General features: G+C 43.2%; 7 protein-coding genes and 3 long non-coding RNA genes across 22 annotated transcripts in view; 2 read left to right on the plus strand and 8 right to left on the minus strand.

Annotated features, from left to right (window-relative positions):
- Nucleotides 1–6,083: 6,083 nt before the first annotated feature.
- Nucleotides 6,084–10,485, minus strand: twist2. The gene is made up of 2 exons (XM_071340309.1): nucleotides 9,735–10,485; nucleotides 6,084–6,774 (listed from the first exon to the last, which is right to left on the minus strand). Exon 1 carries the CDS (start codon nucleotides 10,249–10,251, stop codon nucleotides 9,766–9,768), a length of 486 nt encoding a protein of 161 aa, XP_071196410.1. The 5' UTR covers nucleotides 10,252–10,485; the 3' UTR covers nucleotides 6,084–6,774; nucleotides 9,735–9,765.
- Nucleotides 10,486–25,942: 15,457 nt separating this feature from the next.
- On the minus strand, nucleotides 25,943–29,214 carry LOC139538353 (transcription factor 21-like). Its single transcript, XM_071340310.1, has 2 exons — nucleotides 28,100–29,214; nucleotides 25,943–26,020 (listed from the first exon to the last, which is right to left on the minus strand). Exons 1-2 carry the CDS (start codon nucleotides 28,677–28,679, stop codon nucleotides 25,983–25,985), a joined length of 618 nt encoding a protein of 205 aa, XP_071196411.1. The 5' UTR covers nucleotides 28,680–29,214; the 3' UTR covers nucleotides 25,943–25,982.
- A 55,488-nt stretch (nucleotides 29,215–84,702) lies between these two features.
- On the minus strand, nucleotides 84,703–95,574 carry asb1 (ankyrin repeat and SOCS box containing 1). Of its 2 annotated transcripts, none has more exons than XM_071340311.1 (5): nucleotides 95,232–95,574; nucleotides 94,676–94,817; nucleotides 94,000–94,302; nucleotides 93,199–93,593; nucleotides 84,703–85,987 (listed from the first exon to the last, which is right to left on the minus strand). In XM_071340311.1, exons 1-5 carry the CDS (start codon nucleotides 95,341–95,343, stop codon nucleotides 85,857–85,859), a joined length of 1,083 nt encoding a protein of 360 aa, XP_071196412.1. In that variant the 5' UTR covers nucleotides 95,344–95,574; the 3' UTR covers nucleotides 84,703–85,856. The 2 variants fall into 2 exon arrangements, 1 of the variants encoding a protein (XP_071196412.1); XR_011667716.1 differs by lacking the exon at nucleotides 84,703–85,987 and adding an exon at nucleotides 87,378–88,123 and having other exon boundaries at nucleotides 88,272–93,593.
- Nucleotides 95,575–110,006: 14,432 nt separating this feature from the next.
- On the minus strand, nucleotides 110,007–147,577 carry traf3ip1 (TNF receptor-associated factor 3 interacting protein 1). Of its 2 annotated transcripts, none has more exons than XM_071340313.1 (16): nucleotides 147,296–147,577; nucleotides 145,234–145,302; nucleotides 140,724–140,885; nucleotides 139,769–139,897; nucleotides 139,079–139,504; nucleotides 138,903–138,977; nucleotides 129,775–129,798; nucleotides 129,514–129,592; nucleotides 129,345–129,362; nucleotides 129,045–129,129; nucleotides 126,715–126,807; nucleotides 126,309–126,447; nucleotides 124,650–124,686; nucleotides 124,427–124,503; nucleotides 111,003–111,226; nucleotides 110,007–110,838 (listed from the first exon to the last, which is right to left on the minus strand). In XM_071340313.1, exons 1-16 carry the CDS (start codon nucleotides 147,416–147,418, stop codon nucleotides 110,673–110,675), a joined length of 1,926 nt encoding a protein of 641 aa, XP_071196414.1. In that variant the 5' UTR covers nucleotides 147,419–147,577; the 3' UTR covers nucleotides 110,007–110,672. The 2 variants fall into 2 exon arrangements, with proteins under 2 accessions (XP_071196414.1, XP_071196413.1); XM_071340312.1 differs by having other exon boundaries at nucleotides 129,345–129,365.
- A 3,073-nt stretch (nucleotides 147,578–150,650) lies between these two features.
- agr1 (anterior gradient 1) lies at nucleotides 150,651–157,709 on the plus strand. The gene is made up of 8 exons (XM_071340314.1): nucleotides 150,651–150,734; nucleotides 152,250–152,360; nucleotides 152,601–152,664; nucleotides 155,517–155,569; nucleotides 155,832–155,908; nucleotides 156,125–156,188; nucleotides 156,765–156,848; nucleotides 157,514–157,709. The coding sequence occupies exons 2-8, from the start codon at nucleotides 152,264–152,266 to the stop codon at nucleotides 157,561–157,563; spliced, it is 489 nt and encodes a 162-aa protein (XP_071196415.1). The 5' UTR covers nucleotides 150,651–150,734; nucleotides 152,250–152,263; the 3' UTR covers nucleotides 157,564–157,709.
- Nucleotides 157,710–181,467: 23,758 nt separating this feature from the next.
- On the plus strand, nucleotides 181,468–183,148 carry LOC139538174 (uncharacterized). Its single transcript, XR_011667680.1, has 2 exons — nucleotides 181,468–181,556; nucleotides 182,524–183,148. It is a non-coding gene; the product is annotated as an uncharacterized lncRNA (long non-coding RNA).
- A 4,259-nt stretch (nucleotides 183,149–187,407) lies between these two features.
- adarb1b (adenosine deaminase RNA specific B1b) lies at nucleotides 187,408–369,343 on the minus strand. Of its 9 annotated transcripts, none has more exons than XM_071340320.1 (13): nucleotides 369,111–369,343; nucleotides 303,101–303,181; nucleotides 278,965–279,010; nucleotides 244,001–244,063; nucleotides 214,276–214,350; nucleotides 208,972–209,897; nucleotides 205,065–205,179; nucleotides 204,433–204,601; nucleotides 203,996–204,147; nucleotides 202,377–202,545; nucleotides 194,972–195,153; nucleotides 193,079–193,257; nucleotides 187,408–192,814 (listed from the first exon to the last, which is right to left on the minus strand). In XM_071340320.1, exons 5-13 carry the CDS (start codon nucleotides 214,301–214,303, stop codon nucleotides 192,638–192,640), a joined length of 2,097 nt encoding a protein of 698 aa, XP_071196421.1. In that variant the 5' UTR covers nucleotides 214,304–214,350; nucleotides 244,001–244,063; nucleotides 278,965–279,010; nucleotides 303,101–303,181; nucleotides 369,111–369,343; the 3' UTR covers nucleotides 187,408–192,637. The 9 variants fall into 9 exon arrangements, with proteins under 9 accessions (XP_071196421.1, XP_071196424.1, XP_071196419.1 ...); XM_071340323.1 differs by having other exon boundaries at nucleotides 202,377–202,539; nucleotides 278,965–279,019; XM_071340318.1 differs by having other exon boundaries at nucleotides 278,965–279,019.
- Nucleotides 369,344–418,077: 48,734 nt separating this feature from the next.
- On the minus strand, nucleotides 418,078–459,687 carry LOC139538360 (uncharacterized). Of its 3 annotated transcripts, XR_011667719.1 has the most exons (5): nucleotides 459,557–459,687; nucleotides 456,941–457,026; nucleotides 455,132–455,241; nucleotides 445,160–445,277; nucleotides 418,078–423,931 (listed from the first exon to the last, which is right to left on the minus strand). It is a non-coding gene; the product is annotated as an uncharacterized lncRNA (long non-coding RNA). The 3 variants fall into 3 exon arrangements; XR_011667720.1 differs by lacking the exon at nucleotides 445,160–445,277; XR_011667718.1 differs by lacking the exon at nucleotides 445,160–445,277 and having other exon boundaries at nucleotides 455,114–455,241.
- A 48,706-nt stretch (nucleotides 459,688–508,393) lies between these two features.
- LOC139538361 (uncharacterized) lies at nucleotides 508,394–510,130 on the minus strand. The gene is made up of 2 exons (XR_011667721.1): nucleotides 509,627–510,130; nucleotides 508,394–509,230 (listed from the first exon to the last, which is right to left on the minus strand). It is a non-coding gene; the product is annotated as an uncharacterized lncRNA (long non-coding RNA).
- A 65,479-nt stretch (nucleotides 510,131–575,609) lies between these two features.
- Nucleotides 575,610–576,716, minus strand: part of LOC139538362 (uncharacterized) — a 3,698-nt gene continuing 2,591 nt past the window's right edge. Inside the window, exon 2 of the mRNA XM_071340324.1 lies at nucleotides 575,610–576,716. This exon is cut by the window's right edge and continues 588 nt beyond it. Coding sequence (XP_071196425.1) covers nucleotides 576,344–576,716 — 373 coding nt within the window. The 3' untranslated portion in view covers nucleotides 575,610–576,343.

The raw sequence follows: 576,716 nt of genomic DNA on the forward strand, positions 1-576,716 counted from the left end.
TTGCCCCAGTGATGTACTGGAGCGCACACACTACCCTTTGTAGTTCCTTGCGGTCGGAGGCCGAGCAGATGCCATACCAGGCAGTGACGCAACCAGTCAGGATGCTCTCAATGGTGCAGCCGTAGAACCTTTCGAGGATCTGAGGACCCATGCCAAATATTTTCAGTCTCCTGAGGGGGAATAGGTTTTGTCGTGCCCTCTTCACAACTGTCTTGGTATGCTTGGACCATGTTAGTTATGTGGACACCAAGGAACTTGAAATTCTCAACCTGCTCCACTACAGCCCCGTAGATGAGAAATAGGGGCGTGCTCGGTCCTCCTTTTCCTGTAGTCCACAATCATCTTCTCTTGATCACGTTGAGGGAGAGATTGCCAGGACAACAACTGGAGGGCAAAGGGGATAGGATATGTTCCCTAGCGTATTATGATTTTTTTCAACATTTTCTAATTGTGTGAGTGTATGTGTGTGTGTACTGGTACGTGTGTGTGTGCATGTCTAGTTAGCACTTGAAACTATGCCGTCCTCTAAGCAAGAGTGTGTGTGGGACCAGAGGGCCCAGGTGTCTGAAAAGAAACCACACTATTAAACCCACTTAAAAGACTGACAAACAGAAACCAAACTCCCAGGCTGAGGCCTTGAGCTGGAAGGCCACTTCAGTTCAGTCCGGTGGGTTATTTCCCCAATGGCTTCCTGGCCCGCATTGGCATTCCTCCACCACTGCCTTTTTACAGCCATCTTTACAACCACTTTAGTGTTCTTAACCCATTTTCTTGTCCAGTTTAATTCCTCCACTCGGAGAGCCGGGCGGAAATCTCCCTGTGGTGGAATGGAGTGAGAGGGGAGGGGCGGGGATGTGGAGTGGTGAAGAGGGGGAGGTTTGGCACTCCAAAGGATGAAGGGGGAAGGTGGCTTAGGGGAGACACAGGGACAGAATAGAATGGGACACACGCTTGCACACACACAAACCACACACACCTCCTGTTGTGCTTGGACGGTGGGAAAAGAAATACTCTGTAGCGACACCTCTATTGCAGGGATTATCAACTAGATTCAGTCGCGGGTCGTTTTTTTCTGGAGCGGATGGTCAGGGTGCAATTACAAATAGTTTGTAGACTGCAAATTGACCGCAAGAAGCACAAACAGATATGTTTGACTAAAATATAATCATTTTAAGCCTTGCTTATTTGAATACGATCTTATGTGTCTCTCTCTATTATGTGTGAGAATACTTGGAAACAGATTTCTTAAGTTAAAATCACTTTCCTGATTTCCTGGTGTTTTTACAGTCTTTAATGTAAAAAAGAAAAAAGCTCAGAAAGCTTGCGGGGCCAAATTCGTCCCACGGGCCGCCAGTTGGGGAACCCTGCTCTACTGGGTGAGAGCAAGAAGAGAAAGAGGGAGGGATGGGAGGAGGATGGAAGATGGAGGATGGTTAGGGATCCAGTGTTTGGAGCTCCCTCCCTGGTCATCTCATCCATCCATCTCTCTGGACTCCTCCACTCTTCTGTGCTCAAAGCCCAGTTTCCAGTACCTCATCACTTATCCCTTGCTCTGACAAATGACAGGAGATTTGCTGAAGACTCTGTTTTCCGATAGAGTGCTAACCTCAGTTTGTAGGGGTGTTTATGTACAATGTAAGCAAGCCCCACCTGGCTAACACACTGCGCCACACACACGCCACACACACACACACAGATTTTATACACTATCGTGCCGACCCAAACACAGCTTAGATTACTTCTCACATTGTCCTTTTCTCCACAGTTCCAGCAACTATGGTGGGTGCGTAACCAGGCCAACTCAGCTTGGTTTGGCTCAGTTTGGAAAAAGCCCTATAAGCATGTGGATTCACACTCTGAAAAATATGACTTTTTGGCCTGTCTTACAATGAGTGAGGCGACACTGACCTCACACACACACGACTGTCAAAGTACTAACACATCACCTTAACGACATAACGGCTGTCACAACATACCACCATGGTAGAGACAATCACCTGCCATGTTACACAACGCTCTCATAACAGATGGCACAAAAAACACATGACCGTATTAAGTCAGCTGACAATGGTATTACTCATGTTATGTCATGTAATAGCATTCTCGTGACAGCTTTATCACATGGTAAAGCGCGAATGTCAAAGTTAGAGAAGTAGCTCCTTCCATCCTTCTGTTGTGATGACATGCTTAGGGCCATCTGCAGTGCCGAGTGCAGAATACTACTCTCTACACATGGGTGCAGCGTATACCTCCCCCCCCCCCCCCCACAGGCCCTGGTCAGATGATGAGGGCCCTCTTTGTAGGGGATCAAAGTATTACCGATCCTGATTAAGGACGGGAAGGGAGGAGAAGAGAGGAGGACGAGGAGGAGAAACTCTGTCTATTCCCTTTTGGCCACGGGGGCGTCACGTTCCATGTTTTGAGCTGCGTCCCTGGATTTGTGTGATTATTGTTCACACTAATCAGGATCTACTTAAATGGGAATCATAAACAGTACAAGCTAGGCTGAGTTTGTGCCCATATGTCAAAATGATGCCTGGCAGGGTTAGTGGACTGTATAGGCCCAGCCTAGTACTGTAGTAACCGGTGCACCAAACGCTGTGCACCTCTACTCTCACATACTCATGAAATTCATTTACAAAAATACTACCACTAACTACTATAATTCTAATAATAATCTTCATCGTCATCATCATAGCAGCACTTTAAACCCCACTTGTTTTGTTTGTAAAAGCTGAAGCCAATTCTACATATTTAGGCCTTTGGTAGAGTCAAATGGTTTCTCTATTTCCTCCAATAATGACAGTGTATGCCCATTTATATTCTGACTCACACACTCAGCCCTCTTGACTCATTCCATAGCAAGCAAGCATGCGAGGTCGGGTCGACACCATGGCAGTTGCAGCTGACTTTGAGCTTTACCACACCAAAAAAACGCTTCAGTCATGCCGCACCAACCCCCCCAATGGTAAAGTAACCTTAGCATTTCAGCGACCCTGCTGAACATGAAATCCTATTTGAGGCGCACACAGCATAAACCTTTGCTTTATCCCTTTTACTGCAAATTAAAATTTTGTAGCTTTTTCCGTCTGATTTTACAGGAAACATCTGGGGCTCTCGCGCTGCTGGAGCAGTAGGCCCCGGGCGATTTCCCATGTTGCTTGGCTGTGAGCGCGCGGGATAATGAGCCGTTATCAAACGCGCAGCCGATGGCCGAACTAGGTCGAAATATACCTGGCATAGGCCTACTCAGATCTCCACCTGGACCTCGTCCAAGACTACCCACGACTACAATGCATGGTCAACCAACAAGACTGTAGCCTAATACCGTTTTCAAATGAGCTCATTGGCCTAAACATGACTTTCTTGAATTTGATTTGTTCAACTTTTTAGTGCAAGAAAATAGCCCTAATATAATAAATGATCTAACATTTGATGTTGAAAATACATTTTGTCGAGTTTTCAAATTCATAGCTTATAGTTGCCTATACTATGCTAAGAATCGTTTCACACTTGCAAGATATGAAATGCATAGACCTCTAGGCTACTTGGATATAGGCTATCCATTCATTAACTCTTACACTATTAAATATTAAATGCATAGACCTCTAGGCTACTTGGTTATAGGCTATCCATTCATTAACTCTTACACTATTAAATATTAAATGCATAGACCTCTAGGCTACTTGGATATAGGCTATCCATTCATACATTATTCTACACTGTTGAATATGAAATGCATAGACCTCTAGGCTACTTGGATATAGGCTATCCATTCATACATTATTCTACACTGTTGAATATGAAATGCATAGACCTCTAGGCTACTTGGATATAGGCTATCCATTCATAAACTCTACTACACTATTAAATATTAAATGCATAGACCTCTAGGCTACTTGGATATAGGCTATCCATTCATAAATTATTCTACACTGTTGCATGAACTTCCATACCTGACTTGTTCCAGGGTTTAATCAATAAGTCACTTAATACCACATAACATGTAGCATTTAATTGCCACTTTATATCTGATTGCAACCAGAACCACATATATTCAAATTCTTCATACAGATTGCAAAACGATGCAGCCCTCCAGGCTTAAATTATACATAATTGTAAGATAGACAAAACATTATTTCAAAGAAGGCTAAACATCTGTGCTATCGTTAAATTACATATCGATATTATATTGATAATTATTAACAGGGTGGTTCAAGCCCTGCATGCTGATTGGCTGACAGCAGTGGTATATCAGACCTTATAACATGTGTATGACAAAACATTCATTTTTACTGCTCTAATTACATTGATAACCCGTTTATAATAGCATTAAGGCACCTCGGTGGTTTGTGGTATATGGCCAATATATCACGCTATGGGCCGCATTGTGATATGCACAAGAACATCCCTTAGCCATGGTATATTGGTCATATACCACACCACCTCGGCCCTTAGTGCTTAAATATGCATTATTATAAAATAAATGTAAAAAAGCTTGTTTCTTCTTGTTGCTTTAATTGAATAGGGTCTCGTTTTCCAGTTGAGGTGTAAGATGATCATACCAGATGCATCTTTACTTTTGAAGTGTTTCCCAAACAAGCAAGTAGAGAGAACATTTGGTAAATGCATTAAAGTATCATTAAACCATGTGTTGATACTGTACTGATAGGATCAAAAGAAAGCAGCTCTGCTCTCGGATCAGCTTTCTCCATTCAAATCTTACCTTAAACATTATAATTATTCCACAATACTGACGACGGATCAGCTCCTAGAGAAAACACTTCGGCTACATCGTAAGAAAGTTCTAACGATGATCTTAACGCTACGAAGTCTCTTGGAGACGAGGCCCTGAACAGGTGCGTGCAATGAATATGGGCCTAGGGCTACTGGATTGGATGCAGGTGCGAGTATGGGAAATAGATAGGCCTATGTGACTTCACGTAACAGCTTCCTATTTGAGTAGGCTAAAGGCTGGCCTACTGCAGCATCCGAGAGCATCACAACTGGAGGATATTACTGTACATCGCAGGTGCCTCCGCTTCAAAACGCTGCCAGATTTCCTCCACAAGGATTTGAACACTCATCTTAAAGCTTACTCAGGTTTTTGGTGTATGTCTGCCAGTAGCTTGCAGTCGGGCTTCTATGTTGATGCATCGTTATCAAATAGGAATTCGTCTTACATGCCTTAACATCATGGTTAACCACCATAGGTGAGTTTGCTTTTTTACAAGTCATTTTCATGATATTTCCTGAAGACGCCATGCAGTGAATTTCAACGTTTTTGTAGGCCTGGTACCTTTTTCAAAATGACAATAACCCTATATATTGACAATGGGCATGCAAGACAATAAAAGTCAACAGCAACGTTATAGCAAGGGTTTGTCAAAGTGGAATTAATGCCAAAACGCTGAACTTGCACCGAGTGAGCCGCACTGTGCGAACTGTGTTAACAATAAGCTCCTTTCACTGTTTAGAGATGTATATCTTAACCAAGTCTGGGAAAATTGAATGTAAACAATTGTATGCTTTGAGAGTGTGTGGGTTAGATTGAAAGGGAAAATTAAGAGGTCTACTAGGGGCCCGGTATTTAAAAGCTGCGCGATTGTTATTGTCGTTATCTGCGGTTGTTCGGGCTCCCTTGCTCGTTAAAGAATTCCCCTCAAGGCATCGCTATTTAAATGATTATGTTGTTATTAAGGCGGACAATACTTTTATATGCCTTTGGTTTGAAACTGGCTCGAATTACCCCCGCTGTTAATAAAGCCCGGCAGTTTTTATTTGACGGTTTTTAGCGGGTGATTTTTTCCACAACAAGAGGAGAAAGAAAAGCTCAACAAACTCTCACACTAAGCACTGAAAGGAGTGTTTGTTTTAGTCTGTGAAATTATCCGGAGAAAATATGGCAGAGACCCTTCTACAAACAAACACTGTTAGCAAGTAACAATAGTCATTAGCGAGTAACAGTCACACATATCACACAGTAGTGTCGTGGATTTTTTACAGTCACAAATAAATAATGCAATTATTTTCTTAATTAAATCTTAAACAAGATGCAAAACGATCAGAAGAAAAAAAGGGTATGGTTTTTACTCAGTTTATTTGAGTTTAAACGTTTTATTTATGTAGCCTACTGGAATTATTTACATTGATATATAATATAGGGGATATAGCCTATGTGATAATGGCACAATTGCTACAGTATTCTATGGAAACATAAATCAAAGGGCTCAACTTCATCATTCAAAAATATGTGTTTTAATAAATAGGCAAAAAAAACGGAGTTGAACATCCATGGAGCGTACTTCAATAACGTATTCTAAATTGCATTGGTCCCTTACAAGCTGAAGATACTTACAGGTATGTACAATAAGAAACATTTATATACTTCTATGTATTGTTTTTAAAAACAGAACGAAATATAATTTCCCCAAAAAGATAAAATATGGCTTTTCCTACTATCATCACCGACATTAAAACAACGTGATAATGCAGTAGACACTAGAAGCGTCATACAACACTGTCTGACAACACTGTCTGACAACACTGTCTGACAACACTGTCTGACAACACTGTCTGACAACACTGTCTGAGTATGCAACATGATTTTCGGGGTTATTTTTACTCCTTCTCACACTGTTCCATGTGTTAGGTAATTGCACTCAACACACCCCAGGAGAGTTGTGTGTCACATTACGTCTCTTGACAATGTTTCTGAGGTTCGTGGGTTCTTCAATAGATTGGGTGTCTTCGTACTTTGTAGAAGTAAACAGTCTATAACGGTAAAAAAAATAAAACACATCAAAATGTTAGCACCAATTACCAATATTACAGATTTATTGCATATATATTATCAAGCAAAAGCTTTACAATATAGTATAACTAATACATCACATGCATAGCTTTATTGCACTTCATTCCTGAAAGAGATTGTTAAGGCTAGCCATGACCCCGTGCATTGTCTATTGGCATTAAGGGTGGCACAAGTGTCTATTTGAAACGTTCACTGGCATAGGAAGTCATTAATGAAACAATTATTTCGCCCTGAGTGAAACCATATGTCAACAACGGAAAGGGATTTCATTTTAAATGTGGTGCATAAACCACAGTGGCCTATGTAATTGCATCACTGGAAAAAAACAGAGCAGGCCAAATAGACTGTAAGGGACGTGAGCACCTGTCCGTTTTAGGATGTTTTCATTTCTATGGAAGAGTGAACACACAGCATCATAAATCTATGATAAATATTTATGCAGTTATATTATTTCGAATGTAGTCTATGCAAACGCATTTGACTTCATTCACAGTTGGCTATTACAAAGACTACATTTCCTTTCAGTAATTTATGAGGCAAAGTGTAGATGCCGCAATTAGCCTACATTTCTATTAGACTTTAGATGGCCGTTTTGTTTCTTGAATTCGTTTAATATATATTAGTAGGCTACAATTTGCTATACATAGTGTGTATGTGTGGGTTAAACACATTTGTATTAGTTTTGTTCAATAACCAATGTAAGGATGAAAAAGGGCTAAGCTGTTTACATCAGCCTATAGGCTAATGCACGCATAAGTAGCCAAGTCTCTAGGCCTAATTTTGATTTTAGCCTCATAAATTGTTGATAACATTTTAATTATGTCGTTTAATGAGAACAAATGAATGTAAAGACCACATCCCAAGAAAAATAACATGTCATTCTGGGTTCTCTCTTATTTTCCTTTGACATTCCACACAGGCTAATGAAACCCCAAACAGCATTGGCAGCAGAATTTGATATTGAAAAGACGTCCGGTTAAGTTCGAGAAAGACCACCTTCAAATGTACAGTGTTTACACAAATCACCATAGTGTAGTTTATTTTTCCTCTTTACAGAAGAGCTGGTTTAAAGCCTACGACAACAAAGTCTTTCTTGTGATCGATTGATTGCGAGTGGGCGGTCTGTAAACTACATGGTTCCAGTCCATGGAGCTAAACAAACCAAAAGCAGGCATTATTTCACTGGAAATGTGTTCTTCGCTGTCACGATTTTGAATCAATGTTCAACTCATATACGACTTTAATATGTGTTCCAATACATCAGTAGCCTACTAGAATTGGTCCAATCTATTCAGAGCAGACATGTCATTTAAAAGCATAGGTAAATGTGTGGCCTATACTCCTTTAGAAAGAACTAGGCCTAGGCATATTAACAATGTTTCTAATAATTATTTGTAGCAACAAACCATTCCTATTTGATTTTTGAACATGTAGCCTCTGACGAAGGCCGTGTGGCCGATACGTAAACGTATTAAATATCCGTGACACTATCAAGAGCAGTGTGCGGTTTCCTCTTTCCTTCATCATGAACATGTAGCCTATGCCATATCAAGGCTCTTCAGTCTCCATTTTACAAAATGTGCATTAGATTTACACTACTCTAATTAGGTCAAGGGCACTGGACAAGAAAACAAATGCATTCAGATTATTGTGTGGCATGCATAGTGATGCATAAATAAGTCTCAATGACTTCACAGCGCAAAGCAGCACAACGGTTTGGGTAACGGTATGCAATGATAAGGGAAGTGGAAACTCTCAAAATACCGTATCCATTTTTTACCTGCAACCAGCCAGTATAGATAGACTTTAGGCCTAATGGCTCGCATATTTAATCAAACGCTGGTTTAAACTCTCGGGCCCAAGCCAAGCGTTGCCATTCCTGCGGCCTCCATACAAGAAAGTTCTCCATTGTGAATAAATTACCCATGGTAGGCTGTTCAAGGCTGCTGCTCTCTCTCCCATAGGCCCTCCGTCTTAAAATGTCGTTAAGAACGGACAAGGATTAAGTGCAAGACTCACATCTCACCGCAGAGTTTAATGTGTTTTCGAGCTGTCATGCCACTCACGGCTAGGAAAACCCCCATACGTTTCTACCCTTATTCACTCCCCCAGTGTCAGTGAAGCGTATTTTATAGTTGTCTTTGGTTGCTACCTCGGTGCTTGGCAAGTAAACAATGTTCCAAAACCATTATTTACATTAATAACACCAAGTTTCCACGTCCATAAATCGTAAAGCAGCCATATTCTTATTGTAAATGAAGTACTCCATGACCCTCACTAACTTATTTTAAAGCCCGTTTTCTTCTCATTTAGCAAAGTGTTGTTGTCAAGCAAATGCTGATGGAGCACTTGTCTAACTGTGTATTAACCTGGCTCATGCTCAGGTTATCCACATGCGTTTCTGCGCGCCAGACTCCAGGTGCGCGCGGACTGGTGAAATGTATGCCATGGCATGGATGTGTACGAATGTTATTTGTAGGCCATTGAGCTACCAGATTAATTTGATCATACAAATTCACTGAGACAATTGGGTAGGTTACAATTATTCCGTACATAATTCACTGTACCATTGTTATTACCTATAGAATTAGAGGGGACATTGTTTCGCTTTTAAATCAATAGCCTACCTGACGCTGACTTTAAGCTAAAGCCACAACCTAATATTTTTTCCCCAGGATCATTAACCAGTGCCAAAGCTATTGCTACTGTATGTGAGGTTCGCCATTATTATCACTTGTTAAATTTGCCCTAAAATGTCCACGAATTTCAAATAGGATATAGGCTAGCCAATAGGAATAGGCCTACTCTATGTTCACAACTTTTATGCATAATAATAATCATCATCATCATCATCATCATTTAGGACTTATTTTTGGTTTTGTTTCGTCTCATGGGAGGTAAAGCTGCATTTGCCACCTACCGCTTTGGCAATGAGTGAAGGGCTTTGGGTGCTAGTGCGTTGCAGACATTGACCAAGCGCCCTCCATCCTCCACACCGAGAAAGCATAACTGAGTCTCTCGTGCGCAACGTAGCTGCAGCTCGACATCTTGTTGTCCATCTCGTCGCTTTGCAGCACCTGATAGAGGAAGTCTATGTATCTGGAGGCCAGTTTTAGTGTCTGGATCTTGCTCAGTTTATCCGAGGGTAGAGTGGGGATGATTTTGCGTAAAGACGAGAAGGCTTCGTTGAGCGACTGTGTCCTTTGCCTCTCCCTGACGTTGGCTAGGCACCGCTGGTTCTGCAACTCCTCGTAGGACTGATTGCTGCTTGGACTCGTTTTTTTGCCCCGTTTCACGGAACCCGGACTGCAGTCCTCGCTCGACTTTTTACTGTGTCTCCTCTTCCTTCCAAATATTTTCTGTTGTCGGTCCAACTCCTCCTCGCTGGTCACTAGGCTATCCACAGGGGAGATGGGAGAACTTGAGCCCTCTTCCATTTCTCGTTTAAAGAAATGCAAGGATATCGAAGAAAAAACGGTCTCCACTTTTGAAGCCTGAGTTAGAAAATATATCCGAATATGCAGCCAGGCACCGACAGAAAGTCGTTTTAAAAAATGTCTTACTCTACGACTTTTCTTCTCTCTACGTCTTGGGAGTCTGATACACTACTTTCGAACGTACGCTTGGCACCGTCCTTCTCTCGCAGGAAGTTTTTCCTTACTTTTTTGGGGAAACTTCATCCAAGATTCAGATGCTAAATAGTTGTCTGAGTGGAGGGGGAGGCAGTATTGGGCTCTGATTGGCCAGCTAATAAACAGGAGGGAACAGTCTTAGGTTACACTCCATCATTCTAGCAGCCCAGGACTTCAGTCAGAACATATTTGATTGTCATGTCAAAACAATCAAATATGACAAAAGTAACAATAGGGCTATTATTATTATCTGCAATAATTCATGTTCTAGCCTTCCTATTCCAAATATAGTACGTTTATTTGATAAATGCATAATTCAAATTATGAAGTGTGTTGTTTCTTAATTGGATATTAATGAACAATGCCCATTAAATTCCTTAATACTGACTATCTTAATATAGTGACATCAAGATAAACGATAAATATAGGCATAATAACCTAAATATATATAGGCTTATATGTAATCCAAATAATATATAGTTGCTATCTCTCTGATGCATCTCAATAGGCCTTCTATTCAAAATCAAATGAATGTTTATTTGTCACATGCGCGGGAATACAACAGGTGTAGTAGACCTTACAGTGAAATTCTTACAAGCCCTTAATCAACAATGCAGTTCAAGAGATATAGTTAAGAAAACATTTACTAAATAAACTAAAGTAAAAAATAAAATGTTAAGCAATGAAATAACAATAGCAAGGCTATATACAGGGGGTACCGGTACCGAGTCAATGTGGGGGGGTACAGGTAAGTAGAGGTTATTTGTACATGTAGGCAGGGGTAAAGTGACTATGCATAGAGAATAAACAGCGAGTAGCAGCAGTGTAAAAACAAGTCTTGTGGCTTGGGGTAGAGGCTGTTAAGGAGCATTTTGGACCTAGACTAGGCGCTCCGGTACCGCTTGCCGTGCGGTAGCAGAGAGAACAGTCTATGAATCTATACGTTCAACATTTAGTTTGTGAGCATGGGTTGAATTTGAATACATAGAAAATACTTACCCTATACAGACAGTTTGGAAATAGATACACTTGTTCACTAATTAATCATATGTATGCTTCCCCAGTTTTCATAATGTGGAAGTCACCGATAAGTTATCGTGTTTCTGTGGATGCCTCCAGTGGACGTTTTGCATTGGCGTTTTGGCAAAGTTCCACCTCTTCATGTGTGATGTCATGTTTTCTACACATAACCGTGCGCAAGTGGCTCGTAATAACGGCCGAATTGTCTGCTGCCAAAATGCTTTTAACATTGGAGTAAAATCCCACTGTATATGTGTTTTACCTATACATTTATCTGTAGTATTAAGGTATAATTAATTGAAATCCTTCCTCATAATTATGAAATACTTGAATTGCACAATGAGTTTAATTGCTTGGTAAAATGTGTGAAGGATGAAGCCTAATAACAAGTGAGTATATTCAAACAGATGCAAGATATTTTTATTTTGTGCAATGTTATTCTTATGAACGGTCAATTATATGAACTCAAATACTGTAGCCTACTTCAATACCTCTCTGAGCAACACAATCTCACAGTTAATTCGTGTAAATATGTACAAATTATTGAATCAGATTTCGTGCATTTTTCTCCGGTTTTGTCTGGCTTGATTCTTGTGAAAATACCAAAAAATGTTGTTCAACTTAATTGGTAGGAAAAAAATAAAATAATTGTGCGAATTCATTCATAGGAAAATATATTTTTGGGGGGCAAACTTCGGAACAATCTTTTGACAGTTATTGAAGCAATGCTTTTTGGGTAATGATGTTCTACACTCCATTTTTTTGTGTCCCACATTTATTTATAAATATATAAAAAACGTGTTAACAACCCAATTTTGTTAATCAACCAGGTTGTCACCGAAATACTTATAATATAATAGTAGCCTTATGTTTTTTTTTTATTATTAATGCCAATGTTGTTTTCTATGCTTGTTTTTGCTTAATACTTTAGGATCCTGGTGCTATGTCTGATTTGGTGAGGGTTGCCAGATTGGAGTAAAAAGCTGTATTTGGCAGTTTTTTTTGTGTCGTATCGATGAAGGTATTTATTGGGGAATGGGGATACATTTTCATGATGGGAAATTAATTAATCAATAAATGTGGGGAAACAGAAGACCTGCAAAGAAAATCTGTTTGGTTTAAATTTCCCTGGTGCAACTGCATGGTATTTGAACTATAACGAGTCTGGACTATGATCAATTAAGCCATATCAATGCAGTTAAACAGGATAATGTAAAGTAACGAATTATGTTGGCACTTCCAAGGCCATTTCATGATGATTATTACAGTTGTGTCAATCATGTTATATACTTAGACTATTGTAACAAGGACTATGCCTGCATTGTAGGCCTACTGCCTCTGCCTAGGCTTTCATGGCAATGGCTGTTAGAGCTCACTTTGCCACGTATGAGCCCCGGTTAGAGTCCCTGTTGCAAGCGTTCACTTTTTTCCGCTATATTGGTGGCAGCGTTGCGATCACGTCCAGCTCACGTCTAGTTAAGTGATCTAGTGGTGGGAAGCATTCTGTTTTTAAACATTGTGTTGGATGCAATTACATTGATATAGCTAGTGAACAATGGACAAGCAACAATGGGCATGATGGATAGAAGTGATCACTACAGGTGTAGTCAAGCCTTACATCAATGTTACCTGAAGCTGAATGGAAAGGGCTATGCCCTGACCAGTTATTCAGAAGAAAATCCTCTGTGACTGTCTACTTTACATAAGTTAACTTACCAGTGTGGACCCAAAACAAACACATTCTACACATTTACAAACTGCCTGTTTAAAGTGTTATTACAACCATGGTGTTCTGTTGTTACTGAAGCTTGTGTCAAATAACCTGACAATGACCCGCGTCATATGGGTAGACACGTAATGTAAGTGTGTTGTGCAGCAAAACACAGCTATCCTTTTTTTTAGGATGCAAACCAGTAATATGAATCACTGTTGATCCATCCTGTTCTGATCTAATGAGATGAATGGGGGATTTTCTGCTGCCTAGAATCGAGGCCTTTCCCAGTCATGAAGGACGAAGCTAGGCCACTCTTGGTTCTCATTTCGAAAACTGAACTCAAATTAGTGGTTATATGACAAACTCTCCTTTACCACTTCGCCCAACATGTTGTACCCCAGAGGTTGTAAATAAACCCTTTTTAATGTGATATAACTTGTATATTATTATAGGGCTGTGAAACCCATAGCCAAATGGCTTCAGACTGAACATTTCTCACTGGAAATTGCTGCTGACATTGAACATAGCTTATTGCTTTCTTCAGTGGAAACACAGAATATGTATAAAAATGCCAAATATACCAAAAGATAAATCAGAGATTTACGACTATTTAACCATGTTAATCATTACTGAAACATGCAAACTTTTAAAGATAATGAATACATGACTTCTAACTACAAATATTTTGTTTAAAATAATTCATTATAGGGGAGGATTTGGCTGGCCGGGATGTCCTTGTCTCATCGCGCTCTAGCGACTCCTGTGGCGGGCCAGGAACATGCACGCTGACATGGTTGCCAGTTGTATGTTGTTTCTTCCGACACATTGGTGCGGCTGGCTTCCTGGTTAAGCGAGCAGTGTGTCAAGAAGCAGTAAGGCTTGGCAGGGTCGTGCTTTGGAGGACGCATGGCTCTCGACCTTCGCCTCTCCCGAGTCCGTACGGGAGTTGCAGCGATGGGACAAGACTGTAACTACCAATTGAGGAGAAAAAAGGGGTAAATAAAATAAAAAATCAATCAAATAAAAAATCAAATTCATACAAACGTCAAGAGTTGGCTATAACATGAGTACAAACAAAGTGAGTGTGTGTATATGTTTGTAAGTGTTTCTGTGTGTGTGTGTGTATTATGGTGTGTATTATAATTTCCCATCATAAAAATGTATAACCATTCCCCAATCAAATATCTTCATCGATACCAAAAAATAAGAGACAGCCTTGTATTAAATGCATTATGAAGAAAATGTTGTAATGTAGGCTCCACTAAATATGAAATGCGTTATGAAGAAAATCGTGTTGGCCTACACTTACCTACACCAAAAAGGGCCTTTCTGACTACAAGTGCACCAGTATCCTAAAGTATTAGGTGAAAACAAGCATAGAAAACAGTATTGGCATTAACAAAAAAATAAGGCTACTATTATTTAGATGATAATCTGGTTGATAAAAAACTTGAGTTGTTAGCACGTTTTTTTTTTATATATAAATAAATGTGGGACAAAAAAAAGGCATTGGAGAACACCATTGCCCATCATGCATTGCTGTAATAACTTCCAATTTTTTGTTGAAGTCAGTTAAGAACAAAATCTTATTTACAATGATGGTCTACACCGGCCAAACCCGGACAACCCTGGGCCAATTGTGCGCCACCCTATGGGACTCCCAATCACCGCCGGTTGTGATGCAGCCTGGATCGAACCAGGGTGTCTGTAGTGACGCCTCTAGCATTGAGATGCAGTGCAAAAGATTGTTCCGAAGTTGGCCCCCCAAAAAAAATATTTTCCTATGAATGAAGTCGCACAAAAGTGTGTGTATGTTCACACAAATTAAGCCGCACAAAAACGCACAAAATCTGCTGAAATACATTTTGTAAATATTTGCCCGAATTGAGTGTGAGATTGTGTTGCTCTGACATTAACTTTATAAACAACACTTGAAAATGCAGCCAAGCCTACTGACAAAATAGCTATATAGGTTTACATGTTTATATGTCTTACAAATACGGAGGCCTAATGCATTTACTGTATTATTTGTTACATTAGCCTACTGGAAATAAGCAGATATCAGATGTACTTTTGCAGAGACCCATTTTTTAAGTTGCGCAATTATTTGAACACATGTAAGTGGGCCTGGTGTGAGGACATGCTGGCAGCACCTCAAAGGTCCCTGCCTGTACGGCCATCTCTGTGCCGGGTCTGGTCTATCTCTTTGACTAGGATGGTAATAATGCATGTCACACTGCTTTTACCCACGTCCAGCGCTCCCAAAACCGACTCTGGGAATTCTCCGAAAAGGTCAAGTTTGGTCACTAGTAATTGAAGCTGATGATATCTTGGGTTTGAAGAAATACTGTATGTAATATTTAACATTCTAGAAATATGCATTAACCATCAATAGACATGGCAGCACTCAAAAGACACACATACACACACACACAGATTTCCTCTGATTATGCCCCCTGACCTTTTGCTCCATGTCTGCAGGGTTGCAGGAGGCCAGTTTACCTAGGTTAGAGGGGGGCGGAGCGGGGGAGAGGGTCTAAGCTAGATAGGCTGATCTTAAACAGTGAATGGGGGTTATACAATGTGGTCTTGGGCCAAGAATAAGCAGTTTCATCGAATTCAAGTTAACTCTATTTAAATGTTTTATATTTTTATCTAATATCTTAAGCTGCTCGTCTATTACAGTTTTATAGTTTGTCATGTATTTGTATGTTTTATGTGGACCCCAGGAAGAGTAGCTGTTGCTTGTGCAGTAGCTAATGGTACAACAGCTACTCAACCTATATGGGCGTTTTGTCTTTATCATGACCCAAGTCAATGTTTATAGTGCATCATAATTCTACTGTATTTCATGTTGTAAAACACTTGTTAGATTGATGCCTTATCCTGGTGAGAGTGAGGGGTGATTCTCTCCTATGAGCATCTGCGTGTGTGTGTGTCTGCAATGCATGTATGTGCATGTGTGTGTATGAGATGACCCGCATCAGATCAAAGATGAGCTCAGGGCCGTATTTCACCCTGGCAGAATGACGCATTCATATCTCCCTGACACCTCCAAACCAGCTCCACATGGGCCCGGCCTCCCCTTAATAAGCCTAGATCTTTTCTACAGAGGCCTGTCACATCAATCGAGACACATCCTCCGCGTGCAGCACGCTGACTTCAGATCAGGGTAATAAATAGAAAACGAGTGGCCGGGGGGAGGCGTGGAAAAAAATAAATAATAAAAAGATGACCCGGCATGTGCGGCATCAGTCAAGGCTTTTATGAAGCGTCTGCCTAGAAAGCCAAATCGATGGGTTTGGCCCCCGCCAAGGGCTTCAGATCTGACAAAGGTTAGGGAAGTGTTATGAAAGGTTATGAACGAGATGATTTGTTGGGGCATTATGTGATGAGTGGAATTTTACTGTCCATGTGCATGCCAGGATTGGTTACCTCGGGGTTTGGGCCGCAACCCTTACAAGGCTTACCCCAAATGATCTTGGCAAGTGGATCTAAAGCAGTCAGATGAGAGCACAGTGTGTGTGTGTGTGTGTGCACGCGCGCATGAGTGTGGCTGTCCATCCATCCATCCATGTGTGTGTGTCCATCCGCGTGTGTGCACGCTCGCGCGTGTGTCTATGTGTCATGGTGTGTGAGTGAGAGAGTGAGGGGGAGCATGTGTTTCATACCAAGATGAACAAAAGATGTTCAGCAGAGAAAGAGCTCCAGCTGGTTTTCATCGGTAGCACTGCTTGTGTCAATTACTTACAGTGCAATCACTTTTAATGTTGCTACTGGTTTTGCTGCTTCCATGAACAGATTACCGTTCACATCACATACCGATACCTGTTGCTCTGCAATTGCAATTGATATTGCTTGTATTTTCCAAACCTGCATTTCCTAGTACCGTCATTACTCTGAAACACACAAATGTCCTGCTTTAGCGTGTAGGCCTTTCCTGCAGTCAAATGACCTAGTGGCCTCATGGGTGGAATGCTATTCATGGTTTGCCTAATTTCCTAATTAATTAACATTATTTAAAGGGAAAAGCCGAAAATCTGGTGTTTCTATGTCAAACTGTTTTGTTTTATTACAGTCTTCTGTGATCAATATAACGTGTGCTATTGGGATGCAAACTCAAAATGGAATACATTTACACTCTATATCTGACATGGTACAGGTGTCTTCTTTTTTTAAGCCCATAACCATGTGTGTGAGGTGTATACTTTTGTTTCAAAGTAGATTTGTTTCAAATGACCAATAAAACACTGTGTGACCCTGATTTAGCCCACTGCAGTAAAAGGTTAAACATCACATTCAATGTGGCACACTGAATTGCTAACCCTGTATCACCTCTTTAACTTAATACGAGGAGTAGTCTTGTATGGCACGTAAAGATACACTCCTGGCTGTGACGTTAGCATTTCTGTCCCCTGTCATTTTGACAAGCAGCTGAGGACAAACTTTGCTCTGTTAGCCACCCTTGGACACACTGAGTGACACATGAAGGGAACCAGGAGAGTAAACAATTCCCCACACACACTATAGTCTGTAAACATCACCTGTTCAGGGACCACTACTACCAGGGAAAGACTGGGACCAGAAATCGGGCCATGCAATTCTAACACACAGGCCCATTTTTTCCTCTAGGATTACACATCAGCCCATTACTTTCCTCAATTTAGACAGGCCCGCTTGACTAAAGATGGACCAGCCCATCTGGCATTTGCTAGAACTACCCAATAGCTGGTCCATCTCTGACTACCACCAACACCACCACTACTGCCGACCATTACCCAATCAAGGAGTAAGTGGCTTTTCAACAAAATGTAGAGATTTCCCCATATTGCAGCACTCTTTTCCAGTAAGGAGGACTTCTTCAGCATTACCAATGAAAATGTCCTCATAGGTATTGGTTATACAAGTTCGGACAACACCGGAGAACATAGACTCTTAGAGTTACAAATGTAATCTCTGATTACTGTAAGATAAAACGTTGAGAAAGAAAGACCCCACTCATAGACAAAATGTCCAGATCATGTCCACATTTTTGAACAGGTGTAGATGATTAAAAGATGCATTGCGAACTGATTTTGATCACGTCTTATAAGTGTAAAACAGACAAGATGAGGACTCATGACCCATGTTGGCGCCAGGTTTAAACAGAGTTTCTGTTTCATATACACTTGGAGCTGGTTTCCCAGATGTAGATTAAGCCTAGTCCTGGACTAAAACCAGGTCGAGGTTTTCTGGGAAGCCGGCCCGAGGTTTTCCTTACCTATGACATCATATGGGTGGCATGCAGGTAAAAAAAATAAAAAATATATTATTAGGCAAGTCAGTTAAGAACAAATTCTTATTTACAACGACACCCTTGTGGGTTAAGTGCCTTGTTCAGGGGCAGAACGACAGATTTTGACCTTGTCAGCTCGGGGATTCGATCTACCAACCTTTCAGTTACTGGCCCAACGCTCTAACCACTAGGCTACCTGCCGCCCCTTATCACACAATACAGTTTGATAATCAGACCCTATATTTATGGTAAGCCCCTTTGGTGAATGAAGCAAGAGGCAATATCAGTGAGTATATGTTGGTGGGGCCATAAAACCATAGGCACTAAATCACAAAGATTCATTCTTCACTGTAGTATACCTCTCAGTGGCTCTCGATTCATACACTATATATACAAAATTAGTGTATTTGGCTATTTCAGCCTCACCCATTGCTTACAGATGTATAAAACCGAGTACACTGCCATGCAATCTCCATAGACAAACACTGGCTGTAGAATGGCCTTAGTGAAGAGCTCAGTGACTTCCAATGTGGCACTGTCATAGGATGCCACCTTTCCAACAAGTCAGTTCACCAAATTTCTGTCCGCTAGAGCTGCCCCGGTCAAGTGCTGTTATTGTGAAGTGGAAACGTATAGGAGCAGTATGTAACAATGTGTGTAACAGCTTGAAGCATTTAGGATTGTTTAATATGATGCAGGTTTCTCATAGATGTTCAATCTCCAGTGTGGACAGGGGCACGGGGTGCCAGACGCCCTCAGAGGCCTCCAGTACATTCAGGGGTATAGAGAACAAAATAGGTGGGAATTTTCCCATTCTATGTGCAATAAGCCTATCCTCACTGTTGAGTTACACTCAGGTCAGGATATGCTGACTGTGCCCAATGTTGAAGTCTAGCATATTGGGCCCAAAAAAGGGACTTGTCAAAAAGTCAATAGATCAACAACAACAAAAATCTGCCTAGTTACTTCTAATATGTCTATCTGTTTTATCAGTAGTTTGCAAGAAATTTGTAACTTAGAGACTGTAGCTAAATGAGAATATATTGGAGAAACTTTTGGGATACTTCCATCAAAATGCTTCACTTGGCCATGGTAACAATGTTTGAGGCATACATGTTATAAAAAACTAAAACTTTGTACCTATTGTCTGTGCATATTGCTTTGGGAATTGAGAAAATCGAACTGGTATTTCTCTCCACTGAAAGTGAGGCCCTAGTGCAAAGTCATGAACTTTCTCCCCTGGCTTCCCCCCACAGTGAGACTCAACTCACACCCAACTCAAACACGTTTCATTGACTTGACAGTTAAAGAAAACGGTGTTGCCAGAGCAATTATGTTGGCGAAAACGCAATTATATTCATTATGCATGTACAACCTCCAAGATCTGAACCCAACTTCAAACACCGTCTGGAATAGAGGGTTTCTTGCTGATGGGACAGAGAGTCAAAGACTAATTAAGTAAGAGAGTGAGAAAGGGAATGGAGAGGGAACGGTCAGTAGGGTTCTGACAGGGGGAAGTTCACTCCTCTGCCTCCTGCACTAACACAGCTAGCATAATTAGCATTGCATTTGTGACCCTGGTGCCAAGGTTAGCAGGGTAAGCATAGCTGCTGGGCCCAGGTTAACTGTGCCCTGTTTAGGTACACAGTGCCTAGGTGATCTGGAAGGCTAAGGCTGGGCTGGGCACTGGGCCAAAGGGGAGATGACCAAACTAAAGACTATAGGCAAACATGGGACCTGTTTGCTTTGCTGATTGGCTAAGACGAAGGGGTGAAGATGGGGTCGTCGTCAGCGGATGTCAACACTGAGGTAACACTTACAGTAAACTGTCAGTCCCAGCTCCTTACATATCACCTAGCCTACACCCCAGGCCCATATCCTTAGGCCTTGTATAAGGAGTTGAGTGGACTTCTGCATTGTCTACAGCACAATAAACTTCACTCTTGTGGAGCTCAATCCAGACACCAATATGATCACTTCATAATAAAATCACACACTGTGTAAAAGTATGGCTGTATGGACATGCTAACATGCAATTTCTCTATCCAGGCTAGACTAGCATTACAAGCAACTACTGCTACAATTGCTTACAGCCCTCTAAGTGCTTAACAACTAGAAAAGCCTTAAAGCGTCTCTGTTTATCTAGACTCTCTGCTTAGAGTGTTTGCGCTGTGCACCAGGAGAGCTGTGATTCCAATCCAAAGAGGAAATTATTGAAGGTCCCAATGCTCGTCTGAGAATACTTCAAATGGGGCCCCCCGCCGTTCGGCCCCATCAGCAAAGGGCCCCGAGACGTATTGTAAAGACGACAGCAGGCTTTCCCCACACACCACTCTGAGTTATTAGCTCCCAGGCTAAAGCAGCACAGCGGCCCTGTGAAGAGGAATGGTAATGAGAAAAGCAGATGAGGTATTTAACTAGCGTTTCACAGCTATTAAAGAGGCGTAGACCGACTGGCCACCGGTCGGTCTGGTGTGGAGTCAGCATTTCTCTTCGGCTTCTGCTTCATCCAATGGCTCTTCCGTTCTCGCCTTTCCAAATTACTTCAGGTATTTGTGATGCTGTTATTTCTTAATTAAATGGTTTGAATCAAATGTATTAACTTAATTGTAACTTAGGACATCCTCGTGAAATGTTTTGTTATTTGTAATATTGTGAGTTCTGAAATGGTCTTTATAAAAAAATGTAAAAGCTTTTATGCATTTAATTTCCTTGGCACACACACTTGGTTTCCTATGAAAGCCACAGTCTGTAAGACTGCCTATCACTGCTGGCCCAGGAGTGACTTTTGGGCCTGCAGTCCAGATAAAAAAAATGCCTATTGAACATAGCCTTTGTAGAAAGCAACTCATTTCATGGGGAGTTGTAAAAGACGAATTGTCTGAGGACTGTGCTTGAGTAGGAGGATGGAGAGAATAGACGTTGAACATCAGAGTGATCGAAGATTCATTTGGATGGGAAGTAAGCCCAGATGCAGTGTGATGTTACATTTACTTCATTTAGCAGACGCTCTTATCCAGAGCGACTTCCAGGAGCAATTAGGGTTAAGTGCCCTGATCAAGGGCATATTGACAGATACTTCACCTAGTCGGCTCAGGGATTCAAACCTGCCACCTTTCAGTTACTGGCCCATCACTTTTAACCGCTCGGCTACATGCCCCCATTACCATAGAGACTTCTTCTTTCACTTAGACCTCAGTGTGCGACATCGCACGGAATCCCTTCCATGAGCGGGTTTCATGTAAGTATAGCCATGCCGGACATATTTTTCTTCTTACACCAATAAACAGTTCCGAAAGCAGCCCTTTCCTGTCAGCTGATGTTTTGCCCTTCCGAGAGAAGTATAACAAGTTAGAGCCATATGATGGAACCCAGTTACAGAACAATGTTGCTGTGAGCGAATTGGGGCGTCACAGTCTACTAAAAGCCACAATGGTTATTTCAATTAGTAATACCTATTCTTTCTTGAAGAATGGGCTGTAAATGCTTTATGAGCTTAGTACAACTCTTACCCTATCATAACCCCTATCTCATACTGATATTCAAATTGTGTTTCTATCATGTACTTTTTGTGTGTGCTGTTGTTGCATTATTATTTCAGGTTCAAACATAAAACATATCAGAAGCCCTGGCCTAACCAATAGGCCTTTTCTTAAAATAAACATAGGCATTTTCTATCGTCCTGCATATACACATATAAGCAGTCTGAGCATGTCCTATTATGTCAGGGAAACTGCTTCGAGATTGTTAAAGGGGTTTACCCCAATCCAGATCGAACCCTCCATACTGTAGCCGACTGATGAATTGACAACTTAATTTTCATTCTCCCGGAGATGTGTAGCATTTTTTACAGGCGTTTCGCTCTACTTCCTTTGGATCCCCGTGTCGCTCAACAGAATGCGAGGCGCTAATTATATTTACACAGGTTGGAGGCCCGGGGTTTCACGAGGTCGCCCGATAAACACACCTGTCAGCCCACAGCGAACTAGCAACCCAGTGCTCGAGACTTTATGGAGTTTGTCCATTTTGGTAGGACTAAACCGGATGTTAAATCAACAAACAAACATTGGACGAAAAAATAAACTGGAACAAGTCTTGATGCAATCCACAGACTGGTGCCCCATACACATCGTGACGTATTTCATTATGCCAAACGTCATGTTCACGACATTTTACCACGCTACTGAATTGACACGTGTGTTTGTAACACAAGACGGAGGAGATCCTGTCGCTCGTCTAGAGATCGCATTTATTTTGGGAGATTGCTAAATATGACCTTTTCATTCAAGACATGGTAAATAGATTGTTTCAGGTGATAATAAAACATGTTTTGTTTAATTACTTTTTCCTCAACTTGTTTCTCTAACTTTATAGCAAGTCAAGCTAGGTTGCGCTGCAGAGCAGCTGGCTAGCTAAAAGCTAGGTTGAAAATATCACTAGCTAGCGACTTCTACATAATAATTAGCATAAAAAAACAAATTCCATTACCATCACAACAATAAACTAAAACAGGAGGCACTACTATTCAAATAGTACTCACTTCTAGGAATGGATAATTGTTTACAAGTTGCTAGCTATCACATAAAGTATGTGGAATCCGTCTCTCAATGGAGCCTTCAAACGCAAGGGGGGCGTTGTGATTCCACTCTGTTGTGGACATCCGTTACGCGAGTTACGCGTTACGTTACTGAGTGCTTATGGGTATGGTGAACAAGGCTTGACTGGACATGCTTGCAGTGGACCTCGGAATTTTCCATCTCTTTGCTCACTTGTCTCATACGAAAGGCATTCTAGGCTAGGCGTGCTGTTGGGGCCAGGGTCAGGGTCATAGCCAGTAATTTAGGGTTCTATTCGATCCGTATCGCGGAAATTCAGCGTTACAGCGTGATTGAAAATTAAAAGCAATGTTCCCGCCTTCGCAGAGATTGTATTCAAGGTAAACGCTGCAGATGTAGGCTTAATAAGAAATTACCTTTACATTTGTAGCTCGCTATCTGTAACGCTTTAGGGATACAGATTGACCAGAGCCCTTAGAGGTTTATGATTACTTTATTTTTAAGTTCAGTACAGAAAACACTGGTAGATAGAATTTGAATGTCCATCATTTCTCTTTGTCCAATAATTACAATTTATTCCACTCTTATAAATTATTAGCTGATTTCCCCTTATATTTAATGACCGAGATCATGAGTAAGTAGACATATTTTCTAGCCTAGCCTACTTCATCAAAGTAAAAGGCTGGAGTAGGCCTTCTGCACCATTGTGTAATGTGTATATCAAAAAAACGATATTTATGCTATGCAATACTGTGTATTAAAGTAGGCCAACCATGTATGTAAAAATGTATGTAAATTGTATATGTGACAAAATAACTGTAAAAACAAAAATGTAAAATAAAGTTATGTTCCCCAAAGAGGATGGGCAAATAAAACATAATTTTTCTTAATGACCGCAGACTAAAAATCCAAGGAAAAGGCTTGATTGTGTGTGTGATTGACATTTTCTGAATTTCTACATATTTTTCCTACCGTAATGGACAAAGCGTCACTGTCCTGTAGTTGAAAGATTGTTCCATGTTCGGGTGCTCCCCAGTCCCCAACACTCAATGACTATCCAATAGTTTCCAATAGAGGGAGGTAGTGGTCAACGAGCATTAAAGTCATTAATTATAGTCTACCTCCAAGATCAGTAGATAATCAAGCACATTACTTGTTTAATCAAGTACATTACATGAATTGTGACATTAGATGAATGGCTGTTGTTGTTGTGATGAATGGTGCTCAATATAAGTTGAGTAAACAACCATAGAAACGAACAAAGTCATTTATTTCACAGTCCATAGTGTAAAGCACTTATTTACATCCCCAGTCAAGTAAAACAGGTGTACAGTAGGCTAGAGAGCAAAGGGGGAGTAAAGACAACACCTGCCCTGTCTATGTAACATGGGGTGTGGCGTGGAGGGGGGGCCATGGAGGGGATTGGTGTAAGGTGGTGGTTAAAGAAAGGGTGTAACCCTGAAGGAGGTGATGGGAATGGATCCACAGGTGACACACAAACACACACACACACACACCTGTGGGAGGGATGACACTCCCATACTCCCATTTAGGGTCCTCTGAGAAACCTCATCGCCATCCCCCGTAAGTCTCCCCCACCCAAATGGACTTCCCATATTGCTGTGTGTTCCTGCGTAACTGTTTCCTATGAGGGTCATTAGCAGCACTAAAAGTACACGTGCAGGAGAACAGAGGGAGTGTGTGCACTGGGTATACTCCTTCTGGCTCTGTTTACTACGTCTCTGACTAAACCATACGTAGTATCATGGATTACATGATGACATTGAGAGTCATTTACAGTGACAGTGTCAGTGAGGCCTTAAGCTGGTCCCAGTGAATAGAGCCAGCTAAGTGGGAACAGAATGTGGAGTCACCTGAGTACGTCTTTTAACCATAAGGGAAATAGCTAAAGCAAATGCTGCTGTGTGTGTGCAGGGGGAAAGCTAAAGGTCTCTACAGTGGGCCTGGACACCACAGCTGCAGATTCAATGTCACCAACAGGGCTTCGGGAACCATTACAAATACACACAGGTCGGTTGGATTCATTCCATCTTCGTTTCAAACTCCTAACCAACATAGAGGAATACAGTCAGCATGGGGGGAATAATCTAGAAAACATACTGCCTAATTTCATTGTGTTAGGAATTCCCTGATTTGCCATCAAGCACAAATCCATTCCCCAGTCCAACCCGGTTTTACAGTTTCACCTCAATACTCACAAGCACTAGAAAAACAATATACAGGTATCTTCATAATAAGTAGTATGACTATCAAAATGGTCCATTTGATGACATAATACATTATTGATTAAAGATAAACAACTAGCAACGATAAATAAAAAAAAGTTGAATAAATCATTCATAAAAAAGGAATGTTAATACATCAAAATAACACCAAATAACCAAAATTATCAATACAAAATAATAAATAAATTAACAAATTGACGAATAAATACATAAATTAATTTAAATAAGTACAATGATTAATTCATTGGGATAAATTAACTTACTGAAATGTGGGTGTCACACAGTCTAATTTACATCATCAAGTCCCTTGTAACAGTGTCTAATGAACAACAGCAAAAGGTTTCAAATGAACACTTCAGTATCATACTCCATACATTCTGGGGGGGTTTTATTACCAAGGTTAATTCAGTCCCATGCCAGCCTGCTTCTCTCCCCTGTGACAAGCACCATCCCCATGGGCTTGAGTCTGGCCCCGGTCCCCCATTCACTGTAAAACAACGGGCAACTCCAGAGAAACACTGGCCCTCAATTACCAATCCACAACACATTCAAATATTAAAAGCTGTGAGGGGCGCGGATGGCTGCAGAGAGAGGTGCACGACCTGGTGAGAAGTCTGCAGATGTCACTCAGCCCCTGATGTGATGCTGCCATTGACACGGACAGAGAAGGGGGCGTAAAAACCCCCCCCCCCCCCCCCCTAGTACTTGGGTCGCTCCATCCTGAGTTAATCCCACTTTATCCAGGAGAGCCGGGCTGTCAGATCTAGAGTGAGACGGGACAAAAGCAGGGCAACATGGGGCTTTAGATACATCTTTAGATACATTTTAATGATTATTTAATAAGTCGCAGGTCCGGGCTGAGCAAAGGGGTACAGTCACTCCTCAATGCCCCCTCCATATGGCTGGAGTGGAGCCCCACAGAATTGGTTAACTAAGGTACACAGCCAACCATTGAGTGCAGCGAGAATACTTGTGCTCTGGCAAAGGGGAGCCTTTGAGCACCCACACCAAAGAGAGAGACAGCTGGGAATAAAACACACAACAAACATAAACAAAGCAAGCTGTTTAAGTGACACAAACTCAATTAAGAGCCAATGAGCTTTGGAGTTTGCTGTCGGCTATTAGCATATGCTGCCCTTCTCCATGTGCTAATTTAATTATAAACACTTGGTAGGATACCTCATCCTTCCTTGGGTCTATCCTGTCTGCTGTTTGCAATTTTCGTGAATGGGGTTTGGTAATGTCCCACACCCAACATTAAGTCATAAAACATATGGGCCATGCATATACAGTATTGGTTTACAAACTAGAATTCCAATGGAAAAATATAGATTTACCGTAATGCCATAAAAGTTTGTATTGTCACGTGCACTAGTATAGTGAAATGCCTTTCTTGCTCTTTCCCAACAACGCAACAATACTATAAAAAATAAATTATTAACAAGTAAAGTAGAATAAAAACACACGAGAAATAGAAATAAGACGAACACGAGAAAAGACAGCCAAAGGTGAGTTGAATTTCCAATGTGTTCTTACTCTGCGTTCAACCATCTAAAAGCACAACCAAATTCCAATGGAGAAAAAAAAAGACGGATTTTTGGTTTAGTTGTCACCCAAATGTCTATCACTGCGCTTACAACCATTTAAAAGCACAGCAAAGTTCAACTGGGAACACTATGTCCGATATGTTGTGCAGAACCATATTACCTGGATTGCGCAGATTATTACAGCAATTGTGAAGATCTCCACAGACCTGCGACGAGCCAACAACCTACGCATTCTATCTTGAACATGCATGATTACATAAGAAGACATGTATAGTTACAGTAACCTCAAAATGTGCTATCCACGCAGAAGAAAAATCTCCTTCAAATGTTGATATTTGGTTGCATTGACAACCAAAACACAATTAAATATCACTAAATAGCATAACATTTTAAATCAACCAGTGCTTTGAATCCTGGATTAAATGTAATCAATAGCTGTTGATGACTTTGCAAATGCTATACCGGCCTAAATAGGATAATTGATGACATTTGACATAAAGTATGATAACATACCATTTGCTCTGTATAACCTACCCTTTGGAATGACTTCCATTGTAACAGTGACTATATTTCGTTTTTAAGTGGATATCTCTCAAATAGCACATTGGTAATAATAGTCAGTGACAAATATCATAGCTGGGCTTGGTTAAAACTCTGGATGGGAGACCAAAGGGTAGCTGCAGATAGATCAATTCTCCAGTAGGAGGTGCTGCCCAGACCATTTTTGCCTGATCGTGGATATAATGTTGAAGATCTAACATTGTTTTAAAAGTACAAATTCAACATATTTTACGTGAGGTTCGGCTATGTTGAAATTTGGTTACCAAAATGACATAATCCTGGGGTTGAAATGTCACCCTTTAAAACAATAGTTTATGTTGATGACTTTTTTTCAAATCCAATGTATTTTCCACATTTTCCAAGTCACAATAAATTGACAAATTACATTGAAACAAAATGGATTCAACCAGTTTGTGCCCAGTGGGAGTCTACTGTGATAGACTATTTGGTCAAGTCATAGCCATTACACATTCTCAGTTATCCTGTTGACTATTTCTACATGCAAGTGCATATAATTACGACCATGTGGGATATTGGGCCAGATATAGCCTATTGCAGGAGCTTTTGCACCAGTTTTTATGTAGCTTTTCAATCTTTGAATGGAACAGATTCAAAAGCTTATCTTTCAAGCAAAGAATCGCATTGTTTATACGTGTAATCTCATTGCATAATCTAACATGATTCTGATAACATATACTTTTTCAGTAATTAGGCTATTTGTATTTTCTGCTCACCGCTTGTGTTCCATATTGCATTGGTTTGATTCTTGTAACCATTCTTCATGCATTCATCCAAATATGACTTGGGGTCGCAGCCGGATATCAATATTTCTCTCAGGAGGGCAATGTAGGCAATGGCGAGTCTCAGGGTATCAATCTTGGACAGGCGCTTTTCGTAAGGAAAGGTGGGCACGTGGCATCGCAGCTCTTCGAACGCCGAATTGATACTCAGCATCCTCTTCCTCTCCCGGATATTAGCGGCGTGTCGCTGGATCTTGAACGGGTGATGGGGCACAAACCGCAGCGGCCTGCGCTTGCTCATCTCATGGGTCTCGTCCGCGGAGGAGCTGTCCACTTCAGCACCGGCGCCAAGGCTGGGAGACTGCGAGTCCAGGTCTGTGAAGGTCAGCTGCGCGTCCGGGAACATGGACTGGCCACCGAACGAGGACCATGGCGAAAGCTGGCCGGTGACCGTGGTGCAGTCAAAGAGTAGACTGTCCAACTGGGCCTGGAACTGGAAGTTAAGGTCCATCTGGCCACAGAAATCAAAGTCTGTAGTGCCATCTTGATCCAAGTCAAATAATACATCTTCCATTTTAAAGTCTTATTGTTCAATTCAATAAGCTGTTTTTACCCGGCAGGAGAAAACGTGTAGCTTGCTGCACGAAATCAGTGCCTAGTTTAAAAGTCCCTAGTTCAAAATAAAGTGCTTGTGAGGACCGTTTGATTGTGCGCTACACGTCACTTGTAATCTCTGGACTGTGTGACACGCGCAGCACACATCCCGAGCATTAAATAGTTCCTGGGCTTCCATGTCTGGCCGCGGGGTGCTCGCAGCAGGGGGCGCGCGTATATTCTAAAGGCTTGAAAAGGACCTAATTAGGACACATGCCCCCCCCTAATAGATCACTCATTGCCTTTTAAAAAGCGGAGCTAGATACAAAGGAATCAGTTGATCTTCAAATTACCGACGGAAGAAAAACACGTGTCCAATTATAAACTTTACTCAAGTTGTTCCCTATACAGCGAGCAAAGAGTAGCCTTATATTTACAAAGAAAACGACGTAGACTATTTGCCATTCGTTCCTTGAGAGGCCTCATGCCCAGTTTTGCCCCGCGTCTAGCACTTGGTCAACCGGGTGGCATCTGAATAGAATAGCTTTATAATTAGATCTCAGTTCGTGCCACACAATACTGTCAGAAACATATGATAGCACTCTCAATTATCCAGCGACACAGCCCCCAATTTAAGACTTCGTTGATAGGCCTACAAAACGAGCAACGTAAGACAAGTAAATGACGTTGAGGGTGTTGGTACAACAATACAGATCGAATTTTAAATGCAAGGGGCTTCCATTGCAATAGTCTATGTTGTAGCAAACCTGAGTATGGTCTGATGCAAGTCAGGCACGTATCATTTTCCTGCATCAACTTGTCTATTGCATTTTGTCTTAACACTTGCTATTAGAAAACAACAAAAGCAAGCTGAAACAAAACTATTTTTATTCATGATTATTATTTTTGGTCTGTTCACCACACAAAGCAAGTAAATTCGCAAAGTCTATTACTTTCATTAGGCCTGTGACAGATAGAAGGACATAGCCTCTAATTACGGCGAAAGTTAATGAAATGTTGAGTCTGCTATATGTTTTTTATGTATTCACTAAATATGTTTACATTTTCTAACATAAGTGTTTGATTTAACCAGTCTTTACGATTTGCGTTGAAAAGGGAGTGTTTGTCATTGCAAACGCAGAAAGCAAGGCCTGCTTTCTCTTTAGTGGTTAGAGTACCAACCCACTGGGCACACCACGTCATTTCAACGTGGGCATTTGGGTAATAATTGATTGAGACATTGAAACCTTTATTCATCCACTCAAAAAGACAGACAGAAGTTTATTGAATTCCCAATGTGTTGTCACCATGCTTTCAACCATCTAAAGGCACAACCAAATTTCCAATGGAAAAACAATGTCAGATTGTTGGTTTAATTGCCATCTAAATGTGTTATCAGTGCGCTTTCAACCATTTAAAAGCACAACACAGTTCAAATGGGAATACAACGCCAGATATTTTGTACAAAAACGTATGCTTCATCTAATAGCAGAACCAAATTACCTGGTTTGCAGTTGATATTACATTAAACATAGTGCATAACATGAGTAATCACATCAAATAAATAATCATCTTCAGAAATATCTTTGTCAAATCAACAAAAATATCTCGGGCTGATGGTGAGAGTTGGAGACTTTTTGGGATGAAGTGGGTGACAACACATGGTTGAAGGAAGGACATGTCAAAATGCAGAATTTTGGCACTTCAGCAAGCCTTTATTCATATAAAAAAATAGTATTTATTGAATTCTCCATGTGGTCTATATTAAAGGGCACTCAATTTAATATAACAGTCTTTAAAATATATATATATATATTGGTGCACAATTCCTACCTAAAATACTGATTCAAAGGGATGCACATTTCAAAATGTCGCCACGGATGTGTTACTCATTTTAAGTTAAAGTCAATACCGTTACATTAGTTTCTAAGATAGCCTTTAACTTTAAGCCATTTACTATATTATAAAAGTGTTTGGTTGATAATGCAACCAAATGTCAACATTTAAAAGAGATGTATCTAATGCTTCAATAGCTACATCTGAGCCACTGGGTTAATCCTAATCTTTAACTTCTATTTTTGGTTTAGTTGGAGATGTGAATCAAACATATAATTTGTTAAGTTGTCAACAAGTTAATAGGCTATTTACTGTACAGCAAAAGCGATGTTGAATTATGTTTGGTTGTCATCACAACCAAACATCAACATTTAAAGGAGATTTTGTGCCACTGAGTTAGTCTGGCTTTGATTCCAGGTTGTCAAATAATGTATAATTGATATGTTGGATTCACGTCTCCAAATCAAATCAAACTGTAAATGCACTTTTTTTTAAAGTTGGATTTGATGTTGGCCTATTCTTTAACATAGATTTTTGGTTGAGATAGAGATGTGAATCCAACATATTAATCATTAACTTGAAGATTACATTTGAAATCAACCAAAGCTTGAAACACTAGGCCTATATGTATTGTCTATTTTAGTTGAACCTTGGGTTGAATTTAATCAATAGCTGTTGATGACTTTGCAAATGCTATATAGGCCTCAATAATATAAGCTTCATTCTATAGCTAGAGGACTCCTGATATCTCCAGGAGTGATTTTTTTTGTCTTTATCTGTTCTAGCACTGTCTTTTTGCTAGCTTAGGCCTTCTATTTTAAGTGCTGCACGATTTCCCGGTGGCTTACCTGGTGTGTGAACTGCTGACTGCTCATAATTTGCAGATAGTCGTTGACACATCAACCAGGATCAAGGGGCAGGGCAATGAGGGACTTGTTTTGGTAATCAGTGTGTATTGGAGGGGGAGTGGTTTCACCTCTCCTAGGCAATCAGCAATTATTGTTATTTATTCAGTCTCCTCTGGTTTCTCAGCGGCAGCTGTAAGCGGCGGCCGTGTCAGTGGTGGGAACAAAGACGATTTTGCCGAGATGTCCTGCTGAGTTATTCAAGGAAACAAAGGAGGTATTCACACCACCCTCTCACTTGAGTATCTTACCTAGTTATTTACAGATTCTAATTTTGATATATTTTTTTAGCTTCGTCAACTATGTGTGTTTTCTATACCTGTTCACACCTCTACCTGTAGGCTTTACAGACGCGCTCCACCCCTTGGCTGCAACCCTTCTAATTTAGTGTACCCTGCGCGCACAACCCATGTGGAATTCCGGGTCTCTGGCAACGTTTGGAACTGCCGATCTGCGTTGAAGAACGCTGAGTTCATCTCAGCCTATGCTGCCCTTCAGTCATTTTACTTTTTGTCCCTGACGGAGACATGGATCACCCCAGAGAACACTGCTACTACAGCTGCTCTTTCTTCATCTATGTTTTCTCTCATAGTCCAATAGTATGTGGTCGTTGCGGTGGTAGCATAGGTCTACTAATTTCTCCTAAGTGGAGATTTTCTCACCTGTCCATCTCATTTGAATTCCATGCTGTCACTTGTACACTCAAGCTTAACATTATTGTTATATTGCCCACCAGGTGCCCTTGGAGAGTTCTTCAATGAGCTTGACACCTTGATAAGCTAATTTCCTGACGATGGCTCACCGCTCTTCGTACTTGGAAACTTCAACCTTCTGACGTCTGCCTTTAATTTCTTTCTAACTTTCTCTTTCCCCTCCTTGCCTTTTGACCTCACCCTTTCCCAATCCCCTCCAACTCACAAGGCAGGCAATATGCTTGACCTCATCTTTACTAGAGCCTGCTCACTGCAACCCCCCTCCAGGTCTCTGATCACTACTTTTTCATTTTCTGTCTCCCTTTCCTCCAACCCTAACCACTCAGCCCCTACCCAGATGGTCATGCACTGTCACAATCTTCGCTCTCTCTCTCTCCCACTACTCTCCCTCTTCTATCCTATCATCTCTCCCTTCTATTAAATCCTTCTATCTTCTGTCTCCTGATTTCTGCCTCGTCGACCCTAACTCTCTTCCCTTTAGGCATGCTATGACTCGCACTGTCCCTTTTCGTCCCGGCCGGCTCGGCCCTCCCCTCCTGCTCCGTGGCTGAGTGACTCATTTCGAGCTTACAGAACAGGGCTGCGGGCAGCGTAGCAAAAAATGGAGAACTAAACTTCCGTAGGACATATCATCCTTCCACTCCCTCCTATCTACCTTCTCTTCCAACTGTATCCACTGCTTAAGCCACTTTATACCACTTTAAATATCAAGCTTCAAGCTCTAACCCTAGGAAACTCTTTTCCACCTTCTCCTCCCTCCTTAATCCTCCTCCCCCTCTGCGGATGACTTGGTCAATCACTTGACGACATCCGCTACTCATTCACTCAGCCTATTGAGTCCACTGGTCTAACTCACACAGAACTACCCTATGCCTTGACCTCTTTCTCCCCTCTCTCGCCAGATGACATCCTGCGACTAGTGAGGTCTGTCCACCCGACAACTTTCCCGCTCGACCCCATCCCCTCCTCCCTTCTTCAGATCATCTCTGGAGACCTTCTCCCATTCCTCACTTCACTCATCAACTCATCCCTGACCACTGGCTGCGTCCCCTCTGACTTGAAAATGGCCTGAGTTGCACCCCTCAAGAAACCAACACTCAACTCATCTGACATCAAAAACTATAGACCTGTATCCCTTTCTTTTCTTTCCAAAACACTTGAGCATGCTTTCTCTGATCAACTTTGTTGTCTCTCTCAGAAAATTATTCTTGACCCGCACCAGTCAGGCTTCAAGACGGGTCACGCAAACAAGACTGCTCTTCTCTATGTCACGGAGGCTCTACACACTGCCAAAGCTGACTCTCTCCTCTATTCTCATCTTACTAGATCTATCCGCTGCCTTTGACACCGTGAACCATCAGATCCTCCTGTCCACTCTCTCAAGGCTGGGCGCCTCAGGCTATGCACACCACACAACAACCTGTCGTTCTCTGCAAACATCAAGTCACTGACCCGCTCCTGCAGGTTCATGCTCTACAACATCCTTAGAGTACGACCCTACCTCACACAGGAAGCAGCGCAGGTCCTAATCCAGGCACTTGTTCTCTGTTTGGACTACTGCAACTCGCTGTTGGCTGGGCTCACCACTTGTGCCATCAAACCCCTGCAACTTATCCAGAACGCAGCAGCCTCCCTGTTTACAGTTTACAAGCGGCACTCGTCTAACCTTCCCAAGTTCTCTCATGTCACGCTGCTCCTCTGCTCACTCTACTGGCTTCCAGTTGAAGCTCGCATCCACTACAAGAGCATGGTGCTTACCTGCGGAACTGCCCCTACCTTCAGGCTATGCTCAAACACTACACCCCAACCCAAAACGCTCTGTTCTGCCACCTCAGGTCTCTTGACCCTCCCACCCCTACGCGAGGGCAACTCCCGCTCAGCTCAGTCCAAGCTCTTCTCTGTCCTAGCACCCCAATGGTGGAACTAGCTTCCCCTGAAGCTAGGACAGCAGAGTCCTTGCCCATCTAATGAAAACATCTGAAACCCTACCCTTTCAAACAGTATCTTAAATAATCCTCCTGTAAGTCGCTATCAAAGTTAGGCAGCACTGGGCTTGGTTAAAACACTGGATAGAAGACCAAATGAATAGATGTAGATATATCAACCCCCCCCCAGTGGGAGGTGCTATCCAGCCTACTGTTTTTCTCTGATAGTGGATATAACGTTGAATATCTGACATTGTTTCAAAGCTACAAATGCAACGTATTTTATAGTTTGTCTGTTAAATTGATTACCATGATAACATATTCCTGTGGTTGAAATGTCACTCAAAACAACAGTTTACTTTTTTCAAATGTATTTCCCACGTAGACTCCGTCACAATACGTTAGCAAATTACGTTGAAACAACATTGATTCAACCAGTTTGTGCAGTGGGAAGGCTCTATTCCGTTACGTGTCATGCTGTTATATGCCACACTCCATCAAGAAGGCATATAATTGTTCAAAGTTAGGAGCACTCATTTGTTCCAAGCGACTTAGGAAACAAACGCTTACCAGCTGTTTACACTTTACAAGCGGCACTCGTCTAGCCACAGCAGCCCAAAATCTGTCCACCAAAATAGAGCCCACGAAGTGAGGAATTTGTATGGATGTCAATGAGAGTGTTGAATTTGGTCAACAGCAAAACAAATATTGCTAATTTGCTACGTGAGGATAATTTGATTGAATAGAAGTTTCATAATGGTTAGGTTGTTACGATTGCACTGATGTAAGCAGGCATTTCGGCAACTTTGAAAAAAATGACTTTATATTGGAGTTTTGCCTGTTGTCATAGAAGACTCATGGGTACAATCAATTTTAGCATGGACATTGCCATTGAGGGCTTCCACCATTTTTAAAGTACCCATCTAGATGGGGATTCCTACAAATTGGGAGCAATCAGCCAATGAAGAAAATGGACTACTTTGAAATGGAGAGCCTCAATGTCTCAATGCCCATGCTGTCACAGATGGTATAATGGCACAGATAAATGATGTCTTCTATCTATCTCTATGGCCTGTTGTTCAAAGACTTATCTGCCCTCTAATTGGCTAGAATGATCTCGCCTCCTACCGCCTGCCTTCCATCTTTGAGGACATGTACACTACTGTTCAAAAGTTTGGGGTCACTTAAAAATGTCCTTGTTTTTGAAAGAAAAGCACATGTTTTGTCCATTAAAATAACATTCAAATTGATCAGAAATACAATGTAGACATTGTTAATGTTGTAAATGACTATTGTAGCTGGAAATGGCATTTTTTATGGAATATCTACAGTTGAAGTCGGAAGTTTACATACACTTAGGTTGGAGTCATTAAAACTCGTTTTTCAACCACTCCACAAATTTCTTGCCAAAACTATAGTTTGTTAACAAGTCAGTTAGGACATCTACTTTGTGCATGACACAAGTCATTTTTCCAACAATTGTTTACAGACAGATTATTTCACTTACAGGTCACTGTATCACAATTCCAGTGGGTCAGAAGTTTACATATACTAAGTTGTCTGTGCCTTTAAACATCTTGGAAAATTCCAGAAAATTATGTCATGGCTTTAGGATCTTCTGATAGGCTAATTGACATCATTTGAGTCAATTGGAGGTGTACCTGTGGATGTACCTTTTTGCTTGACATCATGGGAAAAGCAAAAGAAAAATTGAAGAGCAAATTGGGAGCAATTTCCAAACGCCTGAAGGTACCACGTTCATCTGTACAAACAATGGTACGCAAGCATGAACACTATGGGACCACGCAGCCGTCATGCTGCTCAAGAAGGAGATGCGTTCTGTCTCCTAGAGATGAACGTACTGTTTTTGAGAAACAGATGCCTCACAAGTCCTCAACTGGCAGCTTCATGAAATAGCACCCGCAAAACACCAGTCTCAACGTCATCAGTGGAGAGACGACTCCGGGATGCTGGCCTTCTAGGCAGAGTACCTCTGTCCAGTGTCAGTGTTCTTTTGCCCATCTTAATCTTCTATTTTTATTGGCCAGTCTCAGATATGGCTTTTCCTTTGCAACTCTGCCTAGAACAGCGTCCCGGAGTCGCCTCTTCACTGATGATGTTGAGACTGGTGTTTTGCGGGTACTATTTAACGAAGCTGCCAGTTGAGAACTTGTGAGGCATCTGTTTCTCAAAATAGACACACTAATGTACTTGTCCTCTTGCTCAGTTGTGCACCGGGGCCTACCACTCTTTCTATTCTGGTTAGAGCCAGTTTTCGCTGTTCTGTGAAGGGAGTAGTACACAGAGTTGTATGAGATCTTCAGTTCACAACATGCCATTGGAACACAGGAGTGATGGTTGCTGATAATGGGCCTCTGTATGCATATGTAGATATTCCATAAAAAATCTGCCGTTTCCAGCTACAATAGTTATTTACAACATTAACAATGTCTGCACTGTATTTCTGATCAATTTGATGTTATTTTAATGGACAAAACATGTGCTGTTCTTTCAAAAACAAGGACATTTCTAAGTGACCCCGAACTTTTGAACAGTAGTGTACATGTATTTCCATTGTTAGAGCGGTCACTTGACTATCTTTTCGATAAAGTAGACAATCTTTGGCCACTCTAGCCTCACCCTCATGTGGTTGCTAACAAGCTAGCAGGCAAGCTAGGTAGTGCTAGGCAGGTGCACAACTTTAGTTTTAGAAGTGGGGGGGACATAATTTTTATTTATTTAATTACATTTTTTAATCCAGGATAAACACTCCAAACAGACTACCCGACTGCTCGGAGGCGTCCGCATGGTCCTAAAGCACACCGTTGCCTCGTTTTCTATCACACTCAAATGATAAAACTGGGGGGGACAAAAGTGTCATTTCAAAATGTCCCCCCCGTCCCCAGTGAAAGTTGCGCCCCTGGTGATGGGTATCAACAGCTATTGTCAACCAATCTAGTAGAGGTTGGAAGCTATGGTGAGCTTCGATTTGTCACTCCCGTTGCAATATTTAAATAAAGGATTTTCTTCAATTTAAATAAAGTTCAGCTTTCTCCAACTTTAGTCCTGCCCTGTTCAGCTCCCTCGGGTTCAGGTCCCCTGCCCACTCCACTTCTCTCGCTTTCCTTCCATTAAAAATGTGTGGCTTCTGATGTTTCACCGTGCGACGCTGCTTCCTAGTATAAACGCACAGTTAGTGCTAACATAAGACAGGTGAACTCGTGGTGGGAGGTGATGGACAATTGTATCATCTTCTATAATAGGCCTACAGTATGCTCCATAGGCCCAGCCGACGGACTAAAAGAGAATGGTTCCATGCCATCTTAATAAATGAGGGAAATAGCCTACATCCAACATTGCCCATACATTACACTGAGGCATATTCTGAATTCATTTCTGGAATGTTCTGATTAAATATTAAACGTTGACCTGCAAGCCTGCCCATTTTCAGCACAGACAAGCAACAGTCTTATTTCTGATGCAGAAGTCACACAAAGCAGTGTCCTTTGCTTTGTTCACAGGGCTACCTTTTCTTCTATCAAAGGCTCATTGTCCCCTACTCTGCTGCCTCAAATAGAGGGTTCCAAAATTTAACAAGGCGTTGAAATAATTTATGCTTAAGTCATCACAGATGTTATTGCAATTGACAACTATTCCAGGCTCAACTTGGTCTGAGTATTTCATATTATTCTGTACGTAAATCCAGGACCCTCCATTTATACCGAACAAAAATATAAATGCAACATGCAACAATATGAGAGAAATAAGCTTTTTGTACATATGGAACATTTCTGGGATCTTTTATTTCAGCTCATGAAACATGGGACCAACACTTTACATGTTCAGTTTATTATGATATGTTACGTTTTATATGGTATGTATGAATTTGTTGATATCCACCACCCATTTCATATATGTTCCGAATTTCAATTTGTGTTATGTTACGAATTTGAAAAACGTACAATATGTTCCGAATTTGCTAAACTTATCATACGTAACGAGTTCGCAAAATATACAATATGTTACCAAATAGCAAATTTTATGATATGTTACAAATTATAGCTAGCTGGCTAACGTTAGCTCGGCTAAGGGTTAGGGGTTAAGGTGAAGTTTAGGAATTAGGTTAAAGGGTTAGGGTTAAGTGACATACTAAGTAGTTGCAACGTAGCTAAAAAGTAGTAACTCGCAACCTTTGGGTATTATAGTTTAGGAGTTAGGTTAAGTAGTTGAAAGGTTGCTAATTAGCTAAAATTATGAAGTTGTCCATGATGAGACTCGGACTCGCAACCTTCCACCTTACTTTCGTTTTTGCCTTAAGTAACTATCTCCCTTATTTAACCATACCAAAGTTAACATATCATTCTAATTTCAGGGCCGGATTTACGTTTACTATGTTACGTCTAGTCTATGCGACCAAGCTGCCAGGTTGGGTCCAAGACCAAAGGTAATAAAAATATCACCGTGGATGCACACATATTAGACAAATAACCTTCATATCGATGGAAAGATAGGCTGCTATTCTCCCCTGACGAAAACGTTTTACTAATTTCCTTTTTTACCCGTTTGTCTATATTTGCTTCAACGTCTGGAAAAGCTGAAAAGCAATTTTTTTTTTCAAGGATCGAATTACTATAATTAGCCTACATGTAATTAATGAACCGACAACTCCAATGTTTCCAAAGCCTGACCACTTCTTATCCACGGCAGTGTTATGGTTCAAACCTACGTTGAGTTTGAAACTGAAAGAACGACTTGATTAATGAATGCTTTTCTATCGGGATAAGCATCTTGTTTTTACACGGTTAAAAGCCCATAAAACAGTTTGAGTCAGAAACGCTGGCGTAAATAACGACGGTGAGGAAATGTGCGGTAATTAATGTGTTCAAAGATATGACTGAAGTTTTGGCATCAAGTCGACATTCCTTTCCTCTCGTTTTGCCTCTGATTTAAAGGCTATATTGTCCGGCATATGCCTACATAGGACCTACTGTAGGCTATAGGCCTAACATCCATAGGCATTTAACCATCTTTTAATTCTCAAACTGTAGCATCAAAATATTGTTTCAGATCCTTACGAAACAATGTTGACCATTTTATTTATCATATTTGAATATATTTGTAGTAGTGGAAGAGAACAAAAGTTCTGTTGAATTCTGTCCTCATTAAGACATTTTTAAATGTTTTATTAGCCTACACGTACAGTACATGGTAGGACCTAGGCTTCCATTCCACCGCTAGACATGGAGGATTAAAAGCCAAGCCGTCTATTCTCTTGGCACAAAAGTATAGGATTTCGATTGTAAGCATCTTTATTCAAATTAATCAAGTTGTTATGGTGAAAACGGAGAACGACTAATAATTTCCGCGTTGCTCTTGACCTGAAGCACAGCCTAGAGCGCAAGGGCTTGTCAGAACCTTCTGCCAGGCAGAGTGGCAAATCATGCGCAGCTGACTAGCCAGGTTTGGATTGGAGTGAAAGAAGCGGCTGTCAAATGCAGGACTTGCTCTGTGTAGCTAACAATATGTATACAAATGAAGCCCTGGTCAGCTTTCAGTCGTTTTTCTTTTACCTTGCCCCTGTAAATGGCAAACAGATCCACTGTCACGTGTTGGTTGGCAAATGATGATGCCTCTAAGGTTTGTCTAGACCAGGGTTTCCCAAACTCTGTCCTCGGGACCCTAAGGGGTGCACGTTTTGGTTTTTGCCCTAGCACTATACAACTGATTCAAATAATCAACTAATCATCAAGCTTTGATCATTTAAATCAGCTGTGTAGTGTTAAGGCTTAAAACAAAACGTGCACACCTTGGGGTCCAGAGGACGGAGTTTGGGAAACGCTGGTCTAGATGACACTAAAGACCGGAGGCCAGACATATCAGGGACCTTAACTGAAGAACGTCACCATTCAACACAGTCTCACATTCAATTCGCGCATATATGTACAAAATGTATTTCAGCAGATTTCGTGCGTTTTTGTGCATTTTTGGGGTGTTTTGGGGTGGTTCAATTCGTTTGAAAATACACGAATTTCTGTGCTACTTAATTAATGCGAAAAGACACAAATTTAACCAGTAGGTGACACACAAGCCGTTTCAACAACCATGTAGACGCGATAATTTGTATTTCATTTTTGTTCTTCTTAATGGCTAATTCAACGTCATGAATATACAGAAATGTTGTCTTTGTTTAACCATGTTTTAAAATGTGTCGTTGTATGCCTATATGTACTGTTTTAGACTTGCTGAACAGAATTTTTGAGAAAAGACGCACATTTACCTGCACTTAATTCGTGGGAAATATTGTTTTATTAATGCCAATGCTGTTTTCTGTGCTTGATTTCACTTAATACTTTGGATACTGGTGCACTTGTAATCAGAACGCCTTTTTGTCATATAGGCAACCATACACGATTTTTTTCATAACCCATTTCATATTTCGTGGAGCCTAAATTACACCATTTTCTTCATAATGCATGTATTACATGTTAATGTCAAATAATGAATTATGTTGGCTTACACTTATGGCCTTTCCAAGGCCTTTCCATACCTTAAGGGAACATTTTAGCACTCGCCATATGGTTAGTGAGAAACGCCACATTGCAAATGTAAGATCCCTTACTAGACGTCCTGCAACGTTTCTAAAATTCGCGGACGGCGTCGGGCCGTGCGTGGGGGAGAGATCTTTCAGGAAGTCATCAAACTAAATCTCTCGGACGTTCGGTTTCCGTTTTATAAAAATAACACATTTTGGTCATTTTTCCGCAGTCTAGGAAATTCCCACCAGAGGGAAAATAAATAATATTGCAAATGCACAAGCACATTGCAAATGCATGTGGCCTTTTCTCCTAAACGGAAAATATTTCGAAGACGTAATGGACAGTTGGCCCCGAACAAGATGGCGTCGAGGCCTCAAAGCTTTTTGAGTTATGGACATTTTTCTGGGATTAAAGGTCAAAAACGTAAAGTAGGGTGCTAATTTGACCGCTTCACGTCAAAGTACATAAGCATACGGTGTCAGGAAAAAAAGAACCAGCCATTTATCTATCGTAATTTAAGAGAAATCGTACATTGACAAATTGGTCATGTTCACAAAAAGGAGTTAAAAAAATAAAAAAGTTACAGATCCAGTTGCAGTGTGTTCAGACGAACATTTTTTAAGTGGGTCTCGAAGCTCTCCCACTGCATCGCAGTGCTAGCTGCGCCACCAGAGTCTCTGGGTTCGCGCCCAGGCTCTGCCGCAGCCGGCCGCGACCGGGAGGTCCGTTGGCCTAGCGTCGTCCGGGTTAGGGAGGGTTTGGCCGGTAGGGATATCCTTGTCTCATCGCGCTCCAGCGACTCCTGTGGCGGGCCGGGGGCAGTGCGCGCTAGCCAAGGGGGCCATGTGCACGGTGTTTCCTCCGACACATTGGTGCGGCTGGCTTCCGGGTTGGAGGCGCGCTGTGTTAAGAAGCAGTGCGGCTTGGTTGGGTTGTGCTTCAGGAGGACGCGTGGCTTTTGACCTTCGTCTCTCCTGAGCCCATACGGGAGTTGTAGCGATGAGACAAGATAGTAATTACTAGCGATTGGATACCACGAAGAAAAGGGGATAAAAGGATGGAGTGAAAAAGTACGGTGCTTAAAGACACACAAAGCCTGCAATGGCATTGCCATTATCTCCAGGCCGTGCCGAGTTCAACGAGATGCCCCGCTTGACCGTAGCTAGCTCGGTCTGAGTGCAGCGACAGGGACAAGAAGAAGGACCCAAATGACCCTTTGACCTCAATTTCATATTTTTTTGCTTTTGGGAGACAGAGAGAGAACCGTTAAGGTTAGAAGCACAATTTGACCTCAGGAACGTTCCTAAGGTCCTCCCGATCTGTGCAAGCCTAACATTGACCGTGTGGCATTAACCCTTAATAGTTAAAAGAAGGTGTTTACATCAAACAGTTTACAATGACATGTCTCCCCATAGGAATACATTGCCTGCTCCCCTAAATTCAACCTGAAGCCTATGTGGGTTAATAATGCCTTATGAACCTGTCTTCGATGACAATCCATCAGGCCACTATGAGGTCTACCTGTGTCGATTCTAAGCTTCCTGGAGCAACCGGAAGTGGTTAAATCACCCTAAAAGTGTTTGCCATACCCAACCTGCAGTTTGAGAGAAATAGTGCATTCAACCCTATGTAAATCAGTGAGTTCTTAACGTATAGACTTAAAACTCAGGATTCTGTAAAAGCCCACTCCAATGAGGATATGTGTTTACTTTCAGCTTCCTGTGCCAACCGGAAGTGCCATAATTGGTGTCAAAAGGGCTGTTTCGAAGGGTTAAAAAAGTCAAATCTTTCCAAAACTTAATATATGTGAATAGGCAACCCTCATGAACTGTAAATCAGTCATTCATCCCATCAGATTTCAAGGAAAAATTTACACACCCACACAGAAAGGATGGAGTGACACACTGAGGGGCTTAGAGGCAGACAGTGCCTGCAATAGTTACTTTTGTTTGAACTTTTAAGAACCGTCAGACCTAGAGTTCTGAAACTTTACAAACCTGTTCTAGAGCTCAGGTCGATTAAGCACGGTGAGTTATGTGGCTCTAGAAGGTTCTCGGACCGATAAAAAGCCTCCGTGCATTTGCATTGACTTCAATTCATTTTGAGCATTACAAAATGGTGACATTTAGAAAAGTCCCAGAGTTGCAAGACTAGGTGCATTGAAACCGGCTCGGCCCATAGAGACGGACCCCGACATTTCTGTCCGATAGCTCATTCAAGGACCCCGTAGCAAGGCATGGAAAAAAGTGGAATTTCAGCACCAATTAAGGTTTTGCTCGGGCACCGAATGACCTATCGAGCCGAAACTTGGGATTCGAGGTCGCCTCACATAGGGCTAAACATAATGTGAAAACTGGACCCGCAGCTAGAACATAACTACGTATTATTTGTTTTATTATGGTTTAAATGGAAGGGGCTGTGAATTTTGGGCCTGCTCTGAAATGTGATAGTTGGCTTCTAAACGAGTTGGAAAAAGTGAGTTTGGAGTCAGATGGTATCAGTTTGGTGTCTGAAAATATCTAATTGGCTGATGGACACTGACTTGCTAGTTGACTTTTGTGCATTTGCAATATGTTTCAACAGTGAAAAACCACCAAAATAGCATTCTGAAATCACCACTAAAAATGACATCACCGTAGCCGTGCCGAGTTCAACGAGATGCCCCGCTTGACCGTAGCTTGCTCGGTCTGAGCGCAGCGACAGTGACAAGAAGATGACCCTTGACCTACATTTCAAGTCTTTTGCTTTTGGGAGACAGAGAGAGAACTGTTAAGGTTTAGAAGCACAATTTGACCTCAGGAACGTTCCTAAGGTCTCTGTGCAAGCCGAACATTGACCGTGTGGCATTAACCCTTAACAGTTAAAAGAAGGTGTTTACATCAAACAGTTTACAATGACATCTCACCCCATAGGAACACATTGCCTGCACCCCTAAATTCAACCTGAAGCCTATGTGGGTTATGAATGTCTTATGAACCTGTCTTCAATGACAATCCATCAAGCCACTATAAGGTCTACCTGTGTTGATTCTAAGCTTCTTGGAGCAACCGGAAGTGATAAAATCACCCTAAAAGTGTTTTGCCATACCCAACCAGCAGTTTGTGATATATAGTGCATTCAACCCTGTGTAAATCAGTCAGTTCTTAACGTATAGACTTAAAAGTCAGGATTCTGTAAAAGCATACCCCGATCAGGATATGTATTTACTTATAGCTTCCTGTGCCAACCGGAAGTGCCTTAAAATGGGGTCATAGGTGCTGTTTCGAAGGTTTAAAAAAAGTCAGATCTTTCCAAAACTTTAAATGTGTGAATCGGTCAACCCTCATGAACTGTAAATCAGTAATTTCGCTAAACAGATGTCAAAGAAAAGCTCTCTCACACACACACACACACACACACACACACACACACACACACACACACACACACACACACACACACACACACACACACACACACACACACACACACACACACACACACACACACACACACACACACACACACACACACACACACACAGCAAGGATGGAGTGAAGAAGTATGGTGCTTAAAGACACACAGAGCCTTAAATGCTTTTAGGGGGGATCCAGACTTCCATACCCGCTCTGGGAGCGCTATACTACCGCCCCAAATCAATGGGTGCTGGCCTGAGTGATTTATGGAGGTTTTCAAAAAATATTCTAAGTCCAAACTTTTCATGCACCTGGTATTTTTTTGGGGTTACCAGGCGTCATTTTCAAAACGGTTGAAATTGCTTTTAGGGGGCATCCAGAGTGTCACATGACCGGATGAGGTAACTATTCTTGTTCTTCTTGTAACTTTCCGGTAGGCTAGAAGCTTTCCGGTGTTTTGCTGCTCGACACAGGTCGACGCAGGTATTGCACTTGATTTATCGTTATCGTAACCGTAGGTGCAGCCAAGTGGAAATACGAAAGCTTTCTAGCTATTTCGCACTGACGGTAATTTGAACACAAGAAGATTTCTAGTGAAAAGGTGCTTACACTCAGAGCCATGTATTTACACTCAGCCACCCTAGCCTTATTACGGGTTAACGTTTTGGTAATTTTGGTTGGCCAACAAAATGTAAGACTACAATGACTGCATACGTTTCCCCAAATGTTATACGAAAAAAAAATGTTTTGTTATTGATGGACAATGGCAAGGCTGCCATTGTATTTTCAGTTACATTCTGTTCAATAAAAATGGTTTACACGTTTATTTTTTAAGAAATACATGGAACTACAACCGAATAAAACACCATTAACCATCATGCATTGCTTATATTCATTCTATCCTGAAAAGTCTGTTCAGAAAAATCGAAAACAGTACATATAGGCATAAAACCACAATGTTTTAATAGGGATTAAATAAAGACAATATATATATAACATCTTATGGTTAAATAGTTAAAAAAAGACAAAATATCTATATATTCATAACGTAAAATAAATAAATACAGGCGATCGCGTCTATGGTTGTTGCAACGGCTTGTGTGTCGCCTACTGGTTAAATTCGTGTCTTTTCGCACTAATTAAGTAGCACAGAAATTCATGTATTTTCGCACGAATTAAGTAGCACAGAAATCCGTGTATTTTCAAACGAATTGAACCACCCCAAAAATGCACAAAAACGCACGAAATCTGCTGAAATACATTTTGTACATATATGCGCGAATTGAATGTGAGGCTGGGCTGCACCATTACATAAGCATCTCATTTGTGTTTGCCATGTAGGCCGGCCACATCCGAATTCCCCAGACACTGCGCCTTTTATGCAGGCTGGAAAGTAGAAAAGGTATTTGGAACCTGTGCACAAACACATCTGGTCGAAATGAGTCGCTGGTTTTGAGGTTGTCTCAACTTGGGAGTTATTTTGAAGAAAACAAGGAACTTAATGAAAATGGCCAATTAAAAACATAGCCTATCAAAATCAATTCCCACCACACCAGCCCTTTCATGTTTATTTGAGTTATACAGCACAGTTTAAGTAATGACAAGCTCATTGGGATGTGCGTAATTATGTGATTTCGTATCGTTTATTGAAATTGTCAATTTACCAACCAGAGTAAAGTTGGAGCATCCCAGACTACTGACAACACAGACACACGCAAGCACACAGACACACGCAAGCATACACACACACACGCAAGCACACGCACACACTCCTCCATCCACCCACCCCAAAATGTGTAAATGTGACGTTTTTTTAGTGGCATTACCTCTAATGGGCATAAACTAGTGTTGAATTCCCTCTCATTGAAGCAAATGTTGTTTGTTTGAATGGCTGAGTGAGAAAGCGGATAAAATCTCTCTCCAAATAACTCTGGGAACTAGTCTACTCCACGCCAGGGGCATGGCATGGCAGCCAAGTGCAATCTGTTGAGTCTTGTTTGCAAGCAGCTCTTTTCATCTAGGCTAGCAATGGTCATCAAAATTGTTAAAGGTTTTAACAACAATTATAATAAATGCAACAGTTGGACAGTGGATGAAGGTACTCCAAACTTTTAGAATTTTTGAATCCATCAGATAATGATTGAGTTATAGCACATACAATTCTTTACTGGCATGGATAAATAATTAATGGAGTTCAGAGATTTTGTTTGGAATTCAGGTATTCAATGTACTGTAAAATGTCACTTTTTTCTTAGAATGCAGTCATATATACATTTTCTAATGGTATCTAGTATTGACTTTTTTGTTAAAATAAATAGTATATAAACCTAATTTGCATAAATACACTGAGTGTATTTCCATTTATGTGAAAATGCCCAAGAAGCCGGTGTTTGTCTCGCGCCAATACATCCTCAAGTCCTGCAAACACTGGCTTCGAGGGCAAAAATACAATTTACCCCCTTTTTCTATCTTGTCTCATTGCTGCAACTCCCCAACTGGTTCGGGAGGCAAAGGTCGAGTCATGCGTCCTCCGAAACATGACACACCAAACCGCGCATCTTAACACCCACCGGTTTAACCCGGAAGCCAGCTGCACCAATGTGTCGGAGGAAACACTGTTCACCTGACGATCGAGGTCAGCCTGCAGGTGCCCAGCCCTCCACAAGGAGTCGCTAGAGCGTGATGAGCCAAGTAAAGCCCCCCCGGCCAAATCCTCACCTAACCCGGACGATGCTGGGCCAATTGTGCGCCGCCCTATGGGACTCCCAATCATGGCCGGGATCCCGGGATCGAACCCCGGTCTGTAGTGATGCCTCTAGCACTGTGATGCAGTGCCTTAGACCGCTGTGCCACTCGAGAAGCCCCGGCATTATTACTTTTATACAATGGGTTACCAACATATTCAAATAATGATTGACATTTTAATTATAAACGTTATTTTGATGAATTTATTCATACTATTTCATCCTTCCACACGATAGTCCCGACACAAATCTAAGGTTACTAACCAAGCCGGCTGGTCGTTCGTTCTATCGGTTCGGTTGCTAGAGACGCGACCCAGTCGTTCAGTGTTTTTGTTCTGTATCTATGGAAGCGACCCAGTCGTTCGTTCTAAATGTTCCATTGGCATACTGGCTGGCAACGTTCTTATCCCTTGCTTGCTAGCTGGCCAACTACCGCTAATTTACAGTCACGTCAAAGTGCAGCCAGATTAACAGCAAAGTAGCCGCATTTGCATTTGTTTCAGCTGTTTTCCAGTGACATTTATTTGCATACATCCATAACAATGAGCTAAAAACCATGCCTCCAAGACTTTTAAATAAAGTCTAGGCTGGTCACCAAACTCCATGACCTAGGGATCAGCCCCTCTCTCTGTAACTGGACTTTGGACTTCCTAACCAACAGACCCCAGTCTGTCAGGTTTAGACAACTTCACCTTCTCAACCCTGAACCTGAACACTGGTGTGCCACAGGGCTGCCTGCTGAGCCCCCTCCTGTACTCCCTCTTCACCTACGACTGCGTTCCTGTACACGGTTCCAACACCATCGTCAAGTTCGCAGACGACACCACGGTGGTAGGCCTGATCAGTGACAATGACGAGTCAGCCTACAGGGAGGAGGTCAAGCACCTGGCTGCATGGTGCGCTGACAACAACCTGGCCCTCAATGCAAAGAAAACCAAGGAGGTCATTGTGGATAACAGGAAGTCTAAAACCTGCAGCCACGCCCAAGTTCTCATTGATGGCACTGAGGTGGAGCGTGTGCCCAGCTTCCAATTCCTGGGTGTCTTCATCTCAGATGACCTCTCCTGGACCCTCAACCCTGGTCAAAAAGGTGCTGCAGCGCCTGTACTTTTTGAGGAGGCTGAAGAAGGCCCGCCTGTCTCCCAAGATCTTGGTGAATTTTTACCGCTGCACGGTCGAGAGCATTCTGACTAACTGTGCCACAGTGTGGTTTTTAGGATGCTCTGTGGCCGACCGGAAGGCCCTGCAACGGGTTGTGAAAACCTCCCGGCACATCACTGATACCCAGCTCCCTGCCATCGTAGACCTTCGGTGTCTGCATAGGGCGTGCAGCGTCATCAGGGACCCTTCACATCCATGCCACAAACAGTTTGCCCTCCTACTATCAGGCAGGCGGTACAGGTCTCTATGTTCCCGCACTAGCAGGCTCAAGAACAGTTTCTTTCCAGCTACTGTAACCCTGCTGAGCTCTGTGACACGGCACTAGCAATATCCACCCGCCCACCGCTTAGTACTGCCTCTCAGGGACCTTGTTGCACAACTCACTTTGCACTCTTCACATTACTACTGGACTCTGACATTGCTTTGCAACGTCTGATTAAGGACATTATTCAGTTGTACATGTACATGTACATGTCTACCTCGGTAACCCCATTGCTGCTATCCCTACATTTCAGTTGCATGCCTCCTTGCACTTTCAATTTGCTTTCATTGCACATTTAGACTTGCCATTTGTACTTTCCATTTGCCTTCATTGCACATTTATTTTTTGCACTCTTATTTGCACTTCTGGTCAGATTCTAACTGCATTTCGTTGTATTGTACTTGTTCAATGACAAAGTTGAATCTAATGAGGTGCGATTTTGCCTAGCATAGAAAATGTGCTCTCTCGTCAGGACACTGTTGTTCAGAGGATCTAGCCAACAACACAGCTAACACAATTACTTCAAACTGAAGCTGGAAAGACTGCAAACTAGCTGCACTTCATTTCGTTTGACCTTTTTTCAATTGACATTTCTTTGTATATATCCATAAAAATGATGCCAGCTGATTCTTGATTTCGACTGGCTGAGAAACGCTACCTGCCTGTCTCTCGTCCCGACACGTTCATTACTATGGGACAGCAGGAGATCGATTTTGAATATTGAAACAATGTTGCAAATGTCAGAGAGACAGACAGCAGGTTTATACAAACCTCCGCTGTTGAAAACTAAATGTTATTCTAAAAGAAATGTGAGATAATGCTAAATTAGAGGCTTTTTATAGTGGAGATCAAGTTTATAAAGTGCCTGGCTGGGCTGATGAGACGGTGGATTGCGCAGTCAGATGGAACAGAGTAAATAGGCATTTTAACGTCATAGATTTAGCCGGTGGCAACTTTTGGAATAGACACCGGCTGGAATGCGGTTTTAACCAATCAGCATGCAGGAGAAGACCCACATCTTGTATAAATATGAAAACATTAACATAAAGGGGTGGAACAGGGTTGCAACCACCAAAAATGTGCTCGTGCTCTAGACTGCCTCATTAATTACTGTTACATAACTCAACAAGTGTGTCAATAGCAGGATACTCTCGGATTAAAAGTCAACAAACTTGGCTATAGATTACACATACTTATTTATACATTACAATGTTGGTGAGATCAGACATAATATACCTATACTGTAATCCTAGAGTTCATTTTCAGAAGTTGCTTTCATTTCAACGCATCTAATTTGTAAACATTTCAACTATATTAAATTATAACTTTTTTTTCAATTCCACAAAAAAACCCAGCAGTGTTGCTGTTCTTGACACACTTAAACCATTGCGCCTGGCACCTACTACCATACCCTGTTTAAAAGGCACTTCAATATTTTGTCTTGCCCATTCACCCTCTGAATGGCACACATACACAATCCATTGTCTCAAGGCTTAAACACCCTTTTAAACTGTCTCCTCCCCTACAGCTACACTGATTGAAGTGGATTTAATGTCATCAATAAGGGATTGTAGTTTCACCTGGATTCACTTGGTCAGTCTACAGTATGTGATGGATAAAGCAGGTGTTCTTAATGTTTTGTACACAGTGTAGATGGCTGACACAGACTGATCCTCAGGTGGGCGGGGCATGTGTGTTGCTAGAGATAGGAGCCTTAGACTGCCATGACTGAGGTGATAGCCCTGTCTCGTTTTGTTTAACCACAGATCTAGGATCTGATTACCCCACCACCAATCCTAACCTTAGCCATCAGGTGTGTGGGAGATATCTGACTCTGTATCACTGGCTGGCAACTTAAGAACAACTTCATATGACTCCCACCACAGCTCTCACTCGAGATGGTTTGGATTGGGACTCGAATGTGATTGGAGGACCCCGTCACGGCTAAGAGCACTTCCTGAATGCAACAAAGAGTCAACAGGATGTGATTTCCAGGCCTCGCTGCACCTATTTAAGGACGTAGAAGGTCTGCATGTGTGTCTCCCAGTGAACCATGGTGGTGGGGGGTTATGTCACATTCTGATCCACAGCAGATACTGTGTCCATTTGGAAGAATGTATATGAGCAGATTGCACTAGAATGTATATGACTTTACATTTTAAGAATGTGGAACTTTGTTGCCAGAAATGTGCCAAATTCATTGAGAGAATAACAGTCATACACTCAAGTAACACTGGGAGTTTGTTAAGGTTGGTGTGTGTGTGTGTGCACACTTGTATGTGTGTGGATTTACACAAGGCCCTCTGAACACAGGCACAGGCTGTGACACATGCAGCCACATACTCTCATTAGAACTTTGGGACAGTTCTCCCTGGCTTCTGGCCCGCTCTGGAAAAGGCATCATCCCCATAAAGTTGGCCCTGCACAAACACCCCTTCAGGGGGCTGGACTGACCGAGGGCTTTAAAGCGTACAGCCACAACCTTCTTCCTGGATGACTGGTCATCCAGCTCTAGCCGTCTCACTTTTGCTGTGTGTAACTAACCAGGTTTCCATTCAACCTTTTTATGCGAGTTGGTTTGTCAAAAAAAAATCTGTTTCCATTTTTTTTATCTGAAGTGTACTTTACACATTTTTGTGTAAAGTACACTTCAAGTGTACTTTAAGTGTACTTTACACATACATTTTTTTTTGACAAACCAAATATGCCAGACAAGGTGGGGTAACAGTTCACAGAGGTCGGCGTTCTCTGCCCCTTGAAGATGAGTGAAAGCCAATATAAATATAAAAAAATCCAAATAACTTCACAGATCTTCGTTGTAAAGGGTTTAAACACTGTTTCCCATGCTGTTTCCCAACAATTAATGAACATGCACCTGTGGAACGGTCGCTAAGACACTAACAGCTTACAGACGGAAGGCAATTAAGGTCACAGTTATGAAAACTTAGGACACTAAAGAGGCCTTTCTACTGACTCTGAAAAAAAGGGAAAAAATGTGTGAACGTGCCTTAGGCATGCTGCAAGGAGGCATGAGGACTGCAGATGTGGCCAGGGCAATAAATTGCAATGTCCGTACTGTGAGACGCCTAAGACATCGCTACAGGGAGACAGCTGATCGTCCTCGAGGTGGCAGACCACATGTAGCAACACCTGCACAGGATCGTTACATCCGAACATCACACCTATTTACACGTTAAGTTTGCTGAAAATAAACGCAGTTGACAGTGAGAGGACGTTTCTTTTTTTGCTGAGTTTAGTTAGAGACCGACAAGTTGTGAGTGACAGAGTGGATGAGAGGGTCAGCCTTTTCTCCCTGGACCCAGGGAGTGTACTCTATAGCCATCCCTCTGTTAATCAGGCCAGATGTGAATACTATAGCAGCCATACCCCAGTCCCCTCTCTCCACTTCACCTCAATGGAATAAAGACCTTATGATGTCCCGGGGCTCGGGTCCTTCACACACAGGTGCACCCAGCCCTCAGGAGATAGCCTTAACAGCCTAGGGGACTTCTGAGGTCACCAAAGAGAGAGGCTGGTGGACACATTATCGAACTAATGACCGTCTGGCTGGGTTTGTTGCCGGGCGGAGTTGAGAAAGGAAGTGTTGCTTTGCATTGTCACTCCCCTCCTCTTAAAGGGTCTGAGTGGAGGAAATGTTATGGCAGAGAATGAAGGGAGCTTGTGATACAGAGGAGGTGGATTCTCATTGTGCACTTAGAGACAATAGTGACAGTAAATGGGCACATCTACAACTTAGTTTCACCTCACCTGTTATCTGGTCATCTTATTATTGATTAAATTGAGATTTTGTGTCACTGGCGTACACACAATACCCCATAAAATGGAATTATGTTTTTAGAAATGTTTACAAATTCATCAAAAATGAAAAGCTGAAATGTCTTGAGTCAATAAGTATTCAACCCCTTTTTTATGGCACACCTAAATAAGTAAACAAGTCACATAATAAGCTGCATGGACTCTGTGTGCAATAAGTGTTTAACATGATTTTTGAATGGCTACCTCCTCTCTGTACCCCACACATACAATTATCTGTAAGGTCCCTCAATCGAACAGTGAATTTCAAACGGATTCAACCACAAAGACCAGGGAGGTTTTCGAATGCCTCTCAAAGGTCACCAATTGTAAGATGGGTACAAATTAAAAAACATAGACATTGAATATCCCTTTGAGCATTGTGAAGTTATTAATTACACTTTGGATGGTGTCTCAATACACCCAGTCACTACAAAGATACAGGGTTCCTTCCTAACTCAGTTGCCCGAGAGGAAGGAAACCGCTCAGGGATTTCACCATGAGGCCGATGGTGACTTTAAAACAGTTACAGAGTTAATAGCTGTGATAGAAGACAACTGAAGATGGATCAACAACATTGTAGTTACTCCACAATACTAACCTAAATGACTGTGAAAAGAAGGAAACCTGTACAGAATAAAAAATAATCCAAAACATGCATCCTGTTTGCAATTAGGCACTAAAGTAAAACTGCCAAAAATGTGACAAAGAAATTAACTTCATGTCCTGAATACAAAGCGTTGTGTTTTGGGCAAGTCCAACACTGAGTACCACTCTTCATATTTTCAAGCATGGTGGTGGCTGCATCATGTTATGGGTGTGCTTGTCTTTGGCAAGGACTAGGGAGTTTTTTGGGGGATAAAAATACATGGAATAAAGCTAAGCACAGGCAAAATCCTACAGGAAAACCTGGTTCAGTCTGCTTTCCAACAGACACTAGCAATGATCAATAACCAGCTTGACAGAGCTTGAAGAATTTAAAAAAGTATGTACAAATATTGTACAATCCAGGTGTGGAAAGCTCTTAGAGACTTACTCAGAAAGACTCACAGCTGTAATCACTGCCAAAGATGATTCTAACACGTATTGACTCATGGGAGAGAATACTTATGTAAATTAGATATTTCTGCATTTAATTTTCAATACATTTGCAAACATTTATAAAAACATGTTTTCACTTTGAGTCAGGATAAAGAGGGGCCTAACCATGTGCACTCACACGCACCTGTGTGCATGCATGTGTGTGCGCTTGCATTTGTGTTTCTGCTGTGCACTCATGCACGCACCCAGTCTTTTGCAACTAACCTTGTGGGGATACACAATTCAGTCCCCTAATCCTAAACCATATCCTAACCGTAACCCTAACCCGAAACCTAACCCTAGCTCCTAACCCCGACCCTAAAAGTGACCCTTGCTCCTAACCCTAAACCTAATGCTAACCCTAACCTTAACCCCCTAGAAATAGCATTTGACCATTTGTCTCCAGTCTGTCAAATTTCTGGTTCCCACAAGTATAGTTAAACACATCCACACACACACGCACATCATCATCACCATAGCCATAATCACCATCACCACTGGTTATCATCATCCTTTCCTGATCCTTCCCTATACTCCTAATGCTTCTCTGGAAGTTACCATGGCCAGATCAACCTACACGAGGAAGGGGTTGGCACCATTAAACCTTGTTTGGCGGACTCGGCACTGAAAAACATGTTTTCTCTGTGGTACATTGAATCTCAAATTTATTGAGGTGTCACAGATCTTGGCTATTTCTTTTGACAGAGCCTTGAATTCTCTTTTACTGTTAAACTTGTTATTTTCCCATTCTAAATGGATATTACGAGGTCATGTATTGGATAAAACATATTTTTCTGTCCTTACAACCTATAGGGTTTCATTCACGACAAATAACGGTGCAACGTATATCATAAAAAATATATATCCTGGAAAACCCTATACCGGAGGTAGGAAAAGGAGAGGGATGTGAGCCGAGTCGCGCACTTACCAACTGGCATATGAAGAAGAAAAAAATAAACATCCATCCCGGGAAAGAATTCCCGGTTGTGCCAAGAATATATAAACTAAAAAGAGAGAGCGGGCGCGTAAAAGAAGGAAGGTTGAGCTATTAAAAGTATAGGGAGCATTTTCAAAGAGGGCCCATCTGAAAGAATGAAAGCTCTACCTGTGGTTTTCCTCCACGTTGTTGGCAAGTTCACCCCTAACCTTCTGACCAAAGATGAACCCCTGAGCTCTACCCTGAAGTGCACTGACTGGAGAACAGCTTTCCAGCTGAAGATACAGTTGAAGTCGGAAGTTTACATACACTTAGATTGGAGTCATTAAATCTCGTTTTCCAACCACTCCACAAATTTCTTGTTAACAAAATATAGTTTTGGCAAGTCGGTTAGGACATATATTTTGTGCATAACAAGTAATTTTCCCAACAATTATTTACAGACAGATTATTTCAGTTATAATTCACTGTATCACAATTCCAGTGGGTCAGAAGTTTACATACATTAAGTTGACTGTGCCTTTAAACAGCTTAGAAAATTCCAGAAAATAGTGTCATGGCTTTAGAAGCTTCTGATAGGCTAATTGACATCATTTGAGTCAATTGGAGGTGTAGCTGGGGATGTATTTCAAGGACTACCTTCAAACTCAGTGCCTATTTGCTATACATCATGGGAAAATCAAAATAAATCAGCCAAGACCTCCACAAGTCTGGTTCATCCAAATTACAAATGCCTGAAGGTACCATGTTCATCTGTACAAACAATAGTACGCAAGTATAAACACTATGGGACCACGCAGCCGTCATACCGCTCAGGAAGGAGAAGCGTTCTGTCTCCTAGAGATGAACGTACTTTTGTGCGAAAAGTGCAAAACAATCCCAGAACAACAACAAAGGACCTTGTGAAGATGCTGGAGGAAACAGTTACAAGAGTATCTATATCCACAGTAAAACGAGTCCTATATCGACATAACCTGAAAGGCCGCTCAGCAAGGAAGAAGCCACTGCTCCAAAACCGCCATAAAAAAAACAGACTACGGTTTGCAACTGCACATGCGGACAAAGATCGTGCTTTTTGGTGAAATGTCCTCTGGTCTGATGAAAAATGGCTTAAGGACAACAAAGTCAAGGTATTGGAGTGGCCATCACAAAAGCACTGACCTCATCCTATAGAAAATTTGTGGGCAGAACTGAAAAAGCATGTGCGAGCAAGGAGGCCTACAAACCTGACTCATTTACACCATCTCTGTCAGGAGGAATGGGCCAAAATTCACCCAACCTATTGTGGGAAGCTTGTGGAAGGCTACCCGAAAAGTGTGACCCAAGTTAAACATTTTAAAGGCAATGCTACCAAATACTAATTGAGTGTATGTAAACTTCTGACCCTCAGGGAATGTGATGAAAGAAATAAAAGCTGAAATAAATAATTCTCTCTACTATTATTCTGACATTTCACATTCTTAAAATAAAGTGGTGATCCTAACTGACCTTAGACAGGAAATCTTTACTAGGAATAAGTGTCAGAAATGGTGAAAAACTGAGTTTAAATGTATTTGGCTGAGGTGTATGTAAACTTCCGACTTCAACTGTAGATGTTTGGAGAAATCTGTAATGTAACTCTGGTGCTGAAGCCAGCACAGTAGGTGATCACGAAGAGACTCTCTGAACGAACTACAAAACGGTCTGTGGGAAATCAAACTCTTATGGATTGATATTTTGAATTTTGAATTTCATTTAATAGCAAATATACAAGGGGTCCGTTTTAAATGCATACTAAGCATTTCGTATTTAACCCTTGTTTCCAATTGTAAGATCTGACATTATCATCTATGTACGCCCTTTCCATACGCCACAGATATTCACAGGAATCAACAAAGCTTTGCGGACGGAGGCTTTCGCCTACGCATCTCTTCGAAACCTCAAGCCTCAATGTGAGGCATTCAAAAGCATTTTTTTTTTATGAACAGCATAATAAATTAATTCAACCTCAGAACAGAGAGAAGTCACACACTGGCTGCTCGCTCGCACACCAAAGCATACATCTGACAGCAATTAGGTGGCTGGTTTCGGTGAAAGGGACGATATTGACAGGTGACAGTGCCAGGGCTAGGGGGACGTGGCCCCCCAGAAAGCCTGTGTTGCCCGTTGTGTCCACAGTCGTTGCCAACTTATGCCCCGAGACAAGAGCACATAATAGTAACCCTAGCATTGAGAGCACAGCTATGTGCGAAGGAAAACCAAAACAATGACAGCAAACTCTCTCGCTCACGTGTAGACGTGTGAAGTCAAATTCCTCACTGCTTCGCCAGGGTGCTGTTTCCTGTGAGACACCATCAAAAAGATCTGAATGTTTATCCCATAATTGCACCAGGCACAGAAACAACAATGTTCTTGGGAAAGTGCCCTTGCATATATTTAGCTCTGAGCACTTGCATAGGTTCACGATTGTGAAGGCACAACACCACTGCCCTGAATGGTTTGAATACTTTAAAATCATATATTCTCTAAAAAGGTAGAAGTTTGTGATGCTATATTCCTAAACAAAGTCCATGTATACATGAATCAAGTTATGCCAATAGCCAGGGGAGGATGCATTTGAAAAGTATTGCAACAGGGCCTGAGAGCCCTCTCTCTCTCTCTCGCTCTCTCTGGTTATTACAACACAACGTCAACACTGTGAAAAGCCTCCCACAGTAAAGTCTGTGTTGGCAGAGCAGAACAAAGCGAGGTCTCTCACAGAGGCCATGCAACCATAATTGCCAAACACAAGAACCCTTGGAGGCCTGCAGGGAAAGGTCACAGTCGCTACGGTGTTGCTCCAATTTTACGCCGTAAGAGAGAAGACAAAATAGTAAACAGAGCGCCCTCAACCCTTGATACGGCGTGTTTTGATGCAGCGATGGCTCAACCAATGTCTGTACCATGTGGTTTGGAGATGAGACATTCCATCGAAGCATTAGCAGAGTGTTTTGTTCACAGACAAATTGGAAAAAATGACAATGAAACAAGATCTTTTTTGAAGTTTAAATTAACAACAGTTGGTTTAGTGTAGCAGGGAAGAGAAGAAAAAGACATCCCACTCTTTGTACTGAGCAGCAGTGCTCTTCCCATTGCAGGCCCGTCGAATGTGGACCTTTTATTGTTTGGATCAAATGGCCTGAGCTGTAGGTGTTGCTGTTTCCTGAATGCTTCAACTGTTGCCAACACCTAAATCCATATCCTTGAGTAATCTTGGAAGATGTCATATGGATGAACGAGAGAGGAAAAAAGCAAAAACAAAGGATTATAAGAAACAGATCGCTAAACATAAACACTAATCAGAGAACAGGGGAAACAGGAAATACAATTCCCAGGAGCTGGAAAATGCATTCATGAGAGAAAAATTTGATCAATGAATCATTTTGTTTTTACCAGAAAGAGAGAGAGAGAGGGGGGGTAGAGAGTAAGTGTACGAGTGAGAAAGGGGGAGAGAGAGAGTCAGAGAGAGGGAGGGAATGAGAAGGAAAAGGAGAAGGAGAATAAAAGAGAAAGCAGGGGTCCAACAGACACAGTCAGACACTCGAAGGCCTCTTCCTTGGCATGTGAGATACCAGTTTGAGCACATTCCCCGCTGGAGTGTCTGTCTTAGCTCCGGAAAAGGCTCCACAATTCTCCCCTTTTATCCTCATCCCATCCCTCTCCCCAGGCGCAGTGGGGGTACGAGTCAGGCTGGGGAGGCCTGTTTGCCAGAAAACACTCCCAAAGACTCAGGATCTTTGGGGGTTTTTGTGGCTTGTGGGTGATTTTTAGCATGGTAAGGCGGCCCGGGAAGAGCTCAATGAAGTGGAATAGAGCTCAGTGAAGAGCCCAACAAAATACACAAGCGAGAATGTCTCAGTGTTAGCTGCTGAAGTCAACGGAACATTCTGGATGTTCGCCTCATATTTTAACAACATGATTCATATGGCTATTCAAAATATATAATATGAGTCACCTATTGCTGGATTAAACCACAAAATTCAATAGTTTTAGGGAACTAAACTTTCAAAATGTAAACAAATGAACTAATTTGACAATGGCTCTCCGACCCATTGTCGGAGAGCCAAACAGAGGTTCCACGGTGGTCTTCTAAATACAGTTCTCTCTCAGTTCTCCCGCTGAGTCAGCCGCATCATCAGGCATGTGGCGCCACCTAGCTTACAGGATGACTCATCACTTCCTCAACATGAGTCACATAGCATGACTGTACCAGAGGGAATGTGTGTGGCTAACCTAGCCTCCAAATTAGCAGTGACATTAACATGGAGTTCTCTCTAATTCAACTGTGACAAAGCAGAACAAAAACAAACCCCTTCTTCAAACAATGTGTAAATCACCAAAGAAACCACAACAACAAAACCTTCTATTCAAGGCCAGTTAGGATTATTTTAAGTTCCATTCTTCAGGCAAGGATTGCCCAGGCTTGTAACAGAGCACTCCGAAAACACACATTTTAACAGCACATGTCGAAACCCCCATTTAAAAAAAAATTGCATCCCCTGACTTGAAATGAAGCAAAACTAACATCAGGGGAATGACAAGATCTCCTGTAACGACGACCCTGTGAAGATGGATTGGACATTCTTACTGTTTCAGAGAAGTCAGACTAGTCCATTTAAGATAATATACAGCCTGGCCCCGCTCTGTGGGATGAACAGAGGTATATGAGGGGGCGGTGGAGGGGGCGTTAACCTAGGCTGAGGCTGCTGACCTCCTCTCCCCATTGGGCTGACCTCTCCACTGCCTCCCCCTAGGCTGGAGGAAGCCGGGGCCCTGTCCCCTGGGAGCCTGAGACAAGACTTGGCCAACCCCCACAGCAGGATAGAGCGGATCAGTGCCGCTTGGCAAGGGCCAGCTCTTTCGGGGGCAATGAAAAATAATTTCCTCCTGAAAAAGTGCCACGAGGGAGCTGGAGCTTGGCCCAGAGCTGGGGAGCGTGAGCCACGCATCAGGAATGCTGGGACGGTATGACTGGGAAGGAATGTTGATCGGAAGGTAAATGTCAAAGACAGACGGTCATTCTCCTTGGAACCTCATGCCACAGACCTGTTTACCCAACCTTGATTACGCCATGAGAAGGAATTTCTCCTCCTCTCCCTGCTTGTCCCCCTTTTACTCATGAACATTTGAGAAAAACGGCAGTCAGGCATCAAACACATTCATTCATATAGGGGGACATTTTATTTAATGGATTATATAAATGGTGGAACAAGCTTCCCCCTAATGTCAGGACATCCGAGTCCCTGCCCAATTACCCGAAAACGTCTGAAATCCTACCTAATTAAAGAATATCTTAAAAATATCATTTTTTTTATCATGCAAACACATTTTTTTATTGTGGCACTTGCATCAGTGAGATTCAAACCTACGATCTTCTGTTCTCTATCCATGGAATTAGTCCACTGTGCCTCCAGGACGGAGCTAGCATGCCATGTATTTTTTTTACGCATACCAAGCTGTTCATTTTAGTCTATATAAACAGCCGAATTTCAAAATAAAAAAGATACTCATTAAGATCAGGTGTTGCCAATTAGTGGGAACGGCCAACACACCTGAACACACTTAACAGGATAGAAAATAGAGTTTTGTTGATGCTCAGAACGGAATGTATATGTTTTTCAATAACATTCTTAGAACGTTCTTTGAACGTTAATGTTTTCTTGTTTTTTTATGAAAAGTTTTCTTGATGTTCTGAGATCATGACTTTTATAGAACCATGAGGAAACCTGTAGGAAACGTTAGGCTGAAGTATTGAAATTCCCACAGGAGAACTATGTTTCTTAACGTTCTCGGAACAACTTGAGAACATTACTTTAAATAGAACCATGCAAAAACCTGGTGAAAACATTATGCTGAAGCATTGAAATTCCCACAGAAGAACATTGTTTCTTAAACCAGTTGGAGAATGTTACATGAACATTACCAAAAATGTAATTAAATGTAACCATGTTTGACATTTTAGGAAACGTTCTGTTAAAGTAATGAAATACCACAAATCATTTTTTTTTTCAAGTTCCTTAAATGTGCTGAGAATGTTCCAAAGCCAAGCAACTATCCTGCACCATTTCCAGAATGTTGTGGGAAGGTTGTATGCAAATTAACCATAGTACAACCACGCTCTCAACAAACTTTAAGAAACGTATGGTTCTCAGGACGTTATGTGCTAGCTGGGTACCTACTTTGCCAGGAGTATACAGTGCCTTCAGAAAGCATTCACACCCCTTGAACTTTTCCACATTTTGTTGTGTTACAGCCTGAATTTAAAAATGATTAAATATAGATTGTGTATCACTGGCCTACACAATACTCCATGAAGTGGAATTACGTTTTTAGAAATGTTTACAAAATAATCCAAAATGAAAAGCTGAAATGTCTTGAGTATCCAAACCTTTTGTAATGGCAAGCCTGAATAAGTTCAGGAGTAAAAACACATACAGATAATTGTAAGGTCCCTCAGTTGAGCAGGGAATTTCAAGCACAGATTCAACCACAAAGACCAGGGAGGTTTTCCAATGCCTTGTAAAGAAGGGCACTTATTGGTGGATGGGTAAAAAAAAAGAAGACACTGAATATCCCTTTGAGCATGGTGCAGTTATTAAACTTTGGATAGTGTATCAATAGACGCAGTCACTACAAAGATACAGGCGTCATTCCTAACTCAGTTGCCGGAGAGGAAGGAAACTGCTCAGGGATTTCACCATGAGGCCAATGGTGACTTTAAAATAGTTACAGAGTTTAATGGCTGTGATAGGAGAAAACTGAGGATGGATAAACAACATTGTAGTTACTCCACAATACTAACCTAATTGACAGAGTGAAAAGGAAGCCTGTACAGAATACAAATATTCCAAAACATGCATCCTGTTTGCAACAAGACACTAAAGTAATACTGCAAAAAATGTGGCAAAGCAATTAACTTTTTGTCCTGAATACACAGTGTTATGTTTTGGGCAAATCCAATACAACACATCACTGAGTGCCACACTCCATTTTTTCAAGCATGGTAGTGGCTGCGTCATGTTATGTCTATGCTTGAAGAGTTTTTCTGGATAAAAAAAAAATGGAACTAAGCATAGGCAAGCTCCTAAAAAAAACTTGGTTCAGTCTGCTTTCCACCAGACACTGGTAGATGAACTCACCTTTAAGCAGTACAATAACCTAAAACACAAGGCCAAAACTACACTGGAGTTGCTTACGAAGAAGACAGTGAATGTTCTTTAGTGGCCAAGTTACAGTTTTGACTGAAATCTGCTTGAAAACCTATGGCAAGACATTTACATTTACATTTAAGTCATTTAGCAGACGCTCTTATCCAGAGCGACTTACAAATTGGTGCATTCACCTTATGATATCCAGTGGAACAACCACTTTACAATAGTGCATCTAACTCTTTTAAGGGGGGGGGGTTAGAAGGATTACTTTATCCTATCCTAGGTATTCCTTAAAGAGGTGGGGTTTCAGGTGTCTCCGGAAGGTGGTGATTGACTCCGCTGACCTGGCGTCGTGAGGGAGTTTGTTCCACCATTGGGGTGCCAGAGCAGCGAACAGTTTTGACTGGGCTGAGCGGGAACTGTACTTCCTCAGAGGTAGGGAGGCGAGCAGGCCAGAGGTGGATGAACGCAGTGCCCTTGTTTGGGTGTAGGGCCTGATCAGAGCCTGAAGGTACGGAGGTGCCGTTCCCCTCACAGCTCCGTAGGCAAGCACCATGGTCTTGTAGCGGATGCGAGCTTCAACTGGAAGCCAGTGGAGAGAGCGGAGGAGCGGGGTGACGTGAGAGAACTTGGGAAAGTTGAACACCAGACGGGCTGCGGCGTTCTGGATGAGTTGTAGGGGTTTAATGGCACAGGCAGGGAGCCCAGCCAACAGCGAGTTGCAGTAATCCAGACGGGAGATGACAAGTGCCTGGATTAGGACCTGCGCCGCTTCCTGCGTGAGGCAGGGTCGTACTCTGCGAATGTTGTAGAGCATGAACCTACAGGAACGGGTCACCGCCTTGATGTTAGTTGAGAACGACAGGGTGTTGTCCAGGATCACGCCAAGGTTCTTAGCACTCTGGGAGGAGGACACAATGGAGTTGTCAACCGTGATGGCGAGATCATGGAACGGGCAGTCCTTCCCCGGGAGGAAGAGCAGCTCCGTCTTGCCGAGGTTCAGCTTGAGGTGGTGATCCGTCATCCACACTGATATGTCTGCCAGACATGCAGAGATGCGATTCACCACCTGGTTATCAGAGGGGGGAAAGGAGAAGATTAATTGTGTGTCGTCTGCATAGCAATGATAGGAGAGACCATGTGAGGATATGACAGAGCCAAGTGACTTGGTGTATAGCGAGAATAGGAGAGGGCCTAGAACAGAGCCCTGGGGGACACCAGTGGTGAGAGCACGTGGTGCGGAGACAGATTCTCGCCACGCCACCTGGTAGGAGCGACCTGTCAGGTAGGACGCAATCCAAGCGTGGGCCGCGCCGGAGATGCCCAGCTCGGAGAGGGTGGAGAGGAGGATCTGATGGTTCACAGTATCAAAGGCAGCCGATAGGTCTAGAAGGATGAGAGCAGAGGAGAGAGAGTTAGCTTTAGCAGTGCGGAGCGCCTCCGTGACACAGAGAAGAGCAGTCTCAGTTGAATGACTAGTCTTGAAACCTGACTGATTTGGATCAAGAAGGTCATTCTGAGAGAGATAGCAGGAGAGCTGGCCAAGGACGGCACGTTCAAGAGTTTTGGAGAGAAAAGAAAGAAGGGATACTGGTCTGTAGTTGTTGACATCGGAGGGATCGAGTGTAGGTTTTTTCAGAAGGGGTGCAACTCTCGCTCTCTTGAAGACGGAAGGGACGTAGCCAGCGGTCAAGGATGAGTTGATGAGCGAGGTGAGGTAAGGGAGAAGGTCTCCGGAAATGGTCTGGAGAAGAGAGGAGGGGATAGGGTCAAGCGGGCAGGTTGTTGGGCGGCCGGCCGTCACAAGACGCGAGATTTCATCTGGAGAGAGAGGGGAGAAAGAGGTCAAAGCACAGGGTAGGGCAGTGTGAGCAGAACCAGCGGTGTCGTTTGACTTAGCAAACGAGGATCGGATGTCGTCGACCTTCTTTTCAAAATGGTTGACGAAGTCATCAGCAGAGAGGGAGGAGGGGGGAGGAGGGGGAGGAGGATTCAGGAGGGAGGAGAAGGTGGCAAAGAGCTTCCTAGGGTTAGAGGCAGATGCTTGGAATTTAGAGTGGTAGAAATTGGCTTTAGCAGCAGAGACAGAAGAGGAGAATGTAGAGAGGAGGGAGTGAAAGGATGCCAGGTCCGCAGGGAGGCGAGTTTTCCTCCATTTCCGCTCGGCTGCCCGGAGCCCTGTTCTGTGAGCTCGCAAGACCTGAAAATGATTGTCTAACAATGATCAACAACCAATTTGACAGAGCTTAAAGAATTTTGAAAATAATAAATGTGTAAATGTTGTACAATCCAGGTGTGCAAAGCTCTTAGAGACATTTACATTTAAGTCATTTAGCAGACGCTCTTATCCAGAGCGACATACAAATTGGTGCATTCACCTTATGATATCCAGTGGAACAACCACTTTACAATAGTGCATCTAACTCTTTTAAGGGGGGGGGGGGTTAGAAGGATTATTTTATCCTATCCTAGGTACTTACCCAGAAACACTTACCCAGAAACACTCACAGCTGTAATCACTGCCAAAGGTGATTCTAACATGTATTGACATAGAGGGTTGAATACTTATCTAATCAAGATATATTAGTGTTTAATTTTTCATTCATATTTTACAAATGTTAGACATTTTCTTCCACTTTGACATTACAGGGTATTTTGTGTAGAACAAAAAAAAGTACAATTAAATCCATTTTAATCCCACTTTGTAACTCAACAAAATGTGGATAAAGTCAAGGGATGTGAATACTTTCTGAAGGCACTGTATCTGGTCCGGGGGGCTTACCACTATGCCAAACCCCTAGCACTCTGCCATAACTACAACCCCTCCCTTCCCACAGCCTGTTCTGTCCCTCATCCATGCACTGCCAACCCATCTCCATCTGCCTGAATAGAGGACTGTTTTTGTAACCGGCTGGCCTCTGTATGGAAATCAGTGTGTCTGCGGTAATACCTCCAGCTCTGAGCATAAGTGTCTGTTGCAGATCAGATCTTCGCCGTGCTTTGCAGCCCGTAGTATTTCGCCTCCAGATAAATCAGTTGGATCTTTTAATACGGGAAAAAACATAATTATGGAAAGAAAATAAATCTCTTCCCAGCTAGCAATGAGGACAGCCCAGAAGCGGCCCTCTTCCAGGGGGGGCAGATTGAATCGGCCCGGAATCGGGTGTCGGACTCTGCCCGGAATCAAAATGAATGACTGCCCAGAATCGGCCAAAGTACATCAAGCCGTTTCCGTCTACCGGAATTCAGCCGATTGTGCCGGCATCCTACCAGAATCCACCCAGAAGCAGCCTGATGCAAATGTAAATAAATGTATATAAAAATCACCCAATTGAGTAATTTTAAATATTACTCTTATACATTTTACACATACAAATTATGCCCATCCACAAATGTTTTGTATAATTTTATAATATATATTTTCCGTCATATCTGTACACCTGGTGACCGTGTCAGTGCGCATGAGCCTTGCCCGCCACAGGAGTCGCTACAGCGCGATGGAGAAGGACATCCCGGCCGGCCAAACCCTCCCCTAACCCGGATGACCCTGGGCCAATTGTGCATCGCCTCATGGGTCTCCCGGTCGCGGCCGGCACGGGTATCGAACCAGCATCTGTAGCAACGCAGTTTGCACTGTGATGCAGTGTCAGACCGCTGCGACACTCGAGAGGCCCCATCCACAAAGTGTTTAATGCTGATCAATTGCCTTGCACAAAGTATCAAAATACTAAAATACCACAAACAGGACTCTTAAAGAACTTCATTTAAATGTTCATTAAATTTTTTGATCAATTTTAATTAATTATATAAAGCAGCCCGTGTAATCATCTGCCAGAGAGTAGCCACAATCGGCCCGAGCCCCAAGTCATACATTTGGCTCAGATAACTCACACCGGAATCGGCCCGATCTCAATCCCCGCATCCTAGCCATAAGTAATACTGCCGAAGGCGGCCCAGACTTGGGCCACGTGACGTCGCCCGAGTTTGACTCTCAGCCAGAATCGGCCCAGATCCACTGTGCTAGCTGGGTTGTTTTCACAGGATGCTCTGTCCATCTTTCTTTCTGGATATTCATCCCTTTATTTTTTTATTCCACTAAAGGAGAATTGATCAGGGTTTTTACTTTACGTCCAGTGGTGCTTATCATGGAGTATGACTGTGCCCATACCAAGAGACATTCCAACGGACCATGTGATGACGATTCCTCCTCGGAGATCATATGATGACCTGGATCTGGAGGACGTCTAGTAACCCCAGTGGCTGCTAGGAAAGTTGTCTTCAGTGTTTGATGCAGTTTTTATTGGGTGTTTGATGTAGCTAGCATGTATGCCCTAATATGTACACTGTCCAGCAGAGTCCCCCCAACCCCCCAAACGCCCATGTTACCTGAACTTCGGAAAGGGACACAATCAGACACAGAGGTCACAGCCCCTGTAGAAGCCAGTGCGCTGTGAAGAAGCCTGTATAATGCCAATACAACTTTCCCAGGCACCACGTAAAAGGGCCCAGACTTCAAAGGGCCACTTGAAAGGTAAAGATATCTCTACCTCTAAGTCAAACCAACCCACAACCAGGCTACACAAGCTACACAGGGGAACCAAGTCAATGTGGTTCCTATTATTTGATAAGCATCCCATATTTTCAAAGGTATTTTAATGACCTGGAGCTATGCCTTTCATGGCGCTAACTCTTGAATGACACTCTGGGAGCTCTCCGCGCAGCATGGTTCGAACACTGAGCAGTGGGAGGGGTACATCTTTATTACGCAATGACACCCTACGCTAGCCACCGCGCTGCGTGTTCATTAGAGCTTTCTTTCTCTCTTTTCCATCTCCAAGTTTATTTTTCACCGTCACAACATGATTTTGGTGTTTTCTTCCCCATTATGAGAAAACAAACGTGTACTCCTTGCCATCACGGGAAGTGAATGTGTATTGTTTTAAGGCTGCGGGGGAATGCCAGCTGTCATGGAGGATTTCCTTGGTCGAGTCTAACTCAGGCCCGTCTTGCTGCTGGTTCACTGTGAGGGGCTTTGACAGCTAGATCAAACCCCCTGTGGACTCAACCTGGTCTCAGAGCATTTCGTATTGTTCTATACGTAAATCCGAGATGCTCCATTTAGTATGATATGTTACGTTTCGTATGGTATGTATTCATTTGTGGATGTCCATCACCCATTTCCTATGATATCTTCTTAGTGCCAGGCTCGACAACATTCCGCTGAAAAGGCAGCGCTGGAAATTGAAAAATATTTTTTTGAAATATGTACATTTCACACATTAACAAGTGCAATACACCAAATGAAAGATAAACTTCTTGTTAATCTACCCATCGTGTCCGATTTCAAAAAGGCTTTACAGCGAAAGCACAACATATGATTATGTTAGGTCAGAGCCAAGTCACAAAAACACACACAGCCATTTTTCCAGCCAAAGATAGGAGTCACAAAAAGCAGAAATATAGATAAAATGAATCACTAACCTTTGATGATCTTCATCAGAATGCACTCCCAGGAATCCCAGTTCCACAATAAATGTTTGATTTGTTTGATAAAGTTCATCATTTATGTCCAAATTCCTCCTTGTTGTTAGTACGTTCAGCCCAGTAATCCATCTTCATGAGGCGCGAAGATGGATTACTAGGCTGAACGCAAAGGATTTCTCCGGTTGTAACATTATTGAAGATTTATGTTAAAAACATCCTAAAGATTGATTCTATACATCGTTTGAAATGTTTCTACGGTCTGTAACGGAACTTTTGGACATTTCGTCAGACCGTAGAAACATTTCAAACGATGTATAGAATCAATCTTTAGGATGTTTTTACATAAATCGTCAATAATGTTACAACCGGAGAAATCCTTTGTCTGTAGAAAAGCCATGGAATGAGAGCTACCACTCAGGTGAACGAGCGTCAGAGTTTGTGGCACTCTGCCAGACCACTCACTCAAAAAGCACTTATGAGCCCGTCCTTTACAGTAGAAGCCTCAAACAAGTTTCTAAAGACGGTTGACATCTAGTGGAAGCCTTAGGAAGTGCACAATGACCACATAGACACTGTGTATTTGATAGGCCAAGCTTTCAAAAACTACAAACCTCAGACATCCCACTTCCTGGTTGGATTTTTCTCAGGTTTTCGCCTGCCATATGAGTTCTGTTATACTCACAGACATCATTCAAACAGTTTTAGAAACTTCAGAGTGTTTTCTATCCAATACTACTAATAATATGCATATATTAGCATCTGGGCCTGAGTAGGAGGCAGTTTACTCTGGGCACGCTTTTCATCCAAAAGTGAAAATGCTGCCCCCTATCCCAAACAGGATATGTTATCAATTACAAATTGTATTATATGTTACAAATTTGAAAAACATACTAACCTGACGAATTTGCAAAACATATGATATGTTACAAATTATAGCTAGGTGGCTAACGTTAGCTAGGCTAGGGGTTAGAGTTAGGGGTTAGGGGTTAGGGTTACGTTTAGGAGTAAGGTTAAGGTTAGGGGAAGGGTTGCCAAAAATGGTTAAGGTTAGGGGGAGGGTTAGCTAAAATGATTAAGGTTAGGGGAAGGGTTAGCTAATATGTTAAGTAGCTGCAAAGTAGCTAAAAAGTAGTAAGTCATTTAAAAGTTGCTAATTAGCTACAATAGTCTGTGATAACATTCAAACTAGTAACCTTTGGGTTGCTAGACGTTCACGTTATATGCCCACCCATCCACTCTACTTTTGTTTTTACCTTAAGTAACCCTCTGTTTTATGTAACCATACCAAACGTGACAACGTAACGTTACAAAATTACATCTCGTCTATGAGACCAGGCTGGTGGACTAGCTCCAGGCTGTAGAATGGGGACACCAGAGAGTTACACCACCTCCACCCCAGGGCTCGTTTACTGGAACTACAACAGCAGTATGTCCTAGGGGTGATCAAACCAGGCTTACATTGCTCAAGTCCTACTCTAACACACCTTATTCTACTGATCAGCTGCTCACCAGGCCTCATCAGCGAAGGCCTGGAGCAAATGCCTGCACACCCAGTAGCTGTTCAGGAGGAGGGTTTGCCACCCCCCTGGCTTAATGATACCAAATGGTTGGTACCCAGATTCAAATGTTGCTTGTGCTACCCTGTTGTTTTGACCCAATGTTGGCAAAGAAATGTTCCGTTTCTTTAAGTACATAAACATCCATCACATTGTATTAAAGTGTCTCTTTGATAAATATACTGTGAATGCCATTTTGTGGCACTTCACTTGACTTGGTCCAGTAAAAAATCCAGCTGTATAAATGGGATATGCACAATAAAATCCTGCAAAGTCAATGGCCTCGGATATTTGCCTTCCACTGAGCGTAGAAAACCTCACAACCAGATTGGTGAGTTTGTACAAGGCTTTCCTCTCGCTGTCCCGAGTCTCGACCCTGGTCAGAAACATCATCATACAGTCTCATTGTTCTACCCACTTCAAGACAGACCGCAAAAACCCAGTCACACCATGGATTTTAAAAAAACAACACAATTTAGACATTGACACTATAAAAATGGTTTTAGATCGAACTCCTCATTAAGGCCAAGAGGAGACAGTTTGTTGAGCCTGTGGATCCAGAAAGATTCCCTTTGAAGAAGTTTCCTCTCAATGTCCCCTCTCCTGCGTGTCATCTTGACCATTTCTATTCCAACATATCTCAGACAGCTAATAGGATGTCCAGCTTGTACAAAATGAGCAGCAACCAGATTATTTGTCTCACCTGTCCATATATTGATGCGGTGCTCACTGATCCGTGTCTTAAGTCTTCTATGGGTTTTCCCTATGTAAGACAGACCACAAGGACATTTCAACATGTAAATAACATTGGTGGACATGCAGGTAATCAGGCCCTTGATCTTAAATCTTTGTCCTGTGCGGGGGTGGGTAAATGAGTTGCATTTGTACGTAAACCTTGGAAGCATACACCACTCTTACTGTAAACGTGCCAATCCCTTTGGACATGCGGCCCCTTTACACAGTCAAACAATAGCCTGGAACTTGAGAGGGAAAGTGCTAGAGTTTCACGGATGAATCTGGAATATGTATTTCCCACCAGACCTGTGTGTGTTTCCTCATTTGGAATGGACTAGGCTTGAAATGTTCACATTTGTTTTTGCGGTGGAAAATGTGTCATCCTGTGGTTTTTCCAGTTTTTTTGGTGTGAAAATTTTGAATTCTTTGATCCGTTGAGAAATAAATCTTACAAGCTGAGTAACGCCATGTAGTCTCACCCGCGTGGGCTGTTTGATTCTGCGTCATGTCTGTCCATAATATATTTTCTTATTTTTATACAGAAAATGTGTTGTGGATTCTGGGACGTTACATATTGTAAATTGAGTGTAAAAACATCAGCACCAGTTGAACTGCGAGGATGGATGCATCATACCGAAAATATGTGGTTTCATGCAAAGACACCAGAATATATCTGGTGTCCTGGGGATATCAGTTTGGGAGGAGCACAGGCCTGGGCCTTGCATGGCTTGGAAGGGCTTTAGCTAGCAAACCTCTGTGTACCACTTTGTGTATCCGTGTGTGTGTATGTGTGAAGTGTATAGGCCTGCCTGTGTGTGTGTTGCTCTGAAAGGGTAGAGGGACATTGCAGCTGTGACTAGCTATAACGTCCCCAGCCCTCAGCCCTGCAGGCCCTGCTAACTAAATGTGTGTCCAAGCACAGGGCTCTATACGGCACAACACACACTACTTCCTGGTGGCCTGCGCTTCATAATTCCCATCCACTTCTGCCAACATCTGTGGCTGCCTTTGACACTCGCATGCACGCACACACAGAAACATGTGCCTTCACACAAACACACTTGCATACACACACTGGGTCAAACATCATGCTTTATAAATAGCGTTATGAAAAATACTTAACACATCCTTTTGTCTCCGACGTGAAAAGGACGTCTTTAGAAGACAGGAAGAAGAAGGGAGGGTGGAGGAGGAGGGAGAGCAGTGATCTCCTGTCCACTCCATCAATCAGAGAGCAGCATGAGCTGAGATATGTAGTCGGCTTCTTTCATTCTTCCTTCCTTTCCTCTTTTTTTCTTTCTTTCTCTCTTTCTCTTTTTATTTGCAAAATCCGACGTGCCCAGAAGGAATGGATTTCCAGGGTCCCCTTTGATCCTGTCTTTATGATTATTTTGTTTGCTTAAACCACATCCTTCTCTCCGCCGCACTCGTCCCAAGATGCTTTGAATTAGGCGGGTGTGGGTGGGAGGGTGGAGCGGGGGGGGGGGGGGGGGGGAGGATGGCATTCACACTGAGCTCCAGGAGACAAGGAGATGCTGGATGGCGGTCCTCCTCGGTGCGACCCATGTAGAACGAAGCCTTGAGGCACGTACAGGACATACCAGGGGCGTTTGCAATATGTGATTCTTTTTTTATACAAAATGTATTCATTTATAACGTCTATGAGCATTGAGAAAGTGGTGTGAATCGCACCTTTTCCTTCCAAGTTGAAATTAATCGCACTTTCGCATGTCAAGTTCAATGCTAGCCTCACGTCTCACGTTGAGGACTGTTCGGCTGTAGTACCATCGCGTGCCACTTGGTTTCCTTATTCTCCGGCAGCTCAGTCTGCTGATGATCCCCTGAGTTTTACAGAGTAAGAACAGCAGCTTCAGTCATTTCTCTCTTTCCTTTCTGTAATGGTTCTAGAAAAGACATTTCAACAAAGAGGCTTAAAACAATAAGGACAACTCTCCGGCTAGGAGTCAGCGTAAGTCACTGTGGTGGATGATACTCTATTCTCCTGTGATCTATTTCTGGGTGTGCAGCTAATTTCTGCTCCACTGCCTCTACATTCTATTCTGCCTTTCTTCGTTTTCCTACTGTATGGTAGGAGGAAGCGTCATGTCATACAGTACGATATGTGCATGAGAGAGAGTGGGTGTACAGTCTGTTAATTTCCGAACATGCGTGTGATTGTCTGTATGCATTTGACAGAGTGTGCGCATCTGCGTGTGCTTGTACATGCACACTTGTCAGTGTCACCTTGAACAAGAATGCACTGTGTGTGGGTGTCTTTGTATGTATATACAGTAGAGATCCCATATACAAGCTACTCTCACAGGAAATGACCTACAAGTGGATAGAGGAGGAATAAATAAACTCAGATGATAGATAAATAAATAACGGCCATTTTGGAGATTCAGGGTCCGTTTCAGCAGCTGCCAACGATACTACGGCATTGGATCCACATCCTCACGGCAGACAGGAATTGTGACAGTTACTATACAATCCCCAGAAAATAGAACCATTATTTTTTTCATGCGTTTCCCTGAATCTACCGACATCTTTCAAATTAAGGGCTGCCTGAATTATAGGAGCTCCTCAGACAGAGAGGGAAAGTATACACTGGGAATCAGTGGACAGGCAGGCCAAGGCCAGGTACCGTGAAGCACACAGATCGCGTGCTATGCTTTCCGTCTTTTGTGAACCCGTGCTTTACGACACTGTCAAAACATCCCAGGCGCTACACTGTCTCCAGTGTCTGGAATAAAGGATCATGATTTAACTCAACCTTTAATGTGTACTCCTTCTCTTCAGGTAAAGCCATGAAATTTAAGAGCAGAAGTCCATACATAGGAAGGAGAGATGCGAGATCTGTAAAGTTGCAAAAAGCGCTGGATATCTTCTGTGGGATGACAACGGCTGCAGACGGGGAAGGTGGAGGGTGTTGGTGTGTGTGTTGTCATATGGTGTACTTTGGAATGAGCAGTCTGGTTCGACTTGTAGCCACACCAGTCTCGTTGCCATTACAGTATGTGACATAAATTGCCACAATCTGCCATATATCCATATCCATGCTTGCATCCATATTTAGTAATGGTCTGCTCAGCATATGCGGACACTTATGAACTGATGTGGACCCGTTTTGAAACTACGTGGACATGTGAGAAGATTTTGACACATTAGCGTTTACAGTATAATGCTAATATTGACATGTGGTCAACATACTGGTATGTAGGTTAAAAGCCAATACTTGAGGTTAAATCTAGTGGTTAAAGGGTCTTGTAATTAGGTCAAGCTGTGAAGGGATCTGTCTGAGTGTGGGCAGGTGGCTGCGGCAATGAGGGGGAGAGGGGAGGAGGTGGTAGCCAGGAGGGAGTGCACTCAATGGGAGGGAATGGGTGATTATAGCCCCTCTCTGGAGCTGGGTGGTGGTGGATGGGATGCACTCTGGGTCCCAGAGCAGAGGGAAGATGGTAGGAAGTGTGTATGGGCCCACATGCAGGACACATTTGACACAAACACACACACCCTGGGCACATGTAACAGTATTGCTTCCTTCTCTCTCCTCGCCTCAACCTGGACTTTAACCTCTGAACACATCGACAACAGTCTCCGGCAAAGCATCGTTACCTATCGGTACACAAAAGTTGCGGTCCAACTACTTCAAGGTCGCAGAGAGAGCGATGTCACTTATTGAAACGCCACTAGCGCACACCGCTAACTAGCTAGCCATTTCACACCGTTTACACACGCACACGCTCACACACAGTCACACACATACTCAGCCTGGTCTCTTGTTCACTGAACCGGATCTGGACCAAAATAAAACACCCAGTGTTTATGATAGTAAACGTGATTGGGTGGTGGGGGGTGTAGGAGTTTGGGTGGGTGTAAATGGTGCTATGCCCTGGACCCCCTGACAGCAATGATCCTGGCCACAGGGAGGGGTTAGGAATATGGCGGCCAACCAGAGCCCCCGAACCACCTCCACTTCACTCCACTGGTCTCATCCCTTTCTGTTTATGACTTGTCAAAACCACAATCTTCATTTTTACATCAAATCCATTGTTATTATCATGAATTAGTGGTACTTCGCAAGAATACCAATGACTAAGTTTAGGCACAAAAAGGTCCTAATAAGGAATGTTTATTCAGTTGCCTTCCACAAAATTTCTTGAACCATTGCTAATATTGACCTTCACGTAAAATCATGCTCGACTGAAAACAATTCTATAAAAAAGTGAGATGCTCGGTGGCTTGACTGAAATGATCAGGTTGATTTAGAGTTTGAGTGAAAAATCAGATGTGTGTGTGCTGACCAGCTGGCCCGGAGCGCTAGGGCGGCCATGAAGATGGCGTCCCACTCCCCGAGACCACGACTGTCCTATCAGGAATGACACACTAGCTATAAAGCTCTGTCCTTCTCTCGCTCTCTATTTGCTCCGTCCTTCTCTGTCTCCCTAAGCTCCGTCTCTCTCCCTATGCTCCGTCTCTCTGCGTCTCTGCTCTCTTGTCGCTCTCTGCCTGTCAGGGAGGTTCAGGCTAGGGGCCATAGAGTTCACACACACTGTGCTGCTGGCGTGTGGGCGAGAAAATGAGAAGTGAGGCGAGTGCCGTAAATTGAGCATCCTGCCTTCTCTGACGGCTAAATTACAGAGGCTGCACGTGCTAATGGTCCCCTGTCCTCTTAACAAATCAGTAGATGAAACAGCGAGAGGAGGATTCACAGGCCAGGCCTAAAAAAATAACGCTGCTAATGGCTGTTGGTGTGCCCCAGTGCCCTAAGTCTTCAGCTGGGTAGGACACCACCATCATCATACCAGGTGGCGAGATGGAGGGACTTGTGGCCTGGTTGTTACCACTAAAACTGTTGTTAGTTACTTATGATACAGCAGGACACTCTCTTCTTTACAAAAAAATAAGCTGCATGTACATACCATTCTAATGTAACATTGTAGTGTAGGCGAAATGGTAACAGAGACATTAATCTATCGATACATGGTTACCTTGGTTACGGTTCAAAAGGCCGCTTGCACTAACAATGTATTCGCGCCACAAAAATATTGTCATCAGCAGTATGATCGTGACACCAAATGGTTGAGTACCTCTGGAATAGTTGAGGGAGTCCTCCTGTGCTCAACTTTCTACTCTTACAGTTGGAAATTATCCACAAAACACACACAAGCTGCTTCAATCAAGATTAGCGAAACCTGGTTTGCAAGCAGGGAGGAATCCCACATGAAAACCATAAGAGAATCAGACCTGTCTAGTCATACCGAGAACATTGAGAACAGGCCACTTCATACCATTTACTAATACACCACACTATTAACCGATTAATGGTGGGCAATGACAGGCATTTACACTGTACCCGTGTGCAAAGCTCCTCTGTCTCTCTCACAATCAACTCATCTCATCTGTCTCATCTCTGGCTCGGTCTCAGAGAAGTCACACTGCTCGATAGAGCATAAATCAAGCGTTCTTCCCCTGGACTTCAGAAAGCGTTCGGGAACCACAAGAGCTACGTACTCCAGTATGGAATTCACTGAGGACTGGATTCCGGCTTCACTGTCACGCAACGCTCCACACACATCCAGATTCCAGATCATTCCACTCCTCTTCGTGCTGAATATGAGTTGCGGAATACTGTGGCGGAAGTGAATTTCAGTGAACAAATAATCCCTCCAAGTGAGAAATGGAACAACTGAATCATGATTTTGCTTTGGATGAATGTTAATTGGAATGAATCTTATCGCTAGTTATTAGTCAATGACTTGAGTGTTTTCAGTTTCACAGGTTCTCAGTTGAGGTTCCCTGGTCATTTATGAATCAGGATAAGCAACACATACCTGTAGCAGGCAGCACACACCGTTGGCAAGCGACACACGCCTGACAGCTGTGACAGAGTGGGGAGGTATCAAGAGGGCAGAGGTATCAAGAGGGCAGAGGCACTCAGAAAGCCATGCGTGAGTGTGTTGCTGTCAAGCGACCTAGTGTTACATGTCTACTGTTGCCGGCGTTTTCACACACAGACTGTTTTCAGCATCATCTTTTCTCAAGGGCATAATGTACTCGCAGTATAGATTCAGCTTGGAAGCAACTGTTTTTGATTGAGATGATGGGAGCAGGAGAGGGCAGTTTACCTGACAACTCCATTATTTAATGGACATCCCCCTTGACGCAGAGGGAAAGTGGAGAAGCCTTGGAGCAGGGGGGAGCTGCAGCCAAAACTGTGCCCTTTGCCAGAAGGAGCCCTCTGAATGTCTCGTTCCCCCTCTTTCTTTCTTTCTTTCATTCTCTCGGTCTTTCTGCTTATTGGAGATCTGGGAAGCTCCTTATCCAAGGGAGGAAATGGTTGATTTGATGTGGCGCACAACCGGGGGGCTTGGAGCTGGGCCCCTTCTCTGTCAGACCCGGGGGTCAGTCAGTCTCTCTCTCACACACACACACACTTTCATAAAAATGTCAGAGTACCGAAATGTAATTTCAGATGTACATGTATATCTATAAGCGACTATTTACCAGTTGTGAACTCATTCTCTGAGTGTCGGTTTTTGCTTGTGATGACTGTAGACACGGCAGGAGTTGCAGAAGTCGGAAGGATTTCAAAATGGCATTTTGTCCAGCATCTCGCCAACACCCTGTCAGCAGCGTCTCTAGTTGAATACTTGAGCCGACTCTGAGCTGGGGTAGTTCGATTCACATCTCAGACCCTCGGCCTGTGCTGTGAGAGGGCGGAGTTAGCAGTTTGAGAGAGTGAATACGCTGCTAAAAAGGCAAACCTGGGAGGAAAATGCAGGTGACGCAGGTGAACATAACGAACAAACCACTGTTCATGATTCCACCCATTCACAAAGAGGCAGGCGGGATTAGAACTCAGTCAGATCAGGAATATAAGCGTTCTGGGCTTTGACCAACGCTGGGAGCAATATTTAGATGTTGACCCGTAATTGATTTTCTTTATTGTTTACAAAATATATATAGTATATATACACAATGAGTACAAAACATTAAGAACACCTTCCTCATATTGAGTCGCAGCCCACCGCCCCTTTTGCCCTCAGAACAGCCTCAATTTGTCGGGGCATGGACACTACAAGGTGTCAAGCGTTCCACAGGGATGCTGGGCCATGTTGACTCCAATGCTTCCCACAGTTGTGTCAAGTTGCCTGGATGTCCTTTGGGTGGTGGACAATTCTTGAAACTGATGAGCGTGAAAAACCCTCAGTGTTGCAGTTCTTGACACAAACCGGTGCGTTTGACACTCGGTCTTTCCACGTTGATTCAACGTCGTCACATTGATTAGGAGGATACAGACAGCTCAAGAGGTATGCTTAGATATGCAGAAAATAAATAGATATTTTTGGACAGAGAAATAATCACAATGATAATGGCTCTAGACTGCAGGATAAAGCAAATTCAGCTGTTTTGAAAAATGCTAAAATCTCCAACCAACCCCCAGCAATCCTCACATACTTCGTGCCCCCTCTGATTTTTGGGATGCATGACGCCCCTGATGGGAAGATTGGTGCCATGGGCTCGAGTTACAGAGGATGTGTGTGTGTGTGTGTGTGTGTGTGTAGTAGGGGGTTTTCAGTGGTACAATATTGGTGCCATTGGGCTGGAGTGCCCAGGATGATCCATGATGCGGTGACCTCATCCTGTGCGGAGCCCTGTGAACCACTCTGCCTGGACCGTCCGATTCACACACCCTTTGGATAGGCCTCCTCTCCCGGGATACGGGCCCTTCTTTCCATGCCTGCAGGTTCCAGTGTGGGATTCTCGGCCGGGAGCCTCCAGGAAAACCCATTTCACAACATTCCCACAGTGGTAGCCACGGGATTATTCTTCCTCTTTTGCTTCCTTCTTTTTTTCTGAGGTCTTGTTGTCGGATGGTGTTTTTTTTTTTTTAGCAGATTGATGATTCCCAGTTCATTTGGTGAGGAGGGGCAGTCTGTGTCCCCTCAGACACCACGACTCGAGCTTTGTTGTTGTGGAAAAATCTCCCATGAGCCCCCCTGCTCTATGGAAGCAATAAGGTAGTTTGGCATAATAGAAACCTCACTTTTAACGAACAACAACATTAAAAAGGTGTAAGCTTTCGTAAACCCTTTACAATGTCTACATCGCTGCTTCACGCATGATTTGTAAGCAAATTCATAGTATAAAAAGGGTTAAAACAGGTCTATACATATGGCACTTTGCCAGATGTGGCGTAACCCTTTTCCCACCCTTAACATGGCTTCTATGAGGACTTTATAAAAGGTTCATGAATACTTCATTTAGCCTTTAAAGTTGTTGTTTGTTTCTTGTTTATTGCATTTAAAATGTGGAAAATTGCTGTCTTCAGTGAGTTGAGTAACAGATGAAATTAGGAGATAAAGGTGAAGTACTATAAGCTGAGTAGGTATACTGAGTGTACAAAACATTAAGAACACCTGCTCTTTCCATGACATAGACTGACCAGGTGAATCCAGGTGAAAGCTATGATCCCTTATTGATCTCACTTATTAAATCCACTTCAATCAGTGTAGATGAATGGGAGGAGACAGGTTAAAGAAGGATTTTTAAGCCTTGAGACAATTGTGACATGGATTGTGTACATGTGCCATTCAGAGGGAGAATGGGCAAGACATAAGATTTACGTGCCTTTGAACGGGGTATGGTGGTAGGTGCCAGGCGCACCGGTTTGTGTCAAGAACTGCAACGCTGCTGGGTTTTTCACGCTCAACAGTTTCCCGTGTGTATCAACAATGGTCCACCACCCAAAAGACATCCAGCCAACTTAACGAAACTGTGGGAAGCATTGGCGTCAACATTGGCCAGCATCTCTGTGGAACGCTTTCGACACATTGTAGAGTCCATGCCCCAACAAATTGAGGCTGTTCTGAGTGCAAAATGGGGGGTATACTGTTTGGTATTCTCAGTGTATTGTTACCCTTTAATATATGTGGAAAAACTGTGACAATAATTACAGAAGCTATGACTTCCTTCCTGCGTAAAGCTACATTTCTCAACGACCGGAAAAAGCCAAATGAAATACCATTAAGCCATTTTGGTTTCCTTTAATTACAACAAACACACATTTACTGGTAAATAAGCCTTGTTCAATATTTCCGGGCCACATAACTTGCTTAATGATTTTAATATAGCTCTAGAGACTTTCCTCTCTTTTCACACCAGACAATTAAGACTGGAATTGTTGTGTGAAACCTGTGTGTGTCGTGTGTGTGTGTGGCAAGTAGATAGACGAAAAGCACTCGCGGACGTACTAATGTACTGTATTTCACATGTAGGGCTTACATTACGAAACTTCAATAAAATATTATCAACATCATTTTTTATTCCCTCACCACACCCTGTCCTTCCTGTTTAATTGACCTGACACGGCTACAAATAGAAAACGTTGTTTCTCTTGGACCGTAAATCATTTCTATTTGATTTCGTGACAGTCTTCTGTTCGTGTGAGTGAATCAAGTTGGCCTCCTGGCTTTTTATGTATACAGCTTCACTTTTCTTGGATCTAAATGTCAAGTATTGGAAACATGCACGTGTCTGTTGTTCGTGTGATGTGAAATAAACACAGCAGAAAGCAGTGTGTTCGTTTGAGGAAAGCAAGAGTGCTGGAAAGACTTAGGTATGAGATCATACAAACAAAGGTGCATGGCAATTACAGACAGGGTAAAATGCCAGTGTAACTGCAAGTAAAAAGGAGTCTCGATAAAGAGGTAGACAAAAAGAGATTGTGTGGAACTAACAACTTGCAGCTGTTTTAACTCACAATAAAAACCAGAAAGTTACTCTTTCTCACACACAAAAGTGTGCATGTGCACACACACGCACACATGGAAGCGAGCTTAATTCCAGTTTCCTACTTAACAACAGTAAGTGGTGCGGTCATTCCATGACGAAAAGCCATCTTGAAAAGTGGGCCACAAAACCGTTAACATCTCTTGCATGTCAAATAACAACAGAACACCGTGGCGTTATTTGCAGATAGACCCGATTTCAATTGCAGTTTGTGGCAGAAATAAATTCTAGAATAAACAATATAACACAATAAAATAGGCAACATAATAGAAGACTCACAAGTTGTTTGATAGGATAAGAAAACGGGACGGAGGTCAGGGGGCCATTAATCATACCGTATTCAGACCTGGGAAACCAAATGCGTGAACTCGCTGGCCAATCAGAGATAATTTATCAAGTAAGTACAATGTAGAAAAGAAAACGGCAATAATTCGGCCCTTGTTACATGAGCTGATGAATCCAGATATGTCTGAGGGTATCCACAAGCTTGTGTGTGTGTGTGTGTTTGTGCTGAAACCTTGGGAGGGAAACTACCTAGGGGGTAAGGGTTCAAAACCACTCGAAGCACCTCCTTGCAATGGAAACTCACCACAGAAGGATATTGGTTCGACAACTGTCCATTCCTCACAAATGTTCCTCTAACATAGTGCACGGCAGCTTATCTACGTGTGTCTGTGCCCTGTTATTGAGAGACTTGGGTTAATGACATCTGAGGAGGAGAAGGAGCACTCACACAGATACTGCGGTTTCCAGCTGCTCCCCTCCCCTTGAGGAGAGGGAGTGTAAGAGAGAGAAAGACAGACTGCCACGCCATCTAGAGCTCAAATGCATCTCTCTCTTAAACCTCGTTCAAACAAACAAAAGAGTAATACCCTCATGTTTTCAGACATTGTGTGACCTCCATTCACACAGGATGGCATTGAAGAAAAATGGTACACAGGGCAGGACAATGGACACAAATGAACTGTCTAGCCAACCCTAGCACTGTTTTATTCCTCAGTACAATCTATAGCGTGTTTTTCCGTCAGACAAATGGCATAAATAAAAGAAAATACAAATGTTGTTTAACTGCAGTGTGAGCCAGGAGGGTAGAGGTCCAGGGAGACTGCCTGCTCCTCAGCCTCTCACGTGGGGCTTGTGGCAGGCAGCTTAGTGGCTCCCCTCCAGTTCCACTGATGAATGGGGGAAATGAGAGGCATTGCTACATTAGTGCTGTCCCTCTGTGCCGGCTTCAGAGTCTACCGTGGCTCAGTTCCATTTGAGTCATATGAGTCTTGTGGCTAACACGTTTTGTTGGACCGGATAGGTGTAAACAATATGAAAAAGACTGGGGTTCCACCTTGCCCTCCCAATAGCCTAAGTTGAACTGCCGCTGTACTGCTTCCCAAGTCTGTGATTGCTGCAGCGGTACAGCGCACGCTGTGAGAAAGGATTAGACTTCAGAGAAATGGGCTATGAACAGAAATGGAACTAATCCCAACTTTGGGGACTGACTGTGGAATATACCTCCAATACAGGAGTAAAGAGAGGTTCTGAGTGTCGCCGTCTGAGTGTTTGAGAGCCCTTCTCTTCCCTCCTTGGCCAGACCAGCTGGACCAAGAATCCCTGGTCTCTACAGTGCTGCTGTTCTCCAGTACCACTGGCTAGCCCGACAGTTCCCAGGCCCTGCTTATTCCCCCCACTGTGTTGTTTACAACCCCAACAAGATGTGGGTTTCACTGTCACAGCATCCAGGAACATACTGTACGCCAGAGCTCCAGTCACATCCAGGGATTGTTGGTGAACTGGACATAAAGCATCATGGGAATCTTCGCAGACGTCTTCCCCAAAGCTCAAAGGAGCCTTCCATTATATCCAAGGCCTATTTTTAGCGATGGATGTCATCTTGATATTTGCCCAGAGTTCTGTAGCTAAAGCTGTGGGCAGCTGCCCCAGTCTGTTTCTTCAGTTCAATGCCAATCAACATTATGGTATATTTATAACACATGACTCAGCACTTAGCTTGTGCTTCCTGTTGTAATGCCTTCTACTCAGACTGGAAGGGTCGATGCTGAAATGCTTTTGGACAAAGATGGTTCTAGCTCAGTGGATTAGTCAACAGTTAGATTTGTGAATTTGAATTGTCACATGCTTTGTAAACAGCTGTAGACTACCAGTTAAATGCTTACTTACGGGCCCTTCCCAACAATGCAGAATACAATAAAAAAAATAGTAACCTGAGGAATAAATACACAATGAGCAATGATAGCTTGGCTATATACATGGGGTACCAGTACCGAGTCGATGTGTAGGGATACTAGGAAATTGAGGTAGATATGTACATATAGGTAAAGGTAAAGTGAATAGGCAACAGGCTAGATACTAGACAGTGGCAGCAGCATATGTGAGGAGTGTGTAAGTGTGTGTGTGGCGAATGTGTGCACGTGTTATGTGTGAGTGAGTGTGTGTGTTTGTTTATATAGGTTGGAGTGTCAGTGTAAGTATGTGTGAGTTTGTGGGTAGAGTCCAGATGTGTGTGCATAGAGTCAAAAAGAGTTACTGCAAAAAGGGTCAATGCAGATAGTCCGGGTAGCTATTTGGTTAACTATTTAGCAGTCTTATGGCTTGGGGGTAGAAGCTGTTCAGGAGGCTTTTGGTCCCGGACTTAGCGCCCGGGTATCGTTTGCTGTGGTTTAGCAGAGAGAACAGTCTATGACTTGGGTGACACCGCCTGTTATAGAGATCCTGGATGGCAGGGAGTTCCACCCCAGTGATGTACTGGGCTATACGCACTAACCTCTGTAGCGCTTTGCGGTCGGATGCCGAGCAGTTGCCATACCAAGCGGTGGTGCAGCCAGACAAGATGCTCTCAATGGTGCATCGGTAAAACATTTTGAGGATCTGAGGGCCCATGCCAAATCTTTTCAGCCTCCGGAGGGGTAAGAGGCATTGTCGTGCCCTCTTCACGACTGTGTTGGTGTGTTTGGACCATGGTAGGTCCTTAGCGATGTGGACACCGAGGAAATTTAAGCTCTCGACCCGCTCCACTAAAGCTCTATCAATGTGTTCGGCCCTCCAGTTCCTGTAGTCCACAATAAGCTCCTTTGTCTTGCTCACATTGAGGGAGAGGTTGTTGTTCTGGCACCACACTGACAGGTCTCTGGCCTCCTTCCCATCATCGTTGGTGATCAGGCACACCCCCGCGTGTCATCGGCAAACTTGATGATGGTGTTGGAGTCGTGCCTGGCCACGCAGTCGTGGGTGAACAGAGAGTACAGGAGGGGACTAAGCATGCAACCCTGAGGGGCCCCGTGTTGAGGGTCAGTGTTGCTGCCTAGCCTCACCACCTGGGGGGCTGCCCGGCAGGAAGTCCAGGAACCAGTTGCAGAGGGAGGTGTTTAGTCCCAGGGGCCTTAGCTTAGTGATGAGCTTGGAGGGCACTATGGTGTTGAAAGCTGAGCTGTAGTCAATGCAGTCAACAGCATTCTCACGTAGGTATGTCTTCCTTTTGTCCAGGTGGGAGAGGGCAGTGTGGAGTGCAAGAGATTGCATCATCTGTGTATCTGGTTGGGCGTTATGCAAATTAGGGTTGGTCCAGGGTTTCTGGGATGATGGTGTTGATGTGAGCCATGACCAGCCTTTCAAAGCATTACATGGCTACAGGTGTGAGTTCTATGGGGCGGTAGTCATTTAGACAGGTTACCATGGCATTCTTGGGCACAGGGACTATGGTAGTCTGCATGTAGTTGGGCACAGGGACTATGGTAGTCTGCATGTAGGTATTACAGACAGGGAGGGTCAGGGAGAGGTTGAAAATGTTAGTGAAGAGTCTTGCCAGCTGGCCAGCACATGCTCGGAGTACGCGTACCGGTAATCTGCCTTGTGAATGTCCACCTGTTTGAAGGTCTTACTCACATCGGCTACGGAGAGCGTGATCATACAGCCACCCGGAACAGCTGGTGCTCTCAGGCATGGTTCAGTGTTGCTAGACTCGAAGCAAACATAGAAGGCATTTAGTTCGTCTGGTAGGCTTGCGTCACTGGTCAGCTCTTGGCTGGGTTTACCTTTGTAATTCGCAAGCCCTGCCACATCCGACAAGCATCAAAGCAGGTGTAGTAGGATTTGATCTCTGCCCTGTATTGATGCTTTGCCTGTTTAATGGTTCATTGGAGAGCATAGCGGGATTTCTTATAAGAGTCCGAATTAGTGTCCTGCTCCTTGAAGGCGGCAGCTCTAGCCTTTAGCTCAGTGCGGATGTTGCCTGTAATCCATGGTTTCTGATTGGGATATGTATGTACTGTCACTGTGGGGACGATGGCATTGTGGTAAACTCCTCAATGCCATCGGATGAATGCCGGAACATATTCCAGTCTACAGTATGCTAGCAAAACAGTCATGTAGCTTAGCATCCGCTTCATCGGACCACTTCCGTATTAAGCGCGTCACTGGTACTTCCTGTTTGAGGTTTTGCTTGTAAGCAGGAATCAGGAGGATAGCATTATGGTCAGATTTGCCAAATGGAGGGCGAGGGAGAACTTTATAAAGGTGGTGTAGAGTTTCCCCCCCTGTAGTTGCACAGGTGACATGCTGGTAGAAATTAGGTAAACCGGATTTCAGTTTTCCTCCATTAAAATCACCAGCCACTAGGAGCACCGTCTCTGGGTGAGCATTTTCTTGTTTGCTTATGGCCCTATACACCTTGTTGAGTGTAGTCTTAGTGCCAGCATCGGTTTGTGGTGGTAAATAGACAGCTACGAAAAATAGATGAAAACTCTCTTGGTAAATAGTATGGTCTACAGCTTATCATGACATATTCTAACTCAGGTTGAGCAGAACCTCAAGACTTCCTTAATAAAGATTGCGCACCAGTCTTCGTTGACAAAGAGACACACCCCACCCCCAAGGATCTTACCGGGTGCTGTTGTTCTGTTCCGTCAATGCATGGAAAACCCAGCTAACTGTATATCATCCATGTCTTTGTTTAGCCATGACTTCGAAAAGCATAGTATAATGGATTTCTTAATGTCCCGTTGATAGGACAGTCTCCAACGGAGCTCGTCCAGTTTATTCTCCAGCGATTGCACATTCGCCAATAGAACAGAGGGTAGGGGCGGTTTATTCACTTGTCGCCGTAGTCTCATCAATATGCCCGCACGATGACCTCTAAATAACATAATAAAAAAATCCCCATCAAAACCCGTCAGTTTAAGCTAGAGAAGGCCACCTATGGCATCTGCTGTGGAAGGCGGCAGAGCTACAGCGGTATTTGTCAGACTATGAGACATCCCGAAAATCGTTCTTCTCTCGAAAACGTCTGTAGCCTCCAAACTATTATGACCACTCTATGGAAAGGGGACACTCATGAACAAGATGGTTTTCCCCCGCTTTGTCACGGGACTCATCATAAGGTAACCGGTACCGTTAAAAAAATAAAAAATATGGAAGTATTGAGGTAGTTTTGTACCTTCCCAAAAAGGGGGTTAAATGTGTAAATATTAGAAAAATATCCTGAGCTTCCTTATATCACCTAGATATAGGACAGGCACTTCAAAACCTTGTTCCCTATGATTTCTTTTTTCTTGATTTTTTTTATTTGTTATAATTGTTATTCAATCCGCAAAATTCTATATTTTATCAAATGATGTTCTAATATATATATTTTTTTATACCTAAAGGGGTCCTAAAATTAAAAATCAAATAGCTAAATAAGCCATAGTATGACCATCTTAAACCCCCCCCCCCCCCTAACGGTTTAGATTTACAGGGGTTAAAAGATGCATTGTGAACTGAAGAGTGTGGAGAACGCATTAAAATGCACATTTGAACAAGATCAGGACACAAAACCGATGTTAGTGCCAGGTATAAACAGGACTAATGAGAGGCAAAGATGTGCTTTCCAAAGAAAATGAAATTGGAAGCGGGTGTGAGAAAGATAAATGATTGCGCTCTCTTGTTCTGCAAAAAGACAGAAGACGGGAAGAAGGGGGAAACAGATATTGCTTTAGTTGCAGATCACTTTGTAGGTGGTACATAAAGCCCTATTATAGAGAAAATAAATATGTTTTTGGAATTATTGCAATTATGTGGAAGGTATGCAAATAAGTCAAGAAGCAACTCATACAGACTCATACAGAGAATGGAGGCTTCGTCACAGCAAACAAGCAATAAACAACGTTTCTGATGCACTGTACACTGAGTGTACAAAACATTAGGAACACCGTCCTAATATTGAGTTGTACCCCCTTTTGCCCTCAGAGTAGCCTCAATTCGTGAGGGCATGGACTCTACATGGTGTCGAAAGCATTCCACAGGGATGCTGGACCATGTTGACTCCAATGTTTCCCACAGTTGTGTCAAGTTGGCTGGGTGTCCTTTGGGTGGTGGACCATTCTTGATACACATGGGAAACTGTTGAGCGAGCGAGTAATACCCAGCAGTGTTGCAGTTCTTGACACACTCAGACCGGTGCGCCTGGCATCAACTACATTACCATACCCCCCAAAGACACTTCAATCTTTTGTCTTGCCCATTCACAATCCATGTCTCAAGGCGTAAAAATATTTTAAAAACCCATCTCCTCCCCTTCATCTACACTGATTGAAGTGGATTTAAAAAATGACATCAATATAGGGTCATAGCTTTCACCTGGATTCACCTGGTCAGTCTATGTCATGGAAAGAGATGGTGTTCCTAATGTTTTGTACACTCAGTGTATTTGTATAGAAATACATTATTGATCTATTATTCAGCTATATGGATTCATTTACTTTTTTGGAGGCATTTTTGACAACAATGTGGCCTCATTACCAGGCAAAACCCCCTTTCCCCATTTCTTTTGCAACTTTGAAGCTTCCTGCAGATTTTGCTGCTGCTGAACCAACCCACTGAAGCGAGAACGAATGAGAGCAATGAGCTGAGCAGTCCAGCCTTCGAGCAGAGAATGGGGGGGGGGGGGGGTGCAAGCTGAGAAATAAACAAAAAGATTACTAGTTTTATTTGTTTAAATTATGCCCAGCTCATGAGGCCCCTTGATTATGATGTGAAGCCTGAGGCAATTGCCTCTTCTGCCTAATGGTAAGTCCGTCACTGTTCATAATAGCATAACGATCATCAAAGGCAAGGCCTGCCAGAGTCAGTTCTGGTGAAGCAGGAAGTTCTGAATGGGGTCCGGGAGCGGTAGAGAAGGGATGTGTTTTAGCCGATGCTTCCCCATCACTTTCCTAATACTGATCCGACATTGGTAGGTCAGCCTACGAGGACATCCTGGGGGAAAAAAGGAATTTGTTATCAACAGGATAAAGACACATTTTAACAGTCTGACATCACATTTTCCATTAAACTTGAATGATACACATCAACAATAATCTGATGGCAATTATGAGAAAATATCATATAAATCTACAAAACTCTTCCAAAGGTGCATGGGAGTAGCCTACATGAATGTCATACATGTTGAAATGCAAAGACAACAGCATACTGTACTTCCATCCAATTGACAACAGATTTGTGAATATTCTAAAATCTGCATATAGAAAATAAGTGCATTTTCTCACCAGTGGTGTTTACACCAAACGGTCAAAAAAAAAAATCAGTGTGTGATGTGCGGATAAAAATCAGTGCGTGATGACGTAGTGCACCCAAAAACATGTACCGAATAAAAATCTGAAGTTCAATGTGTTTCCATCGCATTTTCCACTCTACTCATAGTTTTGTCACAAAAACTGTTGCTTTAAATAGCAAATGTGCCTACTCTGGTCTTGGCATGTGCGCTCTAGCCAACAGCAGATACTGTACAGTGTGGGTATAGGCTAGTCTACATGATGAGATTTTTATGGATATTATTTTTATTTGTCAAACGGAAATCGATATTTACTGAAAAGTTTACTTCGATGTGATGGTTATTATATCAATATTTGTGCATAAAGGTGTTCCCACCTCAATTTCTTGCATAATTAATTTTAAAAACACAAAAAGATCCCAACATGTTGAACGAACAAGTTATCTGTCAGCATTTATACAATTGTTCAGAAAATTCCTGTTTCCATCACAGCTGGTGTGTTTAAAATTAAAATAAAATACAGTATGGCTTTACTCTCATAAAAACTGTGGATGGAAACGTGGTTTAAGTTCCAGTTAATTTTATGGCTAGTGCACACTATGCCAAACTTTGCTGACCTGTCAGCAGTTCCGTATGTTTTTCCCCCCAACATACACCAGTTTCCGGTAGGTCCATGGATCCGAGATAAACTGCTAGAGGAAGTTAGTCTAATTTCATAGAAGTAAGAAAGTCATGAGATTTCAAGGAAGTAATCTGATAGATGTGATGTGTTATCAATCAAAGTCCTTTTTACATCAGCAGATGTCACAAAGTGCTTATAAAGAAACCCAGCTTAAAACCAGCCTAAAACCCCAAACAGCAAGCAATAAATAAGTCACAAATAAGTCTCAAGCCTTAGCACTCAAGTCCCAAGTCAAGACAGGCAAGTCAAGTCTCAAGTCAAGACTGACAAGTCCCAAGTCAAGTCTCAAGTCCTAACCTTTGAGTTTTGAGTCCTAAACAAGTCATAATGTGCTCTTCACAAAATGTAATACCATTTCATATTTTTAACAAGAGTAATAGTTAGTATATTACATTTACACAAATCACAAATGCTTTAAAAAATCTATATATAATTTATTACTTTCCAAATAAACTTTATATTTCCATGGAAATACATGGGTAGCCATCAGAAAGACACATCAATACGACAACAAAAACTAAATATTGTAGTGCTCTCTGTCTCTATCCAGATATATTTTAGACACCTAAAACAATCCTGCCATAAAGTTACAATCATTTATTAAAAGGTACATCAAAACAACTGCTACTGAACTTCAAGTAGGCCTACAATTTGAACACTGGCCTGATTGTATATTTTTCTCAGACTGATCCCAAAGATGGGAGATAAAACCTGAACATGGAGACTGTGTGTGTGTGTGTAATGCATAAACAGTTAAATGTTTTCTCTTATCTCAGGGCCCTATGATGCATTGCATTTGCAAAAGACCAAATTCGATAAAAGTCTGTCAGTCATTTGTGCACGATGAGGCCGCAGTATGATGCCACCATGGCTGAAGACACGCTCGACCGGAGCACTGGAGGCACTGCCAAGACCCTGATGGTCACTCGGGACAGTGAAGGAAGAGCCTTCATGTTCATTGCCCAGAACAAGAGGCCATTCTGTCCTTCGCATATGTCAAGGTAGTGACTTAGCTGTAGTGGTCCCAACAGCTTTCTTCTGCCTCTACAGTGTGCTGCAAAAAGCCCTTTTTCTTGTCTAAGACTATGGTCCTCTCGCTCTTACTCATCAACAAGAGGCACAGCTTGCTCAGTCCCTGCAGCATCTTGCAGAATCAGCTCTGGCAAAACATGTAAAAGCATAGCAGAAACAAAATGGCCGGTATTAGAGTATTGGTGATGCAGTGGGTTAAACTGAACAAGTGTTATTGTTGCAGTCAATTGGATTAAAATGAGAAAAAGTTACATTAAAAACTCAATAATATTTACCTTTCACTCTTTGTGCCACCTCCTCTTTGACCTCCTCCTTGACCAGCACATGGTGCTCCGCCCACATCAGAGAAAAAGGCAGCTGCTTTGAGGTAGACTGGATCTGAAAAGGGGGCAGTGATTCCATCTTGTCCTGGCCATTTTCACATTGATGAAGATTCCAAGAAATCTTTTGTTCAGGGATGCCTGGAGACTTCTGACCAGGCCGCTCAGAAATTGGACTTGAGGCTTCCGCTACTCCAGGTGGTGATTCAGGGACAGGACAGAGGGAACAACAGAAATGATTGTATCTTCTCCCCTGTGTCAAATCTGTTGCTTCTCCAAAAGGCTTCAGGATGTCTCCCGTACTGTGAACAACTCCTTGTGCCCAGTCTTTTCTAGAATATGATAGAGCTTTAGATGGTCACATTGGATAACTGCCTTCACTTGTCTCAGTGTTGAGTTCCATCTTGTGTTGACAGCAGCAGGGATGCCTCTTCCCCAAATTCAGCCTCAAACACGTCTTTGAATGTTGTGCTTGTATGCAGCAGTGAACTGATTTTTGATAACTTTGAAATAGTCATCATCACATTTGTATCTTTCAAGCCATATCCCACCACCAGCTGGAGTGTGGGCAAAGCGCTGTAGGCTTGTACACAATCGCCCAACCTTAACGCACGCACACACACTCTCCGTGTGTGGTTACAGTAGGCTAATGTATGTCAATGGTTTTAGGTACAGCAGTAACATCAGGCAGGATTTAGGCTACCAACTGCCTAGCGAGTTGTAGCTCAATCTTGGGTGCAATGATCACTTTCCCGCACTGACTGACTGTGTGGAGGCTCATTGATTTAACGTTACGTTAGCCTACATGCTACACAAGCAAAGTTATATATAGCTGTCGGCTATATTAGTTACAATTTACCATTCTTTGTGCAGCTTCAAATGTCAAACAAAGTTGTAAGTTGTTGCACCTCCGTCTGTCATTTTCTTCACGCATGTTTGGCAAGTTGCAATCGATTTTTTGTTGACTACAGCGTAGTCTTTATATCCCAAAATAATATTTTGGGGTATGATCTTTCCATGGGCTGTTTGAATTCACCCGCCGACGTTCCTCTGCACTGCCATGCGCAACTTTTTCTCCACTGGCACAATTTGATTGGCTGCTGTCTGATTCAAACTGTAATCCATTAAATGAAGAGTTGATGCGCTGCACCCGTTTTTTAATAGCGTCATTTTTAATAATTGGGCTTATCAAGTCAGTTTGAGTCAAAAGACAAGTCCAAGTTAAGTCACGAGTCATTGGTGTTAAAGTCAAAGTTGAGTTGCAAGCCTTTTTTGATTTTGTCGAGTGTGGATAACGCATGAAAATGTACATTTGAGAAGCAGTGCACACTCCCGTGCTACTGTATTACCTTTGACCAATAGAGATTAAACAAGATTACTTTATGTAGTTATCACAAGCTTGTAACATAATAATCAATGTTCGTGGGTAGCTAGTTAGCTACCAATTATGTGTTAGTTAGTCTGCGGTCTACGCACATTACAATGGATATTCTAGACAGTTAAACATGCCAAAATGAACACAGTAGGTATTTATTAACGTATCAAGATAAAATATTATAGTCAGGCAACATACTGTATGAGACTGAGTGGGAAACTTTTCACACAGACGTCAGAGCATATTTTCTCTCGCTTTGGAACTCTGCCTAAGCAAGGTAGTTGATGGGTTTGACGTGTTGCCAGGCGTCACTGATTTACACTGGGTCTCCAACCCTTTTTAGATACTTTATATTATTGACTTCCCCAGGCTTACCTTATTAGGGAAGCCTGGTTCTCCACGAGGCTAGTTATGTAAAATCAATCAATAAGTAACGTAAATTAAGAGTTTAATTCCAAACCCTATTTATCCATTTTCAGAAATGTTTGTAAATTAGCTGTTCTTTTTTTGAAGAACTTCTGAAAGAGATGTGTTTTTTCACCATCTAATCGTGGCATGGGGTTGTTCAATGACAGACATGTAACAGTGCCTTCGGAAAGTATTCAAACCCCTTGACCTTTTTCACATTTTGTTATGTTACAACCTTATTCTAAAATGGATGAAATAGTTGTTTCCCCCTCAATCTACACACATTACCCCATAATGACAAAGCAAAAACAGGTTTGTATAAATTTGTGCAAAAAACTGAAATATAACATACATAAGTATTCAGACCCTTTACTCAGTACTTTGTTGAAGAACCTTTGGAAGTGATTACAGCATAGAGTTTTCTTGGGTATGATGCTACAAGCTTGGCACACCTGTATTTGGGGAGTTTCTCCCATTCTTCTCTGCATATCCTCTCAAGCTCTGTCAGGTTGGATGGGGAGCATCGCTGCACAGCTATTTTCAGGTCTCTCCAGAGATGTTCAATCAGTTTCAAGTCCGGGCTCTGGCTGGGCCACTCAAGGACATTCAGAGATTTGTCCCGAAGCCACTCCAGCATTGTCTTGGCTGTGTGCTTAGGGTCGTTGTCCTGTTGGAAGGTTAACCTTCTCCCCAGTCTGAGGTCCTGAGGGCTCTGGAGCAGGTTTCTATCAAGGATCTCTCTGTACTTTGCTCCGTTCATCTTTACCTCAATCCTGACTAGTCTCGTAGTCCATTCCGCTGAAAAACATCCCGCCGGCATGATGCTGCCACCACCACGCTTTACCGTAGGGATGGTGCCAGGTTTCCTTCAGACGTGGCGCTTGGCATTCAGGCCAAAGAGTTCAATCTTGGTTTCATCAGACCAGATAATCTTGTATCTCATGGTCTGATAGTCAATGTGCCTTTTGGCAAACTCCAAGGGGGCTGTCATGTGCTTTTTCCTGAGGAGTGGCTTCCGTCTGGGCAATCTATCATAAAGGCCTGATTGTGGAGATGGGAGATGCAGCACTCCATCAGAGGAACTCTAGAGCTTCGTCAGAGTGACCATCGGGTTCTTGGTCACCTGCCTGACCAAGCCCCTTCTCCCCAGATTGCTCAGTTAGGCCGGGCGGCCAGCTCTAAGAATAGTTTTGGTGGTTCCAAACTTCTTCCATTTAAGAATGATGGCGGCGACTGTGTTCTTGGGGACCTTCAACGCTGGTACCCTTCCGCAGATCTGTACCTCGACACAATCCTGTCTCGGAGCTCTACGGACAATTCCTTCGACCTCATGGCTTGGTTTTTGCTCTGACATGCACTGTCAACAGTGGGACCTTATATAGACAGGTGTGTGCCTTTCCAAATCATGTCCAATCAATTGAATTTACCACAGGTGGACTTTAATCAAGTTGTCGAAACATCTCAAGGATGATCACTGGAAACAGGATGCACCTGAGCTCAATTTCGAGTCTCATAGCAAAAGGTCTGAATACTTACGTAAATAAGGTATCTATTTTTCATTTTTAATACTATGTCATTATGGGGTATTGTGTGTAGATTGCTGAGGATAATTAAAAAAAAAATTTTTTTTAGAATAAGGCTGTAATGTAACAAAATGTGGAAAAAGTCAAGGGGTCTGAATACTTTCCGAATGCAATGTATTTGATTGAAATCAACCACTTGATGGTTTCATTTCAGAGAGACAAATAATCATGTTTTGTTGCAAAATGCCATATATCCGCCTCACTCTCGGAGGAATAAGTTGTACTGATGGGTTTTACACAGTAAAATGTGATAACTTCATTGTTTTTTATAAAGAACTGTACAAATTATACATTTGTGACATCAATATATACATTTGTGACATCAATATAAAACAATAAATCAATAGAGTGATATGAGATTTGTATGTAAAATATTTACATTTGACATTTTAGTCATTTAGCGGATGCTCGTATGCAAAGCGACTTACAGTTAAGTGCATTTACAGTATCTTAAGATGAGACAACCATATATATCCACAGTCAAATATACAGAATAGAAATATTTCATTCCAGCTAAACGACGGATATATAGTGTTTTGCAACAAAACCCATTTTAATAAACATCTAAAAATCTAGGAATAAAACATCTGAGAACACACACAAAGTTACACAGAAGAAATCATTAGATGAAAAAACACAAATGTGAAAAATTGGTGGATATAGCGTTTTGGAACTAAACTCTTCAAATACATTTTGTTTAATGTCTATGACCGCAAAGGTATCGGCAAGTGTTCATTTCACATTTGTGATGTGTGCAATGTATGTTGCTCTTACAGTATTTTTTTATTTCACCAGGTAAGCTAGTTGAGAACAAGTTCTCATTTACAACTGCGACCTGGCCAAGATAAAGCAAAGCAGTGCGACACAAACAACAACACAGAGTTACACATGGAATAAACAAGCGTACAATCAATAACACAATAGAAAAAAAGAAAGTCTATATACAGTGTGTGCAAATGGCGTGAGGAGGTAAGGCAATAAATAGGCCATAGTAGCAAAGTAATTACAGTTTAGCAAATTAACACTGGAGTGATAGATGAGCAGATGATGATGTGCAAGTAAGGTCTAAAAAAATAGCGGGTCCGTGTCACATTGGGTCAGGCGGGTTACCGGAAGGTATATTTAATAAAAAAATGGAAAAGAGATTGAAAATAAATTGAAATATGTACAAAAAAATACAAAAAATACAAAAGTACACGAGAGGACGACAAACCACGTATGCACTGCTACGCCATCTTGGAAGTATATGTATGTACATTTACCATTTCAGGTAAACACTTATGCCATGTTGCGACGGTAAGCTTTCAATAAACTCATAGGCAATAGTCAAATAGATACAAACAAATAAAGATGCTCTTCATACATCTTCATACATCGCAACCCACTACTACCCTTATTATTACTGTGACTTTTCATATCATAGCGCCGCATGGCTCTAGATAAGAGTGTCTGCCAAGTGACTAAAATGTAAATATAATGGTGCTGTGTGAAGGTTGGGGGATGGAACTCTACTCACTCCTGGCCTCCAAGTAGAGCTGCAGGGCTTCGGGGTCAACCCTCTCTCGGCCCCCGGCGGTCGCTCCCTCTCGGCGGGGCTGCTCCCAGGGTACCAGGCTGGGCTCGGCACCGTGGTCTAGCAGCAGTCTGACGAACGCCGCCTCACAGCCGTGTCTCAGCACCGCATCCAGTAGGCAGGAGGCCAAACCCTTTGCTAGCGCTTCGCGGCTCACTGGTCCGTTGTAGTTGTAGTCCGGCTGGGCGCCGGCCGCTAGGAGCAGGCTGAAGCAGTGGAGGTGGCGGTAGGCGGCGCTGATGTAGAGCGGGCACACCACCAGTGTGGTGAGGGTGCGGGCCGCACCAAACGGGGGCCTGGCGCCCAGCTGCTGGTCCACATCCACGTCGGCATGGAACCTGGAGAGATGGGTCGTGTTGATTAGGCACCATAGGGGGACAAAAATATTGACAAACAGGGAGGGCCTGCCTGTCCAATAAGAAAAGCTAATTTTCGCGGTTTCCATTGCGTGCACTAATGAACACGACCATGGTGATGGGACATGTTATGAACAGACAACAACACTGATCAATCAGACAATAACACAAAAGTAATGGAGAATAATTGTGTAATAAGACAATAGGCTTTTTTCAGAATGTATTGGTTTCCTTCCTTCGCCAAGAAAAATGAGCCCCGATTCCATTATTGGTCCTAGGCAATTCAATCAACAAATACTAGCAGATGACCCCTCCTATAGCCATTATAGCCTCCTTCATTCCATCCAATTCAATAAAATAAATTGGCATGGAAAGTTAAAGCACTCACCTGATGAGCTCTTGGAGTATGTCCACCCTGCCTACCCGTGCAGCGTGATAGACGGGAGTGCTGCGGTGGTGGCGGCTGCCGTTGGGGTCAGCTCCAGCTTCCAGGAGGATGGTCACACAGTCCAGGTGTCCGTTGACCACCGCCACGTAGAGGGCCGTCTGACCCTTCACATCCACTAGGTCCACCTTGGCCCCTTGGCCTATCAGGTAGGCCACACAGGCCCCTTGACCGGCTGTGGCAGCGATGCGCAGAGGGGTGCAGGGCAGCCAACCACAGCACCATACAGACTTCTCGTTGATCCGCCTGACAGCCAATAGAAGATGTTCGCTCAGAACTCATACCAGTTGTAGTAGATTATTTTAACTGTCAAGACGCTGTTAAATAAAGGGGCGGTATTGTCGATGGTGCCGTATCCTAAAAAGTGTTTCCAATATACACACATTTACAAACTAAAGAGAGATACAGAAAGGTGGAAGGGATTTTCTTGCAATAGGCCTACATCTTGAATATGACTGTGTTGGATATGAAAGGGGTAAGATAGTGGTTTTCTGACTTTGCTAAATACAGTATGTGCATAGGATATTCACATTGTGGGAAGTAAGAAGGGTACAGAACAGGTTGGAGATGGGGGTAGATAGTGTGCAGTAAGGCCCAGTGGCCTCCCTCCTTCACTCACTCTCTGAAGCTGTCCTCTTGCAGCATGTTCCTCAGAGTATCCAGGTCTCCTACGTAAGCAGCGTTGTGGAGTAGCGCGTCCTCACTCTGTTCTTCAGGCTTTTTATTGAACTGCTCCTGCAGCCATTCCTTCAGGTTACGGCCTGGACGAGAAAGAGCAACGCTAAAGCTCCAAATACCCAGATCAGATGATGCTGTGCTAACTGATTTACCTACCATTTCCACTACCACTGGGTTGCATAGCGACTATAAATAAATTACACACCATCCATGCATGCACATATTGACCTGATGTGTCATTGATGTACACATTTCCTAGATTAAATAGTGAATTACGAATAAATTAAGTGATTAAAGGGGCTCAAATCGATATAGTTCACTAACATGCTATAGTTTGCGTAATTACGCAGGCGTATGCAACGCAAATTGTAACCATAAATAGCCCAGCCAGCTTACTGAGAATACATCTAGTTTCTCACAATAATGCTAATGCAGCTGTATTCTCTTGCACAGCTAGGTGGTAGAACAGTGTAAACATTCAACGTGTTGTGTTTTACCTGCAGCTGTCGGGTTGGGTAGGTCAGAAACGGTGACAAGGGGACAGATGATATTCGGCGCAATGGGTGGGTCGACAACATCACCCAACTCGAAGCCTCCGCCGTCCGCCATTTCTCCCTAATAATAACTTCTCACGCTTCTTTGCAGGGAGTCTACTACGAAAAAGCACCAGAACTAGGAAAGTGATTACCTAGCTAGTATTACCAAAACAACTTTGTCATACCGTCCGTTGTGCCATTGTTGTTGTTATGGAATATATTTTTTATGACATCTCACTGATCACTCCTCTTTTTTGCTTTCCCTATCCGAGAGACGAGTGCGACTTCCTGTTCTTGGAGACAGTTAAAGGTGAAACCAGCAGCCCCTGTTGCAGTAAAAGGCTGAGGGATGGGGTTGGTTGGATTAACCACTCTCAAATTCATAGACAGTGCTAATGGATGCAAGGAATGACCAGCCATTATATAAAATTATAGTTTAAATCATGTTTTGAGGCTATAGTGATTATTTACATTTACTTTGTTTACAAACATTGGACTAAACCAAGTTTATATGCTGATGGATTAAGAGCTTAGCTCATGAGAAATGTAAGTTATATGTAAGTTATATTCTTCAAGTATCAAATGGGTACATATAATTAATTTATCAATCCAAAAATGGATGTAGCAACTGCTGATTGCCCCTTTACATTGGACCAAACGCATTATAGCTATGGGGAATACTGTAGAACCCCACAGTATCACGTTCCAGGAACAAACGTTTATTACTAGAACAGGGGGCAGGCAAAACGACAGGTCAAGGGCAGGCAGAGGTCAGTAATCCAGATCAGTCCATAAGGTACAGAATGGCAGACAGGCTCAGGGTCGGGGCAGGTAGAATGGTCAAAACCTGGAAAACTAGAAAACAGGAACTAGAACAAGACAGCAGCAAGGGGGAAACGCTGGTAGGCTTGACGAACAAAACTAACTGGCAACAGACAAACAGAGAACACAGGGGGAGAGGGGTAGGCAGGGGGAGAGGGGTGGGCCTGGAAACAGGAGACAAAGGGCTGTGAGACATGGGTTTGATACTAGACACATGAAAAGTGGGATGTATACGGAGGGTACGGGACAACAGAAGATGAACAGCAGAGGGGCTAGGTATCTTGGAGATTGGGAAAGGGACAATAAACCGTAGGGAAAGCTTGCAGGATTCCACCCGGAGGGGCAGATCTCGGGTGGACACCCATACCCTCTGCCCGGGACCATACCGGTGGCGGTCCGCTTGTAGTCGATACCTGGAGGTGGTCTTGAGAAGAGCCGATCAATCGGGCTCTATTCCAGGTACGACAACAGTGGCAGACAAACATCTGGGCCAAGGGTACGCCCACCTCTTGCTCTTGCTCCGGGAAGAGTGGGGGCTGATAACCCAGGGAACACTCAAAGGGTGAGAGACCCGTGGCAGAGTAAGGATGGGTGTTACGGGCATATTCCACCCACAGTAGTTGCTTGCTCCAGGTGGTGGGGTTGGCGGAGACCAGGCAGCGAAGAGTCGTCTCCAGGTCTTGGTTGGCTCGCTCCGACTGGCCGTTGGACTTGGGGTGGAACCCAGAGGACAGGCTGGCTGACGACACAATGAGTGTGCAGAACGCCTTCCAGAACCGGGACGAGAACTGAGGATCCCGGACGGAGACCATGTCCACTGGGAGTCCATGGATCCGGAAGACGTGCTGCACCGTGTGCTGGGCCGTCTCTTTGGCAGAGAGTAGCTTGGGGAGAGGAATGAAGTGGGCGGCTTTGGAAAACCGGTCCACTACTGTCAGGATAGCGGTGCTGCCATCAGACAGGGGGAGACCCGTGACAAAGTCCAGGGATATGTGGGACCAGGGACAGTGAGGAACAGGCAGAGGTTGCAGGAGACCAGCCAGAGCTTGCCGGGAGTCTTGTTGTACGCACAGATCGTGCATGCCGCGATGAACGCGGAGATGTCAGGAACCATGGTAGGCCACCAAAAGCGGTGTTGCACAAAGGTCAGGGTCCCAGGTGGCAGGCAAGCTTGGAGGAGTGGGCCCATTCCAGGACCGAGGAGCAGACATCGTCAGGAACAAACATCCGGTTATCTGGGCCCCACTGGGGTTCGGCTGGGAATGCTTCTCCTCACGAACCTGCTTCCCTATTCCCCAGCTGAGTGACATCGCCAGGCACGAGGTGGGATGGATGGTCTCGGGTTCCAGGGGTGTAGCCGTGGGGCTATAGCGGCGTGACAGCGCATCCGGCTTGACATTCTTGGATCCCAGTCGGTATGAGAAGGAGAAGTTGAACCGGGTGAAAAGCAGGGCACACCTAGCTAACCTGGAATTGATGCTTTGCATTGCAGAGATATTCCATGTTCTTGTAGTCTGTCCACACAATGAACGGCTGTTCCGCCCCTCCAGCCAGTGCCTTCATTCCTCCAATGCCATTTTCACCGCGAGAAGCTCATGATTCCCCACATCGTAGGATGAACCCAAGATGGGAGCTGTGGTGAAATGGTGTTTGAGATCCCGGAACATACAATCAGCAGCTGGGGACCACGTGAACGGAACCTTGGGAGAGGTGAGTGCAGACAGGGGGAAAGCCAGGGAACTGTAACCCCGGATAAAGCGGCGCTAAAAGTTGGCGAATACCAAGAAACGTCGAAGTTGCACTTTGGATGTAAGGCTGGGGCCAATCCACCACCATTCTCACCTTCCCGGGATCCATCTGTACACTCCCTGCAGCTATGATGTAACCCAGGAAGGGGATGGTGGAGCGATGGAATTCGCACTTCTCTGCTTTCACAAAAAGCTGGTTCTCCAGAAGGCGTTGGAGAACCTGTCGGACGTAGAGCACATGTTCTTGGGATGTCTTCGAGGTAGATGAAGACTAACCGGTTCAACATGTTGCAGAGAACATCATTCACCAGAGCCTGGAACACAGCAGGGGTTGTTGGTAAGGCCAAATGGCATGACCAGATACTCATTGTGACAGCTGGCTGTGTTGAAGGCAGTCTTCCACTCGTCCCCTTCCTGTATCCGCACCAGATGGTAGGCGTTCCGTAAGTCCAGCTTGGAGAACACGGTGGCCCTCTGGAGCGGCTCGAAGGCCGAGGAGATGAGTGGTAGGGGTAGCGGTTCTTCACCGTGATGTTGGTGAGGCTCCGGTAGTCGATGCACAGGCGCAGAGTTTTGTCCTTCTCCACAAAGAAGAACCCTGCGCCAGCGGGGGAGGCAGAAAGACAGATGAACCCTGCAGCTAGGGAGTCCTCAATGTAGGTCTACGGACCTGATAGAGTACAGTTGTCCCCGGGGCGGAGTGGTGCCTGGGAGAAGGTCGATCCCGCAGTCATAGGGTCGGTGCGGCGGAAGCGAAGTGGCCGAGCCTTACTGAACATCTCCCGGAGGTCCTGGTACTCCGCGGGAATGGCGGACAGGTCCGGGGCAACTTCCGAGCCCCCAGGAAGACGTCCCGGAGCAGGCTGCGCTGACTTCAGGCAAAAACCGTGGCAGAACGGGATCCAGCCCATGGTGGCACCAGCAGACCAGTCAATAAGGGGATTGTGTCGCTGGAGCCAAGAGAATCCCAATACCACGGGAACCTGAGGAGACTTAATAAGCAGGAATTGGATCGTCTCGCTGTGGTTCCCGGACACACGGAGGTTGATGGGGGTGGTATTGTGGATGACCCGGCCTATAGAGCGCCCGTCCAGCGCTAACGTCCATCGGAATGGAGAGGGGCTGAGTGGGGATGCCCAGCTCGGACGCCAGGGTAGCGTCCATAAAGCTCTCATCGGCCCCAGAGTCGATGACTACCCAGAGAGATTTCGACTGGTTCCCCCACAGCAAGATGGCATGAAAAGGGGTGTGAGTAAGGGGAAAGGGAAGTTCTCCGTATGGCCCACTAGAGTACTCGCTCCTACCGGTGAGCCTGGTCTTTTAGTGGACAGGTGGCCACAAAATGACCAGTAGTCCCGCAATACAGGCAACTCTTTGTGTGAAGCCTGTATAGCCGTTCGGCTGGGGACAGCCTACAGTGGCAAGAAAAAGTATGTGAACCCTTTGGAATTACCTGGATTTCTGCATAAATTGGTGTAAAAAAATGTAATCTGATCTTCATCTAAGTCACAACAATAGACAAACACAGTCTGCTTAAACTAATAACACAAACAATTATATGTTTTAGTGTCTTTTTGAAAACACTGTGTAAACATTCACAGTGCAGGGTGGAAAAAGTATGTGAACCCTTGGATTTAATAACTGGTTGACCCTCCTTTGGCAGCAATAACCTCAACCAAATGTTTTCTGTAGTTGCGGATCAGACCTGCACAACGTTAGGAGGAATTTTGGACCATTCCTCTTTACAAAACTGTTTCAGTTCAGCAGTATTCTTGGGATGTCTGATGTGAACCGCTCTCTTAAGTTCATGCCACAGCTTCTCAAATCGGGTTGAGGTCAGGACTCTGACTGGGCCACTCCAGAAGGCGTATTTTCTTCTGTTGAAGCCATTCTGTTGTTGATTTACTTCTGTGTTTTAGGTTGTTGTCCTGTTGCATCACTCAACTTCTGAGCTTCAATTGGTGAACAGATAGCCTAACATTCTCCTGTAAAATGTCTTGATAAACTTGGGAATTAATTTTTCCGTCAATGATAACAAACTGTCCAGGCAGCCCCAAACCATGATGCTCGCTCCACCACACTTTACAGTTGGGATGAGATTTTGATGGTGTGCTGTGCCCTTTTTTCTCCACACAGTATTGTGTGTTCCTTCCAAACAACTCAACTTTAGTTTAATCTGTCCACAGAATATTTTGCCAGTAGCGCTGTAGAACATCCAGGTGCTCTTTTGCAAACTTCAGATTTGTAGCAATGTTTTTTTTGACAGCAGTGACTTCTTCCGTGGTGTCCTCCCATAAACACCATTCTTGTTTAGTGTTTTACGTATTGTAGACTCGTCAACAGAGTTGTTAGCAAGTTCCAGAGATTTCTGTAAGTCTTTAGCTGGCACTCAAGGATTCTTCTTAACCTCATTGAGCATTCTGCGTTGTGCTCTTGCAGTCATCTTTGCATGACAGCCACTCCTAGGGAGAGTAGCAACAGTGCTGAACTTTCTCCATTTTTATTTGTCTTACCGTGGACTGATGAACATCAAGGCTTTTAGAGATACTTTTGTAACCATTTCCAGCTTTATGCAAGTAAACAATTCTTAATCTTAGGTTTTCTGAGATCACTTTTGTTCGAGGCATTATTCACATCAGACAATGCTTCTTGTGAATACCAAACTCAAATTGTGAGTGTTTTTTTAATAGGGCAGGGCAGCTCTAACCATCTCCAATCTCATCTCATTGATAGAACTCCAGGTTACATGTCTCCAATTAGCTTTTGGAGAAGTCATTAGCCAAGGAGTTCACTAACTTTTTTCAACCTACACTGTGAATGTTTAAATTATGTATTCAAGACATTAAAGTAGCTCCTCGTGTCTTCCAATGGTGCCTCCTTGGAGAGAGACAGCATTGTGGAGCTGGTCTGAGTCTGCTGGGTCAGTCATGGCCAGTTCGTACTATCACGTTTCAGCAGAAGACCCAGATGCAGACAGTGTCGAAGTAACAAAAGTGTATTACTAGAACCAGGGGCAGGCAAAACTACAGGTCAAGGGCAGGCAGAGGTCAGTAATCCAGATCAGAGTCCATAAGGTACATAACGGCAGGCTCAGGGTCGGGGCAGGTAGAATGGTCAAAACCGGGAAAACAGGAACTAGAACAAGACAGGAGCAAGGCAAAACCGCTGGTAGGCTTGATGAAGCAAACGAACTGGCAACAGACAAACGGAGAACACAGGTATAAATACACTGGGGTTAATGGGGAATATGGGTGACACCTGGAGGCGGGTGGAGACAAGCACAAAGACAGGTGAAAAAGATCAGGGTGTGACATACAGTGGAGTTGTCATAATACCAATAAAACCTAGCGGTCAAACAGGGAAATGGTTCCAATAGCTTTTCCACCATTCATTTTTCCCATAGGGGATTTTAGAAACTTTTAAAATAAGGGCTGGGTTTCATGTAGGCTTACCCTGGCGTGACATTTGGATAACCATGCAAATCTCTCTCGGACAAGTTGACTTATCAATATATTCGGTTCCATTTTCTCTCGAAAATGCAAATTAGCAACAAAGTAGACAATGCAAAACTTCAATACCTGCAAGCTCCTGCAAGTGCTCTCTAGCTGACACCTTTGCTAACAGGTATTGTCAATTGAACATTTGCACAAGACAGTTCACAGAATTGTCCATTTAAAGAAAATGTAGCCAATTGATTCATTACTACATTTAGTTAATCCAGAGATTATTACCTTTGCCTTGATTCGGCAGTCTTGTTCAGATCATCATCATGGCATTTGTAGTTCTTTATGATAGCCACATTAGCAGCTAATTAGCATTTCATTTTGGGGAGATTTACCACAGTTATCAAAACATCACGTCAGGGAAAGCCTACATGAAACACAGCCCTTATTAAGTGTTTCTAAAATCCCCTATGGGGAAAAATGAATGGTGGAAAAACTATTGGAACCATTTCCGTTTGACCGTGAGGTTGGGTATTACGGGTATTATGACTTATACTGTGGTACTCTATTCTGATACAGGTTGCATCCCAATAATAAACTCCTTTCTCCCGAATTGTGCCCTTGTTCACGTCTCTTCACTGATTTAAAGGAAATGACTGATATAAGAAATATAGTTGAAACTCCCTCTAGCCCATGCCTACACCAATCCAATGCCTTTCGGAAATTTGTGGGAGTGAAGTTTGGAGATATTATGGTGCCACTGTGTCACCAATGTAGTCATCACCCTAATATGAATTTAACAAGTTATGTTACTTGTCTGCTTGCTGAGATAAGGCTCAAATTCACGGGACAGAAGGTTGCATTCCCAAATCATTGCTTTTTTTTTGTTAACAGACATTTAATTGAATAGGTCGTAGCTTCCACAGTATACCAATTTCTGATTCAAATATAGCCTTGAGTATAATACTGATCAATATCATTATCATGAATAATGTACAGTACCAGTCAAAAGTTTGGACACACCTACTCATTCTAGGGTTTTTCTTTATTTTTACTATTTTCTACATTGTAGAATAATAGTGAAGACATCAAATATGGAAAAAACACATATGGAATCATGTAGTAACCAAAAAAGTGTTCAATCAAAATACATTTTATATTTCAGATTCTTCAAAAGTATCCACCCTTTGCCTTGACAGCTTTGCACACTCTTGGTATTCTCTCAACCAGCTTCATGAGGTAGTCACCTGGAATGCATTTCAATTGACAGGTGTGCCCTGTTAAGTTATTTTGTGGAATTTCTTTCCTTCTTAATGCATTTGAGACAATCAATTGTGTTGTGACAAGGTAGGACTGGTATAAAGAAGATAGCCCTATTTGGTAATATTACGGCAAGCACAGCTCAAATAAGCAAAGAGAAACGACAGTCCATGATTACTTTTAGACATGAAGGTCAGTCAATCTGGGAAATTTCAAGAACTTTGAAAGTTTCAAGTACAGTCGCAAAAACCATCATACGCTATGATGAAACTAGCTCTCATGAGGACCGCCACAGTAAAGGAAGACCAAGAGTTACCTCTGCTGCAGAGGATTAGTTCATTAGAGTTAACTGCACCTCCAATTGCAGCCCAAATAAATGCTTCAGAGTTCAAGTAACAGACATGTCAACATCAACTGTTCAGAGGAGACTGTGTTAATCAGGCATTCATAGTCAAATTGCTGCAAAGAAACCACAAAAAAAAGCACACCAATAAGAAGAAGAGACTTGCTCGTGCCAAGAAACATGAGCAATGGACATTAGACCGGTGTAAATCTGTCCTTTGGTCTGATGAGTCCAAATGAGAGATTTTGGTTCCAACCGCCGTGTCTTTGTGAGATGTAGAGTAGGTGAACGGATGCTCTCCGCATGTGTGGTTCCCACCGTGAAGCATAGAGGAGATGGTGTGATGGTGCTTTGCTGGTGACAATGTCAGTGATTTATTTAGCCAGCATGGCTACCACAGCATTCTGCAGCGATACACCATTATGCAGTGCTTATTGGGACTATCACTTGACACAACACACCTCCAGGCTGTGTAAGGACTATTAGACCAAAGAGAGTGATGGAGTGCTGCATCAGATGACCTGGCCTCCACAATCATTGACCTCAACCCAATTGAGATGGTTTGAGATGAGTTGGACCACAGAGTGAAGGGAAAGCAGCCAACAAGTGCTCAGCATATGTGGGAACTCCTTCAAGACTGTTAGAAAAGCATTCCAGGTGAAGCTGGTTGAGAGAATGCACACTCTTGGCAAAGCTGTCATCAAGGCAAAGGGTGGCTAATTCAAAGAATCTAAAATAGCATATATTTTGATTTGTTTAACACTTTTTTGGTTACCACATGATTCCTTGTGTGTTTTAATGTCTTCACTATTATTCTACAATGTAGAAAAGTAGGTGTGTCCAAACTTTTGACTGGTACTGTAGTGACCACACACATACACTAGACAAATGAAAAGGTGTCTTCATTTTCTTTGATGTAAGTTGACTTACGGCTCAGTGGACCAGTGACATGGTTATTAATAACCTTTTTGAACAGTATTTGAAAGCGGTAGGACTCAGCACCTATGGCCTGAGAATAAAGCTTCTTTCATGGGTTACAAGGACGCAGACAGACTAGGGTCTAGGACCAACAGTCAGTCTGTGAGTTGAGAGTGTGAGTGAGTCGGGTGGCTTAATGCGAGGCAGAATTTCAACTCACTGTTTAATTCAGGTAGGTGACTTGACTGTGCCGCTGTTGAAGGTTTCACGTCGGGGGAGGTGGTGTGCAGGCATGGCTTATTGCTGCCTGACGACAGCTGAACCCTGGACGGCGGCCTCTAAAAATAAACAGGGGAGGCCAGGCGGCTCAATGTGTCACTCTGAACAGACTGGACCGTAGGGATCCTGAACCTCCCAGCTCTGTAAACACCGAGGCTGCTCAACAGTGGAAAAGGGAATCTGTCAAACATGTTGCTTCATTTTAAAAGTCTATGCTTTATATCATGGCTATGTTTGTGTCTAGCTACTCTTTCATGCCATTTAACATAATGGATTTGAGTAAAGTGGTAAATTGTTGGGTATAACTGAAGGGTGGTGGGTATATTAGGGGCCCACTCACTGAATTAAGTCGCTCATTAGCAAAGAAAACCGTTCTGAAGCTCAGTGTCCAAACACTTGAGTTGGATGAGCCTTGTCCTTTCTAAAGGTGAAGAGACAGCCATTATATAAACCCTACACGTGGCACAAGTCACTTCAGTCTTCCAGGAGAGTTTACCCTCTTTCTTGAGTCCTACAAGAGGAGGGCAAACGCAGAGGGACAATGGGAGTAGTGGCTGCATGTGCACTACTACAGCCTGCACTAATCCAACTATTCCACTTCAGACCAAGGCCAGAGTCTTTACTTTAAGCAGGTGTCCACTTGCCTTTATAAAGGGGCTTCTAAAATCTTAACTTCTATCCCAAATGACCAAAACCGCACTTAAAGTTTGAGGTTCTTAATTCTTTTGTGTGCATCACAGCTGTTTTGTGGCTTGCCAAAAAACAGTCCAGCGGCTGATGTTATAATACAGAGCTTTTTAAAGAAAATGTAAATGTTTTGAGTTATGTCACGTTGGGCCAGCCTTCAAAGGAGAGGGTCTCCTTGCAAGTGTGACTCGGTCGTGCCAGACACCAGGAGGACTTTGGGTGAACCAGTCAGAAACACAAACTCTGGTCGTTTGTCATCTGCTCAGTATGCAACGTGAGATATCCAGAGCAGTTATTAAGATGCCATTGTAATGTTTACCTCACGTTAGCAAAGAGTCTGCAGTATTCCCTAAACCAAACTCAATCCCAGACCCTCCTTGCTTATTGTTGTGTAATAAGTTACTACTTTTAAAAAACTAAATCAAAAGGACAAAGTTATTTTATTTAAATGTAACCATTTATTTCACATCACTACAAAATTATACAAATTTGTGAACTATGATAGACATAATATACAGTTAAAAGAGCAACTGTGGGAATGGTACAAATAGTTTAACGTAAACAGTCCTTACTTAAAAATATATGGAAATAACTAATTTAAAGAAATAAGAGTTCAGAAATGGGCCCTTGCTTTACAGGACATTCAGTAAAAACGATTTATTGTACAGTATATTATTTTAGTAACACTTTAGATTGCACACTGCTCTTGATAGTATCACTGATCTTTAATAAGCTTACGTATCGGCCTCACCGTGAAAAAAAAAAAAAATGAGCACCCTTATGTAAACCTAGCCCCACCCACATCCGTTCCACGGGGGAAAGGGGATGGAGGCGAAGGAAAAACAAATAGGTGCTACCAAATATAACAATATGCATTTCATAAATATTCAAATAAAGTGTGTAAATAACATGTCTGTAAAACCACAACGAGGACATCGACCTACCGAGCAAGTTTTAATAAATCATTGGGTACATCTTAAGAAAAACGTAATCTGAGTAATCTGAAATAGGGACATAATTCATATTAAAATTCACAACATAATATACGCATTTCATCATTAAGATCTTAAGGAAATAATGTCTGGAGTGTGAAAATCCAAAAACAATATATTTTACTCAGATTATTATTAATATCACCTCCCCTGTCTGATATCTTAACTTTCTCTACGCCACAAAATCAAAAAAAGGTATAAAAAAAAAGATCGCTCAGATGTGAGAGTGCCTTTTGAATTTTGAGTAACACTTTAGATTAAATTGCTCAAGCACTATGTTAGAATACCCTGATGCTGTTACTTAAGTCATTACAGCGTTACTACACAGGTTTAAGAGCAATTTATTTAAAAGTGTTACTTCTTTTGCATTCCAATGTTAGGCATGGGCGGTATCAGAGTATTTGGAAATAGCCATGGGATGGTTTTTCAATACCAATTAAACTATTTATTTTACGTTTTTCAAAGCATTTTTATATATACATTTTTAAATACACACACACACATATATATATATACACAGATGAAGTCAGAAGTTTACATACACTTAGGTTGGAGTCATTAAAATGCGTTTTTCAACCACTCCACAAATGTATTGTTAACAAACTATAGTTTTGGCAAGTCGGTTAGGACATCTGCTTTGTGCATGATAAAAGTAATTTTTTCAACATTTGTTTACAGACAGATTATTTCACTGTATCACCATTCCAGTGGGTCAGAAGTTTACATACACTAAATTGACTGTGCCTTTAAACAGCTTGGAAAATTCCAGATATTATGTCATGGCTTTAGAAGCTTCTGATAGGCTAATTGACAGAATTTTTGTCAATTGGAGGTGTACCTGTGGATGTATTTCATGACCTACCTTCAAACTCAGTGCCTCTTCGCCTGACATCATGGGAAAATCAAAAGAAATCGGACAAGATATCAGAAAATAAACTGGAGACCTCCACAAGTCTGGTTCAACCTTGGAAGCAATTTCCAAACACCTGAAGGTACCACGTTCATCTGTACAAACAATAGTACGCAAGGATAAACACCATGGGACCACGGAGCCTTGATACCGCTCAGGAAGGAGAGAACAACGTACTTTGGTGCGAAAAGTGCAAATCAATCCCAGAACAACAGCAAAGGACCTTGTGAAGATGCTGGAGGAAACAGGTACAAAAGTATCTATATCCACAGTAAACCGAGTCCTATATTGACATAACCTAAAAGGCCGCTCGAGCAAGGAAAAGCCACTGCTCCAAAACAGCCATAAAAAAGCCAGACTACGGTTTGCAACTGCACATGGGGACAGAAATCATACTTTTTGGAGAAATGTCCTCTGGTCTGATGAAACAAAAATAGAACTGTTTGGCCATAATGGCCATCGTTATGTTTGGAGGAAAAAGGGGGAGGCTTGCAAGCCGAAGAACACCATCCCAACCGTGAAGCACGGGGGTGGCATCATGTTGTGGTCGGTGCTTTGCTGCAGGAGGGACTGGTGCACTTCACAAAATAGATGGCATCATGAGGCAGGAAAATTATGTGGAGATATTGAAGCAACATCTCAAGACATCAGTCAGGAAGTTAAAGCTTGGTCGCAAATGGGTCTCCCAAATGTACAATGACCCCAAGCATACTTCCAAAGTTGTGGAAAAATGGCTTAAGGACAACAAAGTCAAGGTATTGGAGTGGCCATCACAAAGCCCTGACCTCAAACATATAGAACATTTGTGGGCAGAACTGAAAAAGCATGTGCGAGCATGGAGGCCTACAAACCTGACTCAGTTACACCAGCTCTGCCAGGAGGAATGGGCCAGAATTCCCCCAACTTATTGTGGGACGCTTGTGGAAGGCTAGCCAAAACGTTTGACCCACGTTAAACAATTTAAAGGCATTGCTACCAAATACTAATTGAGTGTATGTAAACTTCTGACCAACTGGGAATGTGATGAAAGAAATAAAAGCTGAAATAAAATCATTCTCTCTACTATTATTCTGACATTTCACATTCATAAAGTGGTGATCCTAACTGACCTAAGACAGGGAATGTTTACTAGGATTAAATGTCATGAATTGTGAAAAACTGAGTTTAAATGCATTTGGCTGAGGTGTATGTAAACTTCCGACTTCAACCGTACATATGTATAACTTCATGAGCTGGATTGTTTGTCTTTGCAATTAGTTTATTTCTATTTGCATTCCTTAGCATATTTAGCTAGCAGCCTCCATGGAAATGAGCTATTACTTGCACAAATTTTGTTAGCATTCTGGTAGACGCCCAATGTGCTTTTTCTGTGTATTTTGGCACCCCCTTGTGTATTAAACCGGTAATACCATAAATCCCGGGATGAGAGAAGGACGGCATGAGGATATGAAAATCTGGATACCGCCCGACCCTACTAGCTAATAATCCTGCTATAATAAATTATGGATTAAAATCTGTACACAGTATTACTTGTTTCCACTTGTATAAGAAGTTAAATATCTAACTACGTAAATGTTAGAAGTGTACAGTTTGGATCTCTATCCAATTTAAGTAACCATTGGAACCTTTGGAAGTGAAACAAGTGTTGCGAAAAACAGTGTTATTTTCAGCATGGACAAATAAACATGTTACTATAAATTGTGAGGTTGTTAGGGAATTAAACTGGGGTCCACTTTTTTCTACATTTATTAACCATGTGGTTTATATTGTAGGGCAATTTCACCACCTTAGTATTGCTTCATCTTATAAATCATTTAGATTAAAAAAAAATATTTATAAAAATATGTAAATTAAACTCCATAAAAGATGTCATATGGGATAGATTGGTTATAAGTTTTTCTGAAAACCAATTCAGATGAAAGAACGATCAAGTTTTGAACTCCCAAATCACAAACAGCACAATAAGTTTTCACATGCAATTTGGGAACATTATCTACAGAATTTTAAATCGGCATCCTAAAAACATGACTGACAACTAATTATGTCAGCCTAAATGTTTTGCTGTGCAACCTGGAATTTGTATTTAGGAGCACCAGTACACCTAGAAAAATGAAGGATTCTAGCTTTAATATCTCAAATATTTTTCATTGTGCTGCTAAATTTCTTTGTGTGTGCCTACATTTTTCAACTTAGGTGCACACGTGCTCCTTGTAAAAATAAAATAAAGTCAGCATAGAGCCCTGCTGTCTTGCCGACGGCTAGTGGTTGCCAGGAGGAACATGTCTTCTCCTACTCGCGACTGCCTAGCCGTTAAACACACCTCGGATCTATTGCTTTTTAGAGGCTTTGAAGAACAGCAGAATTGTTAATTGACAGACATATTTAAATATTACACGTGTGTATCAAGTGTTGGATGTGGATTTTTTTTATATACAGTACCAGTCAAAAGTTTGGACACCTACTCATTCAAGGGTTTTTCTTTATTTTTACTATTTTCTCTAGCACAGGTGTCCAAACTTTCTCTAGCCTCTCCATAACCAGTCAGTTAGTGTGTGTGTGTACGTTCCACAAAGGCACCATGAAAAGAGAGGGGGTGATAAAAGCGGGGCGTTTTTTCTCATCATGACATGACAACCAACGTTCCCTAAATTTTTTGGGGGCACTGAGCAAATTTTTGGTTTTGTGAGCGGAAACTTGAGCATTGTGAGAATTCTGTGCAACTTTCGGCACACATTTACAGTGAACACTGAGGCTGTACCCTTACAGTTTTAGACAGTAGCCAATGGCTATTGTGGAATTTGAAAATAATGTAGGCCTACCAACAAAACCAATGGAGCAAATCCCATAACATTTTCACATGGAAATAGCTTTTGATTTCAATGATATAGCCTACAGTAGACTATATATGGTGTTCTATGCAGGCCTAAAATGGCATGATACTTTAAAAAAAACACAAAAAAAAAACAAAGGGCTTGATATTAATTAATCATTTTTTACTTGGTCTGTAACACCATGGGCCAAATAGGTGATTGTAAAGTGCATTGTATTGCGTTGTATGATGCAAGAAACACTTTATAAAATACAACTAATTATTATTACCATACAGTATATTGGCTTATTTGCATATTCAAGCCCGTCTCAAAATTCAATACCGCCCCTTTAATCTTTAGCTTTTTACCTGACTGGCTTTTCAAAGACAGCTTGAAATGTATCCTACATATTTTGTGCTCTTGTAGGAAGCAGTAACAACTCATGGCTGACCTATACTTATCTATAACTGGTCTAATAACTTGATTACTAGCAAAGAATATCAACAAATGTCCACACGCTCTGCGCTGATCTGAACTGCGCATTTATTTTTTATTACCTTTATTTAACTAGGCAAGTCAGTTAAGAACAAATTCTTATTTTCAATGACGGCCTAGTGCCTTGTTCAGGGGTAGGGGCAGAACGACAGATTTGTACCTTGTCAGCTCGGGGATTCGAACTTGCAACCTTTCAGTTACAAGTCCAACGCTCTAACCACTAGGCTACGCTGCCCGCATTGACTCATGGGTGAAAGACCGCTAGTGGGCTACCCTTGCCAATAGAATTCTACTCCGTTGCGCTCTGGCTCTGCCTACAGCAAAATCTCAGACTCAATCTTGCAAAGTTAGATTTGTTTTGGTTTGTTGCATTGAAAAGGGGCTGAATTGATGTTGATTCGATCACAGAAAAAACTTTGATCTATATTGTGCAAACTAATGGGGTGAACTCAGTGAAGTTCAATCTCTTGCAGTCTCTGCGCAGCATGGCATTTCTTCTGCACTGCAGTCCTGGAGGAAGTGCGCGCCCACGCACACGCGCAAGTTTAGAGGGAACATTGATGACAAGGAATGAAAGTGCAGCTGAGGCCTCCTCTATCATTTCGGATGTTGCCAGACTAAGTAAGAACCCAGGCTCACCCAAACATTTATTTTTTTAAGGGAGCGAACCCCTTTATTTGGACCTTGGCTCCCCCTCATGTTCGCGAGGAGAAGTTGATGCTGGTCACCATCTTCTGGATCTTATCCTCGTTCTTCAGGACGTTGGACTTGACAGCGCAGATCTTGTCCTGCTGCTCCTTGATCAGCTGCTCCAGCTCGGCTAGCTCGGCCTTCAGAGGCTCCACGGCGTTGTCCGTCACTCTAGAAATGACACACACCACAAAATGTAATGTCAGTCCTGTGTGTGTGTGTGTGTGTGTGAGAATGGGTTGTGGGTTTTCTACATCTGTTGCTGCAGCAGGGCCTGTGTGTTCTCCCTCCAGGCTTTAGTGTGTAAAGTGTGTGTGTGCGTGTTGCCCTCTAACCTCTGTTCCTGCAGCAGGGCCTGCGCATGCTCCTTGTTCTCCCTCCTCCAGGTGTGCAGCTCGTTCTGCATGGCGTCCATGTCCTCCTGGATGTAGTCCATGATCTTGCCCAGGGGCAGGGCGCTGCGGCACACCGTCTGGATGGACGAGCGCAGCCGTTCGATCTCCCTGGACACCAGCTCCCTCTCCTTCTTCCTGGCCGCCTCCGACACCAGGCTTTGCGTCTGGAGAGAGGGATGAAGGGAAGGATGGATAGATAGATAGGAGAGATGGAGGGATGGATTGAGTGATGGAGGAGAGAAGCCAAGAGATTTTTACTACAACAGAGTACGGTTACATGCACACAATGTGATTATTGTGGATAATTTAATATAATAGTTTGATTCAGAAGTTTACATGCTTTGCAAGAATAACGATTTCCCCAATAATCCGGTTTACATGGACACATCTGAAATAAGGCTACCTCATGGCACTCTGATAAATGCAGAAAATCGTCCCATGTTTCATAAACTGAAATATCACATTTGTTTACATCCCTGTTAGTGAGCATTTCTCCTTTACCAAGATAATCCATCCACCTGACAGGTGTGGCACATCAAGAAGCTGATTAAACAGCATGATCATTACTCAGGTGCACCTTGTGCTGAGGACAATAAAAGGCCACTAAAAATGTGCAGTTTTGTCACACAATACAATGCCACAGATGTCTCAAGTTTTAAGGGAGCGTGCAATTGGCATGCTGACTGCGGGAATGTCCACCAGCGCTGTTGCCAGAGAATTTAATAAGTCCCCTCCAACGTCGTTTTAGAGAATTTGGCAGTACATCCAACCGGCTTTGCAACTGCAGACCACGTGTATGGCGTCGGCGAGCGGTTTACTGATGTGAACGATGAATGCATATCTGTACTCCCAGTCATATGAAATCCATAGATTAGGTCCTAATGAATGTATTTCAATTGACTGATTTCCTCAGATGAACTGTAACTCTGTCAAATCTTTGAAATTGTTGCATGTTGCATTTATATTTATGTTCAGTAGATTTCTAAGACGCAATCATTCAGTTGTTCCGAACTCACTTCACTCACGCTAAAGAGAGAGGCTTGCACTACTGGTGCTGGCACACGCGCAGATCACATACACCGCTGGAACGCCGATTAAGGTGTTTACATGTCCCAAAAATGTGAACGATTGCTCAGAAAAACAGGTGTTTTAATTTGACCGTACGCAAATTAAGATAAGCAGAGTAAGGTGTTTACATGACAATTGCATAAATCTGCCTACTACCACGAATCAGTTTAATATCAAATTATTCCTGTAGTCATAGAAAATTAGGATAATCTGGATTTTGGCTAGGGATAGGTCAGTTTCAATTATATGTGAATGGAGTAGTCTTCGATAAGCAGGAATTCTTGAATAATTCTGGAAAATTCACATCCGTGAGAGAGAGGAAGGATGGCTGGAGGGATGGAGAGAACCAAAGATTGATGATGATCTTGGACTTTGAAGTACGTAGGGTGGCCGTGGAATGAGAGAAAACCCTGCTACTGCTTGATGTTTCCCAGTGTTTCTGAGGCCAAGTTAAGCATGCCTTTATTGTCCCAGGAAGGGCAATTCATAGTGATAACATTATGGGCTGCGAAGCAACTCTTCATACGTTCTGGATGTCCATAATGAATTCTCTACCTCTTTGCCACTGCCGCACACCTGCAAACGTGCACGCACAAACACACACACTCCTCTCTACCAGAGAGGCTACTTCAACCGAATCACATAAACCTTAAGGTATTCTACACTGGCCAGCAAAAAGTATCAAATGCACGGAGCCAGACGCAGGGCTGCATTTAGTGGTTTAGGATTTCAAGGCAAAAAAATGCTAGGCAGGAATTATACAAACCTAGGCTGTGTATATAAGGATCAAACGCGTGGCTGAATTGTGCTGGCTAATGTGGGGGGACTAGCTGAAGGCCTCCTCTGTGTAGTATGTGGTTGGGGGGTCCTGCTCTGCTATGCCCCAGCCACCCCACAGCCCTCAGCTTCAAGTTGGGAGGGGAGGAGAGTGTAGGGGCTCCCCTTGGCACAGTGAAGGCCAGGGATGTTTACTCAGCTGGGTCTGCAGGTCGGTGTGTGTGTGGGACTGCAGACGCGCAACACACACTAGACGGCACCCACCCGCACTCCTGTGGACTTAAACCCTTGTTTATTTTAGTAACAGGCTGTGGCAGTGAAGTTATTTTACTACAGTATTCAGTAACAACTACTGCACTTATCGCCCTTTCAAGTTTAACTCTTGGGCCAATTTGTGTCATTCTTGCCTCCAGATGGAAACACCTGCTTTTACGGGGCCGTAGAAATCCTACTCCCGCTACATGACAGTGTAAACTCCCCAACAACTTCCCCTTCAAAACAGACCAACTGTCATGTAGACTGGGTGTTAGGCCGGGTAGGTTAGCAAAACGTATGTTGAGCGCTATTACGCGCTAACTCAATAATTACAGCTTAAAAACACACTAAACTACATAGAACTTAACTATACAAAAAAACACTTCAAACTTCAACTCTGCTGCCTATGCTCTAGGAAACCAGCAAAAATGTCTGACAGGCCGCCTAGTCTCCCCCCTCCCTCTGTGGTTTGCAAAGTGTGCAAGGATTGAAATGTCTAATGGTCGTCCGCAATGTGGGTGGCTTTTCCCTTGGCCCCGTGAACACGGCGGCTACACAAACACGCCACGGCTCATTCGGCCCGCCGGCTGTGGTGGAGCACCGCGGAAGCCCAGCCGGGCTACGCTCTGTTTACTGTCCTCTTGCACGGCCTGACCCCCTCGGAAATTCAGGAAAACAGAACAAAAAGAAAACTAGTCCCTGGTCTGCGTGGTGCACTCTGTCCAGGCGAGCATAAATCAGCCCTTTATAGGGGCCTCTAGTTGGGCTCAGCGCGCTCCTTTTTCTATTTTTCACCCCGACCCAAGAACAATATTTATTTAAGGGGGGGGGGGGGGCTGGTTCTCCCATTAGCTCATCCAGCCCTGTTGGCCGTGGAGATCCGAGCCGGCAATCCTTCCTGGGAACAGGTGGCTCCCAGCAGAGACCTTGGAGCGCTGTGGATCATTTCCCTTTCTATCGGTCTCTCCTGTTTTTTTCCTAGGAGCCCCTAGTCAATCCATTCAGGTAAGGGGTTGTCAGGGATATGTCATGCATTGCTATCTTGCTTTTCCTTGCACAAGAAAGTGTAAGGAAAAGTAACTACTCCGTCCCCTCTGGCTTCATGTTGTAAACAATGTGTTGCTGAGTATATCAATCCAAACCTGAAACTTTGTAAGTACCAGAATGTTTTACTGTTACGTCTCGTGGAAACTGGGTTTGATGGGCCTCTAGTCTCATGCCGGGGTTTCAGATCAAAACTTCTCACAGACCTGCTGGCCTGGCTGCAGTGCAGGCTGCTAAGCTACAATGTGGAATTCATCCGAACCCTCTCATGCCTAATTTGCTTAATGAGAAAATGCATGCAAAGCACATGATTTATGAAGTGGTAATAAAGAGCTGGTGAGAGGGGGTGGGAGAATAACAGTCTTCAAAGTAAGGCGTTTGACAAGAAGAATGGGTTGCATGCGTGAATCCTGTTAGAGACCTACCAACCTCTTGGGCGTCATTAATTAAAGAAACATTAATTTAGCCACCGCTGGACCGTTTCAGGGCGGCGTATCAGCTTTCATAATGATGTAATAAGCCACTTCATCAACCTCAATTATCAGGCGACAAATGTATAAGCCGCACACAACAACGGTGTAACAACGAGTGGCATGACATACTTCGGGTATATGACAAATTAACATTTCCCGTGACAGTGGTCAGGTAAACGTATGTTTCCTCAGATTGTCTGAGTACTACCATGGTCTCAGTAGTCACAAAAGGATTTCCTTGTCTTGTCTTATTTCCTTCATCCCCACTTTTATATATAAAAGAACAGCCAAAATTTGACACCTACTCATTCCAGGGTTTTTCTTTATTTTTACTATTTTCTACATTGTAGAATAATAGCGAATACATCAGAACTATGATATAACACATGGAATCATGTAGTAACCAAAAAAGTGTTAAGCAAATCTAAATCTATTTTATATTTGAGATTCTTCAAATTAGCCACCCTTTGCCTTGATGACAGCTTTCCACACTTTTGGCATGCACTCAAACAGCTTTATGAGGTAGTCACCTGGAATGCATTTCCATTAATAGGTGTGCCTTGTTTAAAAGTTACTTTGTGGAATTTCTTTCCTTGATGTGTTTGAGCCAATCAGTTGTGTTGAGAGAAGGTAGGGGCAGAAGATACAGAAGATAGCCCTATTTGGTAAAATAACAAGTCCATATTATGGAAAGAACAGCTCAAATAAGCAAAGAGAAACGGTCCATCATTTACTTTAAGACATGAAGGTCAGTCAATCTGGAAAATTTCAAGATCTTTAAAAGTTTCTTCAAGTGCAGTCACAAAAACCATCAAGCGCTATGATGAAACTGGCTCTCGTGAGTACCGCCACAGGAAAAGAAGACCCAGAGTTACCTCTGCTGCAGAGGATAAGTTCATTAGAGTTACCAGCCTCAGAAATTCCAGGCCAAATAAATGCTTCAGAGTTCAAGTACCAGACACATCTCAACATCAACTGTTCAGAGAAGACTGCATGAATCAAGCCTTCATGGTCAAATTGCTACAAAGAAACCACTACTAAAATGACACCAATAATAAGAAGAGACTTGCTTTGGCCAAGAAACATGACCAATGGACATCAAACCGGTGGAAACCTATCCTTTGGTCTGATGAGTCCAAATTTGAGATTTTTGGTTCCACCCGCCGTGTCTTTGTGACACGCAGAGTGAACCGATGATCTCCGCATGTGTAGTTCCCACTGTGAAGCATGGCGGAGGTGGTGTGATGGTGCTTTGCTGGTGACACTGTCTGCGATTCATTTAGAATTCAAGGCTAACTTAACCAGCATGGCTACCACAGCATTCTGCAGCAATACGCCATCTCATCTGGTTTGCACTTAGTGGGACTATCATTTGTTTTCAACTGGACAATGACCCAAACACATCTCCAGGCTGTGTAAGGGCTATTTGACCAAGATGGAGAGTGATGGAGTGCTGCATCAGATGACCTAGCCTCCACAATCACCCAACCTCAGCCCAATTGAGATGATTTGGGATGAGTTGGGAACTCCTTCAAGACGTTGGAAAAGCTTTCCAGGTGAATCTGGTTGAGAGAATGCCAAGAGTGTGCAAAGCTGTCATCAAGGCAAAGGGTGGCTACTTTGAAGAATTAAAAATATATTTTGATTTATAAAAAAAAAAAATGGTTACTATATGATTCCATATATGTTATTTCATAGTTTTGATGTTTTCACTATTATACTACAATGTAGAAAACTGTAAAAATAAAGAAAAACCCTTGAATGAGTAGGTGTGTCCAAACTTTTGACTGGTACTGTATATTTAAAAAATGATGTTATACGATAGGCTACATGTCGATACCAACTTTCCTTGAGAAAATTGCGCTCAGGTACCAAAAAAAAAGCACAACACCACTGTTTGAGACCCAACCACCTCCAATGGTCCTGAAATGTGTCCCCGGAGAGGGTGTCAGAGGTGGGCCAAAAAGCTAGGTATTATACCATGACGATAAGTCCAGTGTTGTTCAGGGGTTTCCTCTTTTTCGGGTAAAAAAGACATCGTCCAAATGTCCAGCAAGATCATAAAAATAGCTAGGAGTCAGTGAGGTGATGAGTGAGGTTAAGGGCAAGGGGGGGTTACAGGATGCTAGGGTCAGTGTGTAGCCCCCTAAGGGGCCACAACTGAGCTCCCTGCCCTGGACCCAGGAGTACAAAGGGGAACCTCACCTCCCCCGAGAAAAGACTGCGGACAGAGAAAAAAAGGCTTGATTAAATTATGGAGGCTACGTCACAAAGGTTGAAGCTGATAAGTTTAGGTTATGTGGTTGGAATCGTTTGACGTGATCAACGCGACTTGAGAGAAATAACACCTGCAATGACATGGTCGGCATTGGAGTCCAATCTCCGAGGGTATTTCTCAGAAACCTTCTCCCATTCCACAGGAATGTCAAAATGCTGCACTGACAAGGGCAATATGGCTAATGGAATTCAGCCGGGTCGTTTCCGTACGTTTCCACAAAAAAAAAGGTGAATGTTTACAAAGACACAGGCCTGGTGGGGAGAGGACTATTTATTTTCCTGCCGATTCTGTAGAGTATTCTGGCATTTCTCCTCCGTGACTCTCACTCAACAGCCATCCATTTGTGTGCCACGTTTATTTATACATTGCAAACCTTCATCAAGGCTAATTTGATGGGGTAAGAAAAGGGAGAGGGTACAAAAACAATCTTATGAAAACGCAGCTGCTACGAGGGCCCGAGTCTGTCTAAATAAAAAAAGACGGCCTCCGAGAAGTATCCTACAATAATATACAAGTGTTCTGCAAGGTCATGGGGAAGGTCGTCCCCATAAATATACAGCAAATTCTTCTATGGTGCACTTTGTGTGGCGGGATATGGCAAAATACAAGCGCCGTATCTGCTCCAAAAGCCCTTTTATTTACAGCAGTCCAGCCATGTTCTGAAAAAGCATTGGCAATAACAATGGCAAAACTGATTCACGAAGGGCGGAAAAAACCATATATAGAGAAGTTATGAAGTTATTAAGTTCCTATTTCCCTAAAAGTTAGGGTAATCCTAAACCAAAGAGTAATAACGTCATACCTGATCAGGGTGTTTGCTAAACGTCAGCGTTTAAGAACGAATCACAGCCCACTGTAATTTCAGACCTGTCACACCGGGGGACGGGGGAAGCTCAATATTTACATTTTTTAACCCTCCATGGTCTGCCGTGATTAGAAGAGAGCAACGTCTCTATTACACTGACCCTCAACCCTATCATGTCAGGAAGGAAACCATTATAGTCCTTTATACAGCTGACAAGGCCAGTAATGTTGATGGTGGGGGGGGGTTAGGTGGCGCAAAGTTTGGCCCGTATGAGTAGACATACCGTTCATTCGGACCGCAGTGCGCCACAGCAACACGCAACCCTCCATTAGATGCCCTATAACAAGGGATCTGGAATCCCAAAAACCGACGAGGCTGCAATTAGGATAACCCTGTGGGCTGTGCTCAGGTTGCACCGGACAACCCCGGGGGGAGGGGTGGGAAGAGTTGCTGGGGCGCACGGCAGTCCGAATAGAATGTATGTCTACTCGTACGAGCCACGCTATGCGCTACCTAACCCCCCACCTCAAAAAAGGTCAATTCAGTCTGATTATTTTGAAATAAAAACTACAAGGGGGCCGCAGTGCAATCTGAAGTATTGGGGTGGGTGTAGGGTGGGGGAGCCGTCCATCCGAAGACCAGCTGGGAATGGGGGGCTCCATCTGCTCTGTCTGCTGTTGAGTCTCTATGAGCTAAACCTGTGACGGAGCCAGAACGCCAGACAGAGCCTGGCGCACGCTATGGAGATGAGAGCGCTCGTTCTTCCCGTTTCCCGCTCATCAGCAGCTGGCCTGGGACAGATGACCTCGCTGGAGAAGAGGGATGGATGAGGGCTGGGGTTGGGAAAAGGGGGGTAGACAGGGCCTTTCTGCATGAGTGACGGGCGAAAACACAGCATCCATCAGAGTCGGGTGGTCAGCTGGGCAGAGAGCGGAGGAAGCAGCTCGCTTGGGCAGAAAGGACCACCCAAAACAGGCCAAGTCGTACAACCCACATCGCTGGAGCATGGACAAGAGGCCTTCACACCGATTCACTATCCAAATATTGACTGTGAGAGCTCTCTTTGGCCAATAAACACGCTCGGGGGAACAGATGAGGGGCAACAATAAGGGCGTTACGTCAGACTGGAAGTCATGTTCGAAGTAATGAAAAGCCTATCAATTATGAAATGTGGAGACAACAGTTTATGGTTGAAGCACAGGGAGAGGTAGGGCAGGAGGCCAAGGTAGTGGGATGCAGCGTGCCCCCAAAAGGAGGATTTATTTCTAAGGAAGACTCTTAAATTACCCCACAATGGGCATGCAATGTAGTTAAAGGAGTGGTTTACTATTTCTGAAGGAAATCTAAAAATTACGTAAATGGCATGTTATAGAAGGGTGCAGACACTTTGTGATTTCACTTGTTTTGGAGAAACTTACCCCAGCCGCAAAAGACTTCCTCGCTGTGCACTGTGGGGGCGACCAAAAGACATGAACAAAAGCTCCAAAAAACCCCAAATATGTCCGTTTAGAAACGGACACCCTCTCAGTCCAGCGATGTAGGTCTTTAGATGTTGTACACATGAAATTGTGTCATTCCGAACTTTATCCGCAAAGTGATATTCAATTTTATGCAACTCGAGCAACTTTCCCCTGTTGTGCTGCTTCTCTGTGTAGCCTGTGCAGCACAGCTGGTAGAAGAAACCGCTAGAGTCGAACAAAAATGGAACATAACGTTGCGGATAAAGTTTGGAATGACACAATTTCATGTCTACAACATCTAAAGACCCACATCGCTGGACTGAGAGGGTGTCTGTTTCTAAAAAGGGCATATGGTGGGATCGGAAATGATTAACACCCTTGAAAAAGCAAAAATTACTGTATTAAATAATTCAAATACTGAGCTACACTGAATGTACAAAACAATAGGAACACCTGCTCTATCCATGACATACACTGACCAGGTGAATACATGTGAAAGCTATGATCCCTTATTTATGTCACTGGTTACATCCACTTCAAAATCAATGGTCACCAACCTTTTCTGACTCAAGATCATTTTCTGAGTCAAATTGCAAGTCGAGATCTACCACTCAGATTTTTTTTTTAACATTACTTAAAAAACGTAAGCCTATGCAACATTAACCAATTAAAAACAGTTCTGTAGCAATGAGGTATGTGCAGTAGACAGGCCCAATACAAGGCCCAATACATTATGACTGGCTATTCCCTGCCAATGTTGTTCTCAGACCATTTTGAAATAATATATATATATATTTTTAAATGTGTTACTGTTTTTGATCACACTGGTAATATATAATTTGTTGATTACTTGTGAGGCACAGTTGAGTGAGCATATTTAGCTTTTTACATGTTTTACTGGACTGATGGTCTGCATCTGATGGTCAGTCTGAGGGGAGGGAGGGAGCAGTGGCGAGGCTGCCTCTCACCCGACTCACCGTCCCGCCGCTCTCCCTCCGAGAGAAGAGGACACAGTCTTCCAGCTGATGGCAAAACTCGCACTGCAACATTTCTGCCTCATGCACCAATTCATGCTGTTACTCCTATGACCAGATAAAGTATTGATATTAAAAAAGACCCAAGTCCCTAATAATAACAGCGTAAGCTTATCGGAACACTTTGCTATAGTCATTCACTGCAGCTGCAATGTTGGTTGTAGCTTGAGTGGAAGTAAGGAGAACGTGCATTCTATGGCTTATAAAAGTGTTGACAGTGCTGAATAGCAACGTAAACATGAACTTACTCATAAAAACAGAATCTCTTTGCTGTAAATGTTGAGTCTCTCTCTAGTCATGGTTTTAAAAGTTTTGAAATCTCACATTATCAACTTTGCTGTGCGTTCAAGGCTTTTTTTTTTTTTTTTACAGTCTATGGCTCGAGGAAACTGTGATCTGAGCTATCTGATTGGCTAGCGCTAGGTCAGTAGGTGTACTTGACTTGCTCCCCGGGCCTGCCGGGTAGGCAGAGTTCTACCTTCAGACTCATGAAATAAATAAAAAAATGGGAACACTTTTCCTTCCCAGCGCTAGGGCTTGTTGTTTTTACAGAAATGTTTGGTGATCAACCAGGATTCCCTTGGAGATCGACGAGTTGGTGAACACTGGTGTAGATGAAGGAAAGGAGACATGGCTTAAAAATCCATCTTTAACCCAAGACAATTGAGACATGGATTGTGTATGTGTACCATTCAGATGGTGAATGGGCAAGACAAAATATGGAAGTGCCTTTGAACCGGGTATGGTAGTAGGTGCCAGACGCAGTGGTTTGAGTGTGTCAAGAACTGTAACACTGCTAGGTTTTTCACGCTCAACAGTTTCCCGTGTGTATTAAGAATGGTTCACCACCCTAAGGACATCCAGCCAAATTGACAAAACTGTGGGAAGCATTGAAGTGAACATGGGCCAGCACCCCTGGAATGCTTTCGACAGCTTGTAGTCTATGCCCCGACGAATTGAGGTTGTTGTGAGGGCAAACGTGTGTGCAACTCAATATTAGGAAGGTGTGCCTAATGTTTAGTACACTCAATGTATATTGTATGCTCCATTAAAAAAATATATATTTTATACTAATACAATTGCTCAGAGAACGACATTTAACAAGTAATATATTTATTTTTCAAATTATTGGACACCCCTGTTTACAATGCCTTTCACCTTCCGAGTATAACGACAGACTTTTTCTAAAATGTTTTATGGGATTGGAGAACACATTGGGAGGGATCTTAGACCAATCCGCCTTTCAGAATCCTTCCAGATACTTGAAATCCTTCATCTGCCCTCGTCAATTCAAACCACAGGATTTCAATGGTTTTCAGGTCCGGAGAGAGAGATTGGCATTGCAGAATGTTGATTTTGTGGCCAATTAAGCATTTCTTTGTGAATTTTTAGGTCTGCTTGGGGTTGTCTTGCTGGAAGATCCACTAGCGGCCAAGTTTCAGCCTCCTGGCAGAGGCAACAAGGTTTTTGGCAAAAATATCCTGGTACTGGGTAAAGTTCATGATGCCGTTGACCTTAACAAGGGCCCTAGGACCAGTGGAAGCAAAATAGCTCCATAACATAAAGATCCACCACCATATTTTACAGTAGGTATGGGGTTCTTTTCTGCTCATGCATTCTCATTTTAACACCAAACCTACCATAGGTGTGCGTGACCAAAGAGCTCGATTTTCTCTGAGCAATTGTATTAGTATAAAATAAGATAATTTCTAAAATAGATTTAGCATTCAATATAGCGCAGTATATTTTAAATACTTTTTGTTCATCTTTATCAAGGGTGTCAATTTCAGACCCCACTTTATTTGGGTGTTTTTGGAGCTTTTGTTGGTTGCCTCCACAGTGCACAACGAGCAATGACGAAGTCTATCGCAGCTGGGGTAAGTTTCTCAAAAACAAAAGTAGTATCTGCACCCTTCTATAACATGCCATTTACATAAAAAATAGAGATTGACTTCAGAAATAGTAAACCACTCCTTTAACATAAGTTCAAATCATTAAGGCTGGTCTGAATGCTTATCCTCGGCCTACAAAATAATTCACATTGCATCCTTTATCACAGCTGGAATTTATGTCTGTGATGTGTACAAATCTTCTCATCAACAGCACAGCGTCATGTAACTCCTCCTCCTTTACTGTCAATTAGCCACGTGCAGAATGTCAGTCACCTATTGCCCTATCGCCAATGAGCACAGCTGAATAATGCAACTTCACCACGCTTGCTAAATAACCTATGGGCCAGTGGAGTCTCCGCAGAGGAGGAAGGGGAAGACCATCAGTGAATTTAATTTAAAAAAGTGAAACACTAGAAAAATTATGCTTTTTAGATAAAACTATACAAAATATATTCACGTCACCAAATAACGCATTGTTTCGCAATGAAGGTCTACAGTAGCCTCACAGCACTCTGTAAAATCAAATGTTATTTGTCACATGCGCCGAATACAACAGGGATACAGTGAAATGCGTACATTGACTTCAATACAAAACCTAGGAGGCTCCTGGTTCTCACCCAGCTCCATAGACATACACAGCAATTATGACAACTTTCGGAGGATGTCCTCCAACCTATCAGAGCTCGAGCAGCATGAACTGACATGTTGTCCACCCAATCAAATGATCAGAGAATGAATCTATTACCGAAATGATTCTAGTAGCCATGTTGACTATGACATTAGCTAATATGGTGACAACGATGCAGGCTATTTATAGCAGTTAACGGTTATGATATGAAGGTTTGGCTTGGAAAGTTTTTTTTTTGTCTGGTCACAGACAGCTGATTTGTTGTACACTGAAGTCCACAAGCGAAGTGAAAAAGGTGAGAGGAGGAAAGCGCGTGGATGCGAGAAGGAATTATGTGATTATGCTGTATATATGTGGCTGCTATGAAAGTGAGCTGTGTTTGCGTGTGATCAGGGGTGTATTCATTCTGAGCCGATTCTGTTGAAAAATGTTTCTTAAAAACGGAAGCAAACAAAACCAAAAAGGGATAAACATATCTGAATTTGTCCAATAGAAATTCTCATTTGCAACTGTTGGACTAATGATTACACCCTAGATCAGCTAGATGCAGGCAAGAGTGTGCAAGGCGGTATTGAATGGCACGGTCATCATTGATTATTCAAATTTTTCTCGCGACCTGTGTACCTATGTTGTAAACTTTCATTCATAGGCTAGGTTGTAGCAACCTTATGATGGGTATAGGGAAAATTTTAGTATCATGTAGTCATCCGCCCTCATCTTAAACGGCACCGACCGCCACTAATATGGGAAATCACCTTGCTCTCTTTTCACTAAATGGGCATACATCTTGTGATGTATTTAAATGATGGCTTACCCCTCGTTTCTCTCACTTGCGTCTTACAGCAAAGTATCATAGCCGACCCTCCACCTCCCCCAGCTGAAGGCTGTCATCAGAACCTCTTTCTCCCAGCTGGTGAGTTGATGCCAGCTGCCCAGCATAGGGCTACCTGCCATCCCGGCATCTGGCTATGGGGGCCGTCTATTGGAGACAAGGCCATCTCTCAAACTATTTACTAAACTTTCAAATTTGCATTTTAGTCTCAGTTGTTCATTCAGTTAAGCCTGTACTCACTTCAAGTAAACATTTTTACTGCACTGGGCCTTTAAAATCGATGCAGCTCATTCAAATCCATTTTCCATTATAAATTATACAATTCGGTCAGTATGGGAATAAGAAATATATCTATATACTTTCTCTCAAACTGGTTGTTGTGACATGGCACTAGATAAGCCTAATTCATATAGCTTTTCGCAACACTTTCTCAGCCAATAACACTTACAAAACACAAAATGTGAAACGAGCGCATTAAATTAGTACACAAAGGGTTGAGACATCTCGCTGATGCAATCAACCCACTTTATGTTGTTGTTTCTCTAGCTCCACTGAAGTGATCAAGATTTTCAATAGGTTTTTTGCAATTACACTTCACTCCATTTGCGATATGCTTTCTTTAGCTAATAGACTGTACGCTTTCGGTTTTGCAACCCCACATCCCTAAGGTACTGCATTTCCAGAAATAACAGTTTGTACGCTGATTGAGAGATACGGAAACATCTAGAACTGAGTCACAGGGAGAGGAATGAGAGTTGTCAGTCGTTATGGCATCATTGCATTGCCCTCTAGTGGAGATCAAGATCACTACATCTTACCTGGTCTTTGGACTTTGGAGATGATGATGATGTTTCAAAGTCTTTCTTGGTTTCAAGGATTTTTTTCACCAGCCCACCTGTGGATAAACAAGGTGCAGGAGTTTTAAAAGTGTTGGTAATTTACAGTGCCATTGATATAAACCAAATTGTAGAAATACGTACTAGAATTCTTAGCACCTACAAAATCAAATGAAGAGATTGTTTGACTTGTAAGATTGCTTACCATGCTTCTCATCGCCTTGAAGTCCCACTGAAGGGTCCTGTTGGAAGAACAAAAAAGTGGCGTAACGATAAAAAATATTTCGAATGAACAATGCTGATGCCCTCTTCTCTTGGTTGCAACTTATAATAGTTATCCACTTTAGGGCCTGAAATATGTTTCTATATGTTCAACTTCCAACATTGAACCATGAGAGCTTGGGCCTGGATGTGCAAAAAGTAATAGAGGTATGGCATTCTCATATCTATTTTTCATAACGTAAAAGAAGAGAGATATGCATAGTTGAAGACGAAAGTTTACATACACTTAAGTTGGAGTCATTAAAACTCGTTTTTCAACCACTCCACAAATTTCTTGTCGGTTAGGACATCTACTTTGTGCATGTCATTTTTCCAACAATTGTTTACAGACAGATTATTTCACTTATAATTCCAGTGGGTCAGAAGTTTACATACACTAAGTTGTCTGTGCCGTTAAACAGCTTGGAAAATTCCAGAAAATTATGTCATGGCTTTAGAAGCTTCTGATAGGCTAATTGACATAATTTGAGTCAATTGGAGGTGTACCTGTGGATGTATTTCAAGGACTACCTTCAAACTCAGTGCCTCTTTGCTATACAGCATGGGAAAACCAAAAGAAATCAGCCAAGACCTCAGAAAAAAAAATGTAGACCTCCACGAGTCTGGTTCATCCTTGGGAGCAATTTCCAAACACCTGAAGGTACCACCTTCATCTGTACAAACAATAGTACGCAAGTATAAACACCATGGGACCACGCAGCCATCATACCGCTCAGGAAGGAAACATGTTCTGTCTCCTCGAGATGAACATACTTTGGTGCGAAAAGTGCAAATCAATCCCAGAACAACAAAGGACCTTGTGAAGATGCTGGACGAAACAGGTACAAAAGTATCTATAGCCACATTAAAACGAGTCCTATATCAACATAACCTGAAAGGCCACTCAGCAAGGAAGAAGCCACTGCTCCAAAACAGCCATAAAAAAGCCAGACTACGGTTTGCAACTGCACATAGGGACAAAGATCGTACTTTTTGGAGTAATGTCCTCTGGTCTGATGAAACAAAAATAGAACTGTTTGGCCATAATGACCATCGTTATGTTTGGAGGAAAAAGGGGGAAGCTTGCAAGCCGAAGAACACCATCCCAACCGTGAAGCACGGGGGTGGCAGCATCATGTTGTGGGGGTGCTTTGCTGCAGGAGGGACTGGTGCACTTCACAAAATAGATGGCATCATGAGTCTGGAAAATTATGTGGATATATTGAAGCAACATCAAGACAGTCAGGAAGTTAAAGCTTGGTCGCAAATGGGTCTTCCAAATGGCCGAAACGTTTGACCCAATCGAAACGTTTGACCTAAGTTAAGGAATTTAAAGGCAATGATACCAAATAATAATTGAGTGTATGTAAACTTCTGACCCACTGGGAATGTGATGAAAGAAATAAAAGCTGAAATAAATAATTCTCTCTCTCTCCTACTTTTCTGACATTTCACATTCTTAAAATAAAGTGGTGATCCTAACTGACCTAAGACAGGGATTTTTTACTAGGATTAAATGTCAGGAATTATGAAAAACTGAGTTTAAATGTATTTGGCTAAGGTGTTTGTAAACTTCCGACTTCAACTGTATGTGCTCCCTCACCATCTCCATGTCGGGCATGTCGGGGGGAGGAGGGGCAGCCTCCTCCACCACAAACTGCTCATCTTCATCCTCCTCCTCATCCTCAGAGAGCTTCTTCCCCTCCATGATGACAGCCGCCGGGGGCTTGGCACTGGTCAGCCTGCAACACACACACAGGGCTTAGAGGGGGCAATGGAGCAAAGCACATATAATTTTCTCGGGCCCGGGTTCAGTCGCTAAACATTGTGAAACTTTGCAGATAGAAATGTCATGAAATAGAGCTGACGTGACTCCTAAATCTACATGTTTTCGCTAAATCATACATTTTGAAAAGTTCCAAAATGTTGTGAGCTGAATGCAGTGCTGCTATGCTGACAACTATCATTCATAGTGACACAGGAAGTAAAAAAGTATGAGGGGAGGTCACCTTTCGGCTGGGATCACGTCAGCATAGCTCTCCTGCCTCTTGAACCGAGGAGGGGCGGGCCGTGCGCTGTTGGGCCGAGGTATCCTTCGGTTGCTGGTTGGGAAGATGAGAAGTCAAGCCACACTAATGAATGATCAGCCACAGTCAGAGTAATGGGGAATATTTAAGATTAATAAAGTTAACATTTAGTTAAGAGTAAATAACACAATGCTTAGCATATTAATGTGTTTTCCCTTTCTGTAACACACATTTAAAGTGTTCTATTTGTGTCACGGGTTGATGGTCACTTGACTCTAGACTGTTATTTATTAAACTCATTCTGTCGATAGTGATTGGCGTCAGACTGAAGGTACACTTAACAGACGGCACACTGATATTATATTGACGACCTTATGACCATTGTTTGATTCCGTAGCAGCTGGCAAAGTCACAGTCTTTTGTTGTGACTTTGTACAAGCCTCTCTGGGTGGTATTTACAGAACATTTGGTACTGTGTGATTAGAGGGCCCGTTAGACATTTTCTATGCTGGAGGGTGTTTTCCATGTTGCAACTTGTATTAAACCAACTTGATTTATGATAGACCATATATCCTCAACTGCTCTCCTTTTTGTTCACCTGGAAATTCCTTTAACAGTCAGTAAACCCTACTCTCTCACCAATATCCGCTACTATATATAGCAGGGTTTCTCAAAGCGGATCATGGGGACACACTGTGTATACTGTACTGTACTCTAATTGAGCATCAATTCAACACCAGGTATTAGCCATCAGATTTGTTGCTTCAGGAGAACCATTTAACCAAGAGACTCTGGGAATCACACATCTTCAAAGAATCACAGATATTCTAAGCCAGATAGATAGGATCAAGACAGTGTGGAAAGTTACTGCATTTAGTTAGAACAACTATTCACATACTAGCCAGTTCATTCAGTCTAATTGGAGTAGCTGGTTGTAGTGAGAACATGAAAATAGAGTGGTCCCCAGAACGAGAGTTGAGAAACCCTACTCTATTGGGACCTCAATTGCAACACTAACCATTCAGTCAGCCACTCACTCTACCATGGGATAGCATGTGTTTGATGTTACGCTGAGAAGAATATAATTGAGAGTGGGGACTAGCAGAGCAATTTGTTGTGGTGTAAAAGAGAGAGAAAGTGGCTAATCAAATGTAATGAGGGGGTTGAGAATACACAGGGCCTGCGTCCCAAATGACACCCTATTCACTAGGTTTAGTGCACTACTTTTGACCTGGGCACTCTGTAGGGAATAGGGTGCCATTTGGGACACAACCAGTGTTAAGTGCGCCCGTTGAGTGTGGCGGTTGATCAAAAAGGAGAAAGTGGAGGGTTCGCGTCAGTGAATGGAGTTTTGTTTTTGTAGCATGTTTCAAAACTCTTTCTATCCCACCGAGAAGAAATTGGCCAAAACTTCAGTTTTAAGCAGTGAGGTTATGGGAGACCATTTCAATTGTTGCTGACTGTGCAAATTGAGCGGTGCCCTCAACAGGGCATACAATTAACACTTGACAAATGTGGGTAGATTTTAACTATTGGCGGGTACGAATGTCTATTTCACCAGACACTTAGGTGGGTGGTCAATTTGCAGGACTCTACATTGCGAGCATTACATGTCAAAAGCCAAGTAAGGGCACATGTGCAAGTTGTGATTTATAGCAGAGAAATGCTGCAGTAGCTGTTTTTAAAGTATTTCTGCCGTTTTGTTTCATAACTGCAACACCGCATGGCTGGGGAGCTGTGCGCAGGGAGTCCAGATAGATATATTTTTGGAGGCGCTGCACACAGGCTTAACAGTTGGTCTAATTTACTCGAAAGTCTACAAAAGTAAGACTGTCCTCATATTTCTTGACTATTTAAAATGTTTAGTTCATAAGCTCGGTTGTTTTTCCATGTTTGTTTGAGTCCGCTGCTTCAAATGATAAAGAGATGCATCTACTACTAGTCAATTCCAAAATCTCACACACAGACAACTTGAGTGGCCCCCTTACCACGGTAACCTACCGCCCTTAAAGGAGCAGCTGAACATTTTCTCATCTGATATTTTGGTTAAAATGAAATTACTTCCTTACTAATACATTTCTTGTTTTAGAAACATTACAAAGCATGGTTGGTCATCTGTTTTTTAAAATATTTTTTTAAATGTAAATATGGACCCCAAAATATTTTTGCTGGTAAAAAAATTCTGAGTGGCTAATAGATTTAAAAAAAAATCTACCTGAAACAGTGGCTGGTTGACCAAAAATAAAAATGTTAGGCCATGGCCCTCAAACCCTGCTAACTGGCTTAAATCAACTGTCAAACACCACACAGACCTGTGAGCCATGTGGGCTGGCACTGCGTCTGTGGCATCGCCGTTCTCCAGGGGGACCGGCCTCTCTGCCAACGGAGTGTCTCCATCTACAACAACACAACATGATGCTGACATGAGAACACACCACCTCACATCTTTCATTGTAACTTACAATCGATGGACTTGATAGCAAGAACTGCTGATGGATAGGGCTTACAGAACAGAGACACATAAAAATGTCCACCCTGGATGACTAAATGAAAAAGACACACCAGCGCCATCTACTGAGAGAAGGTATAGGTGCAGTGAGAGAAATACTCACCTCCTTCACCGTCAGACTCTTCTGGAAAAGAGGCGACAAAAAAAGTATTCAACATTTTTTTTTTTTTCTCTACTCATATTATTGTGTAAACAGAAGTATTACTTTAGTGAAAGGCTAGAAGGCTGGGATATTTGAGAGGAGCAGAGGGGTCGGAGAGAGGGGTTTTTACCTTGTGGGACTCCTGCTTTGGGCATGCGCCTCTGCCCCTTAGCAGATGAAGGCCGGGGTATTCTGGCTGGACTGTCAGACTGAGGAGAGGAGGAGAGAAGGGAAGAGAGATGGAGGAGGAGAGGGAGGAGAGTAGAAGAGAGGATGACTGAATAAGTGTGTCCCATTCATGTTTATAAGTGCACACACACTTGTAAACACACGGGGTCATTCTTAGAAAAAGAAGGACAGAGGCAGCCCCGTTTTGAAAATAAGAGGTTACCTGCTTGTCTGTGACTTCTGCGGCCTATAAAAAAAGAAAGAAAACAGAGTAAACATTTGATTAGCAATTGAATCCAGGCGTGTCCGAAACTGCCACCAAACGGCGCTACAATGGAAGTAAAGCGGTAGGAAACCAAGCTCCTATGGTAAATGGCATAGCACTATTTCCAAAGCATGGCATGACCAGCTACGCTAGGCAACCGTAGTAAACTCCCACAGAAAACACTCATACCCAGTTTACCCCTCCCAGTTCTATGCTTTATAGCTCTAGGGAGCTAGACTAGGGAGCATTAGGCTAGACGGCCACGGACGAGATACCTCTTCAGCTGTATCAATAGGCTCCAGTGGAAGCTTACAGTGGTAAGGAGCACAGAAATCAACCATTATCACACTGATAGCACCATAGAAATAGCCTACATGAGTATAATATAATATTCTCTAATATGTAAAAAAGGCCAAATGTGTCTTTCTATGGATGGCAATTTCGTCCTGGTCGATGGCCATGCGGTACGAGCACGAGTAGCTAAGTCAAATCTGACACACAACTAAAGCACATTCAACATCAGTTCATGAATGTAGTGATAGTCTGTAGCCGTCTGAGAAAAATGTGGAGACTTCTTTTTCCATCTCTGGTGGTTTAATCTCTTTTACTGAATGAAGAGTGCTGTAGATTACAGCAGTTTTTGAAAAATATGGACCAAAAACCTATATATGCAATTTAGCAGACACTTTTATCCAAAGCGACTTGTAGTCATGCGTGCATACATTTTACGTATGGTTGGTCCCAGGAATCGAACCCACTACCTTGACGTTACAAGCGCCATGTTCTACTAACCGAGCTACAATGGACCACAATCCTAATCTGATGTATTCTATCCTAGCAACAAGCAAATCTGAAGAGCCCTTGAAATGAAGCAAGCGAGCGAATTAGCATCCATTAACACAAATGCAGACAGAGCAATTACAGCAAAGATTGATACAAATAAATGTATCAAATGTTATTTGTCACGCTTCGTAAACGCTTCATAAACAACAGTGAAATGCCTACTGTTGAGTGAAATGCCTACAACGCAGAGAATAACAATAGAAAAATAATAACAAGGAATAAACATATATAACTTTGCTATATACACAGGGTACTAGTGCAGAGTCGATGTGCAGGGGTACAAGGTAATTGAGGTAGATATGTACATATAGGTAGGGTTAGTGACTAGACAACAGGATAATAAACAGTAGCAGCAGCATAAGTTATGAGTCAAAAGAGGTAGTGAAAAAAGGGTCAACGCAGATAGTCTGGGTAGTTATTTGGTTAAATATGTAGCAGTCTTATGGCTTGGGGCATCTGTTCGATCCAGACTTGGTGCATCGGTATTGCTTGCCGTGCAGTGTTTAGGGACTTCCTGACACCGCCTGGTATAGTGGTTTTGGATGGCAGGGAGTTTGGCCCCAATGATGTACTGCGCCGTACACACTACCCTCTGTAGTGCAGTTGCCGTGATGAAGCCAGTCCAGTTGCTCTCAATGGTGCAGCTGTCGAACTTTAAGGATCTGAGGGCCAATGCCAAATCTTTTCAGCCTCCTGAGGGGGAAGAGGCGTTGTCGTGCCTTTCTTCACGACTGTGTTGGTGCGTGTGGCCCATGTTTATTCCTTAGTAATGTTGACACCGAGGACATGCTCTCTACCCGCTCTACTACAGCCCCGTCGATATGGATGGGTGCATGCTCAGTATGCATGTTAGGGATGAGACAAATGGACAATTTTCCCTAACATTTAAAACTGCCATTCTTTAAAATCGGTTTTCCGTTAAAACAATAAGAAATATTCCTAACATTCCATGTGAATGCACAATATGGTCCTATTGCGTATGAATGCTAGGGGGCAATGAAGTACTATCTTACGCAGTCATAATTACAGTAGGCAATCGGTATACTGACATACTGAGAGCAATGAAACAAATGACCCGGTCTTAAATGCAACCAATAGCATAGTCCAATGAAAAGAGTGGAGACACAGATTGCACAATGAGGAAATTACAGAAATTGTATTTTGCAATTATATTTTAAAATATTGTGAAAGGCCTTTTAGCTGTGGCGTGCTGTTCATTGACAGCCAAATTGACAGCCACAACTAATCAGCTGTTTGAAATTTGTCGCGCGTGCTGCCTGACTGTAGGCCTACGCGCTCGTGATGTGATACAACACAATCCACAGCAATTTTTTAAATAAGAAATTGATCCTCTCTGGGTAAATGATGCTCTCTGGTGTAGTAATTTCAATTAATTAATAAATTTCTGTACAGATATGAGTAATTTAATCATATAACATGGTACATGTATTTCAATTTATCTGAAGAACCTCCTGCACCCTTCCTGCGGCTATGTTTTCTTCCATGCGCTGTGCTCTCCCAAAGGTACAATAAATCCACACTTATTATTAATTATAAATTCAATGAATTGTGGTCATTAACCCCATACGAGGTTATTGCGGATGTGAATCATTTCACTAAGTCAATGAACAAGTGTTTCTATCTAATCATTAATTTCTCCTGTTTAGCCAATAGTGGTTTTAGCTATACTGTTATAAAATTCAAAAAAGGCACTCGCACATCTGAGCTATCTTTTTTGCAGGTGCATGGTAACAGTGAAATAAAATGAGAAAAAAGGAGAAACCCTCACACCGCTCTTGATAGTATCACTGCTCCTTAATAAGCTTTACGTATTGGCAGATAAGCTTTACGTATCGTCAGAGCTTTTGTGAGTTTTTAAATTAGACACATTTTTTTTTAAATCCCAAAAGTTCTGACGAAGGCAGTGAAGCCGAGGTATCTTCAAAAGCGAATTTAAGTAGGACCATCCGGTTGCTCTGCTCAAACCATCGTATTACGCTACTCTCATCACCCTATTGGGGAACATTCGATACGGCTGGCTATTCGATCCAGGGCGAATGGAGGTAAAATCAGAACTGTTCAGGACTACACGACAAGTCACCGGATAACAGACAACTACGAAGAAGGACAAATGGAAACGAGTTGTTTGAACCATTTCGGACAATCGGGGCCTTACAAGCGTATCGCAAAAAGGCCCAACCCCGTTTCCAAGGCTGGCCCGTTTACCGAGAGATCCCAGGCGAACCCAGGCATTTCACGTCAATACATTCATGATTTCTTGCTTAAAGTGGGCGGCGGCTCGTGTGCAAAATATATGGTTATTGTAGGTGAGAGTAGTTTCTGAATGTGGCAATGTTAAGTGTCTCTGTCGCTCTCTCCATCTCTTCTTTAACAAGTATCCGTGTTGTCATTCCGCTAGGGACCTGTTTTCAGCGTATTACGTCTCCAGTCAATAACCGGTGCAGTGTGTGTGTTGGTCCTGTGTTCCCATTTAATTAGTTGGTAAATAAATAATTAAACCAACTTGTGTAGTACTGAATCACAAGTAAGGCTCGGTTTTCGCAGATGCATGGAGGTTACGACTGTTCAGAATGGTGATATGATACGAGGTTATGGTTAATAAGTTGAATGTTTATAGATGTGGTAGGTAAAGACCTTCTAGAGTTTAATTTTGGAGATGGTAACTCTTTAAAGAACCGCTCTCATGGTGCCCCAGATCCTAATGAGTTAATTGTTACATGATTAATTTAAAAATCGGGTAACAATTAAATATATCGTTTTTTAATCTAATTAACTGTCTTCAGATTAACGTGACACATGCTGAAACAGGAAAGGGACTTCCCCAAACTGTTGCCACAAAGTTGGAATCACAGAATCGTCTAGAAGGTCAATGTATGCTGTAGCGTTAAGATTTCCCTTCACTGGAACTAAGGGGCCTAACCCGAACCATGAAAAAACAGCCCCAGACCATTATTCCTACTCCAAACTTTACAGTTGGCAGTATTCATTGGTGCATTCGCCAAACCCAGATTCGTCCTGAGAACATGTTTCCACTGCTCCAGAGTCCAATGGCGGCAAGCTTTATACCACTCCAGCTGTCGCTTGGCATTGCGCATGGTGATCTTAGGCTTGTGTGCGGCTGCTCGTTCTTGTGCTGATGTTGCTTCCAGAGTCAGTTTGGAACTCGGTAATAAGTGTTGGAACCGAGACTAGTCAAAGTCCAGACCTAAACATGATTGAGATGTTATGGCAGGGACAAAAATTAGCAGGTCATGCTTGAAAACCCATAAATGTTGCTGAGTTAAAGCAGTTGTGTATGGAAGAGTGGGCCAAAATTCCTCCGCAGTGACGTTAGAGACTGATCAACAGTTAAAAGGTGGCACAGCAAGTTATTTATTGACTGTAATAATAAAATACTTTCTCATACAGGGGCATTGGGTTTTGCACAACTTTGTTTATTAGATACTTATTTAATGTAAGATATTTTTGTGTTATTTGTTCACTCAGGTTCCCTTTATCTAATATTAGGTTTTGGTTGAAGATCTGATAACCTTCAGTGTAACAAAAAATAAAAGCAAAAACTAATTCAATCAGAACAGGGGCAAATACTTTGTCATGACCCTGTATCTCCTACTACGCTATAGCATTTTAGCATAAGTATTTGATGATAATGATGGGGACCTGTTCGCCGTAGTTTGTTTATAACGGCACTGTGATTTACATTAAAAACACTTTTTTGGTTTGGGATTTCTTAAATAACATTAACAATCCCAATTTTGTTTAAACATTTTTACGTTCACACCCCTAATGCATGCATGTACAGTGCCTTCGGAAAGTATTCAGACCCCTTGACTTTTTCCACATTATGTTACAGCCTTATTCTAAAATGGATTAAATAAAACAAATTCCTCAGCAATCTATACACAATACCCCATAATGACAAAGCGACATTTTAGCAAATGTATTAAAAATAACAAATAGAAATACCTTATTTACATAACTATTCAAACACTTTGCTATGGGACTGGAAATTGACCTCCGGTGCATCCTGTTTCAATCGATTATCATTGAGATGTTTCTACAACTTGATTGGAGTCCACCTGTTGTAAATTCAAATGATTGGACGTGATTTGGGAAGGCACACACCTGTCTATATAAAGTTCCACAGTTGACAGTGCATGTCAGAGCATAAACTATGAGGTTGAAGGAATTCCAAGACAGGATTGTGTCGAGGCACAGATCTGGGGAAGCGTAACAAAACATGTCCGCAGCATTGAAGGTCCCCAAGAACACAGTGGCCTCGGCCAAACTGAGCAATCGGGGGAGAAGGATTTGGTCAGGGAGGTGACCAAGAACCCGATGGTCACTCCGACAGAGCTCCAGAGTTACTCTGTGGAGATGGGAGAACCTTCCAGAAGGACAACAATCTCTGCAGCACTCCACCAATCAGGCCTTTATGGTAGAGTGGCCAGACAGAAGCCACTCCTCAGGAAAAGGCACATGACAGCCTGCTTGGAATTTGCCAAAATGCACCTAAAGACTCTCAGGTCTGATGAAACCAAGATTGAATTATTTGGCCTGAATGCCAAGCGTCACGTCTGGAGGAAACCTGGCACCATCCCTACGGTGAAACAGGATGGTGGCAGCATCATGTTGTGGGGATGTTTTTCAGCAGCAAGACTGGGAGACTAGTCAAGATCGAGGGAAAGATGAACGGAGCAAAATACAGTGAGCTCCTTGATGAAAACCTGCTCCAGAGCGCTCAGGACCTCAGACTGGGGCAAAGGTTCACCTTTCAACAGGACAACGACCCTAAGCACACAGCCAAGACAACGCAGGAGTGGTTTCGGGACAAGTCTCAATGTCCTTGAGTGGCCCAGCCAGAGCCCGGACATGAATCCGATCTAACAGCTCTGGAGAGACCGGAAAATAGCTCTACAGCAACACTCCATCCAACCTGACAGAGCTTGAGAGGATCTGCAGAGAAGAATGGGACAAACTCCTCAAATACAGGTGTCTCAAGCTTGTAGCATCATACCCAAGAAGTTGATGCTGTAATCGCTGGCAAAGGTGCTTCAACAAAGTACTGAGTAAAGGGATACTTATGTAAATGTGATATTTCAGTTTATTAGGAAACATTTCTAAAAACACGTTTTTCTTTGTTATTATGGGGTATTGTGTGTAGATTGATTGGGGGGGACGCCGACAATTTAATCAATTTTAGAATAAGGCTGTACCGTAACAAAATGTTGAAAAAGTCAAGGGGTCTGAATACTTTCCGAAGGCACTGTACCTCCTGCTAATCATCTTCAACATTGGTGTTGAACGTCAGAGTACACATGCTAGATCAGAACCCGTATTCTTTGTATTTTCAGTTAACAAAACTCAGAGCAGGCTTAACTTGCCCGACTGCCATAAAATGCCACAAATTGTTTATCTTTCACTGAAACAATGGAGAGGAACCAAAAATATCAGTTTTAGGCTACTAGAATTCTTTGCAGTTCGGTTGTTTTCACTTTTTTATTTGATCACCTACCCAAATGGGGCAATCTCAGAGCAGGCTCAACTTGCACAACTGCTCACTTCACTTGCCCTAGACAATAAGGCAAGCCTTAGCCCTTTACACTCTTACCCGTATATGGGTTGAAAACGGCAGATTTTGGCACTGATAAACACCTAAATTGGAACGCAGTGGCAGTACAGTAACATGCCATACATAATGTCAGAGTTCTGTCTCTTCGCTTCACAGTGCTCTATGGGTTTTGATTGACAGTCGTTGTGAACTTGAGCACCTCACGCGACAACAAGTGACCCCCATCGCTCCTGCTAATTGGGCAACCTTTACAAATGCTTTGTTGTCTGAGTGAGGGAAATGCTGTAAGTTAGGAGGACTATGGATTTTGAAAGATGAGACATTGAGGATTATAATAAATACTGCTTTGACTTCACATTTCCATATCATCAAACTCATGTCATATACAGTGTCAACGTTTGTGATCACGATGTTCGATATACAGTTACAAGATGACATGGCGTCATACCCTGGGTTGTTCTGAACACAAAGAGCCCACGTTTGTCTATTGTGAAGAAAATGTTCAGTGCCACACGCACTTGAATGCACTTATGACTAGGGCTGTTGACCATATTACTGCCATGAGTCATGACTGCAGTAAAAAATGTGTTAGTAGTACCCAACTCGCTAACGATCATCAGGTCACTAATGGCCTGGTATTCAGGACTCCATTGTCCCTCTATCCACTCTGACGTCAACGCAAACGCATTCGAAAATCACAAACACTTATCATCAAAACAGTATGTGCTTTATAAACACACTGTGATTGATCAATTTGACGAAAGAAGTTGAACAATAGGTTGAAACTGAGTTTAAAACATGGTCCTTGTGGATGTTGTTTCAAAGCCTAACTCAACGAAATGGACAGCTGCTTTCTAAGGTGATAATTCAAAACACCCATATGCATATTATAGCTTATGCAAATGCATAGGCCTATATTTGAGCCCGAAAAAAATCCTGAATTAAAATAATGATTGTGCCGTTATACAATATATAGCCAAACGTATATTACACATGGCAGATTTTAATTTTTTTATTTTTTTATTTTTATAAATACTGATTTAAGATATCTTTGGTACATAGTTGGTCTAGCCTAAATAAAACTCATTCAGATTTATCCTACAATTATAGTGAATTTGTTTTAGATTTTGAATAGCCTAGTAATAGGACCCCCCCCCCCACACAATTACGACTGGCACATTACCTTTAGCTACAGAAAATCTCACCACATCTCCTCTACTCTCGCCTTCATTCCTTTCTTCAGCACGCAGAGAGAGAGGCTGTCAACAGCGTTTATTTTTTAAATTTAAACTAGGCAAGTCATTTAAAAACAAATTGTTATTTACAATGACGGCCTACCGCGGCCAAACCCTAACCCGGACGACGCTGGGCCAATTGTGCGCCACCCTATGGGACTCCAAATCACATCCGGTTGTGATACAGCCTGGAATCGAACCAGGGTATGTAGTGACGACGCTAGCACTGAGATGCAGTGCCTTAGACCGCTGCACCACTCGGGAGCTTAATGAAATATGTTTAGTTGTGAATACATGTTATGATCGTTGTTCCCGAACGGATTTCACTTGGCTTCCCAAATTAAGCACTGGGTAGCTGCAGGAACAGGGTTGGAGAGCCCATGGCACACAGAGTTTGGGTGTAATATCACCTGTGGCGCAGCGAAATTACCAGAGTAGCCTACCCAACATGAGCGAAAAACGTACCGGCAAAAAAGTGGTCTCTATTCACCATTCCAGTGCATATGGTCTACATGTCTTTTTTTGTCTTAACCGTTTGATAACGGGCCACATTAAATTAAAACAAATTTTACATATTAGTAAAAACAAGATTAAATTGAGAAGTCTGATGGATGAAAATATGATCACTTGAGAGAACAGCGTGTGCAGCCTGAGGCAAGGAACAGAGCTCAAGCTTTTTTGTTGTTGAGACTTTTAAATCATCAATAGCCTATAGGACGCATCATGCAGCCCATATATATATATATATATATATATATATATATATATATATATATATATATATATTGATTTCTAAGGCATTCTAATGTGTCTATCATTCAATGAAGTTGCCAAATAACTAAATCTAGCATATAGAACCTGTTTCAAATGATCACTTTATATGCGTGCACTCTTGCTCCAGAATGGGAAAATGATCCATTTCACTCAGTTCAATTATATTGTTCTTACTATAAAATCGTATAATATAAAATAATGGCACAGGACTTAAGAATATCTTGTCTGCTAAATGAACAAGCCTACAGCCTATGGAATGGTGCATAACCAGACTACAGTAGGCCAACTCATTCTGTTCCTCTGAAATGCATTTTCATATCATACTGTTTCTTGAGACCTGCCTAAAATAAATAATTAATTTATTGGGATGGTGTATATTCAATTGATTTACTAGAATTTTTAAATGTAGATGTTCCAAAGGTGCTCATCAGAGGCTTGTACGCAGCTTGTATGAGTGATGCTAACCATATTCATATTAACTAACATTCAATTACCATGAGACCGGCAGTCTTTTGCATGACAATAACCGGCTGACAAAATGTAATGAACGCCGCAACCCTACTCATGACTCCTTTCTACGCGCACCAAAATGATGACTGACAATAGTAGATACTGCTCATAGGAGAGAGGGTAGAGCTTACCACTGGTTCAGGTTTGGTTGTTTTACTGGGCTCCTCTGGATGTGGTCGGTGTTTTGACTCCTCTGACACTCTGGCCTAAAAACACACACACGGATCTCATAGAAACACGTACTGCTACTGTTACATTAAGGATTTAAAAAATGGGACAAAGCCATGGGATGACTGACATGCTCTACCTTTTTGTCGCCTTTCTCTGGCACTTTGGTCTTCTCCTCCCCCTGTTTGTGTCTGGTCTCTCTCGCCTTCTCCCTTTCTCCCTTGTCTCGCCGTTTATCCCTGTCTCCATCTTCCTCCCTATATCGGTCTCTCGCTCTGTGTGTCTCCTTGTCTTTGCTCTTCTCTCCGTCTCTGTCCTTCTCCCTCTCCTTGTCTCGTTCCCTGTCTTTCTCTCTTCTCTTGTCTTTGTCCCTCTCTCGGTCCCGGCTCTTGTCCTTGTCGCGGTCTTTGGTCCGGTCTCGTTCGCGGGCCTTCTCCGACCTCTCTCCCTCACGGTGGGGCTCCTTCTCCTTGTTGCCCCGCCTGTCCTCCTGCTCTTTGGGCTGGTCCGGGTCCTTCTGCTCCCGGCCTCCACCGACGCTGTGCTCTCGTATCTCCTTCCTCTCCTGGGGAGACACACGCATTTGCATTATGTCACCATCCCCGTCAGCCTCAACACATTGTGGTAAAATAAACAGTCACAGCAGTACGGCCCCTGTATGACTAGTCTAGAGGCAGTTAGAGGTTAAAGTTGAAAAGAGAAACCGGTTTATGAATGACAAAAACTAGTGGTGACAGATATCCATGTCTGGCATTCTCATCCATAGAATTATAATGGTCTGAGGGGATAAGTCTTGTTCACTCGATGAGTTCTAGGTGTCTGGTCTCACCTCTCGGTCTCTGTGGCGCTCTCGTCCCTCCCGGTTCTCCTTGTCCTGGGAACGGGAGGTGCTGGCCTTCCCTTTGGGGTCCAGCTTGTCCCCCGCCAGCACCCGCTTCACTGCCTCCTCACTGGACAGCTGGGGACGACATGACACAGGGGACAGACATGACACAGGGGACAGTCATGATCGTTAACTCACATTCTACCATACTGTGTACATTTTCATGAAGTTTATTGGGATTTTCATTTTTCTTTCTAGGTGATGTATTGTAAGGGGAGTGCAGATTACTAGCACACATCAATCTTTGTCCAGAATAACCTGCACACCTGTCTGGCAATAATGAATTGAATACATTTTTTAAAGACATATGTAGCATACATATCTAGTTGCCTCAGCCATTCAAGTACAACAATACATAAATTATTGAGGATTAAAAACACAGTCTACAGACTTATTTCCATTGTGGTCCTTGTTACAATCAATGCTGTGTATGCTAGCTACTCGATTAATCTACATGTGTATGAACAGTCTGCTACAATGAAACCTCAGGGAGGCATGGCAGAATTCCTCTGAGCTCGAAGCCCTTTATTTACACTGGCTATCTCCAGGGTCCAATTAAAATGTACTAGACTGATCCTCTTCAGACCCAGGAGCTCCTGTAGTGTGCGTAAACATGCATGACCTTTGTCTGGATTACTCTGTTTTAATGTTGATGTGTGACATTTCTTTTCCAGTGTGCATGTACGCCAGAAACGACCATTCAAAGTATTTGCAGCAAGAATTAGCCCATCTTGTGTTCTTTACAATGTCTGGGAGAAGTGCCCTCTCCTGTCTATGTAAAATGTATTTGGGGCAATGTTACAGTATGCTGCTTAGGCCGTTTTGTGGACCGTGTTCGTCTGTTCGTGTGTGTGTGTGTGTGTTCGTGTACATGAACATGGATCATTCCAAGCAGACAGACCTTGTTGAGGCAGCACTTGGCTATAGCCTGCAGCAGCTCATTGGTCTTCTCGGGCTCGTGGCCGGCTACGATGCGTGCCGGCTTGGCCGACAGGGGCTCGCCGCTCACCAGCATTACCACGTCCATGGCCTTCTGCAGGAACGCCATCTTAGCATCCTTATCCTGCAGGAGAAAGAGAGGAAAAAAGGGATTGATAGAAGGACTGAGAACAACTACTTTAAGACCATCATCCAACAGGAATGGGTTTTTTCCCCCTCTGAGGTTAGCATAACAAAACCGCTGAGTAGGCCTGGCACAATTACCGTATAAACGACTGCTATGGGTGAAGACAGTCATGAAAATAAAATAAAACCTCAGAACCGTTTAAGAAAACTTTTTTTAATAGAACGGGCTCGGAACCGCTAACCTTAGCAATTTGACTGGTAAACTAATGGGTTCACTCGGCTGCCTGGTATTGTGACACAATCATTTCCGTGCTAATGTAGAATGTTCAATCAAATGATGGTAGCCCTTTATACTCCTACCCGTATACGGGTTGAAAATGCAGTGGCTGTACAGTTACATGCTATACATGACTTCAGAGCTCAGCGTCACAGCTCTGTATGGGTTTTGACTGGCAGACGTTCTGAAAATGAAGAAGCTTCCCGAATCCCTCCCGCTACCTGGGCAACTCTAGCACATTTTCTGTTTTCTGTGTGAGGGGAAATGCTGTAAATTACGAGGACTCAATATATTTTGAACGATGAGACGTTGAGGGTTGTAATAAATACCGCTTTGATGTCATACAAGCAAGCCAAACACCTGCGACTCCAAATGGGCACTTCACAGCTCCATATCATAAAACTGATGTAATACTTTATACAGTGTCAAAGTTTATGATCACTATGCTTGATGTAGAGTTAGTTACAAGATAACCTGGCGTCATACCCTGGGTTGTCCTGAACAGAATGAGCCCGTTTGTTGTACTGTGAAAGAAAAATTTGCAGCGGACCACACATCTAAATGCACTCATGACTCCATTCTATACACAAACCAAAACTACAAATCGGCTTCTCTGAATTGCCTTGTGAAAGCCTAGCACTAAGGCCATACTTTATAATTTAGCTAGTTATGTGGGAATAGAACAAGCTTTCAAATGATGCGTTTTTTTGGGATTGCATCAACAAGAGTAATTGGGTAAAGTTGGGTATACAGGGCTGTGTTCCAAACAACAACAAAAAACGAAAAGTGTGCTTGATCTAGTTCCTCAAAAAGGTAGGAGAGCATTTAAAAATAAATAAAAATACGTCTAAAAATTAAGAAATAAAAAAATAATTCATCTTATAGTTGAAGACTCTTCTTTGAATCATAAAAGTGCATTGAAATGACTTAGGAACTGTGCATACTTTGGAGAGGAATGTGGAAACACCACTTACACCTATCACTCAGACCCGTGTCAATCTTTTGTCTTATGTTGCACCTACCCCACATTTTCCAAGAACATTCTTATTATGTCAGTGAAATACAGATTTCGTTTTCAACAAATGCGGCAAAAAGTACTAAATGTAAATTGCACATAAAATCAACAGAGTAATGTTTGGATTTAGTCTTGTGAACTGTCCTCAGCTTTAGTGTAATAATTTCCCCATAATCTCCAAAATGCTCCCTTTTAATTGCTACCATGGTTAAGCATATGCGTTCCATATTTCTTCTGTAAGAAATATTTCATTTTAGCCCTAGCCATGTAGGGCAATTCCCACGAGTGTAAGGGGTTAACTGATGTAGCTCATGCAATGGAATGTATTTTTTGTCATGTCAGTTTCGTTGCGAAAAAGAAAAAAAACAGAACATGGGTATGCTTCCTGCTTTGCTGCTTTGGGTACACTCGCCAGTCCTCCCATTATTCCATCCTTGACTTGAATATGGGGACGCCCGTTCTATTCATTCTATTCCCATGGCAGCAAAGTTTTTGCCATTCAAATTGTTATTACGATTATAGTTAGGAAAAAAAAGTTGGAGCTGCTCTCGGATCGGCTTTCTCAATTCAAATCTTCCCTCAACATTAGAATTATTTCATAACACTGATGATGGATCAGCTCCTAGAGAGAAAGCATTCTAATGCTTACCCAATAAAAATGCAATAAAAGCACAGATTTGGCACATCATTGCGCACGTCAGGCTACACATCATGAAATATATTGAGACAAATTCCAGACAATAGCCTACAAATGAGCAAATAGAACTCAATTGATTGAACATGAAATGTATTTCAATACTGTTTATATTTTAATGTAGCCATCCTGGTTTTCAGTTGAAGCATATAAAAAAATATATATATGTCGCTTGTTTGCATCAACTGCAAAGACATTGGCAACTTTGTATTTCTAGGCAACTTTGTGCTGAAGTTATCGGCGGTCAGAGAGAGATGGATAAACCGTGTGTTCATTTGTTTAGCGGAGATCTTGTGTGTATAAAGTGCTTCTAACGACACACGTTGGTGTTCTACGGGAGATCTGAGGCAGGCGTTAGATTACGAGCGTCCTGGTCCTGGCCAATTACCGGGATTAAAAATTCCATGACCGCAACAGCCCTACTGCTGAGACTTGGTTCTTTACATAATTTTTCTCAAGTGCGCCCTCCATTGATATCATTGTACACAAGACGACTGGAGAGTTCATGCAGACGTGTGTGTGTGAGAAACCGAACAATACGAAGTACCCCTTTTCACCATGTGCTCGAGGGAAATCTCAACCTTTTCTAGTTACACACCGACGCACAATGGAACTAAGGGTGTTACACTGTACAGACAGCCCATTCCAAAACGGTGTCCTCATCTGTGATCTGTTCCCAGAAAGACACAGTTGAGACGCCAACCGAAGCTCCATGCCAACAGTGTAACATTACACTGGCCACTAAAGTAACCTGGGCTTAGTGATAACTGATATCAAGCAGGGTGCTCTGTTATCACCGTCCAGCCCCCGAGCTCTCCAGAACCTGGATGTCAGAACACAGCTGACATTTAAAGGCCTAAGAGAAAGAGCAGTGGACGAGCCAGAGCCAAGAGTGTCTCTTTCATAGAATTAGGAATAAGAATACTAGAACGGACATGAACATTCTTAAGATAAATAAAGATCAGCCATTTTGGTCAGGGAGTTGGTCAACCATGGTTTGCCAGTGCTGTGATAAGAGAGTGTAAAATTATGAATTTGAAGAATTTATCTGCCCAGGACGTTTGTTAGCTAGCTAACCAGAAAGTTTTATTTCCGTAAATGTTTCTAAATAACTGCCAAAACGCCAACATTTCATTCGAACAATGCAGTCAATCCACAGCCATACACTGGCTGAAATCAGTTGACGATAGGACTTAGACAAGTTGTAAATGCAACTATTTAAAAAAATATATATAATAGCACTCACAGCTTTCCAAAATAATTTAGCTGCTGTTCGCTTAGCTGACACGTACTACAACAATATTCCATTTCTCCATTGTGCTCACCAGAGATGTGGTACATTGTAAACAAGTCTAATGGTAGGTCGCTAACTTGTGTTTAGTTTTTTTTGTCAGCGCAACCGTTTTTTTTTAAAGACTGGTTTATGGAATGAGTTTGGCTGTGGATCTGTTTCATGTGAGGCTTGGATGACGAATTTATCTTTTACAATAAAAGGTGAAATTGAGAAATGAAGTTGTGAAGACCTTTATTTCCCATCAGTACAAAACATTGTTTAGATGTTTTTCAGACAACAATGCTGTTTAGACGGGTTTGTTGCATCATACGTCATGTTGCTACTGTTCAAATCACGTATTTGGTATGCTGCAGGACCACTCAACCACACACATATGTGATCGTACATGTTAAAGGGTTTTAATTGTCTTTGCCAGCTCAACCCATTACAGGTGGTCTCTCAAACTGATGTCAGGTGAGTTTGGGGGACGAGGCCACCCTATTGGTTTACAGTCTCCTGCTCTCTTGTGTGAGAAAATGGGTTGTCTCGCAAACACTCCCCCCGATACTAATCCGAGGTCAGCCAGTGGTCTGATAACACACAGCAGTACGGTGTTACGCCACCACTCTGATAAGGCCCGAGTCACAGCCCACTGGCCACTCTAGGTGATATAGCTACACGAGCGTAACCCATGACAGCCCCGTGTCATCATGTCGTGTCATGGCTGGATGTTTTTCACACCCAGGCAGGTTGCTGGAAGTGACACACACACAGAGAAGGGTGGGCAGAAGCACACTTAAACCCAGTGAGATGATATCTATTCACTCAGTGTTAAAAAGCCCCCAGCTGATTCATTACCAGCTCACAGAGCAATCACTGTATGGGATCGGCCTAAGCGCTAGGCTATGTATCATTTATTTCATAATAACTGTGCAATAGACAATAATAACGCACTAGATCTGTCACACCGGAGTATAACAATTAGGCCAAAGCAACATATTCATAGGCAGGTGGCCTATTGCAACAATCTGTTCTGGAGTTTCACAAATGGCCTCCATCAAGTGATCAAATGGAGGAAATGTCTTACCTTCACATTGTCTGACTTCATCTCTGTCTCTACATAGAGTCCCTTCATGAAGCCAGTGGTCCGGATCACCTGTAGGAGAGAGGATAGAATGCATTGCAGGGATTGACTTAAGGGTTGGTCTATTGTCAGGGACAAGTGAACTGAGCAGTCAGGCAAGTTGCGCCTGCTCTCAAGTTGCCCCAGGTTATTTAAAAAAAAACTCATATCCAGAAACCCTCTTTCTGGTTGGTTCATCCCCATCGTTTAAGTGAAAGATGGCCAATTTATGGCAGCCGGACAAGTGGAGCCTGCTCAGTGGTTGCCCCATATGATTTTAAAGACAATTCCAGTAGCCTAACACAGGGGCTATTTTTTTCTTTACTGCTACACTCAGAAGTGTCAGTTTTGGTCAACACAGCAGAGCGCTAGCCACTAGGCCTATGTCCTAGTTCAACAAGCAGGAGGCAACTTTAATACAATTAGCTTAACTTAGATTCAGTGGGGGAAACACTTGGATAAATCAGTACAATGGAGTCACGCTTGCTAACACACTTAATCAAATATGTATGAGCATATACTGAAAGGTGAAACAAACTGAACTGAAGGAGGAGTTAGAAAGAGACAACAGACTACCTATTGAATGGGGTTAAAGAGTGTACTCAACTCACCTGCTTGTGGGTACAGCACGTGGCCAAAAGCAACTAACCCTGAATTACCTAAGACCTCACACTGGCTCAGAGAGTGTGTTGTGTCCAGGTGATGTAGTTTTGTAAAGGCTGCTCTGCCTGGATATTCTTTGCTGAGCCTGGTATAGCCTGTGGCACAGACCCAGCCACTAGCAAACCCTCTACCAGGGAAGCCTTTTCGGTCATTCCAGGGTTCTCCCCAAAGAATGTAAAAGAAATATATATTGAATTTCTTTATTTTATTTATTTACAAACACTGAATTACTCTTGCCTGGCCCTCAAACCCGAGACTACGGCTTAGGACACGAACAAGTACAACAAGTCCTGCTACAACTTCTGCAGAGCCATCAAACAAGCAGAAGGACAATGTGACAGACTCAGAGCTAGAAATATATATATATATACACATATACACAGTTGAAGTCGGAAGTTTACATACACCGCCAAATACATTTAAACTCAGATTTTCCCAATTTCTGACATTTAATCCTAGTTAAAATTCCCTGTCTTAGGTCAGTTAAAATCCCCACTTTATTTTAAGAATGTGAAAGGTGGCATCCTATGACAGTGTACGTTGAAAGTCACTGAGCTCATCGGTAAGGCCCTTCTACTGCCAATGTTTGTCTATGGCGATTGCATGGCTGTGTGCTCGATTTTATACATCGGTCTGCCATGGGTGTGGCTGAAATAGCCGAATCCACAAATGTTTTGTATATATAGTGCATTTCATTTTAACATACGCATATTATTGTATAACCCCTGAAAATGTCATGTTGTCATTCCTGTCTTGATATGAGTTTGTTTGTTAATCTGAGTCCATCTGTGTCATTTTGGTGCCATTTTGGAAAAAGGCTTTGCCATTGACTTATCTCCTGTGAACGTTTGACCCAGAATTCAGACACACAAATTGTAATGTCTCATCAATGGTAAGGCCTACTGACATGAAGCAAAGTGCACTATGCTTCTGACTGTATGGTGTATCATTTGGTATGTTAATCTCTAAAAGTTGTGTTTATTTGTCCCCCCTAGCACCATACCTTAAGGAAAGGAAGTTCTATTCCAAACATTCCAAATCGACTGTCACCTAGAATAGAAGTTTAGGCCTCATTTCATAACACCCTCACAACACTTGTCCTGTGACAAAACGACATAGCAGTTAGATGGCTAAAGTGAGAAAGTGCAGTGGCAGATATCATTTGTATAATGAAGGAAATATTTTCAACTCCTTCATGAGTAAATAGCCAGCTAACATTAGCTAAACCCGCTTGCTAGTTTTTGCAGGGGCTAATGTTAGCTAGATATAAAAATCCCCCAAAACCCATATAAACTATGTAGCTAGCTACCTCTGTAACTGGTAACGTAACTAGCTAACGTTAGCCAGTAAAATAACCGCTCACCTCACTGAATATGTCGTGCAGGTATCGAAACGGCGGTTTGGTGAGCAGTTTTTCAGTAAGCGGCGGTTTCTTTATCACTTTCCCCAAAGTGTCTTGGGTCTTTTTGGCCACTGACGCGTTCATAGCAGCTGTTGGAATGATAATTTCCCCAAAGCTATTGATAAAAATAGGAAAAAGACTGTTTTTCTACCAGCTCTCCTGTCGCTATGTCAATAGCGTCCAATCCCACAATGCATTATTCATCTGAAATGCGCCTGCGCCAAGTGTTCGCGGTTGTCAAGCACCGTTGGCTGAGTATAGCAACAACTAACAATGCAGTAAAATAACTTGACCAAAACAATGCAAATGTCATGGAAACGCGTGGGGAAATATGCTGTGGGCGAAAGATCCTGAATCTCCCCATTGCCCCAGAGCAAAATTAGACTACGTTTAGGCTATTTGTATATGTGTATTTCACAATGTTGAGGTACAAATCAGATATAATGCTTGTATGGATGTCAACCCCAATAACCTGTATGTTCATGTAATCTTCACCAATCAACTGCATTACAGTTAAAAACGACTTCAATTGACTAAGTACAGCACACAAAATCACACAGTAACTTTTTCACTAAACCTAATCAGTGTTTCATCTAGAAATACCTTTCGTATGAAGTAATTGCCTTTCAAAACGCAATGCTCACAATACTTTTCATATGATTCTCTTCTCATTTGTTTAAATACATTTGACCATCACTTAATTCAACTGTGCTTTATTGGTTAATCACTTAACCATTTGGTAAACCTATAGATTTTAAACTGGCTTGTCTACTATGGATTTTGTGTGTTTGTAAAGTATAAACATCTAAATCACTTGTATGATACATGATAACCATACATAATGACTACTCAAATGGGTGTGTGAACACTTGCAATTTCAACATGGAGCAGGATAGACAGCAAGGGAGAGTAAGAAATCAAAGAGCTCGTGGACAAGGGGCCCGTCAGAGAGGTGGGCAATGGGCCCCGTCAAAGAGTTCAAAGAGGTGGGCATGGGCACCGTCAAAGAGGTGGACATCAGAGAGAGGGAGGCAGGGAACTGTTGTGTCTAATGAAGTTTGGGCCATCGTCATTGACCATGTGGTAAGCAGAGACCTTAGCAGAGACCAGATTAGTTCACCCCAATCTGAACATCATGACAACATTTCTCCAAGAAAACCAGTAAGTCTGCAGGATATGCACTATGCTTTACCATTACATTTACAGTAAATTACATTTTGTAATGCATATAAATTCTTTCTTTTTTTACAGTATTCTTACAGTATGATCTATTGACAGTATACTCTCAGAATTGACAGAAGACCCCATGGTGGTGGCCTTGGCCATGTGCTGACCAACCAGCAGGAGTGTAAAGTGGTGGAAATGGTGAGGGCCAGGAATGACATACGGCTGTTCGAAATAAAACAGGCCATTGAGGAGAACGATGACACCTTGCCAATGTGGCATCCATCAGCCTAACAACAATCACCTGCTTTGAAGAGGCACCAGGTATCTATAAACATATTTACCTGGTACCTTTTGAGAGAAACAACGACCGGGTGAAACAACTGCGGGCTGAGTATGTTCAGGTACAGCACTATATACTGTATTACTGTTACTATTTGATGCACATGATATTTCACAATATCATATTGGAACTATACTGCAAAAATAACTAACCAAAATATATTTTTAGAGGGTGACGGTGCTTGATGCTGCTGTGAACCATCACAAGTATATCTTTGTTGATGAAGCGGGCTTCAACCTGGCCAAAACTCGGCAACTGTGGGCGGAACCTCATCGGCCAACAGCGACCGTCCAAGTGCATGGACAATGTGGGGGAAACATCTCCATGTGCTTAGCTATCTCTGAAGATGGTGTGGTAGGACACAGGCCATTACTTGGATCCTACAGCGCTGTACACCTCATTGGGTTTCTCAATGAAATTGAGCAGGCCTGTCAAGGTGAAGGGGTCACCTATGTCATTGTGTGGGACAATGTCAGGTTCCACCATGCAGAGGTGGTTCAGGCATGGTTTTGAGCCCATCCCCGATTCGTGACCCTATACCTGACCCCATACTCCCCTTTCCTCAACCATATTGAGGATTTTTTTACAGCATGGCGGTGGAAGGTGTACGATAACCATCCCCATGAGCGTGACACCCTCCTTCGGGCCATGGATGAGGACCGTGACATCATCAATGTAGACCAATGTCAAGCTTTGATTCGCCATGCCAAAGGTTTTTTACCGATTTTTTTTGCCAAATGATCAAAACAGGCTTGATGCAAATGAATGCGTGCTAAACGTTATGTTTTATTTTCATTCATTTCATTTGTTTCATTTAATTTCTTACATTTGATTACAAACAGTTCACCTATGTTTTTTTTTGCATGAATGGGTTTTGGGCGATGTCTTCACTGATCACATCTTTGATTACACATTGGATAGATATTATGGAATTTATAGATTTTCTGTCAATTTTGTTGGGTTACGTAAGTCTATTGCCTAATGTGAAAACTGTGTAATCTACTGTAATTTACAGTACTGTAGCATTGTACTTTCAGAACTTTTAAGGGCAATTTGAAACACGTATCTTGCATTGTTTGCTATTGGATTAAATTAACTGGTAGTTAAAACGACTAAATTGAAAAGATCCCATTATGTTGTTTTGGTGATTAAACTAATGTTCTCATTACATTTCACAATAAACATATATATTTGAATCAATGGTTGTGTGGTGAGAGATGTTAACAATCCAAATGTGACCAGTTTGGAGTTTTCCACTAAGAGTTGTGAAAATGTACCACGTACGAGTTTCTGTAAGACAGATTTTCAGGATTCTGTTTGAGACACTCAAGGTGTGGGTTGATGGTCACTAGACTTGAAGCTGAATGTTATGGATTATTCTCATATCTGTGGATAATGATTGACGCCAGACAGAAGGTTCATGGACCGAGGACACACTGATTATTCACTGTTGTATTTTAGTAATGACATTCTGTGGACACGTGTGATTCTGTAGCAGCTGACAAAGTCACAGACTTTTGTTTTGACTTCCTTACGACCCTATTGGTCTGGTGTTTACAGAACTTTTGGTGCTGTCTGATTAGGATAAAGGGCCTGTCTCCAAGAAGCCAGTTAGACATTTTATCTTCTTCTGTGCTGGGTTGTGTATCCCTGTTGCAAATTGTAATAAATTGGATAGATTTTTGATTGACTTTAGCAACAACTTATCTCCTTTTGTGAAATTCCTATTACAGTGTATTTGTGAGCTACATTTCATTTGCTTTGTTTCGTGTAATGCCAATCCCATACCTGTTTGGTAAGTTCTGTTGTCTATAAAAAGACCGGAAAATCAAAACCAAGTTACTGTCAGCTTGGACATAGGCTCCAGACACTCCTCGTACGCCTGTGCAATAGGTAAGATATTTATATTATTGAAAAACATTCCTCAGTTGAAACCTGTACTATTGTTATGTTCACTTGATGCAGCATTTGAATAATCTGGGTAGCGTATACGCCTATCGGTGTCAACATTCAGTAATGTTAAAACCTTCATTTTCCCCTGGCCATTTGGCCAAACAAGAAGCAGATTGACAACGAAATAAACGGTTTAAAGTTGTGAATAAATTAACATTATCTACGCTAACTCTAAAATACAGTATACCAGTACAGGATTTTGTTTTAGCATTTAAAAACACTCTAGTCTAATATACCTGTGTCATTATCAGGAAAAGGAATACTTTAAGGAAATGGGAAACTTAAACAAACAAGTTTGGTCTGTTTCAGTAGGCATATACAGTAGTACTATTCATTAGGCAATTGTGTAGAAATAGCTAAATAAAAGCCACGTTTTTTTCGACAGGGTCCCTTTTTAATGGTACTTCACTTTTATATGGTCAAGAGTGATAGACAATATACACAGGTGTTAGATTGTTATGTGCCCATTCACTGTGCCATTTAGGCTTTAAGTATTCTAGCACATACATCATTGTAATTAAACCGGTCAATCCTGTTCTGACACACAGTCTGCAAAGTCTTCATTCATTGCTCCACTGTCAGATCCAAAATCAGGATCCTTGGCATGCAGAAATGATTTTGAGGTCTAGGCATCAAGGGTGTGTGAGCGAATTCCGAGACAGATAGTCTAACATAGTTGAGTATGGTCTTCAACACCCTATCATAAGGAAGGTTTACTTTCATTGTGACTGACTGGTAAAATAAATGTAAACTGGCCAGTGCACCTGAGATTTGGTGCAAGGTTCCGAGATTATTGAGAAGTTGGCTTTTGCATAGGGCATTGTAGTTGAGAAGCTCCTCCGCTCTCTCCACTGGCTTCCAGTTGAAGCTCGCATCCGCTACAAGACCATGGTGCTTGCCTACGGAGCTGTGAGGGGAACGGCACCTCCGTACCTTCAGGCTCTGATCAGGCCCTACACCCAAACAAGGGCACTGCGTTCATCCACCTCTGGCCTGCTCGCCTCCCTACCTCTGAGGAAGTACAGTTCCCGCTCAGCCCAGTCAAAACTGTTCGCTGCTCTGGCACCCCAATGGTGGAACAAACTCCCTCACGACGCCAGGTCAGCGGAGTCAATCACCACCTTCCGGAGACACCTGAAACCCCACCTCTTTAAGGAATACCTGGGATAGGATAAAGTAATCCTTCTAACCCCCCCCCCCCTTAAAAGAGTTAGATGCACTATTGTAAAGTGGTTGTTCCACTGGATATCATAAGGTGAATGCACCAATTTGTAAGTCGCTCTGGATAAGAGCGTCTGCTAAATGACTTAAATGTAATGTAAATGAGAATCTGACCACCACTTTTGGTAACGATTTTGATGAGATTTTCTTTTGCATAGGGTCCCATGTAAAAAAAATAAAAGTTTAACAGTTAGACTTGACTGCCTCCTCCTCCCTCGCTCTCCCCACTCTCAGAACTGGTGAACGCCATGTATCGGTGGTCTCTCTTTGCCTTGCTCTTTGTCACCTGCATGGAAGTGTCCATACAGAAGAAAACAAAGAAAGGCCCTCAAACTCTCTCAAGAGGTAAGACTTAACATATCTAACCTCCATTGGACTTTACTACTAAAAACAGCTCCTCATCCCCATTACATTAACACCAAATTAAATCAATCTGGTCCAATCTGGTCATTTGTAGGTCAGTTGGGTTCCATCCCCTTACCAACCATAAAATGTATGCACGCATGACAGTAAGTCGCATTTAGATAAAAGCATCTGCTAAATGGCGTATATATTTTATTATATATATTTTTTATTTTGCCTCAGGATGGGGGGATGACATTACTTGGGTCCAGACCTATGAGGAAGCCCTGATGACAATGACAGAAAGGTAAGACAAGATATTAGACAAAATACACAACAAGACATATCACATTGCAATTGTGTTTTTTGGTTAGTGGCGTACATTTGAAAATTAGAACAATCTTTCAAATGTCTGAGTGAAACATTTTATTATAGCTACACTATATATACACAACACTTCAAATGAGTGGATTCAGCTATTTCAGCCACACCCGTTGCTGACAGGTGTAAAGAATGAATCAATCAAATGTATTTATAAAGCCCTTTTCACATCAGCCGATGTCACAAAGTGCTATACAGAAACCCAGCCTAAAACCCCAAACAGCAAGCAATGCAGAATTAGGAGCACGGTGGCTAGGAAAAACTCCCTAGAAAGGCAGGAACCTAGGAAGAAACCTAGAGAGGAACCATGCTCTGAGGGGTTGCCAGTCCTCTACTGGCTGTGCCGGGTAGAGATTATAACAGTACATGGCCAAGATGTTCAAACGTTCATAGATGACCAGCAGGGTCAAATAATAATAATCACAGTGGTTGTAGAGGTCAGCACAAATGTCAGTTGGCTTTTCATAGCCGATCATTCAGAGTTAGAGACAGCAGGTGCGGTAGAGAGAGAGAGTCGAAAGCAGCAGTTCCGGGACAAGGTAGCACGTCCGGTGAACAGGTCAGGGTTCCATAGCCGCAGGCAGAACAATTGAAACTGGAGCAGCAGCATGACCAGGGGGACTGGGGACAGCAAGGAGTCATCAGGCCAGGTAGTCCTGAGGCATTAGCCTAGGTCTCAGGTCCTCCGAGAGAAGAGAAAGAAAGAGAGAGAATTAGAGGGAGCATACTTAAATTCACACAGGACAAGACAGGATAAATACTCCAGATATAACAGACTGACCCTAGCCCCCGGACACATAAACTATTGCAGCATAATTACTGGCAACTGAGACAGGAGGGGTCGGGAGACACCAATGATACCCCCGGACAGGGACAACCAGGCAGGATATAACCCCACCCACTTTGCCAAAGCACAGCCCCCACACTACTAGAAGGATATCTTCAACCACCAACTTAATATCCTGAGACAAGGCCGAGTATAGCCCACGAAGATCTCCCCACAGCACGAACCCGAGGGGGGCGCCAACCCGAACAGGAAGATCACGTCAGTGACTTAACCCACTCAAGTGACGCACCCCTCTTAGGGACGGCATGGAAGAGCACCACTAAGCCAGTGACTCAGTCCCCGTAATAGGGTTAGAGGCAGAGAACCCCAGTGGAGAGAGGGGAACCGGCCAAGCAGCGACAGCAAGGGTGCCTTTCCGTTCACCTTCACACTCCTGGGCCAGACTACACTCAACCACAGGACCTACAGTGCCTTGCAAAAGTATTCATCCCCCTTGGCGTTTTTCCAATTTTGTTGCATTACAACCTGTCATTTAAATGGATTTTTATTTGTATTTCATGTAACGGACATACACACAATAGTCCAAATTGGTGAAGTGAAATGAAAGTTTAAAAAAATAATAAAAAAATAAAAACGGAAAAGTGGTACGTGCATATGTATTCACCCTCTTTGCTATGAAGCGACTAAATAAGATCTGGTGCAACCAATTACCTTCAGAAGTCACATAATTAGTTAAATAAAGTCCACCTGTGTGCAATCTGTGTCACATGATCTGTCACATGATCTCAGTATATATACACCTGTTCTGAAAGACCCCAAAGTCTGCAACATCACTAAGCAAGGGGCACCACCAAGTAAGCGGCACCATGAAGACCAAGGAGTTCTCCAAACAGGTCAGGGACAAAGCTGTGGAGAAGTACAGATCAGGGTTGGGTTATAAAAAAATATCAGAAACTTTGAACATCCCACAGAGCACCATTAAATACATTATTAAAAAATTGAAAGAATATGGCACCACAACAAACCTGCCAAGAGAGGACCGCCCACCAAAACTCACGGACCAGGCAAGGAGGGCATTAATCAGACAGGCAACAAAGAGACAACCCTGAAGGAGCTGAAAAGCTCCACAGCAGAGATTAGAGTATCTGTCCATAGGACAACTTTAAGCCGTACACTCCACCTAGCTGGGCTTTACGGGAAGAGTGGCCAGAAAATAGCCATGGGGAAGGCCCTGTCCTGTTTCAACATGACAATGGCCCGGTGCACAAAGTGAGGTCCATACAGAAATGGTTTGTCGAGATCTGTGTGGAAGAACTTGACTGGCCTGCATAGAGCCCTGACCTCAACCCCATTGAACACCTTTGAGATAAATTGGAACGCCGACTGCAAGCCAGGCCTAATCACCCAACATCAGTGCCCGACCTCACATGCTCTTGTGGCTGAATGGAAGCAAGTCCCCACAGCAAAGTTCCATCATCTAGTGTAAAGCCTTCCTAGAAGAGTGGAGGCTGTTATAGCAGCAAAGGGGGGACCAACCCCATATTAATGCTCATAATTTTGGAATGAGATGTTCGACAAGCAGGTGTCCACATACTTCTGGTCATATAGTGTATCTGCTTATGTCACAGTCCTATCCTCACAATGATTATGTCACTATGCCCCATTAATTCAATGTCCACAAAGAAACGAATCAAATTGAAACTGAAATCCTCATATTTACTCAGTGCCTGATTCCCAAATAGCACCCTGTTCCCTACATAGTGCACTACTTTTGACCAGAGTCCTATCAAATGTAGTACACTGAATAGGCACTAGAATACCATTTGGTACTGGCACAATCTATGTGCACTCATATATCCTTAATGACACTCAGGCCTTGGGTTTGATATATTCCCAGAGACATTATTTGCTTCTCTGTAAGTACATCCACCCACTACCTATTCTGCAGTGGAATATGTTCATCTTTTGACTGTGTCCTCGTGTTCCAACAGTAAGAAGCCTCTGATGGTCATTCATCACATGGAGGATTGTCCTCATAGTCAAGGTGATACTGCTGTACTTTTATACTCACACATTCTTCATCTAACCACAGTGCCCCCCAACCAAGGTCTTTGTTGCCTTACAATTCAAGTCATTCTGGTCTTTTTGTATCAAGATTTTAATTATATTCGAGACATGATCATTTGTAAGGGCTTGAATGACAAAGGAATTGCAATACATATACAAATTCCACTTTATGAGGATAAAGTGTCGAAGTTGAAGGTGGGGTTCTCACTAACTGCCATTCTGTCACGGCTCTTTGACAGCTCTGAAGAAGGCGTTTGCTGCTGATAAAGTCGTACAGGAACTTGCCCAAGAGGATTTTGTCATGCTCAATTTGATTGTAATTATCTTTTTAATGCTTTTTCAACATGTACTCATTGGAAGCAATGCAATTATATGGTTATAACCATATTCCAATCACAGATAAAACATTGAATCATGCATTTAATTATTTCCTTACCTGTAGATACATGTTAGATATTAAATGTTAAGGTGATATGATAGATGTTGATTATTATAAATGTATATTTTTATGTAATTTGGATATATTTTTCAGCATGAGACTACAGACACCAATCTGGCACCAGATGGCCACTACGTTCCAAGAATTATCTTTGTTGGTGGGTCTCTCTTCTTCTACCATGTCATCTGAGGACATCTCTCAATTAGGAAATGAAACCCCATTCATGCTGAATCCCCAGTACATCCCTCTGTCTAATGCTTGCCGTGAGATACTTGATGTAACTGTATTCAGTGCCTCATATAACTTTACTTTTAATTAGTAGCCATTAACCAAATAACAATCAGACAACATGCATTTTTGATTCAGGGATCAATGTAATGTATGAGTCGCCGTAGTGTTAGAAATGGAGTAGTATGAATAAAGCATTACAATCTAGTTATTCATGCACCCATAATGATGTGTTCTGGTTGAAAGAAACATGTGGCTGCAGACATTCTCTAACACCCAACCCAGTCTGGAATGTAGAACTTCTTCTTTTAAGTAGTGCTCCTCCAAAATTGATAACTGTCTCTGTAACCCCCATCCCCTTACCCCCCCCCTTCTCACTCACACACACACACACACACACACACACACACACACACACACACACACACACACACACACACACACACACACACACACACACACACACACACACACACACACACACACACACACCTTTTTTCTACAGATCCATCCATGACTGTGCGTGCTGAGCTTGTTGGGAAGCACGGGAGCCACATGTTCGCCTACAAGCCGAGCGACATCCCGTACTGTGAGTGTACCTCTTCTTCTCTTCATCCCTAATGAGGTCCTATGAGATTCAGTTATCCTCCTGTTACGTGCTTAACACACACACACCCACACCCCCCCCAACTTTTTTCCCCCTTAACACAAACTGAACTTACTTATTAATTAGGTTCTACTCTTTCTTCCTTCACCTTATCCCCTAACTATTTGGGACAGAGAGTTGGGAGATGCAACCACAAAATAATGAGAATGCTTCATAGTTCTTAGCTGGAGAAAGGTGGGCGGGTGAGGGGGTGGGTGAATACTATGTATATGAAAGTTTTACTGGAAGAGTGTGTCTAGGTTTTCTGACAAAATTGCTGAAGAAGTAGGAAAGAGTGTGATAAGGGCAAATCCAGGCGTCAGGTGCTCAAATTAAAATCTAAAAAGTGAAAGCATGATTATTATTATTAGTCAAGAAATTAAGCAAATTATTACTGTAATTGCTGGAAGTTTAAAATAATGAATTGTTTGGTCTATCTAGACTACTAACAGAATTTGTAAAGCAAGGTGGGGGTCGGGGCCATTTCAATTCAGTCAATTCTTGAATTGCATTCCCATTCTCTTCATGACTTGAAATGGAATTGACCCCTTCCCTGGTGAATAGATTTTTGCTCAAGCTTCTTGTCTATTGTGCCCCTTTCTCCACAGTGGCCGAGAACATGAAGAAAGCCAAAATTCTACTGCACACTGAACTGTAACCTCACAGCCTTTTCAACACTGTACCCATAATCTACTGGGCTCCTCCCTGTTCCAGAGGGGTTCACTGAGTCTTGGACAGTCTTATGTTTACACAGAATGTATACAATAGATAAATCAATAAAGATGAATGACAGTGTGCACTGAATTTGTTGATCTTCATTGACCCCAGATGCTAAAACAGGAAAAAAAATGTATTTAACTCAGTTATATGGGCATTCTCTGTGAGGGCTGTTGACATGACTTTGCTATACATTTTTGCAGACTAAGAGGATACAATAATATTTAAAAAAAATATCAGACTTCTATCTGCTCAGTGCTTAATACATTTATAATGAAGGCATGTATACAAAAAAAAAACACTGTAGACCCTATTCTGTGTATCTAAGACGCCCTGCACATAGCCCTGCAAACATGGGGTTTGTTAGGTAACATCAAAGATACTCTAAGTCAGGGTTTCTCAAAGTGGGGTCCATCTGTGGCCAGATCTTAAAATATATGGGAGAAACTCCCCAAATATAGGTGTGCTAAGCTTGTAGCATAATACCCCAAAAGACTAGAGGATGTAGTCACTGCCAAAGGTGCTTCAACAATGTACTGAGTGAAGGGTCTGAATACCTATGTAAATTTACTATTTCAGTTGTTTTTTTAAATATACATTTGCAAACATTTCTAAAAACTTGTTTTTGCTTTGTCATTATGGGGTATGTTGTGTGTGGATTGGATGAGGAAAATGTTTTTTTTAAATCAATTTTAGAATAAGGCTGTAACGCAACAAAATGTGAAAAAAGTCAAGGGGTCTGAAACAAACTCTTCTGAAACTCGTCAGTCTATACTTGTTCTGAGAAATGAAGGCTATTCCATGTGAGAAATTGCCAAGAAACTGAAGATCTCATACAACTCTGTGTACTACTCCCTTCACAGAACAGCGCAAACTGGCTCTAACCAGAATAGAAAGAGGAGTGGGAGGCCCCGGTGCACAACTGAGCGAGAGGACAAGTACATTAGAGTGTCTAGTTTGAGAAACAGACGCCTCACAAGTCCTCAACTGGCAGCTTCATTAAATAGTACCCGCAAAACGCCAGTCTCAACGTCAACAGTGAAGAGGCGACTCCGGGATGCTGGCCTTCTAGGAAGAGTTGCAAAGGAAAAGCCATGTCTCAGACTGGCCAATAAAATAAAAAGATTAAGATGGGCAAAAGAACACATACACTGGACAGAGGACCTCTGCATAGAAGGCCAGTATCCCGGAGTCGCCGCTTCACTGTTGACATTGAGACTGGTGTTTTGCGGGTACTATTTAATGAAGCTGCCAGTTGAGGACTTGAGAGTTTCTGACCAATTTTTTAATGGACAAAAAATCAAAAACAAGGACATTTGTAAGTGACCACAAACTTTTGAACGGTAGTGTATACAGTTCCAATCAAAAGTTTGGACACACCTACTCATTCCCAGATTTTACTTTATTTTGTACTATTTTCTACATTGTAGAATAATAGAGAAGACATCAAAACTATGAAATAACACAAATGGCATCATGTAGTCACCAAAAAAGTGTTAAACAAATCCAAATATATTTTCTATTTGAGATTCTTCAAAGTAGCAACCCTTTGCCTTGATGACAGCTTTGCACACTTCAAAGTTTTGGTGTCTTTACTATTATTCTACAATGTAGGAAAAATTATAATAATAAAGAAATATCCTTGAATGAATAGGTGTGTCAAAACGTTTGACTGGTACTGTATATATATATATATACACTGCTCAAAAAAATAAAGGGAACACTTAAACAACACAATGTAACTCCAAGTCAATCACACTTCTGTGAAATCAAACTGTCCACTTAGGAAGCAACACTGATTGACAATAAATTTCACATGCTGTTGTGCAAATGGAATAGACAAAAGGTGGACATTATAGGCAATTAGCAAGACACCCCCAATAAAGGAATGGTTCTGCAGGTGGTGACCACAGACCACTTCTCAGTTCCTATGCTTCCTGGCTGATGTTTTGATCACTTTTGAATGCTGGCGGTGCTTTCACTCTAGTGGTAGCATGAGACGGAGTCTACAACCCACACAAGTGGCTCAGGTAGTGCAGTTCATCCAGGATGGCACATCAATGCGAGCTGTGGCAAAAAGGTTTGCTGTGTCTGTCAGCATAGTGTCCAGAGCATGGAGGCGCTACCAGGAGACAGGCCAGTACATCAGGAGACGTGGAGGAGGCCGTAGGAGGGCAACAACCCAGCAGCAGGACCGCTACCTCCGCCTTTGTGCAAGGAGGTGCACTGCCAGAGCCCTGCAAAATGACCTCCAGCAGGCCACAAATGTGCATGTGTCTGCTCAAACGGTCAGAAACAGACTCCATGAGGGTGGTATGAGGGCCCGACGTCCACAGGTGGGGGTTGTGCTTACAGCCCAACACCGTGCAGGACGTTTGGCATTTGCCAGAGAACACCAAGATTGGCAAATTCGCCACTGGCGCCCTGTGCTCTTCACAGATGAAAGCAGGTTCACACTGAGCACATGAGCACATGTGACAGACGTGACAGAGTCTGGAGACGCCGTGGAGAACGTTCTGCTGCCTGCAACATCCGCCAGCATGACCGGTTTGGCGGTGGGTCAGTCATGGTGTGGGGTGGCATTTCTTTGTGGGGCCGCACAGCCCTCCATGTGCTCGCCAGAGGTAGCCTGACTGCCATTAGGTACCGAGATGAGATCCTCAGACCCCTTGTGAGACCATATGCTGACACATGCACATTTGTGGCCTGCTGGAGGTCATTTTGCAGGGCTCTGGCAGTATATATATATATTCTTATAACTTGTTAAACAAAATCTCTTTCCTCTGAGTAATTGTATAAGTATAAGATAATATCATTGGAAAAAAATGTTTGCGTACAATATACACTACATGACCAAAAGTATGTGGACACCGGCTCGTTTAACATCTCATTCCAAAATCATGGCTTTAATATGGAGTTGGTCCCCCCTTGCTGCTATCACTGCCTCCACTCTTCCCAGAAGAGTGGAGGCTCTTCTACTCTTCTACTAGATATTGGAACATTGCTGTTGGGACTTGCTTCCATTCAGCCACAAGAACATTAGTGAGGTCGGGCACCGATTTTGGGCGATTGGCCTGGCTCGTAGTCGGCGTTCCAATTCATCCCAAAGGTGTTCGATGGGGTTGAGGTCAGGGCTCTGCACAAGCCAGTCAAGTTCTTCCACACCGATCTAGACAAACCATTTCTGTATGGACCTCGCTTTGTGCATGGGGGCATTCAATCCAAGATGGCGTAGCAGTCGGACGTGTCTTTGTCCTGTCCTGTCCCGTGTAAATAGTCTTCGTATTTTTCGTATACATTTCGTATATATTTTAATTTCACTTTCCATCTAGGAACTGAATATACATTCCTACATTCCGCCTCACCCAATGTGGTACGGACCTGCTATTTTTTTTATACTTTAGAACCGTAACCCCAATCAGAAGCTAGCCAGATAACTAGCTACTAGCTAGTAGTCAGTTAGCCACTGCTGCGGTCTTCACCCTCAACTCGGACACAGCCAGCTTCAATACCGGGCCAATACCTGCCAGTCTGCAAGCGCGATATCAACCCAGAGCATATAGGACTGCTTTTTCTCTACCACATCACCGGATTCCTGACGCAAGCTCTGGACAATTACACCGTATCATCACAGCTAGCTAGCTGCAACCGAGTGGCTACTACTGGCTAACACCTCTGTCCCGAAGCAAGCACCAGTTAGCCTTGAGCTAGCCTCGAGCTAGGCCCATCTGCCGGCTAGCTGAAGAGGTCTACCAGCAAATTCTTGGGCTACAATACCAGCTACAAGCTAATTTAGCCAGTTTTTTGCCGCTGCTAGTAGCTTTTACCTTCTGCACAGACACCAGCCCTGTTATTAGCCTGGATATTACTCACCAATTTACCAGCATCGGACTGTCTCTCGACAACAACGCCGGATTCCTGCCGTAATCCCTGAGCCACTACTTCTGATCCTCACAGCTAGCTTGCGGCTAGCGCAGCTAGCGCCACTGCCACGAAGCTAGCACCAGTTAGCAAACACAATTCTACAATTCACAACCTCTCTTTCGCCATCGCCATCTGGCTTGGATTCTCTGTCGACACGACCACGTCTGAGCAGACCCCCTCCGTCTGAGCAGACCACCCCCTGGGCTACTAACTTTAAACGCCGCGTGCTAGCTTAGTGGAGGCCTCCCTGCTCCATCTACGGCTGCCCCCTGGACACTATGATCACTTGGCTACATAGCTGATGCATGCTTGACTGTCCATTAATTCACGGTACTCCATTCTGTTTATTTGTGTTTTATCTGTCGGCTCTGTGCTTTAACTCAGGATCTGTGTGTAGTTAATCCGACCCTCTCTGCCTAGTCGTCGCCATTTTTACCTGTTGTTGCTGTGTTAGACTAGCACCCTGTTATTGCTGCTGTTATCTTACCTGTTGTTTTAGCTAGCTCTCCCAATCAAGACCTGCAATCACTTTATGCCTTATTGTATGTCTCTCTCAAATATCAATATGCCTTGCATACTGTTGTTCAGGCTAGTTATCATTATCATTGTTTTGGTTTGCAATGGACCCTGTAGTTCCACTCTCCGTACCTCTGATACCTCCTTGGTCCCACCCCCCACACATGCGGTGACCTCACCCATTGAGACCAGCATGTCCAGAGATACAACCTCTCTTATCATCACCCAGTGCCTGGGCTTGCCTCCGCTGTACCCACGCCCCACCATACCCCTGTCTGCACATTATGCCCAGAATCTATTCTACCACGCCCATAAATCTGCTCCTTTTATTCTTTGTCCCCAACGCTCTAGGCGACCAGTTTTGATAGCCTTTAGCCGCACCCTCATCCTACTACTCCTCTGTTCCTCGGGTGATGTGGAGGTAAACCCAGGCCCTGCATGTCCCCAGTCACCCTCATTTGTTGACTTCTGTGATCGAAAAAGCCTTGGCCTCATGCATGTCAACATCAGAAGCCTCCTCCCTAAGTTTGCCTTACTCACCGCTTTAGCACACTCTGCCAACCCTGATGTCCTTGCCGTGTCCGAATCCTGGCTTAGGAAGGCCACCAAAAATTCTGGGATTTCCATACCCAACTATAACACTTTCCGTCAAGATAGAACTGCCAAAGGGGGAGGAGTTGCAATCTACTGCAGAGATAGCCTGCAAAGTTCTGTCATACTTTCCAGGTCTATGCCCAAACAGTTCGAACTTCTAATTTTAAAAATTAATCTCTCCAGAAATAAGTCTCTCACTGTTGCCGCCTGCTACCGACCCCCCTCAGCTCCCAGCTGTGCCCTGGACACCATCTGTGAATTGATCGCTCCCCATCTAGCTTCAGAGTTTGTTCTGTTAGGTGACCTAAACTGGGATATGCTTAACACCCCGGCAGTCCTACAATCCAAGCTTGATGCCCTCAATCTCACACAAATCATCAAGGAACCCACCAGGTACAACCCTAAATCCGTAAACATGGGCACCCTAATAGACATTATCCTGACCAACCTGCCCTCCAAATACACCTCTGCTGTCTTCAATCAAGATCTCAGCGATCACTGCCTCATTGCCTGTATCCGCCACGGGTCCGCGGTCAAACGACCACCCCTCATCACTGTCAAACGCTCCCTAAAACACTTCTGCGAGCAGGCCTTTCTAATCGACCTGGCCCGGGTACCCTGGAAGGATATTGACCTCATCCCGTCAGTTGAGGATGCCTGGTCATTCTTTAAATGTTACTTCCTCACCATATTAGACAAGCATGCTCCGTTCAAAAAATGCAGAACCAAGAACAGATATAGCCCTTGGTTCACTCCAGACCTGACTGCCCTCGACCAGCACAAAAACATCCTGTGGCGAACTGCAATAGCATCGAAGAGCCCCCGCGATATGCAACTGTTCAGGGAAGTCAGGAACCAATACACGCAGTCAGTCAGGAAAGCAAAGGCCAGCTTTTTCAAGCAGAAATTTGCATCCTGTAGCTCTAACTCCAAAAAGTTCTGGGATACTGTAAAGTCCATGGAGAACAAGAGCACCTCCTCCCAGCTGCCCACTGCACTGAGGCTAGGTAACACGGTCACCACCGATAAATCCGTGATAATCGAAGACTTCAACAAGCATTTCTCAATGGCTGGCCATGCCTTCCTCCTGGCGACTCCAACCTTGGCCAACAGCCCCGCCCCCCTCGCTGCTACTCGCCCAAGCCTCCCCAGCTTCTCCTTTACCCAAATCCAGATAGCAGATGTTCTGAAAGAGCTGGAAAACCTGGACCCATACAAATCAGCTGGGCTTGACAATCTGGACCCCCTATTTCTGAAACTGTCCGCCGCCATTGTCGCACCCCCTATCACCAGCCTGTTCAACCTCTCCTTCGTATCATCTGAGATCCCCAAGGATTGGAAAGCTGCCGCGGTCATCCCCCTCTTCAAAGGGGGAGACACCCTGGACCCAAACTGTTACAGACCTATATCCATCCTGCCCTGCCTATCTAAGGTCTTCGAAAGCCAAGTCAACAAACAGATCACTGACCATCTCGAATCCCATCGTACCTTCTCCGCTGTGCAATCCGGTTTCCGAGCCGGTCATGGGTGCACCTCAGCCACGCTCAAGGTACTAAACGATATCATAACCGCCATCGATAAAAGACATTACTGTGCAGCCGTCTTCATCGACCTGGCCAAGGCTTTCGACTCTGTCAATCACCATATTCTTATCGGCAGACTCAGTAGCCTCGGTTTTTCTAATGACTGCCTTGCCTGGTTCACCAACTACTTTGCAGACAGAGTTCAGTGTGTCAAATCGGAGGGCATGTTGTCCGGTCCTCTGGCAGTCTCTATGGGGGTACCACAGGGTTCAATTCTCGGGCCGACTCTTTTCTCTGTATACATCAATGATGTTGCTCTTGCTGCGGGCGATTCCCTGATCCACCTCTACGCAGACGACACCATTCTATATACTTCCGGCCCTTCCTTGGACACTGTGCTATCTAACCTCCAAACGAGCTTCAATGCCATACAACACTCCTTCCGTGGCCTCCAACTGCTCTTAAACGCTAGTAAAACCAAATGCATGCTTTTCAACCGTTCGCTGCCTGCACCCGCACGCCCGACTAGCATCACCACCCTGGACGGTTCCGACCTAGAATATGTGGACATCTATAAGTACCTAGGTGTCTGGCTAGACTGCAAACTCTCCTTCCAGACTCATATCAAACATCTCCAATCCAAAATCAAAGCAAGAATCGGCTTTCTATTCCGCAACAAAGCCTCCTTCACTCACGCCGCCAAACTTACCCTAGTAAAACTGACTATCCTACCGATCCTCGACTTCGGCGATGTCATCTACAAAATAGCTTCCAATACTCTACTCAGCAAACTGGATGCAGTTTATCACAGTGCCATTAGTTTTGTTACTAAAGCACCTTATACGACCCACCACTGCGACCTGTATGCCCTAGTCGGCTGGCCCTCGCTACATGTTCGTCGTCAGACCCACTGGCTCCAGGTCATCTACAAGGCTATGCTAGGTAAAGTGCCGCCTTATCTCAGTTCACTGGTCACGATGGCTACACCCACCCGCAACACGCGCTCCAGCAGGTGTATCTCACTGATCATCCCTAAAGCCAAAACCTCATTTGGACGCCTTTCCTTCCAGTTCTCTGCTGCCTGCGACTGGAACGAATTGCAAAAATCTCTGAAGTTGGAGACTTTTATCTCCCTCAACAACTTTAAAAATCTGCTATCCGAGCAGCTAACCGATCGCTGCAGCTGTACATAGTCCATCTGTAAACTACCCACCCAATTTACCTACCTCACCCCCCATACTGCTTTTATTTATTTACTTTTCTGCTCTTTTGCACACCAGTATCTCTTCTTGCACATGATCATCTGATGATTTATCACTCCAGTGTTAATCTGCTAAATTGTAATTATTCGATTTATTGCCTACCTCATGCCTTTTGCACACATTGTATATAGATTCTCTTTTTTTTCTACCATGTTATTGACTTGTTTATTGTTTACTCCATGTGTAACTCTGTGTTGTCTGTTCACACTGCTATGCTTTATCTTGGCCAGGTCGCAGTTGCAAATGAGAACTTGTTCTCAACTAGCCTACCTGGTTAAATAAAGGTGAAATAAAAAAAATAAAAAATAAAAATTGTCAGGCTGAAACAGGAAAGGGCCTTCCCCAAACTGTTGCCACAAAGTTGGAAGCACAGAATCGTCCACTATGTCACTGTCTGCTTTAGCGTTAAGATTTCCCTTCACTGAAACTAAAGGGCCTAGCCGACGCTTTGTATTGTGCATGCTGATCTTAGGCTTGTGTGCGGCTGCTCGGCCATGGAAACCCATTTCATGAAGCTTCCGACAAACAGTTATTGTGCTGACGTTGCTTCCAGAGGCAGTTTGGACAGACAATTTTTTAAGAGCTTCAGCACTCGGTGTTCCCGTTCTCTGAGCTTTGAGGTCTACCACTTCGCGGCTGAGCCGTTGTTGCCCCTAGACGTTTCCACTTTAAAATAACAGCACAGTTGACCGGGGCAGCTCTAGCAGGGCAGAAATTTGACAAACTGACTTGTTGGAAAGGTGGCATCCTATGACGCTGCCACGCTGAAAGTCTCTGAGCTCTTCAATACGGGATATTTTAATGCCAATGTTTGTCTACGGGGATTGCATGGCTGTGTGCTCGATTGTATACACCTGTTAGCAACAGGTGTGGCTGAAATAGCCAAAGACACTAATTTGAAGGGGTGTCCATATACTTTTGGTCATGTAGTGTAGCTCAGTATTTGTATTATTTATTTTATAGTCTTTTTTTCTCATCTTTATCAAGGGATCCAATAATTTTGGACCCCACTGTATATAAATATAAATACATGCAGTATAAAAACGATATTTATTGTATTAATGAATGAATCATCCTTGTTATTCTCTTTTGTTTTCCTTTCGTTTTCTTCAGGTTTACCCCTTATTGGCTGATCTTGGCAACTTGAAAACAATGTGCAGGCCATTATTGAGATGACATGGCGAAAAATTACAGAGTACTTCTCTCACGACATTTGAAATAATTGAGGTGTTGTAGGTGTACAGTCTAAAGCCAGGACTGTTCATGAATTTTCCTTTCGGAACAATACAGTTTCAATTGAATTAACCTAATTGAATAAGCCCACAGTGGGAATAACTAATTGACTCTCCTGTATTTGATTGGTCACCCAGGAGATGAGTGACCTGCTGCCTTAGTTAGCTGTTCCTGTGTTGACCCCTGGCCCTAAGAACAATGCTGCAGCCATCAAAGAAGCATACAGGGTCAGAGAAATACTCTATGGAAGATGAGTGGCATATGTACAATCACTGCAACACACAGAAACATACACACCAGATGCAAAATCGACATAACCTGAAAGGCCGCTCAGCAAGGAAGAAGCCACTGCTCCAAAACCGCCATAAAAAAGCCAAACTCCGGTTTGCACTTTTTTGAGAAATGTCCTCTGGTCTGATGAAACAAAAATAGAACTGTTTGGCCATAATGACCATCGTTATGTTTGGAGGGAAAATGTGGAGGCTTGCAAGCCGAAGAACACCATCCCAACCGTGAAGCACGGGGGTGGCAGCATCATATTGTGGGGGTGCTTTGCTGCAGGAGGGACTGGTGCACTTCACAAAATAGATGGCATCATGAGGCAGGAAAATTATGTGGATATATTGAAGCAACATCTCAAGACATCAGTCAGGAAGTTAAAGCTTGGTCACAAATGGGTCTTCCAAATGGGCATTGATCCCAAGCATGCTTCCAAAATTGTGGCAAAATGGCTTAAGGACAACAAAGTCAAGGTATTGGAGTGGCCATCACAAAACCCTGACCTCAATCCTATAGAAAATTTGTGGGCAGAACTGAAAAAGTGTGTGCGAGCAAGGAGGCCTACAAACCTGACTCGGTTACACCTGCTCTGTCAGGAGGATTGGGCCAAAATTTACCCAACCTATTGTGGGAAGCTTGTGGAAGGCTACCCGAAACGTTTGACCCAAGTTAAACAATTTAAAGAAAATGCTACAAAATACTAATTGAGTGTATGCAAACTTCTGACCCACTGGGAATGTGATGAAAGAACTAAAAGCTGAAATAAATCATTCTCTCTACTATTATTCTGACATTTCACATTCTTAAACTAAAGTGGTGATCCTAACTGACCTAAGAGAGAGAATTTTTACTAGGATTAAATGTCAGGAACTGTGAAAAACTGAGTTTAAATGTATTTAGCTAAGGTGTATGTAAACTTCTGACTTCAACTGTATCTGATGCTGTCTGGAACAAAACAGTATGGCTTGTCATACTATTTCTGGCCAGACAGCATCAGAGACATTGGTTACATATCAAGTGGTGAACGCTTGCTCGGATGCTTTCTCAGGCGATATATCCTGTACAAAAAGATAAACGCAACATGCAACAATTTCAAAGATTTTGCTGAGTTACATTTCATATAAGGAAACCAGTCACTTGAAATAAATAAATTCGGCCCTAATCTATGGATTTCACATGACTGGGGCGCAGCCATGGGTGGGCCCTGGGAAGGCATAGGCCCACCCATTTGAGTATCCAGGCCCATCCACTGGGGAGCCAGACCCAGCCAATCAGAATTCGTTTTTTCCCAACAAAAGGGCTTCATTACAGACTGAAATACAGAAATACTTCTCAGAAATAGTCCTAGAGAAACATACATTAAATCTGTGGCAACAGCTGTGGTGGACATTCCTGCAGTCATCATGCCAGTTGCACGCTCCCTCAAAACTTAAGACATCTTTGGCATTGTGTTGTGTGACAAAACTGCACATTTTAGTGTGGCCTTTTACTGGCCCCAAACTGTTGCATCCGGAAGATGGGGAGGGGTGAGTGGCGAAGATGTGGTGCATCTCTCTCCAGAATGCATGCATAATGTGTGTAAGAAAGTGCCCATTTGGCAATATCTAATTCCTGATTGTTTTAACTCACCACGTATCCCACTCATGTTTTCTTCGCCTCACACAAGTCAAAGAAATATGTTTTTTTAAACATCCATTGCGAATGATATTTCCTCGGTATTTAAAAAATCTTTCCAACACTCCCGGTGTGGATAATCACCAAGCCTCGGTGTGAAAAATAAAAATATCATGATCTGATGATCCCATATATCCAGTGGAAACGTCATAAAAAAACAGCGTTCTGTCCCGAGCTCAATGGCGCAGGAATCTTTGAGGGCCCAGAATAGGCTAGCTGATACAATGTTGCAAGTTCATTATCGACTCCGGCCGGACCCTTCTGAGTTGTACGCTCTCATTTCTTTAGCGGCCAATTGGTCACAGTGCATCAATGTGTCTGTATGGCAGAGGCTTGTGCTCTCGCCATAGTTTAAATGTAACTTTGAGATTTTTCGAATTTTACTTCAGCTGTTTATGATAAACCACGTGACAACGATTTTGAGAAACGAAAACATTATTATTGAAGTGAAATTGTTCCACAATAAGTAAATCATAATTATAACTGGCATGCAGATCGATAGAAATGGTAGGATAAATTGTAAGCTTCCCCAAACTTGAAACTCACAAGCTGCCTATGGCCTTTACTATTCCACCCATTAAAAAAAAAAATGCGTGCAAGCGCGGGGACACAAAGGATGTCCTTTGAAAAAAACGGGCCCGCCTACGGAAATCAAAGGCCCGTCCAACTGATTTGTTCTGGCGCAGGGTCTGTGAGCCACACACGTGTGTCGGGGTCAATGTATCATACGTGTCTGCTTGTAGCGGTGGCCTGCAGTGACGTCAGGGGTAGTCAAAAGGTACAGTAACACTCTAGATTCCAGTAACAACTCGAAGTGGACACACTACTAATACACGCCAATGAGCTACGCTTGCATGACGAGCTATCTGCTTGAGACCTGAGATTCATGTTAGCTCCCAGAACTAACACTCCCAGAACATGGCCATGAGTTGGGGCGCACCAAGGGTTCGGTCAAACCATGATGTGTCAAATCAAACTCATTCACAGTAAACAAAGTGACAGTTAAACATTAGTGATGGTACATTTGTAATATAAATAAGGCTAGCTCAAATCAGCCCTAAAGCACTCGCTCCTGGAAAGTCCTTCGAGCTGGACCTTCCAGAAGGGAGTTCTAAAGGTCAGATTTTAACCCCCCCTTTTTAAGGGTAATATAGCAGCCTATAAGGGTGATATAGCAGTTTTGAAGAATACAATTGAAGAATACAAGTGTCCCATATGTTGCTGGACCGCATCCTGTACCCCAGGTCACCTTCAAAGGGACCTTGGGGCAGCATGGGACAACTTCAACTGTGACCTTTTAAACGGGGTGCTTTGTGGGGGTGTAAGTCCCTCTTGACTCCTGACCCTTGAAACCATCATTGTTGATCGTTCTAGACGCAAAAGCATTTTCTTAATGGAGAATTGAGTGTGTGATATAACTACAGTACATACGTAACTGCAGTATCTATTTTGTTTGTGTTTTGGTTGCCAGGTCACAGGCGAAGTGACTGCAACCCCTGTGTGTCAGAGGACCTGTAACCGTGGAAACTGCCTGTGCAACCGGTGCGAGTGTGAGAAGATGTACTCAGGACCTTTGTGTCAGCGATGTGCCACGTGCGTCGGGTTAATCACTATAATCAACATGAAGACAATTGCAGTGCATCCCTATTATAAGAATCACATTTGTATCTAAGGATTATATTTTTTGTACTAATTGATTTAAAATACATTGTAAGTCTAGGAATATACCTGTCCAAAGTGTTTGATCACTGTAACATCAGTGATTCTCAAAATTTTTTTAGTGGCTGTAGACTACATTTCAATCTATAACGCTGATGTTCAGTGGGATAGAAGGATTCATGTCATTCAAAACGTATTCAGATGTAATGGTCTGTTTCATCCACTAGATGGCAATATATGACACAATAAAGACGCTCTCAAGTGATACAGTACTCTCTCCACTGCTACATCCTTCACTATTATCGATGAATTACATGTGTATTCACATCAATACCTATGGTGATGAATTGAAAGACATCATATTGAATACTGATGCACTTTGAAAGTCTTCTTTTCCCATTTAAATAGTATCTTACTCAGTGGTGTAAAGTACTTAAGTAAAACTACTTTAAAGTACTACTTAAGTCGTTTTTTGGGGGTATCTGTACTGTACTATTTATATATATTTTTTTACAAATTGTACTTTTACTTCACCACATTCCTAAAGACAATAATGTACTTTTTACTCCATACATTTTCCCTGGCACCCAAAAGTACTTGTGATACGTTTTATGCTTTGCAGGAAAGGAAAACGGTCAAATTCACACACTTATCAAGAGAACATCCCTGGTCATCCCTACTGATCCCTGGAAATCCCTACTGATCCGTGGTCATCCCTACTGCCTTTGATCTGGCAGAGTCACTAAACACACATGCTTCGTTTATAAATGATGTCTGATTGTTGGAGTGAGCCCTTGGATATCCGAGAAGAGAAAAAAATGGTGCCGTCTGGTTTGCTAAATCTAAAGAATTTGACATTTTGACTTATGATACATAAATATATTTTTGACATTTTAAAACCAAATACTTTTAGACTTTTACTCTAGTATTTTGCTGGATGACTCACTTTTACTTTAGTCTTTTTCTATTAAGGTATCTTTACTTTGACTCAAGAATTTCTCCACCACTGATCTTACTTTTGGAAACCATTAAAGATGTAGAAAACCTTCAAATCTACACTTCTCTATCCATGTGCCTTTGATGCCAAGCACTATCTATTCTGCCATTTGGGGAAATTCTGTATGCTTCTGTATTAGTGTGATGTTGTTCCCCTAGATTATGCACCAAGTTGCACACAGGGACCAATTCAAATAGGCCAGGTCAGGGGGGATGTTAATACTTTGATAATAATAATAATTCAGTGTATTTTTTTATTTAATTACAGCTGCGTAGCTAATGTTATTTTTTTGGCGTACAAACACATTTTCATATCTATATTGTACATACACGTGATTGTAAAAGTTTTGTATATTTTGGTTTGGCCCATCGCGGGTTATCTGTATTTCCGTACCCCCTTATTGTTCTCTTTTGCCTGACCTTCGGCTAGCAAGGTGCTGAGAGCCGTGACTTCGCCAAGGGCTAAAATATTGTGTGTTGTCTCTTCGTGTGCAGGGCAAATAAAAAGAATCCAACCAGCAGACCTCCAGTTGTGGCAGTGTCCTAATTAAAAGTACACAACGCAGAACGAACCACGCTACACTTCTACCAAACCACAGTACCTTACAACACAGTACAGATCATTTTAACATATAAGACTCAGACTTGCCACAAAAATTCTAATGTACAAATCTACAAATATAACTGCAAGTAAATGAGCTATCTTGAAGAGCAATCTGGCCTTAATGACCATGTACTCTTATAATCTCCACCCGGCACAGCCAGAAGAGGACTGGCCACCCCTCAGAGCCTGGTTCCTCTCTAGGTTTCTTCCTAGGTTCCTGCCTTTCTAGGGAGTTTATCTTAGCCACCGTGACCCTACATCTGCATTGCTTGCCGTTTGGGATTTTAGGCTGGGTTTCTGTATAAGCACTTTGTGACATCTGCTGATGTAAAAAGGGCTTTATAAATACATTTGATTGATTGACTGACTGATTGAGCCATATTTGATTGACATAACCACATAATGTAGAAAGCCACTAAAGGTAACCATCATGATTTGTGGTTGTTCAATTGTTAGAGGGAACATTATCATCAACATGTGTTCATAAAAATGTGCGCAAATTAATTAATTAATTAATCTTTTAATGAGGGAATGTGCTTCCAGATCACATTTATTTGGTGTTTCATTTAGCCGTGGAGAGGAAATTACATTTTTGCTGAGGGAAAATGGCTCCCTTGAATGGGATTTCATACTGTGGGGATGTTTTTCCAAAATGTACCATCTTCACATGATCAATGACCTGATCAATGACACTGATTGAATTATTCAGTCTCCATCTCTCTATCTTTCCTTCTAAACCCTTCGCTTTCCCTTCTTTTTCTCTCTCTTTCTTTCTCTTTGTTCTCTCCTTTTAGGTGGGCAGAGCTGCACTCGATGTGTCTAGTGTTGTTCTCAAGACTATTTATATAACCTTGTTTTTATCTTATCAGTTGTAAAGGTTCAATCTCTGGTGCAACTAGCAGATCGGTTTTCCTCAAAATGTATTGTATTCCTGAGATCCAGATAGACTTATTACCTGGCATCAGTGCTTGAATTGGACTGAAATAAGTGCCGGTACTCAATTTGGGTGTCGATACTGTTTAAACTGAGGTGCAGGAGCTCGACAATTATTTTGAGCTAATATTCTATAAAAGGAAAAGGAGCTCAAGCAGTAGAAAATGTAAGGTGCCGGTACTCAGCTCCGGCCCAAGTCAAGCACTGCCTAGCATCCTGTTGTACCCGTATGTCTTTGGATGATCCTATGAGAAACATTTGTATTTATTTCACTGGGCAAATCAGTTAAGAACAAATTCTTATTTACGATGACAGCCTAACCCTAACCCGGACAACACTGGGCCAGTTGTGTGCCGCCCTATGGGACTCCCAATCTCAGCCAGTTGTGATACAGCCTGTAATGCCACTCGGGAGCATACATACTCCCTACATGACTTTAATTTTAAAATAATACTGGACAATACTTCTCTCTTGCATCTTTAAGGCCAGGTTTTTTCTTTACCTACTCAATGCCGGATGTCCCTACTATCTATTTGAAATTCTTTGTGGCATTTCAATATTTCAATTTAGCCTTGGGTCTAAAGCACAAAATGACTCAGGAAGGTTTTGTGGTGAGACGCGGCAATGTCTCATATGTGAGGACAGAACACACCCTTCAACCCCTCAAGGCAATATTTTGTCTTAACAAATCTCTTTTTGCAGAGGCAACCACTTTGAAGGACAATTTAGGAGGGTGAGGGAACAACGGAGAGTCAGAAAGTTATATTGTCTCACGAGAGTGACTTTATGTAAAGTGCTAGCTGTTAATCACATAATGTCAGAGATGATCTCAAAAAAAGGAGAGAGACAGTGAGGTGAGCACTAATTCCCGCAGCTATGGAGGTGAGGACATGTACCAGGTGATGCACAGGAGAGGGTGACCACATCCGATTAGCTCCGGTTTGCAGGCAGGGGTGGGCAACTCCTGTCCAGTGTCCAGAGACCTTTTCAATTGAAGACCAAGACTAGTTGATTGTTAATTTAAACCAGGTGTGTTCGTGCTGGCCTGGAATAAAAGCCTTCATACACTGCAGCACTATACTGTAGGAACAGGGTTGCCTATCCCGCCTGCGCTTAGTTCTAAGCCAATAACCATGCATAATACTAGAAGGTCCAATGAACAGAGCAATAACCTCCAACAAGCAATTCCTTTACATCATGATACCAACACACAGCACATTCACAATATAAAACAGGAAATTGGCAAATCTCTATCAATGACCGACCACATAATTTGGCTCATTTTTACCACAATTACAAAATAATGACATTCTCTTTGTTGAACTTGCTGAGCTGTGTCTTGCCCCCACAAAAGCTGATAGGGCCTCAGATCTTCAGTTTGACTTTGACAGTGGGCCATCAGCGACAAGGACACAGGACCATTATCCCTGGTTTCCGCATCACTCGGACAATTTAGCTATTCAAATAGAGATTCACTGGTAATATACCATTAATCTTTTTTCATAGAGACATATACACTCACATGCACACAAATCCCCATTACGCACGCACGCTCTCACACACACACACACACACACACACACACACACACACACACACACACACACACACACACACACACACACACACACACACACACACACACACACACACACACACACACACACACACACACACACACACACCTGTGCCAGCTTGATGTCTCGGAGTGGCCGCGAGGAATAAAGAGACAGCCTTTCTCCCGAATCAAGAAGGTCAAAATGCAAATATCAGCTCTTTCGAGCCTCTCCCTCCATCCCCCTCACCCCACCCCACCCTCCTCACGGATAGAAAAGACAGGGTTGACGTTTTTAATTATTGTGTCAGGATCAAAGAATCCTCGTCAGGTCTGAGCTGTGCTGAGCCTGAGCTCTCAGATAAATGATATCAGGGTTATTTCTTCAGATGACTCCCCATACCCTCTCCATCCTTCTCCACCTTTCTGCCACTTTCCATTCCCTCCAAGTCAACATGAAGAGTTTAATTCCAAAATGCTTTATATCCATTATCAGAAATGGTGGTAATTAACATTTATTTAGAAATTATGAAAGGGATTGTTGTGTTTTTTCACTATCGAATCATGGCATGGGGTTGTTCAATGATAGACATATTTATTTCGAATCTATCACTTGATGGATTCATTTCAGAGACAAATAATAATGTTTTTTTTGCAAAATGCGATATATCCTCCTTACGCTCAGAGAAATAAGTAGTAGTGTTTTACACAGTCAAATTAAATAAATAACTACATTTTGAATAAAGAACTCTACAAATGATGCATTTGTGACATCTGTATACAGTTGAAGTCGGAAGTTTACATACACTTGGTTGGAGTCATTAAAACTAGTTTTTCAACCACTCCACAAATTTCTTGTTAACAAACTATAGTTTTGGCAAGTCAGTTAGGACATCTACTTTGTGCATGGCACAAGTCATTTTTACAACAATTGTTTACAGACAGATTATTTCAATCATAATTCACAGTATCACAATTCCAGTGGGTCAGAAGTTTACATACACTAAGTTGACTGTGCCTTTAAACAGCTTGGAAAATTCCAGAAAATTATGTCATGGCTTTAGAAGCTTCTGATAGGCTAATTGACATCATTTGAGTAAATTGGAGGTGTACCTGTGGATGTATTTCAAGGACTACATTAAAACTCCGTGCCTCTTTGCTTGACATCATGGGAAAATCAAAAGAAATCAGCCAAGACATCATTAAAAAAAATTGTAGACATGCACAAGTCTGGTTCATCCTTGGGAGCAATTTCCAAATGCCTGAAGGTACCACGTTCATCTGTACAAACAATAGTATGCAAGTATAAACACCATGGGACCACGCAGCCGTCATACCGCTCAGGAAGGAGACACCTTCTGTCTCCTCGAGATGAACATACTTTGGTGCGAAAAGTGCTAATCAATCCCAGAACAACAGCAAAGGACCTTGTGAAGATGCTGGAGGAAACAGGTACAAAAGTATCTATATCCACAGTAAAACGAGTCCTATATTGACATAACCTGAAAGGCCGCTCAGCAAGGAAGAAGCCACTGCTCCAAAACCACCATAAAAAGCCAGACTACGGTTTGCAACTGCACATGGGGACAAAGATTGTACTTTTTGGAGAAATGTCCTCTGGTCTGATGAAACAAAAATAGAACTGTTTGGCCATAATGACCATCTTTATGTTTGGAGGAAAAAGGGGGAGGCTTGCAAGCCGAAGAACACCATCCCAACCGTGAAGCACGGGGGTGGCAACATCATGATGTGGGGGTGCTTTGCTGCAGGAGGTACTGGTGCACTTCACAAAATATATGGCATCATGAGGAAGGAAAATTATCTGGATATATTGAAGAAACATCTCAAGACATCAGTCAGGAAGTTAAAGCTTGGTCGCAAATGTGTCTTCCAAATAGACAATGACCCCAAGCATGCTTACAAAGTTGTGGCAAAATGGCTAAAGGACAACAAAGTCAAGATATTGGAGTGGCCATCACAAAGCCCTGACCTCAATCCTTTAGAACATTTTTGGGCAGAACTGAAAAGCATGTGCGAGCAAGGAGGCCTACAAACCTGACTCAGTTACACAAGCTCTGCCAGGAGGAATGGGCCAAAATTCACCCAACTTATTGTGGGAAGCTTGTGGAAGGCTACCCGAAAAGTTTGACCCAAGTTAAACATTTTAAAGGCAATGCTACCAAATACTAGTTGAGTGTATGTAAACTTCTGACCCACTGGGAATGTGATGAAAGAAAATAAAGCTGAAATAAATCATTCTCTCTCCTATTATTTCACATTCTTAAAATAAAATGGTGATCCTAACTGACCTAAGACAGGGAATTTTAACTAAGATTAAATGTCAGGAATTGTGAAAAACTGAGTTTAAATGTATTTGGCTAAGGTGCATGTAAACTTCCGACTTCAACTGTATATATATATAAATACAGTAATATAAGATCTGTGTGTAAATTATTTATATTTTACATTTTTGCCATTTAGTAGATGCTCTTATCCAGAGTGACATACAATAAGTGTGTTCATCTGTCTACACTCTTACAAAAAACGGTTCTTCGGCTGTCACAAAAGGGTTCTACCTGGAACCAGAAAGGGTTTTCCTATGGGGACAGCCAAAGAACCCTTTAAGGTTCTAGATACCACCTCATTTTCTAAGAGTCTAGGTGAGACAACCACATGTCACAGTCAAAGATACAGGATACAAACATTTCATTCCAGCTAAACAATGGATATATAGCGTTTTGTAAAAAAATAAAATAAATCATAAACATCTAAAATCGATTCATAAAAAAATCTGAGAACAGTAATATTTTACACAGACATGAAGTTACCCATAAGCAATCATTTCTGATAAGAAAAAAAGTGAAAAACTCACCCAAACACACGCACACACACACACGCACACACGCACACACACGCACACAAGGTCGCTGGGAATCCTAACTAATGAATAACAGAAAGAGGGGTGGAGCTGGGAAGCAGAGGAGAGAGCAGGCCTGCGATGCGACTCGCCACATACATCAAGTCTGCTGAGCAGAAAATGGAAATGTGGGCCGTGAGTGAGTGTAGGTTGGTTCCATTGTCCCCTGGACGAAATCCAATGATTTATCATTTCTCTCAGGGGCATCGGTGCCCTCTCACACAATACACTGTTGTATCATTTATTGAAATGAAAGATTACACTGAATATGATGAGGACATTCCACAAGAGATCCCTGATATTACATTATCGAGGCAAACATATTTAATTAGCTCAATTAGCTTTTGAGTCTCTGGACAAAACATTCTCAGACACAGGGCAAACAACCACAAAATCACAGGGCAAACTACCCCCCCTGGCCAGGTATAAATATTCAGTCCTGTCCCCATGTCCCAACTTTATGTAGCAAGGCTAAGTCACTGTGGTCAGGGTCAATGTGGACATGATGGAGGAGGGGGACGCATGAGTCCAGGAAGAACCAACACACCTCCCACACCATATACTCCCCTCCGTATGTATTTGGAAGTGAATGGTGAATAATGCATTTTACAACCTATGTTGTGATAATTGCGTTGTTTGCTCTATAACCCATTTGTTCATACACCACCGTGATATACAATAAGGCTGTGACAACAAAAAGACATCTGTCACACAGTGGCGGAATACATTCAACTACACATAGGTTTGTTAAATTACAAAACCGGAAAGCAAAATCTGTCCGGTGAAGTCTACAAAGCAAATATTGCATGTAAAAACAGTTAAATTACCTGCAGCAAGGTCAAGCGAGCTAATGTATTTGACTGTTTACTAAACAACTACTAATTTAGAACCACAAGTCAGCCCAAAGACAACAGGAGCCCTGCCTCTGCTCTTCCAGCACCATTTCAACTTAAACATTTAAACATCATCAAATCAACAAGGATGTACAGTTGAAGTCGGAAGTTTACATACATTTTTGCCAAATACATTTAAACTCAGTTTTTCACAATTCCCGACATTTAATCCAAGTAAATATTCCCTGTTTTAGGTCAGTTAGGATCACCACTTTATTTTAAGAATGTGAAATGTCAGAATAATAGTAGAGAGAATGATTTATTTCAGCTTTTAGTTCTTTCATCACATTCCCAGTGGGTCAGAAGTTTACATACACTTAATTAGTATTTGGTAGCATTGCCTTTAAATTGTTTAACTCGGGTCAAACGTTTTGGGTAGCATTCCACAAGCTTCCCACAGTAAGGTGGGTGAATTTTGGCCCATTCCTCCTGACAGAACATGTGTAACTGAGTCAGGTTTGTAGGCCTCCTTGCTCGCACACACTTTTCAGTTCTTCCCACACATTTTCTATAGAATTGAGGTCAGGGCTTTGTGATGGCCACTCCAATACCTTGACTTTGTTGTCCTTAAGCCATTTTGCCACAACTTTGGAAGCATGCTTGGAGTCATTGTCCATTTGGAAGACCCATTTGCAACCAAGCTTTAATTTCCTGACTGATGTGTTGAGATGTTGCTTCAATATATCCACATAATTCTCCATCCTCATGATGCCATCTATTTTGTGAAGTGCACCAGTCCCTCCTGCAGCAAAGCACCCCCACATCATGATGCGTTTGATGCGAGGTCTTGGCTGATTTCTTTTGATTTTCCCATTGTGTCAAGCAAATAGGCACTGAGTCTGAAGGTAGGCCTTGAAATACATCCACAGGTACACCTCCAATTGACTCAAATTATGTCAATTAGCCTATCAAAAGCTTCTAAAGCCATGACATCATTTTCTGCAATTTTCCAAGCTGTTTAAAGGCACAGTCAACTTAGTGTATGTAAACTTCTGACCCATTGGAATTGTGATACCAGTGAATTATAATTGAAATAATCTGTCTGTAAACAATTGTTGGAAAAATGACTTGTGTCATGCACAAAGTAGATATCCTAACCGACTTGCCAAAACTGTAGTTTGTTAACAAGAAATTTGTGGAGTGGTTGAAAAACTAGTTTTAATGACTCCAACCTAAGTGTATGTAAACATCCGACTTCAACTGTATATGCTTAGTTTAATACACTGAAAACAAACTTAAAGATACCAAACACAATTTAGTCCAATCAATGTTGCTAAATATCATGTGGCTGTCCATGGTACTGATTTATTTGCGTGCACGTGTGTGTGTGTGTGCAGGTACATTTTGGGGGGGACTCACTCTACTTGGAAACTAGTTGAAAGCCAATGCCATCCTCTTCTCTTTCATGTTGGTCAAATGGTCTATGGCTCTGTCATACCTTTCGTTTTTGTCATCATAGGCTACCTAGCTAAAATGCTCGCGAGCCTAACTTCCTCACATGGGCAAGTGTGCTTCTGCCATACCACTGTACGCATACTACTCTGTATCCCACTGCTGGCTTGCTTCTGTCCCTGGATGGGAGACCAGCTGCTGCTAGAAGTGGTGTTGGAGGACCAGTAGGAGGCACCATATCCCAATGCCCCAGGGTAGTGACTGGGGACATTGCCCTGTATAGGGTGCTGTCTTTTGGATGGGCCGTTAAACAGGTGTCTTGACTCTCTGTAGTCACTAAAGATCCCATGGCACTTATCGTAAGAGTAGGGGTGTTAACCCTGGTGTCCTGGCTAAATTCCCAATCTGGCCCTCAAACCATCACGGTCATTTAATCATCCCAAGCTTACAATTGGCTCATTCATCACCGTAACTGTTCCCGAGGTCGTTGCTGTAAATGAGAATGTGTTCTCAGTCAACTTACCTGGTTAAATAAAAAATAAATAAAAGTGAATAAAACAAAAGGACAAACCATTTTGATTCCCCCACCGGCCGGTATATCTTCTTCTTCTCACTGATGTCAATGGTCATGCTGGTCTCATAGACTAGACATAACATAGTACACTCAATTTAGTATGATATGTATAACTCAAAGGTTCAGCAACCCAACGGTTGCGTGTAACTATACTGAACAAAAATACACAACATGTAAAGTGTTGGTCCCATGTTTCAAGATCCTAGAAATGTTCCATACGCACAAAAAGCTTATTTCTCTCAAATGTTGTGCACAAATGTGTTAACATCGCTGTTATTGAGCATTTCTCATTTGCCAAGATAAACCATCCACCTGACAGGTGTGGCATATCAAGAAGCTGATTTAACAGAATGAACATTACACAGGTGCACCTTGTGCTGGGGACAATAAAAGGCCACTAAAATGTGCAGTTTTGTCACAGAACACAATGCCACAGATTTCTCAAGTTTTGAGGGAGCATGGAATTGGAATGTTGACTGCAGAAATGTCCACCAGAGCTGTTGCCAGACAATTCTAACATTGTTTCAGAGAATTTGGCAGTACGTCCAAGTGGGCTCACAACCACAGACCATCCCAGGATCTCCACATCCAGCTTCTTCACCTGTGGGATCATCTGAGATCAGCCATCTGGACAGCTGATGAAACTGAGGAGTATTTCTGTTTGTAATTGTTACGTTCCCCAGTTTCTGTGTTGTTGTGGGTTTGTGTATATGTGTGTGTATTTCAGGAAATTGCTTCCTGGATTCCTAAGCAGCTGATTGGTCGGCCCATCACTAATTGAAGCTCTGACCCCTCCCTCTCGTCAGGGGATACAGCTGTCTGCAATTACCGACTCCTGCAGCTTGGAACCCAGTGTTCCTTTGTTAGGAGAGAGAGCTTCTTTGTATGTCCTGTATTGGTTGTTGGTCTGTAAAGTTGTTGAAAGTATTTTGTAGCCGCTCCTGCAGAGGTATGTGTTTGCCATAGTACCTAGCGTTTTTGGTTTATTCAAATTGTTCACTAAGTTTGGGAAATTATTCTGTTTCATTTGTTTCCAGTGGGGGAAGGCACCTTGGGAGTGTTTAGGCAAGAGGCCTGCGGGCATACATATACCTGTAGTATTTACTATGTCCATGCACACTAGGTAGGACCTGGGCATACCACCCCCTGTGTTTTGGTTAGTGCACCAGGTGGTGCTAAGAATAGGTAACCAGTGGGTAGGTAGGAGAGGGGAAACTTTAACTTTCTTTGATTTGGTTCCGTCCAGCCCCTTTTCCCCACTTTACCGTGTGATGGAAATGTATTCCCTGTAAATGGTAATATTTTCTGTCTCTGTCATCCTTACCCGCACCTACCTTTTTTCACTCCATGGGGAGTTGAGTTGTAGCAGGGTGTTGAGGATCCGCTTCGGGAAAGTCGTAGTGCTGGTAAGTTGACGTCGCTCTGATATCCAATAGTTCTTTCCGGCTGTATGTAATAAAGCTAAAGGTTTTCTGGGCTAACAATGTAAAAAAAACTAAATACTGCAAAGGTTCCTAAGGACTAGAAGTGAGGCAGCTCTCGCTGTCGGTGCCATCTCTGCACATTGTACATTTGGTGCTGGCACTGACCCTATACGGTATATAGCGTCCTCCCTAATTTGTTTAATTTATTATACATTGAGTGTACAAAACATTAAGAACAACTGCTCTTTTCATGACATAGACTGACCAACTTGACACGACTCAACTGTGGGAAGCATTGGAGTCAACATGGGCCAGCATCCCTGTGGAACGCAGGGTCCATGCCCTGATGACTTGAGGCTGTTCTGAGGGCAGAAGGGGGGGGGAGGGGGGGTGCAACTCAATATTAGACAGTTTATTAGGTACGACTATCTAGTACCGGGTTGGATACCCCTACCTCCAGAACAACCTGAATTATTCAGGATGTGGATTCTACAAGTCAGAAACGTTCCACAGGGATGTTGGTCCATGCTGAGGCAATGGTATCACACAGTTGCTGCAGATTGGACAGCGGTACACCACCACCACCAGCCTGTACCGTTGACACATGGCAGGCTGGGTCCATGGACTCATGCTGCATACGCCAAGTCCTGACTCTGCCATCAGCATGACGCAACAGGAATCGTGTTCGTCGGATCATGCAATGTTTTTCCATTCCTCTATTGTCCAACTCCAGTATGTCCACTGGAGTTGCTTCTTCATGTTTTTAGCTGATATAAGTTGAACCCGGTGTGGTCGTCTGCTGCAATAGCCATTCCGTGGAAAGGATCGTTGAGTTGTGCGTTCCGATATGCCGTTCTGCACACCACTGTTTGTGGCCCGCCTGTTAGCTTGCAGGCTTCTTGTAATTCTCCTTCAACCTCTCTCATCCATTATCTGTTTTCGCCCACAGGACTGCGGATGACTGGATGTTTTTTGTTTGTTGCACCATTCTTGGGAATGGTCACTACCCTGACCAAGGCCCTTCTACCCCGATTGCTCAGTTTGGCCGGGCGGCCAGCTCCAGGAAGAGTCTTGGGAAACCCTATACACTGTCATTCATGAAAAGCCCAGGAGGGCGGCTGTTTCTGAGATACTGTATTAGTTACCTATTTTGATATTGATTACTGCACTGTTGGGTAGAGCTTGCAAGTTAAGTATTTCACTGTACATTTCACTTGAACTTCAACAATTGTTTTCTGTGCTAGCTACATCTGGAAAATGTGAATATTTCTTTAACATTCTGTGTTTTGTCCATATTGTTTTTTTTTTTAAATCATTGAGGCATGTTAATAAATGCTTTATGAATGATAAAATATAAGTGACATTACATTGACTGCATATAATTCATATACAGTGCATTCGGAAAGTTTTCAGACCCCTTGACGTTTTCCACATTTGTTACGTTACAGCCTTATTCTAAAATGGATTAAATTGTCAACAATCTACAAACGATACCCCATAATGACAAAGCAAAAACAGGTTTTTAGAAATGTTTGCAAATGTATTAAAAATAAAAAACTGAAATATCACATTTACATAAGTATTTATATTCTTTACTCAGTACTTTGTTGAATTACCTTTGGCAGCGATTACAGCCTCGAGTCTTCTTGGGTATGACGCTACAAGCTTGGCACACCTGTATTTGGGGAGTTTCTCCCATTCTTCTCTGCAGATCCTCTCAAGCTCTGTCAGGTTGGATGTCGCTGCACAGCTATTTTCAGGTCTCTCCAGAGATGTTTGATCGGGTTCAAGTCCGGGCTCTGGCTTGGCAACTCAAAGACATTCAGAGACTTGTCCCGACGCCACACCTGCGTTGTCTTGGCTGTGTGGTTAGGGTCGTTGTCCTGTTGGAAGGTGAACCTTCGCCCCAGTCTGATGTCCTGAGCGCTCAGGAGCAGGTTTCATCAAGGATCTCTCTGTACTTTGCTCCATCCATCTTTCCCTTGATCCTGACTAGTCTTCCAGTCCCTGGCGCTGAAAAACATCCCCATAGCATGATGCTGCCACCCCCATGCTTCACCGTAGGGATGGCGCCAGATTTCCTCCATACGTATCCTTGGTTTCATCAGAGCAGAGATTCTTGTTTCTTATTGGTCTGAGAGTCCTTTAGGTGCCTTTTGGCAAACTCCAAGCGGGCTGTCAATTGCCTTTTACTGAGGAGTGGCTTCCGTCTGGCCACTCTACCATAAAGGCCTGATTGGTGGAGTGCTGCAGAAATGATTGTCCTTCTGTAAGGTTCTCCCATCTTCAGAGGAACTCTGGAGCTCAGTCAGAGTGACCATCGGGTTCTTGGTCACTTCCCTGACCAAGGCCCTTCTACCCCGATTGTTCAGTTTGGCCGGGCTCCCAACTCTAGGAAGAGTCTTGGTGGTTCCAAACTTCTTTCCATTTCAGAATTATGGAGGCCACTGTGTTCTTGGGGACCTTCAATGCCACAGAAATGTTTTAAAACCCTTCCCCAGATCTGTGCCTCAACACAATCCTGTCTCAGAGCTCTACGGACAATTCCTTTGACCTCATTGCTTGGTTTTTGCTCTGACATGCACTGTGGGACCTTTATATAGACAGGTGTGTGCCTTTCCAAATCATGTCCAATCAATTTATTTTACCACAGGTGGACTCAAATCAAGATGTAAAAACATCTCAAGGATGATCAATGGAAACAGGATGCACCTAAGCTCAATTTTGAGTCTCATAGCATAGGGTCTGAATACTTATATAAATAAGGTATTTCAGTTTATTTGTAATACATTTGCAAACATTTCAAAATATCATTTTTTTGCTTTGTCATTATGGGTGAGAAGAGGAACAATTGTTATTCAATCCATTTTAGAACAAGGCTGTAACATAACAAAATGTGGATAAAGTCAGGGGGTCTGAATACTTTCTGAATGCACTGTATAGACCTTTTAATGTTGGTATTATAGATCAGAGTAGCAAACTGCACAGTTAATTACCATGAAGTGCTTAGCTATAAATGCTTCATGAATGGGAAAATAGACTTGACTTTACATTGACTGCATGGAATTCATACATAGACCCATAATGTGTGCGTTATAGACCAGTACGGTCAACTTAATTGTCATGTGTAGGAGGGATGTTAATGAGTTACAAAAGAGTTATGATATGACCCACAACTACATGATTTGATCTGTTAAATGCACTCTGAGGATTCATCCCTCTTGGGATCTTCATGAAGCACTGACCTCAGTGAGAAGAAGAAGTTAAGTCACGGGTGTATACTGGCCAGAGGGGGAAATGGGGCTGGTGCAGGCTATATATCAGCATACATTTATTTTGGGGTATTCACTAACACTGGTATGACAGAAGCACACTTTTGAAAAAAGCCATAATAATGACACTACGCAGTCATTGTAGTGATGCATCTATTAAGATACCTAAATATGACCTCTTACATAGCATGACATGAATGCGCTACAGATATGCTTTGGATATATTTCATCAATCTTTAATATGCGGTTGGGACCTGTTATAACACATTCATAAAATGCTTGTAGATGTGTAATGAATGCATTATGGAACATTTGATCTCATGAAACATTTGATCTCAAATCCAAAATGCTGGAGTATGGAGACAAATTTGAAATTATATCTTCACTGTTCAAATACATAATGCTTTTAATACACCAGACGTACGCCCCTTTTAAAAATCGCACACAGAAGATAGGATAGTTTTTTGGGCTAATGGCAGCATGCACTACCCCGGTCGGCCTTCAACTTGAATTACACAATGAGAGGGGGCAGCACTGAGCTAACCTTCAAAGTCACTTCCTGGAGTAGCTCAAACTGCACATGTTATGTTTCCATGTGACGCCATCTTAAAGGCCTTTCGTCTTCTACGATTACATTGCTCGATGTTACCAAATACAAATCTTGATAACAACTTGGCCAGATTGTACGATTTGCTTCTGTTCTGTCGTCACATTCTGCGATTGGCTTGCGAGGCTACTTCAGCTGCAGTGGTGTATTTGATCTGCGTATGTTCCAGCACCAGCAGCGCAATCGTCAATTGATGCTTATGCTCCGGTGAAGTGTTTGGAAAAGCTGAACGTAGCAATGCATTTTAGAATTAGTTTTCACATACAAACTTTATATGTCCGAACTCAAATAGACTTCAGCAAAACTTCACCAAAATAAAATGTTCTTTTTGTTTGCTGATTTTGTGCATTTATAAAAATTTCAGATGTGTCATCAAACTAATATATTAATCTGACTATTGTGTGAATACTCAGTGTCAGCCTTGTTTCTATTGATCCGTCACCGGGATCGGCTCGTAACACCAGCCACACTACACAATTAAGGCAAAACAAATGTGACACTTCCAGAACTTTGTCGGAGCCTATGACTGCACATAGTGGTACTTAAATCGGCAGATCTAGACATTGTCACACTGAACGTGCCAAGACGTCCGAAAATTGTTTACAACCTAAGAATTTGCAGACAATGTGGACATTTTGTCTGGGATGGCAAAATCGTGCCATAAGACGGCTAAAATTGTACAGTCTGCAAAGGCCTTAACTGACTTAATTTGGCTTCAATGCGCTATTGAGTCTTCACATAGGAATCGTGTCACGTGATCGATGGCTTTGTCGATTCATATATACTGTACAGTACAGTCATTGACACCCATACTCTCAGGCAAAACGCATGCAGCAAGAGGATACCCAGAGCTAAACTATTACCTTTCTTACACCAACTGCAGCTATGTTCCCTTCAATCTCTTGCTGATGGAAGAAATTGAAGCGTTTTGATGTTGAGAATACAATTCTACAAGGGAAGATATATCAGAGACACGGTCACACAGTTCAGGAGGGGTTTGGGGACACTAACAACTTCCCAACAAAATAAACCCAGCCTTGATGACAAAGAAGTCAACTACAATGTTACCAATGCAAGTATAGGTTTTAGGTCAAGGATTATTGAACCCAAATCCCACTCCTAGCCACAGCTACCTTTGAGAGTATTTTTTTAAATCAGATCCTAGTTCTAAATAATGGAGGACAGGAAGAGTTTCCTTTAGGCTACTCGTGTACACTGCCTTGGCTCGTCATTAGGCATGTTTTGATCTGCTTTCACAGGCTCAGTAAGAATTTGATAGTTGTGTTTTATATGATCATGAAAAGCATATCCCACACACTCACAACAAGTATTGATGCTGATTTTCATATCAATATTTTTTTACCCTGTTGATTTTATTACAGGACAACATTGAGTTGGAGTTGTTTTTTGGAGGAACCGAATGAAACTCAGAAACACACCTTTAGCATCTCCACCGACCACTGCAGGGGCTTCAAGGTCGAGCACACACACACACACACACACACACACACACACACACACACACACACACACACACACACACACACACACACACAGTCAGAGACAGACAGACATCATACACACCTAGTCTTCACAGCATCACCTTTTGATGGCCTTGCCTTACCTCCAGAGCTATTTGTAGGTAAAACATGAAAGTGGAAGGAAAGCCCATGTCCACTAATCCTGTTGAACCTTGAGATTGACAGACTGACTGACTACAGAGTAACATCTAACAATACCATCTCTCTTTTCAATGTTCTAGGTGGAAAATATAGCGCTTGTTTTAGATCTGGTGTGGTTTCTTCTCAGCGTGGGATGGTGCAGAAAGATAAGGGTTAGATGGGAGGCTGCTTGCTGATAAGGAGTCTGTGTGTTTCATGGGCTCCATACGTTCTGCACAACAACAGTATACAACCACGCACACGTCGCAAAGAATGACACAACTTCCGCGAAAGAAAGTAAACTATGGTCTCCTTTATTTATTTTTGCTCATTTTAATATATCTATCCGTTTTTTTCTACATACGAGTCCTTTAAAAGTATGTCGTCATGCTTTAGGTGCAGCTTCAGAGTGGGAGCACATGCAAGATGGTGGTCCGGGTAGAGGTTGCACAGCGGGCGTGGGGTGAGGAGGGTGGAGGAGTTCTCTGACCACCCGAGTGGACCACATAGGGACCACTTAACAGTCACCACGCGGTCAGGGCGGCCGACCGTCTTGACCAAACGACCGACTGGGGACTATAGACCACTGGGACCACTAGGTTATAGGGTTGCAGTTCAGCTTCTTGGAAATAGTTCCGACCTGTCCATTTTGGGGGACGGTTTGTGTCATGACATCATCGATTGACATCTTTAGTGCAGTCAAAAAAAAAAAAGGAACATACTATAGAGAAGCAGGCAGTCTTTAAAGAAAGTTTCAGACAGTCAGTTTATAAAGAGATTACGACAAGGGGGGAAAACAGAGGGGGAGGGGAGCCATTCTTTTTGCTCCCGTTCCTGGTTGGGCCTCATTAAAAAGGGGCGTTGGGGGTTATATTGCTTGTGACCTTGATCCAGTTCTCTTGGCTGAGGCCTGCATCGTGGCATGGTTCCCCCTCTGTCGGTGGGGGTAGGGGGACGTACATGATTCAGAACATACATTTGTATCACAAGGACACAGCAACACAGGACATTTGACTTTTGCTCTACAATGACTAGCAAATCTCTGGCCGTTGCAGTGAAAGAACCTGACTAGCTGTTTTTTTAAAGAGTTCTAAGTAAAGGACAAAAACAAATCAAATACATCCCAGCAGTTTCATGGGGGGGGGAACAAGAAGTAGACAGTGAAGGAAGGAAGAATAGTTGCACAGGCATCACATGTTTAACCAGTATTAATCCTATCCCCATCATTCCACAGCAATATAACATCAGAGAGGTTCACAATATATACACCTTGGTAATCAACAGCTACAGAAATACTGAAAGAGCCCGACAAGTAAGATTCCATCACAAAGCTGGAATACAACAGAACACAAACCCATCATTTTATACAAATCAAATAAATTGGAAAAAATGAAAGTACAATAACTAAAACATTGTCATATTTTAAAATCAGCAATTTGTGCGTGAGAAACACAGGTGTTAAAAAAATAATTCCCAATTTTTATTTTGTTGCTCAAAAGAAAATTGTGGGAAAACACAAGGACATAATCTTTGGTGAAGATTCCACAGCAATCTCTAATATCCTGTTATGACGTTTATCGAGCTGTGTCATGCGCACACACACACTCACCTCACTTTAGACATACACACGACACACACAATGCTGGGACTCAAACCAAACACCCTTCCCCTGCTGTTTTGAATCAAATATATTGGATATAAAAATACACTAAGTAAAGAATATCTCATAATATCAATCCCTTTGCAGCGTGTCGGTTCAAATTGTGGTTTGTCACTGGCCATCAAGTGCAACGCACAACGTTCAATAATAAACAAATGTACAATGCTGATATTACAGGTATATGACCAGTCTATAAGAGAGAACACACAGGTAATACAGTAGCAAGTTGTCATTACTGGCATCCAGAGTTTATCACGTTGTAGAAATAGTTGAAATAGAAAAGATTAGCACACGGCAGACAGTGGAGAAGAGGGCTTATAGAAGACCCAGGTATATGGACCAATAGGACTTGGAGCGAGCATACACAGATTGGTCATTTGGTGGGTGGGTGGTACCAAACTCAACTTTGTAAAAACTCTCATGCGTTTCTTTGTGTTCCCTTGGAAGTTTACTCACACAATGAGCAATCAGCATTCGTGTTGCCTTTAAAGGCCCAGCGCAGTTTTTTCCTGTGTTTTATATCATTTTGTACAACAGCTGATTAAACTAACACTAGAAAAGTGTGAAAAAATGTTGATTAGTGTTATTTCCTGATAGTTGCTGGTTGAAAATACAATCTACACAGGACTTTTTAATCAGCAGGTTTGCATGGGTGGGAGTTCTGGCTTTCCATGGTGACATCACATGCTGTAAATTGGTTAATAGACCAATAACAAAGAAAGTTCCAAACCTCTCTGCCAATAACAGCTAGTTTACTCCCAGAAAGCCCAACAAAATTCTTGCTTTTTTGTTAAAAAAAAATCTTTACAGTAAGGTACTTAATTGTTACCCGGAAATGATTTGATATTGATATAAAAACGGCTGCATTGGGCCTTTAAAAGGTATTTAAATGATGACATAAGCTCTTCCCATCTCTCTATGAATGACATGACATATGGACTACTTTACACCTTCCTAACAACCCCAGATTGACACAAGATGTGTTATGTCACCTTACTTGTATTGTGTAGCATGACCATGACATATCAAACTGAGGTTGTTAACATAAGCATTTATAAATGCCCAGGGCATGGATGCATAATGTCCATGAGGCTCGTGCTTATGAAGGTGCAATGTAGCTCCTATGCAGTGTCATTGACGGAAAGACTTAATTCCTGTCATTATTCAGTTGCAGTGCAATCCTTCAATCCTCAAAAAAGAAAAAGTCAAAAGTTGCAATTCTAAAAACAAAGCCCCTCCCTCCCCAAAAACAAGTACATCCAAAGAGAGAAAAATGATTTGAAGCTGCCTGTGCAGAAATAAGATGCTGGCATTCAAAATTCACTCGAGGAGATCCTGGTGGTTCCCTACCAAATCAGCTCTGCAGACCTCGGAGACAGTTCCCATGCAAAGCCATGGCTTAAGTCAAGAAGAAAAAAACGTGCAGCGCCTACCCAATCCCCTAAACTCCCTAGGCCAAAGGACTCGAGGGGAATCACCGACAGCCTCCACCAGGGCCCCTGTTCAAGTATGGAATAGGAATGGGAATGGTTTCAATGACCGACAACGTCATCCAAATAAATAAATAAGCGTAAAATGTTCACAAGAGAATATTTTAAAATGAATGATGATTCAATGACTGTAACCACCATTTTGGATGAGTATTTAGCATCATGACCTACAGTGGGGAGAACAAGTATTTGATACACTGGCCGATTTTGCAGGTTTTCCTACTTACAAAGCATGTAGAGGTCTGTAATTTTTTATCATAGGTACACTTCAACTGTGAGACGGAATCTAAAACAAAAATCCAGAAAATCACATTGTATGATTTTTAAGTAATTCATTTGCATTTTATTGCATGACATAAGTATTTGATCACCTACCAACCAGTAAGAATTCCGGCTCTCACAGACCTGTTAGTTTTTCTTTAAGAAGCCCTCCTGTTCTCCACTCATTACCTGTATTAACTGCACCTGTTTGAACTCATTACCTGTATAAAAGACACCTGTCCACACACTCAATCAAACAGACTCCAACCTCTCCACAATGGCCAAGACCAGAGAGCTGTGTAAGGACATCAGGGGTAAAATTGTAGACCTGCACAAGGCTGGGATGGGCTACAGGACAATAGGCAAGCAGCTTGGTGAGAAGGCAACAACTGTTGGTGCAATTATTAGAAAATGGAAGAAGTTCAAGATGACGGTCAATCACCCTCGGTCTGGGGCTCCATGCAAGATCTCACCTCGTGGGGCATCAATGATCATGAGGAAGGTGAGGGATCAACCCAGAACTACACGGCAGGACCTGGTCAATGACCTGAAGAGAGCTGGGACCACAGTCTCAAAGAAAACCATTAGTAACACACTACGCCGTCATGGATTAAAATCCTGCAGCGCATGCAATGTCCCCCTGCTCAAGCCAGCGCATGTCCAGGTCCGTCTGAAGTTTGCCAATGACCATCTGGATGATCCAGAGGAGGAATGGGAGAAGGTCATGTGGTCTGATGAGACAAAAATATAGCTTTTTGGTCTAAACTCCACTCGCCGTCTTCGGAGGAAGAAGGATGAGTACAACCCCAAGAACACCATCCCAACCGTGAAGCATGGAGGTGGAAACATCATTCTTTGGGGATGCTTTTCTGCAAAGGGGACAGGACGACTGCACCGTATTGAGGGGAGGATCGATGGGGCCATGTATCGCGAGATCTTGGCCAACAACCTCCTTCCCTCAGTAAGAGCATTGAAGATGGGTCGTGGCTGGGTCTTCCAGCATGACAACAACCCGAAACACACAGCCAGGGCAACTAAGGAGTGGCTCCGAAAGAAGCATCTCAAGGTCCTGGAGTGGCCTAGCCAGTCTCCAGACCTGAACCCAATAGAAAATCTTTGGAGGGAGCTGAAAGTCCGTATTGCCCAGCGACAGCCCCGAAACCTGAAGGATCTGGAGAAGGTCTTTATGGAGGAGCGGGCCAAAATCCCTGCTGCAGTGTCTGTGCAAACCTGGTCAAGAACTACAGGAAACGTATGATCTCTGTAACTGCAAACAAAAGTTTCTGTACCAAATATTAAGTTCTGCTTTTCTGATGTATCAAATACTTATGTCATGCAATAAAATGGAAATTAATTACTTAAAAATCATACAATGTGATTTTCTGGATTTTAGATTCTCTCACAGTTGAAGTGTACCTATGATAAAAAATTACAGACCTCTACATGCTTTGTAAGTAGGAAAACCTGCAAAATCGGCAGTGTATCAAATACTTCTTCTCCCCACTGTATGTGCTTTTAATACAGGGGCAAGAATGTAATAAAATAGGAAAAGAAAAAGGTCAAATCTCACAATACGTAAAAAATATACCATGAAGTCATACGGCATTTGAGTTTCCTAGTGTAATTACATTTAACTGAATAACAGAAATGGAATCCGGCCAATCATTGTACATTCTAGTTACAGAAGTACTTATATAGTAACTACATGGTATATGGACAACCTCATGTAAAGTCTTACAAACAAAAAACAACTACTAAATAGGATTCCAGTTTAAAATACCATACATTTTTATTTCCATAAGGACATAAAAAGGTATTTGAATTTTAGTTGGTTTAAAACAAACAGACAGACACAGCAAGTGATGACGTCACAGCGATGAGGAATGAGAGCAGAGTTATTTGGACGGAGGGAGGTGGCCAGAACCACGTGCATTATTTCTCACACACTCAGACAAACATACACACACACGCATGTACGCACACACACGCACGCACGCACGCACACACACGTGAAGTCTCAGTGGCTGGTAGTTTCGAAGAGCCTCTCTCAGGTCTAGAGAGGGGGTTGGGGTGCAGTGGGTTGAGTGAAGACGTTCCCCCCTAATTGCCCGATCAGGAGTTGAGGGAGAACTGGTCCTGCTCGATGGGCTTCTTCACCCAGGCCCCCAGGCCCGACTTGTGGAAGACCTTGATCAGCGTCTGCTTGGCGTTGTGGTACTCTACAGCCGCCTCCTTGGCGTCGTGGTACGAGCTGGGCTTGGACACCTTGATCCTCAGTGTGGATGACAACTGGCGTGGGGAGGGGAGCAAAACAGATGTTGAGATAAGCAGAAGACTACTTTGAATAGGATATTGAGGAGCAACTTGTACAGTGCATAAACGTACAACCACTTGATCTGTGCTCCAGCTGGTCTTAATGTGTTGTGCTGCACACACCCTCTGTGAGTAGTGCTGATAGTCATAAACACTAATTCAAGGAGAGCCCTTGTGGTGTGTGTGTGTGTGTGTGTGTGTGTGTGTGTGTGTGTGTGTGTGTGTGTAACCATTCCGTACCTTGGAGTGCAGGCGAATAAAGCGGCTGTAGAGGGCGTGCTTGCAGAGGCGCGAGGCGCGCCCCATGTCGTCTTTGCCCGTGGTGGCGTTGATGACCTCCAGCGCCTGGTCGCCCACTGCCCAGTTCACGCTGAAGTTGGGCGCCTTGCCCGGCTGCCTCGCCTCTGCGTTGCTGATGCCTGGAATCACAGATAGCCACTCACTCAGCAGCTCTAACTCCACCTTCTAACAGTGAGCACGCAAGTCTGAGCCAATGGGATTCAATGACGAGCCTAGGCATTAACTCTGAAAGTTAACTCCCTTTTCTAAAAGGAAGCACGCAAGTCTAACCAACCGCAAATGTGACTCATGCCCGCTTTTATCCTTCTGAGAGCAAGGCATTCGCTCTGAAAGAAAACATATGACTCTTCAGGTTTTGGTGAAGGCTTCTCATCGTGGTTAACTCAAGCCTTTGCTCCACAAGCGAGGGCACGACGGGTCAAAGTCGCAAGTCTTTGTACGTTAACAAAATACCCATCAAAACATGATGCTGCAATGTCCACCTAGTGTGTTTGGGATAAAGCCTCTATTACAGTACATGTGCTCCTCCAAGCAGGGGCCTAGAGAGAAGATAGATTGGAGGCATAAATCCTTCTTTCAGCGGAGGGTGTTAAACGCCTCGGTTCCTTTCTCTTCTGCAGTGCACTGGGCTGCCTGGCAGGGGGATTATGATTTAAAGGGCTGAATGCTGAGCGTCCACAGCGCAAAGCTCCTTCACGGCAAAACTCCCTAAAGCGGAAGAAAAGTTAATAACCCTCCCATTATCTCTTTACCTGCAGTTCAGGGAGTCATCGGAGGGGACAGAGAGGAGGAGGAAGAGGAGAGAGGGTAAGGTAGGCGAGAAGGAAGTTGAGCGCACCAGTTGGGACAGCTATTGCATTTGTGTGAGATCTGGAGGGAGATCAGGGCCATGTTCATTCAGGCACACCATAGCAAAACATTTCAAAGAGCCGTGCAATGGAAAATAAAGGACAATATGCTGTTACTAGGTAGCCCTCACCCTGCCTTAGCCCCTACCCTGACAACAGGTGTAGGAGGTGGTTTGGACAGTGGGATGGAAGGGGGAATGCACATTATTTTAGCTGTACGTGCTATAGAACGCATAGCCGGTTCCAAATGCCACAAAACAACTTGACAAAGGGATATATAATGAAATATCACAAAGAAAAAGCCTGGAGTCGAATAAACATGTTGAGAGTATCTAAACAGATCTGACCTTATAACAAATGGTTGCATGGATTCCACCGATTTGGCACAAAGGGCATCAAGTTATCCAAACTCACACAGGAAGGGTAAGTAAATGTCACCTCAGATGACAACTGCAGTGTTTCAATAAGACTACGGTAGGAGACCCATCTATGTGATTACCCACGGTCCTGCTGGGTATTTACCGTAGACATTTATACATGATTGGTGTTTACCCTTGTGCCTACAGTGGGCTTGCCCATGGAGTCACAGTGTCCAGTTGCATTGGTCTTCGCAGAGAAAGCGTGAGGAAACAGACAAGAGGCCAACTAGCCTCCTAGCCACCTAAGCAAAGTGTTGAAAGTATTGGAGTGTTTGAATGTGCATGCGGTGGTACTTGAGTTAGTCTTAGCGTGTGTGTTCTTTGGCATGAGAGTCTACGCCCGTGTCGTGGTCATTAAGCACCAAAACGGGTGAAAAACGGGGTGGGACTGAAACAGGAAGGGTCTACCTTCGACTCATTTTAGTTTTCTGTGGCAAAACGTTTTAAAACATGTTCTGTCGCGTCCCCCAAAATGAACACGACCCTGAGCGCATGAGAGTCTAGATGCTAGAGGGGGGGGGGGCAAAGAAGTAAAGGAGTCAAGGTTTAAAGGTGAGGGTACTGACCGCTCAGTAGAGGCCTGTTGAGACTGAACTGTTGGGGCAGGTCCTCGATGTCGGCGATGCGCTGGTACATAGCCCGGGAGAGGTGGTCGGCGTGGTACAGGCTGCCCAGGATGATGCTGGAGAAGTAGATGGGCTCCGTGAAGTAGCTCATCAGAGAGCCCTGGATGCCCAGCACGTTCCATCTGCAGCAGAGGGACACACACGCATAAGTACACACACACATACACACATGTGTACGTACAAGTGCGCACGCATAAAGACACAGAAAAAAGGTACACACACACAAACACTCCCGCACAAACACACACACACATAGGAATGGCTGCTCTGACTCGGAACTATCCAATTCCATTTATTCCACCCTACATTCTATGTTGTTACATTAGCTGTCCCATCTTTCCCATACATTTCCTTCCACACGCTCTATGAAGCTATACCAATTGCCTTGGAGAGCGACAATTTCGAAAAGGACACACACAAGGCAGACCATTACCAGATGACAGAAACAAGACCCTGACAAACAGCTTTGATAACTGCCGCTCCTGTCTCCTTCTGACCCGAGGCAGTGTGTGTGTGAGAGTGTGTGAAATTAAGCCACCGACTAGAATCGCAGTCAGACATGAGTCTAGGAGACCACTCATTTTCTAGTAGCCCCCCCGGCAGGAACGTCTTCCATATGCAACGGGGGGTTGATAGTTGGACTGTATCAATACTGTTGTTCAGCCCCTCCACCCACCCACCTTATTTGATTTACGTGATTTTGCCCCTTATGATAGAAGCTAAACTCAGTGGCCATGGAGGCTCTGGGGTGCACAATCAAAAAACATAATCAGACAAAACATACCACTGCTCTTTTCCAAAAACATGCACACACACACACACACACACACACACACACACACACACACACACACACACACACACACACACACACACACACACACACACACACACACACACACACACACACACACACACACACACACACACACACACACACACACACACACAAACTTGAGTGTTTTAAAGGGAGAGTGGCGATCAAGCTCAAGTGATTGGGGCTTTTGAGGGCCTTCACAATCAGTTGCTTTATCAAAGAAAAAGCAACTCTGGAGAGTAACACTTCTAATGAGCCAGGAACAGGAGGGAAGGAGCCGTAAACTAGACCTCCATCGTGTACCTTAGAGCCGCTGGGCAGGCCATGTAATCCAAGGAGAAAGGTGTAAAAAACACACTGAAATTGCAGGGCTAAATCAAACAACGCTAGAGCATTTAGGTAAATAGCCATCGCCGAGTCATTAATCATCCGTACAGGAAGAGATGGCAGGAGGGGCATTTTTTCCCCCTCACCATTTTGTTGCAATGGTTATGTTAAGAGAGGACCTGTTGTGTAGAGAACAAATGGAGGGTAGTCTGTTCTGTGCTGTAAAGTGGGGACACTTTCTATGCCTTGCTCTAATCGGACTATGAGCTAGGTTAGCTGTTAGTGCACATGCTACCTGTATACTGTCACCCCGTTTTCTTTTGACTTTTAGAGTTACATTGTATAATAGCAAGGCCATTAATGCTTGCTCAAAAACATTAGGTGTGACACTCCTGTTGGCATTGAAATTGGAGGAAGGGACTAGGAGGGAGAGTTATGGAGTAGATTGCATCATACATTAATGGGGAGGGATAGATAGCTGTGCCTTGACTGTGGACAGTGAGCAGGGTCGTGGGCTGACTGCGAAAACACCTGGGTTGGACCCCATCAATTCAGCTGCCCCTGATATAGCCTGAATCAAATAAGACTGGGCCTGAACAAAGTGGGATATACAGGATAACTACTAGACACTAAGTGCTATCACCTACAGTACCAGCCAAGAGTTTGGACACACCTAATCATGCCAGGGTTTTTCTTTCTTTATAACATTTTTTGTATTGTAGAATAATAGTGAAGACATCAAAACTATTAAATAATACATATGGAATCATGTAGTAACCAAAAAAGTGTTAAACAAATCAAAATATATTTAATATTTGAGATTCTTCAAAGTAGCCACCCTTTGCCTTGATGACAGCTTTGCACACTCTTGGCATTCTCTCAACCAGCTTCATGAGGTACAGTAGTCACCTGGAATTCATTTCAATTAACAGATGTGCCTTGTTAAAAGTCAATTTGTGGAATTACTTTCCTTCTTAATGTGTTTGCGTCAATCAGTTGTGTCATGGTATGAGGTGGTATACAGATGATAGCCCAATTTGGTAAAAGACCAAGTCCATATTATGGCAAGAACAGTTCAAATAAGCAAAGAGAAATGACAGTCCATCATAACTTTAAAACATGAAGATCAGTCAACTTTGAAAGTTTCTTCAAGTGCAGTCGCAAAAACCATCATGCGCTATGATGAAACTGGTTCTCATGAGGACCGCCACAGGAAAGGAAGACCCAGAGTTACCTCTGCTGCAGAGGATAAGTTCATTAAAGTTACCAGCCTCAGATTGCAGCCCAAATAAAGAGTTCAAGTAACAGACACATCTCAACTGTTCAGAGAAGACTGCGTGAATCAGGCCTTCACGAATTGCTGCAAAGAAACCACTACCAAAGGACACCAATAAGAAGAAGAGACTTGCTTTGGACAACAAACATGAGCAAAGGACATTAGACTGGTGGAAATCTGTCCTTTGGTCTGATGAATCCAAATTTGACATTTTTGCTTCCAACCACCATGTCTTTGCAAGACGCAGAGTAGGTGAACGGATGATCTCCGCATGTGTGGTTCCCAACGTGAAGCATGGAGGAGGAAGTGTGATGGTGTGGGGGGGCTTTGCTGGTGACACTGTCAGGGATTTATTTAGAATTAAAGGCACACTTTACCAGCATGGCTACCACAGCATTCTGCAGCGATACACCATCCCATCTGGTTTGGGCTTAGTGGGACTATCATTTGTTTTTCAACAGGACAATGACCCAAAACACAACTCCAGGCTGTGCAAGGGCTATTTTTATTTATTTGTTTTATTTAACCTTTATTTAACTAGGCAAGTCAGTTCAGAACAAATTCTTATTTACAATGACGGTCTACACCGGCCAAACCCGGACGACGCTGGGCCAATTGTGCGCCGCCCTATGGGACTCCCAATCACGGCCGGTTGTGATACAGCCTGGATTCGAACCAGGGTATCTGTAGTGACGCCTCTAGCACTGAGATGCAGTGCCTTAGACTGCTGCGACACTCGGGAGCCCTATTTGACCAAGAAAGAGAGTGATGGAGTGCTGCATCAGATGACCTAGACTCCACAGTCACCCGACCTCAACCTAATTGAGGTTGGGTGACTGTGGTTTGGGATGAGTTAGGACCGCAGAGAGAAGGAAAAGCAGCCAACAAGTGCTCAGCATATGTGGGAACTCCTTCAAGACTGTTGGAAAAGCCTTCTTCATGAGGCTGGTTGAGAGAATGATAAGAGTGTGAAAAGCTGTCATCAAGGCAAAGGGTGGCTACTTCAAAGAATCTCAAATCTATTTTGATTTATTTAACATTTTTTGGTTACTACATGATTCCATTTGTGTTATTTCATAGTCGTGATGTCTTCACTATTATTCTACAATGTAGAATAATAGTACAATGTATAAAGAAAAACCCTTGAATAAGTAGGTGTGTCCAAACTTTTGACTGGTACTGTATAAAACAACTAACTGCTCTAGAAAACCAGGCCACTACGCAACTTTGCAATCCTCCATTAATAATTTGTACAATATTATTGTTGTACTTGGATGCAATTTCTGCACTCTATCATAGGCCAATCTTAACAAAACTAGCTGAAAACACACTAAATGATTGCAATTACAGAAGTACATCAAGAACTAGTTTGACCAAACCGTTATTAATCACGCATTAAGCCTTTCCTATCAATGATTTATATTTACACTAGATGACTGTCAGAGGGCGCTGTTTTAAAGCCATCGTGCCTCCACCTTGACACATCCCCACCATTGTAAAAAATATTTTGGAAGCTATAGAAATGCATTTATTAATGTAACATTTGTTTTTGCCACTTTTATTCTATTACAGACACCTTAATGCATAATTATATTATGTGAGCTAACATAAAAATAAAAGATTAAGAAATACATATAAATATTTTCCTTAAAGTATAATTTGTTGAAAGTACTAATGTTACTGTCTCCACTACAACAAAAACATACTTAAATACATGTAATTTTGTCCTTGAAACATTTAATTGAAATACTGTAGAATTCCATTCAAAACCTGCTTTTTGGTTTAGTCTAGAAGGTATACAGCTTTTGTCAAAATTGACTTTTCATAGCAGGTTTCAGAGAACTTACACAGAAGGTTAGGAGAATTAACGTAGCAGGTAAGGATAATTAGGTTAACGTTAGGAAAAGGGTTAGGGTTATCTAAAATATAAAAAATAATTCAACTTTTGACGTCAAATTTGACAAAAGCTGTATGCGATCTAGAAATGACCCAGCTTCTTCTGGGGAGTGCCAATATGGCCGACCGGTGGCTTCAAAGCCTCTCACTGGCCAATACATAGAATCAGCAATACAGGGTTAATATACATCAGTGATTCATATGCATTAAAGAGGCAACGCTGAGTCTGCTATATGGGTGGAAGTGGCTGATAGATACTCTACACATGATATGTGTGTATGTGCATGTGTTTGCTTGTGTGTGTGTGTATGTGTATGTGTGTTCTTGTGTGTGTAGGTGAAGTTCTTTGGGGTAGCGGGTAGATATGCCAGAGCCCGCTGTCACAGGACACTGAAGGAAGACAGTGTGTGTGTGTGAGCTTGTCTGTGTGTGTGTGTCGCATAAGTCTTGACACCTCTTTATCTGTCTCCTTCCGTGACATTACCACAGCACACATTGGCAGACACCACCGTAACTTTATGGGTGAATCCGCACCCTGCACTAATATCAACTTAACGGACACCTTAACACAGACACCAATAGCCTAACTCTGGTTACATTTACATTACATTTAAGTCATTTAGCAGACGCTCTTATCCAGAGCGACTTACAAATTGGTGCATTCACCTTATGATATCCAGTGGAACAACCACTTTACAATAGTGCATCTAACTCTTTTAAGGGGGGGGGGGGGGTTAGAAGGATTACTTTATCCTATCCTAGGTATTCCTTAAAGAGGTGGGGTTTCAGGTGTCTCCGGAAGGTGGTGATTGACTCCGCTGACCTGGCGTCGTGAGGGAGTTTGTTCCACCATTGGGGTGCCAGAGCAGCGAACAGTTTTGACTGGGCTGAGCGGGAACTGTACTTCCTCAGAGGTAGGGAGGCGAGCAGGCCAGAGGTGGATGAACGCAGTGCCCTTGTTTGGGTGTAGGGCCTGATCAGAGCCTGAAGGTACGGAGGTGCCGTTCCCCTCACAGCTCCGTAGGCAAGCACCATGGTCTTGTAGCGGATGCGAGCTTCAACTGGAAGCCAGTGGAGAGAGCGGAGGAGCGGGGTGACGTGAGAGAACTTGGGAAAGTTGAACACCAGACGGGCTGCGGCGTTCTGGATGAGTTGTAGGGGTTTAATGGCACAGGCAGGGAGCCCAGCCAACAGCGAGTTGCAGTAATCCAGACGGGAGATGACAAGTGCCTGGATTAGGACCTGCGCCGCTTCCTGTGTGAGGCAGGGTCGTACTCTGCGAATGTTGTAGAGCATGAACCTACAGGAACGGGTCACCGCCTTGATGTTAGTTGAGAACGACAGGGTGTTGTCCAGGATCACGCCAAGGTTCTTAGCACTCTGGGAGGAGGACACAATGGAGTTGTCAACCGTGATGGCGAGATCATGGAACGGGCAGTCCTTCCCCGGGAGGAAGAGCAGCTCCGTCTTGCCGAGGTTCAGCTTGAGGTGGTGATCCGTCATCCACACTGATATGTCTGCCAGACATGCAGAGATGCGATTCACCACCTGGTTATCAGAGGGGGGAAAGGAGAAGATTAATTGTGTGTCGTCTGCATAGCAATGATAGGAGAGACCATGTGAGGATATGACAGAGCCAAGTGACTTGGTGTATAGCGAGAATAGGAGAGGGCCTAGAACAGAGCCCTGGGGGACACCAGTGGTGAGAGCACGTGGTGCGGAGACAGATTCTCGCCACGCCACCTGGTAGGAGCGACCTGTCAGGTAGGACGCAATCCAAGCGTGGGCCGCGCCGGAGATGCCCAGCTCGGAGAGGGTGGAGAGGAGGATCTGATGGTTCACAGTATCAAAGGCAGCCGATAGGTCTAGAAGGATGAGAGCAGAGGAGAGAGAGTTAGCTTTAGCAGTGCGGAGCGCCTCCGTGACACAGAGAAGAGCAGTCTCAGTTGAATGACTAGTCTTGAAACCTGACTGATTTGGATCAAGAAGGTCATTCTGAGAGAGATAGCAGGAGAGCTGGCCAAGGACGGCACGTTCAAGAGTTTTGGAGAGAAAAGAAAGAAGGGATACTGGTCTGTAGTTGTTGACATCGGAGGGATCGAGTGTAGGTTTTTTCAGAAGGGGTGCAACTCTCGCTCTCTTGAAGACGGAAGGGACGTAGCCAGCGGTCAAGGATGAGTTGATGAGCGAGGTGAGGTAAGGGAGAAGGTCTCCGGAAATGGTCTGGAGAAGAGAGGAGGGGATAGGGTCAAGCGGGCAGGTTGTTGGGCGGCCGGCCGTCACAAGACGCGAGATTTCATCTGGAGAGAGAGGGGAGAAAGAGGTCAAAGCACAGGGTAGGGCAGTGTGAGCAGAACCAGCGGTGTCGTTTGACTTAGCAAACGAGGATCGGATCGATTCTTTTCAAAATGGTTGACGAAGTCATCAGCAGAGAGGGAGGAGGGGGGAGGAGGATTCAGGAGGGAGGAGAAGGTGGCAAAGAGCTTCCTAGGGTTAGAGGCAGATGCTTGGAATTTAGAGTGGTAGAAATTGGCTTTAGCAGCAGAGACAGAAGAGGAGAATGTAGAGAGGAGGGAGTGAAAGGATGCCAGGTCCGCAGGGAGGCGAGTTTTCCTCCATTTCCGCTCGGCTGCCCGGAGCCCTGTTCTGTGAGCTCGCAATGAGTCGTCGAGCCACGGAGCAGGAGGGGAGGACCGAGCCGGCCTGGAGGATAGGGGACATAGAGAGTCAAAGGATGCAGAAAGGGAGTTTTTATTTTTATTTTTTATTTTCAGAAAGGAGTGGTTATATACTATAGCTGTATCTACCACAACAGCAGCTTACCGACTGTAAAGTTTGCACTTCCAAGTGCAAATATTGGGCAAGAATTAGAGTCAAATTCATATAAACTCTATTTAATGTCCAATTAAATTGTTGAATTGAAACAAACTGAACCACACCACTTATACATGGTGTCTCACAATCTTGCCGGCTTTGGAGGAGGATATGTGGTGAAAAGGATACCGAAAGGGGACACAAGGCCATGTTACCTTGCGATCTTGTCACTGCAGGACATAGTGAGCAGCCTCTCTCCCTGCAGCACCCCATCCCATGTCTGGATGGTGTTGCTGGTCCTCACAGGGATGGTCCCCTCCCCAGACTCTATCTTGGTCCTCAGCTGGCCCCGTGCCTTCCGGTTGGGGTGGCGGTCTCCTTGGTCTGTGGGAGGGGGACAAGGAAAAGACAGAGGGATGAATGGATTAACCCTAAACCAGTTTCTGTCAGTTTCTGTATTTTCTTTCAAATGTATCACATAAAAATCAACATTTTCATGAATGCGGTCAATAAGCCATTAATGATCAGTACCAGCAATATATAAGCGATCCTGGCCGCCTGTACACTCTTAACACAGTAGATTTAATTTAATTTAATTTGACAATTTAAAATGCATAAAATATTACACCAGGCAAAAGATGCATATACCAAAATTGTTGAGGATACATACACAAAAAAGTCAAGATACTTGTTTCCCATGTGGTCTTCTAGGGCATGTGACACCAAATCATCTCGACAGTGCGAAGGATACAAAAGACAATAACTTTAAATACAACTTCATTGGATTAATCACAGCATTTCTACATGTTGGAAAGTAATTCAAAAGGCTAACAAGCCAAATCAATCCACTGACTAATTGTACAAGGGTATTTCCTTTTGTGTTTTTGCGTATGCCGGGAAACAATGTGACAGAAGCATTTATATGTGACATATTAAGAGGGTGAGTAATCAGAGAGAGCGAGAGAGAGAGAGAGCGAGAGAGAGAGCGAGTGAGCAAGAGAGAGAGTGAGCGAGAGAGAGCGAGAGCAAGAGAGAGCGAGATAGAGAGAGAGAGAGAGAGAGACAGAGAGAGAGAGCGAGAGAGAGAGAGAGAGAGAGAGAGAGAGAGGAGACATGGACAAAGACCCACTAATTAATAGACTTGTTGAAATGGGTTTGTAATGCGCATTTGGACATTCAAAATTAAATTCTAATTAAATGAAACCAGGCATAAGAGGAAAACATACAGGAGTTAATTGAATAAAATAAACAAGCTCCGATATGGAATTCTCAACAAGCGTAAGATTAAATTTAGAAAATGTGTCAGCCAGCTAAGTGAGGGGAATGGAGACTGAGTTGACGTGGGGGTTGATTGAGTCTGGCTGTCACATGGGACAAGGTCACTAAAGATGGCATGCCACCAAAACTAATGGTACGGCCCTATATGTACATGTTCACTTAGCATCGGAATTTAAGCCATTGGCATTATAAGCTTACAGTCATATGGAATCAATGAGTGAATCACAATAAGCCTTGCATTGAAGAGATAGTTCAGCGAATTGCATTCGGTTAAGAACAAGAAGCGTATGGTCGGAAATGCTGTTTCCGTGTTTATATGAGCGTGTATCACAAATGTATCAATGAGTAGAAGATAATTAGGCGTCATATAAACTTAAGGGCAGAACGCATTCACATCGAAAAGCATTGTGCAGGCGCCGGATAGCCAGACATGCACCTGATGAAGAAGGCAGGAATCATGCCATCATTGTACATTGTGGCACAAGAAGGGTCAGCAAGAGGTTTGGTAACATCTACTAGTGTCACAGGTAAGCGGGGAGGAGGCTGCGCCTCATACCTTCCATGCCGGCCTCATGCGGCGAGAAGATGCGCGCGTCTCCGCAGGGCGAGGTGCTGATGTAGAGGTGGAACTGGACGTTGTCCTTTAGCCGGTAGCCACGCTTGTCACAGCGCATGAATATGGACTTCTGCTGCTCCTCCTTGTTGTTGCTAGGAGACAGAGGGTGAAGGGGGGGTGTAAAGTGTTGGCAGTGGCTCCAAATGTCACAGAAAACAAAAACAACTAAAAGAAATCAGCTGAAGCAAGAACAAAAAAAGGAACGCCATGCTGCAATTGAAGCAACATTGCAACCGTGAACTCAATTTTACGACTAAATATAAATTCAACTTTTACTAGGACTTCCATGTCCCACTGAAGGCTTCAACAAAACAAACTCTAATTCAAAATGGGAGCCATTTTGTGTGTTTGTGTTTTCATATGGCCTAACTTCTCACCTCAGGAAGTGCTCCAGCTGGGCGTAGAGGTACCGGATGAGCGAGCGGCGGGCGATAATCTCTGCGTGGCAGTCGTTGAGCGCCAGGCCGCGGTCGCTCATGTACTCGCCGTTGATGCACTTGGTGCCCGTGGAGACGCAGATCACCTGGGCCTCTTTCACGTCCGTGCCTGGGGGTGGGGATCAGAGAGGTTCAAAATCCACCTTTACATTCAATAAAAGCCATTTGTGTTTATTGGTTATACTTTTCTATCATTATGCCATTTCATTGACATTTTATTGTATTTTTGATAAGGGACATGTAGGCTTTTAGAAATATGTGCATGTGTGTACTCGTGAATAAAAAAAATTGTAAATTGTATGAGGAAAATTAGGCTAACATAGCCAATGATAAACAGCAGCTTAAGTCATGGACATGGACCCCTCAAAAGGAAGATTTTGATGTGCACCCTGATTGACAGGTGGTGCTAAGAAGATTCATTTCCTCCCATCTACACACATTAGCCTCCTGCAGACAGTATGGCTGGGGTTTTATGGTCTGTACAAATCTAGTGGTGTACTGTTCGACGGCAACAGCAACGCTCCGAGGGTGGAGAACGTCAAGCTCCCATTAGGCGGAGTGACAAAGCGTACCTGTTGTCATGACGACTCCCGCCAGGACTTTCCGTCGCGCGTGGGGCGAGGTGAAGTTGTCCGTCAGCTCGCTGAACTTGTCCACCACCAGGCGAGAGACGGCGTCGGCGAGAACCTGTAGAGGTGAGACACGCAACACAACAAGCACAGGCTTCAGGTAGAGGCTGTCTGTTTGGAATGAGTTTATCCTTCCCAAATCCTTAAACATCAAAGCTCTAACTTAAACCTAAGATCAGCATCTAGGAGCAACTTCATCATGTTCCACCACGAGCACACATGTCAGAGTCAGCCATGTGGACTTACTAAGCAGAGTAGACACCCTCAAGCACTAGTCGTCACCTGTCAGTGTATTCACATACACTATATACAAAAAAGTATGTGGAAACCTCTTGAATTAGTGGATTCGGCTTTGCTGACAGGTATATAAAATCATGCACACAGCCATGCAATCTCCATAGACAGATATTGGCAGTAGAATGGCCTTATTGAAGACTTTCAGTGACTTTTAACATGGCACCCACCGTCATAGGATGCCACCTTTCCAACAAGTCAGTAAAAAAAAATTCTGCCCTGCTAGAGCTGCCCCGGTCAACTGTAAGTGCTGTTATTGTGAAGTGGAAACGTCTAGGAGCAACAACAGCTCAGCCGCGAAGTGGTAGGCCACACAAGCTCACAGAACGGGACCGCCGAGTGCTGAAGCGCGTAAAAATCGTCTGTCCTTGGTTGCAACACTCACTACCAAGTTCCAAACCAAGTTCCAAACGTCAGCACAGGAACTGTTTGTCGGGAGCTTCATGAAATGAATTTCCATGGCCAAGCAGCATCACACAAGCCTAAGGTCACCATGCGCAATGCCAAGCATCGGCTGGAGTGGTGTAAAGCTCGCCGCAATTGGAGTCTGGAGCAGTGAAAAAGCCTTCTCTGAAGTGATGAATCACACCATCTGGCAGTCCGACGGACGAATCCGGTTTGGTAGAATGACCAGAGAACGCTACTTGCCCCAATGCATAGTGCCAACTGTAAAGTTTGGTGGAGTTGGAATAAAGGTCTGGGGCTGTTTTTCATGGTTCGTGCTAGGTCCCTTAGTTCCGGTGAAGGAAAATCTTAACACTACAGCATGCAATGACTGATGATTCTGTGCTTCCAACTTTGTGGCAACAGTTTGGGGAAGGACCTTTCCTCTTTCAGCATGACAATGCACCTGTGAACAAAGCCAGGTCCATACATAAATGGTTTGTTGAGATCGATGTGGAAGAACTTGACTGGTCTGCACAGAGCCCTGACCTCAACCCCATTGAACACCTTTGGGATGAATTGGAACGCCGACTGCGAGCCAGGCCTAATCGCCCAACATCAGTGCCCGACCTCACAAATGCTCTTGTAGCTGAATGGAAGCAAGTCCCCTCAGCAATGTTCCAAAATCTAGTGGAAAGCCTTCCCAGAAGAGTGGAGGCTGTTTAGCAGCAAAAGGGGGTCCAACTCCATATTAATGCCCATAATTTTGGAATGAGATGTTCGACGAGCAGCAGTCCACATACTTTTGGTCATGTAGTGTTCTGCCTAAAGAGAAAATAACTTAAAAAGCAATGCAATAAAACTGGATTGAGGCTGAAGTACATCTAGTTGTTTTTAGCATGTGGTTCCCTTCGCCACATGAAAAGAAAATCCACTTACCCTTTCACTGACAAAAACATGGTGAAGAATATTAAGGACAGAAATGTGAGTTGTCCTCATTTGAGCCAAAAGTCTTATACAGTCGGCATATATAGAATCGAATCTCAGCAGGGGCCTCGAATGGACTTAACACATCTCTTTTCCTTGACAGTGGCCGTTCCTTTTGCTCGCTTTTATCCATTTACTAATACAGAGGAGAATGATTACAGCCAAGGAGAGGCGACGGCTGAATAGGCACAAATTAAAAAGATTAGTCCAAATATTACTTCCCCGGTACTTCAGAGTCACCCGGTTGGAGTGGGATAATTTGACTTCTGGGAATTGGTTGCAGGCAGCACAGAAACGTGTGGACGTCTGTGTTATCCGTCGTGGGACAAAACAGCCAGCCAAAAACAGTGAAACAATTCCATTCTGGCAATAAAAAAACAGAGTACTCTATCACTCATGTTTTCCTGATTTTCCAATTAGCCCTGTCCATATGGAGCGACCGCTTCAGCTGGGTTGAAGGTACATTTAATAAATATTAACCGACAGAGAATTAATAGACCAATTAGCGGGTGCAGCATCGTTGACACGAGCTGCCGGGTTGAAGGAAGCAGACCGATGACAAGTGGAGGGAGAGTAAAGAAAGAAAGCGGGAAATGTTCCTCGGGGGGGAAAGGACAATTGAAGCCGTTGACAGTGTGCCCCACAAGCTGCTTTCCTGTCCAGACGGCACTATCTCTGCACACACTGGCACGACTTTGACGGTCACTTCTGTGATGGGAAAAAATCCCACACCAATCCCCCATCCTCACCCCCCAATTCATATAAAACTGAACCAGCGCTAGAATATTGACAGTCTTTGGAAAGGGAGACCTTCTTTGAGCACCTTTAAGCCTGGGTTTACACTCCACCAAGCATTCCAAGTAGCAAAACTCAGTGTGGAGCCCTCCGTGTGAAAGTCACAAAGTGGTTACGGAGCACGCCTAGTGGAGTGCAAATCCAGCCTAAGGGAGGGAGTGGATCTAGATGCAGTCTGACTTCCAGCTACAACACCCCCAATAAACCGTCACTGATCCCTAGCCCGAACCGCAGTCTCCATCCCTAGACCCAGCTCTCTCCCACAACAACGTGTGAGTAGCACCGCATCATCATATTACATTTGAAGCAAAATCACATTCGATATCGAAAGTCTTTCTCCATACAAGAGTGTTAAAAACAACATCTTCAGAAATAGCGCTTTTATTTAGGCTAACAAGTGACGTAAAACACGACTTAACTGAAATAATTGTATTTCAAGTTTCCTACGGAATTAACCCTAACTCTAAACTCTGAGAACCCCTGACAGTGCTTCAACTTGAATAGGTCTCACATCTAGGTAAGAAATAGCCTGGACAGTCAATACTGTTTTTTCCCCCCAACACAACTAAAAAAGGCGATGCTAAATAAGATAGAGGTATGATATCGCCTGGTGTTCTCAGCTCCAAATTAGGAGATGTGTAAATAGATGTCTTGCATGTATTCACAATTGTTTCACTGTTGAAGCACCGCACATTTTCATCTCCCGTCTCATCTTCCATCATCCGTCGGGCCTGATCATTTCATCTTCATTTTCAATGAAACCCAGCGATGATTGGCAAGAGAACTAAACGTTCCGGTGGGGACTTCATTAAAGAAAATATTTCAAGATATGGAGGTAGTAAAGGCATGCGACTGATACTGGGATTCTTTAGATTAGCTCAAAGGCATTGCGTTTAAAAGGCTTTCGGATGTTGTCGTTTGTAATATCTAAAAAGGATATCTAACTGAAATCAACAAGAGAGGGATATTTTTAATTCCAGTAGTGAAAATACCTCTGTGTCCTCAGAGCTTTAAAACTACATAAGCCTATTGAACGTTTTCCCAGTTTAAAATATGACATAAGAACTATTCTCAAACACTGAAATTCTCAGCAGATTGCTTTCTTTGACCAAAACATATCCAGATATTCCTAAATGTGTAATGCACTCCCATTTAAAAATCCCAAATCACAACAGTGTTTGAGAAAGCCTTGCATAAGTGTTTTGGCTTCTGGGGAAGCTCTGATGCCTTTGCTCAGTTCCTGAAAACATTACATGTAGAGTATAAAACACTCTTTCCCATTAAAAATGGTCAGCGACTGCAGATTCTATGTTCTATGTCCTGTTTTAAAAAGGGCCTTGACTGGGGGCAGAGTTGGCTTGTTCAGAGGGACCTAGGTTTGGGCTCTTACCTGGGGTAGGTGGAGCTGCAGTCCCTCTCTGGGGATGGGCTGTCGGGAGGGTGTCTGGTCCAGCTGCATGTTGAAGAGGGCTGAGAGGGCTGCCTGGGCGGCCCGGGCCTTGGCCAGCTTCTTGTTTCGTCCAGAGCCCTCAAACTGCTGTGAGTCCACCGACACCTGCATGACAAAGTTCTTGGCGTGGCTCTCACCGCTCTCCGACACAAAGTCGTACTTGAGGCCCGGCCTCAGCTCGTTGAGGATCATGACGGGATTCTTTCCGCTCGAGTTCGAGGTGAAGGAGGAGGGAGGGGGCAACGGCGCCTGGGCAAGGTTAGCACCTGGCGTGGAGGGCAGGGGATACTCTCCCAGCGAGTTTAAGGAGCCGCTGCCATTGGATCCCAGGTAAAAGGAGTCCTCGGGTGGTGCGGGCGTCTCAAACCCGTTGAAGAGCATGTCTGGGAAGTCGGCCTGATCGGATGTGAAGTCCGTGTTGACTGTCAGTGTCCGGCCCATAGCCAGGTGCGCCTCGGAGGCGTTGGGGAACTGGACAAAGGAGCGCAGGGCCTTCTCTGCCGCATTCAGCTTGGCCTTCTTCTTAGTCGGACCTGAGCCCTCGAACAGCTGCCCATTGACCTCGACGGTCATGACAAACACGGGTGCATGGACCGGACCTGTTTGAGACAGCAGCTTATACTGTAGCCCCGGCTTGATTTCATTCAGCTGCATAAGGGCATTCTTTGGTAGAACCGGGCCCGGTGTTTTCTTACGCTTCTTGGCCCGGAACTTGGACAGCGTGTGGCCATTGTTGCCCTCCTCTAGGGGGCGCTTCCTGCTGCCCCCGCCACTGCCATTGGGGAGCTGCTCGCCTACAGCTGCCCCCTCTTTGGAGGAGACGTTGTCCAGGTTACGGTTTTCCTTAACGTCGGTGCTGCTCGAACCTGCGGTGCCCAGAAAGAGTAACTTACAACGCCTTCGTTGCAGGATCTTGTAAATGTAAAATGTATAGATTCCTATATCACTCTTTGGAACTGACCTGGTGATGTGTGTTATCTTTATTTGGTAGGGAGGCTTAACTGATAATACATTTAACAAAGGATCAAACATACATCTAAAAGGAAAATCCATTTAGAAATTACGTTTGAGAAAAATAGCCTGAAGCACATGTCATAAATATAAATTGTAATATTGATAGGACAGTACATTCTTGGATTTTATAACATGACAAGAGGGATTTCATCTATATAATACATGCAATTATTACATCAATGGGGAAATCAGTGATGTGGAAATATTGTAAAAATCAGGCCAGCATAACAACAAAAACAGTGAGTTCCTCCCTCTACATAAGAGAGAACTATTTGCGTTTCCTGGCCTTTTTTGTCAGGGAGGGTTTTGGTTAATATTTGTCAGTTTAGGGAGGGGTCAGGCGGAAAGATGTGGAAGAGTTGGGGTACGCACACACGCATATGTACACACTGATCTTTACTTTACGGGCAGATGTTATGACCTGTTCTTTCTGCTTTAATGATAGGTTGGCGCTATATCCTAGAGTGCTGAGCTAGTGCTTTAGCTCTCATAATAGTGGAATTGCAGCTCTAGAATATTGTAAGGAGCACACATCACCAGGTCCTGTTGGCAAAGTGGATGGAATGTTGGCAAAATTTTCATTTATAACATCCTCCAGCAAAGGCTTGATAGGTTACTCCTTTCGGTACTCAGGGGAGAGAGAACCGGCAGTGCAAATGAAAGGGGTTAGTTGGAGGATGGAGGGTGCAGGGAAGAGTGTGAGGTGGAGTTTGGGTATCATAAGATGCAGGCAGAGAGGAAAGAAAAGGAGGGGGAAAAAACAGCAAGGAAAAAGGACACCAACAAAGAGACCAACAAAGTCTGACAAGGATGGCAGGGTCCAACCTGAGATTTGGTGCCAGTATCAGAACGCTTTTAGATCCACTCATGTCATCTTTATACAACCTCATTTCTATGATATCTGTTACTTGCCTCTTGGTAACACAGAGCTCTACTTAAGAAAAATAAAAAAATGAAACCCAAAAATAGTATATTAACGCATTTTCAAACGAGATGAACTACATAAGAGGCTAAAGGTTTCTGAAATTGTGAGATCAGAGCTCTTCAGAGGCTCTGTTGGGGTTTCCAACGACTTCTGAACAACACAGAATCCTTAGCTTCTGACAGGTGGCGATGTTCGTCAAGTTTCTGCATACTAAAATGCATCCCAGAAGCAAGACAAAACAAAGGAATCCTGCTCTCACGTGCTTCCCAATTCTCTTATATATATATATATATATATATATATACATAGACTAATACATATTATCCTTATAATGTGCACTTGTGTGCCACTCAAAATGCAATATGTCTACATATGTGCATTAATATATACAGTTGAAGTCGGAAGTTTACATACACCTTAGCAAAATACATTTAAACTCTGTTTTTCACAACTCCTGACATTTAATCATAGTAAAAATTCCCTGTCTTAGGTCAGTTAGAATCACCACTTTATTTTAAGAATGTGAAATATTAGCGAGAATGATTTATTTCAGCTTTATTTCTTTCATCACATTCCCAGTGGGTCAGAAGTTTACATACACTCAATTAGTATTTGGTAGCGTTGCCTTTAAATTGTTTAACTTAAGTTGGGTGAATTTTGGCCCATTCCTCCTGACAGAGCTGGTGTAACTGAGTCAGGTTTGTAGGCCCCCTTGCTCGCACACGCTTTTTCAGTTCTGCCCACTACTTTTCTATAGGATTGAGGTCAGGGCTTTGTGATGGCCACTCCAATACCTTGACTTTGTTGTCCTTAAGTCATTTTGCCACAACTTTGGAAGTATGCTTCGGGTCATTGTTCATTTGAAAGACCCATTTGCGACCAAGCTTTAACTTCCTGACTGATGTCTTGAGATGTTGCTTCAATATATCCACATCATTTTCCCTCTTCATGATGCCATCTATTTTGTGAAGTGCACCAGTCCCTCCTGCAGCAAAGCACCCCCACAACATGATGCTGCCACCCCCATGCTTCACGGTTTGGATGGTGTTCTGCGTCTTGCAAGCGTCCCCCTTTTTCCTCCAAACATAAAGATGGTCATTATGGCCAAACAGTTCTATTTTTGTTTCATCAGACCAGAGGACATTTCTCCAAAAAGTACAATCTTTGTTCACATGTGCAGTTGCAAACCGTAGTCTGGATTTTTTATGCAGGTTTTGGAGCAGTGGCTTCTTCCTTGCTGAGCGGCCTTTCAGGTTATGTCGATATATGACTCATTTTGTACCTGTTTCCTCCTGCATCTTCACAAGGTCCTTTGCTGTTGTTCTGGGATTGATTTGCACTTTTCGCACCAAAGTACATTCATCTCTAGGAGACAGAACGCGTCTCCTTCCTGAGCGCTATGACAGCTGCGTGGTTCCATGGTGTTTATACTTGCGTACTATTGTTTGTACAGATGAACGTGGTACCTTCAGGCGTTTGGAAATTTCTCCCAAGGATGAACCAGACTTGTGGAGGTCAACAAATTTTATTTTTTTTAGGTCTTGGCTGATTTCTTTTGATTTTCCCATGATGTCAAGCAAAGAGGCACTGAGTTTGAAGGTAGGCCTTGAAATACAACCACAGGTACACCTCCAATTGACTCAAATTATGTCAATTAGCCTATCAGAAGCTTCTAAAGCCATGACATAATTTTCTGCTATTTTCCAAGCTGTTTAAAGGCACAGTCAACTTAGTGTATGTAAACTTCTGACCCATTGGAATTGTGATACTGTGAATTATAAGTGAAATAATCTGTCTGTAAACAATTGTTGGAAAAATGACTTGTGTCATGCACAAAGTAGATGTCCTAACCGACTTGCCAAAACTATAGTTTGTAAACAAGAAATTTGTGGAGTGGTTGAAAAACGAGTTTTAATGACGCCAACCTAAGTGTATGTAAACTTCGACTTCAACTGTATATTAGTGTAACATGGATGTGTTTGAGTGGGAGGAGGTCTTTAAGTGGGGAGTGTCATTGACACATTGAGTACAGAATAATGGACTGTGGGGTAACCATGCACAAGGAAGGAATCTTAACAAGGGTGTGTGAGGAATGGTTGTGGAAATAAGTACAAAGGAGAATGACCAAAGGCATGAATACTGTAAAATGAAGAAGTGGCTTTTGCCATTTTCTAAAAAGAAGGGAATCTGACAGGAGCAGGTTGTGAAAATTATCACACGAAATATAGCACGGAGAGGTGACATTCTCATCTATTTTGATGGATGGATTCATTTCAGAGAATTGTTCAAAGAATTGTTCATAGTAAGATTGGTAGTGCTAAAAGGAGTGGTCATGGGATTACATGAAATTGCTGACTTGATGAGTCAATTAATATTTAATGACTTTTATTGCGGTATAGCTACAGAAGACTTAAACGTCTCGCCGATTTCAGTGGAGTACTTTCATCATCTTTTTAGGTTTACGCCTCTCTCAATGTACAGTATCTTGAATGTCAGTGAGAATATCAGTGGGTATGTTTGGAACACTGTTTTTCAAACTGGCATGCAGCTGGTATGAATGTGAGCAAAGACTGAGTATAGAAAAACAGATGAACTACTCCTGGTGTTCAAGTAAATGACACATTTCCATTGCTCAGAGCAATATTTGTGTGTACAGTAGCCATCTTGAAAGTGTCTCACAAGTCTGGAGATAAATCATGCAACAACAGTTCCAGTATCAGAACTCCATGAAATGTTCCCCTCTGCCTTGAGTCAGTTGCTGGCGTTCTGGAAAAATGTCCCTAAGATTTGGATTGATATTGAACTTCATTGCATACCTGCTTATCAGGGGAAATCTAAATACGGAAACGGGACGATTGTAATGAAGGATCTAAGGTTACATTGTCAGAGGTCTTCAGTGTGAAACCGGCGAGTGACTACAATGGTAACCATCCATTTAATCCTGGGATAGGGCAGGCAGCCATTTTCTTCTGTCTGTTCAGAGTGGTGGGGATGTAGGGACAGACACTCAATTCACAGGCATGGCTGCTGGAGCTCAGGGCTCAGATTCCTTCAAAAATGTCCAATTAAATTTGAATATGTGAGGGAGGCTGCGATTTTTTAAGGGTGTGCATAGAGCAATAAGTTGAATCCAAGGACATTTATTCAAGTTTTTCTGTGGTGGGAATATCGAGTTCTGCAGTTTTGTATATGCGCTGTGTGTGTGTCCTTCGTGTGTGTGTGTCTAGACAGGGGATCAGGTAAGGGAACAAATGGACAGCCAGACAGACACTTTGACAAAGAGACAGACAGACAGACAGACTCACTCATGTTCTCCTCTTCATCCACGTCCATGGTGAAGAGCTTCTGCTGGGCCCGGGGCTGCCTGGCTCCGGCTCCACCTGAGAACAACACGAGAGGAAGGGACGGTCAGTCAAACTCAACCTAGATGCCTCCACCACAACTAACCCACGGGCCCATGTGCACACACAAACAAGTATAACTATAATAGAGGGGACCAAATGTTGGGGAAATGTCAGGGTCTCTTCCCTACGGGCAGGGGCTGCTGAAAGTGTATAAAAATCTAAATATTCATATGTACACAGACACACACACACCCGGTGTGGTGAGATGAAAATGACACAGCCAGGTTAAGCCTACGGTGAGTGTATAAATATTCAGAGGTGGAAACTAATCTGGACGAGAGAGGAGAGAGAGGGGGCCCGGTGCTGACAGGTCGTAATAGTCGGGAGCAGTCTATTGTGACTTTAATATCCGTCCGATTAGACCTCATTTCCAGCTGCCTGCCGGGAGATATACAGCTATTGACATGGACAGGCCTTTTAGTTGGGCGTGACACACACAGCCATTTATCCTCCAGTAGAAAATGCACTACAGTACACAGACAGTTGTACAGTACAGCAAAGCCAATGGATTTCTAGCTGAGCAGAATTGGGTTCATGCACTTGGCATTTGTGCGAGATGGTTCTCTGCAGGTGAATGCAGCTTTTGGCAATCAGTCATCAAGGAAAGACCTGGAATCTATACACAGATCTTTACTGAGATCATACTGAAATCTTTATGTCGTTGACCAAGAATACGCAGTAGAACGGAAGGGTGACCTGTGAGCACTAAATATCTCAAGAGGAACATGATCTACTATCAGCAGGCATTATTCATTACTCTGAGGACACTCAAAAACGAAGAAAAACAATGTTTTCAGAACCTTTTAAATTAATTGACGTAGCATTTGACATAAGGTTGTTACCAAATTTGCTGATTTATTTTATTATATTAAATATACTACCAAAATATTTCCACAAAGTTTACGTCAGTAAAATTTGGAAACAACCTTACAATTTCAGTCTTAAATGATGTAGTGTTGATCTTGAACATAGACCAGATCCAGCCCCAGATATGAACACCTGTCACGCCCTGACCTTAGAGATCCTTTTAATTCTCTATTTGGTTAGGTAAGGGTGTGACTAGGGTGGGCAATCTATGTTTTCTATTTCTTTGTTGGCCTGGTATGGTTCCCAATCAGAAGCAGCTGTCTATCATTGTCTCTGATTGGGGATCATATTTAGGCAGCCTTTTCCCACCTGTTGTTTGTGGGATCTTGTTTTCGTGTAGTGCCTGTGAGCACTGCATTTGCGGCACGTATCGTTTATCCTTTATTGTTTTTTTGTGAGTTTCATTATTAAAGATGTGGGACTCTACGCACGCTGCGCCTTGGTCCATTTATTCAACAAACGATCTTGACAACACCCAAGGGAGTGGTTAGTTTGTCTCTGGTCTAGAAAACAATGCTCTTTGTTAATAATCACATTCTCATATGGGATTATTTTTCTTCTGTAACCTAGTTTGTTTTCCCCCAGTCCAATGTGCTGGTTGTCAGTCTTGGGGCATCTATGTAACCTAAGGGGGAAATTCTGTGTACCACAAATTTAGAACAGTTGTCCTTCCATGGAACCACTTGGACTAGAACTTCCAACAACTAGAAAATATCATAGAAGATTTGATATTATCCATTTAGTCATTTGAGTCAATAAGAATCTCTCTCTTAAAATTGCTCCGTATCTGACTTTTTCGGAATCGTTAGTTCGGCGGACTTCTGCGCTTGTGTATATTCACTACTTTACGTTTAGAGAACAAGTTACTGAGTCGAATGGTGCTTGTTTAATAAAGTTAGATCAAAGCTAAATCAATGTCTGCAAGATCACATAATGATAGTCCACATAACAGAACCAAATATAATAGCAAAGTATAACGTTATCGTAAGACAAAAACACCATTGCATTTCTCTCTCAATTGGCCAAAACTCAACATCGCGCGCACCTCGGCAAAATACACAGGTAGGCTATGCTACAGTTAACGCCTACTCTCAAATTCGCTCACTGTACATCATTCAAAACAACACTGTAGGCTACAATGAAACAACCCTGTATCTCAAGAATGTTTACAATGCATATCCCCATGAAACGGATTGAGATCAAATGGCTGCAGATGCTGCATGGACGTTTCACCGGTAAAACTTGAAGGATTATCATTCACGATTGAATGAGGTGTGTTTTTGGCATTCTGTTACGTGGAAAAATATAATTATGTGATCTTGCAGACATTGATTCAGCGTTGATCTAACTTTATTAAACAAGCACCATTCACCCGAGTAGCCAGTTCTCCAAGAGTATAGTATAAAATACACAAATACGCAGAAACTTGCACAGACACAGACCTTTAAAATAACTTCCTAGTAGTCAAGAGGTGAGTGGAACAGGAAACACACATACGCACTTGAGCGGCAGTCTAAGATCACAGTCACTCTGAAACTACAGACAACAACAGCTGAGAGACAAGAAAAGTGAAGCAGGTGTGCCGAAATCATGACGAACCAGAGGAGAGAGAGCGAGCTGTGATGACGTATGATAGGGAGAAGACTGTGCTGAATCTAGCTCTCTGCCTTGGTCCCATGCACCATTCCTCACAGCGGACGCTTTCTTAAGCTAAACTAAATGGCCTAATTAATCTTGGCTTATGGTGGGTGACAGCAAATATGCTAGCACAATTATTACCCTATTAAAGACTCATATTCCGCCCCATAATTGAAAATGAAACGGGGGGGGGGGTGAGAGGAGTTTGGGAGGGGGTTAGTTGGGGGGGGGGGGGGGGGAAATCATTTGTCTCAGGTAGCATAGCCAAACTACAGCCAGGTGTCCTTCCTTCGTTCAATGACCCTTGCTTCCTGCACCTCCCCGCCATCTATTCTATTCCACCCGAAGGTCTGAGCGCTAAATGCCTGTTTGGATATTACAGGTTGGTAGATTTGCCCGTTTAGGCTGGCTCGTGCACCCGTCGCTTTTGATTTGAGGTCGCGGAGCCGTCTCGCCTCTTGGCTCATGAATCGGTTAGCGGCCATGAGATCGGATCCAATCTACGACCGGCGCATCTACAGCGTTCATAAAAACCTGGCTGAGGGAAAGGAAGCATGAAATCCAGTGGTGAGTTAGGGCTGTGTGAACACCAAGGCAGAACCAGAAGCCTGTCTGGTCAGTGGTCATTTTGACTAACTAACTAGTCGCCTACAGATGATCTGAGGGAAACGTCTGTTAGGACATTAACGGCGCCTCTTTATGCCTCAGTAGCCAGCTGAAGGTTGCCAGGCCAGGGTAGCAGGGTGCTAACTGGTCAGCTCGGCCCTGGATAGAGCCAGTATTAGCACAGCTGCTTTTGTGTTTGCCCACAGTCAATTCACAGAGGCTGCATTTAACCAGCTGCTTTTTCCCCGCTCCACACAGGTCAATGACTATTAAAGCTATTGAAATAGAAAGTATCCTGACCAGGTCTCAACTCCCATACCAGATTTAAACAGCGACTGCCTTTAAAAAGGAACACATCCCTTTGAAAATGGCCCATGTGGCATCAATATAAGTCAGAAGCAGTTAATTATAGTGTCAAAACTGACTACAAAGTGTAAATAGGATACATTTGGTCATAAAATGAGTCTTGTCTAAAATGGAGGTTGGAACATCCGTACGGCACAACGGGTAAATGAAGGTTGGGTTTTGATTTGATGATGTCCATTTGCCATTAACATGGTGTGAACAGCTGCGGTGATTGGTCTCTATCCAATAGCATAGACAGTGAGACAGACCTGCCCAGCAGCTCCGACTTTGTTTACAGAAGACAACACGTCACACATTTTTTTTTACTTGAGAAATACTGCACCAAACACCTTAGTTAGATGTAAAATTGCGCAACTAAAACATCCTCGGCAAAAACCTCAAAATGAATTACAGATTTCTTAAGTTATCTTAGATTCATTCTGGGTATTTTGAAAAAGTTAAATAGGCTTCGGCGTCTACAGTGTCTCATGGGGGACAAACGCGTTAAGCAAACGCGGAATCGGTCAGGAAACACACCTCCAAGACTGAAATCTTGTTTTTCTAATAAGCAACAGAAACACACACGTGCCAATCGGTGTGTTCAGTGGCTCTTTAAAGAGAGATTCCTTCCAAAGTTCTACAATTCAATGGAATGTTCTTTTGCATTCAAATTAGTGTCAGTGATTATCCTGTCATATCAGTGGTCCACTCTGGCTATGGAAAATAAGGGAGGAGAGTCATTGATACAATAATTGACGACACAACTAGAACTATTGCCATAACAATTTAGGTAAAGAACAATGTTAACGTCAGTGAAATACCCCTCGGTCTCAACGCTAAAGATGTGCGGCTGACCAAGTAGATCACTATGCAGTCGGGTTTGAGTTCTTTTGCATTGTGCTCCTCTCTGTTTTAATCCTCATGCCCAAACAATACCCAATCCCACAAGTTGTGAATGTGGCTGGTTTCAGAAGTATTTCAGAGTGGATGGTTGGGCCAAGGGAGGGAGAGAAAAGATGAGAAAACTCAAATTCAATCTCGACAGCGTGAGGGACTGAGGGAAATAAGGTGTTTTGATTTGTCTTTCATCCCTCGCTTTTTCTGCGGTGGAGTGATAGCGCGGCGCTTCCGTGGAGGGAGCCCCGGCCGCAGGAACAGACGAGAGGGTAAGGAGGAGGGAGAGGAGGGGTGGGAGGGAGGGAGGAGAAATAGAAAATGCAATCCTATTCCCGGTAAAAGAGAATCATTATCTCTCCTAAAACAGAGAGCGCAGGACTGGCCTGCCGTTGATAGAAAGCGGGAGGCAAACAGTCCAGCCAAACGCTGATGGAGGTTGAGTGATGGGGGATTGAGAGGAGGAGGAGTAACTTAATAGGAAGAGAGCATGAAGGCTGAGGTTCATGAAAATAAGTTAATTTCTGTCCGGTAAAACCAACTTCCTTCATACCTTAAGGCAACAGGCAAAGAGGTCCAACAAGTTTGCAATTCACATCTACAGTCCCATCCATAATGGAAAAAGCTCAATGTATACATTTCTATGGGCATATTTACAGGAGAAAAAAAAGGTCTGCAACCTGTAACCACAAAGCAGAACATTATTTACAGCCTTGGCAGTGGCATAGGTGTAAATGGTCCAATGAAAGGGTGTTTTTTTATTGATCCACTGACAAGGTGATGGCTTGTGATTGGTCTACTGACAATTTGATTGTTTTTTATTGGTCCAATGACAGGAAAGCTCAGGTCAGGGGCTCTCTCCGTGAAGCACCACATTGTAATTCACCCTAAATGGCTTGCTCTTTATTTCGATTGAGCAACGAGGCACATAGCACTTAGGTAACGCCACCTTTTACCGGGATTCCATCACCGCTCTATCTAACTGTAATTTCCTGTAGGCTAAATCAAAACAACCTTTCTGAGGGAAAAAAAACACAGAAGACAGAAGAAACTAGCAGCATTCTGACAAATGTCTCCAAAAATAAGCCACTTTTCAAGATCCTGCTCTGCCACGGCTTTTTGTTGGAGAGGGGAATTCTTCTCTGAAGGCGGCAACGCGGCCTAGTGGTTAAGAGTATTGGGCCAGTAACTGAAAGGTCGCTTGCTTGAATCCCCGAGCCAACTAGGTGAAAAATCTGTTGATGTGCCCTAGAGCAAGGAACTTAACCCTAATTGCTCCTGTAAGTCGCTCTGGATAATAGCACCTGCTAAATGACTCAAATGTAAGTGGACTTCTTGACGGGCTCCCCCAGGTGGTAAGGTTAGGCAACAAGACATCTGCCACGCTGATCCTCAACACTGGGGCCCCTCAGGGGCGTGTACTTTGTCCCCTCCTGTACTCCCTGTTCACCCACGACTGCGTGGCCAAACAACACCATCATTAAGTTTGCTGACGACACAACAGTGGTAGGCTTGATCACCGACAACGATGAGACAGCCTATAGGGAGGTCAGAGAACTGGCATTGTGGTGCCAGGACAACAACCTCTCCCTCAGTGTGAGCAAGACAAAGGAGCTGATCGTGGACTACAGGAAAAGGCGGGGCAAACAGGCCCCCATTAACATCAACAGGGCTGTAGTGGAGTGGTTCCAGAGTTTCAAGTTCCTTGGTGTCCACATCACCAATGAACAATCATGGTCCAAACACATCAAGACAGTCGTGAAGAGGGCACGACAAAACCTTTTCCCCCTCAGGAGAATGAAAAGATTTGGCATGGTCCCCAGATCCTCAAAAAGTTCTACAGCTGCACCATCGAGAGCATCCTGACCGGTCGCATCACCGCCTGATATGGCAACTGCTCGGCATCTGACCGAGTTCTACAGAGGGTAGTGCGTACGGCCCAGTACATCACTGGGGCCAAGCTTCCTGCAATCCAGGACCTATATAATAGGCGGTGTCAGAGGAAAGCCCATAAAATTGTCAGAGACGCCAGTCACCCAAGTCATTAACTGTTTTCTCTGCTACCGTACGGCAAGTGGTACTGGAGCGCCAAGTCTAGGACCAAAATGCTCCTTAACATCTTCTACCCCCAAGCCATAAGACTGCAGAACAATTAATCAAATGGCCACCGGGCTATTACATTGACCCCCCCCCCCCCCCCCCCCCATTTGTTTTGTACACCGCTGCTACTCGCTGTTTATTATCTATGCATAGTACCTCAACTAACCTGTACCCCCGCACACTGACTCGGTACCGGTAACCCCTGTATATAGCCTCGTTATTGTGTTTCTTTTTATTATTTTAGTTTATCTGGTAATATTTTCTTAACTCTTCTTGAACTGCACTGTTGGTTAAGGGCTTGTAAGTAAGCATTTCATAGTAAGGTCTACATTTGTTGTCTTCTGTGTATGTGACAAATGAAGTTTGATTTGAACTTTCATGTTTGCTGCCTTTCAAAGCTGTTCCCAGGTAGCTCCACAGCAGAGAGACTTGACGACACCGCAGGGATCCTCTCTAACACACAGACAGAATTGGTCTTTGGCAGCTCTGGGTCTATCAAACACAGAAACTATTTTTTGATTTCACATTTTTATTTAACTAGGCAAGTCATTTAAGAACAAATTCTTATTTTCAATGACGGTCTAGGAACAGTGGGTTAACTGCCTTGCCAAGTGGCAGGACGACAGATTTTTACCTTGTCAGCTCGGGGATTCGATCTTGCAACCTTTCGGTTACTTGTCCAACGCTCTAATCACTAGTCTACCTGCCGCCACAATGCGCAAACATGCGCAAACGCAAACAAACGACAATGTTTACTGCACACCCGACCAGGCTAACGGAACAGGACCATGGACAGAGACACACCAATATAGACTGCTCTACACAAACGTACCACTGCCACATGTGCAAACCAGTAGAATACACTAGAGCACTATTCAATCCAAATCTCTATCAGTTAGTTTCCGGGAATAAGGGGAAACTAACTTTCTTCCCACAAGAAAGACATCCAAATGTGTATTCTTACAGCAAAATAAAAATCTCAGGATAAAGGTTTGGATTTTTAGAGCACCGCAATGATTGAAATGCTTTCAGTACACAGTGAAGTGCTAAAAGCAGGAGGTCTGCTTAGAAGAGATGGAGGCGCAGAGGATTAGACCGTCTTTTATTGTGTTCTAGACTTTAATATTAGACAGTGGGCAGTACATCACCAGGGTGCTGATGTGGAGGACTTGGAGGTGGATAGATGGGGAGAGAGAGAGACAGACACAGACAGAGTATCAATATGAATTTTTTATTTGATGGTTTTATGTGAGATTGCCTTTCAGAGGTCCGCTGGAGTGGCGGGTCAGGAGAGAGAGCAGGTTATAATGGGAGTGAAAAATATGGTGCAGGCACACACACACACACACACACACACACACACACACACACACACACACACACACACACACACACACACACACACACACACACACACACACACACACACACACACACACACACACACACACACACACACACACTCTCTCTGCTTTCTCGTATTAACACACACACGTACCCTCTCAGTTTCATAAACTTTTCTCATGTGTTCTCATTCTAACATACATATACACACACTCTCTCTCTCTCCCTCCCTCCCTCCGCTTTCCTTCAGGTGTAGTCATAAATCAGCCGAGCGCGGGGACATGAAATCCCCCAGCCTGGCAGGCTGGGCCAGTAAATGGCCGCTCGCTACCTCCCAGAGTCCATCAAGGCAAGGACGAGTGACCGACCGCCCAGCACCTGCTGACACGCCGGGGACGATGACAGCCGCCACCCCGCTCCCATTCCCTCCTGCCCACCTCACCTGTACCCAACCCTCACCTCCCCCCCATAACATCTCCTCACTTTTTTTTATAGACAAGATTTTCGCCCTCCCCCCTTCAATCCCTCCCTATCCACGCCCAGCCCCCGCATCCATATACTCATTATTTGTCTGTCAGGCCAGCGGACCATTTAAGCGGTGAAATATGCGGATAGGTAGTGCTGAGCTGCTGGCAGAAGCCCTTGAAGCTAGCTGGTGGCTGAACTGAGTGTTGATGCTCCGTCACCCTGGATGCTTCTGCAGCACAACTACACCTTTTCGTTCCTATGCACAGACTAGAGCTGATCCACTGGATTCAAAATATACAGTAGATGGTTCCCTACCGTAAAAAGCTTGACAAAGCAGTGAAATGCTAGGGACGTGTAAACAGACAACTCGACAAAGCAGTGAGATACTAGAGACAGCGTCGCACTGACCCAGCCTTGGGAGGATGGGAAGTACACTTCATCTAGGAGTTTAAGGTCCCCTTCCCCTGGAGGTCACAGGCCAACAAGAGCCATTGGGAGTCATGATTGAATGAGCCAGTCAGTGAGGGGGAAAGGGGGGGGAAAATGAAGAGAGAGAGAGAGCGAGAATATGAACCAATATGAGGGGGAGAGAGTGAGAAAGAGAAAATAGACAGAACGGTGAGAGCAGAGTGAGCAGAAGACAAGGGAGGCTGACAGGGAGCAAGAGGAAGAAATGAGAGTGAAAATGAGAAGAGAGGGAAAAAAAGAGAGAAAGTAGACTATGATGAATGGCTATAGGAAAGAGGGAATAGGGTGACGGGGTGGTCTGTCACCAATGCTCTCAGAGGGCCTAACACAGACAGATAGGTGCAGTGGTCAGTGCATGCATTCCATTCCAATCCATACCATAACTCTCCAGCTCCCCCCCGAATTTATATTTGCGGTTTGAGCCCATATAGTGTACTACTTTTGACCAGGAACTTTAGGGCTCTGGTTAAAACTAGTGTGCACTATATCATGAATATGGTGCCATTTGGGACGTACCCCTGACGTTGATGGAGGATAGTTACTACAACAGATGCAAAAGACACAGAGGGCTTCTGAAACAAATAGTTATCTTTTCAGTTCATTCTGGTTCAACAGTTGAACTGGACATTCAAGGGAATTTTGCAATTGAGTTTACATTTTACAATTACACTTTGGGATTGACTGGGAAGGAAATTAATTTGACCCCGATTGTAAGGCTGCGTGTACATCCCGTACTGTCTCCTCAGTCCTTACTATGGCACCTGGAGCAGATTAGAACGGGAGTGGAGAGACCCTACAGTCTGGGTCAAATGCTTGATATCAGGAGTACTTGAAATCGGTCTTCCTTTCTAAAACCACAGATAGAGAGACACACACTGACAGAGAGAGTTAATACCCTAAAATGAACCAACCGTTCAAATAAATGAAGAAACTGTTCCACACTTCTAAAATGCATCCTTACAAAAAGGGGCTTGGGTTTAGGTGGTGGACGTGGCAGAGGTGGCGCGGTCTGCCCTACGGCGTGGCTGAATTTCAGAGAACATTTTAGAGGCCCCCATATTGGCGGTGTAGAGAAATGTTTGCAGTTTTAAAGCTAATTTCCTGCAATTCTATGCATTTTGGCATGGCTAATGCTGTGTTCTTTTGCTCAAAATCTATAGTCCTAAATTCATTGTTTTTGGAATTTTCAATTCTCCCGGAGTCAAGCTTTTATTTTAGTGATTGTCAGTTATCAAAGATTATGTTATTAAAAAATATCTATGATCCTTTATACATCGCACTACCGGTCAAAAGTTTTAGAACACCTACTCATTCAAGGGTTTTTCTGTATGTTTACTATTTTCTACATTGTAGAATAATAGTGAAGACATAAAAACTATGAAATGACACATATGGAATCATGTAGTAACCAAAAAAGTGTTAAACAAATCAAAATATATTTTATATTTGAGATTCTTCAAATAGCCACGCTTTGTCTTAATGACAGATTTGCACACGCTTGGCATTCTGTGCCTTCTTAAAAGTGAATTTGTGGAATTTCTTTCCTTCTTAATGCGTTCGAGCCAATCAGTTGTGTTGTGACAAGGTAGGGGGGTATACAGAAGATAGCCCTATTTGGTAAAAGACCAAGTCCATATTATGGCAAGAACAGCTCAAATAAACAAATAGAAACTACCTTTGTCCACATGTGCAGTTGCAAACCGTAGTCTGGCTTTTTTATGGCGGTTTTGGAGCAGTGGCTACTTCCTTGCTGAGCAGCCTTTCAGGTTATGTCGATATAGGACTTGTTTTACTGTGGATATAGATACTTTTGTACCTGTGTCCTCCAGCATCTTCACAAGGTCCTTTGCTGTTGTTCTGGGATTGATTTGCACTTTTTGCACCAAAGTACGTTCATCTCTAGGAGACAGAACGCGTCTCCTTCCTGAGAGGTATGACGGCTGCGTGGTCCCATGGTGTTTATACTTGTGTACTATTGTTTGTATAGATGAACGTGGTACCGTCAGGCGTTTGGAAATTGCTCCCAAGGATGAACCAGACTTGTGGAGGTCAACATTTTTTTCCTGAGGTCTTGGCTGATTTATTTTGATTTTCCCATGATGTCAAGCAAAGAGGCACTGAGTTTGAAGGTAGGCCTTGAAATACAACCACAGGTACACCTCCAATTGACTCAAATGATGTCAATTAGCATATCAGAAGATCCTAAAGCCATGACATAATTTTCAGGAATTTTCCAAGCTTTTTAAAGGCACAGTCAACTTAGTGTATGTAAACTTCTGACTCACTGGAATTGTGATACAGTAGATTATAAGTGAAATAATCTGTCTGTAAACAATTGTTGGAAAAATGTAGAGAATCTAGAAACTTTGTGTCATGCACAAAGTAGATGTCCTAACCGACTTGCCAAAACTATAGTTTGTTAACAAGACATTTGTGGAGTGGTTGAAAAACTAGCTTTAATGACTCCAACCTAAGTGTATGTAAACCTCCGACTTCAACTGTATGTGATATTGGATAGGCATTAGGCAACGGCAATGTTTCTAGATTCTCTACAATTTATTTTCACATATCAAACCATGGCAGATCAGTGATTACTTTGAGAAGGAAAGGAATTGTTAAATAATTAGATGTGAACCAGACAGGGCTTTTGTAATGTCCGAGCTCATCTTTCTCTCTTTGCTGTCCAGTTTTTTTCTGTCCTGTTGCCTGGTGGCGGTACCCAGGTAATGCACCATAATGGGGTACACGCGTGGGGCCACCAGCGGCCTAATGGACTGAGGTCCTCGCGGACAGGGAGGCCTTTCTTTTTGCCTGATTGAAACTGATGGGCCGGGGAATGGGAGGAGAGGAGCGTGGCCGCCTAACATCGCCCCTGCCGTGCCCCCTTCACAGACACACACCGTGCCTCCACACAAATCTCCATCTCAGACTCCATTATTCATTTGGTTTCTTTAATACTGTACCTCCACGCAAATCTCCATCTCAGACTCCATTATTCAATTTGGTTTTTCTAATGACCAATAACTGGTTGGAATTAGATTGCCAAGACCAATTTCACTTCAGTATGAGCAGACTTCTCCATGTCTGTTACAAGCTCCAGGTGCCAGCTGGATATTCGGAACTTACTAAGTGTCCCATAGAGACGGAGCAGAAATGAATACCCCTCATCATTCTCAGTGACGTAAGGATTTTTAAAAAAGGGTGAAAATTCAACACTGTAGCTACATTTAGTTTTGTAACATTCCCATATGCAAGACAAGACAATAAGAGATTAACATAATTCAAACACGTGACGCACGGGACAGAAGTAATAGTTGACGGCAGAAAATAAACAGTACTGCATGATACCTCATAGGATGCTTAGTAATCTGGCAAAACAGACATGGCTAAAATGTTGACAGGTACCTCGCTCAAGGGGGAGTAATGCAGTATCAATCACTTCCCCACATTGGTGGACTTTGTGTATACCTTAAAGACTACACACCTGTGCTGTGGTGTGGTGTAAAGTATTCTTTATTTTTTTTAAAAACTTTTATTTAACTTGGCAAGTCAGTTAAGAACAAATTCTTATTTACAATGACGGCCTACCAAAAGGCAAAAGGCCTCCTGCGGGGACGGGGGCTGGGATTAAAAAATAATAATTTACATTTACATTTAAGTCATTTAGCAGACGCTCTTATCCAGAGCGACTTACAAATTGGTGCATTCACCTAATGACATCCAGTGGAACAGCCACTTTACAAATAAATATACAATATAAATATAAGACAAAACACACATCACAACAAGAGAAACAACACAACACTACATAAAGAGAGACCTAGACAACAACATAGCAAGGCAGCAACACATGACAACACAGCATGGTAGCATCACAACATAACAACAACATGGTAGCATCACAACATGGTAGCAGCACAAAACATGGTACAAACATTATTGGGCAGAGACAACAGCACAAAGGGCAAGAAGGTAGAGACAACAATACATTACACAAAGCAGCCACAACTGTCAGTAAGAGTGTCCATGATTGAGTCTTAGAATGAAGAGATTGAGATAAAACTGTCCAGTTTGAGTGTTTGTTGCAACTCGTTCCAGTCGCAAGCTGCAGCGAACTGAAAAGAGGAGCGATCCAGGGATGTGTGTGCTTTAGGGACATTTAACAGAATGTGACTGGCAGAACGGGTGTTGTATGTGGAGGATGAGGGCTGCAGTAGATCTCTCAAATACGGGGAGTGAGGCCTAAGAGGGTTTTATAAATAAGCATCAACCAGTGGGTCTTGCGACAGGTATACAGAGATGACCAGTTTACAGAGGAGTATAGAGTGCAGTGATGTGTCCTATGAGGAGCATTGGAGAAAAACCTGATGGCCAAATGGTAAAGAACATCTAGTCGCTCGAGAGCACCCCTACCTGCCAATTTATAAATTATGTCTCCGTAATCTAGAATGGGTAGGATGGTCATCTGAATCAGGGTTAGTTTGCCAGCTGGGATGAAAGAGGATAAATTACGATAGAGGAAACAAAGTCTAGATTTAACTTTAGCCTGCAGCTTTGATATGTGATGAGAGAAGGACAGTGTACCGTCTAGCCATACTCCCAATTACTTGTATGATGTGACTACCTCAAGCTCTAAACCCTCAGAGGTAGTAATCCCACTTGTGGGGAGAGGGGCATTCTTCTTCCAAAACCACATGACATTTGTTTTGGAGGTGTTCAGAACAAGGTTAAGGGTAGAGAAAGCTTCTTGGACACGAAGAAAGCTTTGCTGTAGAGCATGTACAGGCAGATGATACAGTATAAAACTGTATCATCTGCATATAAATGGATGAGAGAGCTTCCTACTGCCTGAGCTATGTTGTTGATGTAAATTGAGAAGAGCGTGGGTCCTAGGTTAGAGCCTTGGGGTACTCCCTTGATGACAGGCAGAGGCTGAGACAGCAGATTTTCTGACGTTATACACTGCACTCTTTGAGAGAGGTAGATAGCAAACTAGGCCAAAGACCCCTCAGATACACCAATAATCCTTAGCCGGCCAACAAGAATGGAATGGTCTACCATATCAAAAGCTTTGGCCAAGTCAATAAAAATAGCAGCACCACATTGCTTAGAATCAAGGGCAATGGTGACATCATTGAGGACCTTTAAGGTTGCAGTGACACATCCATAACCTGAGCGGAAACCAGATTGCATACCAGAAAGAATTCTATAGACATCAAGAAAGTCAGTCAGTTGATGATTGACAATTTCTTCCCACACTTTTGATAAACAGGGCAAAAAAGAAACAGGCTTCTAACAGTTAGGATCAGCTTGATCTCTCCCTTTAAATAAAGGACGAACCGTGGCTGCCTTCCAAGCAATGGGATCCTCCCCAGAGAGGAGACAGGTTAAAAAGGTCGGAGATAGGCGTGGCGATAACAGGGGCAGCAACCTTAAAGAAGAAAGGGTCTAAACCATCTGACCCAGATGGTTTTTTGGGGTCAAGTTTAAGGAGCTCCTTTAGCACCTTGGACTCAGTGACTGCCTGCAGGGAGAAACTTTGTAGCGGGGCAGGGGAAAAAGAGGGAGAAGCAACGGGGATAGTCGCATTAAAAGTGGTGGGAGATGAGGAAATGTTGGATGGGCAAGGAGGCATGGCTGAGTCAAATAGGAATCCTGACTTAATGAAGTGGTGATTAAAGAGCTCAGCCATGTGCTCCTTGTCAGTAACAACCACATCACCAACATTAAGGGACATGGGCAGCTGTGAGGAGGAGGGTTTATTCTCCAGGTCTTTAACCGTTTTCAAGAACTTCTTGGGATTAGACCCACAGAGAGAGAACTGCTCCTTAAAAGTAACTAACTTTGGCCTTCTGGATAGCCTGAGTGCACTTATTTCTCATTTGCCTGAACGAGAGCCAGTCAGCCTGAGTATGTGTGTGCCTTTCGCCAAATGGAATTCTTGAGGTGGAGTAACTCTGTAAGATCACGGTCGAACCAGGGGCTGAATAAACCTGTTTTTAATTCTCATTTTCCTATGGGGGTGTGTTTGTTAACAATACTACTGAAAATATCAAAAAAGAAGGTCCAAGCGTCTTCGACAGAGGGGATCTGTAACGGCGGTCCTCCTCCTCTTCATCCGAAGAGGAGGAGCAGGGATTGAACCAAGGTGCAGCGCGTTGAAATGACATGAATGATTTATTAAATAAAACAAAACGAACAAACACGAAAACGAACTATACTTGAAAATGATACAAAATAACAAAACGAAAGTAGACAGACCTGAACAACGAACTTACATACAACGTGAAGAACGAAATGAACAGGAACAGACTACATAAATGAACAAACCGTAAACAGTCCCGTATGGTGCAAACATCGACACAGACACAGGAGACAACCACCCACAAACAAACACTGTGAACAGCCTACCTAAATATGACTCTCAATTAGAGGAACGCCAAACACCTGCCTCCAATTGAGAGCCATACCAGGCAACCCTAAACCAACATAGAAACAGATAACATAGAATGCCCACCCAAACTCACGTCCTGACCAACTAACACACAAAACTAAACAGAAAACAGGTCAGGAACGTGACATAACCCCCCCCTCAAGATGCGTACTCCGAACGCATCACCAAAAAGTCCAGGGGAGGGTCTGGGTGGGCATCTGACCACGGTGGTGGCTTAGGCTCCGGGCGTGGTTCCCACCCCACCATAATCAATCCCCGCTTCCTTAGCCTCCCCACAATGACCACCCTCCAAATAACCCCACCTAAATTTAGGGGCAACACCAGAATCAAGGACAGCTCTGGGACAAGGTAGCTCAGGACATAGGGATAGCTCAGGACAGAGGGAGAGCTTAGGAGAGAGAGGTAGCTCAGGAGAGAGAGGTAGCTCAGGATAGAGGGGCAACTCCGGACTGAAGGGCAGCTCCGGACAGAGAGACAGCTCTGGACTGAGGGGCAGTTCAGGATTACTAGCCGCTTCTGGCTGAGGGACAGCTCATGGCTGACTGACGGCTCTGGACGCTCATGGCAGGCTGACGGCTCTGGACGCTCATGGCAGGCTGACGGCTCTGGACGCTCATGGCAGGCTGACGGCTCTGGACGCTCTTGGCAGGCTGACGGCTCTGGACGCTCATGGCAGGCTGACGGCTCTGGACGCTCATGGCAGGCTGACGGCTCTGGACGCTCATGGCATGCTGACGGCTCTGGACGCTCATGGCAGGCTGACGGCTCTGGACGCTCATGGCAGGCTGACGGCTCTGGACGCTCATGGCAGGCTGACGGCTCTGGACGCTCATGGCAGGCTGACGGCTCTGGCTGCTCATGGCTCTCTAACGGCTCTGGCTGCTCATGGCTCTCTGACGGCTCTGGCTGCTCATGGCTCGCTGACGGCTCTGGCTGCTCATGGCTCGCTGACGGCTCTGGCTGCTCATGGCTCGCTGACGGCTCTGGCTGCTCATGGCGCTCTGACGGCTCTGGCTGCTCATGGCTCGCTGGCGGCTCTGGCAGATCCTGTCTGGTTGGCGGCTCTGGCAGATCCTGTCTGGTTGGCGGCTCTGGCAGATCCTGTCTGGTTGGCGGCTCTGGCAGATCCTGTCTGGTTGGCGGCTCTGGCAGATCCTGTCTGGTTGGCGGCTCTGGCAGATCCTGTCTGGCGGGCGGCTCTAGCGGCTCCTGTCTGGCTGACGGCTCTAGCGGCTCCTGTCTGGCGGATGGCTCTATAGGCTCATGGCAGACGGGCGGCTTTGCAGGCTCATGGCAGACGGGCGGCTTTGCAGGCTCCTGGCAGACGGATGGCTCAGATGGCGCTGGGGAGACGGATGGCTCAGATGGCGCTGGGGAGACGGATGGCTCAGATGGCGCTGGGGAGACGGATGGCTCAGATGGCGCTGGGGAGACGGATGGCTCTGGCCGGATACGGCGCACTGTAGACCTGGTGCGTGGTGCCGGAACTGGAGGCACCGGGCTAATGATAAGCACCTTCCTACTAGTGCGTGGAGCAGGGACAGGGCACACTGAACTCTCAAAGCGTACTCTATACCTGGTGCGTGGTACCGGCACTGGTGGCACCTGGCTGAGGGCACGCACCTCAGGACTAGTACGGGGAGAAGTGACAGTGTGTACAGGACTTAGGAGACGCACAGGTGGCTTAGTGCGTGGGGCCGGAACTGGAGGCACTGAACTGGATACACGCACTATAGGGAGAGTGCGTGGAGGAGGAACAAGGCTCTGGAAATGCACTGGTAGCCTAGTGCGTAATGTAGGCACTGTAGGTACTAGGCTGGGGCGGGGAGGTGGCGCCGGAAATACCGGACCGTGGAGGCGTACTGGCTCTCTTGAGCATTGAGCCTGCCCAACCTTACCTGGTTGAATGCTCCCGGTCGCCCGCCCAGTGCGGGGAGGTGGAATAACCCGCACCGGGCTGTGTAGGCGAACCGGGGAAACCATGCGTAAGGCAGGTGCCATGTATGCCGGCCCGAGGAGACGCACTGGAGACCAGACGCGTTGAGCCGGCCTCATGACACCTGGCTCAATGCCCAATCTAGCCCTACCAGTGCGGGGAGGTGGAATAACCCGCACCGGGCTATGCACACGTACAGGAGACACCGTGCGCTCTACTGCGTAACACGGTGTCTGCCCGTACTCCCGCTCTCCACGGTTAGCCTGGGAAGTGGGCGCAGGTCTCCTACCTGCCCTTGGCCCACAACCCCTTAGCCCCCCCCCAAGAAATTTTTGGGAGTTACTCACGGGCTTTTCGGGCTTCCGTGCAAGACGCGTCCCCTCATAACTCCGGTTCTTCAACCCAGTAGCCTCTGCTCTCCTCAGTGCCTCCACCTGTTCCCATGGGAGGCGATCCCTTCCAGCCAGGATCTCCTCCCATGTGTAGCAACCTTTACCGTCCAATACATCGTCCCAAGTCCATTCCTCCTTCTTTCGCTGTCCCTTACTCCGTTTACACCGCTGCTTGGCTCTGGATAGGTGGGTGGTTCTGTAACGGCGGTCCTCCTCCTCTTCATCCGAAGAGGAGGAGCAGGGATTGAACCAAGGTGCAGCGCGTTGAAATGACATGAATGATTTATTAAATAAAACAAAACGAACCAACACGAAAACGAACTATACTTGAAAATGATACAAAATAACAAAACGAAAGTAGACAGACCTGAACAACGAACTTACATACAACGTGAAGAACGAAATGAACAGGAACAGACTACATAAATGAACAAACCGTAAACAGTCCCGTATGGTGCAAACATCGACACAGACACAGGAGACAACCACCCACAAACAAACACTGTGAACAGCCTACCTAAATATGACTCTCAATTAGAGGAACGCCAAACACCTGCCTCCAATTGAGAGCCATACCAGGCAACCCTAAACCAACATAGAAACAGATAACATAGAATGCCCACCCAAACTCACGTCCTGACCAACTAACACACAAAACTAAACAGAAAACAGGTCAGGAACGTGACAGGATCAAGCTGATTCTATACCATTTTACAGAGGTCAGTTCATGAAGGAAGGCTTGCTCATTAAAGTTTTTTTAGCAAGTGTCTATGACAAATCAGGACAGGTCGTTTCACTGAGCAGCCATTACGAACACAGGCTGTAAAACAGTGATCACTAGCAAGTGTCTATGACAAATCAGGACAGGTCGTTTCACTGTAAAACAGTGATCACTAGCAAGTGTCTATGACAAATCACTGAGCAGCCATTAGGAACACAGGCTGTAAAACAATGATCACTAGCAAGTGTCTATGACAAATCAGGACAGGTCGTTTCACTGTAAAACAGTGATCACTAGCAAGTGTCTATGACAAATCACTGAGCAGCCATTAGGAACACAGGCTGTAAAACAGTGATCACTAAGGTCATTACAGAAAACACCAGACTGATACCTATCAGGATTATTTGTGAGCATAACATCAAGAAGAGTAGTCTTTTCTGGGTGTTTGAAGTCATACCTAGTGGGATTGGTAATAATCTGAGAAAGATTTAGGGAGTCCCATTGCTTTAGAACTTGGTCAGGTGGTTTAAACATGTCCCAGTTTAGGTCACCTAGCAGGACAAATTCAGACTTGGTGTAAGGGGCCAGGGGAGAGCTTAGGGCAGGTAGGGTACAGGCCAGTGCTGATGGAGAACGATAGCACCCAGCAACAGTCAACAAAGAGCCATTTGAAAGTTTAATGCTTAAAACCAGGAAATCATATTTTGGGGGACAGACTTGGTTGAGACAACCAACTGAAGGTGATCCTTGGTAAAGATTGCCACTCACCCAACTTTGGAAGATCTGTCTTGCCGAAAAAGGTTAGAACCAGAAAGATTAACATCAGTATTCAAAACACTCTTCTTAACCATGTCTTAGTAATCACCAACACATTTGGATTGGAGCTGTGAATCCACACTGTCAATTGATCCATTTTCAATAATAAGCTTCTAGTGTTAATGTGCAGAAAACCCAGGCTTTTACGAGAGCAGAAATCAGTGAAGCAGATATCAGAGCACAAATCAGAATTGGGGCTAGCAACAGTAGATGGGCCAGGGTGTACATGCACATTTCCAGATATCATCAACAGTAATACAATCAAGGCACGGCATAGGACAGGGAGAGCTCTGCAGTGTTGATTTATGGCATCTGAATGTGCATCAGATGGCAACAAGATCATATTGTACAGCAATTTCATCAGGTAACATGAATACAAAGCCGGCGAGAGGTACTAAGTACTTAAGTAAAAATACTTTAAAGTACTACTTTACTAAAAGTAAAGTACTAAAAGTCGTTTTGGGGGGTATCTGTACTTTACTTTAGCATTTATATGTTTGTCAACATTTTCTTTTACTTCAATACATTCCTAAAGAAAATAATGTACTTTTTACTCCATACATTTTCCCTGACACCCAAAAATACCCATTACATTTTGAATGCTTAGCAGGACAGGAAAATGGTCCAATTCATGCACTTATCAAGTGAACAAATAGAAAGGTCATCCTTACTACCTCTGATCTGGTGGACTCACTAAATACAAATGCTTCGTTTGTAAATATGTCTGTGTTGGAGTGTGCCCCTGTCAATCGGTAAATAATAATTAAAAAAGAAAAGAAAATGGTGCCATCTGGTTTGCTTTATATGAGGAAATGATTTATACTTTTACTTTTGATATTTAAGTACATTTAAAACCAAATACTTTTATTTGGGTGACTTTCACTTTTACTTGAGTCATTTTCTATTAAGGTATCTTTACTTTTTACTGAAGTATGACAATTGGATATTTTTCCACCACTGTCTAGGACACAGGCCAACAGAGCAAATATAGGCGATTCAATAAAAACATACTATTTCTCTCCCTCTCTTTCTCCCTCCTCCCTCTCTCTTCAAGGGTGCTGAGTGTTTGCCGCCGTCCCTTTCGCCTTTTCAGAGGAACCTGTAAAATCTGTGTGACAGCTATGATTTATGATATACGCACTGTGTGCCTGTGGGGGCAGGTGTGTGGCTAAGGTCTGATAGTTCTCCTTAGTTCTCCACGGACCATAGCCAGAGGTATCAGAGGTCACTGTTCAGTGACCCCAGTCACACACAGGAGAGAGAGAGAGAGGGTGTGTGTGTGCCTAGGAGTGTGAGTCGGGCTGCATGTCATGAAGCAAGAATAAAAACACCAGAAACTGGTCACAAAAAATAGTTTACAACAAGGATGAACTAAGGCATGGGCTGACAGTTGGTTAGAGGCAACGGGTCAGCTGCTGTGTGCATATGATAGTGTGCATGAGAGTGTGCATGAATGTGTGTATGAGAGTGAGTATGGCCTCATTCTCTCACATCGTATTTTGAAGTGCCCCGGGCTGACCTGCTGGTATCAACATAGTCTCTGCCTCTCTCTCTCCAACTATCTATTTCCATTGCTCTCTCTCTCTTTGCCCCCCCCCCCTCTCTCTTCCCATTTTCCTCACCTCAATGCCCCTGCTGCTCGCAATGTGCACTGTACTTCATATTCAAGGCCGTGTCAGGCACTCCAGTATCCTCACGTGGGTGCGTGCATGTTTTTTTTTTTTTTTGCACGTGTGTGTGTGTGTGTAAACATGCACTTTCTATTTGTGCAGATGCACGTGTGTTTGGAACGGAGAGTGTGTGTGTGAGAGGGGGTAGAGAAGTGGAATTTCACACCTCCTGCCTCCGTTATTACTAGGTTATGAGTTAATGTTGACGGACAGTTGGGAGCGGAGAGGGTCTTATTCTGAAAGGTCACAGACAGATAAGGCTCGTCTTGACAGTAGAGCGGGAACGGGAGAGAACGGGAGAGAGAACGAGAGAGAGGGAGAGTCTGCAGCACGTTAAGGACAAGTGTGGGAGTGATGGGTGCAGGGTTACAGAGGGAGGGAGAGGGAGAAAAATGTTGGTGGGGGAACATAGGGAGGGAACAGAGAGAGACAGACAAAGAGTTGAGATGGAAAAAGTGAGGTGGAAAGAGAGATGGGAGCAAAGTAGAGAGGGAAGAGGGAGAGAAGAAAGGAAGACAACCAGACAAGTTAAGAATAGAGTTTCAGCATCCCCTTGTCCTCAAATTGTCACTAGTTGCTGTTAGTGTGCACATAGCCATAGCATCATTAGCCCTAGCAGCCATACAATGCTTGTAAATGAGTTATTGCGATACGTATTGCGATGCTCATGATTCTATATGTATAGCGATTCAACACTGTGATTTTATTGAGATTCCACGGTCCAAACATAATTGCTCACCATACGTCTGCTGCAGAGGGACAAGAGACATAAGTGCCGAAAACAAATTGGCTCCCTATTTAAAAAGAAGATGGAGAACAATCTATGAAGGAAAAATACTGGAATTTTGGTGCAGGTACAGCCAACTAGTGCAAAAATAATATTGCGATATTGTCAAAAGGATACGATATACCGTCAAAAATAATATCCTGATATGTAACTCTATCGATTTCCCCCCCCCCCATCACTAATGGCCCACGTCCATGGGAAATGAGGCATACTGTAGGTAGCGGCGTTGAGACCTAAGAGCTGTCCAACCCTCCTCAGAGTCACAGAAACGGCGTCCTCCCTGGCTGAACACACGTTAGCGCCGTTCCGGCAAAACGGCTTCCCCCTCAATCACTCGCTGACAACCATTAGCCGAATGCTAATCGAGGCTAATTACACACCGTTCACTCCTAGACGGCGTGACCCAGCTAATTTCTTATCGTGACAGAGTGTTTGCAGTGTGGGGGCCCCCAGCGTCGAGATTACGCTAACAAAAGGCAGTCGTCAGCTTGGTGTCTTAATAAGTGCTTTGGCGTTCGGTTTTCATAAATAAATGTAAATAAGGTCTCTTTTCTGACTGTTGTTGCTGGATGCTGTTTGATGTTTGATGTTGTTCGATATTGTGTCTGCCAAGGCTAGAGCAGACTTTTCCTGCAGCAGCCAATTTGTTGCTGCTTTGTGGCTGTATTGAGGTAGTGGCTGTCATTTGTGATTTCCAGACAGAAAATGGCTCACTTTCCTGAATGCTTTGTTAATTCGCTGTCATTGAGTGCAGTGCCTTGAGTGCAGTGGCAATATGAAACCCTGTTAATCTAGCATGGAAGCCCTTTAAATCTATAATACGTTTGCTTACTTCGATTCAAAGACTCTACTCAGTTCTTTTCCCCCCAATCTTAATACCCTTTCAAAAGCATTGGAGGTCTCTGATAGCTAACCTCTTTGTAATTTGCTGTTGGAGTAGGTGAGGTGTTGTATAAGAAGAACTCTCACAGAAAAAGGCTGAATCGTTTCTGGCTAACAGAACTGAATGAAACAGCCTGTTCTCCTAAGCAATGGATCCACAGAGTGGAGACACGGCATATCTCCCTCCCACTCCATCTCCAAAAGCTCATTTTGGAGATTCTGCAGGCTCCGCACAAAACCCTGGGTCCCATTTCCCATATTTCATATACGGACCATTGGAGATGCATTGCTGTATGAGAGTGTCCTCCTCGCTACAATGTATTGTGGGGGCGATACATTGACGCTTCCTCTGTTGGAAAATGTGCTGTTGTGTAGTGTTCCTAGACTCAATTGAAAGTAGCCATGCGACTAAGTGGTTTGCAATGGATGAGGCCATTCACACGTCTAGTATATGGTCAATGTCATTGAAGCACACCGATCAGCCAAAAATATGAGCAAAAGGCACTGTTGATGTTTTCAATTCAGCAACTTTGCTTATCTTTGGGAAATGTGAATGAAGCTCCCAGAAGAGTGCAAACACTTGACTGTTGCCTCCTCCATTGCTGTAAACCTCTGCTAGGCTAACTGGCTGGGTAGCTGGTCTGACAGAGATGGCATTAGCCACCAACTGACAGGCTAACTGGTCTGACAGACAGAATGGCTGGGGACAGCCCAGGCCACGCCATCAGTTAGTGTTAGCGTAGCATAGCGTAGCTGCTGATCACCAAGGAGGCAAACACAATGGCCTAACACACTCTGGGTACTCATCATGGCATCCGCTCACTGAGGGAATTATTGCCAGCTGTGATGGGGTTAGCGGAATAGCATTACCCAATGCTAAGCCTTCTCCTCTCCGGGGTTAGTGCAAAGTGGCGCTGTCATTTCCGGAGCGATAACGAGGAAGAGATGGAGACGGACACCAGCGAAGCTGACAGACAAAAAGTTTGTGTTAAGTTTTGGTTGTTTCGCGACTCGCGCGGCTAAAACGCAACTTCAGCAGTGGTGGGTTTACTCGGATGAACAGGCTCGGGTTTGACAATTCGCAGTGGGAGTGGGGGGGGCAGGCGGGAGTTGGGGGATATATCAAAGCAAATAGCTGACATCACTAATACAGCTACTGAGAGGGAGCATCTAAAAAATGACTACTTCCCCGGCCTGTTGGGCTAATCCCTAGAGCAGGGGACAAGCTTAGAGTCCCACAGGAGCCAAGTCAGTCTACTTCACTTACAGAGAGAGAAGTCTCACTCACACACAGAGGTCTATCTTACACTCTGAGACAGAGGAGACTGCCTTATTCACAAAGAGAGGTTTCTGTATCACTCACAGGGATAGTCCTGTCTCACTCACAGAGAGATAGGCCTGTCTCACCCACAGAGAGATAGGCCTGTCTCACCCACAGAGAGATAGGCCTGTCTCACCCACAGAGAGGTCTGTCTCATTCCCAGATAGAGAGCTCGGTCTCATTCACACAGAGATTGGTCTTTCTTACTCACAGAGAGATAGGTCTGTCTAACTACAGAGAGGTACGTCTTTCTCACAGAAAAGCCTCTCAGTAACAGAGCGATAAGTCTGTCTCACAGAGAGTGTTGGGATTGGTTGCTTGGAATGGAAAAAAAATCGCAATATCGCATCGTTTGTTTGACTGTCGGAGGGAGCAAGGCGAGCCACGCGCGCTCTACCAAAGATAGGCTACTTACTAAATCAGGTTGAATCACTAGTTTCTCTTTTCATCTGTGGCGCTGCTTTCCTGTGCTAGTCTACAAGTGCTGCGCTATATATGGGCTCCTTAATTAGCCATATTACAGTGGATTCTGAAATGATTCAGACCCTTTGACTTATTCCACATTTTGTTGTCTTACAGCCTGAATTCAAAACGGATTAGATATATTTTTTTCTCACCCATCTACACACAATACCCCATAATGACAGTGACAACATGTTTTTATGAATTTTAACAAATTTATTGAAAATTAAATACAGAAATATCTCATTTACATAAGTATTCACACTTACAGCTGTGAGTCTTTCTGGGTAAGTCGCTAACATGGTGACCACACCGCCGTGTTGTGAGCATGAGCGTTGCAAAATAAATGTACACATACATGTTATTCAATAATTTTATCCAAACTGTTTGCACGCGTCAACGAGCGTCTGCGTAGCCAACGCGGATGTCCTAGCCGTGTCTGAATCCTGGCTTAGGAAGGCCACCAAAAATCCTGAAATTTCCATCCCTAACTATAACATTATCTGACAAGATAGAACTGCCAAAGGGGGTGGAGTTGCTATCTACTGCAGAGAGAGCCTGCAGAGTTCTGTCATACTATCCAGGTCTGCCCAAACAATTCAAGCTTCTTCTTTTAAAAATCCACCTTTCTAGATACAAGTCTCTCACTGTTGCCGCTTGTTATAGACCCCATTCAGCCCCCAGCTGTGCCCTGGACACCATATGTGAATTGATTGCCCCCCATCTATCTTCAGAGTTCGAACTGTTAGGTGAACTAAACTGGGACTTGCTTAACACCCCGGCCGTCCTACAATCTAAGCTAGATGTCCTCAATCTCACACAAATTATCAAGGAACCTACCAGGTACAACTCAACATCCGTAACCATGGGCACCCTCTTAGATATCATCCTGACCAACTTGCCCTCTAAATACACCTCTGCTGTCTTCAACCAGGATCTCAGTGATCACTGCCTCATTGCCTGCGTAAGTAATGGGTCCGCGGTCAAACGACCATCACGCATCACTGTCAAACGCTTCCTAAAACACTTCAGCGAGCAGGCCTTTCTAATCGACCTGGCCCGGGTATCCTGGAAGGATATTGACCCCATCCCGTCAGTAGAGGATGCCTGGTTGCTCTTCAAAAGTGCCCCATTCAAATGTAGAACTAAGAACAGATATAGCCCTTGGTTCACCCCAGACTTGACTGCCCTTGACCAGCACAAAAACATCCTGTGGCGTTCTGCATCAGCATCGAATAGCCCCCGCGATATGCAACTCTTCAGGGAAATCAGGAACCAATATACTTAGGAAAGCTAAGGCTAGCTTTTTCAAACAGAAATTTGCTTCCTGTAGCACTAATTCCAAAATGTTTTGGGACACTGTAAAGTCCATGGAGAATAAAGAGCACCTCCTCCCAGCTGCCCACTGCACTGAGGATAGGAAACACTGTCACCACTGATAAATCTACGATAATCGAGAATTTCAATAAGCATTTTTCCACGCCTGGCCATGCTTTCCACCTGGCTACCCCTACCCCGGCCAACACCTCAGCACCCCTTGCAGCAACTTTCCAAACCCCCCCACCCCCCCGCTTCTCCTCCACCCAAATCCAGATAGCTGATGTTCTGAAAGAGCAAAATCTGGATCCCTACAAATCAGCTGTGCTAGACAATCTGGACCCTCTCTTTCTAAAATTATCTGGCGAAATTGTTGCAACCCCTATTACTAGCCTATTCAACTTCTCTTTCGTATCGTCTGAGATCCCCAAAGATTGACAAGCTGCCGCGGTCATCCCCCTCTTCAAAGTGGGAGATATCTTAGACCCAAACTGTTATAGACCTATATTCATCCTCCCCTGCCTTTCTAAAAATCTTCGAAAGCCAAGTTAATGAACAGATCACCGATCATTTCAAATCCAACTGTACCTTCTCCACTATGCAATCTGGTTTCCGAGCTGGTCATGGGTGTACCTCAGCCACGCTCAAGGTCCTAAACGATATCATAACCGCCATCCATAAAAGACAGTACTGTGCAGCCGTCTTCATTGACCTGGCCAAGGCTTTCGACTCTGTCAATCACAGCATTCTTATTGGCAGACTCAATAGCCTTGGCTTCTCAAATGACTGCCTCGCCTGGTTTACTAACTACTTCTCAGATAGAGTTCAGTATGTCAAATCGGAGAGCCTGTTGTCCGGACCTCTGGCAGTCTCTATGGGGGTGCCACAGGGTTCAATTCCCGGGCCCACTCTTTTCTCTGTATATATCAATGATGTCGCTCTTGCTGCTGGTGATTCTCTGATCCACCTCTACGCAGACGACACCATTCTGTATACATCTGGCCCTTCTTTGGACACTGTGCTAACAAACCTCCAAACGAGCTTCAACGACATACAACACTCCTTCCGTGGCCTCCAACTTCTCTTAAATGCTAGTAAAACTAAGTGCATGCTCTTCAACCGATTGCTGCCCGCACCCTTCCACCCGACTAGCATCACTAATCTGGACGGTTCTGACCTAAAATATGTGGACGTCTACAAATACTTAGGTGTCTGGTTAGACTGTAAACTCTCCAGAATCACGTTAAGCATCTCCAATCCTAAATTAAATCTAGAATCGTCTTCCTATTTCGCAACAAAGCCTCCTTCACTCATGCCGCCAAACATACCCTCGTAAAACTGACTATCCTACCGATCCTTGACTTCGGCGATGTCATTTACAAAATATCCCCCAACGCTCTACTCAGCAAACTGGATGTAGTCTATCACAGTGCCATCCGTTTAATCACCAAAGCCCCATATACTACCCACCACTGCGACCTCTATGCTCTCGTTTGCTGGCCCTCACTACATATTCGTCGCCAAACCCACTGGCTCCAGGTCATCTATAAGCCTTGGCTATGTAAAGCCCCGCCTTATCTCAGCTCACCGGTCACCATAGCACACGCTCCAGCAGGTATATTGCACTGGTCATCCCCAAAGGCAACACTTCATTTGGCCGCCTTTCCTTCCAGTTCTCTGCTGCCAATGACTGGAACGAATTGCAAAAATCTCTGAAGCTGGAGTCTTATATCTCCCTCTCTAACTTTAAGCATCAGATGTCAAAGCAGCTTACCAATCACTGTACCTGTACACAGCCAATCTGTAAATAGCACACCCGACTACCTCATCCCCATATTATTACTTACCCTCTTGCACCCCAGTATTCTACTTGCACATTATCATCTGCACATATATCACTCCAGTATTAATGCTAAATTGTAATTATTTTCCCCTCTATGGCCTATTTATTGCCTTACCTCCTTACTCTTCTACATTTGCTCACACTGTACATAGATCTTTCTATTAACAAAAAAAAATGTATTACAGTTATTGACTGTACGTTTGTTTATGTGTGACTCTGTGTTGTTGTTTTTGTCGCACTGCTATGCTGTATCTTGACCAGGTCGCAGTTGTAAATAACAACTTGTTCTCAACTGGCCTACCTGGTCAAATAAATAAAAAATAGTAGTGTAACCACTGCTAGACCAAGAGAAACTACGACAGAATCGTTCAAAGTAAGTAATAAAAACAAAGGTAATTGTGCAATACACACACACACACACGCACGCTCACAAACGCACATCTCACACAAACTACAAAGAAAAGGTGGATACCTTGGCGCTCGCTGCGTTTCTTGCGCCTCCTCTTGAACCTCCTGCGGATGAGGCAGTAGTAGGAGCCCAGGCTCTGAGGGCCAGTGCTGAACAGGACCATGCTGTTCTGTCCTTCACCGGCTACCACACTGCTCTCCTGCCCTGGAAACGCTCCCTACTGGCCCTCTAGATTCTAGCCATGTGGTGGAACACTTACTACCCTCAACCTCCCTCAGTCTCTCTTTTTTTCTTTCTTGGTTCCTGTCTCCCTCCACCTAGTTGGAGGGAAGCAGATAGAGAGTGTGTGGGAGGGAAGTGGATATTCTCAGAGGAGACGACTGGTGCTTTTCCTCTGAGAGTTGTAGAATGTCACAAGGAGTTGGTCCTATATTTCTCTCTTCGCACTCCCTTTCTCGCTCTTTCTCTTCCACTCCTTCTCTCCAGGCAGAAGAGGCAGCTTGCTCCCGCCAGCTCGGTGCTTCTATAGCGTCTCACTGACACGTCACACTGTCCCTCAACCTATCACAGGCTGCCTCTGGCTCGTTGCCTGGCCTCTACCTGTTCACACACATCGGACACAACACATGTACTGTATGTGCGCACACACACACACACACACACACACACACACACACACACACACACACACACACACACACACACACACACACACACACACACACACACACACACACACACACACACACACACACACACACACACACACACACACTACTATAAACAAACTCATAAACGACTAACTACAAGTGCTCTCATTCCTCAAAACACACACTCATGCAGAAAAACAGCTGAGCCCAAGGTACTTGTCCTGCAATAATAACACACCATTGAGGTGAAATATCTCATATGTCACGAGATGAGTGTATAAACTCTTAACAGGCTCAGGCGTAACGAAATAAGACAAGTCACAATACTGCAGCACAGTGCTCTACCTCCCTCTAGTGGGCATACGCCGTCACTACTCTGCTATTACTAGATGGCCACTAAAGGCCATCTCAATGACGCTAAATATTAGCAGTGTATAGCAGCCGCACAAACAGCACATTCAGAGTTAGGATACAGGAGGACTTACTATAAAGACCATGTATGACACTGTCCTTGAATATGGTTGTACATGAATACGATTGTACCCTTCTATCTAAAGCTTTATTATTACCCTTCTGTCTAGTTAGTGGCGTCAAACTCGATCCACGGAGGGCCTAGTGTCTGCTGGTTTCTGTTTTCTCCTTTCAACTAAGACCTAGACCACCAGGCGAGGGGAGTTCCTTACTAATCCGTGACCTTAATTCATCAATCAAGAACAAGGGAGGAGAGAAATCCCGCAGATCCTCGGCCCTCCGTGGAATGAGTTTGACACGTGGTCTAAACCATACAAACCAGAGTCCACAAAGGAAACCACAAGATGACATGTGCCTTTATCTTGGTGCACAATGCCCCCCAGTGGAAGACATTGGTATTGCACGTTCGCCCTCACGGTGTAGCATGGGACACCAGAGGCTTTATGGTGCAGTATAAAGAAACCGAGAAAACCCCAGGCAAATAACCAGAGCAACTGCAGGAGAAATGGAAGGGGAGCCAGTTTTCAACCAACTTGACACACATCTATCTACTGATTTTCCATCAGTAGTTATGAGTAGGGCTCAGACCAATGACCATGTGACCTGACAAGTAAAAACGGTGGGCCCTAGATATGACGGAAACACTGTCAGTGAGGGAGGCTGACAAAGTGGAACAGAGTGCGTGTGAGAGAGAGTGAGGGAGGGAGAGAGAGAGGGGCGAGAGAGAAAGAGAGAGGGGGGGAGAGAGATAATTAGTTAAGACACCTGTTTGCCCTTTGTTGTCCGTTGTGTAGTGCTGGGCGCTCTCTGTGGTTCTTCTTCAGTGGCCTGGGAGAGAAAGGAGAGCACAGGTCAACTTACAGCTACAGTATCCATCATCACACACTGGTACCTGCTGACAGGCAAAACCCTCACAGGAAAATAAGAAGGATGTGACGCACTAGTAGAATACAATGGCAGAACTTTGTAGAATGAACGTGTCCTTTGGTAAAGGGGTAATTGGTCAGTCTTTTTATACATGTTTCACAACATGAAGAGTGCCTTCGTCTTTCGTGTTTTTTTGTTGTTGTTGACAACACACATCCTTGTAGGCTCACACACACCCACAAACACCCACCCACACCCACACACACAGTTATTTGTGGACACCTCACAAAGCAGATAAATTCATCCCAGGACACAGAGCCCATATGTTTCTGTCCCAGTCATCCATCACATATCATCACTTCTTCCATCCATCCATCTTTCCTCCCTCCATCCCCTCGCTCGCTCCCTCCCTACCTCCCTCCCTCCCTTTCTTCCTTGTGCTCCAGAAGTTATAGGCCAGACAGCCGGCAGGTTGAGGAAGACACACAACACACCTCGTCACATAGAGCTGACAGCTTAAGAGAAGACACACAACACACCTCGTCACATAGAGCTGACAGGTTGAGAGAAGACACACAACACACCTCGTCACATAGAGCTGACAGCTTGAGAGAAGCCACACAACACACCTCGTCACATAGAGCTGACAGCTTGAGAGAAGACACACAACACACCTCGTCACATAGAGCTGACAGCTTGAGAGAAGCCACACAACACACCTCGTCACATAGAGCTGACAGCTTGAGAGAAGCCACACAACACACCTCGTCACATAGAGCTGACAGCTTGAGAGAAGACACACAACATACCTCGTCACATAGAGCTGACAGCTTGAGAGAAGCCACACAACACACCTCGTCACATAGAGCTGACAGCTTGAGAGAAGACACACAACACACCTCGTCACGCAGAGCTGACAGCTTGAGAGAAGACACACAACAATCCTCGTCACGTAGAGCTGACAGCTTGAGAGAAGACACACAACACACCTCGTCACGTAGAGCTGGCAGCTTGAGAGAAGACACACAACACACCTCGTCACGTAGAGCTGACAGCTTGAGAGAAGACACACAACACACCTCGTCACATAGAGCTGACAGCTTGAGAGAAGACACAACACACCTCGTCACGTAGAGCTGACAGCTTGAGAGAAGCAGGCTGAAGATAACAACAGTTAAAATCTGTAGTAAAAGTCCACTGGATTGGATAAAATAAGTTTACATTATATGCGGAATAAAAGCTTGGACCAGCCAAAGCCATTAAGCTTTAAACTCTCTGATTACGAGAGTGGGGAAAAGATAGAGTATCAGAGGGAGGAGAGGAAGAGAAGAAAGAGAGGAGTGGAAAAGAAGAGGAAGATTGAGGTAGAAGAGAGAAAAAGAGAGATTGATAGAGAAATGAGCAGTGAGTAGGGATGAGCAAGTCCATCTCTTTGACCGGAGGGGTCCTTTGAGGACAACCACAGCCGTCTCCATCCCTGCCCACTTCAAATTCCCATGGCTGTCTGTGGTCCTCTGGCTCAGACCAACAGGCATGTGTTTAGATAGCTCTTCTATAAGACTAGGATGTGCCAGTTGGCGAGAGAGCAAGAGAGAGAGAGAGATAGAGAGAGACAGAGAGAGACAGCCTTTCCATCACACTACTGACAGTATATAGGCCAAGCACAACCACAGCTGGCCAAGTCTGACTGCGAACTGTCTTGAGAGCCAAGAGGAGAAGGAAGTGGTCTTGGTTGAGAAACGGTAAGGCGTCTCAGACTCTGAATGAAGCATGACCTTCAGATGGCTCTCCCTGCGGTTGCAGAAGAATTATAGAAAAATACAGCTTCTTTTTACAGGCTAACACTAGTCAAAGGCCAAACAACTGTCGTCACAATTGATATTTCTTAAAATCATACAGTATATCTGTTTACAGAAGTTAACTGAAAAAACATGGTTGAAATAAAAATGGCCATTGTGGTAGTGGTACCAATTCCTAAAGTCAGAGTCATTTCCCCAAAACCTTTGAATATGTGTTTGGACCAAATTAAAGGCCACAAAAAGGATACAAACAAGACTGTAGTCTAAGCGGGAGTTCCCAGGCGTTATAGTACAATCTTTGTGTGTGTAGTCGCATGGCCCTGTTTACAACTGTCAGTGTTAGGAGGGCAAAACTCACGTGAAACTTTTAAAGCTATTAGCCATGCGATGGGGCACTTTTCCCAGTTGGACCAATTGTGTGAGGTCCAGCCAAAGGGAGCGATATTGAGTTGGCCTTCAACATAATTTGGTCTGAATGATGCATGAACTGAAAAGTGAAAGAATAACTTCATCTTCAATATATGGGCTATGGAAAGGCTGGGCAACATCAAGGAACTCCACGGTAAGGATCAGGAGTAACAGCTGAGAATAATAAGTCAATGAACCCATAGTCTAATACACCAGTAGGGGGTAGCATTGGTCTTCATTACCCATAACTAAGGTCACGTTTAACTCATCATGAGTGATGGATATTTCACTGTACTGTAAATACAGTATTGTTTCCCCCGTTATGGTTAAATCTAAACTTGTGCGAAAAAAAAAAAACATGTCTCCAGTTTAATCTGAATAGAGCGTGAATAGAGCGCGAATAGAGCGTGAATAGAGCGTGAATAGAGCGTGGATAGAGCGTGAATAGAGCGTGAATAGAGCGTGGATAGAGCGTGGGAAGACTATGTCACGCTCCAAATGAGTAGCCTAGCCTACATCCAGCAATACATCCAGCAATGCCGCTTCCAGCAGGGTCAGTGTGGTCTGAGAGAGGGGGAGGGGGAGAGATACTTTACAGAGAGTGAGAGAGACTCTGTACAGAGAGAGAGCTACATAGAGAGAGGTAGAGAGAGAGTGAGAGAGGTGTGCGAGTCTGGTTCACCATCATTAGCATCATCATTTAGGACAGGCCACTGAGGCAAGGGAATGTGGAGGCACCACCGCTGTGCCACAGGGCTCAGATCAGGGCACTCACCCACTGAGGGGGCAAGGGAATAAGAGACATGGTGGTGGCGGGTACATTATAATTGGGCAAGACCCAAATAAGCCATGCAAAAACATACTACCACCCCCACACCGAACGAGTGACAGGGAGAGGGGGAGAGATGAGAGGGGGAGGCTAGAGACCAAACTTTGAAAACGCTATTGTTTTAGAGTTAGTACATGCAAATATGTGTTTGAGAAAGACGGAGAAAGAAAATGAGAGCGAGAGAAAGAAGATGAGAGAAATACGATGAGAGAGAGGGAGAAAGAATGGAGAAAGAATGAGAGAGAGAGAAAGAATGAGAGAGAGAGGGAGAGACAGCAAAAACATATACATGATCAAATACAAATCTTAGAATCAACTATTAAAGACTACCAGAACCCACTGGATACTCCAATTACCTAGAATGAACTACAGGACAAAATACAAACCCTCCAACTCAAAGAAAGCCTGTGGTGTTGATGGTATCCTCAATGAAATTATAAAATACACAGACAACAAAATCCAATTGGCTATACTAAAACTCTTTAACATCATCCTTAGCTCTGGCATCTTCCCCAATATTTGGAACCAAGGACTGATCACCCCAACCCACAAAAGTGGAGACAAAGACAAATTTGACCCCAATAACTACCGTGGGATATGCGTCAACAGCAACCTTGGGAAAATCCTCTGCATTATCATTAAGAGCAGACTTGTACATTTCCTCAGTGAAAACAATGTACTGAGCAAATGTCAAATTGGCTTTTTACCAAATTATCGTATGACAGACCACATATTCACCCTGCACACCCTAATTGACAAACAAACAAAACAAAACAAAGGCAAAGTCTTCTCGTGCTTTGTTGTTTTCAAAAAAGCCTTTGACTCAATTTGGCATGAGGGTCTGCAAAACAAATTGATGGAAAGTGATGTTGGGGGAAAAACATTAGAAAATCCATGTACACAAACAACAAGTGTGCGGTTAAAATAGGCAAAAAACACACGGGCCGTGGGATGAGACAGGGATGCAGCTTAACCCCCACCCTCTTCAACATATATATCAACGAATTGGCAAGGGCACTAGAACAGTCTTCAGCACCCGGCCTCACCCTACTAGAATCTGAAGTCAAATGTCTACTTTTTGCTGATGATCTGGTGCTTCTGTCACCAACCAAGGAGGGCCTACAGCAGCACCTAGATCTTCTGCACAGATTCGGCCAGACCTGTGCACTGACAGTAAATCTCAGTAAGACCAAAATAATGGTGTTCCAAAAAAGGTCCAGTTGCCAGGACCACAAATACAAATTCCATCTAGACACCGTTGCCCTAGAGCACACAAAAAACTATACATACCTTGGCCTAAACATCAGCGCCACAGGTAACTTCCACAAAGCTGTGAACGATCTGAGAGACAAGGCAAGAAGGGCATTCTATGCCATCAAAAGGAACATAAAATTCGACATACCAATTAGGATCTGGTTAATAATAATTCACAAAATGGTACAAACACCAAATTGAGACTCCGCATGCAGAATTCTGCAAAAATATCCTCTGTGAACAACGTAAAATACCAAATAATGCATGCAGAGCAGAATTAGGCCGATACCCGCTAATTATCAAAATCCAGAAAAGAGCCATTCAATTCTACAACCACCTAAAAGGAAGCGATTCCCAAACCATAACAAAGCCATCACCTACAGAGAGATGAACCTGGGGAAGAGTCCCCTAAGCAAGCTGGTCCTGGGGCTCTGTTCACAAACACAAACAGACCCCACAGAGTCCCAGGACAGCAACACAATTAGACCCAAACAAATCATGAGATAACAAAAAGATAATTACTTGACACATTGGAAAGAATTAACAAAAAAACTGAGCAAACTAGAATGCTATTTGGCCCTAAACAGAGAGTACACAGTGGCAGAATACCTGACCACTGTGACTGACCCAAACTTAAGGAAAGCTTTGACTGTACAGACTCAATGAGCATAGCCTTGCTATTGAGAATGGCCGCCGTAGGCAGACCTGGCTCTCAAGAGAAGACAGGCTATGTGCACACTGCCCACAAAATGAGGTGGACACTGAGCTGCACTGCCTAACCTCCTGCCAAATGTATGACCATATTAGAGACACATATTTCCCTCAGATTACACAGATCCACAAAGAATTCGAAAACAAACCCGATTTTGAGAAACTCCCATATCTACTGGGTGAAATGCCACAGTGTGCCATCACAGAAGCAAGATTTGTGACCTGTTGCCAAAAGAAAAGGGCAACCAGTGAAGAACAAACACCATTGTAAATACAACCCATATTCATGTTTATTTATTTTCTCTTTTGTACTTTAACCATTTGTACATTGTTACAACACTGTATATAGACATAATATGACAGTTTAAATGTCTTTATTCTTTTGGAACTTCTGTGAAATAAGATGAGCGAAAGAAATAAGATGAGAGAAAGAGAAAAAGAGTCAGAAAGAAGGTGAGAGTCACGAGACAGAAAGAGGAGAGAGGTAGACAGAAACAGAGTTAAGGAGAGAGAGAGAGAGAGAGAAAGAGACTGCGTGACTGTGTAAGCAGTAGAGTTTAACCTCCCAGCCCAGTCAGTCCTCACTCGGCAGACAATTAGGCTACAGGCGCCACATCAGAGCAGACATGCATGAAGAGGGCCCTGACAAGCCCTCTCCTAGAGGTGGCTGGGCTTTTGCCGGTTCGAAAAAGGTCTGGGAGAACTTGGCCAAGCACTTCTTCACAATAATTATTTGTATAATTTGTTGTATTCCTCTGTTTGTTCTCGCCTATCATCCCTCACTCCCATATTGGTGACAATGTCTGAGGTGGTTCTCCCTCCTTACTAGCATTTTGCTGAAAAATAGTTCATTTGATAAAAAAAAAATATGTATCCTCAGAGAGAGGATGTAGAAAATGTGATTGTGTGTGTGGTATATAATATATATATATGTGTGTGTGTGTGTGTGTGTGTGATGTATATAATATATATATATATATGTGTGTGTGTGTGGTATATAATATATATATATATATATATGTGTGTGTGTGTGTGTGGTATATAATATTTATATGTGTGTGTGGTATATAATATATATATATATATATGTGTGTGTGTGTGCGATTTGGTTTGGTTTTACTATCCTTGTGGGAACAAGGACACCAGACAAGGATAGTAAAAGTAGGAAAATTGTGGCGACATTTCAACCGGTTCCCACAAGGAAAAATGTTTTTTTTTATGCTTAGGGGTTAGGAGTTAGGATTAAGGTTTTTTGGGTTAAGCGTTAGGTTTAAGGAAAATTGGATTTTGAATGGGAATCAATTGTGTGGTCCCCTCAAGGATAGTTAAACAAACGTGTGTGTGTAAGTAACCCATCTTCTGTGGATGTATCTCCTATTCTGATGTGTACATGTATACCTGTCCAGAAGGGGGCAGCATTGCCCTTATATTAAGCACACAGGCCTGCAGTCACACAGGCCTGCAATGTACAGAATCCAACTGTGTGTGTGTGTGTGTGTGTGTGTGTGTGTGTGTGTGTGTGTGTGTGTGTGTGTGTGTGTGTGTGTGTGTGTGTGTGTGTGTGTGTGTGTGTGTGTGTGCACCTGTGCGTGCCTGTGTACATCTTCCTGCATCTTTTCTTCCACCTCGTCCTTAAACCACTGAAATCCAGTTCAAGGAGACTCGCACAGAGCCACGGACGCAGGCTTGCTCTCTCACTACACATCCAGCAGCAGCGGCTCATCGGACATTACAAGTTATCTGGAGGCTCCTCTCAAATGTCCTCCGTAGCGTGACCACCCTGTACCCCGCGGGCCGTGGGCTCGCGCTCGACGCTAGTGCTGCCCAATGCAGTGTGAGTGCCGAGCTTGAAATATTTAACACACCGCGGAGAGGTGAGGGGGAACGAGTACACACAGTGTCTTTCAGTAGCATTCAGAGAGGGAGATCTCAGTGCACACACCCACACACACGAGCATGTAGGCGCACACATACACCTCATTTGAACTCTTCTAAAATCCTGGGCAAATTCAGCACACAGCAATATCCTCCATCAGCAGTCTTAAATGACCTGCATACTGGGGTGAGAGCGGGACAATGAACTGAAGTATGTTTTATTCAGGTCTATATGGTAGATCTAAAAACGGTTTATCTGCCAGGGAACATAAACAACAAACACATTGCACCAGATGTAGCTACAAATCTACACCTGCAGTCGCCATCTGTCATTGGCTAGCAAAAACAGTGCCGTGCTACTATTATATACAAAACGACCGGGTGCGGACTGCGGAGTGATACCAATGATGTACTGTATATACACTGAAATGAATATTCAAGGTTACGAATGATTATGAATATGTATGTCTGTGAATGACGGTAGCACGTTGTCACGTGATCAGCGCGTACTCCTGTTGATCAGTGTTGGGTTATTCGAATATTCGATTATATGAACAAATGTTAGTATTCGATTATTTGGGAGAGTATTCATTTTTTTTTTAAAGGCTTTGTCTAAAATGAAATAAAACAATCTACGTGACATTTCTACATAGCCTACAAGGATAGACCAACACAATATTTAGTTTTAAAGTGCACCCCATATTAAAGACTCACCGGTAGCCTAAACACGTTTCACGAGTGTAGCTTGTTATTGCCGGTGAGGTGGGAGATTTCTAATCAATGCACAATGGAATTCAAATGACGTAATTAAATTGGCTAAATGAGAAGGAGTATGCTGTTGTTTCATATGAATGGAGTTGTTGTAGACATTGGACAGGGAGTGCAGCAAAATAGTCTCAATTAGCCTTGCTACTTAAGCTAGCTAGCTGGCTATCTTAGCTGGCTACTGTAGCTAGCTAGCTTCTTTACAACGATTTGGTGCAGTGGATAAGACAGGTACTACTAGATGATATGATAGATAACCTTCGGCAGCAACAAGTTTGTCTAACTTGCGCGAGTCGGTGTGGCTACTTTCTCTTTCTCTCTATGCCGCACGCAGACTTTCAGAGAGGAGCACAGCACACCAGCGCTCTCTCGAGTCGCGCAAGCAAGTCTCTGTTCACAGCATGAAGGTTCCGCCGTCCAATCTGCAGCAACTGCGTGATGATATTCACGTCAGCATGGGCCAACATCCCTGTGGAACGTTTCCAACACCCTATAGAATGCCCCGGAGAATTCAGGCTGTTCCGGAGGCAAAGGGGGCCCGACCCGGGACTAGATGGGTGTACCTAATAAACTAGCTGGTGTGTACACCTCTTTAAGGAATACCTAGGATAGGATAAAGTAATCCTTCTAACCCCCCCCCCTTAAAAGAGTTAGATGCACTATTGTAAAGTGGTTGTTCCACTGGATATCATAAGGTGAATGCACCAATTTGTAAGTCGCTCTGGATAAGAGCGTCTGCTAAATGACTTAAATGTAAAAATGTAAATGTATATATTTATATTCCGGATTCTGACATGGCTCGTTATGATATTTCTTCTTTCCTTTCTTTTCATTTCTTTGGAATAGTGTGTATTGTTTTGTATTGTCAGGTATTACTGCACTGTCGGAGCTAGAAACATAAGCATTTTGCTGCCCCTGCGATAACATCTGCAAATTATGTGTACGTGACCAATGACAATAGATTTGACTTCTTGGTCTGTCCTTGCGCTCAACCCACCCTCCTAGCAGGCCCATACGGGAGCCAGCAGCCCGCTGTTAGGTGGGGTGGCACTGGGAGGAGTCCCCGTCCTTCTGCTCTGCTCTGCTGCCACGGCCTTTGAGGCTGTGCCCGCTGCTCCAGGGCAACACAACAGAACAATAGCCGCCTCCATCTGTCTACTCTCTGGTGGCACACACCACAACACACAGGGCCCAGAGGGCTCTGGCAGACACACCAATAAGGAGAGAAGGGAAGGGGACTCCTCCCAGTGCCAACATCAGGAGCCACTGGGACTGCACCCACTGGGGAAGAGGGGCGCCAGAAGGTCGGATCTGGACTAGCAAAGACGTGGCTTTTACAATAACTCAGTGATAACAACACTAGCCAAGCTTTGATACAGCGCAGTTAGATTTAGCTAAACCTTTTCAGCACAGGGGAGACCAGTGCAGAGTAGGAGAATGAAAGTAGCCCATAGTAGAACAAAGTCAGCACTTCTTCTCTTTAACAATGTTCTCACGAGCTTTGGAATAGTCCCTTCCACCTGTGTCGTCGTTAGGAGCTCTCCTTGTCCTGTCTTAAATGAACGGGGAGCACAGAAAGAGATATGATACTGGGATGAAGTGAGACACAAAGAGCAGTACATTGGCCACATTTCTATCAGCGGAGCGCTGAATGTTTCACAATGTTGAACGCACCCCTGGTTACCCAGGGGGTAACCACTTCTGGAGTGTCTGATGGAAAGTCAAGGGGAGGAAGAAAATGGGAAACACTGACTGAGGATTGGAGCTGTGCACCTCTGACCCGGCCGAGTGTTAGCACCTGGGTTGAGGTCAATGCCATTTCAATTCAGTTGTTTGGAGGAAAATTGGAAAATTGCAATTGGAATTGACCCCCACCAACTATGATTAGCACCCAGCTGGAAAGCTGCACAGTGGGAGATCATTTGTATTTCTCCCCAAAATATCTGCATTATTTGCTTAGGCTCACCTGCTGGGGTGGCAGATGTGTGTGTGTTTTGGGTGGCGCCCCCTATCCTCTCCCCTGGCACTGCTGGATCTATCTGGGTCAGGCATCTGGCGAGATGCCAGGGCAAGGCACTGTGGTGGGAAGTTGGGCATCACAGCTGGAGGGCCCACCAAGCCCCAACACAAACAAACCCCTGGAGCCACCAGGTGCCAGCACCCAGAGCGGGCACACCGGCAGGGCAACCTGTTCTGATCAGGATGGTTATGAGGGTTGTGTGTGTGTGTGTGCGTGCGTAACGTGCGTGTGTGCGTGGCGGTTGTGAGTGTGTGCGCATGCAGTTGTGAATTTGAAAATGCATTAAACCATTTCACCTCAGATTTGTCAAAACGACTGTTCTATGATCCCTGTCCCAAACATCAACCAATAGAAATACATAACAAAACTACTCAGCATCAACTGTCATACATTAGGAGAGAACAGCAATTGAACTACCACAGAGACAGACAGTAGTGGTTACAAAATCATGCCTATTGATTAATCTGGCCTTTTCAATCCCAGACCGTCGGTGTAGGGTGAAGTTGCTCCTAGAAGCCGATCCTGGATCAGTTTGACATTTTCTCCACTAATGGTCAAAGTTAGGATTGTTCCTAGATCTGTACTTAGAGAAAACTTCAACCTGGAGCCCAGCCCCTTCAAACCTCCCATATATACCCAGGGTAACAATACAAATCCTAGTTCTTGCAGGAGCTTGTGTTACATCAACTGTGTTTTGAAAGTAGGCCACCGCTGTGTGTTTGTGTGTGTGTGTGTGTCAGAAAAAGAGAGTAGAAAGACTAAAATGAGGGCATAGAATTGGTTTACAACAAGGCAGGTGAAAGTAATCTGTGACTGAAGCCTGACTCAGTCAAGCTTGACGTTTGAGCACTGTCAAATCCTTTCAAATACACATGCGCAGACAAACACGCACGCACACGCACGCACGCACACACACAGTGATGTGACTATTCAGCCAGCAAAAACCTCCAACAAGAGCCTTCCAGAGCAGTGATCAGAGGCTTTGAAAAGGCATTGGCCATCCAGCACCAGTGATTAAGGTAATGGCAAGCTATAATACTGTCTCATTCATAGGACATACAGTAGGTTTCATTCTGAGCAGCCCCTGAAGTACCAGATCATAAGTCCATAAACCGTAGCAATGCGGGTCTAGGCTTAAAGCTTTCCATTCTGCCATGTCTCCAATCTCTCTCTCTCATTCTTTTTCTCTCTGTCCTTCTCTTTCTCTCTCCACCCGCACAGTGCCAACCCAAACACAGCATTTCCGTTTGGCAGGGCAACACACAAGTGTGTGTGTGTGTGATTCTTGAGTGATGGGCGCTGGAGTAAAAAGGGTCTCGCTGTGAAATGTAGGAGGTTGTGAATCTCCGTCTGTCTTTCTTCCTCTCTCCGTAGTTCACTTCTAAGGATCGCTCTGCTGTTCACATTCACGCACGCACGCACACACACACGTGGATGCTTGGCTGTTGCGTTGGGTCCATCATCTGGCTCACCTGGCCTAGGGGCTGGGCTGCTATGGGCCAGTGAGCAAAGCCATCTGTCTATCTGCACGTGTCTTTGTATGCATTATGTTAGGTTGACCTGCCTGTACGCTTGTCTCTCTTTCTGGCTGGCTGTCTGTAGGCCTCCCTGCTTTCCTTCTGTCTCTGTGTGCCTTTTAACGTCTGTATGTGTGTGTGTGTTTGTACAAACACCACCTCTCACTGTAAGCTCCCACTCACCCCCAGCCCTGAGTAAATACATAACTCCCTGCACTCATCCTGTTAGTTTTTACTTTTTTAATCTCTCTCTCTCTTTCTCCCTCTCTCCTTCTAAAATATGTATAACTGTTGTGCTGCACAGGCAAGAAAAAGGCTTTTCTTTTGTAATATTTTTTGGTGCTAAGCCGATCAAATGGCTTGGATCTGTTCTGCGAAGCCGGGTGCAATCCTATTCTGTCATCTCATTCCTCTCCCCCCCAAAATAAACACTTATATAACAACAATATGATTACCAACGTGCCTCTGCTAAGGAAAATAGGTTTTGTAACAGTACCGTTTTAGCGTTGGCCAGCGCTAGAGGATATAATGGAGAAATGACTCACTGTGTTTTGATAAAGAGCCCAGACAAGAGCAGGGGCCACTAATTCGCAGTAGCATGGACACACTGACACTGAATGTTTAAAATGCCATTGTATCTCCACGAATGTCTCGTTCAAGGTGACCAGTGGAAGACCGAAAGAGAGAGAGAGATAAAAGAAAGAGAGAGAGAGACATAAAAGAAACGAGAGAAACGAGAGAAAAACAAATTCTAGGAAAAAAAGAACATTTTACTCAAATCACCAAGTAGGATGAGGTTACCTCTAGGGACTGCTCTAAGGTCAGTTTTACATTCTCCCCACTAATGGCTATGGTTAGGATTTGGGGAGGGTAAGCTGAAGAAGGTCTAATCAATCCAAGCAAGTGTGTGTGTTGGGGGGGGGGGGGGGGCAGGAGCCCCACAAGGGTGCGTGCTCAGCCCCCTCCTGTACTCCCTGTTCACCCATGACTGCTTGGCCACGCACGCCTCCAACTCAATCATCAAGTTTGCAGACGACACAACAGTAGTAGGCTTGATTACCAACAATAACGAGACAACCTACAGGGAGGAGGTTAGGGCCCTGGGAAAATAACCTCTCACTCAACATCAACAAAACGAGCTGATCGTGGACTTCAGGAAACAGTAGAGGGAGCACGCCCCATCCACATTGACGGGACAGCAGTGGAGAAGGTAGAAAGTTCCTCAGAGTACACATCACTGACGATCTGAAATGGTACACCCACACAGACAGTGTGGTGAAGGTGCAATAGCGCCTCTTCAACCTCAGGAGGCTGAAGAAATTTGGCTTTGCCCCTAAAACCCTCACAAACTTTTACAGAAGCACAATTGAGAGCATCCCGTCGGGCTGTATCACCGCCTGGTATGGCAACTGCACCGCCCGCAACCGCAAGGCTCTACAGAGGGTGGCACGGTCTGCCCAACGCATCACCAGGGGAAAACTACCTGCCCCCCAGGACACCTACAGCACCCAATGTCACAAGAAGGCCAAAAAGATCATCAAGGACATCAACCACCCAAGCCACGGCCTGTTCACCCCTCTACCATCCAGAAGGCGAGGTCAGTACAGGTGCATCAAAGCTGGAACCGAGACACTGAAAAACAGCTTCTGTCTCAAGGCCATCAGACTGTTAAATAGCCATCACTAGCTGGCTTCCACCTGGTTACGCAACCTTGCACCTTAGAGGCTGATGCCCTATATACATAGACTTGGAATCCCTGGCCACTTTAATAATGGAACAAAAGTCACTTTAATAATGTTTACATACTGCTTTACTCATCTCATATGTACAGAGCCTTCGGAAAGTAAGTATTCATTTTGTTACGTTTTGTTACGATTTAAAAAAAATCCTCAACAATCTTCACACAATACCACATAATGACAAAGCGAAAACAGGTTTTTCGAAATGTTTGTACATTTATTAAAAATAAAAAACAGAAATACCTTATTTACATAAGTATTCAGACCCTTTGGTATGAGACTCAAAGTTGAGTTCAGGTGCATCCTGTTTCCAAATCAAATCAAAGTTTATTTGTCACGTGCGTCGAATACAACAGGTGTAGAACTTACAGTGAAATGCTTACTTACAGGCTCTAAACAACAGTGCAATTTCTAAGTAAAACAAAAAGGTATTAGGTGAACAAAGGTAAGTTAAGAAATAAAAACAACAGTAAAAAGACAGTGAAAAATAACAGTAGCGAGTGACTATGCATATATGATAAACAGAGAGTAGCAGTAGCGTAAAAGAGGGGTTGGCGGGTGGAGGGACACAATGCAGACAGCCCGGGTAGCCAATGTGCGGGGGCACCGGTTGGATGGGCTAATTGAGGTAGCATGTACATGAATGTATAGTTCCATTGATCATCCTTGAGGTGTTTCTACAACGTGATTGGAGCCCACCTGTGGTAAATTCAATTGACTGAACATGATTTGGAAAGGCACACACCAGTCTATATAAGGTCCCACCGTTGACAGTGCATATCAGAGCAAAAACCAAGCCATGAGGTCAAAGGAATTGTCTGTAGAGCTCCGAGACAGGATTGTGTCGAGGCACATATCTGGGGAAGGCTACAAAAACATTTCTGCAGCTTTGAAGGTCCCCAAGAACACGGTGGAACCACCAAGACTCTTCCTAGAGCTGGCCGCCTTGGTCAGGGAGGTGACCAAGAACCCGTGACCAAGAACCCGATGGTCACTCTGACAGAGCTCCAGAGTTTCTCTGTGGAGATGGGAGAAACTTCCAGAAGGACAACCAACTCTGTAGCACTACACCAATCAAGCCTTTATGGTAGGGTGGCCAGATGGAAACCACTCCTCAGTAAAAGTCACATGACAGCCCGCTTGGAGTTTGCCAAAAGGCACCTAGACTCTGTCCATCAGAAACAAGATTCTCTGGTCTGATGAAACCAAATTTGAACTCTTTGGCCTTAATGCCAAGCGTCACAACTGGAGGAAACCTGGCAACATCTATATGGTGAAGCATGGTGGTGGCAGCTTCATGCTGTGAGAATGTTTTTTAGCAGCAGGGACTGGGAGACTAGTCAAGATTGAGGCAAAGATGAACGGAGTAAAGTACAGAGAGATCCTTGAAGAAAACCTGCTCCAGAGTTGGGTGAAGGTTCACCTTCCAACAAGACAATGACCCTAAGCATACAGCCAAGACAACACAGGACTGTTGTCTTGGCCCAGCCAGAGCCTGAACCCGATCGAAACATCTCTGGAGAGATCTGAAAAAACTGTGAAGCAACGCTCCCCATCCAACCTGACAGAGCTTGAGAGGATCTGCAGAGAAGAATGGGATAAACTCCCGAAATACAGGTGTGCCAAGATTGTAGTGTCATACCCAAGAGGACTCAATGCTGTAATTGCTGCCAAAGGTGCTTCAACAAAGTACTGAGTAAAGGGTCTGAATACTTATATAAATGTGATATCATTTTATTTTTTATTTTATATAATTTAGCAAAAATGTCTAAAAACCTGTTTTTGCTTTGTCATTATGGGGTATTGTGTGTAGATTGACGAGGGAAAAAACGATTTAATCAATTTTAGAATAAGGCTGTAACGTAACAAAATGTGGAAAAGGGGAAGGGGTCTGAATACTTTCCAAATGTACTGTGTATACTGTATTCTATTCTACTGTATTTTAGTCAATGCCACTCTGACATTGCTTGATCTAATATTTATATATTTCTTAATTCCATTCTTTTACTTTTAGATTGTGTGTATTGTTGTGAATTGTTAGATACTACTGCACTGTTGGAGCTAGGAACACAAGCATTTCGCTACACCCGCAATAACATCAGCTAAATATGTGTATGTGACCAATAAAATGATGTGAAGAGGTCATTTGGAACCCTTGGAGATACCCTCTGATGTGGCACAAGGCATTGTGAGTAGATGATTTGCCTCTGTCGGTCTGAGTGGCCTTCAATGGCAGCAAGTCTTGCTATCTCTCCGTCTCAGCCACACAAACATACAAAGTCAAAACCGTTTCCACTCGCACTTGAGCGAACGAAGGACGTCTCTCTGACGACTCGCACGAGAAAGGCTAGAAATTACTCAATGAGTCACAAAGTATTGTGTTACGTTCAGGTCATTCTTCATAACACGAAGTCGGAAAACAGACACGACGGTCACGGCGATAGAGAACCACGCATCGCCACATCAAAGAACTGCTAAAAATCCACAGCCCTCGCTACCCCACCTTTCAGTTCCTTTCATAGTCAAGCAGGATCTGCAGTCATCCCACAGTGGCTTTTGAAGCTTACTCCCACACACACTCATTTATTCACACACACTCATTTATTCACACACACTCATTTATTCACACACGCACACACACACACACACACACACACACACACACACACACACACACACACACACACACACACACACACACACACACACACACACACACACAGAGACACACACATACACTCATTTATTCACACACATAACTCACATGGACGCACGGTGTTGGGCACACACTCAGAGACACACACACACACACAACCAAAACAGATAAACACACCCACTCACTTCCAAAACAATCAAGTCTGACACCGTTTGTGTGATCCCTTGGAAAACAGCAGACACACACCAGGGATAACAAACATACTGTATGCACTTAAAGCGCTAGTTTGACCCTATATCTACACTGCTTTAACGCTTTCATGCCTTGAAATCCCTCGTGCTCCTGGTAGAAGTTACCACGACGACACAGATCTGATCTAAGATTAGTCTACCTTAAGCAATTGCTTGGAACATGCAATACTGACCTTACATCAGTGAAACATGGAAACTTCGTCCTACTCAGAAATGCTCGGATAAAAAAAAAAATGACACTGTTGTTGTTTCCAATTGGCCCACATTAAAAGCTAATTAGAATTTAGGGAGAGGAAGGCCCGCTTAGTGGAAGACACACACACACACACGCGCTCACACACAGAGACAGCTGACCTAAAAGGACTAAAGAGCGTGAACCTACGTAGAGGAGCTTTGCGCTGGTGCTGGAGTGTGAACCCTTGGCAGGTGTCTCTCAGTCACTCAGAGTGTGGGCACGTGCGCGTGTGTAGCGGCACAAAGGTCCCATCACATTATCCCTGTGGAGATCGATCCAGTCTTTCTGACTGACCAGATAAATCAACATGAGTAGCCCTGACAGGTGGATTACATTATCCCTGCTCATTTCAACAAGAGCCTGTCCACTCCCAGCTCATTATCAATACAGTCTTATACATAACCACATCGTATTGACAATAAACGGCGTGCTTTTTCCAATACAGTGCACTCCTCTCATACAAGTCTGCAGATTCCAATGTACGGACAAGTAGGCTTGGGCGGTATACTGTATATACCGTATACCGGGGTATTTGGAAATAGCCACGGGATGGTTTTTTAATGCCGTCAATACCATTGAAACAATTTTGTTGTTGTTGAAGTTTTTCAATACATTTTAATATATGTAGCAAATTTTTATGTAAATACCTGTGTGAACTAGTGCAAAATGTTAAAAGTTAAAGCTGATCGCCTTCTTCATTTCACCAGTCACATTGTTTTACATTATGAAGCTTCCCGTAGTTCCCCAGAACAGTTGAGCCAGTCACATGTTTGTTTGTAAATAGCACAGTGGGAGAAAGCGGGAGCAGCTGAGTCCATCTGTGCACTGACAGAGATTGCGTTTAATACTGAAAGTCAACCGTTTTATTTCTCTTCAATAGAACGATCAGAGACGTGCAACTATAGTTTTCACAGAAAATACATTAGCGCAACACATTCGGCAGAAAATAGCTTCATTTCCCATCAGGTGACAACAGAAGTGCAACGCTATTTGGCTGGCAACCACATGAGTAAATGAGCTTACAATGAAAAAGAAAGGTTTTTTGTTGTTGCAAAAAACGATGCATGGCCATCATATTTCTAATGTTTATCATAGAAAAAACATAACCAGCCACATTTCCTAAATGTTTTGCTTAAAGACCTCTTGCATTTTACCGAGCTACAGAAAAATACTAGAGAAGAGTAGCAGCACATCAGTCAAAGCGCTGTCTTTTAATAGAATGCCCGTTTGTGAATTCTCACCCGATGTCACACCCTGACCATAGTTTGCTTTGTATGTTTTATGTTTTGGTTGGTCAGAGTGTGATCTGTGTGGGCATTCTATGTTGTTTGTCTGGTTTGTCTATTTCTTTGTTTGGCCTGATATGGTTCTCAATCAGAGACAGGTGTTTTGCGTTGTCTCTGATTGGGAACCATATTTAGGTAGCCTGTTTTGTATTGTGGGTTGTGTGTTATTGTCTATGTGTAGTGTTTTAGTGTCAGCACTATTTGTTATATAGCTTCACGTTCGTTTGTTGTTTTGTATAGTTTGTCAAGTGTTCTTCGTTTCGTCTTCGTTTATTAAATTAAGTATGTATTCTAACCACGCTGCGTTTTGGTCCGATCCTTACTCCTCCTCAGACGAGGAGGATCACAACGAACGTGACACCCGAGTGGAGAAGTGCATCTGAAGCACAACATGAGCAGAAATTACAACAAGAAGCATTTTAGATCTGCGTTTACAAAACGCGGCAAGATACAGTATTTCTTATGTGCTGAATTTTTTCTTCTTCCGGTGTGAAGAACAAAGAATTCTGCATTAGGGCAACCCCTAATTTTAACTTGCTAGTTATCTAAGTAAATGGCTGAATTAATAAGATCACGGGGCATCATATTGTTAAGCTTTCTGCCGTGTTTGAGAAGTCAAAGCCCTTTGGACGAATTATCTGTACACTGCAGCCGATTTCCTTGCATTTTTTCCTCCTCTCGTTCTGGGCCTGTCTGCTCCTCCCCCCTCTTCTCCTAGCAGAGCAGGCAGGCCAGTTGCCCTAGCGACTCCCAGACTCCACACAGACACAGTGTGTACACAGTACCGTTCTTCCTTCACACAAGCATGCCCCCGTGATCTTATTAATTCGCACAATACCTCTCGTTTACATTCGCTTGTAAATGTCCAAACTCACAAATGACATTGGTAGCTCCTACCTATACACGTATAACTTTATGAGCTGGATTGCCTGTCTATACAATGTGTTTAATTTTGTTTGTGCTCGTTAGCTAATTTAGCTAGCTGCCTCCATGGAAATGTGCTATTGTTTGTGCAAATTTGGTTAGCATTCTGGTAATAGACATCCAATGTGCTTTTTTTTGTATTTTTGGCGCCCCCCTTGTGTACTAAGCTGGTAATACTGTAAATGTGAAAGAAAAGGACGGTATGATGATATGAAAATCTGGATACTCTCCAACCCTACTGCCTAGTAGAGCAGAGGCAGGCTAGCAAATGCTAAAGGGAATGTTAGCTTCCCTGAGGCTGTGTGGTGATCATCAGTGACTTCACCCACCGCTGTAAACTATTCCATGCTCTTCCTCGTACCGCAATAGAGTGAGGGAGGATGCGGGAGACCACGAGAGAGAAAGAGATACAGAGAAAATTAGACAAACTAATAGCTGACTAGGCGGTGGCGACGGAAGCAGCGGTAGCTTGTAAACCGGAGGCTTTGATTTGACGTGAACAGAGAATGAGGTCATGGTGCCGGGGCTCATTTTTAGCCTAGCTGCTACAGTATGGCCCATCCACTGGGAACAGAGTTTGGGTTAGCGTTAGCGGCTAATGTGCTTAGCGGGAGCTCCGGGCCATGTGGTGCCTCACCTGGCGCCCGCTCTCTCGCTTTCAACCTCTCTCTCTCTCTCGCTATGTATCGCCCCTTGAGACTCTACAGCAACAGTGTTGAATCGATAGAGGACGGAGGGAGTGGGGGGGTGCATACAGAAATAGAGGAGAGGACTGGTGCAGAGGAGAGGAAGAGTGACAGCGAGGGAGAAATTTAGAGGGCAAGAGGGAAAAAACACTAACAGCAAGAGAGGGAGAAGGTACACGAAAGACAGGAGGGTGTAGGAATAGCAAGCAATACGGAAGGTAGGGCACAGGGAGAGAGAGAGGGTCGTTGAGCGAGCGAGGTAAATGAAAAATGGAAGGAGGAGACATGAAATAGAGCGGGGGAGACAAATAAAGAGGAGGAAGATGAGAGACTGTGAGCATGAACACATGAGCGTGTTTGTCTAAGCCAAGTTTGTCCCAGCTGTGTTCCCATCCTTTTACAACATGCTACACTCAAGTAACCAACTAAATTGCTTGATTTCTCTCAAAGCCTTCCGCCCGCTCTCTCTCAAGTGGCCTCCTTCTCTTGGCTTCGCCGTCTCCCTATAGCTCTTCCATACTCTCTAGTGCTGACAACATTAATATATGTTTGACTGGGAGGGGAAAAAACTAACTCAACGTAAGTGGAAAATAACACACACATACACAGCTTGGTGTCTCTTATTAGCTCTGAGTGGGAATACAGTGTAGGCGGCGTTTTGCAACAGAGAGACTATTCTGGGATGCGTTTTGGGCCCGCAGTAAAAATGGGAATCTGCCAGCAGTGTTAATTATGAAGCTGGTTGAGAGAATGCCAAGAGTGTGCAAAGCTGTCATCAAGGCAAAAGGTGGCAACTTTGAAGAATCTAGAATATAACATATATTCTGGGTTACTACATGATTCCATATGTGTTATTTCATAGTTTTGATGTCTTCACTATTATTGGTTCTGATCCAAGATGGCGTAGAAGTCGGACATGTGTTTGCCTTGTCCCGTGTAAATAGTCTGTTTTTCGTATGTTTTTTTCTGGTATATTTTAATCTCACTTTTCATCTACGAACAAAATATACTTTCCTGCAACCCGCCTCACCCAATGTGGTACATCTCTGCTATTTTTATACGTTATAACTGGAACCTCCATCAGCAGCTAGCCAGCTAACTAGCTACTAGCTATTAGTCATTGTTAGCCACTGCTAGTGGTCTTCACCTTTAGCTCGGACACCAGCCAGCTTTAGCTCGGACAATAACTGCCAGTCTGCACAGCGCGATATCAACCAAGAGCATATCGGACTGCTTTTCTCTACCACATCACCGGATTCCTGCCGCAAGCTCTGGACCATTACACCGGATCATCGCAGCTAGCTAGCTGCAACTGAGTGGCTATTGTTGGCTAACGCCTCTGTCCGAAAGCAAGCACCAGTTAGCCTTGAGCTAGCCTCGAGCTAGGCCCATCTCCCGGGTAGCCGACGAAGTATACCAGCTAATTCTTGGGCTGCAATACCTCTTTTGCCAATTGGCATGGACCCTTTATTATCGACACGGAGCCCCGCTGATCCATCACGACTCGTCTGCCGATGTAATGGTCCGATGTGTTTCAACAGGCTTTTACGTCGTGATGTCGCCGAAGACCCATCTGCTAGCCACTTTCTGAACGCTGTGTCTCCCGCTCACCTAGCATAGTAGCGACTACCGAACGGCCCCCTGACTCACCTATTGCTGCTCATTGGACCCTATGATCACTCGGCTACACAGCTGATGCCTGCTGGACTGTTCACCAACACAGTACCTCATTTTGTTTATCTGTCGGCCCCTGCCTCGAACTCAGGTCCTGTGTGTACCTAACTGACCCTCGCTGCCCATTCATCGCCATTTACCCGTTGTTGTCTTAGCTCTCCTGATCAACACCTGTTTTATGCCTCTCTCTAATGTCAATATGCCTTGTCTACTGCTGTTTCGGTGAGTTCTTACTGTTTTATTTCACTGTAGAGCCCTCAGTCCTGATCAAAATGCCTTAGATAGCTCTTTTGTCCCATCCCACACACATGCGGAGACCTCACCTCTAGAGATGCAACCTCTCACGTCACTCAATGCCTTGGTTTACCTCCACTGTACTCACATCCTACCATACCCTTGTCTGTACATTATGCCCTGAATCTATTCTACCATGCCCAGAAATCTGCTCCTTTTATTCTCTGTTCCCAACGCACTAGATGACCAGTTCTTATAGTCTTTAGCCGTACCCTTATCCTAGTCTTCCTCTGTTCCTCTGGTGATGTAGAAGTTAACCCAGGCCCTGTAGCCCCAGTACTACACCTATTCCCCAGGCGCTCTCATTTGTTGACATCTGTAACCGTAAAAGCCTTGGTTTCATGCATGTTAACATCAGAAGCCTCCTCCCTAAGTTTGTTTTATTCACTGCTTTAGCACACTCCGCCAACCCTGATGTCCTAGCGGTGTCTGAATCCTGGCTGAGGAAGGCCACCAAAAATTCCCCAACTACAACATTTTCCATCAAGATAGAACTGCAAAAGGGGGTGGAGTTGCAATCTACTGCAGAGATAGCCTGCAGAGTTCTGTCATACTATCCAAGTCTGTGCCCAAACAGTTTGAGCTTCTACTTTTAAAAATCCACCTTTCCAGAAATAAGTCTCTCACTGTTGCCACTTGTTATAGCCCTCCTCAGCCCTCAGCTAAACCCTGGACACCATATGTGAATTGATTGCCCCCCATCTATCTTCAGAGTTCATACTGTTAGGTGACCTCAACTGGGATATGCTTAACACCCCGGCCGTCCTACAATCTAAGCTAGATGCCCTCAATCTCACACAAAATATCAAGGAACCTACCAGGTACAACCCTAAATCCATAATGGGTCCACGGTCAAACGATTACCCCTCATCACTGTCAAATGCCCCTTAAAACACTTCAGCGAGCAGGCATTTCAAATCTGCCTGGCCTGGGTATCCTGGAAGGATATTGACCTCATCCCGTCAGTAGAGTATGCCTGGTGGTTCTTTAAAAGTGCTTTCCTCACCATCTTAAATAAGCATGCCCCATTCAAAAATAATTGAAGTAAGAACAGATATAGCCCTTGGTTCACCCCAGACTTGACTGCCCTTGACCAGCACAAAAACATCCTGTGGCGTACGGCATTAAAATCAAATAGCCCCCACGATATGCAACTTTTCAGGGAAGTTAGGAACCAATATACACAGGCAGTTATGAAAGCTAAGGCTAGCTTTTTCAAACAGAGATTTGCATCCTGCAGCACAAACTCCAAAAAGTTCTGCGACACTGTAAAGTCCATGGAGCGTAAGAGCACCTCCTCCCAGCTGCCAACTGCACTGAGGCTAGGAAACACTGTCACCACCGATAAATCTACAATAATCGAGAATTTCAATAAGCATTTCTCTACGGCTGGCCATGCTTGCCACCTGGCTACCCCTACCCCGACCAACAGCTCTGCACCCCCCGCAGCAACTTGCCCAAGCCCAAGCCCCCCCTCCCCGCTTCTCCTTCACCAAAATCCAGATAGCTGATGTTCCGAAAGAGCTGCAAAATTTGGACCCCTACAAATCAGCTGGCCTAGACAATCTGGACCATCTCTTTCTAAAATGATCCGCCGCAATTGTTGCAAACCCTATTACTAGCCTGTTCAACCTCTCTTTCATATCGTCTGAGATCCCTAAAGATTGGAAAGCTGCCGCGGACATCCCCCTCTTCAAAGGGGGAGACACTCTAGACCCAAACTGTTACAGACCTATATCCATCCTGCCCTGCCTTTCGAAAGTGTTCGAAAGCCAAGTTAACAAACAGATCACCGACCATTTCGAATCCTACTGTACCTTCTCCGCTATGCAATCTGGTTTCCGAGCTGGTCATGGGTGCACTTCAGCCACGCTCAAGGTCCTAAACGATATCATAACCGCCATCGATAAAAGACAGTACTGTGCAGCCGTCTTCATCGACCTGGCCAAGGCTTTCGACTCTGTCAATCACCGCATTCTTATCGGCAGACGCAACGGCCTTGGTTTCTCAAATGACTGCCTCGCCTGGTTCACCAACTACTTCTCAGATAGAGTTCAGTGTGTCAAATTCAAGGGCCTGTTGTCCGGACATCTGGCAGTCTCTATGGGGGTGCCACAGGGTTAAATTCTCGGGCTGACTCTCTTCTCTGTATATATCAATGATGTCGCTCTTGCTGCTGGTGATTCTCTGATTCACTTCTACGCAGACGAAACCATTCTGTATACACCTGGCCCTTCTTTGGACACTGTGTTAACAAACCTCCAAACAAGCTTCAATGGCATACAACAGTTCTTCCATGGCCTCGAACTGCTCTTAAATGCTAGTAAAACTAAGTGCATGCTCTTCAACCGATTGCTGCCCACACCCGCCCGCCCGACTAGCATCACTACTCTGGACGGCTCTGACCTAGAATATGTGGACTACAAATACTTAGGTGTCTGGTTAGACTGTAAACTCTCCTTCCAGACTCACATTAAGCATCTCCAATCCAAAGTTAAATCTAGAATCGGCTTCCTATTCCGCAACAACGCCTTCACTCACGCCGCCAAACATACCCTCATAAAACTGACTATCCTACCGATCCTTGATTTCGGCGATGTCATTTAAAAAATAGCCTCCAACACTCTACTCAGCAAACTGGATGTAGTCCATTTTGTCACCAAAACCCCACATACTACCCACCACTGCGACCTGTACGCTCTCGTTGGCTGGCCCTCTCTACATATTCGTCGCGAAACCCACTGGCTCCAGATCATCTATAAGTCTTTGCTAGGTAAAGCCCCACCTTATCTCAGCTCACAGGTAACCATAGCAACACCCACCCGTGGCTCGCGCTCCAGCAGGTATATTTCACTGCTCACCCCAAAGCCAACACCTACTTTGGCCGCCTTTCCTTCCAGTTCTCTGCTGCTAATGACTAGAACGAATTGCAAAAATCACTGAAGCTGGAGACATATCTCCCAAACTATCTTTAAGCATCAGCTGTCAGAGCAGGTTACCGATCACTTTACCTGTACACAGATCGTCTGTAAATAGCCCACCCAACTACCTCATCCCCATATTGTTATTTCTTTTGCACCCCAGTATCTCTACTTGCACATCATCTTCTGCACATCTATCATTCCAGTGTTTATGCTAAATTGTAATTATTTCGCCACTATGGCCTATTTATCGCCTTACCTCCGTAATCTTACTACATTTGCACACACTGTATATAGATTTTTCTATTGTGTTATTGACTGTACGTTTGCTTATCCCATGTGTAACTCTGTGTTGTTGTTTTTTGTCGCACTGCTTTGCTTTATCTTGGCCAGGTCGCAGTTGTAAATGAGAACTTTTCTCAACTGGCCTACCTGGTTAAATAAAGGTGAAATAAAATTTAAAAAATTCTACAACGTAGAAAATAGTAAAAATAAAGAAAAACACTTGAATGAGTAGGTGTCCAAACTTTTGACTGTTACTATATTTATTTATTGAACACCCCCCACCCACCCGGTAATCTAAGCATATCTAAAATCTATCGTGAAACAAAAACACAGATAAATAAATACACCTTACATAGTACAAACATCAGAAATAGTCACAAATTATAGAGATCCATTCGTAGATGTACAGATCTGTTGGATAATAGTTTAGAAATGTCTACTGCTGCTATTTTCCAGATGTCCAGAGTGGATACCCTGGCCCTGTGAATCCTGGCTGTGGACAGTTCCATCGGACAATTTCCTTAAATGTGAGCAGCCATTGCTGCAATGGTAACTGATGAGGTGGTATCCACCTTGGTACAATCATTTTCTTAGCAGCTGTGGTTCCTGCCAACCACACTCTCCATTGGCGTTCAATTCAGATTCATCACAAACCAACATCACTATTAGATCTAATGGCAATATTTGGTCTATAAGTACAGAGACTATATCGTTGACTTTCTACCAGAATTCAACCAACCATTAAAACACTGGCGGATTTCCTGGAAGCTAAAGAGTCCATTCACATATCTTTGAAAGTATAAATACCCTTCCTAGACCTACACAATTCCTTTTTTACGCCATATTGGAGAGCATGAATGCCAGTTAAGATTAGATCTCGGATGCTTCTCTGTAGCTTTCCACACACTTACTGCGTAAGCTATAATTGGCCCAAACAATAAATCACATTTTTTAGGAGTCAGTCCAGAAAAGAATACATATTGTATTCTTATTGGAGCATCTACTGGACTGATAGGTGATGAAAGCCCACCTGACTCTTTTGTTCTCTGTCATGTTCCATATTTAATCTGAGGTCTCTTTTTCCTGCAAATGAACTTCTTTATAACTGTCACGAATCCCGCTTCCTGAGTCTGTTTTTGCCTGTGTTCTGTCCTGGAGTGTTTTTCCGGTGTCCTGGAACGCACCCTGTCTGGTTGCCGGGCGACGTAGCTAGTTGGGAGATCTCTGATTACCCGCACCTGTATCCCATCAGCTATCTGCACACCTGGTCCTGATCATCACCCCTCCACTTCATAAACTCTGACCTGACATCCATTCACTGCCGGATCGTTAGCCATGAACAGTATGTTGTGCCAGCGTATCAGCCTCCAGTTTGATAGAGTTTGTTTTGTTGTTTTGTACGTCTTGCTTGCCTTGAATTTACCTCCGTTTTTTCTGTCTACAGTCATTCACCCGGAACACTCATCCCAACCCTACCTGGTCGTCGGTGACTACAGTTACTTCCTTGGATCTGCTTACTCAATTCCATCAACTCACCTCCGCTGCCCGCTCCGCTACTTGGATTTTTCTATCACTACATTTACACTTGTAAATAAATACTCACCTTCGTCTTACTCTCCTTGTCCTGGTCTGCTTCTGGGTTCTACTTTAGAGAATCGTGACAATAACAGACTATTGGTCTAAACTTGACTCTATAGGAGGAGGCAGTGGTAACATGGAACTCCTAAAATTGAGACAAGGGATGAAATTCGTTTTAATAATTGAGATTCTAGCATGCAAAGAAGTAAGCATAACTGACCGTCTGTTTGGTTTTTTTGGACGTTTTGAAAGGTTTCTAAGTAGGTTCTTCCTGCAAATGGTGTAAATAGAGGGGGATAAGGTAATGCTTAATGATTTGTGTCTTCATCGTGGCTATCACCTACTTAAACATTGTCCTCCCTTGTGTATCAATTTTATGAGTTCCATGTTACCACTGCTTCCTCCTATAGAGTCAAGTTTAGACCAATAGTCTGCCATAAAGAAGTTCATTTGCAGGAAAAAGAGACCGCAGATTAAATATGGAGCACTACAGAGCTCCAGAGTGGTGTAGCGGTCTAAGGGACTGCATCTCACCGCAAGAGGTGTCACTAGAGTCCCCGGTTCGAATCCAGGCTGAATCACATCAGGCTGTGATTGGGAGTCCCATAGGGCGGTGCACAATTGGCCCAGTATTGTCTGCGGTAGGACGTCATTGTAAATAAGAATTTGTCCTTAACTGACTTGCCTAGTTAAAGAAAACAAAAGCATCAGGTGGACTTTCACGTTTTTTCCCACCTATCATTCCAAATGTGTGTGCTTGGGTAAAGTGATCTGATGATCTGTTGTTGCTTTGGCTTCTGTGACATTATGGATCCTTCCAGGGAATGGACGCATGACACAGGCCTTTTTAACACCTGCAGCAACCAGACCATGCGGCTAGATTATGGACCAGGAGTACCCGCGGGGGCTGCCAGGGACAGATACTAATGGTCTTTCTCTTTTGCACACACAGACAAGCACAGTATGCACGCACATAGGCAGAGACACACCCATGGGATCTTAACCCACACATTCCAGGTGGCATTTTATTGTACAGTCACTAATCTCTAGTCAATTGATTCATATCAGGTCCATTTCCGTGGTACTGAACAAACCCCTGCGGGGTCAAAACTAACGGACCGTTCAGATGGTGCATGTGAACCAAATATACCCACCAGCGTGTATTAGCCATTTTAGCTAAATACTCTTGTGCTTAGGTGCCTGTTCAATAAGGGGGGCATTGATGCCAACTAATACAATTAAGCTCCATCATGACAAGAGCCTTTACGTCAAGCTTACTCCCAGGGAAATGTACGAAGACGAAACGCAAAGGCTGCAAATAGAGAATGACCAAGCAAAACATAGACGTAATTAAGGTGTAACGAACACACACTCCCAAAACCACATGAGAACAATAACATTGCCACGGTCTGGTGTCTGAAATTGCTTGGTAATTGCAATTCCTTGTGCTCTTGAATGCTTGTGTCATGATGAAGTTTGTTCTTGAATGTTTCCTCCCCAGAGTCTTTGACTGCAGGCCTTTTATCCTGCGGAAACCCGCTGAGATTAAACAAAGGCATTCCGGCGGGAAAGCTTTCTGAAATTCCCAACGGGAATAATAATAATAATGGATAATTTGCTACCGCCAGACACTTAACACTCTTTTGAAGGGGAGAGATGTCTTCGGGAGGGTAAATAATCTTAGATGAGGACAATTTGACATGTTTGTTTCCTCAGTTGATCCCTTGGTTGAAGTTTGGGGAGTTACGTAAAGCATACAGCCCAATTATCCCAAACCATGTTTGTCTCAAGCCGACTACATAGTAGAACATAATTTGCCTGGTTTGTTTAGTTTTTTTAGGGGGTGAGGGAGAGTGAGAGAAAATGTGTATGTACACGTGTGTGTGCCCACATAAGGGTGTGGGTGCGTACTTGGGAGAAACAGAAGGCGAGCGGGGGACCGACCGACAAAACCGATCAAAACACTACCCGACACGATATAGCCTAATGTGGTTCAAATCACAGAGTTTCTCACGTAAACACCACATGGTAACTTAAGCCAGTCAACAAGAACATACATTTTAGGAGACTGCTACCGTGACGAGAGTGCTGAGTTTAAAATGTAACACATCGTGTGCTCCCACGATCTTAAGAAACAGATACAACTGACATATCTATAATGTAATATTGCTCTGTGATTGTTCAGTCTGTGCTTTCTTTTGAAACAGTTCCACCAGACATATGTCAAAATCTCACTATTGACTAATCAAGTGGTTTGTGGATATAAAGGAGGGCACTGAGCCTGTATACAACCATTTCAGAACGAGGGGTGCTGTAGTTCTGCTGGTGATGCTGTGCTGTCTGTTTGGGGTATGGGCTCATGGAGAGAGTGGGATTGACAGTCATGGTTATGAAGCTACCCGAGACAAGCCACAAAAGAGGTGACTGGCCAGACCCCCACCACCCCTGACATCGGGACTGAGCTGAGGGTGCTGAGAGACAAAGTGAACATCCTGGGTTCTGTCGCGGTAGAAGAGAGAGTCGAGCTGAGTGACTCTTCGAGAGGAGCTGTGCGTCACTAAGACTGAACTGCAGCTCCAGAGGAACCAGGCGGAGGAGCTGGAGAGGGTGAGTGCAGGCAGACCAAAGGGAGCCTTCTGTGCTAGTTTGACTGGTTCAGGAGCTGTAGGACCATTCAATGCTGAAACCACCCTCATCTACAGTGCTGTCATTACAAACATCGGCACAGCCTGCGACTCACACACATTGACTATTCACAGCACCACTCAAAGGAGTTCACTACTTTAGATTCACCATCGCTGACTTCCTCAGGTGTATTGTTGGGTGTATATGCAAGAAGGACCAGAAAGTTACATTTAACTGAGAATTAATGGAGATAATGTACACGTATCTAATGCACTAACTTCAGAGCTGGAGGTGGGAGACGTGGTCTACATGCGTCTTCCCAAAGGACAAGGGGCCTTTTGGTGATAACTGTAACCATAACACATTTAGTGGCTTCCTGCTCTTCGCTGTGCGAAGGGGAACGACTGTACCACAATCAAGTGAAGGGCCAAGGCTTTCTAGACCCAGGAGGTTAGGGCTTCCTAGAACCCAGGAGGTTAGGGCTTTCTAGACCCAGGAGGTTAGGGCTTTCTAGACCCAGGAGGTTAGGGCTTCCTAGAACCCAGGAGGTTAGGGCTTTCTAGACCCAGGAGGTTAGGGCTTCCTAGAACCCAGGAGGTTAGGGCTTTCTAGACCCAGGAGGTTAGGGCTTTCTAGAACCCAGGAGGTTAGGGCTTCCTAGAACCCAGGAGGTTAGGGCTTCCTAGAACCCAGGAGGTTAGGGCTTTCTAGACCCAGGAGGTTAGGGCATCCTAGACCCAGGAGGTTAGGGCTTTCTAGACTCAGGAGGTTAGGGCTTCCTAGAACCCAGGAGGTTAGGGCTTCCTAGAACCCAGGAGGTTAGGGCTTCCTAAAACCCAGGAGGTTAGGGCTTCCTAGAACCCAGGAGGTTAGGGCTTTCTAGACCCAGGAGGTTAGGGCTTTCTAGACCCAGGAGGTTAGGGCTTCCTAGACCCAGGAGGTTAGGGCTTTCTAGACTCAGGAGGTTAGGGCTTTCTAGACTCAGGAGGTTAGGGCTTCCTAGAACCCAGGAGGTTAGGGCTTCCTAGAACCCAGGAGGTTAGGGCTTTCTAGAACCCAGGAGGTTAGGGCTTTCTAGAACCCAGGAGGTTAGGGCTTCCTAGAACCCAGGAGGTTAGGGCTTCCTAGAACCCAGGAGGTTAGGGCTTCCTAGAACCCAGGAGGTTAGGGCTTCCTAGAACCCAGGAGGTTAGGGCTTCCTAGAACCCAAATGTTATTCTGCAACCCAATATGAAAACTGAATAAAAATATAATTGCAAAAACACTGTTAATATTTAACACTGTTAATATTTGAATCACAAACATGATAGTTTCTTATTTTCATCCACCTGATAACTGTTGATGTTTTCAACTGAATACCACCAATCCATCTGCAGACATTGTCTTTTTAACTGTTTAGTAAGTTTGTTTTGTGAGTAGCTGCGGATTATTTGTCTCACTTGTCTTTTCATTCGTTGCACCACGTCATTGCGAGAACTGTTGAAGTTGAAATGTTGATGTTGCCTTTCTTTGATGTCCATTCAAAACCACCGTGAAGACAAGATGACGTATCTCATTGGGTTGACCCTGTCAAGAAAACATTCAAACAATACAGCAAACCACATTGTTGTTTTGTACAATGAGCCCACCAGTCCCATACATTGCGGTGCCACTGGCTGTACATTAATCCTCTCCATAGGCCCCCTTCCACACACGAGCATCGAATTAATCCAACCCCAGGCTTATAGGGCTTTACCTCGACTGAGGTCGACCATAATTGATGGTTTCATACCAAATAGCATAATCCAATAGCTTGTCTCAAACAAGCCTTACTTGTATCAAACTGTACTTGTACAATGGGACATAGAAGTTTAGTTTAGTAGTAGGGGAAAAAAGTAAAGTATAAACAATAGGAGCCCATTTTCTACATTGGAGGAAAATTAGAGGAGCCCATTTGAGAGTATTGGGACAACACCCAGTGCACAAAAGCCCCCGGGCAGAAATAAACAGTCACACACCACACGCTGTTTAAACATGATCCGTGTAGCAGAGTGGGAAACAAATGTGCAGTAATCAAACCTCCCCGTCACGTGTGCTCCCTCTCCGGCCTCTAGGTCATCAGGATGCTCATTATCCCGATACACATGTCACCATCGTCACGCGCACCAGCGCCTCATGACACTCGCCTGGACTCCCATCACCTCCTTGATTACCTGCCCTATATATGTCACTCCCTTTGGTTCCATCCCCAGGCGTCATTGTTTCTGTTCCAGTTTCATGCCTGTGCGTTGTTCTTGCGTTCTGCCTTATGTTAGTATCGTGTTCTTGGTTTTGTTGTTTTCTTAAAACGTTTCACTTGCACCTGCTTCCGACTCACCGCCCCGTCACTACAATCCCAGTTCATATATTTCCTTACTGGACCGGGTGAGAACCTGTGGAGAAGGCGGGATGTGTTTGACTGTGTGTGTTAGCCAGGAGAGGATGTGTGTGGAGGTGTGTCTGCACGTGCCTGTTTTATCATCTCCTGTGGGAAACAATCTGACATGATGACGGCTCACACTTCCCCAAGCAAGATGCTTGCATGTACAGCTCCAACTGAACAATAAAAATACGCACGATGCTTTCGCATTTAGATGACGAGAACAGCAAAAAACAAGTTGCATCGTTTCATTTTGATCATCTTAAAAGTGAAATCCCCTGTTCATAGCAGCAATCCCTTTAAAAGTATGAACTGTGTACTATAAACAGAGCACGGCATATTAATAATTCCCTCGCACACTTTGACACACACACACGCACACACAGCTTGGTGTGTGACAGCACTGTCTGGCCCCAAATCATTCTGTGGCTGTCTCTCTCCCAGTGCATGGCATTCATCAGCCATTGAAGTAGCTTTTCGTCTGAACTCTTTTTCATTGCCGCCGTCTCTCTTTTTATGTCTTCTCCTTTACTTTCCCCCTTACTGTTTTACTGTCCCAAACACACATTTGCTCTCCAACTTTCCCCTCTTCCAAATAACACTACCAATATCTCACTCATAACAAAAACACATGGATGTAATGATAACATAATAAAGATTCAAAACCGGGGGGTTAGCAGCTAAACGGCAAAACCCTGTACTACACGGTGTGTTCTCTGTTGTGCCACTGCCAATAAGTGACAGGTCTGGGATCAGTGTGAGACTTTAACACTGAGTAAAGAGAGCTGGCTGTGTTGTGTATTGGCCTGCCGTGTTCCGCCAGAGACAGATTGCATTGGGCTGTCCCTGCTGAGCTCGGCCTTCTGCTGCCCTGGCTAGCCTGGCACTAGCTAGCAGTGGCTAGTGGTTAGTGCGTCCTTGCCTGCCCTTCCTTTCTGCTAGGGTGTCCGTTGGGACCTGATGCGCTGTGACTGTTGATGTGGTGACTGGACGCGGTGACTATATGTAGAGACGAGAGGGGGTGGTGGGGTTTTGGGAGTGGGCTGAAAAGCTCTCTAGGGGAGAGATACCTGGAGTGGGAGAGTATACTTCACGTTCAAAGACACATACTGTTAGTGTATACTGTACATCAGAGCAACTTCCAGTCCGAAAGGGCCAAACCACCATTTTTTGTTTCTACCTCGTAGTCAATTGCACTCACTTGGTGTCCCAGATCTGAATCAGGCCCTGATTAGAAGGAGAGGATGTAAAACAGGGATGTTCTGGACCTCCAGGACCCAAGTTATTTAAACAGCCCTGCTGTACATACATGGATACAGCCACCATATTTTTGCACGCAATACACACTCGCATGCACACTAATGTACTCACCAGTAGAGTTGGGCAGTAGCCAGATTTACGTCCCTTTTGTCACACCCTGATCTGTTTCACCTGTCTTTGTGATTGTCTCCACCCACTTCCAGATGTCTTGTTTTACCCTTTTCGTCCCCGGTGTATTTATCCCTGTGTTTCCTGGCTCTCTGTGCCAGTTCGTCTTGTTTTGCCAAGTCAACCAGCGTTTCTCCTAGCTCCTATTTTTCCCCCAGTCTGTTTTTTCCTAGTCCTCCTGGTTTTGACCCTTGCCTGTCCTGACGCCGAACCCGCCTGCCTGACCACTCTACCTGGTCTGACCTCGAGCCTGCCTATCCCCTTGTACTGTTTGGACTCGGACCTGTTCACTGAGCCCCTGCCTGTCCTGACCTCGAGTCTGTCTATCGCCTGGTACTGTTTGGACTCTGACCTGGTTTATGAACTCTCGCCTGTCCACGACCTGCCGTTTGCCTACTCCTTTTGGTTGAATAAATATCGGAGCTCAACCATCTGCCTACTGTGTCTGCATTTGGGTCTCGCCTTGTGCCCTTATACCTTTATACTGTTCTTTTACCATACCGGGGTATACGGTATTACCGGCAGTGCACACAAGAGGGCGCTATTTCGTCTCAAACATAAACATTTAAATACAAATGCAAACAAAGTACTAGGGAATTCCCTTACCGGACACTAGCTAAATACTAACAAGTGTAAGTAAACAAACTAATTGCAAGGACAGACAACCCAGCTCATAAATGTATCCAACTATCTCAAAAGGCTACTCACAGTTATAAACTATTAGACAGCAGCAATCGTGATCGAAGACTCCAGAAGGGATTGATTGTCTCTAATTTATTTAACCTTTATTTATACAGGGTTTTCTCATTGAGATAACGTCTCTTTTTCAAGAGAGACCTGGTCCAATAGCAGCAGGGGGAACAACGTTTCAGACAAAACAACTTACATACACTAACACAATATTAAACTAAATTATAGACACACATACAGTAGAACAATTACATATTATGTTAAAAAACACAAATGTCTTGACTAAAAAACAGCTGTACTAAAGACAATTACACTCTTCTATGATATTTACAAGTGTTTAAACTCCCCCAACGAGACTAGATCATCACATTTTTAAATGTTCAGGAGAGAATTCCAGGACTACAGAGCTGAGTAACTAAAACTATGTCTACCATGACCTGTTCTAATTCTTGGTACTGTTAAAAGCAAATGAGAATGGGACCGTAATTGATATTTATTTACCGACCTGATTAAAAAAAGAACAGAGACCAAACAGCATTTTACCCAGTATGGCCTTATAAATCAGTGTACACCAGTGTTTAAGCCTACTCCCAAGAAGCTTGATCTTGCAAGCTAGACACTTAGCTAGCAAGTTAGCAAACCAAATGAATAGCTGGAGCCCTGGGCTGGAGAAAACGTATTGGGCACATAGTTACAGATAGTTAGATAGTTACACTTACAGTAATAAGATATTTTAGCTGGCAAACATTAGTAGTGAACTTCAAGTGTAACGTGATCACTTCTCTTGCGCTGTACAACAATGGATCGTCATGTTATAATTTGGGGACGTTATTGAAAACCATACCGTGGGTATTTCGAAAATACCCCGGTACACAGTATACCATCCAGGTCTACTCACTAGCACAGTCAATTTCCTCTGAGAGTCGAGTTTCTTTAAACCAATGATATCCAAAGGTCAAAGGGTATGAGGTAGCTCGATTGCACTTGACCCAATGGAGCAATTGAGTGCAGGGCGCACGTCACAAACGGTAGAGAGCCAGGGACGTACCACACCCCCCGCCGCCGCCGCGGTCAGCCGTGATCAATAGAGCAGTGGAGTGGTGGTGCATAGGCAGTGGAAACTATCGTCCGGTGCAGAGTGGAGAAAACATGACCCAGACATCCCCCCCCCCTACGGCAATTTAGGAGGGAGGGGAGACAAGTAATGTTTTGGGAGGTTGTTACCAACTGTCCCAATATACAGCAGGCACAACACGACAGTCAAAACAACGTACATTGTCTGGGAGCTGTGATATGAATACAAAAGGTCTGTTTTGCAAAAGAGACGTTATCTCGATGACACCACACTGTGAAAATAAAAAGACAAAAGCCCCTGATTTTTTTTTTTTAAGTCACACACACACGCTGGTTAAACATGATCAGCATAGCAGAGTGGGGAAACAAATGTGCTTTGCAGTAATCAAACCTCCCAGTTCATATCTGTCTTTACTGGACCGGGTGAGAACCTGCGGAGAAGGTGGGATGTGTTTGACTGTGTGTGTTAGCCAGGAGAGGATGTGTGTGGAGGTTTGTGTTGGAGGTGTGCCCGCCCGTGCGTGTTTCATCTCCTGCGGGACAGTCTGCCATGATGACGGCTGACATTTCCCCCAAGCAAAATGCTTGCATGTACAGCTCCAACTGAACAATAAAAATACACGCTTTTATATTTAGATGAAAAGAACAGCAAAAAAAAAACCCTGTTGCATTGTTTCATTTGTCATCCCATCTTAAAAACGAATCATTGTACCAGCCACCAGCATCCCAATAGACAGACTGGGCACATGATGGACAGATACAGCATGGGAAACCTTTGTTCTGGCAGCTCGATTGCACTGGGCGCAATGGAGCAATTGAGTGCAGGGCGCACGTCAAAACGGTAGAGACACAGGACATACGCTGAGAAAGCGGAGAACCCCAAAAAATAGAGCTAACTCCTAAGCAGAGTGGGGGAAACAACTGTAAAACGTGGACCTACCGTGAGACAGGGATGAGAGTTGGAAGTTACTTCTCTGGATTTCACTCTGCGTTGACTTCAAGAGAGAGGGGGGGGGTGAAAGAGAGAGGGGACGAGAGAGAGGGGAGGAGAGGGGAGGAGAGAGAGGGGAGGGGAGGAGAGAGAGGGGAGGAGAGAGTGAGAGAGATAGAACACGGCAAGTTAGGATGAGCAAGCCTTGTATAACATCATTATACATTCAGTGCATACATAACACTGCCTCATTGGGATGCATGCAAAGAAGTCTACATCCAACGGAACAGGAGGAGAGGCGTATTATAACAGCTAGCAATTCAGCAAATGTGCCTTTAAGGCTGCATATCGAACTTTAAATTAGATAGACTAATTTAATTAGTTTAAACGTCAATGGTTTCTCAGATACATAGGTTACGTCCCAAATGGCACCCTATTCCCTACATAGTGCATTACTTTTGATTAGAGCCCTATGGTCCCTGGTCCAAAGCACTGCACTTTATATGGTACAGAGTGTCATTTGAGACACAGCCATACTGTAGCAAACAGAGGTGTTTTTCACCAGGCGCTGTCAACATGTCAGAATGGGGTCTATTTTTGCGTGCAGCACTAATGGTATCGAGTCGTTACACAGCCAAGGAGATTTCTACACCACTGGTGGTGAATGGGCTCGTTTGAAAATGAAGTGTGAACACCCAAACACACATTTATTTTTTTCACCGCATGCACGCACGCTCACGCACACACGCACGCACGCACGCATGCACGCGCACACACACACACACACACACACACACACACACACACACACACACACACACACACACACACACACACACACACACACACACACACACACACACACAAACAAACACACAAACAAACACACAAACACACTGGATCTTGGGACCAGTGTCCTGGTATAAATCTTGGTCTTGGCTCCTGGATATTACCTTAGTCTTTGGTTTACAAACCATAGGCAACTCAATTTGAAGACAATGCTCTCTGATTATTGGCTGGTCACTCCAAACCCATTGGAATCCCCACCCAGTTTTAAAAGGTGGAAGCCCTCAATGGCAATGTCTATACCAAGACAAGTCCGCTATGTACTGTCTCTCTATGGTTGACACTGTTGCCAAAATAAATGATAGTAAAGTGATCATTTAAACATCTAACATAATTAATTAGATGGATAAGTCATTAAATGAATCAACAAGTTTCAGATTCATACAGTTATTAACATTGAACATTTTACAGAGAACAATATAGTGATGATATTTCTCTAAATTCAATAAAAGTTTTGAAAATCATGTTGACTATTTTGTTAAATTGGTATGCTAATAAAATGTCTAAAATGAGTCTGTAATAGAAGGTTAATCAAAATGATTACTGTGCACGGTTCTCCCTTTACTGCAACTTTTCCACTATGTTTCACTAGTGACACATTTAGTTGGGTGTAGGGTTGTTAAGGTGACCGTATTACCGCCACACCAGCGGTCACGAGTCATGATAGCAGTGAAATTCCACGTGACCGTTTAGTCACGGAAATTATGTTTCTCCAAGCTCTGATGCTGCTGATGGTCATTAGTAGCCTACCAAACTTGCTAACTGCCTGGTACTCAGCACTCTATTGTCCCTCTAATCACTCTGACATCAATGCAAATGTGATCAAAAATCTAATCAAACACTTCATGAGAGCCCATGAGCTCATGTTGCACAACATTTCTATAGGCAATGCAATTGCGTGAGAAAACAGTGATGGCCTCTATTAAAAAGGGGAGGAGTCCATCAGCTTTCTATAGGCTAGGCCTACTATATTTATTTCTCAACTTTCCTAATATTAAGCACATTGCTTATTTACAACAGGAGTATCGACTACCTGGCTTGCATGAAAATGAACCACGGGAAAAGCGCCCACCATTCGCTTTTTAAGTGCACAGATAACATGTATTTTTCCCCGCTGCCCCTGTTTCAAGACAGGTGCATGATAATGGTCCATTCTAAGTCAAAACAATTTTCACATTTTATTTAGTATTGTAACGTCTGCTTCCAACTCACACTCTCAAACACATAGATCCCCTGAACGCAGCTCACTTTCCAGCTCACACTCTCAAACACATAGATCCCCTGAACGCAGCTCACTTTCCAGCTCACACTCTCAAACACATAGATCCCCTGAACGCAGCTCACTTTCCAGCTCACACTCTCAAACACATAGATCCCCTGAACGCAGCTCACTTTCCAACTCACACTCTCAAACACATTGATCCCCTGAACGCAGCTCACTTTCCAGCTCACACTCTCAAACACATAGATCCCCTGAACGCAGCTCACTTTCCAACGCACACTCTCAAACACATTGATCCCCTGAACGCAGCTCACGCTCCAGATCCCAATCAACTGAATTCTGATGACCTGTTCACACCTGTATGTCATTATCACACACTATTTAGTTCAGTTCTTTGCACCCCATCATTGTGAGGTATTGTTTGTTTTGTGACACACTTCTAGTCAAAGCTCTGTTTTTCCCGTAATTGAATCCTCCCGTGTATGATAGTTTTGGCCTGCCTCACTAACCACGCCTTTTGCTTGTTCCCTGCCTGTACTTTAGCCTATCGGATTTCCTGTTATCGAAATATTGCCTGATCTCCCGGGCGACGTTACTAGCTTTTCCCCTGCCTGTACTGTTGCCTTTTTGGACCCCCTGTGTATGACCTTCTGCCTGCCCCTGGGCCCAGCTACCTGCCTCCTTCTGTGGTCCTTTACAAATAAACACCTGCTGTGCCCTGCGCTTGAAACCAGCTCTCTGTCTCCCATCATGTTCATTACAAGTATATATAAAGACAAGATGCAATCAAGAACAGTCTGATGGGTGATAATATTAGCCTATCACTTGTGAATGATATGTTATCACTTGTGAATGATGCCCAGCTAGTGTGCAGTAAGGCTTTTTATAATCGTAGTATCACACCTCATGTAGCCTAGCCCATAGGCCTATATGTTTTGATAAGGTTTGTATCACAACTAAAGTGACCAAATAACTTCTTAAAATGAAGCGGATTAATCCACTTTACAACGGGTGTAGAGCCTAATGGGCATACATAAGCAGTGTGTGTATGAATTTCAAGTTTCAAGAATTTCAAGTAGCCAGCCTATGTCAATCTACTATCCCCCATAGTACAGAAGTTGATAAGCTAGAGATTTTGCTGTTTGTTAAGTCTACTCATCTTGTTGGCTGATGAAAAGTAAATGTGGACAGTTCTTCCAATATCTTCAATGTGCGCCTCGGAATTGGATAAGGACGCACGCAGGTGCGACCCCGATGACGTGACAGGCATCGGCTAATAAGAATTCAGCTGTCAGAGCAATGTGAGTGAGAAGTGCTTTGGAGCACGCAGCCGGGAGCAGGGAATTAAAATGATTATATTCAGTCTAAGGGCACAACGGCCTGTGGCCGCAAAAGTCCTGGATTGTTTTTTTTGGGGGGGGGGGCATTACGGCCACACAAAGGGGATACCGCTGGGAAATTCGAGGCATTATCAAGTGCTTATCAAATTGTGATGGAGGAACTGATGAAATGTGTGCAGCCTGCGCAAATAACAAAGCAGAGCTCATGCCTTTCGTGCAACAAATCATCATTAAAGGAGCAACATGCAGCCTTAGAATGTATTAAAAATACAAACGTTGGGATATATGTTTTGATCACAACTAAAGCTGCGTAAATAGCTCTAAATTAAGCCTATAGGAAGACCTGTTTCTTTGTTAACCGCTCAACACAGAATAGCCGCGTGGGCGCACTCCCTCAGAAATCTTTGGTGGAAAACCCCCTTTCTATTTGATTCAGCTATGTTCAATTGTACTCTTCATACTATGAAATAATATAAAATAATGCCACAGAATTCAAAGAAAATCTTGTCTGCTAAATTAACTAGTGAAGCCCACAGACACATGGTATAGTCAAATCATGGCCTGACATAAGGACAAGGAGTATGCTATTCTGTTCTCCTGAAATACATTTTCTTCCTATCATGTTTCTTTAGACCTGTCTAAAACACATAATGGATTAATTAGATGTTTTAATATGTAGATGTTCCAAAGGTCTGCATAAGTGGTTTGTAGGCTGTTTGTGGAAGCCAGATGATGCTAAATGTGTTTATGTTAATTACGGTCAATTACCATGAAACCGGCAGATATTTGCTTGACAATCACCGGCTGACAAAATTTCATGACAGCCACAGCCCTAGATGGGTGGTAAGGAATTCAGGTAATATGTCAAATATGCAATACAAACAAAGTGTGGGAGTACTAGTACATACAGTGCCTTCGGAAAGTATTCAGACCCCTTGACTTTTTCCATATTTTGTTATGTTACAGCCTTATTCTAAAATGGATAAAATTGTTTTTTTTTACTCATCAAACCACACAATACCCCATAATGACAAAGCAAAAACGAATTTTATATATTTTTTTGCTGATTTATATATATTTTTTTTAACTGAAATATAATTTACATAAGTATTCAGATCCTTTACCCAGTATTTTGTTGAAGCACCTTAGGCAGTGATTACAGCCTCGGGTCTTCTTGGGTATGACGCTACAAGCTTGGCACACCAGTATTTGGGGAGTTTCTCCCATTCTTCTCTGCAGATCCTCTCAAGCTCTGTCAGGTTGGATGGGGAGCGCAGGTGCACAGCTATTTTCAGGTCTCTCCAGAGATGTTCGATCGGGTTCAAGTCCGGGCTCTGGCTGGGCCACACAAGCTCACAGAACAGGACCGCCAACTGCTGAAGTGCGTAAAAGGTTTTCTGTCCTCGGTTGCAACACTCACTATCGAGTTCAAAACTACCTCTGGAAGGAACGTCAGAACAAGAACGGTTTGTCGGGAGCTTAATGAAATGGGGTTTCATGGCCGAGCAGGCGCACACACGCCAAGCGTCGGCTGGAGTGGTGTAAAGCTCGCCGCCATTGGACTCTGGAGCAGTTCTCTGGAGGGATGAATCACACTTCACCATCTGACAGTCCGACAGACGAATCTGGGTTTGGCAGATGCTAGGAGAACGGTACCTGCCCGAATGCACAGTGCCAACTGTAAAGTTTGGTGGAGGAGGAATAATTGGGGCTGTTTTTCATGGTTCAGGCTAGGCCCCTTAGTTCCAATGAAGGAAAATCTTAACGCTACAGCATACAATGACATTCAAGACGATTCTGTGCTTCCAGCTTTGTGGCAACCGTTTGGGGAAGGCCCTTTCCTGTTTCAACATGACAACGCCCCCGTGCACAAAGTGAGGTCCATACAGAAATAGTTTGTTGAGATCCGTGTGGAAGAACATGACTGGCCTGTACAGAGCCCTGACCTCAACCCCATTGAACACCTTTTGGATGAATTGGAACGCCGACTGCGAGCCAGGCCTAATTCCCCAACATCAGTGCCCAACCTCACTAATGCTCTTGTGGCTGAATGGAAGCAAGTCCCCGCAGCAACGTTCCAACATCTAGTGGAAAGCCTTCCCAGAAGAGTGGAGGCTGTTATAGCAGCAAAGGTGGGATCAACTCTATATTAATGCCCATGATTTTAGAATGAGATGTTTCGACAGGTGTCCATACACTATATGACCAAAAGTATGTGGACACCAAATTGGTGAAGTGAAATGAAAAAAATGACTTGTTTCAAAAACAAACAAAAAAAGTTAAACGGAAAAGTGGTGCGTGCATATGCATTCACCCCCGTTGCTATGGAGCCCCTAAATAGATCTGGTGCAACCAATTACCTTCAGAAATCTCATAATAAGTTAGATTGTACACAAGTGTACTTTATTTAAGTGTCACATGATCTGTCACATGATCTCAGTATAAATATACACACACTGTTCTGAAAGGCCCCAGAGCAACACCAGTAAGCAAGGGGCACCACCACCATGAAGACCAAAGAGCTCTCCAAACAGGTCAGGGACAAAGTTGTGGAGAAGTACAGATCAGGGTTGGGTTATAAAAAAATATCAGGACCTTTGAACATCCCACGGAGCACCGTAAAATCCATTATTACCAAAACAAACCTGCCAAGAGAGGGCTGCCTACAAAAACTCATGGACAAGGCAAGGAGGCAATTAATCAGAGAGGCAACAAAGAGACCAAAGATAATCCTGAAGGAGCTGCAAAGCTCTACAGCGGAGATTGGAGTATCTGTCCATAGGACCACCTTAAGCCGTACACTCCACAGAGCTGGGCTTTACAGAAGAGTGGCCAGAAATAAGCCATTGCTTAAAGAAAAAAATAAGCAAACACGTTTGGTGTCCGCCAAAAGGCATGTGGGAGACTCCCCAAACATATGGAAGAAGGTACCCTGGTTAGCTGAGACTAAAATGTAGCTTTTTGGCCATCAAGGAAAACGCTATGTCTGGCGCAAACCCAACACCTCTCATCACCCCAAGAACATCATCCCCACAGTGAAGGATGGTGGTGGCAGCATCATGCTCTGGAGATGTTTTTTATCGGCAGGGACTGGAAAACTGGTTAGAATTGAAGGAATGATGGATGGCGCTAAATACAAGGAAATTCTTGAAGGAAACCGGTTTCAGTCTTCCAGAGATTTGAGACTAGGACGGCGGTTCACCTTCCAGCAGGACAATGACCCTAAGCATACTGCTAAAGCAACACTTGAGTGGTTTAAGGGGAAATATTTAAATGTCTTGGAATGGCCTAGTCAAAGCCCAGACCTCAATCCAATTGAGAATCTGTGGTATGACTTAAATATTGCTATACACCAGCGGAACCCATCCAAATTGATGGATCTGGAGCAGTTTTACCTTGAATAATGGGCAAAAATCTCTGTGGCTAGACGTGCCAAGCTTATAGAGACATACCCCAAGAGACTTGCAGCTGTAATTGCTGCAAAAGTGGCTCTACAAAGTATTGACTTTGGGGGGGTGAATAGTTATGCACGCTCAGGTTTTCTGTTTTTTTGTCTTGTTTGTTTGTTTCACAATTTAAAAAAATTGCATCTTCAAAGTGGTAGGCATGTTGTGTAAATCAAATGATACAACCCCCCCAAAAATCTATTTTAATTCCAGGTTGTAAGAAAACAAAATAGGAAAAATGCCAAGGGGGTGAATACTTTCACAAGCCACTGTAGATGCTGCTGTAGGCCCTCTTTGGTTGGGGAGAGAAGCACTAGATCATCTGCAAACAGCAGACATTTGATTTCTGAGTCCAGTAGAGTGAGGTTGGGTGCTGCAGACTGTTCTAGTGCCTTTGCCAATTCATTGATATATATGTTGAAGAGGGTGGGGCTCAAGCTGCATCCCTGTCTCACCCCACGGCCTTGAGGAAAGAAATATGTGTTTATTATTTGTGTACATTGATTTTATAATGTCATATGCTTTACCCCAACACTGCTTTCTATCAATTTGTATAGCAGACCCTAATGCCAAATTTAGTCAAAAGCTTTTTTGAAATCAACAAAACATGAGAAGACTTCGCTGTTGTTTTGTTTTATTTGTTTATCAATCAGGGTGTGCAGGGTGTATACATGGTCTGTGGTACATTATTTTGGTAAAAAGCCAATTTGACATTTGCTCAGGACATTGTTTTCACTGATTACATTTTGGAGTCTGCTGTTGATGATACTGCAGGGGATTTTCCGAGATTGCTACTGACGCTTATTCCACGGTAATGATTGGGGTCAAATTTGTCTCCACTTTTGTGGATTGGGGTGATCAGGCCTTGGTTCCAAATATTAGGGAAGATGCCAGTGCTGAGGATAATGTTGAAGAGTTTAAGAATAGCCCATTTGAATTTGTGGTCTGTATATTTTATCATTTTGTTTAGTATACCATCAACACCACAGGCTTTTTTGGGTTGGAGGGTTTATATTTTGTCCTGTACATTTTAGAATAAGGCTGTAATGTAACAAAATGTAGAAAAAAGGGGTCTGAATACTTTCCGAATGCACTCTATGTTTTTACTCTTGGTTCCTTGTTATATGGCAGAAAAGGTTGGAGAAGTGGTTTATCCATTATTCTGAATTTAAGATCGATAGCTCTCTGTGTTGTTTTTTGTTTAGTGTGTTCCAATTTTCAGAGGTGATTTGATTCTATGGATTCGTCAATCACAATGAGCTTTTTTCTTTCATGCTGTTCCTTCTTTTTTCTTTGTATATTTCTGTATTGTTTTAGTGTTTCACCATAGTGAAGGGGTAAGCTAAGGTTTTCTGGTTCTCTGTGTTTTTGGTTGGAAAGGTTTCTCAATTTCTTTCGTAGGTTTTTACATTCTTCATCAAACCATTTCTCATTGTTGTTAGTCGTCTTAGGTTTTCTGCTGGAAATAAAATGTGATATGTTAGCTGATTTGATATGTTAGCTTCCTACTGCTAAGTTTACACCTTCACTATTACAGGAAAACATTTTGTCCAGGAAGTTGTCTAAGAGGGATTGGATTTTTTGTTGGCCAATTGTTTTTTGGTAGGTTTCTACACTACCCTCCTTCCATCTATAGCATTTCTTAAGTTTGTTTGGCTTCGATACTTCATGGTTGATTTTTGCTCTGTTCAAGTAGATTGTGATTTTGCTGTGATCTGATAGTGGTGTCAGTGGGCTGACTGTGAACATTGAGAGACTCTGGGTTGAGGTTGGTGATAAAGTAGTCTTTAGTACTAGTGTCAAAAGATGAGCTATAGAGGTACCTACAGTAGGAGTCCCCTCGAAACCTACCATTGACTATGTACATACCCATCGTGCGACAGACCTGCAGGAGTTGTGACAGGTTTTTGTTGGTTATGTTGTCGTAGTTGTATCTAGGGGGGTATATGGGGGAGTGAATGCTGTCACCTCCAGTTGGATGTTTGTCCCCCTGTGTGCTGAGGGTGTCCGGTTCTTGTCCAGTTCTGGCATTTAGGTCACCACAGATTAGTACATGTCCCTAGGTCTGGAAATTATTGATCTCCCCTCTAGAATGGAGAAGCTGTCTGCATTAAAATATGGGGATTCTAGTGGGGGGGATATAGGTAGCACACAGGAGGACTTTTTTTTCTCTCCATTTTGTTTAATTTCCTTTTGAATTTCTAGCCAAATGTAAAACGTTTTGAATAATTGAATTGTCACACCCTGATCTGGTTCACCTGTCCTTGTGATTGTCTCCACCCCTCCAGTGGTCGCTTATTATCCCCGGTGTATATGTCCCTGTGTTTCCGGTCTCTCTGTGCCAGTTCGTCTTGTTTGCCAAGTCAACCAGTGTTTTCCTTGCTCCTATTTTTCCCAGTCTCTGTTTGCTTCTAATCCTCCTGGTTTTGACCCTTGCCTGTCCTGAATCCGTACCCACCTGCCTGACCACTCTGCCTGTTCTGACTACCAGCCTGCCTATCCCCTTGTACTGTTTTGGACTCAGATCTGGTTTCTGACCCCTGACTGGCCTGACCTCGAGATGCCTATCGTCTGGTACTGGTTGGTTTCTGACCTGGTTTATGAACTCTCGCCTGTCCCCGACCTGCCTTTGCCTACTCTCTTTGTTATAATAAATATCGGAGTTCAACCATCTGCCTCCTGTGTCTGCATTTGGGTCTCACCTTGTGCCCTTACATTAATAGAGTGTTAAGTCTGCTTTATACCAAATTAGTATACTCCCTGAGCCCCTTCCCTGTTTCAAACCTGGTAGTTTGGTGGATGTTCAGCTCTCTGTAACGTAGAGGGCAACCAGTGGGTCCATCTCCTCTATACCATGTTTCTTGTAGGATGACACTGTCTGCATTTCTAATTTATTTGGTGAAGTCCAGGTTCCTGCTCTTTAGATCAAAGAGAGATGCCCTCAGGACTTGGATATCCCAGGATGAGATAGTGAAGGCTTTGTGTTCCATAAAGTGTCCAATGTTGTCAGACCAGTAAGTGTGAGCAGAGCCTGCTGAGCATCTGATACATGCAATTGGCTTGGGCTAGTGTAAGAGTGGGGGTTGGGCCTGTTTGCCTGCTCACGGCCTCCCTCCCTCACCCTCGCTCCAGTCTCTCCCTCTCTCCAGTCTGTCTCTCTCTCCAGTCAATTCAATTAAATTTGCTTTATAGGCATGACGTAACAATGTACATATTGCCAAAGCTCACTTTGGAGATTTACAATATTAACATAATTAATAATAATAATCAATAGTATCAACGGGAGAACATTAACAACAATAACCAAGGGTCAAAATAACCATACATTCAACAATAACAATAAGCATACAGTAGAGTACATGTGCAGGTTGATTGGTCTGTCAGACACTGTCCCTCAACTTATGGCAGGCAGCAATGTAGTGCGCTGCCAACCCACAGCTCTCTGCGTCCTCCCCCAACAGGACAGGTAGCCTATCCTCATCAGAGAGGTCTTTGAAAAATGACACTCTCTAATTGTTTTGTATTTTTTACATTTTGTCAGGAAATGCAGCTCCGTCTCAGGTTCTGCTGTGGTGCAGTGGTTGCACAGCCTTTCCTCTACAGGGAGCCAGGTTTTCCTGTGTCTACCCTTCTCAATGGCAAGGCTGTGCTCACTGTGCCTGTACTTTGTCAAGGTTTTTGTAAGGTTTTGATCAGTAACCATGGTCAAATATTTAGCCACGGTGTACTGTCGATTTAGGGCCAGATAGCACTGCATTTTGCTTTGTGTTTGTGCTTGTGTTTCCCAGTAAGCAATGTAGTTTTGTTTTGACTGTGTAGTAATTTGGTTTATTCTGATTGATTGGATGTTCTGGTCCTGAGGCTTCAGTGTGTTAGTAGAACAGGTTTGTGAACTCAGCCCCAGGACCAGCTGGATGAGGGGACTCTTTTCTTTGCTCAGCTCTTGGCATTGCAGGGCTTGGTAATGATATGAGAGGGGGTCACTGTATTTTAGATGTTTCTAAAACTTAATTGCTCTTTTTTTTAGTTTTTATTATTAGTGGATATTGGCCAATTTCTGCCCTGCATGCATTGTTTGTAGTTTTACTCTGGACATGTAGGAGAATCTTACAGAACTGCATGCAGGGTTTCAATGGGGTGTTTGTCCCATTTGATGAAATCTTGTTTTGCAAGTGGACCCCACACCTCGCTGCCATAAAGTGCAATTGGTTCAATGACATATTCAATTAGTTTTAGCCAAATTTTAATATGTATTTCAATTTGAATTAGTTTTTTAATGGCGTAGAATGCCCTGCATGCGTTCTCTCTCAGTTCATTCACTGCCTCATTAAGGTGTCCAGTTGAGCTTATTTTTAAACCTAAGTAATTGTAGTGTGTACAGTACTCTATATATTTTGTACCAATTGAGAACTTTGGTCTAATTCCCTGAGATCTGGATCTTCTCTGGAAAATCCTTATTTGAGTATTTTTGGGGTTTACTGCCAGGGCCCAGGTCTGGCAGTACTGCTCTAGCAGGTCCAGGCTCTGCTGTAGGTCATGTGCTGTGGGTGACAGCAGGCATAGGTAATCTGCAAAGAGTAGGCATTTAACTTCTGAATTGTGGAGACTAACACCAGGGGCTGAGGATTTTTCTAGAATAGTGGCCAATTCGCTAATGTAAATATTGAAGAGTGCAGGGCTCAGATTGCAACCCTGGCGAAGGCCCCACCCCTGGTTAAAGAATTCTGTTATTTCCTTACCAATTTTAATGCTGCACGTATTGCCAGTATACATCGATTTAATTATGTCATATGTTTTACCCCCTACACCACTTTCAATAACTTTGTAGAACAGTCCTGTATGCCAAATGGAATCAAATGCTTTTTGGAAGTCGATAAAGCAAGCGTATATTTGGTATTATTTTGGTGGACATGTTTATCTATCAGGGTGTGTAGGGTGTAAATATGATCAGTTGTGTGATGTTTTGGTATAAATCCAATTGGGCTTTTAAGGAAGTTGTGCTTATTAAGGAAGTTTAGAACACTTACATTGATAATACTACAGAAGACCTTCCCCAGGTTACTGTTCACACAAATGCCTCTGTAATTGTTAGGGTCAAATTTGTCTCCGTTCTTAAAGATTGGGGTTATGAGTCCTTGATTCCAGATGTCAGGGAAATAACCTACACTCAGGATCAAATTAAACAGTTTTAATATAGCCAATTGAAATTTTGCACTAGTGAGTTTGAGCATCTCATTTAGGATGCCATCAGGCAAAGTTTCTTATAGAGCTCCTGGTCAGTAATTGGGGAGTCCAATGAATTTTGATTGTCCTTTATAGCTTTTTCTAATCCATTCAACTCTCAGTCTCGCTCTCTGGTCTCACTCTCTCTCCAGTCTCCCTCTCTCTCCAGTCTCTCTCTCTCTCCAGTCTCTCTCTCTCTCCAGTCTCTCTCTCTCTAGTCTTTCCAGTCTCTCTCTCTAGTCTCTCTCTCTCTCTAGTCTCTCTGTCTAGTCTCTGTCTCTGTCTAGTCTCTGTCTCTCAGTCTCTCTCTCCAGTCCCTACAGTCTCTGTCTCTCTCTAGTCTCTCTCCTTGAAAATCTCCCTCCTTGAAAATCTCTCACTTCAGTCGCTCTCCCTCTCTCTCCAGTCTTGCTCTCTCCAGTCTCGCTCTCTCTAGTCTCGCTCTCTCCAGTCTCGCTCTCTCCAGTCTCGCTCTCTCCAGTCTCTCTCTCTCCAGTCTCCAGTCTCTCTCGCTCTCTCTAGTCTCCAGTCTCTCTCTCTCTCTCTCCAGTCTCTCTCTAGTCTCCAGTCTCTCTCTAGTCTCCAGTCTCTCTCTAGTCTCCAGTCTCTCTCTCTCTCCAGTCTCTCTCGCTCTCCAGTCTCTCTCTCTCTCCAGTCTCTCTCTCTCTCCAGTCTCTCTCTCTCTAGTCTTTCTAGACTCTCTAGACTCTAGATATTGCCAAAGAACGTTTCTTCAAGTGCAGTCGCAAAAACCATCAAGCGCTATGATGAAACCGCCACAGGAAAGGATGACCCAGTTACCTCTGCTTCAGAGGATAAATTAATTAGAGTTAACTGCACCTCAGATTGCAGCCCAAATAAATGCTTCAGAGTTCAAATAACAGACACATCTCAACATCAACTGTTCAGAGAAGACTGCATGAATCAGGCCTTCACGAATTGCTGCAAAGAAACCACTACCAAAGGACACCAATAAGAAGAAGAGACTTGCTTGTGCCAAGAAACACAAGCAATGGACGTTAGACCAGCGGAAATCTGTCCTTTGATCTGATGTGTCCAAATGTGAGATTTTTGGTTCCAACCACCGTGTCTTTCTGAGACGCAGAGTAGGTGAACGGATGATCTTCGCATGTGTGGTTCCCACTGAGAAGCATGGAGGAGAAAGTGTGATGGTGTGATGGTGCTTTGCTGGTGACCCTGTCAGTGATTTATTTAGAATTTAAGGCACACTTAACCAACATGGCTACCACAGCATTCTGCAGGGATACGCCATTCCATCTGGTTTGGGCTTAGTGGGACTATCATTTGTTTTTCAACAGGACAGTGACCCAAAACACACTTCCAGGCTGTGTAAGAGATATTTGACCAAGGAGAGTGATGGAGTGCTGCATCAGATGACCTGGTCTCCACAATCACCTGACCTCAACCCAATTGAGATGGTTTGGGATGAGTTGGACCGCAGAGTGAAGGAAAAGTAGCCAACAAGTGCTCAGCATATGTGGGACCTCCTTCAAGACTGTTGGTAAGGCATTCTTCATGAAGCTGGTTCAGGGAATGTCAAGAGTGTGCAAAGCTGTCATCAAGGCAAAGGGTGGCTACTTTGAAGAATCAAAATTTTAAAATATGTTTTGATTTGATTAACACTTTTTTGGTACCTACATGATTCCATAGGTGTTATTTCACACTTTTGATGTCTTCACTATTATTCTACAATGTAGAAAATAGTCAAAATAAAGAAAAATCTTTAAATGAGTAGGTGGGTCCAAACCTTTGACTGTTACTGTATGTCAGTTTATCAATGTTTGATTTGTTTTCAAATTCTTTGTGGTCTGTGTAATCTGAGGGAAATGTGTCTCTAATATGCTCATACATTGAGCAGGAGGTTAGGAAGTGCAGCTCAGTTTCCACCTCATTTGTGGGCAGTGTGTCTTCTCTTGAGAGCCAGGTCTGCCTACGGCGGCCTCTCTCAATAGCACGGCTATGCTCACTGAGTCTGTAAACAGTCAAAGATTTCCTACATTTTGGGACAGTCACAGTGGTCAGGTATTCTGCCACTGTGTACTCTCTGTTTAGGGCCAAATAGCATTCCAGTTTGCTCTGTTGTTTTGGTAAATTCTTTCCAACGTGTCAAGTAATTATCTTTTTGTTTTCTCGTGATTTGATCGGGTCTAATTGTGTTGCTGTTGTGGGGCTCTGTGGGGTCTGTTTGTGTTTGTGAACAGGACCAGCTTGCTTAGGGGACTCTTCTCCAGGTTCATCTCTCTGTAGGTGATGGCTTTGTTATGGAAGGTTTGGGAATCACTTCCTTGTAGGTGGTTGTAGAATTGAACATCTATTTTCTGGATTTGTATCTCTCTCTCTCCCTCTCTCTGTGTGTGTGTGTCCCCTGTCCTAATTATAGCTTGCCCATTAATCAGCTAAAGCTGTAATTATAACACTTCCAACATGTAATCTGATTGTGACGAATGATAAAAATCCTGCTGTACTCCCCTGGTTGGGGAGAGAGGGAGGAGAAGGGAGAGGGGGGCGTTGGGTGTAAAATGATTTGGTCTTCATTCTCTGTGGAGCACATTTTGATTACAGACACACAAACAAACAAACGTGTGGCGTGGCAATCTGATTTGATTTAGCACGGCAGTGGTGCCGGGGGAAGGTGTGTGTGTGTGTGTGTGTGTGTGTGTGTGTGTGTGTGTGTGTGTGTGTGTGTGTGTGTGTGTGTGTGTGTGTGTGTGTGTGTGTGTGTGTAGTGTGGTTAATCTATTTGAAGCGACAGAATTAGGAGTTCAGCTCAGATGAAATGCGGCCTCCACATGTTGAATCACAACGTCTTCCTTGTCCCCTCTCATCTGTGTGTGTGTGTGTGTCATAAACAGCCCGTCCCCTGTGTGTGTCAGAGAGAGAGAGACCGTGACTGAGTGTTTTGCTAGATCTGTGTTTCAATCTATTCTGAGCAAAATAAAGAGGGTCTATATCAAAATCTATATCTACATCTACCACTCATGAAAACTGCTTTGTGGAGATTTCATGAGCAAGACAAAACAACACGTAATTCTCCCATTCGATTCGCTGGAGCCACCGCGGCTAACCTGTGAAACGAGTGAACGAGTTGAGTGGATTTGACGTGCGAAGGGAAATACAAACAGTCCTCTGGGCCAAACACAAAGGGCTAAACACATGATATTGATATTCGCGTCAGCTGTCCGATAATATACTCCAGCAGCAACGTTATTGACGCCTTCTCCCAGTGCGGTTTTACAGTAATAAGCAGAGAGCAGAAAGACAAAAGGGAGGGGGAAAATAGAAAGAGTGAGGAAAAGAGAGAAAGCTGTGTTAACTGGTCAGCAATTCTGACATGCCTAAGCAACCTAAAAAAAAACATTGTATCGTTGATGCGAATGACCTTGGAATCTACGCTTATAAACATAGGGGCTACGATCAAATCACTATGAACTACTGCAGGCTATTGAGGAGCTAAGTGTTGTGCTCTGCATGTGACTCGGCCACCGGCCCCTGCTTTCAGTGTGTGTGTGTGTGTGTGTGTGTGTGTGTGTGTGTGTGTGTGTGTGTGTGTGTGTGTGTGTGTGTGTGTGTGTGTGTGTGTGTGGTGTGTGAAGGTCTGAGTCAGTCAGCCTTAGACCACAATCACAACCAGGGTGGAGAGAGGGGGAAGAAGAGACTGTAGGAGGTGGAGAAGGAGAGAATGAGGGAGTGGGGTGAGGGGATGGATTCAGAGGGGTTGGGTTAAATGCGCAAGACACATTGCAGTTGAATACATTCGGTTGGACAACTGACTAGGTATGGGATGGGAAGAGGGGATAGAGGGATGGAAGAGGGCGGGAGAGAAAGACAGGGGGATGGGGGTGACAAAGTGGTCTGGAGCTGCCAGTCTGTGTGGTGCCAGAGGCAGGAGTGGCAGGCTGGCTAGCCGTGTGCTCGGACCCCCTAGCAAGAGGTATGCCCAGATCTGGTTACACACAATCTACACACGCTGGCACACAGGCATGCACACACACACTTTACACATTTGCCACTATTCACGGACACAGGCAGTATGACAAACACACATAATATTACAGTATACTGTAGGCCTACTGACACGAGGCCCTCATGTGAACACGCACCGGCACACACAGAGACACATACGTTACTAACACATGGGGTGTTGTGCTAGTCCCAGCTGGAATGTGATCAGCCACAGAGCATTAAACCCGGCAGCCAGCTACACTCACAGCCACCTGAGCTTCTTCTTGAAAAGTGTGTGTGTCTGTGTGTGTGCTTGTTCGTTGTGTGCGCGCTTGTTCGTTGTATGTGTGTGTGTGTGTGCGCGTGTCTGTACATGTCCTAATCAGCCTGTCCCTTGCGATGCTTTTCAAATTCAGTGTAGTTTATGAGGATCCCCATTAGTTACTGCACATGCAGCTGCTACTCTTCCTGGGGTCCATAAGTATAGGTGCAAAATGGAGGAGCAATTCAGCGGGTCGGACACGAGGCGTATGTGGTAGGGGCTTTTTAACGATCACGGATTACAAAATGAAAGCCAGTCACGTCGCGGACCTTACTGGACGACCTAGACACCCTTTCCTCATGTTTCGAGCATAACAACTCTGAGCAAGTGCAGACCAGCTAGCTGTTGTGTTTTCTGACATTTTCTATCTCTCTCTAGCTCAGGCCGTTATCCCCACCTGCTTCAAGATGTCCACTATCTACCCCTGTGCCCAAGAAAGGGAAAGTAAGTGAACTGATAGACTACCGACCGTAGCACTCACTTCCGTCATCATAAAGTGCTTTGAGAGGTACATTACCTCCTCCACACTGATCATCAACATGGGGGCCCCACAAGGGTGTGTCCTCAGTCCCCTCGTGTACTCCCTGTATACACACAGGTTTTCCAACTCCATCGTCAAGTTCGCTGATGACACAACAGTAGTAGGCCTCATTACCAACAATGACGAAACGGCCTATAGAGAGGAGGTAGGCACTCTGACGGTGTAGTGCCAGGTAAACAACCTCTCCCTCAATGTCGGCAACACAAAGCAGCTGATTGTGGACTTCAGGATGAACCAGGCTGGGCACACCCCATCCTCATCAACAGACCGCCGTGGAGAAGGTGAAAAACGTCAAGTTCCTTGGCGTACACATCTCCAAGGAGCTAAAATTGTCAATCCACACGGACACGGTGATGAAGAAGACACGACAGCGTCTTTTCAACCAAGAAATTTGGCCTGTCCTCGAGGGCCCTCACAGTGTTCTACAGGAGCACCATCGAGAGCATACTGTCGGGCTGTATCACAGCCTGGTACGGAAACTCCACCGCCGCTGACCGCATGGTGCTACAGAGGGTGGTACGGGTAGCCGATTGCACCATTGGGTGCTCACTGCCTGCCCTCCAGGACACCTACAACACCAGATGTCACTGGAAGGCCAAGAAGATCATTAAGGACCTCAACCACCAGAGCCACGGCCTGTTCTACTTGCTTCCATCACTCAGACGCGGGCAGTATAGGAGAATCATGGCAACAACAACAAAAAATGTAAGACTGGCCAATAGCTTCTACCTCTAGACCATCAGGCTGCTGAATGGCCGCCATTAGGCAGCTACCTGCTCCCTGGACTTCCAAAATAAGAGATATGCTGGAAAGTGACAACAAAAATACTACATATATACAGTGACCAAAACTATTTGGACAAATTCACTTATATGTGTATTAAAGTAGTAAAAAGTTAAGTATTTGGTCCCATATTAACAGCACGCAATGACTACATCAAGGTTGTGACCCTACCGACTTGTTGGATGCATTTGCTATTTGTTTTGGTTGTGTTTCATATGTTGTTTCCCCCAAAAAATTAATGGTACATCATGTATTTTGTCATTTTGGAGTCCCTTTAATTGTAAATCACAATATAATTTGTTTCTAAACTGTTTTACATTCATGTGGATGCTCCCATGATTATGGAGAGTCCTGAATGAAACGTGAATAATGATGAGTGCGAAAGTTAGACACACAAATATCGTACCTCGCACCATCACAATATCAGGGGAGGTTATGTTCGGGCGGTATGACATTTGTACGCCTGTAAGATTCGGAAATCAAGCACGGCAATAACAATCTAACAAACATCTCCGAAGCAAAGACCTAAAAGATGGTATCCAATCATATTTTCCCTTTGAAATGGATCCCCACACTCTAACTCTCCCCACGTGACTGCAGTTGACCAAGCCAAATACGAAGACGAAGCAGAGGCCTAAAGTGTTCGCGAGTCAAAGCTTTTACATAAGTCTGAGTCACTAGGCCTTATCCTGCTCTTCCTCTCCACTTAACTTCTCTAGGATAGGGGGCAGCATTTTCACGTTTGGATGAAAAGCGTGCCCAGAGTAAACTGCCTCCTACTCAGTCCCAGATGCTAATATATGCATATTATTATTAGTATTGGATAGAAAACACTCTGAAGTTTCTAAAACTGTTTGAATCATGTCTGTGACTATAACAGAACTTATTTGGCAGTCAAAACCCAGAGGACAAACCATTCAGATTTTTTTTTTTTTGTCACTCTCTTTTCAATGGGAATCCAGATTTCTAAGGGACCTTCCTGCAGTTCCTATCGCTTCCACTGGATGTCAACAGTCTTTAGAAATTGATTGAGGTTTTTCCTTTGAGAAATGAAGAAGTAGCAATGTTCAGAATGAGGCTCCAGTGAAGTGTACTGTTTGTTAGAGGTGCGTGACCAGAAAGCATGCTACACATTGTTTTCCTCCGGTATTGAACACAGATCATCCCGTCTTCAATTTTATCGATTATTTACGTTAAAAAATACTTAAAGTTGTATTACAAAAGTAGTTTGAAATGTTTGGACAAAGCTTACAGGTAACTTTGAGATATTTCGTAGTCACGTTGTGCAAGTTGGAACCGGTGTTTTTCTGGATCAAACGCGCCAAATAAATGGACATTTTGGATATATATCGACGGAATTAATCGAACAAAAGGACCATTTGTGATGTAAGGCATGAATTATATCTTTATTTCTGCATTTTGTGTCGCGCCGGGAGGGTTGAAATATGATGGTCTGTGATTGTTGGCTGGGGTGCTATCCTCAGAGAATAGCATTGTTTTCTTTTGCCGTAAAGCATTTTTGAAATCTGACACGTTGGCTGGATTCACAACAAGTGTAGCTATAATTTGGTATATTGAATGTGTGATTTCATGAAAGTTACATTTTTATAGTAATTTATTTGAATTTGGCACTCTGCATTTTCACTGGATGTTGGCCAGGTGGGACGCTACCATCCCACATATCCCAGAGAGGTTAAGAAGAGAAACTGAAAACATATGTAGCGGAAAATGGCTGCATTTGGTCTGATAAAATGCCTGGCTGGAATATAGAGAGAGTGTGAGTTAGCAAGGTGTGTGTGAATGAGTGAGTTAGCAAGAGAGCTGTGAAAATTAATGAATGCGTCATATGAAAGCACGCACGCACACACACACACCTTCCCTCTGTTCAAAACCTAAGTAGAGTGAACAGAGCCCAAGGTGAGACGGGTCTCGGTTCTAACGATTCCCCCAGCAGGCTGCCTACAAATTAACAACAATCTTTACCGTTGTCATAAATGAAATATCACCGCCCGCACACTGCAAGACATCTTGTGAAGATTAATTCATCAAAAAATGTTATCTCTGTAGTGGGGGGGAAAATACAACTCATTTAAATAAAGAGAAGCGGTCCCATGAAGAATTGCCTCGCATTTTTCATCTTCCTCGCCATCCGTCAGTGCACACCTGAGGAGAGCACTGACTGGGCCAGTATGCACAGACATACACATACAAACTGTATGCACAGAAATAGCTGGACCGTGACTTAATCTTGTAGGACGATCTCGGTCTGTCTATACGCCTGCCTGTCTGTCTGCCTGCTTATACGCCTGTCTCGCTCTCTGTCCTCCTATCTGTCCGCCTGTCTACTATGACTACATGCCACTACAGTACCTCCGTCAGCATTTGCCAGCATCCTGTGCACTGTCCCAGCTTGCTGTGCTTGCCTGTGGCGGGACTCATTGACTCACTGTGTTGACTAACCCAGTGTCTGTTTTGCCGATGCTGCAGTAAAGACTCATTACTGTAATGGAGGTTTAAGGTGGGGGGGGAGAGACGGAGAAAGGACACCACAGGCCCTTTCCCTGCCAAGATGAACATCAGCAGTGTGACCATCACACACCCCTCCCAGGCAATTTCTCAAAAAATCACGAGTCGCCACTAGTGGAATTCATCATGACCGGTGCTGGCCCCGACGTCTGTATGTATGTGCCTATATCTGCCAGTGGAGATAGGTGAGGGAGAGAGAGAATGGAAGACAGAGGCCACGGCAGAGAGAGATCGCACAGGTTTCCAACCAGCAGAGCTCCTGATGGTGCTGAGGGAGATTTGCCACAGGACAATACAAAAGAATGACAATTTCTGCCCCTTAACGCTGCCAGCTTAACACCGTCGCCCGTGCCACAGCCACCGCACCGGGAGCTGCTGAACAGACTGGGTGTTTAGTCAGCACTCCGCTTTCCCCCAGAGAGCGCGCGGACGTCTCAGAGCCCAAGTTCCTCCTCTCTGGACAGTTCCTCCCTCGCAGCGCTATGCTGAGAAAAAGAGGGTGTTTTCTAAAGTAGAGAGAGGAGGGTGCCAAATGTCAGCAGGCATCAACGACACCTCGGTCTGTAGTAGACATCTGTGCCTTGGAAGGTTAGACAAGGAAATACTAAGCAGAGAACCTACTCCACGGGGAAAAAAACGGGAGGGAAAAGACAATAATTCTCATCTTGATAATAGCTAAACTTACAGCCCTAATCAACCTAACAGGGTTTGGATTTCCACCAGGGGGAGAAAAATAGGAATCCGGGCCCCCTGCTAGTTGAGCATTCCAAAAATAGAAACTGGGTAGAGACGGAATTTTTATCCTCTAAGACCTGAGAGAAAATATCAAAAAAGATTATTCTGTTTTTCTAAGCCGAGAGCACTGGATGACGCAGGTTACCATCATTTGGTATAACGCACACTGGCGTTTTATGATACGGCGCTCATAGTTGCGCCGGTCATATGGACATTAGGGCTGACCCCATTTAGGGCTGACCCCATTTAGTCGTCTGGTCGATTGTTTGGTCAATAGGCAGTTGGTAGACTGAGATTTCTTTAGTCGAGCAGTCGCATATATATTTTTTATGCGGCACAAGACACCTGTCTGAGTCGCGCCGGTCTCAGTGGACTAATCCATTGCGGAGGCCATTACTGGCACTAAGACATGTGCTACTAAAATGTAAATGGTTATATTATGTAAAAATAATGGTGCAACACTAATAAATATGATATTATTTTATAACAAATGCGCTTTTTTCCGGGATGGACAGCGGTCGCAGAGGCAGCAGCGGCGCGTAGAGACGAGGAAACAGCCTTAATTGTCTAAGAAAAGTGAGGAGAGTGTCACGCCCTGACCTTAGAGAGCCTTTTTATTTCTCTATTTGGTTAGGTCAGGGTGTGATTTGGGTGGGCATTCTATGTTTTCTGTTTCTTTGTTTTTGGCCGAGTGTGGTTCCCAATCAGCGGCAGCTGTCTATCGTTGTCTCTGATTGGGGATCATACTTAGGCAGCCCTTTTTCCCACCATTAGGTTGTGGGATCTTGTTTTCTGTTTCGTGTTTCTGCCTGACAGAACTGTGCGCTTTCGTTTTCACGTTTGTTATTTTGTTTGAGTGTTTTTTGAAATAAAAGAATCGTGAACACTTACCACGCTGCGCCTTGGTCCACTCTTCATACCACCAACGAGAGCCGTAACAGAGAGAGGAAACCCCAACTTAATTAGGTCTATAATCAATAGCCTAACTGTTAAATGTGTCTGGCTTTGTAAATCACTAATATATATATATCTACAGAAATAAAACAGATTCTGTTTCTGTTGCCAGTTTAATAGCCTACTGATTCATTGAGCACCAAGCCTCACGCAACCTCAAAAATGTTGGCTAAAGCAATTTCACAAATTCCGTTTTTAATCTTCGCTATGCTGTAATAAAGGCTGTAAAAATTTTTAAAAAAGTGTTAGAACAGGTATATGAAAAGTGTTAGAACAGGTATTACTTGTGATTTATTTAGTGTTGTTCACACTGTTCCAAATGGGTACAACATTGTTATTGTCATCTAAAAGACAGCACCTGTTTGTCACACATAATAATGCACGCAGCTCTCGCTCTTATACCCTCCTTTTTCTTGATCTCCTTCTTATTGTTATAATTACAATTGTTATTATCATCATCATTATAATAAGTCATGTCATTATCGCTATATGGCGTCCTATAGTAGTAGCCTTGTATACCCACCATCGAGCTGAAGGCCTATAGTGTGCGTCCTGTTTAGTCTTGATACCTACCGTAACTTACTTGGGCCTATATTTCAATATATATTTCAATATATAGGCCACTGGATCGATCAATGAATCATTCATCACACGAGTCATTCATGCTTTGAAATGCAACCAAGCATTTTAGTTTTCAAATGAAATAACAAAGGGAGCTTTGGATAATTAGCCTATGCAATAAATAAACTGCAATTCACGAATGAATGCAACTGGCATGTTAGTCTTTGCTGTAATAAAAGCTTTCGATATATTTTTGAGTTAGAACAGATTCTCTGGTACATTTCTAATTTATTTAGTGTTGTTTATACTGTTCCAAATTGTCATATTAAAAATGAAAAAAGTAATCTAACAGAGTCTGTTTGGCACAAAATATTCATGCAGCGCTTGCTCCTGTACCCTCCTTTATCTGGATCTCCAGTAGTTTCCACAACTAAGTCAAATGTCTTCCACAGATCTGACTTCCCCTTTCCCTCCTAAGCAACCAATAAACATTCGCCCGTTTTGAGTTTCTTTTTCACGTCCTCCGCATCCATTTTGCTGTCACGTATTACGGAGTTTGTTAAAAACCAATTTATTGGTGTGATTATAATAGGCTTGCATACATGTTTCACGAAGAGAGCAAGGGTTGAGGGAATAGGGAATGTTTTTCCTAAACAAATGAGGTATTTCGGTAACAGAACTTTTCAGTCAGAGATACAAGTAAGAAACTAAATGGCTGTAATATTGCAGCTTCAGCACAGACAGCGCGATAAAGACTTGCTGTGCTGTGGTGCCTGCTCGGTGCAGCAGGGAGGAGAGAAAGACAATGTGCGCCAGTCACACAGGAACTCACTGTCATTGTTTTTTAACACAGCATGGCCATCGGGCTCCCTCTTGAGTCATTTGTGTGTCTTAATTATTTGATCAAACAGTGCGCTTAAAGCATCAGACAAGCTCAGTGCATATAGTTGATTGTATTCAAACACATAGGGTGCATCTATATATGGAAAAATACATGTTTTAAAATTTCAGCCAATATTTTTTTGGGGGGGCAGGGAAAGCCCTAATAGACACCCTTCATTATTAAGGTATCAGGCATTGGTAATGCAACCCCTGTGTTGGCTATAGCGTTACCTTCACTAAGGCAGCCTTAGGAAAGCCTTTGTGTAACCTAACATAGGGTTATGATATTCATATTGTCTGCCTTTTTACATATTAATGGGTTTAATTGTTGAAGGGGCTGGGTCCTGTTGCAGAGTGAAAGAGAGACGATTGTGGGTCCTCTTGTTGCCAATGTCAAGCCATGTCACTCAAAGGCCCGGAAAGAGACACTGCAGCTCGAGTCTTATACTGAGCAAAACCTAGCAGTTACAGTCACACATTATTTGAAGATTGATAGAATCTGCAGATTCTCCAAGTGATCTGCAAGCTTAAAGTCATGTCTCTCAGGCACGAGCTGGGTCAGGGTCGACAATTTGAGCATTCAAAGAAATCAAAATCCCGCAATGTCTTTAGTCAAACAGCATTCACAGGGCAGCCTTGGAGCAGTCACAGCGACCTTCACCAATAAACAGTCTGAATTGTTGGAATATTCAAGAATAGCTGTGTGCTAGAGTTTCGTGGTGGGAAACTCTAGAGAGTTTAGCTCCATGCACTTGGAGCTACATAAGGTTTGTGAAGTGAACTACAATCTGTTCAACTTACCGTGGCTCTGGGCAGTCAGCGGAGTGATGCAGATCTTTGATGAAGTTTCAAGGTCCTACGAACAGGCGTCAGAGCTCATGCCTGAAAGAGAGAATATCAGTATGAGTATTATAATGACACTGTTCTTCCTGTAAAACACAGATGTCAGTAAAGCTAGATAAAACAATACTGAGCCTTACAGGAAGTGTCTGAATTTCACAAACACCCATGCCAAGTGCAGAAGTATCCACTTGCCCAGATGCTCTGACCCCCACTCCAGCAGTGTGAAAGGCAAGACCACCAACAACCAAAAGTTCAAGACACCACAAAATGATTGTCTGCCAAACATGTGTGGTGGTCCATATTCGTAACGCCCAAGGAGACTGGAATGTACCTGAAACGGGAGTGGTTGGAAACCAAGCAGGGACAAGATGGCTCCTTTTGAATAGGGCTACCTTAGCTATGAGTACATTGGATACTTGGCACCTGAACAAATCACAATCAAGTAGGGACTTGATCTGAAAGCAACCAGTGCCGTAAGGCAGTGCCCGGGCAGGTGGCGAGATGGGCATAGGAGACGAGCTTCAGCATGCCAACCGGAATGTCAGTCTGTTATTTGATGCCCCATGTTACAGGAGTGAAACCCTCTGTATTTTCAAGTACTGTGGTGGCACTGGGCAGTATCACGTCATGGCGTGTCACCAGCAGGGACTGGGCAGTATCACGTCATGGCGTGTCACCAGCAGGGACTGGGCAGTATCACGTCATGGCGTGTCACCAGCAGGGACTGGGCAGTATCACGTCATGGCGTGTCACCAGCAGGGACTGGGCAGTATCACGTCATGGCATGTCACCAGCAGGGACTGGGCAGTATCACGTCATGGCATGTCACCAGCAGGGACTGGGCAGTATCACGTCATGGCATGTCACCAGCAGGGACTGGGCAGTATCACGTCATGGCGTGTCACCAGCAGGGACTGGGCAGTATCACGTCATGGCGTGTCACCAGCAGGGACTGGGCAGTATCACGTCATGGCATGTCACCAGCAGGGACTGGGGAGTTTGTCAGGATCAAAATAAATATGAAAGGAGCAAAGCCCAGGTAAAACGTTACAGGAACATTGCATCAATCTTCTGGATACCTAACCCTGAGATAGAGTTTTATTCTTCAGTGAGACAATTGTAATACCAAAGACACACCAGAAAGGCTTTCCAAGAGGTGTTGAGTGTTCCAGAGGGGTCCAGTCTCAGTCCTGACTTTAAATCTGCTTACAAATCTGAGACAAGGTTTGAATATTGCTCCTCAACAATGATTCCCAACCAAATTTACTGAGCTTGAGCAATTTTGACAAAAACAATGGATACATGTTGCCCTAAGAGTTGTGCAGAGTTGGTAAGGGGCGGGGGTTACTTTTTCCTTCACTTTGAAAATGTGGAGCAAGCCGTATAGATCTGGATGGAGACAAAAAAATACAATGTAAAATGTGACAACTGTGAAAGAGGTGTGTAGACTTTCACTAGGCACTGTATTCGAGTAGACGATTCGGCTCAACGTACGCAATATGTCATGGAAGTGGATGTAACGGCGACACAAAGGGAACGACAGGAACATTACTTCAGTACAGTGTTCATAAAATTTAAATGAACGCAAATACTGCTGCTTGCTAGCACTCGGTTATGTCGCAACGACGGGGACTGAGCTCAATCAAAAAAATGAATCTACGAGCAAAATGATTCCCATTTAGCTGGGAGAAGAAAGAGAGGAGGAAAAAAGCACTGTGCCGCACTTAAGTGAGCTGCTCAGCCGACCAAAATGAGGCTAGGGTGGGATGAGTGGTGCAGTCCACATGACAGCTGCACGACGTGTCTGAAGCAGCCACTCTCCATCCACCGTGTCTTATCACGGCCCAAGTGTGTGTGGAGGAGATGGAGAAGGGCCTCAGCATTCCAGGCCCTCACCAAGGTGCTCTTCCTACCTTATCGCACCGCCCCGTCTGCTTGTGGTGGACAAACTCGCGTCCTCGGCGCGAGGGGAGTGATGCCGGCACAGCAGAAGATGCTCCAGACATTGGCAACTTGATTTGATGCCACGTGAATTTGATGCCACCGTGCTCGTAAGATCATGGCGAGCTTGAAAGTTTGGTCGATATCTTGTGGTTTGTCATGAGCCATTTTTTGCGTAATAAGGTTGTGACATTGGCATCGTGGTAAATCGCAACGACCCGACACGGCATGGTATGGACAGGTATCGTGTCATTAGTGGCAGTGTCATTCAAGACATATTATAACTCACTGCGTGGTTATGGTAATCCGTTATGAGGTTTTAGGACGTTGTTTTATTTGATTTATGGCGCTGTGAAGCCCTGCCCCGGATGTCTTTGCTTCGTAACTCCATTCATAATAAAAGTGGAGGGAACGCTACAGAGGATGGCAAATACATAGGATCATCCTGGCTTAAAAACACATTCTAGAAATAGAGCAGCGTATCCTGTCATTCACCGAGACCAGGGAACTAGTGACGCTACAGTTAAATGAAGCAACTCCCCAGACGCATCCACATCACACGTTATCGTATCCACACACACAAGCTGGAACATATGCAAGAGAGGGACTGTGAGGTTAAATTAGGCATCGTATCCCACCGCTGATTGTGACAGAAATATCCACTCTCAAGCACTCACACAAACACACTGCACACGCAGTACACTTGTGAACTCTACTCCCTATGGGGTATGATAATGCTCATCTGCATATTCATGTCGGCATTGTCACAAACATTTATAGGTAGGGCCCAGTGTACCCCTAGGGAGCAACAGTGGTCGCAGCGGGGGGGGGGGGGGGTGCATTGCTACTAGCATTGACATGACATGCTAGCTGTTCCCATAGACTTCCAGTCATTGAGCCAACAACTATCCATTTAAAAGTTTGTCCCGGAAGAAATATATATTATTTTTTGTATACATTTTTTGGGGGGTGGTTGCAGCAATTTAGCAGCGGTGGGGAAACACTGGGTAGGCCTATACAACCATCCCCACTCAAACACACACACCACACACACACACACACACAGCCTCCAACTCTCAATTACAGCCTTCATCTTCTCAACATGTATCCAAGCTACTGTAATTGGCCACATTTATCGGAATACGAATTCATGAAACCAATCATTTTTGATGAATGGCCCAGTTCGACTTGATGCATAATAGCCATTAGAGAAAAGCCTGGGCAAGTCATAATCCATCCACTGGGACAAAGGCGGGAGGAAATTGAGAAATAACTGACACAATGCTCTTATTTTCTGACTCAATGCGGCAGAGAGCAGCTTTGTAATCACTTCATTTTTCACGTCTCTCTGCCCCTTCTCGGGAAAACGTTGATGGCCGCTGTAGAGCCCGGTGCACACAAAAAAAGGGCCAGACAAAAGAGAAACAAGGGCTTGGCAGCCAGGCGGAAGCATCCATTACAACGGCTCGAGTTTCAGGTCTGTTTTGTCAAAGGCGGCTGACAAAAGAGCGGGTTCGAGAGGGGAAAGGGAGGGGAAAGGGGGAAGAGCAGCTTGTTGACTAGGGGTCGTCTGTGGGTGATACTTATGACGGGGTGTTCCTGTCTAGTCAAGAGGGAGCTTGTCGAATGGATAAAGGCATCCAATGGAGATGTTACAGGGAGGGAGATTAATGAATGGGGAAACTCTAGAGAGTGAGGTGCATTCTGACACCCAAGGTCAACGATGGCAACAACACTTAGTGATAGTGAAAAATCTCCCACAGACTAGAGACGATTAGATTGTTCTGTAGCCTGGGTGACAATTAGTTTCTGATCGAAAAGTTAATATTTTCTTAACATGGCAACAATGTAGTGATGTTAAATACAGATCCAGACCGGTAACCAGGCTAGCTATCTTGTGACACGGAAGCAAAATTCCGCCTTGATGCAGTCAGAGGGAGAGACTGCTGCCAACATCTCAACTGACTGAAAGGCAATCGTGTCCTTTATTGTTTGGCATCAGACCTGCCTAATTCTCACACGAACCATTGTTTAGGTATTTAATAGACTAAATCACATATGCTGTTAAATGTTCTTGCAATTTGTAGTCTGGCATTTCAGATTTACATATGATAATTTTTCAAAGTACTTTAGATGTAGTGAACTACTTTTTCAAAGTACAGTGCATTCGGAAAGTATTCAGACCCCTTCCCTTTTTCCACATTTTGTTACATTACAGCCTCATTTCCCCTCATCAATCTACACACAATACCCCATAATGACAAAGCAAAAACAGGTACTTAGAATCTTTTGCAAATATATTAAATATAAGACACAGAAATACCTTATTTACATAAGTATTCAGACCCTTTGCTATGAGATTCGAAATTGAGCGCAGGTGCATCCTGTGTCCGTTGATCATCCTTGAGATGTTTCTACAACTTAATTGGAGTCCACCTGTGGTAAATTCAATTGATTGGACATGATTTGGAAAGATTTGGAAAGACACACACCTGTCTACAGTTGAAGTCAGAAGTTTACATACACTTAGGTTGGAGTCATTAAAATTCATTTTTCAACCACTCCACAGATTTCTTGTTAACAAACTATAGTTTTGGCAAGTCAGTTAGGATATCTACTTTGTGCATGACACAAGTAATTTTTCCAACAATTGTTTACAGACAGATCACTTATAATTGACTGTATCACAATTCCAGTGGGTCAGAAGTTTACATACACTAAGTTGACTGTGCCTTTAAACAGCTTGGAAAATTCCAGAAAATGATGTCATGGCTTTAGAAGCTTCTGATAGGCTAATTGACATCATCTGAGTCAATTGGAGGTGTGCCTGTGGATGTATTTCAAGGCCTACCTTCAAAGCTGTCATCGCTGTCAAGGGTGCTTCAAATAAGTACTGAGTAAAGGGTCTGCATACTTATATAAATGTGATATTTCAGTTTTTTTTTATACATTTGCAAAAAAATTCTACAAACCTATTTTTGCTTTGTCACTATGGGGTATTGTGTGTAGATTGATGAGGGAAAATAACTATTTAATACATTTTATAACAAGGCTGTAACGTAACAAAATGTGGACAAACTCAAGGGGTCTGAATACTTTCCGAATGCACTGCATCTGTAGTTAAGTAAACTACACGGGTAGCTTTAGCGTAGCTTAACTTCTTCCAGTGTGAAGTAATTGGTAGCTCGGTAAACTATATTTGCAGAGTAGCTTCCCCAACACTGCAGCTATGACAGGACACCTTGATTAAAATAAAACACATTTTCAAATCAAATTTTATTTGACACATGCGAGTGAAGACTTTACCGTGAAATGCTTACTTACGAGCCCTTTCCCAATAATGCAGTTAAAAAGTAAGAAAATTAACAAATAGATAAAGAAAATAGTAACACAATAAAATAACAATAACGAGGCTATATACAGGTTTTATAAAAAGGAGTACCGGTACCGAGTCAGTGTACCGGGGTACGAGGTTGTTGGGGGATTTTGTTTTTTTGTTATTGAGCTACAGTAAGTGAATTTACACAGAATTACGGTAACGGAATAAGATCACGGGTCCCTGAGCTGTACTACACAGAAATGCATAATTATGTATATAAATGTCATTCTCTTCATGGTGATGTATCCTGAATAGGTACACAAAGGTAGAAATATGCAATATCACACGTTGCATATATGGGTATTATTATACACACTGGCTCCGCCCCCAAACAAGACCACATTTGGTTGGTCTGGACCTGACCAAATCTGAACCAATCATAGACGATTAGACGATTTTACAAGTTGACATCACAGTACAGCACAGCGGAGTAGAGTTCAGTACAGTAAAGTATAGTTCAGTACATTATACTGTACTCTAGTGTGCTCTACTGTACTGATCTATACTCTACTGTGATTCACTGTACTGTATTGTGCTGTCCAAACTTGTGAAAGATACACGTCAAAGATTGGTTCAGACTTGGTCCGCCAATTATGTACATCTATGTTTGGGCCAAATCAAGGCTGAACCAGACCAAAAGTCAACGTCTGCAGATAATGGTTACAGTAAATGGAAAGAGAGGGGACTCATTGGTAGGTGTCAGTAAGAGGTGACATTAACGAGAGAGAGAGAGAGAGAGAGAGAGAGAGAGAGAGAGAGAGAGAGAGAGAGAGAGAGAGAGAGAGAGAGAGAGAGAGAGAGAGAGAGAGAGAGAGAGAGAGAGAGAGAGAGAGAGAGAGAGAGAGAGAGAGAGGAGGCAGAGAGAGAGAGAGAGGCAGAGAGACAGAAAGAAAACAGCAATGAGCTAAACATAACAGTATGCCAGTGGAAGGGACTAACAGTAGAGACAGTAGCATGTAACCCAACTGTGGTTCGTGACTACTATGATTTGTCATTGTAGCCAATTCAATTGCCAATTCAATTCAATTACCGATTTGGTCACATAATTACGAGTTTTAATCGCTTAATAATTCATAAACCAAAATGTATAGCAGTAAGAACACTAACTAATTGGAAGGTCTAACTTTACTGTTAGTTCTGTGAACTTTCATCATCCCCCCTCCTCATGAGAGAGAAATTAGAAAAAAACTTCAAGATATGTAGGTGTATTAGGATATTACATGTAGTTGTCGATATTATTGTGTTTTGATCTATTTCTAATACCGTAAGACTTTTTCTGGTAGATGTTTTCTAAGATACACTTCCATCTGTTTGACCAGAAATCAAATCCTTCACTTCTGCCTCATTTTTAAGATGGAAAATGGTTGAAAAATGAACACATTGGTGCTCATGGGTCCTTTAATGGAAATTATGATAATTAAAGCCTCCAAGTCCATTGTGGGAAGCCAAACGGTGATAACCAAAGACTGGAAGCAGCCAGTTTAGAGCGTAATGTTCAGACAAGCTGCTTCGATTGTAAAGCATGACATTTGCACATTTCCCAACTGCTTCGTTTGAGAAGAATGCAGTGACAAGGGGTGTTCAAGCGCCAAGTGCAGTTGTTAGTGGAGCGGGAGACTGATCAGAATAGTTTCGACACGTACATGTAATTAACCCCCTTCCCCGAGTCTGCCAAAACTTTAGGCAGGATTCCTGTTGCTCAGACAAAGCCTCTTAAAACTCTCTCTCACTTTCTTGCAATGGTACAGTTAGCGCAAAGTACACCGGAAATGACCACTCAATTTGATCATCCACCGGCCTCAAAATAATCCCATATACATTAGCCAAAACCAAAAGGTTGTTTATCTCCATGTGGCCTCATCTCCTTGGGCCATGGGCCAGGAGGTACTGTAATAAGCAGACTCTCTGTAGCCTTGTCAAACAGACACAGTTAAGACATCACAGGTCTAATGAGAGTAGAGCCACAGTGTCAGCAGTGCTACAGTAACCTCTTGCACATGCTAAAGCCTAGAAGTCCTGAAAAGCAGCAAAAGTCCTGGAAAGACAACACTAGTAACTAGTAATTAATGAATGCTTATACTACAACTGCAAATATCCTGAATGGGGCATATAAAGGCCGCACACTGTCAATCTCACCCAATGAAAGTGCTCTGCTCCCCCGTCAGAGAGCTCCTATTGGCTTAGCAGTGGAAATGACTGACAGTGTGTGATAATCCCACCCGCAGGGTTCTAAAGGACGCCCGTCTCCGATCACTACCATCATTATCTCTCAAACAGACCCAACACAATTCATTATTAATGACTAGCCAGGGCATACACAGGCCGGGCCTCCCGGTCATTCAAAGAGGGCTGGGAAACGGGTGGAACGACCAAGGAGGAAAATGGCAAAGAAAAGCAAGAGCATAGGCATCACTAGAACATTGAATGAACACAACACTGGTTATGTCCCAATAAGAAAAAAATGAAATAAAAAGAAAAGTTAATCGACAAGACAAGGTTAAATTCCATAATATATTCAGGAGATTAATACACATTTGAATGCAGGAACATGTAGGACGCAGGAAAATGCAGGAATGTCATTTCTAACACAATGAATATTTTTCAATTAGGCCTGTTATATTGGAATTTCAACCTGTATACATTTTGTATTCTAGTGGGAACCTATTAATGTGGGATGCAATTCTTGTGGGAGGCTTTCTTTAATCATGTGTATCTCTGCCATCGTAGGATTTGCACTGTCAAGGACATTTTTCAGCCCGCGCTTCAGCCTCAGTCTCTCAGTACAATGCGGGTGGATGAGACATACTCCTAATAGAAGGCTGCTTCAAATCAATAACCTGCTAACTAGCAAGAGACCTGAATTCCCCGAGCTACCTCGAGATCCCTTTGAAGAAATATGAATATAACTGGCTTATTTCCGGGGCTCAAACTGATTGGCTAGATGATGGTGATTGATGATCTACGATAATCATTTCATGCTTCGATGGTTGAAGCTTCATGTGACGCTTGATGTTTAATAGAGCGTCGCTAGTGCTAAATCCTCTCTTGTGTAGTCTCCATTTTGGAACAGAACCGAGTTGCAGCCTCATGGTCCTAAGTGGTGATGATGGAGGCCTCACACCTGCTAGATCACCAAGAGCCAATAACGGAGCAGAAGGAGAGAACAGAAACTCCAAACACAGGACTACATTGCCATTATCTGAGCACATACGGACACTAAGAGGACACTTGGGCATTTACCATAGGAGACAAAGTTGTATTTTTATATTTTATTCAAACTAAGTGGGATTTGTTATCTCAAAAAGAATGGAGCATATTAAACCAGAACACTATCCCTCGTCAGGACACAGGAGGGGTGCAAACAAAGGACATCTCATTTGCTTATTTTTGATTGGTGGGAATTATTAAAAACATCCAGGAGGGACAAGCAGATGGAGAGGTAATTAGCTGTGTGTGTGTGTGTGTGTGTGTGTGTGTGTGTGTGTGTGTGTGTGTGTGTGTGTGTGTGTGTGTGTGTGTGTGTGTGTGTGTGTGTGTGTGTGTGTGTGTACAGACTAGTAATTTCTCTCCTCTCCCTCCTATTTCTATCTCTATCATAAATAACCTTGTCTGTCACCTCCCAGCCGCCCCTTAAAGAGTGGGTAGGGGAGGAGTTTCACTGCAACACCAAGCCCAACATAGGCCGGAACACGAGAGGAATGCATATTGTCAATCTGTAACATTCATTTTGCATAACCAGAATTTAATAAAACCTTAACTCATATTGAGAAAGAGAGCCTCCGCGTGATAACCTCAGAGACCAAAACAGACGACCATTTTTAAGCTAGCAAATGACTGGTGGCAATGCAAAGACGAGATTCTACCATGTGTTTTCTGTGTGTGGAACAGAATATAGGCTACTAAATTATGATGTATGACTGTCTGAAGTTACTAGTGGGGTGAAGATTAGGGCTGAATCTTTTCCCGGTATTTTGTTCCATCCCGAGAATAAATCCCTTTTCTCCTGGGTAACCTGGTATTTGCCGGCAAAACCGGAAGAGACATTCAAAAGCATTATAAAGCACATTAATACCTCTGGATTTGATTAGAGCTTTGATCAGAAATAAAAACAAAAAAGCTGATGCTACCGGAGCCTGACGAGCCACATCAAATACATTTACATTAACGACATTTAATGAGCCCAAGCCCAATAAAGCCCAAATGATTGTGCCGTTATCCAACACATATATGATATAGGCTACAGCACATTACGCACAAAAGAAAAACAAAAGCCCATAGATGTAGCTAGCTATATGCTCTCTTAGGTAAATAAATGAAACCAGCTCCAGTAGGCTAATCTTTTTGAGTGTGAACTGTATTACTGTACTGTATTGTATTATACTGTATTATATGGACTGGAATTACGCACATCACTCAAACCATGATAAAGCAGAAGAGAACATGTGATTCTGGTGCAGCACATGCAGCCAATAAAGTCACAAGTAGACTAGCGAATTTGATTTTAATTGCGAAATATGATAAGGCCTATTTGTATAAATAGTAGGCTGACGCATATGTACCTTTCATAATATTACCCCTAATGTAATAACAGCCACCCTCCTCTTTCTCTCTCTATTGTTGCTTCATTCGAATGACATCCTTGAATAATATAGGACTAGTTTTAGATGCAGAAGGCTTTCACTTCTCTTCACAAAGATTGAATAGTTATGGGTCTGAATAAATACTGTAACTGCTATAGCCTACTGCCACTGTGAGTTCTATTGGCTGTTTTATTTAACATTCAGCAAAAATTTGCTTGCGTCCCTCTTCGAATAGTCCTGCCTAACTCAGTTGCCGGTGAGTAAGGAGTATGGATATCACCATGAGGCCAATGGTGACTTTAAAACAGTTCCAGAATTGAATGGCTGTGATAGGAAAAAACGTGTAGTTACTTCACAGTACTAACCGAATTGACAGAGTGAAAAGAATGAAGGAAGCCTGTACAGATTAAAAAATATTCCAAAGCATCCTGTTAGTAATAAGGCACTAAAGTAAAACTGCCAAAATGTCCTGAATACAAAGCGTTATGTTTGGGGCAAATCCAACACAACACGTCACTGAGTATCACACTTCATATTTTCAAGTATGGTGGTGGCTGCATCATGTTATGGGTATGCTTGTCATCGGCAAGAACTAGGGAGTTTTGTATGATAAAAAGAAACGGAATAGAGAAAAGCACAGGCAAAATCCTAGAGGAAAACCTAGTTCAGTCTGCTTTCCAACAGACACTGGTAGACATATTCACCTTTCAGCAGGACAATAACCTAAAACACAAGGCCAAATATACACTGGAGTTGCTTACCAAGACGACATTGAATGTTCCTGAGTGGCCTAGTTACAGTTTGCACTTAAATCGGCTTGAAAATCTATGCCAAGACATGAAAATGTCTGTCTAGCAATGACCAACAACCAACTGGACAGAGCTTGAAGAATTTTAAATATAATAATGTGCAAATATTGTACAAACCAGGTGTGCAAAGCTCTTAGAGACTTACCCAGAATGACTCCCAGATGTAATCTCTGTCAAAGGTGATTCTAGCTATATTGACTCAGGGGGTTGAATACATATCTAATCAAGATATATTAGTGTTTTTTTTTTCCATAAGTGTTTTACAAATGTTTGAATTTTTCTTCCACTTTGTGACAGAGCATTTTGTGTCAATCGTTGACAAAAAAATGTAACAACAAAATGTGGGAAAAGGAAAGAGGTGTGAATGCTTTCTGAGGGCACTGTAGATTTTATTTATTTATTTTTTATTTAACCTTTATTTAACCAGGTAGGCTAGTTGAGAACAAGTTCTCATTTACAACTGCGACCTGGCCAAGATAAAGCAAAGCAGTGCGACACAAACAACAACATAGAGTTACACATGGAATAAACAAGCGTACAGTCAATAACACAATAGAAAAAAGAAAGTCTATATACAGTGTGTGCAAATGGCATGAGGTAAGCCAATAAATAGGCCATAGTAGCGAAGTAATTAGAATTCAGCAAATTAACACTGGAGTGATAGATGTGCAGATGATGATGTGCAAGTAGAAATACTGGTGTGCAAAAGAGGTAGATTGTGTGGGCTATTTACAGATGGGCTACGTACAGCTGCAGCGATCGGTTAGCTGCTCATATAGCTGATGTTTAAAGTTAGTGAGGAAAATATAAGTCTCCAGCCTCAGCGATTTTTGCAATTCGTTCCAGTCATTGGCAGCAGAGAACTGGAAGGAAAGGCGGTCAAAGGAGGCGTTGGCTTTGAGGATGACCGGTGAGATATACCTGCTGGAGCGCGTGCTACGGGTGGGTGTTGTTATCGTGACCAGTGAACTGAGATAAGGCGGAGCTTTACCTAGCAAAGACTTAGATGACCTGGAGCCAGTGGGTCTGGCGACGAATATGTAGTGAGGGCCAGCCGACGAGAGCATACAGGTCGCAGTGGTGGGTGGTGTATGGGGCTTTGGTGACAAAACGGATGGCACTGTGATAGACTACATCCAGTTTGCAGAGTAGAGTGTTGGAGGCTATTTTGTAGATGACATCGCCGAAGTCGAGGATTGGTAGGATAGTCAGTTTTCCGAGGGTATGTTTGGCGGCGTGAGTGAAGGAGGCTTTGTTGCGAAATAGGAAGCCGATTCTAGATTTAATTTTAGATTGGAGATGTTTAATATGAGTCTGGAAGGAGAGTTTACAGTCTAGCCAGACACCTTGGTATTTGTATTTGTCCACATATTCTAAGTCGGAACCGTCCAGAGTAGTGATGCTAGTCGGAAGGGAGGGTGCGGGCAGCGAACGGTTGAAAAGCATGCATTTCGTTTTACTAGCATTTAAGAGCAGTTAGAGGCCACGGAAGGAGTGTTGTATGGCATTGAAGCTCATTTGGATGTTTGTTAACAGAAGGGCCAGATGTCCAAAGAAGGGCCAGATGTATACAGAATGGTATTGTCTGTGTAGAAGTGGATCAGGGAATCACACGCAGCAAGAGCGACATCGTTGATATATACAGAGAAAAGAGTCGGCCCGAGAATTGAACCCTGTGGTACCCCCATAGAGACTGTCAGAGGTCCTACACCTACTACCAGATAGCCTACACCTACTGGCACGGTGTGATGTAAAAGACAAAGCAACGCAACACTTGACATTACTGTAAAAGGACAAGCATTAGAGACAGCCAGAGAGGAAAAGATCTACATCACAACAAAAACAGTCAACCATCCGACAGTCATGATGCTCAACATACACCTGACACACGCACACGCACACGCACACACACACACACACCGCTCATCAGGCTGATTAGCCCTCAGGGTAAGTACACACTATAGATTATGGGTCATGGCCACTCATTAAAGGGGAGTGAAGAGGAGCGCTGCATTAAAAGCTTCTTGTTCTTCTGACTGATTTAACCGTAAACAACCAAGTTGTAGCTCCACCGTGGCCTGCGGGGTGTGTGCACGCTTGTTTGTGTTTGTGTGTGTGTGTGTGTGTGTGTGTCAAGTCAAATCAAATGTTATTGGTCACATGATCCAAATACAGCAGGTTACAGGACAAGTGCACTACCACCTGTGCCATGAAAACCCAGGCTTCTTGGCAGAGGCAGCAATACTCATACACATACATAGGGAGGATATGCAAACATATCAACCATGGGATGATGAGGAATAACTTTAAGATGGAGAATAAGTCAAATCGCAGTTATAGATTAAAATATAACAGTCAAGCATAAGATTATGATCAAACATAATCGTCACAGTTTACATAAAAATGACATATAAATTAAGATTAGCATTACAGTCAAATCAAAGACACTGATACTGATGATATTTAGTACAAAAGAATCTAAGTGATGATATCGATGAAAGGATAAAATGATACTGTTGTGTAATCCTTTAATCGTTATCATTCACTGATTTGTGATAATGATGACAATAGCCAAGATGCTGCTGACGCAACGGGCTGTGTGAGCTGATGGCATTCAGAGGTTCTGTCTCGACGCTCAAACTCAATTTTGAAAATCCACACTTCAGAGAACTGTCATTTTCATTCTCCCGCCATCATGTTGTTTGATCTCGCTCTCTCTCTCTCTCTCTCACTCACGCATGCACGCACAGAGGGAAATCCTTGGCGTGAGAATGCCATAAATCAACAATAACAATAAAGGCCTCATCCTGGAGAGTTGTGTCATATTTTTGGCAGTGAATCACAAGGCCTAACAAGCCCGGGCAGGTGCAACTCAGACTCAATCCCAATAACCCTCCCCTCCATTTTGCGCAATCCCGTGAGCCCCAACAAGGCTTTGTCAGAGTGGTATTCCAATTTAAATTTGAGAGAAGCGTAGCTAACATTATTCAGCTAGCTAAACATTTAGCTTGCAATTATGGGCTTTTGACATTATGAATTGTAATTCGTATCGTTTAATGTTTTAGGGACTCCTGAGCAAATCAGTCTGTCATCTCACGGAACCCAATGGATGTAAAGAATCTAGCTAAAGCATTTCCTTTGAATTATATATTTTTTATTATAAGCTTGCCGTGCTGTTCAGAAAAAAATTGAAGTCAATCAGTTTTATAATTAGGGTGTGCTTATCTAGTCCTGTTTCACTGTACGAAGTAGGTAACTTGTACAGGTGTGAAATGGAAATTCATTTTTTTGCATATCCCACTCACAGGAACAATTAGGGTTTATTCCGTTGCAAGGGCAGAACGACAGATTTTACCTCGCCGGCGCCTAACCGCCTGGCTACCTGCCGCCCTGCAACAAAATAACAGTGGAGAGTGGAGAACAAAAGATAAGACGAGATAACGGTAGAGTAGAACAAGTCAATGAGACGGTGGCTCAGACAAAAAGAGGAGAGAAAGATATGTGATGGAGACGTGGGGAAATGGGAAAAGAGGTGAGGGAGAGAGAGATCAGTCGGAACACAGTTGGCCACTGCGGAGTATAACAGTGCTTGTGTAATTTATTCAACTTGTCCCACCAATCAGAACCTATTTCCTACCGGGGACGGAGGCTGCTGCAGCACAGCTCTAGTGGATGTGGCCGGTGGGAGAGAGTCCTTGACAACACAAGCAAATGAGAGAGAGAGAGAGAGATGGGGAAAAGAGAGCGAGCGAGAGAGCGAGAGATGACCCTCACAGATGTAACATCCCAACTCCCCACACACACACAAAAACACCCACCCCAGGCTGTTCCTCCCGTCTCGTCAGGATAATGCGATGTGTGTGTTTGTTTTCACGTGTGTGTGCCTGCATGCGTGTGGTGGGAGAGAAATTGACAGCAGAGCAGGGAGCATCAGAGGCAGAGGCTCCGTCTCAGAGAGTGTGTGTCCACTCAGGGAGAGACCCTTCCCCAGCAGGGTCAGTGGGAACCAAGCATCATGACATCCACTCACACTCACTGACCTTCTATTCTCAGTGTCCCTCTGTGTGTACGTGTGCATTTTGAGTTGTACTCAATGGTCCAGAGATGTGTATAGGGTCCATACAACTCTAAAACGTGCATGCTTGCAGAAATGTTTTGGTTTGGATCCAAAGAAAGCAGACATTGGGTGTCTGTGTGTGGTCATTATGAGGCTATGAGCATATTGCATGCGAGTGCGATTGTGTCCGTTTTAGTTAGCGTGACTCTGCGTCTTTCTAGGACACCCTTTGTTATTGCTCCATGCACTCGGCTGAGGCAGAACTTGCTTTAAAATAGACTTCACTTCATTTCGCTTCTGTTCAAGCCCTCCAACCCAGTTCCACTTGTTTAACTCAGCCAAACCCATCAATCAAGTTGTCCATCAAATAGTCGAGAACTGTTTAAAAAGCCCCGTCTGCTCCTTTGGCCAGGAACGCTATCTTTTTTCAGACGTCAATACGGCCGCATTGATCGCTATAAAAACGTGGAATTAAATATTGATCTACTACCCCTGTTTCGCAGCATTTTAACATTCCTCAAAATGCCCTTATGGTCGCTTGTGTCAGAGGTAAATGTGACCGCTCTAAAAGACTTTCAGGTGGCTGTGGAGGGGACAGTCATGGTAGCTGTGCTTTGTGACTAGACACAGACCTCTTAAAGACCTCTCACTGTTAACTCATCATATAATAAATACTATTTACTTTACTATTTACTAAATAAGTATGTGAGGTCTTTGCCAAGTCGCCTAAAATAATGTTTTTTTATTATAACACTGGTCCTGGAGAGCTAGGACAAGGGCTGCAGATTTTTGGGGGCATAGAAAAGGCACGAAGCAGAAAAAGGGCACGCATGAGTGACCAAGAGAGAAGAAAAATTGTACTGGAATACCTTAAGATAGATGTATCTGCATATGTGTATGCGTGCACGTGTAGACACAGGGAAATTCTTCCCTCAAAGCGAGTGTAATGCGGTGGCTGACCAATCCTGAGGCGTCAACATTTTCTCCCCTCTCTCTTCTCCATTTGATGGGCCTCCCTCTTAATCTTCCCCAGGCCGTCTACCTCCTCCCTCGCTCATGAAAGAAGGAAGGCAGCAGAGAGGACAAACTCCATTCATCCACATCCATTCATTCAGTCGGAGGAGGAGGAGAAAGAATCCCCTGTCCGGTGCTCTCTATCAAAGCCTATCACCGGGCAGTGTGTATTCTTCACTAGTTGATATGCAACGTTGACGTCAGAATACAAAGGGAACATTGTACAGTACAATAACCAGGCAGAAATTCGGTAATAGTCCAGCTACACTCCAAGCCATTCGGAAGGTGAATTCAAATTAGATTTGATTGGAGGGGCTCTTCACGTGAATGTTGGAGATTCCATTTCAGTGAATGTATTCAACTGTCAGTGATCAAGCGATGAACAGGGTGTATGTGTCTGTACTTCTGCTCCCAATTCATTAACTCTCAAAACCTGTCGGGTGATTCTTATAACACATTCACTCTCTCATACAAACAAAGGCACTGTATAGACTATTTAATCAAAATTAACTTTGAAAGCAGGGAATATGCTTTGAATTGACCCCAACCCTTTTGCAATAATAAAGCAGAATTGACCGCCTCCCTGTTGCAATTTTAAAACCGAGGCTTTGCAAATATCAGAATAAATAAAATATCCGAGGAGAAAAATTTGTCAATATGGAATATTTCAGAAGGGAAAACATACGTTTGACACCCACTTGGTACTCTGTTCGTTCAAAAAACCTTTCGAGCCAAGTAAATTTTTCACAATTTGCAAAAAAATAAATTTCAATTCATAGTGTGTACGTCACATACTGTACATAGAGTAAGCCTGTGTGTGCATGTACACTTCACTAGCAAACAAATCTTGTATGGAGATTAAAGGGCGGCTCCTCACAGCTCTGACCTAGAATGATTAGCAATGGCTTAAGCAGATTTTTTATCACGTGTGACTGATCAAAACAGTATTGTGTCAAGAGGAAACCAGGTCTCCTTTCAAGACAGAGAGAGAGAGCGAGATAATGAGACCCAAGCATAGCAACCCCCTCAGACCATGGAGCATACCATAGCCAAAGAGCGAGGGAGCAAAAGAATAACAAAAGAGGCTACCCCTTGCCAAGTACCTTCTCCACGGAGTTGAGAGCAGATGTCTTTTTTAAATGAACCAACGACTCCTGCGAGTTGTTATGCATTGATATTTTTTTTTAAACAACTAAATTCTTAAACCTACCAGGATTTCTGTTAGCAGGTCATTTTAGGCTCAATAAATCAATTAAAATGAAGTTGTCTAATCCATATAACAGACCTAAGGGGAGACAAATACAATATGACATCCATCTAACCTGGAGGAGGAAATGATTGTCCAAAAACAAACAAAAGTGGCACTGACCCAATGATTAAAAACTGTGAATATGCACAATCACCGGGGATATGGACGATGTTCTCCGGCTGGTACCAAGAAGATAGGCTACTTTTCACGGTCTTCTCTTCACAACAACAGCCATTCGTTTTCCAAACTGTTTTTCCACGATTGTATTTTTAAATATTGCAATATGCTTGGCTGGGTCTGTCTGCTTTTCACTGACAGTCACAACTCAACAATCATCTATTTGGTATTTGCCGTTCGCTCTGCCCAAATTGTCAGCCCTTCCAACTGTAGGCTATTTGATTTAAAACAATTCATCGTTTTTTTTTTTAAAGAGCTAATGATCCTCTGTGGCCAAATCATGCTTTCTGGTGTAGTAGCCTATTTTGAATGATTTTATTTATTTCTGTATAGACGGGAGAAAGTTAATTAAGCTACATTATTTTGGCAATTTAATTTAATTTGGGGAAAGCTTCGCTTCCGCTAGCCTTATGGACGCGCCACCTACGTACTCTAACATCTTCGGAATTCGTTGCATCCGAGTTGCATGTTCTGTGAAGATGAATTACCATAAACTAAATGTGATTTCTGTCATTCTGACAACCGTGGGTGGATGCCTTAATCAGGTTAAGCAACCAATGCATATGGTTCCGGAAAATGTCTTAAAATATCCGGTGAATTAAAATGGAAACTCTGGCCCGTGTAACTATGTTTGTCCTCTGTTGTTTAGTGATTCATTTTGTTTGCTGAAATCCATACTTTTTAATAAAATGTTAAACAAACACAACCACGGACTGTTTTCCTTGTTGAGATTCAAATTGGCACATGCGCATTGACTTGCCATCTTAGAGCAACAGCGATGGGGGAAAAGTCGGTGGTTGTATTTGATTTCATGTTTTACTAAAAAGTATCGATTTCAGAAAAAAAAGGCACGCAACAACAGAGGACAAACATAGATACATAGTAAAGGGTTAAGAGTTTACACTTTTGAAGTATCGACGCATAGTGACTCAAAGGAGTCGTAAGTTCTTTTAAAATACTCTAGCCTGCGCTCAGAGGTACTTGGCAACGCTACCCCTCATCCATCCTTCCATAGAGCATTATAAAATGCACCGGAGCGCTAAAGTCTTGTCATTTCCGCCCGGCAACAGTCTCTCTGGAGAAAGGCGTGGTTTGAGGCCATGTCGGTGCGACACATGGAGGACGACTCAATCTGAATTAAGATTCAAACGAGTGGGGAGAGCCCAGAGTTGAAACAAATAGATCATTAAATCAATTATTATCAATTAGCAAAACCTGCGGAGACGCGAAGCCAGCAGCTAACATTTCCAATTAAAAAATGTTTGCCATAGAGCTATACATACATAACATAGGATAATACACCCCCCTCCCGTGTACAACCATGGGAAAATTTGCTTGGAATTAGAACACGTGCCTTGGAGGGCCTCTGGAATACACAGACATCTAGATTTTGCTCTCCTCTCCTGGTATGTGGATGTCTATTTGACCTTGAAAAGGATATGCTCAAAAGGCATTCTTATATTCAGGCAAAGATACATTTGCTGGATTGTATTAATCGCAGCGTGAGTAGAACTGATATGAACAACATGCATATCCAGGAATGCCACTCGTAATGGACTGAATGGAAAATGCATCTCCATATAACATAAAAGCACAACCGGGTTCACAAGGGACATTCTTAAATCGCTCATTTGTTAGGCTTGTGTGTAAGCTCACCCACCATGGCAAACATTGAAAACCCTCCAAGTCGCTCGCTCATAAATATTTCAAGATTTCATAAAGGGTGGGGGGGGGTAAAGCAAATTACACCCACAGATGCAGGCCTGTGATTGAATAATACATGTCAGTGCGTCACGAAAACATAATTTCCCGCAATTTTAGGAATACCAAGGTTGAAATGAGAAATGTGTTGTGAAAGAAAATAGGGCAGGAAGATGTGCCAGTTACTGGCTCTTCTCCCTGGTTACAGCCCCACTGCATTGTCCTGGTTCACTGAGCATGACGAGAAGTTGTCTTTCAAGTCCCACATCAACGAGAGAGAAGGTTCCATCAAAGTTGTGTCTCTTCCCCCCCCCCAACTCCATTATGATGGGGATGGGGGACACCGCTATCCTGATTGCACTTGGGCGGGGGCAGGGGGGGAGTATGTGAAGGCGACTGGAGAAGTGAGAGGCGGCTGACAGCTAACGCACAAAGTCTTGCCCACACTGTCACACGCACAACCCCTTGGCTGTCACAGTGCTGACCACCGTGGCACTGTGCCACCAGCCCTATGGTCGTCAGTACAATATCAGAACAAAAGAGCATCACCTTTCACATCTCATTGCATGAACTAATGTGAAGCTAGTTTCAGGGTATATGGGAGATACTAGAACATGCCTCTATAAAAGTCAAGGTCAAAAAGATAAAGGTTGGTGGGGGGGTGTAACACGTGGTCTATGTCCACACGAGTAAGTGTCAACCCAGAGCAGAAGATTAAACAGAGACAATAACACTTTTCAAGTTACTGTGGAGATGGAAATAAACTTCTCTCCAATCAGAAGCTTGAAGGATGCGGCGGCCCACTTTTCTGGCCCATTCAGCAGCATGAGAGTCAAGCACGAAGAAGTGTCACACTCTGTGACGATGGAAGACAAATAACTGCTACAGAGCCATCAATCAAAGGATGATGTATTACTGTGTGTGACAGCTCCGTCGTCCACACACACACACACACACACACACACACACACACACACACACAAACCATGAGTTTCAGCTCACTGGGTCGCTAACGAGCCGCTAAGCCACTTCATCTCTGCCCCAAAGTCATCAAACGCTAGCAAAACTGTGCTGTGTGTCTTCATTGTCTGTGGTTGACTAACAACACGAAAGGGACAGGAAAGTACCAGGCCTCAGAACAAAAGTAATTACTACTTCATCAAACATATATTTACAATGTTTGACTTACTGGAGACGAATGAATAGATGTTTTCCAAATTTGTGTACTAATTGAACAACAAAAGTTTGAGATACTTTACCATGACAATTAGAGAGATTTAATTGGATGATTAGAATGACTGATGATTAGAATGACTATGATGATTAGATGATTAGAATGACTATGATGAGTAGAATGACTATGATGATTAGAATGACTATGATGATTAGAATGACTATGATGAGTAGAATGACTATGATGATTAGAGTGACTGTGATGATTAGAATGACTATGATGAGTAGATGATTAGAATGACTATGATGAGTAGAATGACTATGATGATTAGAATGACTATGATGATTAGAGTGACTATGATGATTAGCGTGACTATGATGAGTAGATGATTAGAATGACTATGATGAGTAGAATGACTATGATGATTAGAATGACTATGATGAGTAGAATGACTATGATGATTAGAGTGACTATGATGATTAGCGTGACTATGATGATTAGAATGACTATGATGATTAGAGTGACTATGATGAGTAGATGATTAGAATGACTATGATGAGTAGAATGACTATGATGATTAGAGTGACTATGATGAGTAGAGTGACTATGATGATTAGAGTGACTATGATGATTAGAGTGACTATGATGATTAGAGTGACTATGATGATTAGAGTGACTATGATGATTAGAGTGACTACGATGATTAGAGTGACTATGATGAGTAGAATGACTATGATGAGTAGAATGACTATGATGATTAGAGTGACTATGATGATTAGAGTGACTATGATGATTAGAGTGACTATGATGATTAGAATGACTACGATGATTAGAGTGACTATGATAATTAGAGTGACAACAATGACAACGATGATGACAATGACGATTAGAATTACTGATGATTAGAATGACTATGATGATTAGAATGACTATGATGATTAGAATGACTATGATGATTAGAGTGACTACGATGATTAGAATGACTATGATAATTAGTGACAACAATGACAACGATGATGACAATGACGATTAGAATTACTGATGATTAGAATGACTATGATGATTAGAGTGACTATGATGAGTAGATGATTAGAATGACTATGATGATTAGAATGACTATGATGATTAGAGTGACTATGATGATTAGAGTGACTATGATGATTAGAATGACTATGATGAGTAGAATGACTATGATGATTAGAATGACTATGATGATTAGAGTGACTATGATGAGTAGATGATTATAATGACTATGATGAGTAGAATGACTATGATGATTAGAGTGACCATGATGATTAGAATGACTATGATGATTAGAGTGACCATGATGATTAGAATGACTATGATGATTAGAGTGACCATGATGATTAGAGTGACTATAATGATTAGAGTGACTACATTATGCAACAAAGAATCATGATGAATCGCCTTGTCAAGCAACAAGCCTGGGACTTCATCGTAATTGTGTGAAGTCATCATTCAGAAAAGCCTTTACACACAGTGTAAAAGAGGGAGCAGGATGACTCGGTCCACCCAGAGAGCCAAGTTGAGAGATACAGTACATGGTCTGTTGAAAGGACGTCAACCTTGCATCTCAGGAGTCATCCTCTGTGTGAGGCCTCCTTTCCCTTGACTCCTCAGCTAATGGGGCAATGCAATTAAGCAATGGACAAATAGATGACAAATGTTTGAGATGGAAAAACAGAAGTCATCTTAATTCCAGCACGCCATCTCCAGTCAGATAGAAACCCCTAAAGGTTGATGACACTCATCACTTTGAAGATCCTGGGATTGTTATTTAAAGCGAAACCCCTTTGCACCACATGTCAGACCCGGGTGAAGTGAACCGCAAAAGACACCAAGCCTGGATGGCACTGCCAAGCGTTCAGGCTCTGACAGTCAGGCGCGATTTAGGGAGGGAGTTGGGTGCATCTGGGGCTTCCATTTTAAGTCAGCCAAATATCTAAGAGGGGGAACACTAAAAATCCAACAAAACGTGGGATCTTTTTGGTTTGCCCACAACATAAAAGCACACATAGGCTTTTCTGGCTGATAGTCAGCTTGTTGGACCTCAATAGTGATGGGGGAAGAAAAAGAGGGAGATTCACAAGTATGGTACCCTTCTTGCATTTGGGCCCCTTTCCACTGGTGTTGCTAAACGCATTCAGCTTCTGATCAGAGGAGATCTGCCAAGACACATCAGATTCATTTGACGTCTGAGCTAGTTCCCCCCCCCCCCCCCTTCTCCGAGGGACTTTATCTGACTATTGTCAGAGAGTGGCTCTCTGAAGAAGTCAGGGTTCTCACACGTAGAAGTCAACCCCGAGAGGAATACATTGGGACCGTGTGCACACACAGTAGACACATTTTCACACAAGCTTGCCACCGGCCAGACATATCAGACAGATTACGACCCATCATCTTCTACATCTCACTACTGGTTTGCTCTGATCCCTTTGAGACATTTTAGTCACTCCCATCACAACAAAACATGCAAATGCAGCCCAGCAGTGGCCTGGCAGTCCACAACATCTTCTCAGTGGAGAGGAAACAAAAGCTGATTTAATTTGGTTTTGCACTGGGCAAAAATGTATATTGTTGGTTTGTCATTTCCATACTGGTATCAGGGAAGGATACAGTTTACATAGAGGAGACCTTGAGTAAGGAATTACATTTTGTTAGAGATTGGTTGACTGACGACAAATTGTCGCTACATTTGGAACAAAACGTAGATTGCTTAGGGCTGACAAGATAAAGGTCAACTGTGCAGGCAAGGAGATTGAATCTAAAACAAGTGTAACTTATCTTGGTGTGTCCCTTGATCAATCCCTTTCTGGAGACCTGACTGCTGCAAAATGTGTTTCTAAAATGGCGAACAAATTGAAATGTTTATATCGTAACACTAGATATTTTAACATTAAAGTTAAGAAACTACTTGTCTCAAACTTGATTCAGTGTAATTTTGATTATGCCTGCTCTACTTGGTATAGTGTGCTATCAAAAAAGCTGAAAAAGAGAATGCAGGTCATGCAGAATAATGTTATCAGGTATCTGCTGAACGTCCCCCCTCGGACCCACATAGGGGTACAGGAGTTTCAGGAGGTGGGCTTGTTGCCTTTGGAGTCCAGAGTGGACCAACAAACTTGATCATATGTTTGACATCTTAAATGATCGTGCCCCAACACAGTTACAATAACAGAGCTAGTGTTACGTATTGTAAAATCCCAAGATTAAACAGTACTGCGAGGAGCACGTTTTTCTATACAGGCATTTGTCTATGGAATAGACCAAAAAAAAGAAATAGCTTTAAAAAGCAGGCAAAGGTTGTCTAAGTAAGAGAAACCACTCCCTTGTGTACCCTACGGCTGGTCAGGTGTATTTATTTGAATAGGTATGATGTGCAATGAATAGATTGTTTTTTAAGGTCGAAATGTGAAATTAATATGGTTGCATTTTAAGGTTAGGGAGAAGTGCAGTGAATAGTACCACTTTTTAGGATGTCAATATAAATGAATATACTTATGGTTGTTAGTAATTTTGTCTTGCCTTTTAATCTTTATGTGTTATTGTTTTTACCATCGAGGATTACTTTGGAAACAAGCGTTTTAATTAATATTTATAAACGATATCCTCTGGGTCCACATTATACATTTTGTTGTATATGTCTGTTACCCCAAATAAATTCAATTCAATTGCTATAATGTTTGTGGGGGGAAGCACAAATCACAAAAAAATAATAATAATATTACACACAAAATTTAAAGCCAAAAGCCATAGCTAATTAGATTTGAGCTCTCCGTGGTTACAGGGAAAGCAAAGCAGAGAGAGTGAACCAACAGAAACATTACAGTCATCGGGTGGAGTAGCTTTAATATACACTGTAAGCTGCTCTGGATAACATAATATGCCAAATTGTGTTCAAAATGTTAGTATTACTGGAATGCATGTAATGCTGTATTGTAACGTTCAGTTTGTCGGTAGCAACTGTGCCATGTAGAAGTATAACGATGCACTTATGATGCCTTGCATTTAAGGCGACAACAGAGCACAGGGAAACATACTAAATGATAAACTATGGTACAAAAAACACAGATCCCTAGCTTTCAGGCTATATAAAATATTGCTGTTAGGCTATGTACTAAGTACTATGATACTTTTAGAGCTGTGGGGTGTAGGCCATGTAATGCAGTCGGAGGCTGTGCAGTTGCTGCCGCATGTCGCCGTCGAGAAGAGCAGGGCTCAGCCGACCTGACACCGTCTCACGCTCTCCGTCCGGGCGCCCATTTCTCATGATCAGCGTGGGCATCACAAACAGGTCAGATGCTCTGCATACCCAAACGGAGACCTCTGTTATAAGAATGTATCTCTCTCACACACCCACTTCCAGAGAAGCATTTTCAAACCTACTACAGAGGTCCCGTTGACACTCACCGTGAGGGTTATTCAAACCAAGCTCAACGATCAAACAGGCAACTGGCAGCGCGCTGTATTCACAACTACATAATAGTTCAAGTACAGCTGTAAATTGCCATTGATCTGTGAGTAAGCAGATCTGTGGAGTGCGCTGAGGCCCAGTGTGGTGAGCTTGGCTGTATATGGCACATAAAGATGCCTGCTGCTGATTTCCGACAGGGAGAGTGCTTCCTCGTGAACAGCAGGTGTTGCTGGTTGGATTCACAGTTCGCTGGTCAAGTAACCTCGAGTTCAATGCATCCCTTTTTAACCCTCCAAAATCCAGACATTTAAAATACATGCATACAGCTGGATTTAAAATCGGTGCATATGTAATATACTACCAAAGTATATATTTTTTTTATAAACCGCCAAAGTTTCACCAGGACCTTAAGTAGGGCCAATGTAAAATAAAAAGGTAAGATCTGTAAGCAGTGTACACTGAAGTGAGCCCCGCGTCGGGCATCAGGATCTCAGTTTAAGCCTGGCTTATGGCCCAAACAGCCTGAGCAATTCACAGCCCGGGATAAAAAGGAGAGGATCGGCTTGGACTCCATTCTCTTAAACCAGTCAGGGATTACACCAGCTAAATCACTCCGCCGGAGCTACCAACCATAGCCCAGTAAAACACAGCTTCTGTGCTCATGCCAATTTGATCATAGAGGGAATGGAACGGCAGAGAATCCTCTCAGTGATTACTACGTTCCCTCAGTCAGAGGTTAATTGATGATTTTGTGTGGGGGAGATGAGATTGGGAGTTGGAGTAACACTTGAGCAAATACTGTAATTCTAGTCTACCTATCAGTGCTAAAATATCCATCACATGCAGTTTGCAATAGTGTGGAAAACTCTATAAGTGACTCAAGATGGCGTTGGTTGTGAAGTGTGACCCTTCAGTTGGTAGCGGTCTGTTTGCCCTCCTCTGCGGGCATGTTAGGGTTCGTAGGATTCTGTGGTGCCAGCTGTGCCTGTGGTACGCCCGCTTCCAGTCTCTCAGAGTAGCAGTTGTCAAGGCTGATGTACAGTCAGCAGCAGACTACCCAAACAGTTCTCGTGTGCACACACACAAATACAGACAGACAAACACACTAGGCGTTCATATGACACCAGGGAGAACTTGTTTAACTATGAGCACTTTTGCCCGCATGTTTGTCTCCGGATCGCAGCATGGAACTAACACATCATCCCTTTATTTGCCCACCACAGCGAGCACTGAATTATTACTGCGTAGCTAGTGCCACGGCGAGAAGCCTTGCCTCGCCACACTGCTGCAGAGTAGAGGCAGCAAGTAAGCTGCTGTTCACCCAGAGAAAAGAGATGCAGTCTACCTGTGTGGAAAAAGAGAAATATTTATCAAAGCAATGGACCTTCTCACCTGCTGGTTGGCTGATCCAGTCCAGGATTGACCTAGTCCACGCCCATGAGAGAGAGAATCCTCTTTTCCCTCGCCGTTCTATACATCACTTCGCTAATTGTTGACTGACACATGTTGCATATTTGCTTTTGGCATCCTCTCGAAGGACACGGAAAAGATACATGAAAAGACGCTAGGCAGATAATCATAAACAAACGTGCGTAAGTCTGGAGAGCTGTGATAGCGTGGGTGGGCTAGCAAGTGTGAGAGGAGAGTGCCATGGTGGAGGAGGAGGGATGGAGAGTGGGAGAAAAGGAGAGAGCTGGCGCTCGGCTTTAGCACAGCATCAGCACTGCATCAGCACTGCGCATCTGTCATCAAGATCAAAGAGGTTCATATTTTTACCTCGCGAGGCCTTTTGTGCTGCCTTCTCCCTGGTAAGGAGTCTCCGCAAAAGAAAATCCAAAATCCCATGCTCTCCCTCCCTCCATCATCTCAAAACGTTTGTTTGGTACGAGATTAAAACAAGGTGTATAAGAGCTGAACCTGAAGAGTTAACGTTTTAACGGGTCAACTTCTGTGGATGTGATTTGGATATCTGTACAGTCCCGCATCAATCACAACAATCCTAGCTCAATCAATGTGGCGTGTAGAAAAAGGGTACAGTATCCACATTAATCTTTGGGTTTATCCCCTCTTGCAGCGATTAAGAAGCTACAGAGCCGTTGATAGTTTCGCTTTCTGTTCCGCCAAGTCCTCCAGACGACACTTCTCTTCTCCTTAAACAAAGCGCCTTTGTGTTTCCAGCGTGCTCACACATGCCCCTGTCCAATTAAATCACAATCAGCTGGCCCATGTTCCCATATAATTGACAGTGTCTAAACCTACAGGCCAATGGCGAGAGCGCAGTATCACTCAGTCAGTTTCACAGTAAATGGACGCTCTCCAAGCTCATCACAAAACAAAATAAGGTTTTAAACAAAAGAGGGTCCTTGGATCAATGGGAAATCCCTCTAAAATGGAGTGTTTGTTGGTGCATTGGTGTTCTTCCCCTTGTTGTGTTGACCTTCCCTTGACCTCAAACTAAGCCAAGTGGAGGACACGTGGAGAAAGCACTTCAAGCCTGAGGTAAAGGTCATTCCTCGAAGGACCCATTTTGCATTTACATTTACTGTAAAATGCTGGGCATCAAATACAGATTAGTGTTTTCCACTAGCACCGGCTTTCAGCTATACCGCCGATTAGTCATTTTCAACCAGCTACTTTTCCCACTTAAAGGAGAAGTTTACCCAAAATCCAGAAACTCCCAAGTGATTCCATACATTGAAACTAGTTCAATGGAGTTTGCCCTCTCCCCATTTCTCTCTCTCTCTCTGTAGTGCTGTACTGAAACAGCTGCATAAACGGGTAACGTGACTAGTGATGTTGCTAGATGCAAGACTCGCTCTGCTCTGTTGTCAGTAAATTCATGATTGAATTGTGTTTGAATTTGAATTGTGTTTTATTGAAAGCGCACGGCGAATGACACATTTTTGGCAAAAGTACTATTGGTTGAGTCAAGAAATGTGTACTTTTCCACCTAAAATATTTGTGATTATTTTATATCATTATTTTATGTAGTCGACTGCCACAGCAGAGGACATTGGTAACAACTGGGCATGTGCACCCGCGTAGGGGAGACCCTGCTATGTCCCATATAATTGTGGTAACGATGAGTCGAAATCCACTTAGCCTATTGTTTTCTGGCACATTCATTTATGCCTATTTTCTTTCGCGTGCAGGGTCCAACATTAACAATGGCCCGGGGCAAGTAAAAACATGTCGCGGGCCAGTGGATCTCGTCAGTCACTGGCCCAATAGGGCTAGTTAATTTATCAACATATTTTTGCATTCCAGTTCAACATTTACCTGTTCTGTCGCAGTCTACCATTGAAGACTACATGCGTAAATGTCAAACTATTTGTATTTGAGCAATATAGTGGCTTTTCATTCAAGCACCACCACGCTCCTGCAAGTCACAACTTCTCGAGCACTCGAGTTGATGCCTTCACACAGCACACACAAACTATCTAGAGCAAAACGAAGCGCCCATCAATGTACTCGCTGAGATTTTTTATTTTAGGGAAAGTGATTTACAAAAGTAAACCTTCAATAGTGAACATACTACCAATATGCTGGCTACTGTTGATAGTCTGCAAAAAGAAAGCTACAAAAAGACACCTAGGATTGCTTGACTAACGTAGCCATGTTGATATCTTTTTTGAAACGTTTGTCTTAAAAGGGGCAGCGTCCTATTTTCAAATCTTCTCAAAATTACATACTTTAGAAAACAAAAATGAATGCAATTAATACAATGCCATTCTAAAGAATAAATTATATTACACAGCTTTTTAATACATATCATCATAACCAAATGTAGCCTATTGATAGCTAAATATAGAGAGAAAGCATGCCAACCTATTTGTCCTGAATTATTTTTTATTTTTTATTTAACTAGGCAAGTCAGTTAAGAAAAAAATATTATTTACAATGACAGCCTAGGAGCGGTGGGTTAACTGCCTTGTTCAGGGGCAGAACAACAGATGTTTACCTTGTCAGCTCAAGGATTCGATCTAGCAACCTTTCGGTTACACGCCCAACGCTCTAACCACTAGGCTACCTGTAGCTTGAATGACCCCAATGCGTTTAAGAACTACACCATGTCCGAGCCAGTAGGGGAAAAAATGTACGTTGGCCCCTGGCGTGTTTCATATGCAGCCACGGAGTAGTGGAGCATAGGCTATTTACTCCACTTTGATTGACGAACAGTAAGCTTGATGGGTTTACAAAAGGTGTTGAACTGGCTGAACAAAGTCGATCTCTTGTATCCTTTCCATTCATAAATCATACAGCGTAGTCATATGTCCATGGTACCGCATCGGGACAAGTAAACTAAAGATCTCTTTTGTATTTTTGATATGAAGTCCATCAGGACTTGCGAGACAGTGACTTCAAAGTGAGTGACTCGTCAGTAGCCTACCGAATCGTATTGGTAAGAGAGACGTTCATTTGGCTTCCTAATTTGCCTACCGATAGGCTTTTTTGACGATTAACTGTAGATAAATTAAACGAATCCTTAGAGCAGGAACAATAGGTAGGCCAAAAAAAGGCCTAAATATGATCAAAGAAAACAGATTGAATATGCCAAGTGGAGAAATATTTATCCAGAGTCACAGTGAGAGCAGTACGTAAAATCTCTCTCCACTCAGTGCCAATTTAATGTTATTGTGGCTCTTGGCCTTTTCCGAGGACAGGGAGCAGGACAGAGGGACGACACACACACACACACACAGCCATCAGATGAGACACACACTCAGCCATCGGGACGAGGTCTGAGTTTACACGTGTGCCATTGTGCATCAGCCAGACGACTTTAAAGGAGAAAGAATTTCATAAGCAAGGTCATGGAATGAATGGACTAACTGTAAGTCACTCTGCTAAATGACTACAATGTAAAATGGAAATGGAACGGGAGAGAAAGAATGGAAATGGAACGGGAGAAAAAGACAAGATGGGTGGAGGTTGAAAAAAGGCAGAAAGAGAAAAGGAAAAAAACGGACCACAAAAAGAGGGAAAGCAGATTAACAACAGAGGCGTGTAGTCCCCCCCTCCCTCTGCTCGCCCGTGTCTTGTTTACGTTTCAATTACTAGCACTGACCTCCAGGACGTGTCCCTCTCTCTACCCTATATCCAGATGTTGTTCAGATAATTAAAGTCGGCCCCTTTTGTCTGCAGAGGTCACTCAGATAACATCTGCGCCGAGTGCAGCAGCGGCTAAAACAGACAGCTCGAGTCTCTGCGGTGGAACCTGGAGTGTGTGCGCGAACAGACAGACACACAGGCAAACACACAGAAGGACATACACATGCACACACTTTGTAGAGCGCAAAGGAGAGTTATTGTAAACAAACTCACTGAGTCCATAAAATGACGGTTTCTTTCAGACTCATATGCATCAAGATAAGCATTAGTAGTCCTGACCACGAGAGAGCCCCAGTATGTATTCAGATATCCCTACTGATGCTACTGCATACCACCACAGTCTACTGCATGAGCAGCCTGATGGCACTTCAAACAGGCTAAAAACACCTCCTTCAGGAGGACAACATGCAGCTTCCTATAAATAAAAGAGCTAGTCTAAGCGGGACATGCTTTGACGGGAAGTCCGCATCCTAAAAATTGTTGTTTTTTTCACCTTTATTTAACCAGGTAGGCTAGCTGAGAACAAGTTCTCATTTACAACTGCGACCTGGCCAAGATAAAGCAAAGCAGTGTTACACAGACAACAACACAGAGTTACACATGGAATAAACTACCCCAAGTCCATTGTGATGTATATGTTCACATATTTCAGTCTCTTCATTGTGTGTTGTTTTATTCACTCGATTTTGGTTGAAAATAAGCCTAGGAAGGCAGATTATATGTATAAAGAAACACAGTGTGGGTCTGAAGCTGCATCGTTAGCCTAGCAACGAGCGTAGCTCTCGCTGCGCTGCGACAGTGAATCATAAGAAGAGCCGTTTGGCTCGCTAATCCCAAACAAACAGCTAACTGTTAACGAAACTGCGGCCCCCAGTTGGTCAAACCCCAGGCAAAGCATGCGGGTTATCCTGCCATTTAAAGGCAATCGTGGCCTTCCTCGGCATACCCTTTACATTGAGGCTTGTGGTCTGTGTGTGTGTGTGAAGGTCACTACAGAAGCCTAGCCTCGCTGTCTTCACCACCACTCCCCAATGCCCTTTCTGTTCGATTGTGACAACATCTATCTGGACCATCAAGTTCTGTCTGATGGGGGAGAGCAGTGTCACCTCACCCCATTAAAAGATAATCATCTCGTTAAGTGCCTTTTGTCTGATGTGGTTTTGTATTCCAATACAAAGCCCTAAAAACATTCACGCGGTACGTTGTCCATTGCCTTGACAGAGAGATTAGAAGTGAAAGAACGGCTAATACATCTCTGCTCAACTGCCCTCGTCGACATCTGTAACTGACGAGGAGGAACCAGATGGAAGCAGAGTTTGTGTCTGGTCATGTCCATTGGCAGCTTTTCCTTTCACCCTCTTGCTGTAATTCAGATAGGGTTTAATTGAATTGTGATAAAACTGCATGATGTTCAAAATCGTATTACCAACCGTATTGCACTTAGTATATTGTACTGTAATGTAGAACGACATGATGTTGTGTGAATAGTAGCCTACATGAAGGACAAGTAATTGTGTTCTTGTGACGACGCCTTCTAAATTGTCCTCGCGGGGATTTAATATAGCGGTATTGTACTGTATTCGACAAACATCGCCGGGTAAAACAAACGCAGACACCGTACTTCCCCAGGGATGGAGTGAACTGAGTTCCACATACACATTACTGACTTGACTGGGAAACTCAGCTCCTTAATTAAAAAGGCCCTAATAGAATGGCCAGCACTGCGGATCGCACATTACAAAGTGAGAGATCAGTGAAAGGTGCTAAAAACTAATGTTTGCCTCCAGTACCGCAGTCTTCATTTAGGCACAGCTTTCATTGCACCTAGGTCTGTGACAAAGAAACCGTTGTCTCGAGAGTCAAGTTCAGAGGCCCTGGTGGTGGACATGGAGAAGGGTGAGGGGGGCACTGGTCTGGTCTGGTCTCCATGGAAGTGGCGCCATGAGCGAAAGCTGTAAGTTCGAGGAAGAGGGTGTGAGGATGTATGAGAGACAGGGGAAAGGAGATGAAAGTGACACCAAAGACTTTTGGGTTGATTAGGTCTGCATGGTCCATGTCTCGAGTAAAACATTCATATAGCGCAGTTCTTTTCACCAAAGACAAAATGTTTTTATTGTTCTGGACAAAGGTAGCGTACTATCCAACATTGTGTGTCATTTGACAACAGATACAGTAAATGTGCCAAAGTAAAAGGTTATTTTAGGGTGTCAATGCCATTTAGAATCATTTCCCTTTCCTCTGATTGCCTATGATCACTGCCAACAAGGGCAAACAACAAAGGTGTTTCAAGCCATATTACATAACATTTAACATTTTACTTTACAATAGTCGTTAAATAATGCAGACAGCCTAACCCGAAGAATTCTATGACACCATGACAGCCAACCAAATAATAACCAGAGTGTTATGCCTTTGAGAGTCTTGGTGCCCTTTCCCGCTGAAGAAGAGAATTGGAGGGTGGTGCAGCACAAGCTAAGGAAGCAAGAACAGCATTTGTGAACCAAAACTGGGCTTGAAGATTGATGTCACCTAGAAAACAAAGCCTCTTTCTGCAGCACACACACAAACCAGAGTGTACACGGGAGACCTATGGAAAGAGAGGGAAGGGGTAAAACACGCTGACAAACCCCCCGAAAACACTGAAGTCATCTCAGAGGTATAAATAGATTCAACATTTTCAGCAAGGCGGACGAGAGCAATCGGTGGGCAAAACAGGAACCGGCTGCTCGTCCACACTGCGTTTCTCATTCTTCTGACACGTTTTATTCTCCCCATTACATTATAACAGGCCATTCAGAAACAGTATCTCCTCATTGTGACATGACCTTGATGATAGCAGAGAACGGGAGAGAGAGGGAGAGACGAATAAGCAGTACTGAAACGAGAACACTGAGAAGCAGCAGGATTGACTATTACAATCAGAGACTGCTGTTTTGTCTTAGTCGCAAAATGTATTTACCTACACTTCATCCATCAAATATGCACAAGTGACCTTCACCAGTAAGAACAACTGAGAAAATGGGAATTGACATTATGTAGGCTACTGATGATTTTAGATAAGGAAAAGCTATAAAGCATTCTTATGGTGTATATAAAAGAAATGAGACCTATTGTATAACATTTCATAATGGAAAAATGTTGTATTATAATAATTCCACCCACAAATCTATGAGCCCCTTTATGACTATAAATGGAATAAACTAGAAAAAACAGCCACCCTCACCAAACATTAGGAGAAAATGACATTATCTGTTGGCATAGCTGGTTATGATAAAATGCCTGCATTCCAACCACTTATTAAGTCATATGTTTGTAATTGTCCATTCAAAAGCACAGGGAGTACAGTCCTTCTGCATTTCACCTCAGGAATTGCAAACGGATGTCAGCCGACATGGGTTTTGGAATGTACTGCAAAAACATTTTTTTTAACAACTACCGAATCCAGATTTGGTAGTTACTACGAGGTATGACCAGAACCCTTTGTCATATCAGCAATTGAACAATGAAATAATCAAAGGTCATATCTACACATGGCCGGCATGGAAATTTAATGAGATTTTATTGAGATACATAGTCCGTCTATCATGCCAGTGATACGCGTTTGTCCTGGAATGCCCGAATCAGGCGCAGGCCTTCTCTGCGTTTTGATGAAATGTTTCTGAAAACCACAGCATTTAACGATGTTTCACAGTAACGCCACGGCTTCCCCACAAACATCCAAAAGGTGAGCATAGCAACACTAAACCAGAAAGTTCCAGGGTGGAATGAATGCGACCTGTTTAAAAACACGGATCAAATTAAAATGTTCCCTCTGAGCGAACGAAGTGCTCACACATGCACTCCAGACCAGCATGCACCTGCCACACTCGTTGTGTGGCAGAACGCTGACGTTCTTTTTTGTTTTCTTTCTTTTCTCCAGTCGGTGCAGTACTGTTGCCTTTTTGGAGCGAATTCCCGACACACCTGACTCTGGGATTGCTCATCGTTATGAAAGCACGGCTAAAAGGTGCCAGCGTTCCTGACAAGGTGGCCATCAGGTGGAATTCCAACTATTCCAGACACAGCAGTCTTTCTACTTTTAAGGAAAGGATTTGAGCGATAGGGCTAGAACAATTACCATTTAACCGTGTAAACGATGGTTATGGATGAAGACTGTCATGAAAATAAAATAACTATCATAATTTTTTAGGGTACGAACAGCTGACTGAAGACATTACGGACAGATATTCACGCGGTTGGCAATTTGACTGGTAAACTCATGGGTACACTCGCAACGGCTGCCTGGTAATGTGATGCAATCATTTCCATTGTAATGTACAACGTTCCTTCAAATTGTGTGTTCACTGATGTAGCTCATGCAATGTAATGTATTTTTTGTAATGTCAGTTGAGTTGAATCAACAAATCACAGCACATATTGCTGGTTACACTTCCTGCTTTGCTCCTATGGGTACAAGCGCAATGGCCACCAGCCCATCCATTATGCTGGAATAGGGAAGCCCATTCTATTCATTCTATCTCTATGACAGTAAATGCAGTCGGGAGCTAAGGAAAGCTGAAAATATGTGTCTAAATATCTATATTTATTTATTTTGCTATTTGTGCGGTTGTTACGTGAATCGGGGTCATTTGGCTGGCCAATTACCATCATCCAAAATTACATGACCGCCACAGCCCTAGTGAGTAATCCCCATGGCAACATTGAAACTCCCGCCTACATAACCAACCCGCCGCGTCCATCCGCCCCTCTTCTTAACCCTTACACAGGGGGCACTCAACAGTCAGCCATACAGCACCGAAAATACTGTTTTCTTCTTTGTCTAGCTTCTTCTCTCCCCTCTATATATAGCGTATCACCAAGGGCGTTACACAGAGCCTTGCAGTGTGTAGAGGAGGAGGAGGAGGAGGAGGAAGAGTGCCGCCTTTTCATGTGTGACACAGTGAGTCATGACACCCGGCTGTGCGCGCAGGCAGCCACGGGTGTGCAGACGCGAGCGGTGTGGGGAGAGAGATCCAGCCCACTCCTGGGCTAGGCTACGCTTGAAGGAGGCTGTCATGGCTTTTTGGAAACTCAACAGAAGGGCTCACTCTCTCTCCCTCCATCTCATTCTCTCTTTCTTCGCTCTCTTCTTTCCCTACTCTCGCTTTCCCTCTCGATCCTCATCCCCTCTCTCCTATCCTGCTGCAGTTAAGAGATGAGTGCGCCATGACTGATGCAAGAACTGCGTTAAAAATGACAAGACCACAGGTTTAGACAGCAACAGAATTAGGCCTACAAGGAAAATGCTGCAAAACATCCTGCTTAATCACAGTGCCAAACGCATAGCAAATAGACATCGGTGAGGCTCACAGAAGGATAGTGTAGCCCAGTGTTTTCCCTAAGTACATGGATCAGCCAGACAAATAAAAAAAGCAGCCAGCCAGGGTGACAGAACAAGCTTTATTTTGATGGCCTCGGGTACATTCTAATGCCTTGATTCCATCCGAAATACACAGCTAAATTCTTTAATACTTTAACGAGTTAAATTAGTTGTATTGAGCAGAAAGACAAGAATTTTCAATTAAAATGACTGAAAATGCCATATAAAGTCCAAAAAAGAAGCCTGAAGGAGAATAGATTACCAGAAACAAGCTCTGTTTACCCTTTTGTCTGTGGATTAATTGTCGGAGTAGAGGACCTTGAGCAGTTCAGGTAAAATAACAACCCAATGTTTATATCCCAGGACAAATTAGCTAGCAACAGCAAGCTAGCTAGCTAAATTGCCATAAATGTTTGCTTATCGAAGTGTCCCCAAATTAATATAGTTAGTTCAGAGTTCGTTTTGATATTTCAACCTGTGTGTCCTGAACGCGTCTGGTGTGGGGGGACAAAATCAACATGCGCGCGATGGCGCTCACGGATGTTATTTTACTCTAATTAAGGGAGGGGTGGTAGGATTAGGGTGAAATAATAAAGAAGGAAGAAAATATGTAAAAAATATATATGGAGGATTGTAAATTATGCAGACAGTTACATTGATAGAATCCACAATCTGCAATTTTAAAGCTGATCCAAAAAATACAAAATAATAATTGTTGTGCATTGACTGCTTGTCAGAATGCCCGTTTATCTCCCTATGGCACTCACAACTTGAATGCGCCTCGAGAGGAATATTTATGTCGCACAGAACGCAAAATAATAAGCTTACTAGGTAAATAGGTCAACTATTCTACTATGGGTTTTGTTGGCAGAGGAAAAGTAAACGTGGGCAGTTCTAGCCTATTCAAAGTATTTTTTTTATGTTCCATCTTCTTTTAAATGAAAAGAAGCCTAGTGAAGTTATAAAGTGGAAAAGTCGAAAATGAGTCCGGTACAATCCTTGCTCTGGGGACCATCTAAAAAGGACTGACCTGAAACTCTACGCATAAAGTGACAGTCAGAGATGAAACCCAGATGGATTCGAGTGGATAGACATTGGTATCTGCTCATTGGACGATTTTGTAGAAATTATGTGTATAATGAGGACATATGCTGAGTGGAAAGATCGAGATGTGGAGTGACTGTGCTGTATTAAATGTGGGCAGACATCTGGCAGATATTATATAGAGGACATGGGAGATGTATTGTATATGGGGCAGATAGACAATTATATAGGGTAGAAATGGTAACAGTCAGAGTAAAGTAGTTAGTGGCACTGTTTAGAGTGGACAGAAGACAGTCAAGGCAGATAGCAGAGGGGAGAAGATCAGAATGTGATTGTGGCTTAGCGTGTTTGTGTACAGATTGGGATAATAACTAAATGACATACTGAGTGCAAGGATAGACAGACGAGTGGCAGATTACTGGCCATAGAGATAACTGCTCTATGCGTGGTTATGTGTTGGAGAGATTAGATTGATGGATTTGAACTGTATTACACACCGAGTGAGGATGACAGTGGACAGGCAGATTGCTATAGGTTGGACAGCACTGCTCCACATATGGCTAGGCATCTGGTAGCGTACAGTACTGGACAGACGGGAGGTTGACCAATGTATATGATAATGGACATAGTGTGGAGAGATGAGGACAATGGACAGTAATGCATGTGTTGTTATGCGGCAGTTAATGCTCAGATATAGGATGTGATCTGAATTCCATACTGAATGAGGGGGTGGTGGACAGGTGGACAGATTGACTGCTCAATATAATTCACTGACTGATAAGGTTGGGGAAGACAGACTGGGCTGTATTGGATGTAGGCAGATGCCAGGCAGGTTAGAGATGGACTACACATACATTCTAAGTGATTTAAATGAGTCTTTCTCCATTCGGATTGTTTTATACTGTTCAATTCAACTTCAACCAAAACAAATTTCAGCACTATCATTTCTGCATTTCCTGCACTCAATTGCAGTGGTGGAAAAAGTACCTAATTGTCATACTTGAGTAAAAGTAAAGATACCTTAATAGAAAATTACTCTAGTAAAAGTGAAAGTCCCCCAGTAAAATACTACTTGAGTAAAAGTCTAAAAGTATTTGGTTTGAAATATACTTAAGTATCAAAAGTAAATGTAATTGATAAAATTGACTTAAGTATCAAAAGTATAAATAATTTCAAATTCCTTTTATTAAGCAACCAAGAAGGCACCATTTTCTTGTTTTATATTTTATTTATGGATGGCCAGGGGCACACCAACACTCAGACATAATTTACAAACAAAGCATTTGTGTTTAGTGAGTCCTCCAGATCAGAGGTAGTAGATGACCAGGGATGTTCTCTTGACAAGTGCGTGAATTGGACCATTTTCCTGTCCTGCTAAGCATTCAAAATGTACTTTTAGGTGTCATGGAAAATGTATGGAGTAAAAAGTATAGTATTTTCTTTAGGAATGTAGTAAAGTAAAAGTTGTCAACAAAAAAAAAACTTAGTAGTACTTTACACCACTGCTCAATTTAGATCATTTCCACACTGTCACGTAGGGCTGCACGATATGGGCAAATAATGTGCCTTGCAAAAGTATTCACCCCCTTGGCGTTTTTCCAATTTTGTTGCATTACAACCTGTAATTAAAATAGATTTTTATTTGGATTTCATGTAATGGACATACACAAAATAGTCCAAATTGGTGAAGTGAAAAAAAAAAACGAAAAAAAAGTGTTTCAAAGAATTAAAAAAAATTAAAAAAGGAAAAGTGGTGCGTGCATATGTATTCGCCCCCTTTGTTATGAATTCCTTAAATAAGATCTGGTGCAACCAATTACCTTCAGAAGTCACATAATTAGTTAAATAAAGTCCACTTGTGTGCAATCTAAGTGTCACATGATCTGTCAAATGATCTCAGTATATATACACCTGTTCTGAAAGGCCCCAGAGTCTGCAACACCACTAAGCAAGGGGCACCACCAAGTAAGAGGCACCATGAAGACCAAAGAGCTTTCTAAACAGGTCAGGGACAAAGTTGTGGAGAAGTACAGTTCAGGGTTGTGTTATAAAACATATCAGAAACTTTGAACATCCCACGGAGCACCGTTAAATCCATTATTAAGAAATGAAAACAACAAACCTGCCAAGAGAGAGCTGCCCACCAAAACTCATAGACCAGGCAAGGAGGCCATTAATCAGAGAGGCAACAAAGAGACCAAAGATAACCCTGAAGGAGCTGCAAAGCTCTACAGCGGAGATTGGAGTATCTGTCCATAGGAACACCTTAAGCTGTACACTCCAGAGCTAGGCTTTATGGAAAAGTGGCCAGAAAAAAAGCCATTGCTTAACTTTTCTAGGGTAGGGGGCAGCATTCGGTATTTTGGATGAAATGCATGCCCAAATTAAACTGCCTGCTTCTCAGGCCCAGAAGATATGATATGCATATAACTGGTAGATTTGGATAGAAAACACTCTAAAGTTTCCAAAACTGTTAAAATAGTGTCTGTGAGTATAACAGAACTAATTTGGCAGGCGAAAACCTGAGAAAAATCCATTGAGGAAGTACTTAATTTTTTTGTTTTGTAGATTTCTATTCAATGCCATTACAGTATCCATTGACTTAGGACTCAAATGGCGGTTTCTATGCCTTCCACTAGATGTCAACAGTCTTTAGAAATTGTTTCAGGCTTGTATTCTGAAAAATGAGGAAGTAAGAGCAGTCTGAACGAGTGGACCCTAAAGTGTGACAGAGCTTTTTCATGCGCGAGACCGAGTGATTTTCTTGTTCACCTTTTAAATTGACGACGTTATTGTCCGGTTGAAATATTATCAATTATTTAGGCTAAAAACAACCTGAGGATTGAATATAAACATTGTTTGACATGTTTCTATGAACTTTACACAAGTCAGAAAGAGATGAAATTAATCCCTTACCTTTGATGATCTTCATATGGTTGCACTCAGCAGACATTCATTTACTCAATAAATAGAGATGACTCAAGTCGCGAAGTAAACTATAAAAATTGACATTACACATGGCGCATCATATTTAACAAACCAAACATTCAAATACCGGTATAGAAGGTAAAGTAAAAACCCAAACCGGTCCCTGCATCAATACTGATATATCATAAAATAAGGTATACCGCCCAGCCCTACTACTGAGTGAGATAAACAGTGCAGTACTAAAAGAGGGAACATTGATGTGGGGCACTGATTGTCTAGGCTAAGAATGTGGGAGATGTGTAGTACCAGTATGGTACATTGGGCAGACTGTATAGGGGAGGGATAATAAGATGGACTATGCTATATAGAATGTGGGCACTAAGCAGACCATAATCAGGAAGAGTGTGTAGAAGGGATGAAGCTGGTGGACTATATATAGTATGGCAGATGGCCATGCTGTTGCCTCCTACTGAACAATGGCTCCCAGGGAATCAGCCATTGGCCAGTCTCAGAGTGGAGGACATGGCCAGATGCTCAGTGCAGTCCACAGTGCCTGCAGTGGCCAGCACGGCCCGGGACAGTGAGAAGAGCAGACGCGGTAGAAGGGCGATTGGTTTGTGAAGGAGAGAGGGAGACTAAACACAAGTCTTAGATAACTTGGATGAAAAACAAGAACACTGGCCAGAATGTACGCTATGTAGCCAACTAATCAACACATCCATATCAAACAGGCAATGCTCTACTAGTGTACTCGCATCAATACAGATCTGATTCACAATTTGAAACCAAGCCATTCACATGACATTTTTCTATTTTTAGACATCCACTATGTTCAACGTTTTCAGGATATTTCCCGATGTCTGATCTCACATCAAAGCAAGGAGTCGTTTTGGATTATTTCATTTAAAAGAACAGACAAATGGATGGAGAATCAAATCCAACTGAAGTAGAATGGTTGCACAGAGGTTTTAGCCACCGAGGTTTCACTATGGTGGAGCATCGTGTGTGGGCAAGCATGGATCCCTTTGAAACCGAACGCCCAGACACATGCAATGGAGCCGTGGATCAGTGCGCAGAGCTTATGAAACATGAATAGAATGTTTTCACAGCTTCTCTATGATCCCTGCATTATTCATGGTCCTGGCTTCTCTTCCATCGCCGATAGATGTACCGCCATATCATAGCAACCCCTGTGTTAACAGGTTGAAATGTACACGTGATGATGACGACGTCCTTGAGACAAGGCGTGTGTGTGTGGTTCATCCCGGGATGTTATTTCCGTCTGCTCATAACTGGCCAGAAAGTGGCGCTGAAGCTGTGCCGACAGAAGTATCGGCCAACTATAGCCTTACCCTGATCAGTGGAGCTGCTGAGGGGACGACATAATAATGGCTGGAATGGCGCGAATGGAATGGCGTCAAACAAATGGAAACCATGTGCAAAACCACCAGGGGCAAATGGAAAGGTCAGATAGGTAAACGCTGAGTCATATGACCCCGGGATGGAAGTTTCCCTTTGGCACAGATCTAGGATCATCTTACCATCCCTAAACCCTGAACCTAAACCATTAGAGGGGAAAGTGCAAAAACAATTTTATCCTACACCACTGACCAACAGGGCCAAGAACATAAGACAGAACAGAGAGGCCTAAGTCATAGCCATGACCGTATGAACTCTATAGCATCATTAATAAAAAGAGGGACCAGAGTGGTGGGAGAGGAAGGGAGAGGAAGAGAAAGGTGGAGGACTTGCCTACCATACCGTCTGAGATGTTTCCGTATGGCGCTTGGTATTGATTGCCTAACCTCCTGGCCCAGAGTCGTGGTGACCCGGGTATCACAGCCATTAACCGCTGACCGCCAAGCCTGCGTCATTAAGCGCTGATGGTGGACATCACTGAGCCAACAAACTTATGCAAAGCATATCAGCCCTGTGTGTTTGGGTGGGTGTGTGTGTGTCTCAGGGAGCTTGTTCATGTGGAAGGAGGGGTGAAAAGCAAAAGGGGCATCCACAAGGGCCCCAGTCTGCCTTTGGGCAAAGCAAGCTGGAGGAGTCACACAAAGTTAAAAGGCAATCATGGAGCCTCTGTTCACTCAGTAACCCAAAGTGGTAGCGTTGTTACGATACCAGATTTTTGACTTCGATACCGATATCAGGTACCGATATCATGATACTCAATACCAAAACCACAGCGGAAAAAACCAAAGCGCATTAGCTAAAGTCACAGAATAACCACTGAGCTTTCTTTTATTTAACATTGAACAATATGTTGAACTAAAATAACAAATAGAATATATTCTATTCTATCTTAAAATGACTTCAAAAATAAAACACTATATTAAATGACAGAAAAATATCTTCCATTCTCCTTATGCAAAACCATATCTGAGACTCAGAGCATACAAAATCGCCCGCTGGAGCCACTTCTTCTTGTTTTGAGCTGATAGGAGTGGAACTCTGTGTGGTTGTCTGCTGCAATAGCCCATTCGTGACAAGTATCGACGAGTTGTGTGTTCCCGAGATGCCCTTCTGCACTATTGTACTGCGCCATTATTTGTACTTCTACATCTGCATTGCTTGCCATTTGGAGTTTTCAGCTGGGTTTCTGTATAAGCGCTTTTACATTTGCTGATGTAAAAATGGCTTTATAAATAGATTTGATTTGATTTGTCTGTTTGTGGCCCACCTGTTAGCTTGCACGATTCTTGCCATTGTCCCCTCTCGTCAACAAGCTGTTTTCAAGCACAGCACTGCCACTGACTGGATGTTTTTTGTTTGTCGCACAATTCTTGGTAAACCTTAGACGCTGCTGTGCTTGAAAAGCCCAGGAGGGCGGCCATTTCTAAGATACTGGATATGGTGCTTTTGGCACCGACGATCATACCACGCTCGAAGTCACTTAGGTCACTAATTTTACCCACTCTAACATTCCACAGTAACTGAATGCCTGGATGCCCATCTGCCTGCTTTATATAGCAATCCACGGCCACGTGACTCATGATCGTCGATCTGTATGATCGATCCATTTTCGAGAACGGCTGGTGTACCTAATTTGTTTTTCCTCAAAATAATAATTATTGCGAGTTATGACATGACGTAATTATGTCACAAGAGAAAAGATCATTCTCCCTTATTAAACTCGCCTTATCATTTTCCATCAATGAATGTCAATTTAACTCGTTTGACTGCTATGATTAAGCAATAAGGCACAAGGGGGTATGATATACGGCCAAAATACCACAGCTAAGGAGTGTTCTTAAGCATAACGCAATGCGGAGTGTCTGGATACAGCAGTTAGCTGTGGTATATTGGCCATATACCACAAATCCCAAGGTGCCGTATTGCTATTATAAACTGGTTCTAAACGGAATAAGAAAAGTAAAAAGTACCTTGTCATCCCCGTGGTATAAATCCCTTTTGTGCATGTGCATAACTATAGATAAATCTGAGAGGAGAGTTTGAGTGATTAAAGCTGGGCAGAGGATCTCGAAATCTCTGAGCAAGAAACACTTGGACGAACTTTTAAAAATGTTTGGCTATTTTCTGGCAATTGTGCTGTTATTATGTGCCAGATGTTTAAGACTACAAACCATCCCTTCGGAAACTATTCAGACCCCTTGACTTTTTCCACATTTTGTTACGTTACAGCCTTATTCTAAAATTGATTAAATAAATACAAATCCTCAGCAATCTACAAACAGTACACCATGCTGACAAAGCGAAAAAATATATATATAATTTCAAAAATACCTTATTTACATAAGTGTTCAGACCCTTTGCAATGAGACTCGAAATTGAACTCGGGTGCATCCTATTTCCATTGATCATCGTTGATGTTTCTACAACTTGATTGGACTCCACCTGTGATAAATTCAATTGATTGGACACAGCATTGAAGGTCCCAAAGAACACAGTGGCCTCCATCATTCTGAAATGGAAGAAGTTTGGAAACACCAAGACTCTTCCTAGAGCTGGCCGCCCGGCCAAACTGAGCAATCGGGGGAGAAGGGCCTTGGTCAGGGAGGTGACCAAGAATCCGATGGTCACTCTGACAGAGCTCTAGAGTTCCTCTGTGGAGATGGGAGAACCTTCCAGAAGGACAACCATCTCTGCAGCACTCCACCAATCAGGCCTTTATGGTAGACTGGCCAGACGGAAGCCACTCCTCTGTAAAAGTCATATGACAGCCCGCTTGGAGTTTGCCAAAAGGCACCTAAAGACTCTCAGACCATGAGAAACAAGATTTTCTGGTCTGATGAAACCAAGATTGAACTCTTTGGCCTGAATGCCAAGCGTCACGTCTGGAGGAAACCTGGCACCATCCCTACGGTGAAGCATGGTGGTGGCAGCATCATAATGTGGGGATGTTTTTCAGAGGCAGGAACTGGAAGACTAGTCAGGGAAAGATGAACGGAGCAAAGTACAGAGAGATCCTTGATGAAAACCTGCTCCAGAGCGCTCAGGACCTCAGACTGGGGCGATGGTTCACCTTCCAGCAGGACAGCGACCCTAAGCACACAGCCAAGACAACGCAGGAGTGACTTCGGGACAAGTCTCTGAATGTCCTTGAGTGGCCTAGACAGAGCCCGGGACTTGAACCTGATCAAACATCTCTGGAGAGTCCTGAAAATAGCTGTGCAGCGACGCTCCCCATCCAACCTGACAGAGCTTGACAGGGTCTGCAGAGAAGAATGGGACAAACTCCCCAAATACAGGTGTGACAAGCTTATTATAGCGTCATACCCAAGAAGAGTCGAGTTTAATCGCTGCTAAAGCTGCTTCAACAAAGTACTGAGGAAAGGGTCTTAATACTTATGTAAATGTTATATTTCAGTTAAAAATGTGTAATACATGTGCAAACATTTCTAAAAACCTGCTTTTGCTTTGTCATTTTAGGGTATTGTGTGTAGATTGATGAGGGAAAAAACGATTGAATCAATTTTAGAAGAACGCTGTAACGTAAAATGTGGAAAAGGTCAAGGGGTCTGAATACTTTCCGAATGCACTGTAGCTAGTCTAGAAAAGGTAGAGAAGTTTCGTATAGCGTGCAGCACTACAGTGACCCATCTAGCAACATAACACATCCTTCTGTGAAATCCCAGTGCTGGAAGACAACGGTTTTGATTTATTTGACCTAAACAAACTGTCTTTCATTTTCTAATAACAACAATCTAAATCCAAAATATTTACTGTTTATAGTACCTTTCACAGTGAGCACTTCGGTGAAAATGTAAGCCTATTAAACAGAAACCCACACCACGTTAGGCTGTAATATTTTGACGAAATAGTGGTAAAGGCTGATATTAGCCAGCCCCAACAGTCCTTGGCCTGGCTGTGGACTGGATTAGTCTGGGTGGCAGTGGGACAGAGGGCTCTCGGTGGCGGTGACCCTGTGTGTGCCCATGCACCATGACGTCACAGCGGGTAGCTGACACTAACCGGCTCTGGCGTGTGCGTTAGCCCTTTTCCGCTGAAGGTCCATCTCCAGTGGATGTTAGAGGTTACGAAACCGCTTGCAAAGAAAAATGCATGTCCTCACTATACTAATCTTCTAATCTCTGGAGGGCTTTCTCTTGTATCTTGCTGAAAAACAATGATGCAACAGTAAGAGTCTCAACAACCAAATGTATTCAGCATGAATAATGGCTCCAACCTGCGGCTTCCTGCTCTGCAAAATTTGGTGACGGGGGTGATGGGGCAGCACTGATGCGCCCTCCGGGGAGCGCAGGATGTCTCAGTCACGCTAGCTAGCCGGGGTCCCGTCGATCCCAGCCTACCCCCACTGCAACTAGCCCCCCTTCCCCACTGACAACCCCCTCGAAAACATGTTCCTCCCACCCTGGGCAACACACTACCACACAATTAGACCACCCCTACACACACACACACACACACACACACACACACACACACACACACACACACACACACACACACACACACACACACACACACACACACACACACACACACACACACACCACCCCTCAACTACCAGAGACCCACTGAAAGGCCAATACTTCCAGCCCAGTAAATTCACTCCTCAAACTTATCCACCGCATTTAATTTCCGTTTCAGTCACCCCCACGTGCACCGCACACAGCATGGCTCGACATTCAGGTAAATTTGCCAGTGGCACACCGGGCCAGTGCCAACCGAAAGCTACCGGATAAAAACATTTTGGACTGGCCCAGGTCGAGATCTGACGGGAAAGCGAATGATTTTATCTTTAATTTGCGGGCTGAGTAAGTAGCCTACACAAGGTTGATACAGACATTGGCAAGTCAAAATCAAGTACTTTCAAGCACTAAATTGTCATTTTCAAGGACCTACATTTTATATTTTAATTGTTGTAATAGCCTATAAACAAAAAAGCGCCCCAAAATGTATGCATTACCACTTTAAGAATAATAACTTTTTTAATAGGCCTACCAAATGGCAATATGCATTAACATTGTTTTTACATTCTCAAATACACTACATGACCAAAAGTATGTTGACACCTGCTCATCGAACATCTCATTCCAAAATCATGGGCATTAATATGAAGTTGGTCCCCCCGTTGCTGCTATAACAGCCTTCACTCTTCTGGGAAGGCTGTCCACTAGATGTTGGAACATTGCTGCGGGGACTTGCCTCCATTCAGCCACAAGAGCATTAGTGAGGTCGGCCACTGATGTTAGGCGATTAGGCCTGGCTCGCAGTCGGCGTTCCAATTCATCCCATAAATAATGTTGTTGTAATTGTAATGTTGCAGGGTGGCCAACCATCCTCCAGGAGATTCCAAGAGAGCTACTGGGTGTACAGTCTTTCTTCCTGCTCCAGAGGAATTTCCACCGAAATCTCCTTACCAAAACCCAGTTGACTTCAAACGACTTGGGATGGTATGGGTTGCTTATAACAAATGAATATGTCACACTATAACTAACTCAGCTACACCAAAACAGAGGCTTGCAGATATAAATAAATGGACGACACACATAGCCTTTGCGATACAACGAGGCCTTGCTTTGCTTTATTCTAAGGATTATTATTTATGCGCATCATACCATACCCCCTGTCCCCGCAGGAGGCCTTTTGCCTTTTGGTAGGCCATCAGTGTAAATAAGAATTTGTTCATAACTGACTAGCTTACGTTAAATTTAAAATATATATATATATAATACATTAACTTATGAGCTGGGCAGGGCCTCTTAATAAAGGTACAGAAATATCTTTGCATGGTATACTGAAACATCTGTACTTTTTCAAAACTAGAACATGACAAATTTGGTACTAGAATTTGTTACTTTCGGTACAGCTATTAAATGTGTCTCACGTCCGGTCTATCATTGCAGCCGATGTCCCCTATTGCGCAGGCAGACCGTGCCTCTTGCCTACTCCACTTACTCATTGCTAGAGCACTGGGAATCTTGGCTGCAACATGTTAGCTCATGCTGCATAAAAGTTAACACACTTGAATAATGCAACATGGCATGTAGAAATGTTGAAACTGTTAATTACTGTTTGCAGGCTAGAATACTTTTCAATGCATGAAGATACCAGTAGCTTTCAGCTTTGTAGGCTCTTTCCTTGCTAGCTTAACATTACAGCTGAAGCTAACACCAATTCACTACCCTAGTACTTTGTGATAATATGCAAAACATTAAAGCAAAATATCCTGATTTCAAAGCTTATTATCACCAAAAACATTAAGTTACTTAATCGTATCTCTGTCACATCGAAAGATAAAAAAAATTCTGTAATGTCTCCTCCCTCACCCAGTGTTGCCAACTGTTTTTCAAGGAAAGTCGCTGTTTGTTGCTCCATTTCTACTGGAAGTCGGTAGATGATGTCATGAGGTAATAGTGACATCATAAAATTAATTTACAAATGTTTTATTATGCGGTCTCTCATGTAATTACATTTTCTCCAAAGAAAAACTAAATACAAAGTTTGAAGGAGAACTAAAAGGAACTGGTTAAATAACTAAACAGCACAGAAAAAAACAATAAAGGAACCGATTTAATAAATTCACTCTGCTGCGGGTATAGGACCAAGAGCTAGAGCGGAGAGTGATGGGGAGGGAGGGAAGAGAGGCAGAGGAAGGGGCGCAAGTGACCTGCACACACGCAGCAGCCGGTGGAGGCGGAGCAGGGGAGACCTAGTGGACAGCAGAACAGAGCAACACAGCTATGCTCAGCCGAGCCGCCATACACAAACAGGGAAGTCGCTAAATCAACCAAAAATCGCTTAGGCAGATTTAAAAAGTAGCTACATTTGTCACTATACTGTTTTACCAATAAAAGTCGCTGAAGATTCTGAAAACAAAATCACTAAATTGGCAACACTTCCCTCATCAAACACAACTAAAATGTGGGCATGTGCATTGTCATGAATGACCTCATTACTGGGTTAAAGGGACAGCGCAAACTTTTATAAAATAAGAGATTGCTACTTATATGCAAATCAGTACAAGAAAATAAGTCCCAAATGGAAGGGAAACAGTTTGTCATCTTTAGGCCCATGAAATCAATGAATGAATCCACACACTCCTATTGAATATGCATTCACCTGTATTGTGAATTGGCCTAGGCTACATATTGATTTACCCAGTTTATGAATAGAGATTTACCATTCAAAGAAATAATTACCTTTATGTTGTTATGTAGTTAGATTGGTAAAAAAAATATATATAATTAATTGTATGATTGTATAATTGATGCATACATGTCTGTCTCTGAAAAATGTTGACATCAAATGTAAAATGTAATGATATTGAACTCAAAAGATGCCCAACGATTGAACAGAGCAGTAGCTGAGTTCATCTGTCTGGATCAAGTGCCATTCTGTGACTTTGGCTAATACGTATTTTTTTGCTGTGGTATCGTTTTGGTATCAAGTATCGTGACTGTATCGAGTATCGTGATACACTGTACTAAACCCGGTATCGAAGTCAAAATTCTGGTATCATGACAACACTAGCTCCAGCATATTTAATGTAATGTAATTCACATTATTGCTGGTAGCTTTCATGTCTCTGCAGGCCCATTTGACTCAAGAGGCCACCGTTGTGTCCCTGCACTGGTTCTCCTGAGGTGCCAAATTGAGTTTATGGTTGTCATAGTTATGAACACAGCAATGAAGTTATGTCAAGCCCAAGGCCTAAGTCATGTTCTGAAAACAGATCTTTAGAGAAAATTCTGAGTAGTAAATATGATTAAATATTGTTGTCCTATTCACATAGAATAGTTACATGGAACTGGTCTCTCCATATAGGTCAGGGTGAAAATAAATACATTTCAGCCCCACAGGGTTGGAGTGGGGTGGGATGTTTATTGTCGCTAAGGACATATGCGAGACCGGAAGGTCATCCATAGTCTAATCACCAGATCGATCGACAGGCCTCCTGTCATTATGGTTATAGCAAAATACCTAATGTACAAAAACCAACAAATCAAAGCACCAATCATTATGGGTTCCAATCCAACTAGACACCTTCAAATGAGAAAATTAGCAAACAGACGAGGTCAAGAAATTTACCTCTAAAAATACCCGATGGGGTTTTTCTCTGCCCCTGGGCGAAACTGGTCTCATAATAATTACAAATTAGTGTTGCACGGTATACCGAAACCTCGGTACTTTTTCGATACTAGAACATGAAAAACTGTTCGGTACTAGAATTATTGTTACTTTCGGTACTTCTGTCAAATGTGTCTCACGGATCAAGCCAGCCGATGTCCCCCTTTATTATAGCGCGCACTGTGCCTGCTCCACTTACTCATTGCTAGCCTGCACTGGGAGTCTGGGCTGCATCATGTTAACTACCCACTCATGGAGCACAGAAGTTATCACACTCTACAGCATGTAGAAATGTTGAAACTGTTAATTACTGTTCGCAAAACAATGTCCATACAGGCTAGAACACTTTACACTGCCTCCAGCTTTGTAGGCCAACTTTCCTTGCCAGCTGACAGCTGAAGCTAACATCAATTAACTGCCCTACTACTTTGTTTGTGATGCAAACCGTAATGAAAATATGCTAATTTCAAAGCTGATTGCAACCGAAAACGTTATTTATTCACTCTCTCATGTCTCTCTCAAAGATCTATTACCTCAGCGAACTGACTGTGCTCCGACAGGCAGCCCCCCCTCTTGCCTCGTGAATGACATCATTACTGGTTATAGAGAAAGCTTGTTTAATAAAAATGTGTGCTACTTCTATGCAAATGTTGTTGGTCAGTACAATAAAACGCATGAGCTGGAGCACACCCAGAGAAAATTATTTAGTGTAGAGGTGCTGACTAACTGTGAATAAACTGTAAGTTATAAAAACAAAGAGAGTCGCACACTCCATATTAGAGGTTGACCGATTAATCGGAATGGCCGATTAATTAGGGCCGATTTCAAGTTTTCATAACAATCGGAAATCGGTATTTTTGGACACAGATTTGGTCAATGTTTTTTACACATTTATTGAATCTTTATTTAACTAGGCAAGTCAGTTAAGAACACATTCTTATTTTCAATGACGGCCTAGGAAAGGTGGGTTAACTGCCTCGTTCAGAGGCAAAACGACAGATTTTTTACCTTGTCAGCTCGGGGGATTCAATCTTGCAACCTTACAGTTAACTAGTCCAACGTTCTAACCACCTGATTGCATTGTACTCCACGAGGAGCCTGCCTGTTACGCGAATGCAGTAAGAAGCCACGGTAAGTTGCTAGCTAGCATTAAACTTATCTTATAAAAAACAATCAATCAATCATAATCACTAGTTAACTACACATGGTTGATGATATTACTAGTTTATCTAGCGTGTCCTGCGTTGCATATAATCGATGCGGTGCGTATCGTTGCTCCAATGTGTACCTAACCATAAACATCAATTCCTTTCTTAAAATCAATACACAGAAGTATATATTTTTAAACCTGCATATTTAGCTGAAATAAATCCAGGTTAGCAGGCAATATTAACCAGGTGAAATTGTGTCACTTCTCTTGCGTTCATTGCACGCAGAGTCAGTGTATATGCAACAGTTTGGGCCGCCTAATTTGCCTGAATTTTACGTAATTATGACATAACATTGAAGGTTGTGCAATGTAACAGGAATATTTAGACTTATGGATGCCACCCGTTAGATAAAATACGGAACGGTTCCGTATTTCACTGAAAGAATAAACGTCTTGTTTTCGAGATGATAGTTTCCGGATTCATATTAATGACCTAAGGCTCGTATTTCTGTGTGTTATTATGTTATAACTAAGTCTATGATTTGATAGAGCAGTCTGACTGAGCGGTGGTAGGCAGCAGCAGGCTCGTAAGCATTCATTCAAACAGCACTTTCGTGCTTTTTTCCAGCAGCTCTTCGTTGTGCTTCAAGCATTGCACTGTTTATGACTTCAAGCCTATCAACTCCCGAGATTAGGCTGGTGTAACTGATGTGAAATGGCTAGCTAGTTAGCGGGGTGCGTGCTAATAGCGTTTCAAACGTCACTCGCTCTGAGACTTGGAGTAGTTGTTCCCCTTGCTCTGCATGGGTAACGCTGCTTCGAGGGTGGCTGTTGTCGATGTGTTCCTGGTTCGAGCCCAGGTAGGAGCGAGGAGAGGGACGGAAGCTATACTGTTACACTGGCAATACTAAAGTGCCTATAAGAACATCCAATAGTCAAAGGTTAATGAAATACAAATGGTATAGAGAGAAATAGTCCTATAATTCCTATAATAAATAACCTAAAACTTCTTACCTGGGAATATTGAAGACTCATGTTAAGGAACCACCAGCTTTCATATGTTCTCATGTTCTGAGCAAGGAACTTAAACGTTAGCTTTCTTACATGGCACATATTGCACTTTTACTTTCTTCTCCAACACTTTGTTTTTGCATTATTTAAACCTTTCATTATTTATTTATTTGAGGCTAAATTGATTTTATTGATGTATTATATTAAGTTAAAATAAGTGTTCATTCAGAATTGTTGTAATTGTTATTATTACAAATAAATAAATAAAATAAAAATCGTCATCAGCTTTTTTTGGTCCTCCAATAATCGGTATCGTATCGGCGTTGAAAAATCATAATCGGTCGACCTCTACTCCATATATATAACCTCCCAGTAATTTATTGGGTATAAAACCACCAACGTTTCGGCATCACTGCCTTCTTCAGGGTAATGTCATGAATCGGACGTGAAGGATTTACTTCAGGCACCTGACAAGGTCCAAATCCCTGTGATTCGCATGAGAAAGAGACAGAGATATCGGGGACGTAGGTCGGGGTGCCTTGTAAGGATCCGACGGCGAGTGGGTAATCTGCTTCTACCATCAGTACTTTTAGCCAAAGTACAATCATTGGATAACAAAATAGACGAACTACGATCACTAATATCCTACCAACGGGACATTAAAAACGGTGTTATCTTATGTTTCACCGAGTCGTGGCTCAACGATGACATAAATAACATACAGCTGGCGAGTTTTACGCAGAACCGGCAAGAGAGAACAGCTGTCTCCGGTAAGACAAGGGGTGATCGTCTGTGTATATTTGCAAACAACAGCTGGTGCACGAAATCTAATAGTAAGGAAGTCTCAAGGTTTTGCTCACCTGAGGTAGAGTATCTCATGATAAGCTGTAGACCACACTATTTACCAAGAGAGTTTTCATCTATAATCTTCGTAGCTGGCTATTTACCACCACAAACCGATGCTGGCACTAAGACCGCACTCAATGAGCTGTATCCCGCCATAAGCAAACAGGAAAACGCTGATCCAGAGGCGGCGCTCCTAGTGCCCGGGGACTTTAATGCAGGGAATCTTAAATCCTTTATACCTAATTTGTACTAGCATGTTAAATGTGCAACCAGAGAAAAAAAAAAAAAAAAACTCTAGACCACCTTTACTGCACACACAGAGATGCGTAGAAAGCTCTCCCTCGCCCTCCATTTGGCTAATCTGACCATAATTCTATCCTCCTGATTGCAGCTTACAAGCAAAAACTAAAGCAGGAAGCACCAGGGACTCAGTCAATAAAGAAGTGGTGAGATGACGCAGATGCTAAGATACAGGACTGTTTTTCTAGCACAGACTGGAATATGTTCCGCAATTCTTCCGATGGCATTGAGGAGTACACCACATCAGTCAATGGCTTCATCAATAAGTGCATTGATGTTGTCCCCACAGTGACTGCATGTACATACCCCAACCAGAAGCCATGGATTACAGGCAACATCCGCACTGAGCTAAAGCGTAGAGCTGCCGCTTTCAAGGAGCGGGACTAACCCGAAAGCTTATTAGAAATCCCAATATGCCCTCCGACGAACCATCAAACATGAAAAGCATTTATACAGGACTAAGATTGAGTTTTACTTCACCGGCGCCGATGCTCGTCGGATTTGGCAGGGCTTGCAAACTATTACAGACTACAAAGGGAAGCACAGCCGCGAGCTGCCAAGTGACACGAGCCTACCAGACAAGCTAAATTACTTTTATGCTCGCTTTGAGGCAAGCAACACTGATGCATGCATGAGAGCATCAGCTATTCCGGACGACTGATCACACAGTCCGTAGCCGATTGGAGTAAGACCTTTAAACAGGTCAATATTCCCAAGGCCGCAGGGCCAGACGGATTACAAGGACGTGTACTCCGAGCATGCGTTGACCAACTGGCAAGTGTCTTCACTGACATTTTTAACCTGTCCCTGACTGAGTCTGTAATACCAACATGTTTCAAGCAGACCACCATAGCCCCTGTGCCCAAGAACACTAAGGTAACCTGCCTAACTGACTACCGACCCGTAGCACTCACGTCTGTAGCCATGAAGTGCTTTGAAAGGCTGGTCATGGCTCACAACACCATTATCCCAGTAACCCTAGACCCACTACAATTTGCCAACAGATCCTCAGATGATGCAATGTCTATTGCACTTCACACTGCCCTTTCCCACCTGGACAAAAGGAACACCTATGTGAGAATGCTATTCACTACAGCTCAGCGTTCAACACCATAGTGCACTCCAAGCTCATCACTAAGCTAAGGATCCTGAGACTAAACACCCCCCTCTGCAACCGGATCCTGGATTTCCTGACAACACATCCTCCACACTGATCCGCAACACGGGGGGCCCTCATGGGTGCATGCTCAGTCCCCTCCTGTACTTCCTGTTCACTCATGATTGCATGGCCAGGCACGACTCCAACACCATCATTAAGTTTGTCGAAAACACAACAGTGGTAGGCCTGATCACCTTCAACAATGAGACAGCCTATAGGGAGGAGGTCAGAGACCTGGCCGTGTGGTGCCAGAATAACAACCTCTCCCTCAACATGATCAAGACAAAGGAGATGATTGTGGACTACAGGAAAAGGAGCAGGTTGAGAGCTTCAAGTTCCTTGGTGTCCACGTCACCAACAAACTATCATGGTCTAAACACACCAAGACAGTCGTGAAGAGGGCACGACAAAGCCTATTCCCCCTCAGGAGACTGAAAAGATGTGGCATGGGTCCTGTAATGCTCAAAAAGTTCTACAGCTGCACCATCAAGAGCATCCTGACTGGTTGCATCACTGCTTGGTATGGCAACTGCTCGGCCTCCAACCGCAAGGCACTACAGAGTGTGTACGGTCCAGTACATCACTGGGGCCAAGCTTCCTGCCATCCAGGACCACTATACCAGGCGGTATCAGAGGAAGGCCCTAAAAATTGTCATTCTAGACATAGACTGTTCTCTCTGCTACTGCACGGCAAGCGGTACCAGAGCGCCAAGTCTAGGTCCGAAAGGCTTCTTAACAGCTTCTACCCCCAAGCCATAACAGCTAATCAAATGGCTACCCAGACTATTTGCATTGTCCCCCCCCCCCCCCCTCTTTTACGCTGCTGCTACTCTGTTTATTATCTATGCATAGTCACTTTAACCTTACCTACATGTACATATTACCTCAATTACCTCGACTAACCTGTGCCACCGCACATCGACTGTACCGGTACCCTCTGTATATAGCATCGTTACTGTTATTTTACTGCTGCTCTTTAATGATTTGTTATTTTTATTAAAACTGCATTGTTGGTTAAGGGCTTGTAAGTAAGCATTTCACTGTAAGGTCTACTACACCTGTTGTATTTGGCACATGTGACAAATAACATTTGATTTGATCAAATTTGATTTGAACAAACAGAGTCGCACACTCCATATATAATAACCTCCCAGTAATTTATTGAGTCAAAAAACACCAACCTTTTGGCATGACTGTGCCTTCTTCAGGGTAATGCTTGAATCGGATTATGTAGACAAACAGTGCAATTAGTGCAACCAATGACAATAGTGAGGGGGGTGTCGTAATTGCTAGGTTGATCAGAATTAATTGAGCTAAACTGTTAAAAGACAATAGCCCACAGCATACTGATTATATTATGCCATTGTTATTATTAGCATAACATTAGCATCAACATACATTATTGTGTCATTTAATTTCACCTATATATTTAAATATTTCCAATATCATTTTTTGTTATTACATGTCATCTTTTGGTTCAACCATGATCAGTACAATAAAATAAATAAGTCCCAAATAGCCAAAACAAACTTAATAACTCAATGCATGCACGCACTCCTATTGAATATGCATTCACCTGTATTGTGAATAGGCCTAGGCTACATCTTGATTTACCCAGTTTATCAATAGATATTTACCATTCAAAATACATTATCACCATTGTTGTTATGTAGTTAGATTGGTAGTCAAATTGATTGTATAATTGGTTCATTAATGCATACACGGCAGTCTCTGAAAAATGTACGTTAAAAAAATTGAACGTAATGATATTGAACTCAAAAGATACCTAACGATTGGAAAGAGCGGTAGCCGAGTTTATCTGTCTGGATCAAGTGCCATTCTGAGACTTTGGCTAATACGCCTTATTTTGTTGTGGTATCATTTTGGTATCGAGTATAGTGATCGTATAGAGTATTGTGATACTAAACCTGGTATCGAAGTAAAAATTCTGGTGACAACATTACTACAATATCTAATGATGAGCATGACGCGGGTCCAATGCGATTATCAGCAAGCTCTGCTGTGATATGAGTCAAGAATGGGAGAGTGGAGGGGGCCAAAGGCATTTTTGGGTCCAGGCTTAAACATATCGGTGACCCCATTCCCCCAATCTCTGAAACGCTACGGCAAAACAAAGCTGCCAGGATGTTTGTTGAAAATCAACATTGACGACGCGTTCATGTGTGAACATTTTGCCTCATTGTGGCTGAACCATGTGGCTGCAACATCTGTAAGTTGTGCTTGCCATGAGCTACTCCAACAACTGTTTACAGACAGATTATTTCACTGGGTCAGAAGTTTCAGAAGTCAGAAGTTTACATACATTAAAGTTGACAGCGCCTTTAAACAGCTTGGAAAATTCATGAAAATTATGTCATGGCTTTAGAAGCTTCTGATAGGCTAATTGACATCATTTGAGATCATTTGAGTCATTTGGAGGTGTACCTGTGGATGTATTTCAAGGCCTACCTTCAAACTCAGTGCCTCTTTGCTTGACATCATGGGATAATCAAAAGAAATCAGCCAAGACCTCAGAGAAAAAAGTGTAGACCTTCATCCTTGGGAGCAATTTCCAAACGCATGGTGTTTATACTTGTGTACTATTGTTAGCGTACAAACAATAGTACGCAAGTATAAACACCATGGGACCACGAAGCCGTCATAACGCCCAGGAAGGAGACGCGTTCTGTCTCTTAGAGATGAACGTACTTCTGCGAAAAGTGCAAATCAATCCCAGAACAACAGCAAAGGACCTTGTGAAGATGCTGGAGGAAACAGGTGCAAAGGTATCTATATCCACAGTAAAACAAGTCCTATATCGACATAACTTGAAAGGCCGCTCAGCAAGGAAGAAGCCACTGCTCCAAACCCGCCATAAAAGAAAGCCAGACTACGGTTTGCAACTGCACATGGGGAGCAATGTCCTCTGGTCTAATGAAACAAAAATAGAACCGTTTGGCCATAATGACCATCGTTAGGTTTGGAGGGAAAAGGGGTAGGCTTGCAAGCCGAAGAACACCCTCCCAACCGTGAAGCACGAGGATGGCAGCATCATGTTGTGGGGGTGCTTTGCTGCAGGAGGGACTGGTGCACTTCACAAAATAGATGGCATCATGAGGCAGGAAAATTATGTGGATATATTGAAGCAACATCTCAAGACATCAGTCAGGAAGTTCAAGCTTGGTCATAAATGGGTCTTCCAAAAGGACAATGACCCCAAGCATACTTTCAAAGTTGTGGCAAAATGGTTTAAAGACAACAAAGTTAAGGTATTAGAGTGGCCATCACAAAGCCCTGACCTCAATCCTATAGAAAATTTGTGGGCAGAACTGAAAAAGCGTGTGCGAGCAAGGAGGCCTTCAAACCTGACCCAGTTACACCAGCTCTGTCAGGAGGAATGGGCCAAAATTCACCTAACTTATTGTGGGAGGCTACCCGAAACGTTTGACTCAAATTAAACAATTTAAAGGCAATACTATCAAATACTAATTGTGTGTATGTAAACTTCTGACCCACTGGGAATGTGATGAAAGAAATAAAAGCTGAAATAAATCATTCTCTCTGCAATCATTCTGACATTTCACATTCTTAAAATAAAGTGGTGATCCTAACTGACCTAAGAGTGGGAATTTTTACTAGGACTAAATGTCAGGAATTGTGAAAAACTGAGTTTAAATGTGTTTGGCTAAGGTGTATGTAAACTTCCGACTTCAACTGTACATGCTTAACCATGTGGACAAGTATCCTGCCTCTTGTATTGTGTTTTGGAGAAAATGGGGGTCATGTTAGCAGTAAATGCATAAAGTTACTGTAAACCCAAGGTAAATAAAAGCCATTTTTCTCAGCGGTTCCACGCTATGAGCAGCTACTGCCTTTTTGCTTGGTAGGGCAGAATAGCTCCATCGACAAAGCTCAGTGGGAAAACGTTGTGATGGACTCCTTTCTGTTGTGCCATGTTGACTATTTCTGACTTTGAGAATGAATTGGACAATGAGGGAATCCCTGATTTAGGAAAAAACATTTTAAATGAACCAGACATTATAGAGTCTTCTGATGAATGTCATGGAGAAGAAACGGTGCTGTTGTCATGGAAGAAGTTGACCGAGTTTTGAAGTCAGTGGAATGCCCGGTGAAAGCAGAGAGATGATTGCCAAATGCGGAGAGATTCCAAAAAGAGAACACAGAAAGAAGGCTGTTGTATAAAGCACCTATCTCCGGATTACATCTTCAAACTAAGGGCAACCATGGTATCCATGACACAGGGAGAAGCATTCATCCATGTATCATGGAATCACAGATAGCTAGCTCTGAATCCACATCATGGCAGAGGTTGAAAAGCCATAGCACATAAGTTTTTTCAACAACAGGTTATGGTCAATAATATCAAAAGCTGGACTGACATCTAACAGTACAGCTCCCACAATCTTATTATCGATTTCTTTCAAGCAATCATCAGTCATTTGTGTCAGTGCAGTACATGTTAAGTGCCCTTCTCTATAAGCATGCTGAAAGTCTGTTGTTAATTTGTTTGCAGAGAAATAGCATTGTATTTGGTCAAACACAATTTTTTCCAACAGTTTGCTAAGAGCTAGCAGCAAGATTATAGGTCTGCTGTTAGAACCAGTAAAGGCCACTTTACCACTCATGGGTAGCGGAATTACTTTGACTTCCCTCCAGGCCTGAGGACAAAGACTTTCCTCTAGGCTCAGATTAAAAATATGACAGATAGGAGTGGCTATAGAGTCAGCTACCATCCTCAGTAGCGTTCCATCTAAATTGTCAATTGTCAAACTAAATTGTCATTATTGATCGATAACAATACTCTTCCACCTCTCCCACACTAACTTTACAAAATTCTAACTTGCAATGCTTTTCTTTCATTATTAGTTTTTTTATGCATGAATACAATTGCTCACTGTTCATTGTTGGCATTTCCTGCCTAGGTTTGCCCACTTTGCCAATTAAATAATCATTAAAATAATTGGTGACATCAAATGGTTTTGTGATGAATAAGCCATCTGATTCGATGAAAAGATGGAGTTGAATTTGTCTTTCTGCCCATCATTTAATTGAAAGTACACGAAAGTGTTTTCCCATCACTGATCTTGGCTTCATAATAAAGGTTCTTCTTCTTTTTGTTGAGTTTAGTCCATAATTTCTCAATTTGCATTAAGTAAGCCAGTCAGATGTGCAGCCAGACTTATTAGCCACTCCTTTTGCCCAATCTCTTTCAACCATACAGTTTTTCAATTCCACATCAATCCATGGAGCCTTTTGTTTAGACATGTAGCTAGCTAGCTAAACAATTAACCAGCTGGCTGGCTCGCTAGCTAACATTCTGTGTAGGAGCTCTAGAAAGAGGCCCGAGTTCCCAAATTGGAATTACGAGTTGGAAGACCGTTCAAATTGATTTTCCCCTTTCAGTTTTTTGTTGTTGTTTTAAACGCGGCATTAGAGTTGGGATTATGATTAATTGTTTAGCTAGCTAGCTACATGTCTAAACAAAAAACTCCACGATGCAAGTAACCATTTCACTGCACTGTTTACACCTTCTGTATCCTGTGCATGTGACAAAAAAACAGATTTTTATATAGTGTGTGTTTACCTAATGTGAAGAACAACATGACCTGCACCAAAGTCAGATTAGGCGAAGGACTAAATAAAGTTTAAATTCACTACTACTTTCACCACCTTTAGTCTTGAAATCTTTGGTTGTTTACTACACTGTGAATCCTTAAAGAGATTGGTGGGGCTAAGGCTTAAGATGGTGTGAACGATGCTGAATGGGTATAGACAAAGGGTGTAGGAATAGGTGTAAAGGTAAAAAATAAAAATAAAAATTGCTCTCCAGCAGGTACACCAAAACATTCAAGGGCCATTTTCTCAAAAGTGGGGTTACAAGTTTTTCAACTTTCAAAGCAGAATTACTTTCTCAATGTTCCTCCACTGCAGTGTAAGATATACCATTTTCTAGCTCTGAGTCTACTTTTATTCAATGTAAATTTTGATACAAAGGACCAAATCCAGGTGGTGGGTCACATATCTTGATTAGATAAGTATTCAACCCCCTGAGCCAATACATGTTAGAGTCACCTTTGGCAGCGATTACAGCTGTGAGTCTTCCTGAGTAAGTCTCTAAGGGCTTTCCACAACTGGATAGTGCAACACCCATTATTGTTTTCAAAATTCCTCAAGCTCTGTCAAATTGGTTGTCAGGTCTTGCCAAAGATTTTCAAGCAGATTTAAAACTGTAACTTGGCCACTCAAGAACATTTACTGTCTTCTTGGTAAGCAACCCCAGTGTTGATTTGGCCTTGTATTTCAGGTTATTGTCCAGCTGAAAGGTGCATTCATCTCCCAGTGTCTGGTGGAGAGCAGAATGAAACAGGTTTTCCTCTAGGATTTTGCTTGTGCTTAGCTCCATTCCGTTTATTTTTTAGCCTGAAAAACTCCACAGTCCTTAACAATTACAAGCATACCCATAACATGATGCAGCCACCACTATGCTTGAACATATGGAGAGTGGTACTCAGTAATGTGTTGTATTGGATTTTCCGCAAAAATAACACTTTGCATTCAGGACAAGTTAACCATATTTTTTGCAGTATTACTTAAGTGCATTGTTGCAAACAGGATACACGTTTTGGAATATTTTATTCTGTACAGGCTTCCTTCTTTACATTCTGTCAATTAGGTTAGTATTGTGGATTAACTACAATGTTGTTGATACATCTTCAGTTTTCTCCAATCTAAGCCATAAAACTCTGTTTTAAAGTCACCACTGGCCTCAAGGGGAAATCAAATTTTATTTGTCACATGCGCCGAATACAACAGGTTGACTTACTCTCCGGCAACTGAGTTAAGAAGGACGCCTGTATCTTTGTAGTTACTAGGTGCATTGATACACCACCCAAATTGTAAATAATAACTTCACCATGCTCAAAATGGATATTCAATGTAGGGATGTCCTACATCGACCAAGAGTTGTCTGTTCTTTCAACCAATCGATTGGTCTACATTTCCAAATGTGTATTTTTCCACATATACAGTAGATACACCCTATGTGTTTTAATAAAATCAACTATATGCACTGAGCTTGTCTGATGCTTTAAGCGATCTGTTTGATAATTAAGACACACAAAATTACTAGACTGAATCCGACTGCAATTGATGTGATAGTGCCGGGCCTGGCTCAGACTTGCTGCGCTGTGTTTATAAAAAAGACAGCGAGTGACTGTGTGACTAGCACACGCTGTTTCTCTCTCCTCCCTTCGCAGCGACCACTACAGAATGTGTTTCTGAAGCTGCAACATACAATGCATTCGGAAAGAATTCAAACCCCTTGACTTTTTCAACATTTTGTTACGTTACAGCCTTCTTCTGAAATAGTTTAAATTGTTTTTTCCCCCCTCAATCTACACACAATACCCCATAATTACAAAGCAAAAACAGGTGTAAAATGTTTTGCAAATGTATTAAATATAAAAGACTGAAATATTACATTTACATAAGTATTCAGACCCTTTACTGAGTGCTTTGTTGAAGCACCTTTGGCAGCGATTACAGCCTCGAGTCTTAGGAGTTTCTCCCATTCTCCTCTGCAGATCCTCTCAAGCTCTGTCAGGTTGGATGGGGAGCGTCGCTGCACAGCTATTTTCAGGTCTCTCCAGAGATGTTCGATCGGGTTCAAGTCCGGGCCACTCAAGGACATTCAAACACTTGTACCGAAGCCACTCCTGCGTTGTCTTGGCTGTGTGCTTAGGGTCGTTGACCTGTTGGAAGGTGAACCTTCGCCCCAGTTGGAGGTCCTGAACACTCTGGAGCAGATTTTCATCAAGGATCTCTTTGTACTTTTCTCTGTTCAACTCTGGAGCTCTGTCAGAGTGACCATCGGATTCTTGGTCACCTCCCTGACCAAGGCGCTTCTCCCCCGATTGCTCAGTTTGGTCGGGCGGACAGCTCTAGGAAGAGTCTTGGTGTTTCCAAACTTCTTCCATTTAAGAATGATGGAGGCCACTGTGTTCTTGGGGACCTTCAATTCTTTCAAATTGTCTTGGTAGCCTTCCCCAGATCTGTGCCAACACAATCCTGTCTCGGCGCTCTACAGACAACTCCTTCGACCTCATGGCTTGGTTTTTGCTCTGACATGCACTGTCAACTGTGGGACCTTATATAGACAGGTGTGTGCCTTTCCAAATCATATCCAATCAATTGAATTTACCACAGGTGGACTCAAATGAAGTTGTAGAAACATCTCAAGGATGATCAATGGAAACAGGATGCACCTGAGCTCAATTTCGAGTCTCATAGCAAAGGATCTGAATACTTATGTAAATAAGGTATTTCTGTTTTTTATACATTTGCAAACATTTCTAAAAAACTGTTTTCGATTTGTCATTATGGGGTATTTTGTGTAGATTGAGGAGGAACATTTTCTATTTAATCAATTATAGAATAAGGCTGTAACGTAACAAAATGGGAAGGTGTCTGAATACTTTCCAAATACACTATAATTACAGCCATTTCTGACTGAAAAGTGATGTTACCGAAATCCCTAATTTATTTTGGAAAAACATGCCTTGCTCTCTTTACGTGGCACATGTATGCATTGCATGCACGTGACCAATAGGAGCTGACCTATAGCCTATCATAATCACATCAATAAATTGGTTTATATCAGACTCTGAACACCGCAAAAGATATCAGATCAAGATGGACGCAGAGGACGTGAGAAATAAACTCGAAACAGGAGAATGTTTACTGGTTGCTCAGGAGGTAAAGGGGAAGTCAGATGGGTGGAAAACATTTGACTAGTTGTGGAAAATACTTGAGATCAAGAAAAAGAAGGTAAGAAGCAAGCGCTGCATGCATATTATGTGTGCCAAACAGGTAATGTTAGATTACAATATCATTTTTCTGACCGTTTGGAACAATGTAAACAACACTAAATACATTATAAGCATACCAGTGTGTCTGTTATACTTTTTTTTTTTAAGGTAAAGTCATTATTACAGCAAAGACAGTCACATCCATTTGTGAATGCAATCCCCGAAATGGAATTGTTTATGCTAATTATTCAATGGTCACTTTGTTATTTTATTTTAAAACTAAAATGCTTGATTGCATTTCAAATCATGAATGACTCGTATGCTGTGTCATGACATGACCGAATAACTGATTGGTTGATACGGTAGCCTATATAAGTACTGAAATATAGGCCTCAGTAAGTTACGGTATTAAGACTAATCAGGATGCGCTCTTAGGCCTACAGCTCAGCTCTATGGTGGCTATACAAGGCTGCTATACTAAGCCTACTACTTATAATCACATTACTTACTATTATAATTATGATCATAATAATAATAGTAACAATAAGGAGGAGCTCAAGGAAAAAGGAGGGTTATTATTAATATAATTTCTGACAATTTGCAACAGTGTAAACAACACTAAATAAATTATAAATCATACCAGAGAGGCTGGTTTGTAAAGCTTTTATTACAGCATAGCAAAGATTTTTTTTTATCAGAATTTGTGAAATTATTAATCAAACATGTGGTTGCTTGAGGTTTGGTGCTCATAGAATCAGTAGGCTATTAAACAAGCAGTCAAACAGGCAACAGAAGCAGGATCTGTCTTATTTCTGTAGATATATATGGATGATTTATAAAGCCAGGCACATTTAACAATTAGGCTATTGATTATAGACCTTATTAAGTTGTGGTTTCCTCTCCTCACTTTTCTTAAACAATTAAGACAAGGGCTATTTTCTTGTCTGCTAACTCCGCCGCATTGTTCTCTACACCAATATGCTGGTTAACTTTGCTATTATGAACTTAGCAACATGGTCTAGGAAAAGGCATCAATTCAACAGTGCACCAATGTGTTTCAGAACTGCGGACAGCGACCACTATCGAACATAGGAGAAAGCGCATTTGTTATAAAATAATATTTTTTATTTGTGTTGCACCATTGTTCTTACATAATATAAACATATACCATTTCAGTAGAACATGTCTTAGACTGATGGACTGTGCCATCCCCACAGCCTCCACAATGGATCAGTCCACTCAGACAGGCATGAATCAGGCAGGTGTCTTGTACACCATGATTTATAATTTTTTTTGCTACTGCTCGACTAAAGGAATCTCCGTCGACCAACAGCCTATCGACCAAACAATCGACCAGTCGACTAAATAGGGTCAGCCCTAATTCAATGTCTGCTTTTTTTGTATTTTGAACCATCTACCAATATGTGCCCTTCTTTGCGAGGCATTAGAAAACCTCCCTGGTCTTTGTGGTTCTTTGTGGGTTGAATCTGTGTTTGAAATTCACGGCTCAACTGAGGGACCTTACAGATAATTGTATGTGTGGGGCACATAGATTCAGTAGTCAGTCAAGTGAATCCATGCAACTTATTATGTGACTTGTTAAGCACATTTTTACCCCAGAACATACATGTATTCAGGCTTGCCATAACAAAGGGTTTGAATACTTATTGACATTTCATTTTTTATTACACTGAATAGAAATACATTTTTCATGAGCTGAAATAAAAGCTCCCCAAAATGTTCCAATATGCACAAAAAGCTTGTTTCTCTTGTATTTTGTGCACAAATTTGTTTACATCCCTGTTAGTGAGAAATTCTCCTTTGCCAAGATAATCCATCCATCTGATAGGTGTGGCATATCAAGAAGCTGATTAAACGGCATGATCATTACACAGGTGCACCTTGTGCTGGGGACAATAAAGGGCCACTCTAAAATGTGCAGTTGTCACACAACACAATGCCAGCACTGTTTCAGCATGACAGTGCCCCGTGCACAAAGCGGGGTCCATACAGTAATGGTTTATTGAGATCGGTGTGGAAGAACTTGACTCCATCAAACACCTTTGGGATGAATTGGAACGCCGACTTCGAGCCAGACCTAATTGCCCGACCTCACTAATGCTCGTGACTGAACGGAAGCAAGTCCCCGCAGCTATATTCCAACATCTTGTGGAAAGCCTTCCCAGAAGATTGGAGGCTATTATAGCAGCATAGGGGAGACCAACTCCATATAAATGTCCACATACTTTTGTATATATAGATGTATGACCAAGGAAGACTCCACCGACGCTACTGAAAAAAATCCTAGGGATTCTTATAAGTACTACCGTACTTATAGGATATGTTACTTTATTTGTAACATTATGTGATGATTTCAGAGGTGGCATCCCAGAGTGGTTGGAGAGGGGCAGGGGGGAATTGTTTTTCCTAGGGACCAGAGTTTTCCTGATCTGGTAGGCTACCTGAACCAGGGAAAACTCTGGACCCTAGTTGTAGGGTATGACATACTAATACATCAGATGTAAAAAGGGTTTTATATGGGCTATGATTGGACCAGATCTTTTCAAATCAGGTCACGTTAGTTTTTCCTGGGAGGATGAAAACATTAAAACCCTGTTAAACTGCAGCAACCTTGAATTATATTTTAAAAGTAAAATAACATGGGATCCTTTACACATACAAAGAGACAACTGCGTTTAAACAACAGAACTAACAGGGCTGAGCTTGCTTTATGCAGGGTTGCATTGTGTAGGCCTTTGCATCAGTAATTAAAAAGTTACTCACACAGTATGTCATCACTATTGTGTTGATTGACTAACTCTAGGCAATGTTGGATTGAAAATGTAGGCTAGCCATCCGAAATTATAAACCAAATTTGATCCCATTCACATTTTTTCTTAACACAAATAAATACATGACCGCTTCGTTTCCCCAGAGGGGTCAGCGGGCATAGGCTTCTTTCTCTAGGCTACCTGCAGCTGTAGTTGTTATCAATAGGCGACAGTTGATCAGACTGTGGCACAGATGAATTGGGCACGAGTTGACAAATCATGAGGTGAATCAGTCTAAACGACAGTACTTTGTCCCTCTTTTCAACACTTTTGTGTCTATATTTTGTTCTTAAACCAAATCAAAAGTGCTGGGGCAAATGCAAGCTTGCCACACGTATGCCTGCGTCCAGGCTGTGCTGATCTCTGAGATTTAAATCGCCACACAATTCTACAAATGAATAAACATGTCCTATATGTATGATCTACTATCTAGACATGTTCTGATTGTCTCAACATTTTTAGACTACGTCTCGAAATTTCGATACACTATGACTTATTTTTTTAATTATTGTGGCGGGAATGACGGTCCATAACGTCAAGCACCCATTTGTACCAAATACAGTATTTAATTCAACAAGAACACCACACATTTCTTGAACCTATACTGTTGCCTATATTATAGGCTATACATTATTCATTTACATCAAATGGTTGACCACAACAACGCCCAACCATGCTGTGATTTAACCTAAATAAGTGTCCTTTTGAAAACCCATAAGGCAGGTTGTTCATGGGCTATAATAGCCTGGCACACAACTTAGCAATGTAACCTACCACATTTCAATTTGGTGCTTTCGTTTTATGCAGAGGAAACTTGGCTCCATTTTGAATCGTATCTAATTTTGTTCAAACGCCATGACTGTGGCTTTTCGAATGCTATCTATTACAGGTCAAAAACTGATCATGGCTTGGTAGCCTACTTCAAATACGAAATCTAGAGAAAATCTAATATTTTTCTCACCAAGCGAACTGGTCAACTGACAGCGCTCAACTGAACAACTAGCCATTCTGTCAACTAATGGTGTAGTTCCCCGCCAAAAGAACGTTACAATGTATCCCTTTCATTAAACTGCGGCTCTGCACATGCGGTCTCCCTGTATCTTCACTGTAGTACACTGTATATTCGCAACTAGCAGACACGACAGCCGAACACAACATGATAACGTCAATTCAATGTACTAAACAAGGTGCATTAAATAGGGTTGACTACATTTAAGACAGTGCAAGAGCCATGTTTGTACGCTGTCAACAAGAACATATTAAATAAACACACCCGGAACCCAAGCATTCCATCCGTCACACTGAGAAGTCGTCAATACTTACAGTAGTGTTGCAATTAAAAGGGAAGCTTTCAGTTCCATGAAAGAGGTGCTCGTCCTCCGTTCAATTTAAAAACAAAGAGCGCCTCTTGTATATTTTATGGATTGCAGAATGAATTGGCTTGAAGTCGCCGCTCGTACGGTTGCATGCACACGCCGCAATACAGACAGACTGACTATGTTACTCTAGCGACGTCGTTACTCTAGCGGCGTCGGTCCTCCAGCGCAAGCAATGGGAAGGATAGATAAACAGGACAGTGTGAATGCAGAAACACGTAATCGGATCTATCGGTCTGTCGTGCTGAACTGCGCATGTGCATGCCGTCAAATGAATCGGACGCACAGGGTACGTTCGAGCGGATCACTTTTGTCAAGTCGGTAACCATTGTTCACCGCCTTTCAATGTGTGTTTCATTATGGGGATAAAATGTTCCGACTTGATCCTACATATCGACTGCATGCACTTAACAAACATAATGTGATCAAAGGTCATTAAGTGTTGACTACAGTAGACTGCAAGTTTCTGCAGTTGCTCTTCGGCAACTTCATCCTGCAGTCATAGCCTGCTTTGTCGGAGGCTCTATTGCGAAACAATTAGGGTATTTTTGTTTGACCCACGCGAACGTGACCAAAGATGTGACGAACAGGAACCAACTTTGCCGCAATTCATGTAGACCTATACCCACTGGGCACAGACGTAAATTCAACGTCTATTACACGTTGGTGACGTGAATAACAACGTTGATTCAACCAGTGTGTGCCCAGTGGATATGTATACATGAATGTGATAGTAGAGGCTCTCTCTCACCAATTGATTTTACAATGTGCACACATAAATGTTTAGTTTGTAAGTGTGAGATCTGTTTATTTCCACATTATATAGAACAACTTGGTAACACTTCCTTTTAAGGGGTCCTTTTACAGTGTAATTACATGTGTAGTTATGCTGTAACAAGTATTGTAGTTAACTGTAACAACTCACAGTTACAATGTAATAACAACATGCACCTGGTAGTAATTGCAGTTTGTAATTACAGAAGTGTAACAACAAACGCTTGTCACCATTCTAGTTACAAATGGGCAGGTTTCCACTAAATTCACAAAACTAGTGTTTTGCTTCTTCTCAGTTGCATCAAATCCATTAACAACTGTGCCCTGGGTGTCTGAGAAATTATAGTCTATGCTCAACAGGCTCCAATTACTTAACCATGAATGTGTGGTGTTCAAAATATATCTCTAGCACTTGCCCCCAAAATAAAGCGGATAATCTGGTTTAACTTGGTTGAGTTTACGAAAACAGATTTAATACGAGTCTCATCCCAGATGAGGAATAAGACACTATTTCAAAACACATGTATTGTTTGCCTAAGTACAATGTAATCACTAGTTGTTACGCAGGATTTAGCTAGTTAAAATTAAGTGTATTTTGAGGGGTACTTACTTGTAATTAATGTGTACTTATCCAGTACATTACCCTCCTTACAACCTGGCCCTCAATTTAAAGCTTGTGGAAACGAGATTCAAGTGGGAGATTAAATACACTAGTACATCACAAAGTACCTGTAATATCTGCATAAGTACAATTTAATTACTTGGTGTTACACAGGATTTCACTAGTTATAATGAAGTTGTAATTATAGTCTAGCGATAGCCAGTGGTGGAAAAAGTGCCCAATTGTCATCTTGAGTAAAAGTAAAGATCATCAAAAATGACTGAAGTAGTAGTCACCCAATACAATACTCATTGAGTAAAAGTGTAAAAGTATTCGGTTTTAACTATACTTAATTATCAAAAGAAAAAGTATACATTTCACATTCCTTATATAAAGCAAACCAGATGGCACAATATTATGGCATGCCAGGGGCACACTCCAACACTCAGACATAATTTACAAACAAAGCATTTGTGTTTAGTGAGTCCACCACATCAGATGCAGTAGGGATGACCAGAAGTGTTCTCTTGATAACTGTGTGAATTGAACCATTTTCCTGTCCTGCTAAGCATTCAAAATGTAATGAGTACTTTTGGGTGTCAGGGAAAATGTATTGAGTAAAAAGTACATTAATTTATTTAGAACTGTAGTGGAGGAAAAGTATAAGTAGTAAAGTACAGATACCCCAAAAAACAACTTAAGTATTTAAATAATTTTTACTTAAACATGCACTCTCAAACTTTTGTATAATTTCAGCCAGCAGTTTTGAAAGTGGTGCTCATGAGCCAGAAGTGGCCCCTGTTTTTTGTGTACTATGTCATCAAATTGTGTACTACATCATTCATTATTATATATTTTTTTGTGCAATTCATATGATATGTTATGAATCCTATTCGTACTATATGCTACAAATTTGTTGTGCTTAAGATCCTGGAGTGCATCTTTAAGTAGCGGTACTTTAGTTTACACCACTGCTGATAGCATCCCAACACACCATATTTCAGCCTGCACAAACCCTGTGACATGTGTTAGCCAACTGAGAACCAACCTCCTCATTGACACAACTCTGCTTAGATCACCAGGTAGTATTGTAAGTTAACTTTGGTTGTTTTGTGTACTACTTTAGCGAGCCTGCTAAAGCGCCGACGCTGCTGGAAAGTACTGAGCTATCCCAAATAGCTAGCTAGCTATCTAGTTGGCTAATAATGTTAAGTATATATACCTTTGTAATCAGTTAAATAAGACGACACACAGAATTTAAAGCCCTTCTCCAATTAGCTTTTCGGCATTGACGTTGTGACCCGGACAATTCTGTGGACAACTTCGGCAACTCCTGAAGGCACCAAGAGAAAACCTCAATTTTCATGCAATGAGTGCCAACTTCCGGCTGTGCATAGAGCTTTGGAGTCTGATTCCCGGGCCCAGGTCAAGCTCGTTTCAAATTCATGGAAGCTTATGAGCGCAATGGCAAAAACGGGTTAACAAATGGTTCACATAAAATTAAAATAAATGTTAAATCATTTAACGGTGTATTTGACAATGGGTCAATTGCTCTAACCATCAACTAAACATTTTTAGACACATGAATAAACAATTATGGTTAAAATTGTTACATAGTCATTTGTGATTGCCAAACTGTAAGCTTAGTTGAATAATGGATTATGAATGCACTTAAAATGGTCATAAGACAAACTTTTATTCCATCAGGTAACCTTGCACTGCTGAAGAACGTTCTCACTTTTGGATGTGATGCATTGGCTCAATGATTTATTTAGGAATTAAGGCATGTCAAGGAATTAAAGGCTTAATGTCTGCCCATCTGCGCAACATGCACAAAATAACGATGACCTCGATGGTGTCCCTTTGTAAAAGAACGTGGTCGAGAAGGTCAGTGTGCAAAATCCAGATATGATAGATTGCTGCGGGGGGATTTTTTTTGTAGACGAGACAAAAAAAGTCAAGACAGAAGAGAGTTTCCATGCAATTTGTTTATTTTATTTGTGGGATACATGAATTCTTCTGGACAATTTAGCATAGTAAGTTAGCTATCTAGCGAGCATTTGCCAGCTACCTAGCCAAGTCGTGTTAGCTAGCTAGCTAGCTAACTGCAGAGCCATATATGGCTTTTCTGTTCCCAAAACTAGAATATTTTACAAACAGAGTGTACTCCCTTTGCCAAAGTTTCTAAAAATTGCGATGCAATAGCAAATTGAGTTATTGCACACGCGCACTTCATAGACTAGGCGTTCCCTAATGGAAATATGCAAATACATGCTAAAATGTGCCAATAGGATCTTGCTAGCTCCACTTCCTTGTTCTGCCCACTCGATTCACTAGGTTCCCATTGGAGACAACAGGGTATGGTTTGTCTTGGGTTAGTTATACAAATCTTTGGATGTAAGCATGCAATTTCATAGCTAGCTAGATAACACAAGAACTAGCTAGGTAGGTAGCTAGGCCTAGCAAGCTATAGGCCTAAACTATAGAATGCATGATGATGATAACTAGTATAGTGTAACATAGTGTCTAATACTACATTTTCATACATTCTTCTTCTCTACGACAGATTTCCACAAAGTCTCAGACTCCAGGATGGGAAAATGCTTACAAGAAAGAAACATATGAAGACAGAGACAGAATTGTTGATTTCCATTGTTACTTGTATCATTAAAGGGGGTGCTGTTTCAACATTAGCATTTATCGTCTCCAAATTAAACTGCCTCATACTCAATTCTTGCTCGTACAATATGCATATTATAGTTATTATTGGATAGAAAACACTCTCTAGTTTCTATAGCCGTTTGAATTATGTCTCTGAGTGAAACAGAACTCATTCTACAGCACTTTTCCTGATATGGAGTGAGATTTCAGACATTTTGGCCTCTGGTCCCAGGTCAGTTTTAAAGTCCCTGTAAATCCTATGAGGATACAAACACTGCCCATGCCTTCCTCTAGATGTCAGTAAGAGGTGACAATTTGAATGGAGTCGATTGCGCAATCAGGGCCAGTATAAAACAGAAAAGACCGGATGTACCGTTCTTTTCCTGCTGCGCCTCACGCAAGATGGACGTCGGACTCTCTCTCTTTCCAAGCGTTGGTTTAGCCACTTATATATCGCCGGTCATGTTTTTACTCGTTATAGGTGTTAAAAACATCATAAGGTAGTTAATTTAAACCGTTTTATAGCAATTTATATCCGTTTAGTGCGATTTTGAGGCATTGCTTTGTGATGCACATTGAAGCACCGGGCACGTTTCGGGGTCCCGGTCGAACGTTAGTGGGCATTTCGACGGACAAGAGGACAGCTTTCGACCAAAAGAAGATTAGACCCAAGAAAGGATACATTGCCCAAGATACTGATGGAAGAACAGCTCACAGTAAGAACTATTTATGATGATAAATCGCTGTTCTGTTGAAAAATTTTAAACGCATATGTCGCCATTTTGTTATGTGTAGCTTCGCTTGGCGGACCCGGTATTGCACAGTAAGGGTCATTTTACAAATGTAAGTCAGCGATTGCATTAAGAACTAATTTGTCTTTCGATTCCTGTCAACCCTGTATTTTTTAGTCAAGTTTATGATTAGCTATCGATTAGACTAGATCACTCTCAAATATAGCGCCCGACATTTTCAGGGCAGTTTTGCTAGTATTCTCATTGTATAACCACGGTTTTTTGTGGCTAAATATGCACATTTTCGAACAAACTCTATATGTATTTTGTAATATGATGTTACAGGAGTGTCATCGGAAGAATTCTGAGAAGGTTAGTGAAAAAATTAATATATTTTGGTGATCATAACGTTATCGCTCCCCTTGCCTTTGATTCATGCTGGGGTAACGTTTGCACATGTGGTATGCTAATATAACGATTTATTGTGTTTTCGCTGTAAAACGCTTAGAAAATCTGAAATATTGTCTGAATTCACAAGATCTGTGTCTTTCCATTGCTATGCTTTGTCTATTTTTATGAAATGTTTTATGATGAGTAAATTGGTAATACACGTTGCTCTCTGTATTTATTCTAGTCGAGTTGTGATGGTGGGTGCAATTGTAAACTATGATTTCTACCTGAAATATGCACATTTTTCTAACAAAAACTATCCTATACAATAAATATGTTATCAGACTGTCATCTGATGAGGTTTTTTCTTGGTTAGTGGCTATCAATATCTTTATTTGGCCGAATTGGTGATAGCTACTGGTGGAGAGAAAAAATGGTGGACAAAGAAAAATGGTGTCTTTTGCTAACGTGGTTAGCTAATAGATTTACATATTGTGTCTTCCCTGTAAAACATTTTAAAAATCAGAAATGATTGCTGGATTCACAAGAAGTGGATCTTTCATCTGGTATCTTGGACTTGTGATTGAATGATATTTAGATGCTACTATTTACTTGTGACGCTATGCTAGCTATGCTATTTAGCTTTTTTACTGGTGGGGGGTGGGGGGTGCTCCCGGATCCGGGTTTCTGACTCGTTAGAAGTTAAAAAGGGGAGAAAAAGACTCCAGTTTTTCTAAATGAGCTATCTATAGGCTACAGATTTGAGTCACCACTAGAATAGTTATGCCACAGGCAAAACAGCAAAAAAAAACGGGATCAGCAGCACGACCAGGTGGACTAGGGACAGCCAGGAGTCATCAGGCCAGATAGTCCTGAGGCATGGTCCTAGAGCTCAGGTCCTGAGAGAGAGAGAAGAATTTCACCAGATAGGACAGACTGACCCTTGCCCCCCCCCACCCCGGCACATAGACTATTGCAGCATAGATACTGGAGGCTGAGAGAGGGGGGCCCAACCAGGCAGGATATAACCCCACCCACTTTGCCAAAGCACAGCCCCCACACCACTTGAGGGATATCAACAGACCACCAACTTACTACTCTGAGACAAGGCTGAGTATAGCCAACGAATATCTTCTCCACCGCACAAGCCTGACGGGGCGCAAGACAGGACAGGAAGATCACGTCAGTGACTCAACCAACTCAAGTCGAGTATAGCGGAAAAAGGCTGGCACAACGTGACGCACCCCTCCTTGGGACGGTATGGAAGAGCACTAGTAAGCCAGTGACTTAGCCCCCGTAATAAGGTCAGAGGCAGAGAATCCTAGTGGAGACAGGGGAGCCGGCGGTTCGTCACTCCAGTGCCTTGCTGTTCAGCTTCGCACCCCTGTGCCAGACTACAGTCAATCATAGGACCTACTGAAGAGATGAGTCTTCAGTAAAGTCTTAAAGGTCGAGACCGAGTCTGCGTCTCTCACATGGATAGGCAGACCATTCCATAAAATTGTAGCTCTAAAGGAGAACGCCTTGCCTCCAGCTGTTTGCTTAGAAATTCTAGGGACAATAAGGAGGCCTTCGTTTTTAGACCATAGCGTACGTGTAGGTATGTATGGCAGAACCAAATGCTTTGTAGGCTAGCAGTAAAACCTTGAAATTAGCCCTAGACTTAACAGGAAGCCAGTGTAGAGAGGCTAGCACTGGAGTAATATGATCAAATGCTTTGGTTCTAGTCAAGATTTATTACTAACTGAAATGTATTTAGTGCTTTATACGGGTAGCCAGAGAGTAGAGCATTGCAATTGTCCAACCTTGATGGGACTAAAGCATGGATTAACTTTTCTGCATCATTGTTGTACAACAAGATTCAGAAATGTGCAATGTTATGAAGATGGAAAAAAGCTGCCCTTGAAATATTCTTGATGTGTTTGTCAAAAGAAAGATCAGGGTCCAGAGTAATGACAAGGTCCTTGACAGTTTTATTTGATACGACTGTACAACCAAGATGAATTGTCAGATCAAACAGCAGATATCTTTGGTTCTTGGGACCTAGAACTAGCTTCTCTGTTTTATCCGAGTTTAAAAGTAAAACGTTTGCCGCCATCCACTTACTTATGTCTGAAACACTGGCTTCCAGGGTAAGCAATTTTGGGGCTTCACCATGTTTCATCGAAATGTACAGCTGTGTGTCATCCGCAAAGCATTCAAAGTTGAAATTGTGTTTCCGAATGACAACTTTGAGGAACACCAAATCTTATAATTGATTTGTCTGATGACAAATCATCCACAGAGATTAACTGATATCCTTCCAACAGATATGAGCTAAACCAGGAAAGGACTTGTCTGTGTAGACCAATTAAGGGTTAGGGTCCAGCACTAAGGTCTAGGAGCTCGAGGACAGATGCAGAGCCTTGGTCTGACGCCATTAAAAGGTCATTTACACCTTCACAAGTGCAGTCTCAGTGCCATGATGGGGTCTAAAACCAGACTGAAACATTTCGTATACATTGTTTGTCTTCAGGAAGGCAGTGAGTTGCTGTGCAACAGCTTTTTCTAAAATTTGAGAGGAATGGAAGATTCGATATAGGCCGATAGTTTTTTATATTTTCTGGGTCAAGGTTTGGCTTTTTCAAGAGAGGCTTTATTACTGCCACTTTTAGTGAGTTTGGTACACATCCGGTGGATAGAGAGCCGTTTATTATGTTCAACATAGGAGGGCCGAGCACAGGAAGCAGCTCTTTCAGTAGTTTAGTTGGAATAGGGTCCAGTATGCAGCTTGAAGGTTTAGAGGCCATGATTATTTTCATCATTGTGTCAAGAGATATAGTACTAAAACACTTGAGTGTCTCTCTTAATCCTAGGTCCTGGCAGAGTTGTGCAGACTCAGGACAGCTGAGCTTTGGAGGAATACGCAGATTTAAAGAGGAGTCCGTAATTTGCTTTCTAATGATCATGATCTTTTCCTCAAAGAAGTTAATGAATTTATTACTGCTGAAGTGAAAGCCATCCTCACTTGGGGAATGCTGCTTTTTAGTTAGCTTTGCGACAGTATCAAAAATACATTTTGGATTGTTCTTATTTCCTCAATTAAGTTGGAAAAATAGGATGATCGAGCAGCAGTGAGGGCTCTTCGATACTGCACGGTACTGTCTTTCCAAGCTAGTCGGAAGACTTCCAGTTTGGTGTGGCGCCATTTCCGTTCCAATTTTCTGGAAGCTTGCTTCAGAGCTCGGGTATTTTCTGTATACCAGGGAGCTAGTTTCTTATGACAAATATTTTTAGTTTTTAGGGGTGCAACTGCATCTAGGGTATTGCGCAAGATATAATTGAGTTCCTCAGTTAGGTGGTTAACTGATTTTTGTCCTCTGACGTCCTTGGGTAGGCAGAGGGAGTCTGGAAGGGAATCAAGGAATCTTTGTGTTGTCTGAGAATTTATAGCATGACTTTTGATGCTCCTTGGTTGGGGTCTGAGCAGATTATTTGTTACGATTGCAAACGTAATAAAATGGTGGTCCGATAGTCCAGGATTATGAGGAAAAACATTAAGATCTACAACATTTATTCCATGGGACAAAATTAGGTCCAGAGTATGACTGTGACAGTGAGTAGGTCCAGAGACATGTTGGACAAAACCCACTGAGTCTGTCATGTTTTGTCTTTGATCATCATGTCTTGTCCCTGTGCTTCCCTCTGCTGGTCTTATTAGGTTCTTTCCCTCTTTCTATCCCTCTCTCTCCTCCTCCCTCTCTCCCTCTCCCGCTCTCTCTCTCTATCGTTCCGTTCCTGCTCCCAGCTGTTTCTCATTCTCCTAACGACCTCATTTACTCTTTCACACCTGTCCCCTATTTTGCCCTCTGATTAGAGTCCCTATTTCTCCCTCTGTTTTCCGCTTCTGTCCTTGTCGGATTCTTGTTTGATGTTTGCTGTTCTGTGTCCTTGTTCCGCCCTGTCGTGTTTTTGCCTTCTTCAGATGCTGCGTGTGAGCAGGTGTCTATGTCAGCTACGGCCTGTGCCTTCCTGAAGCGACCTGCAGTTTGTGGTCGCGTCTCCAGTCGTTCCTCTCTACTGACGAGAGGATTTCAGTTTCCTGTTTTGGATTTACCTTTGATAATATCCAGGAGAATCATTGTTTGTTTAAGACTGGAATAAAGACTCTGTTTCTATTACGTCGCTTTTGGGTCCTCATTCACCAGCATAACAGAAGAATCCGACCAAGAATGGACCCAGCGACTACGGATTCTCGCAACACTGCCGTCGAGATCCAGGGAGCAATGCTCGGCAGACACGAGCAGGAATTGTCTGCTGCTCGTCATGCCGTTGAGACCCTGGCCGCTCATGTCTCCGATCTCTCAGGACAGTTTCAGAGTCTTCGTCTCGTGCCACCAGCTACTTCCTGGTCTTCCGAGTCTCCGGAGCCTAGGGTTAATAACCCACCATGTTACTCTGGGCAGCCCACTGAGTGTCGCTCCTTTCTCACCCAGTGTGATATTGTGTTCTCTCTCCAGCCCAACACATACTCAGGAGAGAGAGCTCGGATCGCTTACGTCATATCACTCCTTACTGGTCGGGCTCGGGAGTGGGGCACAGCTATCTGGGAGGCAAGGGCTGAGTGTTCTAACGTTTATCAGAACTTTAAGGAGGAGATGATACGGGTTTTTGATCGTTCAGTTTTTGGGAAGGAGGCTTCCAGGGCCCTGGCTTCCCTATGTCAAGGTGATCGATCCATAACGGATTACTCTATAGAGTTTCGCACTCTTGCTGCATCCAGTGACTGGAACGAGCCGGCGTTGCTCGCTCGTTTTCTGGAGGGACTCCACGCTGAGGTTAAGGATGAGATTCTCTCCCGGGAGGTTCCTTCCAGCGTGGACTCTTTGATTGCACTCGCCATCCGCATAGAACGACGGGTAGATCTTCGTCACCGAGCTCGTGGAAGAGAGCTCGCGTTAACGGTGTTTCCCCTCTCCGCATCTCAACCATCTCCTCCCATCGGCTCAGAGACTGAGCCCATGCAGCTGGGAGGTATTCGCATCTCGACTAAGGAGAGGGAACGGAGAATCACCAACCGCCTTTGCCTCTATTGCGGTTCTGCTGGACATTTTGTCATGTCATGTCCAGTAAAAGGCCAGAGCTCATCAGTAAGCGGAGGGCTACTGGTGAGCGCTACTACTCAGGTCTCTCCATCAAGATCCTGTACTACCTTGTCGGTCCATCTACGCTGGACCGGTTCGGCTGCTTCCTGCAGTGCCTTGATAGACTCTGGGGCTGAGGGTTGTTTTATGGACGAAGCATGGGCTCGGAAACATGACATTCCTCTCAGACAGTTAGGGAAGCCCACGCCCATGTTCGCCTTAGATGGTAGTCCTCTCCCCAGTATCAGATGTGAGACACTACCTTTAACCCTCACAGTATCTGGTAACCACAGTGAGACCATTTCCTTTTTGATTTTTCGTTCACCTTTTACACCTGTTGTTTTGGGTCATCCCTGGCTAGTATGTCATAATCCTTCTATTAATTGGTCTAGTAATTCTATCCTATCCTGGAACGTTTCTTGTCATGTGAAGTGTTTAATGTCTGCTATCCCTCCTGTTTCTTCTGTCCCCTCTACTCAGGAGGAACCTGGTGATTTGACAGGAGTGCCGGAGGAATATCATGATCTACGCACGGTCTTCAGTCGGTCCAGAGCCAACTCTCTTCCTCCTCACCGGTCGTATGATTGTTGTATTGATCTCCTTCCGGGGACCACTCCCCCTCGGGGTAGACTATACTCTCTGTCGGCTCCCGAACGTAAGGCTCTCGAGGATTATCTGTCTGTTTCTCTCGACGCCGGTACCGTGGTGCCTTCTTCCTCTCCCGCCGGAGCGGGGTTTTTCTTTGTTAAGAAGAAGGACGGTACTCTGCGCCCCTGCGTGGATTATCGAGGGCTGAATGACATAACGGTTAAGAATCGTTATCCGCTTCCCCTTATGTCGTCAGCCTTCGAGATTCTGCAGGGAGCCAGGTTCTTTACTAAGTTGGACCTTCGTAACGCTTACCATCTCGTACGCATCAGAGAGGGGGACGAGTGGAAAACGGCGTTTAACACTCCGTTAGGGCATTTTGAATACCGGGTTCTGCCGTTCGGTCTCGCTAATGCTCCAGCTGTCTTTCAGGCATTAGTTAATGATGTACTGAGAGACATGCTGAACATCTTTGTTTTCGTTTACCTTGACGATATCCTGATTTTTTCACCGTCACTCGAGATTCATGTTCAGCACGTTCGACGTGTACTCCAGCGCCTTTTAGAGAATTGTCTCTACGTGAAGGCTGAGAAGTGCGCCTTTCATGTCTCCTCTGTCACATTTCTCGGTTCTGTTATTTCCGCTGAAGGCATTCAGATGGATCCCGCTAAGGTCCAGGCTGTCAGCGATTGGCCCGTTCCTAAGTCACGTGTCGAGTTACAGCGCTTTCTCGGTTTCGCTAATTTCTATCGGCGTTTCATTCGTAATTTCGGTCAAGTGGCAGCTCCTCTCACAGCTCTGACTTCTGTCAAGACTTGCTTTAAGTGGTCCGGTTCCGCCCAGGGAGCTTTTGATCTCCTCAAGAAGCGTTTTACATCCGCCCCTATCCTTGTTACTCCTGACGTCACTAAACAATTCATTGTCGAGGTTGACGCTTCAGAGGTGGGCGTGGGAGCCATTCTGTCCCAGCGCTTCCAGTCTGACGATAAGGTCCATCCTTGCGCTTACTTTTCTCATCGCCTGTCGCCATCGGAACGCAACTATGATGTGGGTAACCGCGAACTGCTCGCCATCCGCTTAGCCATAGGCGAATGGCGACAGTGGTTGTAGGGGGCGACCGTCCCTTTTGTCGTTTGGACTGACCATAAGAACCTTGAGTACATTCGTTCTGCCAAACGACTTAATGCACGTCAAGCTCGTTGGGCGTTGTTTTTCGCTCGTTTCGAGTTCGTGATTTCCTATCGCCCGGGAAATAAGAACACCAAGCCTGATGCCTTATCCCGTCTCTTTAGTTCTCCTGTGGCTTCTACCGACCCCGAGGGGATTCTCCCTGAAGGGCGTGTTGTCGGGTTGACTGTCTGGGGAATTGAGAGACAGGTAAAGCAAGCACTCACTCACACTGCGTCGCCGCGCGCTTGTCCTAGTAACCTTCTGTTCGTTCCTGTCTCTACTCGTCTGGCTGTTCTTCAGTGGGCTCATTCTGCCAAGTTAGCTGGCCACCCCGGCGTTCGGGGTACGCTTGCTTCTATTCGCCAGCGGTTTTGGTGGCCTACTCAGGAGCGGGACACGCGCCGTTTCGTGGCTGCTTGTTCGGACTGCGCGCAGACTAAGTCAGGTAACTCTCCTCCTGCCGGTCGTCTCAGACCGCTTCCCATTCCTTCTCGACCATGGTCTCACATCGCCTTAGACTTTATTACCGGTCTGCCTTCGTCTGCGGGGAAGACTGTGATTCTTACGGTTATCGATAGGTTCTCTAAGGCGGCACATTTCATTCCCCTCGCTAAGCTTCCTTCCGCTAAGGAGACGGCACAAGTCATCATTGAGAATGTGTTCAGAATTCCTGGCCTCCCGTTAGACGCCGTTTCAGACAGAGGCCCGCAATTCACGTCACAGTTTTGGAGGGAGTTCTGTCGTTTGATTGGTGCTTCCGTCAGTCTCTCTTCCGGGTTTCATCCCCAGTCTAACGGTCAAGCAGAAAGGGCCAATCAGTCGATTGGTCGCATATTACGCAGCCTTTCGTTTCGAAACCCTGCGTCTTGGGCAGAACAGCTCCCCTGGGCTGAGTACGCTCACAACTCGCTTCCTTCGTCTGCTACCGGGCTATCTCCGTTTCAGAGTAGTCTTGGTTACCAGCCTCCTCTGTTCTCGTCCCAGCTCGCCGAGTCCAGCGTTCCCTCCGCTCAGGCTTTTGTCCAACGTTGTGAGCGCACCTGGAGGAGGGTCAGGTCTGCACTTTGCCGTTACAGGGCGCAGACTGTGAGAGCCGCCAATAAACGTAGGATTAAGAGTCCTAGGTATTGTCGCGGTCAGAGAGTGTGGCTTTCCACTCGTAACCTTCCCCTTACGACAGCTTCTCGCAAGTTGACTCCGCGGTTCATTGGTCCGTTCCGTGTCTCTCAGGTCGTCAATCCTGTCGCTGTGCGACTGCTTCTTCCGCGACATCTTCGTCGCGTCCACCCTGTCTTCCATGTCTCTTGTGTCAAGCCTTTTCTTCGCGCCCCCGTTCGTCTCCCCCCCCCCCCCCCCCCCGTCCTTGTCGAGGGCGCACCTATTTACAAGGTACGGAGGATCATGGACATGCGTTCTCGGGGACGTGGTCACCAGTACTTAGTGGATTGGGAGGGTTACGGTCCTGAGGAGTTGGGTTCCATCTCGGGACGTGCTGGACCGTTCGTTGATTGATGATTTCCTTCGTTGCCGCCAGGGTTCCTCCTCGAGTGCGCCAGGAGGCGCTCGGTGAGTGGGGGGGTACTGTCATGTTTTGTCTTTGATCATCATGTCTTGTCCCTGTGCTTCCCTCTGCTGGTCTTATTAGGTTCTTTCCCTCTTTCTATCCCTCTCTCCTCCTCCCTCTCTCCCTCTCCCGCTCTCTCTCTCTATCGTTCCGTTCCTGCTCCCAGCTGTTTCTCATTCTCCTAACGACCTCATTTACTCTTTCACACCTGTCCCCTATTTTGCCCTCTGATTAGAGTCCCTATTTCTCCCTCTGTTTTCCGCTTCTGTCCTTGTCGGATTCTTGTTTGATGTTTGCTGTTCTGTGTCCTTGTTCCGCCCTGTCGTGTTTTTGCCTTCTTCAGATGCTGCGTGTGAGCAGGTGTCTATGTCAGCTACGGCCTGTGCCTTCCTGAAGCGACCTGCAGTCTGTGGTCGCGTCTCCAGTCGTTCCTCTCTACTGACGAGAGGATTTCAGTTTCCTGTTTTGGATTTACCTTTGATAATATCCAGGAGAATCATTGTTTGTTTAAGACTGGAATAAAGACTCTGTTTCTATTACGTCACTTTTGGGTCCTCATTCACCAGCATAACAGAGTCGATGATGGCTCCGAAAGCCTTTTGGAGTGGGTCTGTGGACTTTTCCATGTGAATATTAAAATCACCAAAAATTAGAATATTATCTGCTATGACTACAAGGTCCGATAGGAATTCAGGGAACTCAGTGAGGAATGCTGTATATGGCCCAGGAGACCTGTAAACAGTAGCTATAAAAAGTGATTGAGTAGGCTGCATAGATTTCATGACTAGAAGCTCAAAAGACCAGGCCTCCCTCTCTCTACCACAGAGGTGAGAGACAGTTCACACCCTGTTGTAAATTACAGGAGAAGGAGACTTTCTTTCCCCCCTCTAGTATTTAACCCAATGAATGTGCTTTGTTAACAGGCTTTTCCCGCCGAAACTATAAACGGTCAAAAGTGGATACTGGAACAATAATTGTAACATAAGAATGTTGGTAATGGTCAGTGGGGAGCTTTCATTTTGTGATGCCATTAAAAACTGTGTTGATGAAATACTGTAACTTGGAAAGTATATCCCCTTTTTTCTGTCAAGTTTCCATCCAATACGTTGTGCATTTGATATAAAACATTGTGAAAGTGTTTTTCTTAAGATATGAATGTGATTTTAGGAGTTAAGAGATAACTTCCAATCATATCTTTTGCACATTAAGTAGCCATGCCCCGAGTGACGTCAGAAGAGCGTATCAGCCTGATGGACCCGTCCTTTTCGACCAGAGTGCTTAAAAGGACTGGCTAAGAATGAACATTTTAGACCAGGAAAGACGGGGAGTTGCAGCCCACTTCTAAAGTGGTTTAAATGCTGAATCTCAGAGACCAGGAAAGGTGAGGCAGTAGGTACATGTTTGAAATGGTTGGAACTTTGAACCTCAACACGAGGTGAATAAATAAACTCACCTTCCTTTAGACCAGAGAGACGGCGAGCTGCAGCTCATGTCCATCGTGGTCCGAATCCTGAATAATCAACATGAGGTGTAGGCGAGAAGCTCACCTCCCAGACAATCACTGAGACAGCTGATTAGCTGTCGTGAGTCAGATAGAGGAAAGCGAATCTAAGAGGGACCATCCTACTACGCTTCAAACCATCCCATCCTACTACGAGTCTCAAATCACCATATTCTCCGACAATCATCACCAATGTGAACTGTCGACATGGCTGGCTAGCTATCTTCCAGAGTGAACAACAGTAGAAGACGGGAAATGGGAGACCCCTTTCGAACAATCAGAGCCATAGAGCTTGCCGCTGAAAGGCCAACAACCTTGCTAAGGAGGGCTGGTTCTGACCAAACAAAGGCACTCACACGTAAATACATTCATGATTTCTTATTTCAAAAGGGCGGCGGTTCGTGTGCAAACTATATGATTAATGTGAGAATAGTTCTGAAATGTATCGACAATGTGTTTTTTCTCTCTCTCTCTCTCTCCCACTCCATGTCATTGTGTAAAAAGCCACTATATTGTAAAAGTCCGCTAGGGACCTTTGTCTCATGTATTAAGTGTGTATGTTATCCTTCTATTATTTAGTTAGCTAGTAAATAAATAATAAAACATTTTTGTAGTACTGAATCATGAGTAAGGCTGTTTTTTTTGCAGATGCATGAGGTTATGACTGTTCAGTCATCAGATTAATGAAAGTAAAGTCATTATCATTAGTATTTCAATAAAATGTTTATGCATGCAAGGGTGAATGGCCAGTCTAATTAGCAACGGTCATCGAAATTGTTAAAAGGTTTTAAAAACAATTCCAATAAATGCAACAGTTGAACAATGGATGAAGATACTCCTAACATTTAGAATTTGTATAATCCCTCAGATATTGAATTAATTACAGCACATAATACATTTTACTGGCCTAAATAATGAATGTTCAGGGATTTTCAAAGTATGCGGCATCAGTTTCACAACGGAACCTTCAACCACAAGGGGGCGCTGCGAAACCACTCCGTTGTGGACGGTCCCTATTGAAATGAGACATCCGGGACAACGCAACGGAATGCTCAGATGTAATGTGAATGTGGCATCAGCGTTCTTATTGATTCAAAGGAACGACAATATATTCCATTGAGCCCATTTCAGTCATTACTGGGGTGTGTTTGACAGGTCATTACAAACATTTCCATGGTCGTAACGTTAACGGAAAAAACAGCAGGCACGCAAGAGTATGAAAGAGTTGCAGGATTAAAATGAAAGCAAACAATCCTGCGAGATTTAAGTGACAAGTGGATTTTGCACCCGTCGGGTGGGCAGGGCATGCACGTTGCTAGTCTAATAGATATTCAGTGAGAAATAGACTGATGCCAATTTGAATGTTATCCTCTTACAGTGGATATCTTGCTTATGCTAGCCTATTTTTGGTCTAAGAATATACTTAGCATGTAATACTTTTTTGTGTCAGCATTTACTCCAATCCTCTCCCCATAATGTCCATCTACACTGTGTAAGTACAACTATATTTTATTTAGTTGGGTTGTCAAGACTATATTGAGCAATTCAATGTTTCCTGTTGTCTATTTTTGTCTCTTTTATATTCATAATGGAATTTTCAGCAACTTTTCCATGAGAGTGCATTGGGCGGTCATTACTTTTAAGGTAGCAAAGCCTGATAGGAATAACAGACTCTCCAGTTCAGACAGTGATGTCACCTGCCAGCAGGGGTGCTTTGGCTACAGTATGGAGAAATAAAGGTCATGACACGTGGCAGCCCACATACATTATATCTTACTGCTTGTGTGTGAGTGCGTGTGCTTGCATGTGCCCATAGGCCTGTGTGTGTGTGTGTGTGTGTGTGTGTGTGTGTGTGTGTGTGTGTGTGTGTGTACATATTGAGCAGTGCAAGACCAATGTTAGGTCTGTGAGACATGAAAGGGTTCTATATTATGCTCATACTAGATAAGAAGTGATCCTCCACAGGATTCAACATGTTGTTATGGATGAAGGCCGGGGCTGGGGTCTCATACATGATAAATGAGGTGCAGTGGTAAAAAAAGACGGACTTTACGAGAGTGCTAAAAGGTATAGGGCAGCTCGTATAAAAGCTTAGGGGAAGATTAAACATGGCTGTATACTCGACTTTACGACAATTCTTACCCTACAACAAGCATGGCCAATTATAGTACACATAAAGTCTGAAATAAAATCGAATTTGTGAGCATCTACATTGGACATATTCATAAATAAGTGAATAGTTTGTGATTCCAGGATATCTAGACTATAATCTATAGCAGAGGAGGCTGGTGGGAGAGGCTATAGGAGGACGGGCTCATTATAATAGGTGGAATGGAATAGTACCAGACAGATCAAGAACATGGAAACAACATGTTTGACTCCGTTCCATTGATTGTATTCCAGTCATTACAATGAGCCCGTCCTCCCATAACTCCTCCCACCAGCCGCCTCTGGTCTATAGTCTATAATACTATAGTCTATAGTCTCCATGACAACTGCTTTGTAAATCATGTTCATGGGCTACTATCTGCCCGATATTATAATAATAATATATTATATAGCACTTTTCAAGGACCCAAAGTTGCTTTACAATTATAGGAATGAAAAAAAAAAAATGTATATGCTTATATACGCGCTGATATGCTTAGAAAATATAGTTTTACACCACCAAGGTGTATGATCCCATCTTTTGTCTGCAGATTAAAGTATTATTAATATTGCTAAGCAAAGTAAGAACTACTTTTTGATTGTGGACGTACTGTGCTTTTTTTTAAACATTGCCCAGTAGGCCTAAGCTTTAGGGCTGTGACAATACCACTGTGGTGAAATTTTTTCCATGGCAAAAACAAAAACACAAAGCAGACCAAACTCTTTGGTCCTTTAAAAAACAGCTGTATGTAACATACTGTGTGCTATAGTTTGGGGAAAAAATGTATGTGACTGGATGACAACATAATGATGTTTGTTTCCAACATTAGGGGTGTTTCCCTAAAGCTAACTCTGCTTAAGACTGGTACCCGGACTAATGACAGGAGTGGCAATGAGAGGAATGTTAGCTAAAAAGTTCCCAGACTAACTAAAATGTTAACCTTCTATCGTAACTCTGCAAACCTTGAATCCAACAGATTGACATTTCTACATTATGGCCTGGATTCAGAGTTTAAAACCTTTAAACGTTGGGCAAGACTGAGACACAGAGAGACACACAGATAGACAGAGAGAGTCCGTTGATTTCACACAAATGGTGTTCTGCACTCTCTGAAGTCTCCAACTCTTAATGGGCAAAGTAATATTTTATTTATTTTTACACACAGGAGTCTCTCATTATTTTACTGAAGCCGATTTCACACAAGTGCTTCATTCAGGCAAATGAGAAAGGACAAGTCCCTCACTGCAAAATACAGAACATACTGTAGCTATGTTGTTAGTGACAGCATTGAATAGGACACTGTGACATCATATTTGCCAATATTGCAATCTATATTTGCAGATGCTAATTAAATCAGGGGGAAAATGAAATGTTCGTAAGTGAAGTTGATCTGATGTATCTTATTTTAACAATCTTGTACATGAGAATATGAAATGTAGCATTCTGTACTGTATGTATCTATTTCCCCATAAAAATATCAAAACTCCCTGGACAGACTCCTCTCATCACCAATGGAAGAAAATAGGTGGATCGGCGTTCATTTCATGGTGAGTAAATTAACGTTTAGTATACTTTGAATGCATTTCTCAGCAAAAGTGAGCAAACTCCTGTGCAAAATGAAAAAGATGTGTAAACAGCATTTATGTGAGTTTACCCTCCACTACACCATTACTCAATACACATCCCTTTATGTGCATATGCACATAGATATATAGATATAGATTTATTGTCAGGGATGCAATCAAATGTTTTCTGTTTTACACAGACCTGAACTTCGTGACATTAGTCCAGGAGTTTGGAGATGCTGGTTGAGGTGTATTCCTACAGAGTGCTTCCAAGAACTGGGCCAGAGACTTTAACCCCAAAGTAGGAGGCTGAGTTACTGGAGTTAGATGACTTTGTGAACTCCATCCACACTATGACACTGTTCTTTCAATCCTTAATCCTCGTCCTAGATATATCACAGTGAACGAATCGATAGACACAGCCCTTCCCAAAAACAATCTGCACTACCGCTGCACTATTGATCCCCACTCTCTCTCTCTTTCCCCATTTAAATTTAGTCAGGGCTAACGGCTCACTGGACAATCTCAGTCACAGTCTGGATTGCTGACACATGCACATTTGTGGCCTGCTGGAGGTCATTTTGCAGGGCTCTGGCAGTGCACCTCCTTGCACAAAGGCGGAGGTAGCGGTCCTGCTGCTGGGTTGTTGCCCTCCTACGGCCTCCTCCACGTCTCCTGATGTACTGGCCTGTCTCCTGGTAGCGTCTCCATGCTCTGGACACTACGCTGACAGACACAGCAAACCTTTTTGCCACAGCTCGCATTGATGCGCCATCCTGGATGAACTGCACTACCTGAGCCACTTGTGTGGGTTGTAGACTCCGTCTCATGCTACCACTAGAGTGAGAGCACCGCCAGCATTCAAAAGTGACCAAAACATCAGCCAGGAAGCATAGGAACTGAGAAGTGGTCTGTGGTCACCACCTGCAGAATCACTCCTTTTTTGGGGGTGTCTTGCTAATTGCCTATAATTTCCACCTTTTGTCTATTCCATTTGCACAACAGCATGTGAAATTTATTGTCAATCAGTGTTGCTTCCTAAGTGGACAGTTTAATTTCATAGAAGTGTGATTGACTTGGAGTTACATTGTGTTGTTTAAGTGTTCCCTTTATTTTTTTGAGCAGTGTATTATTTTGTGACAAGATATTTCCAGCATTAAAAGGCATTAAAGGTTCCTTATGAAATACATTTTTATTAAAGGTTCCTTATAAAATACATTTTTGTCAGGAGGGAAAGTAGCAATTTACAGTCGATATCTCGAGCAGTAGGGTTTATTTTAAGGCAGTAGATGCGTCCCAGTTCTAAGGGAGTTTCATAACGCTGTCATTGGAAGTCTCCCTGCACTGGGAAGAGGAAAGACTGATGTATTCACATATCCGCTATGGTGGCCAAGTCCTCTGTGGACTTGGTCATAAACTATCCTTGGCATTCATAAAAGAGGCCTACATTGCAATTACTATAGCGCCACACCTGTCACTCGGATAATCTAAACACACACCTGTCTTGTTCTGTTCGTTCAAACATACACGCATGCACACCCACACATGAACACACACACACACACTCAGTTTTGTATTGCTATCCTTGTGGGGACAAAATAATTTATTCCCATCCAAAATACTATTTTCCCTAAACCTGAACCCAAAATCTAACCCTAACCATAAAACAAATACTTGTGGGGAATGTCCCCACTTGTCTGAATGTTCCTTGTTTTACTATCCTTGTGAGGACTTCTGGAACCTACAAGGATAGTTAAACAAAAAATACTAGAACCCCTGGGGGGATGGTAAAAAAAAGCTGTCCAGTTAGTTATGAAACCCTGTCCCTGAAAGCTCTGCTCTGGCGTTCTCTTTAGCAGAGTATAGAGGCTTACCCAAGATGCCCTTGAGAAAAAACCATTTGACCAGCAGTCTCTACCATAGAAATAACATTACTATAACTCACATCCCTAGTCAAGCAAGACCCCCTCCATAAGACCACGAAGCAATTCCTCGTGCCTACGAATGGAGGCTCCTTGGGAGGAGATGGTGTTGCGCAGCTGGCCTGGGTCTGCTGGGTCAGTCATGACCAGTTCGTACTATCAGGTATGAAGGTAAGGCCCAGATGCAGACAATGTCAAGTGAACAATGATTTAATAATCCAACAGGGGCAGGGAAAGTGGTCAAGCATGCAAGCTCAGAGTCAGGACAGGAAAGGGTCAAAACCAGGAGGGCGAGAAAAAGAGAGACTGGGAAAAGCAGGAGCTGTGGCAAAAACGCTGGTTGACTTGACAAACAAGACGAATTGGCAACAGACGAACAGAGAACACAGGTATAAATACACAGGGAATAATGGGCAAGATGGGCGACACCTGGAGGGGGGTGGAGGCAATCACAAAGAGAGGTGAAACAGATCAGGGTGTGACAGGTTGAGGAGGTTGAGGTGAACTGGTGTCCAACTAGTAAGGGCCTCTAAGCTTTCTGTGCCACGTACAGGTAGACCTACATGTCTTATAGATTACAGTGGACTCCAAATTAAATGATGTTCTATGTTGCTATTAATGCTTTCAGTGTCTCAAAACTATATTTGAGTACTCCACAATGTGGCTTTTAAAACCTGTTTTGTATTATCAATTGATGTATCATTGTGGAGTGACAAAAGCCCAGAAAAATAAAGTGCTCAGACAAAGGCTGTAAACAATGTCAGAGATAGAATTTGTCAGAACCTGGAAAGAGATTTCCCACGCCCTCCTCTTTTGATGAACATGACTTAGTGAGCTATAATTCATGTTCAGTCAAATATTCCTCTGTTAATTTTGTCAAGATACCATCTTTCTGAAATAAAAAAGTTTATCTTGTGTTTCTTTAGATAGCTGCAGCACTCAACCTTAAATTGCATCCTGTATACTATAAAAAATGTTCCCAATACATTATTGAGCGAATTTCTGGGGGTGGAAATTATATTTTAGATGTTTTATTTTAGTTTTTTTCTTTTAAAAAGTCACCAGAACCAAGCTTTTCAGTACTTATACATATTTTGTTTTCGGGGGAGGACCCCTTAAACCCCCCCTTAAACCCCCTCACTCCTGCTAACTTTTCCCCCACAGCTAACACATTTTATAGAGGAAACACTGGGTCAAACTGAAATGAATCAATCTCCACTCTAGACAATTATCAAAATAAAATATCATCATGGCTGCCTCTTTCCTGCATGAAGTTAACAATACACCCTCTAGACTTAAGTAGCTATAATTTCATCAGAGATCATATATAATAATTCAGATTGATAATCTGTCAACGTGAGTCAGTCTATGAACTCTGTGAGCTTGGAGGGGCCCTTCTCACTACCTTACCTGTTGGTTTGTGGCCTCTCTCTCTCTCCCGCTCTGCCAGTTTGTTCATGGCTGCCACTCTCCTACTATGATCATGATAGCACCAAAAAAAAGCTGTGTTCGAATTCTCATACTAACATACTGTATACTACATATTTAATGAGTATATACTACATACTATTAGTTCATTTTAGTATACTGTAAACGAATGGTATCGTTTCAGAGCTTCGCCTGTCTACCGGGAAGTTGATGCTGTTGTTATGCAACCTCTTGCTAGCTTGTTAGCATTACACATGACTAGCTTAACATTTTACGATTTCGGTTGTGTTTGTGAATTCAATCTAGAGTGGCAGAGTGCGCTCTGGGCGTTCCTAAATCCAGAGCGTTGTCAGATTGTCCGTTCAGAGCGCACACTGGACGCTCTGGCCGAGGAGTAGGGTTGATCCTAGAGTTCAATGGTTAGCTACTTCCAGACACAAATGAGACAGAACACCTCACTCTGCCCATTTTACTCGCCCTAGCAGAGCTGGTTAGGCTGTTTTTATGTTATCTAGAGCGTTGGTGACTATAACTGTGCTGCTGGCAACAATTTAATTACGCTTTTTTTTGCCGACGACGTTTACTGACACCTGCCATATTCAATGGGTGTTGAGCATTTGTAAATTCATCAGTTATTCTGCCCGAGAGTGCTCTGAAATCGGAGTTGGTAGCCATAATGAACAATGTCCATTGAAACGCACAACGACTATACCACTTAGCTATGAATGATGTGAATAATCAAGCCCATAAACGTTAGGTAGTTAATATACTGCCTGGCAAGTTCGATGTATTAGTAGCCAACTAACGTTAGGTAGTTAGCTAACATACCGGTACCTACTGCTGTAATGCTATGTAGTTTGTAAGGATAGTGTAGCTAACAAATTGTCAGCCAACATAACGTGTAACGTAACTTGTTTGAAAAGTCATTACTTTATCACATTGCTCAACATTTTCTTAACATTTTTCATAATTAGTTAAAGCAATGAATTTGTATCCGCTTTCATCTGACTTTCCTCCATTTTCTTCAAATTTGAAAACGTTGTGAAGCCACGCCGATTTTTGGAAGAATTGCATCATGGGCCCTAAAAGCTCGGAAATAGTGTCCACTGCATGCATACTTGGTATTTTGGCGAATTTAGTACGACATCCGGGAACTTTTGGCATACTAACTATACTCATACTATGACCAATATGCATACTATATACTCAATTCATGTCACAAATAGTACGGTTAGTGCTATTTGTGTTAGTATGAGTATTTGAACACAGCTAAACTCTTAACACATGGAAAATACCTTCATGACCCATAATCCCTGTGATGAAATTAAAGAGCTGAAAGCACTCAAATTTGGCAGATAGTTTGCCAGAGGTGGTGTGAGGGCAGTTGCCAAGAACCTTACCTACAGTCCTTTGTACAGTGACTGTGCAAGTAATTCTGTAGCTAGTAGTATTCTTGGTTTCAAAACATTCACTATCAGTTTTTCACACATACAGAACTACCCAGAGTTAGCTAGTTAGTTAAAACCTGACACAACAAAAAATGTGTAAACTGTAAGTGTAAAGCTAACATTCGTTCTAACATATAAACGTTTATTCACATTTACCTGGTGCTGTGAGTAATGATGGTGGTGCTGAGAGTGAGAACAAATCAGTCAGTGGGGGCAGAGAAGTGACTCAGGTTCCAGCAGCGGAGGCCTTTTCAAAATAAAGGTCCCTCAATATATTTTTTAAATGTATTTGTTTTATTTAACCTTTGTTTAACAAGGCACGTCAGTTAAGAACAAATTCTTATTTACAATGACGGCCTGCCAAAACGCAAAACGCCTCCTGCGGGGACAGGGGCTGGGATTTAAAATAAAAACATATAAATATAGGACAAAACACAGATCACGTCAAGAGAGACAACACAACACTACATAAAGAGAGACATAGCAAGGCAGCAATACATGACAACACAGCATGGTATCAACACAACAGGACAACAACATGGTAGCAACACAACATGGTAGCAGCACAAAACATGATACAAACATTATTAGTCACAGACAACAGCACAAAGAGCAAGAAGAGACAACAATACATCACACAAAGCAGTCACAACTGTCAGTAAGAGTGTCCATGATTGAGTCTTTGAATGAAGAGATTGAGATGAACTGTCCAGTTTGAGTGTTTGTTGCAACTCGTTCCAGTCGCTAGATGCAGCGAACTGAAAAGACGAGCGGCCCAGGAATGTGTGTGTTTTGGGGATCTTTAACAGAATGTGACTGGCAGAATGGGTGTTGTATGTGGAGGATGAGGGCTGCAGTAGATATCTCAGATACGAGGGAGTGAGGTCTAGGAAGGTTTTATAAATAAGCATCAACCAGTGGGTCTGTGATGCAGTGATATGTCCTATAAGGAGCATTGGTGGCAAATCTGATGGCCGAAAGGTAAAGAACATCTAGCTGCTCGAGAGCACCCTACCTGCCGATCTATAAATGATGTCTCTGTAATCTAGCATGGGTAGGATGGTCATCTGAATCATGGTTAGTTTGGTAGCTGGGATGAAAGAGGAGCGATTACGATAGAGGAAACCAAGTCTAGATTTAACTTTATCAATCAAATTTCAATTAATCACATTTATTTATAAAGTCCTTCTTACATCAGCTGATGTCACAAAGTGCTGTACGGAAACCCAGCCTACAACCCCAAACAGCAAGCAATGCAGGTGTAGAAGCACGGTGGCTAAAAACTCCCTAGAAAGGCCAGAACCTAGGAAGAAACCTAGAGAGGAACCAGGCTATGAGGGGTGGCCAGTCCTCTTCTGGCTGTGCCGGGTGGAGATTATAACAGAACATGGCCAAGATGTTCAAATGTTCATAGATGACCAGCAGGGTCAAATAATAATAATCACAGTGGTTGTAGAGGGTGCAACAGGTCAGCACCTCAGGAGTAAATGTCAGTTTGCGTTTCACAGCCGATCATTCAGAGTATCTCTACCGCTCCTGCTGTCTCTAGAGAGTTGAAAACAGCAGGTCTGGGACAGGTAGCACGTCCGGTGAAGAGGTCAGGGTTCCATAGCTGCAGGCAGAAAAGTTGAAACTGGAGCAGCAGCATGACCAGGTGGACTAGGGACAGCAAGGAGTCATCAGGCCAGGACGTCCTGAGGCATGGTCCTAGGGCTCAGGTCCTCTGACAGAGAGAAAGTAAGAAAGAAAGAGAAAAAGAGAGAGAATTATAGAGAGCATACTTAAATTCACACAGGACTCCGGATAGACAGGAGAAATACTCCAGATATAACAGACTGACCATAGCCCCCCGACACAAACTATTCCAGCCTAAATACTGGAGGCTGAGACAGGAGAGGTCAGGAGACACTGTGGCCCCACCCGACGATACCCCCGGACAGAGCCAAACAGGTAGGATATAACCCTACCCACTTTGTCAAAGCACAGCCCACACACCACTAGAGGGATATCTTCAACCACCAACTTACCATCTTGAGACAAGGCTGAGTATAGCCCACAAAGATCTCCCCTACGGCACCCCTCCTAGGGACAGCATGGAAGAGCACCAGTAAGCCAGTGACTCAGCCCCTGTAATAGGGTTTGAGGCAGAGAATCCCAGTGGAGAGAGGAGAACCGGCCAGGCAGAGACAGCAAGGGCGGTTCGTTGCGCCAGTGCCTTTCCGTTCACCTTCACACTCCTGGGCCAGGCTACACTCAATCATAGGACCTACTGAAGAGATGAGTCTTCAATAAAGACTTAAAGGTTGAGACCGAGTCTGCGTCTCTCACATGGATAGGCAGACCATTCCATAAAAATGAAGCTCTATAGAAGAAAGCCCTGCCTCCAGCTGCTTGCTTATAAATTCTAGGGACAGTAAGGAGCCCTGCGTCTTGTGACCGTAGCGTACGAGTAGGTATGTATGGCAGGACCAAATGGAAGATAGGTAGGAGCAAGTCCATGTATTGCTTTGTAGGTTAGCAGTAAAACCTTGAAATCAGCCCTTGCCTTAACAGGAACCCGTGTAGAGAGGCTAGCACTGGAGTAATATGATCAAATATTTTGGTTCTAGTCAAGATTCTAGCAGCAGTGTTTAGCACTAACTGAAGTTCATTTAGTGCTTTTTCTGGGTAGCCGGAAAGTAGAGCATTGCAGTATTCAAACCTAGAAGTGACAGAAGCATGGATTCATTTTTCTGCATAATTTTTGGACAGAAAGTTTCAGATTTTTGCAATGTTACTTAGATGGAAAAAAAAGCTGTCCTTGAAACAGTCTTGATATGTTTGTCTAAAGAGAAATCAGGGTCCCGAGTAACGGCGAGGTCCTTCACAGTTTTATTTGAGACGACTGTACAACCATCAAGATTAATTGTCAGATTCATCAGAAGATATCTTTGTTTCTTTGGACTTTTCAAGAGAGGTTTTATTACTGCCACTTTTAGTGAGTTTGGTACACATCCGGTGGATAGAGAGCCATTTATTATGTTCAACATAGGAGGGCCAAGCACAGGAAGCAGCTCTTTTAGTAGTTTAGTTGGAATAGGGGGTCCAGTATGCAGCTTGAAGGTTTAGAGGCCATTATTATTTTCATCAATGTGTCAAGAGATATAGTATTACAAATCTTGAGTCTCTCCCTTGATCCTAGGTCCTGGCACAGTTGTGCAGCCTCAGGACAACTGAGCTTTGGAGGAATACGCAGATTTAAAGAGGAGTCTGTAATTTGCTTTCTAATGATCATGATCTTTTCCTCAAAGATGTTCATGAATTTATCGCTGCTGAAGAGAAAGCCATCCTCTCTTGGGGAATGCTGCTTTTTAGTTTGCTTTGCGACAGTATCAAAAATAAATTTTGGATTGTTCTTAATTTCCTCAATTAAGTTGGAAAAATAGGATGATCGAGCAGCAGTCGATACTGCTGCTCTTCGATACTGCACGGTACTGTCTTTCCAAGCTAGTCGGAAGACTTCCAGTTTGGTGTAGTGCCATTTCCATTCCAATTTTCTGGAAGCTTGCTTCAGAGCTTGGGTATTTTCTGTATACCAGGGAGCTAGTTTCTTATGACAAATGTTTTTCGTTTTTAGGGTTGTGACTGCATCTAGGGTATTGCGCAAGGTTAAATTGAGTTCCTCAGTTAGGTGGTTAGGTGATTTTTGTACTCTGATGTCCTTGGGTAGGTGGAGGGAGTCTGGAAGGGCGTGTAGGAATCTTTGGGTTGTCCGAGAATTTATAGCACAGCTTTTGATAATCCATGGTTGGGTCTGAGCAGATTATTTGTTGCGATTGCAAACGTAATAAAATGGTGGTCCGATAGTCCAGGATTATGAGGAAGATCCACAACATTTATTCCACGGGACAAAACTAGGTCCAGAGTATGACTGTGGCGGTGAGTAGGTCCAGAGTCATGTTGGACAAAACCCACCGGGTCGATGATGGCTCCGAAAGCCTTTTGGAGTGGGTCTGTGGACTTTTCCATGTGAATATTATGTCACCAAAAATGTGAATATTATCTGCCATGACTACAAGGTCCGATAGGAATTCAGGGAACTTAGTGAGGAACGCTGAATATGGCCCAGGAGGCCTGTAAACAGTAGCTATAAAAAGTGATTGAGTAGGCTGCATAGATTTCATGACTAGAAGCTCAAAAGACTAAAACGTCAGGTTTTTTTGTAAATTGAAATTTGCTATCATAAATGTTAGCAACACCTCCGCCCTTGCGGGATGCGCAGGGGATATAGTCACTAGTGTAACCAGGAGGTGAGGCCTCATTTAACACAGTGAATTCAACTTTAGCCTGCAGCTTTGATATGTGCTGAGAGAAGGACTGTGTACCATCTAGCCATACTCCCAAGTACTTGTATGAGGTGACTACCTCAACCTCTAAACCCTCAGAGGCAGTAATCACACTTTGGGGAGAGGGTCATTCTTCTTACCAAACCACATGACCTTTGTTTTGGAGATGTTCAAAACAAGGTTAAGGGTAGAGAAGCTTGTTGGACACTAAGAAAGCTTTGTTGTAGAGCATTTAACACAAAATCCGGGGAGGGGCCAGCTGAGTATAAGACTGTATCATCTGCATATAAATGGATGAGAGAGCTTCCTACTGTCTGAGCTATGTTGTTGATGTAAATTGAGAAGAGCGTGGGGCCTAGGTTAGAGCCTTGGGGTACTCCCTTGGTGACAGGCAGTGGCTGAGAAAGCAGATGTTCTGACTTTATACACTGCAATCTTTGAGAGAGGTAGATAGCAAACTAGGCCAAAGACCCCTCAGATACACCAATACTCCTTAGCCGGCCCACAAGAATGAAATGGTCTACCATATCAAAAGCTTTGGCCAAGTCAATAAAAATAGCAGCACAACATTGCTTAGAATCAAGGGCAATGGTGACATCATTGAGGACCTTTAAGGTTGCAGTGACACATCCATAACCTGAGCGGAAACCAGACTGCATACTAGAAAGAATACTATAGACATCAAGAAAGCCAGTCAGTTGATTATTGACACGTTTTTCCAACACTTTTGATAAACAGGGCAAAATAGAAACAGGCCTATACCAGTTAGGATCAGCTTGATCTCCCTCTTTAAATAAAGGACAAACCGTGGCTGCCTTCCAAGCAATGGGAACGTCGCCAGAAAGGAGAGACAGGTTAAAAAGGTCGGAGATAGGCTTTGCGGTGATAGGGACAGCAACCTTAAAGAAGAAAGGGTCTATTTTGGGGTGAAATTTCAGGAGCTCCTGTAGCACCTCAGACTCAGTGACTGCCTGCAGGGAGAAACTTTGTAGCGGGGCATGGGAAAAAGAGGGAGAAGCATCACGGATAGTCGCATTAGAAGGGGTGGGAGATGAGGAAATGTTGGACGGGCAAGGAGGCATGGCTGAGTCAAATAGGAATCCTGACTTAATGAAGTGGTGATTAAAGAGCTCAATTATGTGCTTCTTGTCAGTGACAACCACATCATCAACATTAAGGGACATGGGCAGCTGTGAGGAGGAGGGTTTATTTTCCAGGTCTTTAACTGTTTTCCAGAATTTCTTGGGGTTAGACCCACAGAGAGAGAACTGCTCCTTAAAGTAACTAACTTTGGCCTTCCAGATAACCTGAGTGCACTTATTTCTTATTTGCCTGAACGACAGCCAGTCAGCCTGAGTATGTGTGTGCCTTTCACCAAATGCAATTCTTGAGGTGGAGTAACTCTGCAAGATCACGGTTGAACCAGGGGCTGAACCTGTTTTTAATTTCTAATTTTCTTTATGGTTGCTTGTTTGTTAACAATACCACTGAAAATATCAAAAAAGAAGGTCCAAGCGTCTTCAACAGAGGGGATCAAACTGATTCTATACTATTTTACAGAGGCCAGTTCATGAAGGAAGGCTTGCTCATTAAAGTTTCTTAACAAGCATCTATGACAAATGATCATAGACACTTGTGATCACTAAGGTCATTACAGAAAACACCAGACTGATACCTATCAGGATTATTTGTGAGGCTAACAGAGTAGCCTTTTCTGGGTGTTTGGAGAAAGATTTAGGGAGTCCCATTGCTTTAGGACTTGGTCAGGTGGTTTAAATATGTCCCAGTTTAGGTCACCTAGCAGGACAAATTCAGACTTGGTGTAAGGGGCCAGGAGAGAGCTTAGGGCAGGTAGGGTACAGGCTGGTGCTGATGGAGAACGATAGCACCCAGCAACAGTTAACAAAGAGCCATTTGAAAGTTTAATGCTTAAAACCAGCAAATCAAATTGTTTGGGACAGACTTGGTGGAGACAACCGAGCACTGAAGGTGATCCTTGGTAAAGATTGGCACTCCCCCAACTTTATAAGATCTGTCTTGCCGAAAAAGGTTATAACCAGAAAGATTAACATCAGTATTCAAAACACTCTTCCTTAACCACATCTCAGTAATAACCAACACATCTGGTTTGGAGCTGTGAATCCACACTTTCAAATAATATATTTTAGGTAATAAGCTTCTAATGTTAACATGCAGAAAACCCAGGCTTTTACAAGAGCAGAAATCAGTGAAGCAGATATCAGAGCACAAGTCAGAATTGGGGCTAGCAACAGTAGATGGGCCAGGGTGTACATGCACATTTCCAGATATCATCAACAGTAATACAATCAAGGCACGGCATAGGACAGGGAGAGCTCTGCAGTGCTGATTTATGACATCTGAATGTGCATTAGATGGCAACAAGATCATATTGTACAGCAATTTCATCAGGTAACATGAATACAAAGCTGGCGAGAGGTGGTTAGAATAGGATGGGAGGCCAAAAGTCTGTGTAACCAATAGAGAAATCTGGTGACTCTTTTTCAAAATAAAAGTCTTGCAGAATTGTATTTATACAATTTTTATTAGGGGGGGACCATTTTACCTGCTTTTAACATTGGGGGGGACATATGACTTCCGGCGCCGAAAAGAGATGGCTGCCTCGCTTCGTGTTCCTTGGAAAATATGCAGTATTTTGTTTTTTTACGTGTTATTTCTTACATCGGTACCCCGGGTAATCTTAGGTTTCATTACATACAGTCGGGAGGAACTACTGAATATACGATTAACGTCAACTCATCATCGTTCCTACCAGGAATATGACTTTCCCGAAACGGATCCAGTGTTTTGCCTTCCACACAATACAATGGATCTGATCCCAGCCGGCGACCCTGTGCGACGCCGAAAAAGGGGAAAACGTGGCGGTCTCGTGGTCAGGCTTCGGAGACGGGCACATCGCGCTCCACTCCCTAGCATACTACTCGCCAATGTCCAGTCTCTTGACAATAAGGTTGATGAAATCCGAGCACGGGTAGCATTCCAGAGAGACATCAGGGATTGCAACGTGCTCTGCTTCACGGAAACATGGCTAACTCAAGGGACGCTAACGGAGTCGGTGCAGCCAGCTGGTTTCTTCATGCATCGCGCCGACAGAAACAAACATCTTTCCGGTAAGAAGAGGGGCGGGGGGGTATGCCTTATGATTAACGAGAAGTGGTGTGATCATCATAACAACACACAAGAACTCAAGTCGTTCTGTTCACCTGATCTAGAACTCCTCACAATCAAATGTCGACCGCATTATCTACCAAGGGAATTCTCGTCAATCATAATCACAGCCGTATACATTCCCCCCCAAGCAGACACATCGATGGCCCTGAACGAACTTTATCTGACTCTTTGTAAACTGGAAACCACACACCCTGAGGCTGCATTCATCGTAGCTGGGGATTTTAACAAGGCTAATCTAAAAACAAAACTCCCTAAATTCTATCAGCATATCGATTGTGCTACCAGGGCTGGAAAAACACTAGACCATTGTTATACTAATTTCCGCGACGCTTATAAGGCCCTCCCCCGCCCCCCCTTTCGGAAAAGCTGACCACGACTCCATTTTGTTGATTCCAGCCTACAAACAAAAACTCAAACAACAAGCTCCCGCGCTCAGGTCTGTTCAACGCTGGTCCGACCAATCTGAATCCACGCTTCAAGACTGCTTCGATCACGCGGATTGGAATATGTTCCGCATCGCGTCCAACAACAATATTGACGAATATGCTGATTCGGTGAGCGAGTTCATTAGGAAGTGCATTGACGATGTCGTACCCACAGCAACGATAAAAACATTCCCAAACCAGAAACCGTGGATTGACGGCAGCATTCGCGTGAAACTGAAAGCGCGAACCACTGCTTTTAACCAGGGCAAGGTGACCGGAAGCATGACCGAATACAAACAGTGTAGCTATTCTCTCCGCAAGGCAATCAAACAGGCCAAGTCTCAGTACAGAGACAAAATCGAGTCGAAATTCAACAGCTCAGACACAAGAGGTATGTGGCAGGGTCTACAGTCAATCACGGATTACAAAAAGAAAATCCGCCCCGTCGAGGACCAGGATGTCTTGCTCCCAGACAGGCTAAACAACTTTTTTGCCCGCTTTGAGGACAATACAGTGCCACTGACACGGCCCCCTACCAAAACCTGCGGGCTCTCCTTCACTGCAGCCGAGGTGAGTAAAACATTTAAACGTGTTAACCCTCGCAAGGCTGCAGGCCCAGACGGCATTCCCAGCCGCGTCCTCAGAGCATGCGCAGACCAGCTGGCTGGTGTGTTTACGGACATATTCAATCAATCCTTATCCCAGTCTGCTGTTCCCACATGCTTCAAGAGGGCCACCATTGTTCCTGTTCCCAAGAAAGCTAAGGTAACTGAGCTAAACGACTACCGCCCCGTAGCACTCACTTCCGTCATCATGAAGTGCTTTGAGAGACTAGTCAAGGACCATATCACCTCCACCCTACCGGACACCCTAGACCCACTCCAATTTGCTTACCGACCCAATAGGTCCACAGACGACGCAATCGCAACCACACTGCACACTGCCCTAACCCATCTGGACAAGAGGAATACCCATGTGAGAATGCTGTTCATCGATTACAGCTCAGCATTTAACACCATAGTACCCTCCAAACTCGTCATCAAGCTCGAGACCCTGGGTCTCGACCCCGCCCTGTGCAACTGGGTCCTGGACTTCCTGACGGGCCGCCCCCAGGTGGTGAGGGTAGGTAACAACATCTCCACCCCGCTGATCCTCAACACTGGGGCCCCACAAGGGTGCGTTCTGAGCCCTCTCCTGTACTCCCTGTTCACCCACGACTGCGTGGCCATGCACGCCTCCAACTCAATCATCAAGTTTGCGGATGACACTACAGTGGTAGGCTTGATCACCAACAACGACGAGACGGCCTACAGGGAGGAGGTGAGGGCCCTCGGAGTGTGGTGTCAGGAAAATAACCTCATACTCAACGTCAACAAAACAAAGGAGATGATTGTGGACTTCAGGAAACAGCAGAGGGAGCACCCCCCTATCCACATCGACGGGTCAGTAGTGGAGAAGGTGGAAAGTTTTAAGTTCCTCGGTGTACACATCACGGACAAACTGAACTGGTCCACCCACACAGACAGCGTTGTGAAGAAGGCGCAGCAGCGCCTCTTCAACCTCAGGAGGCTGAAGAAATTCGGCTTGTCACCAAAAGCACTCACAAACTTCTACAGATGCACAATCGAGAGCATCCTGTCGGGCTGTATCACCGCCTGGTACGGCAACTGCTCCGCCCACAACCGTAAGGCTCTCCAGAGGGTAGTGAGGTCTGCAGAACGCATCACCAGGGGCAAACTACCTGCCCTCCAGGACACCTACACCACCCGATGTCACAGGAAGGCCATAAAGATCATCAAGGACAACAACCACCCAAGCCACTGCCTGTTCACCCCGCTATCATCCAGAAGGCGAGGTCAGTACAGGTGCATCAAAGCAGGGACCGAGAGACTGAAAAACAGCTTCTATCTCAAGGCCATCAGACTGTTAAACAGCCACCACTAACATTTAGCGGCCGCTGCCAACATACTGACTCAACTCCAGCCACTTTAAAAATGGGAATTGATGGAAATTATGTAAAAATGTACCACTAGCCACTTTAAGCAATGCCACTTAATACAATGTTTACATACCCTACATTACCCATCTCATATGTATATATACTGTACTCTATATCATCTACTGCATCTTGCCATCTTTATGCAATACATGTACCACTAGCCACTTTAAACTATGCCACTTTATGTTTACATACCCTACAGTACTCATCTCATATGTATATACCGTACTCTATACCATCTACTGCATCTGCCATGCCGTTCTGTACCACCACTCATCCATATATCTTTATGTACATATTCTTTATCCCTTTACACTTGTGTGTGTGTGTAAGGTAGTAGTGTGGAATTGTTAGGTTAGATTACTGTTGGTTATTACTGCATTGTCGGAACTAGAAGCACAAGCATTTCGCTACACTCGCATTAACATCTGCTAACCATGTGTATGTGACTAATAAAATTTGATTTGATTTGATTTGATTTGATGCCCTCCGACTACTACGCCTTTGTGTGTGTGCATGTGTGTGCGAGAGAGAGATTTTCAGTTTAGTGGAGGGTTGAGGGATGGGAGGAATATGTGCGTGTGTTGGTCGGAGGGCAGGAAGGGGGGGTTGTCTGGAAGAATCTGTGACTGAGGAACCGGAGCTGCCTCTTGGACACATCCATGCCAGATACAAACCACCACCATTAAACAGACATGCACGCATACACAATTCACAGATCCTGTGATACAAAATGAATACGACGACATAGCCCTCTTCAGCTAGCTACACCAAGGGGACGTTAGGTGAAACCACCTCTGCCTGATTGCTTCTCACTTCTTCATTCAAATGAAGATGACACAAGTTCCTGGTGTGCCATGAAATAGCCTCTGCAATCATTTCCAAGATTTTTGTAATAGCTGGAATAATAAGGGCCACTTCAGAAGGCAAAACAAACTCTAAACCGCATTGCGACATCTTGGTAAACATTTGAATAATTTAGAGTAGGCGGGAGAACCAGAGAATCCACTCTGAATGACACGTTAACCCCAAGGGCCCAGAGAGAAAGCTTGACTAGAAACCCCCAGCTGTACCCAGGAACATCCACCTAACCAAGGGGAAACGACTGGAGACTTGCCATGGTTTGGGGCATGGGAGCTAACTAAAATGGTGAAACGCCACGCAACTTGCAAACATCTCCATTCTTATTTCGTCTCTCATATGGAGAGTCCAAATAACCTCCTGTGTGTGTGTGTGTTTGAGTGTGTGTGTCTGAATTAACTTATTGGGAAACAGACGGCCTAAGACAACCTCAGTCTTGGTCAGGCTGGAGAAGGTCTTGTGCAGTGTGTGTGTGTATGTCAGCTAGCAAGTACTTATTCACTGGCACATATTAGGCAGCACACCACTATAGTCACGGGCTCACTGTAAATCATAATAAAAAATAAGATGTTTTATTGTCACATACACCGGATAGATGCAGTGAAATGTGTTGTTTTACAGGGTCAGCCATAGTAGTGTGGCGCCCCTAGAGCAAATGAGGGTTAAGTGCCTTGCTCAAATGAACACAAAATCATGGGCCACTGACTTTGCCAATGGCAAGCCACTCTTGGGCCTCCGCAAGCTTATTGTGCGTGCGTATAGTATGTGCATGTGTGTGCGTGTATGTCAGTGCTTATGTAGGGTGTAGGGACTAATCCACCATCTCCCGAGGCATGGGGTGATGAGGCATAGTCACTCACGATTCAGGACCAAGATCAATGGCAAAATAACACCAGATAACATGATTGACCTGGTTTTAAAATAAACACCTCCTCAGCTCCACCTCTCAGGGATGTCTCAAATGGAGCTCACGATCAGTGCAAGACATTTTGGGAAGGGCTTCTCAAAGAGGATCCAAAACACTTCTCCAAGTTATCTTGCCCTGAGAGAATATGTGACTAAAATGATGCTTTTGCCACTTCATAAACGGTTCCGCTTCGACAAAAGCTCACCAGCCGAACAGCTGACGCATGGGGAATTTGAGCCTATGTCTATCTAGGGGTTTGTCAGCCATATTGCCAATATAAAGTTTTAAAGAGAGGGGAGGCGAGGGAAGGTGTGGGACATCATTGTGGGCCAGTGGGGGAGACCAGGGCCAGTATCCACTAAGCGTTTCAGAGTAGAATATTTGTCGTAAGTGCTGAGAATAGAGACATTTTACTCCTACTCTTATGGTTAAAAACAAAAGCTATGGATGAAGCCTCTTTAGTTGTTAGAATCCCACCTAGTCTACAGATATTTAAGAGACCTCTTGAGCTGTCCTAACCAGTTAAGAGTTACCAGCAGGTGTCTTGATAATAGAAAACCACATGCAATTGCTTTGGAGTTGTTCAAATAATGTTTTAATATTTCTATATGGTCAATCCATAAATAATCTAGACCTACATGCAACAATATTTATTGCGCTTTTGACAATGATTTCACGAGGCCTATTTCACGTGATACACTACATGACAAAAAGTATGTGAACACCTGCTCGTCGAACATCTCCTTCCAAAATTATAGGCATTAATATGGAGTTGGCCCCCCTTTTGCTGCTATAACAGCCTCAACTCTTCTGGGAATACTTTCCACTAGATGTTGGAACATTGCTGCGGGGACTTGCTTCCATTCAGCCACAAGAGCATTAGTGAGGTTGGGCACTGATGTTGGGGAATTAGGCCTGGCTCGCAGTCGGCGTTCCAATTCATTCCAAAGGTGTTCGACGGGGTTGAGGTCAGGGGTCTGTGCAGGCCACTCAAGTTCTTCCACACCAATCTCGAAAAGCCATTTCTGTATGGATCTCACTTTGTGCAACGGGGAATTGTCATACTGAAACAGGAAAGGGCCTTCACCAAACTGTTGCCACAAAGTTGGAAGCACAGAATCGTCTTGAATGTCATTGTATACTATAGCGTTAAGATTTCCCTTCACTGGAACTAAAGGGCCTAGTCCAAACCATGAAAAATAGCCCTAGACCTTTATTCATCCACCAAACATTACAGTTGGCGCTATGCATTTAGGCAGGTAGCGTTCTTCTGGCATCCATCAAACCCAAAATCGTACATCGGACTGCCAGATGGTGAAGCGTGATTCATCACTCCAGAGAACGTGTTTCACTGTTCCATAATCCAATGGCTGCTTGTCAGCACAATAACGTCAGCACAATAATGAACAGTTATTGCTGACATTGCTTCCAGAGGCAGTTTAGAACTCGGTGGTGAGTGTTGCAGCTGAGGACAGACCGTCCTGTTCATTGAGATTGTGTGGCCTATCACTCCGCGGCTGAGCCGTTGTTGCGCCTAGACGTTTCCACTTTACAATCACAGCACTTACAGTTGACCAGGGCTGATCTAGCCGGGCTGATCTAGCAGGGCAGAAATTTGATGAACTGACTTGTTGGAAAGTTGGCATCCTATGACGGTGCCACGTTGAAGGTCACTGAGCTCTTCTGTAAGGCCATTCTACTGCTAATGTTTGTCTATGGAGATTGCATGGCTGTGTGTTCAATTTTATACACCTTTCAGCAACGGGTATTGTTGAAATAGCCGAATCCACTAATTTGAAGGGTTGTCCACATACTTTTGTATATATAATGTAAGCAAAAATACTATGCTTATAAATAAACACGTTTTTCTTTCGATTATTTAATTACCTACATCATGTTATTTCAAGTTATACCTTTGGAGCGCAATATCAAGTTGTTACATTTATGGGCATGCCTATAAATTGGGCAATTGATGGCATCTAGGGCTTATGTTAACTTTGATTGTGTTCGATGAAAATGATAGACCTTTCAAACAAGTATGCAACTTTATATGTAACATTATCGGCAAATGACTTGCTGCCTATTGTGCCAAAGCGATTTAGAGTTGCTAAGCGGCTAACAAAGTCACGTCAAACAGTGCTGCCAGAATAACAGCAAACTAGCTGCAATTGCATTTGTTTAAGCTGTTTTCTCGTGATTTTTTTGGGGGATACATCCATAACAATGAGCTAATGATGTGCTGATGATGTGCCTGGCATAGAACATTTGCTCTCTCACAAGGCTACTGTTCAGAAGAGATAGCCAACTACACATCTAACACAATCACTTACAAATGAAGCTGGAATGACAGCAAACTAGTTAAATGTCATGTTTTCTATTGACATTTCTTTGTATATATCCCTAAAAAAATATGCTGATTCATGATTTTGACTGGCTGAGAAATGCTGCCAGCCTGTCTGTCTCGTCATGACACGTTCATTACCATAGAACAGCTGGAGATTGAATTTCAATATTGAAACATTGTTGCAAATGTTGTAGAGACAGAAAGCAAGGTTATTACAAAACGCCGCTGTTGAAAACCAAATGCTGGTTTTTACAGTGTAGATCTTGTATATACTGTAAATTGCCTGTTGGAGCTGATGAGACAGTGGATTGTGCAGTGAGATGGAACAGTAAATAGGCATTTCAACATCATAGATTTAGCCGGTGGTAATTTGTGGAATAGACATGGCTGGAAAGTGGGTTTAACCAATTAGCATCCAGCATTAGAACCACCCGTTGTATAACCCTCATCCTTTGCAACAATGTCAATGAGCGTCATCACTATCTTTCCTTTGCGATACTTCAAACTGTCGTGATTACCTACTGATATAAGCTTTTATGAGTTGATTTTTCTCCTGGCTCAGAGCTTGTCTGGGCAGTGTCTTGACATCATCCTAAAACCAACTCTGAGCTGGGAGGATTCCTAGGACCTTTTTGAGACACTTTGTGGATAGGGCCACAGATGGAGGCTGGGGCATTTTGGACCGGGGCCCTCTGGAACTGTGGATGAAACAGCTTTGGGTTCTGTTGTGCTAATTCAGCCAACTACATTAGCATAATTAGCAGTGTCATTGTTCTCTCTTCCTTTCCTCTTTCCTATTGAACTCGTACTCATTTGCTTCAAGTTCCTTTCTTTATTCATGTTCCTTAGAACAAGCTGCCACTGTTGTTGGTGGGGTGTCCAATCGACTGAGACTTGGGAGGAGAAGCACAAGTACAACAGTACCAATGTCTGGTGACTGGAAAAATTGAGGAGGATGGGACACGCACGGTATAGGCGCGGAACTCACGGAGACCACAGTGTTTCAGAAATTGTCAAAGACTAATTATTTTAACCGAAAGCATTTAATAAAGACATTTATAGTACAATATTATGGAGAATGGTAATGAGAGGGCTACTTACACCGTGTTGGAAAGGGATCACAGCAGTGATTGAATGAGGGTATGAGGCATGAGTTGAGGTGTTCAGAGGCTTGACCAGTGCAGGACAGGATCTGACTGGGAAGACAAAAAACTATGAGACTACACAGTTAGACAAAAGAGCTAGGAATGAGTTAGTCTAAGCACGGAGTAAAATCATTGATGTATATTAATGTGATTGTGTAAGCTATTGACTCTACATACAGTAATGAGAGAAAATTGGTGGGGTACTCCAGTGCTTGGAGGGGAAACATTCAATGTGCCAGTGGATGAGCAGGCACATGAGAAGTGGTTTCTGCAAGCCAGAAGTGGCTTCTGACAACTGCAAGCAGACTGGTGTAGGTCCCAGAGTGGTTGAACAGACTGAAAAATAGTCTTGTTTTCATCTGATACAGCATGCCAGATTTCTAATGTTTAGGTGTAGCCTAGGCTGTTGCAAAATGTATGTAATGCGTTTTTGTTTGTGTCTGTCCGGAGTAAATAGGTGTTATCATCTTTGCTAAATAAATACTGGAGGAAAGTGGAAAGCCTACCTGAGCGCATGCAAAAAAATGCACTGTGTCAACCTCTCACTTTAATCTGACTTTTAATGGATAATGTGATGGAAGCTATTAAATCATTCTGAATTGATTTCGACATCCCAGAAAAGACAGTAGAAAGTTCCATATGTTCAGCAAGTAAAGCATCGTTACGTGCAATTACCTCTGCAAGCTCCTTGTAGTTGCCCTTGTTAACGGAACGTTCCCTCTCGTCGTGTCCTCTACAAGCAAATTCTTGCATGCCCTGCTTTAGTTTTTTCGTTTAGCTGAACGATCAATGTTTTTCAGGTCACTGCACCCACCTTTCGACCAAGGCTCAGACTTTCCAAAAAGCAGGGAAGTCCAGCAATACAGACTGCCTGATCTAAGGCTCCCTGTTAACCAGCTATACTTTTGATACCGGTTGGTATTGAACGCGATCATCTTTGCATCTCTCTTCATGAAACTGATCTCGGGCAGAGGTCGACCCTCGCTTTTAATTCACACCTTTTCCGTGTACCCCAGAGAATGAAAGGGGTTCTTCAACAAAAAGTCCACAACATTTTCGGCAGTGTTGGGCCATTCTATCTTTATGGCAGAGAAAACTGCACACTCGTGCTTGTAGCTAGCTAGGTACCTTCTCCGTCTCCTGTAATTTGAAAAAAATTATTTGAATTGAATAATATACAAAAAATGCTCAACTATCACTCTTCACTCATTATCTCTATCCAACAATGTCACCAAGCCTCTCAACACATAGAACCCCCATAATGCTCTGTGGCACAATCCCAATTCCACTCACTAGGCTAATTCTCTGATCCTAATTCTATGATTGGATGGACAACATGTCAGTTCATACTGCAAAAGCTTTGATTGGTTGGAGGACGTCCTCCGGAAGTGGTCATAATTACCATGTATGTCTGTGGAAGGGGGTGAGGCCTACGAGCCTCAAGTCAATGTAGCCAGAGGAGGACGGAAGCTAGTTGGTGCTACCCCAGACAGTGCTGTTGAAGTTACTGTAGACCTTTATTGCAAAACAGTGTATTTTAATCAATTATTTGGTGACATATGAATATATTTAGTATAGTTTTATCTAAAAAGGATAACTTTAATATTTCACTTTTTATTTTCATTAAATTTCACTGAGGAGGATGGTCCTCCCCTTCCTCCTCTGTGGAGCCTCCACTGAACAGTACATGAGATGGTAGTGGCTATCAGTTTAAAATACCATTACAGTGATGTATGGCTTTTTTTGTAGTGCATTAGCTCGCCTTGAAATGTGAAAAAGGTCCAATTTAAAAAGGTCAAGTTTAATTCCATGGGAAAATGAATGACATCACAAACACAAGCACCCTAAGTGCTCGAAATTGAAATAAATGAGTGAGCAATTCTGTGCACAACAGTAGAAGCCATACACTGTTAGTAGAAGCCGGTGAGTGTCTGCTTTATATAATCATTATTTGACCACGATTAGGTCATCTGTCTTCAGCCACAATAACATGGTGGAGGGGGGGTTGATTGATTGCCATCTAAAGCTGTTGCTATGGCAGTCCCATGGGGTCATCTCTAAATGAAAGCCCTAAGTGATCCAATCTGGGTAGAAGACAACCAGATTCTGCATAATTGCCTAAGCAAGGTGACCAAAGTACTCATTTATTGTTGTAGACTGGTGTTCTCTTGACTTGTAGATTTCACACAACTGTTTGTTGGATTTTGAGAACTCCCTCCCTTTGTTGATCTGTCTACCTAAACTACAATAACGCAACAATAAAAAAACATATAGTACCACTCAATGGAGGGAGAAAACATACTTTGGTCAAAAGGAATGATTTGAGTAGCTTTCATAGCATATGCTTTCCCTCTGGTATATCCGCAAACTCTCTCACAGAAGTGAACAGCTTATTGAGTATTATAAACTGGGTGGTCCGAGCCCTGAATGCTGATTGGCTGACAGCCGTGGTATATCAGACCGTATATCTAGAGGTGAATGAAACGCACACCTATTTAGGCGAGGTACTGGCTAGAGGAGTAGAACACTTTAAAAATTAAAGGAGAGCCGCACACTAGGAGCTCAGATGCAATAATTTAATAACCATCGTTTCAGCAGACAAGCTGTCTTCATCAGGGTATAATGACAAACACTGCGGGGTGACTAGTTTATATAGTGTCAAAGGACACACACAAGTGTCTGTAATCATGGCCGGGTGTGGCCTGATATCATTGGTTAATCTTCAGATATAAAAATAACATACCAAAAACATGAATGGATAGCATACGATCATAGATACAATTCGGCCACATAGGCCTACAAACATATACAATAGCAAAATCACGACAATCACAAGAATGGCTTCAGATCAAAGTCTACGTTGAGACAGAAGGGAGCAAGGGTCTTTAAATTAAAGATCCAGGCAGCCTCTCGTTTTAACAGTAAATTGTCGAGGTTACCCCCTCTCCTAGGGAGGGTGACATGTTCGATGCCGATATAACGTAGGGACGAAATCGAGTGGTTTGCTTCCAAAAAGTGGGCTGCAACTGGGTAAGTAGAGTTTTTGCACCTGATGGCGCTACGATGCTCCGAGATTCGTACTTTTAATTTGCGCTTTGTTTTACCCACATCATTTTTACCACAGGGACAAGTTATAAGATAAATAACTGCCTTAGTGGAGCACGTGATAACACCTTTGATTGGGATCTGTTTCTCTGTTTGGGGGTGTTTGAAGGATCTACATTAATAAGTGCCATTGCATTGAGCACAGCCATTACACTTGTAGTTTCCATCCAGTAGGAGCGCAAATAGACGCTGTGCAGGGATATCAGACTGTATACCACGGGTATGACAAAACATGTATTTTTACTGATCTAATTACATTGGTAACCAGTTTCTAATAGCAATAAGGCACCCTGGGGGTTTGTGATATATGGCCAATATACCACGGCTAAGGGCTGTGTCCTCCGAGTTGCGACGTGCATAAGAACAGCCCTTAGCCGTGGTATATTGGCCATATACCACACCTCCTTGGGCCTTATTTCGTAATTATATAACATATTCAAGACTGTATAATATATGCACATACATGCATGAAAATATACTGTAAATAATATGTAGCATTTACCAACTCAGGCTGGATTCGATGCCATGTTCTAACCAGCACTATGCACTTCGTAGTACTGTCATTACCACAAAACCATCTGAAAAATGTAATGAGTACAGGAGCTGTTCATGTGTGAGGCAACACCAACATACTGTACCTACATGCCTATGTAGCAGTGTGATGTTGTTCCCCTAGATTATGCACCAAGTTGCACACAAGGACCAATTCAAATAGGCCAGGTCAAGAGGGGATGTTAATCATTTGATAATAATAATAATAATTCAGTGTGTTTTTTAATTTAATTACAGCTGCATAGCTAATGTTATTCTTTGGTGTACAAACACTTTTTCAAATCAATATTGTCCATACACGTGATTGTAAAAGTTTTGTATATTTTGGTTTGGCCCATCGCGGGTTATCTGTATTTCCGTACCCCCTTATTGTTCTCTTTTGCCTGACCTTCGGCTAGCGAGGTATGTTGTCCTTGGCTCCGAAATTGTTCAATATAAAACCGTGGTAATGTTACACAATGTGCTGTTATGCAACCATAAGTTTGTTACAATGTGGACAATATAAAGATTTATGTTAACAAGTTTCACCGAGCTCGCTAACTAGGGTATCTATTGTAACTTGTGAGTACTTGGGACAGTGTTTGAGTGAGTGTCCATGTGCTTGTGCAGGTGCCTGAGAGCTGTGACTGCGCCAAGGGCTAAAATATTGTGTGTTGTTTCTTCGTGTGCAGGTATGTCTTTTATTTTGTCCGAATTATGTTCTATATCATTTTACTTGTATTGTATGGTGTGCTGTTGTGCACTGAAGGTGTGGACACAGCACCTGTTATTTATTTTTGACGCTCTCTTTTGCCTGACCTTCGGCATAGCAAGGTGCCTGAGAGCTGTGACTGCGCCAAGGGCTAAAATATTGTGTGTTGTTTCTTCGTGTGCAGGGCAAATAAAAAGAATCCAACCAGCAGACCTCCAGTTGTGGCAGTGTCCTAATTAAAAGTACACAACGCAGGACGAACCACGCTACACCTACATTAGCCCACCCAAACACCAGTGGAGGCTGGTGACTTGAACAATTTAGGAGGATGGGAAACACATGATATACAGTACAGTAGGTGCGGAACGCACGGAGACGACACCAGTGACTGAATGCGGGTATGAACCATGAGTTGAGGTGTTCAGAGATTTGACTTCAGTGCAGGACAGGGGTTGAGTTGGCGCCCCCCCCCCCCTTGGGTTGTGCCGTGGCGGAGATCTTTGTGGGCTATACTCGGCCTTGTCTCAGGATGGTAAGTTGGTGGTTGAAGATATCCCTCTAGTGGTGTGGGGGCTGTGCTTTGGCAAAGTGGGTGGGGTTATATCCTGCCTGTTTGGCCCTGTCCGGGGGTATCATCGGATGGGGCCACAGTGTCTCCTGACCCCTCCTGTCTTAGCCTCCAGTATTTAGGCTGCAGTAGTTTATGTGTCGGAGGGCTAGGGTCAGTCTGTTATATCTGGAGTACTTCTCCTGTCTTATACGGTGTCCTGTGTGAATTTAAGTATGCTCTCTCTAATTCTCTCTTTCTTTCTTTCTCTCTCTCGGAGGACCTGAGCCCTAGGACCATGCCTCAGGACTACCTGGCATGATGACTCCTTGCTGTCCCCAGTCCACCTGGCCGTGCTGCTGCTCCAGTTTCAACTGTTCTGCCTGCGGCTATGGAACCCTGACCTCTTCACCGGACGTGCTACCTGTCCCAGACCTGCTGTTTTCAACTCTCTAGAGACAGCAGGAGCGATAGAGATACTCTCAATGATTGGCTATGAAAAGCCAACTGACATTTACTCCTGAGGTTCTGACTTGTTGCACCCTCGACAACTACTGTGATTATTATTATTTTACCATGCTGGTCATTTATGAACATTTGAACATCTTGGCCATGTTCTGTTATAATCTCCACCCGGCACAGCCAGAAGAGGACTGGCCACCGCTCATAGCCTGGTTCCTCTCTAGGTTTCTTCCTAGGTTTTGGCCTTTCTAGGGAGTTTTTCCTAGCCACCGTGCTTCTACACCTGCATTGCTTGCTGTTTGGGGTTTTAGGCTGGGTTTCTGTACAGCACTTTGAGATATCAGCTGATGTAAGAAGGGCTATATAAATACATTTTATTTGATTTGAGGTGTTCAGAGGCTTCAGTGCAGGACAGGCTCATCATAGATGGATTGTGTTGGAGAAGAGCTCAACTCTTCCACTGAGGGAAGGACAGGAGTTGACTGGGAAGACAAACAACAATGACACAACACAGTTAAACAAAAGAGCTAAGAATGAGTTAGTCCAAGCAAGGAGTAAAATCACATTGCTGTGTAATAATGTGATTGTATTTGTGAATGTGATTGACTCTACATACAGAAATGAGAGAAAATGGACAGGGCTACCCACAGTGCTTGAAAAGGAAGCATTCAATGCGCAAGTGGATGAGAGGGCACATGAGACATTGCTTCAGTTCATATCAGAGTTGACACTGGTGGTGGAGTGGTCATCACCTCTTAAATCAGGGAACAGGAGGGGACTTAGCTGTAAATACAAATAGCAGATACATTCCATTACAGCAGCGACCATCATAGTTTTGGGCAACAAGTTTCTCCATGAAGTTAAAGTCCAAATTCACAAAGTCAAACACAGACTACGCATCTCTCTCACTTGACACATCAAAGTAGCCCAATAGTAGCCCATCCACATAATTGATGATAACTGACAACTGCAAGCAATTGCTGGTGTCTGTGGTTTCAATCATTTACCATGCGAGAAAATGGGCTGTGTCAACCACTCTTTTAATGTCACTTTTAATGGATGATGCGATGGAAGCTATCAAATCATTCTGAATTGATTTCGACATTCCCAGAGAAGGTAGAGCATGTTAATGTGCAATTACCTCTGCAAGATCCTTGTACCTTCCCTTGTTAGGGAAACTAACCATGCCCCCTAAAAGACAATTTTTACATGCCCAAAAATGCAGTAGTATTGATTAACTGCTTGAGAACATCCCTGTCTCTTCTTACCTTCTCGTTGTATTGCGCAGTTTGAATACGCAGACCTGAATCGATGTAGCTTTTTCCCAGAAGCTTGAATCTGATGTGGGCAATGAAAGGGATTCTTCAACCAAAAATCGATTACATTGTCGTTAGCATTAGCTAGCCATTCTGGCAGAAACAACCTCACTTTGGCATCTAGCAAGTGACTTGCTACTAAAGTTCTCAAGGCAAATTGTAATAAATTGCACTAATTCAATACAAAATTAAAGTTCTATAAGCAAGAAAACAATATACAGTTGAAGTCGGAAGTTTACATACACCTTAGCCAAGTACATTTAAACTCAGTTTTTCACAATTCCTGACATTTAATCCTCGTAAAAATTCCCTGTCTTAGGTCAGTTAGGATCACCACTTTATTTTAAGAATGTGAAATGTCAGAATAAAAGGAGAGATAATTATTTATTTCAGCTTTTATTTCTTTCATCACATTCCCAGTGGGTCAGAAGTTCACATACACTCAATTAGTATTTGGTAGCATTGCCTTTAAATTGTTGAACTTGGGTCAAATGTTTCGGGTAGCCTTCCACAAACTTCCCACAGTAAGGTGGGTGAATTTTGGCCCATTCCTCCAGACACAGCAGGTGTAACTGAGTCAGGTGTGTAGGCCTCCTTGCTCGCACATGCTTTTTCAGATCTGCCCACAAATTTTCTACAGGATTGAGGTCAGGGCTTTGTGATGGCCACTCCAATACCTTGACTTTGTTGTCCTTAAGCCATTTTGCCACAACTTTGGAAGTATGCTTGGGGTCATTGTTCATTTGGAAGACTCATTTGCGACCAAGCTTTAACTTCCTGACTGATGTCTTGAGATGTTGCTTCAATATATCCACATAATTTTCCAGACTCATGATGCCATCTATTTTGTGAAGTGCACCAGTCCCTCCTGCAGCAAAGCACCCCCACAACATGATGCTGCCACCCCCTTGCTTCACGGTTGGGATGTGGTTCTTCGGCTTGCAAGCCTACCCCTTTTCCCTCCAAACATAACGATGGTCATTATGGCCAAACAGTTCTATTTTTGTTTCATCAGACCAGAGGACATTTCTGCAAAAAGTACTTTGTCCCCATGTGCAGTTGCAAACCGTAGTCTGGCTTTTTAATGGCAGTTTTGGAGCAGTGGCTTCTTCCTTGCTGAGCAGCCTTTCAGGTTATGTCGATATAGGACTCGTTTTACTGTGGATATAGATACTTTTGTACCTGTTTCCTCTAGCATCTTCACAAGGTCCTTTGCTGTTGTTCTGGGATTGATTTGCACTTTGCACCAAAGGACGTTCATCTCTAGGAGACAGAACATGTTTCCTTCCTGAGCTGTATGACGGCTGCGTGGTCCCATGGTGTTTATACTTGCGTACCATTGTTTGTACAGATGAACGTGATACCTTCAGGCGTTTGGAAATTGCTCCCAAGGATGAACCAGACTTGTGGAGGTCTACCATTTTTTCCTGAGGTCTTGGCTGATTTCTTTTGATTTCCCCATGATGTCAAGCAACGAGGCACTGAGGTTGAAGGTAGGCTTTGAAATACATCCACAGGTACACCTCCATTGGACTCAAATGATGTCAATTAGCTTATCAGAAGCTTCTAAAGCCATGACATCATTTTATGGATTTTTCCAAGCTGTTTAAAGGCACAGTCAACTTAGTGTATGTAATCTTCTGACCCACTGGAATTGTGATACAGTGAATTATAAGTGAAATAGTCTGTCTGTAAACAATTGTTGGAAAAATGACTTGTGTCATACACAAAGTAGATGTCCTCACCGACTTGCCAAAACTATAGTTTGTTAACAAGAAATTTGTGGAGTGGTTGAATGACTCCAACATAAGTGTATGTAAACGTCCGACTTCAACTATATAATCTACGTCTTCCCTCTCCTGTAGCTTGAAGAAACTAATTTCAATTGAATAATATTCCATAAATGCTCAACTAGCTATCACCAACTCACCAAACTTCTAAATCACACATGCAGCAATAGGTTAATTCTCTCTCCTTTGATTGCATGGATAGCATGTCAGTTCATACTGCAAAAGCGTTGACTAGTTGTTACAATTACTATGTAGGTCTATTGAACGGGGTGAGGAACACAAGCCTCCTGGGTTTTGTATTGAAGTTAATGTAGCCAGAGGAGGATGGAAAACAGCTGTCCTCTGGCTACACCATGGTGCTACCCTAGAGGGTGCTGGTGTAACCACTGTAGTCCTTTATTGCAAAATGATGTTTTTTAATCATGTATTTGGTTACATTTGAAAATTTAGTGTAGTTTTATCTAAAAATGAAATTTGAAATGAAATTCCTTCCCTTCGTCCTCTGAGTTCCCTCCACTGCTAAACACATACACCCACATGCACGCACGCACGCACACACCCCTTCTGGGCCAACCTGTACCTACCGGTACGTACGTTTTTATGTTGATGACACCCAATTAACTCACCCAATCATTATGTTAGTAAACTGACAACAGTCATTATTACATAGCGCACATAAAATCTTAAGATTTAAGATTGATTGTAAGAAAAAATACATAAAACAATTGCCTTTCCTGAACTAACACTCACATTTGTCTTTTCTTACTAGCACTGACTTTGCAGATAGCTACTTTATTGAGAAGAAATGTACTTACTATGATTTTGATATGTGGTTGTCTCACCTAGCTATCTTAAGATGAATGCACTACTGTAACATGCTGACCAAACCGGACGTGCACATGTTGATTTTGTACCCCCACACCAGACACGATCAGGACACGCAGGTTGAAATATCAAAACAAACTCTGAACCAATTACAGTATATTAATTTGGGGACAGGTCGAAAAGCATTAAACATTTATGGCAATTTAGCTAGCTAGCTTGCTGTTGCTAGCTAATTTGTCCTGGTATATAAACATTGGATTGTTATTTTACCTGAAATGCACAAGGTCCTCTACTCCGACAATCAATCCACAGATAAAATGGTAAACCAAATTCCTTTCTCGTCATCTCTCCTCCTTCCTCAGGCTTCTGTTTTACTTCTTTGGACATGGCGGTTAGCAACCAGCTTTATGGTGCATTACTACAACCGACTGGAGTGTGGACATCAGTTCATCTTTCAATCACCCACGTGGGTATATGCTCCTAAAAACCAATGAGGAGATGGGAGAGGCCGGACTTGCAGCGCGTTGAGCATCACAATAGAACCTATTTCTATTTTAACACCTAGCCACGCAGACGCTCGCTGAGGCGCGCGAGCAGTGTGGGTGCAATGATTGAATAACATGTACTGTATGTGTACATTTACTTTGCAAACCTTGCACACGCAACGCGAGCGGTGTGGTCAGCATGTAAGTCACTCTGCTTACTGACTAAAATGTAAAATGTAGAAATAGCCTGTTGTGATCCTTTATGATGGTGTAATGCGAACATAATATCAAGCCAGGCCCACACTAAGTCTATTGGACTTACATTCCATCCTCTTAAGTTTTATGGAAGCATTAAGATTTTAGCTTCTATATCAAAATATTCTATACTCTTTTAAAGTAAGGCAAACCAACACAAAAAAAATATATAATTTCAAACCCTTCATTCTGGGTTGTACAATCCACTTAGTATGGTAATACTATAATCATAATGAAGGTTATACTTCTATTAATGGGAGTGAGTATCAAAAAAATACACATTCACAACAGATCTGTAGATTCAGAGATGAATAAATCTCTCAAAGTTAACAATTGTTTCTATATTTCTTTCCACACATGGGTTGGATTGACCTATGTTTTTCACTAACTGTCCCTGGGACATCAACTTAGTCAAAATATAAAACCCAGTTGTTTAACAATTAAGACCTTCAAACGGTGGGTGATGGCTCATTAGCTCAGTGTTCCACATGATGTAAACAGGTTAAGGGTTTAGATGACCTTACCCTCAACTTGTTAAAAGAAAACAACATTCAATCATTACTCATCATCTGTATCTACAGGGAGAAATGGGGGCTCATCCAGAGTTGTCAGTTTCACCATCCTCTGGAGGAGCAGAAAACATGATAGCTGCTGAAATCTTATCAGCAAGAGAGGCACAGATCGCCTTATCGCATGTTAATAACATTTCACAGGGAAGAGAGAGAGAGAACGTTATAACAGTCTCACACCAACCGTGCTAAGAATTAGATTGTTGCAAGGTTAGCCCAAGCTACAATCTAGTGGCTCTCCTCACATTTTTAGGACACAGCTCTATCTCTAGAAGCCTTGCCTTTCCAGATCATAATTATAATTATTGATAAATTATCCAACCCAAATTTAGAACGACAGTCCTTAGTGCTTCATGTTGATTCTATCACTTTCATTTAAGACCCTCACTTTTCTCATCACTTGTGGTAACGACAGATTGGTATCTCAATGCATTTTTAGTTTAAATGACTATACATTTTGCAATGTGCAGACCTCCACAATCAATCAATCAATCAATTTTATTTTATATAGCCCTTCGTACATCAGCTAATATCTCGAAGTGCTGTACAGACACCCAGCCTAAAACCCCAAACAGCTAGTAATGCAGGTGTAGAAGCACGGTGGCTAGGAAAAACTCCCTAGAAAGGCCAAAACCTAGGAAGAAACCTAGAGAGGAACCAGGCTATGAGGGGTGGCCAGTCCTCTTCTGGCTGTGCCGGGTGGAGATTATAACAGAACTATGCCAAGATGTTCAAAAATGTTCATAAGTGACAAGCATGGTCAAATAATAATCATGAATAATTTTCAGTTGGCTTTTCATAGCCGATCATCAAGAGTTGAAAAACAACAGGTCTGGGACAGGTGGCGGTTCCATAACCGCAGGCAGAACAGCTGAAACTGGAATAGCAGCAAGGCCAGGCGGACTGGGGACAGCAAGGAGTCACCACGGGCGGCAGTCCCGACGCATGGTCCTAGGGCCCAGGTCCTCCGAGAGAAAGAAAGAGAGAAGGAGAAAATTAGAGAGAGCCAAGATTTTCAAAATTTCCATAAATGACAAGCATGGTCAAATAATAATCAGGAATAAATCTCAGTTGGCTTTTCATAGCCGATCATTAAGAGTTGAAAACAGCAGGTCTGGGACAGGTAGGGGTTCCATAACCGCAGGCAGAACAGTTGAAACTGGAATAGCAGCAAGGCCAGGCGGACTGGGGACAGCAAGGAGTCACCACGGCCGGTAGTCCCGACGTATGGTCCTAGGGCTCAGGTCCTCCGAGAGAAAGAAAGAGAGAAGGAGAAAATTAGAGAGAGGCAAGATTTTCAAAATGTTCATAAATGACAAGCATGGTCAAATAATAATCAGGAATAAATCTCAGTTGGCTTTTCATAGCCGATCATTAAGAGTTGAAAACAGCAGGTCTGGGACAGGTAGGGTTTCCGTAACCGCAGGCAGAACAGTTGAAACTGGAATAGCAGCAAGGCCAGGCGGACTGGGGACAGCAAGGTGTCATCATGCCCGGTAGTCCTGACGTATGGTCCTAGGGCTCAGGTTCTCAGAGAGAAAGAGAGAACGAGAGAATTAGAGAGAGCATACTTAAATTCACACAGGACACTGGATAAGACAGGAGAAGTACTCCAGGTAACCAACTGACCCTAGCCCCCCGACACAAACTACTGCAGCATAAATACTGGAGGCTGAGACAGGAGCGGTCAGGAGACACTGTGGCCCCATCCGAAGAAACCCCCGGACAGGGCCAAATAGGAAGGATATAACCCCACCCACTTTGCCAAAGCACAGCCCCCGCACCACTAGAGGGAAATCCTCAACCACCAACTTACAATCCTGAGACAAGGCAGAGTATAGCCCACAAAGGTCTCCACCACAGCACAAACCAAGGGGGGGCGCCAACCCAGACAGGAAGATCACGTCAGTAACTCAACCCACTCAAGTGACGCACCCCTCCTAGGGACGGCATGAAAGAGCACCAGCAAGCCAGTGACTCAGCCCCTGTAACAGGGTTAGAGGCAGAGAATCCCAGTGGAGAGAGGGGAACCGGCCTGGCAGAGACAGCAAGGGCGGTTCGTTGCTCCAGAGCCTTTCCGTTCACCTTCACACTCCTGGGCCAGACTACACTCAATCATATGACCTACTGAAGAGATAAGTCTTCAGTAAAGACTTAAAGGTTGAGACCGAGTCTGCGTCTCTCACATGGGTAGGCAGACTGTTCCATAAAAATGGAGATCTATAGGAGAAAGCCCTGCCTCCCGCTGTTTGCTTAGAAATTCTAGGGACAATTAGGAGGCCTGCGTCTTGTGACCGTAGCGTACGTATTGGTATGTACGGCAGGACCAACTCGGAAAGATAGGTAGGAGCAAGCCCATGTAACGCTTTATAGGTTAACAGTAAAACCTTGAAATCAGCCCTTGCCTTAACAGGAATTTTTGTGTTGTCTGAGAATTTATAGCACAACTTTTGATGCTCCTTGGTTGGGGTCTGAGCAGATTATTTGTTGCGATTGCAAACGTAATAAAATGGTGGTCCGATAGTCCAGGATTATGTGGAAAAACATTAAGATCTACAACATTTATTCCATGGGACAAAACTAGGTCCAGAGTATGACTGTGGCAGTGAGTAGGTCCAGAGACATGTTGGACAAAACCCACTGAGTCGATAATGGCTCCGAAAGACTTTTGGAGTGGGTCTGTGGACTTCTCCATGTGAATATTAAAATCACCAAAAATTAGAATATGATCTGCTATGACTACAAGGTCTGATAGGAATTCAGGAAACTCAGAGAGGAACGCTGTATATGGCCCAGGAGGCCTGTAAACAGTAGCTATAAAAAGTGATTGAGTAGGCTGCATAGATTTCATGACTAGAAGCTCAAAAGACGAAAACGCCATATTTGTTTTTGTAAATTGAAATTTGCTATCGTAAATGTTAGCAACACCTCCGCCTTTGCGGGATGCACGGGGGATATGGTCACTAGTGTAACCAGGAGGTGAGGCCTCATTTAACACAGTAAATTCATCAGGCTTAAGCCATGTTTCAGTCAGGCCAATCACATCAAGATTATGATCAGTGATTAGTTCATTGACTATGACTGCCTTTGAAGTGAGGGATCTAACATTAAGTAACCCTATTTTGAGATGTGAGGTATCACGATCTCTTTCAATAATGGCAGGAATGGAGGAGGTCTTTATCCTAATAAGATTGCTAAGGCGAACACCGCCATGTTTAGTTTTGCCCAACCTAGGTCGAGGCACAGACACAGTCTCAATGGGTATGGCTGAGCTGACTACACTGACTGTGCTATTGGCAGACTCCACTAAGCTGGCAGGTTGGCTAACAGCCTGCTGCCTGGCCTGCACCCTATTTCATTGTGGGGCTAGAGGAGTTAGAGCCCTATCTATGTTGGTAGATAAGATGAGAGCACCCCTCCAGCTAGGATGGAGTCCGTCACTCCTCAGCAGGTCAGGCTTGGTCCTGTTTGTGGGTGAGTCCCAGAAAGAGGGCCAATTATCTACAAATTCTATCTTTTGGGAGGGGCAGAAAACAGTTTTCAACCAGCGATTGAGTGCTGAGACTCTGCTGTAGAGCTCGTCACTCCCCCTAACTGGGAGGGGGCCAGAGACAATTACTCGATGCCGACACATCTTTCTAGCTGATTTACACGCTGAAGCTATGTTGCACTTGGTGACCTCTGACTGTTTCATCCTAACATCGTTGGTGCCGACGTGGATAACAATATCTCTATACTCTCTACACTCGCCAGATTTAGCTTTAGCCAGCACCATCTTTAGATTAGCCTTAACGTCGGTAGCCCTGCCCCCTGGTAAACAGTGTATGATCGCTGGGTGATTCGCTTTAAGTCTAATACTGCGGGTAATGGAGTCGCCAATGACTAGGGTTTTCAATTTGTCAGAGCTAATGGTGGGAGCCTTCGGCGTCTCAGACCCCGTAACGGGAGGAGTAGAGACAAGAGAAGACTCAGACTCAGACTCCGACTCGCTACATAATGGGGAGAACCGGTTGAAAGTTTCTGTCGGCTGAATGAGCGACACCGGTTGAGCATTCCAACAGCATTTCCCTCCAGAAGCCATGAGAAAGTTGTCCGGCTGCGGGGACTGTGCGGGGGGATTTATACTAACGTTACTATCTGTACTTACTGGTGGCACAGACGCTGTTTCTTCCTTTCCTACACTGAAATTACCCTTGCCTAACGATTGCGTCTGAAGCTGGGCTTGTAGCACAGCTATTCTCGCCGTAAGGCGATCGTTCTCCTGTATATTATGAGTACAGCGACTGCAATTAGAAGACATCATGTTAATGTTACTACTTAGCTTCGGCTGTTGAAGGTGTTGACGAACCATGTCCAGATAAAGCGTCCGGAGTGAAAAAGTTGAATGAGGGAAAAAAGTTGCGATGGAAAAAACTAAAAATATAAACGGTAATTAAAAACAAAAACAAAACAAAAAAACGTAAAGTTGTCAGCTAGCAAAGTAAAGTTGGCAGCAAAACGCACAGCAACAAAACGCACAGCAACACGTCTGCAGATTCAACAGGAAGTGACGCTCGCATTACACCTCGGTTGACAGTTGATGTTGAATCAATCTGATACCCCAAACAAACAATTTTGGACAAGCCTAAATCAATTATGGGCACGGTTGACCACCCCCTTTCACGGCACTCACTCTTCCTTTCCTGGCGTTTCCTCATGTTCTTCTTCAGATAGTGTTTCAGTTCGTCTTTTTAATAGCACATGTTCAAAGTGGATGGCCCTCTCACCTGAAAGTCCTGCTCTTTACAGTCATTATGTCTTTGTTCATTTTCCTACCAATACACCAGCAGCATGAGAGCAGTTTGGACTGGATCTCTCTCCATGCTCACTCCACATGGACCAATGTCGCACTCCTGAGAGACAAAGTATGAGAGAAAAGGCGATTGATAGCTTCTGGATGCTGTGTACAGGTTGCTCGGACTCAGGTCTCACCGTAGAAGTGGTGAAGGACCATCCTGAATGCCATTTTTGCCATTAATTCAGCCGGATAGAGGGGGTGTTGAGGTTGTTTTCGTCCGAATTGTCCCTTCATGCATCTAGATACCATCTGTGGTCACCTTCACCATAACCTCGAGAAAGGACAGATCAGAACAACAGTTTAGTTTAGGACATTTGTAATTCCGGAAATCCGGACTTCTAAGACAAACGTCTTAGAGAATAACAACACATAGTTGAAACCATTCCCCCCCCCCAAATTGGCTTATACTCCCCTATCATCTTGTCGATCTCACTGCAGTTACAGGTCAGGGTGTCAGAGGCCTAATCCTTACGGAGAAATCCCCACCATCCAGCAGACCCAATCTGGTGAGATTTGTTATTGAAGCAAGACAAAAACAAAGAAAAGAAACAACAACAGCAATACACATCTATCACTAGAGGTGGGGAATACTTCGATTCATATTGGAATCCAAGCACTTTTAACTGCTCTCCCAATGCACCTGCCTCAGGAAGCCTTTCAAATGGAGAGATACAGGAACATTGATAAACATGGGAAAAAAACTTGGTAGCGGACATTCCATCAGTCCTGGAAGAAAGAAAATAAACATGTACTTAGTTTTCACTATGCTACATTACTCAGTTCTAAAAATTCTTAATACATTATTTTGAGTTTACTGCATCTTGGGTAGGAAGTCTTAATAAACCCATCTGTATACAGAATTATACTTCAGACACATTTATACTTCAAGACATATCAGATGATACACTGTCCCGTAAAGCTGAATTGGGCACCTTCTAAAGTAAACACTTCTCTTGTAATCTTAATCTTTTTAAACTGTTGCATTAACATGCAATTCTGTACAAACTGTCCCTAATTTACCCACTGTGTCTCTCACAGCCTATTTGAGTTCAGTGTGTACTGGCGGCTATATATTGTTCCACAGGAAGGTTGTCTTTAACCCAATCAACAGATTACTTAAACACGAGAGCAGTGGACCAGGCCTTGAAGAGTGAGCAGCCTCTAATTTAATATCAGTCCCAATGCTCAATCCCTCTGTTTTAAATTAGTAAAATATTGCATTATTGGATTGCTATCTGAAAGCCAATTTCCATTCTTTGTTACTTTCACTAGTCTCCAAAATCTGTTTCCTTCAACTAGGTCTCCCTTTTTCCCACTGCTTAAACACACAGATCACTCTCAAACCACATTTAGCTTTTCCCCCTATTGCAAGGTTTAAAACAAAACAAACATGATACTCAATTATTTTATTACCAATCTCTGTTGGATATTCACTTTCTGCTTTAATATTGATTAAATGTCTATTATTTTAAGATGCATATGTAATGATTTGGAGGGTTGGCACTGTCTTAGTCCCCAGTAGATGTCACGCTCTGTCTATAATAAGTCTGGCCCCTGAGACAGCAGGGAAAGAGATGCAGTCTCCATTTTGCCTACTCACATTGGTTTAGAACGTCATCATTTGGGAATCAACGAAAACTCCATCGGGAGTACAATAAACTGTAGCCTTTTAAGTTTAGTTAACAGAAAATCATGTTCAACATTCATTGGTCCTATTTAACAGGGTTTGTGCTTATTTCAAAATGCATTACCAGGGTGGAGGAAATCTAAGCATTCATTAGTTCTAATGGTTAGGGGTAAGTCAAGTCCCGTACAATGCTTTAACCTTATCATACAAATGATCTATAAAGGGACCACTGAACAGAATACTTTTTTTCACCACTTACGTACGTGTGGGTGTGTTAGTTGTACATTATCATTATTTTTCTATTCTTACTTCATCAGATCATCATAATAACCCATTACACTCAGTATTATGTTACTTTATCTCTGGTAACCCATTATACATTTGTGTTCCATTACAAATTCCTCCTCTAGACTAGTGTTCTATTCATACTGGGGTTTAGATATTTACACTAGTCTATTTAACAGCATATTCGGAAATAGTTCCCTCTTCTTTCATATCTCCATACATAATAATGTTATACATCAAACTCCACTGATAAGACATGTTATCCTCATGTAATCTAAAGTCATGTTAATCTCAGAGACATGTTATCCTCGTGACTAATGAGACATGTTATCCTCGTTATTAACAAGACATGTTATCCTCTTTACTAACGAGACATGTTATCCTCTGAGACATGTTACTTATCTGATTTCTGAGACATGCTATCCTTTACCTGTAGATCCAACGGCGGTGTTGGACAGACCCCTAGATAACGTTACAGATCAGCTCACACAGAACTGGAAAACTCAGCTCACGCAGAACTGGTTGTGGCATTCATTCACTTCTTTCACACGTAAGCTAGTCCCTTGACAGCTCTCATTCACTCAATACTTAATGGTACGATTTCAATCCTCTTATGAAACACATTTTAATCAGCTTATTATCCATATTTCAATCTTAAAAGTAATAATTTCAATCAGCCAAATTTCAATTAGCTTAATATGTCATATCTCACAATCACACAACTTTCACATCCACATTCACTTAGTACTATTCCCAAACACACTCGGTAATCTTTTACATTACCACGTACATCGTCAACGATTCTCAACTTTCGTTACTTGTTATGCACATAAATAACACCCCATACTCAAAAAATACCTATTTTTTAGTGGCTGCAGACCCTTAGACATTTCTTCTAAATGCCTACAGACAGCTGTCAGCAGGGCATTCCATTGTACCATTACACCCTCGCACTAGTCTTCTCATTAAACTAGTGAATATCCTTCTCTCTATAAGACTATAGGTATCTTTTTATGCATTACTTGGCTTGATTTAAAAAAAATCATAATAAAAAAAAAAAATTGCATACAAATTCATTTAAATGGACTTTCCAATTGACTCCCTCAATTGTTAGTGGATGACGTGTCTCTACCTGGGCAGCTCACAGTAAGGGTCTGGTCTGGGTGGGTCCTCGTCCTCTTTTGGTCAGACGGGAATTTCCCTCACGCTTTATAAAATGTGCCACCGGTTTTCCTCGCAGACCCCCACTGGAAAGCTCCGCCGGCAGAATCAATCATTTTGTTCGCTGACGCCAAATTATTGTGGAAATTCTTACACAGGGACACTCAAGATCACTCAAGTCAATCTTAATGAAACATTGTTTATTGTCAGCGCGCTGGAGAGGTTCCAACCAACTACACATGTCAATCAGGAGCTCTCCTGGGCAGTCCCAGCAGTCTTATATAGGGCTGTACAAGTTATATTTGCATGATTTAGCATAATTCATTAATCATAACCGTATTGTCTCATCCATGCGACCGATCAATACTGTTTCATAACATGTGGCAGACCAACACCTCATGAGGCGTCTTCTCTCCAAGCTGAGACCTTGAAACAGAGATATCTTTCGTTCGTTCTCAAAACAAGGTCTGGGCGTACTGCCAGATTGCAGCTACTGATAGTGAGGATTTGTACAGTCAGCCACTTGCATGAACATAGAAAAGCACATGAATAGAACACACAGAAAAGAGTTATAAGAAAAGCACAAACATTAAAATTCCCATTACAGTCCTACAAGACGTATGATAAGGTACATCATCCAATTCGTATGCTATTGTACGACTGGGTAAAATGTATGATACTATATGTCCTATAATTCGTATGATATTGTACGACCGCTATTCCATTCATAATGTAACCTAACGTAATGTAATACATCATACTAAATGGAGTGTCACAGATATAAGTACAGTAATATGAATTGCCCTGAGACCACGTGGAAACTAAAGACTTCCCACATCCCTATGGGAGAACAATGAAAGGCTCAGTCTTTATGGGGAAACATACCAGCTGGGAGGGTGTGTATGCCAGGTGCATGGCTCAGCAGGCCAAAAACTCGACCACTTAGAAAAACAAGCTAGCTGTTGGAATGTCAGGAGCATCATAGGTTCAACTTCGTTCTCATGGGTTCCCACACCTGCACACCTGAGACCATGGTTGGCTTCTCCGGGCTGACAGGATGGATATTTGTCACTGTTATTTAATCATTTCTCTCTCATTTTATGTATATAGTTCAGTTGCATTGAGATAAAATCCCTTTTGCAAGAGAGATCATTTCGATACCACCATCTCAGTAAAAACGTTACTAACAACGATTATTTTGGCGTTGCGTGTTCGGTTATAACTCAAACAGATTATACATCTCCAAATGTACAATTCATATAACAAATTGACGTCCTAATACCAGACTATTGAGGGCATACTAAACGTCATCATGGAACAGGGTTTATAGTTGAGTGTAACTTTTAGACCTTTTATAGTTGAAATGTGGAGGATACTTATCCTGCTAGTGGTTCTGAAGGAAAAGCTAAGTGAGACAACAAAGCTATCTGGCTTTCAGTAAAGAACTTATGGAAATCCTACTTTGTTGAAGTCCAGTGCTATCAGTCTATCCCCACTGTTCGGTGTGGCCTTTAAAGTACTTGCACTGCTTCATAGGTTACGCAATACATAAGGCTTTAAAAACAACCATCAGCAGAAGGCATTGTGGGTAACAGTTGACAGCTCCTTAGCAGGAAATCCACAGATTATGTTCAGAACCACCCTACTACATCCCAGGTCTCTGTGTTTAAATCCTGAGCAGTGCATAGAGCACAAACACTTCTGTTGAAATAAGGATGACGACGCGAGCTTACACACGTTCAGGCAAGCAAATGATAACATTAGCGCTCATCAACGATTCTTTTCACACTCTCTCATAGCATCTCATAGCATTCTCCAGTCTGTCGCTAAATCACACAGTGGATCCTGTGATCTTTGTATTAAATTAATTTGAATATCTTGATTTGTAATCATTATATGTATTGCCATTGATGGCTCTGCAGGGCTCTATGATGGAGGCAACACAACAACATTGGGCCACGTCCCTGTTATCACTCTGTCCAGGCATGTGTGGTTTATGGATTAATGCTGAAAGATACAGCCATCGGAATAGCAAAGGATCAATATGTGGAGACATATATCTACACTGACATTTAAGGGATCGTATGGGCATACGCACTACACACGTGTATTTGTACATGGCATGCTTATACTATCAAACATCCACACACACAAACGCACGCAAATGCACGCACGCACGCACGCACACGCAACCCCCCCACCCCACCCCACCCCCACACACACACAATTGCAAAAGCCTGACACTGTCACGTTCCTGACCTTATTTCCTTTGTTTAGTCTTTGTTTAGTTGGTCAGGACGTGAGCTGGGTGGGTATATTCCATGTTATGTGTTTTCATTGGTTTAGGGTTGTCTAACTAGCCTGATATGGTTCTCAATCAGAGGCAGGTGTTTTACGTTGTCTCTGATTGGGAACCATATTAAGGTAGGCTGTTCATACTGTTTGTTTGTGGGTGATTGTTGCCGTGTCTGTGTTTGTTCGCCACACGGTACTGTTTTCGTTCGTTTGTTCACGTCATTTATTGTTTTGTATCTTGTCAAGTGTTTTTCGTCTTCGTTTAAATAATTAAAGTATGTATTCAAACCACGCTGCGCTTTGGTCCGATCCTTGCTCCTCCTCAGACGAGGAGGATTACGACGAGCGTTACAGACACATTGTAGGGGAGTGTGGTGTAAATTGAGCCATTTTTTACATTCATTTTAATTTATTTAATTTATTTAACTAAGCAAGTCAGCTAAAAACAAATTCTTATTTACAATGACGGCCTACACCGGCCAAACCCGGACGACACTGGGCCAATTGTGCACCGCCCTATGGGACTCCCAATCACTGCCGGTTGTGATACAGCCTGGATTCGAACCAGGATGTCTGTAGTGATGCCTCTAGCACTGAGATGCAGTGCCTTAGACCGCTGCACCCAACTCAAGAGCATCACTAGGGAAATATAGCATTCTTTCAAACAAAGATATCTACATATATTTCAGGATGTTGTGTATCCCTGGAAATAATTAATGTAAACATAACAGTTTTGAAAACATAGCTTGTCCAAAAGAAGTTGTCTCTTGGCATTAACTTACTCCAGGTATGGGGTGTTGAGTATAGGGACAGGGTAAGTGGGTGATGGTATCCTGTGACAGTTGGTAAAAATCGCCTGTCTTCGGTTGCAACACTCACTACTGAGTTCCAAACTTCCTTTGGAAGCAATGTCAGCAACAAAAAAAGCACACAAGCCTAAGAGCACCATGCGCAATGCCAAGCGTCGGCTGGAGTGGTGTAAAGCTCGCCGCCATTGGACTCTGGAGCAGTAGAAACGCGTTCTCTGAATCATGCTTCACCACCTGGCAGTCCGGCGGACAAATTTGGGTTTCGAGAATGCCAGGAGAACGCTACCTACTCCAATGCATAGTGCCAACTGTAAAGTTTGGTGGAGGAGTTCTGATGGTCTGTGGCTGTTTTTCATGGTTCGGGGTAGGCCCCGTAGTTCCAGTGAAGGAAAATCTTAACGCTACATTATACAATGACATTCTAGACGATTCTGTGCTTCCAACTTTGTGGCAACAGTTTGGGGAATGCCCTTTCCTGTTTCAGCATGCCCCTGTGCACAAAGCGAGGTCCATACAGAAATGGTTAGTCGAGATCGATGTGGAAGAGCCCTGACCTCAACAACCATCGAACACGTTTGGGAAGATTTGGAACGCCGACTACGAACATCATTAATGCTCGACATCATTAATCTCTTGTGGCTGAATGGAAGCAATGTTCCAACATCTAGTGGAAAGCTTTCCCAGAAGAGTGGAGGCTGTTATAGCAACAACTCCATATTAATATCCTATGATTTTGGAATGAGATGTTCAACAAGCACGTGTCCACATATTTATGGTCTTGTAGTGTATTTCTCTGTTCAATATCTTATCCTTCCATTTCTTGACCAGTTGTGTGAGACAGGGATGTTGTTTCGGTTTGTCAATTTGCAGGCAAGCTCTCTGCATTTGAGGCTACTATGCTCATGAAACTGGTCCGCGAGATTCTTGATATGTTTAGCAAGCTCAGGCTCCATGTTATCAGATACGACTTTGTGTGCCTCTGCTACTCTATCATAGCCTCTCTTTCTCACAAAGTACATATTAGTTTTCTTATTTTTTTCAATGTACCTCTTCAGTGTCATTCAGTAAATGTTTTCATCCCTAGCTACTGCTCAAATGGACTTCTTCCGTTTTCTCACTTCCTTGGCTGCTCTCTCAAGAACCTCAAGGGGCTTGTTTTACGTTTGTATACACAGGGCATAATGATATCTGCTTTGTAACAATAAAAATGCACTATCTTGAGTTCATATGCATAATATTGCAAAGATACTATGCACAGAATGCATAAAACTGACAAAATATAATCAGAATTTGTGTGGGTTATGGTGGCCGTTGGCTCAACGTACCCCATGGCAATTATTTTGACTATGTTAGCCCACAGAGCTACAAGGATGCATTTTCATGCTAGGTTTAGGACCTCATATTTTCGAAACGCAACTGATGTATAAACAATCTTAAAACTATATACTTTGGTTTAGCTACAAGCACCATGAAACCTTTAACACAATAAATGAATTTCACTTTGTGAAAATCATTTTTTTTGCATCTTGCTTACCACTTTTTCCATGAGGTGTCTTCCTTCACAGACTCCATGAAATGATAACCTCTTCCTAAATATTTAGCCACATGATTCATTTTGTGAATGGTTTCCTAGAAACAAGGAGTGGCTCAGCTAACCCTTTGGCTCAACTTACCCCACTCCCCCCTTCAGACATAGTATCTATGTTCTCCGTGCCTACTGCAATTCAAGGTTAACCTCAGAAATGAGAACAATCTCTGAATGAATCCACTATGTTGGGGTGCGGGTAACCCAGGCATCTGCTGTGGTTGACTAAATCTCATAATGGTGCCTTTCCCCTCCCATTGAGGGGAAAGCTAAGTTTACAGCAATTGGGCTCGCAGGCAAAGGGTTTTCTAGTAGTATGTCAATGGAGGAGTCTGAACTATGCTAGGGCCATTGCTAGCCCAGCGGGATAATTAGCCTAGCACAACACTGCTTAGCATGTGACATCATGCGATTAAAAAAATGACATAGCATACAAAAACTGGGAGATGACAATCGCCGCCGAGGCCTTTGTCAGCTTCAGCGTAAATTGGACCTGGTGACTCCTAAACTCCCTCAACAGCTGCTCCCACTCCCTTCAAAAAGAGTCCAAAACACACATTGCTTTTTACGGTTCACAATAAACAGCGAGGGAGAAAGGCTCTCGAGCCTGTCCCTGTGTTTTTGTGTTGTATCCCGGGAGACAGACGTAAACGAGACTACCAGAGTAGATGTGTCTGATATCAGAGAAGTACTAGACCCTACATACACTTTTTCTGGATGCTTTTAAACCCTAGGAACTGATTTAGAATCAACTCTCTCTATCCAAGACTTGAGATTATAAGAGGGAGAGGACTGTAAAGAAAGAAAGCGAGAGAGCGTGAGAAAGAGAGAAAGAAAGAGATTTTTTATTGTGCGTTCTGTATGTGCATTCATGTGTAAATCCAGTGGCACCAAGGTCTCAGACCACACACAACCAGTTCATTAAATATAACAACCTAATTACAGCAGTCACTTGATAAAATGCATTCTGTAGCCCATGTGTTTCTTAACACCAGAGGGGAGACTTTTATGACTCTTTTGGCGAACTTTGATCTTCCACGTTAGATATGGCATTCATCTTTATGAGAAGCATTTGGTTTTATGTTGTGTGCCTGCTTTGGGGGTTAGTTACAGGCTATTAGAGGAGCGTTTTGGAGTTTACAGATAGCCAAAACATTTTACGTACTCATATCCTGTCATTCCCTTGAGAAAGATGTCTAGAAGGAGGTCCACTTTATCTGTCTACTGTCCATTTCTCATGTGGAGAGTCAATGTGATTGCCAGATTAAATTATTTGTGTCTGGCTTTTGCAATTGTGTGTGTGTGTGTGTTTATGTGTGTTGGTGTGTGCGTTGGTGTGTGTGTTTGCACAATGTGTTGGTGCTTCGGTATGTTTATCTCTGTCTATGTCCGTTATTTTCCTGTGAGAGTGTGTGCCACATACCGAGCAACTGCATGTCTCCAGTGCAAACACTGGGGGAGGTGTGGTGTGTGTGATGGACTCCCAGCAGAGAATCTGGGAGCCCCCTGACTGTCTGTGAAACACATCTCGATGGGGATCCTAGCTGCCACGACAACCGCCTTCTCATCCTGACGGTCAGTGTGCGTCTCCATGACAACTTCCCTGCTCTGTATACAGTTCCTCCCTACTTTGTCCAAGGGATCCCCATAGGGCACCCGTTAGGTGACGTTCACTGTTGTGATTGCTGACACAGTTGTTAAGACTGGAAACCAAAACATGTCGAAGGTCAGGTATTGCTGACGTTGGCTATATGCTCTGGCAATACCTCTGTTTTACTGCAATTACGGATTTTTTCTCCTATTTTCTTATCTCTTACAGGAAGTTTGCCAGGGTTGCAATGGTGATGGATGTCTCAGGTGCAGCTATGATAATTTTTTAGGGCTCGGTTTCAATATAAAACGTAACAGCGGTTTTGATTTCCATCCCATCGGAGAGATGAAAAATGGATGACATATTGCTTTTTAACAATGGTTCAACAGAATGCAAAGTACCATCAAAGTACCTGCCAGGTCCTTTGAAACTCAATTGGAAGAGCAGGGCGCTTGCAATGCCAAGATTGTGGATCCCCATTAGCCGACGTCAATGGCAACAGCTAATAAGACTGGGGTCCGACACATAACAAAAAATACATTACAGACTTCACAATTGACATACATTTAAAAACATTAACATGTAGTGTGTTCATCTATCAGTTACACGTACATGTCAGTACATACACACAACAAGTAGGTCACATGGGGGAGAGGAATAGTGCCGTGAGATGTTGCTTTATTTGTTTTTTGAAACCAGGTTCTCTGTTCACTTGCGCTATATAAGATGGAAGGGAGTTCCAGGCACTCATGTCTCTATATAATACTGTACATTTCCTTGGTAGTGCATAATTGAATAAACAAATGAACAAAACAAGAAACACGAACAACACACAGACATGAAACTGAAACAGAAACAATGACGCCTGGGGAAGGAACCAAAGGGAGTGACATATATAGGGCAGGTAATCAAAACCAAGCCATGAGCTCGAACGAATTGTCTGTAGAGCTCTGAGACAGGATTGTCTCGAGGCACAGATCTGGAAAAGGGTACAAAAAAAATGTCTGCAGCATTGAAGGTCACCAAGAACATAGTGGCTTCCATCATTCTTAAATGGAAGATGTTTGGAACCACCAAGACTCTTCCTAGAGCTGGCCGCACGGCCAAACTGAGCAATCGAGGGAGAAGGGCATTGGTTAGGGAGGTGACCAAGAACCCTGTGGTCACTCTGACAGAGCTCTAGAGTTCCTCTGTGGAGATGGGAGAACCTTCCAGAAGGACAACCATCTCCGCAGCACTCCACCAATCAGGCCTTTATGGTAGAGTTGACAGACAGAATGACAGACTAGGGACAGTGGGTTAACTGCCTTGTTCAGGGGCAGAACGACAGATTTTTATCCTTGTCAGCTCTGGGATTTAATCTTGCAACCTTTTGGTTACTAGTCCAACGCTCTAACCACTAGGCTACCTGCAGTATCTGTAACCAACAGATAACGCAGGCAGATATGGCAGTATCTGTAACCAACAGATGCATATCTGTATTCCCAGTCAAATCCATAGATTAGGGTCTAATGAATGTATTTCAATTGACTGATGTCCTTGTATGAACTGTAACTCAGTAAAATCTTAGAAATTGCATTTTGCGTTTATATTTTTGATCAGTGTATATTATCACTGTGCCAGCTCTGGCCATGTCGTTGTTCTTGGACTAAATCTGTTTTCATTGTAATAGACGGACCCTTATAATTTGGTCAGCTCCGAGTGCTGAGGGAACATTTTAATGAAAAGTGATGCGAAGTCTCCGAGGAGCACTCCTGTTTCAGATTAAGACTTGAGATCACTCTTGTAGGGGGGCGAGGGAGGGCTTAGAGACCTATAAGACCTCTATTGATTGAACCTGCTGCCGTAAAGCCCTCTGGTCCGGTGGTTAAATCTCCCTATCAGTGGCTGGCTGTCAGTCTGGCTGAGAATCAAGGTAGAGAGGGTTTGAGAGCAGGGCCAAAATAAACAGAGTTAATCTCCATGAAGCAGCAGGGCCAAAACCTGTGGTGAAGGCTCTCCACAACAAAGAAGTCAACCTCCTATTCCCCACTCCCTACATCCAGCTATACACACAAACGACATACTGCGACGTCCAATTAAATATCAGGTTATCTTTCTCTCTTCCCCACTGACTTGATACCACGTCCATTGACCTTCAATATCAAGAAGACTGGATCCTTCTTCATCAATAGACTATTTTGGTACAGCATGCATCAGAAAATAAAAACAACACTAGAAGAGTTTATCCCCATTGGTTTGTTCTCTAAGGGATTGAGAATGTGGATACAGTTATTGACCTGTTTTCATATTTCCACAGCTCATTGACCCTGTAGTGATCCCCCAGGGTGTTATCAATTTCTATTACAAATATAGGATCCGTTTCTATTTCCACACATTCAATGCTTTGCCATGTTCCTTCTGACAGTGATGCTGTCAGGTAGACTAGAGAAATTCAACTTAAAGGAATAATCCACTCAAAAACGACATTTTGGTATTTCCTTCATTATTCCACCGTTATTACTGTCCCAAAATGTTGTGCATGTCAATAATCAAGTTTTAAAGACATAGGACTTACCAAAAGCTAATTGTAACTTGCCACATCATCATGAGGATGCAAAATGCATCATATAGTTAACTTTTGCTGACATCCAAAACATTTTGGGACTGTATCAACAGTGAACGAATGAAAAAAATAATATATATATACATACAGTGGGGAGAACAAGTATTTGATACACTGCTGATTTTGCAGGTTTTCCTACTTACAAAGCATGTAGAGGTCTGTAATTTTTATCATAGTTACACTTCAACTGTGAGAGACGGAATCTAAAACAAAAATCCAGAAAATCACATTGTATGATTTTTAAGTAATTAATTTGCATTTTATTGCATGACATAAGTATTTGATCACCTACCAACCAGTAAGAATTCCGGCTCTCACAGACCTGTTCGTTTTTCTTTAAGAAGCCCTCCTGTTCTCCACTCATTACCTGTATTAACTGCACCTGTTTGAACTCGATACCTATATAAAAGACACCTGTCCACACACTCAATCAAACAGACTCCAACCTCTCCACAATGGCCAAGACCAGAGAGCTGTGTAAGGACATCAGGGATAAAATTGTAGACCTGCACAAGGCTAGGATGGACTACAGGACAATAGGCAAGCAGCTTGGTGAGAAGGCAACAACTGTTGGCGCAATTATTAGAAAATGGAAGAAGTTCAAGATGACGGTCAATCACCCTTGGTCTGGGGCTCCATGCAAGATCTCACCTCGTGGGGCATCAATGATCATGAGGAAGGTGAGGGATCAGCCCAGAACTACACGGCAGGATCTGGTCAATGACCTGAAGAGAGCTGGGACCACAGTCTCAAAGAAAACCATTAGTAACACACTACGCCGTCATGGATTAAAATCCTGCAGCGCACGCAAGGTCCCCCTGCTCAAGCCAGCGCATGTCCAGGCCCTTCTGAAGTTTGCCAATGACCATCTGGATGATCCAGAGGAGGAATGGGAGAAGGTCATGTGGTCTGATGAGACAAAAATATAGCTTTTTGGTCTAAACTCCACTCGCCGTGTTTGGAGGAAAAAGAAGGATGAGTACAACCCCAAGAACACCATCTCAACCGTGAAGCATGGAGGTGGAAACATCATTCTTTGGGGATGCTTTTCTGTAAAGGGGACAGGGCGAATGCACCGTATTGAGGGGAGGATGGATGGGGCCATGTATCGCGAGATCTTGGCCAACAACCTCCTTCCCTCAGTAAGAGCATTGAAGATGGGTCGTGGCTGGGTCTTCCAGCATGACAACGACCCGAAACACACAGCCAGAGCAACTAAGGAGTGGCTCCGTAAGAAGCATCTCAAGGTCCTGGAGTGGCCTAGCCAGTCTCCAGACCTGAACCCAATAGAAAATCTTTGGAGGGAGCTGAAAGTCCGTATTGCCCAGCGACAGCCCCCAAACCTGAAGGATCTGGAGAAGGTCTGTATGGAGGAGTGGGCCAAAATCCCTGCTGCAGTGTGTGCAAACCTGGTCAAGAACTACAGGAAATGTATGATCTCTGTAATTGCAAACAAAGGTTTCTGTACCAAATATTAAGTTCTGCTTTTCTGATGTATCAAATACTTATTTCATGCAATAAAATGCAAATTAATTACTTAAAAATCATACAATGTGATTTTCTGGATATTTGTTTTAGATTCTGTCTCTCACAGTTGAAGTGTACCTATGATAAAAATTACAGACCTCTACATGCTTTGTAAGTAGGAAAACCTGCAAAATCGGCAGTGTATCAAATACTTGTTCTCCCCACTGTAGTTTGAGTGGATTATTCCTTTAAGTAAATTTGATTTGGGCCTAGATTTAATCAGATCAAGTGTTAACCGGCGATAGCTGACAACCGCATAGCTGATGTTTTGGCGGTGTCGGAGGTGAAACTGCGTTGGAGCTGTCAAATCGGTGAGCAGCTGCTCTTGTGATCATTGTCACGAAGCCACAGCCGTCCCACTGGGCACTGATGTCAGTTCAACGTCTAGTTTTGATTTACATTTGGTTGAGTTGTCAACTAACGTGGATTCAACGTGAAATCAATCAAACATTTCACCAGGTCATTGGATTTAGGTAAAAATTTGTGTGAATAAAATACTAAATGCCCTTACATTAATTACTTTTTGTAAATCTAATTAGTCAACGTTAGTCAACGTCTAATTAGTCAACGATTCAACGTCATCACATAGATGTTTTGGGTTGAAATGACGTCGAAACAACTTTGATTCAACCAGTTTTTGCCAAGTGTGATTCCACTCGCATTAGAAGTTCAGAAAGAGAAAAATGTAGGCTATATGAAATAAATGATGCTCAAATTGTAAATCATTAAACAAAAGAATGATGATTTCTATCAGCCTGATTGAGATGTAGATTACGTTTCACATTCCAGTGTTCGAACTTGTAAACAAGGCTCCATGGGATTTCTCTTAATGCGACTCCGTTCAGCCAATGGCAATGTCTGCTTTAGATATAATGTCAGGAGACACTTTTGAATTTGACAGCTCTAATACAGTTTCACCTCCGACACTGCCAAAACAACCACTATGCGGACGTGTCTAAAGCGAATCTGATTGAATCGAGCCCAAAGTTGTCTCTCCTGACATGACAATGATATGGTAAGAAGCTTCTGCATCGATGGATTCTCTACCTGTCTGGATTTCTCTTGGGTGAACGCTGACAATGGTAGTGACAGGAAGTCTAAATATGACAATAAACATCCTGTTTACTGCAAATATGCAGCTAGAAATGTGTCAGTCCTCTTTGACGGTTCTCTTTGAACAAAGCCCCTCCCGTATCACCCAGACATTTTCTTTGTCGTCATCTCAGCTACAGCGGCACTTTCCTAATATCCTGATTCCCTTACACTTTTTGTGGTGAGGCAGTCAGCCACAGCAAGTGCAAAACACTTCCTAAAGCTTTCATCTGTAAGATCCACTTACAGTTACAATACCCAGAAACCCAAGTGTAATTACATGTCCGGAAATGTCTCTGATTACAGTTCTCCTATGGCACATTATTAAACCAGCACATCAAAGTGTGATTAGGGCCCATTGTGATGGTTTGATAAAGGGGTCCAGAGTGAGGCAATATGTGTGAGAGAAGAAGACAGTGAACAACACAGTATTCAGCCAATTAAGTCAACTCCACTGGCCTAACAAGTGGGACATTTGATTCCACTCCTTGATTTAGAGTGGGAGGACGGGCTCAACAAGTGCTGTAGGAACACCTCTTTCCAAGACTCTCACCCCCCACCACCCACACATACCTTCAGGGCTAGGTTCAATTTGAATTAAACATTTGGGACAAAAACTACATCTACATTCAATGACATCAATGAAATGAGTAGTAGCAGCTATTCATTTCCAAAGAATTTCAATTTTTGCATTTTTTATTAAAATCACTTTCTGAATTGACTACCTTCAATTCGAATTGAACCCAGCCCTGTCGCTAATGTTCCTCACAGTCACACAAACATGGTTGACGTTGTGTATCTCCCAATGTGGCTGTTCTGGGGTCTCTCCTCAAGTGTGAGTCAGAGAACAGAATGGGGCTATGCCGAAAGAGGCACGATGTGGGATGTGTCAGGGGGAGAGGCGTAACCCCTCGCCTGCGTCTGCCACAGAAAGGGAAAACAGCAATGCACCCTAAACCCCCTGCGTCACTGCACCGCTTCTCCTTTCCTTTCAAGGCTTATCCACTGTACAGAGAGGAGACGCCCGGTTTTGATGGTGGGCGTTTTGGTGGAGCGGTAAAGGCCAGGGGGGTCACTACACTCTCATAGAAGCGTCACCTGCACACCTTTCCCGCATCGTGTGCCCTCACATAGACATCACAGGTGTTATGTTTTTGTCTGGGTTTCTTCCCTGCTTTGATGGTGGCTGCCTTTCATAACATAACCAGGTGCAGGTGGTATGATGAAAGAGCGAGGCGAGACTGTAAAAATAGGAAGTCTCAAAACACCATGATTGTGTAATGAAACCATGAAAAGTAGTGCACCTAAGCTGAGATCTGGTGTTTGGAGGGTATTTGAATGCAAACCCAAAGTAAGTGTTTTAATACACAGAATGTGTTTTAAAATAGAAATTACAGTAGAACTCTGAAACACCCAAAGTGGTTCTTCAACCTGAATATTGGTGTTTTTAAGACAGTGTTGTGAAAACAATCAATGGTTTAGAAAGGCAAATGGTTTATAGCATAAATATTGATTGATGATAAAGCGCTATGGAGAATATCTTTTGTGGATTTCCTCTTATTTGTTCAATGCTTTGTTTAGACAGATTGGATACAGGAGGGGCAATAAGTTTGAACATTTCATTGGAATTTTACCCACTAAACCACTAAATTATTCTTGGGTGCATTGAAATAAAAAATAAAAAGGAATGCAAGTCGTGCAGAGCCTCTGGTCTAGCGGTAACGCAACCGGCTTAAACACGTCACCCCTCTCACCCCTGAAGGCTGGGGTTCAATCCCCCACTCCAACCCTTTCAATCTGTTTCTCCCACCTATCTGTATCCCCTCTGTCATTTCATAACTGTCTAAATAAAGTGTCAAAATATATTTTAAAGAATGAATGCAAGTCATTTCAATAATTTGTTAATTTCATTTTACCAAAATAAATGTTGTTTCTCAAAATGTAAGTACACTACATATACAAAAGTATGTGGACACCCATTCAAATGAGTGTATTCGGCTATTTCAGCCACACCCGTTGCTGACAGGTGTATAAAATCGAGCGCACCGCCATACAATCTCCATAGACAAACATTGTCAGTAAGAATGGCCTTACTGAAGAGCTCAGTGACTTTGAACGTAGCACCGTCATAGCATGGCACCTTTTCAACAAGTCAGTTTGTCAAATTTCTGCCCTGCTAGAGCTGCCCCGGTCAAATGTAAGTGCTGTTATTGAGAAGTGGAAGCTGTTATAGCAGCTAAAGGGGAACCAACTCCATATTAATGCCCATGATTTTGGAATGAGATGTTCGACGAGTAGGTGTCCACATACTTTTAGTCATGTAGTGTATATTTCATGAGGATAACCAAAGAGAGAGAGAACTAACTGATTGTCTTGTTAAACATTAAGACACTTCAGAAAAAGGGATCTAATTCTGCACTAGATGAGATTCAAAACATCATCATGGTGTTTATAAGCTTTTAGAGGGAGAAAACAACTCCAAAAGAGAAGGTATCTAATTCTGAACTAAACAGGACTCAAAAGTAGTGTTTTCAATCTTTTCCTTTAGTGTTGCCAGGTTCTGGCAAAGTGTTGCACAACCCTTGATTTAGTGGTGTTACAACACACCATGTAGTGCTTCAAAACATCTCAGGATGATGTGTTTCAATACTCCACCAAAGTTAAGGTTGTCTCCTTCAAGTTGGTGGCAGCTCAGTTGCCACTAGTTTTGGTGTTACAAAGCACTTCATTTTAAGAGTGTACTTGTTCATCAACAGATTCCTCTTTCTTTTTTTTTACCCCAGTCAAAATAATACCATGAGCCCCCTGATGAAAGCTGATGAATAGCCAAAGCCACATTGTTCCCGTGCATTGTCTCCAAACAACCTCCTCTGCATTTCAAATACATGACAGTAACAGAACACAGGGCTTAGTTACATTGTAAATTGAGCGTATTCCTGATTAAACTATAAGCTCTTTATAAATGTGTCTAATATCTCCACCTCTAGGCAACCACAGTCAAGCCCATTAAGTGCAATGTACTAATATGCTAAGCTGGCTGAACAGTGAGCTCATAAAGAAGCATTTGCTTCATAGATGTACATATAAGGCAGTGGCCAAAGGCTGCTCATTAGTCTCCAACTCCGATCACAGGTGCCGTTGTTAACGGGGCAGAAACTGCTCACTACTAACCAGACTCAGTCAGCACACTCTCCCTGTATACCTCACACGTGGCTTCAGCATGTGTTGTGCTCCCCCACCCCCATGCTGTTATAGAAAGATATATCTCTACTCCCGCTCTCTCTCCCAGAAGTTATTCTCGCAGGCTGACATGCCATTAGAGGTCAGTCCACGCCAGGGCTCCAAACAATTCTTTTTTTTTTGTTGGTAGCACTAGGTAGCCCAGTGGTTAGCGCGTTGGGTCAGTAACCAAAAGGTTGCTGGATTGAATCCCAGAGCTGACAAGGTAAAAATCGGTTGTTCTGCCCCTGAGCAAGGCAGTTAACCCACTGTTGCCTGGGTGCTGAAGACACATTTCAGTTGTACAACTGACTAGGTGTCCCCCCTTTTTACATGTTGTACACTAGAAACTCATATGTAACCCTGTAAAGACGTGTTTATTGTGAAAGCTAAAATGTTGACACAAATACCTGTCATTGAAGTTACGAAGTAATTTGTGGATTATTAGGTGTCTATCTACATTGAGATACATTACATTGGTTCAATGTGGCGCATTACATTGGTCCCAAGTATGGTGCTTGCAACACCAGGGTTCTAGGTTCAATTCTCAAGTTACCAGGTTGTTAGCTTGCTAGCCAATGAGGCAACATGACTGTGAACAAGTTGTTAACAGCCCGCAAGTAGTTTATGAATGAAAAATGTGCCACGAAAATGGAGATGCATCCAGCTGCAATACAAGGGAAAAAACGTAGCGCCATTGTGATGAGAACTCAGGACCGTGGAACAAGACAGTACAAGAGCTTATCGCAAAGAGCGCTCTGTAAGCCGTGGCCAGATCTAGGCATGTTGCATTGGTACACATTTTAATACAGAGATAGGCCTTTCATTTTACAATGTGGTTTTGTGTAGGTATGCCAATATATTTGAGACAAATGAATTTCAGTTAATTTTGTTCATTGACTTAATAAGTAAAATAAGAGTAGCAAAAAGGGAAACAACAAGTCCCAGACAGTTCACAATAGAACATGTTCTGCCAGAGGGGGGTATTGTTTACTACTTGAATTCTTTGGATTATCTGATTACCACCAGTGATTGGAATGAATTGTGCTCGTTGACAAAACAGACCTTATGCACATGTAATATGGTTCACAACTTTTGAACGGTTTGGGATGGAGACAAAGTGTTTTTCTCTGTAGTAATGATGCAACCACAAGTCACAAATCTGTGGTCTTTTTCCCCCTCTATGACACTTGGGAAACAGCAGTACAATCATTAGGCTTCAACAAGTATTATCTGGCCGATTTTTTTTTCTAATGCACTGGTGCTCCCAAATGAACATTTTCACCGGAAAATAGTTTGGAGTACATTTTAAATATATATTTTGCCGTTTTGCATGTTATTTTGGCATTAATATGTGTCACATATCAGTGTAAAAAAAAGTATTGAGTTAATAAAGCTGCATACAAACATGGTCTCTTTTTTGCTTTATTGAGTAAGGCAGCTCCAAAATGCAGGTGTTTCTGCCTAACGCTTTCTGTGGTGAAGCTGCAGCCAGTGTAAAATACAGAGCGTAGGGGATGGTAATCTTCTCTAGCTGCGCTGTGATTGGCTCAGTGTTCCTACGTCCAAACCCCATTGGGTGCTGCCATAAATTAACACTAGAAGTGCCCATCCAAGAAGGCTCAAGGTTATTGGCCACAGACAAAATGACGTCAAATCACGTTATATCTACAGTAGCTTTGATTGAACTGATCCAACATCATATTTTCAAAATCGTAGCTAGCAAGCAAGACAAGCAGTCATCATCATGAATCACATTGAGAATTTACTGGCAAATCATGTTCAATCCTTTTCCAATGAAGACAACAAAAAAAACAAGCTCCGAATGGGAAAATGTGTTTTGAACAGTAATCCTTTTCGGAATTCCAAGTAGGGAACTTGTGCCTCTTTTTAGAGCTCTGACCTAAAGAACACTGACGTTCTGATTCGACCTTGTTTTTTTTCCAGAGTTCCCAGTTGTCTTGAACGCACCATAAATCCAGAGAATGCCAGACTTTGATGACAAAATTTGCCCACAAGAAGGACCGCCGCGCCACCTTTCTGTTCAAGTGAGCACAGCACAATAGTAAGTCCAAAAATGTCTTGTATGCTGCTGCATCAATTATGAAATATGCCAAGGAAATATGTATACTGTAGCTAAGAAAGTAATAATACGTGTATGTTGTATAGTAAGCTGTTAGTCGCCCATGTGCCTCACCATAATCATTTGGTCCCTTTCCCCCTCAACTTAGCCTACTGTTCTGACTTGGTGGTGCACATGTAGCCTACAGCCTGTTTTAGAAAAATGTCATCATCAAATATATTAAAAGCTTTCATTGTCTGCTTATATGCCCCCTTGATTTATCCTATGGTTCTGACTTGGTGTACAGGGAGAATACTGTAAGAACGGCACATGTTCTGAATTCTGTCACTGTCAATTTCAAAAGTGCTGAACAAATAGTTATATTAACTACGCCCATCTTAGCTCACTCATTATTGTCTTAATCGAAATTACGGGTTGCCTCTTATCCGCTCATCGTTCCCTTATGCCATAGTTTGTACATCTAAATTGTCAGTAGAAACCACATTTGTTTAAGCAAGTCAGCCATATAATTTTTTTTAAGTCATTAAATGTGGCTGAATGAACTGTTTCGCTGCCAGACAAGGCTCCGCTGATAGCCAGGTGTAGCGGTGGTAAGGATTCACTCCATGGTGCTGAAAAGAAAGCTCTGCTGTTGGGACAGCTTTATGTAGGCCCTAACAGTTTGTGTGCACCGTTTGTCACCGTTATAGTACAATTCATGTATTTTTTGTTTTTAGTTTGCCTCACCAAGATTTACATGCTAAAATCGTCACTGATGCCAATTAATGCCTCATTTGAAAAATCCCCCCCCCTTTCTCTCTTTCCCTCCCTTTATTTCTCTCTCTTTCTTCTATTTCTCTCCCTCCCTCCTCTTCTGCCCCACACAACTGTGGCTTCCTCATCTGTTTACATATTATGTTTCCATAAAGACAGAGGAAATAGCTTGGGACTGAGGGTATGAAACACTCACCGCTCGGTGGGCACTCACCTAGCTCACGACCAACCTCCCCATCAGTCCGTACATCACTGAGTCAATCCCCCTGTGTTCACCTCTCTGCCTTCACCCTTTGATGCTGGATCATTAGTTACTTTACACAGACCTGAAGAATCGCATATTGGGAGAAGTTAACATCAAATGCACTCAAAAGTACCCACAGCAGGGAGAGATGCCTGATGAAAGATGAAAAAAGTGCTGGAAGAGTTTCAAAGGGATGCAAATGGAACAAACATCGAGGTAGATGACAATTCATACGTTTTATCACTCAATTGTCAAAACCATCCGTCATCAACACAGAGGCATTCCCAACAGCAAAGTCCTTGAAAAAACCCTTCGTATAAAACCTGTGATGAGGGGAAGACGATTAGGAAAAACTTTCTTATTTGAACGAATAGTCCTTAGGAGAGTGAGCTGCTACTTCTGGAGGTGGAATTTTTGTCACACTGCGTGTCACTTTATTATGTGTGTGTGTGTGTGTGTGTGTGCGTAGGGGCGTCATATACTCATTATTTTTGAGGGGCACAAAGTACGTGAGGATGGAGCGGGGAGCTGTTGAAGAATTTTGAATGTTTTAAACACCTGAAACAGCTTTTTTTCTGCAATCTAGAGCCATAACCATTATGCCTAAAGAAATATGCATATTTTTCTGCATAGGTTTTCTAAGCATACATTACCACGTCTTTACCTGTTCAATTGTAATTTTAATGAGGGTGTCATTCTGACACACATCTCAATATTCAGCAACAACATACATAGGATATTACATCCAAATTACAACACAGTACATGGGATCCTAACACACATCATCAATACAGGCACCAAGTGGCGCAGCGGTCTAAAGCAAGCATCTCAGTGCAAGAGGTGTCACTACAGTACCTGGTTAAATCCAGGCTGTATCACATCCGGCAGTGATTGGGAGTCCCATGGGGCGGCGCCCAGTGTTGTCCGGGGTAGGCTGTCATGGTAAATAGGATTTTGTTCTTAACTGACTTGCCTGGTTAAATAAAAAATAAAAAATCATGATATTATCATAAGTTGCAAGATTACATTTAAACCAAGTATTTTTCTAGGCATACCTTTTGAACTTTCTGTATCCTCCTGACCGGTGTCTTTTTTAAAATAAATTAAATATGCTTCTCTGCAAAAATCAGGGTAACATTTTTTAAGGAATGTCTTTTTTTTTTTTCTAACATTCATTTAACTAGGCAAGTCCGTTAAGAACAAATTCTTATTTTCAATGGCGGCCTACGAACAGTGGCTTAAATGCCTTGTTCAGGGGCAGAACGACAGATCTTACCTTGTCAGCTCGGGGATTCATTCTTGCAACCTTTCGTTTACTAGTCCAATGCTCTAACCACTAGGCTACCTGCCGCTCCATTATTCAGTACATTTAGTAATTGCTTGCTTTTCTAAAGTCTCGCAAACCTTCCCAGCAGGCATGCCAGATAAGATAGTTAGACAAGCTACTCTAACTTGATTGATAGCCTGAAATGGCTTAGTAGCTAGTTATGAGGTTGGGAGATTGGGAACCTATCTGGGCAAGCTAAAGCCTAAAATTGCTAAGTGACTAGTAGCATTACAGAGAAAAAACAAACATAACAAATCTGGCATGTGCCTCTGTGCCCCATATGGGCATGATGCCTCTGTGTGCTCCTCCACCAATCATCCACACATAGTTATAACGGGAATAATGTGTGTTGCATCTGCAGTTACTGTGGGCTCCAAGATTTTATGGAACCCTGCGGTTGTGGAAGGCCTCAAATGATTCCATTTGGTGTAGGAGAGAGAACAAAACAACATCTGACTCTTAATAAGATTCCACATCTGAAATGATTCATTCATTCTATTACTTGGTCATTTCTACAGCCTAACTTGTTTGCTCGGTTCAATTCTTTGGTTGCAGAAGATGAGACTAAGTGAGCCAAGTGCCTCTGAAAGGACGCACACACTGTAGGTAAAAACATATCAATGTCATCATCTGCACGAGGTCCTCCTATTAAAACCGTTTGTCCTTGACCTCCCTCTGTTTGCTCTGTCTGTCTGCTGCTGTGCTGTGTCCCTGTCACCACACACACACACAGTTCCAAAGGAAAGGTGAACTCAGCAGGAGGCACTGCATGTGGCTTTGACGATGGAGACGTGAGTGGGCTGCTAAAACACACTGTGGATATGTATGCATGTGTGCATCTGACTCTGCATAGGCTCTGAATACTGTCACATATAGATTCTGACCAGAAAGTGAACGCAAAGGAAGGACATTGATAAAGAATAGGATGAGTTCAGTCAATTGAAAATGGATGAGGGCAGTAATCAACCTGAGAGAGTGAAAGGATCTCATGATTCTTGGGAATCACTGTAGGATTGGGTAGCAGATGACTATGGTTAAATGCAGGGTTGGGTGCCAAAATGGAATTAGCGATGACAAGATGGACCCAAAAACGAGAGGAAATTGTCCACAATTTCATTCCTAAACTCATCTCCCTTCTCATCTATACTCTTGTTCCAACACCTAATCTCAGCAAGAATGCCTCAATATATTATAGAAGTGATGATAGTCGCTTCTATATTAGGTTTTGAGCCAGCAATGCATGTTCAATTGATTTTTTCCCCCTCGTCATTCCTCCGTCAATACTACATATTATGGAACGAAATTTGGTACCCTGAATTCCCTAAATAACCAGCAGGTGGCGCTCACTAGTTCTCTTGCTGGAAGGATGTATTGAAATGTAGCATTCTCCCTTAGGGATTCTTTAAGAAGACATTTAAGAAATTCCACTAAGTTGTCAACAGTTTAAATTTTTTATTTTATATCACCTTTATTTAAGGTGAGGCCAGTTGAGAACAAGTTCTCATTTACAACTGCGACCTGGCCAAAATAAAGTGCGACAAAAACAACAGAGTGAAAAACAAACGTACAGTCAATAACGCAATAGAAAAATCTATATACAGTGTGTGCAAATGTAGTAAGATTAGGGAGGTAAGGCAATAAATAGGCCATAGTGGTGAAATAATTACAATTTAGCATTAACACTGGAGTGATAGTTGTGCAGAAGATGATGTGCAAGTAGAGATACTGGGGTGCAAAGGAGCAAAAAATAAATAATATGGGGATGAGGTAGTTGGGTGGGCAATGATCGGTAAGCTGCTCTGACAGCTGATGCTTAAAGTTAGTGAGGGAGATATAAGTCTCTAGCTTCAGTGATTTTTGCACTTCGTTCCAGTCATTGGCAGCAGAGAACTGGAAGGAAAGGCGGCCAAAAGAGGAGTTGGCTTTGGGGATGATCAGTGAAATATACCTGCTGGAACGTGTGCTACGGGTGGGTGATGCTATGGTGACCAGTGAGCTGAGATAAGGCGGGGCTTTACCTAGCAAAGACTTATAGATGACCTGGAGCCAGTGGGTTTGGCGACGAATATCAAGCGAGGGCCAGCCAACGAGAGCATACAGGTCGCAGTGGTGGGTAGTATATGGGGCTTGATGACAAAACGGAGGGCACTGTGATCGACTACATCCAATTTGCTGAGTAGAGTATTGTAGGCTATTTTGTAAATGACATCGCAGAAGTCAAGGATCGGTAGGATAGTCTGTTTTACAAGGGTATGTTTGGCAGCATAAGTGAAGTAGGCTTTGTTGCGAAATAGGAAGCTGATTCTAGATTTAATTTTGGATTGGAGATGCTTAATGTGAGTCTGGAAGGAGAGTTTACAGTCTACCCAGACACCTAGGTATTTGTAGTTGTCCACATATTCTAAGTCAGAACCGTCCAGAGTAGTGATGCTAGACGAGCGGGCTGGTGCGGGCAGCGATCGGTTGAAGAGCATGCATTTAGTTTTACTTGCATTTAAGAGCAGTTGGAGGCCACGGAAGGAGTGTTGTATGGCATTGAAGCTCGTCTGGAGGTTTGTTAACACAGTGTCCAAAGAAGGGCCAGAAGTATACAGAATGGTTTCGTCTGCGTAGAGGTGGATCAGAGAATCACCAGCAGCAAGAGCGACGTATACAGAATGGTTTCGTCTGCGTAGAGGTGGATCAGAGAATCACCAGCAGCAAGAGCGACATCATGGGGCATGCTTATTTAAGATGATGAGGAAAGCACTTTTAAAGAATAACCAGGCATCTTCTACTGACGGAATGAGGTCAATATCCTTCCAGGATACCCAGGCCAATTAGAAAGGCCTGCTCGCTGAAGTGTTTTACAGCGTATGACAGTGATAAGGGTGGTCGTTTGACCCATTACAGACGCAGTGATCGCTGAGATCCTGGTTGAAGACAGCAGAGGTGTATTTAGAGGGCAGGTTGGTCAGGATGATATCTATGAGGGTGCCCGTGTTTACGGATTTAGGGTGGTACCTAGTAGGTTCCTTGATCATTTGTGTGAGATTGAGGGCATCTAGCTTAGATTGTAGGACGGGGTGTTAAGCATATCCCAGTTTAGGTCATCTAACAGTACGAACTCTGAAGATAGATTGGGGGCAATATATTCACATATGGTGTCCAGGGCACAGCTGGGGGCTGAGGGGGTCTATAACAAGCGGCAACAGTGAGAGACTTATTTCTGGAAAAGTGGATTTTTAAAAGTAGAAGCTCGAATTGTTTGGGCACAGACCTGGATAGCATGACAGAGCTCTGCAGACTAACTCCACCCCCTTTGGCAGTTCTATCTTGGCGGAAAATCTTGTAGTTGGGGATGGAAATTTCAGAATTTTTGGTGGCCTTACTAAGCCAGGATTCAGACACGGCTAGGACATCAGGGTTGGTGGAGTGTACTAAAGCAATGAATAAAACAAACTTAGGGAGGAGGCTTCTGATGTTAACATGCATGAGACGAAGGCTTTTACGGTTACAGAAGTCAACAAATGATAGCACCTGGGGAATAGGAGTGGAACTGGTGGCTACAGGGCCTGGGTTAACCTCTACATCACCAGAGGAACAGAGGAGGAGTAGGATAAGGGTACGGCTAAAGTCTATAAGAACTGAACGTCTAGTGCATTGGGAACAGAGAATTAAAGGAGAAGATTTCTGGGTAGAATAGATTCAAGGCATAATGTACAGACAAGGGTATGGTAGGATGTGAGTACAGTGGAGGTAAACCTAGGCGTTGAGTGACGATGAGATAGGTTGCATCTCTAGAGACACCAGTTAAGCCAGGTGAGGTCTCCGCATGTGTGTGGGTGGGACAAAAGAGCTATCTAAGGCATGTTGAGCGGGACTGAGGGCTCTACACTGAAATAAAACAATAAGAACTAGCCAAGACAGCAGTAGACAAGACATATTGAGAGATACATTAGAGAGAGGCATAAAGCAATCACAGGTGTTAATCAGGAGAGCTAAGACAACAATGGGTAAATGGCGATGAATGGGCAGAGCGGGTAAGTTAGGTACATACAGGACCTGAGTTCGAGGCTGGGGCCGACAGGTAAACAAAATGAGGTACCGTGTTATTGAAACAGTCCAGGGGCATCAGCTACGCTAGGTGAGCAGGGGACACAGCGTTCAGAAAGCTAGCGGGCCGGGCTAGCAGATGGTTCTTCGGCGATCACGTCGGCAGTCCAGTCAGGATGAATCGGCGGGGCTCCGTGTTGACAATAAAGGGTAAAGGCTAATTGGCAAAAGAGGCATTGTAGCCCTAGAATTAGCTAGGAAGCTCGAATGACCGAGAAAGATTACATATCAAAAGTGCCTCCCATTTGAATATCCGAGAAAGGTGTTGATATATTTATAAACAATCAGCAAATCATGAAGGAAAGCTAACTAATTACATGGGGGCTAACAGGCTAATATTTAATTTTTGTTGAAAGAGAAACAGAAAAAGATGGACAGAATTAGGATTACAGATCATTCAAAGTGAGAAATGCTGCATGTCCTCATTTGCGATCTATCTGTTCTACTCTATGTACCGAGCTGTGACGCAAAACTGAAACCATGCCACTCTCTCGTATCTTAGCAACAGTAGCTACACAAGTTAACTAGCTAGCTAACGTTATATCCAAACAACATTGACGGTCAATATATTTTTGAATTCAAGCCTACATTATTGAAATTGCATCTGTTTTGCTAGTTGACGTTGTAACATTAGTTGCTATCTAGCTAGCCAGGCTCCAGGGTTCACGTCTCGTCCCAGAAAACCAGCTGTGGCAAAAGATGGCTAGCTGGCTAGCTAAATTGTTTTACATTGACAACATTGACCCTCAACATACAGTTGAAGTCGGAAGTTTACATACACTTAGGTTGGAGTCATTAAAACTCGTTTTTCAACCACTCCACAAATTTCTTGTTAACAAACTATAGTTTTGGCAAGTCGGTTAGGACATCTACTTTGTGTATGACACAAGTAATTTTTCCAACAATTGTTTACAGAGAGATTATTTCACTTATAATTCACTGTATCACAATTCCAGTGGGTCAGAAGATTACATACACTAAGTTGACTGTGCCTTTAAACAGCTTGGAAAATTCCAGAAAATTATGTCATGGCTTTAGAAGCTTCTGATAGGCTAATTGACATCATTTGAGTCAATTGGAGGTGTACCTGTGGATGTATTTCAATGCCTACCTTCAACCTCAGTGCCTCTTTGCTTGACATCATGGGAAAATCAAAAGAAATCAGCCAAGACCTCAGAAATAAAATGGAGACCACAAGTCTGGTTCATCCTTGGGAGCAATTTCCAAATGCATGAAGGTACCACGTTCATCTGTACAAACAATAGTACGCAAGTATAAACACCATGGGACCACGCAGCCGTCATACCGCTTAGGAAGGAGACACGTTCTGTCTCCTAGAGATGCAAATCAATCCCAGAACAACAGCAAAGTACCTTGTGAAGATGCTGGATGAAACAGGTACAAAAGTATCTATATCCACAGTAAAACAAGTCCTATATCGACATCACCTGAAAGGTCCCTCAGCAAGGAAGAAGCCACTGCTCCAAAACCGCCATAAAAAGCCAGACTACGGTTTGCAACTGCACATGGGGACAAAGATCATACTTTTTGGAGAAATGTCCTCTGGTCTGATGAAACAAAAATAGAACTGTTTGGCCATAATGGCCATTGTTATGTTAGGAGGAAAAAGGGGGAGGCTTACAAGCTGAAGAACACCATCCCAACCGTGAAGCACGGGGTTGGCAGCATCATGTTGTGGGGGTGCTTTGCTGCAGGAGGGACTGGTGCACTTCACAAAATAGATGGCATCATGAGGCAGAAAAATTATGTGGATATATTGAAGCAAGATCTCAAGACATCAGTCAGGAAGTTAAAGCTTGGTCGCAAATGAGTCTTCCAAATGGACAATGACCCCAGGCATACTTCCAAAGTTGTGGCAAAATGGCTTAGCTACTCTTTGACCATATTTCTAATATTATTTGGAGTCTCATTCCAAAATCATTCAAGGGTCCAGGCAATGTTGTTCTGCACTAAAATGGCTGTTGGCTGATGTTGCAGCATCTTAGCTTGATATATTCTCACTTTCTAACAATTGTGTAATTCATAAACAACTTAGTCATTGAAGTGCAAGCAGCAGGTAATGAGACCAGTTACAGAAAGTATTAAAATACCAAAACATAAAAAAACAATAATATTTTACTCAAATCAACCTTACCAACACGATTGTAATACAGCACTATTCAAATGAACCTACTGGACCTCCTTAACAGAAACAAACAAGAACATGAAACAAAGATGATTCACTTTATTTTAGATGATAATGTAACGGTGAATGAATCATACATTGTTAAATGTGGTAGCTGCAAGCTGTCTGTGTTTACATTCCTCTCAGTCCAATCAACGAAGATGGCTATAGTAGAGGGAGAGATTTTACAAGATAAAAAGGGTGGGGGGACTAGGTGGAAGTTCAGATATCCTGTAGCTCATCAACCAGCTAGTTATTTGAATCAGGCGCACTAGATTAGGGTTGGAGAAAAACTACAAGACGGTAACTCTGCAGGAGAGCCCTGTATCAGATCATTCTGGATCTTGCGTCGAGTCTGATTCCGTTTTGATCTGGTCATCCTCACCGTGGTACTCCAGCCCTCGGGGGCCTGATTGGTGTCACACTTTTCCCCCCAGCTAACACACCTTATTAAACTAATTGCATTCCGAAGACTAGAGTTGCCCATCTCTCTGATAGACTGTCACCATGATCACCTGAAAAACTTAGTTTGCAAACTACAGTATATCAACACTGACACTTCTTAAAAACCAAGCAATGCTCTCATATCTAACCTACATGCTTGTGGTCGGCAAAGAAAGAAAAAAAGGTACATGTAACAAACATTAATTGAGGTATATTCAATATGTTCAGAGTTGGATCATGTCTACATATGGTAGCCAGGGAGAGGTGAGGTGGGGAATGTGATTAGTCTAGATAGAGCAGCATTTCTACATTTATCCTGGTCCTGGGGACCCAAAGGGGTGCACATGTCTGTTTTTGCCTGAGCACTACACGGACGATTCAAATGATCCACTTATCATCAAGTGTTGATTGGCCAGTCTGAGATATGGCTTTTTCTTTGCAACTCTGCCTAAAAGGCCAGCATCCCGGAGTCGCCTCTTCACTGTTGACGTTGAGACTGGTGTTTTGTGGGTACTATTTAATGAAGCTGCCAGTTGAGGACTTGTGAGGCGTCTGTTTCTCAAACTAGACACTCTAATGTACTTGTCCTCTTGCTCAGTTGTGCACCGGGGCCTTTCACTCCTCTTTCTATTCTGGTTAGAGACAGTTTGGGCTGTTCTGTGAAGGGAGTAGTACACCGCGTTGTACGAGATCTTCAGTTTCTTGACAATTTGTCACATGGAATAGCCTTCATTTCTCAGAATAAGAAAAGACTGATGAGTTTCAGAAGAAAGTTATTTGTTTCTGGCCATTTTGAGACTGTAATCGAACCCACAAATACTGATGCTCCAGATACTCAACTACTCTAAAGAAGGCCAGTTGTATTGCTTCTTTAATCAGAACAACAGTTTTCAGCTGTGCTAACATAATTGCAAAAGGGTTTTCTAATGATCAATTAGCCTTTTAAAATGTTAAACTTGGATTAGCTAACAACATGCCATTGGAACACAGGAGTGATGGTTGTTGATAAGGGGCCTCTGTACGCCCATGTAGATGTTCCATAAAAAATCTGCCGTTTCCAGCTACAATAGTCATTTACAACATTAACAATGTCTGCACTGTACTTCTGATCAATTTGATGTTATTTTAATGGACAAAAAATGTGCTTTTCTTTCAAAAACAAGGACATTTCTAAGTGACCCCAATCTTTTTGAGCAGTAGTGTACAGTACATGGTCTTATCAGTAAGACTTACCAGTATAAATACAGGTATTCTTTTTGGAAACGGGGTGCTAGTCAAGGCGAATAATGCATTACTGAACACTTCTAAAAAGACATTGAGGATCTGAGGGGAGGATATTCACGTGTGCATGGAGAGAAAGCCATAAGTGGAGCAATAGGCTTGTAACTGCGCGTGTACGTGCACATGGCTAGTTGAACGCCGAACTCTTCATTAAGACAAGGCTGAAACATCAATCCATGAGCGAGTCAGAACTCTTCATTAAGACAAGGCTGAAACATCAATCCGTGGGCGAGTCAGTGCCACATTTTCATTTGTGACAAAATCAAAATGAAAGAAAAGTTATCTTGCAAATTCAACAGGCTATGGTGTGATGTAGGATTTTAGAAGTGCCGTCGTTATCTTATTATTTATCGCTATTGCCATCTTTGGTGTGCTTATCAATGCACATGCACCCTTTCCCCACTCCTATCACTCCTATCTGTGGAACAGCTTGTTGTGTTGTGGCCATAGACATATAATCCATAGAAGGGTTTTGGAACCTCTAACCCTGGCAATTTGACTGATCAACTCATGGGTACACTATCAGCAATGGCTGCCAGTCTTGACTTGAATGGGAACTGCCATCTGTGGATTATATGTCTATGGTTGGTTGTGGCTGTCAGTTTGCCTTTCACAAATTTCTAAATAAAATCGCGCCCAAAAAACTCTACAGTTTGGAAGCAAATGCTGTCCTTACCAAATGTGTAATTTGATAGGTATTTTAACATTACGATTTTTTTTAAACACAAAAAAACACTTGCTTGATCAAATAATTTATCAGTCGTCATCCTCAAATGAATGAAGGGGATGATGACACAATCTTTGCGAGAGGGAGGGTATATTTTTTTATTTTACCCCCTTTTTTCCCCAATTTCGTGGTATCCAATTGTTAGTAATTACTATCTTGTCTTATCGCTACAACTCCCGTACAGGCTCGGGAGAGACGAAGGTCGAAAGCCATGTGTCCTCCGAAACACAACCCAACCAAGCCGCAATGCTTCTTAACACAGCGCGCCTCCAACCCGGAAGCCAGCTGCACCAATGTGTCGGAGGAAACACCGTGCAGCTGGCTACCTTGGTTAGCACGCACTGCGCCTGGCCCGCCACAGGAGTCGCTGGTGCGCGATGAGACAAGGATATCCCTACCGGCCAAACCCTCCCTAACCCGGACGACGCTAGGCCAATTGTGCGTCGCCCCACGGACCTCCCGGTCGTTGCCGTCTGCGACAGAGCCTGGGCGCGAACCCAGAGTCTCTGGTGGCACAGCTAGCGCTGCGATGCAGTGCCCTAGACCACTGCGCCACCCGGGAGGCCCTGAGGGAGGGTATCTGATTGCATTGGTCCTCAACTTGTGGTTCAGGCACTTCATTCAGGATAAATGGAGTTAGCCCTCAGTTAGCTTGCTCTGGAGCAGGTTAGTTCTGAAGGATTCGTTGCCATAGAAATGTACCTGGCTGAAAGGTTATCGCGAGTTGAACTCAGAGTTGACCAAAGTTACCTCGCTAACTCTTCAAACCTGATTCGTAGTATAGGGCTCAGGGCGAAGCCCCCTCTGTTGACGTCTCCTCTGTCCCACCGCTACTGCACTTTGCTCTCAGTTCACCACCAATAAACTTCTTGCTGTGTCTGCAAATACACACACACACACACACACACACACACACACACACACACACACACACACACACACACACACACACACACACACACACACACACACACACACGAGACAGATGGAGAGACATCACAGTAAATCAACCATGCACTAACACTATCTACAAACAATTAACAAAGCAATCACTAATTAGGAATTGATGATTCATCATAATGAGATGGTGAGTACTGAATGACTCCAACTACTTAGCATCATTGAGCTGTACTGTAGCATGATGTCATAAAGAAAGATGGATATATATTTTTTTAACCATTATTTAACTAGGCAAGTCAGTTAAGAACAAATTCTTATTTACAATGACGGCCTACCAAAAGGCAAAAAGCCACCTGCGGGGAAGGGGGCTGGGATTAAAAATAAAAAATTCAAATATAGGACAAAACACACATCACGACAAGAGAGACACCACAACACTACATAAAGAGAGACCTAAGACAACAACATAGCATGGCAGCAACACATGAAAATACAGCATGGTAGCAACACAACATGACAACAACATGGTAGCAACACAACATGGCAGAAGCACAACATGGTAGCAGCACAAAACATGGTACAAACATTACTGGGCACAGACAACAGCACAAAGGGCAAGAAGGAAAATACAACAATACATCATGCGAAGCAGCCAGAACTGTCAGTAAGAGTGTCCATGATTGAGTCTTTGAATGATTGAGTCTATTGTGCTTTGCTGTGCCTCTACCTCTTTCTTCCTTTTTTCTTTTCTTGAGAGGTTTCATTAGACTCCATTGAACGAGGCAGGCCGGTCCAGGATATAACCCTCCAGCAGTCTCTATTAATGGTCACATTGTTGGACAATACACTACTATCTACATGCCATAAGACTGATGAACACTTGACCAGGACTGACCACTTGCTCTGATGCACCTTAGCACACGTGCACTAACTCACGCACGCACACACCCACACACCCACACAGACATATACACAACCGCACACACACACACACACATATACAGTACATTCCTGCTACACATACATCACAACTGCTTCTACCAGACTCTTATTATGATTGCTAAATACTGCACAATTTAACCCCCCTTTCCTAAAACACGTGTAAATATTGGACAATAACTTGTGCCTTCCTGTATTATACTTATGCTCAAATGTTTGTAATGTTCTACTGAGTTAGTTACTTTATGTTCATATTTTTTGCTTTTAATATTTCTTATTGTTGTTGCATTGTCGAGAAGGAACCATGTGTATCCTATACATATTACTAATAAATCTTTAAACTAATGTTATACAGTCTGCTACATGTAGACTAACAAAGGGGCTGAAGTCTACATCATCCCATTACAGTACATTTCATTAGGCCCCATTAACTTCCATTTGCTTGTGGTGTGTGTGTGTGTGTGGGTGTGTTACACCTGGAATTGAGGTCAGTCAGTGAGCATGCCTGGTCTGTGGGTGTTCTTCCACCAGCACAGTTTGTCTTGCTTATTGATAGCCATGAGAGCGTTGTGGAGCTCATTACTCATTATACAGCCTTCACACTTGGAGAGAGAAAAGTGGGAGCGAAAAAGATAGAAAGGGGAGGAAGAGAGAGGGGGAATGAGAGATCAGGGCATGAAAGACCATCACATCCACACACACCCTCCTAGTAACAGCCTGATTTCAGGTTTAGCCTACCTCTCGTTGTTGGTGACATCCATTGCGGATCATTGCTGACCCTCTTCCTCTCCTCCTCCTGTGATTGGTCAAAGATAGACTTGCACCTGGAGGGAGATGTACGTACACATTATTACACACACATGTACATAGATAGAGGCAGGTTTTCAGTAGAACATCATGTTATTACAATATTGAGAAACGGGTAATGTAAAACAAAAAAAATATATATCTGTACTTACTTTGATTAGGGTTGTACTGTATTTTTTAAATGTCTACTCATCAAGGCCTTTTAGAATTTGAAGTCAACTCGGCTGTTTACTGCTAGCGTTAGACAACTAGCTAGGAATCATAGCTAAAACTTGACTGTCTCTCTGGTTGATAATGTTAACCAGCTAGCTTGATCAAAGCAATGTATAGCCAGATAGTGTTTCTTTCATAGTCATAAATAACTAGCTAGTTAAATAACTGGCTAGGTAGCTAACGTCATAACTTTTAGGACCTAGACCTAGATGTGTTTGCTGACAGGAAAAAATATTCTTGGTAACGTCAGCTAACAGCTAACAGGATAGCTCCAGGATAGCTCCAGGAGACCTGTAAGTCTCCCAGAGCGAAGGAGAAGGAGGAATGCAATGCTAACTAGCAATCCTGTAGTTATTTGTTAACTTTGTTGCGTTGCCGAAGGTCTGTAACTAGCCAGGTAGCGTAAGCGAGATAACTTGGATAGTTAGTTGTCTTGACCTAACGTTAACTAACATTAGCTAGCTAGGTGGCTAGCTAGCTATTACCTACAGTTGAAGTCAGAAGTTTACATACACCTTAGCCAAATAAACTCAGTTTCACAATTCCTGACATTTAATCGTAGTACAAATGCCCTGTTTTAGGTCAGCTAGGATCACCACTTTATTTTAAGAATGTGAAATGTCAAAATATTAGAAGAGAGAAGGATTTATTTCAGCTTTTATTTCTTTCATCACATTCCCAGTGGGTCAGAATTTTACATACACTCAATTAGTATTTGGTAGCATTGCCTTTAAATTGTTGAACTTGGGTCAAACATTTCGGGTAGCCTTCCACAAGCTTCCCACAATAAGTTGGATGAATTTTGGCCCATTCCTCCTGACAGAGCTGGTGTAACTGAATCAGGTTTGAAGGCCTCCTTGCTCGCACACGCTTTTTCAGTTCTGCCTACAAATTTTCTATAGGATTGAGGTCAGGGCTTTGTGATGGCCACTCCATTACCATGACTTTGTTGTCCTTAAGCCATTTTGCCACAACTTTGGAAGTATGCTTGGGGTCATTGTCCATTTGGAAGACCCATTTGCGACCAAGCTTTAACTTCCTGACTGATGTCTTGAGATCTTGCTTCAATATATCCACATAATTTTCCAGACTCATGATGCCATCTATTTTGTGAAATGCACCAGTCCCTCCCGCAGCAAAGCACCCCCACAACAGGATGCTGCCACCCCCGTACTTCACGATTGGGATGGTGTTCTTCAGCTTGCAAGCTTCCCCCTTTTTCCTCCAAACATAATGACGATCAATATGGCCAAACAGTACTATTTTTGTTTCATCAGACCAGAGGACATTTCTCCAAAAAGTACGATCTTTGTCCCCATGTGCAGTTGCAAACCGTAGTCTGGCTTTTTTATGGCGGTTTTGGAGCAGTGGCTTCTTCCTTGCTGAGTGGCCTTTCAGGTTATGTCGATATAGGACTCATTTTACTGTGGATATAGATACTTTTGTACCTGTTTCGTCCAGCATCTTCAGAAGGTCCTTTGCTGTTGTTCTGGGATTGATTTGCACTTTTCGCACAAAAGTATGTTCATCTCTAGGAGACAGAACGCGTCTCCTTCCTGAGCGGTATGATGGCTGCGTGGTCCCATGGTGTTTATACTTGCGTACTATTGTTTGTACAGAGGAACGTGGTACCTTCAGGTGTTTGGAAATTGCTCCCATTGATGAATCAGACTTGTGGAGGTCTACAATTTTTTTCCTAAGGTCTTGGCTGATTTCTTTTGATTTTCCCATGATGTCAAGGAAAGGGTTTGAAGGTAGGCCTTGAAATACATCCACAGGTACACCTCCAATTGACTCAAATGTTGTCAATTAGTCTATCAGAAGCTTCTAAAGCCATGACATCATTTTCTGGAATTTTCCAAGCTGTTTAAAGGCACAGTCATCTTAGTGTATGTACACTTCTGACCCACTGGATTTGTGATACAGTGAATTATAAGTTAAATAATCTGTCTGTAAACAATTGTTGGAAAAATTACTTGTGTCATGCACAAAGTAGATGTCCTAACCGACTTGCCAAAACTATAGTTTGTTTAACAAGAAATTTGTGGAGTGGTTGAAAAACGAGTTTTAATGACTCCAACCTAAGTGTATGTAAACTTCCGACTTCAACTGTATGTTCAACATCTAACATTGTTAGCTAGACACAAACAGAACGATGCATAGATGATCTGCAGAAAAAGGCAACCAAGGTCTATTAGCTAGCTAAGTCCCTTTGGTCTGTTTTAACTAATGTTAGCTAGCTTGCTAGCAACCGTCACTGCCCACGGACAGTTTCAACAAACAAAAAAATAAAGATATAAAATAACTAACAAAGCAACTGTAGATAATTCTTACCTTAACATAATAGTTAGCTATTTCAGTTTGGACATTCAACACTGGTACAATAATCACATTTCCTACGACGATATCCTAAAGTTACACTCGCCAATGCAAAAACTGCGCCCAATCTTCTTCTTCTATGGTATTATGGCAGTTCGCAACAAACGTTAAATGTGCATGCCACCACCTACTGTACTGGAGTGTGTAGTCAATCACAGTTTACTGACTAAATTAATAAAGAAACAAACAAAAAAACGAAATCTATTCTACCTAATCCTATACTACTAAGAAATGAAAAGCCCTACACATTTTTTACAAACCCCCACCCACCCCCAAAATATTTTCCAACCTCATTCTTGTCCAACATCAATAACCCTACACATCAATCTTCCACATACCGGTACTTACAACAATATATCAACACATGCTTCACTGTTTCATCAACCATACATTCACCCGCTTGCCAACCAGATATAATGATGAGTTCAATGTACAATGTCCTAGGCACAACCAAGCAAAACACCACCTCTTTCTTCCTTATCTGACCTTTGAATCTTGGTCCACCGACCTTTCTTTGGAGAGCATATGAATGCCGGCCATTTTCAAAATGGCTGTAATCTTACATTTGGCCTCACCTACCTCTCCTGGTCTTTCTGTCTGAACTAACGTGACTGTGTATAAGGGTTAGAAATGATGGTTTTGTGAAATACTATCTGTTTGGGGTCCTCGCGGTCAATTTGCAGTGTACAAATTATTTATAATTATAAAATGGGTTGTTTGGATCCTGGCTGCTGGTTGGACGAGCAGTGTTCCAAGCCGTACTGTATTGGCTGTCACAGGCACACGTATGCCTGCTAACAGTTCCATCTGAATTATCACTGAGCCTTCATAAGAAACTGCAATACGAACTTGGTTGAGACCAACCACCATCCGGCACTGGCACTTTGCTCTGGTTAGAACTGACATGTCGGACATGTTTAAGATCAGCCACCAGCTACACGTCCTTTGGCATTTTCTAGAAAGATCAAAGGGCCACTTGAACCCAATAACCAGAACATATTTATGTACAGTGCCTTCAGAAAGTAGTCACACCCCTTTACCTTTTCCACATTTTGTTGTGTTGCAGCCTGAATATTTTTTAAATTAAATTTAGATTTTGTGTCACTGATCTATTCAAAATGAAAAGCTGAAATGTCTTGAGTCAACAAGTATTCAGCCCCTTTGTTATGGCAAGTCTTAGGGATTGTCACGCCCTGACTTTAGTTATATTTTGTTTTCTTTATTATTTATTATTTATTATTAGTTTTGTATTGTCTAGTTTTTTTTGTCTTGTCTAGGTTTTTTTTGTTTATCTATGGGGATTTTGTATCGTCTAGGGGATGTAGGTTTATGGTGGCCTGAATTGGTCCCCATTAGAGACAGCTGTTTATCGTTGTCTCTGATTGGGGATCCTATTTAGGTTGCCATTTTCCATTTTGGTTTTGTGGGTAGTTGTCCATGTTTAGTTGCCTGTGATCACTACGTTGGCTTCACGTTTCGTTTGATGTTTATTGTTTTGTTGGCGAATTCTTATATTAAATAAGTATGTACGCTCACAACGCTGCGCCTTGGTCCACTCCATTAATATGCCGTGACAAGTTATCCATCTGAAACTTTGCACATACACTGCTACCATCTTGTGGACACTATCGGAATTACAACCAGAGTGATGGCTACAACTATGACCTTTCTCTTGCATTTCAAAGATGATCGTAGAAAAAGACTGGTTGGTTTTTCCTTTGTATTTTCTTCTACCAGATCTATATTCTCCTATATTCAATTCACATTTCCATAAACTTCAATGTTTCCTTTCAAATGGTACAAAGATTATGCATATCCTTGCTTCAGGGCCTGAGCTACAGGCAGTTAGATTTGGGTATGTCATTTAGCCGAAAATTGAAAAAAAGGGGGCTATCCCTAAGAACATTTATGGCAAGCCTAAGTTCAAGAGTAAAAATGTGCTTAACAAATTGCATAATAAGTTGCATGTATTCACTCTGTGCACAATAATAGTGTTTAACATCATTTTTGAATAACTACCTCATCTCTGTACCCCACACATACAATTATTGTAAGGTTTTGTATTTATTTTCTTAGTCAACCTTGTGCTCTGTTTCGTTGTGTTCTTGAACGTAGCCCTGTCTTTTATTGATTTCACCTGTGTTAGTTACTCACCTGGTCTCATCAGCTCCTTATTTAGTTCTGTTCATTCTGTTTGTGCCTTTGTGAGGTATTGTTAGTTTTGACTCTACTAAGCCTTTTCCTAGCTCATTTGTGAGAACCAGTTATAGCCTTCAGGTCTAGTTTTGATTCACTTGATTCACCTGCCTGTGTATGACCATTGCCTGTGACCACAATTCCTAACTTCGGTGAAGGCGAAATTAACACCTGCTGCGCTCTGCGTGTGAATCTACGCCTTTCAGTACAATTATCTGTAAGGTCCCTCAATTGAATAGTGCATTTCAAGCACAGGTTCAACCACAAAGACCAGGGAGATATTTCAATGCCTTGCAACGATAGGCACCGATTGGTAGATGTGTAAAAAAAAATAAAAAAAATAAGATGCTGAATATCCCTTTGAGCATGGTGAAGTTATTAACTATGCTTTGGATGGTGTATCAATACATCCAGCGTGAAAAGAAGGAAGCATGTACAGAATAAAAATATTCCAAAACATGCATTCGGTTTGCAACAAGGCACTTAAGTAATACTGCAAACAATGTGACAAAGAAATACACTTTTTGTCCTGAATACAAAGCTTTATTTTTGGGGCAAACACAACACATCAACGAGGACCATTCTTCATGCAGAGTTTTTTTGGGGGGGGATAAAAAGAAACGGAATACAGCTATAAGCACAGGCAAAATCCTAGAGGAAAAACTGGTTTCTCTTTTCAGCAGGACAATAACCTAAAACACAAGGCCAAATATACACTGGAGTTGCTTACCAAGATGACATTGAATGTTCCTGAGTGGCCTAGTTATAGTTTTGACTTAAATCGGCAAGGAAATCTTTGGCAAGACTTAAATGTCTGTCTAGCAATGATCAACAATCAACTTGACAGAGCTTGAAGAATCATTAAAACAATAGGCAAATATTGTACAATCCAGGCGTGCAAAGCTCATAGAGACTTACCCAAAATGACCCACAGCTGTAATCACTGCTGAAGGTGCTTCTACAAAGTATTGGCTCAGGGTTGTGAATACTTATGTAAAAGTACCCAAACATGTTTTCACTTTGTCATTATGGGCTATTGTGTGTAGATGGGTGGATAAATCTATTTAATCCATTTTGAGTTCAGCCTGTAACACAAAATGTGGTCAAGGGGTATGAATACTTTCTGAAGGCACTGAATATTGTTGTTGGTTGCTGAAAGAAATCACTCACTCCCTCCCTTGCAACTTGTTTCTGAGAAGGGAGCAACACCAAACATTCGATCGTCAGATTTTTCAGGCAGAATTTGTTTCATAGTAGGAATTCATTTGACATATTTGTATTGTTAACCACACATTTTCCTGGCCCTCATTGGGTTCAGGGAAACCTGGGGGACACAGTGGCTAGGGGACACAGCAAGCTGTCATGGTCAAAACATAGACTCAATGGTTGCTAAAATGGTAAGAGGTCTGTCCATGATAGGGCATTGGCTCTGCCTTCTTGACACTTCAGTTGACCAGACAGGTCCTACAGCCCTAGTTTTGTCGCACCTGGACTACTGCCCAGCTGTGTGGTTATGTGCGGCAGAGAGGAACATAGGTCATTTTGCATTTGCTCCAGAACAAAGCAGCACATATTGCACTGAGATGAACACAGAGGGCAAGTGTCAGTAACATGCATGTCAATCTCTCCTGGCTCAAAGTTTTAGGAGAGATTGACTGCATCACTATTGGTCTTTGTGTGTGGTATAGAGGTGTTGAAGGGTGTTGAGGTGTTGTACACAGTTCGACTACTCATTGGTTCAACAAAAGAATGCAATCAAAGGTATCTTCACAGTCCCCAGGTCCAGAATAGAGGCTGGGAAACGCACAGTATTAAAAGAGACTACATGTAACTTTCTACCACCCCAGGTAACTCAAACTAGCAATAAAGCCAGATTCACGAAACAGATTAAATAACCCCTTACCGCACAAAGGGGACTATGAAGAGACACAGCCATTTTATATATCTTGTAATGTAGTTTGCACTGTATTATGTACAGTGCATTCGGAAAGTATTCAGACCCCTTGACTTTTTCTACATTTTGTTACGTTACAGCCTTATTCTAAAATGGATTCAAGCAAAAACAGGTTTTTTAGAAATTTTTGCAAATGCATTGAAAGTAGACAACTTAAATATCACATTTACATAACTATTCAGACCCTTAACTCAGTACTTTGTTGAAGCACCTTTGGCAGCGATTACAGCCTCGAGTTATCTTGGGTCTGACGCTACAAGCTTGGCACACCTAATTTGGGGAGTTTCTCCCATTCTTCGCTCAATCCTGTCGAGTCTCCCAGTCCCTGTCACTGTCACTGAAAAACATCCCTGCAGCATGTTGATGTCACCACCACGTTTCACTGTAGGGATGGTGCCAGATTTCCTCCAGACGTGACGCTTGGCATTCAGGCCAAAGAGTTCAATCTTGGTTTCATCAGACCAGAGAATCTTGTTTCTCATGATCTGACAGTCCTTTATGTGCCTTTTACTGAGGAGTGGGTTCTGTCTGCCCACTTTACCATAAAGGCCTGATTGGTGGAGTGCTGCATAGATTGTTGTCCTTCTAGAAGGTTCTCCCATCTCCACAGAGAAACTCTGGAGCTCTGTCAGAGTGACCATCGGGTTCTTGGTTACCTCCCTGACCAAGGCCCTTCTCCCCCGATTGCTCAGTTTGGCCGTGTGGCCAGCTCTAGGGAGAGTATTGGTGGTTCCAAACTTCTTCCATTTAAGAATGATGGAGGCCACTGTGTTCTTGGGGAACTTCAATTCGGCAGACATTTTTTGGTACCCTTCCCCAGATCTGTGCCTCAATACAATCCTGTCTCAGAGTTATACAGACAATTCCTTCAACCTCATGGCTTGGTTCTTTGCTTTGACATGCACTGTCAACTGTTGGACCTTATCTTCTTATGGCTGAAGGGGCAGTGTTGTGTAGCTTGGATGAAAGGTGCACAGAGGTGCCCAGAGTAAACGGCCTGCTCCTATGTCATAGTTGCTAATATATGCATATTATTATTAGTATTGGATATAAAACACTCTGAAGTTTCTAAAACTGTTTGAATTATGTCTGTGAGTATAACAGAACTTATATGGCAGGCAAAAACCTGAGAAGTTCCACTTCCTGTTTGGATATATTCTGGGGGTGCCAGATTTTCAACCAAGCTCTCATTGAAAATACAGAGTGATATGGATGGGTTTTTACTTCCTTCGGCTTCCACTAGATGTCAACAGTCAATAGAACTTAGTCTGATGACTCTAATGTGAAGGGAGGCCAAAGGAGACAGGAATGAGTAATCACTTCCATGAGGTGCCCACGCATTGAACTGGCGCGTTCACGTGAGAGTGAGCTCCGTTCCATCGGTCAATCGAAGTCGATGTAATTCTCCGGTTGGAACGTTATTCAAGATGTATGTTAACAACATTCTAAAGATTGATTCAGTACATCGTTTGACATGTTTCTACTGACTGTAACGGAACTTTTGGACATTTCGTCACGTTATAGTGGACGCGCTTTGAGACTTTGGTTAGGGCGTTTGGTAAACAATTCGAAAGTAGCTAATTGGACATAAATAACGGACATTATCGAACAAATCAAGCATTTATTGTGGACCTGGGATTCCTAGGACTGCATTCTGATGAAGTCCATCAAAGGTAAGGAAACATTTATCATGTACTTTCTGGTTTCTGTTGAGTCCAACATGGTGGCTAATTTGGCTATTGTTCTGAGCTCCGTCTCAGATTATTGCATGGTTTATTTTTCCGTAAAGTTTTTTTGAAATCTGACACAGCGGTTGCATTAAGGAGAGGTATATCTATAATTCCATGTGTATAACTTGTATTATCATCTACATTTATGATGAGTATTTCTGTTGAAACGATGTGGCTATGCAAAATCAGTTGATGTTTTTGCAACTAGTGAATCTAACGCGCCAATGTAAACTCAGATTTTTTGATATAAATCTGAACTTTATCAAACGAAACATGCATGTATTGTGTAACATGAAGTCCTATGAGTGGCATCTGATGAAGATAATCAAAGGTTAGTGATTCATTTTATCTCTATTTCTGTTTTTTTGTGAAAGCTATCTTTCGCTGAAAAAATGGCTGTGCTTATTGTGGTTTTGTGGTGACCTAACATAATCGTTTGTAGTGCTTTCGCTGAAAAGCCTATTTGAAATCGGACACTTTGGTGGGATTAACCTTTCTCGCCCCGGGGTTCCGCTAGCGGAACACCCACAACATTCCGCTGCCTTCGCAGAGCGCGAAATTCAAAAAATTTAACTTCCACACATTAACAAGTCCAATACAGCAAATGAAAGATAAACATCTTGTGAATCCAGCCAACATGTCCGATTTTTAAAATGTTTTACAGCGAAAACACAACATATATTTATGTTAGCTCACCACCATATCCCAACAAACACAGCCATTTTTTCACCGCAAAGATAGCTTTCACAAAACCGACAAAATATAGATATAATTAGTCACGAACCAAGAAACAACTTCATCAGATGACAGTCTTATAACATTTTATACAATAAATGTATGTTTTGTTCGAAAAATGTGCATATTTGAGGTATAAATCATAGTTTTACATTGCAGCTACCATAAAAAATATCACCAAAGCAGCCAGAATAATTACAGAGAGCAACGTGAAATACCTAAATACTCATCATAAAACATTTATGAAAAATACATGGTGTACAGCAAATGAAAGATAAACATCTTGTGAATCCAGCCAATATTTCCTATTTTTTAAGTGTTTTACAGCGAAAACACAATATAGCATTATATTAGCTTACCACAATAGCCAAACACACAAATGCATTTATCAGCAGCAAAAGGTAGTGATCGCAAAAACCAGCAAAAGATATAAAATTATTCACTAACCTTGACCAACTTCATCAGATGACAGTCCTATAACATCAGGTTATACAATACACTTATGTTTTGTTCAAAAATGTGCATATTTTGAGCTGCAAACCGTGGTTATACATTGTGAATATGTAGCATCGATTCACCAAATTGTCCGGAGATATTTTGGACACTCACCTAATCTGACCAAAGAACTCATCATAAACTTTACTAAAAAAACTTTACTAAAAAATACCAATAATGTTGGACAGCAAATGAAAGATACACTAGTTCTTAATGCAACCGCCGTGTTAGATTTTTAAAAATAACTTTACCATAACAAACAGCTTATGTTATAGCGAGACAGCGCCTGCAAAAAGGGCGGAAAATAGGACTCAACATTTTCCACAGAAATACAAAATAACATCATAAATTCTTAAATTTGTTGAGCTTCCATCAGAATCTTGTACAAGGAGTCCTAGGTCCAGAATAAATCGTTGTTTGGTTTTAGAATGTCCTCTTCTCCTGTCGAATTAGCAACCTTAGCTAGCCATGTGGCGCGAACATGCCCATCTTCTCCTGACGCAAAGAAAGGAAAATGCCAAAAGTCGCAATAAACGTTGAATAAACTGATACGTTTATTCAACTGAAACGTTGAATAAACTACTTTATGATGTTTTTATCACATCTATCAAATAAAATCAGAGCCGGAGATATCCACCGTCTATACCGAATGCTTTTCAGAAGCCAATGTCGATGTCCTTCCCGCGCCTAGGTAGAGAAAGGAAATTGTGGTCACGTCATTCCAAGAGCTCTTGTTCGACCTCAAATCAAGCTAGACACCCCATTCCACCTTCCACTGCCTGTTGACATCTAGTGGAAGGCGTATGCAGTGCATGCAAATCCATAGATATTAGGCAATTGAATAGGCAGGCCCTGGAACAGAGCATCGTTTTCAGATTTTTCACTTCCTGTCTGGAAGTTTGCTGCCAAATGAGTTCTGTTTTACTCACAGATATAATTCAAACAGTTTTAGAAACTTGAGAGTGTTTTCTATCCAATAGTAATAATAATATGCATATTGTACGATCTAGAACAGAGTACAAGGCCGTTTCATTTGGGCACGATTTTTTCCCAAAGTGAAAATAGCGCCCCCTACACACTAGCAGGTTAACAACAAGATTACATTTAAAATGATATAAGACACATGAATGTCTGAGGAATTTTAATTATGAGATTTCTGTTTTTTTAATTTGGCGCCCTGCACTTTTTTTTGTTTTTGTCATAGCGATCCCGTTACCGGGATTGCAGCCATAAGAAGTTATATAGACAGGTGTGTGCCTTTCCAAATCATGTCCAATCATGTCCAATCGAGCAATACACTGGATCACTGTAACTCTAACCTCCGCGATGCATACCAGGCCCTCTCCCGCCCTCCCTTCGGCAAATCCAACCACGACTCCATTTTGCTCCTACCGTCCTATAGGTAGAAACTCAAACAGGATGTACCCATGACTAGAACTATCCAACGCTGGTCTGACCAATCGGAATCCATGCTTCAAGATTGTTTTGATCATGCAGACTGGGAAATGTTCCGGGCAGCCTTAGAGAATAACATCGATTTATCCGCTGATTCGGTGAGTGAGTTTATAAGGAATTGCATTGGAGATATTGTACCCACTGTGACTATTAAAACCTACCCTAACCAGAAACCGTGGATAGATGGCGGCATTCGCACAAAACTGAAAGCGCGAACCACTGCATTTAACAATGGAAAGATGACTGGGAATATGGCTGTGGCAGAGTCTATAGGCAATTACGGACTACAAAAAGAAAACCAGCCATGTCACGGACACCAACGTCTTTCTTCCAGACAAACTAAACACCTTCTTTGCCTGCTTTGAGGATAATACAGTGCCACCGATGCGACCCACTACCAAGGACTGCTGGCTCCCCCTCTCCTTCTCCATGGCCGACATGAGTAAGAACTTTAAACGTGTTAACCTTCGCAAGGCTGCCAGGCACAGACGGCATCCCTAGCAGCGTCCTCAGAGCATGAGCAGACCAGCTGGCTGGTGTGTTTACGGACATATTCAATCTCTCATTATCCCAGTCTTCTGTCGCCACATATTTCAAGATGGCCACCATTGTTCCTGTACCCAAGAAGGCAAAGATAACTGAACTAAATGACTGCCGCCCCGTAGCACTCACTTCTGTCATCATGCTTTGAGAGACTAGTCAAGGACCATATCACCTCCACCTTACCTGCCACCCTAGACCCACTTCAATTTGCATACCGCCCCAATAGGTCCACATGCAATCGCCATCACACTGCGCACTGCCCTATCCCATCTGGACAAGAGGAATACCTATGTAAGAATGCTGTTCATCGACTACAGCTCAGCATTCAACACCATAGTACCCTCCAAGTTCATCATTAAGCTTGAGGCCCTGGATTTAAACCTCGCACTGCACAATTGGGTCCTGGAATTTCTGACGGGCCACCCCAGGTGGTGAAGGTAGGAAACAACATCTCCTCTTTGCCTATCCCCAACACCGGGGCCCCCTCCTGTACTCCCTGTTCACCCATGACTGAGTGGCCATGCACGCCTCCAACGCAATCATCAAGTTTGCAGACGACTTAACAGTAGTGGGCTTGATTACCAACAACGACGAGGCAGCCTACAGTGAGGAGGTGAGGGCACTTTGAGTGTGGTGTCAGGAAAACAACCTTTCACTCAACGTCAACAAAACAAAGGAGATGATCGTGGACTTCATGAAACAGCAGAGGGAGCACCCCCCTATCCACATCGACGGGACAGCAGCGGAGAAGGTGGAACGTTTTAAGTTCCTCGGCGTACACATCACGGACAAAAGCTGTCAATTTCCTTGTCCATTTCCCATCTGAGTAGACTTATGTATTAGGCTCGGTCAAATGTAGGGTTAAGGAGCAGTTTTGCGGACACAGATTACACCTAGTCCGGGACTAGATTTTTTATTGATCTTGCTTTTTAGACCAAGACTATATTTAATCTGTGTTCACTTATTTAAACCATAATGTTTGAATGAGTGTAATGGGATGATGTCTTACATGAAAAAACATGTTACATTACCAAGTATATTAATGGGGTAAACCTACTCTAAGAGTATGAATCCAACTGTTTCAGAGAAGGTTTGAATCCTAATCAACCCATCCTATGTGACATTTGTTGTTGAAGTAAAGTAGATCAAAAAGCTACAGTACTCTTGCAGTAGTCAGGCTGCTTGTGCTGTAAAGCCTTGTTAGTGCATAGATCAAATTAGCTTTTGAATTTCCTGCCTTTTCTGGCTTCAGACAAAAGCTAATATTTCACTTAAAACATCATTTTTTGTATTAATAAGACCCGAGTTATAAAGGAGGACTAATTAATGATAAAGCCTATAGGGATGAGTACATGAATGAGGAATGAGCCAGCATGAGAACCTACAATGAGGGGCATGAGAGTGTTCAAGGGTATGGGCAGAGAGCATGGATTAGTGTCGGGAGGAATATATGACTGAATGCCCAGACTGCTGAAAAAGACACAAGCCAGACAGGTGTAGGAGATGCATCTGACAGCAAAGCAGAAAGAGACCAAATCAGTTATTGCTATGTGGGGGTAAGGGAACAACAATGATGTTTACGACTGGGTATGGTCTCAAGGTTAGAGAGGACAGAAAAAAGGGAGGCTGATCTGGTGCATGTGGGTTCCAACTGTTTAAGAGCGATGTAAAACATCTGCACATACAAGGTCTCATGGAACATCCTATGCAAATGGACTCCACACATACCTTTTTATATAGTCAGTCTCAACGACAACATGCTTTTAGAAAAAAATACAGGGCTATATTCACCTTGTTAAGATTGCCAGCGGGTGGGCAGCAGGGGAACCAAATAAATAAGCAGGGTAAAATTGCGCTTTAACGTCCTACAAGGGTGCGAGCAAAGGAACATGTGGTGCAAATCCCAACGCATTCCAATCAGATGGTGGTCGTACGCGGGTTTATTGAACATGTCCGTGGTGTTCAGTTACTGAAGTGCAGAGCCATATGCCTCATTTCCTGAATGTTTAATGAGAGAAAGATGGGCTGGCCCCACGCAGAGATAATCTCCCATTATCTGTTTCTGGGGAAGTTTATCGAACCATGAAAAATGCCCAGGCGAAGCAAAGTGTCTCCCAATCTTAATTTATTTTGGAAATGAAAATGCGTTTCCGGAGCCCCACTGCTGTCCAAATAAGTGGTAAGGTGTGCCTTATCTATGGCATGGGCCACCCGTGTTGGCAGGAAGGTGAGGTGAAGATGAGGTGGAGGTGAAGATTGGTTGCCGTAGCGAATATTGGAGGGAATTTCTCACCTAGAAAACTGTCCCTGGATTAGTGTTAGAAATAATATTGAGTGCTTTGCACACAGTCAGGGTCTCTGCAGCGTTCAAATTCCATAACAACACTGCCATTGTGTGTCTCTTCTCTAGCGGGAGTCCAGGCCTCCCACACCAAAGATTAAATGTTAATGTGCAGTGGCGAACATAGGGCCATAGATCACAGTTACAACTCTGGGCCAACTTCCAAGCCCATAGCCCAGGATTGAGATTGCGCTTGGCCCCAGTAATGACATGCTGCTGAGTGTATTGTGTCCCCACTTTGTATGCAGAGTGCACTAACGCTTAACACTGTTCAGATGAAGTCCTCAAATTGAAACACTACTTCATGCTAAATATATTTCTCCCATTGCCTTATAAAGCCACTGTCTATATGCAATAACAATTATATTGTGGCTCAGCTAACAAGACTTCTGTGCACTGAAAAGCATAGCTAGCATAGCCAGACACGCCAGATAAACTGGCAGATTTCACTGAGTAATCAATCAGCTGAGCTTAGCTAAACAAGGTCAGAACAAGTATATCAGGGAAACATGACGTGCTTCTTCAAAGCATTGGTAGTTATGACAGCTGTTTGTCCTGTTCTACTGCACAATCACATGTTTTTCCCTGGAAAGATGAAAGAAAATATTTATAACATGGCTAGAGGCGTCTGAATGACGGTGGTGGTAACGGCCAGACAAACTGCAGTTATGGTGTCCATTTCATGCCCATTCCTGTCAGGAGATTGAATTTAAATTCAGTTTAGAAATCATGGACTTCTCATAACAGTAGTGGATCATTTCAAATTCAATATCTTAATTTACTTGAATTTAACACAACTTGACTTTTATACTGTGGAAGATAGGTCATGTTCACTTGCACAGAGACTAATTGAACTTGGACCTAGAAAAATTCCATTGTCGTTTTGCAGAGCCATGACTGTTTGTTTCCCCACAGTATTGTGGGGACTGATATTCCCAAAACAACTTGACCGTCCCTACGATGACAGGACATGCCCTGGGCAGTACTAAGAGTGTCCACTTTCCCAACAGCAATCACATACAGTAGGCCTACAACACAATTCCTCTGGATCACATTGACAAAATTGTAGTCTCCCTCAATCCAACCCTCCAAGGCTATTCAACAGGGTCTTGTCGTCACTTCAGCACTGTGGGCAAAAGGCAGTCCATCTTCAAGTGAGACTGAAGATTATTTCAAAAGTGTGACAGTTCGGAGATTACACAACTTGTCTCAGCAGCCACCTACTCAAACATGGAAAAAATATCAGCCATTGGAAAATATTAGAACGATTCTAACACGGAACCCAAACCGGCTGCGCGCGTGCGCCATTGTGCGCTATCGTGCATAAATGTATTTTGTCCCCCTACACCAAACGCGATCACGACACGCAGGTTAAAATATCAAAACATTTTAATGACATTAATTTGGGGACAGGTCGAAAAGCATTAAACATGTACGGCAATTTAGCTAGTTAGCTTGCACTTGCTAGCTAATTTGTCCTATTTAGCTAGCTTGCTGTTGCTAGCTAATTTGTCCTGGGATATAAACATTGAGTTGTTATTTTACCTGAAATGCACAAGGTCTTCTACTCCGACAATTAATCCACACATAAAACGACCAACCGAATCATTTCTAGTTATCTCTCCTCCTTCCAGGCTTTTTCATCTTTGAAATTATATGGTGATCGGCATCTACACTTTTACCACGACAACCGGCAAAACATTTCATCTTTCAATCGCCCACGTGGGTATAACCAATGAGGAGATGGCACGTGGGTACCTACTTCTATAAACCAATGAAAAGATGGGAGAGGCAGGACTTTCAGCGCGATCTGCGTCAGAAATAGGAATTACTTCTATTTTAGCCCATGACAACGCAGACGCTCGTTGGCGCGCGCAATAAATGAATAATATGTATTTCAAAATTTATTTTGTGACACTCGCGCACGCGACGTGTCCGGTCTGGTCAGCACGTAAGAAAGTTCCAAATAGTCATACTCATGTTTATTCCTGATCCTCATGGCCCATCGTTGAAGCAGTTCATGTCCGCAACAGCATTTGTCACAGAATTTCAACCCACTGCAATACAAGTGAAAACCTGTAGATTTGTGTTGACTGCCCATACCTTTCTGTCTGCGAATAACAACTTTGCAACGCTTCGTCCAAAAGAAATGTACAAAAGACGCTAATCGTCGAAGAGGGAACTTGACATTGTGTATAAGTCATCAGTCACTCAACTCCCTGGGTTCTTTTTTCAATGATCCGTATGATGCTGTAAAATTGACATTTCCCTCCTTTAGCGAAGAATCGTTTTTACACTTTTGATGATGAATGTTTCTCTTTTTTTTGCGAGATAGCGAGTTGAATGACAGCCACTCAATGTCTGGGAGCTCCATATAGAACCATATAATGTGATGGCTGCCTGTCAGGTTTTGGCCAAGACTGTTCGGGTTTTGGTCACTAGATGTCCCCATTGCACCTTTTTTGTACCTTTTTGTTTTTCTTGCTCTAATTATTGTTTGCACCTGTAGGTCATTCCCTTGTTAGTATTTATACCCTGTGTGTTCCTCAGTTCCTTGCTCAGTGTTTGTAAGTTAGCACCCAGCCCCAGCCCAAGCCTTGTTTTATATAGATATTTCTCTTGTTGGAATTTCCAGAGGTTCTCTGGTTTAGTTCTTGTGTATTATTTGAGTAGTCTTTTGAGGTTTGTTTTTCCCTGCTGTTTTTACCACCTTGTGGAGTTTCTTTTGTATTTTGGAGGATTTCCATTTTGTGCCTCTTGGCTTTATTTTTGGACATTGTGGATTTAGTTTCTTTGCCTGAAGATTTTGTTCTTTAATTAAACCACCATCTCTAGTACTGCTGTGTCTGCCTCATCTTCTGGGTTCTGACGATTATTAGTGTCTGTTTCTCGCACCGGGTCCTGACAGAAACACTGAGCCATTATAATGAACCCAGAGGCAGCCAGTACCCAGGATTTTTTTTCCATGCTGTCCCACCACGAGGGGACTTTCCAACGCCACGAAGCTGCTCTGGTTCAGCAAGAGGCCTTAATGGCTAGACATTCTCAACTTCTGTCAGAGATGCTGACTTCCATAAAGCAGATTTCGGATCGACTTTCCCCGGCAACCGCTTCTGCTCCAGTTCATCCGATTCAAGTGCCCCTGGCAGTTAACCCCCTGGCTGAACCTCGTCTGCCGCCTCCCCAACGGTTCTCAAGGGATCCGAGTGTTTGTAAGGGGTTTTTCACCCAATGTTCTCTCTCCTTTGAGCTGCAACCATCGTCGTTTCCCACCGACCGGTCCAAGATAGCATATATCATCACCCTGCTGTCGGAAAAAGCCCTAGCCTGGGCTACTGCTGTGTGGGATGCCCAAAGTCCCTGCTGTGCCAGCTACTCTACCTTTGCTGAAGAATTCAAGCGAGTGTTTCAAGGTCCTACCAACGGCCCTGACTCAGCCAAACAGCTCCTGACTCTCCGCCAAGGTCGGCGCAGCGTGACGGACTATGCCATCCAGTTCCGCACTGTGGCAGCAGCAAGTGGCTGGAACGACGAGGCGCTCACAGTGTGTTTTTTGAAGGGTCTTTCTGACACCATCCAAGATGAACTGGCCACTCGGGAACCACCGGACAACCTCGAGTCCCTTATCAAGTTGGCTTCACGCATAGACCAGCGTCTGAGAGAGAGAGAACTCAACCGTAGACCGCTCACCCTAGCTCCTATCGGTTCCAGCTCCGAGTCTCCACCTTTATCCTCGCTGGCTCCACCAGAACCCATGCAGGTTGGACGCATCTCCCAGGCTGAGAGAGACCGCCGGATGAGGGAGCGATGCTGTCTATATTGCGGCAAACCGGGCCATTTCCGCTCCACGTGTCCCGGGCTCCAGGGAAACGCACTCTCCCGTGCAGGCCTGGGAGGACTGTAACGGGAAACATAACCTCCTCCCATCCATCCAACTCCCGCCTGCTCATTCCAGTTACCCTTTCCTGGGACGACCACGAGTTTTCTCTTCAAGCCTTGGTAGACTCTGGAGCCGCAAGTAACTTCATGGATGGGGTCTGGGCGAAGGAGAATGGCGTTCCTTCTGAACCTCTAAGTGACCCCATAAGGGTTACTACGTTGGATAGAAGCCCTTTGGGATCTGGACTTGTCACTCGTGCCACTACCCCCTTGCGACTTTCAGTTTCCCAACACCAGGAAGTGATGAACTTTCATCTGATCTCCTGTTCCGAGTTCCCTCTCGTCCTTGGTTATCCCTGGCTTCACAGCCATAACCCTCACATCGACTGGTCTGTGGGCACTATCAAGCAGTGGGGTCCTACGTGCCAAGCCACTTGTATCTTCCCGAGTTCCCAGAGTTCCCCTTCCGAGTCTCTAGAATCCATCGACCTGTCCCGAGTTCCCGAGTGTTACCATGACCTCAAACTGGTATTTAGCAAACAGAGGGCCACCAAACTACCACCCCATAGACCTTACGATTGCACCATCGACCTGTTGCCGGGGACCTGCCCTCCCAGGGGTCGGATCTTTTCCCTTTCTCCTCCCGAACGAGCTGCTATGGATACCTACATCAAGGACGCTCTGGCAGCAGGCCTCATGCGTCCATCTACCTCGCCGGCGGGAGCAGGGTTTTTCTTTGTGGCCAAGAAAGACGGTGGATTACGACCTTGCATCGACTACCGGGGACTCAATGCCATAACCGTCCGTAACCGCTACCCGCTACCCCTTATGGCCACAGCCTTTGAGCTGCTCCAGGAAGCAGTTGTCTTCACTAAGCTTGACCTGCGGAACGCATACCATCTTGTGCGGATCAAACCCGGGGACGAGTGGAAGACCGCTTTCAACACGCCTACTGGTCACTACGAATACTCGGTGATGCCCTTCGGCCTGACCAACGCTCCGGCTGTGTTCCAAGCGCTCATAAACGATGTGCTTAGGGATATGCTTAACATCTTTGTGTTTGTTTACTTGGATGACATCCTCATCTTTTCGAGCTCCCTTCAAAAACACACTAAGCATGTCAGACAAGTGCTCAAACGCCTCCTAGACAGCCATTTGTACGTTAAGCCGGAAAAGTGTGAATTCCATTCCTCTCGAGTACAATTCCTGGGATTTATAGTGGAACCCGGTCGAGTCCAGATGGATCCCAAGAAGGTAGGGGCGGTAGGGGATTGGCCCACCCCCAAGTCCGTTAAGGAAGTTCAGCGTTTCCTGGGCTTCACCAACTTTTACCGCAAGTTCATCAAGAACTTCAGCTCGGTGGCAGCCCCTCTCTCAGCTGTAACCAAGGGTGGCAACACAAGGTTTCTGTGGGGAAGAGAAGCTGAGACGGCCTTCCAAGGACTCAAGCAGCGCATCCTCTCTGCTCCCATCCTGACACTACCAACGGCGGATGAACCTTTTGTGGTGGAGGTAGACGCATCAGAGGTTGGGGTTGGAGCTGTCCTGTCTCAGAGGGGTGAAGACAAGAAGCTTCATCCTTGCGCCTTCTTCTCTCACCGGCTTACCCCGGCCGAGAGGAATTACGATGTGGGGGATCGTGAACTCCTAGCAGTTAAGATGGCATTGAAGGAATGGAGACACTGGCTCGAGGGGGCTTCTCAACCGTTTCAAGTGCTTACGGACCACAAAAATGTGGAGTATATCCAGCAGGCGAAGCGGTTGAACTCCAGACAAGCTCGATGGTCTCTTTTCTTCAGCCGATTTCAGTTTATCCTCACCTATAGACCCGGGTCGAAGAATCTCAAACCGGACGCCTTGTCACGAATCTACTCTCCTGTCATTCGAGAAGATACTGACATGACTGTCCTTCCGGCCGCTAAGATCGTGGCTCCGATCTCGTGGCAAGTAGAGGATACCGTGAAACAAGCTCAAGCCATCGAACCGGGCCCTGGAGGAGGTCCTGCTAATCGGTTGTTTGTTCCCAAGGCAGCAAGGTCCCAAGTCCTTCTGTGGGGGCACTCCTCTCGCCTCACCTGTCACCCGGGCGTAGGTCGCACCTTGGAGTTCATCCAGCGTAAGTTCTGGTGGCCCACCATAAAAGAAGACGTTGCCACTTTCGTCAAGGCCTGTTCCGTGTGCTGCCAGGGCAAATCCTCTCACCTCCGCCCTCAAGGACTCCTTCACCCTCTATCTATTCCCCACCGACCCTGGTCCCATATCTCGTTGGACTTTATTACTGGCCTTCCTCCGTCCCATGGTAATACTACGATCCTAGTCATCATCGACAGGTTTTCTAAGGCGGCCAGGTTTGTTCCCTTGACCAAATTACCTTCTGCCAAGGAAACAGCTGAGTTGGTGATTAACCATGTGTTCCGAGTCTTTGGGATTCCGCAAGATATGGTTTCCGACAGAGGTCCCCAGTTCGCCTCAAGGTTTTGGAAGGCCTTCTGCCAACTCATAGGGGCCACGGCCAGTTTATCTTCAGGGTACCATCCGGAGTCCAATGGCCAAACTGAGAGGATGAATCAGGAGCTGGAAACCACCCTCAGATGCATGGTTTCCAACAACCCGTCCACATGGTCATCCTTCATTGTTTGGGCCGAGTACGCGCACAACACCTTGTGCTCCTCCTCCACTGGTTTATCCCCGCATGAGTGTCAGTTTGGCTATGCGCCTCTATTGTTCCCGGACCAGGAGGCAGAAGTCAGAGTGCCTTCAGCCTCGAGGTTCATCAGACGCTGTCGGCTTACGTGGAAGAAGGCACGTCTTAATCTTCTGCGTTCCTCTCAGCAGTACCAACGACAAGCCAACAGACGTCGCCGTCCCGGTCCTACCCTGTACCCCGGCCAGAGAGTATGGCTCTCAACCAAGAACTTACCACTACGGGTGGAGTCTCGCAAGCTGTCCCAGAGGTTCATCGGTCCCTTTAAGATTGCCAGGAGAGTCAATCCCGTTACTTTTCGCCTGCACTTACCCAGATCCCTTAAGATCAATCCAACATTTCACATTTCTTTATTAAAACCTGTTGTTTTTTCTCCCCTTATCCCGGCAGGCAGACCTCCCCCTCCGCCCCGTGTCATCGGTGGCCAGTCGGCTTATACCGTCCACCGGATACTGGATTCCCGCCGGGTGCAGCGGTCCTGGCAGTATCTGGTGGACTGGGAAGGCTACGGTCCCGAGGAGCGCTCCTGGGTTCCTGCCAAGGACATACTGGACCCTGACCTCATTCGTCAGTTCAGGACCCTCCACCCTGAGAAGGCTGGTAGGAACGTCAGGAGCCGTTCCTAGGAGGGGGATTCTGTCAGGTTTTGGCCAAGACTGTTCGGGTTTTGGTCACTAGATGTCCCCATTGCACCTTTTTTGTACCTTTTTGTTTTTCTTGCTCTAATTATTGTTTGCACCTGTAGGTCATTCCCTTGTTAGTATTTATACCCTGTGTGTTCCTCAGTTCCTTGCTCAGTGTTTGTAAGTTAGCACCCAGCCCCAGCCCAAGCCTTGTTTTATATAGATATTTCTCTTGTTGGAATTTCCAGAGGTTCTCTGGTTTAGTTCTTGTGTATTATTTGAGTAGTCTTTTGAGGTTTGTTTTTCCCTGCTGTTTTTATCACCTTGTGGAGTTTCTTTTGTATTTTGGAGGATTTCCATTTTGTGCCTCTTGGCTTTATTTTTGGACATTGTGGATTTAGTTTCTTTGCCTGAAGATGTTGTTCTTTAATTAAACCACCATCTCTAGTACTGCTGTGTCTGCCTCATCTTCTGGGTTCTGACGATTATTAGTGTCTGTTTCTCGCACCGGGTCCTGACAGCTGCCCTCTGCTCCCCACACCACTTCTGTTTGCCCTAGCAGGCAATGTGCTACAGCTATTCCTGTGTACCATCTGCTGCTAACTAAGCGTTCTGCTCCCTACTCCATTTCTTCCAAGGTCCTCCCATGTTCCTTGGTTGGTATTAATTAGGAACACACTGCCATACACCAGAGCGGGTGAAGTGCGCCATGACAGCCACGGTCTGCATCTCATTACAGAAACACATTGGCGGATGTCATGCAAACTCCAGAACTGCAAGCCCGTAACCAACAACTCTCCTCATGTATCTCACTCACTCTTTTGGGCCTTACCACCCTCTGGCCTAAACATTTTTTTATTTTTTATTTTTTATTAATTCAGTGATCAAGGTGAACATTCAGTGAAAAGTGCATGGTCCATGTCTCTCTGTGTGTGTGTGTGTGTTAATGTGCGTGTGTGTGTGTGTGTGTGGTGTGTGTGTGTGATGAGCGCAGGGTTTTCATCAACACAGTCGTTCACACTTCAACATAAGAGTTGAGATATACTGTATATAATTCTGTTCCTCTGACTTTGACATGAGAGTGAAATGTTGTCACATCAATCATCCTGGCTCACCTTAATTAACCAAGATATCATCAACACTCCAGGATTTGAATGGGCAGACTTTGTCCTTTAGTTTGATTGGCTGCAAAGGCAATTACCTGTGAAGTAAATTGTCTGCCAACCTAGCATCAAGCTGAGCGAAAATGAATTACTTTCACCCACATCGGGACAGCCAACTCCCCAAAAAACATCTACAAATGAGAGCAATGCTGTAGATACTAAAATGATGCAAGATATTTGCATGTCGGCATAAAACACATAGGCATATGACCATATGAGGATGTGACGAACAAACAGGTGTAGAGGTGCATTGACACACAGATGCGTACTCTAGTACACAGACATATAACCTGACACTGTCCTAACTGTCATAGTTATATACACTGCCTATGGACACCATAATGCCCTTGGTGGATGTAGAGGATTCTATAGGTATATCCTTCGGGCATACAAAAAACAATGTGTGTGGGGAATACATGTCATGCTACGTGGAGAGGTTAAGCCCTGTACGTTATACCATACAGTCATTGGCTGTGGATTTTATGTTCTCTTTTTTTCATCTCTCTCTCTGTCTCTCTCTCTCCATTTTCTTTCCCTCGTTATCTGCCCTGTCAGGGTCCTTATCACTTCTGTCCCAGCCTCCTCGTGTCTGAGCTACACCGCTTGGCTGCTTGTAAAAACGAGTGCGCTGTACCATCAGTGTGATGCACCATCCATCGACCTTGCTGTGTGGTCGATTTGCTGTCCAGATCATGTGCTCGGAGAGGTGTGTGAGATGGGATTGAAAGGGGAGGAGAGGGGAGAGACGGAGGAGAGGGAGCTTCACTTAGCATTTCCTCCCTCACTCACTCGCTCCTTCCTCTCCCTCCCCCTCTCCCTATGTTTGTCTCATCTCTCGCTCGTGCCTTCATATAGAGAGGAACACATCTATATCCAGGTCCCAGCGGGTCCTGTAAAAAGAGAGCACTCGATGGAAATGCACATGTGCACACACACACACACACACACACACACACACACACACACACACACACACACACACACACACACACACACACACACACACACACACACACACACACACACACACACACACACACACACACACACACACACACACACACACACACACACACACACACACACACACACACACACACACAGAGGTTTATTTTCAGTACACTTCACTTGACGTTTTACGGAGTAAAAATGTTTGACCATTAAAAATCCTATTTTCTCTTAACCCCTAACCCTAAACCTAACCCTAGCCCCAGGCCTTAACCTAACCTTAACCCCAAAACCCTAAACCTAACCCTAGCCCCAGGCCTTAACCTAACCTTAACCCCAAAACCCTAAACCTAACCCTAGCCCCAGGCCTTAACCTAACCTTAACCCCAAAACCCTAAACCTAACCCTTAAGCTTAAAATACCATTTGAACAAATTCAGGACATGAAAAAAGTCCTGACTTTTCAAAAAAGGTATTATTTTCCCACCTTGTCAGGACATTGGGTTGAATTGTTAGGACATTGGGGTCTTGATAAGGTAGAAAAGTGTACACACACACACTGCAGCATGAAGACATATTAGAGATTGGGCCTATACAAAACACCTTTGATGGCCATCAGCTCTCTTCTCTTAGCTTTAGCATTGAACAGATCACACTAACCAGCATGATGGCACACTAAAATGACTTACTGTATGTCAAAACATATATTCATGTACTCTTACAGCCCACACTGTTGAAACATCACTGGGGAAAGCACTGGCAAACATAGCAGATAGATGCAGGTGCCGAAAGTAGGCAGAATAAGAGACGGGGGGGAAAGGAAATTGTAGGATACAGTAGATATTGCAGAGTGCTGCACCATTGTGTTGATAACTTTGGGTTTCCAATCTTCTTTCAATGGTGAGTGTACCATCATTAGACAGCAACCAATGTTATCAAAGTACCAGATACACTACATCACCAAACATATGTGGACACCTGCTCGTCGAACATCTCATTCCAAAATCATGGGCATTAACATGGAGTTGGTCCCCCTTTGCTGCTATAACAGCCTCCACTTTTCTGGGAAGGCTTTCCACTAGATTTTGGAACATTGCTGAGGGGACTTGCTTCCATTCAGCCACAAGAGCGTTAGTGAGGTCGGGCACTGATGTTGGCCGATTATGCCTGGCATGTAGTCCGTGTTCCAATTCATCCCAAAGGTGTTTAATGGAATTGAGATCGGGGCTCTGTGCAGGCCACACCGATCTCTATAAACCATTTCTGTATGGACCTCGCTTTGTGCATGGGGGCATTGTCAACAATGTTGGAAGCACAGGATCGTCTAGAATGTAATTGTATGCTGTAGCGTTAAGATTTCCCTTCATTGGAACCAAGGGGCCTAGTCCGGACTCTGAAAAACAGCCCCAGACCATTATTCCTCCTCTACCAAACATTACAGTTTGCACTATGCATTGGGGCAGGTAGCGTTCTCGTGGCATCCGCCAAACCCAGATTCGTCCATCGGACTGTCAGAGAGTGAAGCGTGATTCATCACTCCAGAGAACGCGTTTCCACTGCTCCAGAGTCCAATGGCTGTGAGCTTTATACCACTCCAGCCGATGCTTGGCATAACACATGGTGATCTTATGCTTGTATGCGGCTGCTCGGCCATGGAAACCTATTTCATGAAGCTTCCGATGAACAGTTCTTGTGCTGACCTTGCTTCCAGAGGCAGTTTGGAACTCAGTAGTAAGTGTTGCAACCGAGGACAGACAATTTTTACATGCTGCGCGCTTCAGGACTCGCTAGTCCAGTTCTGTGAGCTTGTGTGGCCTACCATTTCGCAACTGAGCCGTTGTTGCTCCTAGATGTTTCCACTTCACAATAACAGCACTAACAGTTGACCGGGGCAGCTCTAGCAGGGCAGAAATTTAAAGAACTGACATGTTGGAAATGTGGCATCCTATGACGGCGCCACGTTGAAACTCACTGAGCTCTTCAGCAAGGCCATTCTACTGCCATTTTTTGTCTATGGAGATTGCATGGCTGTGTGCTTGATTTTATATACCTGTCAGCAACGGGTGTAGCTGAAATAGCTGAATCCACTTATTTGAAGGGGTGTCCACATACTTTTGTATACATAGCGTAAATCCCCGCTAGACTCTTTCCCTCGATAGTTAACATCTCTGCTCAAATCTGAGACCAACATTCCTCCATGTGGCTGGCTTCTCGTTGATTAACCAGGGTTTTCGGCTTATCGGAGGGAGCGACAGTGTTCCCGACGTCTGGAGGAGTTGACGACCTCCACCAATCAAGGTTTTATTATCAGTGGGCGTTTAATGAGTTTGGGTCATCACCCGTGTGATAATTAGAGGGAAGGGCATGCACATCTGTCAGAGCCAGTGTTGGAGTGGTATAGGGAACCGGAGCTATAACACCACATGGTGTGACATGCTGGATGTATTTTTCTGTCTGCCTGCCTGTCTGCCTATATCAGTTTCTATAACAGTTACATTTCTGCCATGTTTTCTGTCCTAGATCCTGGTCAGTGGCCAACATAGTCTCATCTCCCTGCAACTTGAGGAGATGAAGATTTTTCATTTGTATTTGCCCTGTTTAACCCATTCATGTCCATAACGGAAATGTATAATTTTCTTTAGTACACTTGTTATCTGAGCTGATTGATGGACAAATCTGATAAAAATTATATCGGCCAAAGTGTTTCTCTACAATGTGTGTTTTAATGTTGTACTATATGTGACCAACCTGCTCGATTCGGTCTTATGTAGCAACATTTGAAAATGTGTTTTTTACATTTGATAAAAGTAGAGACTCAGAGCTAGAAAATGGTATATCATACAGTACAGTTGAGGAACAATGGGAAAGTCATTCTGCTTTGAAAGTTGATAAACTTGTAACCCCACTTTTGAGAAAATGGTCCTTGAATATTTTGGTACACCTACTGGAGAGCTCTTCTTTGTCTACACCAATTCAGCATCGTTCCCACCCTCTTAAGATTTAGTCCCACCCATCTCTTTAAGGATTCACATTTGAGACCATGTGCTAGACAGAGTGAGTACGGTACTGTACTAAACAACAAAAGATTTTAAGACTAAAGGTTGGTTTATATACTACGTCTATCGACATGTCAGTAGACTGTTGTCGCAGTGACATGACATTCTATTGCTTTCCGACGTTATGGAAAAGTATAAAAACAAAAACGACAGGCTGGTGGTCCAAAATAGCATAACTGATGTATTTTAACACCAATAAACCCGCCCATTTTAAAAAGGAATTTAGTAAATGTCAATCTAGCAAACCAGGCAACTTCCTAAACAATGTTTTGGATTGTTTCTAGCTTTTTAGCTAGCTAGCTAAAGTTAAGTTATCTGGTTAGCCAGTTCAAACAATGACCATATCATAGCTGACAACATCTTAACTTTAGCAAATTTGTATTTATTATTACAGGAAAATATACTCACAAGATAACAAATTACAAGTTAATGGTTAGCTAATTACAGAAAATAACTTACGGTTGTGAGTGTGACGAAAGAAAAGCAGGACATTCTACCAGAGAATTTTAGAACTCAGTGAAGAGGCGACTCCGGGATGCTGGCCTTCTAGGCAGAGTTGCAAAGAAAAATACATATCTCAGACTGGCCAATAAAAAGAAAAGATTAAGATGGGCAAAAGAACATACACTGAACAGAGGAACTCAGCCTAGAAGGCCAGCATCCCGGAGTCGCCTCTTCACTGATGACGTTGAGACTGGTGTTTTGCGGGTACTATTTAATGAAGCTACCAGTTGAGGACTTGTGAGGCGTCTGTTTCTCAAACTAGACACTCTAATGTACTTGTCCTCTTGCTCAGTCGTGCACTGGGCCCTCCAACTCCTCTGTCTAGTCTGGTTAGAGCCAGTTTGCGCTGTTCTGTGAAGGGAGTAGTACACAGCAATTTCTCATTTCTCAAAACAAGGATAGACTGACTACAAGTGTAGATTGTCCGGAACATCATCTAAAGAAATCCACACACACACACACACACACACACACACACACACACACACACACACACACACACACACACACACACACACACACACACACACACACACACACACACACACACACACACACACACACACACACACACACACACACACACACACACACACACACACACACACACACACACACACACACACACACACACACACACACACACACACACACACACACACACACACACACACACACACACACACACACACACACACACACACACACACACACACACACACACACACACACACACACACACACACACACACACACACACACACACACACACACACACACACACACACACACACACACACACACACACACACACACACACACACACACACACACACACACACACACACACACACACACACACACACACACACACACACACACACACACACACACACACACACACACACACACACACACACACACACACACACACACACACACACACACACACACACACACACACACACACACACACACACACACACACACACACACACACACACACACACACACACACACACACACACACACACACACACACACACACACACACACACACACACACACACACACACACACACACACACACACACACACACACACACACACACACACACACACACACACACACACACACACACACACACACACACACACACACACACACACACACACACACACACACACACACACACACACACACACACACACACACACACACACACACACACACACACACACACACACACACACACACACACACACACACACACACACACACACACACACACGTGCAACTATTAAGCTATGATCCTTGTTGCTTTAGATGCTGTTTCAGCTAGGTACAGAGCTTTCCGCACCTGCATTGTGCAATATTTTGGCAAGTGAGGCCTGTTACAGCATTCTCCCTCTTTTCTGTCCCTCTCTCACATGTACACAGATGTGTACACACATACTACAGACATCAATGCTCAACCGCATGTATGTATGTCTGTGGTATGTGTGTGTACACATGCCTGCTTGTGAGAGAGGGAGAGAAAGAAGGAGAATGCTGTAGCATTGAAGTGCATTGGATTTGCTTGTACTGTATAATCTACTCTAGGAGTTTTTGTGAGTACGTGTGGATTTCTTCAGATATTGTTTTTATATATATTGGTCCAGACTTAAGATTTGAACATGTTTAAGATCTGAGAAAAAAAAATGCTGATCATGCTGAAACATGAGGTAATGGCGGCGGATGAATGGCATGACAATGGGCCTCAGGATCTTGTCACGGTATCTTTGTGCATTAAAATTGACATCGATAAAATGCAATTGTGTTCGTTGTCCATAGCTTATGCCTGCCCATACCATATCCCCACCGCTACCATATGGCACTCTGTTTACATCGTTGACATTAGCAAACAGCTTGCCCAGACAACAGTGGCTGTGTTGTGACAAAACTGCACATTTTAATAGCATTTTATTTTCCCCCAGCACAAGGTGCACCTGTGTAATGATCATACTGTTTAATCATCTTTTTGATAAACAGGGACGTAAAACAAATTTGTGCATACAAATTTGAAAGAAATACGCTTCTTGTCCTTATGGAACATTTCTTGGATCTTTTATTTCAGCTCATGAAACATGGGACCAACACTTAACATGTTGCGTTTATATTGTTGTTCAGTGTATATATTGGTCTGGACAATCTATATAGCAAAAATTATTAAGATCTGATCATTTAAACATGTGATCACATGAATTGATTGATTTGTGAAATGTGTAAAATAAACAGTAACCCCATGTGTCCAAACCACACCTGTTGGTTGTGGGATCTTGTTTTTTGTATTGTTGCCTTTGAGCACGACAAAGCTGCACGTTCGTTTCTTTGCTCTTTATTGTTTTTGTGCCGGTTCTCATAATAAAAGATGATGAACCCAAACAACGCTGCATTTTGGTCTGATTCTTACAACAACGATCGTGACATAGTTACACACATTAGCTCAGCATCATTGCAACTTAAAAGGCTGGAAATAAACATTTCAAAAAGTAAATCTTCCAGAAAGCACTGCTTGAATTAACGAAAGCATGTACTAATGACTCAAAAACAAAAGGTGCCTACTTACAGACGTATCTTTATCCAGGGCCTAGTAAGGAAGAAAGATGGGGCTCATCTGTATGTTGACTCTTCAGATTGCTGTGGGAATGAATTCTGAACAGGAAGTTAGATGATTTTAAGCTGTAGTACCCAAGTAGAGTCATAGAGCACTATAACACTATGTACAGATAGATGTACAGGCATCAGAACAATTGTCATTATTTATCATACTTCCAGTGTCAATCTTAAAATGTCATTGTGGCCTGTATGGACACTTGTACTAACCATGTTGATACCAAATGTCATGCATTTACACCAAACAGAATTTGTTCAGTGGCGCATTTTGATATTGTACTAAATCCAATACAAGTACGTGAATGGGTTAATCGGCATCATTTAAATGTACCTCAGGTTTTCCTAGCCCCCGAGAATCCGTCCTCAATTTGAACTTTGCGCAACTACAGCTAGTTTGGGAATTTCACTTAACTTTGGGGGCATGTCGGTCTGTTTTTACACTAACTTGAATGAGTTGCTTTCCTTAGAGCTCCTCACTATTGGCCCTGGCGAGTCAGCAACTGGATTCAAACACATAGTTCATTCAAGGGAATATGGGAGGCTGTAATTTGTAGCCTGCTCCCTAACTGATGTTCTTCTCACTGCTAAACCATATTATACTATGAGGGGAGAGCTTTTTGTTGTTGTTGTTGCTCAGCCCTTATTCAATGTGCAGGGGTACTGGAGTGGTCAGGGTAGCTTTATACTTAACAAGTGACTGTTAGTAGGATATACATGTAAACAGGGCTGAAACGTGACTGTTAGCAGGAATATATAAATACTTACGGTAATAAACTAATGGTAGTACATACATGTAAACAGCAGAAATAGTGACCAGCAGCAGGATAAATAGATAGATACTAATGGCAATCAATAATCAATGAACAGCAGCGTAATAGTAGTAATAAATCGAATCAATAATAATTTTTGCATCAGCGTAGGTGAGAGGCGGTGTATGCATGTGGGTGTAAGTGTGTGGCGTAAGTAATGAGTGTGTGAGTGATGGTGTACGTGAGTGAGTGTATGTGTGTGTGTGCGTGTGAGTAAAAGTGACAGTAAAGGTGTGTGGGAAGAGACCTGTGGATGGGCATGAGTCAGTGTGGAGCGTCTGTGGGAGAGGAAGAGCAGTAGTTGTTAGCGATTTAACAGTTTCATGGCCAGGGGATAGAAGCTGTTTAGGAGTCAGTTGGTCTGAGCCTTGATGCACTGGTACCACCTGTCGGACCGGAGCATGGAGAATGGTCCATGTCTCGGGTGGCTGGAGTTTTTGGCAATTCTTCTGGCCTTTCTCAGACACCGGCTGGCATGTACGTCCTGGATGGCTGGGAGCTCGCCCGAGTGATGTGCTGGGCTATACACAACACCCTTTTTAGGGCCTTCTGGTCGAGGGTGGTGCAGTTGCCATACCAGACTGTGATACAACCAGTCAGAATGCTCTAAAAGTTCCTGAGTATCTGAAGGGCCAAATAGTTTCAGCCTCCTGAGGGAGAAGAGGCGCTGCCATACCTTCTTCACGACTGTGCTGGTGTGAGAGGACCATGTGATGTGGACACCGAGGAACTTGAAGCTCTTGACCCGCTCCACTGGGCCCCGTCGATGTGGATGGGGGTGTGCACCATTTCATGTAGTCCACAATCAGCCTTGCAAGTGTTGACCAAATTAAAAGCCTTAATCATGTCGGCCTTGGAGAGCGAGATCACCAGTCCTCTGGGACGGTGGAACCCTCATGCATGGCTCTGTGTTGTTTTTGTCGAAGCCTGCATAAAATGCATTGAGTTCGTCTGGTAGAAAGGCATTGTTGGGCAGATCACAGCTAGGTCTTCCTTTGTAATCTGTCATGGACTGAAGCCCCTGCCACATGCATCGAGCGTCAGAGCCGGTGTAATAGGATTCCACCTTGTTCCTATATTGTCTTTTTGCCTGTTTTGATGCCTCTGTGGAGGTCGTAGCGGTACTTCTCGTACGCGTTCATGTCCTCTGGGTTGGCTGCGATAGCCCTCTGTGCGGTAGCTCTGTCCTTTAGATTAGCGTATTCCTCATTGGTAATCCAGGGCTTTTGATTGGGGAAGGAGCAAACCTTCACTGTGGGGGACAACGTTGGCAATGCATTTCCTGATGAAACCGGTGACTGAAGTGGTTAGCTTGTCGATGCTATCAGCAGAGTCCCAGAACATATTCCAGTCAGCGCTAGCAAAGCAGTCCTGCAGCTTCAGAGGGCAATTTTTCTATGGAGTGCGTCACGGGTACTTCCTGTTGAGCTTCTGTTTGTAAACAGGAAGCAGGAGTATAGAGTCATGATCTGATTCGCCAAAAGGGGAACGAGGGAGGGACTTGCATGCTTGCTTGTGGGTTGTGTAACAGTGGTCTAGGAGACGTATTGATAGAAGTTGGGCATCACGTGTCTCAGTGATGCAGAATAAACAACAACCATAATGGAAATGAGTTTCAGTAAAATGCTAATTGAAGTGACTTTTTTGATTAAGAGAAGAGTAGAGATAAGGAAAGCCTTAACACTTGTGAGCACTAATTCCAATGTCAATTAAGGGTCCATTCGATCACCGAGGCTGCATTTAGACAGGCAACCCAATTATGATATTTTTTTCACTAATTGGTCTTTTGACCATTCAGATCAGCTTTGAAAAATATCTGTAGTGAAAAAATCAGAATAGTATAAGAAATATCAGAATTGGGCTGCCTGTGTAAACACAGCCTTACAGATCTAGCTGCACTCCTGTGGGCTTAGGATCTTTGTTCTGAGACAATAATTCTTTATCCAAAGAAGGCAAGAAAAAGAAACCGCAAATATCAGGCAGCTGCGCTGGGGTGGCATGACTTTGAGAGGATATTATTCAATTTCCATTTCATGTTTAATAAAATAATGTCTTCAGAGAGCATCGATTCATCTTCCAGCGAGATTAAACTGGGCTGTACTGGATTTGCAATTTGCACGTGGAGGAGGGAACAGTATTGACTTTTAGTTTGGTGTGAGACTCTGAGCTGAATGTTAGATAAACACTGTGCTCAAAGCCAGATATTCAAACTAGATGGGAGAAGAAAATAAACATAGCTGGAACTTATAACACGTGCAAATGAGGGTACCTACAACTTTATGGTCCTTTGTGCATTGTGTACTGTGGTCATAGGTTACTTAGGTCATACAGTAGGGATGTGGTAAGGGGGTGTTTGTTCACTGTACACCCGTTTTGATATTATGTATTATCCTTTTAGATGCACCATGACTTGTGAGATTCTCTCAATATCCTGCTCATCCTGGACCATTGAAAGATGATCTGTTGAGACGCAAGTAGTAAAGTTTGATATTCCCCCAAATTAACAATGTGCATCGCATATCATGACCATATGCATTTCTCTTGAACTGAGGAAATCTTTGCTCTCTGGGAAATATTATTTTGCTGAATAGACAAAGGCCTTCTTGTAAAGTTACATAAACTCTTCCTGAATTCTATTAGTTATTTAAAAACAGATGCTACGCTTCTAGGAAAACGACCACTAACTTTCCATGTTCCAGGCCAGGCTGCCAACCCCCTCCCCTACCTTAGCATCAAGGTCTTCATTTATTCATGAGGTTATTTTATAGCAGCCTCTCTCTGAAGGGTTATTGTGGATTCTTACAGGGGATAAAACTCATTTGGGATGGGCTCTGCCTGACTCTGTGTTGTGGAAACAAGTAAGAACTTCAGGCTCACTATGATTTACGGGATGTAGGTGAACAGATGATCTCCGCATGTGTGGTTCCCACCGTGAAGCATGGAGGAGGAGGTGTGATGATGTGGGGGTGCTTTGCTGGTGACACTGTCTGTGATTTATTCAGAATTCAAGGCACACTTAACCAGCATGGCTACCACAGCATTCTGCAGCGATACGCCATCCCATCTGGTTTGCGCTTAGTGGGACTATCCTTTGTTTTTCAACAAAACAGTGACCTAACACACCTCTAGGCTGTGTAAGGGCTATTTGACTAAGAAGGAAAGTGGTGGAGTGCTGCATCAGATGACCTGGCCTCCACAATCACCCGACCTCAACCCAATTGAGATGGTTTGGGATGAGTTGGACGTCAGAGTGAAGGAAAAGCAGTCAACAAGTGCTCAGCATTTGTGGGATGTCCTACAAGACTGTTGGAAAAACATTCCAGGTGAAGCTGGTTGAGAGAATGCCAAGAGTGTGCAAGGCTGTTATCAAGGCAAATGGTGGTTACTTCGAAGAATCTAAAATACAAAATATATTTTGATTCGTTTAACACTTTTTTGGTTACTACATGATTCCATATGTGTTATTTCATAGTTTTGATGTCTTCACTATTATTCTATAATGTAGAAAATAGTAAAAAATAAAGAAAAACCATTGAATGAGTAGGTGTGTCCAAACTTTTGATTGGTGCTGTACGTTACTCAGATTTTCCAGTGACACTGGCCTTGGCATTGCACTGGTAAATTATGCTCCTGCTAATTGTCTCTGTGCTGAATTCTTGTAGTAGGCCTTGGGCTGTATAGTCTCAATTACACCCGGTTGGCACCCCAACGTATACACAGTTCCATGTGTAGAACCCTCTGTGGAAAGGGTTTTACCTGGAACCCAAAAGGGTTTTACCTTGAACCAAAAACGATCCTTCAAAGGGTTCTCCTATGGGGACAGCCGAAGAACCCTTTTAGATTCTAGATAGCATCTTTTTTTTCTAAGAGTGTAGTAATACAAAACAATACGCACATAATCCAAAAAGTAAAAAGAAAGAAATTAAGAAATATCAGAACAAGCAATGTCAGAGTCCAGAATATACAGTTGAAGTCGGAAGTTTACATACACCTTAGCCAAATATTTTTTTAATCAGTTTTTCACAATTCCTGACATTTAATCCCAGTAAAAATTCCCTGTCTTAGGTCAGTTAGGATCAATACTTTATTTTAAGAATGTGAAATGTCAAAATAATATTAGAAAGAATGATTTATTTCAGCTTTTATTTCTTTCATCACATTCCCAGTGGGTCAGAAGTTTACATACATTCAATTGGTATTTGGTAGCAATGCCTTTAAATTGTTTAACTTGGGTCAAACGGTTCCACAATGAGTTGGGTGAATTTTGGCCCATTCCTCCTTACAGAGCTGGTGTAACTGAGTCAGGTTTGTAGGCGTCATTGCTCGCACACACTGTTTCAGTTCTGCCCACAAATGTTCTATATGATTGAGGTCAGGGCTTTGTGATGGCCACTCCAATACCTTGACTTTGTGTCCTTAAGCCATTTTGCCACAACTTTGGAAGTATGCCTGGGGTCATTGTCCATTTGGAAGACCCATTTGCGACCAAGCTGTAACTTCCTGACTGATGTCCTGAGATGTTGCTTCAATATATCCACATAATTTTCCTGCCTCATGATGCCATCTATTTGTGAAGTGCACCAGTCCCTCCTGCAGCAAAGCACCCCCACAACATGATGCTGTCACCCCCTGTCACACCCTGACCTTAGAGATCCTTTTATTTCTCTATTTGGTTAGGTCAGGGTGTGATTAGGGTGGGCATTCTAGTTTTTCGTTTTCTATGTTGGCCTGGTATGGTTCCCAATCAGAGGCAGCTGTCTATCATTTTCTCTGTTTGGGGATCATATTTAGGCAGCCTTTTCCCACCTGTTGTTTGTGGGATCTTGTTTTTGTGTAGGGCCTGTGAACACAGCATTTACTTCACTTTTCGTTTGTTCTGTATTGTTTTTGGGGAGTTTCATTTATTAAAACATGTGGAACTCTACGCACGCTGCGCCTTGGTTCATTCATTCCAACATCCGTGACACCCCCGTGCTTCACGGTTGGGATGGTGTTCTTCGGCTTGCAAGCCTCCCCCTTTTTCCTCCAAACATAACAATGGTCATTATGGCCAAACAGTTCTATTTTTGTTTCATCAGAGCAGAGGACATTTCTCCAAAAAGTACAATCTTTGTCCCCATGTGCAGTTGCAAACCGTAGTATGGCTTTTTTTATGGTGGTTTTGGAGCAGTGGCTTCTTCCTCGCTGAGCGGCCTTTCCGGTTATGTCGATATAGGACTCATTTTACTGTGGATATAGATACTTTTGTACCTGTTTCGTCCAGCATCTTCACAAGGTTCTTTGCTGTTGTTCTGGGATTGATTTGCATTTTTCACACCAAAGTATGTTCATCTCTAGGAGACAGAACGCGTCTCCTTCCTGAGCGGTATGACGGCTGCGTGGTTCCATGGTGTTTATGCTTGCGTACTATTGTTTGTACAGATAAACGTGGTACTTTCAGACGTTTGGAAATTGCTCCCAATGATGAACCAGACTTGTGGAGGTCTACAATTTATTTGTTGTTTGTTAGATTTCTTTTGATTTTCCCATGATGTCAACAAGTTTGAAGTTTGAAGGTAAGCCTTGATATACATCCACAGGTACACCTCCAAATGACTCAAATGTTGTCAATTAGCCTATCAGAAGCTTCTAAAGCCATGACATCATTTTCTGGAATTTTCCAAGCTGTTTATGGGCACAGTCAACTTAGTGTATGTAAACTTCTGACCCACTGGAATTGTGATACAGTGAATTATAAGTGAAATAATATGTCTGTAAACAATTATTGGAAAAATGACCTGTGTCATGCACAAAGTAGATGTCCTAACTGACTTGCCAAAACTATAGTTTGTTAACAAGAAATTTGTGGAGTTGTTGAAAAACGAGTTTTATTGACTCCAACATAAGTGTATGTATTCTGACATTTCACATTATTATAATAAAGTATTGATCCTAGCTGACCTAAAACAGGGAGTTTTTACTGGGATTAAATGTCAGGAATTGTGAAAAACTGAGTTTAAATGTATTTTGCTAAGGTGTATGTAAACTTCCGACTTCAACTGTAAGTATTCAGACCCTTTGCTATGAGACTCGAAATGAAGCTCAGGTGCACCTGTTTCCATTGAGATGTTTCTACAACTTGATTGAGTCCACCTGTGGTAAATTCAATTGATTGGACGTGATTTGGAAAGGCACACACCTTTCTATATAAAGGTCCCTCAGTTGACAGTGCATGCCAGAGCAAAAACCAAGCCATGAGGTCGAAGGAATTGTCTGTAGAGCCCCGAGAGAGGATTGTGTCGAGGCACAGATCTGGGGAAGGGTACAAAAAAATGTCTGCTGCATTGAAGGTCCCCAAGAACACAGTGGACTCCATTATTCTTAAATGGAAGAAGTTTGGAACCACCAAAACTCTTCCTAGAGCTGGCCGCCCGGCCAAACTGAGCAACCCGGGGCGAAGGGCCTTGATCAGGGAGGTGACCTTGAAACCCGATGGTCACTCTGACAGAGCCTCAGAGTTCCTCTGGGAAGAACTTTCCAGAAGGACAGCCAATCAGGCCTTTATGGTAGAGTGGCCAGACGGAAGCCACTCCTCAGTAAAAGGCACATGACAGCCCACTTGGAGTTTGCCAAAAGGCACCTAAAGGACTCTCAGACCATGAGAAACAATAATCTCTGGTCTGATGAAACCAAGATTGAATTCTTTGGCCTGTATGCCAAGCATCACGTCTGGAAGAAACCTGGCACCATCCCTATGATGAAGCATGGTGGTGGCAGCATCATGCTGTGGGGATATTTTTCAGTGGCGGGGACTGGGAGACTAGTCAGAATCGAGGAAAAGATTAACAGAGCAAAGTACAGAGAGATCCTTGATGAAAACCTGCTCCAGAGCGAAGACTGGGGCGAAGGTTCACCTTCAAACAGGACAATAACCCTAAGCACATGGCCAAGACAATGCATGAGTGGCTTTGGGACAAGTCTCTGAATGTCCTTGAGTGGCCCAGCCAGAGCCTGGACTTGAACCTGATCAAACATCTCTGGAGAGACCTAAAAATAGCTGTGCAGCGACGCTCCCCATCCAACCTGACAGAGCTTGAGTGGATCTGCAGAGAAGAATGGGAGAAACTTCCCAAATACAGGTGTGCCAAGCTTGTAGCGTCATAGCCAAGAAGACTTGAGGCTGTCATCGCTGCCGAAGGTGCGTCACCAAAGTACTGAGTAAAGGGTCTGAACACTTATGAAAATGTAATATTTCAGTTTTGTATTTTTAATACATTTGCAAAAATTTCTAAAAACCTGTTTTTCTTTGTCATTATGGGGTATTGTGTGTAGATCGATGAGAGAAAAAACATTTAATCATATTTTAGAATAAAGCTGTAACATAACAAAATGTGGATGAAGTCAGGGGGTCTGAATACTTTACGAATGCTCTGTATATATATAATGGTGTATAGACAGTACGATTGTATAGGAATATAAAAGGTGTGTACAACAGTAGTTTTAGAGGATGATGAGCCATGACTGGAATACAGTATATACATATAAGGTGCACAAGGAAATGCACTTGAGAGGTATCACTTGTCGTAATTATTGGAAGGGGGACAATGCATTTCTGTTTTGCTGTGGACAGAAGCTCCAATTGTCTCTCATTAAGTACCTGTGGAAATTGGTAGAAAGAAAAAGAGAAGGAGTGAAAGAAAAAGACAGTAAATCACTCAATGTATGACAGTGAATAGAAATGGTCTTTGCAATAATAGCACTTCAACACCGCAAAGCTTTCTCTATTTACCTGAGACTCACAATGGGCTTCTGTAAAGCGAGACGCCTCCTTTCAGAATTCTGGTTAATGGAGGAGCGGATGAGTACTACTTCGGGGAGAGCAGACGAGGAATATGAAAGTCAACAATGCTAGTCTCTTTCCGTCTCTTATGCAAATACAACTAACGGTAGTAGACTACGGAAGTCTATCAAGTCCAATTCACAGAGTGTTCAACTGGAGAAGTATCATTATGACACTTGGATGTTTCGTTATGAGTGCGACAAATTATATGGATTAAAGATATGGGTGTCGCCAAATATTTTGGCTATGTGCTGGCGTAGTGTCATTAAGCTGGCAGAGTGAGTGCACTGAATGCACCCTCGTTGACTCAACATCAGCCCGGAGTGACGGGCATGACACTGATTGACCCTAGGCCCTGGCATGGGAACATCTTCTGATCTGAGGAGTAATGGGAGAGGATGTTTGTGGTTTTTGCCTATGCCTCATACAGTGTGGACAGTTATCCCACTGGGCACAGATGTAAATTCAACATGTATTCCACGTAGGTTCAACATCATTTCATCAAAACGATGTGGAAACAACGTTGATTCAACCTGTGCATGCCCAGTGGGATGTGTAGGAATCGCCTCTGCTTCAAGGTGACAGGATAGACCATATGGTGCCTTCAGGCCCTGTATATCCATGCAGCTTGGTCTGTACATGTGCTGGGTAAGCCTCTGTTTTTCTTCAAACATCTATTCAAGAGGTAGGGTGGCACTTAGATTTATAGACGTTGGTGTTCTGTTTAAAGTCCACTCTTGGAACATAATCTCTTTGGAATGACTTGCTCAAATGTAATATATATCAGCTTTAGTTTTGATGTGCGAGAGTAATTCACATTCTCAACGTTAAGCCTCAAATTCATGTATGTACAACCGAGCGCTACGGAGTGGAATGGTTACATAAAACAGAACGCCTGAAAAATGAAAGTGAGGAATTGCCATCAATCTCCCTAGTTTGTCATAGCCAACAGCCCAGCTAACAATTCTAGGACGAGAGAACGTTTTTGTAATGTTAACCGTAATGTTCCCCTAATGTTTGAGTGTCCAGTTTTCCATTAGTTAGGGGAACATTATATCCATGTTAGCAGAAACCTTCTGAGAACATTTTTTAGCATGTTTTGGCATTAGAGTTTGGAGAACATTCCCTTAATTCCCAGCAGAACATACCCAGAATGTGGTTGCCATGTTCTCAGAATTTAAGATATTAATGTTCTAGACTCGTTTCTTGAGAACGTTGCAAGAACATTCATATGTCCAGTTTTCTGGGGGTTAGGAGAATATTCCATCAACGTCCCACCAAACATACACAAATCAAATCAAAATGTATTTGTCACGTGCGCCGAATACAACAGGTGTAGGCCTTAAAGTGAAATGCTTACTTACAGGCCATAACAAACAGTTTTTTAAAAGTAAAACATAGATATTAGGTGAACAATAGATAAGCAAAGAAATAAAAAACAACAGTAAAAAGTTAGTGAAAAATAACAGTAGCGAGGCTATATACAGGCACCGGTTAGTCGAGCTAATTGAGGTAGTATGTACATGTAGTTATGGTTAAAGTGACAATGCATATTTGATAAACAGAGAGTAGCAGTAGAGTAAAAGAAGGGTTGGGGGGGGGGGGGGGACGACACAATGCAGATAGTCCAGGTAGCCATTTGATTACCTGTTCAGGAGTCTTATGGCTTGGGGGTAAAATCTGTTGAGAAGCCTTTTGGTCCTAGACTTGGCACTCCAGTACCGGTTGCCATGCGTTAGTAGAGAGAACAGTCTATGACTGGGGTGGCTGGGGTCTTTGACAATTATTAGGGCCTTCCTCTGACACCGCCTGGTGTAGAGGTCCTGGATGGCAGGCAGCTTAGCCCCAGTGATGTACTGGGCCGTACGCACTACCCTCTACCCTCTGTAGGCCGAGCAGGTGCCGTACCAGGCAGTGATGCAACCAGTCAGTATGCTCTCGATGTTGCAGCTGTAGAACCTTTTGAGGATCTGAGGACCCAGGCCAAATCTTTTTAGTTTCCTGAGGGGGAATAGGCTTTGCCCTCTTCACGACTGTCTTGGTGTGTTTGCATCATTCTAGTTTGTTGTTGATGTGGACACCAAGGAACTTGAAGCTTTCAACCTGCTCCACTACAGCCCCGTTGATGAGAATGGGGGTGTGCTCGGTCTTCCTTTTCCTGTACGTTGAGGGACAGGTTGTTATTCTGGCACCACCCGGCCAGGTCTCTGACCTCCTCCCTATAGGCTGTCTCGTCATTGTCGGTGATCAGGCCTACCACTGTTGTGTCGTCTGCAAACTTAATCAAATCAAATTTTATTTGTCACATACACATGGTTAGCAGATGTTAATGCGAGTGTAGCGAAATGCTTGTGCTTCTAGTTCCGACAATGCAGTAATAACCAACGAGTAATCTAACCTAACAATTCCACAACTACTACCTTATACACACAAGTGTAAAGGGATAAAGAATTTGTACATAAAGATATATGAATGAGTGATGGTACAGAACAGCATAGGCAAGATGCAGTAGATGGTATAGAGTACAGTATATACATATGAGATGAGTAATGTAGGGTATATAAACATAAAGTGGCATAGTTTAAAGTGGCTAGTGATACATGTATTACATAAAGATGGCAAGATGCAGTAGATGATATAGAGTACAGTATATACATATACATATGAGATGAGTAATGTAGGGTATGTAAACATTATATTATGTGGCATTGTTTAAAGTGGCTAGTGATACATTTTTACATAAATTTCCATCAATTCCCATTATTAAAGTGGCTGGAGTTGAGTCAGTATGTTGGCAGCAGCCACTAAATGTTAGTGGTGGCTGTTTAACAGTCTGATGGCCTTGAGATAGAAGCTGTTTTTCAGTCTCTCGGTCCCAGCTTTGATGCACCTGTACTGACCTCGCCTTCTGAATGATAGCGGGGTGAACAGGCAGTGGCTCGGGTGGTTGTTGTCCTTGATGATCTTTATGGCCTTCCTGTGACATCGGGTGGTGTAGGTGTCCTGGAGGGCAGGTAGTTTGCCCCCGGTGATGCGTTGTGCAGACCTCACTACTCTCTGGAGAGCCTTACGGTTGTGGGCGGTTGAGTCGTGTCTGGCCACACAGTCGTGGGTGAACAGGGAGTGCAGGAGGGGACTGAGCAAGCACCCTTGAGAGGCTCCAGTGTTGAGGATCAGCATGGCAGATGTGTTGCTACCTACCCTCAACACCTGGGGGCGGCCCGTCAGGAAATCCAGGATCCAGTTGCAGAGGGAGATGTTTTGTCCCAGGATCCTTAGCTTAGTGATGAGCTTTGAGGGTACTATGGTGTTGAATGCTGAGCTGTAGTCAATGAAAAGCATTCTGACGTAGGTGTTCCTTTTGTCCAGGTGGGAAAGGACAGTGTGGAGTGCAATAGAGATTGCGTCATCTGTGGATCTGTTTGGGCAGTATACAAATTGGAGTGGGTCTAGGGTTTCTGGGATAATGGTGTTGATGTGAGCCATTACCAGCCTTTCAAAGCACTTCATGGCTACAGACGTGAGTGTTACGCACGCCTCTGTGAAGAGGGAACGCAACACCCTGCTGCAACTCAACTCCCCGTGAAGTGAAATAGGTATGGGCTGTAGGTGCGAGTAAGGATGACACAAAAGCAGAATTGACCGTTTACTAGGACTTTATTCCTTTACACGGTAATATGGGGAAAAGGGGCTGGACAGAACCAAAGCAAAGAAAGTAAATGTCAAAGCCTCCCCCTCTCCTATCTAACCTGCCTACCCACTACTTACCTAACTTAGCACCACCTGGTGCCCGAACCAAAATACAGGGGGTGGTCCGCCCAGGTCTTACCTAGTGTGCCTAGACAGTGAATATACTACGGGTATATGTATGCCCGCGGGCCTCTTGCCTAAGCACTCCCTAGGTGCCTTCCCCTTCCCCCCTGGGAACAAATTAAACAGAATATCAAACTATCTCAAACAAACTAAGAAACAAAGGACATAAAATAAGCTCTATCTGAGTAACAATCTCACACAGAACATACCAACTGCTCCCAGCAACAACTAACACAGTACATACCAACGACCAACATGCTATAACCCTCAGCCATCAACCTCTCTCAGCAATGATCTATATCACATTCAATCTCCCCAGCAATGATCTCAGCCTGCAATGATCTCAGCCTGCAATGATCTCAGCCTGCAATGATCTCAGCCTGCAATGATCTCAGCCTGCAATGATCTCAGCCTGCAATGATCTCAGCCTGCCTATCATCTCTCTCCTGAACAACAGAACACTGGCTTTTATAGCTTCAGGTGGCAATGGTAATTAGAGACAGCTGTATCTTGACAAGGGGGCGGGGTCAGCTCACCAGTCATCAATTGGGGCTGACCAATCAGCTGCTTGGGGAGAATTTCAGGAAGCCATCTTCTGAAACACACACACTCAAATACAAACTACAACACAGAAACTGGGGAACGTAACAGTGAGTGCTACAGGTCTGTAGTCATTTAGGCAGGTTGCCTTAGTGTTCTTGGGCACAGGGACTATGGTGGTCTGCTTGAAACATGCTGGTATTAGAGACTCATTCAAGGACATGTTGAAAATGTCAGTGAAGACACCTGCCAGTTGGTCAGCACATGCCTGGAGCACACATCCTGGTAATCCGTCTGGCCCCGCGGCTTTGTGAATGTTGACCTGTTTCATGGCTAGCCAGGGGAACACACCAACACTCAGAAATGTACAAATGACGCATGTGTGTTCAGTGAGTCCGCCAGATCAGAGGCAGTATTGATGACCAGGGATGTTCTCTTGATAAGTGCATGAATTGGACCATTTCCCTGTCCTGCTAAGCATTCAAAATGTAACAAACACTTTTTGTTGTGAGCGAAAATGTGTGTCAGCGAAAATGTATGGAGTCAAAAAGTACCTCCTTTTTGGGGGGAATATAGTGAAGTAAAAGTAGAAGTTGTGAAAAATATAAATAGGAAAGTACAGATACCGCAAAAAATTACTTAAGTACTACTTTAAAGTATTTTTAGATAAGTATTTACACCACTGATTATTCAACTGTCCTGACCTGGGATTTGAACTCACAAACTCTTGGTTCAAAGTACGCCAATCATCCTGCCTCGCCTCCGTGTCATGTATCGGTTAATCTATTTTCATCATTGATTTGATTTACTTATTTCAGCAATTTAAGGTCTTTCAGTATAGTTGTCTAATGTTGGTGGGGCATGTTAACCTGTTTTAACGATACTCCTGAATCCCTATGATCAAGAAAGGTTTTTCTTGATTTTACTTTTAACAAGAGTTGAGATTGACGTGAAAGTGCATTCACCCTATTGCTTACAGCCTTACACCTATCACAAGTGCATAGGGAGGCGGGATAGGGCCTAACTATACTGGCCCAATAGGCACATGCTCTAGAGATATCCCTTATTGGGACAGTGGTTAGGGCATTTGTCATTGTGCTGGTGGCCTGGGTTCAAGATTGTCATGGAAATTCTAATCAAGTGAGAGAGACTTTGTCATTTCTTCAAACAATCAATCTTTATTTGATATTGATTAATTATTTAAATAATGGAGCTGGTCAACGAACCACCCATAGGTGATTCGTTGAGAGCCCAATGATTCTGAGTTGCGGCTTGCCTTATATAGCCCAACCCTGATACATTTACTGTCTCAATGTGTCAAACCAACCGATATTTACTGAATGAGGTGGCCAAATATTCTGAGTCCTCCGTGTTCTCCTGCAAGTACTAAGAACAGTTTATTCTTGGAATAGAGGATAAGGAGAGACTTTGTTCGGAACAAAGATACCTCGTTCCGAACATGCAAGTTTCAGGGCACAGAGGGTGGGGGTAAGAACACGAGATGTGGTGAATTAGGTAAAGAGTTATGTGAAAACAGCAACTTACACAACCAGAGTAACAGGATTGTACACACCTATCATTTATATAAACCTAAGTCAAGTACGCAGACATTTGCACATCTCCAATCAGAACCTAACCAAACTTTTTCCCCTGGCACATTTTCCAGCTGGTGGCTGTATTGCCTTCGATGTTGTTTTCCTTACTAATAATTTAATTTGTGTTTGTGTGCCTTCCTACTTTTGAAAGACATTGCTAAAGCTACAGCTTAGCCCACAACCCAGCTAACAACAAACATTCCCACAACTTTAGAAAACGTTCCCTTAATAAGAGTCTCATTAAGTCATTAAATAACGTTTTCATGGGAATGTTCCCGTGATGTGCAAGGAATGTTTCCAAGACACCATTCCCTTAATGTCAAATAGAACTTACCCAGAAAATGGTTACCATGTTCTCAGAATTTAAGATATTAATGTTCTAGACATGTTTCATGAGAACATTGCAAGAACATTCAGGTGTCCAAATACAAATTGCATGTCTTATTTATTTACATGTTTATTCACGTTTTAGTACTGGTGACAAAAATCAAGCATTCCGATTCTTGCATAGATTCTAATGGACACATATGGTGTGTGTAAAATACTGTTTTGAAGATTGTACTGATTATGGTAAGCTAATGCTAAGCTATTTGCCGGCTATTGTGGAGCCATGTTTGTTGTAAAGACTGTGTTTGTGCAAAATGTTTCTGTGAAAAAAACAGTGTGACCAGCTCAAACGCGGACTGTTGCGTCAATCGTAACAATACGTTCCAATAAAGTTTTCTAATCACACCAATTTGAACGTACGCTGCAGGGATCACTGTAGAATGATCTCACCCGTGTGCTCGCATGTGTCAAAGGGTTAATATCTTAAATTCTGAGAACATGGTAACCATGTTCTGGTTAAGTTCTATTTGAAATGAAGGGAATGGTTCCTTGTACATCACAGGAGCATTCCTATGAAAACATTAGTTAATGACCTAATAAGACTCTTAAGGGAACATTCTCTAAAGTTGTGGGAATGTTTGTTGTTAGCTGGAAGAACTAGGCTGGGATAACACAACACACTCGTTGGCGGCTAATCTGGAAGTGGAATGAATACACAGCATGGGAACATAATGACCATATTTAGCTATTTTGAATAAGACACCTTATGAAGGTTTTTTTTGTGGTTCCAATGACTCAGTGAGAGCGTGATGCTGGCAACACCAGAGTTGGGTTGTACTACATGCGTCACTGTCAATGTCAACAGTTCTGCAAGTCGCCCTGGATTAAAGCGTCTGCTAAATGTCTATATCCATCTATATCTAAACAGAGAAACATTAGGAGCAAATGTCAGTGGTTCGGATCATTTACAAGAATTCTGTTGTAGGCTGTTGAGGAGGCAGATCCTTCGGATCACTCTCTCCGTTGGTGCTTGAAGGGAGGTGGGATGGGAGACAGCTTCGGATCAATACACCAGCATCTCCGTGACTTTGGGAAAATGAAGTGTCAGGGATCCGGCAGTCTATTCCTGGAACGCAGATGGGATTGCTTTTGTAATTAGCAATGCGTGAGTCCTTGACGGTGTGGCGTGTCAGTGGGTAAACAGTAGGGAGGACAGAGCTCTCTCAATGAAGGACAGTCTCAATTGTTTTCCCTTGAGTTGAGACCTGTCTGTTTGTGTCCTTTTATCAAAATCATCATGCCCCATTGTGCGGCGCCAATGGCAGAGTGCAGCTCTCATTATCTCTCTCGGAGGGTCCCGAAGGGTCCCTGTTTCACTTGGGGAGTGTTCAGTAATCTCAAAAACATTAGGAAACGCTTTGAAACAAAGTGAAACAGGGAGGTTCTACCAGGAAGTGTCCAATAAGAAATGTACATTTTCCTTTTCTGCTTCAAAACATTTTTCCACGGTGTGCCCTACTGAACAAGACCCAGGCCTCCCCTAATGGCCCACACTTGTCTTTTATCATTAGAGGGAGCAGCAGCTGTCTTTGAGTGAATGAAAGGTGTGGGGTTGTATTGCTGAGTTTCTCAGGGCAGATTTCCTCATATCCATTACTTTGATTGATAGACTCGACATGAGAGGCTCATTTCTCTGCGCTGATGTGTGGTAAACAGATTAAAAACAATACATTTGTTAAATGTGGCAGCCCTCATCCGCATTCAGTTGTTTCCCTCTCGTATACTGTGGTGTTGTCAAATGGACAAGAAGCGAAGCAGCTGGAAAGGGAGGGAATTAATGAATTTTGAACACAGGGAATGCCATGCATTCAACCACTAAGTAAAGCTCAGTCAATGTATTGGACTGCTGTCCTACAGTGGTTAATGCAACAAGTCACCCAGCAGCAATTTGACTCCACTGTACATGAGACAGCAGTCAATTGAGGAAATGAACCCGATCTCATGAATTACACATTTCCATCGTAAATAACAGACCACTTAAAGATGCTCTATGAAGATATCGCTTTGCCATTTCCTGGTTGCAAAAATTCTAATAGTCTCTTAATTTCATTTTATGTGACTAAACAAGTATAGTGTAGAGAATCATTGTACCATCTACACTGCTGTGAAATATATTTTCCAAAACAACAAATATTGTGTTTTCAGCTGTTTGAAGCTGGTGTACAAAACCGAAAGTAAAAGATGCAAAAACGAAACGGGGAGCATAGAAATAGAGCAAATAAAACAGATCTACCGCTTCTTAGACTTGCTTCCTATGCAAATGTTGTCGGGTCCTTGTCGGGTCTTGCAAAAAGTTACATTTTGAAGCTTTTAATTGAATTTCAGTTTGTTCCTTAAAGGGACAGTGCAGTGCTTTTTTTCACTCGTGTTTTTAAAATTATATTTCCCAGAATAGAAGATCTGGTGTTTCTATGTCAAACAGTTCTGTTATATTTCAGTCTTCTGTGATGTATATAATGTGTAATATTGGGATGCAAACTCAAATACAACTCTTTATCTGACCTGGTACAGTTGTCTTCTTTTTTTAAACCCATAACTATGTGTGAGGTGTATACTTTTGTTTCAAAGCAGATTTGTTTAAGACTTCCAAGAAACACTGCGTGACCCTGATTTAGCACAATGCAGTAAAACTGTCCATGCAGAACTAACATGAACAACATGCATGCCAGTCTTACCTGGTTAAGGGTGAACAAGAGATTGTTCTCTTCTAGTTTTTATGAGAAATATTTCTGTGATGAAAATTCCAGATCATCTGTATTTGCCCCCATAATATACAGGGATTGATTGAAGGTCAATGTTAAATTCAAATCTCCCTCCCATTGTATCTAAATCAATATGACACCAATCTCATCATGACCCATCCGTCCATTACCGTCAGACAAGTTTTTGCCCAGAACTAGCGCAATATCTAGGCGTCGGATAAGAACGAGTCTACAGTGTCCAGAAAGTGACCATTAGACTTGCCCTCTTGCGGGCTGAATAACTTTGTAGGGGCTGAACGCTCTCACGTGCTCATGTCTGTCCATTACGAACCAACGATGTGGTACCTTTTTGTAGCATTTCTGACAATGCTAACATCCATTTTAGCTGAAGCTTAGACTTCTAAAACCAGGTTGGTTGCTCGGCAACAACACAGCTGTTTGCACCAGGCTGCCAGTCATAAGAAGTGTATGCAAACAAACCTAGGCTATTGTAGATAGCTAGCTATATGGTGGTATTCAAGCTGTTAATCAAAAAATCCAAACACCTATTTTGATTAGCTAGGTAGCAAGCTAAAGTTAGGTTGCTTGTCCAAAATTCAGCAGCTACATGTGGCCTCTGTAGCTAGCTAACACCAGTCAGCTGAAAGCTAGCTACCTAGCTAACAAACTGGCAAAGAAAGGTAGCTAGCCAATTTTAATTTGTTTTTTGTTTTTATTAGCTAGGTAAGTTAGCTAGCTTGCCAGTTTACTCCATATTGGCTTAAACGGGTTTTTGTTTTTCAGCTTTCGGGGGTGTCAGCGTCATAGTAACAGCTACAGCAACACCGGCCTGAATCTATTCAGTAGTCCCTCTATTAGCATATAAATTACTTCTCGCCATATGTTTATTGAGTAATGATATTTTCCAGGAATCCAGGAAAGGAATGACGGGCCAAACCCAAATCTCTCTAGTACTCTAAATAGATATTCCCACTCAACCCGATTCGAAAGCTTTTTCAGCATCAAGAGAGATGACAACCTCTGGCTGTAGAGTTGAGTGGGCAGAATAAAGAAGAGGAAATAGCCGCCACATATTATAGAAAAATTGCCTACCTGAGATAAATCCGGTTTGGTCAGAGTTAATTATATTAGGCATCACTGTCTCTAAATGGAGCGAGAGGACCTTAGTGAGAATTTCATAATCGCAGCACAAAAGGCTTATAGGGCAGTATGAGCCACAGATAAGGGGATTCTTGTCTTTTTTAAGCAAAACCGAAATAGCCGCCTGGGTAAGTGTCTGTGGCATTTTCTGACTAGAAATGATGTCATTCTACATTGAGCTGAGGATAGGGGATAATTTAGAGGAGAATGCTTAATAAAATTCAATTAGGAAGCCAACAGGCCCAGGGGCTTTACCGCTCTGCATGGACTGGATTGCCAGAGTAGCTTCATCATCATTTATTGAGGCATCCATGTTGGTTTGCTCTTCTGAATTGAGACAGGGGATGTCCAGATTGTCTAAAAATGCCTGCATACGAGATGTGTCAGGAAAATCATCTGACAAGTAAAGAGCACAGTAGAATTGCTTAAATTGATTGTTGATTTCTTTGGGATTGGTAGAAGTTAAACCAGCTGCAACACAGATTTCAGGTATGATGCTGTTAGCAGCGGATTGTCCAAGCTGGTGAGATAACAACTTGCCAGCTTTCTCTCCGTGTTCATAAAATGTTTGCCTCGACTTAAACAGAAGCTGCTCCGTTTGTTTGGTGGAAAGATTGTCAAATTTCGATCGGTGTAGCAGTCTCTCTTTGTAGAGTTCCGGAGATGGATAAGAGGCATATCTGTTGTCCACATCTAGAATGAGTTGAGATAGCTTCGATAAGCGTTTGGTGCGCTGTTTGTTGTCATATGCTTTGTTTGAAATGATTTGTCCCCTTAGATATACTTTTAACGACTCCCACACAGTAGAGTGAGACACGTCAGGGGTGCAGTAGATCTGTAAAAAGACATCAATGTGAGTTGATATGTATTTTTTAAAGGCATTACAGGATAGTAATAGTGGGTCAAGTTGCCACGCGCGTTGTGACACAGTACTGTCCGGGAAGTGGATATCTAGCTGGACAGGGCTATGGTCTGAGATAACAATGCTGGGATATTGGCTATTAGTTACAAAAGGAAGAATTCTATTGTCCGGCAGGAAAAAGTAAATCCTAGAGTTTAAGCGGTGGACTGGAGAGAAAAAAGGAGTACTGTTTAGCAGTGGGATTGCTCCTCTATGGATCAAACAAATTACAGGATTCTAGAAATGAGTTGATTACTGCGCCTGATTTTGAAATTACATTGTTGGGCTTCGGTCTGGATCTGTCTAGACTTGGATGCAATACACAATTGAAATCTCCGCCCAATATCAAGTGATGAGAGTTGGGAAGGTCGGGAAGTGTTGCGATGTGGTCAGAGAAGAATTGAGCGTCATCCCAATTAGAACCATAGAGGTTAGCCAGAATAACCTGTGTGCTAAACAATTTCCCTATCACTATAATATATCTGCCATTAGTATCTGAAATTACTTTGGAGGAGCCTTTTCTGATAAGGATGGCTGCCCCTCTGGCCTTAGCACCAAAGTTGGAGTGAAATATTTGGTCTACCCATCCTCTCTTTAGTTTATCATGGTCGCTGGTCGCTGGACTGGAGATGGGTCTCTTGGAGAAAAACAATGTCCGGACTTAAGGACTTAAGATGAGCATACACTCGGCTACGCTTGACCACCTGGTTAATTCCTTTCACGTTCCAGCTGATAAAGCATGTGGAGCCTAGAGTATGTGAATTAGGCATAGTCATAGTAATCAGAAATGAATATTAGTACGATCACATGGCCAGTGTCATAACTCTCCTGTGATGATCTGAAGGATCAGGTTACAGTGAGTCCGCTCTACAGCGTGCTCTCTCGGCTGTTTTATGGCAGTCATAAAATACGCTGCAACTATGTTCTGTAGTGTTTGAGATTGGAATGTAAACTGCGGAACGCAGAGAGACCCGTGGATATCAAAAGTTTGAATAATTAAACAATATTTATGTTTTTGAGAATGTGGGAGTGGTCCGTGGACACTTAAGGGACAGTCATGACGAGCGTGTTTCATTTGGTGATCTCATGAAGGACAGGAAACACTCATTACTGTGTCTTTGGTTGTGTACACTTCTTAATTATGGGGTTTACATATAAATATTGTGAAGCGTATGTGATTAACCCTTTCACACGTACCATCACACGGGTGTGATCGTTCTACAGTGGTCCCTGAAGCGTACGATCACACCCGTGTGATTAGAACACTCATTTAGAACGCTCGTTTAGAACGGCCAGTTTCGAATGACGCAACAATCAGCGTTTGAGCTGGCCACACTTTTTTCAGAAACTATTTACACAAACACAGTCCTTACAAAGTTATGTCCAGAATGTGAGCAGTTTATTTTTGGATTCAATGTTCAGATATTCACAGAAGAATATATAGCATAACACAATCATCCTAACCGGAAAAATGTAGGCTACATTTGTCCTAGCGCTGAGGAAAGATTGACCCAACACAAGCAGTCATATTTTCTAACTCTCGGCTGACAAACTACAATATGAATTAGCTAATAGCAATTATTATGTATAATTAATCACATCACGGGTGAGCACACCATTGATCGAAATAATTAGGTAAAGCACTTTTTAGAAATCGAAAGTAATCCGACGGTTAGTTTCAGCGCGCAGCCATGCATTTTTTTTTCCTCACAGAAACCGAAGATAATAAGAGAAGACGAGATGAGTTTGGTCTGTTTATAGTATGCATGTTGAAGGGGTGTGTCGTCTACCGTCGTTCACATCCCACCATTCATTTCCGGAAGTCCTCAAAAAACGAGTGAACTCTTACTCACCTCATTTTGTTATAACATCTTTGGTCAAACAGACGATTACGTGAACCCAGAATGCATTGAACGTCAACAAACATGACTACACAGCTGGAATTAGCTTAGCTCATCATAATCAGTACAACCTTCAAAAAAGTATTTTACACACATAATATGTGCCCATTACAATCTGTGCAAGAATCGGAATGCATGATTTGTCACCTAGATTTGAAAACATGTGAATAAAACCGTAAATACACAAATAATTGCCACACAAAACATTTTCTGATAGTGATTTATTGATACAAGTGGCGCGTGCCGGCAGTCAACCACGTACCCTCTCACTCTAAACCATTCAGTGTTGTTGTTTATGTATGTAGCTAGTGAGATGAGCTGAAGCATTAGCAATGTCTTTCAAAAGGAGACAACAAACAAATGTGGAAATTCTGGAGATTTTTTAAAATTCTGACAATGAGTCTGAGTATGAAAGTCAGGAATCAGATTCTGACAGTGACAGTGAGGAGCTGCCCCCCAACCTTGTAGCCATTGAGAACCCTGAATCTGAATTTCCCTTGTCCACTGACAAAGTCCCAGTTCCCTTTGAAGATGCTGGTGGTGATGGAGGCATACCAACAGTGGATGAAGTACAGGAGTTCTGTGGTAGCTGGAAGGCCACCAGTCATTTCACCCCTCCTGGCCCTGCTGTTTCACCCCTCCTGGCCCTGGTGTTTGCTTTGATGAGTCCCAGTCTGGAGTGCAACGCCCCTTGCCATTTCCAACTGAGGCAGAGTGCTTCAAGTTGTTTCTGACAGAGGAGCTGGTGGGAGACATAGTAGAGACCAATTGCTATGCCTTGGAGCTACAGGATAAGAGAGAGCCAGGAGTGGGGGACAACCACAATTAGTGAAATGTATACATTCCTGGTGACAGTAAAGACTGCTTTCTAGTTCTGCTGCTATGACTGCATTTCATCAACGCTACTACCATCCTAAATGACCCATTATACAAAATAAGAAATGTTAACAGCTGGCAGTAAAGTGGCATGACAAACGAGACGTCCATGTCCTCTCCACTGTCCATACAGCAACCATGTCGGCCACAGGGAAGGTGGACCACCTGACGGGAGAGAGAAACAAACCAGACAGAGAAACATGAAACCAGACTGCGTGCTTGACTATTACCTCAAAATGGGGGCAGTGGATGATAAACAGCTTTGTGGAATGCACTCAGAAAACGACCAAGTGGTATAAGATATTTTTCTATTTTTCCAGGGTAGCGTCAAAATACAACATGCCAATACTTCTGACGCATTTAGCATTGTTTTACAGAACTAATAGAATAATGTAACTAGCTACATAAGCACGATTGAATATAACACCATAAAAGGTGAGTAACGTTACCTCGCGTGTCCGCGGTTATAAGGAATATATACAAATATATTATGCTCCATTCACACAGTGAGCTATAGTAGAAACGGTATAACACGACACAATAACGTAATTAGGCACTTACTTTGATAGAAACGCAGTCTTGATTTGAAGATGGGTGTCTGGAGTGACGCCTCTAGCACTGAGACGCTGTGCCACTTGGGAGTCATAAGGCCAGGGTAGCTTCAAAATACAACACATGCTAATACTTCCCTGACGCAATTAGCATTGTTTTCCAGAGCTAATAGGAGAATGTAGCTAGCTACCTAAGCATTGAGTATAACACCATAAATGTTATGAAATGAGTAACGTTACATCGCGTGTCCGCGGTTATAAGGAATATACACAAAAACATGATGCTACAGTAGAAACGACATAACACGACATGCAGAAACTATTATAACGTAATAAGGAACTTTGATAGAAACGCACACATTTCCAAAGGTATTATTGGTAACGAAAACAACTTTGATTTCGATGCAGGCGACAGGTGGAATAATATGAACACGTGTATGCAGGACGGCAGATGAGTAAATGTCCTGCACAAACAATTGAGAAGTGTTTGGGGAATTTTGTCCGGGTCAGAAATGTCAAAAAAATTAATTGGTCCGCAAAAGTAAAAATGACTACTTTTATGTGAATGAATGAGGCGGAACACACCTCATTTCAAACTGTTATTAGAAAATAAAAAACTTGTTAGAAATAATTTAAAATTGACAAATAAAAACAGGCTGCGTGCTTTTGTTTGAGGGCAGCGCGGATGAAATGTACTGTTACATAACAAACACATTCTGGAATGGAGAGAACGTTCTAATATCACGTGCATAAAAAAACTCACGCTGGGGCGACCGTTAGAGATATTTGGAACTCACGCATGAAAGGGTTAAACATGAAATAATTTGTGAAAAGATGTAATGTGATGTTAACCTTCTAAATGAGATATGAGTTTTCATATAAAATATGAGTTTTCATATAAAGTTAACCAAATTAGTGGCCACGCCCAAGTGAGCATAGACATTACGTCGGCGTCATGACAGCCCTTTTCTCAGAAGTGTATAAAACCCACTCCTGACGAAATTTACATTAGTCTAGAAAACATGGAGCTGACACTACATGTTGAAATGGTTAAGAACTACAACTCTATAGGGCCAGGAGACTAGACAGCGTGTACTGTTGGCTACACGGCTGGAAATGGTTCAACTCTGATACTGTCGATCACAACAGAATAAGAGCAAATCCTAGACGTAGAATTACTAGTCTGCAGCTGGAAATAACGTAAGTATAAAGGCACAAGGCGAGACCCAGATGCAGACACAGGAGGCAGATGGTTAGTCTTGCAAGAGAATGGTCATGGACTGGCAAAAGGTCAAAACCAGATTCTGAGTCCAAGAGGTAAAGAGTGGCAGACAGGCTCGATGTCAGGGCAGGCAGAAGGGTCAGGCAGGCGGGTAAGGAGTCCAGAAAAAAACAGGCAAGGGTCAAAACCAGGAAGACTAGAAAAAGAGAATAGAAAACCGGAGCACGGGAAAACACGCTTGGTTACCTGAAAACATACAAGACGAACTGGCACAGAGAGATAGGAAACACAGGGATTATTATGGAGGCTAGAGTTCATGCAGATATCCAAGGGTTTGCGACGTTCAGTAATGAGAACTGATGAGGTACAATTCATTAATAAGCGACTGTTTTGATTAAATATGAAAATATCTGAAGAGTCGATTCGGGAAATAGAGACTCTATAAACATTTTCCCGTAGTGCCCCGACTTCCTAGTTAATTAAAGTTTAGATGATTAGTTTAATCACGTAATAATAATTACACATAAAGAATTGGATAAAATAGCAGTCTTCACATTTAATGATAGTCACAGACACAACACCAGTGTGCTGAAAGGTCAGAGTAATAAAATATAAAGAAAAAAACCCTGCTAAAACCAACAAAATACCCAGAAGAAAACCTTGGAGCCCTATGCTGGGAAGGGATTCCGGAGGGAACCACCTCAGTTATCTAAGGTATTTTATGCAATATGCATGTTTGAAGGATAGTAAAACAATATTTAAAAAAAAGGATGTATAGGTATGCCCCCCCCCCGACCAACCCCATCCACTTGGGATTACTTAAAACATAAATATATATATACACACATATACTCTGAAAACATTTAATTAAATAAGTAAATAGGAAAACAAACCCAGTAAAATTCAACATTTGTATAAATGTAACCGTCTGTTGAACATCTTAACAAATCAGAACACCGAAAATTGGCTGGCAAACGCTTGGTAATTAATACCCGTCCTGCAGTGTTTGCTCGGCTATACAACCTGCAAACCCGTACCATCTGCCACCAAGCAACAGATCGGACCAACCAGTCAAATAGTAAAGAATAATACACATGATCCATTGGGAGTATAAACTGATATGTATCAAACATGCTCACAGTATGTTAGTAGGGTATCCTATTAAGGCATGTAAAGAGAGCTCAGTGGCTAGCCTTAGGTAGCGACTAGGCTAATTATTACCGCGCCACCTAGCACCGTGGCTGTACAGACGCAGCTAGTTGGTAATAGCTAATTGTGCCATATACTGTAAATAAAATACTATTCAAACTATATTGTCCTTGTGAGAACATGTTACCCTATACCATCATTGTTCATAACGTTAAGTTACTGGATGAATAATAATAATAATGGCAGCAGGGTGGAGTCACATTTCTAATCAAGATATGAATTCACTAGTTGGTCCTTGGTCGCGTCAGCACGGTTAGTGCAGGGTCATAGTATGAGCCCACAATGGCTAGTTAGTATTATGTCGCCTGTCCTCCTGTGGATGTAGGTGCGCGACAATGTATTCTTTGGCCTTGGTTGGGTCTAAGAATGTCTTCTGCTCGCCGGAGGGAGTAGGGATCTTCAGTACAGCTGGGTAAAGAATGCCGAACTTGGCGTCCAGACAGCGGTGTAGGAGCCCCCTCACCTCGTTGATGTCATGTTTTGTCTTTGATCTTCATGTCTTGTCCCTGTGCTTCCCTCTGCTGGTCTTATTAGGTTCTTTCCCTCTTTCTCTCTCTCTCTCTCCTCCTCCCTCTCTCCCTCTCCCGCTCTCTCTCTCTATCGTTCCGTTCCTGCTCCCAGCTGTTTCTCATTCTCCTAACGACCTCATTTACTCTTTCACACCTGTCCCCTATTTTGCCCTCTGATTAGAGTCCCTATTTCTCCCTCTGTTTTCCGCTTCTGCCTGGTCGGATTCTTGTTTGATGTTTGCTGTTCCTGTGTCCTTGTTCCGCCCTGTCGTGTTTTTGCCTTCTTCAGATGCTGCGTGTGAGCAGGTGTCTATGTCAGCTACGGCCTGTGCCTTCCTGAAGCGACCTGCAGTCTGTGGTCGCGTCTCCTGTCGTTCCTCTCTACTGACGAGAGGATTTCAGTTTCCTGTTTTGGATTTACCTTTGATATATCCAGGAGAATCATTGTTTGTTTGATACTGGAATAAAGACTCTGTTACTATTACGTCGCTGTTGGGTCCTCATTCATCAGCATAACAGAAGAATCCGACCAAGATGGACCCAGCGACTATGGATTCTCTCAACACTGCCGTCGAGTTCCAGGGAGCAATGCTCGGCAGACACGAGCAGGAATTGTTTGCTGCTCGTCATGCCGTTGAGACCCTGGCCGCTCAGGTCTCCGATCTCTCTGGACAGTTTCAGAGTCTTCATCTCGTGCCACCAGCTACTTCCTGGTCTTCCGAGTCTCCGGAACCTAGGGTTAATAACCCACCATGTTACTCTGGGCAGCCCACTGAGTGTCGCTCCTTTCTCACCCAGTGTGATATTGTGTTCTCTCTCCAGCCCAACACGTACTCAAGAGAGAGAGCTCGGATCGCTTACGTCATATCACTCCTTACTGGTCGGGCTCGGGAGTGGGGCACAGCTATCTGGGAGGCAAGGGCTGAGTGTTCTAACGATTATCAGAACTTTAAAGAGGAGATGATACGGGTTTTTGATCGTTCAGTTTTTGGGAAGGAGGCTTCCAGGGCCCTGGCTTCCCTATGTCAAGGTGATCGATCCATAACGGATTACTCTATAGAGTTTCGCACTCTTGCTGCCTCCAGTGACTGGAACGAGCCGGCGTTGCTCGCTCGTTTTCTGGAGGGACTTCACGCTGAGGTTAAGGATGAGATTCTCTCCCGGGAGGTTCCTTCCAGCGTGGACTCTTTGATTGCACTCGCCATCCGCATAGAACGACGGGTAGATCTTCGTCACCGAGCTCGTGGAAGAGAGCTCGCGTTAACGGTGTTTCCCCTCTCCGCATCTCAACCATCTCCTCCCACCGGCTCAGAGACTGAGCCCATGCAGCTGGGAGGTATTCGCATCTCGACTAAGGAGAGGGAACGGAGAATCACCAACCGCCTTTGCCTCTATTGCGGTTCTGCTGGACATTTTGTCATGTCATGTCCAGTAAAAGCCAGAGCTCATCAGTAAGCGGAGGGCTACTGGTGAGCGCTACTACTCAGGTCTCTCCATCAAGATCCTGTACTACCTTGTCGGTCCATCTACGCTGGACCGGTTCAGCTGCTTCCTGCAGTGCCTTGATAGACTCTGGGGCTGAGGGTTGTTTTATGGACGAAGCATGGGCTCGGAAACATGACATTCCTCTCAGACAGTTAGGGAAGCCCACGCCCATGTTCGCCTTAGATGGTAGTCTTCTCCCCAGTATCAGATGTGAGACACTACCTTTAACCCTCACAGTATCTGGTAACCACAGTGAGACCATTTCCTTTTTGATTTTTCGTTCACCTTTTACACCTGTTGTTTTGGGTCATCCCTGGCTAGTATGTCATAATCCTTCTATTAATTGGTCTAGTAATTCTATCCTATCCTGGAACGTTTCTTGTCATGTGAAGTGTTTAATGTCTGCTATCCCTCCTGTGTCTTCTGTCCCCTCTACTCAGGAGGAACCTGGTGATTTGACAGGAGTGCCGGAGGAATATCATGATCTGCGCACGGTCTTCAGTCGGTCCAGAGCCAGCTCCCTTCCTCCTCACCGGTCGTATGATTGTTGTATTGATCTCCTTCCGGGGACCACTCCCCCTCGGGGTAGACTATACTCTCTGTCGGCTCCCGAACGTAAGGCTCTCGAGGATTATCTGTCTGTTTCTCTCGACGCCGGTACCGTGGTGCCTTCTTCCTCTCCCGCCGGAGCGGGATTTTTCTTTGTTAAGAAGAAGGACGGTACTCTGCGCCCCTGCGTGGATTATCGAGGGCTGAATGACATAACGGTTAAGAATCGTTATCCGCTTCCCCTTATGTCGTCAGCCTTCGAGATTTTGCAGGGAGCCAGGTTCTTTACTAAGTTGGACCTTCGTAACGCTTACCATCTCGTACGCATCAGAGAGGGGGACGAGTGGAAAACGGCGTTTAACACTCCGTTAGGGCATTTTGAATACCGGGTTCTGCCGTTCGGTCTCGCTAATGCTCCAGCTGTCTTTCAGGCATTAGTTAATGATGTACTGAGAGACATGCTGAACATTTTTGTTTTCGTTTACCTTGACGATATCCTGATTTTTTCACCGTCACTCGAGATTCATGTTCAGCACGTTCGACGTGTACTCCAGCGCCTTTTAGAGAATTGTCTCTACGTGAAGGCTGAGAAGTGCGCCTTTCATGTCTCCTCTGTCACATTTCTCGGTTCTGTTATTTCCGCTGAAGGCATTCAGATGGATCCCGCTAAGGTCCAGGCTGTCAGCGATTGGCCCGTTCCTAAGTCACGTGTCGAGTTGCAGCGCTTTCTCGGTTTCGCTAATTTCTATCGGCGTTTCATTCGTAATTTCGGTCAAGTGGCTGCCCCTCTCACAGCTCTGACTTCTGTCAAGACTTGCTTTAAGTGGTCCGGTTCCGCCCAGGGAGCTTTTGATCTCCTCAAGAAGCGTTTTACATCCGCCCCTATCCTTGTTACTCCTGACGTCACTAAACAATTCATTGTCGAGGTTGACGCTTCAGAGGTGGGCGTGGGAGCCATTCTGTCTCAGCGCTTCCAGTCTGACGATAAGGTCCATCCTTGCGCTTACTTTTCTCATCGCCTGTCGCCATCGGAACGCAACTATGATGTGGGTAACCGCGAACTGCTCGCCATCCGCTTAGCCATAGGCGAATGGCGACAGTGGTTGGAGGGGGCGACCGTTCCTTTTGTCGTTTGGACTGACCATAAGAACCTTGAGTACATCCGTTCTGCCAAACGACTTAATGCACGTCAGGCTCGTTGGGCGTTGTTTTTCGCTCGTTTCGAGTTCGTGATTTCCTATCGTCCGGGAAATAAGAACACCAAGCCTGATGCCTTATCCCGTCTCTTTAGTTCTTCTGTGGCTTCTACCGACCCCGAGGGGATTCTCCCTGAAGGGCGTGTTGTCGGGTTGACTGTCTGGGGAATTGAGAGACAGGTAAAGCAAGCACTCACTCACACTGCGTCGCCGCGCGCTTGTCCTAGTAACCTTCTGTTCGTTCCTGTCTCTACTCGTCTGGCTGTTCTTCAGTGGGCTCACTCTGCCAAGTTAGCTGGCCATCCCGGCGTTCGGGGTACGCTTGCTTCTATTCGCCAGCGGTTTTGGTGGCCTACTCAGGAGCGGGACACGCGCCGTTTCGTGGCTGCTTGTTCGGACTGCGCGCAGACTAAGTCAGGTAACTCTCCTCCTGCCGGTCGTCTCAGACCGCTTCCCATTCCTTCTCGACCATGGTCTCACATCGCCTTAGACTTTATTACCGGTCTGCCTTCGTCTGCGGGGAAGACTGTGATTCTTACGGTTATCGATAGGTTCTCTAAGGCGGCACATTTCATTCCCCTCGCTAAGCTTCCTTCCGCTAAGGAGACGGCACAAATCATCATTGAGAATGTGTTCAGAATTCATGGCCTCCCGTTAGACGCCGTTTCAGACAGAGGTCCGCAATTCACGTCACAGTTTTGGAGGGAGTTCTGTCGTTTGATTGGTGCTTCCGTCAGTCTCTCTTCCGGGTTTCATCCCCAGTCTAACGGTCAAGCAGAAAGGGCCAATCAGTCGATTGGTCGCATATTACGCAGCCTTTCGTTTCGAAATCCTGCGTCTTGGGCAGAACAGCTCCCCTGGGCTGAGTACGCTCACAACTCGCTTCCTTCGTCTGCTACCGGGCTATCTCCGTTTCAGAGTAGTCTTGGGTACCAGCCTCCTCTGTTCTCGTCCCAGCTCGCCGAGTCCAGCGTTCCCTCCGCTCAGGCTTTTGTCCAACGTTGTGAGCGCACCTGGAGGAGGGTCAGGTCTGCACTTTGCCGTTACAGGGCGCAGACTGTGAGAGCCGCCAATAAACGTAGGATTAGGAGTCCTAGGTATTGTCGCGGTCAGAGAGTGTGGCTTTCCACTCGTAACCTTCCCCTTACGACAGCTTCTCGCAAGTTGACTCCGCGGTTCATTGGTCCGTTCCGTGTCTCTCAGGTCGTCAATCCTGTCGCTGTGCGACTGCTTCTTCCGCGACATCTTCGTCGCGTCCACCCTGTCTTCCATGTCTCTTGTGTCAAGCCTTTTCTTCGCGCCCCCGTTCGTCTTCCCTCCCCCCCCCCCGTCCTTGTCGAGGGCGCTCCTATTTACAAGGTACGAAAGATCATGGACATGCGTTCTCGGGGACGTGGTCACCAGTACTTAGTGGATTGGGAGGGTTACGGTCCTGAGGAGAGGAGTTGGGTTCCATCTCGGGACGTGCTGGACCGTTCGTTGATTGATGATTTCCTTCGTTGCCGCCAGGGTTCCTCCTCGAGTGCGCCAGGAGGCGCTCGGTGAGTGGGGGGGTACTGTCATGTTTTGTCTTTGATCTTCATGTCTTGTCCCTGTGCTTCCCTCTGCTGGTCTTATTAGGTTCTTTCCCTCTTTCTCTCTCTCTCTCTCCTCCTCCCTCTCTCCCTCTCCCGCTCTCTCTCTCTATCGTTCCGTTCCTGCTCCCAGCTGTTTCTCATTCTCCTAACGACCTCATTTACTCTTTCACACCTGTCCCCTATTTTGCCCTCTGATTAGAGTCCCTATTTCTCCCTCTGTTTTCCGCTTCTGCCTGGTCGGATTCTTGTTTGATGTTTGCTGTTCCTGTGTCCTTGTTCCGCCCTGTCGTGTTTTTGCCTTCTTCAGATGCTGCGTGTGAGCAGGTGTCTATGTCAGCTACGGCCTGTGCCTTCCTGAAGCGACCTGCAGTCTGTGGTCGCGTCTCCTGTCGTTCCTCTCTACTGACGAGAGGATTTCAGTTTCCTGTTTTGGATTTACCTTTGATATATCCAGGAGAATCATTGTTTGTTTGATACTGGAATAAAGACTCTGTTACTATTACGTCGCTGTTGGGTCCTCATTCATCAGCATAACAGTTGAAGGCTGACCTCTACTTCATGACTGCCGCCGTGTAGTCCGGGTAAATGCAAATATTCTGGCCATCGTAGGTGATGGGTCTGGGCGGCTCCCCAGTCTTCGGTGTGGACTGTATGCTTCTGTGCACATGGTCAAGGGTGGGGGCTTAATCGAGGCTTAGCTATGGACAGGGTAGGCCAAAAATGTGACCGTTCCCCAGCGCTGTCTGTTCTCGAGGTCCTCAACCTTGGAAGTGAGTTTGACAACATCTGAAGATAGCCGGGTGACTTGTTCTTCCAGTGTCACCACTTTATCTGAGTAAATATTTGCTCCATCTTCCAGGCTATTCAGACGGGTGTCATGTCTCGCCAAGTCTTCGTTAAGGAGTCGATCTTTATGTTGACCTCAGTGGTGAGAATAGTTATTTGTGCGCATAGGTCAGTGGATAGTGACTCCACCTTAGCCAGCACAGTCAGTTCAGATTTAATGATAGCTGCCTTCACCATGGCTAGGTCGGGGGGAGTCCAGGTCAGATGAGCCCGAGGCTTCAGCAGAGGCCTGCTCCTTTGTGGCCCGCGACCATTGTTGTCGCGACATTTTACGATTAAAAGGCCAGAAATGTCAACAAAGAAAAGGCAGATTAGTAAATTGGGTTCGATTTGTTCACCCTGGATCGGAGCACCGAGAAAACGCGTCTTCACATGTTGCTGCTCACCAGCGCCACCTCCAGCTGTGGGTTTTTAGGCTCCTCTCAGTTCACACAGACATTTAATAGAACAGAGATGTCTTACTGTTTAGTTAAGTATATAATCGTCAAATATCCAACAAATCAGGAAAATATGTACTTTTTCTATCACAATGGCTACTTCAGGAATATTGAACTCATCACAGCCAGAAAAGGTGCTGAATTTATTCTGCAATGGTTATGAAAAATAAAATAAATAGGAAATAGATTCCTACGTCAAATTATTTTAGAGTCCGAAAATAAAACACACTTGATTTTCACTCTTCTAACCAATGGCAAATGGCTGCATCTTGTTATTTTTTATGAATAAGCGTGCCATCATATCCCCCATTTCCACAAAACCCTATGGCCTTCTTGCCTGCTTGCAATACAATACTTCAACCACTAGAAGATGTGCATCTGCTTGGTCTAAAGTGTACATGTCAAGTTTGCGTTAAAACTGGCGCACGCACATTTTGGGGTATATTTTGTATGTACGCGCGGTTTATAAATGAGGCCCCTGGTAGATGTGATGGACTACGCAGGCTGCAGCATCACTGCTCTTACTGCCCAGATATCCCCAGCACCAACTGACAAAGCTCCTATAGGCCAGATACCTGTAATAACTACCAATGTCTTCTATTGGTCATACAGACAATCACAGATAGACAAGTAACCACCCCCTGTCCATTGATATTTCCTAATAAGTCTGTCAAAGGGCATGGTTCAGCCATTAGACATTTTATTATAAGTTATAATCTCCAGTATCATCAAAGTCTATTTCATAAAATGATGAAATAGACTTTGTGATGATACTGAAGATTATACCATATAGTTACCCTGTAGATAATCATGGCATTCTGCAAGGAATAGATGGCAAACAGGGTATAGGCCAGGATGGTGCACAATGCAAACAGGCTGTTCTGGTCCTGCATCTTCTGCATCTTCTGGTGACCTACTTAATAATCCGGATGACCTATTTGAAACAGTAAAAAAAAATGATATAGCAAATTAATGCATTATGTATGCCTTTTGTTTTGGTGACAAAACAAAGTAGCCTACACACCTGTGGAAGTTCATCGCTTGACGATTCTATCAGCCAATCAGGGATGTATATGTAAATATATATTGACATGTGTATCCCCATGCCCACACAATTGGACTGAGCATTTCAGTGGCCCAAGGAGGCTTAGAGAAATAAATATTTTATTTTGGAGATATATATTTTGGAGATATATATTTTTTAAATACACACTCAGTTATTTATTAGACATAAAAATACAATTAAAAAGACTTCATGGAGCTTTAAAAACCAAAGACCGCAGACCTGCAGTGGAACACACAGCATGCATGCAAATCAAATAGAGAGGTGCCAGGCTAAGCATTTCTGCCTGCTCCACTCCGCTGGGAAACCACTCAAAGAGCTCTTTTTTGCCTCCCAATAGGAAAGCCAATGGAAACAGTCCAACAAGATACAGAGCTTACAACCACATCATAAAAAAAACAACTCTGCAAGGGTCCCTCACCCTCCAATCGATTACAGCGAGAGTGGGGGAACTCTGAGGTGACACCAGCAATAAAACACAGAGAGAGAGAGAGAGAGAGAGAGAGAGAGAGAGAGAGAGAGAGAGAGAGAGAGAGAGAGAGAGAGAGAGAGAGAGAGAGAGAGAGAGAGAGAGAGAGAGAGAGAGAGAGAGAGAGAGAGAGAGAGAGAGAGAGAGAGAGAGAGAGAGAGAGAGAGAGAGAGAGAGAGAGAGAGAGAGAGAGAGAGAGAGAGAGAGAGAGAGAGAGAGAGAGAGAGAGAGAGAGAGAGAGAGAGAGAGAATCCGTGGAGTGATTGGACAAGATAATAGTAATAAAGAATCACACAGTCGCTTTGAAAACAACAACATAAATGTAGGAATCTGGCAGTTCATGGTTGATGGTCTTACACACAATGCGTGTCGTCAAGAACCGGCCTCACATTTTCAGCTCCAGTGCTCCTGTGTCACAACAGCCCGAGGTTCAGCTGGGGTTTGTTTACCATGTGGCTCACTGTTTTACCTCAGGTGATGTGTGACCGACAGGCTGTGATGCACTGCGAGACTCACCATATCGCATTATGCTACACTTACTATGCGTATGTAACATGACACAAAAGACTCTGTCACATTGTTTGTAAATATGCTATTATGTTCCTCAGCATGTAGGCCCTGTCCCGCCACACTAGCTAAATTTAGCATGGCATTGTATACAGTTCACTTAACGTTTAGTTGGTGTGTACTGTCTACTGAAACTCCCTGCCAACCTGGTTTCCTCTGTAATGCTGACTCTAATGTAAGAGGATTTTCTTCCCATCCTCTCAGCAGAATACAATCTTTGTTTTACCGTCCCGCAGAGAAGGAAGTTGCCACGCATTAGTCATCCTTTCTCACCGGTCTGACTGAGTGTTAAAGCCAGAAACTAATGGGATTGGTGACACGTCCTGGGAGGATTCCACCTGACTGGAGCCACCATCACCAGCAACAAGGCATGACAAATCAAGCCTGAGTGTAATTTGTCACCGAGGAAACAGGGAGGAGGTGGCCTCCACTTAGAGCACTGATGTGAACGCTCTATACCCAGCGGGCAAAACTGGTTGCAATGGCCTCTTCTATGACATCATGGTTTCGTTGTATAAGGATGTTTGTTGATGTATTTTTAGCAACCAGTAAATCAAACAAGATGTGATGTCTTTCCCATGATGGTTTGATGTCGTCAAGGAAAATAATTATGTCTTCACCTGGTTGTAAGAGAGGCCGGTTGGTTACAATCAGTATGACGTCTTCTAAAACAGAAAGACAGTTTACAACCACGTGCTAAGTGTTGCCCACTGGACAGCTTGGGATAATCTTTGGTCAATCCAATTCTATGTGATCTAGACTGATAACACTGGGCTGAGAAAAAGGAGAGTAGAGGATTGCCTCTTATCTCATCTAACAAAATACACTTTATATTTAGTGATAACAGACCCAAAAACGGGTTAATTGAGATTTGTCATATAAATACATAGTGTATGGATGGCAACAGATCTCCAGCTTAAATTGTCTCATATGTGATTTTGGTCTACTGCAGTATCAGTGGCTCCTCTCCATATCAAGAAAAAAAAGAAGATCAAATGCATGAGAGCATTTTAGACTCTCCAAGCTCATTGGAGGAGACATACACTGAATACACAGTGAAGATTTAACCCAGAGCCTATATTCCATTTGAAGTCAGCAGCCCCTCTGGAATCGAACAGGGGGAATTACCACCTGCCCGGATGTTTGAGAATGAAGCAATTACTCAACACTTTCCCAGGGTAGAGACAAACAATTTGTGGCTTGAGAAGTGAGACGGAATGAAACATCCATCTTAAGGCTGTTCTGATGGCTCTATCGCATGCCACCACCACCGGTGACCCGTAGAATCAGAACTAAGCTAACATGACATGCTCTGCATCTCTTTAGATCATATGGTCAAAGCTGCCACAACATGAAATAGATACACCAGAATCATCCCACAAGGCTTTGCAGTATTAGCAGAAATCAACAACCAACTTGGAGGGAAATCAAGTTTCCAGTTTATTGTAATTACTAGTTATGTCAGCATCCTGCTTATAACCCACAGGGAGTGAGGGAAGAGACCTTTTTAGCCCTTAGACCAATACTAGTTAGAGCAAGTCAATAGATGTATTCTGCTTTGGACTATTGGGAATGTTTAGCGGAAATACCCAATGGTTTTCAATTTCGAAGAGCATCATTAAAATATCAACCAAAATCGGTCTCCTGCTGCTTAGTCCCTGCTTGCGTTACAAGTCCAAGCCACAAATGGTATGTACAGTATGAACCAGAAACTCCTGATTGGTGCACTAAACAGGAATACATTATTATTATGGTCTGCCTTGGAATACACACACACACACACACACACACACACACACACACACACACACACACACACACACACACACACACACACACACACACACACACACACACACACACACACACACACACACACACATGCAACTATTAAGCTATGATCCTTGTTGCTTTAGATGCTGTTTCAGCTAGGTACAGAGCTTTCCACACCTGCATTGTGCAATATTTTCCAATTATTATTTTCAAAATTCTTTAAACTCTCTCAAATTGGTTGTTTTCAGGTCTTGCCATATATTTTCAAGTAGATTTAAGTCAAAACTGTAACTCGGCCACTCAGGAATATTCACTGTCTCCTTGGTAAGCAACTCCAGTGTAGATTTGGCCTTGTGTTTTAGGTTATTTTCCTGCTGAAAAGAGGATTCATCTCCCAGTGTCTGGAGGAAAGCAGACTGAACCAGGTTTTCCTCTAGGATTTTGCCTGTGCTTAGCTCCATTCAGTCCTTAACGATTACAAGCATGCTCATAACATGATCCAGCCACCATTATGCTTGAAAATATGGAGAGTGATACTCAGTAATGTGTTGTATTGGATTTGCCCCAAACATAGCACTTTGTATTCAGGACAAAAAGTGAATTGCTTTGCCACATTTTGTGCAGTATTACTTTAGTGCATTCTTCCATAGAGGATGCATGTTTTGGAATATGTTTATTCTGTACAGGCTTCCCTCTTTTCACTCTGTCAATTAGGTTAGTATTGTGGAGCAACTACAATGTTGTTGATCCATCCTCAGTTTTTTCCTATGACAGCCATTAAACTCTCCGGAAACTGAGTTAGGAAGGACACCTGTAGCTTTGTAGTGACTGGGTGTATTGATGCACCATCAAAAGTGTAATTAATAACTTCATCATGCTCAAAGGGATATTCGACGTCAGCATCTGTGATTAAAATTCACTGCTCGTCTGAGGGACCTTACAGAGAATTGTATGTGTGGGGTACTGAGATGAGGTAGTCATTCAAAAAGCATGTTAAACACTATTATTGCACACAGAGTGAGTCCATGCAACTTATTATTTGATTTGTTAAGCACATTTTTACTCCTGAACATATTTAGGCTTGCCATAACAAATGGGTTGAATACAATATGAAGATGGGCGAAAATAGCTAGGCTATGCCCACACAGTACTCCCACAGCTCTCCGAGGGCTACTACCCGTGGACGTGAGAAAGCTGCTCGTCTCTCACTCGCCGATTGCGTCCACCTTCAACGTGGACTGATGAATTTTTGTTGTTTGGCACCCACCTCGGGGCCCACAAGGTTTCCATTGAGCTCACTGCGATAATTAACAGCCAATCCAGTGACCTTCCTTTGGCTGGGCAGTTTCCCACAACCCCAACATTTAGCAGCAGCCCCTCATTGATAGCCATGGTAACGCTTCATCGACAGCAAGCGTACATGTAGCATGTGTGACACGGTCATCAGGATTTCACGCTTGACATATTGGATTATGATATCGAACCTTGCATTTACTCTATGTCTACTGATTTAATCTTTTCACAGTGCAACGATAAAAGGTTTGATTGCAGTTCATATGTCTACAGTGACATATGCTTCAGGATGGAACATCATTTAGAACAGGGGTAAGCTGTAATGTCAGAGGGATTTACTTGGGTAATATGGGAATCTATTGTTGGCTTTATGAGGAGTTTCTGAGAGTGTACGGTAGACATCTTCATATTGAGGATGGCCCATTTTCCCCGCCATAGTCTTATCTGCTCAAGACACGTCACGTTCTTAGCCTTGCCTTAGAAATGAGCAGTATGCTGGGGGTCTAGAGGGGTTTGGCAACAGTGGAATAAGACAAACAATTTCACTTGGTGCAGAGCGAAGAGAAATTGCAAAGAAGAGTGAAGCTATTTTGCGATCAACGCAAAAGTTCAATTTGACAACATTTCCACCCCCGTGGGAACTGAGTCAGTCTTTTCCACACCATTTCTTCTTGCTCAACTCCTTGGGAGAGAGGACGCACAGAGGAGAAGATGTGTAAGACCCCAGTGGGGATTGAAACATCATTCCTGTGAGCAACAGGTGCACATTTCTTTGTTTGTTAATATTTTTATTTTGAAGCTCTTGTGGAAAATAGTAAAACATTTATGTAAATAATGTATGTAAATAATGTATGTAAATAATGAATGTGAAAAAAGAAAGAAGCAGTACTGCAATGTGACGTCATCTGTAAATATGAATGTCTATTTTCCAAAAGCTGACAAAAGGCTGCCGCCGAAACGCGTCCATTTGTTCTGACCTTTGCTGCTAAAAAAATACATTCAAACGTAAAGAATATTTCAGGGAGTGCGGGTTTTTCCTTTATTCAAGTACAGTGTTTTCAGAAAGTATTTTTAAAAAGTTGTAAAAAGTAAGACCTTTTTTAAATTGTGTTGTGTTACAAATTGGGATTAAAATGAATTGAAAATACTCTAATGTCAAAGTGGAAGGAAAATATATATGGAAAATAGAACACTCATTTATCTTGATTAGATAGGTATTCAATCCCCCGGAGTAAATTCATGTTAGAATCCCCTTTTCCAGTGATTACACCTGGGAGTCTTTCTGGGAAAGTCTCTAAGAGCTTTGCACATTTGGATTGTACAACATTTGGTTATTATTCTTAAGAAAATTATTCAAACTGGCCTCCCGAGTGGCGCAGCAGTCTAGGGCACTGCATCGCAGTACTTGAGGCATCACTACAGACCCATGATTGATCCCGCAGATGGCCGCGACCAGGAGACCCATGAGGCGGCACACAATTGGCTCAGCGTTGTCCGGGTTAGGGGAGGGTTTGGCCGGCCGGGATGTCCTTGTCCCATTGCGCTCTAGCAGCTCCAGTGGCGGGCCGGGAGCATGCACGCTGACACGGTCGTGTACGTTGTACGGTGTTTCCTTCGACACATTGGTGCGGCTGGCTTCCGGCGAGCAGTGTGTCAAGAAGCAGTGTGGCTTGGCAAGGTCATGTTTCGACGTTCGCTCTCGACGTTCGCCTCTCCCGAGTCTGTACGGGAGTTGCAGTGATGGGACAAGACTAACTACCAATTGGGGAGAAAAATAAAGAAATATTCTTCAAGCTGTCTCAAGTTGGTTGTTGATCATTCCTAGACAGCCATTTTCAAGTCTTGCCATAGATAGTAAATAGGCCACTCAGGAACATTCAATGTTGTCTTGGTAAGCAACTCCAGTGTAGAGTATATTTGGCCTTGCGTTTTAGGTAATTGTCCTGCTGAAAGGTGAATTTATCACCCAGTGTCTGTTGTAAAGATGACTGAGCCAGGTTTTTCTCTAGGGTGTTGCCTGTGCTTAGCTCTATTCCGTTTCTTTTTATAAACAAAAAACTCCCTAGCCCTTGCCGATGACAAGCATACCCATAACATGATGCAGCTACCACCATGCTTAAAATATGAAGAGTGGTACTCAGTGATGTGTTGTGTTGGATTTGCCCTAAATATAACGCTTTGTATTCAGGACAAAAAGTACATTTGTTTGCCACATTTTTTTGCAGTATTACTTCAGTGTCTTGTTGCAAACAGGATGGATGTTTTGGAATGTTTTATTCTGTACATGGATCACTCTGTCATTTATGTTAGTATTGTAGAGTAACTACAATGTTGTTGATCCATCCTCAGTTATCTCCTATCACAGCCATACACTCTGTAACTGTTTTAAAATCACCATAGGCCTCATGGTGAAATCCCTGAGCGGTTTCCTTCCTCTCCGTCAACTGAGTTAGGAAGGGCGCCTGTAACATTGTAGTGACTGGGTGTATTGATACACCATCCAAAGTATAATTATTAACTTCACCATGATCAAAGGGATATTCAATGTCTGCTTTTGTTTTTTACCCATCTATCAATAGGTGCCCTTCTTTGTGTACCATTGGAAAACCTCCCTGGTTTTTGTGGTTGAATCTGTGCTTGAAATTCACTGCTCGACTGAGGGACCTTACAGATAATTGTATCAGTGGGGTTCAGAGATGGAATAGTCATTTAAAAATCATGTTAAGCACATGCAACTTATTATGTGGCTTGTTAAGCACATTTTTACCCCTGAATGTATTTAGACTTGCCATAACAAAAGGGTTGAATACTTATTGACTCAAGACATTTTAGCGTTTAATTTCTTTATTAATTTGTAAACATTTCTAAAAACATAATTCCACTTTGACATTATGGGGTATTGTGTGACACAAAATGACACAAAATCTAAATGTAATCCATTTTAAATTCAGGCTGTAACACATGAAAATGTGGAAAAAGTCAAGGGGTGTGAATACTTTCTGAAGGTACTGTATATGACTTTTGAACACGACCCCCAAAGACCTTTTGTCACTACAAACATTTGAGCTGAGCACGTCAATTTCTCTTTCTATGATTGAAACATCATCACATACTAACACAAACATTGTTTGAGTATTCCAATAGCGTACCAGGGTTATTATTTCTCTAAGACAGTATGAGTGCCACGGTGCCACGGCAAGGGATAGTTGAATGGTGGTGCAGGTTGGCAGAGGTGCCAGGCATTTATCTAAGACCAGCTGACCACGCCATCTGTCACCTTGGCATGCTGCGGAAGAGGTCAGAGCAGATGCCGTGGGTGGAATGAGTAAGGCCTGGCCATTGGCTTTTGTCTATTGGCTACTGGAAACCGTCCAATGCTACGCCAAGGAACAGAGCCACTCCGGGCAAGTGGTTGGGATTGAGGTCAAGATACGGTCACTGAAGAGGAAGGGATGGAGTGGAGGTTAAGTTGAAGTCTATAAGATGAAGTGGAGCGGTTGAGGTTAAAAAGCTGGAATCCTCAATGGTGAAACAGCCATGTCCGTTTGCGATACGACAACAAATAAGTTATTGCAAACAACAAACACTGTCTCCTCCCCTTGGACATCATTGCATGCGCGCAATTTGTTTTACCATGCCGCGCCACGCTCCTCAGCAAAAACAATAACAGCGTGGTGGGGGCGGCCTGTGGCGTTGTTTCCCCTATTGCGGATTTCATCTTTAAGTTCAGGATGTTGAAGATGGATTGGTTAGTTTGTGGTCCAATTGATGTGCTGTAACATTTGACCTGATTGCTATGCAACATCTCTGTATTGTAGATTGGGCAGTGTGGGTTAATTGTTCTCAGAAAAAGACGACGATTCAGACCAGCTGGAAGTTCTCGGAAAAGGAAACCAACTGAAATAGAATAGGTTTTCCATGAAATGGAATTCAATATGAAACCCTCCCTCCCTCTCCCTCACCATATTTTCTCTGTCCATGACTTTATTTGCACAGACACAGTGTCTGTTCTCCCTCTCTTTTTTCCCAAACCAGGCTCCGGTCTCTTAATTGCTTTGCGTGCGCACGTGTGTCATAATCCAGGTCACTTTGATTTATGGAGTCGGTTATGATAGTGCCCTTGGTGTACGGATCACACTGCTACTGCAGTAGGTGAAGCAGGCAGCTCTTTCCCATTCTCACTTCCATTATCTTCTTTATCACTCCATTCCTTTTGGGGGGACTTTTCCATCGCTGACTCTCTTTTTCTCTCTCCGTCCTCCCCTCGGCGTGTTGGTACCCTCCATTCCTGTCAGTCCATCTCTTACAGTATTTTTCATCGTCCTGGTTTTTCTCCTTCTCTCTCTCTCTTTCTCTCTCACTCTCTCTCAGACCAAGCATTTACTACCACAAGCCAAACCCTGGCTTTCGTCAGAGCCTACAGAAGATAATTAGTGAGGATGACGGAGTCACAGTCACACACTTGCATCTATAAACATAGTTTGTCATTGATTTAGCATACCTACAGTGTCTTTCTGTATGATGATAGGAATTATTCTGGATTAACGATACTGTATAGCAAGTCCCATGACCATTTACATCTTAAACGTGACATTTAAACAACTTCCTCTACCACTGCTTATTACTTAAAGCCAGAGAATATTTTCTACAAAGCATGTAAGCCACAATCCACTTTCCTGTCCAATTCTCCTGTAAAGGTTAAGGGACCTACAGTACCTCATTATCAAAGAAGATTTCATGAAAAGGTCAATCAGAACATCCTTACAATGGCATGCTTCAATGGGATTAGCCATTAGCCATGCACTACAAAGCTTGTAAAAAAAACTCTGAGTGAACCATACCTGGACGATTGTCACGAAGTGTGCATGGTTCTTTGATGTGACACACTGAGGTCTGTACAAAGAGAGCCCCCCTGTGAAGGCTAATTACAGAGCAGAATACATGCTATCTTGTAAATACCATAATTAGCTAGTTAGCTTCAATGCTAACATAAATTGACTATGGAGACTAATGATTACCAGTAGTGCAGCTGGTGTTTCATGTTTGGGGGAGGTCAAACTTAGGTCAGGGAAAGGACAAAGGTCAAGGCACCAGAATGTGGATTCTGTGTATGATAGGATTTTTAAATGTTTTATTATTTATTAATTCATTATTACCATCCAGCCATCAGATACATTTGTGGCATTGATTTGTTTTTAGGACAATCACAGATAGAATATTTCTTGCTTTGATCCAAAAAGTACATGCTTCATCAATCAATCAATTGTATACTGTATATGTATAAAGCCCCTTTTTACATCAGCAGATGTCACAAAGTGCTTATACAGAAACCCAGCCTAAAACCCCAAAGAGCAAGCAATTCAGATGTACAGTAGAAGCATGGTGGCTATGAAAAACTCCCTAGAAAGGCAGGAAACTACAAAGAAACCTAGAGAGGAACCATAAGGTAAGTCCTGTGAACCGGTTAGTTCCATAGCTGCAGGCAGAACAGCAGAAACTGGAGCAGCAGCACGACCAGGTGGACTGGGGGAGGGACAGCCAGGAGTCGTCAGGTCTTGAGGCATGGTCCTAGGGCTCAGGTCCTGAGAGAGAGAGAGAGAGAGAGGGTCCACCTTTGCCCGGACTCTAAAGGACATCGCTCTCAAACGTATCCCCAACACTTCACACAGGAGCAACAGATCAATAGACACCCCGCCCAGACCAGTGAGACACCCTCCCAGACCTGCGGGACCCCCCCTGGACCTACGCATAAAGGACCCACGCCAAGAGGACTTACATCCAGACCACAGCACCACCAGCCACATCCCCACCCCAACCAATCAACACCCCCCCACGTCAACCATGCCCACACCCCATTTAGGCCCCCTCAGATCAGACCTATGCCCCTCCTGCCCACCCCATGCACCCCACCCCCGCAAAGAGGGCCTCAACATGGAAGTCACACATACGCCCAGGCAGTGAGCGGGCAAACAGGCCCAACTCCCACTCTTACACTAGCCCAAGCCAATGGCATGTACCAGATGCTCAGCACACGACCAACAACATTGGACACTTTATGGAGCACAAAGCCTTCACTATCTCATCCTGGAATATCCAAGGCCTGAGGTCATCTGCCTTTGGCCTAAAGAGCAGGAACCTGGACTTCATCCAATAAATCGGTAATACAGACATTGTCATCCTGCAAGAAACGTGGTATAGAGGAGACGGACCCACTGGTTGCCCTCTAGGTTACAGAGAGCTGGTAGTCCCATCCACCAAACTACCAGGTATGAAACAGGGAAGGGACTCAGGGGGTATGCTAATTTGGTATAGAGCTGACCTAACTCAATCCATTAAATTAATCAAAACAGGAACATTTTACATTTGGCTAGAAATTCAAAAGGAAATGATCTTAACAGAGACAAATGTCCTCCTGTGTGCTACCTATATCCCCCCACTAGAATCCCCATACTTTAATTAAGACAGCTTCTCCATCCTGGAGGGGGAAATCAATCATTTCCAGGCCCAGGGACATGTACTAGTCTGTGGCGACCTAAATGCCAGAACCGTACAAGAACCTGACACCCTCAGCACACAGGGGGACAAACACCTACCTGGAGGTGACAGCATTCCCTCCCCCATATACCCCCCTAGGCACAACTATGACAACATAACCAACAAAAATGGGTCACAACTCCTGCAGCTCTGTCGCACACTGGGTATGTAGATAGTCAATGGTAGGCTTCGAGGGGACTCCTATAGTAGGTACACCTATAGCTCATCTCTTGGCAGTAGTACTGTAGACTACTTTATCACTGACCTCAACCCAGAGTCTCTCAGAGCGTTCACAGTCAGCCCACTGACACCCCTATCAGACCACAGCAAAATCACAGTCTACTTGAACAGAGCAATACTCAATCATGAGGCATCAAAGCCAAAGGAACTGAGTAACATTAAGAAATGCTATAGATGGAAGGAATGCAGTTTGGAAACCTACAAAAAACAATTAGGCAACAACAAATGCAATCCCTTTTAGACAATTTCCTGGGTAAAACGTTCCACTGTAATAGTGAAGGTGTAAACTTGGCAGTAGAAAATCTTAACAGTATATTTTACCTTTCAGCTTCCCTATCAAATCTAAAAATCTCAAATAGAAAACCGAAGAAAATGAACAACAATGACAAATGGTTTGATGAAGAATGCAAAAATCTAAGAAAGAAATTGAGAAACCTGTCCAACCAAAAACATAGAGACCCGGACAACCTGAGTCTAAGCCTTCACTATGGTGAATCACTAAAACAATACAGAAATACACTACGGAAAAAGAAGGAACAGCACGTCAGAAACCAGCTCAATCTAATTGAAGAATCCATAGACTCTAACCACTTCTGGGAAAATTGGAAAACACTAAACAAACAACAACACGAAGAATTATCTATCCAAAATGGAGATGTATGGGTAAACCACTTCTCCAATCTTTTTGGCTCTATAACAAAGAATAAAGAACAAAAACATATACAGGATCAAATACAAATCTTGTGGTGTTGGGGGTAAAACATACGACATTATAAAATCCATGTACACAAACAACAAGTGTGAACTTAAAATAGGCAAAAAACACAAATTTCTTCCCACAGGGTCGTGGGGTGAGACAGGGATGCAGCTTAAGCCTCACCCTCTTCAACATATATACCAACGAATTGGCGCGGGCACTAGAAAAGTCTGCAGCACCCGACCTCACCCTACTAGAATCTGAAGTCAAATGTCTACTGTTTGCTGATGATCTGGTGCTTCTGTCACCAACCAAGGAGGGCCTACAGCAGCACCTATATATTCTGCACAGATTCTGCCAGACCAGATTCTGCCAGACAGTAAATCTCAGTAAGACCAAAATAATGGTGTTCCAAAAAAGGTCCAGTCGCCAGGACCACAAATACAAATTCCATCTTGACACCATTGCCCTAGAGCACACAAAAAACTAGACATACATTGGCGTAAACATCAGCGCCACAGGTAACTTCCACAAAGCTGTGAACGATCTGAGAGACAAGGCAAGAAGGGCATTCTATGCCATCAAAAGGAACATAAAATTCAACATACCAATTAGGATCTGGCTAAAAATACTTGTATCAGTCATAGAGCCCATTGCCCTTTATGGTTGTGAGGTCTGGGGTCCGCTCACCAACCAAGATTTCACAAAATGGGACAAACACCAAATTGAGACGCTGCATGCAGAATTCTGCAAAAATATCCTCTGTGTACAACGTAGAACAGCAAATAATGCATGCAGAGCAGAATTAGGCCGATACCCACTAATTATCAAAATCCAGAAAAGAGCCGTTAAATTCTACAACCACCTAAAAGGAAGCGATTCCCAAACCTTTCATAACAAAGCCATCACCTACAGAGAAATGAACCTGGAGAAGAGTCCCCTAAGCAAGCTGGTCCTGGGGCTCTGTTCACAAACACAAACACACCCCACAGAGCCCCAGGACAGCAGCACAATTAGACCCAAGCAAATCATGAGGAAACAAAAAGATAATTACTTGACACATTGGAAAGAATTAACAAAAAAACAGAGCAAACTAGAATGCTATTTGGCCCTAAACAGAGAGTACACAGTGGCAGAATACCTGACCACTGTGACTGACCCAAACTTAAGGAAAGCTTTGACTATGTACAGACTCAGTGAGCATAGCCTTGCTATTGAGAGAGGCCGCTGTAGACAGACATGGCTCTCAAGAGAAGACATGCTATGTGCACACTGCCCACAAAAGGAGGTGGAAACTGAGCTGCACTTCCTAACCTCCTGCCCAATGTAGGACCATATTAGAGACACATATTTCCCTCATGTTACACAGATCCACAAAGAATTCGAAAACAAACCCAATTTTGATAAACTCCCATATCTACTGGGTGAAATTCCACAGTGTGCCATCACAGCAGCAAGATGTGTGACCTGTTGCCACAAGAAAAGGGCAACCAGTGAAAAACAAACACCATTGTAAATACAACCCATATTTATGCTTATTTATTTTCCCTTGTGTACTTTAACCATTTGTACATTGTTACAACACTGTATATATACATAATATGACATTTGAAATGTATTAATTATTTTGAAACTTCTGTATGTGTAATGTTTACTGTACATTTTTATTGTTTATTTCACTTTTGCATATTATCTACCTCACTTGCTTTGGCAATGTTAACACATGTTTCCCATGCCAATAAAGCCCCTTGAATTGAATTGAATTGAATTGAGATGGGAGAATTAGAGTGAGAATACTTAAGATCACACAGGACGCCAGATAAGACAGGAGAATTACACCAGATAGGACAGACTGACACTAGCCCCCTGACACATAGACTATTGCAGCATAGATACTGGAGACTTGGGGGGGGCTGTATCCCCGTCTGACAATACCCCCGGACAGAGCCAACCAGACAGGATATAACCCCACCCACTTTGCCAAAGCACAGCCCCCACACCACCACAGGCATCTCAACAGACCCCCAACTTACTACCCTGAGACAAGACGGAGTATAACCCACAAAGATCTCCCCCACCGCACGAGCCCGAGGGGGTGCAAAACCGGACAGGAAGGTCAAGTCAGTGACTCAACCCACTCAAGTCGAGTATAGCTAAAAAAGCTTGGCAAGATGTAGGGACGGTATGGGAGAGCACTAGCAAGCCAGTGACTCAGCCCCTGTAATAGGGTCAGAGGATCCCAGTGGAGAGAAGGGTGCCGGCCAGGCAGAGAAAGTAAGGGTGGTTCATAAACTCCAGTGCCTTGCCATTCACCTTCGCACCCCTGGCCCAGACTACACTCAATCATAGGACTTACTGAAGATAGTCTTCAGTAAAGAAATAAAGGTTGAGACCGAGTCTGCGTCTCTCACAAGGATCGGCAGACCACAACCAAAAAATGTAGCTCTATAGTAGAAAGCTTTGTAGGTTAGCAGTAAAACCTTGAAATCAGCCCTAGCCTTAACAGAAAGCCATTGTAGAGAGGCCAGCGCTAGAGTAATATGATCAAAATGATATATTTGGGGTTCTAGTCAAGATTCTTGCAGCCATATTTAGCACTAGCTGAAGTTTATTTAGTGCCTTGTCTGGGTAGCCAGAGAGTACAGCCTTGCGTAAGTCTAATTTTGAAGTGACAAAAGCATGGATTAGTTCAGGGTACAGACTACGCCGAGGCCCTTCAGTTGTATTTGAGACGACTGTACAACCGTTGAGATTAATCATCAGATCAAACAGCAGATCCCTTTGTTTCTTGGGACCTAGAATTAGCATCTCTGTTTTGTCAGCGTTTAAAAGTAAAACGTTTGCCATCATCTACTTCCTTATGTCTGAAACACATGCTTCCAGGGTAGGCAATCATGACTGTGAAACCGCAATAAACTTATCGCAGGGACTTGCAAGGGGGTGGAAAATACGTGTTTATCAGAGAACCGAGGACTGGGAGAGATAAAAAGGGATGGGGGGAGGGGAGAGGGAGCACCGAGTTCAAAGGGAGAAAAATTTGATGCGGAAACACACTATATAATTGATGGAATACTATTTTTACTGCAATGGGGAAAACACATCTACTCGTAGTTGTTTCTAGGCAAAAAGGTCTGCTCTCCTCTGAGAGTAAAGAGAGCAAAACACTAGGAATAGCTTCAGTTAAGGTGCTGCAACCATGTTGAGAGGTTTGTATTGAAAGGCAACGGCACGATGTGCTAAATCTATTACATGTTTGTGTCTGCAACCAAAGAGAAATTGGTTACACGTAGATGATCTACTGCACCAGAATAGAGCTCTGATCCAAAGTCTTTGAGGGAGTAGATTTTTTCCCATATTGTTATTACTTTCACAATGAAATTAACAGGTGCAAAGGAGCTGTAAAACACTTAACTAGATGAATGGAATGGAACATTGTGTATACTAGCAGAATAAACATTTATCTCAGTCACACACAGACCCTTCATCATGATAACAGCCCTGACATCCTTCCCCCTCCCACTATTCCATATCTCCTCATTTGCCCCCACGTGTTGAAAAAACAACTTGAAGATGAAGACCCCAAAACAACCCCCTGTTTTTCACTCCTCATCTCAACCACTCTCCTCTTTCTCCGTCCTCCTCTCCTTCTGTGGCCAACCATGTCCCAAACCCACATAAACGGGTGTCTTTCAGGACAAAAGATTTCTGTCCTCCATAGATATATCACTAGCCTTCTTCACTGCTTCTTCCCAGGCAGGGAGCCAAACATGAGATGAGATTTTCCCATCATGAAGTAAAACACTGTAAATGAAGGTTGCCATGGACAGATGATATTTGTCATGTAGATATTGACAAAGTGCTGGCCTCAGCACAAATAATCCCATAACATAGCAATATGCTTGAGCAATGCAACAAGTTGCCTTTTTAGATTAACTGTGGGGAAAATGCACAGGAATAATGATTAGGAGTTATGGTTATGATCATGATTTGTGAATTAGGCTTATGCCATCAGAAAACAAGGATGGATTAGGAAGCCACTGAAGAATGGTCCAAAATCAAGTTGGTTATAAAAGCAGATGTATTCTACTATGTAAATAAAAACAAATATGGTATGCTATATTGGACTACCATGTATTACAATAGAGCACCATGTTGAATTTTCCTTTCATAAAATCAACAAACTATGTCAGCATTACATGAACGTAGCCAAGAGTTGACCCATAGTGCAGTGTTTAACTAAATGGCCTATCACTCAGTGGCCAATATTGACAATCCGATTGATCTGAAACATCCATCACACTGTGCAAACTGCGAGAGGCTTATTCGATCAAATGGTATACTGTAAAACACAGCAAAAAATTGCCATTTTGCACATACTTGATAGTGAATAGAATGACAAGTTCAAAAGGTTAGTTCACTGTCACATTGGATTGGGGAAGACCAAGTCACATACTACTATACTGCTTTGTCTATGTATTATGTATTTATTGGATTTTATTGGATTCATAATTTATTCAGCAATTATAAGCAAAGCTTCAGTAGAGAAAGGATTTTGGTCGTGCTCCAATTGATATGATACTCTGGTCAGCTCACTGACTAACTGATGCTGTGAGAATCTCTCAGTTTTTTTTTAAGAACATTGGTGCAGTGATATTACAGTATCAGGGCCTGCCTCAGTAGAGCAAAGTGGTATTGAGAAATGGAATGTTAAGCTTAAGTGTATAAAAATGTGTATTCTTATTTTAAATGTATGCAGTTCTGTCCTTGAGTTGATACTTAAGTATGTGTGTGTGTGTGTGTGTGTGTGTGTGTGTGTGTGTGTGTGTGTGTGTGTGTGTGTGTGTGTGTGTGTGTGTGTGTGTGTGTGTGTGTGTGTGTGTGTGTGTGTGTGTGTGTGTGTGTGTGTGACTAATTGGTTAACAAAGTACTGCGTGCCAATTCATGTAACCTTATTGTAAAGCCTTAGCTATCTCTCCAACTCTCAGTCACATACCTCCAGGTAATAAGACCGGCTGAAGAAGTGTCTCTCCTCACTCCTCGTGTCATGTGCACAGACCATTTAGATAATTTTCCTTCCCAGCAGTTTGAAGCAGTCCCCTTCAGATAACATCTGAGGAAAACATCACCAAATGACACAGAAAAATAAGACTCAATTGACCAGTGTTGATGGTTTGGAGTGGGTTAGAGAGACAGGAAAAAGTTCAAGAGCCTGCGGAGGAAGATAAGAAACAGTGTTTTATGTAATAGCTTCCTGAATTGATTCACCCCTGTAAAAAAGAAAACCATCTCCCTCTCCAAAAGGGTTTTGCTTCATGACTATGTTGGAAGGACGTTGCAGGTGTCTGAAAAACTCAGTAGTAGTTTATGGTTGACCCAAAGAGTGCCTCTCACAAGGGAAATTGCACTCTCTCTCTCTCTTTCGCTTTCTTTCTCTCTCACTCTCTTTCGCTCTCTCTGTATCTGTATCTCTCCCTCTCTCTCTCTCTCTGTGTGTGTGACTGACAGCTCCTGATGATGAAACAGGAAGAAGGGACTCGAGGCATGGTGCTGTTAAAACACCCTCACGGCTCTCTGTTACGGACTGTGACTCAGAGCGCTGTGTTCTGGCGTCACACGACCTTCCTATATCAAGGTCAAACATTCCCTTTGTCTAACTCAGCTACTCTATCTGCCACCATCTCCATCCTCCACAGTTGAGGTGCCCAGCGGGACAAGTCCCCTTGTGAAGAGACAGCATCCCACAAGACGTGACGGAAAGAGGCAAGGAGGCTTCCTGTTAGGCGCAAGAAGACAACACACCACAGATGCACAATGGCACCCATGTTCTTGGCTTTGGAACACAGGCTCCCATGAAATTTACAGGCTCATTAGAACCGTCAAGATGTGAAGATAGCCTGAGCCAGTCATTAACTTTCAACTGCATGGCTAATCCATTACTCCAGATCTGGCTGCTCTGGCTGACAACCAACCACATGTTAATCAATACAACTCTCAGAGGTTTTGGAGTTTTGGATCAAGATCCAAATGAAGATCTCGTAGATCCTGATGTGGTTTCTTATGTTGATCAAAATGTGATGAAATGCTGCTGGTGCTTATTCTGTTAAAACCACTTTGGCTGTCAAGTTGACACAGTAACATGCCATGGTATAAGTTTAAAAAGGGCAGCAGAGATGTCCGGAAGGTTCACATGGTGAATGCCATTAAAACAAACAAAATGGATCCTTAGGCTCCCATGAGTTTTTACTTGCTATATCACTATAAGTCTCTTCTATGACATCATCGTTGTCCTATCTGTGTTTCATGTTTGTAAGGACAGGCGCTGGAGGACGAGAAGCAAGTACAGAGAGTGAACATTTAATGAAACATCGGACATATAACAAACAAGAACAGCGTCTGGACGAGACGGGGGACAAAACGACATTACGACAATAATGCTGACACGGGGAACTGGCAATCAACAACGTGAAGGAGTCCAGGTGAGTCCAATGAGCTCAGATGCACGTAATGATGGTGACAGGTGTGTGTAATGAAGGGCAGCCTGGCTCCCTTGAGGCATGGGCGCTGGACTAACCGGCTGAAGCGTAGAATCCCGATGAGCCGGCTGAGTCATGGGAGCCTGATGATCCGGCTGAGGCATGACGTGGGATGGGAGCCTGCCGAGCCAACCGAGGCAAGGAAACTTCTCGAGCCAGCTAAGGCGTGGAAGCCCGACGAGCCATCTGAGGCACCCTAGGTTCCATCGGCGGCGGCACCCGGACCCAACATCACTACCGGAAACAAAAACAAGAACTCCCTGATGCTTCAAATAGGAGTGTCAGCATTCTGTAAGGACTGATGCTGGAGACAAGAAGCAAGTACAGGGAGTGAACATTTAATGAAACAACGGACGTATAACGAAACAAGAACAGCGTCTGGAGGAACAGACAGATATAGAGGGGCAATCAACAACGTGAAGAAGTCCAGGTGAGTCCAATGAGCGCAGATGCGTGTAATGATCATGATAGGTGTGCATTAAGAAAGGGCAGCCTGGCGCCCCCGAGCGCCAGAGAGGGAGAGTGGGAGAAGGCTTGACAATGTCATTTATTGGATAATGAAAAATAAAATTGCATCATGTAAATAACAAAATATTATTTTGCTAAGCTCAGTGCTCTCTACACCTTTGGTGAATACAAATCAAGTGGAGATATTTAACAGGAGCAGATTTCAAATTAGATCAAATTGAATATTACCCAAATCATTATCATCATCGGTTAGAGTGTTGGGCCAGTAGCCGAAAGGTCGGTGGTTCAAATGCCTGAACCGACAGGGCGATGTGCCTTTGATCAAGGCACTTAACCTTAATTTGCTCCAGGGGCGCCGTACTACTATGCCTGACCCTGTAAAACCACACATTTCACTGCACCTATCCGGTGTATGTGACCCCCCCGCCCCCCCCCCGAAAAACCTATTGAGAACATGCACAAGAACTGGACTAAACCGGACGTTTTTGATGAGACATCACCTTGATCTTGTAGGGGTCAACCAGCTCAAAGCTGCCGCTGTCTTGAGGCCTCCGCACTGATAAGAAGCTCTTCCACACCCCAACAGTTCCTTTCCCGAGAGGCCTCGCTGGGAGGCAATTTAAGGTGCAAAATGGCGAATTGTACCACTGTAATTGGGACAAAAATGGGCCACAGTGCACCGACACGGCGATTTGCACAGTTCAGCTGCTACTATTAATGAGACGCTGTAGTTAATTTGGAACAGGAGGGGCATGTGCATGTGCGTGTGCATGTGTGCGTGTGCGTGCATTCATGTGCGTCCATGCGTGTGTGTAGGGAGACATAATACTGAGGAGAACCGCTCCCCCTCTCCTTCCCAAACCTGCTTCCCTGTATGGAAAACACATGGGGGTTCTGTGCTAACAAACAATACAGGAACACATGGCTAACCCTGCCAATAGCCAATTTCATTTAGTCACCGGATTTTCACATGAGATATGCTGCTTAGTGCATCGCGCTCCGTTAGTTACAAACATTATGAATTCTCAATGACTGACATGTCCGCGGGCGTGGATAATAATTGAGAAATGTTTTAAAGTGCAGTGATGTGTTGTGGTTGGTGGCTGGGGGTTGAGTTGGGTTGGGTTTGTTGTTGTCTTTAAGCCGATAGTCACGATGACGGTACACTAGTGGTGAAGTTCACATGAGTGATCGCATCGACTGACCTTTGTTACTTTTGAAATGATCACTCCATTGTCACGGAATAATTTAATCCATATTGCTGCCAGTCATGTCACAGTCAGTTCAGAGATGTCCAAGGAGAGGGAGAGAGAGACGAGACAAGACGAGCAGGCAAAACAGCTCTCCAATGACCTATCGATGAGCACAGAGGTGACACACAACCCTTCTCCTCATCCTCCACCCTTTCACTGAGAGTGTCCCACTCCTTCTTCCCTGCCACCCCAATCCCACCACGCCTTCCTGCGACATTCCAGTCAGGATTATGACAGGAGTCTCAGAGCATTGCTCTGTTGTGATGGATGGGCCAGGCCTTCCTCTCAATAATTCAACAGAGGGGGAATTCTGCCGGGACTCTCAAGCAGCACAAACACAAACCGGACATGACCTCTCAATTGTCAAAAACTGCATTCAAAATTACTTTCCAAGAACTGCCTTTAAATTGAGACAGTTGAGGCAGGGTACAGTGACAGTCTAGAACTGGTAGCTACGTACGTTGGGGTGGGTCTGGTAAGTCCTCAAAAGAGAATGGTTTACTTTTGTCTCAAGATCATCTCGAGATTTTCACTCTTGCTACTTGGCTACAGTGTGTTGTGGTAGGCCCTGCTCAATCAATACTAGTAACTGTGAGTTTCTTGAGGCAAATATATGTTTTTTTACAAGAGGGGAAATAATGTACTCGAATGCCTTTTACCTTTCAATGATAAACACAGTTTAATTCATTGAATGACCATGACTATGCATTCACACTGTATTCTCATCAAGGACATTCCCAGGTACTGATGTTCACTGAGTAAATCTGATGCCACTGTAGCATTACATGCAGGTTTGTGAGGACATCTGAAACGCAGAGTCTATTCAAAGCAGTATATAGCCACTTGAGATTTGCAAAAGCTAAACGAATGCGACAGAAAGCAACCCACACGAGAGACACATCCTTCCGTCCTTCATCATTAGACCACTGACTGGAGAAACAATTGGGTACATTTAAAACATAATCGGATATAAGTAAGTCATATAATGGGAACCTTGCTTACACCCATGCAGCTCTATTACTGTAGATCAGTGATCCTTTCAGAGACGTATTAAGGACAGTGGCTGAGATCTATTTCCAATGTCTTCGCTCATCCCCACACATTGATAAAGACATGCCGTGCCAGTGCACTCCAGTACTCTTTCCCACTGTAAGGCCACAACTTCAGTTTGATTACTTTTCACTGATGACTTTTCAAACTGGCTCATAAATGCGGTCTTGGGAAAATAGCCTGTCAGGCTATCATTCTATGCATACCTACACTGAACGCAGGTCGGTCGACACAGTTTGGTCTTTATCAGTGGACACAAATCTAATTTGCTCCGGCAACACATGCGTCAGGAGTGCAATTAGCTGTTCAGTGTACTGTGTATGTGTTCTGTGCTATTTCGAGGGCAGTACGGGGAGGAAGGGAGAGAGGGGCAACCTTGACATGAGCAAGACACAGGTGACTGACCCTGTACTCTTGAGGGGAGCCGGAGAAGGACAGATGAAAATAATGCATTGCTCCTTTCGTACCCCTGTGTTTGTGTCTCCCTGGTGCAGAGTGTTATATAGAATATGTACTCCAAAACTTCTACCTGGTACAGCCAGAGGAGGATGCTATAGAAACCATTTGATTTATTTATTGATGGATCCCACTTAGGACTACTACCATGGGATTACTGCTGTCGTGCATCCTCCAACTCGTGGTATCCTTGCACACAAAGGTGACTTTGAGCTCGTTCACTGAGGACTTAGCTCTACGTCCCTGTGTCAGAGTGACTCACCAAGGCCCTCTGGGACCTCATAGGCAGATCAGGAGATGATCCAGTCGTGTCCAGTCATATCACAGGCCCTCCAAGTCTACAAGTTTCCACACCGTTCAGTGAACTCCGCCTTGTCCAACCTGTAAAACGACAAATGGAAAAAACACATCATGATATCAAGGGACTGGAATGATGAGGAGGAAAAAATAAAAGTGACATCATGCATGAGTTCGATTTAACTTCATTGGACAGCTACTCAACCACAACACCAGCATGAGAGATATTCCATAATAACTTTACCACAGGCTGATGCAGACAGGGAAGGAGCACAGATTGTAATCCAATATGATTTTCTAACTAGAGCGTGGACCAGTGAAATGAAATCCTCATGGAAATGATTGGGAAGCGTATCGAATAGCAGATAAACAGAGGGAGAGGGAGGTCAAGCGGTGGACAGAGTGAAGCAATGGGCTAAGAGTAAGAGAGGCCTCAAGTAAAGGGAAAAAGACTGTCTCCCCTTGCCAGAGAGGCTGTTAGTGATGAGTCTTAACATGCCATACACAAAGCTTTATTAGGGGCCATCTAAAACGCGTTAAAGTGAGTATGCTAAGTTCTGTTCTTTTCTGCAGTAAACGAGGTTCAAATTTGAACCCCTTAATGTTGACATGCAGGAAAAGCTCATGCCAATATTCACATGAATGGGCTGACTATGTCAGAAAGGCCATAGCATCCATCCACTACCAGGAGAAACAGTGATTGTCTCTGTTGATTGGGTAAGTAATATGACTGTATATTACAAAATATTTATAGAAACAAACCGTCTTTAACTATATTTAAATTGAGGACTGCGTCCTGCGAGTCTCTGCTGTTTGACAGACTAAGTAATTCCCCTGCCGTGGTAAACCAGGGCCCCTCTGGAAACCAGGGAGTCGCCATGACAACCACCACCTAAAACAAGATCCTCGGCGGGCCTTTAACATCAGATAGAGGCCCTTTGCCAGTAAGCAGCCACATCACTGCCAAGAGCTCATAAACAAGAGGGCCTTTATATGTTTGTATGTCTGTCTGTTTGTCTGCCCCACGCGCACACACACAACACCTTGGCTGTCCATCAAAGATTATGATGATGATGATGATGCTCCTCTTGTGGATGGGGATAGGGGTGGGTTAGCGCTTATGGCTGTGGTTCCAGTGCACTTCATGTGGCTGTGGAGGCCGATGCAGGAGCCGCACGCTCTGCCGCACACGGGACAGGTATATTGGGAGTCGGATGGCATGATCAGCTTCGCATTGGTGTCTTCTGGGTGTGTTTCTCGCTTCTCCTCTGTAAGATGGCACCTTCGAGGTGATAAACCCTTCTGGCTGAGACCTGCTAGGGGGACCTATCAAGTGCAAGGGTTTCCAAGGTTGAGGGATTGATGTAGCAGCGATTCAGCCGGTCCTGACCTCCAGCATTTGGCTGCACATACACACATACACACACACACACACACACACACACACACACACACACACACACACACACACACACACACACACACACACACACACACACACACACACACACACACACACACACACACACACACACACACACACACACACACACACACCACACACACAGTTTTCTATTAATCAGCAGCCCCCTTCTTCTGGCTCTCTCCCATCAAAGCCGTCTCTCTATGACACAGACAGAAACAAAACCTCTTGGCCAGAAGTGGACAGGACATGAATCTATCTGACCCAGCCAAAAGTCCAGTGTTAGCAGTAACCTGCAGTATAACCCATAGAGTTCCAAGCTAATATGACTCAAAGCTAGCCCAACACATGCTAGCACAATGATGGTCCCATTCCCAGTTACAAATTACTATCCAATAGTTTCCATACTATGATGGCATGCAAGCCATCTCATTGACACACTGCCATGGTACACTGATTAACGCAACATCATTGCATAATTCATTCAAATGTATTGTAAACCTGCCAATTACAGAACAATACTAGGGTAACCACTTGTATGCGCAAAGTAAGGGCAACAATCGAACCGACGTTAACGCATTACAGATGTTTAACATGACCCTACACTAATATCAGCCATTATTTACGTCCGCTTCCCACGAGGGTCTCGTTTAGCTGTCGTGACTGGACTCCCCGCACATTAAAAGCAGCATTGTCTCTCATCGGGTGCATAAGTGGCTCCCATGGGGCCGTTGGAGTGATTTTTAAACCACATTAGCCTCTCATGACAACACTAGAAAAGAGCAGTGGTATCATAGCCTGGACGATTTGCCATTGAAGTGCACGTAGCATTATGTAAAACTACTTGTGTTAACAGATATCCACTGTGGAGTTTGTCTTTCCAATAGGAGCCATCCCTCAACAATAGGGATTGAAGAGGAGATGAAGAGAGGATGACTCAAAGGGAGAATAGACAGGCAGTTGTTGACAAGTACAAAAAGAACAAAATACATAGGGGAGCGAGAAATACGAGCACACTGTTGTAGGCAGATATCGGATGGAGATGCAAGGTTTTTTATGTGCATAGAATGTGCATGTTGGTTCCAACATGTCATGTTTAAAAATACTTTGACAAAAAGGAAAAAGACAGAGCACCCAAAAAGCCGTGATGACAAGATAATCCCTGCAGCTTTTTGGTTTGGAAAGGGATTTGCTTGCGATATGTGCCGTGGGAAGGCTAAAAAGAGATGTGTGAGGCATGGATCAAGAGCATAATCTCCAAAGTGTTTTTGTCTCACATCTTGGTCTAAGCGACCTACCTAAATCTTGGCATGATACTGTTCTCCTTATGGACTTGCCAGCTCTCATTGATAAAGTTAATTTGGCACAGAATTGACCGTGTAAACTCAAGCTTTCTCTGCCTTGCTTTGCATTGTGGTCAATGCTGCTGCTAAGGATGTGTTCTAAATGGCATCCTATTCCCTTTATACTGTAGTCCACTACTTTTGAATGGACCCAAGTCAAAAGTATTGCACTATAAAGGGAAAAGAGTTTCATTTGGGACACATTACAGGAGCAGTTGAGTCTCATAGGGTCTGTGATTATAACATTTCACATATCATTAGCGCTAAATGGCCAGATGAGTGACATTTATGAAGAAGTTAATCTAAATGATTGACATTTTAATCATTTAGCAGACACTCTTATCCAGATCGACTTACAGTAATGAGTGCATACATTTTCATTCGTACTGGTCCCCCGTGTGTCACACGTGCTCCCTGTCCGGCCTCTAGGTCACCAGGCTGCTCGTTATGGCGCAGCACCTGTCACCATCGTTACGCGCAGGTGCGTCTTCAGACTCACCTGGACTCCATCACCTCCCTGATTACCTGCCCTATATATGTCACTCCCTTTGGTTCCTTCTCCAGGCGTTATTGTTTCTGTTCCAGTGTCATGTCTGTGCGTTGTTCGTGTTTCTTGTTTTGTATTTAGTTGCGTTTATTTATTAAAACACTCACTCCCTGAACTTGCTTCCCGACTCTCAGCGCACTTGTTACAGAATGACGCCTCACCAAAGGGAAGCATCCGGGGGTGTTTCTTATTTTTTTGTGTTGACGGTGATGTCGGGTCCGGGTGTCCGAACCAGAGCTTCCTGGGAGACCTCAGCCGGTTTGTCGGGTTCTCCTGCCTCAGCTGTCTCAACGGGTTTCCATACCTCAGCGGGATCGATAGGCTCCCATGCCTCAGCTGGCTCGACAGGCTGCCATGCCTCAGTAGGTTCCATAGGCTCCCATGCCTCGACCGAGGAAACCGGGGAGGTCTCAGCCATCCCATCAGGCTCTCATGCCTCAGCCAGTTTGTTAGGTTTCTGCGCCTCAGCGGAGGCGACCGGTCTGCTCCGGATCCCCGGGATCGTCCCTTTGATTGGCGTCCTGCGGCTGGAGCCGAATGCGCCGGGGAGGGGGTACCGTCACGTATGCCCTCTCTCCAGCGCTCTAAGTCGCCAGGCTCCTGAGTCTCAGCCGGATTGACAGGTTTCCCGCGCCTCTGCAGAGGTGACCGGTCCACTCCTGATCCCCGGAATCGTCATTTTGGTTGGCGTCCTGCGGCTGGAGCCGTGCGTCAGGGAAGGGGTACTGTCATGTGTGCTCCCTCTCCAGCCTCTAGGTCACCAGGCTGCTCGTTATGGCTCACACCTGTCACCACCTTTACGCGCACCTGAGCATCTTCAGACTCACCTGGACTCCATCACCTCCTTGATTACCTGCCCTATATACGTCACTCCCTTTGGTTCCTTCCCCAGGCGTCATTGTTTCTGTTCCAGTGTCATGTCAGTGCGTTGTTTGTGTTTCTTGTTTTGTATTTAGTTGGGTTTATTTATTAAAATACTCACTCCCTGAACTTGCTCCCCGGCTCTCAGCGCACTCGTTGCACCTTGGGAATCGAGCCCACAACCATGGCATTGCAAGTGCCTTGCTCTACAAACTGAGCCACATGGGACCACTTATCCTAGCCAATCAACATAGAACCTTGTCGAATTACAGGACAGGACTAAAAAAAACATTCTTCCTGTGGAATAAAGACACTTCATTTCTAGGGATGTGCATTCTTTCCCTTTCAAGATGGTTTGATATGCATCTAGATACTTGGCTCTGATACGTTAAAGGAATGATAAGTTTTAGTTTGTAACAATTCGGTGCAATTCAGTTTGATTAGAGAACGAATCGATGTGATTTGGTTCGATGCGATAAGATTCGATGCACTCACATTAGTTGCATGAAGACATTCATTGTTCTAAGTTAAGATCTGCTGCTGATGGAGCTCATGGGCTGGGCTGGATCTGTCTGAGCTGACTGTGTGTGCATGTGTGCGTGTGTGCGTGCGTGCGTCAGTATGTAAATAAGTCAACTATGCATGCCTATGGGGTATACTACGTACTATAGGCACCTAATCTGAGCCACAAGGGAGACTAGGCATCTACCACCCCACTACCATTATGAGATTGGGAGGCGGAGGGGGGGGGGGGGGGGCAATGCAGCCTGTTTTTGTTGGCCCACTTTGGTTCAGAAATCATCATGACCCACTTATTAACGTGTCATTTTAGAAGATTAAGCGTTTGAGCTAGTAATGTATCAATATTTATTGTTTACAAATTAGCTATGACATAGCCAATGAATATACTGCATAGCACAACATTTTATTTTTCCTCCTGCTTTGACCATGCAGTGTGCCTCGCAAAAGTCCTTGTTGTGAAATGATCAGCTTTACCCTGTACATGTAAAAATGACCATATACACTGATAGTTTAACGCAAAACTTCCAAAACTACTGTTGATGGTGAACCTGAGCAATCTAAATCAAATCTACTGTTTTCCCCGTTCAGAACGGTACATGCTTAGTTTGACACTGAAGGAGAGGAGGCATCAGTTGTCAAAAGGAACGTAGACAGGAACTAATATGAGCAACAACAAGGAATATGTGAATCGTCGCATCGGTTCTATCGTTACATCCGTATTTATTTCCTATACAGCTGAATCGCTTTTCTTTGACACAGTTAACGTTGATTTGTTGAATGTGTATACATGTGCATTATTGCTGTGACAGAAGTGTCACGTTCTGACCATAGTTCTTTTGGTTTTTCTTTGTTTTAGTATGGTCAGGGAGTGAGTTGGGGTGGGCAGTCTGTTTTCTGTTTCTATGTGGGGTTTCTTGTTTGGCCTGATATGGTTCTCAATCAGAGGCAGGTGTTAGTCATTGTCTCTGATTGGGAACCATATTTAGGTAGCCTGTTTTGTAGTGTGTTTTGTGGGTGATTGTTCCTGTTCGTGTGTTCCTGGTTTGTCTGTGTTCACTAGTGCGGGACTGTAGCTTCGTTGGTTTTCGTCTGTTTATTGTTTTGTTCAATATTGAAAAGTATCCTAATAAATATGGATACGTACCACGCTGCGCATTGGTCCTCCTCTCCTTCCACCGACGAAAGCGATTTCAATAATAATTTTTTGGGGACTTGAATGTTACTGGGCTTATCTGGATGGAGCTCTCAATGTCATACATTTTCATAATGTTAGTCATTAAGAAATGTTTCCTTGGTCAGTGTTTCTCAAACCGGAGTAAAGGTACATGTTACGTAATCTAGCTCATAGGTTACTTGGGATAAAAGATCTGCAATGGCCGATTATGTGTTTAGCTGCATTCTTTGTAACCCATACAGTATACTAAGCAATTTTTACTGATGTCACTGATCTGTATATGCACATTATTACTTAAAGCCAACGTTCATTTAATTTCTGACTTCAATTTGAATTGACCCCCAAAGCCTGCTGTAATTGAGTTTGGAATATAAGAACGATGGCCAGAATTCAATCAATGCACTATACATACAATGTTCACATAAGAGCACAGAGGTCATATGCAATAAACAATGTGCTTAAACATACATGCGCTGTGACTTGACTCAAATGGAAACAGTATTGATGGCCTCTTTAATTGTTACTGTCTGCAGGGCAGTGACACAGGGATTGGGACTGTCATTAGACAATGAAGTTCGACGGGCACAGAGGTCATTTGGATCGATACAACTGTCCATCACTGAGATGACGGAAAGAGGGAGAGAGAGAGAGAGATAGAGATGGAGAGAATAGAGAGAAATGAGAGAGAAGGTTCCATGAGATAGAGATAGAGGTAGAGACAGAACTTTTAGGAGCCATACAGAGAGAAATGAGAGAGAAGGTACTGTGAGAGAGAGACGGAGAGAGAGAGAGAGAGAGAGAGAGAGAGAGAGAGAGAGAGAGAGAGAGAGAGAGAGAGAGAGAGAGAGAGAGAGAGAGAGAGAGAGAGAGAGAGAGAGAGAGAGAGAGAGAGAGAGAGAGAGAGAGAGAGAGAGAGAGAGAGAGAGAGAGAGAGAGAGAGAGAGAGAGAGAGAGAGAGAGAGAGAGAGAGAGAGAGAGAGAGAGAGAGAGACAAACAGACAGACAGAGAGAGAGAGAGGGGGGAGAGGGAGGAAGACAAAGAGAAGTGGCTCAGTATACAACACCATCCTCACCGAGGTAGCCTGCTATTCTATTAAAGCTACACTATAAACTCAACATGCAACAAATTCAAAGATTTTACTGAGTTACAGTTTATATAAGGAAATCAGCCCATTTAAATAAATGTGTTAGGGACTAATCTATAGATTTCACATGACCGGGTCACAGAGTATGGGCATGGATCAGAAAACCAGTCAGTGTCTGGTGTGACCTAGGGCTGTGGCAGTGAAATTTTGTCAGACAGTTTTTGGGTTATTGTCATGCAACAGCCTGCCGGTCTCACGGTAATTGACCATTAATTAACATAAACACCTTTAACATCTCTAAGCCGCGTAAAAGATGCTGATGTGAACATTTGGAACACCTACATTTAAAAAATGTTTTTCAAATAAATCTATTTAATATACAGCATCGCATTAAATACATTATTTATTTTAGGCAGGAAAAAAACATGACATGAATAAAATGTATTTCAGAAGAACAGTATTAGTTGGCCAACTGTATGTTATCTGGCTATGCGCCAGGCCATAGGCTGTAGGCTTGTTCAATTAGCAGACAAGATATGCTTATAAGTCCAGTCCCATTATTTTATATTATATGATTTTATAGTAAGAAGAATATAATTGAACTTTGCTGAATGAAATAGAAAGGATATTTTTCTCATTCCGGAGCAAGAGTGTGCATATGAAGTGGCTATGTTGAGCATAAAAGTGATCATTTCAAACAGGTCCTATATGCTAGATTTAGAGTTATTTGACAACTTTAGTTGTGAATGATACACACCTTAGAATGTCTTAGAAATCAAAACATATATGGGCTCTGTTCCTTTCCTCAGGCTGCACAGCTGTTCTCTCATCAAGTGATCATATTGTCACCTGTCAGACTATTCTCAATTTAATCTGGTCTTTACTAATATGTAACAATAGTTTAGATTTAGAATTGGCCTATTATCGAATGGGCAGGAACAGAGGCATCTGTACGCATTCGAATAGCGAGTGGAGGCCACTTTCCTACCGGTTCATTTCACTCATAGAGGGTAGGCTACTCTGGTTATTTCATGACAGGTGATATTCTGCCCAAACTCTGTATGCCATGGGCTCTACAAACCTGTTACTGCAGCTACCCAGTGCTTAATATGGGAAACCAAGTGAAATCTGTTTGGGAACATAGATAGCAACATGTTTTCACAGCGAAACATATTTTATTAAACTGCTGACAGCACTGGAGAAAGGAATGAAGGAGAGAGGGGATGAGATGGAAGAGCAAAGTGGTGAGATATTCTGTAGCTAAGGTAATGTTTCAGTTTATTATGAAACTATAAAAAATGCCCTATTACTAGGCTATTCAAAATAAAATACAAACTCATTATAATTGTAGGATAACTCTGAATTTGTTTAATTTAGGCTAGACCAATTATGTACCAAAGACATCTTGAATCTGTATTTTTTTAAATGTTTTTCTGCCTTGTGTAATATGCGTAATGTATATGTATATGTATATGTATGCTTTGGCTCATATATACGTCTGTAGGCCTATGCATATGCATAAGCTCTAATAAGCATATGGGTGTTTTGAATTAATCATCACCTTAGAAAGCACTGCCCATTTCATTGTGTTATTCTTTGAAACAACATCCACAACGACCATGTTTTCCACTCAGTTTCAATCTGTTGTTGAACTTCTTTCGTCAAATTGATCAATCACAGAGTTTTAAAAGCACATACTTTTTGATGATAAGCGGTTGATGTGATTTTCAAATGCGTTTGCATTGATGTCAGAGTGGATAGACGGACAATAGAGCCCTGAGTACCAGGCCATTAGTGACCTGATGATTGTTAGCAAGTTGGGTACTACTAACACATTTTTTACTGCAGTCATGACTCATGACTGACCGTGTGGCGGTAATACGGTCTCAGCAACAGCCCTAGTGTGACCACCATATGCCTCATGCAGTGCACATCTGCTTCGCATAGAGTTGATCAGGATGTTGAGTGTGGCCTGTGAAATGCTGTCTCACTTCCTCTTCAATGGCTGTGCGAAGATGCTGGATATTGGCAGAAACTGGAACACGCTGTCATACATGTCGATCCATAGCATCCCAAACATGCTCAATGGGTGACATGTCTGGTTAGTATGCAGGCCATGGAAAAACTGGGACATGTTCAGCTTCCAGGAATTGTGTACAGATCTTTGCGACATGGAGCCATGCATTACCATGCTGAAACATGAGGTGATGACGGCAGATGAATGGCACAACAATGGGCCTCAGGATCTCGTCACGGTATCTCTGCGCATTAAAATTGCCATTGATAAAATGCAATTGTGTTCATTGTCCGTAGCTTTTGCCTGCAAATACCATATCCTCACCGCCACCATTCACAACGTTGACATCAGCAGACATCAGTCTGCCGTCTGCCCGGTACAGTTGAAACCGGGATTAATCCGTGAAGAGCACACTTCTCCAGCATGCCATTGGCCATCGAAGGTGAGCATTTGCCGACTGAAGTTGGTTACGACGCCAAACTGCAGTCAGGTCAATACCCTGGTGAGGATGACGAGCACGCAGATGAGTTTCCCTGAGACGGTTTCTGACAGTTTGTGCAGAAATTCTTCGGTTGTGGAAACCCAGTTTCATCAGCTGTCCGGTTGGCTGGACTTAATGCCAAATTCTCTAGAACGACTTTGGAGGCGGATTTTGGTAGTGAAATTAACATTACATTCTCTGGCAACAGCTCTGGTGGACATTGATGCAGTCAGCATGCCAATTGCACATTCCCTCAACACTTGAGACATCTGTGGCATTGTGTTGTGTGACAAAACTGGACATTTTAGAGTGGCCTTTTATTTTCCCCAGCACAAGGTGCACCTGTGTAATGATCGTGCTATTTAATCAGCTTTTTGATATGCCACACTTGTCAGCTGGATGGATTATCTTGGTAAATAATAAATTATCACTAACAGGGATGTAAACAAATTTGTGCACACAATTTGAGAGAAATATGATTTTTTGTGCATATGGAACACTTCTGGGATCTTTTATTTCAGCTCATGAATCATGGGACCAAAACTTAACATGTTGCGTTTGTATTTTTGTTCAGTATATATGCACATATAAAGCTATATAATGCACTTCTATGGTTGTAAAGCAATAAAACTCACTGTGAAAGCTAATGTGTGGTGAGCTTTCTGGCACAAAATCAAATCAAATCAAATGTGTTTATAAAGCCCTTCTTACATCAGCTGATATCTCAAAGTGCTGTAAAGAAACCCAGCCTAAAACCCCAAACAGCAAGCAATGCAGGTGTAGAAGCACGGTGGCTAGGAAAAACTCCCTAGAAAGGCCAAAACCTAGGAAGAAACCTAGAGAGGAACCAGGCTATGAGCTGCTGTGGCATCAGGTGGGTGCTACAATGTGGTGAATGAGGTGAGATTCCGCCCACTTTGAACACCTGGAAAAGCACTATATATCCAATCAATTACTGTAATTATGATGTATTATACTTATAACAAATTAGCCATTTCATACCATTAGGATAGGAAAGGTCTTTGGGAGTGGATCCACTTTGCATCCACTTTCCTTAAACAAAGTCGTAATGTTTTTTTTTCAGCAACAGCTTTGAAAACAGGGCCACTGCAATGAAAAATCTGCAGTGCCGCGAGGCATTTTGAGGAAAGTTCTGGTGCATCAGCATTACAAACAGATTAGAGGAATTGCAGCCCCAAGGACACAGCAAATGGCTGGCTCTAATGACTGCAGGGGGTAAGGGAGGGGTAAGCTTATCACAAATCAGGAAGTTAACAAAAACAACAACAGGTACAACTTGTTTTGTATCTATCGGATTTTCTACACACAAAAATTTCAGCAAAGACCAAATCCAATAGTCTCAACCGTTCTCTGGTCATCAAATTTCATCAGTATGCGTGTCCTGTCAGTTGGCCATTTAATTGCAGTAGATATTGCTGGGCTTTCGCTGATGGGTGAAACTGAAATCTTTGTCATGACAACCACTTATTGCTCCTCAGAGGGAAAAGACGTGGGTAAGCACTGAGATTGCGAGGAAGTGACAAATTTCCAATAAGCTAAATCGGAATCCCTTGCGGAAGTCTTTCAAATTAGTAGTCCAGGCAAGAAGTCACAGCAATCAGTCTTGTTGGACTGTAAACAAAGGGGGGCTGTAGCTGAACAATGAATGTCCCCAGACGGGATGTTACCTGGACTGCGGATGGAGCGGCCAATAGAAAATAACCCAGTGAACTCTCAACGCCGTGCTCCCCTGTGACCTTCGTCTAGGAAGTCAAACATGAACAGGATTGTTTATTATATGGCGCTAAGAAATGTGATGGAACAATGTAATGCACTTACTTATTCAAGCTTTTTTCTTTGTTCTGTCCTCAAGGATTCCCTTTTGAAAAAGAGGTGCAAACGTTGCAACTGGTGCAAAGTCTCTGTAAATCTGGCCCTTTGAGTCCCATCACATTAAGTTACAGTGACTGCTCCACTTTGAAAATGCCTTGGACTGTGGATGGATTCTGTCCTTTCCTTCGGCAAAAGTCAAACCTGGCATGGTCTTCCCCAGTGAGACAGTATTACAGTAACAAGTGCTAAGTGAGCACTGAGTGAGCATCTAATAGGCGTAAGACCAAATAAGTCCTGAGAGAGTTTGTGAGAGACTTGCATGAGGCCTCACTGAGCAGCGGCTCGAGAACTTTCGAGGGGTTAGAGAATAGAGTTGTCAGGCTAATTAGGTCAATCTCCAAGGCGTTCATAGTCGATCACCAAACATTTCCGTAAAAACAACATAGTCTTGCGTTCCTATTATTTTTCTTTCTTTAGTGCTGTGGGTGCAGGGAGCCTAGCAGTTAAGAGTGTTGGGACAATAACCAAAAGGTTGTTGTTTCGAATCCCTGACTAGGTGAAAAATCTGCCGATGTGCCCTTGAGCAAGGCACTTAACCCTAATTGCTCCTGTAAGTCGCTCTGGATAAGAGCGTCTGCCAAATGACTAAAATGTAAATGTGATGCACTTGATTCAGCAGCCCTAGTGCCATTTTGAACCATTTCATATGTCTGAAGGTAGAACTCTGCAGGCCCAGAGAGCAAATCAAGTGCACCTACAGACCTACTGTTGGCCAATCAGATAGCTCAGATCACTGTGTCTGTACAGTTTCCTCGAGCCATAGGCTAGAAAAAGAAGCCTCAGAAGCGCACGGCAAAGTTGATACTGTGAGGTTTCAAAACTTTTACCATGACTAGAGAGAGACTCAATGAATACAGCAAAGATCTGTTGTTTTTACAAGTTCATTTCTAAGTTGTTATTCAACAGTGTCAACACTTTGTTCAACACTGTATACTGTGTGTTCTCCTTACTTCCACTCACACTACAACCAGCACTACAGCTGTCAGAGGAAGGCACAATACATTGTCAAAGACTCCAGCCACCCAAGTCATAGACTGTTCTCTCTGCTACTGCACGGCAAGCGGTACCAGAGCGCCAAGGCTCCTTAACTGCTTCTACCCCCAAGCCATAAGACTGCTGAACAATTAATCAAATGGCCATCCGTACTATTTAGATTGACACCCCCCCATTTGTTTTTACACTGCTTATTATCTATGCATGGTCACTTTACCCCTACCTACATGTACAAATGACCTTGACTAACCTGTACCCTCGCACATTAACTCTGTTATTGTTATTGTTATTTTATTGTGTTAATTTTAATTTTATTATTTACTTTAGTTGATTTAGTAAATATTTTCTTAACTCTATTTCTTTGTTGGTAACTGCATTGTTGGTTAAGGGCTTCTAAGTAAGCATTTTACGGTAAGGTTGTATATGGCGTATGTGACAAATAAAATGTAAGATTAGGTAAAAGCTAATTATTATGCTCACTCAGCTGTGCCTCACAAGTAAAACAACAAATGATCTATTATCAGACCCTATTCAGACCCCTTCACTTTTTCCACATTTTGTTACGTTACAGCCTTATTCTAAAATGGATGTCCTGTTGGAAGGTGAACCTTCGCCCCAATCTGAGGTCCTGACTGGGGCGAAGTTGCGCATCCCCTCAGCATGATGCTGCCACCACCATGCTTCACCGTAAGGCTGGTGTCAGGTTTCCTCCAGACGTGACGCTTGGCATTCAGGCCAAAGAGTTCAGTCTTGGTTTCATCAGACCAGAGAATCTTGTTTCTCATGGTCTGAGAGTCCTTTAAGTGCTTTTGGCAAACTCCAAGTGGGCTGTGATGTGCCTTCTACTGAGGAGTGGCTTCCATCTGGCCTCAGTCTCATAGCAAAGGGTCTGAATACTTCTGTAAATAAGGTATTTCTGTTGTTTATTTGTTATACACTCGCTTTGTCATTATGGGGTATTGTGTGTAGATTTCTAAAAAAATAAAAACTTTAATCCATTTTAGAATAAGGCTCTAACGTAAATTTTTTGGGGAAAAAGTGAAGGGGTCTGAATACTTTCCGAATGCACTGTACACTATATATACAAAAGTACGTGGGCACACCTTCAAATTAGTGGATTTGGCTATTTCAGCCACACCCGTCGCTGACAGGTGTATAAAATTGAGTACACAGACATGTAATCTCCATAGACAAACATTGGCAGTAGAATGGCCTTACTGAAGAGCTCAGTGACTTTCAACGTGGCACCGTCATAAGATGCCACCTTTTCAACAAGTCAGTTCATAAAATGTCTGCCCTGCTAGATCTGCCCCGGTCAACTGTAACTGCTGTTATTGTGAAGTGGGAGCGTTTAGGATCAACAACAGCTCAGCTGCGAAGTGGTAGGCCACACAAGCTCACAGAACGGGACTGCTGAGTGCTGAAGCACGTATCCCATAAAAATCCTCTGTAGTCTGTTGCAACACTCACTACCGAGTTCCATACTGCCTCTGGAAGCAACGTCAGCTCAAGAACTGCCCCAATGCATAGTGCCAATTGTAAAGTTTGGTGAAGGAGTAATAATGGTCTAGGGATATTTTCATGGTTCTGGCAAGGCCCCTTAGTTCAAGAGAAGGGAAATCTTAACACTACAGCATACAATGACATTCTTGACGATCCTGTCCGTCCAACTTTGTGGTAACAGTTTGGGGAAGGTCCTGTTTCAGCATGACAATGCCCCAGTGCACAAAGTGAGGTCCATACAGAATTGGTTTGTCGAGATCGGTGTGGAAGAGCTTGACTGGCCTGCACAGAGCCCTGACCTCAACTCCGTCAAACACCTTTGGGATGAATTGGAAGGCCGACTGCGAGCCAGGCCTAACCGCCCAACATCGGTGCCCGACCTCACTAATGCTTTTGTGGCTGAATGGAAGCAAGCCCAGCAAATGTTCCAACATCTAGTGTAAAGCCTTCCCATAAGAGTGGAGGCTGTTAAAGCAGCAAAGGGGGGACCAACTCCATATTAATGCCCATTATTTGATTTTGGAATGAGATGTTTGACGAGCGTGTCCACATACTTTTGGTAATGTAGTGTATCTCTATTTTAATAAATATAATTTCAAAAATGGCCTGAGAAAAACAACATTGGCAGGTCAATTCAAGCATAGCCAGTATGCAGTGATAATGTATTGGGCCTATAGCCTACTGCACAAACCTCATTACTACAGAACTGTTAATAGGTTTAATGTTGCATAGGCTTATGTTTTTATAAGTCATGTTTGGATAAAAAAATCTGAGTGGTAGATCTCGACGTGCTTTTGGACTCACAAAGTGATCTTGACTCAGAAAAGGTTGGTGACCACTGCTCTAATTTCACCAAAGAGAAAGCAGACAGCTGGCCAAAACACTTTTCAAAGAAACACGCTGGCTGCGGAGTGAACATATACAGTATATGCACATGTGTATGTTTTTTCTCAGATGCTGCAAACATAACCCATCACAATGGACAATTGTACTTTCACTGACCAGTGTTTGCGTAACGGTCGGACACAGTTATGAAGGCATTTCAGCAAGTCTATGAGTCTATATGAAGGCTGTATGAAGGCTATACTCCTGTTGTAAAGATAAGCAATGTGCCTAATATTAGGAACGTTGAGAAATAAATATAGTAGGCCTAGCCTATAGAAAGCTGATGGGATTCTCCTCTTAAGTAGAGGCCATCACTCTGTTTTCTCGCACAATTGCATAGCCTATAGAAATGTTGCGCAACATGAGCTCATGGGCTCTCATGAAGTGTTTGATTAGATTTTCCATTACATTTGCATTGATATCAAAGTGATCAGAGGAACAATAGAGTGCTGACTACCAGGCAGTTAGCAAGTTTGGTAGGCTACTAATGACCATCAGCAGCATCAGAGCTTGGAGAAGCCTAATTATTGTGACTAAACAGTCACGTGGAATTTGACTGCCTTCATGACTTGTGACCGCCGGCGTGTTGGTAATACAGTCACCGCAACAGCCCTAGTCGTGTGAAAGAGCACTCAAGCTCTTTTGGAGGGTTGAGCTGTTGTTGAGTTCTATGTGAGCTCCAAGTGAGCTTCAAGTGAGCCTTGAGTAAAGCCCTTATTAACGAAGAGTTGAGCACTTGTTGAAGACAGAGCTGTGGTTGAGTTCCATCTGAGCCTTCAGTAAGCCCTCTTTGGCGAGGTCTGAGCAACAGACCAACCAGGCAGTCACTGTTAGCTTGTAGGCTCGGTGTAACGATGTGCAAATAGTTAAAGTACAAAAGGGAAAATAAATAAACATAAATATGGGTTGTATTTACAATGGTGTTTGTTATTCACTGGTTGCCCTTGTTGCAACAGGTCACAAATATTTCTGCTGAGATGGCACACTGTGGTATTTCACCCAGTAGATATGGGAGTTTTTCAAAATTGGGTTTGTTTTTGAATTCTTTGTGGATCTGTGTAATCTGAGGGAAATATGTGTCTCTAATAATTTAATAATTTGTATAGCAGACCCTCATGCCAAATTGAATCAAAAGCTTTTTTGAAATCAACAAAGCACGAGAAGACTTTGCCTTTGTTTTGGTTTGTTTGTTTGTCAATTAGGGTGTGCAAATTGAATACGTGATCTGTCATACGATAATTTGGTAAAAAGCCAATTTGACATTTGCTCAGTACATTGTTTTCACTGAGGAAATGAACTAGCCTGCTGTTAATGATAATGCAGAGGATTTTCCCAAGGTTGCTGTTGATGCATATCCCACAGTAGTTATTGGGGTCAAATTTGTCTCCACTTTTGTGGATTGGGGTGATCTGTCCTTGGTTCCAAATATTGGTGAAGATGCCAGAGCTAAGAATGATGTTAAAGAGTTTAAGTATAACCAAATGGAATTTGTGGTCTGTATATTTTATCATTTCATTGAGGATACCATCAACACCACAGGCCTTTTTGGGTTGGAGGGTTTGTATTTTGTCCTGTAGTCTCACGCCTGCTCCCGCTCTGGCGCTCGAGGGCGCCAGGCTGCCCATCATTACGCACACCTGTTACCATCATTATGCACATCAGTGCTCATTGGACTCACCTGGACTCCTTCACTTTGTTGATTGTCCCTCTATATCTGTCTGTTCCTCAGTTGGTTCCCCGTGTCAGCATTATTGTCGTTTTGTTCCCCCTGTCCAGACGCTGTTCTTGTTTTGTTATATGTCCGTTGTTTCATTAAATGTTCATTCCCTGTACTTGCTTCTCGTTTCCAGCGCCTGTCCTTACATGTAGTTCATTTAATGTAAGTGGAGAATCCAGTGAGTTCTGGTAGTCTTTAATAGTTGATTCTAAGATTTGTATTTGATCATATATTTTTTGGCTGTTCGTTCTTTGTTATAGGGCCAAAAATATTGGAGAAGGGGTTTACCCATACATCTCCGTTTTGGAGAGATAACTCTTTGTGTTGTTTGTTTAGTGTTTTCAAATTTTCCCAGAAGTGGTTAGAGTCTATGGATTCTTCAATTACATTGAGCTGATTTCTGACTTGCTGTTCCTTCTTTTTCCGTAGTGTATTTCTGTATTGTTTTGGTGAGTCACTATAGTGAAGGCGTAGGCTCAGGTTTTCCGGGTCTCTATGTTTTTGGTTGGATAGGTTTATCATTTTCTTTCTTAGATTTTTGCATTCTTCATCAAACCATTTGTCATTGTTGTTCATTTTCTTCTTTTTAATTTTTTTACATTATTTGATGGTGAAGCTGAGCGGTCAAATATACTTGTCACGCCCTGACCGTAGATTGCTTTGTATGTTTCTATTTTTGTTTGGTCAGGGTGTGATGTGGGTGGTCATTCTATGTTTGTATGTCTATGTTTTCTATTTCTATTGTGTTTGGCCTGGTATGGTTCCCAATCAGAGGCAGCTGTCAATCGTTGTCTCTGATTGACAACCATACTTAGGTAGCCTGTTTTCCCACTGTTAGTTGTGGGTGGTTATTTTCTGTTTAGTGTTTTGTTGCACCTTGCAGAACTGTTCGTTTGTCGTTTTTGTTCGAGTGTTCATCTTTATTAAAAGTATAATGAATACGTAACACGCTGCACTTTGGTCCTCTTCTCCCGACGACAATCGTGACAATACTGTTTAGGTTTTCTTCTGACAAGTTCACACCTTCACTATTACAGTGGAATGTTTTACCCAGGAAATTGTCTAAAAGGGATTGAATTTGTTGTTGCCTAATTGTTTTTTGGTAGGTTTCCACACTACTTTCCTTCCATCTATAACATTTCTTAATATTATTCAGTTCCTTTGGCTTTGATGCGTCATGATTGAGTATTGCTCTGTTCAAGTAGACTGTGATTTTGCTGTGATCTGATAGGGGTGTCAGAGGGCTGAATGTGAACGCTCTGAGAGACTCTGGGTTGAGGTCAGTGATAAAGTAGTCTACAGTACTACTGCCAAAATATGAGCTATAGGTGTACCTACCATAGGAGTCCCCTCGAAACCTACCATTGACTATGTACATACCCAGTGTGCGACAGAGCTGCAGGAGTTGTTACCGGTTTTTGTTGGTTATGTTGTTGTAGTTGTGCCTAGGGGGGTATATGGGGGAGGGAATGCTGTCACCTCCAGGTAGGTGCTTGTCCCCCTGTGTGCTGAGGGTGTCAGGTTCTTGTCCGGATCTGGCATTTAGGTTGACACAGACTAGTACATGTCCCTGGGCCTGGAAAAGATTGATTTCCCCCTTCAGGGTGGAGAAGCTGTCTTCATTAAAGTATGGGGATTCTAGTGGGGTGATATACTGTAGGTAGCACACAGGAGGACATTTTTCTCTGTTGAGATAATTTAATTTAGAATTTCTAGCCAAATGTAAAATGTTCTGTTTTGATTAATTTAATAGAGTGAGTTATGTCTGCTCTATACCAAATTAGCATACCCCCTGAGTCTCTTCCCTGTTTCACACCTGGTAGTTTGGTGAATGGGACTTCCAGCTCTCTGTAACCTAGGGGGCAACCAGTGTGCCCATCTCCTCTATACCATGTTTCTTGTAGGATGACAATGTCTGTTTTTCCAGGTTCCTGCTCTTTAGGCCAAAGGCAGATGACCTCGGGCCTTGAATATTCCAGGATGAGATAGTGAAGGCTTTGTGTTCCATAAAGTGTCCAATGTTGTTAGTCGTGTGGTTTGCCTCAGACCAGCAAGTGTGAGCAGAGCCTGCTGAGCATCTGGTACATGCCATTGGCTTGGGCTAGTGTAAGACTTGAGGTTGAGCCTGTTTGCCTGCTCATGGCCTGGGCATATGTGTGTCTTTCATGTTAAGGCCCTCTTTGCAAAAGTGGGGTGGGGGGGGGGGGCATGGGGTGGGCAGGAGTGGCATAAGTCTGATCTGAGGGGACCTGGTGGGCATGATTGACTTTGGGGGTTGATGATTGGTTGGGGTGGGGGTGGGGGTGGGGATGTGGCTGGTGGTGCTGTGGTCTGGATGTAGGTCCTCTCGGCGTGGCTCCTCTCTGTGTAGGTCCAATAGTCAGTCTCCCTCCCTAGCCGACTGACTATCGGAATGTGTGATAGAATAATATTACTACAGACATGTTTAGTATCTATTTGAAACCTTGAAACATATGGATGTATGATCTCTGTGGTGACTTGTATCTGTACAGTGTGAACTCTAAACTACTGTATGCAAAGGGGTTTCATTGTCTTAAGGAATTCAGCCTTATTTGCCTCATTCCCCACACAAGCCTTTAGATGCTATGACATCTATGGAGATTGGGCCTGGTTGATCAGGTTACTGTAACTTGGTTTCGTTTAATTGGTCAACAGTGGTTGGTTTAGGTTTGAAAGAGTCACACCTTCAAATGTTATACCCAAACAAGGGCACTGCGTTCATCCACCTCTGGCCTGCTCGCCTCCCTACCTCTGAGGAAGTACAGCTCCCGCTCAGCCCAGTCAAAACTGTTCGCTGCTCTGGCACCCCAATGGTGGAACAAACTCCCCCACGACGCCAGGTCAGCGGAGTCAATCACCACCTTCCGGAAACACCTGAAACACCACCTCTTTAAGGAATACCTAGGATAGGATAAAGTAATCCTTCTAACCCCCCCCCCCCCCCCTTAAAAGAGTTAGATGCACTATTGTAAAGTGGTTGTTCCACTGGATATCATAAGGTGAATGCACCAACTTGTAAGTCGCTCTGGATAAGAGCGTCTGCTAAATGACTTAAATGTAAATGTAAATGTTATAAATGTATCCTGCTCATAGAATAAGGTTGTAGGATCAAATCAAATGTCCTGTTTTGTTCATGTTTGTTTTGTAATGCCAAGATATTTATGCCTAGAGTTAAAAGAATAATGCCTTGTAATGTTTGTTAATGATTTGTAACTTAATTAAGCTTTATGCCTTGTATGTGTTTTCTTTCATTTTACAAGTTATTAAATAATACTTGCGTTTTGCATTCGCTTCTCATGCCCATTCCTTGATCTTAGTTAGCTAAACGCACATTACTTGATCTTAGTTAGCTAAACGCACATTCCTTGATCTTAGTTAGCTAAACGCACATTACTTGATCTTAGTTAGCTAAACGCACATTCCTTGATCTCAGTTAGCTAAACGCACATTACTTGATCTTAGTTAGCTAAACGCACATTACTTGATCTTAGTTAGCTAAATGCACATTCCTTGATCTTAGTTAGCTAAACGCACATTACTTGATCTTAGTTAGCTAAATGCACATTACTTGATCTTAGTTAGCTAAACGCACATTACTTGATCTTAGTTAGCTAAACGCACATTACTTGATCTTAGTTAGCTAAACGCACATTACTTGATCTTAGTTAGCTAAACGCACATTACTTGAGCTTAGTTAGCTAAACGCACATTCCTTGATCTTAGTTAGCTAAACGCACATTCCTTGATCTTAGTTAGCTAAACGCACATTCCTTGATCTTAGTTAGCTAAACGCACATTCCTTGATCTTAGTTAGCTAAACGCACATTCCTTGATCTTAGTTAGCTAAACGCACATTACTTGATCTTAGTTAGCTAAACGCACATTACTTGATCTTAGTTAGCTAAACGCACATTACTTGATCTTTTAGTTAGCTAAACGCACATTACTTGATCTTAGTTAGCTAAACGCACATTCCTTGATCTTAGTTAGCTAAACGCACATTCCTTGATCTTAGTTAGCTAAACGCACATTCCTTGATCTTAGTTAGCTAAACTCACATTCCTTGATCTTAGTTAGCTAAACGCACATTCCTTGATCTTAGTTAGCTAAACGCACATTACTTGATCTTAGTTAGCTAAACGCACATTACTTGATCTTAGTTAGCTAAACGCACATTCCTTGATCTTAGTTAGCTAAACGCACATTACTTGATCTTAGTTAGCTAAACGCACATTACTTGATCTTAGTTAGCTAAACGCACATTCCTTGATCTTAGTTAGCTAAACGCACATTCCTTGATCTTAGTTAGCTAAACTCACATTCCTTGATCTTAGTTAGCTAAACGCACATTCCTTGATCTTAGTTAGCTAAACGCACATTACTTGATCTTAGTTAGCTAAACGCACATTACTTGATCTTAGTTAGCTAAACGCACATTCCTTGATCTTAGTTAGCTAAACGCACATTACTTGATCTTAGTTAGCTAAACGCACATTACTTGATCTTAGTTAGCTAAACGCACATTCCTTGATCTTAGTTAGCTAAACGCACATTCCTTGATCTTAGTTAGCTAAACGCACATTACTTGATCTTAGTTAGCTAAACGCACATTACTTGATCTTAGTTAGCTAAACGCACATTACTTGATCTTAGTTAGCTAAACGCATATTACTTGATCTTAGTTAGCTAAACGCACATTACTTGATCTTAGTTAGCTAAACGCACATTCCTTGATCTTAGTTAGCTAAACGCACATTACTTGATCTTAGTTAGCTAAACGCACATTCCTTGATCTCAGTTAGCTAAACGCACATTACTTGATCTTAGTTAGCTAAACGCACATTACTTGATCTTAGTTAGCTAAACGCACATTCCTTGATCTTAGTTAGCTAAACGCACATTACTTGATCTTAGTTAGCTAAATGCACATTACTTGATCTTAGTTAGCTAAACGCACATTACTTGATCTTAGTTAGCTTAACGCACATTACTTGATCTTAGTTAGCTAAACGCACATTACTTGATCTTAGTTAGCTAAACGCACATTACTTGAGCTTAGTTAGCTAAATGCACATTCCTTGATCTTAGTTAGCTAAACGCACATTCCTTGATCTTAGTTAGCTAAACGCACATTCCTTGATCTTAGTTAGCTAAACGCACATTCCTTGATCTTAGTTAGCTAAACGCACATTCCTTGATCTTAGTTAGCTAAACGCACATTACTTGATCTTAGTTAGCTAAACGCACATTACTTGATCTTAGTTAGCTAAACGCACATTCCTTGATCTTAGTTAGCTAAACGCACATTACTTGATCTTAGTTAGCTAAACGCACATTCCTTGATCTTAGTTAGCTAAACGCACATTCCTTGATCTTAGTTAGCTAAACGCACATTCCTTGATCTTAGTTAGCTAAACTCACATTCCTTGATCTTAGTTAGCTAAACGCACATTCCTTGATCTTAGTTAGCTAAACGCACATTACTTGATCTTAGTTAGCTAAACGCACATTACTTGATCTTAGTTAGCTAAACGCACATTACTTGATCTTAGTTAGCTAAACGCACATTACTTGATCTTAGTTAGCTAAACGCACATTACTTGATCTTAGTTAGCTAAACGCACATTACTTGATCTTAGTTAGCTAAACGCACATTCCTTGATCTTAGTTAGCTAAATGCACATTACTTGATCTTAGTTAGCTAAACGCACATTCCTTGATCTTAGTTAGCTAAACGCACATTCCTTGATCTTAGTTAGCTAAACGCACATTCCTTGATCTTAGTTAGCTAAACTCACATTCCTTGATCTTAGTTAGCTAAACGCACATTCCTTGATCTTAGTTAGCTAAACGCACATTACTTGATCTTAGTTAGCTAAACGCACATTACTTGATCTTAGTTAGCTAAACGCACATTCCTTGATCTTAGTTAGCTAAACGCACATTCCTTGATCTTAGTTAGCTAAACGCACATTCCTTGATCTTAGTTAGCTAAACGCACATTACTTGATCTTAGTTAGCTAAACGCACATTCCTTGATCTTAGTTAGCTAAACGCACATTACTTGATCTTAGTTAGCTAAACGCACATTCCTTGCTTGCACACTGATACTTATCTTTATTGAGTCAGATAAACATTTTAATAGGCTAATTGTATAGTCTTATTACGGGTTATGTGATGTACAGTGGGGCAAAAAAGTATTTAGTCAGCCACCAATTGTGCAAGTTCTCCCACTTAAAAAGATGAAAGAGGCCTGTAATTTTCATCATAGGTACACTTCAACTATGACAGACAAAATGAGAAAAGAAAATCCAGAAAATCACATTGTAGGATTTTTAATGAATTTATTTGCAAATTATGGTGGAAAATAAGTATTTGGTCAATAACAAAAGTTTATCTCAATACTTTGTTATATACCCTTTGTTGACAATGACAGAGGTCAAACGTTTTCTGTAAGTCTTCACAAGGTTTTCACACACTGTTGCTGGTATTTTGGCCCATTCCTCCATGCAGATCTCCTCTAGAGCAGTGATGTTTTGGGGCTGTTGCTGGGCAACACGGACTTTCAACTCCCTCCAAAGATTTTCTATGGGGTTGAGATCTGGAGACTGGCTAGGCCACTCCAGGACCTTGAAATGCTTCTTACGAAGCCACTCCTTCGTTGCCCGGGCGGTGTGTTTGGGATCATTGTCATGCTGAAAGACCCAGCCACGTTTCATCTTCAATGCCCTTGCTGATGGAAGGAGGTTTTCACTCAAAATCTCACGATACATGGCCCCATTCATTCTGTCCTTTACACGGATCAGTCGTCCTGGTCCCTTTGCAGAAAAACAGCCCCAAAGCATGATGTTTCCACCCCCATGCTTCACAGTAGGTATGGTGTTCTTTAGATGCAACTCAGCATTCTTTGTTCTCCAAACACGACGAGTTGAGTTTTTACTAAATATTTATATTTTGGTTTCATCTGACCATATGACATTCTCCCAATCTTCTTCTGGATCATCCAAATGCTCTCTACCAAACTTCAGACGGGCCTGGACATGTACTGGCTTAAGCAGGGGGACACGTCTGGCACTGCAGGATTTGAGTCCCTGGCGGCGTAGTGTGTTACTGATGGTAGGCTTTGTTACTTTGGTCCCAGCTCTCTGCAGGTCATTCACTAGGTCCCCCCGTGTGGTTCTGGGATTTTTGCTCACCGTTCTTGTGATCATTTTGACCCCACGGGGTGAGATCTTGCGTGGAGCCCCAGATCGAGGGAGATTATCAGTGGTCTTGTATGTCTTCCATTTCCTAATAATTGCTCCCACAGTTGATTTCTTCAAGCCAAGCTGCTTACCTATTGCAGATTCAGTCTTCCCAGCCTGGTGCAGGTCTACAATTTTGTTTCTGGTGTCCTTTGACAGCTCTTTGGTCTTGGCCATAGTGGAGTTTGGAGTGTGACTGTTTGAGGTTGTGGACAGGTGTCTTTTATACTGATAACAAGTTCAAACAGGTGCCATTAATACAGGTAACGAGTGGAGGACAGAGGAGCCTCTTAAAGAATAAGTTACAAGTCTGTGAGAGCCAGAAATCTTGCTTGTTTGTAGGTGACCAAATACTTATTTTCCACCATAATTTGCTAATAAATTCATTAAAAATCCTACAATGTGATTTTCTGGAATTTTTTTCTCTCATTTTGTCTGTCATAGTTGAAGTGTCCCTATGATGAAAAGGCCTCTCTCATCTTTGTAAGTGGGAGAACTTGCACAATTGGTGGCTGACTAAATACTTGTTTGCCCCACTGTATATATATTATAGCCTATATTACAAAAGATTTCTTCACTACAAGCTTCTTATCAGCTGCCGGTGTTACAGAAAACAACACACCCTCTCTGTCCCGCAGCAGCCTAGGAGAACAGATAGGCATCTGGCAGGGACCACTACAGTAGCTCGACCTCTGACGGTGATCCAGCCGAAAACCTGATCGGCTGGCAATTGGCCCTCAGGACCCCCAGGAGTACCCACCACTCTGGGCAGTGCTACAGGCAAAGCTGATAACCCCCTCTCCAATCAGTAGTCCTGGACTTTCATCTACTTCAGGACATTATCGCTTCTTTTCTCTTTCCTCCTCTCTTCAATGCCACGTGGACAAGTGGTTGAGATTATGATGATCTTTAGGTTAAATGGAGGATTGACTGGGGGACAGGGAACATAGCTGATGGATAGCTGATATTGAAGGGCAGTTTGTGCTGTGGATCTTCTGGCGTGCTGATGTAAAACGTCTTTGGGTGCTGTAGCCCAAGAGCAGTCAAACTTGAATGAAAGAGACAGTGGTTACGCAATAGCTATGGATGTGTTAATTGTGTGGAGCCTCACAGTCAACATCATTTGGAAATAATAGCTCAAGCTGTGCTGTCCTTTTTTTTTTTTTTGGAATGCTCATCTTTTACAAGTGATGATGTGAAACAGACCGGAGAGAAACTGGGTTGACGTTGATGGGAATTATGTTCAAATTGTGCATCATCCAGTTTTTTTTTGTTGGAAACGTAATGAGAGAAACCGGCCCTCCTTTTCAACCACAAAATGTCATCCGTCACAAAGCATTAGCCTGCCCGCCAACAGGATGATCCTTGTGTAACCCACCAAACACAGATGCTCAAATGAGAAACAAGGGCATTTGTGATTCACCGTGCTATTCCGATGACTCAGAAGCTACTACAAAGGGCAGAAGAAGATACACATGATCTTATCTTTACCCCCCCCCACACACACACACACACACACACACACTGTCAGATAAACACACCCTCACAGTCAAACATCAGATAAATTAGATTTTGAAAAATGAGTACCTGTTTGGAATTATTGATATTAAATGTCATTTTGAAGATAAGGAGAAATGAATACCTCTTGAGCTCTATAAACAAAATAGTATTTTAAGGATATTTGCCGGGATGCTTCCCTAGATCCGATTTTAAGGCACGGCTTTCCCAGATAATATTCCGCCCAGAGCTGCCGAGTCATTATAGCAAAGGTGTTTGATGCAGCTCTCACACACACACACACACACACACACACACACACACACACACACACACACACACACACACACACACACACACACACACACACACACACACACACACACACACACACACACACAGACTCACAGATTTGATTATCTTCCAGACTACGCCATTCAGGGAGAAACCATCCTATAATGTTTACTCTCAGCTTTGCCGGGTGCTGGGCAGCAAGACATGCAGCATATCCCTTTCCCTATCCTTGTCGTTTAAGGAGCTTGCCCAAAAACATAGAGCTACCCCTCTTCCTGACTCACGCAGGATTTAACTCTGAGTGCTTTGCACATTCACAAACATGGCTTTTGGATAAATAGTCAACTACTGCAACAACACTAATGTGTCTGTTTACATGGTAGGAGTTGCTATAACCAATGGCAATGAGCTGTGTGGTTTTCCCTGGCTTAGGAACTTAGTCAGAGGAATTTGTTTTGCAAAGCACTTTGCTGGCGCGCTACGGGAAAGCCCTGGCATGACCTTAAAGCGGTAATGTTATAAATTGCCTGTGCTCTGGCATAATTAGAATACGCATGAATCAAAACAAAAGCTGGCGTGACTAATGAGAGAGAGACAGAGAGAGAGAGTAGAACGAGTGGAATTACACATACACTTCAACTGCCAATCAGCGGCTGACCCCAGGAATCCTTGGAGAGGAGAAGGGGTGACGGATTGAGGTTTGGCTTAGACGGGAACAAGAAGAACACCATGGAATGTGCACAGGAACAGTATGCTCATCAGTATGCTCATACCAAACGTTTCCACAAGGAAACCATGCTCACCACTTCTTAATGGTGTATCATCCATTCACAAGTCACCGGTATGATCATCACTACATTTCAGTAATGGCTTGAATGGAATATTGGAACGGAGTCAAACATGGTTTCCATATGTTTGATGTGTTTGATACAGTTCCATTTATTCCGTTCCAGCTAATTACAATGAGCCCGTCCTCCTATTGTTCCTCCCAGCAGTCGCCACCGCTACCAATGTACAGCTTATTGTTTGATTTGGAGTTTTGCATGGCAGGAACACGCCGAGAGACAAGACTGATCTTGACAACTTTTTTTTTTAACCAAAGCTGTGAATTGTAACGTCAGAGGAGACAACACAAGATGTAAAACAGAAGAACACAATATGCCAGCAGAAATAAGGCCATGAAAAAAAGTTATGAAGATACCCTAACATCACTATTAAGGCCTGGGTGTGTCTACTGCAATAAGAACCCGGTCAGAGAAGAGAAAGAAAAACACCTCCTTTCTCTAAGAGGTGAAAAGTCAAATTCACTTGGGCACCTGTCCATACATGTGGCACCCGGCGTAGTGGGACTGTAATTAAATTGATCCAATTAAATTCTCTCTGATAGGAGTTTATCTTCTCGGCTGGCTGTAACAAGCACCCTGGGGACCTCCAACTAGAGACAAGGGGATGAAAGTGAATGAAGCAGTGCTTGGTTTTGTTTGGTCTTTCCCCGTGCCGGCACCTGATGTTTAGGATATATGACGATGGCACTGAGTGGCACGCTCCGTGGACTATCAAACGAAAGTTTCGCGGGTTCACATCCCGAGCGGACGGCAGATGCCAGGTGTGCTCGCTGGTACAGCAACTGGACCAAAGCTCCTGGGGATGAGGTCAATTGCGACTTTAAAACACTTACAGAGTTTAATGTTTGTGATAAGAGAAACCTGAGGATGGAAATTGAATGTTCCTGAGTGGCCTAGTTAAAGTTTGGACTTAAATCGGCTTGAAAATCTATGGCAAGATGAAAATGGCTGTCTAGCAATGATCAACAACCAATTTAACAGAACTTGAAGAATGTTTTTAAGAATAATGTATTGTATTGACTCAGGGGTCTGAATTTTAATGTACATGAGACATTTCTGTATTTTACTTTTAATACATTTTTTAAATTCAAAAAATATGTTTTCACGTTGTCATTATGGTATTGTGTATATGGGTTTGAAAAAAATCTATTGAATCCACTTTGAATTCAGGCTGTAACACAACAAAATGTGGAATAAGTCAAAGGGTGTGAATACCTTCTGAAGGCACTGTATTGATTTGCAGAGAACACACACAACAAACACACACAGACAGACGCATACGCAGATGCGCACACACACACACTCCAAGAGAATCAATTTGAAAACTTTTCTGCCAGTCTGACCTAGTTTAACGTGGCTCTCTCATCTCCAGGTGAGCTAGGCTACCATTACCTCATCGGAAAATATCTTGCAGCCCTGTCAGATCCAGCCAAGCTTGCGGAATGCAACCTTAACCTGCTTCTCTCTCCCTGCTGGGAGCCGATGAGGGCAGAGATATAGTAGTTGAGTAGCTGCCAGAACGATCCCTCACTGGTGTCCAATCATCACCTCACAGCCTGTCTCCATTCCCTATCACACACCTCAGACACCCACACACACCATCCTCTGCTCTGATACAATCCCTAACCCTCCACTTAGATGTAAGGGACTATTATTCAAATGAGGTGTTACCAAACAACGAAAATAAAATGGGGCCTTCACATATATATATATATATATATTCGGTACTGCTGTTAGCACACCCACCCACATGCTGTGGCGTAACACCTTCATGCATATTCTCAGCTCTGTTTGCATACACCCCTTTACATAGACAACCAGTACACTGAGTGTACAAAACATTAGGAACACCTGCTCTTTCCATGACACAGACTGACCAGGGAAATCCAGGTGAATGCTAAGATCCCTTACTGATGTTACTTGTTGAATCCACTTCAATCAGTGTAGATGAAGAGGAGGAGCCAGGTTAAAGAAGGATTTTTAAGCCTTGAGACCATTGAGATTGTGTACGTGTGCCATTCAGAGGTTGAATGGGCAAGACAAAAGATTGAAGTGCTTTTGAACGGGGTATGATAGTAGGTGTCAGGCGCACCGGTTTGAGTTGTGTCAAGAACTGCAACACTCTGGGTTGTTCACGCTAAACAGTTTCCTGTGTGTATCAAGAATGTACAGTACGTGGTCTAAGGCATCACTACAGACCCAGGTTCGGCTGCGACACCCATGAGGTGGCGCACAATTGGCCCAGCATCGTCCGGGTTAGGGAAGGGTTTGGCCGGCTGGGATGTCCTTGTCCCATCACGCTCTAGCGTCTCCTTGTGGCGGGCCGGGCGCATGCACATGCATTTTATGATGCATCATGTTAGCACTTTGCGTACCCAAACACACATGGGAATTCAAAGAGGTGTAGGGAAAATGTTGCCGTTTTAAAGCAAGTTTGTTGCAATTCTACACTTTATTGCCATGGGGTGGAGATATGATTTAGCAATTTTATAAGAAATGTCATGCAATTCTAGTCCTTTTGCCATGGGGTGGAGAGAAACGTTTGCAGTTTTACAGCTAATACCCTGTATTCTACTCATTTTGCCATAGGGTGGAGAGAAACGTTTGCCGTTTTGAATATGATATCTGAGTGAGAGTGACTAACAAAATCAATGGGGCCCCTCGGTCGGTAATTGGGCCATGATTACTACAAGTTTAGTTAGTCTAGCCAGCTAACCTACCAATCAAAGAAATGTTAGCTGACATGGGCTAAATCAGTGACTGTCAGTGACTGACAAAAAAGAGAAACTGCTGATGCACAACCAAATTTCAAAATTGTACCTTGTGTATCCTACCATTAAGTTGAGGCCAGAACAAGTTGGGCCTACAAAAGGGGGGGAGGGGGGGGTCGCGGGCCACCAGTTGCCCATCCCTGCTGTAGATGGACTAGAGGGATTGTCCCAAGCCAAAAACCAATATCTTTAAAGGAAATCAAGCACGTCTCAGTCACAGGGACATTGAAAATGCTAAATTGGCTGTGTTTATGTGGTGTGAAATCACCCATAAGCTTTAACGTTCAGTGTGGAAAGCCCAATATTAGGCTTCCTAATGCAGCGTGAACTCTCTCCAAGGTAACATTTGGCAAACGTCGGCTAAACATGGAAAAACAATCAGTCGAGGTGGTGCTTAATGGAGTGTTGGACAAAAGACACGAGAAGTATAAATCTGAATAACGTGACACTAAAGAACGCCCTGTTCACTTTCCTCCCACATCACAGATGGCTTTTCCAGACGAGGGACATTTGAATGTCCCGAGCAGCCAGTGAAACCCCTAGGGACATCCGAAAGTCTCCTCCAAATACAACATCTTGGAGGACAGTGGAGGTTCATTTAATAGCTTAGCAAGCAAGGTTCTCCCTAGATTTTCTCCATGCCACATTCTAATATTGAATGATCTAATTCCACATTGACCCCTAACCGTTACACCCCATATTACTGTGTCATGAAAGGAGTTTGGATATTTGGCCTGACCATGTGTTTTTTTTACAGTGCATTCGGAAAGTATTCAGACCCCTTCACTTTTTCCACATTTTGTTATGTTACAGCCATATTATAGAATGGATTCAATATTTTGTGCCCTCGTCAATCTACACACAATACCCCATAACGACAAAGCAAAAACAGGTTCAGAGTTGTTGCTAATTTATTTAAAACAAAAAACGGAAGTACCTTATTTACATACTGTAAGTATTCAGACCCTTTGCTATGAGACTCAAAATTGACTGTGAAGAGACATGCATGAATGGGAAAGCAAACCAGATTCTGCCCAGAGAAGGGTTTTGGCAAATCTTTCTCTTCTCGCCGATCCCTACGTCAGCTAGTCCAGCGAATGAACTCATGACTGCTATAGAGGGATGTAGACAGATGCCGAGGGAGGGAAAGGGAGAAAGCAAGAGGGGGTGATTGCACAGTTGGGGGGATACAGTTAGAAAAAAGGGTTCCAAAAGAGTTCTTCAGATGTCCCCATAGGTCGGAGAACCCTTTTTGGTTCCAGATAGAACCCTTTTTGTTTCCAGGTAGAACTATTTTGGGTTCCATGTAGAATCCCATGTGCAAAGGGTTTTACCTGGAACCAAAAAAGGGCTCTTCAAAGGGTACAGTCGAAGAACCCTTTTAGGTTCTAGATAGATAAGAGTGTAAATGCAGAAGGAGAGTGAGAATGTGAGAACTTGAGAGATTAAGTAAGATTGATGTAGGGAGACAGAAGGGATAGATAGAGAAAGAGACTGTTAAAGGGAAGGGATAGAAAAGGAAAAAGATAGTAATGTAGAGAGAGAATTGATAGATGGATGGATAGAGGATTAGAGATGGAGAGAGAAATTAAGCAATCTAATTGTGGAGGGATCCTGTGACTGAACACCTTCCTCTGCAGCTGGATCCTGGACTCCCTGACTGGCCGACCCCAGGTGGTAAGAGTAGGCAACAACAACTCTGTCAAGCTTAACCTCAACATGGGCCGTCCCAGGGGTGTGTGCTGTACTCCCTTTTCACCCATGACTGTGTGGCCATGCACAACTCCATCATCAAGTTTGCTGATGACACGACAGTGGTAGGCCTGATCACCAACGGCGATGAGACAGCCTACAGGGAGGAGGTCAGAGACCTGGCAGTGTGGTGCCAGGAGCACAATCTCACCCTCAACGTCAGTAAGACCAAGTAGCTGATTGTGGACTACAGGAAACGGGGGCGGATGCACACCCCCATCCACATCGATGGGGCTGCAGTGGAGGGTCGAAAGCTTCAAGTTCCTCAGTGTCCACATCACTGAGGATTTAACGTGGCACTTTCACACCAGCACAGTTGTGAAGAAGGAGGCTGAAATTATTTGGCATGGCCCCTCAGATCCTTAAGAACTTTACAGCTGCACCATCAAGAGCATCCTGACCCGTTGTACCACTGTCTGTTATGGCAACTGCACCGCCCTCGACCGGAAGGCCCTACAAAGGGTGGTGAGGACAGCCCAGCGTTTCACTGGGGGTGAGCTCCCGACCATCCAGGATGTACATGCCAGACAGTGTCTGAAATAGGCCCCAAAAAATTGCCATAGACTCCAGCCACCCAAGACATCCCCTGGCCATAAGACTGTTAAATGGCTAACAACTAATATATTACCATATTTATATTTTCTACCAGTCACTTTTGCTACCAGTCACTTTTCGGCCCTGTTTACAAGTATATCTGCCTATCACATTTGACATTTTAGTCATTTAGCAGACGCTCTTATCCAGAGCAACTTACAGTTAGTTAATTCACCTTAAGGTAGCTAGGTGGGACAACCACATATCACAGTCATAGTAAGTACATTTTTCCTCAATAAAGTAGCTACTGTGCACTGACACTCTTGCACACCCACCCACTCACACCCACCAAATGAACACTCACCAACCACTTATGCTGTTGCTATACAGTTTATTATTTATCCTGCTACCAGTCACTTTTTCCTAATCCCTGCCTTACATGTACAAATCTACCTCAAATACTCCAGTATCCATGCACATTGTACATTTGGTGCTAGTATATACAGGGCATTCAGAAAGTATTCAGACTACTTGATTTTGTTACATTACAGCTTTATTCTAAAATGGATTAAATCGTTTCCCCCCCCCTCATCTACACACAATACCCCATAATGACAAAGAGAAAATCTGTTTAAAAAAAAAAGTTTGCTCATTACAAAATAAAAACTTAAATATCATATTTACATAAGTATTCAGACCATTTACTCAGTACTTTGTAGAAGTACCTTTGGCAGCGATTACAGCCTCGAGTCTTCTTGGGTATGACGCTACAAGCTTGGCACACCTGCATTTGGGGAGTTTCTTCCATTCTTCTCTGCAGATCCTCTCAGGCTTTGTCAGGTCAGATGGGGAGCATTGCTACACAGCTTTTTTCAGGTCTCTCCAGAGATGTTCAATTGGGTTCAGGTACGGGCTCTGGCTAGCCCACTCAAGGACTGTGATGTGGTAAGGTTGGACCCAGGTGCAGGGAAGAGACCAGACGAGGAATCAGTGGTTAACTTCTTTCAGCTAGGGGGCAGAATTTTTATGTTTGGAAAAATAATGTTCCCAAGGTAAACGGACTATTTCTCAGGCTCAGATATTAGAATATACATATAATTGACAGATTAGGATAGAAAACACTCTAAAGTTTCCAAAACTGTCAAAATATTGTCTGTGAGTATAACAGAACTGATTTTGCAGGCGAAAACCTGAGGAACTCCAACCCGGAAGTGCATTTTATTTGGAAAAATCCCTGTTCTATTGCTTGCCCCTCCTCCATTTAAAGGGGTATCAACCAGATTCCTTTTCCAATGGCTTCCTCAGGCTGTGACCAGGCTTTAGACATAGTTTCAAGCTTTTATTTTGTAAAATTAGCGAGATTTATCAAAACGCGTCAGGTGGCCTTTGATTAGTTCCTGCGCAGGAGAGATGTGGCTCGACATTTTCTTTCTCTGTAGTATTGAACAGTTTACCGTCCGGTTGAAATATGATCGATTATGTATGTTAAAAACAACCTGAGGATTGATTATAAAAAACCTTTGACATGTTTCTACGAACATTAAGGATACTTTTTGGAATTTTCGTCTGCCCTTCAGGACCGGAACGAGCTTGTGGTTTTCTGAACATAACGCGCAAACCAAATGGCGGTTTTGGTTATAAAACTAATCTTTATCGAACAAAAAGAACATTTATTGTGTAACTGGGAGTCTCGTGAATGCAAACATCCGAAGATTATCAAAGGTAAGCGATTCATTTTATTGCTTTTCTGACTTTCGTGACCAAGCTAATTTAAGGCTAGCTGTTCTAGCAGTGATTGATACACTCACAAACGCTTGGATTGCTTTCGCTGTAAAGCATATTTTCAAAATCTGACATGATAGGTGGATTAACAACAAGCTAAGCTGTGTTTTGGTATATTTCACTTGTGATTCCATGATTATAAATATTTTTTGTATTATTTTTGAATTTGGCGCGCTGCAATTCAGAGGTTGTTTATGAATATTATCCCGTAAAAGGGATCCCAAAGTCCATCTTACCTTTAAGAACATGTTCCTTGTTATTTAAAACTAGGCTAGTATATTTTAGCATAAGTAGGCACATTGAAGGTATATTGTCTTTACATTAGTTTTCAGTTAACCCCCAAAAATGCTCCCAGGTCGTTGCTGCAAATAAGATCTGGTTCTTAGTCCACTTCCCAGTTTAAATAACGGAACATTTAAAACAAATTCACTGCTGTGATGATAGCTGCTGTGAATTACAGTACGAATTGCAGTAACAAGAAAACAGGCTACAATAGCAGCTAGGTCATGTCTAGTGCTACTTGATGCTTAGAGAAGATGGGCAATAATAGTAATGAGATATTTTGGTATTCAAAAACACTGGGTCCGTCTTTAGATACAAGTGTTACTCGAAGAAAACCAGTGAGGGACAACTTCATTAAATACAGTACTTAAGAGAATATTATTTGATCTTACTGTAATTGTTAAACATGATTTACTTTTTGTGTTATGGACCGAATGTAAGGACTATATTGTACTAAAATGGTTTTCTTTATGTTCAGACACTGCCATCAATCGACGAGTTCTTCTTGTTTATGACTCATCTGTCGCTGGGTCTGAAGCAGAAGGATTTGGCCCATTGGTTCAGCATCCACCAATCGACAGTGAGCTGAATTATCATCTCTTGGGCCAACTTCCTCTACTGTTTGCTTGGATCAGCACAGATATGAATCCCCAAGGAAACCATCAAAGCCCACCTGCCACCTGAGTTCAAGGACTATCCAGACACCCAGGTAGTGATCGACTGCACTGAACAGACACCATCTTCACTACTACTACAGAGTGAGGTGTTTTCTTCCTACAAGTCACCACATGGAGCTGTCACTTTTGTGTCGTCGTTGTATGCTGGATCTATGAGTGACAAGGAGATCTTCAAGCAGTCTGGAATTATTTCCTTACTCACCCCTTACATGGCCATTATGGTGGATGAGGGCATTCTCGTAGATAACATTGTTCCGTGCAAGGTCTACCGGCCAGCAAGGTCTACCGGCCCTTTCTGTCAAGACGCACACAGATGCCAGCGCATGAGGTTAGGGAGACCCAATCCATTGCCAGGCTGAGAGTGCATGTTGAAAGAATGATCCGCAGAGTAAAGGAGCACAAGCTGTTTGACACAGTCATCCCCCTGACCATCTCAGGCAGCATCAAACAGTTATTTGCAGTGGTGTGCCTGTTGGTCAACTATCAAAATGGACCTTTGGTCAGAGCCTGGGCCAAGCCAGTGTAAATGTACATGTGTTTATTTGCTAGCAGCAAAACAATAATTTGTTTATCTATGACATGTATCAATAATTTATGTTGTAGTGAATATCAGTTTGTGTGGAGCTTGTATTGGCTTTAATTAGGCAAGGAGTTTAGGGGTGGGGGAAATAAATCACGTAAACACAGAATAGCCAGAATGCAAGATGGAATACAATGTTAGAGATGTGAAATTGATTAACTGTTGAACATTTGCTGAAATATGTTTTTTTTAACAAATCTATTCTACTGTAGTTTTCACAAGAACATCAATACTTATTTTTCATAATGCCACTAAACTTGGCACCCATGCAGGGCATCCATTCAGGTGCAAGTAGTGGTAAAAATAAAAAAGTGATCAACCTTCTCTCTTATAGTTTTTGAAACCTGTAGATCTTTATATATCCTTTCAACCAGGATGTCCTCCTGTGCACAGATGACAAAGTCACACCAGCTACAACCTGTGAGAAGGATTTGACCTTGCACCTGCCAGTAGTAAGCATGAGATCTCTTCAACTTCAGCTCTCCATTCTGTATCTTCAGGTAAGGGCGGTCAACATAACTTGGTACATTTGGGCACATGACCTCTAAGAGTCCACAGTGTGGTCTCACACTGCGATCAAATATGATGCCATCTGGAGAGGATCCTAACCACGGAGCATCTGGGTGCACTACGAAGCCACACGGAAAGAAGTTA

Source organism: Salvelinus alpinus, chromosome 14 (genome assembly GCF_045679555.1).
Source record: "Salvelinus alpinus chromosome 14, SLU_Salpinus.1, whole genome shotgun sequence".
Classification (NCBI taxonomy): Eukaryota; Metazoa; Chordata; class Actinopteri; order Salmoniformes; family Salmonidae; genus Salvelinus; species Salvelinus alpinus.

What these genes read in the sequence shown, in the direction of transcription:
- twist2 (XM_071340309.1), bottom strand. Translation starts at nt 10,251, where the DNA reads ATGGAAGAGGGCTCAAGTTCTCCCATCTCCCCTGTGGATAGCCTAGTG.
- LOC139538353 (XM_071340310.1), bottom strand. Translation starts at nt 28,679, where the DNA reads ATGGAAGATGTATTATTTGACTTGGATCAAGATGGCACTACAGACTTT. An exon ending in TGCAATATGGAACACAAGCG is followed by an intron (nt 26,021 to 28,099) that starts GTGAGCAGAAAA and finishes GTCTCACTCTAG; the next exon opens with ATCTGACAGCCCGGCTCTCC.
- asb1 (XM_071340311.1), bottom strand. Translation starts at nt 95,343, where the DNA reads ATGGCGGACGGCGGAGGCTTCGAGTTGGGTGATGTTGTCGACCCACCC. An exon ending in ACCCAACCCGACAGCTGCAG is followed by an intron (nt 94,818 to 95,231) that starts GTAAAACACAAC and finishes TTTCTCGTCCAG; the next exon opens with GCCGTAACCTGAAGGAATGG. An exon ending in ATACTCCAAGAGCTCATCAG is followed by an intron (nt 93,594 to 93,999) that starts GTGAGTGCTTTA and finishes CCATCTCTCCAG; the next exon opens with GTTCCATGCCGACGTGGATG.
- traf3ip1 (XM_071340312.1), bottom strand. Translation starts at nt 147,418, where the DNA reads ATGAACGCGTCAGTGGCCAAAAAGACCCAAGACACTTTGGGGAAAGTG. An exon ending in CAGAGAAAGGCGACAAAAAG is followed by an intron (nt 138,978 to 139,078) that starts GTAGAGCATGTC and finishes GTGTGTTTTTAG; the next exon opens with GCCAGAGTGTCAGAGGAGTC. An exon ending in TCAAGGCGATGAGAAGCATG is followed by an intron (nt 124,504 to 124,649) that starts GTAAGCAATCTT and finishes GTTTATCCACAG; the next exon opens with GTGGGCTGGTGAAAAAAATC.
- agr1 (XM_071340314.1), top strand. Translation starts at nt 152,264, where the DNA reads ATGTATCGGTGGTCTCTCTTTGCCTTGCTCTTTGTCACCTGCATGGAA. An exon ending in CCCTCAAACTCTCTCAAGAG is followed by an intron (nt 152,361 to 152,600) that starts GTAAGACTTAAC and finishes ATTTTGCCTCAG; the next exon opens with GATGGGGGGATGACATTACT. An exon ending in CTGATGACAATGACAGAAAG is followed by an intron (nt 152,665 to 155,516) that starts GTAAGACAAGAT and finishes GTGTTCCAACAG; the next exon opens with TAAGAAGCCTCTGATGGTCA.
- adarb1b (XM_071340315.1), bottom strand. Translation starts at nt 242,277, where the DNA reads ATGGTCCTGTTCAGCACTGGCCCTCAGAGCCTGGGCTCCTACTACTGC. An exon ending in TGCAGCTCCACCTACCCCAG is followed by an intron (nt 205,180 to 208,971) that starts GTAAGAGCCCAA and finishes TCACCTCTACAG; the next exon opens with GTTCTCGCCGACGCCGTCTC. An exon ending in CAGCTGGAGCACTTCCTGAG is followed by an intron (nt 204,148 to 204,432) that starts GTGAGAAGTTAG and finishes TCTGTCTCCTAG; the next exon opens with CAACAACAAGGAGGAGCAGC.